This window comes from Musa acuminata, chromosome BXJ3-8, assembly GCF_036884655.1.
Source record: "Musa acuminata AAA Group cultivar baxijiao chromosome BXJ3-8, Cavendish_Baxijiao_AAA, whole genome shotgun sequence".
Taxonomy (NCBI): domain Eukaryota; kingdom Viridiplantae; phylum Streptophyta; class Magnoliopsida; order Zingiberales; family Musaceae; genus Musa; species Musa acuminata.
The window spans coordinates 9,322,346-9,817,498 of NC_088356.1; the positions used below are offsets into that span (position 1 = coordinate 9,322,346).

The 495,153-nt window shown below is 39.4% G+C and overlaps 39 protein-coding genes, 3 long non-coding RNA genes, 4 other non-coding genes and 1 pseudogene across 77 annotated transcripts in view; 31 read left to right on the top strand and 16 right to left on the bottom strand.

The window, feature by feature from the left end:
* LOC135644823 (uncharacterized) overlaps window positions 1-132 on the bottom strand; it is an 876-nt gene extending 744 nt beyond the window's left edge. Inside the window, exon 1 of the long non-coding RNA XR_010498602.1 lies at window positions 3-132. This is a non-coding gene — a long non-coding RNA (uncharacterized LOC135644823). The remainder of the gene's footprint in view (window positions 1-2) is intronic.
* Window positions 133-4,993: 4,861 nt separating this feature from the next.
* LOC103972699 (uncharacterized) lies at window positions 4,994-5,825 on the top strand. Its single transcript, XR_010498613.1, has 2 exons — window positions 4,994-5,067; window positions 5,206-5,825. It is a non-coding gene; the product is annotated as an uncharacterized LOC103972699 (long non-coding RNA).
* A 22,313-nt stretch (window positions 5,826-28,138) lies between these two features.
* Window positions 28,139-29,963, top strand: LOC103974823 (alpha carbonic anhydrase 7-like). Its single transcript, XM_009389712.2, has 7 exons — window positions 28,139-28,475; window positions 28,557-28,774; window positions 28,865-28,971; window positions 29,045-29,150; window positions 29,251-29,409; window positions 29,494-29,547; window positions 29,649-29,963. Exons 1-7 carry the CDS (start codon window positions 28,376-28,378, stop codon window positions 29,733-29,735), a joined length of 831 nt encoding a protein of 276 aa, XP_009387987.2. The 5' UTR covers window positions 28,139-28,375; the 3' UTR covers window positions 29,736-29,963.
* A 10,766-nt stretch (window positions 29,964-40,729) lies between these two features.
* LOC135646150 (cyclin-dependent kinase inhibitor 4-like) lies at window positions 40,730-44,627 on the top strand. Its single transcript, XM_065165357.1, has 3 exons — window positions 40,730-41,357; window positions 43,657-43,857; window positions 43,984-44,627. The coding sequence occupies exons 1-3, from the start codon at window positions 40,969-40,971 to the stop codon at window positions 44,051-44,053; spliced, it is 660 nt and encodes a 219-aa protein (XP_065021429.1). The 5' UTR covers window positions 40,730-40,968; the 3' UTR covers window positions 44,054-44,627.
* Window positions 44,628-47,971: 3,344 nt separating this feature from the next.
* LOC135645749 (DExH-box ATP-dependent RNA helicase DExH1-like) lies at window positions 47,972-81,603 on the top strand. Its single transcript, XM_065164418.1, has 23 exons — window positions 47,972-48,306; window positions 49,378-49,626; window positions 50,359-50,608; window positions 51,447-52,660; window positions 52,928-53,078; window positions 55,080-55,393; window positions 60,381-60,721; window positions 64,960-65,380; window positions 66,413-66,558; window positions 67,133-67,232; window positions 67,311-67,526; window positions 67,647-67,742; window positions 68,677-68,952; window positions 72,147-72,350; window positions 72,450-72,605; window positions 73,784-73,876; window positions 75,599-75,817; window positions 76,904-77,059; window positions 77,137-77,410; window positions 77,506-77,698; window positions 77,971-78,157; window positions 80,344-80,712; window positions 81,234-81,603. Exons 2-23 carry the CDS (start codon window positions 49,393-49,395, stop codon window positions 81,363-81,365), a joined length of 5,742 nt encoding a protein of 1,913 aa, XP_065020490.1. The 5' UTR covers window positions 47,972-48,306; window positions 49,378-49,392; the 3' UTR covers window positions 81,366-81,603.
* A 556-nt stretch (window positions 81,604-82,159) lies between these two features.
* LOC135645165 (BRCA1-associated RING domain protein 1-like) lies at window positions 82,160-86,627 on the top strand. The gene is made up of 14 exons (XM_065163280.1): window positions 82,160-82,546; window positions 83,121-83,174; window positions 83,254-83,324; window positions 83,396-83,500; window positions 83,591-83,907; window positions 84,084-84,201; window positions 84,279-84,325; window positions 84,519-84,619; window positions 84,945-85,131; window positions 85,223-85,317; window positions 85,402-85,528; window positions 85,642-85,807; window positions 85,968-86,086; window positions 86,216-86,627. Exons 1-14 carry the CDS (start codon window positions 82,458-82,460, stop codon window positions 86,525-86,527), a joined length of 1,908 nt encoding a protein of 635 aa, XP_065019352.1. The 5' UTR covers window positions 82,160-82,457; the 3' UTR covers window positions 86,528-86,627.
* A 161-nt stretch (window positions 86,628-86,788) lies between these two features.
* LOC103993159 (uncharacterized) lies at window positions 86,789-88,917 on the bottom strand. Of its 2 annotated transcripts, none has more exons than XM_018830998.2 (4): window positions 88,606-88,917; window positions 88,389-88,507; window positions 87,160-88,201; window positions 86,789-87,075 (listed from the first exon to the last, which is right to left on the bottom strand). In XM_018830998.2, the coding sequence occupies exons 1-4, from the start codon at window positions 88,687-88,689 to the stop codon at window positions 87,001-87,003; spliced, it is 1,320 nt and encodes a 439-aa protein (XP_018686543.2). In that variant the 5' UTR covers window positions 88,690-88,917; the 3' UTR covers window positions 86,789-87,000. The 2 variants fall into 2 exon arrangements, with proteins under 2 accessions (XP_018686543.2, XP_009411395.2); XM_009413120.3 differs by having other exon boundaries at window positions 86,791-87,075; window positions 88,389-88,513; window positions 88,606-88,916.
* Window positions 88,918-92,731: 3,814 nt separating this feature from the next.
* On the bottom strand, window positions 92,732-99,681 carry LOC135645750 (protein PHOSPHATE STARVATION RESPONSE 2-like; annotated as a pseudogene).
* Window positions 99,682-103,065: 3,384 nt separating this feature from the next.
* Window positions 103,066-108,481, bottom strand: LOC135645751 (uncharacterized). Its single transcript, XM_065164419.1, has 2 exons — window positions 103,364-108,481; window positions 103,066-103,146 (listed from the first exon to the last, which is right to left on the bottom strand). Exons 1-2 carry the CDS (start codon window positions 108,479-108,481, stop codon window positions 103,066-103,068), a joined length of 5,199 nt encoding a protein of 1,732 aa, XP_065020491.1.
* A 1,071-nt stretch (window positions 108,482-109,552) lies between these two features.
* On the top strand, window positions 109,553-111,332 carry LOC135583273 (peroxygenase-like). 2 transcript variants are annotated; one of them, XM_065161560.1, is made up of 6 exons: window positions 109,553-109,691; window positions 110,047-110,196; window positions 110,326-110,411; window positions 110,503-110,597; window positions 110,669-110,794; window positions 110,914-111,332. In XM_065161560.1, exons 1-6 carry the CDS (start codon window positions 109,589-109,591, stop codon window positions 111,062-111,064), a joined length of 711 nt encoding a protein of 236 aa, XP_065017632.1. In that variant the 5' UTR covers window positions 109,553-109,588; the 3' UTR covers window positions 111,065-111,332. The 2 variants fall into 2 exon arrangements, with proteins under 2 accessions (XP_065017632.1, XP_065017633.1); XM_065161561.1 differs by having other exon boundaries at window positions 110,909-111,064.
* Window positions 111,333-111,566: 234 nt separating this feature from the next.
* LOC135644108 (uncharacterized) lies at window positions 111,567-115,585 on the bottom strand. 3 transcript variants are annotated; one of them, XM_065161558.1, is made up of 4 exons: window positions 114,883-115,585; window positions 114,263-114,355; window positions 112,438-114,100; window positions 111,567-111,811 (listed from the first exon to the last, which is right to left on the bottom strand). In XM_065161558.1, exons 3-4 carry the CDS (start codon window positions 114,085-114,087, stop codon window positions 111,650-111,652), a joined length of 1,812 nt encoding a protein of 603 aa, XP_065017630.1. In that variant the 5' UTR covers window positions 114,088-114,100; window positions 114,263-114,355; window positions 114,883-115,585; the 3' UTR covers window positions 111,567-111,649. The 3 variants fall into 3 exon arrangements, with proteins under 3 accessions (XP_065017630.1, XP_065017628.1, XP_065017629.1); XM_065161556.1 differs by having other exon boundaries at window positions 114,263-114,365; XM_065161557.1 differs by lacking the exon at window positions 114,263-114,355.
* A 2,252-nt stretch (window positions 115,586-117,837) lies between these two features.
* Window positions 117,838-122,351, top strand: LOC135644682 (uncharacterized). Of its 2 annotated transcripts, none has more exons than XR_010498563.1 (3): window positions 117,838-118,456; window positions 118,618-118,772; window positions 121,569-122,351. It is a non-coding gene; the product is annotated as an uncharacterized LOC135644682 (long non-coding RNA). The 2 variants fall into 2 exon arrangements; XR_010498562.1 differs by having other exon boundaries at window positions 117,838-118,441.
* LOC135644681 (uncharacterized) lies at window positions 120,590-126,858 on the bottom strand. The gene is made up of 5 exons (XM_065162483.1): window positions 126,679-126,858; window positions 123,041-123,805; window positions 121,894-122,085; window positions 121,683-121,808; window positions 120,590-120,926 (listed from the first exon to the last, which is right to left on the bottom strand). The coding sequence occupies exons 1-5, from the start codon at window positions 126,721-126,723 to the stop codon at window positions 120,813-120,815; spliced, it is 1,242 nt and encodes a 413-aa protein (XP_065018555.1). The 5' UTR covers window positions 126,724-126,858; the 3' UTR covers window positions 120,590-120,812.
* Window positions 126,859-131,094: 4,236 nt separating this feature from the next.
* On the top strand, window positions 131,095-143,780 carry LOC135646096 (pre-mRNA-processing factor 19-like). The gene is made up of 18 exons (XM_065165246.1): window positions 131,095-131,239; window positions 131,344-131,429; window positions 131,580-131,651; window positions 132,400-132,462; window positions 133,461-133,547; window positions 135,185-135,329; window positions 135,417-135,535; window positions 135,758-135,874; window positions 137,393-137,488; window positions 137,602-137,661; window positions 138,054-138,128; window positions 139,380-139,484; window positions 139,653-139,769; window positions 139,864-139,941; window positions 140,025-140,121; window positions 142,696-142,747; window positions 142,938-143,008; window positions 143,134-143,780. Exons 1-18 carry the CDS (start codon window positions 131,227-131,229, stop codon window positions 143,259-143,261), a joined length of 1,581 nt encoding a protein of 526 aa, XP_065021318.1. The 5' UTR covers window positions 131,095-131,226; the 3' UTR covers window positions 143,262-143,780.
* Window positions 143,781-150,219: 6,439 nt separating this feature from the next.
* On the bottom strand, window positions 150,220-158,349 carry LOC135644688 (plasmodesmata-located protein 3-like). 14 transcript variants are annotated; one of them, XM_065162497.1, is made up of 9 exons: window positions 158,183-158,349; window positions 157,447-158,095; window positions 154,188-154,408; window positions 154,006-154,047; window positions 153,780-153,891; window positions 152,971-153,168; window positions 151,314-152,883; window positions 150,975-151,079; window positions 150,220-150,869 (listed from the first exon to the last, which is right to left on the bottom strand). In XM_065162497.1, the coding sequence occupies exons 7-9, from the start codon at window positions 152,128-152,130 to the stop codon at window positions 150,862-150,864; spliced, it is 930 nt and encodes a 309-aa protein (XP_065018569.1). In that variant the 5' UTR covers window positions 152,131-152,883; window positions 152,971-153,168; window positions 153,780-153,891; window positions 154,006-154,047; window positions 154,188-154,408; window positions 157,447-158,095; window positions 158,183-158,349; the 3' UTR covers window positions 150,220-150,861. The 14 variants fall into 14 exon arrangements, with proteins under 14 accessions (XP_065018569.1, XP_065018563.1, XP_065018571.1 ...); XM_065162491.1 differs by having other exon boundaries at window positions 154,006-154,052; XM_065162499.1 differs by having other exon boundaries at window positions 153,780-154,408; window positions 157,447-157,553; window positions 157,726-158,095.
* A 2,922-nt stretch (window positions 158,350-161,271) lies between these two features.
* Window positions 161,272-175,771, top strand: LOC135645120 (pre-mRNA-processing factor 39-1-like). Of its 4 annotated transcripts, none has more exons than XM_065163207.1 (15): window positions 161,272-161,450; window positions 162,296-162,760; window positions 162,919-163,025; window positions 164,886-165,115; window positions 165,719-165,886; window positions 166,320-166,680; window positions 167,172-167,315; window positions 168,425-168,577; window positions 168,655-168,771; window positions 169,213-169,293; window positions 169,381-169,530; window positions 172,288-172,578; window positions 173,055-173,165; window positions 175,171-175,317; window positions 175,423-175,771. In XM_065163207.1, exons 2-14 carry the CDS (start codon window positions 162,322-162,324, stop codon window positions 175,279-175,281), a joined length of 2,463 nt encoding a protein of 820 aa, XP_065019279.1. In that variant the 5' UTR covers window positions 161,272-161,450; window positions 162,296-162,321; the 3' UTR covers window positions 175,282-175,317; window positions 175,423-175,771. The 4 variants fall into 4 exon arrangements, with proteins under 4 accessions (XP_065019279.1, XP_065019282.1, XP_065019281.1 ...); XM_065163210.1 differs by having other exon boundaries at window positions 161,278-161,450; window positions 173,055-173,159; XM_065163209.1 differs by having other exon boundaries at window positions 161,278-161,450; window positions 162,922-163,025.
* A 1,602-nt stretch (window positions 175,772-177,373) lies between these two features.
* LOC103993151 (RPM1 interacting protein 13) lies at window positions 177,374-183,997 on the top strand. Its single transcript, XM_009413110.3, has 3 exons — window positions 177,374-177,818; window positions 182,432-182,518; window positions 182,665-183,997. The coding sequence occupies exons 1-3, from the start codon at window positions 177,504-177,506 to the stop codon at window positions 183,592-183,594; spliced, it is 1,332 nt and encodes a 443-aa protein (XP_009411385.2). The 5' UTR covers window positions 177,374-177,503; the 3' UTR covers window positions 183,595-183,997.
* Window positions 183,998-186,371: 2,374 nt separating this feature from the next.
* LOC135644786 (ammonium transporter 1 member 1-like) lies at window positions 186,372-188,325 on the bottom strand. The gene is made up of 2 exons (XM_065162700.1): window positions 187,795-188,325; window positions 186,372-187,700 (listed from the first exon to the last, which is right to left on the bottom strand). The coding sequence occupies exons 1-2, from the start codon at window positions 188,295-188,297 to the stop codon at window positions 186,689-186,691; spliced, it is 1,515 nt and encodes a 504-aa protein (XP_065018772.1). The 5' UTR covers window positions 188,298-188,325; the 3' UTR covers window positions 186,372-186,688.
* Window positions 188,326-196,275: 7,950 nt separating this feature from the next.
* Window positions 196,276-197,276, bottom strand: LOC103993149 (uncharacterized). Its single transcript, XM_009413108.3, has 2 exons — window positions 196,957-197,276; window positions 196,276-196,787 (listed from the first exon to the last, which is right to left on the bottom strand). Exons 1-2 carry the CDS (start codon window positions 197,073-197,075, stop codon window positions 196,571-196,573), a joined length of 336 nt encoding a protein of 111 aa, XP_009411383.2. The 5' UTR covers window positions 197,076-197,276; the 3' UTR covers window positions 196,276-196,570.
* A 2,908-nt stretch (window positions 197,277-200,184) lies between these two features.
* Window positions 200,185-201,237, top strand: LOC135644797 (MYB-like transcription factor EOBII). The gene is made up of 3 exons (XM_065162712.1): window positions 200,185-200,410; window positions 200,486-200,615; window positions 200,714-201,237. Exons 1-3 carry the CDS (start codon window positions 200,269-200,271, stop codon window positions 201,135-201,137), a joined length of 696 nt encoding a protein of 231 aa, XP_065018784.1. The 5' UTR covers window positions 200,185-200,268; the 3' UTR covers window positions 201,138-201,237.
* Window positions 201,238-201,929: 692 nt separating this feature from the next.
* On the top strand, window positions 201,930-202,883 carry LOC103993147 (membrane protein PM19L). The gene is made up of 3 exons (XM_009413106.2): window positions 201,930-202,108; window positions 202,301-202,478; window positions 202,560-202,883. Exons 1-3 carry the CDS (start codon window positions 201,979-201,981, stop codon window positions 202,768-202,770), a joined length of 519 nt encoding a protein of 172 aa, XP_009411381.2. The 5' UTR covers window positions 201,930-201,978; the 3' UTR covers window positions 202,771-202,883.
* Window positions 202,884-206,108: 3,225 nt separating this feature from the next.
* On the top strand, window positions 206,109-217,054 carry LOC103993146 (ABC transporter C family member 13). Of its 2 annotated transcripts, none has more exons than XM_065163838.1 (12): window positions 206,109-206,457; window positions 206,550-208,815; window positions 208,898-209,218; window positions 209,294-209,380; window positions 209,964-210,647; window positions 210,754-210,918; window positions 211,471-211,765; window positions 211,970-212,184; window positions 214,685-214,990; window positions 215,063-215,126; window positions 215,646-215,885; window positions 216,408-217,054. In XM_065163838.1, exons 2-12 carry the CDS (start codon window positions 206,770-206,772, stop codon window positions 216,518-216,520), a joined length of 4,536 nt encoding a protein of 1,511 aa, XP_065019910.1. In that variant the 5' UTR covers window positions 206,109-206,457; window positions 206,550-206,769; the 3' UTR covers window positions 216,521-217,054. The 2 variants fall into 2 exon arrangements, with proteins under 2 accessions (XP_065019910.1, XP_018686261.2); XM_018830716.2 differs by having other exon boundaries at window positions 206,588-208,815.
* A 3,776-nt stretch (window positions 217,055-220,830) lies between these two features.
* On the top strand, window positions 220,831-258,909 carry LOC103993145 (DNA mismatch repair protein MSH1, mitochondrial). 2 transcript variants are annotated; one of them, XM_009413102.3, is made up of 22 exons: window positions 220,831-221,070; window positions 221,530-221,659; window positions 221,754-221,851; window positions 223,995-224,070; window positions 226,067-226,186; window positions 226,815-226,862; window positions 230,233-230,297; window positions 231,370-231,455; window positions 234,451-234,615; window positions 237,100-237,209; window positions 239,178-239,283; window positions 239,381-239,456; window positions 243,061-243,119; window positions 244,492-244,559; window positions 245,490-245,663; window positions 247,415-247,621; window positions 250,879-251,135; window positions 251,271-251,414; window positions 254,556-254,613; window positions 256,777-257,076; window positions 257,586-258,293; window positions 258,372-258,909. In XM_009413102.3, exons 1-22 carry the CDS (start codon window positions 220,961-220,963, stop codon window positions 258,606-258,608), a joined length of 3,402 nt encoding a protein of 1,133 aa, XP_009411377.2. In that variant the 5' UTR covers window positions 220,831-220,960; the 3' UTR covers window positions 258,609-258,909. The 2 variants fall into 2 exon arrangements, with proteins under 2 accessions (XP_009411377.2, XP_018686523.2); XM_018830978.2 differs by lacking the exons at window positions 220,831-221,070; window positions 221,530-221,659; window positions 221,754-221,851; ... (1 more) ...; window positions 226,067-226,186; window positions 226,815-226,862 and having other exon boundaries at window positions 230,233-230,281.
* Window positions 258,910-274,865: 15,956 nt separating this feature from the next.
* On the top strand, window positions 274,866-280,213 carry LOC135645078 (uncharacterized). 3 transcript variants are annotated; one of them, XM_065163145.1, is made up of 7 exons: window positions 274,866-275,063; window positions 275,908-276,180; window positions 276,275-276,421; window positions 276,980-277,056; window positions 277,141-278,931; window positions 279,120-279,306; window positions 279,381-280,213. In XM_065163145.1, exons 3-7 carry the CDS (start codon window positions 276,349-276,351, stop codon window positions 280,049-280,051), a joined length of 2,799 nt encoding a protein of 932 aa, XP_065019217.1. In that variant the 5' UTR covers window positions 274,866-275,063; window positions 275,908-276,180; window positions 276,275-276,348; the 3' UTR covers window positions 280,052-280,213. The 3 variants fall into 3 exon arrangements, with proteins under 3 accessions (XP_065019217.1, XP_065019218.1, XP_065019216.1); XM_065163146.1 differs by having other exon boundaries at window positions 276,117-276,180; window positions 276,960-277,056; XM_065163144.1 differs by having other exon boundaries at window positions 276,117-276,180.
* A 3,538-nt stretch (window positions 280,214-283,751) lies between these two features.
* On the top strand, window positions 283,752-290,751 carry LOC135645895 (probable leucine-rich repeat receptor-like protein kinase At5g63930). Its single transcript, XM_065164783.1, has 3 exons — window positions 283,752-285,286; window positions 285,406-288,465; window positions 290,217-290,751. The coding sequence occupies exons 2-3, from the start codon at window positions 285,474-285,476 to the stop codon at window positions 290,594-290,596; spliced, it is 3,372 nt and encodes a 1,123-aa protein (XP_065020855.1). The 5' UTR covers window positions 283,752-285,286; window positions 285,406-285,473; the 3' UTR covers window positions 290,597-290,751.
* A 1,774-nt stretch (window positions 290,752-292,525) lies between these two features.
* LOC135583299 (xyloglucan galactosyltransferase KATAMARI1 homolog) lies at window positions 292,526-296,872 on the top strand. Of its 5 annotated transcripts, XM_065164898.1 has the most exons (5): window positions 292,526-295,027; window positions 295,700-295,743; window positions 295,819-295,927; window positions 296,059-296,144; window positions 296,460-296,872. In XM_065164898.1, exon 1 carries the CDS (start codon window positions 293,082-293,084, stop codon window positions 294,813-294,815), a length of 1,734 nt encoding a protein of 577 aa, XP_065020970.1. In that variant the 5' UTR covers window positions 292,526-293,081; the 3' UTR covers window positions 294,816-295,027; window positions 295,700-295,743; window positions 295,819-295,927; window positions 296,059-296,144; window positions 296,460-296,872. The 5 variants fall into 5 exon arrangements, with proteins under 5 accessions (XP_065020970.1, XP_065020969.1, XP_065020967.1 ...); XM_065164897.1 differs by having other exon boundaries at window positions 295,700-295,927; XM_065164895.1 differs by having other exon boundaries at window positions 295,819-296,144.
* A 5,410-nt stretch (window positions 296,873-302,282) lies between these two features.
* LOC135644649 (GATA transcription factor 1-like) lies at window positions 302,283-303,472 on the top strand. The gene is made up of 2 exons (XM_065162418.1): window positions 302,283-302,632; window positions 302,737-303,472. The coding sequence occupies exons 1-2, from the start codon at window positions 302,426-302,428 to the stop codon at window positions 303,361-303,363; spliced, it is 834 nt and encodes a 277-aa protein (XP_065018490.1). The 5' UTR covers window positions 302,283-302,425; the 3' UTR covers window positions 303,364-303,472.
* Window positions 303,473-321,619: 18,147 nt separating this feature from the next.
* On the bottom strand, window positions 321,620-323,512 carry LOC103993139 (probable indole-3-pyruvate monooxygenase YUCCA5). Its single transcript, XM_009413093.3, has 3 exons — window positions 322,705-323,512; window positions 322,258-322,629; window positions 321,620-322,132 (listed from the first exon to the last, which is right to left on the bottom strand). The coding sequence occupies exons 1-3, from the start codon at window positions 323,374-323,376 to the stop codon at window positions 321,908-321,910; spliced, it is 1,269 nt and encodes a 422-aa protein (XP_009411368.2). The 5' UTR covers window positions 323,377-323,512; the 3' UTR covers window positions 321,620-321,907.
* A 5,691-nt stretch (window positions 323,513-329,203) lies between these two features.
* On the top strand, window positions 329,204-331,132 carry LOC135645481 (9-cis-epoxycarotenoid dioxygenase NCED3, chloroplastic-like). The gene has a single exon (XM_065163883.1). It carries the CDS (start codon window positions 329,350-329,352, stop codon window positions 330,997-330,999), a length of 1,650 nt encoding a protein of 549 aa, XP_065019955.1. The 5' UTR covers window positions 329,204-329,349; the 3' UTR covers window positions 331,000-331,132.
* A 14,563-nt stretch (window positions 331,133-345,695) lies between these two features.
* Window positions 345,696-350,387, bottom strand: LOC135644326 (3-ketoacyl-CoA thiolase 2, peroxisomal-like). 2 transcript variants are annotated; one of them, XM_065161801.1, is made up of 15 exons: window positions 350,091-350,276; window positions 349,806-349,989; window positions 349,555-349,631; window positions 348,639-348,723; window positions 348,360-348,486; window positions 348,179-348,277; window positions 348,030-348,097; window positions 347,811-347,918; window positions 347,648-347,725; window positions 347,206-347,338; window positions 347,026-347,122; window positions 346,457-346,580; window positions 346,273-346,381; window positions 346,084-346,167; window positions 345,696-345,999 (listed from the first exon to the last, which is right to left on the bottom strand). In XM_065161801.1, exons 2-15 carry the CDS (start codon window positions 349,884-349,886, stop codon window positions 345,890-345,892), a joined length of 1,380 nt encoding a protein of 459 aa, XP_065017873.1. In that variant the 5' UTR covers window positions 349,887-349,989; window positions 350,091-350,276; the 3' UTR covers window positions 345,696-345,889. The 2 variants fall into 2 exon arrangements, with proteins under 2 accessions (XP_065017873.1, XP_065017872.1); XM_065161800.1 differs by having other exon boundaries at window positions 349,806-350,387.
* A 1,529-nt stretch (window positions 350,388-351,916) lies between these two features.
* On the bottom strand, window positions 351,917-355,488 carry LOC135645213 (probable pectate lyase 8). Its single transcript, XM_065163381.1, has 7 exons — window positions 355,314-355,488; window positions 354,727-354,807; window positions 354,204-354,272; window positions 352,969-353,611; window positions 352,771-352,874; window positions 352,549-352,687; window positions 351,917-352,478 (listed from the first exon to the last, which is right to left on the bottom strand). The coding sequence occupies exons 1-7, from the start codon at window positions 355,418-355,420 to the stop codon at window positions 352,257-352,259; spliced, it is 1,365 nt and encodes a 454-aa protein (XP_065019453.1). The 5' UTR covers window positions 355,421-355,488; the 3' UTR covers window positions 351,917-352,256.
* An 8,575-nt stretch (window positions 355,489-364,063) lies between these two features.
* On the top strand, window positions 364,064-366,294 carry LOC135644665 (uncharacterized). Its single transcript, XM_065162445.1, has 5 exons — window positions 364,064-364,572; window positions 364,666-364,848; window positions 365,681-365,750; window positions 365,839-365,910; window positions 366,010-366,294. Exons 1-5 carry the CDS (start codon window positions 364,258-364,260, stop codon window positions 366,051-366,053), a joined length of 684 nt encoding a protein of 227 aa, XP_065018517.1. The 5' UTR covers window positions 364,064-364,257; the 3' UTR covers window positions 366,054-366,294.
* Window positions 366,295-367,230: 936 nt separating this feature from the next.
* LOC103993137 (LRR receptor-like serine/threonine-protein kinase RGI1) lies at window positions 367,231-371,626 on the bottom strand. Its single transcript, XM_009413090.3, has 2 exons — window positions 368,027-371,626; window positions 367,231-367,945 (listed from the first exon to the last, which is right to left on the bottom strand). The coding sequence occupies exons 1-2, from the start codon at window positions 371,004-371,006 to the stop codon at window positions 367,521-367,523; spliced, it is 3,405 nt and encodes a 1,134-aa protein (XP_009411365.2). The 5' UTR covers window positions 371,007-371,626; the 3' UTR covers window positions 367,231-367,520.
* Window positions 371,627-376,362: 4,736 nt separating this feature from the next.
* Window positions 376,363-381,826, bottom strand: LOC135645439 (protein SOSEKI 3-like). The gene is made up of 5 exons (XM_065163811.1): window positions 381,386-381,826; window positions 381,219-381,288; window positions 381,031-381,146; window positions 379,974-380,913; window positions 376,363-377,153 (listed from the first exon to the last, which is right to left on the bottom strand). Exons 1-5 carry the CDS (start codon window positions 381,588-381,590, stop codon window positions 376,859-376,861), a joined length of 1,626 nt encoding a protein of 541 aa, XP_065019883.1. The 5' UTR covers window positions 381,591-381,826; the 3' UTR covers window positions 376,363-376,858.
* A 1,510-nt stretch (window positions 381,827-383,336) lies between these two features.
* Window positions 383,337-383,451, top strand: LOC135647806 (U5 spliceosomal RNA). The gene has a single exon (XR_010500503.1). It is a non-coding gene; the product is annotated as a U5 spliceosomal RNA (small nuclear RNA).
* Window positions 383,452-383,881: 430 nt separating this feature from the next.
* LOC135647803 (U5 spliceosomal RNA) lies at window positions 383,882-384,001 on the top strand. The gene has a single exon (XR_010500500.1). It is a non-coding gene; the product is annotated as a U5 spliceosomal RNA (small nuclear RNA).
* Window positions 384,002-392,970: 8,969 nt separating this feature from the next.
* LOC135647805 (U5 spliceosomal RNA) lies at window positions 392,971-393,088 on the top strand. Its single transcript, XR_010500502.1, has one exon. It is a non-coding gene; the product is annotated as a U5 spliceosomal RNA (small nuclear RNA).
* Window positions 393,089-393,606: 518 nt separating this feature from the next.
* LOC135647802 (U5 spliceosomal RNA) lies at window positions 393,607-393,727 on the top strand. The gene has a single exon (XR_010500499.1). It is a non-coding gene; the product is annotated as a U5 spliceosomal RNA (small nuclear RNA).
* Window positions 393,728-394,663: 936 nt separating this feature from the next.
* On the bottom strand, window positions 394,664-396,326 carry LOC103993132 (zinc finger protein ZAT5-like). The gene has a single exon (XM_009413087.3). It carries the CDS (start codon window positions 395,667-395,669, stop codon window positions 394,815-394,817), a length of 855 nt encoding a protein of 284 aa, XP_009411362.2. The 5' UTR covers window positions 395,670-396,326; the 3' UTR covers window positions 394,664-394,814.
* Window positions 396,327-398,805: 2,479 nt separating this feature from the next.
* Window positions 398,806-401,920, top strand: LOC135644866 (E3 ubiquitin-protein ligase RZFP34-like). Of its 2 annotated transcripts, none has more exons than XM_065162804.1 (13): window positions 398,806-398,929; window positions 399,170-399,243; window positions 399,338-399,425; window positions 399,528-399,587; window positions 400,055-400,087; window positions 400,178-400,255; window positions 400,408-400,451; window positions 400,544-400,584; window positions 400,683-400,765; window positions 400,849-400,940; window positions 401,023-401,092; window positions 401,187-401,228; window positions 401,299-401,920. In XM_065162804.1, the coding sequence occupies exons 2-13, from the start codon at window positions 399,218-399,220 to the stop codon at window positions 401,431-401,433; spliced, it is 792 nt and encodes a 263-aa protein (XP_065018876.1). In that variant the 5' UTR covers window positions 398,806-398,929; window positions 399,170-399,217; the 3' UTR covers window positions 401,434-401,920. The 2 variants fall into 2 exon arrangements, with proteins under 2 accessions (XP_065018876.1, XP_065018877.1); XM_065162805.1 differs by lacking the exon at window positions 398,806-398,929 and adding an exon at window positions 398,970-399,054.
* Window positions 401,921-405,327: 3,407 nt separating this feature from the next.
* On the top strand, window positions 405,328-406,464 carry LOC135646045 (probable aquaporin TIP1-1). The gene is made up of 2 exons (XM_065165134.1): window positions 405,328-405,523; window positions 405,607-406,464. Exons 1-2 carry the CDS (start codon window positions 405,391-405,393, stop codon window positions 406,224-406,226), a joined length of 753 nt encoding a protein of 250 aa, XP_065021206.1. The 5' UTR covers window positions 405,328-405,390; the 3' UTR covers window positions 406,227-406,464.
* Window positions 406,465-428,668: 22,204 nt separating this feature from the next.
* LOC135644847 (thaumatin-like protein 1b) lies at window positions 428,669-429,579 on the top strand. Its single transcript, XM_065162771.1, has 2 exons — window positions 428,669-428,741; window positions 428,831-429,579. Exons 1-2 carry the CDS (start codon window positions 428,687-428,689, stop codon window positions 429,502-429,504), a joined length of 729 nt encoding a protein of 242 aa, XP_065018843.1. The 5' UTR covers window positions 428,669-428,686; the 3' UTR covers window positions 429,505-429,579.
* Window positions 429,580-436,099: 6,520 nt separating this feature from the next.
* On the top strand, window positions 436,100-436,915 carry LOC135645753 (thaumatin-like protein 1b). Its single transcript, XM_065164423.1, has one exon. It carries the CDS (start codon window positions 436,100-436,102, stop codon window positions 436,838-436,840), a length of 741 nt encoding a protein of 246 aa, XP_065020495.1. The 3' UTR covers window positions 436,841-436,915.
* Window positions 436,916-441,898: 4,983 nt separating this feature from the next.
* LOC103972730 (phylloplanin-like) lies at window positions 441,899-443,387 on the top strand. The gene is made up of 2 exons (XM_065161908.1): window positions 441,899-442,090; window positions 442,850-443,387. The coding sequence occupies exons 1-2, from the start codon at window positions 441,937-441,939 to the stop codon at window positions 443,206-443,208; spliced, it is 513 nt and encodes a 170-aa protein (XP_065017980.1). The 5' UTR covers window positions 441,899-441,936; the 3' UTR covers window positions 443,209-443,387.
* A 3,006-nt stretch (window positions 443,388-446,393) lies between these two features.
* LOC135645045 (thaumatin-like protein 1) lies at window positions 446,394-446,906 on the top strand. Its single transcript, XM_065163087.1, has one exon. The coding sequence runs from the start codon at window positions 446,394-446,396 to the stop codon at window positions 446,904-446,906; it is 513 nt and encodes a 170-aa protein (XP_065019159.1).
* Window positions 446,907-448,132: 1,226 nt separating this feature from the next.
* Window positions 448,133-454,858, top strand: LOC103974290 (ras-related protein RABC2a). The gene is made up of 6 exons (XM_009389076.3): window positions 448,133-448,566; window positions 449,797-449,865; window positions 451,300-451,365; window positions 452,723-452,844; window positions 454,450-454,578; window positions 454,644-454,858. The coding sequence occupies exons 1-6, from the start codon at window positions 448,425-448,427 to the stop codon at window positions 454,758-454,760; spliced, it is 645 nt and encodes a 214-aa protein (XP_009387351.2). The 5' UTR covers window positions 448,133-448,424; the 3' UTR covers window positions 454,761-454,858.
* Window positions 454,859-454,963: 105 nt separating this feature from the next.
* On the bottom strand, window positions 454,964-485,426 carry LOC103974291 (protein fluG). The gene is made up of 18 exons (XM_065164420.1): window positions 485,114-485,426; window positions 479,668-479,919; window positions 478,985-479,053; window positions 478,752-478,866; window positions 478,547-478,652; window positions 478,009-478,165; window positions 477,836-477,931; window positions 466,296-466,344; window positions 465,386-465,639; window positions 463,939-464,111; window positions 462,557-462,677; window positions 462,425-462,477; window positions 462,228-462,357; window positions 460,983-461,128; window positions 458,938-459,129; window positions 456,365-456,597; window positions 455,338-455,480; window positions 454,964-455,185 (listed from the first exon to the last, which is right to left on the bottom strand). The coding sequence occupies exons 1-18, from the start codon at window positions 485,279-485,281 to the stop codon at window positions 455,123-455,125; spliced, it is 2,520 nt and encodes an 839-aa protein (XP_065020492.1). The 5' UTR covers window positions 485,282-485,426; the 3' UTR covers window positions 454,964-455,122.
* Between the last annotated feature and the right edge of the window lie 9,727 nt (window positions 485,427-495,153).

Sequence of the window (495,153 nt, forward strand, 5' to 3'; positions counted from 1 at the left end):
ACCTTGAACTCAAATCCTCCACGTTTGAGATACTTGATATGAGACACGATATTTATAAGGGAACCTTCAAGGTTGGAACAAATAGAGAAAGTAACAAGATAAATATTTGGAATCTTATTGTGCATATCGGTCATGCGCGCATATCATAAGACTTTGCGTGCCTAAGAATTTATTGTGCGAATTACATCGTGCACACCAACGAGATAGTGGAGAATAATAATCATGTCGCCGATGGATGAAATCGATTGCAATTGACACTCCATTGAGTGCCATATATCTAACTTCGTATGCTAGTCAAAAGGTTCAAATAGGCACTTCACTCAACCCTATATTGGACAACTATTAGTTTCCCTAGTTCTCTAACGATAAGAAATATCTACTTCTACACCTATACTATCAACATTGTTTGTCAATTTTATGTACGCTTGACTTGTGATGCAAATAGAAGAATTTCTTTGTAAACTAGTGCAGGGACACTTAGTATGAACTTAGTCAAGTTAAACCAACCAAAAGAATCATGCTAAATTCCTAGCTACTGAAATGGATATAATTTTTCAGTTTATTATACATGCATTGTGAGAAGTATCATGTTGAATTCATGACTATTAATATGAATATAATTGTTCAATTATTATATTGTTGTTGTTGTTGTTGTTGTTGTTCATGTCTTCGAATGAAGCATCATAGTCATAAGCATAACCAAACATATGTGAACCTACATCTCCTCAAAAACACAGATTTAATATTAGCACATTCATTTTCTATTTAACAAGTTGTATAAGTTAGTAAAATGCCATTACAAATTGTTTAACATTGTTGTTTTGAGAACTGATTCTTAACATTGATATTTTGGTTTGACAAAATTTCAATGTGCCCAGATGGAATGTTGCCTTTAGGGTTGGATAGAACTGAGAAATCCCTTTTTCTTTTTTTGCCTTTGGTGTTGTGTTTTCTATGTGCTCCTCAGATGTTCTATACATCTAATCCTAGTTCACATGCTTCTGCTCATAATCATAACTCTTATGGTTTGTCATCAAGACAAAAACTATTCCATGCATGCGTATATCCATCAAAATATGCAAATAAGAACCCAATATGGGGCCTCAGGTCTTCTCCCTCTGTTGATATAGTGCAAGATTCAGTGTAGGACTCTATTTCTCTCGGTCGAAACATGAACTGTTAATGGAGTAACAATGAGCATGCTTTGATGGCTAGTATTCCGGCATGGAATAGTTTCTGTTCTTACCAAGTCGATCAGAAAAATATATACACAATTACTGATGGAAGTATGAACTACAACAAAAGATATAGGCATTCCTTGCATTCTAGTAAGCAGCATCGTGATAATTTGCAATGCCAAATAAGATTCTCTACATATGCTGGTGCCTCTCTCGGAGGAGTTGATTTATCTGAGGGTCATGCATATTTTTGCAAACGCACAAACATAAATTATGGTGGTATCATATGCATTGAATCCCCAACTCTTTAGCCATAAGGACACCAATGAGATATTGGAGAATAATAATTGTGTTGCCGATGGACAAAACTGATTGCAATTGAGACCGCATTAATATAAATATGTCCAACTTTTTATGTTCGTCAAAATGTTGAGATATATGTTTTGCTCAAATCTCTTTTGGACAAAGATTATTGCCTAATTCTCTAATGACAAAAATAATATCTTCTTCTACAACTCTACTATCAGCATTATTTACCAATGTGGTCTATCACTTTAGAGATGACGAGGAAAAATGGCCAAGCACAAGTATACTTATCTTGTAATCTTAATAGGAAAGCTTCTTTAGAAAAGAAAAAAGAAAAATAGCATGAACTTAGTCAATCTAAAATGATAATGATCAAAAGCTCAATCATACTATATATCATGAAAAAAAAAATCATGTTAAGTTCCATAATTATAAAATGAATATAATTGTTCAATTATTAATTGTTGTTGCTATAGTTCATTGCTTTGAATTAATGAATCAACAAAGTCTTAAGCATAGCCAAGCATTAGTATAGTCATCATTATGCAGATTAGGTTGGCTAAACTGGTGGCTATCCAAAAGATAAGGCCTACAAGGTACTTCTTTAAAGACATCAAGTCATGATCCATGCTTTGGCCTGTTTTTGATTCATTGAATGAATTGCAAAGCTAATTAATGGCTTGTTTAAATTAGTAAAAATAATGCTTAGATATTTATTTTTGACAAAAAATTCTATATATTCATATACGGTGTTGCACTTAGTCTACTAGAAGGGGCATCGGCACATCGATAGAACTTTTAGACCAAAACTTCAGTGTTGACTATTAACTATACTTGAAAATCTCATTATTTTCTTTCGTATTTGGCATAGCAAATTATCAAAACCCTAAACCCTAGAAGAACTACATATGAATTATTTAAAAGCAAACTACCTTGGTTCTTAGGTCTTGATTAAGTTCATTATTTTATACACTTGTTATGTGTTCTGCAAATGTTCCATGTTCTCAAGCTCAGCCTTAATTTGTATACCGTGTTCATCCTATATGATTGATCTTTATGTTCATACATAACTCTCATAGTTCATAATACCCATGACTCATCCATCATCATGAGTCTATCCCTTAGGTTATTTTGGTAAATAAGGAAAGAGAGAGAGAGAGATGATCATAACAAAGACCAACAACTCGAAAGTCTATTGCTGGTATTATGTGGACAGTACAAAGAACATGCCAAGCCAGTCATGGACATCCTATTTTATGTAGATGATCAGTACATGAAAGCATTTGCTCCATATACCGAGAAAGTCTCACACATCCTACATACTACACTAGCAGATAGCAGTGCATGGCAGCAGCATAGTTTTAAGTACGTTTACGAGAATAGGCACACTTCCGTAGATACTTACAAGGCGTGACGTGGTGTGGGTCATTGGACGGCCGTGAGTATATATATATACATATATATATATATATATACACACTTGATATGAGACATCATACGAGACTTAATTATATATATAATTAATAAAAATTAATGACTTTAAACTTACTTCCTTGAGTTTGAGATACTTGGAGATATGATATTTAAAGATAACTTTCAAGATTAGAAGAATATAGAAAATAATAAGATAAACATTGAGAATCTTATTATGCTTATTGGTCATGTGCACATTTCCTAGAACATAGTGTGCCAAAGATATTTATTGTGCAAATTACATCATGTAAACCGATGAGATAGTGGAGAGTAATAATTGTATCCGATTTCACGATTGATGAAATCGACACTCCATTGATTGTCATATGTCTAACTTAGCATTCTAGTCAAAAGGTTCAAATATGCATCTCACTAAACCCTATATCACACAAGTATTAATTTCCTTAGTTCTCTAATGATAAGAAATATCTACTTCTACACCATACTATCAACATTGTTTGCCAATTTGCTCATTACTCCACCATATCTATACTTGACTTGTGATGCAACTATAAGAACTTCTTTATAAACAAGAGCAAAGACAATCAGTATGAACTTAGTCAAGTTAATTTTTCAGTTAAATTCAGTTATTATACAATCATGTTAAATTCCTAACTACTGAAATGGATATAATTTTTCAGTTATTATACATATCAGGAAATGTATCATGTTCAAGTCCTAATTATTCGTATGAATATAATTTTTCAATTATTATATCGTTGTCGTTGTTCATGTCTTTGAATGAAGCATCATAGTCCTAAGCATAATGAAACATATGCAAACCTGTATCTGCTCAAAAATACATATTGATTAGTAACACATCCATTTTCTATTTAACAAGTTGTATAAGTTAGTAAAATGTCATCGCAATTTGTTTAACATTGTTGTTTTGAGAACTGATTTTTAACTTATACTTAGACATTTAATTTTGACAAAATTTCAACATGCTCAATTGGAATGTTGCCTTTAGGGTTGGATAGAACTGAGAAATCCCTTTTTTTTTTGTTGCCTTTAGCATTGTGCTTTCTATGTGCTTCTTAGATGTTCTACATCTAATCCTAGTTCAATGCTTCTGCTCATAATCATAACTCTTGTGGTTTTTCATCAGAACAAAAACTATTCCATGCATACATTATATCCATCAAAATATGCAAATAAGAACCCAATATGGGGCCTTAAGTCTTCTCCCACCATAGATATAGTGCAAGATTCATCGTAGGACTCTATTTCTCTCGGTCCAAACATGAACAGTTAATGGAGTAACAATGAGCATGTCTTGATGGCTAGTATTCCTGCATGGAATAGTTTCTATTCTCACCATGTCCATCAGAAAAATCATACACAATTGCTCATGGAAGTATGAACTACAACAAAAGATACAAGCATTCCTTGCATTCTAGTAAACAGCATTGTGATCATTTGCAATGCCAACTAAGATTCTCTTTTGAGGTTTTGGTCTAATAGTACTCTTCCTATGCTGATGCCTCCCTCGGAGGAGTTGATTTATCTGAGTGTCATGCATATTTTTGCAAACACACAAACATAAATTAAGGTGGTATCATAAATTTCAATAACTATAAGTCTAGACTAAGTTCATACTAAATGCTTTTCATTTACAATTGAAGTCAAATACATAAATGATTTGGTCTTTTTTCCATGTCATATCGATACTAGTGGAGCACATAGGCAAACAAATACTGATAGGTTGTCCGGTTAGATATTGTGCATCTTTGGAGAATTGGGTAAAGACATCTTTAATTTGTCTAATGTAGGTCTGAGTGATGTACGTATATTTTTACACCTTGAGGAGCATAACCTATTAGACCTATGTAAAACTAATGTAGCCTAAATTGCTATTAATTTTGTTCCATTGGTGACATGATTATTATTCTCCACTACCTCATCAGTGTGCATGATGTAATTAGCGCAATAATTATCTTATCCATGCTATGTTCATAGAAAATACGGGCATGATCGAAAAGCACCACAGGATTCCCAATGCTTATCTTGTCAATTTACATCAGTTCATCTAAGCTTGAACATCTGCCTATAAATACCGTGCCCTCATACAAGAGCATCCCAAACTTGTCCCGGAGGAAGTCAATTCAAGGTAACTTCCAAGATTCCTATTACTTTAGTCATATATTTAACCATGTTAGCACACGATCAAGTTAATGAAAACATCAAATCTCAAAATTAATTGGTATAGTATCTAACTATTGAGATCATCATTTTCGTTTTGATGCAGCTTATCAACAATGAAGATCTCATTTGTGCTTGTTTTAATATTTGGTTTGACCATGATCTTCTCCAACAATAGTGTGGAAGGTGAATACATCGAGAATCCCTTGAGTTTCTCTCTTCACAGAGATAAGGGAAAGGAAAACAAGGTTCATGATGATAAATCTGTCTTCAGTTCTAGTGTTGGTGGAAAGAGCAATGAAGAAACTAAGATGGACATCAACAATCTTGGAGAAATGAAAGGAAAAGATATCGGGAATCCATCACTTGCCACCAATAAAGCCAAAAGCAAAAACCATGGCAAGGACAACAACAACAAGTGTGATGGTGATCCTATTGCACAAACCCAAGGCATGTCCATGGACACACACCATGAGATATCGATCGATGACTACCGAAGGATGTATCGTAATATTCGTAAGCACCCTTAAAGCCTTGCAGCCTGGCACTGTTGACTCTTACTAGTAGTGTATGTGTGTAGCAAATTTGCTCAGTATATAGAGCAAAATGGTTTCAAGTAATATGTGCTGCATATGTCCTTCGGTTGTGTCATGGATGACTGAGGCCTCCTGGTCAATGTACTAAACTACTAAGTAAAATAAAATGTCCATGACTAGATTGGCTTGATACATTGTATCCGCACAATACAAACTCCTAAGAGAGACAGAAAGCTATGGCTCTCACTATTATTTTTAATGATTTCTAGAGGGAAGATTTGACTAGATATTGTGGCTCTTGGTCCTTCACAAACTTCTACTCATGTATGTCTCATCATTCTATCTTCTACAATAGATATGTAGGTAGCTACCTAGTTAATTTAGTGTACATGATGTTAGAGGCAATATTTCTACTGATGCATCTGTCGTTTGTAAACCCCATAGATTTAACAAGCACATCAAAGTTGAGTTCTTGCTTGAAGACATTAATTATTAGCTTTGTTAGGCAATATTACCAGCTATGCATCTGTTACATGTAAACCCTAAAGTTTTTCTTGCGGGGTGGAGTAAACCCTAAAGTTCTAACAAGCACACCAAAGTAGAGTTCTTGCTGGAAGACAAGATGAACTTTGTTCGTGATGAAAACTAGGCTTCGATGTCTTCATGAAGAACCTTGCCAGATGACTTTATGCAAGCATATAATGGAGGTGTTTGGCTTGCAAGATCGAAATAGTTTTTGGTTCTTCCATGAACTCGTACACATGGGTAGCAATTATTGAATGGAGATTCCTTGACGCTTTAAAGTGCAGTGGTGTCTAGGCATGCGGCTCGTCTTGGAATCTGAATCAGATCAGACAAGTTCTATGATTGATGTCTGAAGAGTGAAAGTTTCGAGATCATATCTTCTTACATACATATGTAGCTTCGTATACCAGTTTCAATATTATTTATATATATGTGTATGAACTCGAGGAGGGACATTAACAAATATTTTGACAGAATCAGATTTCAGACACTACTCTAAGACAAAAATTTCTTTCCTTTCCTTGCGTTTAGATCAAATTTATCACCTAACCAAATTCATTTACCAGTTCATTGACATGATTCAAGTCTTGAGAGGTTCTTGAGGGTCTGAGAAGAACAAACCTGACGGGCGAAATCATGGCCATGTTTTCTTGTTCCAATAGGAACATCATTGCCCTGTTAGTAAAACAAGTTATAGGACGAGTACGGGTCATCAACTATTTCTCATTTGGCTTGACAAACTGTTTAGGGTTAGGGTAAGAGTCCAAATAGCACGCACCAAAAAACCTTTCAAGATAACTTATTCCTTGAGAGATCCACACAGAATGCGAGAGATTGTGTGAGAAATATATAACACAATGTTCTATTACCCTCCATCTGCCTCAAGACAGTCTCTTTCTGGACTGGAGTCTCGATCAAACCTTCAAATATCTATCACCATGATTAGTATATTATTTGATATAGCAATTCTCTCAAAATAATAACATGAGAAATGCTCATATATTGCTCACAAATTGTGAGAATGCCATCGAGTATTGGGTTCTTGTTTCAATATAAAATTGATGAATATATGCATGCATGGAATAGTTATTGATCTGATGAAAGCCATAAGAGTTATGATTAAGAGCAGAAGAATAATCATGCAAAGGTAAACAAATGAAATTTAATTAAGCATGTGAACTAGGATTAGATGTATATAACTAGGATTAGTGTAAGTTAAGAATCAGTCCTCAAAACAACAATGTTAAACAAATTGTGATGGTATTTTAATAACTTATACAACTTGTTAAATAGACAATGGATGTGCTAATATTAAATCTGTGTTTTTGGGCAGATGTAGGTTTACATAGGTTTGGCTATTCTTATGCTTATGACTATGATGCTTCATTCAAAGTATAGTAATTGTGCAATTATATTCACACTAATAGTCAAGACTTGAACATGATACTTCTTATGATATGTAAAATAACTGAAAAATTATATCCATTTCAGTAGTTAGGAATTTAACATGATTCTTTTGGTTGGTTTAACTTGACTAAGTTCATACTAATTGTCTTTGCTCTTGTTTACAAAGAAGTTCTTCTATTTGCATTACAAGTCAAGTATACATATGGTGGAGTAATCGGCAATTTGACAAACAATGTTGATAGTATAAGTGAAGAAATAGATATTTCTAGGGTTGAGTGAAGTGCCTATTTGAACCTTTTGACTAGCATACAAAGTTAGACATATGACAATCAATGGAGTGTCAATTGCAATCGATTTCATCCATCGACGAAATGATTATTATTCTCCACTATCTCATTGGTGCGTGTGACGTAATTTGCACAATAAATACCTTAGGCATGCTCTGCCGTATAATATGCGCATATGACCGATACGCACAACAAGATTCCTAATGTTTATCTTGTTACTTTCTCTATTTTTCCCATCCTTGAAGGTTCCCTTGTAAATATCATGTCTCCTATCAAGTATCTCAAACTTGGAGGAACTGAGTTCAAGGTAAGTTTCAAGACTCATACTAGTTTTAGCTATTTACTTAACAATATTAGTACATGTATCTGTTGAATATATCAAAGCTCAAAATTAATTGTTACATATAGGATATCTTAGTATTGAAATAGTGATTTTTTTGCTTTGTTGTAGCTTATCAACAACGAAGATGTCATTTGTGCTTGTTTTTACATTTGGTTTGGCCATCATCCTCTCCAAAACTGGTGTGGAAGGCAGAAGGCTTGAGGAGAATCCCTTGGATCAGTCTCTTCGAGGAGTTCAGGGAAAGGAATACGTGCTTGCTGATAACAAAGTTGTGTTTAGCTCCAGTAGTGCTGGTGGAAGCAACAACGAGGAGGCCAAGAAGGACATCAACAGTACTCCTGGAGAGATGAAGGTAAAAGCTGTTAAAGATGCATCACCTGGCTATCGCTTTAGTGCCACGAAGGATGCCGAGAACAAGATGTTTGATGTTAGTACCATGTCACGCACTCGACCCACGGACAATTTACCGCACCACAACTTAAGGGATTCTGCTAAACGCCCTTAAGACTATGCTGCTACCATGAACTGCTATCTTCTACAGTAGTATATAGGATGTGTGAGATTTGCTCAGTATATGGGGCAAATGCTTTCAAGTACTTATTGCCATGTATAGCTCTAGATCATTATGTCATGGATGGCTGGGGCTTTTCTGTCAATGTACTGAACTACTACTGCATAAAATAAAATGTCCATGACTAGCTTGGCTTGTTATATGTACTGTCCACATAGCACCAATTCCGAAGAGTAATAGATAGCTATGAGGCATTCACTAAAATTTCCAGTTGTTGGTCCTTTACAAAGTCAGACCGCTCCTTTCCAAATCACTTGCAATTTTTTACGAAGAAGAGCACTTGTCGGTCTTCTGATCTATGATACACAGGTAGGTAGCAGCTAGTTAATTCAGTATGCATGATGTTATAGGCATTATTTCTTGTTGTGCATATGTTACATGTAAAATCTAGAGTTTTTTGTGTGGGGTAAACCCTATATTTATGCTAACAATGTTGGGACATATCTCCCTCTCTCTCTCCTTGTCTTTATTTACCAAAATAACCTAAGGGATGGACTCATGATGACGGATGTTTGATGGCTATTATGAACCATGATTGTTATGTATGAGCATAAAAATAAATTATAAACATGATATACAAATAATGGTTGAGCATGAGAACATAGAACATTTGCAAAACACATAACAAGTACATAAAATAGTGAACTTAATCAAGGCCTAAGAAACAAGGTAGTTTGCTTGCAAATGGTTCCTCCATGATTCTTCTAGGGTTTAGGGTTTTGATGTTTTGCTATGCCAAATACTGAAAAATATATTGGAATTGTCCATTAATTAGATTTAAAAATCATTTAATTCATCAAAAACAAGTCAAAGCATGGTCCATAATGTATGCTAAAAAACCATTATAAGTTAATCATGACTTGAAGTCTTTAAAGGGGTTCATTGTAGACTCTTGCACAAGCAATGTGACCTTATCTTTGGACAGCCACCACTTTAGCCATCCTAATCAGCATAATGATATCTACACTTATGCTTGGTTATGGTTACGACTTTGATGCTTCATTAATTCAAAGCAATGAACAACAACAACTATGTAATAATTGAACAATTATGTTCATTTTATTAGTTAGGAACTCAAAATGAATTTTCTTTTCATGATATATAGAACAATTGAGCTTTTGATTATTATCATTTTAGATTGACTAAGTTCATGCTAATTGTCTTTGTTCTTTTCTGACGAAGCTTTCATATTTGGATTACAATATAAGTATACTTGTGGTGGGTTATTTTTCCTGCTCATCTCTAAATTGATGGGGCACATTGGCAAATAATGCCGATAGTAGAGTTCTAGAAGTATATATTATTTTATCATTAGAGAATTAGGCAATAATCTTTGTCCAAAAATCTCAACTTTTTAACAAGCATAAAGAGTTAGACATAGTTAAACTAATGTAGTCTAAACTGCAATCATTTTGTCCATCGATGACACGATTATTATTCTCCACTATCTCACTAGTGACATATATAATTAGCATAATAATTATCTTATGCAACCTATGTTTCATAGGATATGTGGGCATGATCGAAAGGCACCATAAGATTCCTAATGTATATCTTGTTAATTTTTATTAACTTGTTTAAGCTTAAAATTTTCCTTATAAATATTGTGTCTCATATCCAGTATCTCAAACTTGTCTCGGAGGGAGCGAATTCAAGGTAAACACTAAGGCTCATACTAGTTTTAGCAATTTACATAGCTATATTATTACATTTAGATGATGAATGTATCAAAGCTCAAAATTTGACTGTTATATATTAGGATCTTAGTATTGAAATGGTCAATTTTTGCTTTGTTGCAGCTTATCAACAATGAAGATCCCATTTGCACTTGTTCTCACAATTGGTTTGGTCATGATCATCTCCAAAACAAGTGTTGATTGTAGAAGGCTTGAGGAGAATCCCCTGGATTTCTCTCTTCAAGGAGTTAAGGGCAAGGACTACATGCTCGATCATAATAAAGTTGTCTTTGGCGCCACTATCGGTGGAAGAAACAATGAGAAGATCAAGAAGAACATTAAAAGTATGGGAAAGAAGAAGGGAAAAGCTACTGTAGATCCATCATTTGGCTATCCCTTTGGAGTTCCAAAGAATGCCAATGATAATAATAGAAATAGCAATGCCAAGAACAACAAGTATGATGGTGATCCTTTTGCACACACTCTGGGTATGTCAGCAGATTCACACCACCAGATATCGATCGATGAATATCGAAGGATGTTTGGTGATCTTCCTAAGCACCCATGAAGCCCTGTTGCCCTTAACTGTTATCTGCTACTGCACTATAGGATATGTCAAATTTGCTCGGTGTAAAGAGCAAATGCTTTAAAGTACTTTGTGTCATGGATAGCTCCACAACATGTAATGGATGTCTGGATCTTTAGATTAATGTCCTACACTGCTAAATGTAATAAGATGTAATGACTGGCTTGACTTATTATATTTTCTATGCACTCAATCCCAGCTCCTAAGAGAGAGAGAGAGAGAGAGAGAGAGCTATGGCATTCGCTATGTTCTTGAATCCATAGGAAGAAAATAGTACCAAAACATTCTATCTCTAGTTCGTTTGCAAAGTTAGACCACTACTTCCCAAATCACATGAAATAATTCTATCTTGTCATCCTTTGATCTTACCATATCTTCTAGGATAGACCATAAAAGATCTGTAGCCACATGTAAAACCCTAAAGAGTTTTTCTTTCAGCAGTATAAACCCTAATGCTCCCATCAAGAAAACCTAGTCAAGAAAACTATGCTAATTTGCTGCCTCCATGAAGAAGACATGTAGATTAATTAATGCAAGGGAATGGAGGTGTTTAAGTTGGAAGATCGCAATAGGTTTGGTTCTTCTTGAGAGAGAGGGGTTTCTTCCTCGATGAAACATGTACACGTGGGTCGTAATGATTAAATGGAGGATTCCTTGACGCTTTAAAGTGCGCTGATGTCGAGGCATGCGGCTCGTCATGGAATCTGAACCAGATGAGACAAGCTCTATGATTGATGCCTGCAGTGCTAACCAGATGAGACAAGCTCTATGATTGATGCCTGCAGTGCTAATTAAAGTGTGAGGACCATATCATTTTACCTACCCATGTAGCTTCTTCATATATATCTATAGAGATGTTAGGGTTTGTGAGCCTATGGCCAAACATATGTAGGCATTATCTTGTGGGCTCTTAAATTCCGTGTCATGTATTACTTCTTCATCGATGGCTGACTGACACTTGCCATCCCCTTCTTTGTGGTGTAATCAAAATGCATTGTGTAGAAGCTACATTTTTCTCATTCCTAGTTTATAGAAACAGTATCATCATATTAAGAGACACACATAAGTCAATAAATTCCTGTCTTTGAGGCATAACAACCTTAATATATTTGTTATTTATAAGATCTCTTTGAAACTACAATTTTCTATGGGTATAAACTTTTAACCATTTCTTTTGCACGTTCATATATAGATATCTATCCCTCAATAATGATATTATTTATATACCCTTTCAAACATAGTATAATTTTATAGTTGTACATTTGGATGAGGGAATTATCAAGAAAAATCTTACTTTTTGAATTTTTCCAAAGAGGTATTTCTTTTCTTTTTTTTTTCAATTTTGTAGTTCAATTATGGTGCATATCACTGAATACTTAAAAGTAACCAATTTCAAATAGACAAATGAAGCAAAAAAGAGGTTCAATTTAATCAAAAGCAAGGTAACTGAAGCTCATATTCTTTCTTTGCCAAACTTTGATAAAGTTTACTACATGGGTTGAATTTTTACAAGCCTATGATTTTACCATCAAGCATAAATCTGATATTTAAAATATTATTATTTCCATGATCATTGTTTGCTTCATGATGGATATTTCTTCAAGACCAATCGTCTATGTGTTTCTTCGTGTTCTTTAAGAGACTCTATCATGATAACGGCTCATGCTAGTGGGCTCGGATGACACTTTAGAAGAGATAAAACTTTGACGCTCATGTAAAAAAATTTATTGGCAAAAAATGTAAAAAGATATAAGGATGTGCATAAAACATTGCAAAGCTAATGATCCTTTCAATGTCCTTCAACATATTGGTGAAAATGCATACAAGATTGATTTATCGAATAGCTATGGTATCTTAAATACTTCCAATGTTGCTTGCCTATCCCTTTATCATAGCGATTTGAGGATGAATCTTTTTCATCTAGGAGAAATTGAAACAGGAGTATCTCTATACAATGACTTTAAAAAATTTAAAGTGCTTACATTAGCTTTTTCGTTAACCATGAAAGAATCTTAGTGTTGAGATTGAATTAATATCAAGATGAACTTTAAAAAATTATGAGGCAAACATTATATCATTGGAAAGCTTATTGAGTCCTTAGAGTTGAGTTTTATGATTCCTTTGGGTGATGTTTTCTGTATCTCTTAAGAGTTGTAGGACTTGAGTGATAAGCTTTTATCTATTTTAATCTAGCATATTTGAGTTTTCTATCTCCCTATCCATCCCAAAAATTAAGTGTAAACAAGGATCTCGTGTTATACGCAGCATCAAAAACTATGTGTAACCAAAGCCCATAGTGCATATAGAAAATGGAGCTACTGCAAGGATCTCCCTATCTATTACTCATGTATATGTTGTATTGAAGTGTGTCGTTGTCTTCCATTTACTTAGTGTTGTCTACTATAACACCTCAATTTGTCTCATGTGGGCAAGATTAAGATTGACTTATAAGGGTCTAATGAGTGTATTACTTGTTATCAATTTTAGCTTAAGTATTTTGACTAATGATTTAGGTCAAATAAAATTGATGAGCTAATTAGCCTATCATGCTCAAGTTATGATATTCAGTATCGTGGATGGAATACTCATCACGATATAGATCCACCACTAAGCTATGTCTCACATGCACGATGCTAGGGTTTGACCTGGGCTATGTCAAACCTTGAAGAGTACGTTAAGCCTTTAAATGGAGAAATTATAATATCCCGATTAGTCCTACATCAAAAGTGGAGTTAAGTTGAAGTTGATAGTAATACACTTATTAAACCCTTGTAGGCTTATTTTGATCGACAGAAATCAAAAGCTTTATGTATGAAGTTAAACGAGAGGCAAAATACATAATCTCTCTTATCTACTAGAATAACTATTGTTTTATGGCAGACTTGAGCTTCTGATGACGTAGATGAATAATATATAATGAGTAGACAGATACCAATATCACACCAAAAAATGCTCATCATCTTCTTCACTTTAGTTTTCTTGGATCTGAGAAAATTCTTGACTTGGATCTCAGAAAAGAGAATTCGAACAAAATAATAATATTAATCCCCAACCAAAGATCATTACTTACCATTTCATTAACATAATCCGAAGCATTGGGTTTCGTGCAGGCCTAACGAGAATACTTGACAGCTGACATCATAGCCATGCATGTCATCATAGCCTTGTCAAATAAGACAAGTACTGACTTCATCAGTCATGTACTGTCTCTCTTTTGGTTGCACACGCCCAATGCCTTCTCATCTTCCTCCTCTCTCAGGTACACCTTATGTGAGTTAATGCTCAATCGCATTCTCACAATATGTGAGCATTTCTCATGTTATTATTTTGAGAAAATTGCTATATCAAGTAGTACGCTAATCATGGTGATAGATATTGGAAGATTTCATGCAGTGAGGCTTTCTTGATGCAGATGGAGGGTATTGTGTTATATATTTCTCACACAATCTTACTCATTCCGTGTGGATCTCTCGTAGCATGAGTTTTCTTGAAAGGTTATGGTACGTGCTATTTGGACTCTTACCCTAACCCGAAACAGTTTGTCAAGCCAAAAGAGAAATAGTTGACGACTCGCAAGGACAGTACTCGTCCTATAACTTGCTTTACTAACATGGCAATGATGTTCCTATCGGAACAGGAAAACATGGCTATGTCAGGTTTGTTCTTGGAGGACCCACAAGAACCTCTCAAGACTTGAATCATGTCAATGAACTGGTAAATGAATTTGGTTAGGTGATAAATTTGATCTAAACGCAAGCAAAGGAAAAGAAATTTTGGTGTTGAGTAGTGTCTCAAATCCGATTCTGTCAAGATATATATATATATATATAATATTGAAACTGATATACGAAGCTACATATGTATGTAAGATGAGATTATCTAAAAACTTTCACTCTTCAGACATCAATCATAGAACTTGTCTGATCTGGTTCAGAATCCAAGACGCGTCGCACTTTAAAGCGTCAAGGAATCTCCATTCAATTATTGCGACCATGTGTGCGTGTTTCATGGAAGAAGAAACCCCTCTCTCGGGGAGAACCAAAAACTATTTCGATCTTGCAAGCCAAACACCTCCATTATATCCTTGCATAAATTTATCTGGCATATGTTCCTCATGAAGACGTCGAAGCCTAGTTTTCATCACGAACAAAGTTCATCTTGTCTTCCAGCAAGAACTCTACTTTGGTATGCTTGTTAGAACTTTAGGGTTTACTCAAGAGGTTACATCAGAAAGCAGATGCATGGCTATGATGTCAGCTGCCAAGTGCGTTCTCGCACCTGCATGAAACCCTAGGTTTTGGATTATGTTAATGAAATGGTAAATAATGATTGGGTGATTGTCTGGAAAAAAAAAATTTACAATTTTTTTAAATAGTACGTCTTTTTAAAATTCTCAAACAGTGATATCTTATTTTAAAAATATTAAAATACCCTCAAAAGTTGCCATGCAATTTTCTGCCTAAAGTATAAAAAAAAAAATTCATCCAAATTGTATTGTGCTTTAAAAATATTGTATAGGGTTTTTATTTTAAAATTACTGTAAAATGTTTTGAATTCAAAAACATTATAATGCTAGTTCAAAAATACTATATATTATTTTTTATTTCGAAAACACTATAATATACTGTATAGTGTTTTCAAAATAAAAATACTGTATAGTGTTTTCAAAACATGCCAGATAATGGTAAAAAATACTGTATGGTGTTTTCAAAATAAAACACTAGATTCACTTCAGGGAACATTTATATCAATGATGCCACACTCATATGTTGTGCATTTATATAAAACCATGATAGATATCCATAAACACATTGTCACTCGATGAGGAGATGGATGGATATAGCTAGAGATCGCCCATTAATGGGCCAGAAAGAGAGCAGGCCATGTTAAGAGTTCTTATTCCTCGGTTGATGATATCTACAAACATGATACTAGATTTGTAAGCTCGCATGGATCAAGAATCAGATCGTGGATACAAGGACTTGGACCAAGAAAACATCGAGGCATATACAAGAACTGGACGACGAGATCTAAATATGCATGGATGGAAGTGGAACATGGAGTATAATGAACTCAGGGGGTTGCTGATGAGATAGGTGAAGGCATGTAATGCCCACTGTTAGTGTTGATTAGCTACTCAATAGTTGACTTGAAAAGTCAGATCTAGAGATGACCAAATCCATCAGCAGCACAGAATCCTGAAACCTCTCCAAGTAGATACATCTAACAATCAACATCCAGATGCAAATGATTCAGAAACGAATAGAAGATGACAGGGAGTCGTATGGAAGGTACATAAGAACACAACCAGTTTAACAAGACAGTGAAGTGACAATTACTAGTCGAGTGAACTGAAACAAGGCATGGTAATCATTGCTAACAAGCTATTTCTTTTCATCAGCATACATAGTTTCAATTCCTTTGAAGCACTTAGTTTTCTTATATAGTTTGCTCATAGAGTGATACATTTTTTATGCATGCATCTTATGGCACCAAACAAAAAAATTCATCATTTTCTATTTATGTGTATGTAATTTTTTTAATTTATAGTTGCATGAGATTTGATTCCTTTGTTCTATTTGCTTTCAAATTTGATTAGTCAGAAAATAAAGCTTCATTTGGTTGGAATTTAGGCCAGAAAATATCGAGTGTTTCCTTGTTCCTGTAGAGAAGGACGGGAAACCTCTACAAAGGCGTTTGTTCTTCTTGTAAGCATGACTCCTTTTCCTAGAAAAATGATATGTTTTACTGATTCCATAAATTAGGGTTCTGTTGTGTGCACCGTCATCCTACATCAAATTGTCAGCCACGGATGCTGGACAAGGACTTCACGTCGAACAGAATTCATTTTGCATGTCATTTGCTCGACTCTTACTGCATTAACAGTAAACACTGTTAACTATGGATTCTTCTTTCACAATTAACTGTCCCGACATTGAATTCACATATAAGCAAACGAAATCTGAACAAGTAATTCCTCTCAGACCTGCCGACAATGCCACAGGATTTAGGCAAAAAACACTTTCCATTAACCCATCATTTTGCCGTTTAATTTGTGTGCCCACTTGATATTGTCTTTAATCGGTGGAGAATCCATGAAGGAAAAGTCTATGGAATATCAACTCTTAACAGTAACATATCTTCTTCTTCAGACGAAGAAGGGAAAAAAAGGAGGCAGTAACATTTCTTGCCTATAAAAGCAGCCCCAATACTCACCGAACCACCAGCTCGCAGTAAGAACCTTCATACCTCTCTCTGTCTGAAGCTTTCTCTCTTGTGTTGGTGAGATTTATCTTATGCTTTCAGGTCTCTCAAGTAAGGTATATTGTTGTGATGCAGCCTACATCAATCATTCTCTCAGGTTAGCCAAAGAAAGGATGAAGTTGGTGGGGATTCTCTTGCTTGGAGTTCTAGTGATGAACTCATGCTCAGTGATGCCAAGGAAGGTGTTGTTGGAAGACGACATCCATGGAGGAGGCCAAGCTGATGAGGGAGAGCAAGGAGTGGAAAGGTTTGGCTATTTCTGATGCCGACACCAATAACCATCACGCCATACCCAGAGATCAGTACAACAACTGGGTGAATATTCCAGGGTACTTGCCGGGAGATGGCGGAAATGTCAGTGGTACAGGATGAAACCATGGTTCCTGAAACTACGGTTGGCTTTACTAAGCAGCATGTGCGATGCCATATGTGCTAAGAGTACATGAATAGGTTACAGGTGCGTAGACCACGCATGGATGTCAACCCCTGCTCTGTGAACCTTGCTCCCTTCTGTAATATAAGAAGAGTCTCTCTCTCTCTCTCTCTCTCTCTCTCTCTCTCTCTCTCTCTCTCTCTCTCTCTCTCTCCACATACACACGGAGGTCAAGGTTTGTAGAAAGAAGTTAATAATACGAAGGAAAAGAAGTTGATACTATCATGCTGAATTAACTATTTACAAGCATCATCAAGCAAAAATGCATATATCTGTCTTTTCTCGAGATCGTTTCTCCTCAAAATCTTGGTTTGTATTGACAAATTCTTGATAGCGATCTGGCGTTGAAAGATGTATTTTATCGAATGATTAACCCAAGAAAATAGTGAATTCAGTGATGATTGACTATAACTTCGCATGCAATTCTCCACTAGATGTGATATTATTTGCAACCTCTAAAGTTTAGTTTAAGCTTTCGGTTTCCTTTTCCTTCAAGCATGAGATCTGATCAAAGCTATTCTTATTGATCTTACAATGCAAAGCAAGTACTTGATACATCTGGACTTCACACAACCTTAGCTGATACAAACTACACTCGAAGATTGCATTTTATGAGTTAAAATCTACTCCTTCATGTACTTGTGGGAGAAAAAATTGCACTCATTTCTTTATTCAACTTCCATCCAACCTGAATGCAAGCAAAGCATATGCCATCATATGACGAAATGGAAACATTATCATCATCTGAGATAACTATTGCATTCATCCATAACGTCAACAAGCACAACAGCAAGTGTCATAATACAAAGTAGTGAATCATTTCTCATGTACTAAACTTACAAATGAATCGGCAGCAATTTAAACTCCGACATGGTGTCAGGCCGAAGGCCTTTCTCACCATATAATCAGGTTCTATGTGTTTAAATTGAGCTATTACTTTGGTGCCGAGACGAATTATACATCCAACAAATCTCGTTCTGGCCATATCGAACAGAATGAATGCATCGACTATGAAGTCGTTGGCTCGCTTGCTGGATCAGCGAGGTAGTATCACCATACCAACTATATCTTATGCTAGCACACTTTCTGACCTCCTAAGTTATTCTTCTCTGGTACATATGAATCCTTGTGCGAACCACCAGGAACTGTTAGCATGTCACCGGTGCAGCTCCAAGAGCCTCTCAGCAATTATTTGCATCTGCTACTTCATTCTCCTTTGTTCTTCCAGTGTCACATCTTGCTCTCTTTTCCTTTCCCTGAGTAAAGATAAGAGTAAACTTAGCCCATTCAAGATATAATAAAAATGACAGGAACAAAGAAATTTTGGTAAAACATGAATAGAAAGAGATCCAATTAGAAATTAGATAGATGAAAAGTCCAAAAGAAAATATCAAAGTGGAAGTAAAGCAAAAGACAACGAGGAAGAAACAAGCCGAAGACATCCACAGCGGCATGCACTTAGGATTCAAGATGTGGATTAAGTGTGAGATAAATAGATTTCCATTTCCATGAAGAAAAACTCGAGTCTATGAACCTCTCTGATCTGTCCTGCTCCATTTATCCTATAGAAGACGATCATCATAGGATAAGCTCCTTGTTTTGCTGACAAGACTGTCATCTTATAGCATGATTAGGAAGGTATTCCGGCTACCATCCGACAACCTAGTTTGTCAGCTAAATACCATCGCATCACGGACGGAGCCATCTCACTTGTCATTTTTTCAGCCACCAAATGATGGAGCCATATCTTTCTCAGACAGAAGCAGTAGATTTGCTTTCCTATGCTTCTGTCTGTTCTTAGTCAAAAGCAGATGATCTACTCTGCCGGTTTCAGCAATGACTACCATCAGAAGCAAAACAACATTTGGAGCGTTCCAGTCCTCTCAGAAGGAAAGTTGTATAGTCTCAAGACAAGTGGAGTAGAGAACATGACAAGAAACAGGAGATAAGTTTCTGTTGAACTCAAGGAAGTCTTGCATGCACAGGATTCACTGTCTAGAATCTCGAAGACTATCAATTGTGAAGGTATCTGAAAGCTTATTTATACAGAGGAGACCAGAAAGCAAATTGGAGTGGTATTGATTAAAATATTAAGGGCCTTCCACTCAAGTCAAAATCATAAGATGGTGGGTGGTTATACATTACCAAAGAAGCATATTTTAATAGCAATAATTGATTAGTGCCAAGATCTTGAAGGCACTGAGCAAGCCTCTCAAACACGTATCTACCAGCTTGCTAATTTAGGGGCTATCAGAAATCAGTCACCAGATATCCTCAACCTTGCCTGATGCAATTTGCAACATGAGTGGCCTTTAGGAAAGGCAGGATTCCACAAAAGGAAAGGCATAAAGATGACCACCTTTGGTGTATTATTTAATTATCTTCCTCTGCTGCTTAGGTTGTTCTCTTATTGGTACAATAAAAAATCAATTTGTATAAAGGAACATGAAGGATGCTACAAGTTTGGAGACAATAACAGAACTAGTACCATTGTAAGCCATAGGTACTAATACAACAACAACTGCATTTACCATAACTATAAAATTCATGTTACTACTTTTCTGTCTTAAAGCTTCTTGAATAAGCAGATAGTGTAAAAAAGTCAAGGAGAAGCATGTGAAAAAAGATTATTTTGAAAAAAAGACAAGAAGGAAGAATTTACATACTAACCTCAAATTGACCACACTGTTTCTATGGATAACTCAGAATGTAGAACGCTGAGCAATCCTTCAAACCAGGACAATTACCAAATCAACTTGGAAATACACTTGAAACATGAAATTTGTGAGATCAGCATTCTCTAATGGTATACATGCATAATAACATGGTAAATGAAATACATGAAGAATATATATATATATATATATATATATATATATATATATATATATATATAATTTATATATGTCTTCTATGATACACAGGTAGGTAGCAGCTAGTTAGTTGAATGTACATGATATTATAGGCAATATTTCTTGTTATGCATGTGTTACATGTAACGTCTGGAGTCTCTATGTGGGGCAAACCCTACATTTATGCTAACAAAGTTGGGACATCTCTCTCTCTCTCTCTCTCTCATAGAGGATGAACACGGTATCCAAATAAAGGCTGAGCGTGAGAACATGGAACATTTGCAAAACACATAACAAGTACATAAAATAATGAACTTAATCAAGCCCTAAGAATCAAGGCAGTTTGCTTTCAAATAATTCATATGTAGTTCTTCTAGGGTTTAGGGTTTTGATAATTTGCTATGCCAAATACCTAAGAAAATAATGGGATTTTCAAGTATAATTAACAGTCAACACTGAAGTTTTGGTCTAAAAGTTCTATCCATGTGCCGATACCCCTCCTAGCAGACTAAGTGCAACACTGTATATGAATATATGGAATTTTTTGTCAAAAATAAATATCTAAGCATAAGTTTTACTAATTCAAACAAGCCATTAATTAGCTTTTCTATTCATTCAATTCATCAAAAACAGGCCAAAGCATGGATCATGACTTGATGTCTTTAAAGAAGTTCCTTGTAGACCTTATCTTTTGGATAGCCACCGGTTTAGCCAACCTAACCTGCATAATGATGTCTATACTTATGCTTGGCTATGCTTAAGACTTTGATGCTTCATTAATTCAAAGCAATGAACTACAGCAACAATAATTAATAATTGAACAATTATATTCATTTTACAAGTATGGAATTTAACATGATTTTTTTTTTTTTCATGATACATAGAATGATTGAGCTTTTGATCATTATCATTTTAGATTTACTAAGTTCATTCTAATTGTCTTTGTTCTTTTCTAAAGAAGCTTTCCTATTTGGATTATAAGATAAGTATACTTATGCTTGGTCATTTTTCCTGGTCATCTCTCAAGTAATAGACCACATTGGCAAATAATGCTGATAGTAGAGTTGTAGAAGCAGATATTATTTTTATCATTAGAGAATTAGGCAATAATCTTTGTCCAAAAGAGATTTGAGCAAAACATATATCTCAATTTTTTTATGGGCATAAAAAGTTGGACATATTTATATTAATTCGGTCTCAATTTCAATCATTTTGTCTATCGGCAACACGATTATTATTCTCCAATATCTCATTGGTGCCCTTATCGCTAAAGAGTCAGGGATTCAATGCATATGACAGCACCATAATTTATGTTTGTGCGTTTGCAAAAATATGCATGACCCTCAGATAAATCAACTCCTCCAAGAGAGGCACCAGCATATGTGGAGAATCTTATTTGGCATTGCAAATTATCACGATGCTGCTTACTAGAATGCAAGGAATGCTTGTATCTTTTGTTGTAGTTCATACTTCCATCAGTAATTATACATATATTTTTCTGATGGACTTGGTAAGAATAGAAACTATTCCATGCAGGAATACTAGCCATCAAAGAATGCTCATTGTTACAACATTAACAGTTCATGTTTGGACCGAGAGAAATAGTGTCCTACAATGAATCTTGCACTATATCAACTGAGGGAGAAGACCTGAGGCCCCATATTGGGTTCTTATTTGCATATTTTGATGGATATACGCATGCATGGAATAGTTTTTGTAATGATAAAAAACCATAAGAGTTATGATTATGAGCAGAAGCATGTGAACTAGGATTAGATGTATAGAACATCTGAGGAGCACATAGAAAACACAACACCAAAGGCAAAAAAAGAAAAAGGGATTTCTCAGTTCTATCCAACCCTAAAGGCAACATTCCATCTGGGCACATTGAAATTTTGTCAAACCAAAATATCTAAGTTAAGAATCAGTTCTCAAAACAACAATGTTAAACAATTTGTAATGGCATTTTACTTACTTATACAACTTGTTAAATAGAAATTGGATGTGCTAATATTAAATCTGTGTTTTTTAGCAGATGTAGGTTTACATATATTTGGTTATGCTTATGACTATGATGCTTCATTCAAAGACATGAACAACAACAACAATAATATAATAATTGAACAATTATATTCATATTACTAGTCACGAATTGAACATGATATATGCATAATAAACTGAAAAATTATATTCATTTCAGTAGTTAGGAATTTAGCATGATTCTTTTGGTTGGTTTAACTTCACTAAATTCATACTAATTGTCCCTGCACTTGTTTACGAAGAAGTTCTTCTATTTGCATCACAAGTCAAGCATACATATGATGGAGTAATGAGCAAATTGGCAAACAACGTTGATAGTATAGGTATAGAAGTAGATATTTCTTATCATTAGAGAACTAGGGAAACTAATAGTTGTCCAATATAGGGTTGAGTGAAGTGCCTATTTGAACCTTTTGACTAGCATACGAAGTTAGACATCAATTGCAATTGATTTCATTTATCGGCGACATGATTATTATTCACCACTATCTCATTGGTGCAGATGACATAATTCGCACAATAAATCTGTAGGCACACTGCGTCGAATGATATGCGCGCATGACCGATACGCACAATAAGATTCCTAATGTTTATCTTGTTACTTTCTCTATTTTTTCCAACCTTGAAGGTTCCCTTATAAATATCATGTCTCATATAAAATATCTCAAACTTGGAGGAATTGAGTTCAAGGTAAGTTCTAAGACTCGTACTAGTTTTAGCTATTTACTTAACCATATTAGCACATGTATCTGTTGAATATATCAAAGTTCGAAATTAATTGTTACATATAGGATACCTTAGTATTGAAATGGTGAATTTTTTTGCTTTGTTGTAGCTGATCAACAATGAAGATGTCATTTGTGCTTGTTTTTATATTTGGTTTGGTCATCATCCTCTCCAAAACTGGTGTGGAGAGCAGAAGGCTTGAGGAGAATCCCTTGGGTAGCTCTCTTCGAGGAGTTCAGGTAAAGGAATACGTGCATGCTGATAACAAAGTTGTGTTTAGCTCCAGTAGTGCTGGTGGAAGCAACAACGAGGAGGTCAAGAAGGGCATCAACAATATTCCCGGAGAGAAGAAGGTAAAAGCTGCTGCAGATGCATCAGTTGGCTATTCCTTTGGTGCCACGAAGGATGCCGAGAACGACAATATGTTTGATGTTAGTACTACGGCACGCACTGCACGCCGGGACAATTTACCACACCACTGCTCATGGGGTTCTGCTACATGCCCTTAACACTATGCTGCTGCCATGAATTGCTATCTGCTACGGTAGTATATAGGATGTGTAAGATTTGCTCAGTATATGGGGCAAATGCTTTCAAGTACTTGCTGCCATGTATAGCTTAGATCATTATGTCATGGATGGCTGGGGCTTTTCTGTCAATGTACTGAACTACTACTACATAAAATAAAATGTCCATGGCTGGCTTGGCTTGTTTTATGTACTGTCCACATAGTACCAATTCCTAAGAGTGATAGATAGCTATGAGTTATTCACTAAAATTTTTAGTTGTCGGTCCTTTACAAAGTCAGACCGCTCCTTTCCAAATCACTTGCAATTTTTTACATGAAAATTGTGGGCAAATGGCCAAAAGGGAGACCACCTGTCGGTCTTCTAATCTATGATACACAAGTAGGTAGCAGCTAGTTAATTCAGTATACATGATGTTATAGGCAATGTTTCTTTTTGTGCGTATGTTACATGTAAAATCTAGAGTTATTTTGTGGGGCAAACCCTACATTTATCTAACAATGTTGGGGCATCTCTCTCTCTCTCTCTCTCTCTCTCCTTGTCTTTATTTACCAAAATAACCTAAGGGATGGACTCATGATGATGGATGTTTGATGGCTATTATGAACCATGAGAGTTATGTATGAGCATAAAGATAAATCATATGTCACGAACATGATATACAAATAAAGGTTGAGCATGAGAACATAGAACATTTGCAAAACACATAACAAGTACATAAAATAATGAACTTAATCAAGGCGTAAGAAACAAGATAGTTTGCTTTCAAATGATTCCTCCATAGTTCTTCTATGGTTTATGGTTTTGATGTTTTTCTATGCCAAATACCGAAGCAAATATTGGGATTGTCCATTAATTAGATTTACAAATCATTTAATTCATCAAAAACAAGTCCAAGCATGGTCCATAATGTATGCTAAAAAACAATTATAAGTTAGTCATGACTTGAAGTCTTTAGAGGGGTTCATTGTAGACTCTTGCACGAGCAATGTGACCTTATCTTTGGACAGCCACCAGTTTAGCCAACCTAATCATTATAATGATGTATATACTTACGCTTGGTTATGCTTACTACTTTGATGCTTCATTAATTCAAAGCAATGAACAACAACAATGTAATAATTGGACAATTATGTTCATTTTATTAGTTAGGAACTTAACATGATATTTTTTTCATGGTATATAGAACAATGGAGCCTTTGATCATTATCATTTTAGATTGACTAAGTTCATGCTAATTGTCTTTGTTCTTTTCCAAAGAAGCTTTCCTATTTGGATTACAAGATAAGTATACTTGTGGTGGGTCATTTTTCTTGGTCATCTCTAAACTAATGGAGCACATTGGCAAATCATGCTGATAGTAGAGTTGTAGAAATAGATATTATTTTGTCAGTAGAGAATTAGACAATAATCTTTATCGAAAAGAAATTTGAGAGAAACATATATCTTAACTTTTTTAGAAACATAAAAAGTTAGACATAGTTAAATTAATGTAGTATCAATTGCAATCAATTTTGTCCATCTGCGACATGATTATTATCCTCCCCCGTCTCATTGGTGCATGTGACATATATAATTAGTGTGATAATTATCTTATGCAACCTATGTTTCATAAGACATATGGGCATCATCGAAAGGTACTATAAGATTTCCAACCTATTTTTCTTATAAATATCTTGAAATTTGTTTATATATTAGGATCTTAGTATTGAAATGGTCAATTTTTGCTTTGCACTTATTCTCACATTTGAAATGGTCAATTATCCCATTTGCACTTATTCTCACATTTGGTTTGGTCATGATCATCTCCAAAACAAGTGTTAAAAGTAGAAGGCTCGAGTAGAATCTCTTGGATTTCTCTCTTCAAGGGGTTAAGGGAAAGGGCTACATGCTTGATGATAATAAAGTTGTCTTTAGAATGAGCAATGAGAAGATCAAGAAGAACATCAAAAGTACTAGAGAGAAGAAGGGAAAAGCTGTTGTAGATCTATAATTTGGCTATCCTTTTGGTGCTATAAAAGAATGCCAATGATAATAATAGTAATAATAATGCTAAGAACAACAAGTATGATGTGCACACACTCTGGGCATGTCAGCAGATTCACACCACTAGATATCGATCGATGAGTACCGAAGGATGTTTGGTGATCTTTGTAAGCACACATAAAGCCCTACTGCCCTTAAATGTTATCTGCTACTACACTATAGGATATGTCAAATTTGTTCGGTGGAGAGAGCAAATGCTTTCAAGTATTTACTTTGTGTCATGGATAGCTTCACAACAACATGTAATGGATGTCTGGATCTTTTGATCAATGTCCTAGAGAGAGAGAGAGAGAGAGAGAACTATGACATTCACTATGTTCTTGAATCCATAGGAAGAAGATAATACCAAAACATTATATATATGTATATGTATATGTATATATGTATATATATATATATATATATGTGTGTATATGTATATATATATATATATGTGTATATATATGTATATATATATATGGATAATTTTTCTAAAAAATATTCATATGTTGGGTATTTCAGAAAAGATATTCCCTCTTTTGTTTTTTTCAAACAGTACCTACAATTTAAAAAATAACTAAAATATCTTTAAAAAAATTTCTACCAATTTTTTTATTATTACAGTATTTTCATTTGGCTCATTTATAGTATCTTATTAAGGTACTGAAAATGCTATAAACATTATTGAAAAATACTACAAGTGGTATCATATTATATTTCTTTGATTGTCATTATTTATAAATCATTAAAATATAACATTTTTAGGCTTATAGTTAGTTTTTTTAAGGTTACGAGTTCATTTAGATTATTTATGATGTTTTCGAGTAATTTTTATAGTGTTTTTATTACGGTGGCTAAAATACTGTAACAAGTTAAAAATACTACAATAGGCTAAAACACAATAACAGACGAAAATATTTTTAAGAAATAATTTATTTATTTATAATTAAATATACTGTTTGGAAACAAAAAACAAAAGGGAGGTTCCGATTGAGAAAAATCTAAAATATAAATATTTCTTAAGAAAATCTTTATATATAGTATATGTATATATATAGTCACAGTGATCCTCAATTATCATGATAGCACAAAAGTTTAGTTGGCGACTAAATAAGTTGATTGACCTTCGCCCGCAGTAACTATTCACATAGCCGAAGAATAAATGATTATGTCTGAGCTACAACCTAGTCGGTGTTGCAGATAGAAAATGAAGCTCCTACAAAGCTCCTTTTTTCCTATTAATTCGTATTACATGTCTTTGATCTCCCTATCTATCTAAGTACTCATGTAGAAGTTGCAAGCCGTTGTCTTCTATTTACTTTGTGTTGCCGATAGCTATAGCTAGCAGCCTTTAGTGACAGCCGGTGAAGATGAAGCTTTCTAGTTTACTTTGGTCGACAAAAAGCAAAAGCTTGTGTCCGGAGTTTATGAGAGGCAAAAAAGCATGATTCAAACGGTGACTATATTGTTCTATCTTTCTTATCATGACATAGCAACAAAAATGCACATTTTGTGGCAGACTTGAGTTTTTGATGACGAATAGTCTCCAATGAGTAGATATCAACATAACACCACATCGTCTTCTTCACTATGAGTTTTCTCGGATCAATAATAGCACATTCAGATTTATATCATCTCACTCTGTTACGGCAGGAAATTAACTGACAGGTTCCGTATCTACATAATATTCTACAGATTAGTATAAATTATTCGATGAAATTTTAATTTTTTTATATCTGATACATCACGGACTAACATCCTCATCATTCGTCAAAAAAAAAAGGGAAAATAAAGTTGAAGCAAGATTGTAACTCTCATGAAACTTTGTGGTAGACAATCACATGGGTACTTATTTGGCCTATTAGTAGCATTTGCTGCGTGCTTTCCATAAGAAAGATGCTGGTCCAACCATTACCACTAGCCACAGTACAGACTTGTGTCAGCAACATTTACTATCCATAGCATCATTCAAAGTTGAGAGGAGATTGGTCACAAGCCACATTTGCATGCTGTGAAACGTAGGATAAAGCTTATCCCAATCTTGTCAGATTGATGCTTCATGTTTTTCACGTTAGCCGCCCCCCAGTTTTCTTCCATGCATGCGACAAAGCTAGTGATCGAGACGACAAAGCTAGTGGATGCATCTGTCAAAAGAATAATAATGAGATATCATTAGGTTGTCAAGTGTTACTAAACCTCTTCATTATCAATCTTGTGGAGAAGGCATATTGACATTTAATAGGGTAAGGACGTTGTCATCTGAAAAACGTGAGCGGTGGAAGAGAAGACAAAGTCTTCATCAAAGGACGAAGTACTACTAAAATGGCGACAACATGGTGAGGGCTAATCCACTGTCTTCGGAAACGTTTCCATGTTTCCACCGGGTTTCAGCATCTGTTCATGCACACTCGATCTCTATATAAGAAGAAGCGCACTGCGATCACATAACCTGCACCGATTCCTCCTGTATCTCCGAGCATGAGGAACTCTAGAATTCCATTCCAATGGCTGCGTGCTTCACTAGCCCTCCTCGTCGTCCTCCAATCACATGTCATGGCAACGGAAGCAAGTGGTGTCGGTGAGTGGCCTTCTAAGACCATGCTTTAGGTCTCATGTAAATTTAGGCCTCTTTGACTGAGTCATCTCGTTTTACTGGTAGGAGCTGATTGGGAGTACAGCTACGATCCATGTAACGAGCTCGGACCTCAACACTGGGGAGACCTTCATGAAGAATGGGAGACGTGCAAAACTGGAGAACAACAATCACCCATTTCGATTAAACCAAGCAATATCATCGTCAGCACATCACTGGGGAGCTTGAGAACAAATTACGGCACCAGACCTGCTTTCTTGCAGAACAAGGGGCATGAGATCCTGGTAATCGAGAAACAGAGTCCGGAATGCCCTCATGTCTTGGCTTTAACAGTACTGAATCCTACGTTCTCTGTGATGTTGCATGCGTGTCAGGTGAATTGGAGGTGGTCGCCAGGAGATCTTGTGATCGGCGAGAAGACATTCCATCTCCGGCAGTGCCACTGGCACTCACCGTCCGAGCATGAACTCTATGGCAAAAGGTTCGAACTACAAGGTTTATTGCTACTTGTAGATCCAGCGATCGGCAAGCTCAACTCCTAGTTTTGTCGACAGGTATCCCTTGGAGTTGCACATGGTGCACACTACTCCGGCGGGAGAAATAGCAGTCATTGGCATGTTGTACGAGTTTGGTCCATTTGCGGATCCCCTCTTGCACCAGGTTCGCATTCCCCACCAATGGCCTGACTTGAATATGTCTCTCACGTCAGCTGCTGGACTAACTCCTTCCCTCTTTCTCCTTTCGGTCTCTTTTGGCACAGTTGTCGGAGGGCCTAATAGCTCTCCAGACACAGGACAATGTGTCTGTGGGGACTATCCGCCCACCTCTTATAGGTGAGAGAGAACCATACTTCAGGTACAGTGGCTCTTTGACAACCCCACCTTGCGGTGAGCCAGTTACATGGACGGTGATAAAAGAGGTACGCGTGTGCCTACCGCCACTCCTTTACCATCTCCTCATGGAAGTCGAATGATCATTCTCCGAATCGTATGTTGTTGTTTAGGTGAAGAGCGTAACGGAGAGTCAACTGGCGTCGCTGAGGATTCCCGTGCATGATGTACGTGTGGTGTTTGATCTTTTTACCATGCATCAGATGAAGCGTTTTGTTTCTTGCATTGCCTAACAACCATCGTCTTCCATCAACCCTCGTTCTCGCAGAAGGACAACGCAAGACCAGTTCAGCCCATCAATGGACGCAACGTGTACATGTACGAGCCGCCGCACGAAGACCATGCCAGCTCTTAAAGCGAAACTGTGGATGAGCACCGCCGACGACGCACACTTCCATGCCTGAAGAGGGTGATGAAATGGGGTTGCTACTTCTACTATGTATCTACCAGCCACTCTTTCGTTATTGCTGGGGTAGAAGCCATCTATCTACCAGTAAAAAATAGTTCGTCACATCTACTATGTAATATGCCAATGTCTGTTGTCCGGAAATAAATGGTACGCAAGGAACATCACGTTTGATTACCTAATAAGCTTGTTTTTTTTTTCTTTGGGAAATTAAAGATCAAATACAGCCAAGAGAGATATGTTTCTTATGGGAAACACACTGAGCGTCACTAGAAATCAGATCTTTGGATCACGAGAGCTGTACTAGAAAGAACTTTTTCTTGGGAACCGAGGCTGCAGGCTATTACCTCCTCCGACCAAGACTTTTGTAGCTACAGACTTGTGTGTAATTTTGATGGAGGTGAGAGATAGAATACGAAACTTGAGGAAGAAGCCAGATCAGATTTGTGGGACGTGTTCAACGAAGTCATATCCCTTCATCAATAATTGGTATCATGTTCATGGCATCCACAAATATTTGAATCAATCTTGTTTATGGACAAGACCATAATTTGCCTGTCTTCATTGGCAGGAAAAATGAGTAGGACCGAGCATGTTTTATCTGACAATTTCTCATGAAGAATATAAAGTAAATACATGATTAGCAGAACAACAAGGAATTAGCAAAAACAAATAAGTAAATACATCATTACCGGACCATCATCCATTCGTCCGGTAATGATGTATTTGTGTGGACACTGATTGTAGTACTATTATAGCATGTTGATGAATGTCTGTTGAGAGTTACTTTTTATATTTCAATAAATATGTAATTTGAGAGTGTTAGTAGATGCAAAATATAAACTATTTCTGACTAAGATTGATGTAAATTGGAGAGCTTGGTATTTTGTAATGCAGTATTACTCTGAATGATACAAGTAGTTTCATATACAGTACTTCCAGTGGTCAGTCTCTTGTTGCAAAATCTTGTTATCTTCTTTAACATATTATATCGTTAGCATGTCAAATCAAAATCATCATATTGGTTTTAATTTAATTCTTGGGCATATATCTGGATATATCTCTAGAGGGGTTGAAAGCGGGGAATACCGTATTTCGGCCCCATTGAGGACGTGGCTGACGTAGTAGATAGGTTGTTGCATCGGTGGTGTCTCCCGAACTAACACCGAGCTAACCTCCTGTGCCGAGGCCGCCAGGTAAAGACCAAGGGTTTCTCCTAGTTCGGGGGAGGCGAGTCGGGGCAAGCGGAGGAGGCACGCATTTAGCCTTTCGAATGCCTCTTCATACTCCGGGGTCCACGCGAAGCTTTCGGCCTGTCGTAGTGCCCGGAAGAAGGGGAGGCACTTGTCGCCCGATCGTGATACGAATCTGCTGAGCGCTGCCAACTTTCCAGGGAGGCGCTGCACCTCTTTGATAGAACGGGGTGGGGGCATCTCGGTTATTGCTCGGCTTGACCGTTGGTTTGGGGGTGCGTGACCGAACTGAACCTTAACTGTATCCCGTATGACTGGCAATAGGCCCTGAACTTGGTGTTGTTGAACTGAGCTCCATTGTCAATGACGATGGCTCTCGGAATTTCGAATCGCGTGATAATGTTCTTCCAAATGAAACGTTTAACTTGTTTCTCGGTGATGGAGGCCAAAGGTTCGGTCTCAACCCATTTTGTGAAGTAGTCGACCCCCACTATAAGGAAGCGCCGTTGTCCCGAAGCCAGAGGGAAGAGGCCGAGGAGATCAAGTCTCCACTGGGCGAAGGGCCAGGCCACTTCCATCGGGGTGAGCGGAACAGCCGATAGCTAGCATCAATATGTAAATTTTTGATGAACGAAAATTTTGGATTGTAGAAAAAGTTCTGCATTTGACCAGCATGTAGATATATAGGCATTAATTTGAATATTTAAATTTCTCATGGAAAAGAAATGATTGTGAAATCTAGATACATATTCAGGTTTAACTTGTTAAAAGGTCATCATATATACTATAAGACTGAAGGGAAATTCCTGTGCATGGAAACCTCAACATTAGTGGGAAAACATGGGAATAAGATGGTCTTTTTTTAATCTAAATCTGCACTAACATTTAATTTTGGATGGTCTTTTTACATGGCCATTTCGACCTAAATTGTGATCTCTAAATTATACCGTATATATCGGTTATAACCAATACTAATTCTTGATCAAGCTTTTTTACATATAATGTCAGTGTTGCTGATTAGAGCTTGAGCAACTATGTGAGCTCAACAAAATACATAGTAGGCTTATGAAGTTTGCTAGACTACAAATGACCAAGTAGCTTATGTGGAACTCCTATTCTGGTATACTTGGAAAATGATATGAAGAGTGGAGATGAAGAGTGTAAATCCTCTACAACCTTGATTCCTAATATCCATTACTCAGTCTCAGCATGAATTTGTTGGTTGGAAAATATTGCTTGTCTAGAATTTTTACTTTGGAATGCTGCATTCAAATAATAAAAGTTAATTAAAATAAGAAACTTCTACTGGTCAGTGTATGTCTGTGCGGACATGTCGCTTATGGATCATGATATGCTGTATTGACTACACTTTCATTCCAGAAGACGAACTTTTGCAGTTCAAAGTATCTCGTGCACTATAGGCATCATATATTACGGATGGACTACGATTTCTTTGCTTGCTGTAGCGCTGCACTAGCAATTCTCTGTGGCTTGAGGAAATATATTCATCTACTAACTTTTGTATTATTTGTTTTTTTAGTTGTACTCTTTTTTTGTTTCTCTAGGTGGTATATTTGTTTTCATGCCCAATTGGATGATACTGTTAAGAGAGGGGGAAGAAAACCTGTATAATCTAGTACTTTATTTTATATTAATCTTGCACTAATTTTTTCCACATTATTTACATGTATGGTAATGGGTAACTTGGCTCCTAGTAGGATCTTACCATTCTGTTACAAATATTCGTCGCGCACCTGCAACAATTTCGTTCAACGAACCGTTCGTCGCTTTTACATAAATGTACATATGTTTGGCAGCATATTTTGTTTTGATTTTGTATGTTTTTGTTTATAAAAATATATGTTCAAACAGGTTGTAATGTTACAATGCGATCGCTCGTTGCGCCGGGCAAAACTACCCAAAATGGCTTCGTTTTTACATGTCATAGCCTATTTTCTATAGATCGCAATTGCATGCAAAACGTTAGCCATCTCAGCACCCTAGAACCCCTTGGGTGGCACCATAGAGGATGGGGTTTCGGTATAGTATTAGGCATTGAACAATCTTCACAAGTTCGCACGTTAACTTGATAGGAACTTGTCTTCGTGCTCGACACCCGGTGAGCAGTTGTTTGTGGACTTGCAATTGTTCGTTTTACCTTATAAAGTCCTTGTTTTCTCCTTCCTCTCTTTTCTCTCTCACACTCAAGGTACTCGCTGAATTGCTTGTAAAGCTTCCCTCTTCGCGAGACGTCAAGACTTATCCATCGCTCATTTTCAATCTAATCAACTTTCTATTTTATAGGTCCTTCGGAACCTATACGAGATTGCAACTAGGCTGACCCTTTGCGGACACATATGTCGCAAAGGCGTCTCATGACTTAGGCAATCCTAGCTAAGTCTAAGGAGTTGGCGCAAGGGTGCTTCACGACTTAGGCAACTCCAGCTAAGTCCATGACTTTGCTGCATCAATATGAAGTAAATTTACCTATCCAAACATATGAATGAAAAGACCTTATGTATTCGGTAAAACAGACCTTCTGTTACTAAATTGCTCATAACTCTCTAGTAAAAATTCTGAATTATGCAAAACTTAGTTCTTTAAAAATTAGATTCGTATATCTTTCTTTTGACCCCTAATTTGAAAATTTTGAAGTATGTTTGCCTTTTAAAACATCTGTTTAAATTAATTCTATCAATTCTAGAAAACAGAGATGATCAATTCTGACCTTCTGTTACTAAATTGCTCATAACTCTCTAGTGAAAATTCTGAATTATGCAAAACTTCATTCTTTGGAAACTAGATTCTCGTATCTTTCTTTTGACACTTAATTTGGATGTTTTGAAGTATATTACCTTCTGAAACATATGTTTAAATTGATTCTATCAATTCTGCAAAAACAAAGATGATCAATTTTGACCTTCCTTTACTCTATTTGTTGTAACTTCCTGTTAGGAACTCAAAAATTACAAATCCGAGTTCATCTGAAAATAGATTGATATTACTTTCCAATTACACCTATTTTTAGTGAATTAGAGTATGCTTGGTCACTCAAACAAATCAGGAAATGTATCATTCAAATTTTGCCAGAATTGAAAACTTTGTTGAGTTTTGCCTATTCAAGTTTCATCTAATTGGAAATTTGATTTCTGCTAAATTCTTCTTCAATTGAACTTTATATTAGTTCTTTGAAATTCTTGTATTGTTCATCCTGAAATTGTTGTATGCTTTGTTTGATAAAGGCACACGCATATTTCCATTATTCCACATGTACTTCCGATATGTGCCAATGTTATTGTTCCTACTATCCTTTTGTACTCTGGTGTCTTGTGGGATATTGTGAACTTTTGCCAGAAATGGTAAAGAGAGTTATGCTTAGAGCCCGCGATTGTTCTGTTGGCCCCATTGACTTCACTCAGACGTAGGTGGATGGAGCTCCCAAACGTGGGAGACTTATGCTTGGTGGTCATCCAGAAATGGATGAATCACATTATGTATGTGGTCCCACAGCGCCCTCTATATTTTTGATATGATATCCAAAGCTTTGCTTATGAGTTTATATTTATGCTTTGGATAAAAATGGAATGCATGCTATATCAAAAATGACATATAAGCTTGTGTTTATTATTCGGTTCACTTGTTATACTTTAGAGTGTTTCGTATGTCATTGTTTTGCTCTCAAACACTCTTATGCCTTTGATATACACCTAAATGCTTCATGTGCCATTTGATACATGCCTAAATGCTTCTTTTGCCAATGAAATGCTCCAATTTCCTTTCTCCTATTGTTTGTTATGTCTAACACCTGTTTTCGAATGAGGTAACCCTTTGTGATTTTTATATCAAATGAGATGATTTTAAATGAATACTTGTATTTCTGCTTTTGTTATCTTGATACTAAGCCTGCTTGAACTTCTCATATCGCCATGGATATGTTAGTCGCTTGCTGAGCTCTTTATGCTCACCCCGTTGTTATATAAATTTTTCAGAATAGCTTGTCATTCATTGAAAAGCTAGAATTGGGTTGAAGTAGTGAAAGGCTAGAAGATTTTTGGGCTAAGCTTTGTTGGTTGATAGGTTTTTGTTGTATAGTATACTTTACTTCTGATGTAATGTTAAGGATATGTTGATACTTATGTGTTGTAAAAGTTTAAAGGACTGCTCATGTTTATGGAATGATAAGTTTAAGTTGTATGAGGATATGAACTCATGTTAAATAATTATTTTTTTGTGATTGTATATATTTCTACGATTATGGATTGGTGTTGCGATTGATGTTTAGTTGAGTTGTCTTTAGATTTTATGAATCTTTGAGTGAAGTGGAGTATGATTTATGAAACGTACAGGTTTATAAATTGTGAATATTGATTTGAATGGTTTCTTAGTATCCTCAAATTGTTAGATTGGATCCTGGATTGAATTGACGATAAATTATAATATTATTGATTTTAGACAGGGTCACACCTCGTGAATGCGATAATTCGGGGGGGGGGGGGGGGGGTCGTGACAGATGTCTCTCTCGAGTAACCTATGACCGGGATTATTTAGGATCTGTGTTTAAAGGTGAATCAATCTCATTATCGTGATCTCATCACGATCCGATTCTCATTGCATAGATCCAAAGACATCACAATATATATATGCTTATATGCAATAGTCAATATAAAGTGATAAATGCCAAAATATAATAAGTAAAAAGATTTCGTGTCAAGTCACACGTGCTATTGTTGGGAAATCTTGGGGGCGACATCATATGCGCAGTGAAAGAACAAGAAAACAAAATCCCCGATTCCCAAAAAGATGTTTGTTGTCGTGCGAAGATTGGTGCGCAAAATCCGCGAAACTTAAAACTGCGTATTGAGTAGATTGTGTTACCTAGGGAGATCGTATATCCATGTTTCCTTGCAGATCTTTAGGAGAGGGTGAAGGAGGTCAAGCGTCCTCCTCTCTAGCGGTGATCTACACAGCAAGGTTGCGACGACGCTCCTCAAAACTCCAGGCCTGCTCTGAGGTGGAGAGGGAGAGGAGAATAGGAAAGGCAAGCAAAGGCTCTAGCCTATGAGGCTTTGAATCTCTCCTATTTATAGAGGTCCCCTGTCAAACCCTAATGGGTCCTCCCCTAGTGGGTATTGGATCTGCATCCAATAAGACAAGGGCTCCGTCGGATATCTCATATCCGAACCTCTACTCATCGCAATGCCTACCATATGTGTGTGACCCAATATCGAGCTGACCGTGAGTCATACCTGTCAGAACTCCTTCTAACTCAATGAATTATTATTTCTGTAATAATTCACTTGACTCATCGACTACGGACGTACTAGGCTACTACGTCGTAGTCCCCAGACGATACAGGGGAATTCAATCCATTGGACCTGTCTGTCCTCAGTTACCGTGTACCTATAGTCCCTCATCCATCTAATATCCCTGAGACCGTATATCGAGCATGGTGCTGTCAGACCCATACGGTTTCTACTCGAGTCTCGCTCTAATCGGATTCTCCCGGAGAACTCTTTCTCTCTCAACCTGAATAACCCTAGCTAGGGATTTGTTTGAGCAAGAACACATGGGATATTCCTCTCATGACGCCGAGAGTGGATGATCCTCTATCGACACTCAATAGCCCTCGTAAGGTCGACTACTACTCCCAATGACCAGCTGTACTAGATCTGGGATAGCCAAACCTATAAGTCTGGTATCAAAGAGTGGAGCACTCATACAGGACATCCTTGGTGTCTCAAGTCTAAGGACCAGATATATCACTAGGACTACGGAATCGCTGTCTGACAATTAGGCATCATCAACCATCCAGCATTCCGTAAGCGGATCAATCAGTGAACTCATTCTCCAATGAGCACCTGTACTGTATCCCTAGTGTCCCTACACGAGCAGCTATGAGACCAACTGCATCCATCATATGGACGGGTATACAGCACACCAGTCTGTCCGGTTATCACGATGTCCCTCTCGAGTAACCTATGACCGGGATTATTTAGGATATGTGTTTAAAGGTGAATCGATCTCATTATCGTGATCTCATCACGATCCGATTCCCATTACACAAATCCAAGGACATCATAATATATATATATATATATATATATATATATATATATATATATATATGCATTTATGCAATAGTTATAAAGTGATATACGCCAAAATATAATAAGCAAAACGATTCTGTATCAAGTCACACGTGCCATCACTCACGTGATTGGCTTGCTGGGCACCTATGACTAGCAATCTCCCACTTGACCTAAAGCCAATCACCTATGTGTCTGATCCCCATCAGACCCCTGTGACGCTCAAAGACAATCTTAGACAACGGCTTTGTCAGTGGATCTGCAATGTTATCTTCAGATGGAACTCTTTCCACTGCTACATCTCCTCGGGTTACGATCTCTCTGATAAGCTGGAACCTCCTTAGAACACTTCTGATGAGACCCAAGTTCCCTTATTTGAGTAATCGCCCCATAGTTGTCGCAATATAAGGAAGTCGACTTCTCGCTATCCGGAACGACTCCCAAATCTGTGATGAACATCTTCAACCAGACTCCCTCCTTTGCTGCATCTGATACAGCAATGTACTCCGCCTCTATGGTCGAGTCAGCAGTGGTATCTTGCTTGGAACTCTTCCAGCACACTGCTCCTCCATTCAAGATATACACATACCCTGAATTCGACTTGCTATCATCGACATCAGACTGAAAACTTGAGTCTGTGTAGCCTTCAACCTTAAGGCTATTACCTTCATATACTAGTAAAAGATTCTTAGTCCTTCTCAAGTACTTAAGGATACACTTTACTGCTTTCTAGTGCTCCAAGCCTGGATCCGCCTGATACCTGCTCGTGACACTCAGAGCATGCGCTATATCAGGTATTTTCCATGCCAAACCTTTTGACAATGGTTTCTATGTACTTGGACTGGGACAAGCCAAGCATCCTCTTGGATCTATCTCTATAGATTCTAATCCCCAAGATATAGGATGCTTCTCCTAAGTCCTTCATAGAGAAGTGTCTAGATAATCAAGTCTTTACTGTGGATAGCATTCCTACGTCATTCCCAATGATGAGGATGTCATCCACATATAACACCAAAAAGGTGATAGCGCTTCCACTTACCTTTTTGTACACACAAGGCTCATCTTCGTTCTTAACGAAGTCATAAGATCTGATTGCCTCATCAAATCTTATGTTCCAACTTCGGGAAGCTTGCTTTAGTCCATAAATGGATCTAAGCAACCTACACACCTTATCTGGGCAGTTCTTGGACACGAATCCCTCAGGTTGCATCATATACACCTCCTCCTCGAGGCTCCCATTGAGGAATGTGATTTTCACATCCATCTGCCAGATCTCATAATCATAGTGTGCTGCAATAGCCAATAGAATTCTGATGGATTTTAGCATTGCTACGGGTGAGAAGGTTTCGTCGTAGTCAACACCTTGCCTTTGACGATACCCCTTAGCCACTAGCCTTGCTTTATAGGTCTCTACCTTTCCATCTACTCCGATCTTTTTCTTAAAGATCCACTTGCAACCGATGGGTACAATATCTTCGGGCGCATCAACTAGGTTCCAAACCTTATTGGAGTACATAGAATCCATCTTAGAATTCATGGCTTATTGCCACTTCCCGGAGTCTATACTCATAATAGCCTCCTCGTAGGTCTGAGGATCAATATCCTTAACATCCTCTCCTCTAATATGTCCCACATATCCTTCAGGAGGATGAGATACTCTATCAGACATGCGTAAAGTTGAAATTTGTGTATTAGGTACCTGAACAGACTCGGGCTGTTGAGTGGTGCTTGAGCTTGGTTCTCCAACCTCGCTCAACTCTATCATTCTCCCACTGTCTCCGCCAAGAATGTGTTCCTTCTCAAGAAACACTGCTCTCTTAGCTACAAAGACCTTTTGGTCCTCGAGATGATAGAAATAATACCCATAAGTTTCCTTGGGGTATCCCATAAATTTGCATCGCTCTGTCCTTGATTCTAACTTATCGGGGTTGTGTCTTTTAACATGGGCAGGACAGCCCCAAATCTTAACAACCTTAAGATCATGCTTCTTCCCTTTCTATATCTCATATGGTGTAGACACTATCGACTTAGTTGGAATTCTGTTTAGAAGGTATGCTTAATTATGTGGTTCTGATTCTCCCGAGGAGGATGTAAAAGAAATTCCAAAAATTTAGTATTATGCTTAAGTCAAATGACACAAAACATGTCCTAAGCAGCATTTCTGGAGAAGGTAGCACAAACATGGTAGACCAGACCTATCTCTATGTATTTTTGGATGTTTATTTTGCTACAATATGCTGATACTTTAAGCAAGGAAAGCTTTCACAAAAGTTTAGATTCATAGTGAGGTCAGAGGTGAGCCACAGGGCTCCTGATTTTTCTTAAAATTTTGAAAATCTGAAACAGAAGATGTAAAATGGGGTTAATAGCAATTGGGACCATGAAACAATGAGCAGCACCAAAGCTACATATGAGTGTTCAATGGTAAATTAACAGCTTAATTTACTACAGGGAGAGAACTCCAAGTCATCTTTGAAAAATTTAGATGAATTTCCTTGCATATGACACAATAAAGTAAAGTACATCTTGTTCACATAACTAACACAAGCATTTTTATTTGGTACATATGCCTCAACCTTCTATAGGGCTTTATCCATGAGGCTTGAGTTAGTATGTGATGTGTTTCTAAATGAGGTAAAATGAGCATCAAAATTTATCTTTTTTTTATAATTATCTTCTGGACAGTTAGGACAAAAGACTAATATTCTATTTATTTAATCTCCTGTATCCTACAATTAAAATGTATAGTTGCTTCATGAGTTCATACTAATTCAGGCAATTATAATTTGATGATAAGTTGTTTTTCCTTATTTTACAATTAAGTGAATAAGTGCTTATATTTATATAAAAGTGCTTACTTAATCTATTCTGGTTTAAAAAACCTTCTCAACTTCTTAGTTGACAATGTTTGGAGGACTTATTTTTAACAAATATTAACAATTTAGTTGAAAATAAGGGACAAATTTGATCTCACTGCTCATAGGTAGAAGAATTACCAATATACTCTTCGATTTCTTTTGAAATGTGACGTCTCTCACTTTTTGCAATAACTTAATTACTAATATTTCTGGTTATTGTTTATCTGCAGGATCTTTTACAGGTAGAAGAAGCGCACTAACTTTCTTATATTCTCATATTTATTACCTTAGAATCAGTTATAAGTTTTATAGTAACATTTTCTACTATAAAACTTGTACAGTGTATCTATTGCAAGGTATATCCAAGTTTCATTCAGTAAATTTAATTAATCACATTCATCTTTTTTCACTTATTCAAATATGCTTGAGACATGCCTGGTACATAGAAATCCTATTTATAATATTTTTAAAATTATTATCACTTATAAAATATATTACATGTATAGGAAAAAATAATAATTTATTTGCATTTTTTTACTAATTGAGGGTGTCAATCAACTAAGAATTAAAATTAAAAACTTTAATATTTTATCATTTACAGATTTATTTAATCAGATAATTTCAATAGATTTACTTCTTTTCATGGCATATTCCAAAACATGAAATAGAAAGAAAGTGCAAACTCAATAAATCACGATAATATAATGGGATGTTTCCCATTCAATTTCTCCCCAAAATATCCTCTCCCCTCCTTTTTTAAGTATCGCTACATTCCAATGCAAGCACATGATGATACATCTCCCATTCCTATGTTCCCTTCCTTCCCCCTTTTGCTGTCTACACCAAAGATTTCATCTTTCCTCTGCCGCCCCTTTCAAAACTCTCTCTTTTCCCTCCACCACTTTGATCTCTCTCTCTCTCTCTCTCTCTCTTTCTCTTCTCTCATTTTCCCACTGTGATTTCCTGCGCCAGCCTTCTGCACTTCTTCTCTTTCTCTTGTTTGTGCTCAGCCTTTGCCGTGGAGAAGGGAGGGGTATATTCGGACATGGGCAAGTACATAAGGAAGGCCAAGGTCTCCGGCGAGGTGGCGGTCATGGAGGTTTCCCATCAGTCTTCCCTCGGCGTCCGCACACGCGCACGGACCATGGCCGCGGCCGCCGCACAGGACTCCTCCCGCGGCTACCTCGAGCTCCGGAGCCGTCGCCTTGAGAAGCCCCTCCCGCCGCCTTCGGTATGCAAGCCGTCCAAGGACACCCCGAGGCCCGACCCTAACCCTAACTCCGAACCCAACCCTAGAGTGAGCTCCCAGAAGTCTAGCTCTAGTTCGATAGCTTATTCGGGGCCGTTGGGGTCCGTCTCGACGATGAGATGCTCGGCGGCGGATGCGGAGGTGTCGTTCGGGGAGAATATTCTCGAGGCCGATGTGCTGGACAGGTGGGATTTCTTCGAATCTTCGGCAAAATCGAACCTTTTCGATTTGAATCATCCTTTCCTTTCTTTCATCTGTTTTCTCTGTTTCTTTCATCCATAGTTAACTTTTGTGGGGCTGCTTCAAACCCTTTCTTATTTTCTCTAGGAATCATTTGTTGTTTTTACAGGCATTTTGTTGCTATAATGTTGGATTCTTGGAGAAACGCCTCTGGTTGTTTGTCCTCCTATATGTATGTGTTGTAAGCTTAAACACTACATGCTTAACCAAATAATCATCACATCCGAGCTCTTCAACAAAATCTTCATCCGAAACTTGTTTTCTTGAAATCAATACTCTCAATTTTCGACATTCATGTTCCAAAATCCATCCTTTGTGCTTGCGTTTCTATCCTCGAATCTTATTTTGCTTTTCCACTGTCGTATACAAGAAAGTTATGATGGTGTTATATCTACTATAACTTTATCCGTATGTTGCTTTGCCTTAATTTTCTTGTTCTTTCTGTGTATATTTTAGCATTAATATTATTCGATCTTCTAATGTTTCCCGCAAGGAAGCTCTCTTCATGCTTGTAAATGCTTGTTCTTCGCGAAGAAACATTTTCCTTTCTCTTTCCTATCTAAAATCAGTCAATCTTGAGTACTGATGCCTAACCCTGTTTCTGATCTGTTCTTAATCTCCTTATCCAGGGTACTCACTGTTGGTGTTGCTGAGGCATATTGTTTTAGATTGCTTGTATTAATTACTTCTTCAGCTATTATGTTATTGCACTTGTTTCATTTTCATTTGTTGCATATGATTTGTTTCTTTCTGGGACTCGAGTACTCAACTTAGGGTCACGAACATTGATTGCTGGGCTTATTATGGCGAATGGGGTTTTCTCATCTCAGTCTCCTGTGACTCTGGTACTAGAGAGACTAAATTTGTTGGTGGCCATTTATTCCTGCAAGTGGAGCTTCTTGTTGACATGGCCAGAAATTAATGCTCTCTTCCCTCTTCTTCCCTTGCTTCTTCTGTAGCTGTTTGGTTTCAGACTATCTGCCTTTACATTTCTATCAGACTATCTGCATTTACATTTCTACCAGACTATCTGCCTTTACATTTCTATCATGTTTCTTGGAATTATATGCTTCACATTTTTCTTATGGGAGGCAGATTCGGCTTCCTTCCTGTTCTCCTTCAGCTCATAGTCTTTTTTCCAAAAGTGCAATCCCAAGGCCCTTTTTTGGGATTATATCATGCAAAGGGCTTGCACAACCAAACCACATGTAAATTCCCTGATTGTTCAGATTATTTTGAGTACTACTTTGTCAATATGCATGGCTAATAAAATATGCCAGTTTCTACTGTAAAGTTTGAACAACCACTTAGAATTTGATGCTGATATAAACTAGTACTACAATGTAGCCTGCAACAAATTCTTCTCAAGTCCATATATGCCACAGTGCTGTAGTCATCACTTACTACATGTTTTTTGCCTGATTTCTTCATGTGGCAGCTTTCATGATACACAACAATCATCTATACATACATACATACATATATACACAACTTACTATATGTATGTATATATATGTATAAATGTATATATTTGGACAGGAACAAAAAAACAAAGAGAATTTGGATATCCTACTAAATCCTAATGTCTAGTTTGGTTCTTGCTGAAGTTGCCTGTAATAACAGGTGTAACTAAATTATTGTATTCTTTTTTTATTGTGCAATGCTCTCATTGTCAAGTGCTGAATGTTAGGGACTTGTCCTCTGACTGTTGGTATCACTGATTGTGTGTTCTGTACGCTTTGTTCAAGGCATGGTCAATATTTGAGGCCCTTGATTGGCTGTTGTGGGTTAATGCTTAGGGATCTCATATAGATTTCACATGTTCTAATAAGTCCTCTAACTTGCTTAGGGATCTCATATGGATTGATATCACTGACTGTGCTTTCTGTACCCTTTGTTCAAGGCATGGGCAATATTTGAGGCCCTTGGTTGGCTGTTGTGGATTAATGCTTAGGGATCTCATATAGATTTCACATGTTCTAATAAGTCTTCTAACTTGCACACACGATGTGAACTTGTAATAGATCATGTGTTTCTTTGTCACTTGCAACTGCATGCATAAAGAGAGAAACAAATACATTTACATCACTCAACTTTCTGAGCTGTTTAAAATTCCTGAAGTCTATTCTTATCGACTTTCTTCTAGCTACATTTCATCGAGAAACATTCGATTTTAAGGACCTTAGAAGTTTTTTAAATTCCATGTGAATGCTATGTTTCTGACGTAGTATTTGTTGGCTTCAGGTTCTCTAGGGAGACCACACCTTGCAGTCTGATCAGGGATCCAGAAGCGATACAGACTCCAGGTTCTACAAACAGGCCTGCCGGATCTATGGCCACTAGCCTGAGGCCGCAAAGTGTTTGTCATAACATTCCTACTGCTCAGGAGTTGGAAGAGTTTTTTGCAGGGGCAGAGCAACTCCAACAACGAATATTTATAGAAAGGTATAGGTGTCTTTTCACTGTCTCTTACATAAGCTTATATGTTCTTGGACTCATAAGAAAGCCTTATTTTACCATCATAGGTGTTTCTCACAATCTAATCTTGTTCTTCTCTTGGTATATCTCTAGGTACAACTTTGATCCTGTAAATGACTGCCCACTTCCTGGTCGATATGAATGGGTGAAAGTTGACTTCTAGATAGCAGATCTTTAGCTGGGTGTGGCTCCTTTCGTGCATCTTCTCCCATACCCTCTGCCCAGAATTTTCAAAGGAGGGCAGGGCTTCAAAACAATCACTATCAGTTTTCTTCTGTTGTAAAAGTTCAAAGGTCCTAAAAATAGGTGTAGTATAGTGTTGTGTAACATATAGAGCTGATGAGAACTCTGAACCTTGGCAGCTTTAAAATTGTTGTAACTTGTTTAACAGATCATTTCAAAGGATCATAGAAGTCAATCATCTGTGTATTTGTGACTAAGAACTGTGAGTACACAGTGCTGCATCTAGTCTACTTGATGGGCCTAATAAGCTAATGGTGGTGAAACAAACATGGTCAAGGCTGATCTCCATGGTGAAACAAACCTTTTTCTCCTACACCCAGATGCAGTTCACTGCACTCCTAAGTTTCTTTTTGGGCTTTCACAAGATCATGCTGTTTGATTTTGTTATTTTGCTACCTGATTGTAGTCAAATAGATGTTCCTTAGCTGTGATTCAGTTTTCAAATAGCACCAAAAAGTGAAGGCCATAAACTCTTGAGCATTCAAATTCTCACCTTGGATTGGATGGATATGTAATTTTCATGGAAAAGAAATGCTAGAAGAAATGGACAGTTTGAATTTGAAGAAACTCTATGAGGAAGAAAATAGTGGTTAGAGCACCTTGTTATGCATCCAACTGTTGACTCCACTGGAAGTGTAAAGAGCAGGGCAACTAAAAGTTCATCTTGTCTTCTTTGTTCCTTGTACAAAAGTTTTCTGTGATAGCTTTTTTGTTATTGCCTCTATATGTAAAAGAACAGTTTGGGAATCATTATTCTCCCAATGTCACCTGGACAACAAAATGATTCACACATTTTCCTGTCCTCTTCAATGTCACTCATCAACAACAGGATCCTCTGCAACTGGTAGCCCACAATGTGTTCAAGTTGGACTTGGTAAGGAAAAGGCTGTGTCTGACTGTTGATTCATTGACCAAAGTACCATTGAACAGCCGAAGAGACTTTGACTTCCACCCCACAAATCTGACTAAGCATAAACGATTCCCCTTAATTTCAGCTCCATAGTTTAGACATCATGACTTGCTCTACAATTTTCCTGCTCTGTGTTGTATGTCAATTTTTATTGTACACGAAAACACAATTAAGAGCTTGGATGAAGAATAGTTTCCATTTAGTAGAAACCAATCGAGGTTGCTGCATTTGACTTCCCATGGATATTCCTGCAGGCAGAAAGAGTTGAACATCTCACAAGTATGGAGATTTCTCTAACATCGTCTTAATTATATATTATCTCTCGTAATTAGATCTTTTCAATATCTTGATTTTTATCCTTAAAAAATCTATATTGAAATAAGTATGGTTATGAACGTGAAATATTTAACTTTATTTACTCTAATGTTATTTTCTTACGTAAAAAACTATGTGCAAAAAGATATTTTTAACATCCTAACTATGTTTTCGGTGATGATGAATGATAACATCGCGAATGACTGTTATAGTTGTGGTCAACGAGAACAACGTAGTGATCAACGAAAACGATGAAGACTTATGTAGCTTCTTATTATGGGGGGAGGAAGAGGATAATGAGGGAGAGCGATAACGAGAGATAAGGTAAAGAGAGAGGAGTAAGAGGACAACTTAAATACTGATGTTATGTATATATATCGGTGCTGCTCGACAATTACATCGGTGCTAATATAAATATAGAGCGACGTCATCCTTCTCGACATTGTTATCGGCACCAATGTAAATGCAAAGTGTCAGCATATGTATCATCTTCTTCTCCCACTCCTTTTGTCGTCGTTCTCTTTTCTCTTCTACAATAGCCATCCGAGGCCTTCAGCAATGTCGTCACCCATTACTAATGAAAACGTCACTTAGATGTTAAAATTATATTTTTATCTATTATTTTTTAATTACTTTTGTATCTACCATATATTATATTAGTAAAACCAACGACATTAAGGTAAATGAAGTTAAATACTTCACTTTTATAATTATAAAAATTTTAATATAAAATTTTTAAATCTAAATATAAAAAAACTAACGAAGTCTAATTATAAGAGATAATATACGATTAGCTTCATGTAAATATCGAAATACTAACGAAGTCTAATTATAATTAAGAGATAATATATAAGTAGCTTCATGCTACAATTGAAATTGGAACTTGAGATTGCTTAAAGGCTAAAGATAGATAAATTATTCATCACTCCATGCAATTAACAAGCAAATCTAATAAGCAGACAAGGTTGGCAGGAATCAAAATCTAACGGAAAAAAAAGTTATCTAGATTCTTTTCCTGAGAATATCAATTATTCCATCGTTTTAGTATCATTTTCTATGCGTGCTATATTTTCTATTAATAAAATTAATAACTTTTAAGGTAAATAAAGTTAAATACTTTACTTTTATAATGGTAAGAATCCTAATATAAATTTTTTAAATGTAAAGATCTAAATACTAATAAAATCTAGGATAATATATAATTAGCTTTATGCAAAGAATGTTGAGATTGCTTAAAGGCTAAAGATAGATAAATTATTCGTCACTCCATAAAATTAACAAGCAAGTCTTATAAGTAGACAAGTTTGGAAGGAATCAAAATCAACGGAAAAAGGTTATCTATATTCTAAAAATAAAATAATATATTAGATGAGGATTAAGAACTATCAGCAGTTCCCTTTCCTTGCGAGCAAGCTTGCATCGGAACTGGACCAGCTAAAACAAACGTGGAACCACCAAGTCAAACATCATCATCATCTAATGGCACAATTAGACAGAAGAAACAGGGAGGGAGACTTCTGGGCTGCACCTTTCCAGGCGTGAATGACTCAAAAAGGTAGATGCTCTTTTTTTCTTGTTCTGATGTTTCCTGGAGGACATAAAAATATCTCGAAACTGTATGATGAATTCCTGAATCGTAAGGAACAGTGAATAAATAAATCAAGCATAACAATGTCACATTATCAGACTAAACAAACGAAATGACGCATAAATAATCGATCACACCGCAGATTAGCAGACAAAATACCGAGTTGGGTTCATCCAAATTATATATGTTCTTTATCCATCAACTCCTCACAAAACTTCAGTCAAACCTGCAAATGCTGAGATATGCATCACATGCGGCTAAATTAGTAGTAATTTAATAGTAAAAGTCGACAACATATTGATGTTTACGATGTCATTTGTTAGTCCCGTCTTTGACATATTAATGAAATAATAATTTTGATGTACAATATTTTGGGTTTGATGATAATGCGACTAACTCCGATGGAGAGTTGGATAAATCATTTTAGAATGTCAATCAATTTAATTAATTAATTAATTAATATATTGATTATTGATAATAGAATAGTGTCATTGAATCATGTCTCCGTAATTTTCCAGCTCACAAGCTTCCTCTCCATGGGCGACCCAGTCATCACATCATCCAAAGCTTGGTGATGCCCCCATTCCATTCTATTCCATTCCACTCCACTGAGCTGTAAATCTAAAGATAAAAAGCTTAAGAGAATCCAAGAATTAAAGAGGCTCGAAGACGGCGGCTTTTAGAACACTAAAACCGTATGCTTCTTTTCCTACCCACGTTCGAGTCCGGCTCGTATGCAAGTAAGGATATTGGAGGAGAAAGGTGGGACCCCCTAGTCATTCTCTCTCAGGGTGAATACGGGTAGTAAAAACTTGTTTTGGGGGAAAAACCACAATGCATCGAGGAAACGCGTTTCCCCCCCGGCGGGCTCGAGCCTCCGTCCCGACGGTGGATCGCAAGCCGAGCCCCGTGCGACTGGGAATCGCCCACGCCACGTGGCGGAACGATGGCCGCATGTCGCCGGCCCCACACGGATCAGCTTCTAATTTACCCTCCTTTCCTATTTGGCCGTAAACAATCGATCAACGTAACGTGCTTTAATTAAAAGAGAGGGTCATCGGCCCAAAACCTCTTTGCCGCATTCCCAAGACCTTTTGCCCCGCGATTTTGAATCGTTCCGCGGAAGCTACTCGTCCGAGATCGAAGATTTCGATGAATTAGACGGCAAAAGGGATCCCTTTTCCTTGGTTTCTTCTGTTGATCCTCTGATCGGGGGATTCTGATCGAGAATTTTCTTCTTTTTCTCGGTGGAGTTCCTTCGAAGATATCGAAGGATCGAGGTTTTAATCGTTGGATCTCCTTTGGATGGGCCTGCCACAGCGCGGAGTTGGTGGGATTTAACAGCCTCCTGATCGGAAAGGTACGTTCTTTAATGCACTCCTTCGATGATTTGTGGTGCCGCCTGGGATCCCTTTGGACGACAAGCAGCATTAATTTTGGGCAGGTTCGGGGAGATGGGGAGGGGTCGGCCACCGGGTTGGAATGGGATCTCGAGGTGAATTTGGAGAAATCTTGGCGAGGCTTTTCCTTCGATTTGGCGCTTTCCTGCAATTGTCTTAGGGTTTTGAGAGGACGGGGCGAAAGGGTGGTTTTAGGTGGGTTTTGGTATTCCTGGTTCGTTCGTCGATGCTTCTTGGGTTGTTAGGATTTAGGGTTTTGTGATGAGATTGGCGCGTTTGACGGGTCCTTGTTCTCGGACGGATGCTTTATCGTTTATTCTTTTCTCTTCTTTTTTGTCCTTCGAACATGCAGTTGATTTTCTTGCGTTGCAATAGAAATCAAGGTCGTCGCTTGGTTTCCAAGTCTTTCTACGTTTCAGATTTCTGCTGTGATCTTTTATTCTATTTGCGTTTTCTTTGTTCTGAATTGGGTTTCGATCCTGCAAGTTATAGAAATAAATTCAGCTGGGAATTTATTTGCGCAATTTCTGAAGCGTTGGTCTTGAGGGGCATATATCTAATGGTCTGCCTATGCTTGTAATTGTTGGGTTTGTTGAATTCAAACATAATGTTTCTGACCCTGAAGAGCGGCTGATTGAGTTAAAGACTGTTCCCCCCCCTATTTTTGGTTAACAAAGCGGGGAGATCTTCCCATGGTGAATTCTTTAATATTTAAATCTGTCTTAAGGCTCCTATAGTTCGATTTATATTAATGATTAATCCTATTGTTTATTAGCATACAATTACAAAGTTTTTTAATCTGGATGCTGTATTTTGTGTCTTTTGACAATGTTTTTTACTTGTATCTTTATTGTTCAATAAATGTTGTTGTACTTAAATTCAATGGGGTCTGAAATAATTGCTTGCTTTCTTGGTTTTGTTTCCCAACAATTGTTGTAGAACTTAATATTTTTCAGCAATTGTTATAACTCCCCTTCCCATGTTTGTTGGGTGCTTTGAATAAGCATACTGTTCTGTTTATCATGAAGCAGAGTGGTAAGAAATGAATGAAGAGACCAGGACCCTTGTCTAGTCTTTTGAAGAACACAATGAAGTGCTTGTGTTCTGGTGAACAATTACAAGTAGATGAAATGGTTCGGTCGTCTGAGTCCCTGGCCACCAAGGAGTGCTCAGCCGTACGTTATTCATGTCAAAATGGTGAGACTGAGCAGAGGGTCGACACTGGAAACATTGAAGAAGCTGAATCATCTCTTCGTGAAGGTCTCTGCTTAAATTATGAGGTTGGTCTTTCAACATGTCCCTTTTGGCTTTATTCATATGAAGGAATTAGAAAGGCCTTGACAGGTTCTACTACACACATATTAGTCTCATGTTTTCTAAGTTCAGCATTAATTGTACTTTTTTGGCATTGGATTCAGCTCATGATATGTTGCCTTAACAGTACACCAAAGAGTTTTCTTTTTCTTGCATCTAGTTGTAGTTGTTGTGTTAATTGTTTGAACTGATTTGGATAGTTATTTATTCAACTGTATGGTAGGGGTTTAATTTAGCCAATCCTGAGTGAGTCTATCCATGCTCATGCTTCGCTTTTAGTTAGTTTTTAGGTTAAAATGCCGGTTAAAATTGATTTCATTCAATACTATATTAAGCCTAAATTTGAATCATTTAAGCTTAAGTCTATGATGGGCGGGTTGGCAAGTTGCGTTTGCTTCATTTTTGAATTTTGATTTAATTTTTTGTTTATATTTTTCACTAAGTAGAAACATATATCTAGAACCTCTGGTGTTCATTCTATTCTAGCAGAATAATATTGATACTTGATGGAAGCCTTCTCCACGTCCTTGCAATATAAGACAAATGTAACACTATTAATCATACTACCCTCGTTGTATTGTGTTCTTATGCCAAACAAATTCTTATATTCTTGCAATGTTCATCATACTATATAGACATGCAAAATAAGATTATTAGCTGTTCCATCTGGGATTATCTAATGGAACTATATTTTGCAGGAAGCAAGAGCCCTGCTTGGAAGGCTAGAATATCAAAGAGGAAATGTGGAAGCTGCACTTCGTGTTTTTGATGGAATAGATCTTGCTTCGGTAGGCCCTAAGATCAGAACTGCTATTACTAAAAGAATAGAACGCCGGAAGTTTCATTCAAACTGGGATTCAGGACCAATGTCCATACATGCAGTTAGCTTACTTGTTGAAGCAGTATATCTGAAAGCAAGAGCACTGCAAGATCTTGGAAGGTTTAAAGGTAATATAATATTTTGAATAATTTATTTTGAACACATGTAGTCATCTGTTTCTCTTGCATCATTTGTGGAATCTAAATAGTCCTGTTTGGAGGTTATTGAGTCTTACACAGAGAGTACTATGACAGGCTTAAGATTTATAAATCATATCTTGTATCTACACCACTGCCGCCCACATCATATCCTATGTACTTATAAGATGAGAAATTATGTTTTTGAAGACAAAACTTGCAAAAGTTAATCTTACCTGGTTAGGTACAATAAAAAAATAGGTACAGACATGGCTTATATTTTTTTTATTTTGATGATTTCAGATGTGCTTATAAAGCAGTTTTCCTTGTTATTTTATTACTCATTTATGCATTTCATATCAATGTTTTCTGATTTCTTTTTTATACTAACTACATCCTAGCTATTCCATCATTTACAAATATAGTTTAGGTTTAAACTTCTATAAGGAAGACTAGTTTGATTTGGTTCTTTAATATGATCTTGAACTTTTGGATCTGTCATCAAATTTAGGTAAAGTGTCAGTACTCAATATGGTCAAGATTCAAGAAGATACAATTGTCTATAGATTTCTTACCTCTAAAGCTGTTGTGTGGTGACACTGTGATAATATGCTTCTTTATGGAGAAAAGCAGGGGCCTTGAGGTCAATTACAAAGCCTCCTGATTTGATGCTCAAGGTGGTTATCCTGTCAATTCCTACAGAGAGTTTTTGCTTCTAACTATTTGTATGGGTTATGGGAGTATTCTTTACTCATGATAGAGATGGATAGACGTTCATAACTATATATTGAAATGCTTAGCATGACTGAAACAGTTCTCATTGTTGCAGAAGCTGCTCAATCATGCAACATTGTTTTGGACACTTTAGAGTCTGCATTACCTGATGGCTCACCAGGGAATATTACTGATAATAAATTACAGGAGATAGTATGCAAGGCAGTTGAGTTGCTTCCGGAGCTTTGGAAGCTGGCTGGTTTCTCCCATGAAGCCATCTCATCTTACCGGCGGGCCCTCCTTGGACACTGGAATCTTGATGCTGATACTATGGCAAAGATACAAAAAGAATTTGCTATTTTTCTTCTTTATGGAGGCTGCGATGCAAGCCCTCCAAACCTTCGTTCTCAAATGGATGGTGCATTTATACCCAGGAACAATATGGAAGAGGCAATTCTTCTGTTAATAATTCTATTGAGGAAGTTTGCTCTCAAGAGAATTGAGTGGGATCCATCTATCGCTGATCATCTGACTTATGCGCTATGTGTCTCCGGGCAGCTAAGTTCTCTGGCCGGTCAGGTAGAAGAGTTGTTACCTGGTATCCTAGAGAGGAAAGAACAGTATTATACTCTTGCGTTGTGTTACTTAGGGGAAGATGATGACCTTACGGCTCTGAATTTGCTGAGGAAGCTACTGAGTGCTAGCGAGGATCCAGATTGTGTAAAAGCATTGTTACTTGCTTCTAAAGTTTGTGGTGAGAATAGTTTTTGTGCAGAGGAAGGGGTTTTGTTTGCACGCAGGGCGCTTGCCAATGTCCATGGTTGCTGTGATCAAATTGGAAGTGTAGCTAACTGTTTACTCGGCATTTCTCTTTCAGCGCAGGCTAGATCTTCTACCTCTGATTCAGAAAGAGTTTCGAGGCAGTCCGAGGCACTTGAGGTGCTTGAAAAAGCTGAAAAAATGATTCCTGGAAAAGATTATAGGACCATATATAATCTCAGCTTAGCAAATGCTGAACAGAGAAAGTTGGATGCAGCACTTCGCTATGCCAAGCAGCTTCTGAAACTAGAGGCTGGATCAAATGAGGCTGGATGGATTCTTTTAGCTCGAATATTATCTGCTCAGAAACGGTTTGTTGATGCGGAGACCATTATTGATGCTGCTTTGGAACAAACAGGAAAGTGGAGCCATGGAGAACTATTGCGAACTAAAGCTAAAATTCAGATTGCACAGGGAAAACTGAAGAATGCCATTGAGACATATACTCATCTTCTTGCCATAATTCAGTTGAGGACTAAAAGTTTTGGTGTTGGACTGACATCATTAAAGGTAATGTCACGTTTGTTTAGCCTATATCTTGTTGCTGTTGTTGTAGTGCTCTTTCTCCAGACTCAAAACTTTTCTGCAAGTCCTTTAAATATACTGACTTTTCCTTTTTTTCTGCCTTGTATATTTCCCTTTTAACTTTAACGTGTTTCCTTATTTGCACTTAGCTATTATTATATCGTTTATGAGGTTTATCATTTGCATTTATGTTCTGTTCTTGATTTCAAATGCATGGAATTTTTTATGCACTTTTCAAATTTTCTTTTACAGGGTGACAAAAATGATAGAAGTTTGGAAATCCAGACATGGCATGACCTGGCTAAGGTCTACATAAGCATGTCACAATGGAGGGATGCTGAAGTTTGCTTATCTAAACTTAAGTCTATAAGTCCTTACTCTGCTTTAGGATGGCATGCTACAGGTACTCAAATTTTCGCTTGTACTTTCTAGTTTGTGTTATGTTTCCAATGTTCCTATACGAGATTGATATGCTTGCTACTTTTTTTTCTTTTCCTACTTATAATATTTATATTTTTGTTATACAGTTTGAACTTGTATTTACCAAAAGATTTTGATCTGATTTTATGGGGGCTCGCTGATTGATGGAGAATATTGCATTTGTTGTCCTCTTGAGTTTGCTGTAAAACATGAGTAAGAGAACATAAGCTGGTAGATTAGAACATGTGCAGATTAGCATGTTAAAGAGTATCCTATTCGTTATAGGTGCTGGCTGTGAACTGCCATGGGCAGGTCCAGAAGAGAACATATTCCAAGATCAGAATGATTTTCATCTAAACATGGTTTTATGTACATATTGTTCCCTGGTTAATCTAGACAGGAGTTATTTGCAACATAAGTCTACTACAAGATGATAGTGCTAATCTTTATCTGGTAAGACTGTCCTGTGAGATTTGATTGTACAGACAGTTCATCTGAAAATTTCAAAAGATAATTCTTTTGCCCTAGTTTCCTTCAAGAAATGTCCTGTAATGTCTGTGTACTATAATTTACCATGAGTATGAGTCGTGGATGTTTTATATTTTTCTGGTGGTTTGTTTGATTACTTCAGTGGGAGGTTTATTCAGTTCATCTCCAGTTATTTTCTCGAATATACTTGGGGATATCTCCTGTTTATGTAATGGTTCTATCAATTGCCATAGACTTAAGCTTTCCACTTCAAATATACTAATATGTGTTGTTAGGTCTTTTTTGGTTGAAATTCTGGTGTACCTCTGCAAAGAACCATAATATTTTATTTATCCTTAGAATTTAGAAAAATGCAAATGTCCTTTGTACCCTTACAAACATAGAAACCCCCTTATATGGCCTTGATGTTAAACCTTGCTAGATCTTGTTCGGACCCGTTTTACTTAACCGGGGTTGATGGTGGATAGGAACTAATTAAATGGGTCCTAGCGGGGTCTAGTAGTTCTAATGGCAGGATAATATAAGGGGGAGTTTTTGAGATTTGCAGGATATATGAGATATTTGTGGAGTTTTTTGTAGATTAGTTATTTAGTTGGGTATATAAGATATTTTCTTTCTTGGAGAGGTTTATGAGATATTATGGCATATTGCAGTGGCATGCCAGAAAAATTTTCCTTTCTTTTTCTTGTTGCAGTCATGCAAAGAGGTAAACTAGGTGCTGATTATTGTAAATTTACAGTAGAGCAGTAGTGAAACATTTTCTTTTGGGGATTATGGAATTTGTCAACAGCCAAACAGTACTGAATTGTGAATTCTAACCTCTTCTTTTTCAACTTATTAAACATGCATTTTTCTTAAAAATGCATTTTATTATGTAAGATATGCATCCTTCTCTCTTTTTTTTTTTCGCAAGGCTCCTTTTGCCTCTTTTGGCTTTACTTGCACAATCTCTCACTCGTCATGTTCCATCTTTTCTTTCTGTTGGTTATCCTTCATGGGTGGTGATGATGATGATGGATTCTTCCGTGTTTTCGTTGAGGGTTCGCAACCAATTTGTTGTCTGGACTTGTAGTACAGTATAAGATTTGTCAAAAGTGTAATTTTACAAATTCCCTTTTTGTAGGAGTTTGTCTTCTTAGTATGCCTGAAAGCGGAGTCTTTAATTGTCATCCATCAATACTAGATATGTTGGAAGTTTATTACTCTGTTATGTCAACAAATATTAGAAACAGATTTTTCTACAGTAACTACATGAGCCTCATGAAGAGTTTAATGCTTGCTTGGTAACTGATATTTATCATTTGCTTGAATGGTCAATTGCTTTCGTGAATATTATAATCCTGCTATAATTAGATTTTAGAACCATCTGTCTCTTTAGATGTGTGACGATACCACATTTTGTCCTCTGTTTCTTGTGTTTTTCTTTCTCTTTTTTAAAGTATATTACTTTCTCAATATTAACATTGGATGTCAAATTCAATTGCTGATGTTTCAGGGCAGCTGCATGAAGCACAAGGACTCCTTAAGGAAGCTCTAGGAGCATATGCTAAAGCATTGAATATAGAACCAGCCCATGTCCCGAGCTTGGTTTCAACAGCAATTGTTCTTAGACATCTTGGTGATCAGCCATCGGTTGTCATTAGGAGCTTCCTGACTGATGCACTTCGGCTGGACCGGACTAACCATGTTGCTTGGTTCAATCTTGGTCTACTTTATAAGGCTGAAGGTGCCAGATCAGCACTTGAGGCCGCTGAGTGTTTTCAGGCTGCTGCCCTTCTTGAAGAAACTGCACCAGTTGAACCCTTCCGATGACTTTTCTTTTGGAGTAGTTAACTCTGTAAGCTATTGTAAACCTACATGGCTACGTTAAGTTTCTGCAGTATATAGGATATGCAGTTTGTGAATTGTAGCATGCTGAAAATTGCGGTTTTTAAAGGTATTCAAATTATTTAAAAGTGACAAATTTCACGTGTAGGCACTCTCTCGAATCAAGAACTCAGCATTCCCAGATGGTAAATAAATAGAAAAATCTTTTCTTGTTGCAATTAATCTTAATCAGCAACATGATTGGCATGACAGAGTCACTCTTTCTTTAATTTATGGAGAATTTTACTTGAAATCTAGAACAAGGAAATTCAACCAATAAAGAAGCAGAATGTCATGGTCCAGTGTGTTTGTGTTTGGTATTTCCGAATATGAATTTGGTACTTGTGAGTTATGAAGATGAATTTTACTGAACTTCTCAAAATCACTAGCAGAGCAAGTACATACAAACAGTGGGACATTCTGTTCTGACACATGAATCGTTCCTCTATCAATTGTAGCAAATAAATGAAAATAGTCATTGATATGCCATTGCGGCAATACATATAATTATCTGAAGGTAGTTCGTTTTTTTTTTCCTGTACCATTTGAGAACATCTTTTTGAGAACACTGTTGGAAATTTTGGCTCAAATTCTGAATCCCGTGCCCTTTATTCCGAACTTTAGCCTTGTTTTCTTGTCCTTACAAGTTACAAGTGAAGTTTTATTCTTGTTGTTTATTGAAATGGTTGACTTTTTTACTGTTTCATTATATGCATTAATTAATGTCCACATGTCTCTTATAATATGAACGTACCACGTGGAGCTGTTAAGTTGCCTCAATCTTCAAGTCTAAAAAACTTTGGTTTAGTTAAATATTGGCTTATTATGCTCTTCTTTTATGTCAAACCCTGGTGTTTATGTTACTATACTCGACCATGAACTATGGCTTATCTCCTTTGGTCACTAATTTATAAGCATTGCTCAAAGGTAAGAGCAACACCCTTTGTGTTTGACACATGAAACTGTCAACTACAGTCAGATTTTTCTTTTCGTTTTTGGTGAATGGTTAAGATTTTTTTAAACCTCTTGTAAAATAAATACTGGACAACTGTTTGTGTTACACTCTTTGCAGCTGGTTTTTCACTGTGATTCAGGATGAAGAAAAATATTCTGCAAGAAGTTTATAAAGTAGCTATGATACTTAGAACTGCTTATATGCAGGGCAGAAACAAGAAACGAAAATTTGGCACCTGGTTTAGGGCCCCTGGGGATAAAAACTTTAACTATGGGGCAAAAACTAAACCATCTTTTAGAAAGTTGACCGAATTCTCTGATTGAGCATGAAGCTAACCACCAATTGTGAAGTAAGAGACTCTTGCAGCTAGGCCTTAGATGATGCTATCATCTACTTTGCTGTGACATGTATTTGTACCTGCATTTTGTTAGATTGGTTTTGTTACATGAAAAAAATTGTGCCTTCTGGTTTTATGAGTTGCTAAACAATTTGTAAGGGGGAGATTTAATTTTTAATAATTTTTTCATAGGAGTAGTGGGAGATTTAGCTTTAAATTTTGGTACAATACTTTCATGCTCTATATTATTACAATCATGAAATAATTCCCATTCAAGCAATCATCATTTCCCCCACCACATGAACTTTTTGTGCTTCATGAAATCCATGCCATCGATCACTTCAAAACTTGCCCGGCTTTCACATACATTTTAGTCACCTGGAGATACTTTTACAGTTTAATTTTTGGCAAAAAAATCAAGCTTGAAATTTGAAGAATTAGCTACCATGGTTCATGATGCTGATGGGGTTACTTTCTCTTGTTTGCTGACTAATTGTTAACCCTGATTTATAACTGGGTTGTGGGTGTATGTTGTCCTTTAGGGAAAGAGGCTTTAGTGATGATGATATGCCAATTGATTTTAGACATATTGCTGCTTTATAGGTCTGGCCTAGTTGGTCTAATGCTCTGGTGTACTGATAAACCGTGCACTATAAAATCATGGGACATATGTTGGTCATCATGAGAATTTGGATGTTCTTAGATTCAAGTTATTTTTATTATAAGCCCTGCTCATGATTCTGCTTATCTTTTTCGTTATATCAATTTTCTCCTTTATAATTTGTAAGCTAATGCTAAATAAGTTTTTTATGGCTTATTTGGTTGGCATGGTTTACTAATCTAGACTTTTACTAGGTTTTGTGTTGTATGTGGTCCCGATGGCTATCATGTTTCTTATTTGTCACTTTTTTAAATACTTAACAAATGAAGAATTTAGAGTTACCTGTTAGGCAATGCTAAGTCATACTGATTTTATGAGTAATTGGTTAACAAGATACCATTCGGAAGAAGTTAACATATTCCTATTTGTAAATGCAACCTTTTCTCTTGTTTAATTTTCGAAGCACATTTACATGTCCATATGCCTCTCAATTTTTGGGCTTTGCATGAAGTATTATTAGAGTAAACCTGGTTGGTCTAGGGACATTGCTGATGACAGAAGATGGGGCATCTGAACTGAATGTTCCCTGTGATCTTGTTCACGTACTGTCAACTAGCTGCTGTTGGATAGGCATTTTTACTTTGGCACATGGAAACTATCTATTCTGTATGGAAACTTGCTGCTGTTGGATAGGCATTTTTGCTTTGGCACATGGAAACCGTCTATTCTGTATGGAAACTAAATACACAGATGTTTTCTTTTCTTACATGAAGGCAAGAGGGCATCCTTCTGCATTCCTTACAAGCAACACAGCTTTCAATATTATGTGCACATTGTCTAGGATATAGAAGAAAAGTGGACTGAAAATATGTACTGCTTGTCCAAACATGCAATTGTTTGCAGTGTGTGGTTTAACAGGCAACTGATACCGTCTACGAGCCAAAGCTAGTAAGATTTTGGAGGTAGGAATATATATATGGTGCTCAATGTGCTTATCGTATAGTTCAGGTGGTTTTTACTTATTTTGTGAATTGCTAATTGACATGAAATCTGTACGCAATACTAAGGTGCGAATTTTTTAAAGCATATTTAATGTTTAAAAGAGTGATTCTTATCTGAATCTCGTGCTTTAAATAATGTGTGAATGTTAAGCTTTTCCATCGAACATGAAGTTTGATTTGTTGTTGTATTTTGTGGTTCAGTTACCCAACATGTAAAGATATGCCAATTTCTCGCTTTCAGTTTTTTCCTTGAAGGATGCCATAGTTGGGTTACGATACTCTGCTGCATGGTACTAAGGAAATATATAAGTTGCTGCTAATCTATTTAAAGTTCAAAATCTGTGTTTAGAATCATACATTCCAGTTGGTTTCAAGAGATTCGTGTGCCAGAATTTAGATTCTCTGTCGATGGGCAAGTAGATAAAGAAAATGAATGATGCACTCCATTGAGATTTTTTAAGCCTTGTAGTAATCTTTCGATGGCGAAATTTGTAGGCATACGTAGAGATCATGTTGATTTGTTATTTACATTCTTGCACAGTTCAAATGTAGTGTGCCCTTCCTTTGGTTAATCAATTTCTAGAAATGCTGTCTGTCTAGAAATGTTCTGTTTATTTGATCACCCCCAACAAATTAATATTGTAGGATATATGAAATGCTTTCTGTGTCTCTGTCATGCTTGTAAACTGATTGGCAATCTACTGGGTGTTCAGCATGTGCATGTTACTGAGGGCCTAATTTGGTTTATAGCAGTGCGTGCATGAACTAATTCCTTGGAGGTTCACCTGAGGTCGTCCATCAGCATCTACATGACCAAGACGCTGAGGTTGACGGACTGCTCACAGATGCTTTCACCATTCTAATCCTGATAGAAAGAGACCATTCCGGAGAGAGCCTGCAGTCACAACCTCATGTTTGCTTTACTCTGCTTCCTTTGAGGTAGGAGTCCTTCAAATGGTATTTCCTCAGTGCTCTCTCTACAGTGATATTGTCCGAAGCAGCATTTTATTTCATTAGCAGCACCCTCACCAACCTTCGGTGTTTCAGAAAAAAAATTCTCAGTATATCATAATATCCTGAGTTTAAATTTTTATCTTTTGTAAAAAAGAAAAATCCATACTGATCAAGCAAAAGTATCTCACAAACTTAAGGAAAACAATCAGAATCTATAAATTTTAATCCACAAGTTCCATGCTGTTTGAGCAGTTCATCAATATGCCATCTTTGTGTCTCCAGACGCTTAGGCAATTAAACTTCGTCGATCTTGATACGGCATATTTTGGGACCCCGGGCATGTCACCGCTAACGCCACACGTCAAGTTCGAACCGTACCGAGAAGTTGTTCCATCAGTCCCGTCTCGAGAGCTCGTGGCGGTGCCGTCTGACACGGCTTCACACGCCCCGAGGCGGTGGCCAGTCAGAGGTGTCGTCCCATATCTCGAGGGTCAGCGGCCATGTCGAATCGACGTGCTACCGACCCTTGGGCAATACTATAAAGCCCCAAGTCGGCCTCCGGCCTGGAGGAGAGGCAACAAGAGCACGATCGATCCCATTACTAACTTGCTCGTCGGAGGGGCCAAAGCTAGAAATCACCCGACGAGGGCCGTTTTTTGCAGGCGAATGACCACCCGTGCGCGGCGAACGTCTCGTCCCAGGGCGTGCCATCCCCCATGCAAAGGAGAGCAGTCAATCGGCCCAGATCCCGACCAACGCCAACCGGTGCTCCTTCCTTAGGACACAGCCAAATCATCATCCAGCTCACTCTATATAAAGCTCCATACATCGACCATCAGACATAGCCATGCTGACTCAGCAGCCACGGTATATTTGTTCATTAACATTTTGGCGCTAGAAGGAGGGTCATGTCGTAGAAGCTCTCCCCGAGGGAGAACGATCGGCTAGTCTCCCCTCCGTCGAACCCATAGATCAGGCCCTCCCCACCCCCGGAGATGCGGGGATTCCAGCCTCGACACTAGATCGCTATTCCGGGTCAACCAATGTCTGACAAGTTCCAGCATGAGTTTCAAAAATCGTAGAGCGAGTCTAGTGAAGGCGGCTTGGGCGGATCCCCTTTCACTCAGGAAGTACAAGACAAGCCGGTACCCCTCAACTTCAGGCTGTCGGCATTGGAGACATACAACGATGGCTCTGATCCCGCGGAGCACGTCTCAACATTTCAAGCTCAGATGGCCCTCTATGGCACCTCCGATACATTGATGTGTCGGGCGTTTCCGACCACCCTGAGGAGACCAGCACGAGCGTGGTTTAGTCGGTTGCGCCAATCCTCGGTCTCGTCCTTCGATCAGCTCGCCAGGGAGTTTGAGCAGAACTTCCTCACCAGCGTGCAACCTAGGCCTTCCATGGCCACCCTACTCGCGTTATCGTAGCGCGAAGACGAGCCGCTCTCCTAGTTCGTGACACATTTTGCCACTGAGATCTGGGGATTCTCGGACGCTCAACCCTCTTTAATCATACAGATGTTCCTGATGGGTTTGAAGCCTTCGAGGTTCTTCTGGTCACTGATCGGGACCACGGTCCTCCCTATCACCATTAGGGAAGAGACGAGAGTGAAGATAGTATTGACTACCTTCATGGTAGTCGATTTGCCCTCGGCCTATAATGTCATCCTCGGCCAACGACGCTCAACAAGTTAAAGGCGATGGTTTCCACCTACCACAGGGCCATCAAGTTTCCGACCTCGGCAGGGATCGGGGAGGCCCGGAGCGACCCGGGGGAGTCAAGGCGATGCTATCTCACGGAGGTTACTCTCCCGAGGAAATCTTGACCAAATCAAGCCCCCGACCCCCGTGAAGGACCCATAGCACCGATGCCACCGGAGCCTCCCGAGCGACTCATTGAGGCACCCCACTACCGGAGATGCTGGCACCCTTTTCGATGTGCCCCCTTGTGGGCAACGTCGCCTCCGGAACCCTCCCCGTCTCGAGATGGGGGCATGGCAGCCTTGGCGCTGGGCGTCTGCTTCACTGATCGAAGGTCCACCATTTCTGCAAAAAAATACCGAGTGGTCAGATGGTGCATCATGAACGGATGAGCCATCATATGCGAATGGCCATACCCTCGGTGGCGGGGCTCAGCTCTGCTTCGACCATCCACTCCTCAGTCATCGCCTTAATTGCCCAAGAAGAGGATAGGATGGCCCTCAATCGATCCATGACCATTGTTTCTCCGTCAAAGAGCAACGGGAAGGCGTTATCGATGGCTCGGAAGACCCACCCAGTGCTAAAGCCCCATTCTGTACTACAACTAACAAAGAAGAAACACTTCTTCCAACCTTTGTTGTTGGAATGTGCACCGTTGATCTTGAATCCACTGCGGGCGATCAGGTAATACCCGCCTTGCCCCCTGCACAGGCGAAAGCAAACCAGAAAAAGGGCACGGGACGACTCGATCCCAGCCCCCTGACACTCCTAGATGAAGGCCACTAGATAGCGCCATGAGTTTGGCGACACCTGGGATGGCGAGATCCCCCAAAAACGAAGGTAGTCCCCAGTGACAGGGTGCATCGGAAACCGCAGCCCCACCTCAAGCGCCCCCACGGTCAACCCGAACCCATCGGGAAATTGATCGTACGGTCGCTGCCCGGGTTGAGGGGCGTGGAGGCCATAACACTCTGGGATGTGATAGCGATCCCGAAGCACACTCAGAAGGTCCTCAGTTACCACCGAGTCTACGTCATGCCACGACTTGAGAGCCTCAAGCACGGTAGAACTCCCGAAGGACTCTGAGGAGGAACTACCCGAGCACACACTGACTACCTCATCCTGTGGATTCTCAAAGGAAGTGGGTGAAGAAGATGAAGACGAAGACAGAGACATCCCGACCTCAAAGTTGCGAGAAAGAAGCTAGGCCGTGAGATGAGAGATTGAAGCAAAATGGCAAGGGTGAGCGCAATTGCTCTGCAGAGGGTTTCTAAAAGGTGGGTTGCCCCACTACAAGGCAGCGATTGGGGTTTCCCGAGGAGAGAAACTGTCGCAGCATTTAAGACCCGTCACAACCCCTTAGATCCACCAGATTCGCCCGCCTCGGAGCTCCCACCAAAGGCGTCCCATCACCCGAAACTGCCCTCCGAAGGCCATTCAAAGCAAAAGTTTCCTGCCAAGCCCCATGTCGCTTCGCTTATCTTGCCACATGGCACGATAGCGTCCGGGCAAAAAATCGGCATGCTGCCGGTGCCAAAACCTGAGCCGAGCATAGTCGCTCAGCCCGCAGGTCCAGCTCATGCCCGGGTCGCTCCAGATCGCTCTCGATAGGCGACCCGATGGCACCGAAACCTGAGCCGAGCATAGTCGCTCAACCCGCAGGTCCAGCTCATGCCCGGGTCGCTCCAAATCACTCTTGGCAAGCGACCCGTCGACACCGAAACCTGAGCAAAGCATAGTCGCTCGGCCCGCAAGTCCAGATCATGGCCGGGTCACTCCAGATCGCCCTCAACAAGCGACCCACCAGAACCGAAACCTGAGCCGAGCATAGTCGCTTGGCCCGCAGGTCTAGCTCATGCCCTGGTCGCTCCAGATCGCTCTTGACAAGCGACCCACCGGCACCAAAACTTGAGCCGAGCATAGTCGCTCGGCCCGTAGGTCCAGCTCATGGCCAGGTCGCTGCAGATCGCTCTCGACTTATGACCTGCTGGCACCAAATCTAATGCCCGAGTTGCATCTCGACTAGTCCGATGCCCGAGCCACGCATCTCGACCGATCCAATGCTCGACCCATGCCTCGTGCCCTCTCTAACACTCAAGTCACATCTCGGCCAAATCCAACGTCTGATCTGCGCATCTCAGCCAATCAAACAACTGAGTCGCATCTCGGCTAGTCCGACGCCCGAGCCACGCATCTCGGTCGATCCAACGCCCGAGCCATGCCTCGCGGCCAGTCTAATGCCCGAATCGCATCTTGGTTGATCCAACGCTCAAGCCACGCCTCGCGCTCTATCTAACACTCGAGTCGTATCTCGGCCAGTTCGACGCCCGAGCCACGCCTCGCGGCTAGTCTAATGCCTGAGTTGCATCTCGGCCGATCTAATACCCGAGCCACACCTCGCGCCCTGTCTAACACCCGAGTTGCATCTCGGCCAAATCCAATGTCCGAGCCACGTATCTCGGCCAATCAAACACCCGAGTTGCATCTCGGCTAGTCCGATGCTCAAGCCACGCATCTCGGTCGATCCAACGCCCGAGCTATGCCTCGCAGCCAGTCTAATGCCCGAGTCGCATCTCGATTGATCCAACGCCCGAGCCATGCCTCTCGCCCCTGTCTAACACCCGAGTCGCATCTCGGCCGATCCAATGCCTGGCCTAGTCCGCTGTCCGAGTTGCTCCACATTGATCCGTGACTCGCAGCTCGTCAAGTCTCTAACCGAGTCGCTCCAGCTCGCAAGCACGGTGGCCATAGCTCCGAGCTGCACCAAACCGATTATCCGACCTACGACACGTTTGTTTCGCCTCCTCAGGTCCCGATCGCCCGATCAACATAGTCAATCCTGCCCGGGGGCGTCGCCCCTCTAAAACGCCCCACGACGAGTCAATTCAGTTTCCCCTCATAAGCGATCAACATCACTAGAACCTAGGCATGCCTCCTGGCCATTTAAGGACCCCACGGTATGCCTTGGGGGGGGGGGGGAGGTGGGGAGAGTGGGGAGAAGTGATACAATATATTTTGGGACCCCGGACATGTCACCGCCGACGCCACACGCCAAGTCCGAATCGTATCGAGAAGTTGTTCCATCTATCCTGTCCCGAGAGCTCGGGGCGATGCCATCTGATGCAGCTTCACATGTCCCGAGGCGATGGTCGGTCAGAGGTGCTGTCCCATCCCTCGAGGGTCAATGGCCATACCGAATCGACGTGCTACCGACCCTCGGGCAATACTATAAAACCCCAGGGTGGCCTCTGGCCTGGAGGAGAGGCAACAAGAGCACGATCAATCCCATTACTAACTTGCTCGTCGGAGGGGCAAAAGCCGAAAATCACCCGACGAGGGCTATTTTTTGTAGGCGAATGACCACCCGTGCACGACGAACGTCTCATCCCAAGGTGCTCCATCCCCTGCGCAAAGGAGAGCAGTCAATCAGTCCAGATCCTGACCAGCGCCAACTGACGCTCCTTTTTGAGGACACAACCACCACATCATCCAGCTCACAACATAGAAAGCTTCCGACATCGACCCGCGAACCTAACCGTGCTGACTCAGTAACCACGGTGCATTTGTTTGTTAACATATCATGATTTTTTACTACTTAGAATCTCTCTATTCTTCTTCTTAAGCATATGAATCGAAGAGCCTCCTGTTCTGGTGTTAGGTATATAATGAATCTTCCATAGGATTGGGGGCGGAGGAAGAAGATGCCTCTCTACCGGTATTTGTACGCGTCGGCGATAGGGCGGTTCTCGAGACGAGGAACCTCTCGTGGGTCAATGGGAATTGGCCGCCTCGGATCTGCTCATTTGATAAGATATCAGCTGCACTAACGGAATCAGAATTCAAACAAAACGCATACACCATTGGCAGGTAGTGTGGGGTCCCTCCCGCAAGTTTACACGTGGTCGTAGTTCATGTACAAAGGAAACAACTGTTAGGTGATATGGGTGGCTTTTAGGGTTTACTTGAGATTTGGCTCAAGTTGGGCCGGCATCTGGGTAGGGAAATCGTATGTGAACAACGATAAGCCGAAGCCCAGGAACCGATGCGGCCCAAAGACGCTGGCTTTATCATTGTTTCGTTGCTTTAAAGTTGCCTTGATGACTTTGTGCTGCGCTACAGGCGGTCGCCACCACTCCTTCTTGGCGTTCTCCAAGTCTCTACAGCTCCGTCTCTCCGTGGGAACTCTTCGTCCCATGTCCTACCGCCCCAACTACCAAGGCGGCCGCAGGGGGGGCCGGGGCGGCGGTAGAGGTGGGGGAAGGGGCGACGGCGGCGGCGGCGGCGGAAGAGGCGGGGGAAGGGGCGGCGGTCGCGGGGAGCAGAGGTGGTGGGATCCCCAATGGAGGGCCGAGCGTCTTCGCCAGATGGCCGGCGAGGTGATTCCCTCTTCCTATCTTGCCTCATCTCATTTTGTACTGTTCTCCTTTTCTGTCATTTAATTTTCCTTTGTTTCCTTGCTTTTGATGTCATCTTTACCAAGATTCGGCTGTTCGGTTCATAAATACATTTTACGAATCATAAGATCATTTCCATATTAGGAGAACACTAATACTTGATCCGATTTGCTGATTCTTGATCGGATGTTTGGATGAAAACAGTTAATTCGTTTTCTTTTCCGTTATTGTCAGAGAATTCGTTGATATATCCCCTACATGTTTTGCCATAGGTCTCCAACAACGTGCTGGTTTAGCAGGCGATTCATGGTTTTGATGGGCTTGTGATACCTATGGTTGTTTTTTGTGGCCCCTTTCTTCATCGTGATGATGTGAGAAATTTAAATAAAGGACTACGTTTGGTTGAGCTTGTTGTATATGAGTGACAACAAGTCTAGTTGCACTTTACCAAAGATCTCGCTCCTTTTCTCCTTCTGATACTTTGTTCATGGATTGTATTGCCATGTATTGGACCTATGGTGGAAATGGAGATAATGGGTTCTTGACGATGATATTATGCGGGAGGAATATAGAATAGTTGATTATCTTCTAGATAATTAAATAATAAATATAAAAAGAAAGCTACTCAAATGTCAAATAGTTTCCATGGAATTAATGTTTTGAGAAACATCAAGCAAGCATGTTTTTATTTATTTTGTTCTATCTCATTCTCTTTGGAGATCAATTACTGTCAGTAGTATAGGATGTTGGAATTGGAGCTCTCATCTAATGAAAGCATTCTTTTTAGCACTGGTATCTGATTTACATTTATTTAGTGCCAAACTAATGTTCTATGAGACCAACTTTTAGGGGCAACAAAAGTCCCTGTGCTCTTATTCCTGGCTCCACAAATGCTTCTTCTTTGGAGAACATTATTCTTGTCAAGCATTTGAAAATTCTGCCACAATATTATGGTTTGGACTGGTATGTTGATTGACAAATGGATATATTGTTTCATGTTCTGATGTTATCAAGGTGGACAAGCTGGATGAAAATGAATGGTGGAGTAGGATACAACAATTAAAACAAGGTAGCCAGCAGGAGCTGATAGTTAAACGTAACTTTGGGCGTGATGGTCAGAATACTCTGGCAAATATGGCTCAGAATCAAGGCTTATACTTGTAAGATTCCTACTTTCCTGGTGCTATATGCATGACTTGGTTCTCTTTATTAAGCAATAATTAACACAAATAATCCTTTCTTCTATTTGTTAATAATGAATGATTGTAAGCCTAAGATATAGAATATTATTATTGGAACATTGTGATGACATTGACATGTACAGAATAACAGTGGTAAGGCTGTTATCATGTGCCACAAAATGAAGAAGAATAAGGCTGCTGCCACATTATACTGGCTGCATTTCACTTACACAACCATCCATATGATGAATCCACTTAGGCATCAAGTGAGACATTCACCAGATATGCAGCTGAATATATCATTTCACTTCATCTCTGTCCAGCCTATTATTTATTTGCTGTTTGCTGATTGGACTTGTAGTTATATAGACATATTTGATCATGAGCTTTATGCTATATATGGTAACAACAACGACAATAATAACAAGCTTTAATGTCCTGATATTTGGATCAGAAAAAAATATATGGTGCATGTTTTGACATTAAAAATGTGCAGCTTTTTTCCATATCTGATGATGTTGCATTTTTCTTGTCTGCTTGTTTGGGAAGGAAGCCATGCATACAACAAAGGTAAAGCACTTGTATTTAGCAAGGTTCCTTTACCAGATTATCGTGCTGATCTTGATGAAAGACATGGATCAACACAAAAAGAGGTACTTCATAACTATTAATTGGGACTTGCAAATTCTCTTACAACTTGAAATATCGAAGATTTTGTCATGTATATGCAGATTAAAATGTCCACAGAAACTGAAAGAAGAGTCGTAAGTCTTTTGGCTAGATCAAAAGATATATCAACCCAAAATAGTTCCACCAGTACATTCACTCAGGCGGAGAAGCAACCTTTATCTAGCGTGCCCATCTTTAGATCTGAATCCTCTTCATCTTTTGATACTATGAAGGAGAAGTTTAGTTCTGAACTTAGGGAGCTGCAGAACTCCAAGAAGGTTCTTGGCTGGTTTTTCTTTTTTATTCTCTAGATGACACTGCTTCATGTGAGATGGAAGTAGTCGTTAGTTTGTTGCTTCTACCTGTCATTATATCTTATTTGTATGCGCTCCTTGTAGGCATCCCCGAGCACTAAAGCAATGCTTGCTTTCAGGGAAAAATTACCAGCCTACAAACTCAAGGATGAGTTTTTGATAGCTGTGGCAGACAATCAGGTAAAATTTCTCTTCCTGGCCATTGTCATTGGAGTATATCATCACATGTCTTGTGTAATCACTATGGCTGAGATCATGCTGTGTCTTTTTGCTGTGTTACAATATTGGGCTTGCATAGAAGTTATGAGTTTTTTTGGCTTTTTTATCATTTCCAAAATTTGGGTTTTAATTTTTATGTTACTAGACTGTCCAAGGTATTGGCAGTAACATAAACAACAAACTTATTTAGGACTGGGATCATGGCAAAATTTTTTAGATGATTAGGATCATTGTCAGGTATAGGTTTTTGGAATTCATTCTTGACGATGTAAAGATGGTTTATTTTTGAAGTCGCACCAGATGGAACTGAAGATGTGTATTTCTCTATCAGTTATTTGTGAAAAATGGTTGGCAATATGAGTCGGAAAGAATTATAGCAGTAACATGTATGATGGATTTAACATGTTATGGGAAATCTTGTTTTCATCATGTTCCTTACATCACAATTATTTTCCTTTGACTGTAAGTTACATCCTCCATTTTGATTTCATATTAATGTTGACATTACCAATTTCATCATTTTAGAAAATAGTTAAACCCTGATAGCAAGGTGAAATTTTGCATTATTGTAAGTTCTAACTGATTGATATACACCAAGTATGAAAGCGTTGTGCTACCATGGGTTGACATGAGATGCTTGTGGACCTCTGTCTTGTGCCCATCATTTACCAACAGTTCAATTCATAGTTTACACCCTCTTCTCTTTAATCCGTTGAAACCTTTGTGAGATCCCTAGATTATAACTATCAGAGAATGAACTTATAGGCATTCTTTTAACAAGTTGCTTTGTATTACCTGATTTATGCATTCTCAGAACAAGGTTTCTTTTCCACGGTGTTTCTTTAACTGCATGGTATTTGGCCAGATAGCCTTACCAATTTGTTTGAACATATAGGTGCTTGTTGTTTCTGGAGAGACAGGTTGTGGCAAGACTACACAGCTACCTCAATTCATATTAGAGCAGGAGATTGAACATCTACGAGGAGCAGATTGTAGTATAATATGTACTCAGCCACGTCGGATATCAGCTATATCTGTTGCAGCACGCATTGCTTCTGAAAGGGGTGAAAGTCTTGGAGAAACTGTTGGTTACCAGATCCGTTTAGAAGCAAAGCGTTCTGAGCAAACACGTTTACTGTTTTGCACAACAGGAGTCTTACTCCGAAGGCTGGTACTCCCTATCTATTTAATGATATCCTGATGGATGAAATTACATTTTCTATTTCTATCAAAATCTGAATTTGTTTCATTTTATTAAGCTTCTGATCTTTTTTTCCATACAAGAAAATGGCTTTGGCTTCAAGATCTCCCATCTGGATTCATTCAGCAATCATCAAGAGCATCATGTCTATCCCATTCCCATCACTTGTGATGTTTATCTAACCAAAATTAACTCTTCCTAGGCTTCTCATCAAAACATATGACAATAATAATGGACTCGTGCAATTCTGAGTCATCTTTTTCTCTACAAAGGAGAGAGAAAAGACAAGATAGAGTAGCACGTCCATAAAAAGAGAAGTGTGTTTCATTAAAATGTCTGACACATGTCGCTACTATAGTAAGTACGATTTCATTGTTGTTGAGGTCAAGCATGATCATCAATCTGATACATTGACTCTGATCCGGTCTAGCCACTTCCTCAGCAAAACGTATTGTTGCAGTTCACTGAGCTCGAGAGAAGCTAGCCCAAGAGGAATTTAGCCGAGGTGACTCTTCTTGATGTGGTCGGTTCCGAGGTGTCCAGATCCTTTAGAACTTGTGCCTGGGGCATGTTCAGTGAGGCCCCTCCAAGTCAGGATCAGTCGGAGGTGGGGAAAAACAAGTGTTTTACATAGTCAGATATAATACTCCTCCTGTACCTAGAGAAGAGGCCCCCTTTGGCCCTAACTGCATATATTTAGTGAAGAATTATCATCCGGTTTATGAGGGAAATGTTCCCTGTCGAGATTTGTTGCTGACACAGTGATCATGCTAGTCGGTAATAATGGGGTTTGAGAAATTTGGGGCCACATGTTGCTTATGTTTGGTGTAAAAATATACCCCATATCAATAGTCCTGAGCAAGAATATCACCTCAGTACAACAAGTGTTCTGCCAATACTAGTATGTGCAGCACATGCCTGTGCTTAGTGTTGTTACGTACCATTAACACATTGAAGCCATTGCCCTAAAAGAGATACAACTGAAAGCAGTGCATATCTCAAGAGGGTGTTCACTTACTACAAGTGAGTAGACAAGGAGCACCATGGCTCCTGCTGTAGAAGGAAAAAGATCTCGATTCAATTTTGCAGTGGGAGTGGGATGGAAACAACCTCCAAACCACTCGTTGCAGAGAATATGCGGACCAGGCCCTCTCACGGGCTCTTTGTAGCAAAATATATAAATTTTTTTCCTGTCATTTTGAGATTGATTTTGTTCTTAAACTTGAATGCTTTCTTAGAAAGCATTTCAATGTTTAATAAAGTTTATTTTCTATATAAGAACCCCAACATGGATCTAATACAGGTTAGCCAAGTTATTTTACTATTGGCATTCATATTGTGAGAGGTCTCGGATCTCTTTTGGTAGGATCTGTATGTTGTGTCAATACAAGTTCTTTACCCATAAACACCTATTTATACATGATAGTTTGTAAGGCCAAGAAATTATGGTTGGATGTTGTGTCCGTTTCTCTATGGAACAAAGTTCTCTTATTAGTTTAAATTTTTGATTGATAGCTTGGGAGGCCTTATTCGCCCCTTTGATTGGAGAAATGGTTGTTAGGGTGTTATCCTATCAATCAACTGCTATGAAATTGATGCACCTGAAAGACCTTGTCTCTACACACAATGATTTACAATCAGTTTTGGATAGAAGACTATTTGAGCTTAGCAGGCTAAGTTACACTAGAAATAGAAAATAGATATTTTTGCCATTTGAATTGATGATCTACAGTGATAATAATTGATTTGTGTGATACTTAGATGTAGTACTTATGTTGTGCGGTAAACAACCATTGTGTGCTTCTACTCATAGAACTTGATCAAAAAAACTTGTGCTACTGGAAAGGAGGCTTGTGCTTGAGAAAAATAATTTCCGTATTGAGATTGAGCAAAAATAATTTGCCATTATGTTGTCACTAACACTGAAGACATGGTTCTTGTTAAGGGGATCTGTGTTGGGAAGATGTAGAAGAGAAGACAAAAGAGAAAAGAAAAGGAAGTTGTCAGAGGAGAAATAGACTGGAGGAGAAAAAAAACTAAAAGAGACGGAAGTGAGAGTGAAAAATAAGTGCCAAGGATAGCAGTTTTGGGTACCAGACCCATGCTGGGCTATGGTTGGATTGCTAGAGATCAGATCCATGCCAGCCTACCAATACACAGTACATTGATATGTGTTGCGATAACAAGAGGGGTGAGAAGAAGAGGAAGTGAAGGGGGAAAGGAGGAGGAGGCATACCAGGCGGACCAGTGGGGACAAGCAGGCAGTGCCTGGATTGTGTACTTTAATTGGTAAATATTGGCGGGTAAGAATTAGTCCAGACGAAATTGAGTTCCCTAATAAGTACTATATTGCGGTGGCGTCTTATTGCATTAATTCTCCATTCCAAGGTTCATAATTACCAGTCAGGGCTCGGATTGGTACGGTAACGATCCACACCAATGTACCGATGGTTGGTATCCCATTGCATGCCGAGTGCTAAGAAAAGCCATACTGAATTCTACATGACTGTATTGCAAGCCTTGCTTTGTTTTTTTATGGGTTCTAGTTACTATATGGTTTTACAAGCTATGATGATGATTGATGGTCATATACTTATACCATTATGTACGATGAATCGAACTATTAGTGCTATCGAGTAATTTGTATAATCATCAACCAAATGCTGTAATTCTTTGTTTCACTATAGGAATCTTATTTCCTTTTTTTGTCTGCGAGTAGCTTAAATGTTAACTACGGTGGCCCAAAGGAAAATATAGGTGCTGTCTATGCAACTTTGTGCCATCTGTTGGATGTGGTATATGTAACTAAAAGGAGTGTTAGTACGCTGTTTGACTTCCATGCATCTGCCGTACATGTACCCATGCAACCACAGATCACAAGGCATAAATCCAAGCGCCTCTAATTTTAGTATTCTGTATTGAGAAAATTTCTCTTGAACATATTTGATCTCTCATATGCCTCGAATAGTTTGGTAATAGTTCAGCTATCACATTTCACTTGTATTTCGAATCATACTTTTACATTCAAGTTCAACTTTGTCTTAACTCTTAAAGAGCTGTTAATACAAATTATTCTTATATAATAATAAGTTTATTGTCACATTTAAAGATAACTGAGTCTGAAACTTTTGCCTTTACTGGTCAAACTGGCATTAATATGACAGGTTCAGGAGCCAGACCTTGCAGGTGTTAGTCATCTACTTGTTGATGAAATTCATGAAAGGGGCATTAATGAGGATTTCCTCATTATAATTTTGCGTGATCTTCTGCCACGGCGACCTGACCTTCGGCTAATATTAATGAGTGCTACTTTGAATGCTGATCTCTTCTCCAGATACTTTGGAAATGCACCAGTCATCCACATACCGGTATTCTTAACTTTTATGCACACTTTAGTTACTATGCTTGTGTCCATTTTTCTACAAATTGAGAAATAATTTTCTTACATTGCTTTTTTGTTTTTGTAGGGTTTTACTTTTCCTGTAGCAGAACTGTTTCTAGAGGACATACTGGAAAAGACTCGATACAAGATTAAGCATGAGTTGGATAATTATCAAGGGAACTCGAGGAGGAGAAGAAGGCAACCATCGGCAAAAAGTGATCCTTTGACAGAAATGTTTGAGGTAGATGCCCTCTCTTAATTTTCATGTTGAATTACTTTATACCTTTGAAAAAGCAAATTTAAGTTTTCCTAAAATTGTGTGTTTATACTCTCCTTTTCATTACATGCAACATAAAGTTCCATGTCATGATAAATGACAAGTAATTAATTATATTATTTAATATTAATAATGAGAGATTGTTCCTGATAACATAGTAATTAAAGAATATAAAGATAACAATTAACAATAACTTAAGAAATGTGAAAGTTAAATATTTAATTAAAACATAAAATAGTATACCTAATCATATCATCGTATCTATTATCAGAAGATAGTCATCATGGCTTGGATCTCAATTATCAAATATAAAGCCTTAGCCTAAGTTGGTACAACTTGGCCCTCCATCTATTTTGTCTGTGTGCTATCATTTACCTTGAAGAAACAACCTTTTTGGTTGAGAAAATTATTGAGAACTTGCTACTTGTTCAATGGTGATTTTGTTATTCCATCAGTGAATATCTTTGAGGCCAGAGTCACCTAAAATTATCTTCAAGGATGATCTGATCATTTTCAGCCAATCACCTCCCAGCATAGGTTAACTTACCAATCTTAGAGATGGATAACATGCTTTGATTGGTTTTATTCTTGTTGTCATGATTGTCATTCCAGGTACTTATGCGCAAGGTTCGCAATACCGTACCGTACCGGAGTTTCGACCTGGGCTCGGTACCGGTACGGTACGGTATACCGCTCGGTACACCCAGGTGTACCGAGCGGTATATTCAGGCGTGCCGAGCACTGTAGCAGTGCTACATTGCTGCAGTACTGCTACAGTACCGGACCGGTAACAGGCGGTCCGCGTACCGGAAGCCTGTCGGACCGGTACGTACCGCCCGTACCGGGCGGTACGGACCGGTACTGCAAACCATGCTTATGCGTGTCAATTATCCTTATATTTGATAGATGTAACAATAGGTTTGTTATGTTGATTTTCATGATGATAATTACTAAGTAAAGACCCCTTGAAAATTAACAAAAGGATTTGCATACAATTTATTGTGATTGTGAGGAGTTCTCTGGGTGCTTTCTGATGCAAATTGCTGACTTTGATGTGGTGCAATACTTGAGATACGGTTAGTTTCATCTTACTGTTTCCTACTCAATTGCCTATAAAAAAGTCACATTCTTTTGTCATATAGGATGTTGATGTTGATATACAGTACAAGAACTACAGCATTCCTACAAGACAGTCTCTTGAAGCCTGGGATGGTGGACAACTGGATCTGGGTCTTGTAAGATCTTGAACTTTACCTGATTTAAGCTTCCTCGTAATTTTCTTGTCTGCAGTTTCATGTGTTTTCTATGACACTTCTCGTGACTTTTGGATGTGTTAATTTTAAGCCATTTAAGTGAAGACTGCTAGAATAGACCTATTTAAGGCATATTTCTGATGACTGCTACTTATTATTAGAAAGTTGACAGTTGCACTGAATGACATTCAGCTAGTGCATTTGTTACTAGACTGCATGAAGGCACTCTAAAAGCCTTAAGAGCAACAGGAAGCTTTTTCTCCCTTTTGTTGTGATTATTTTATTAATTTCTCATAATATGTGGAAACAAATCCAAAAAGAATCATTCTGTACGAGCAAACGGCATCTGGATTTCTTTTTCGTCAGTGAGATCAAATTGTTAGGAGACTGAAAGGTGAACTAATTGATATTATCTCTGTTTTACCTTTTGCCTACTTCATTAGTGATCAGAGGACAGTTTTAGCCAGTACAACAGGATCCTGAGGTTTCAGATAGGGTTGAAATAAATAATCTAATAAGATAGTTGTAGTATAGAACACTAGAAGTGCTATTTCGGTGACAAACCGACACAAATATACATATAAAAAATTAACCAAATATCACGTCTATTACCTTTTACATGATTGACAGTTCCTCAACTGGATTTGACTTAGTACCATCTTCCTCCAGAAGTGCTTCCCCATAGCATCTTCCTGCAGTTTCTCTTAAAAGAGAAATTATGGCCAGCTGTCAAACTGCACCAAACAAAATTTTCTGATATGTCCTCAAACGAAACAAATTGTAGAACTACTGGTATTCACCCAAAATTAGTTAGAGAAACTTGTAGGTAATGGTTCAACTTCAATGCAGCATGAACTGACTTCCAGTTTGCTGGAGTTTCTGATGGAGATGTTTCTCCCTTTCAAATCTCACCAGAATGCATAATTGAATAATGTTCTCCATTACCAATCAGACTCTCATGTGCTCACGTGTATTTTCCTCTCTGCACAAGGATTAGATGGCTCAAATACTGATCAGTATATTTTTATTATTTTTGTGAATAATACCTGCGGTACATGTCAGTATATTGGTACCAGTCTGATGATGTATTGGAATCCATATTGGACTGATATTTTAAATCATGATTGTCACATTTTTATATTTCTTTCTTTTTACTTTCTGTAATGATGTGTTCTAGATGGATCCCCAGACTGCCTTACTTTCATCTCTTCTTTTACTTGGTCCCAAAGTTTATGTCAGGTAAATGTGATTTCCCCAGCTGTTAAATGAATGGTGTATAAGAAAATTATGTATTTTATAATTATATGTATATATTTTCAAATGCAAGTCATGTACAGATGCCTCTGATGATCAGGCAAACTAATATGTTCAGTAGCTGGAATTACTCTATCCATTTCAGTTGTCTGTACCACAAAAGTACCTTTATTCTATAGAGGTGTGTTCATCTGCAATAGCTATTTATTATGTATCTTTTGTCTTAACTTTTAGGTGGAAGCAACTATCGAACATATTTTATAATTATATGTATATATTTTCAAATGCAAGTTATGAACAGATGCCTCTGATGATCAGACAAACAAATATGTTCATTAGCTGGAATTACTCTATCCATTTCAGTTCTGTACCACAAAAGCACCTTTATTCTATAGAGGTGCGTTCATCTGCAATAGCTATTTATTATGTATCTTTTGTCTTAACTTTTAGGTGGAAGCAACTATCGAACATATTTGTCGCCATGAAGGGGATGGAGCTATCCTTGTATTCCTTACGGGTTGGGATGAGATATCTAAGCTGCTTGAAAAAATTAAAGGGAACACTTATCTTGGGAATTCTAGCAAGTTTCTTGTTCTTCCTTTGCATGGTTCAATGCCCACTGTCAATCAACGTGAAATTTTTGACAGACCTCCAAGTAATATGAGGCAAGTTCTCTTGGTAAAACTTTGAAAAGAACTAGCTCAGCTGCTGCATTGAGAATTATGTTATTATTCATTGTCAGTAATGTTACGTTTGCATGATATCACACATGACTCTGTTCACCAAGTTTTATGTTTTTTGGTAGGCTTTCCAAAGTTGTTTTTGTAACTTATCTGTACTGCTTATATCTGCAAGTTTGTCACAGTAAACAAATCGGATGCAAAAGTGATGTTATTTTCTGTATAAAATGATACCTTTGTTATGAAGGGAGATAGCTACTATGTCTAAGGCTTTTAAATAGGCTTCGATGTTTCTGTTAAATGAATGGAGACAGCTACTATGTATGGTGCGGGAGGTATTTATCGGTCTGACAATCTATCGGTACGTGGACTAGGGTAAACTGAGTAGTGTGCCCAGTATAGGGCCCATACCACTTGGTATAGGGTGGTACAGGTCCTGTAGCAAGCAATTTCTTTAATTTTTTTTTATTTTTTAGGATTTTACAAAACTCAATATGTGCTGTTGTACCAATACTTGGTGCACTGGTATGGTCAATGAAATTGTGAACCTTGATTTTTCATGCTGAAATAAGGTGAGACACTGGAATCCTATAATTTAGGATATCCATCTATAGATCATCAATCTAAATTGAGGAATTTTGCTTTTGAATGTGAGATTGTGGAAGTTAACTTCTTTGTGTTTTTATACACTCGAATTATTTGTTTTTAGATTTGAAGTTCATTCAACTTTGTGTCATGACAGCCAGATTTTTGAATGAGCAAACTTGAGTTTGAGTTTTTTTCCTAATAATGGTAAATACTAGGAGAGGTAGATACACGGGAAAATTGTTTGCCTGCATATCGAGAACAGAAAATAACTTGTATTTTTTTTTAAACTGTGATGCTAGAGGTTGTGTGTGTAGTGTGCATTTGTAGCATTATGCTTTTTCTTTTTACACTTTGTTAAAGTGCTGATAGCGGCCATTAAAGCCTAGGAGGCCTCGTTTTTAAGGATTCCAAACACTTCTCTTTGTGAAGAGACGTACAGGATTTTGGCATCTGAACATGTATGAAATTCTGTTGATATTTCAGGAAGATTGTTCTAGCAACAAATATTGCAGAAAGTAGCATTACAATAGATGATGTTGTTTATGTCATTGATTGTGGAAAAGCAAAAGAAACAAGTTATGATGCTCTCAATAAACTGGCTTGCCTGTTACCGTCATGGATATCAAAGGCTTCAGCACATCAGGTAAATCAATTAAACTTTGAAGTTGGATAAATATTACAGATTCAATGTAACAACTGATTGTCAGAGTATATGCACAGAGAAGGGGACGTGCAGGTCGAGTTCAACCTGGGGTGTGTTATAGGTTGTACCCAAAAATTCTTCATGATGCTATGCCCCAGTATCAATTACCTGAAATTCTTCGAACCCCTTTACAAGAACTATGCCTTAATATTAAAAGCTTACAGCTTGGAGCAATTGCAACATTTTTGGCCAAGGCACTTCAGCCTCCTGATCCGCTCTCTGTTAAAAATGCAATTGAAATTTTGAAAACTATTGGAGCGCTAGATGACACCGAGGAGCTTACTGCCTTAGGTGTGTCATGGTGCGATGTAATTAATTAAGTTGTTCTCCACTGAAGCACATTTTGTTCCTCACTAGTGTTCTTAAATGTATTTTAATTGATACAGGACGCCATCTGTGCATGCTTCCTTTGGATCCAAATATTGGAAAGATGCTGCTTATGGGGTCTATATTCCAGTGCCTAGATCCAGCACTGACAATTGCTGCTGCTCTTGCACATCGTGACCCATTTGTTCTACCAATAAATAGAAAAGAAGAAGCTGATGCTGTAAAAAGATCCTTTGCTGGTGACTCTTGCAGGTAGGATTACCCATTGCTCGCCTTACTTGATTGATCTTTTTAGGTTCATAGTATACGAAATTATATGTCACAGAAATTCAATAGTCGCTGCCCTTATTTTTGGAGGAAAAACCCTGCTACTCCGTGTTACATTGTGTTCCGAAAATCCTGCAGTGCTCAACTTTATGCACTATAGTATAGGAAGTTACTGGCATTTTATGTTCTTAGCCCTGATCAATGAAATAGCCAAGTGCCTTATGCACAAGTTTGATGGAGTCCTGAACTTTTTGCAGTGATCACATAGCTCTTTTAAAAGCTTTTGAAGCATGGAAGGGTGCTAAACGCAGTGGAAGAGAACGAGCTTTCTGTTGGGAGAATTTCTTGTCCCCCATAACCTTGCAAATGATGGACGACATGAGAAACCAGTTCTTGGATCTATTATCTGACATAGGTTTTGTGAACAAGGCTAAAGGTGCCAAGGTTTGTATTCTGGGCTCATGCTCGTGTCCATATGGTTCCACTTTACAGTATCTTCTTCTTTTGGGATAGATATTCGCGAGCGAACTTTGATATTTTTACAAACTTTTTTACTTTGGATCTGCTGACTTTTGTGACCCTTGGATTGGTTACTCTGAAGCTAGTTATCGTTGTGGATTTTAAAAATTGTTTAAAGCTGGAATAGGAAAGAGACGTATAAGAAGATAAGGTGCATACTGTACTTTTATTTGATCATGTAAATGCATTTATATTTTACAGAAATGCATAGAAAACTATAAAGTATACACCATGGATTAAGATTTTTCACTTGGTATCATTCATACTTCTATTTGATCATTTACTCCCCGTATATTGATCTATTAGCAAACTGATTTATGTAATAAAACAAGGGGGTGCATTTTAACTATAATAACTGTGTATGTTACTTATGAATTTCCTGATAATTATAGAAATGATGTTATGTGTTGGATTGACAAGGTTTAGGTTTCCCAAAAGCCTTGAGAAAATAATTGAATGATATTTCCGACATGAATTCTGGGTAATGCAAAGTTTAGTGGGAAACAGAATTCCTGGCGACTATCCTCGAGCTATGCTAGCTAAACTTCTAATATGAAACAGTCGGAAATATCTTAACTGTGTATGTTAGTTATGAATTTCCTGATAATTATAGAAATTCTGTTATGTGTTGGATTGACAAGGTTTAGGTTTCCCAAAAACCTTGAGAAAATAATTGAATGATATTTCCGACATGAATTCCAGGTAATACAAAGTTTAGTGGGAAACAGAATTCCTGGCAACTATCCTCGAGCTATGCTAGCTAAACTTCTAATATGAAACAGTCCCGACACATTAGTTACTTATAAATCTTCAAACTGCTTGCATGGTCGAATGGCTCACATGAAAAAGACTTAGCTGCCTATATTTGAGAGATGCTTAGAAGATGTTTAGAGATATTGATTGGAGATGGAGATAGTTGGACATTGACAAAGCAACTAGAAGTTCAGGATGGCAAGAGACACTGAGACAGATGATGGACACTTCGAGACAGAGATCAAGAGCCAAATCAGAAGAGAGACCGAGACTGATAGTAAGATCAAGAGAGATCAAGAGAGATCAACAGCAAAAGCGAGAATGTGAAATGGAGAAAGAGAGATTGCCATGGTGATCAGTAGAACTTACCAGAGAGAGAGAGCACCAGCAACCAGCGTGAACAGGGACTGCCTCAAGTGATCATCTTGGGGTACCTCTTGTAGTTTACAGGGTGCAGGGGCAATTGGAACAATTGCAGGGGTATCCAGACTAGGATGGGTTTTTAGGATGGTACTCCAGCAGAAAACCATTTCTAAATAAAATGTTCCCTTGATGGAAAAGGTTTTATTTGGTATGCACTTCTCATTGTGTGCACTTCTCAAGGTTTTACAGAGATCAAGAGCCAAATCAGAAGAGAGACCGAGACTGATAGCAAAATCAAGAGAGATCAACAGCAAAGCAAGAACGTGAAATGGAGAAAGAGAGATTGCCATGGTGACCAGTAGGACTTACCAGAGAGAGAGAGAGATAGAGCACCAGCAACCAGTGTGAACAGGGACTACCTTAAGTGATCATCTTGGGGTACCTCTTGTAGTTTACAGGGGTGCAGGGGCAATTGGAACAATTGCAGGGGTATCCAGAGTTCCAGACTAAGATGGGTTTCTAGGATGGTACTCCAGCAAAAAAAGCCTTTCTAAATAAAATGTTCCCTTGACAGAAAAGGTTTTATTTGGTATGCACTTCTCAATGTATATGTATCTTTGAATTTGCTTTATCGTGGTTATATTCAGAGAATTATTCATGTTGTGCTACTTCGAAACAAAGGAAAGCTCATAAGATTATCCTCTTTTGATAATGGTACATAATTGTCAATTGCTGGCAAAGGCTCCTGAAAGACATTTGAGAACAAGACTTGCCCAATATCTATGGTTTAAAGGAGAGCACTGCATTGATAAAATAGATGGTCAGAAATGAACTATGTGGCCAAATACCAAATAGCTGTGGCCACTCTATTGTTGTTGCTTTTAGGATCTTCTAAATAAGTGTTTGTTGGTGTCTTAGCACTTCTAATCACTATATATGTGTCCTTCTGAATATGGTGTTGTATGCATATGATGTTCTTGTATGTTTGATTTCAGGCATATAACCACTATGGAGATGATATGGAAATGATATGTGCCGTTCTGTGTGCTGGGCTTTACCCTAATGTTATCCAATGCAAAAGGAGAGGGAAGAGGACAGCATTTTACAGCAAAGATGTTGGGAAAGTTGATATCCATCCTTCCTCTGTTAATGCAGGGGTCCATCTATTCCCTTTGCCTTACATGATTTACAGCGACAAAGTGAAAACCTCAAGTATATATATCAGGGATTCGACAAATATTTCAGACTATGCTTTGCTCTTGTTTGGAGGCAGCCTCATGCCAAGTAAATCTGGAGAGGGCATCGAGATGTTGGGTGGATACCTTCACTTTTCGGCACCAAAGAGTACACTACATCTTATTCAGGTAAGGAAAGCCTCCTAATCGAAATAATGTACAAGAAGAATACATTTTATATTTATATATATATATATATATATATATATATATATGACCTCCTTGTTTTTAAGTCTAATTTAAATGCTTGATAGTGGTTAGGGTACCATCCCATGAGGCATATGCCAACAGGGGGACCTGTCATATATTTATTGAGTTAATGCTGATTCAGTCTGTTTCGGTTTGCTTTCCCATAAAAAAATAAAGATCTTACTCAGGAAAAAAAAGCTTACTGATTGAAGCATCAGGTGACCAAATTCAAAGCATATTATTCTTTTTTTAATAAAAAGCACACCAATCTTGGAATGATGCTTTGCTGAACTAGTAGGAACAATGTAAGACCTGCCGTGATTTTGAATGAGATGAACGGGATAAAGAAACAATGAGTTTCTGATCATATATGTTGGATTATTGTGCCTTGTAAATACTTATGTCATGATTCTTACAAGTTAGACTGCTCAAATTGCATATTAATCACTGAATTTTGACAGAGATTGAGAGGAGAGCTTGACAAACTGTTGCAAAGGAAAATTGAGGAGCCAGCGCTTGATGTCCATTCGGAGGGTATTGATGTTGTTGCTGCAGCTGTCGAACTATTGCACAGCCAGAATGTCTACCACTGATAGAGAGAGAGAGTATTCCTATCTTCTCATCCTTCAGCAATTTATATAAGCAAGATAGAAGCTGCACGTCCTCCTTCCAACAGTGATTCTGCTTCTCGTTTGAGCGTTCTTATTCCCATAGGAGATGTGAAACTATGGCACTTTATTTTTGCTATCATATGGCATGATTTTTGTGATCCAATGATGACACAGAAAAATAGTAGATTATAATGATTCCTTGGTTAACTGTTCCTGAAAACTTTTTGTTGTCTGGCTTCATTCAATATTGTGGTATTTGTTTTTTAAATATTTTTCATTAATTATCGAGTGGGTATATCCATGGAAATTGATTCCTGATCGAGATTCAAAATTTTGCTTCATACCATTACTGTGATTTTTTGCTACTTGATATAGTTTGTTACCATTTAAGCATCTTACTACCATGACTGAGGTGAGGATCCACATTTATAACTACCGTTGGAGCATATCCAACGTGGATGAGTCCGATTTTATTATTATTGTAGGGTAGATGACACATAATAACATGTTTTGCTTAAGGGCCTATTTTTATCATATATATATATATATTACAAGATATTTATATTTTCTGAAATAATATATTATGACAGGAAGACATCAGAGTTTATATATTTTATTTGATATTTGAGGTGAAGCTGGCCAATCCCGAATTTAGATACGAGTCTTGGGTCAGGCCTAGGTGAGCCCAATAGGTCCAACGAGACAGGATGGGCCGAGTTGGGACCAGAACATGATGTAGCCCGAGCCTCTCCATTGACTCTCTTAAAATCTTGACCAGAACTTCCAATTCGTTGCGCCAAATAAACGATCCCGCGCGCGCCCCCGTACCGGAATCAAAAGTCCCGCGCGCTTCCCTTCCGATGGAAGGCCCAGCGAAGATCCCCACCATCCACGCGTCCGTATTCCGATCCCGATGCGCTATTTGGGAGCTATCCCGCCACTCGCGTCCAGGGTATATGGTCCGAAGTCGGTCCTCTTCCTTCCAAATCCCCCACCATAGAGAGTTTTCGGTTCATCCTCCTACATCTCCAACCAGATATATAGATAGATAGAGAGAGAGAGAGAGAGAGCAGAATGGGGGATTCAGAGGGTTTCAGGCGGTTCGTGAATCCTTTGCTTCTCAATCTTCAGAAGATGGAGTTGGAGTTGACGTGCGCCATTTGGTAATTGGTTTTGTTTCTCTTAATCGTTCTTTAGATTCTATACGCATCAGAAGTTAGGTGGTTTCTCTCAGGAATGAGAGTTTCCACCGCATCGATGGTCTAAGGATTTGTTCCGAACATTGATTCTTAGGTTGCTTAAGAGGGATGCTGGCTTCTGGTGTGTCGTTTGTATAAGGATCAAATCTCCAAAACTGTATTCGTTTCATGGAGCTACTTGTGTGTGCTGAGTTCTTGGTTAATCTGTTTGCCATAAGTTTCCTTTCCCGTTTGACGAGAGTTGTCTGTTCTCCTAGATCTCTATATCTTTGTTGATTGCATGGAAGTTTCTACTCTCGACTTGGGCCTGTCGTTTGTGTGTGCTGGCATCTGCACAACCCTATTTGGCAATCAAAACCCTAATGTTTTACTATACAAACCAACTAGATATTGCGATCCATGCACTTGTTAACCAAATGTTTTACTTTTTTTGACTCGGTGGTTTTGATAAATTATATGTTGAGGTCATATTCATTGTCAATTGCTTGTGACGTCTGTATTCATGGTGGTCTAATGCATTTTGTTTCTTTTGTGGCAGTTTGAAATTGCTCAAAATTCCGATGTTATTGCCATGTAATCATATGTATTGCAGGTTTGGGTTCCAAACAATTATGAATTGAATAATATAAATGGTTAATATGCACTGCTCTAATTTTCTTGGATGTTGCCAGAGCCTGTATTGCTACTTCGGTGACAAATGCATATGACTGTGCCATCTGTAAAGCACCATTTCGTGAACAAGGTACTGCGATACCAATTGAAAAGTTTGTTGATGCTACAGCTTTTGTTTACAAGTTTGCTCAAATGTTGCAGAATTAAGATCTGCCGTTCACATTGAGGCAATTGTAAGTATCTGCAAAAATATGAATTCTAGCGTCAATGCTGCTCTCAAACAAGGCCCACAAGTTGATATTTCTGGTGATGTCAATGTGCCCTTTATGTATGTTTTGTTTTTTATTACATTATGTGGTGACTGAAATAATGACTCTGATTTTGACTGTTATTTAGACATAAAGATGCATTCAGATGGAAGTCCAGATTCAGGCTATAACAACATGAATCTGAAGTTTGAAGAGGAAGTGTTACATGTGGATGAGAAAAGGTCTGGTCATGTGAAGTCACGAACAAGATTATTTGGTACAGTGAGTACTGGAAAATTCAACCATAAAGGGGAAACTCATGAACACAAAAAGGATGCAAGTAAAAAGGTTAGACAAGAAGCTGGAGTCAATAAATTTCTTACAGAAAGGCATCCATGTAGTCCTCAGTCATCTGGCTACCAGAAGGATTCAGATTATGACAGCAATGATGCTAGAAGTGAACCAGTAAGTTGGCTTATTATCAATGTATATTTGCAAAGGATATTGGGGATAATTTAGACTGAAGGTACTTGGTTACCTACGCAGTACAGAATGCTTACAGAAACAGAAATTGTAGTTCTGTCCTTGTACTAATTTTTTAATGTAATTCAGTATGCAATTAAGTTTTTTTTTTCTTGTAGACAACTGAAAGATTGATCCCTAAAGTTTTGTCCAAGAGGGGTCCGGACAGTGGAGCTTGCCAAATAGAAGATGACTGTATTATTGAATCAAAGAAGCAGAAGTTAGATAAAGTTAATGGTAAGGAATTTTGTATGTATAATTTTGAGTCATCTTATTTACATATTGCAACCTAAGCATCAATTATTTACATACAGAAGAGCTGGTGGATTGTGCATTTTGCCATACTTCAGGAGCCACAGAGGTACTCCATAGTGAAACCTTCTTAGTAGTACCAATTGTTTATAATAAAGCCTAAAAATTTTTCTTCACTAAATTTATTATTCATAGGTAAGTGGTAACATAAATTTTGATTCACTGGGAGCCCTCCCTAGCTGACTATATTCAAACTTTGTTGAATTTAGAGGACCTCTAAATGTGTTATGGGAAATTTCCAGGCAGTTGGACCAATGTTACACTATCTTGATGGTGAGCAAATGACAGATGACCAAGCTTTGCAGGCTAATGTCTTACATGTCCATCAAAGATGCATAGAATGGTAAGACAACATTTTACTGTCATGATTGATTGACTGATCCTTTTATTAGATTGTTCCTTTCCATACTGCACTCTCTCTAGGGATGAATTTTATGTGAGATAGCAACTAGGTTATAGTATTTTTGCAATTGCATCTTTATAACTGGTTTTTTTTATTGTATTTCATTTATCTTTAGTTTTGTTGTATCATGTTAATGTGCATTTGGGAGTTGTACTATATCGGCAAGTATCTGCTTGTATGGGTGATAATCTACCTATTCCAAACTATTCATATCTCCTGATGTCTTTTAGTTTACTTTAATGTATAGAAGCTTTTGTTGATATAGGGCACCACAAGCTTATTTTGTTGGTGAGACTGCTATGAATTTGGAGGCAGAACTAGCACGTGCGTCAAAGATCAAATGCAGCCACTGTGGTTTGAAAGGGGCAGCACTTGGTTGTTACACCAAGAGCTGCAGAAGAAGTTATCATGTCCCTTGTGCCAATGACATCTCAGGGTGCAGATGGGATTATGTAAGCTTTTCCCCATCCTTGTGATTTCATTTCTTTATTCTTTTAGCAACTGAGGAATCACAATCATAGTCTGCGTACTTTATTGTATCAGGAGAAATTTCTGTTGCTTTGCCCGGTCCATTCTTCAAATAAGTTACCATGTGATAGATCAAGTAGCAAGAAGAAGCAATCAGCCAGTAACACACCGTGTGTATTTTCTTCATATTTGATGCATTTTTCTTGCTACTTTATAGAAGTTAATCTCCTGATTTTGCTGGGTGTTGGTACTAGATGTCATTCCAGTCCACGGATGGATCAGACCTCATCCATGAAATATCCTGGAGATGCTTGGACTGCATCACCTTGCGAGACAAGAGAATGGATGCTGTGTGGATCTGCCCTGTCCAGGGAGGATAAGGTGATCATTTTGACATTCTCTTTCGATTCAATCATTTCACATCTTAAGAGTCCGCTCTATTTAAACTGTTTGCTCATATTGATGCTTAAACCATTTACTTGAATGGTATTCAGGATGTGCTGGAAGACTTTGTCAGCTTAACTGGGGTAACTGCAACCAGTCTCTGGAACTCGAGCATCACGCATGTAATTGCTGCCACAGATGAGCATGGTGCTTGCAGTAGAACGCTTAAAGTTCTAATGGCCATCCTAGCTGGAAAATGGGTTCTACGTGTAGATTGTAAGTACCTATTTCAGATGGTATCTTCTGTAAGCTGTCACTTATATGAACTCGACTAGTAAATTATAGCTCAGTTATGTCATAATAACTTATGTTATCAAAATCAGCCTATCTTTACTGCATTACGATATCCTTCGGCTACTTGTGTTGCCACATGCAGGGCTTAAAGCTTGCATGGAGGCTGGTCATCCAGTATCAGAGGAACCTTACGAGATCAGTCATGACATTCATGGATCCTTCGATGGACCAAGAAATGGACGAATGAGAGCCATGCAAAAGGTTTTTCTCATATCTTTTATATCATACATGCGATTCAACAGAATAGCTTTCCTCACTATTTCTTCTTTTTCGAAGCTATTTGTTTGTTTTTGGTCTGCACCGTTTGATGATGTAACGATTATTGTGCAGGCACCAAAATTGTTTGCTGAGTTAACCTTTTATTTCAATGGTTATTTTATGCCAAATTACAAGAAATATCTGGAAAATCTGATTCTTGCCGCTGGTGGGAGATTTTTGGAGAAGAGTGAAGTGGTTCCAATGACGTTCATCGTCTACAGTGTGGAGCCCCCGCAAGGAAGCGACTCAAATGACCTCAACGAAGTCATAAGGAAGAGGAAAGAAGATGCTGAGGCTTTTGCAGTTAAGACATGCTCTCGGGTAATAGCCCACACTTGGCTTTTGGATGCAATAGCTGCTTGCAATCTGCCACGAAACATCTAACTGCTTTCGAGATATCTCCTCCTATGATTGTTGTGTGCTTTGAATTTGTTGTTTGTATCCATGCATGTGATTTATTGTTATGCCACTACTAATTTATCCATGAGTTGATTCTATAGCTAACTTATCAGTGTAACTATTTGTTATCACTTCTCTCTGATGCTATTAGAGGCTGCACATAATAGTGCATTCATTTGCCTGATCAATGATCACTATAGATTGATTCTTCAGGAGTCAGTCCACGTATACATAAACAAAGCATAATATTTGTTACTGCTAACAAATCATCAACCAGTACACATACAAGTGGGTTTTATGGGATGACAAAAATCAATGAGACTAGAAGCAGAAGACATGACTATAATAACAAAGCAGGAAAAATCTGGAATCTGATAGCCACAAGAGAACGTAGACGTTATTAAGGCACGCCAATTCAACTCACACCTCACCGATAAGGAAAATTAACATCAGCATGCTCAAGCTGTACCAGTTTCTAAAGCTCTTTCCAGCATCACCTCAAAAGGAGTGGAATTCCAGTTCACCGGCTTATCCTGCAACAGCCAAAGCGATATTTTAAGTAAGTGCTTACAATCCTCCTAATAGGTAAATTTCATGCAGTGCAACAATCGATTTACCTCTCTGTACTTGATTGTGGTGTTTGGACTTCCGTTGTGTCCGCTGCTAGGTTGATGAGAAGAAGCTGAATCATCTCCCTGGTTCTTACTGTTCCAGTACCTACCCACAGTACCCAATATCGGCTTTTCATCTGTGCTCCTGCTGGGCGACCTTCTTGGCGAAGATGTAACCGATGCTTGCTTAAGGTCCTCAACAGTTAAAGCACCTAAGATAGGCCGATCCTCTCGGCTAAATGCTGAGTTAGACCTCGGAGAATTGCTCGCCTCAGGCCCTTCCACAGTCGAATTCTCCGATGACAACAGCCAATTCGAAAGGCTGGCATCCACAGAGATCTCCCGTTTGGTAGAGCAATTAGGGGTGCGATCCAACTCGATGGATCCTTGGGGCTTCTTAGCCTTGTTGTTCATTGCCTCTGAACAGAACATCATCTGGTTCTCTTTCTCTGTGCCCGCATTTTCTACCTTTGCGTTCTTCGCCCGTGCCGAATGCACCTTAACTTCCTTCCACTGAGTTAAATTCTGCACGGGATTCAGCACCGGATGCACATATTGGCTCCTATCGCGCTTGTTACCACCTCCGGCCAAAAGGATCGGCTGCCTACCTGGGGAAGAGGGACACTTGGGTTCGGGGCTACGAACTTCCTGCAACCGTTGCGGCTCCTCATCAATTGCCAAAGAGAAGAATGAATCATACGACTCTTCCTCCTTCTCTTCGGTACCCACTTCATCGTCCTCTTCCTCGTCAAAATCACTATCCGAGTAGTCCTCCTCTTCATCTCCTCCGCAATCACTACCGTCGTCATCGCTGATCTCACAATTCTGGTACCTATGGTTTAAGGGGAAAGCACCCAACTTGGGAGAGAATTCATCTTGCCCTTCATGTGGCTTCCCGTCCTCGTCTACCGCTTCGGGTCTTTCATCATCATCTTCCAACAAACACTTTGAATCTTCATCGCCTGATACCTCCTCATAAGTTTGGACGTTGAGATTGAACGTCACCTTCTTCCTAGTGCGGCTTAAGCTCCCCTGCGCGAGATTCTCTCTGCAACCAAAACCAGTGTAAGAGAAATCCAAAATGCTCAAGAAAAAGTACAAGACAGAGAGACCACAGGACAGAGGAATCGAATCGACATTTCAACAAACACATGAAAAGCGATAGAAACAAAGGATTCGGAATCACGGCTAAAAGAACAACTAATGAACACTAAATGGAGGCAAGAACGCGATACTTCAGCTCCGGAAGAGTGTTGTCTTCCACTGCAGGATTCAGCGGCGAAAGATCCGGCGTGAGGGACTTCGGCGTGATCTGCTTCGTCGAGACGTTTGGTCGCGGCGGCCTGCACCTTTCCTGCGCCTACCAAGTGCATGCGCAAGATCCAGTTAACGACAGAACAATCGTATCCTGAAACCCTAGATTAATTGATCGGGGAACCGAATCGAGCCTACCCGTTCAAGTGGAAGCGACTTCCTGGGTGATCGGCGGCGCTTTCGATTCTTAGAACCCCCAAAGCAGGCAAGAAAGCACCCCATTGTTAGGAGGAGGAAAGGAAGAAGAAGAAGAAGAAGAGCTCTGTGTCTTCTGTTCCCTACTCGCGAGATGCTTTCTCTGGGGAGATCCGATCCGACATCCTCAGAGCTTCCTCATCGGAAGCAGAGAAGAGGATCCAGGCGTTGGGTTGTGCTGTGTTTTGGGTCGGTCACAGCTTGAGGGAGAAGTGTGAGAGAGACAGAGGGAGGGGGGAGAAGCCAAAACGGTCGAGAAGAGATGTGCTCATTTTGAGGGTGAAGGGAAATGTGACCGTTGGAGGTGGAATAATGAGGGCTACCCGATCGTTCGGTACACGCTCCCACACCCATCTTCGGCGTTGGAAAGTTCGCACGTGGAGGGTCACAAGCTGTTGGCGGGGTCCAGTCGCAGGCGTGGGGTCCACGGCGTGTTACACTTGTAGGGTCTTGGATCTTATAAAATATCCCTTTAAACTATACTATGTAACTATTACTTTTCTTATTTTTATGGGCATTTTATCAAAAAAAAAATTCCAACGATGGGTTTTATCATAGGGCGTCTCATGTTTGTTTTACTTATTAAGGACGTCCCCTTATTAAAATTTTAAAAATATTTTTATAATGATTCGATTTTTTATATTGATCTTGGCGATCTAATTCAAACCTAACAACGATGGTTAGTGTAACATATGCTCCTCTATGTGACGATTTAATTTGATCCTCTTTGACAGTCAACGATAATAGCATCCTCTATAGTTTCGTTAACGATATCACTAAGCAATAGCAACCTCATCTCCTCTCGACAACATTATCACCTCTCCAGCTATCTCATCTCCTCTTCGATTACAAACGGTATAATCTTTTTGTTGATAGTGACATCACATCATCGACCACAAAAGTAAGATATTAAAAAAAAACTTAATTTTTGATACTATCTTCTTCAAAACTTTATAACTAAGTTGAATAACACGAAAAAAAAAGTCAAGACTAATAAAAAAATCTCTTATTTCACTATTTATTAATTTTAAAATAAAAATATAAAAATTAATATAAAATATGTTATTATAGTTTTAAAAAAGTTTAAGTAGATTTAAAAATAATTGAATATATTTATACTTAAGTTAAACTCAAGTTATAATCGGGTTATACATTTGCATTATATGACGTATGTAACGTAGAACTCCTCTATTTCACTAATTAATGACCTAGAAATTAGAAAAAAAAAAAAGATGATACAAAACATGCTAGAAAATATTATTATTCTTTTGGAGAGGTTTGGAGAAAATTTTAATATTTAAACTTTAATTACACTAATGTCACACTCGTGCTACACTTAATCATAGATTCAAGATAAAAATCTCTTATTTTATTAATTAATAATCTTAAAATAAGAGATAATTATAAAAAGTTGTACTAAATATGTTAGAATATGTTATAATAGTTTTTGAGAAGTTTAAATAGTTTTGAAGATAATTCTCCTATTTACACTTTTGTTATATTTGATTATACTTGATCATTTAGTTATGCATATTGCTTGATTAGAATATAAAGGTGTTAAACTCTCTAATATATTGTGATATGTCTATGTTTGAATTTATTTTTTTTCTTTTATCTCATAAACTTTGGATATAATGTCCCTCATTTACAACCTTTAATTTTGTAGATAAATACATAATTATGACATTACGTAGATCCCTTAGACTTGGTGAAAAGAAGATAGCTTAAGTCGTTAGTACAGGTAATATATATTATAACTTAAACATTTGTATTAATCATTATTAAGTTATATGTAACTATTTAAACATTGTATGCATTGATCATTTAGTAGATATTCCTAATTTTCCTATATATTGATTTACTCTGTATATTGATCATTGATCCACTTTTACTTTTAGTGGTGTCCCAATTGAGTTTAGCCCAAGTAAATTGAGAGCAAGATAATTTTTTATTTATCAAATAGGAGTTCATTTGGAGATATGAATTTTTTCTTATAATTGTTGTATACACATGTTATGCAAGTATATCAAGTGCTCATCCCGACAGCTACTAAGTCTCATCTACTATCGTTTAAGAATATCGAGGTATAATAATTTAATATTTTTATCTTTATATTTAGAATATACTTTTTATTTGATATGTTAAACTATTTATAGGACATATGTAAGTAAGGATCAAGAATATGTTAAGTATAAGAATAAAATAAAATTAAAAGATTATATAAGATATTTAAAGATCATAGAGTGGGCCATCCTATGACCCTAGGTATGAATGATCGTTTATTTGGATCATTTGATGATCCATTCTTCTGTAATCCATTTTGTGACACCTAAGGATCAATCAAGAGCTACTCTATTGATAGGATGTATAAGTTGAAAATATATGAAGCCTTAAAATATAATCTATTTTTAGGAAAAGAAAGTGACTAACTATATATATATATATATATATATATATATCACAAGTCCTAATATGATTATAATAAGTTTAGCATCAATTTTTTTAATTATTATTTTTAATTTAAAGTAACTAATTATCCAAATATGATATTTTTAATTGAATCTAGTATGTTTAATACTAGTTTTCCTAATTTATTTTAATTTTAGAGTGATTAATTATCTAAATAAAAGATTTATGTTTTGAATCTATAATTGAGTGTAACTTAAGTGTAAACCAAGTGTAACTCTAAAAATTTTCAAAATGTAACTAGAGTATAATGTAAGTATAACTAAAGGAATTTTCAACAAACCTAATATAATTCTAATATTTTAGTATCATTTTTTATTTTTAGATGATTGTAGGAATTAAATTGGTCAAAAAGGATACTATAGTTTTATGCGATACTACTGCCAATGGTTAATAAACCATTGGATATAAGTTAGTACCATCGCCATTGGATAGTGTTACACTGTGATCAAGTGTAACTCGAGTATAACATTGCCTAGCAAGAAGGTGACAATGACCTTCTACCCCATTAGCAACGCTTATAGCGACATCCTGCCTTGATGACATTGACCATAACTACCAAAGTTCAACGGATTGGCAAGGTTGAGCTCCTACCCTAGCAACAATAATTGCAACCATCAACACTCACTAGGATGGTGAGAACAACATTCTTTCCTATTGGCAAAGGCTACCATGCTTTTACAGACTTAATTGGAATTGCCTAAGTCATGAAGCACCCTTGCATTATCCGTTCACAAAGGGTCAATGTAGTTGCAACCTCACTCAGATCCTGAAAGACCTGTAAAAAAGCAAATTGATTAGTTAAAAAACGAACGACAAAGAAATCCTAACGTTTGATGAAGAGGGCAACTTTACAAACAATTCAGCAAATAGTGTGCAAGAGAGGAAAAAGAAAATAAAAACTTTAGAAGACAAATGAATCCACAAACGACTGCTCACTGGGTGTTGAGCGTGTTAGTAAGTTCCCATAGGCCTAACATACGAACTTACAAATCCAATCAACTCCCAACACTACCTTAAAGTTTCATCTAGCCAAGTGCCACTTGGAAGATTCTATGATGCTAAGATGACTGAAATTTTTCTCTACATTGCAACCTATAGAAAACAGGTCATGGCACGCAAAAGCCAAGTCATGGCACGCGAAAGCTAAGCCATTTTGGAACAATTTTGCTCATTATAATGAGTGATCATTCTACAGCCTTGCAAACGGTTCCTGCTTATATTTTTCAAATAAAAACACGTAAAAACAAGACAAAACACACTGACAAACATAAATAAAAACAAACAAAAGCGACGAACAATCCATTGACGAAAATGTTACGGATGTACGACGATCGTCTGTGACAATGCAACCACCGAGGCCCAACAAGAAGGAAATAGCTATGACTCCTTCAACCACTAGGTTAGACAATGGCGCTCCGGTTGCTGACAACGAGCGCAACCTGTGGCAAGAAAATCAACAACAACAAATAGGGTTCGATTCAGAGAGAAATACAAGAGTCAATCTAGTACCCAGTCACCATCTAGACCTAGGTTCGATTCTCTTCCGATGCACATTTTTTTAATTTTTTTTTCCAACTTTGCTTGCCAAGATTTCTACCGAGTTGTGCTCCAGAATACTATACTTGCATGATCCAGGACAGTACAATGAGTATGAAGAACAGTGACGATTGATGATACTCACTTCCCTAGACTTAGGTTATCTGATCCTAAACACAATACTAACATAATTCAGGACAGTACAATGGTTAATGATCATCTGATGAGTAATGATACTCAACAAAGCCATATGAAAGATCTTACAATAATTAGTCACGAACTCATGGTGGTGTTTTTGTCTCCCCAACCTGGCCTTTTGCAGGCTTGCAGGCTGAAGAAAGGGAGCCATCAACAGCATCTGCTTCTTTCTCGGCTGAAGGTTCAGCTTCAGGCATCTTATGCCGATACCGACTTGCCATGAGCCTTCTTTTTGTTTCTGCACTGCCGTTGCTACTTTCAGCTATGTATTGATCGTTGTCAATCGAATGCATGATATCAGAGGTTGTGGTTGATAGTCCTTCCACAGTAGAAGTAATCTGGAGTTTGTCAATGTTCGACTTGCATTGCTTCTCAAGAATCATCTGAAGAAATCTTCCTTGCTCTTCAATTCTCAGCTGCAGATTTCTCTGAATCTGCAGTAAAAGTCATATAGCAAATTATCTTTGTTGGTAAGAATTCACCTAAAAAATCTGTTCTCACATGTCTAACAACCGAGAAAAACAAACCAAACATACTATCGTTGAGATTTACTGTCATCAGAAAAGGTGACTGCTGTGCACACCAGAATTTATTTTGTTCTGAGAAGTGTGGTGTTTCACAGGGATCTGTAGATGCATTCCCCAAAACTTGGGATACATATGAAGATCTAATGAGCCTTTTGTGAATGTAAGGATATAAGTTATGTTAGGAAACACAGTTGTACCTTTTAGTTGCACAACTAACTAAATGGTGTAAAAAAAAACCTAAATGGTGTAAAGCTATCCTCACAGCCAACTACGAAGGGTTGAGGTTTAAGGCTCTGTTAGTTGTTTAAGATGAAAATATCTCCAAGATAAGACAGTCCTTTGGCACAAATTACCAGAGTTTAAATGAAATCACATAAATGGGAGTTTTAACATAATTACCTATATGTTTTCTACAGTAACATGTTGAGGATAGATCTCTGTTTCTTATTATATATAGAGGCTAAGCACATTATTAACATGGAGGAGATGGGATAATTTATATTAACATCCCGATATACAGTTGGTTTGCATTCATCATACAAAATAAAATGTGTATCCATCTACAGTTGGTCAAGTGTTTTTTGCCTGATTATCAATATCCATTACAGACGAATTAGTCAGATATGGTAAACAGGATGTTCACGAACGTTCAAGAGTCTTCGTGAAAGTTTAACAACTTTAAGAGGATTCACATGGTGTTTACAACTTTCACAAGTTTTCTGCAGATTTTGCATCTTCAGTAATGAGAAGAATCCTGCTCTCAAGATGACATGGATGATAGATGGCTGCAGGAAATGCAAAAGTGGCAAGTGGCAGAAAATGCCACCCTTAACTACAAATAGCTTATGAAAAGAGAAAGTGATCAACCCTAAGGCACAGTCCTGCTGATACTATGGATTGCATGTAGTTGGATACAGCTAATCCAGAGATAGGAAAGAAAACACAATGTGGAAAGAGCAAGATTACGTTTAGTTTCTCAGAAAAGCTCTTACTTATGTTTCATAAAATGAACCTCATGTTTACAATCCATACAACTGTTTCATAAAATTGCATTGACAATGCAACTCCATAACAAATCATAAATTCCAATAGAAAGATATTCACAAACTACATTGATTTACAGGAGATGAGTTCTAGAAAATGAATCCACGACTCAACTCAAATTTGCAGTGAAAAATCTTTTAGATTCAAGTATACCTGTTTATCTCAAGCTTAGAAAAAGGTGCAATAAAAGTCAACCATGAAAATGTACCTCAAGTTGCTCATGAAGCTGTTTTTGGACAACCACCTGAAGCCGGAGAGCTTCAGTGAGATCAAAACTTCTGCCATCAAAATGAAAGGTAACATCAAAAATTCAAATCAAACAGAGTACATCCTATTAAACATAACTCAGAAGACAAAAAGCTGTAACTTCCAAGTTCTGACTTTGAGTTGTTCAGTGTCTTGACACCATAGTGTTCCACTATTGTCAAAAGAGAATGAATTAACACTACTGCTTTAACTCTTAAGATAGTACTCATGTCTTGAGGTCGAGAGAGATAATGCTCACGTCTTGAGGTCTAGAGAAGGCAATTCTTCTTTCAAAGTAGTCTTCTTGTTGGATGGCCCTGTTTGTATCAAAACAACCATTGCATTCTCTATGTTATTCATACAGCTGATGCTACTAAAGCTCATCAAAGGTAACGAAAGTTAAAAAAGGTTCAATGCTGCTGACAGGTAGTTGTATATGAAGAAGATGCTGATCACTCAAGTTTTCATTTGCTTTATCAATGATAAAAATCAAATGATTAAAGAAGAAACATGTATAATAGTATAACATTTTGTTTTTTATGTTGTGAATGCCACATCCAATACTGATTTACCTTCTGATGAGTCTGGCCTGTACCGAGTTGTTCTATATTTCTGAAATAGGAGGGGAAAAAATCTTAGAAGTAAAGAAAGAAATGGCACACAAACTGAAGGTATATAACAACGAAAACCACAAACCTGCAGGTGGCTCTTCACATGGTATATTGCCAAGCCTTCAACTTTCATGAGCTTTAGTACACCTTTCGGAGTGGCTTCTGAAGTTAAAAAGCAATTACCAGTCAATCAATATCTAACATGCTTTGGACAAAAGAAGAATGAAAAGAATGACACACTTTCACTACCACCAAGTTGATTGACAGCATTTACAAAGCATTCATGGAGCTCAGGATTCCAGCGCATGCGTGGCTTGGCTGCACTAGTGACAGCACAAACCTCTCCTGAATTGGATACAGAATGATGGATTGGTGGCTGGTGCACTGATAAACTAGACGACGATTGGGATGATGTTGGGTCTACAACCTATACAACAACTAAAAATATCAAATCAGAAGCAGAAAGGACATGAAACATAATTATGTTTAACATGACTTTATAAACATATTTTTCATCATCCCTACGACACCCACCAAAGGCTAGTTGGTTGTCCACATCAATCATTTACTTAACATATTTGGGTTGCCTAATAAATGTCGAGTGGCACAATAAATTAGGACTTGACTATCCTTCATATTGCAGCTCAAAATGCTATCATCTTTTTTAAACAAAAGAATTGTAGACAATGACCAAGAAATATCCATTATCAAATAGCAAGATTCATCCAATTTGTACAGCTTTGGATATGAATGGAGATTAATAAACACAAGAAAAAGGAAATTATAGTATTGAAAATTTTTGCAATTTGATGAAGGTTCCAACAAAAAGAAAATCGCATACCTTTGGCTGAGATTCAACAGCAGTTTCCTTGCAATCTTCATCTATTATATCTGTCCACGACTCCTTTTGCTTACTAGGATCATTAGAGACCATGGTGGAATTTCCTAATATTTGATTGCTCAAAGAAAAATTATTGTCTGGATAATCAAGAGTATCATGAAGTGTATCTGGAGACAAATTTATTTTGGTAGTCTCTCTCGAAAACATTAGTCATCATAGGTTGAAATGTTCCTGTATATAAAAATTTAGATGAATGCATAGAGACCAACTTTTGGTGATTGTGTAGCAACTGGAGGATGCCTCATTTGAAGTGACAAAGAAGATCCATGATATTCTGAAGAAAGCCTGCAAGAGGATGAATGCAAAGCTCCAATGATCCCACTATCAGAAACAAATGATCTATGTTGAGGAGACAGCAGATTGTTTTTTAACGGCCTCAACTGAGACCGGTTGTGAGGCTCAGGGAAGTTCTCTACTGAGGTGGTTGGTAGAAGAGGTAATGATGAAGATATAGTCCATAACTACCGTTTCTTTCCATCCACAAATTGTCTGCAGACAAATTGCTATCTTATATAAGAACAGCATTCTGAAATAATTCTTATATCTTCAATGATAGCTTGCAAACCTTTATCCTTCATTTCGGAATCTTCATGGAAACATGAAATACTTCCCTAACAAGAAGTAACAGAATTAGACGAATGTATATGGTGTAGGCCACTAAACATATAGTACGTGTGGTGATAAGTTTATAAGATTATCATCTCAGAATCAACTAACAATTCTGACTCCAAGAAAAGCATAGGAAAATTATCCAACAACAGGAATGACTATAACAAAAGCATGCATTACATTAGGCATAGCACTGCTGTTGACAAGACATAGTAGAAGCAATCCTAACACAATGAATGTAAAAGAATGGATAGATAATGCAAGCAAATCCCCACAAAACATGACATACTAAAAATTTTCTTTTGCAGAGGAGCTATACTAAAAGTCTGTTTAACTGTGAACATGCACAAGTGCAGCATATCTCAAGATGCTGCACCAGTTCATAATAGCAAAATCATAAACCAACCAACACTGCACCCAAAAAACATTACTAGCAATAAACGAAGATTCGTCCAATGGAAGATGGTTTACACCACAGCCAACATGCTTCAAAAGGGGTATATAAATATCACTATATTTCATTAACGAACAGGAATCAACGAATTTACATATCGAATACAACCTCGCTGCACGCAAAGCGAAGAGAGTCTCCTCAATCCAGATGAAGTGAAAGCGTCAATAACAAGAAATCTAATTCCAATACACATCAATATTCCTTTCCATTCTTAAAAGAAATCAAGATGAGGCTTTTACTTCACTAAAACGTATAAGAAGGTTTTTGGCGCTACCGATTAGAGGGCAAAATGGGAAAACTCGAAATCAAAAAGGGAACTTTACATGCTACCTAAACAAAACCAAACAATTACTCTTAAATTCCAATCTTGTGCACGTAAAGGATAAGGAGAAAAATCTCTAAAGCTATGTTTTCTAGAGTTTCCATAAAAAACTAACTTGAAATGAGTTTTCCAGTCACGAACGAATAAACCAAATGGGACTAAACAAAAAGAGCATCAGTTGCCCAGATCTGATGGGTCCTAACGAAATCTAAACTCCTCACCCGACCAAGGGAGGGGGGGATCGTTATCACCGTAAACGTAAAGGCGAAGGATTTCACCGGAGAAGGGGGAGCGACAGAGAATTCCGGTGGCGAGAGAGACGGAGTGGCGCAGCAGCCGCGAGGTTATAAAAGAAGAAACAAATTCTGATTCAAACGATTTAGTTAATAGAATAATACTTCTATACCCTGTGATGTTTACCCGCAATTCTGAACCGGAGAGGGAGCTTAGTCGCACCGGGCGGACCCCACGGGCCCAGAATTCATTTATCCAACCATCACTCGAGAGGCTGATATAATGGTGAAGTCGACTATTTATTTTTCTTTCCTTTATTTTATTTGTTGTATTTTGCATATACTAATAGTTATAATGTTTTGTTTTATTTTATTTGAGTCAGCAGCGTAAATTATGGTATCAGTTTAATGATTTTTTTTTATTTTCAATAAATTAATAGGATAATTAACTCATGAGTTTTTGTGATAACAGTCTCTTCCTTTTCGATCGCGTCGCACGCGATTCTCGTCTCCGCCGATTTGTTAGGTTGGCTTCGTTGGGAAGGCCACGTTGATTGGAATGGCTTTCTCGCCCTCGGTCATCCAAGGGGCCCGTCCATTTCCGGCAGCGCCACCCACCGCCTCTGCCTGCGCTCTCGTCGCACGAGATTCTTGTGTCCGTCACGGGTTTCCCCCGGACATCCAACGAGGATCCTCTCACTATCTCTCGTCATGAGCAAACATACGTTCCAGACTGCAGTTGAAATCCATAACAAGTGTTTGCAGAAATTACTGGTTGCAGAAAGCGATCAAGCGAGGCACGAATATATTTTCTGTGATTATCATCAATCTCCGGAGCATATTAACGAGACAGGAAACTGTCGACTCCCAGTCTTTGGGAAGGTGAAGTTTTATTTCTGCATGGTTGGCGAATGGACAGGGGAGCTCCGGCGGCGGACGTCGCCCGGTGAGGATTCGCTTGGCCTCCTTCGACTCCACCCAACAAAGTAGACTGGGCTCCCCAGCATCTCGCGCCAGACGCGCCAACACTTCGACGTTCCTCGATATCGACCGGAGGCAAGACAAGTGACGGCCGAGAATCCTTCCGTAATGCGTGCTGAAGCCGATGACATTGTCCCTCGCCGGTGTTACGGTCAGTAACTGTTCAGCCGTGGCCCTGAGGTCGTCACGGCTCGGTTCGGGTCCGGAAGGTGGTGGTCAAAGGAGGGGGAGTCTCCTTGAGCCCGCTGAGTCTCCGTAGGCGATGAACTCCGAAGGCTTCTCACCTGCACCAAGGCCGGGTCGGGGTGCTCGACCCGACCCCTCCGACGATCAAGTTAGCGAAAGATGCGGAGGGGGTTTTAGGAGGAGGAGAAACCTCCGAGTATTGAGTACGTTGAGAGCCCTTTTTCTCCCCCCCTTTTGCTTAGGACTTAGGGGTATTTATAGAGGAGGTTAGCATTACCTGATTTGACCGCCTGCTGGGGTGAGGGGGTACCTCTGATGGCGTCTGACGCGGCTGCTGGGATCGCGTGGTGGAGCGGTTCGTGGCAGGGTATGGGCGAGGGGCAGGTCATTGTCCGGCTTGGTCGTGGTCAACCATGCGGGGTCGGAGGTCGCCTCTCAACAGCGGGAGTCGTCCGGGCGGGTCTAGTCAGCGTTATTGCTTTGGCCGGGGGCTGTCGTCACGGCGCGTCAGCGGCCCATTATTTTCCCTATCATATTCCCCCCCCGAAAAGGAGCCATGCGTCGGCGGGGAAGGGAGCTCGAGGCGTGGCTGCGTCCCTTGGTGTCGAGGCGGTCACGGGCGGCAAGCGGCCCAGTTCGTTTCACCTTGAGGGGGTTGTGCGGCGGAGGAGCGGGCTGACCGCGCTGGGGCGCCTTGGGCATTACGCGACCGAGGAGGTGGCCTCGGGCATTAAGCGACCGAGGAGGCCTCGGGCATTACGCGACCGAGGGGGTGGCCTCGGGCATTACACGACCGAGGAGGCCTCGGGCATTACGCGACCGAGGAGGTGGCCTCGGGCATTAAGCGACCGAGGGGGTGGCCTCGGGCATTAAGCGACCGAGGAGGCCTCGGGCATTACGCGACCGAGGGGGTCTCGGGCATTACGCGACCGAGGGGGCCTCGGGCATTAAGCGACCGAGGGGGTGGCCTCGGGCGGGGCCTCGGGCATTAAGCGACCGAGGGGGTGGCCTCGGGCATTAAGCGACCGAGGGGGTGGCCTCGGGCATTAAGCGACCGAGGAGGCCTCGGGCATTACGCGACCGAGGAGGTGGCCTCGGGCATTACGCGACCGAGGAGGCCTCGGGCATTACGCGACCGAGGGGGCCTCGGGCATTAAGCGACCGAGGGGGCCTCGGGCATTAAGCGACCGAGGGGGTGGCCTCGGGCATTAAGCGACCGAGGAGGCCTCGAGCATTACGCGACCGAGGGGGCCTCGGGCATTACGCGACCGAGGGGGTGGCCTCGGGCATTACGCGACCGAGGAGGTCTCGGGCATTACGCGACCGAGGGGGCCTCGGGCATTACGCGACCGAGGGGGCCTCGGGCATTAAGCGACCAAGGGGGTGGCCTCGGGCATTAAGCGACCGAGGAGGCCTCGGGCATTACGCGACCGAGGGGGTGGCCTCGGGCATTAAGCGACCGAGGAGGCCTCGGGCATTACGCGACCGAGGGGGTGGCCTCGGGCATTAAGCGACCGAGGAGGTAGACTCAGGCGGGCTGCGCCGGCTTTTCTCTGGGGGAGGTCAAGGGGCCCGTTCCCTTTCGGCGCCCGCCGGGTTTCGAGCCTGATATGATTAGGGCTAAGCGCGATTAATGCATTTAAGTTCGTCTCGATTATCGTCCCCGAGGCTTGGTATGATGAATGCCTTGATGCCCGCGCTGCGCCGCAGCCCTCTGCCATGTCAGGCCGTATTTATTGCGAGGAGGCGCCTTATTCCCCCTTGCAGCGGACTTCGGGAGATGATGAGTCGCCGCCTTCGGAGAGATGCAGCCGGCTTATAAGTAGCGTGAGGCAAGCTGTAGGGGGAACATCTTTTCCTCTGAACGCGTCATACTGCCTTGTGTCTCCTTGCCATGTCCGTGCTGACCGTCCTTCCCCTCCTTGCCGAAGGTCAGTAAGAATGGCGTCCTCTTCTTCCTGCTCACCTTCTTCTTCATCAAAGGCCGGCGAGGCGGCGGCTTCGTCGGGTCTTGCGTCGTCGTCGGAAGGGAAGGCGACCAAGGCGCTTGAGGCCTTGATGTGGCCCCACGATCATGACTCCACCGTGAGCGAGTCAGTGCTGAGTCTCCTCCGGGATCGCTATGGCGTCCCGGAGGAGTTTGTCCTTCAAGCTCCTGAGCCTGGCCAACGTGCATACGACCCCATCCCTAGGGGCTTTGCCCTTACCCTTGATGCTTTCGAAGCCGGGCTACGCCTCCCTCTGCACCCTGTCATAGTTTGCTGCCTTTCCTGGTGGCGCATCTCCCCTTCTCAAATGGCGCCGAACTCGTGGCGCTATATGGCGGCGTTTTTAGGCGAGTGCCATTACGCCGACATACCCCCGACTCGTGCCCTCTTCCTATCCTGCTTCCGTCTTTCCAAGGGGTCAGGGGGTTACTATCTGTCCGCCCGAGCGGGTTTCAAAGTGAGCGGGGCCCCTTCCAATAACAAGGGGTGGAAGGAGCGCTTCTTTTTTGTTAGTCGCTCGGAAGACTGGGGGTTCGGCGTCCGTTGGGTGGCGCGTGTGATAGACAACACCACCCCGGTTTTGGATGACGATGAGCGCCTAGGGCTCCATCGGCTCAGGGAAATCCTCCCATCCTCCCGAGCCATCCGGAGCATGTCTGAGCGGTGGTTAGTGGAGGCCGGACTTAGCCCGGCACCTCTAGGTACGCTCAGAGGAGCGGTTCCCTTAGGGGTTTCCTTTCCTTATCTTTGCGTGTTGTCGCTTGACTGACAGTCATTCTAATCCTTCTTGACAAACATGGTGCGTCTCGAGGCCTTGCGTGGCGGGAAGACTGCTGCTGCGTTGGGCCGTTCGCCCTCCGTCGCCAAGGTGGGCTCGAGGGAGGCTCCCGTGGACGTCGAGGCGGGCCGGTCTCGGAAGAGGGCGCGGGCGCCGTCAAGTGGGGGTCTCGAGGTGGTTGCCGCTCCGGCAACGGGAGCCGCGGTGGCGCCGGCAATGAAGGGTGCCGCTGGAAGCCTCGGAGAGGGCGAGGCCGGTCCGAGTGGGGGCGCGGTGGCGGAGGCGGCTCGCCAACCTTCCGTCCGCGAGCTTCTCTGCCTTCCGCTAAGGGAGGACGAGCCGTACCTGATGCGGGAGGTGGGTGCTCTTCCCCGCGGCGTGGCCACCGATCCTTTGGTGGCCCAGTGGGATGGCCTTACCCGGGGCACCCGGGTGTGGGCCGACGGAGATATCGCGGGCAGGTTCATCCGTGGCGGGCTTCATCCTGACATAGCCCGGGACCTGTACTCCCTGCCCTCCGACGCTTTGCTCAGCAAGGCAGCAAAGTCCTTGTTGTGGGTAAGCATCCTTTCGCCTCTGGGTTTGGTTGTTTTTGGAAGGGCTTAATTCCAACTTTGACCTCGTCCTTCCCTCAGGGCAACCACTATGCCGCGGCTTTGATGGACCGCGTTCGAGACGCGGGGCAAGTCATCGCCGCCCTGAGCTGCCGCAATGTCGAGCTCCGGCGGCAAGTGGACGAGGCCCAGGCCGGGGCCGGCCCCGAGGCGGTGGCCGCGGCTGAGCAGCGTGCCTTGGGCTTGGAGGTCGAGGTGGCGCGGCTGACTTCGGAGCTCCAGTCGTCCACCGAGCGACTCGCGGAGTTGCAGACGCAGCTGGAGGCGTCCGAGGAACGCAACGCGGAGTCGCAGGCTCACCTGAGGGCGGCAATGGTGGAGTCCCGCTCGGCGAGGTCCGACTCCATTGAGCTGGTTCGGCGTCTGGAGGAGGCGCGGGCCGAGGCGTCTGGGGCTACCGAGGCCCTGGAGGCCGAGATCCGTCAACGGCCGGCAAAGGACAAGAAGCTGGTCGAGGACTACAAGGCTTCCCCGGGCTTCCAGCTAGGCCTTGTCCGGACCGGGCGGGTCTCGTACGAGTACGGATATCGGGTTGCCCTTGCCCGCTTCAAGGCACGCAACCCCGACTCGGAGGTTGTGGAGGATCCCTTCGGCTCCTTCCCCGAAGACCTGGGCGTCGATATGCCAGCCGATGTTCCTTTTGATGACAGCCCAGACGTCCTCGAGGATTGACATCCTTTGTATTTTATTATTATTATTATTATTATTATTTTTTTTGTAACACCCCCTTTGCTTTCGAATGAATGTGATCTATCTTCTTTCTCAGAGTTCCATGACCGGCCGAGTCCTATGGAAAGAACTTTTTGAGATTTTTGTGCATTCCAAGTCCTTGGCAGGGACTGACCTTCCGTTGTGGCGAGCCGGAATGCGCCGGTTCCGATGACTTCAGTCACCCGATAGGGGCCTTCCCAACTGGGGGCTAGCTTGCCTCTTTGTCGGGTCGGGTCACTGACCTCAGCCCGCCGCAGGACCAGGTCGCCCAATCTGATAGGTCGGGGTCTTACCTTTCGGTTGTAGACCCTTGCGACCGCCCTCTTGTAGGAGAGGGCTCTTACATGTGCGTCGGCACGTCGCTCTTCCAGTAAGTCGAGGGCGGCTCGGAGTCCTTCATCCGAGGTTTCCTCGTCGTAGCCTTTCGTCCGGAGGGTGGCAATGGCTATCTCGGGGGGAAGTACCGCCTCGGTTCCGAATGCAAGGCTGTATGGAGATTCTCCCGTTGCTGTTTTTGGCGTGGTGCGCAGCGCCCATAGTACACTCGGGAGCTCGTCCGTCCAGGTCGTCCGAGCCGCGGATACTCTTCTTTTGAGCCCGTCCAGGATGGACCGGTTGGTCACTTTCGTTAGCCCGTTCGTTTGGGGGTGAGCGACCGAACTGTACTTCAGTTGGACTCCCTGTCTTGCGCAGAACTCCCGAAATCTCTCACTGGAGAACTGGGGCCCATTATCCGTAATGATGGTTTTGGGCAGGCCGAAACGGGTGATCAAGTTTTTCCAGACGAACTTCTCTACTTGCTGCGCCGTGGTTTTTGCCAGTGGTTCGGCCTCGACCCACTTCGTGAAGTAATCCACGCCGACGAGGAGGAATCTCCGCTGTCCTGCGGCTAAGGGAAAGGGCCCGAGGATGTCTAACCCCCATTGCGCAAACGGCCAAGCGCAGTCGATAGGGGCTAGAGGGACTGCCGGGAGCCGAGGTGTGCGGGCGTGCTCTTGGCATGAGATACACCGCTGCACGTGTGTTCTTGCACCCCGGCGCATGGTCGGCCAGTAGTAGCCTTGGCGGAGTATTTTATGCGCTAAGATCTGCCCACCGATGTGTTCTCCGAAGGCACCCTCATGTATCTCTGCCAGGACGGTTTGCGCCTCGTCGGACTCCAAGCATCGCAGGAGGGGGTACGAGAAAGATCGCTTGTAGAGCCGCCCGCCCGCCTCGATATACCACGCGTGCGTGCGAAGCAGGCGCCGGGCTGTTGCTTTGTCGGGCGGGAGAATTCCGTCCCGTTTGTAGCGCAGCAGTTCTTGTACCCAGGAGGACGTGCTGCCGGTAGCCACGGTCGCGATTTCAAAGGCGCGGGCGGGTAGCTCCTCGACCTCCGGCCCGACTTCAGTGGCAGGTTTCGAGGCCAGCTTAGCCAGCGCGTCAGCGCGCTCGTTCTCCGCCCTTGGGACATTAGATAATGAAAAATGATGGAACTTCGTGGTTAAGTTCCTCACCTGTGCAAGGTATCTTGCCATGGTCGGGTCGCGAGCCTCATATCCTCCACTAAGTTGTTCGGCCACCAGCTGGGAATCTGTGTGGACCCGGAGGGAGTCCACCTGCATCTCGAGGGCCAACCTGAGTCCCGCCAGGAGCGCTTCGTATTCCGCTTCGTTGTTAGTGGCGCGGAACCCGAAGCGGAGGGAACGCTCGTATGACCGCCCGTCGAGGGCCCGGAGCACCAACCCTGCGCCTGCACCCTTTGAGTTGGCCGATCCGTCGACGTGCAGGACCCAGGCCTCGGGAGGTCGTCCGAGGCTCCCGCTCTCATCTTGGGTTAACTCCGCGATAAAGTCGGCGATGGACTGGGCTTTGATGGCCGTCCGGGGTACGTACTGAACGTCATGTTCGCCGAGCTCTACTGCCCATTTGAGAAGCCGTCCTGCCACATCAAATTTAGACAGGACCAGCCGAAGTGTTTGGTCCGTAACTACCTCCATGGGGTGAGCCTGGAAATAGGGGCGCAGTTTTCGGGCGGACAGCACAAGGGCGAGCGCCAGCTTCTCGATCGGAGGGTATCGTTCCTCCGGGCCGCTGAGGACATGGCTTGTGTAGTAGACCGGGAGTTGGCCGTTGGAGCTTTCTTTGACCAGGACGGAGCTTACTGCGTGTGGGGAAGCGGCCAGGTAGATGCTCAGCTTTTCGCCGGGAGTGACCGAGGTGAGCCGCGGGAGGTTGGCCAGGTGTCGTTTTACTTGCTGGAGGGCTTCCTCGCATTCTGTTGTCCATTGGAAGCCCTTCGGGTTTTGCAGTGCCTTGAAGAAGGGGAAACAGCGATCTCCTGACCGAGCGAGGAATCGGGACATGGCAACGAGTTTCCCATTAAGGCGCTGCAAGTCCTTGGTAGTCCGGGGCGATTGCATGTTGATAATTGCCTGGAGCTTCTCCGGGTCGGCGTCGATCCCCCTTTCGTGCACGATGAATCCGAGGAACTTTCCTGATGTGACGCCAAAGGCGCATTTCGCGGGGTTGAGCCGCATGCCGACCCGGCGGAGTGTAGCGAAAGCTTCGGCTAAGTCAGCCAAGTGAGTCCCGGCTTCTTGGCTCTTCACGATCATGTCGTCGACGTACACCTCCATGTTTCGACCTATCTGGCGGGCGAATATCTTGTTTGCTGCCCTTTGGTACGTCGCGCCGGCATTTTTCAGTCCGAAGGGCATGACCTTGTAAAAGTAGACCCCGTGATCGGTGATGAAGGCCGTGTGTTCCTGATCCTCAGGTGCCATCCTGATCTGGTTATAGCCCGAGAAGGCGTCCATAAATGACAGGCGGGCGTATCCTGCCGTAGCGTCAACCAGCTGGTCGACCCTTGGTAGGGGATAGCAGTCCTTCGGACATGCCTTGTTAAGGCTTGTGTAGTCAACGCACATCCTCCAGCTTCCATTAGCTTTTTTGACAAGAACTACATTGGACAGCCATTGTGGGTATCCAGCTTCTTTTATGAAGCCTGCCTTCAAGAGGCGAGTTACTTCCTCCCGTATGACTGTCTGCCGTTCTGGGGCTTGCCGCCTCAGCTTTTGTTTTACCGGATGAGCGTCGGAGGAAATACTGAGGCGATGTAGGGCGACTTCCGGGTCGACGCCTGTCATGTCAGAGGGTGACCAAGCGAAGACATCAGCGTTTTCTTGTAGGAGGCCGATGAGTTGTTCTCGTTCGCGCTCGGGCAGCTCTGACCCGACCTTAATCGTCCGTTCCGGGCGTCCTTCTTGCAGCGACACGGCGACCGTGGTTCCTTTCGGCTCGACATGGGGGGCCGACCTCTGTATTTCTCGGGGGTCCGTCAACGGTGGTTCGTCCCTGGGCTTCTTCGGTAGCGAGACGGCGGTCAAGTAACAGCGCCGGGATTCTCGAGGGCTTCCCGTAGTTTCGCCGGTCCCTGCTGAGGTTGGGAACTTCACGGTTTGATAGTAGGTCGAGACGACAGCTCTGACCTTGTTGAGTGTCGGTCGGCCGAGGATGGCGTTGTAAGCGGCGGGGAGGTCGATGACCAAGAAGGTGGTCATCGTTGTCTTCAACTTCGGCGGAACTCCCAGGGTCAGGGGCAAAGTGACCGCCCCCAGCGGCGAGACTGAATTGCCGGTGAAGCTGGTGAGCGCCGAGGACACCGGCTTCATGCTATCCCTGGGTAGGCCGAGCTTCCGGTAGGCGTCGAGGTACAGTATGTCGGCCGAGCTTCCGGTGTCGACCATGATCCTTTGTACCTGCGCGTTTGTGATCCTGGCTGAAATCACGAGTGCATCATTGTGTTCGACCTGTTCATACGCCCTGGCCGGGAAGGTGACACTAGGTCCGGGCGCGTGTCTGGGAGCCTCAGCTGAGGTGGCTCGGGCGTATGCCTTCTTGCGGGCCATGGAGTCTCCACCGGATGCGGGGCCGCCTAATATCACGTCGATTCGTCGCTCGACGGGTCCTTCCGGGCGGGGAGAAGATTCTTTGTTCGGGTGGAGATACTGATCGAGGTGCCCCCTGCGGATGAGTTCCTCGATCTGCCTTTTCAACTCCCGGCATTGTTCAGTGTCGTGCCCACGTTGCCGGTGAAAGCGGCAGTATTTCGATTGATCTGCCAGCGCCCGGGGGTCACTCATCGGGTAGGGTTCTTTGAGCAAACCTTTTCCCCTTATATGAAGGAATATGTCTGTTTGAGATGAATTCAAAGCCGGCAGGGGGGGCCTCGGAGCCGTTGGGTCAGATCTGTCCGACCTGCGCCGAGATGTTGGTGGCTGTTGCTGTCGAGGCGGCTCCGATTTGGTTCCCCTGTGTCCCCTGGGTCTCCCGGCCATCCATGTCTCCGCCGCGACGAATTGGCTCGCCCGCTGGAGCATCTCTGGCACCGTTGTGTGGGGTCGCTCTACCAGGGACCAGAAGAACCTGGAGGGTCGTAAGCCTATCATGAATGCCTGCATCAATAGGGAAGGATGAGCGTCCGAGAGCCCTCGGATCTGCGTCGTGAAACGGTCCAAGAAGTGGGAAAGGGACTCATCTTCCCCTTGGTTGAGTCCGAGGAGTAGCGCCGCGGATGGCTTCGGGCGGGCGTAGGCGAGGAAGTTGAGCTCAAAGTCCCGGGCGAGCTGGTCGAAAGAAGAGATGGTCCCTGCCTTGAGGCTGCCGTACCATGCGCGGGTCGGCCCCCTCAAAGTTGTCGGGAATGCCCTGCACATCAGGGCGTCAGAGGTTCCGTACAGCGCCATTTGGGCGCGAAACGCGGCTACGTGATCCGCGGGGTCGGCGGCGCCGTTGTAGGCGTCCAGGGATGGAAGCCGAAAGTGCGGCGGGATGGCCTGATCTTGTATTTCGGGCGCGAATGGGGATCCTTGGTACCCTTCCGTTCCGGGCTCTCCCTTCGACCTGCGAACTTCTTGTTGTACCTCGTTCAAACGTTGATTAAAAAGATGCAGCTGCGCCTGCAAGGTGTGGGTTGAGTTCGCGGGTGGCCATTCGGGCTCGGGGCGACTCGACGTGCCCACGGTCACCCGATCACCGAGCCGGGTCGCTTGGTTTCGGGGCGACGGAGGAGGCCTGGGGGGTGGCGCGTGCTCCCGAGAGGCAGGCTCCCGTTGATGCAAGGGCTGGTCCGTTTGCGGGGGCGTCGGTTGGGGGATGAGCGGAACGATGGCTTGCACCATGCCCGTCAGTGCCCTTACTTGGTGGGCGAGGTCGTGGAAGGCCTCGGGGGAAACTGATGGGGGGACGACGGTGGCGTCGGGTGGCAACAGGCCCGGGTCATTGAACAGGCGCCAGTATTGCTCCGAAGTCGAAGCGAGACGCCCCTCTTGGGGCTCTTCCCGCGGGGGATGATCTCTCGGGGTCCCGACCGGGTGCGTTCTCGCAGTTGGGGAATCGCCGAGGCGGGTTTGTTGACCAGTCGACATTCCGGGCCCTCCTTCTAGCGCCAAAATGTTACGGTCAGTAACTGTTCAGCCGTGGCCCTGAGGTCGTCGCGGCTCGGTTCGGGTCCGGAAGGTGGTGGTCAAAGGAGGGGGAGTCTCCTTGAACCCGCTGAGTCTCCGTAGGCGATGAACTCCGAAGGCTTCTCACCTGCACCAAGGCCGGGTCGGGGTGCTCGACCCGACCCCTACGACGATCAAGTTAGCGAAAGGTGCGGAGGGGGTTTTAGGAGGAGGAGAAACCTCCGAGTATTGAGTACGTTGAGAGCCCTTTTTCTCCCCCCTTTTGCTTAGGACTTAGGGGTATTTATAGAGGAGGTTAGCATTACCTGATTTGACCGCCTGCTGGGGTGAGGGGGTACCTCTGATGGCGTCTGACGCGGCTGCTGGGATCGCGTGGTGGAGCGGTTCATGGCAGGGTATGGGCGAGGGGCAGGTCATTGTCCGGCCTGGTCGTGGTCAATCATGCGGGGTCGGAGGTCGCCTCTCAACAGCGGGAGTCGTCCGGACGGGTCTAGTCAGCGTTATTGCTTTGGCCGGGGGCTGTCGTCACGACGCGTCAGCGGCCCATTATTTTCTCTATCAGCCGGTAACCACGGGACGCAGCTAGCCAGGGGAGGAGGGTGGAAGCGGCGGCCGCCGGAGCTGGGAGTTTGTAACATGGTACGTGCTATAGGAGAGTCGCTTGGAAAAATAAGAAGCAGAGAGACAGCAGACGGGTTTGTCACACAGCCACGAGTCCTTCCTAACCGACACGTGGCAATCAGCACCATGATCAGATACGTCATATGTGACCGATCAATTTGCCGTGCCAGGGGCGGCGGGGACAGGTGGCGCACGGAGTTCGTGCAGTTGTCAGGAATGGCGCGCCACCGCTTCGCGTCCTTCGGGAACGGCTGCCATGCACACGCCCACGTTGAGGGCGTCGGGCGCTCCTCGTGTCCGCGCATATGCCTGATCTCTCTTCAACCCTTTCTCTTTTGCTCTCTATATCAGGAGCCCGTACTTCCCGGTTAACGGGAGTCGTTGCATTGTGGGGATTGTGCCCGGTTTTGTGTGAGCGTGAGATCGGGGTGGAGGAGGTGAGCGAGGATGACGGAGTCGAAGGACGCGATGTTGACGATGGCGACGCAGGCGCCGGTGACGCTGGAGAGGAGGATACGGACTGACCTGGAGGAACACCTTCCTAAGCCTTGTGAGTGCTTCTCTTTTATGTCTGTCGTCCGAGTGAGCTCATCATTTCTACAGTAGTTTCGATGGTTTAAAGTGGCCCCCTAATGCCGAGGGTAATGGAAGCTTCGGTTGAATCATGATGTCCTTCCAAGCTAAGTCCGCTAATTGCTCGCAAAAGGTAAAGGAAGATGCACTGACATGAGTGTTTGTCCAAGCCATGCAAGTATACTTCTATGAGAGCATCAAACTTGTGTTCATGGAGTTCTAACGTTACATCTAGTATCTACATTGTGTTCGTGTTCTACTGTAAGCGTATGTTCTCGAATACGTGTTCTTGAGAACTTCTCAATGAAGCCTGGGTGAAACTTGAACTACAGATCTGTCGAGAGGATTAGCTGCTCCGGACGTGTATCATCCTGAAGGTACAAAAGAGCACAAGCATCATCATCTGAGTGTTCTTCAGCAGCACGTTGCCTTCTTCGACTTGGATGATAACGGGATCGTGTACCCTTGGGAAACCTACGCAGGTATGATACGTATAAGAGCATGCTAGCTAGTCTTTCATGGCGGGTCAGTGGTAGATTGAATCTGCCGGATTAATAGAAAGAAATTGGTAGACTGTTCTTTTTTTCACTCGACTGACATCAAGAAAACAGGATCTCGAGCGATCGGTTTCAACCCTATACTGTCATTGATCATGGCAATTCTAATCAATGGAGCCCTGAGCTATCCATCTCTTCCGGTAAGCTAATGAGACAGATTCATCGGATAATATTAGTCTACTATTTAATGTCATTTGGTTTGCATGCACAATAAAAGTCAACCGTTGGCAGGGTTGGATTCCGTCTCCCTTCTTTCCGATATACATCCACAACATCCATAGATGCAAGCATGGCAGTGATTCGGGAACTTTTGATGCCGAAGGAAGGTATTCCAATTTCTTATACAAAGTCCGTATATGTATATTTATGTACTGCTAATGTACGTCGTTGGTTTCAGATTTGTCCCCGTGAATTTTGAGAATATATTCAGTAAATATGCCCGGACAGATCCCAACCGGCTTACTTTTGCTGAAATGTGGCGAATGACAGAAGGCCAACGAGTTACCTATGACATCTTTGGGGGGTGAGGCATCTTCTAATCATCTTCCAAAAAGACTCTGTTCTCTTGTGATTTAGATACGAACCTCCAGCTGGAGGACTCACATCATCATGTCTCATGTTGTATCATGTGTTTTAGTGCAGGATCACAGCGAAGTTGGAATGGTTAATCCTCTACCTGCTTGCCAGAGACGAGGAGGGTTTCCTGCCAAGAGAAGCCATCAGGCGATGTTTCGATGGAAGCTTGTTCGAGTACTGCGCCAGCCAGCGAGAGGCATACGAGAAGACATATTAGGCTCATCTTCTGTAGCAGCAGTGTGTTAATAATTTCTTAGTAATAATGTTCCTACAACTTCTGGACGCTGGTTGTGAGCAAGTGTTTGTAATTTTAAATGCTGCAATGTTGGGAGTCTCTGTTCACCCTCTGAGAACGTCCGAGACTTTTCTCGATGTTAATATTCTGAGTCCTCTGGATTGTGTTTATTAGTGTAATCTGTGACGCTCGGAAGCTGGAAGCCATGTTAATATTGCATCCATGTTCCTAACCTTTACACAAGAAAGATGTACGAAGCTATGAAGTCGGTGCAGAGTCACAGTCCAAAGTATGATGCAACAAGAAAGATAAGCAGGACTCGTTGAAGTGCTATCATCTTGTGGTTCTATCTGTTTGATGTGCGATTCATCTGCTACAAATAGTGGGAGTAAAGATGATGATGACCAAGTTTGGATAGTCCGATTGCAAGAACTGTATTTATCACTTGTAGATGGAAACATCAGTCTAGAAAATTGCAAGGGGATAAAGAATGCTACACATCTGTATTATCACTTGTATATGGAAACATCACAAAAGAAAAAGGGGGTTAACGTAGTATGATACTTGTCACCATTGTGGACACAGATCTGAGGACTCTGAATGGATCATTGCTACTCCTATGGAGAATGACTGCAGAGCTGAAAGAGTTGGCTGGAAGTAGACGATGTAGACGTCTCTGCTCACGCTGAACATTCTGAAACTGAAAGTGAGTCCATCTTGCTTTGCACCCTGGGAAACAGCAATTTATGCCATATTAGTATCTTTGCAGTGTGTACTGTGGTAGATAGCAAAGCATCTCTCAGTTTCTTTTTCCTTTTTCTTTTTGTTGTTTTCTGACTGCAGCTCTACAAAGTGCATTTTATCTCCCGTCACTAACAATTTACCTTTGCCTTATGCTACTTCAGAAACATCAAAATTACTGGGCAAGGTTGAGGGGAAAGCAGAATTCAGATATGAGGCAAGCAAATCATGGCCTTAATACATGCAATACATTAGAGGCCAAGTCAACTAAAACACAAACAGTCAGATCAAGAGTGCATTTCTCCAGACAATTACAAATTCCCTGAACTTGAAAGAAGCATCAGACAAGTATCATGATCAGATCACAACTAGGGGAGAATTGAGCAGGAAAATGATGACATGACGACACAAGGGAAGGATGGTTTTGAAATTCGTAGAGATAAGTCACCTTGACACAATCAGGTCCAAAAGCATGAAAAAAAAGGCTTGGGGAGACATGCATGAGATGGTCTACGATGCTATTTACGTACTATAGTTCTGACAAGTTCTCTACCAATGCAACTACGTGAACAAATATAAGGCAGGCAGTTCTGGAATGCATACTACTAACTCACCTCTATGAAAAGGCGGAGAGGCTTACAATCATCTTCTGTTTCTGCTAGTCCTTCTGAATAGATGGAGTTGTTGTTGCTAAGTATTGTCAGAGGACACCCAACATCCCATCCACCACAGTCGCAATGTCCATTGGTCCTCCATCTCTCGGTGAGACTGGAAGGGCCACCAGCTCTGGCCATTGGACCACCATGAAATCCGGCTGGGAGTAGAACACTCACATTCCTGTCTGAGTTCATGTGTTCCGTGTAGTTTTCCTTGTATCTAGCAGAAGAAGATGGAGGACCTTGAGAAGAATCAGTTCCAGCTTTCTCAAGAAACTTGAGGCCCCAACCATCAAAGCTTGCTAAATGTTTGCTTTGGTACCCAAAATCTTGCACGACTATTGCTGCCAACTCGAGGTTGTGTGGAATATCATCAGATGGGAGCTTTGGGCAGCCTGTTTCATCGATGATTCCTAACTCGCTCGCATACGTTTGTGGCAGGTCCTCAACCTGACAGCTTGATCCACCACCAACTCTTTTGATGGAGTTGGATTTGTACCGATGACTTCGCCTAAATATCTCAGACAACCTTCCGGTCATCCCCTTGCTTTTGGTGAAACAAGGAGAGGATCTTTGCATTTCATTGAATGAGTCCTCTTTAGCAGCAGACAGAACAAACTCAGACTCTACAAATTTAGTTCTGCTGGAATTGAGAACTAGAGAACTTCGCACCTTCATCTTAGCAACAAATATTGAGCCATTATGAAGATGGAACTCTGATTTTTTTCTGTTGTTCTTGCATGCATGGAACAGATAGATGTAATCCAGGGCCTCGTCAGCTGAAGACTTGGTCTTATGAGGACTGGCCATGTATACATCAGCTTGATCCTCGCCCACAGAGAACACAAAGTAAGGATTTCCATCCTCCCAAACACAGTGAAGCAGTGCAGAATTGAAGCCTGCAGATGAATCGGTCCGGTACGATGTATCTGAGCAAGAAGAAGGCATCTCCTGGGAGATGCTTAACTCGGAACTTTGCCTTCTGCAAGGTGTGGCCACTATTCTGGGACTGCCCGATGTTGAATTCTGAAGCCCAGAATGAAAGGATATCGACTCGGGGGATTTCGCATCGCTTAAGCTGATTGATTTTGTCCTAACCCGTTTCATGTCATCATCTGGTGAAGCTGTTCCAAGAATTACTGGGCTTTTCATGAGGCCTCTCGATCTCAAAGTTGCTTCTATCGAATCAAATACCCGTCTGTTCCAAGGACTCACAACTATATTTCCTGATCGAGCTACAGGAGAACATTCAGCCACGAGATCAGTCACGCTGTGTGTGCTTCGTGATTTCCTTTGCTGTTTAGAGTTTGACTCGAGGCCCGGGAGAGTCAACGAGGAACTCTTCCGGCAAAAAATACGGAGAGTCTCCAAACCGAAGTCCGACAGGACGAATTGATTGGTGCAAGAACAAGATTTATGCAACTGGCAGCATCTTCGACATCTTTTGGGTTGCTTGATATCCAAAATCAACGGTAGCTTGCTGGTGACATGCTCACAGTCCAATTTGCATTCCGACAGGGAGTAGTGGTTGTCGTTCTCAACCCCAGCATTATTCTTCTTGTGTTTATCCTCTAATGATTCTTGGCCAACTGGGAATACATCTTCCATCTTCTCCTTCAAGCTACATGCATACAATCATTAGCCACTAAGAATAACTTGGCTTCCTCTGCTAGTAAAAATAAAAATGAAGCATATGCTCAACAAATTTGAAGGATTGAATAGAAAACATGGATTTGCTAATTCTTCAGCTTATGATATGTGGCTATCCCATTTAAGTACCTACCTCTCTCCAAGATGACAGTCTTCCTTCCTCTGGATCCTCTCTCGCTTGTAGACCCTCTTTGTCCATCGTTAATGGAGGAGAGGTGAGAGGTGTCTGCCCACCACTAAATTGGAGAGGAATTTAAAAAATAATAATTATTTATTTATTTTATTTGGTTTTTATTTCTAGCTTGTCCACATAAATCTGCCAATAGATTTCAGTTGCTAATTAATATTTGCTATTAAATAACACAAGCAAAGAAATAAAATAACCAATTAAGGCAAAAATCTAATTTGAGAAGAAAAAAAATTTAGGAAATAGAAAATGAGAATCCAATGGAAGTGTTACTGAATAGTTTTAAATCTTCTTGAGTTGATTGAATCCTACACCATAAGCTTCGTGAATGTCTTGGCCACATGAACCGAATTCAATATGGTAATAAGAACACATTAAAGCAACAGAGTATTATGCTTTTGGCTCGCACTGTTCCGAACTAAAAATCCACATAGAGAAGACACGGCTGTTGTTGAAGTCCATGAATGTTCAAGAGAATGAATGTTTGAACAGTTCAATCTTACTGCGGGCTTATGGCAAGCAGATATATCAAGAAAATGATAAGAACAGGGCATCAGGAGACTCACCTTGGAGATTAATGGCATTTCATTCTCCGAATAACTTGGACCGACTGCCTGCTTCTCATGCGAAGATTGATGAGTTATACTGGAAGTTCCTGAAAAATCAACCATCTTTCTCCTTCTTCGAGTGCCAAATCTCACCGGACATGGTAAGAAGAGAACGAGGCCCGGAGAACCAAAGAGAAGTTATTCTTCTTTGTAAGAGTACTCGGAGAAAAGAGGAAGAAAAGAAGCAGAAGAGGAGACGAGAAGAGAAAAAGGTGGTTTTCTTCACCTCGGAGAAGATTACAAAAGAGAGGTGTTGTGGAACCAAACTAAAGAAAAAAAGACTGGAAAAAGAGGTGTATCGAGCAGAGACAAAGAAATGGTTTGGCAAACAAAGACCAGAAGAGCCGCAGAGAGGAGAAAAAAAGGCAGCTCTTTTACTTTCTTTTTATGCGTAACGCGTTCGCAGCTATTGCTCTTCCCCGAAAGAACCTGCAACCCCCCGAACCACCGTTACTCCCGTCATTATTAATAGCAGCAGCAGCGTAGGAGAAGAAAGATAACACGAAAGAAGGAAGCAACCAAGAAATAAAAGAAAAACGAATCAGAGGCGTCGTCCCCGTCTGCTCGTCACCCCATGTGATCGAACCGCTCGAGTGAGACTTTTTCGAATCCAAAAAAAAAAGCATCTTTTTCGCTGAAACAAATATAAAAACCTGTATCTTTGCGTGTTTTTCCCTTCGATTGGAAGTGACATCTTGGTCTGTCAATTGATGTAAGTTTAAGGTAAAAAAAACCCTTTTTTCCCTGTTCAAATCACGGACGGGTCTCCGACGACCTGTGATCCAAAATTCAATCTTTTCCTCTTTAAATTGCTCAAAAACTAGTTTTTTCTGTAATTTCCTTATCCGTCGAAAAGAACGGTAGACACACGATCTCGAGTTGTCTGTCCTTTTCTTTCTTTCTTGTACTTCACCACTGCACAGAGAGAGAGAGAGAGAAGCGTGTGAAGAACAATGGAGTGGTCCCAGGCTCATCGCCTTCTAATTGTCAAAATAAGAGAATAGTTTAGAGTTATCGATGTCGATGGAGAGTGCGAAGAACACGGTAACATCCAAACATCCGCGAACGGCGTGTCGTTTTCTGTTCCCCTAACGCGACCCACCGCTCTATTCCCGCATGGCGTCGCCTTTTCTTGTTATTGATCACTCATATTATTTCTTTCCTGCTTGGTCAAACTTTCATGCGCCGCGAGCGTTCAAAGCTCCGTCTGGTGATCGGTTCATGAACATCTCCACCCGATACGATGATACAACGTCGATGAACCAAATCTAAAGCAAGACGACATACACTAAGACGAAGTAATCCCCATGTAGAAAGATAATGATAGTGAATAAGCCCACCACCATCTCAAACGTCTTTTGCCTGTCCGTCACGGCGATGGTGCGAGGCAGTAAGTGGCCAACAGATGGATGGTTTCACTGCGCACAGATGCACTTGTTCAACTGGTGCTGTTGGTGGACTCTGACAGCGATGTGCACTTCGTCGTCGTTACCGTAGGACGAAGTTGAATAAGCAATGAGCTGTTGAACGCGATTTCCCATAGGGATGCTGTGACATGACTCGCGCTGCCTTCCCTAAGCCCACATGGCTCGTGTTTGACATGGGAAGCAAGTGTTCCTTTCACTTGCCACCAAAGTCTCTGATTCTTAGCCTGCTTCAGAGTGAGATCAACCTTGCGAAGTTTGAACACTTGCGTCGAACACCTTGTGCGACAGAGGGGCAAGCACGAGTGAAGGTTCGCGACGTTGCTTGGACGTCACGAAGAGGTAGTTTTTCTCGACTGATGCTCATGAAAGCGTTAAGAAAAGAAGAAGAAGAAGAAGAAAAGCGTCAGTGTTGAAGTGGGGAGTAGTACGACGCATGGGAGGAAGACGATGAGCTCCACATGACTGGTCGTGTGGGTTTCACTCGATGTCCCACCAACGGGCATGATGCCTTCCTCCTGTGCTCCGACTCAGATCACAAACAGTGACCTTTGTACCTAACAGGAGTTGACTTTGAGAACATGTACAAGTGTTTTTAAATTGTATAACTTATATTATAGGTAAATTTAGGGGGTAAATATTAAAATTATTAGTACATGCAATATTGTTTGGATTATTTTAAGTTTTTTTAAATTTTATAATAATATATTTTAGATAAATTTAGTGGGTAAATATTAAAATTATTAGTAGGTAATATTGCTATGATGATTTTTTTGAAAAACCTCTATTAGATTTTTTTTCGAAAGATACTTTGGTTTTTAAATTTTTTAATTAGATTTTTTTATGACCTAAATACTTCTTATCACCTGCTCTTGCTCTATCGTTGTGTCATCGACTCACACTCTTTTTGGTTGTTGCCTTCAATCCTCTTGATCTTTATATTGCTCTCTACATGTCATTGGATTTGATATTGTTCTATAGAAAAATGAGTTATATCCTTTCTTTTTCTTCATATGAGTTTTTTTGTTGATATCTTTCCTTCCGATAACGAGTTGAGTTAAGTGACAAGGGTAACGTGAAAGTGAAGAGGATAAAACAAGGAGTGAAAATATATATGACGTGAGAGTATAACAAATCATAGGTAGTAATAATGAAAAAAGATAATGGTTGACGATATGAGGAGGAGGTGATAACATATATTTAGGGTATCAATAAAAAGAGTACTAAATAAAAAATTTATAAAGCTAAGCATCTTGCAAAAAAAAAACCCAAGAATAGATTTTTTTTCCAAAAAAATCGCCCATATTGTTTGTATCAGAATATATACATATATATATATATATATGTATGTATATATATATATATATATGTATGTATATATATATATATGTATGTATATATATATATATGTATGTATATATATATATAAAGAGATAAATACACAAATTATTGACTTTAGAGGATATCTGTGTATATTTATGTGCACAATTGTCTCCGTCGAAGCGAACGCCAATTCTCCGTGGACTGCTAAGAACGGAAGCCTCTCTTCCCTAACCCCTCTCCTTCCCTCGATCCAAAATTTAAACCCTTCTCCTCCCTTTTCCTAGTCCGATCACAATCCCACAAGCCCCTCTTCATCGTGATCAAGCTCGCTAACGGCGAAATCGAGGGCACCAAATCCCTCGTTAGGCCGTGGCTTGCCTTGGCGTCGTCAATCTGCTCGAGTACGCGAAATCCCCGCCCGTCGCTGATGGTTCCCTGGTGATAGGGTTTCTGAAAGGTGGATACAAGATCACGACGAACACTGTGAAACTTCCTGACGGATTCATGGGTTTGGAATTAAATTCGGTGCTCAGAGATTGCATAGATGCACAGGGATTTCCGGTTGAGGCAGCGACATTCGGGAGAGGCATTAAACGCTGGCTTTTGATCGAGCAGGGCACGAAGTACCAGCTTGAGTGTTGATTTGTGAGAGGCATGTCGAGTCATGGGATTCGTTTGAGCTGCAAAGAGATTGGATCTTGATGGGTTTCATGGACGTGCCAGAGTTTTCCGTGCGGAACAATTTCCTTTGCCGGAGGGAGTTCTGATAGGTGAGATGGCTTCAGGTTCGTGTTTGTCTGAATTGCCTTTACTTGTCCTGTAAATGAGGTAATCCAGTTAATTTAGTTTAGTTAACGTATAATGGTCAAGTTTTCTATAGTTTTGAACTAAAAATATACTCGTTGTTGTAAAATGAAAAGTATAATCGATGCTTATGTTTTTTCAGGCTCGTTCTCTTGTTTCCATCACTGATGATTGGAAAATGTGCTGCAAAAATAAATGTATCATGTACTGAACTCTTTTTCCGTGAGTTTTCATTGACAATGTCACTGGGGTCATTTGCAGGGGAGATTGCTTAATTGATGGATATCTATTTACCATGTAAGTGAATGTTTCTTGAGTATAATATTTGATTACAAATAGTTATTTCCTTATTTCAGTTAGGTCCAATAAGGAGACCTTTCAACTTTGAATTAAGACTTTCTTCAAAATATTCAACCAAAGGATTAGCTAGTCATCACAAGTAATTGAGTAAAATGCTCTCTAGATGAGGAAAGTGGTGGAACTTCCAACTTTGCAATTTGTGCTTAAATTTAAACCGAAAATCGTGATCATTGATCAAACTAACTTTCTGAAATCAAGATCTGCAAGTAAACAAGAGAATCATCATGGTTTCCTGACAAGTAGTGTCGCCTAATACTTGTATGAATTGAGAAACAGGATAAACTACCCAGAACACCTATACCCTGGATACAACCAGCCTTTTTCTTCTTCTAGGACTTGATCTGTTGAATGTCCTTTTGGGGTAAATTGCCAAGTGACACATCTAAGAGACAAGGCTAATGTGCCTTCATCTCACTTGGACAGCAGCAGGAGTGTTTTTTACCTTTGATTTAATGCCTTTCCTACCCAATTATGTCAATTTCAATAAGATAATTGAAATGATCTATTCGACTTTTCTAGCTAATCAGATTATACTGTTTTCAGATAAGTCCTTTGGTTATAGTTAACTATGTCCTTTAATTGTATCTTCCAATTATGTCTTTCCTATTCCTTTTTAGTCTGCTTTTGGTAGTTCGTTTGATTGTCTTTTATAGCCAGGCTAAATAGTTCCCTGCCTACTTCATGAGAAATTCAGTTGCACTGGAACAGACCTTCCTTTGTGTCCCCTTCAGACATTTAAAATTCCCCTGAATTTGGTCTGTTCATTCTTGTTACAGTTGACCAAGTTCTTATCAGTCTGGTACCTTCAGATGCAAAAGCTTTTGTTGTGTTGACAGGTCAATGTCTCCTTGCAGGCTTATGCATGTTTTTATTGAAAGTTGAAGGATTATAGTCACAGAACTGTCATAAAACCAAAATATAATTTATACTGGAAAATAAACAGAACACAAGAAAAAGAGGAGGTATTTAAAGAACCGGAGGCATTCCTGAAATAAAGTATGTCAGAACTGAATCTATTATAGAGGCCAGAAAACCTCATAAATATGCACTTGATTAGTCAGAGTATTCTCACCATCTACTGACTTGTGCATGTTGTACTGAAAATTTATTGTTACAAGTTGCACATCGTAATTATTCTTAGCAAACATTGGCAATAACTTCTTTAACATGTTAGAATGTGTTTTTTCCTTTTTCAAACTTTTGACTATTTGATTGCCTGCAAAGGACTTGTTGGATAATCTGCTCTACTACCTTAGTTGTTAAGGGTCCAAAATACTTCATCAGTCACTGCAGTTTCTTTTAAGGGGCACAAGTCACTAAAGTTAATTTTGAGTATGCTGTGGTTGGATATTCTTTTGATAGCTTCCTATAACTTGCTCTGCCTGCATCATGATCAAACTGGACTTTGATGTTGAAAAATATTGTTCTAGAACTTCTATTCTTGAACAGATATAACTCATGTACATGGGAAACTTTTTTCTATGGAAAGCAAGGATAAAATCAGACATCATTTATTATCTCTAAAGGTTATTTCTGTAAGATTAAAATGGGTACTAAACGCTCATGCTTCTTGTTACCTGGCATAAGATATTAATGATAGTGTGGTTACAAAAGTTCAATCTGGTGTCAGCATCCCTAATATCATCAGGGAACCTGTTAACAAGTTAACAGGATATATGGTTTGATTTGAGTTCATGAGAGGCTAATCAACTGATTTATTGTTTTGTTTCACCATGACTTAATAGGAATGAATGATTTCTGAAAGTTTGCAGACATAAGTTCCACGATGATTTTTCATCATGATGCCTATCTATGTATCTTGGTGTTGAAACAATTATAAAGTGGGAAGAAATTTTCTGGCAGTAACATCAGTTTCCATGCCATTCATTTTATTGCATGGATATAATGGCTACATCAGCTGTTGAATGGCTATAAAAGAAAACAGCAAATAAGAGTCAAACTTATCATGTCTAGGACTCATGGTCGTATCCATGACTCAAGAGTGAAGTTGTATTTGAAGGAGTTCACGCCACTAATATGTGCAAGGATGTCCAAGGAGTCAAGTATGTCTTCTTCTTCCTTCACAACCACCTACAGAATAAGCAGTATGTTGTTAGAATTAGTAAGGATGCCCACTCAGTGCGAAGAAGGAACTACTATGGATCATTCTGCGGAAGCTTGTTACCTCTGATTTATCAGGCTGTGAATTTAGATTGGAGCTATTTTACAAAGTAGCCGATCTTTCTAATTCTGATCAGGTCTAAAAATTGAATCTTCTTTTGTTTGCAACTTGATGTTCTTTTAAGCTTCTAAGCTCTTTGAGAAAATGATTATGGTGGTAGTTATTTTCGCAATTTGTTTTCCTTTTTATATGCACTGGATGGTGCTATTTGATGTTCAGAATTTTTCGTGTTCCAAGTATCAGTATTAAAGACACTAAAGTGAGTGAGCTAATAGTAAATGTGAAGGAAAAACTACTAGAAGTAAAGCACCATATTATGAAAGCATTATTCATTTATCATTTTTAATGTAAAGCTAACCGACAATAATTCCTGGTTGATTTTCTGAAATATAATCATGAATCTCATAGCATTTTTTCATTTCTACATGCAAGCTAACCTTAGATCAGTCTACGTTATGACCAATAAATTCTGTTCTCACATCAAGTAAAACTTAGGTCATCAATATCTTTTGTGCTACTCTTTTGAGTCAGATTTTTATCTTTCTTGATAGATCTCAATATTTCTGAAGAGCGCATGAGGAAAATTCAGATTTCTAAGCTGTGAGGAGCTTTCTAGGAATAGATACGTGGAGCAGCAATAAAAAATGGGAAAAGTGTGTGCTTACTTCTTCGTCATCATCGAATTCATGGTTGCTGGAACTGGGTTTTGTTATCTCCCCAAATTCATCATTCCTAGCAAACCGTCCACGGACTCTTGGTCGGCTGTCTGCTAGAGTTTTCCTACAAGCATACTGCAAGCATTGTGATCAGTTTTGGTGGTTAGCTGTTAAATCATTTAATCTGTTTTTCAATTAATTTTTGAACCATGCATTTTACCTTGATCTTTTTGCTGAAGTTTCTTTCATTTCTCTTCTTCATGTATCTGTGGATCTTCTCCTTCCTCTCCTCGACGGACAAGCGGCCTACTTTGAAGGTGGTATCATCCATGACCGGGATGTCGGATGCTGGCAGCAGCATCGGTTTGCCACTGCCTCCGGCCATCAGACGTTGGCTGCCTCCTCGAATTACCTTTATAAGGCAAATCAAACTGTATACTAACTTTATATAAAGAAGCCAAGGTATGTTATCCATATTTACTGTCTTTAGGGGAAAAAAAAAAAAAAGTCATGACTACAGCACCAGGTTCAGACCAATTGTCATCAGATACTGGATAAGCTGGATCTATTCTTCTGTTCGTTAGTGATGTGGTCAGATGAAAAATGCGGGCTTTGATTCCCGGTTTTATCTGTTATAATTTATGGATTGCGTGGGATAATGGATCAACAGTTGAAGCATCTAATGACTGTTTTGTCAAAAGAGCTGCAGAAAAATTCTGTAGTCAATGGTCTTGAGCTCTCACTTTCAATCATTGGTTTGCATATGATAACTGAGAGAATCCTCCTGTTCTGGGCTTTTAGATTACATTATCTCAGTCCTATAGATGCCCCCAAAAGAAAAAGAACTTTATTGAAGACTATGACATATCCCAGAATAATGTTGTTCATGTATTAATGTCACAGTCATGTGTCGACCTAATAATGTTACTATAGCATCCATATCAAAATGATCTTGAATAGGGTCCTTTAAAGTTTTAACAGGAGCCAGAAATGTGACCTAAACATATGCTTGGTCCTCTTTCGAGAACCACAAATTTGCAAGTGCAGACTAAGGGTGTTCTTCACTCAACATCTTTGAGTGAAGAATAATTTTTTGTATGGGAGGCTTGAGATATGTGCACCTTCTATTATTTTTTGTATGAATAATAAAAATATGATATTGATAGAATTTAGTCATGGATTTCTCTCTCTCTCTCTCTCTCTCTCTCTCTTTGTAATGTAATCGTCCTTCTAATTGTACATACGCATGGTTGATATGCGTGCAATGCAAGAGATAATGGCATTAAAAAGTAATATAGCTGAGAAATAACGAAAGAGATGAGTCAAAAAAAAAGGAAAGGATATCGTATCGAGTTTGACGTGGGTACCTGCAAATCGCCGGTGCTATACGCTCGCTGGGTATCCTGAGCGTACAATCCCAAAACACCATCCATCCTATGGTAATCCGCCACGTCAGGTGGTCCCACGAAGCCCGCGCCTGGCGCCGCCGCCATCATCCCGCCCGCATAAAAGAACCCGTCCCGCCCCTCTTCGCCCGCCATTCCACCCCGGTAGTACAACGCCCCGACGCCGCCCCCTTCGAGGAGGACGCACGGCTCCATCCCCGCGAACCCGGGTGTCTGCTGCATCGCCGTCACCGCCGCAGCGGCGTAGTATTCCTCCTCGCTTGCCGTCAGACGCTGCTGGTGGCAGCTTGGTGGGCCCCGGACCGCCGCGGGATCAGGCGAGTACGGTCGGTACCCGCTCGTGGCCGCGTCGCCCATCGATATCTGGTCGTCGAAGGGGTCCAGGTGGTGTTCCCCTGCGTAAGACGGCGGTGCGGGGAACATGGCCAGGGGAGGGCTCAGCGGCGAGGAGTCGGCGGGGAGGACGTCAGCCTCGGTGTCGGGCAGCTGCGAACTGGGGGCGTCGAGGAGGGCAGAGAGGGTGGCGGAGTCGATGGGGGAGGGGAAGGGTGAGAAGGAGGCGTCGTCGGTGTAGCAAGGGAGAGGCGTGGTGGCGGACGCCTCGGCGTTCACGTCGTCGGTGAACCGGAGGAGGGCGATGTCGGGCGGTGGGAAGAGATCCCCACCGACGTCGCCGTCGCAGAAGTCGAGGATTTGGGCGGCGATGGGGCTGGAGATGCCCTCCTCCTGCTTCCAAACAGGCCATTTTAAAAGGAGGAGCTACAAGAAGTGCGGAAACTATTACAACAGTAGGATTTTTTTTTGCCTCTCAACAAAAAGAACATGCAAAGAAAGGGACACTTCAAAGCTTCTCCATTGACGATGAATTATTGCTTAAAGAAACATTCTAATAAATCACATGCAAATAGACATTTAAGAGTCTTTTCCATCAACAAAGAAAAGAATTTCCAATATATAGTAGAATAATCATGTTTAAATAATTTTAGTCTAACATTTACGACTAGAAATTACATAAGAACGAACAAACTTGAATTCAGAATTAAGATGTTAACAACAACAGTAAAGTAGTGTGTATCAATATATGCAATATCGTATCGTACCATTATTTTAAGATTGGTTCAGTATGATACGGTACCGACGTACCGAACGGTATACCAGGGTCTATCGAGCGATTTCCTCTTACTATAGCACCGCTACAGTGTATTACGATAGTACTGTAGCATGGTATGTTCGGTAGCGAATGGTTCGCATACCGATATGTCATCGGATCGATACGTATCGCTCATACCGAGTGGTACTATTCGAAATTACATACCATGATACGTATAATATAAGCATTAGTAAGAGAATGTTTCTAATTACTAGTTGAAGGGATAAGTTTGCTAATACGTCACCCAAGCAGCTCAACTGAAGGATGCACATCGATTATGTATATGGCGTTGTTGTTTGAAAGGGGTGAGAGAGGAAGAAGGCAACTCTCTTTGCCATGAGCGGACAGGGAACCGTGTTGACGAGGCAGGCACCAGAAGCCGCCATGCTGTTGACTTCAAAAGTAGCGGGGGTTGACATGTGCTGGTGGAGTGCAAATGGCCATAGTGAGAGTCGTAGGGTTGGCCATGGAAAGACCATATGGACGTGGCAAATATAACAGTGACTCCACTGATCCATCCAGAAGGATAACTCTCGTTAAGCCACCTGCTGGGTTTCCATAGATAACTTTAGAGGTGGAGGGAGACGAGAGGCTGATTGAGGAGATGGAACGCTGTTGACCACTAGTCTAAAGATCCAAGCGACTACAACGAAAACAAACATTAATTTTTGAGAGATCTTTCTTTCACCATTTTTTTCTCTTCTATTTCTTTTTCTTTTTGGTGGATAAATATGAGGTTTTATAGTAATCTAGTCAAGATTTCAACGTAGAAAATTATTTTGATAATATATATTTTAGACTCCAGCTACGTCAGTACCCGTGTCGCTACCGTATCAGCACGAGGACTAGGGGGGGGCTTTCACGTGCCAAGACATAAGTCATGTCGAGGAACCCCTTGGTACTTCCAGTCACGGAAAGCTCGGGACGATGCTGCCTGGCGTCGTTCTACGCATTCCGGGACGACGATCGCACAAAGGTACCACCTTACCACTCAGGGATCGGTCTCCACGCCAAACCCACGTACAACCGATCCTCGCATAGTAGTATAAAAGCCCATGACCGATATTTGATAGGGGGAGGCAAAAAAGAAAAAATGAAGCCAATCACTAACTTAATCATCGAGGGGCCAAAGTCGAAAACCCCCGACGAGGGTCTTCTGTGCAGGAGCATGGCCGTCCCCGGAAGTGCGACCGCCCCGACCGAGAGACGCCCTCCCCGAAGACGATGCCAATATCTCGATCGAGAGCCACCTTCACTCAGACGGTGTTAGCATCCCGACGTGCCGTACATCGGCGCCTCACCCCCACCGATCATAAACTCCCGATATCGACTCGTGAACTAGGCCGTGTTGGCCCACTGGCCAACGGTGCATCAGTTCCTCAACATCACTTGTTTGCATTGCATAACTCCAAAGAGTGCAAGATATGCATTCTACAAAGCTGACACGTATAGGAATCGAGAACCATCTTTAGTTTTAGGGCATCGAAGCTAATTAGCCAGCAGACATAAGTAAAGTCAAATATCAAATATTCCTCGACATGAAAGTGCTCTTGGTCTCGTCTAAGATAATACGGAGACGGTTCCTTTACCGTACCTCATGCACCTTCTACTGCGCGTCATGTGAAGGGAAAGCAGCAGAAGGAGCACCTCTAAGATGAAAGGTGAACTGTTGTCCCAAATTTCTGATGAATTGTCTGACAACTGGGATCATAATTAATTGTTTTAATTCTTTGATCCGTTCAAAGGTTGTCTGCAGCTTCGCTGACGATCAAATCGGTAGCTGTGTCATGGATTCTCGTTCTATTTTCAGCATCAGTCTGCTGGTGACCAGCTGATTTACCCTTGAGATCCTGAACATAGTCACTGGCATTTAATTAGGTGGAGTGATGAGTGCAGTTTCAGCAAAATGGGCTTATAGTTTGGGATTGACACACTCGATGGAATGCGCATGAAAGACATATAAGCCAAAAAAATTAGGGGGGTCATGCATATGGGGAACAACTCAGAAACAAGGAAAGCAGATTTTTGTCATGGATAAATGAAGGGCAATGATTGGCTTTGGATAGAACAATCAGGCTGTGAAAGCATGGAAGTCTCCTGCATCTTGGAAATGTGAATTAGCTGCGTAAGGAGTAGGAAACAGCTGCAGCTACCTATGGACAGCCACACGCAGAGAGCGTCTCCGTTATGATATGAGATTACACTTGCGGATTTGAGACCTAAACCGGGGAAAAGAACAGGTAAATGCCTATGAATTCTAACTAAAATCTCCCAAGGATGCTTTCATGAAGATCGAGCTTCTGGTAATTCCCTGGTGAATCTAAAAACAGCAATCCATCATCCTTTGGACGGGCTTAACTTTGACAAGAATGTCAAACCTTCTCAAGAACTATCAAGCGAACATGTAGAAGGAAACAGGTCAAGAAACCAAAAGGCACAAGTTACTTACAACGGAGAGCTGCTCTGACGTTGTATTGATCACGTCCTGCTGCATGCCGGCCTCCTCCTCCTCCACCAACTCTCGCAATTATTATTATGATTATTATTGTATTATATATAAGGACAACGAAGAATATATATATATATATATAGATAAAAGAAGATTTATTCTCTTCTTGTCTTTGAACCCTACTCCTAGCCTGAGATCAAACCATGTTGGTCTCTCGAAAGGATTGAAGTGCAAAAAGAAGGGGAAAGAAGATGGACAGAAGAAAAGGGAAATCCTAAGCCAAACCATGGACCTTCGTCCGTATATATAAGAGGGGAAGGGGTAGGAAAAGGAAGGCGATGGATCGAGGGGAGTGGGAATTTAGTGGGTGGGGGTTATTCCCGTTGCTAAATATAGAGCGAGGGGAAGAGATCAAATAAGGAGGAGGACGAGGGAGGGAAGCACGGAGAGAGGACAAGTAACGGCCCCGTTTATTGTACGGGCACACGCCGTCAGCGGTGGCGCCGCGAGGCTAACGGAGGGCCAGGGAGAACCCGCCTGCCGCGGGATAACGGAGACATGGTCTGTTAGCCACGTGGCACTACTAGTGCACGTGTCGACGATGAGTTGGCTGACTCTGCGCCGGGCGTGCCTTTCCTATTTTGGCTACACCCGTGTATTCGGAGTTCACTCGTGTGACAAATGACGATTCTACCCTCTAACAGGTGCCCTAATAAAATAAAAGCCCGTCACTACTGCCTTGTGATTGGAAGCGGCGGTGGAGACCACCTGGGATCCACAGAGGGTCGAGCTCTTATTGGCTATAGTGCAGTAACCCCCGCGTCTTGCGAGTTCATACCGAATGACGCTTTTGCCCTCCTGCGTGTGTCGTGATAAAATGGAAGCCCGTCGCTACTGCCTTGTGATTGGAAGCGGCGGTGGAGACCACGTGGGATCCACAAAGGGTCGCGATCTTATGGGCTACAGTGCTGTAACCCCCGCGTCTTACGAGTTCACTTGTGTGCCAAATGACGATTTTGCCCTCCTGCGGGTGGCCTAATAAAATGGAAGCCCATCTCACTGCTGCCCTGTGATTGGAAGCGGCGGTGGAGACCACGTGGGATCCACAAGGCCCGATACCTTATAGGATGTAGTGCAGTATACCCCGCGTATTAGGAGCTCACTCGCGCGTCAAATGACGATTTCGCCCTCCTGCAGGTGGCCTGGTAAAATGGAAGCTCGTCGTTTCTACTGCCTTGTGAATAGAAGCGGCCGTGGAGACCACGTGGGATCCACAAAGGCTCGAGATCCTATAGGCTGTAGTCCATTAGTCATAGTAATTGGGAAACACTTTTACTGCTACGACGAGATGACATGCACGTTAGAGGATTCCCTGCAAAACCATGCAAAGCACTTTTACCGATATGGTGACATGACACCCTCGTGCAGGAGATCACCGCGAAGGCTCCTTCGGCACCCATTCGAATATGAGCTTCCATGATCTCGTGTCTGTAGCCGACCGGAAGACACATGTCCTTTTGTTTGTGACATCTTAAATATGTTTTCGCTTTCGGACATAAGTTTCTTCATCCTTTAATTTTATTTTCATTTTTTACTTTTATTCTTACGTACACCTCTAAATATTTTGTGTCTACTACACATCTCTCCATAAGAAAGAGAGTTATTCTCATATATGTGCTTTTTGTCTTCTGTCAATTGCCACCACTAAAGACTAATTTACACAAGACACTAATCAACGAGAGCCCAACGCGTCAGGTTTGCAGACAGGAATCATGCATCATTTATCTTGTCAAGCAGCAACAGCAGCACCAGCGAAGCCTGTCGAACCAATCCACCATGCAATATGGTATGGATCGAATGACTGCTGCATTTACCATGCAGGAATTCAATACCTCAGCAAGAGCAGAAGCGTAGAGTGTGAAACATAAGGGGACACATGGAACCTTTACAGGAGAATATCATTTTATGTCATTCCTGTTGTCTGAAGCGATCCCCCACCTTGCAGGAAGATCATGGCATGCAATGTCAACTTGATTATCTCAGACAGACATCTGACTTCTCCAGCAACTAAAAACGATAAAAGATCAGAGACTAGTGATCACACGTCTGCGGAACTAATGCCCATCAATCTCTTAAAAGAGGACTTCCACTGCCTCAATTCTTTTTAGGGCCACAACCAGTTATCCCAGAATCTGAAGTCCATCAGGACTAGTTACCCTGTAGGATAGGACAGCCCTCAAAGCAAGTGAAAGAAAAAAGGAAAAGGGAGATCAGAGACCACCACCGAGATCTTCCATGCGTGGTGTGTGCCATCCCTTTAGACCTACACTGGAATTCCATGCCCTTCCTCTTACAACACTATCCTCCACTTGTTTTGTGTCATGATGCGGGCTTCTGTCCAGACCTGAACTGCCGTGTATAATTCCCTCCTCCCTCTGTCTTTGTGCCTTCTCAGACATGGCAAACTTGCCCACCCACATGAACCATGCACGCTGGATGTTGTGCCTCCCCAGGACATGAAATCCAACAGCTTTGAACCTTGGATCGTGTTCCTATCACAAGACATATATTCCGGTCGAACGACAAGACGCAATATCCCCCGGTGAACTGATTGGATTCCTTTGACACTACCTGATGATTGGCAGATTATGCTACATTGGACTCTCGGTGATAATGCCGAATGATGCTCTGGATTAAGCAAGTCTAAAGAAGCTGTAGGCTAGCAAATTAAGGTTTCGCTGGCATTAGACATCAACGTGATGCACACTTTAGATCCATCTTGCAACTTCTGACTCCAGAAAAACACAAGAGAACTGTTCACAAAACCTATATCCTCGTTGTTGTTGTTATTATTATGATTATTATCATAATGTCTCAGAGAATTCAAATATATTATAGAAAGTATGCCGCAGAAGAAAAGGATAACATAAAGACCAGATATGACTCTAAAGAATCACAAGCTGCACATCTATTTTTCGTCCAACCAATGCATTTCAATCGTCTTAGCATCATCAGCGCTTCTGTTCACGATCTATATTATGTTGAGGCACTTGACCAACTTAGAATAACTCGCCAAGACGAGCCATGCATGGTGCTGGGCCTCTGCCGGACAAGAAAAGCCACCAGATCACCACAAGACATCTCCCATCACTTCATTAGACGTAAGATGCTCGAGGAACTGCGTCGCCATTGCAAGGCCGCTCTTGGCAGATGAAGCCGTATAAAGAGCTCGAGGACAGCCCACTAGTGGCACTGCATCAACCTCAGTGCACTAGTGATATCGAGGCTTGTTGGTGCCATTGGTTGATAGCTTTCGAGCACAGGATGCATTTGAGAGAATTGAGAGCAAACGAGTACACCACCAGGACATTCTGAAATGTATGGAGGAGGAGAAAGCTTGTCGCATGCAGGATTTAGAATGAGAACCAGCTAGAAAGCATATTCTTATTGAACCGACAAGTATTTTAGGAATTCCAAGTGAATCCGAGACTACTAGGATAGAGCCATAACTTGATTTAAACATCACCCTCCTTGTCAATGATTAACACCACTATCTTGTTAAGAACCATCGTATATCGATTCAAAGGTGATGGAGGAAATATTCACCATCAATCGCGACTGGATAAATGACAACACAGTTAGCAATGAGAAATCGCCGATATCATCACTATAAAAAGGATTTCCTCTAACTATACATTATAAATACTATCCTCACGATAATAATGATATAAACATTCACTCGCTTTAACACTGATCTTAAGTTTCTTATCACTCGAGTTTAGACCCAAGAACACCTCCATTAACTCGAGCATGGGATGATGATCATTCGAGAAAACTTCAATATCATGCGATCATCAACCCCAACAAATTATGGAAGAAAAATGAATCGATTGGCTTTAGGCGAACCGATACAAAGGGATAATCCATGCATGATGATTAAAGAATGATCCGTCAGAGGCAATTCTGCGTACATTAATTGCCCACAAAATCGCATCAGAAAGATCAGCGACATCGATGAAGCATTCCTGTATTGTATGTACATCAACAGATATCACATATTATACGAACATAACAGGACAAGACCAACGTAATTAAGTTGGTAGCTACCGGGTTTCGATGATGGATCAAGTGATTGCTATTGATTTCAAATTCGATCCGATTTCGACAATGAACCTCTTGATTTTTGAGCCGGTTTGGATTGGACCTCCATCGAACCCAAATGCTTTTGGGCTTATCTCTGACCCGGGAGCCTAAAATGGGTCGGCCCGCGACTCATTTCTCGCCCGTTAAGATCTGAAACGGGGTAAGCGATTAACGGGTAGATCTTTCGTTTTCCGGGTTTCGGATGTCCGATCATTGATATCGGATCCAGTGGTTATCTCAGATCTGACCCGCAGGGCTCGAATCGAGTCGAATGGAACATAAGCAATTTCTATAAACCCGCCTCTCTCTCTCTCTCTCTCTCTCTCTCCAACAGCTACTGCGAAAACCCTACCGCTCTTTCAACCCGCCGCCGAATCCACTCCGAAGCCGTAGCTCGAATCCGCCATGATCTGTGCGAGTACGCCCCTGTCCCTTCCTTCGTCTGGAAACCCTAGGGTTTGTTCTCTTTCTTTTCCCGTTCGATTTGGTGTTTCTAACATCACTCCCCTCTCTTCAATGTAGTCTCCGGCGAAGTGCCGGAGGATCCGGTGCTCTCCAAGAAATCTGGGCTACTCTTCGAGCGGCGATTGATTGAGCATCATATTGCGGTACGCCGCCCTCCTGTCATGGAAGTCGCATGGCTTAATAGTTGCATATAATGTGTCATTCACTACGTCTCTTTTCTAGCTATTACGTGTCCTTTTCTTGTTGGATCTTTGACTAGTATGTGCTCTTCTTTCCATCTGATGGATTATTAGAGTCATGGGAAATGCCCCATCACTAAGGAGGAGCTCACCATGGACGATCTTATACCCGTGAAGACAAATAAGGTGCGGTTACCAACTCTGATTACGGCATCAGTTTATTGCGTTGATAGTGACTGCTTAGGGCAATTGGCGAATAGATTCAGACAAGAAAGAGAACCATGAAGGTAGCAGCAGGATTTTCACTAGGAGCAACTAATTACGAAGGATGTAATTTTTTGTTTGTAACTTTTGGCGAAGTGGAATGTCAATAGATGTAAGCATTTTTGTGCTACTTATGCAGTTTATTTGGGTAAATTGAGTGCTTCATACTCGGAAAAGAACATACATCAGTTCACGGGAGGATTATACATCTGTGATTTACCTCTACAGAATGGTGTCCACGTGTTCCCTCTATTGGAGGAGATCAGAGGATTGTATGTGATAAAAAATCCTTTCATAATGCTTAGCAATTGTTTACTATTTTGGACCTTAGATTATGAGGAATTGGCCTTGCAGAAACTGGAATCAGTTCCTCTTTTGGATTCTTCTGGTTATAGTTAGGAATTTTAGCTTTTCAAACAGTTTGTCATGACTAGTTTAATGTTGTGAAAGTCCTAATACATAAAAGAAAAATTCATACATGATGGTGCTCAATAGTTTATGAGTACATGTGCATGTGACTTTTGTTTAACCACCTGTAGAGTAGATTCATACAAGTGTGGGGGATATGTATAAACATAGTTGTCTACAATATTGGTGATGCAAATAGATTTGTTTTTTTCCCTGTTGTTACATTCAATATTTTGTTTCTAATCCCCTTTTTCCATGATAGGTGGTGAAGCCCAGACCTCTGCAAGCTGCAAGCATCCCTGGGTTGCTAGGAATGTTTCAGAACGTATATCTCCCTAACACTTTGGTCTAAATATGGCATATATTTTTTGTTTAATTGTGTCATGAAGAATTTGATACTTTTAGTATAATCTAAATGTAATGATTGACAAAATCGTTGATGTTCTACTTTGGAGTTTATTGATATTCTGACTTCTAGAATGAGAGTTTACTTTTATACTTTTAATTAAACTTGGTGCTTGCTAAATCCATGATGCAACACCTTCTTTTTCTTATTAGGAGAAGTCTATACATGTACGATGCGGAAATTTCATTGTATAAATTTCTGTTCGAATTACCAATTTTTTCATTGAAAAATGATGCTGCCCATGTATAGCATGAACTTAAAGTGTCAGCTGAGTTGCTTGGCTTGACTGGCTTTTTAGAAAAGAATATATGGAGGTTTTTGGGTTATCTTTCCTGTTGAAAGTGTTTTGGTTTATATATGGTAATTGTGTAACCAGAGTGCTATGTGACTTGAGTTTAGCATTTTCTGGCTGAAAAATTACCTGTGCAATTTTTACAGTTCTTTTCACTATTAATAAGATGTCAATTTAGTTCAGGACATTGCTTTTAAAATTAAAAAAAATGCATCTGACAGTTATTTCATTTGTTTTCCACTAGGGACAATTTAAAACTTCAGGCTACATAATGTAGTATTATCATATAATTCTTGTGGATTGCAATTCTTGCAGGCTACAGAATGTAGTATTATCATGTGATTCTTGTGGACAATTTAAAGCTTAAGGCTACATCATTGTTGTGGCAAGGCCTGATCATGTAATTCTGGATCGTGATGCAAAAGTTGTCTATTAGCCCTTTTAAGTATTTATTGCCAAATGTTTTTTGAAAATTAAAAAAACAAATGAGTATTGTATCTACATTTAGTTTGTGTTTCACCTTTTTTTTTTTTTCTGTATTACCTACATTAATGATTCTTGCAGCAAATATTTACTGATCTTGAAAAAATTGAATCGTTGGTTATTTTTTCCTTTTCTATGGTAGGAATGGGATGCTTTGATGTTGTCTAATTTTGCATTAGAGCAACAATTACACACAGCAAGGCAAGAGCTAAGTCATGCCTTGTATCAGGTATTATTAATTTCTTGCTCTTGGACAGGTTACATCGTTTTTATTGGAGACCAATCATTTGTTGTATCCTTGTGTGCTTTTTATTTGTTCTTGTGTTTATTAGTTTTCACAACCATTTCTTGTGCTATTATCTGCTCATTAGAGATTGTTATTCCTGACTCAGAGCATGAGAATACAGAAACTATAACCTACATATGTGGTTTGTCAACCATGCAGATTAAGTCCCAAAGAAACATGCTTGGTTCACCACTGAAATTGCTTCATTATTTTCTGAGCTGATATGTATCGAGGAACAGAAGATGAGACTATAGGTAAGGAAGCAGTGAAGATGGAACGTGTCTAATGTTTTATTAGAGGGTAGATTAAGCTTTATTTTGGCGATGCTAGATATCATAGGTACTCTTATAGAATCTCTCCCATTAGCAGCATTGTCTTGGCAATCTTAATTTAGAAACTCCAGCAACATCTTTCTTGGATTTCCTTTACAAATTTAACGTGAAACATTGGGGTTGGGCTGACTTTATGTTAGGCTCTATACAAATCTTTTTGTGGCAAGTTGGTACAGTCAACAGTGAAGGAAAAATAGATGGAAAAAATGAAATGCAAACTTTGGAAAGGTTTGGTGCAAAATCAATTGTTTTCCTATTTGTCCTAACTTGATTCAAATTTCTTTTTTTTGGTGTTAATGAAAACCTTTGATCTTATAAATTGACATATTAAAGGCTTATAAGCCAAGGGAAAAAGGTTTTCTTGAAACAGAAGTAGCCTGTATATCAGATGGCTCCAACGCAAAAGATCACTTGGTGGAAGCAGGGCTCTTGCTTATCTAGCTATATTGGGCATGATCTTTGCATGTTTAAAGGCTATAATGCAGCTTTCTTTTAATTGGAGATACAACAGTTCTCTGAGATTTTGATGAATCAATTTTCATGTTGTACTATTGATCAAGAATCATGAGACTCAAATTCCATTTGACATATGAAGTGTAAGATGCAGTCGTGGGAATTTTCCACCCTTGGTACAAGGCCTGATTTTCTAGACTCCTTATCCCATAACTTCTCTAGGTTGTTTTGTTTTTGTAAATCTTTTGTGGTTGTTGTTACTTGATTTTGGCCACAGAATTATTTTCAAGCCTCCTTTTTTTTTTTTCTTTTAGTTGCTTAAAACAATCATTGTCAATCTTCATTAATCCTGATGTTATTAAATTTGAAACATGGGGCGGATGTCAAGTGTTTGTTGTATGCAGTATGTTACAGAAACTGCATGATGTTATTTGTATTAAGTTGCATCCTGATGTCCATCTTTAAGTATTGAATTCACTATATTTTCATCATCCTTCTCATGCACCAATTACTTGTAATTTATTTTAATTTTCTTTGCATTGTTCTGATCCAATGAAATTCTGATTGAAGGAAAATATCTGAGTCTTTGGTTAAGTTATTCACATACTAGCGGCCCTTGTTTCCTATAGAAACCTTCATTTGACTTGGTTGTGCATAAGATATTTTTAATTAGCACATATTTTGAATATTTTCCTATAATTGTTTCCCCATTGGCAGCTTTTTGCTGTGATATTTCTTGTTTTATCAGCCTATAAAGCAGATCATTTTTGCTGCACTGACTGCATTGTACTCCAGCATGATGCTGCATGCCGCGTTATTGCAAGATTGAAGAAGGAAAGGGATGAAGCCAGAATGCTTTTGGCTCAAGCTGAGAGACAGATTCCTTTGTTAGCAGCTTCTGCTGCCAATGCGACGACTGCTGTCAGCAATGGGAAAAGAGGTTTAGTCATTGTAAAATTCACTATGAATTTTTTTAATTATATAAAAGGATTTGACTTCATCTTGTAGGATTTCATCATGCTTGCAGCTGCAGAGGATGATTTGGGTCCTGATGGGAAGAAAATTCGGCCTGGTATTAATCCTGTTATTATTGCAGAACTTACAGAATGTAATGCTTTGCTTTCTGGACAACGGAAGAAGCGGCAGGTACTTTTCCTCTGTTTCACTAAGAATGTGGTCAGCTTTGTTGTGAAAAATCAAACTTTCACTGTGAAACACAAACAACCGTAAGAGATGGATTTATATAAAGATGGACAGATGCAAGGATTCCTTGTTTATATATGGGTTATTCACTAAGCATGTACAAGTGATAACTGAGCTTTAAGCAGTGTCTGGAACATATATTTTATGCTTCTTTTTGTATTTTAGATACCAACAACACTAGCTTCAGTTGATGCGCTGGAGAGATACACTCAGATCTCTAGTCACCCCCTTCACAAGACCAACAAGCCAGGCATTCTTTCTATTGATATTGATGCTTCCAAGGTAAATTTGTTCTTTGGCTGCTATAGTTTCTATTTTCTCATATGATTTTCTGTTTGTCAATGTATTTGTATTAGCATATTTTCTGATATTAGCCCCAAAAAAATCATTGAGTTGCATAATATTTTCTGAATTTTTTTGTACTTGTGTATTAAATCCTCGAATATTAACTTGAAGTGCTTATTAGAAATTCTACCTATTTAACTATTGAATATTTGCAGGGCAACCATGTTACTTGTGTATTCTTGAACTAATGCTACTAGGAAAATAATACCTCTTTTCATCTGTACTTTGCTTCTCATCCATGCTGGTCTTGATAGTTATTTAAAATATTTTCCATCCTTGCTCTTTCTGGAGCTTCAAAAGTTACCATGATGAAAATTCCTTCTGCTCCAAGGAACAAGAAAGTGGTAAAATTGTCAAAAAATTAATAATCAAAGTCACCATGATGCAAAGATCTTATTGTTGTGGTTAAACAAACTCAAAAGACTATACATTATATGGTTTGGGATTTTTAGGGAGTGATCTGCAAATAGAATTGAGCAGCTATTGTACAAATCCCATAAATGTTCGGAACTACTAGGCATAGTGCTGTTTCTTGTATGCATGCAGCCATTTAATTGATTGTCTTCTTGGGATGATTGGAGAACTGTGTGGCTGTTGCAATGGCACAATGGAAACTATTTATAGATAGCTTAGTCATGCCAAAAGCAAGGCACTGGATTTAGGTTTTGTTAAGCAAGTTTTTGGATTGTGGGATATTCACATTGTGAAAATGATAAAAGAAAAATATGGCGTACCCAGTGCATGAGGTTTCCGCCAATGCGGGGTCTGGGAAGGGTTAATGTACGCAGCCTTACCTTTAAATATCAATGAGGTTATTTTCGTAACTCGAACCTTGGTCTCGTAGGTCGCAAATAAGCAACCTTATCCTCGTACCAAGGCTTGCCCTCCATATGTCGAAAATGATACAAGAAAAAAAGAGTTATAATGAAGTTTGGGTTTCCCAAAACTTACAACTTCCATTTTGCTTTCTACCAAAGAAATATACAAGATAAGTATTAATACTAAATGTTAAAAAATTAAATAAGCTATTTTTTTACATTATAGATGGAACATTAACCATACGAAGCTTATGTTCTCATAACTTTTAAATATTACTATTCTGGCAATAGTTAATGCATGAATATCAGATTACTATGTCCCACGATTATTTCATTCCATATTTTCTTTCCATTTAAGAAATATGAATATACCTAATATTATTTTAATTAAGTGATGGCACTCTATGTTCTGTGCTGCACCAATGATGTGAGAAAAAATTGTGAATATTGACAGCATACTAGTTTTTCTTTGATAAATTCACAGATTTAACATTTTCTTTACCAGCTTTGTGGTTAAATTTTCTTTCGTAAATGCTGATTTTGTGTTTGGGCCAAATTATGTTTGTAGAACTGCATTGTTCTTTTTTCAAATAAGTGAAAACCATGTTTTATTTCAACAATACTGGATGGTTAGCAGGATATAATTGCTACGGGGGGGATTGATACAAATGGAGTACTTTTCAATAGGGCATCAGGCCAGATGTTATCTACACTCTCTGGCCACTCAAAGAAGGTTTTTGCTTCTACCATTCCTAAGTGTTCTGTTGTTCAGTTCTCCTTATTATTTCCTTTGTCAATTTTTATTGAGTAAAACATTTTTCTTGGTTTTCTTTGTTCTTGCTATAGGTTACCAGTGTGAAATTTGTGCCTGGTAATGAACTGATTGTAACTGGATCAAGTGATAAGGTCAGTCACAGTCAATTAGTGATATATGTTCTCATTTTCTTTGCATAACTTGATCTCTGAAGTCTGAAATGCTATTAATTATTTTCTGGTTATAAAATGTATGTGCCTTTCATTGTCGTCTTTCACAATATGGTTTGCAAGCAAACATGCAACAAATGCTTATTTTGCAGCTGCCTGGGCCCATTTCTCTGCCTCAACCTTTTTAATTTTCTTTTATTGTGCAAATAACTGCATTTAATGCTAAAGTTTCTTTGCCCGAAGTAGTTTAGTATTGATACTGTAATTACCTCTGGAACTTTTGAAGAGGCTGAACAGAAAAAAAAAAACTCGTGAGATGTTTGACAGTGTTGATTTTTCTTTGTAATAATTAAACTGATTCACATCTTCTACAGACTGTTCGTGTTTGGCATGGGACTGAAAACGGGAATTATGATTGCCAACATGTCATGAGGGACCATACTGCTGAGGTGTGCCTATCTATGGAATTTTATGTTTATTCTTGATGATTTTGAATATTAACTTGTGAGTTTTGGGAAATTTTATAGCCAACATTCTTGAGAAGAATTTAGATATATTTTTTTGGGGAAGGTTCTTATTAGCTAATACTTTGTAGGAAATCATGTTACATTGCTCTTGAGGCATGCTATGAAAAAAATGATTGTAATGATATTTTCATTCATGGTGTACATTTATTAGCTTATATTCGCTAACTTTTTGTATGCCCATGCCGCCCATGCCATGTGAACTTATCAACATGCTATTAATTTCTGTTCACTTAGCTTCATGTGCATAGCTCTATATTCTAGTCACTATGTGTTTTGTAGTCTCCATCTTGTTTCTTTACTTTTATTTTTTAAGAAGACTGATATGATAATTTGAAGAATATGAAATCCAGTTGAAACATTTCAATGTCATCAATGTCAAAATTATTTAGTGGACCATAAGTTTTGACTGATTTATTTCATTTAATTAGTTCACTCTCTTGATCATGGGATGCATGCAAGGAGTTCCAGATTGATGTAGATGTTGCTTCCTGATTGAAATGTTAACCTACTGATTTAGTGTGGAAATATGAACAGACCATTCTGCACTTATTGGTTGGTCTACCAATGAAGCAACATGATAGTATACAAGGTTTGCAATCTTGTGTCGGACCCGTACTAGTCCCAGACCAGACTGGTATATACTGCCGATACCTACGTACAAACACTCGATATGCCGATATGTATCGACATTTTGTTGGGGGAAGGAGAGGAGGGAAGGAAGATGAAGGAAAAAGAGGAGATGGTGTAGGAAGAAGAAAGGAGGCATGCCAGAAAGAGATGGACGGTGTGTGGGCGCCAAGCAGCAAGCAATGCATGGAGGATTGACAATGACAGGCTTGCAGAAGAGAAGAGGGCATCGGTCTCAAAAGAGAAGAAATTGTGAGACCTAAGATAATTTTTGTTTTAATGCATCGGACAGGACTGCTCAAAACGAGGGCGGTCCGTGTACTGGTTTGCTGACCAGTAAATACTGGTCAGTGCAGGCGAAATCACAGTCTATGGTAATATGATTATTTGGTTAGCGTGTAATTGTCTATGATTTTAGTAGCATGGTTGGTTAACAATTTGTGTGGTAATCTTGTTTTTTAATGTTTTATCCACCTTTTTTCCTTTTTGTCGTACAAAATTGCTTTTGTCTTAGATTTGCAATTGAGATTCTATACTTTGCAACAGGTACAAGCTGTCACTGTACATGCTACTCAAAAGTACTTTGTGACTGCTTCTATGGATAATACTTGGTGTTTCTATGACCTTTCAACTGGATCATGCCTCACTCAGGTAATTGTCTATTTTCGAATACTCATCCTCCTTTTTCTCACATTCTCTTTGCTTTTCCTCATCATGTCCTTTCCTTCTGCCATAATTTTGCATGTACACAAGCATATGCACCCTCAAAACTTGCAGATACAGCTAAAATGTGAGTTAACTGAGAGCATACTTATGCAGGTTGGCGAAGCTTCAACGGAGGAGGGCTACACTTCAGCTTCCTTTCATCCTGATGGGCTCATCCTTGGAACAGGCACCACTGGAGCTATTGTTAAAATTTGGGATGTCAAATCTCAGGTACAGTATTGGCAAATTTGAAGGATGTTAGCTTGTGAGACATGAACAATTTAATTGCCCCTGCTGATGCTAATAATAGTGATTATGTTTGCAGTCAAATGTTGCAAAATTTGATGGGCATGTGGGATCGGTGACAGCTATGTCGTTCTCCGAGAATGGTTATTTCCTTGCGGTATGGGGTTCGTTTTAAGATGTTGGAACAATTATAGAAGTTCATATGGCCTTGTTATGATGTATAGTTTTGTTATTGATCAGACTGCAGCTATGGATGGTGTGAAGCTTTGGGATCTTAGGAAGCTAAGGAACTTCAGATCCTTTGCTCCCTATGATCCAGAGACTCCTACAAACTATGGTGGGCAATCTATACTTTGTCATAAAATGCCTAAACACGTTTTGGCATATTTTTTTAATTTATAATTTCTCTCTAATAGTTAGCAAAAGCAAATGTAGTTGTTCCATTTCACTATTTTTTTTTCCAAAAAGGGAAAACTTCTATTGATTACTCATTTGGAAGATAAGAACTTGGAACCTACTAATCTTGGTTGCAACATGGCGCAGGAATGTTGCCTGAGACATATTGATCCTCAGTAGTGAAGCCACCGATCGCTCGCCTAGGCACCCAGGTGGCGGGAGGCGAGGCTCGGGCACCCACCTATTGGGCTGGGTGGGCAACTTGACTCAGGCGCTGGGTGGGTCGAGCGCTCGCTTGATTCAACTTAGGCTAGGTCGAGCCTGAGTCGAACTAAAACATTCATCTGGTTCGATTGAACCAGGTATTTATTATAGAAACCACCACCCGCGAGTGGCCTAATGCAGATGTCGAACTAAAACCTTCATCTGGTTCCCCACTACATTTCTCACAATGGTGGCGGTAGTGGCGACGTCTTTCTCTCGTGGCAACGATGACGTCTTCCTCTAGTGGCAACGACAGATCTTCCTTCGACAGTAGCAGCAGTGTCTTCCTCATACGGCAACGACAGTGACTTCTTTTCCCTCCAAGTATATCCCTTTCTCCTCCCTCCCTCGTACCTCTGCCCGATTCACCGTAATCCTCCTACGTTCAACGTAGTCCTCCGCAGCCACCCACCTCCTGCCCCCTCTTTCCCAATCCCTCTTCCCCTCTTCTCCGTTCACCGTTGCCCTCCTACCATCCTACATTCCTTGCTCTTCCCTCATTTTTCATGTGTCAAATTTGGAGTATTTGGAATTGTTTCTTTGGATGTTTTTATGCTGGAGTTTTGGATTTTTTCTATGAAATTTCTAGAGGTTATATTTTCTGCCCAATCAATGGTAATCGATTTGGAATTTGGTTTTACAAGAATCTAGTATGCACACAATGAGTGTTTGTTACTTATTGTTTATTGGGTTGAAAGCTTTTAGTGGAAATAGCATTTGAGCATTCCCACATAAAGTTGGTCGTATGTATTCATTGGACACCTGATGTTGTTTCAACAACATTATGAGGTACTCTGCATGCATAAGTCACAACTTTGTGCATATAAAGTTGCACATCGTTGTGCACTAGATAAGTTGAGAACAACAGCTGCATTCTGTAGTGAACAATATAGTTTGGTACTTTAAATGAATGCAAGTATGCGTGCTATTTTAGTTTTAGTTTATTTTTATCAATCATGATATATAATTTTTAAATTATAGTATTCGGAAATGCCTCATTTTGCTCGATTGAGCATCTAGCACCTTGGGCATTTTAGGTAAGGGTGTTTGAAGAGGTTTGAATCGAACCAAACTGAAAAAATGGTTCAGTTCGATTAAAGAGAGGTACTCCAAACCAGACTCGTTTCGGACCTACCTAATTGAACCGGTTAATCCAGTTTTCAATTTTAAGTAATTTTAAAAATATACATTTTAAATGAACTGTTTTGATTCAGTAAACTAGTTCAGTTTAAATGAACCAAATTAGAATTTCGATCCAATTGGACGTACATCCTTAAAAAGTTAATATCACAAATATCATTCTAAGCATTCTAAAAAATTGGACCTATGTGCAAGCGATTTTTTATTTTTTATATTGAAAGATGCTCTAGAGGAATAACAATTTATACAAAGGAATTGAAGCAAAGGAATTCATACAAATTAACAAAGGGATTGTTAACGAAGAGGGATGACAAAAAAAAAGGTTCATACTTAAGACAAGAGAGCAAGGCCAAGAAAGGGACGAGGAGGAAGAGCCATAGAGATGAAGAGTGGTGAACTTGTCAAGTTTGGGACGAGATTTTAGGGTTTTTAGGGCCTTTCGGTTGAGTCGGTATTTTTCTTAATTAAAATAGGTTCGTTTCTGTCCGAACTGGTTTACCGAACCAAAGAAGAATACTCTCCCAAACTAGAACCATTTCTAGCCTTCAAAATTGAATTATTGATGAACCGTTTCAATTCATGTTTGGTTTTTTGGTTCAATTTGAACACCTCTAATTTTGGGACTGTGGCATCTTTTGGCGCCTAGCGCTTTCAACTACACTGCTTCCAAATTTTGTTTCATCTTATCTTCCAAACGCATAATCAATATAATTTTTCTCTTTTTGAAAAAAATATCGTGGATTGGAACAACTACAATTTGCTTCTGCCATTCCATGATTTTATCCGCTTGTATCTGAATTTAAATTTAAACTGTGAATGTTATTGCCAGTGTAGCATGTCAAAAGTTCCATCATACTGCTAGTGATGCAATTGTTGTTTCCTTGATTCTTCATGGAAGATATGCTTTTCAATTGCTATGCTATTTACTTCAAAAAGGATAGGGGGCATAGAGAGTGGGGTTGGGTGTGTCTCCGGGAAAATTTGTTATGGTTAAGTTGATGTCATTGGATTTGACGCTTCATTGCTTTAGATAGAAATATATCAAACCATTGCCTGTTTCTTGACAAGTCTTGATGTTATAGCTGATTCAGAAATCATGTTTTTGTTGCAGTGGAGTTTGACTCAAGTGGGAGCTATCTTGCTATTGCGGGCTCTGATGTAAGGTATGTTGTAGTATAACCCTCTGGATGATGACATGACATTCGTGATTATTGTCAATAAATATGTTACAGTGGATATGGTTGCCCCTTTCCAAAAGTTCCAGCAGTATCTGTGTCAGTCTAGCGAATTTTCTATAGCATATGTTCAGTGCAAATTGAAGTGTTAATCTGTTCTTTTAAATGCTCTTTGCAGGGTGTACCAAGTTGCCAATGTGAAGCTCGAGTGGAATCTTATCAAGATATTGCCTGATTTATCTGGAACAGGTGCCGACCACTGCTGCTATGCACAATGTCATGCAGCCTATTTATTAACTAGCGTAACTTCTCCTTCCTGTCTAATGTGATGTGTTCTCTATCGATTCTACTCAATATTTCTACTCAATATGCAGGGAAAGTGTCATGTGTGAAGTTTGGAGCAGATGCAAAATACATGGCAGTAGGTTCCATGGACCGAAATCTCCGGATATTTGGACTCCCGGGGGATGAATCAGAGGAGCCAAAATCCCCAGATCATTAATGACGAGCCAAAATCTCCAAATCATTAATGAACCAAGTTGCTAAAACTCTGTTACTGTCAAATGAGTTTTGCCTGCAGCAGCATTTTCTGGTATTTAGGAGCAAACTGTCAAACGTTTGCTCACTGTCATCAACACTACTCAGAGAGTCCTCGAATGCAAGTAAATTGACACCTGCTGGTGGGCGATACTCCGATTCCAACAATGAAATTATGCCAAATTGTATTGTTTGTTTTGACTCGGAGCATTCAAGCTAACTTTTAAGGTTGATAGCCGTTCCACCGGTGTCTGGTGGCTGTCAGGATCAAGGGCGAGTGCTAGAGTCTTGTTGTTAGAGATTGCCTATGATCATATGGTGTGTAAGTTGTAACTGTGTTATTTAAAGATGCGATCATAGGGTGACATAGATTGTGCTTGTGGTCGAGAGTGCCCGTGATCATATTAACCCATATGTCTTCTGTTAGATGCTTGTAACCCACGTCAATGTCAGATCTTAATGACCGATGCCGTAATTTCCTGTACTGTTTGCCGGGCAATTGGTTGGCGTTGATGATGCTGAAAGACCAATTTTCTGTAAGTTCCTTGGAGACTTGATAAGTCTGGGGCTGCTGGTTTGGTATAGGGTCAGGTTGTATTCTGGGAATCATTGCCGATGTGTGCTTGAATTGTTTAGATCTTTTCATCTTAATTTTTAAACTTTATATATATATATATAATCATATTTATTCTAATATTGATTTTATTGATAGAAGATATAGCACATGACAATATGAATGGAATGCATGCAAATGATGAAAAAAAAGATAATTTTAATAATAGTGATGGGTTAATTATATATATTTTTTTTAGTAAGATTTATTTAGCATTAAAATATTTACATTTAAAAAATTTATAGTTATAAGAGTAAAATATTTTAACTCATTTCTCCTAATGTTATCGGTAAAGTTGATTAAAGAAACATGATAGTATGTGCATCAATGACATGAAAACAATTGATAAAATAATAATTTCAATGGTGGTTATGAATAATGATGTTGTGAGAGGTTATTGTGGTGGTGGTCGATGGTCGATGATAACAACACGGTAGTCGATCTCGAACATCGATGACGAGGACAAAAAGGAGGTAGAACGGTGAGACATTTACGTCGAAAGAGGAAGAGAAGGGAGGTGAGGCATCTACGTTGCATTGCTCTACGTCTTCTTCCGCCTCGGGCATCGCTCTACATTTACATTGGCGTCAGATGAGGAAGAGGAGGTAAGTGAGACATATGCGTTGTCGATGATGAGGAGGGACGAAGAGGAGGCATGTGAGGCAAAGCGATGCAGCACCATTCATACACGAATCGTCATGCACCAACGCCAAGCTGATAGCCTACTCGGCGTTAGCAAGATAAGAGGCTTAGAGTTTCCCTTAATGTGGAGGAGGAGAGCTACAACAATTGGGTGAGGAGGTGCTTTAGCTCTTCGAATGCCTCTTGACATTCATTGGTCCATAGAAAGTCCTTTGGATTCTTCGAAGAAGGGTTTAGATGCATGCTGAATCTACAACAATCCGAAGAATTTTCTCGAACTAACTCTGAAAGCACATTTGGATGGGTTTAGATGCATGCTGAATCTCTTTAGAACTTCAAATATCTCGGCCAAGTTCGTTAGATATGAATATGTCATTTTGCTTTTAACAATCATGTCATTCACATAGATCTCGATGTTTCTCCCGATCTAGTACTTGAACATCTTGTTCACTATCCTTTGATATGTTGTGTCTACGTTTTTCAACCCAAATGACATGACACAATAGCAATATATGCCTCGGTTGGTGATAAAAGAGGTGTTCCCGATCTTGTGGTACCATCCTTATTTGATTATATCCCGAGAATGCATCCATGAAGGTGAGGAGCTCATGGCCCAAGATAGTATCAACCAGCTAATCGATCCAGGGGAGAGAATAGCTATCCTTCGGACATGCCTTGTTGAGATCGGTATAATCAACACACATTCTTTAATTTTCGTTAGACTTTTTAACCAGTACAATATTAGCTAGCCTCTAGGGGTACTGCACCTCGGTAATAAACCCCACGCCTAGCAACTTAGTTACTTCATCACTAATTGCTTACTAGCGATCAGGAGCAAACTTGTAAGGCTTTTGCTTTACCGGCTGAGCCTCGAGGGAGATGTTCAGGCAGTATTGGGTCACGTCTAGGTCGATTCACGGCATGTCTCTCGGTGACCATGCAAACACTTCGGCGCTCTCCTTGAGAAAGTTGATGAGTTGCACTCGTTTCTCCTCGAAAAATGTCACCCTGACCTTTATAACCTAATCGAGTCGGGCTTTGTCCAGAGGTGCTTCAATTAGCGACTCTATCATCTCCGGATGTGAGAGGGACTTTGCATAATTCTAGGGGTCCATAGATTATGTCTCGGGCTGAGCACTCTTCGGTAAGGAGATCGTCGTCAGAGAGCACTAACACGACTCCCTCGGGTTGCTTCTCAGTGTTGGGAAATCTAGGGGTGACATCACATGCGCAATAGGAGAACAAAAATAAAAATCTTAGATTTTCACAAAAATATTTTATCATCGTACAAAGATTAGTGCATAAAAACTCACGAAATTGAAAACTATACATATAAGAAAGATGTGTTACTTAGGGAGATCGTATATCCTTGAAAACCTGTAGATCTATAATAGATGATGACAAGGGCTGCAAATATGCTCCTTAAATCGCTGCTCAAATCTCTTCTTCATGCGCACCACACAATCAATAAGGGGCCGCCCCTTCTTGTTGTCCACACACCCCAAATAGGGGTTACAGGTTGAGGAGGAGAAGGGGAGAGGAGAATATGAGGTGGCAGCTAAAAAGCCTAGCTCATGGTCCTTTGGTTTCTCTTATTTATAGAGGTCCCCTATCAACTAAACCCTAATGAATCATGTCATATTGGGTATTCGATCTTCATCCAACTACCAAAGCCTCTTAGATTAGTGGGTCTCTACCCAATAATCCCTCATTAGCTCTTATTGGATCTCATCCATAGGATCTAATAATTTATGGGTTATTGGATATCTAATAAGATATGGGCTCCAACAAATCTGTGTCCGGTTATCTCAATGTCCCTCTCGAGTAACCTATGACCGGGATTATTTAGGATCTGTGCTTAAAGGTGAATCGGTCTCATTATCGTGATCTCATCACGATCTGATTTTCATTGCATAGATATATGATATCACAATATATTCAAGCAATAGACAATATAAAGCGATAAAATGTTAAATAATAATAACAAGCAAAGAGACTATGTGTCAAGTCATACGTGCTATCAATAACATGATTAGCTTGTAGGGCACCTATAACTAACACTTCATCGGTTGAGGATCTTTGAAGAGCCCTTTTTCGTTTATCTGCAAAAAGACTTTGATTTTAGTTATGTTTAAAGGAGTCGACTTGGACCTCAAGCGAGGTAACTCGGGTCGATAATTTCTTCTTCGTTGTGGTGACCTCAGAGCTGACAGTAATCGCTCATGTCTTGGTCTTTTGTGCATCTCCTCGCGCTTACTTGAGACCATTGCCTCTGTGGCAATATATTAGTTGGCCCTATGGAGCACCTCAGGCACCATTACCGATAGTCTCTTTACCAATGACCAAAAAAAGTGAGAGGGCTTGAGCCCCATCAAGAAGGCCTATATAATGAGAGACGAATGAGCTTCTTATATGCCTCAAATCTCGTTAGCGAATCGAGCAACAAAGTCAGAGAGTGTTTCTTCATCTTATTGCTTGAGTTTGAGATGCATCACTACCGATTGTCTCAAGCACACATTTCCGAGGAAGTAAAGCTCCAACTCCGTTGCAAGCTGAGTAAAAGAATCGACCAAGAGGGGCTTCAAGTAAGTGTGTCATTTTGGGAAATCTGGGTCGACATCACATGCGTAATAGAAGAACAAAAAAAATAAAAATCTTAAATTTCCCACAGAAAAAAGGTTTCTTGTCATCATACAAAGATTGATATGCAAAAACCTACGAAATCGAAAAACTACGGTTATAAGAAAGTTGTGTTACCTAGGTAGATCGTATATCCCTAAATTCCTACATATTTATGAGAGAGGATGAATGAAGGCAAGCATCCTCCTTTCTACTGGTGATCCACATAGCAAGGGCTACGAAGATACTCTTCAAATCGCTGTAATAATCTCCTCTTCGTACGCACCATGCAATCAAGAAGGGGGCGACCCTTCTTCCTATCCACATGAAGGAGGTCTAGCATCCTCCTCTCTACTGGTGATCTAAATAGCAAGGGCTGTGAAAATATTCTTCAAATCACTGCAAAAATCTCCTCTTCGCGCGCACTATGCAATCAAGAAAGGGGCGACCCTTCTTGCTATCCACATGCCCCAAAAAGGGGCTGTTGGTTGAGGAGGTGAGGGGGAGAGGAGGTGACGGCTAAAAAAACCTAGCCTATGGCCCTTTGGTTCCCTCTTATTTATAGAGGTCCCCTATCAACTTAATCATAATGGATCCTGCCCTATTTAGGTATTATATCTCTATCCAACTACCCAAGTCTCTTAGATTAGTGGATCTCTACCCAATAATCTCTCAATGGCTCTTATTAGATCTTATCCATATGATCTAATAAGATATGAGCTTCAACAGATATCTCATATCCGAACATCTACTCGTCACAACACCTATCATATATGTGTGACCCTTTAGGCCCAATATCGAGTTGGTCATGAGTCATACATGTTGGAACTTCTTTTGGCTCAGTGAATTATTATCTCAATAATAATTCACTCGATTTATTGACTATAGACGTACTATGTACATATGTCATAGTCCCTAGACGATATAGAGGAATCCAATCATTTGGACATATCTATTCTCAGTTATCGTATACATATAGTCACTCATCTATCTAATATCCTAGAGATTGTATATCGAGCATGGTGTTGTCAGGCCCATACGATTTTTACTTGAGTCTCACTCTAATCGGATTCTCCTAGAGAACTCTTTCTTTCTCAATCCGAATGACCTTGGTAGGGATTTGCTTGAGCAAAAACATATGAGATATTCCTCTTATGACATCGAGAGCGGATGATCCTCTATCGACACTCAATAGCTCTCATAAAGTTGGCTACTACTCCCGATGATCGACTATGTTATATCTGAAACTTTCAAACCTATAAGTCTGGTATCAAAAAGTGGAGTACTTATATAGGACATCCTTGGTGTCTCAAGTTTAAGGACTAGGTACATTACTAGGATGACAAAATCATTATCTGAAAATGAGGTATCATCAACCTTTCAGCATTCAATGAGCGGATCAATCAGTGAACTCATTCTCAAATGAGCACCTGCACTGTATTTCTAGTGTCCCCACACGAGAAGTTATGAGACCAACTACCTCCATCATATAGATGGGTATACAACACACCAGTCTGTCCGGTTATCTCGATGTCCCTCTCGAGTAACATATAACCACGATTATTTAGGATCCGTGTTTAAAGACAAATCTGTCTCATTATCGTAATTTCATCACAATCCGATTCTCATTAGATAAATTCATGGACATCATAATATATATAACAGACAATATAAAGTGAGAAAAATACCAAATAGATGCTATCACATGATATCATGTCATGTCACACGTGCTATTAATCACGTGATTAGCTTATAGGGCATCTATGACTAGCATATCATTCTCGTGTCGAGTCTCTTAATATTATCGAGAAGGCACGACACATCAGGGCATCCGAGGTACCATACAATGACATCTAGGCGCGAAAGGTAACAATGTGCTTTATCGAGTCGGTATTACTGTCAAAAGCCTCTAGCGATGGGAGGCGAAAGTTTATCGGGATTGACACCTAGATGTTTTGGGTGAATGGGAACCAACTCGAGGTGGGGTCGTCCGGCCTTTCCCCTCGAGATTACTAGAACTCTTGCTGCATCTCTTCTAGGTGTTCGTCAATTTTTGTCACAATTGGACCCTCAGGGAGTCATCCATCGAATCTACTAACTGAGTTTCGGATTTGGACAGAGCGGAGCGATGGTACGACGATGCGTTGAATTCCATGATTAAGGAGTGAGGTATTCCCTCGATCAATGATTTCACAAGCCTTTGGCAATCCTAAGATGTTGGCACCGTGTCGGGCAAGGGAATCCCAATGGGCGCTAGAGCCAATGACGGTTGAGGTACTGATCGTAGTTGAGATAGTGGCATTGTTTGTTAAGTGAGGTTCAGAAACGCCTCGGTGGGAACAAGTGGCTTAAGGTTATCCCCGAAGGTGAAAGGCCTAAATTACTGAATAGACGCTAGTATCGCATCAATGTTTGCACCAAAGTGGACGCATCCACGTGAGAGAAAGATGAAAGATGTGATCTTAAGCCCCCCTTCTAGCACCAAAATATTGAGGGAAATCATCGTTGATATCTGAGTTAATCCGGTATGATCCAAACTTGAAGGTGCAAGAGTGTTTGAGGTGACTCCAAGATAAGACATCGAGCTCCCAATACATCACCTACACTAAGATCGATGTCGGAAGAAGTTTCTCGATCTTATCTCTCCGACGTTTAAGTTAGTCACCGAATACTTAATTAGTATCGATTTTTTTTTCGGGAAGATAGCCCTCTAGCATAATGCCGAGGACTACCTTATATACCACGCCTTAGAGATGACAACCCGTAATTACCTCATTATCCCCTCATTGATATTTTATTTACATGGGCAATAGAGGAGAGACAGCCCAGAGTAACCTGGATCCCTTTCCTTCCGCGACAGCTTCCACATGATGCTTACGTGTCGGATGATGATTGACTATTAATGTATTCCTTATCACTCAACAAATAATATTGAGGAATTTGTAACATAATCAAATTGTATTTCTTCTTCTATTCCGTCTCTGTGGAAACTCATACCGGTCTAAAAATCTTTTGCTACCATAAGCAAAATTAAATGGAAGAGAAAGAACTACAAAAATTTACAAATAATAGAATTATAATGGAGGAAGCAGAACATCTCATCAAGGGTTCTGATACAAGAAACCAATGAAAACTTACTGCAAGCTGTAATAGCAATCTACTCAAACAAATTATCATGACCACTGTTGTCGCTACACAAAGCTCTAAAAGAGTATAATCCTGTGACTGACCTTTCAATGCTGATTGGTATGATCCAAAAGTTTGCCCACTATATTAAAGCCCTGAAACAGGTAGAAAGGGATTCTGCAAAATTTACTCGAGAATGTCTTGTGTCAAAAATAATCCCTTGAATCTCTGTATACACTTCCATCCCTCTATGTACTATGTAGGGACAGATATACATGATGATGATTGAAAAAGAAGAGAGGTGCATCTCCCCACAGTGAGAGCAGATTGGACCCGTCATCCAGTATTCCCTCCCCTCTGACATGATGGATGAAACCCATATAAAAGGAAACAGCCAAAGGACCGCTCTGTGCTCCAGCCACGAATCCATTCCCAATGGACAAACATCCATTCCCTCCTCTGTGACGCCCAACCCTATACAAGGACACAATCCCCTCTCCCAACTCCATCTCCCTTCAATTACTCCTCTATTACTGCCGCGCCACTTACCAGTCACCACCAACCTTCAATAATCTGCAATTGATTGTTAAAACCAAGAGAAGTTACTCCTTAGACACATGTAAAGAAGGCAACATGACACGTAAAAGAACCTATTTATTTCTTCATGGTGACCCTCACCATCTCTCTTCTTCAGTACACTCCTGGCAAACAGCAAGCAGATCACCAAGAACCCAACCCCTGCTGCCCCTCCCACCACTATGGCCACTGTCTTCTCTGTTTGCCCTGATTCCCGAGAAATTGAAGCAAATATGTAGAAGATGATATATCAAAAGAAAGCAAATAAGTAATCAGATGCAATGCGACATCGAAGCATTACAAACCTCACTTTGCATAATTAAAGGAATGGAAAGACGATGTTGGAATTATATAATGACCAAATCAAAAGGGAATGAATAAAGGAAACTTCGAACCGCATCTCATATAAAAGAAGTGCAAGGGAATAAAGAGAGCATTCACCTCCTCCGCCGCTGTTGTTGTCGCCGTGAGGTACGCCATTGGCGTAATAGCTGTAGCTGATGTAGCACTTGTCGAGGTACACCTGGCCGGAGGCGGCGGCGCCGCACTCCACCTCCGACTTCTGAACCGCCTGGGCGACGCACTCGCTGCAGTCGCCGGCGGAGAGGTCTCCCTCGCACTGCGCCATGGCGTATACGGACGCGTAGCTGGTGGCGAAGAACCCCTGGCCGCCGGCGACGCCGCTCTGGAGCTGGGAGAAGGCCGTGTCGCGCTTCACCTCGAAGCCGCCACCGCCCCGCCCGGAACCGCAGGTCTTGTAGAGCATCTGGGTGCCGGAGACCTGGGGGAAGCCGGAGGCCTGGTAGAGAGCGTAGCACCCGTTGAGCTGGACTCGGGCGGCGGCGGCGGCGGTGCCGCAGAGGGACGCCCACATGAGGAGGACTCGGCCGACGCAGGCGGAGCAGTCCGAGGGGGGGAGGTCGCCGCGGCATTGGAAGAGGCCAAAGAGGGGCTGGCCGCCGCCGGCCAAGGAGGTGGTGGTTTTGTAGAACTTGGCGGAGGCGGCCCGGGCGGTGAGGGCGGAGGAGAGTGCGGCGAGGGGCTGCATGGATGCGGAGCCACTACCCGAGAGGGTCTGGTTGGCGCAGCCCTTGTAGACCAGGGAGTAGAGGTCACCCGCGACGGCGGGGAAGAGGAAGAGAAGAGACAGAAGTGTTAGGGTTATGGTAAGGAGTGGAAATGGGGTTTTAGAGATCTGGGGAGGAGAAAGGGAGTGGCGGTGGCGGTGGTGTTGGAGTTGGGCTCCAGAAATGCCCATCTACCAGGGTTTCCCTTCTCTCGCACACTCTCTCCCTCTCGTCTGTCTCTCCCTCTCCTTCTCCCTCGATCTCTGTCAAGGAATGTCCCTCTTGTGCATCTTTCGCCTACTTTTTGCTCTTATTCTAATCTTCTCCTTCTCACGTACCTTTAAGCGAAGGCAGATGTAGTGGGTTACCTTTTCTCTTCAACAACTTTCGCTTTGAAATAAGTGCTTGGCGGAGGATACTCGGGACATTTTCTAGTACTGTGTCGAACTTTTGACTAGGGAATTGCCAGTTGCCAGTTATACATACCAGTCATCTTCTTTTCATATAATAGTTTAGTTTTACCATACCCTTGGAAACCAGTCAAAAGACGTAGGAGAACTGGGAAAAATGGAGTGTTGTGAATGTGGGGTGTGAACGATGGGAAGAAACATGAATCTCTGCCTTGGTTCTTGTGTCCTTCAGTAAAGACATGCTCCTCCTCGTGGCTTCCATCCAACGCTTCCCACTGCCTTCCTGTGCTCCACGGTCCCTCCGCTCTGTCGACTTCTCAGCGACTCGACCCTTTTCGACACCGACGAATAATATGTATATATATATAGAGTGGCCAACGTACCAGCCAAGCGTGAGCACATACCATCATATCAACGTAATTATATCGGCCTCGTCCGCCCATCCAGCATCGCCACAGGTAGTCAGCACCGCAATAAAAGAGGTCGCACAGTTCGATCGTCCTCTGGAAGTGTCACGCTGTATGGCGTACGCGCCTGACATTGCATTTCACGTGACAAGATAGGAATCCATTGTCAATTCATCAAACAGCATCCCGGCAGCAGGGGCAGAACCAGATTTACCTTATGCATCAACCAGGGTGGTGCCGATCACCGGATTGACGTCCAGACTGTTACAGCACCGCCAATCCGTCGCCGCCGCCTCCTCTTCTGCATCCCCGACGTCGCCACTATAACTTTCGCCTCCCGCTTCCTCGGCGGCCGCCTCTGCCTCTGCCTCTCCCGGGAGCGTATCAGTTTGGAGACGCTAATTTTGGTAGACTGCAGGAGATCAAAAAGAAAACAAATCACCGTAGGGATTTTTCGTGTTTCTATGAGAAAGATTAGCTACCAAATAATTGCACAAAAAGCTCATATCAAGCATTCACTAAGACTCTTCATTCGATTAAAGTGTAAGCAATTGACTTCCGTATATATCTCCGTGTTAACTTAAAGCTGTACCAACATTACTCGATCATTTATTTGAGATCAATTCACACATCTTATTTATTTTCCAAAATAGCAGGACTTGGAAAAATGGTTTAGAAGAACTAAGCGAGTAAAAATAATTAAGTCCTGGGCTCGAGTTGTTATCCTTTGCAAAGAGAAAAACAAAAGACACTAGGCTGTTAAAAACGAAATAAAACACGAGCACCCAAAATCCCAGACTCGCTCCGAACCCGTCAATAGCCAACAACTCATGCAACCAAGCTATATAGGACATCTTTGAACATGCAGAACAAGACAACTCCGGGAGATGTTTTGTCACACCTAGCACAATCATTAATAAGGCAATACAAGAATGAAAGCGAGTCCTGCCATTTATTCTTATTAAGTTTCACACGAAAAAAATTGAATAGGAACTATATGCATGTCTAGATATCTGTAGCTACCAATCAAGCCACCGACACTGCTGGCATCAAACAGCAGAATATTCAATGAGCCAATCACCCAAGAATGCCTCGATTATGGAAGGCATCAGGGAGTGCTCAAAGACCACCCAGCCTATACATCACAAAAAAAAAAGCTAAATAAGTTGTATAAGAAACCAGAAACCGCCAAAGATGCATATTTTGCACCAAAATAATGTTACAGTTGATAAAGCATGAAGTCGAGTACCTCCTTAGTCCCCCTTAATCTACTGGTTTTACTACATAAGTCCTCACCTTTTGATAAACAAAAAAAAAGGAAAGAGAAGAAAGTTAGCTAAAGCAAAAACATTGGAACATTGAGATGCTTCTATACTAGCTAATCAAATGGTACCACAAAATTAGTCTTTTATAAAAGGAGAGATCAAGAACCTCACTGAAACTTTTGATGAACCGAGAAGAAAGATAATGGTATATGCCTGCACCAACATACTAAATATCTATGATAAAGCTTCCACAAGGTTTCTTGGAGCTTGACTGCCCAAGGTGCCCCTTTGCTGGTGTGGAACCTGCTGGAGGTTACCATTTCCTCTTGGTCGGCTGTTATAAACGTTATGCCCGCACCACTCAACTACCTCTTCCTCTGCTCCTTCCTGCAGAAAACAAATCAGGTGAAAAATGGCATATTGTTTACCAGCCGCAATAGGTTTCCAGAAAAATAAAAGAAATTATCATAACTGACCATGAAATTTGGGATTAAGCAAATCCACAAAATGATGCTACACAGCTTGTATTACTTCACTAAAGAGTACTATTATAAAGAATATATAGAAAGAAACCGGGGCTGGTGAATCAACTGCCAGTAAAGCAGATCAAAATCACCTTCATGAAACAGTATAGACTTTGCCAGCAAAGAATTGACAATGGGAAAAAAACATGCATGCCAATATGTATCTCAGGAAAGTAGTCCAGGATAGGAGTTCATCAACAACATGGAATGCACAAAAGGACATCAGAAAACAGATAAGGTTTATAACATTTTACACAAGTAAACCAGAATCAAAATTCATAAGTAATATTAAACCATTGTACAGTGAGCAAAAGGAGTTACATGTGTCAGGCCCAGGCACAAACATAAATAAGGATGAATTCATCTGACCTCCAATCAATAAAAGTAAAGAATGCCATACAATCTTTTAGGAGGTTAATCTGTTGACATAAAACAATTTATTGACAAGCATAATATGACAAAAAGAATGATGGCATGTTGAGGTGAAGAAAATGTGTCGAAAACAACACCTCATCCACTTTTCTTTGGAAGATCAGCCATTATATAAAAAGATGTGGTTAATCATTCAGACATAAAAAAAGACAGAAAAGATGCTGCTATAGATGGTAAAAAAATATGGCAATCATTTTGTTCGCAGAAAGGAGAATTTTGATATTTGCTACAATTTACAAGGAGTCCTCACCATGGATCACTGTCTAGTTTAAATAAATTACAACAGGTCCGAGTAATCTGGATGGATTTGGATGGTAGTCTGTTGGACTAATTTCCATACTGGAAAGTAGACTGTTCGCTGTAGTAGAGCATATGGAGGAGAATGTAGGAGAATAAGATACAAGAACAGAAATAAGGACAATATGTATGTATGTATGTATATATGTATGTATATATATATATGTATATGTATGTATATATTTATGTATATATATGTATATGAATACATACATATATATACATTTATATATGTATATATATATATGTATGTATACATACATACATACATATACATATATATATATATATATATATCATCACAAAGAGTCAATAATTTAAAGAGCAGCCGTGTCACACAGGGTCAAGGTACTGCTTACTGCACAAACAATACATGGAAGCATATGAAAGCACATACAGATTCAACCAAAATTATTCAAAATAATATTAATCAAGCATTAATATTATACAATCAAGTCAAAATTACTAATAGGTATATGAATGTTAAGACCAAATCAATCATTTATAAGATGAGATTAATATCTGTTTAAAAAATTAATTTAAGTGATAAGTTCTATAAAATGAGAAAATGTTCAAGTAATGAATGCCATAGTGGACCATATCTAATAGTATCAAGATTATGGTAATAATTGAAGCATAAATAATAAGGAAATGTAAATTACTTTATGCAATCACTTTTTTATTGTATACATATTCATATGTATGATATATTCCACATGGATGATAACATTGTTTATTGAGGTTGTATAGATTTATGACTGCACTTTCATATGTAAGTGAAATAACTGCATTTTAAAACGTTGCAAAAGAATCACATATAAAGACTGTAATTTCACATTCTAATTGCATGTCTATGAAATCTTATCCAGCTCTCTTGAACAAAAGTTAACAATCTGATAAAAGTATCTGGAGTTTAGCTACATCTAACCCTAAGTCTAGGACCCTATCCATATTTGCCTTAACCTAAAGCTAGCTGCACAAACCATGGATATCTTTAGTTTCATAACAAAGTTACAATGAACCTTATATCCACCACAATGGAGGCAACACATAGCTAAATGGTGATAAACCACAACCAAACAATTGAACTGCCAGGAGTATTGTGCCATGCACCAAACTTGCTGGTTAGCCACTGCATCTGCCATTAGCTTAGCTAATTTGAAAACCAATCAAGAGAATGGAGAAGACAAGCTCTTGTTTCATGAAAAAAAATATTACTAATGATATTTGTCATATGGTCGTCCACAGTGTCCTATGATACAATATTTAGTAAAGAATAAAATTAGGGAGAGTCATTAAAGTTAGCATACATATATGTTAAGGAGACTTCTTGCCAAACTATATTAATTTCCTAGCTACCTCCATAAATTCTTAGTTGTCCGGCAAGACAATCGATTGAACAAATATAACAAATATCTACTTAGAACTTAGCCAAGATCTAAATGACCTTATTTAAATCAAAAGAATTCCGACAATAAAAGGGCTTCACTGTAAAGGCCCAACAGTTGTTCAAGTTAGCAAAACTGTTATAAGAGCCTTTCGTTCGAAAGTAGATCAAGAATTTTAAGATTGTACTTCATAAATTACTTCCAAAGGAAATTGACAAAAGATTTATGTTTATATTTTGCTAACCAAGCAAAACAATAACCAACGTGCAAAAAAAACATTACAATATTAGAGATCGCTAATATCTTGAAAAATTAAGATATAAATTGATCATATACTTAGTAGTTGGCTAGTGCATTGTGGTATTTTGTTCCTAGTTTTCCACAAGAGCACTAATCTAACAAAAACTACCAGTATTTGTCTTAAATTATGGGGATGATACCTTTCAATTGCAACATTTGCCACATACATCTCGAGTAACTGTTAACAAATCAATAAGGTTCCACCATTTTTCTTTTAGAGAAAAATGAAAAACACACAAGCACACATGTATACAAAATAAGATTACAAGAATTGCATATGTCCTTAACATTGAGATAATTCAGGGAATAATCAGCAACCAACAATTAAGATGAAGTAGGAATATACATTGTTTTTTTCCCTTTTTCCTAAGGCTACTGAACAGAAAACCGCCCACATAAGCTATTGTAGCCATCAAATATACCAAATAAAGGAAAAAAAATCCAATCTAGCCACAGAGGAAATTCAAGTATAAATTTAATTTACCATCATCCCTTCAGCAGACTCCGTCGCCCATCACATCGCACCGTGGAACTAAAATTCGTGTAGAACTGATCGACTAACTCCGATTGCTGTTGATGAATCTGATAGTACTGACACACAAAGTACGTCCCTAACTGACGTTATCACCGGATATCAAAAAGTATCATCGAGAACACAGCAAACAGCTAACACTCACAACATTTTCACAAATTACTTATTGGGTGCAAAAAAAAATAAAAGACTAAATTGCGTAAATTCTTTCGAGGCATTCGATTAGGTTACCTGAGTCGCATTAACGTGACCCTGATAAAACGACGCCATTTTCGCCCTCATCGCGCATGCGAAGGGTATCGATATCCACGTCCTTACCCTCCGAATGAGCCCCCTCAAATCAAACCCCGGATCGAAGAAAGAGAGAACAAGAATCGACCGCTCTCTTCGGGTCGACCGTCAAAAGGGTGAAACCCGGGTTCAAATTCGATAGAAGTACCCAGGAAAGAGCGGTGAAAGATTCGGATTCGTCTCCGGGATCTTCTCCGGCCACCCTTTCTGGTTTCATTCTAATATCTTCGTCGGCCCTTCAGTTTGCTTCGCTAGTCACGAGCGGAGCGACCTGAACGCGATTTTCCTGGAGCGCTCGAGGCCGAAGGATCTTTACCATTGATCCGTGAAACACCTCCCGGTGAGATATCTCATCGGATTGGACCCAAATAATGATTTATGTGAAGTCAGAAACTACCTGAGCGATGATTCGACGGAGCATCGGCAGTGTGTCCTGCAAAGTTTGCTCCTCCAAGCTGCGAACGGCCAGAACAATACAATCGTTTGGAAAAGGGACGAAATAATCGAGGAAGGACAACTGTGCAAGTGGATCATCAGAAACCCATCGTTCGGGTCGGATTCAGGTCATTCATCATTCACAGGATGCAGATCTTGGAATCGCAACCGATCTTATTTTGAATCACGCCCATTGATATTGCTGTCATGTTGATTTTTTTTTTTTCCATTTATGTAATAATAGTCAAATCGTATATTTAAAAAAAATCAAATTTAGAGATATCTGATTATCCGATTTAGAAAATGATTGTGATTTTTTTTTAGAATATTTGAAATATTATATCGAGAAAATGTTCGACAAACATCAATCGTTGCTTAAATGAACAAAAAGGATTTAATAAATGCACATGATGTCTAGTCTTATAAAAGTATATTAAGATGAGTAATTTGGGTGATTGATAAGTGGCATATCTTTTTCATGGTAACGGACTTAGGCCTTTAATAATATGGTGGAGAGCCATAGGGATTAATTTATGTTTTTAAGAATCGAATGCATAATTATGAATCTAATTATATGATTTATTTATTGAGGATTGATATTCATTTTGCTTCGCAGTCAAAAGTGTCAATCTTATTGCTCGATTGATAGTCACTTATTACTAAAATATTGGTCAACCCGCAAGCCATGCCAATATGCATGAATGCTTTGACTTTAATAATAAGATTTAAATATTAAATTTTATCATCACCACTTGCTATTTATAAAAAAAGAATCTAAATTTTTAATATGAGCAATTAATGAATTTATAAGTGTTTAATGGGATTGAAATACTTTAATTGAACCCAAATAACATATTTTAGATGACTCGATCTTAGCTTGTTTAAATCTATTTTTTTGGTTGTATGATTATACTATTTATTAATTTGATAGAGTATTAATTATAGATTATCCATTATAGTTAGGTTTCTTTAATATTCCGATCTCTATTCTTAATTAAGATCCTTATAGTTATGAAAGTGAAATATTTAACTCTATTTTATTGTTAGTTTTATTGATAAAAAATATAATATGTGATAGTATATACATGAATGACACATATACGATAGGCAAAGAGATAATTTCAATGATGGTGATGGACAATGACATCATGGGTGACAGTTATGGTGATGATCGACGAGAACGATGCAATGGTCAACTTCGTCGACGTTGATATGAACATTGACGAGGAAGAGGTAGAGTGGTGAGGCATTTGTGTTAGTGTCGGATGATGAATAAGAGGGAGGTGATGCATTTACGTCGCATCGCACTGCTCTACCTTCTCTTTCTCCTCCAATATTGCTCTGCATCTGCATCGGTGTTAGAGGAGCAAGATAAGGCAGGTAAAACATTTACGTTGGTGTCACATCACTCTGTCTCTTCTTTCTCCTCCAGCATTGCTCTGTATTTGTGTTGGTATCGGAGGAGAAAGAAAAGGCAAGTGAGGTAAAGCAAAGTGGTATCAGAAGAGGAAAAGGAGGCAATTGAGGTATTTATGTTGCATCACTCTGCTTCACTTGCCTCTTCTTCCTCCTCTCTTCTCATCGTCGGCGACCCAAATGCCTCACCTACCTCCTCTTCCTCCTCTAGCATTGATATAGATGCATAGTGGCATCAGAGGAAGAAGAGGAGGCAAAGCACTGTGACACCGATGTAAATACCTCATCACTCTGCCTCCCTCTTCTTTCTCGTCATCGATGTTATGATTAACATCGACAATATAGACCATTATATCGTTATAGTCAACCACCATTACAATAATCACCCACAGCGTTATCATCCGTTATCACTATTGAAATTATCTTTTTGCTCGTACTTTTTATGTCATTCATATATGTGTTGTATCTTTTATCGATAAAACTGATGACATTATAATAAATAAGATTAAATATTTTATTTTAATAATTATAACAATTTCAAACAATAATACTAAACAAATCTAACCACGTTAGCCAATCTATAATTAGTCGTGTATTACATCTTGGCTACTTTAAAATATTCGAAAGCATCGATCTTACTCTAAGGTTTAATTGTCATTCGCGTATACGTGTTGCGCATACATCTGTTAGCATAGTTTTTGTCATCGTTCGAAGGTGATGGTTAATTTGGTTTGCTTTTCCAAATCCTCACGTGTTTGGAATTTGTGTGTAACTCACCTTATTGCGAGATTCGACCGGGGGGAGTTCAAACAAGACTGCTCATTTCAAGTGTCACGTGACTCGTATCGGGCTGGATCCTTCTAAAGCATTCCATGTCTGGAGAAGCCACTATTATGTACACTGTCATTATGGAAACATACTTAATGGTCATATAAAATATTTAATTTTAATATCCATTTTTTTCCTTTCAGTTCGACTGTGACCAATAGCTAAGTTGGTGTCTACTTTCAACCTCACGAGTTGGTTTTTCAAATTAGTTATTAGTTTATTTTTTTTTCCGTGCATAACCTCGATTTATCATTTCAGCATGTATTGATTCATTCCTATTCTGTTCCAAGCAAAGATATCCACATACAATTAAATTGAGTTGAATCCTAGCAACGATCAATCGATTCCATATAACCTAATTAAGTTTTAACGGTCCGATCGAAGACCCCTTTTGGAATTGAAATATATATATATATATCTTCAGATTAACATGTTTTATGCAACAACCATGGATGAATACATACATATTAACGCATTTTATTTTCTTTTATCTTTCCGATCGTCATGAACCAAACTAGGATAATTGTACGATGAACATTATTATATAGACCAACAATGTTAACCCGATCACATATATCAATTTAGTATTAATACAGGTACAATTAATTGGATCTAGTTTGTTGTAATCCAATCCGACCCGATCCGTTGTTCATTGGGCTGCATACGCCGCGATAAATCTTGACCGTGCGTTCAGGTTGGGTTCAAGCAGCAATTTATCACTAGGCACGTGCGATGCGCGTGCGGATCTGTTCGTTAGTGACGCGTGCACATGTCTATATATACGGAAGCCCTAATGCGGCAAGCCTTGTGATCCATCGCGATTGGCTTCTCACCGATTACTGGTCTGCACTGCTTCTGCCCCCGCTCGCGCGCTCGGCTGCGCTGTTGTCTCGTTGTCGCCGCTGCAGCTGCCGTGTCGCCGCTGCTGCTGCGCCTCTGTGTCTCGCCGTGACATCGAACTCCTCAAACCCTAGTTTCTTTTGCAGGTACTACCTCTCTCGACAAATGTCTTCGCTAGGCTAGGGTTAGGGTTCTGTCGTCTGGATATGTTCCAGTTGTTGCGAATGTCTTGGTTCGCCCTATTTATGTTGTAGGTTTAAGATTTATATCGAAAGGCTCTGGCTTCATTTATCACTTTTTCTTTGTTTTGGGTTAAATCTGTGATTCTTTTAAGTTATCATCGTGCAATCCTTAGAAGTTAGGAAAAATTGTCAGGATTTACATAATACTTGGATGTATGGCATAAAGAATCCATCGTCTTTGCAAGATCATTGTCGGTGTTACCTATATTTGGCTTTAACTCTTCGCGATCATCTTATTTCTCTTAATTGCGCTCATGTGCACCAATTCCCTTGTGTGTGGAAACACCGCAAACGAGTAACAAATGGATGCTGCTAGGTTTTCGCTTTATATCTCACCTTATATGTAGTCTTGGTTTCTTGGCTTGTTGCTTTTCGTTTGAAGGATTGTAAGCCGGTAAAATTTGATTCTAATATAGCTACGATATTGTATTTTTTGCTAAGTAAAACAGGACATCTGATATTTTGCCAAAGTATAGTCATTATTGGTGCATCTTGAACGACTTTTTTTGTGTTAAAACGTGTGATGCCATTATTTTTTTTGTTTCCATTAAGATGGATTGTATATCTAATTTTAGTCTTGATGCATTACTTAATTTTCCTAGAATCTGTCTTTGATCTGCATTATTTTTCTATAGTAGTGATGGATTAAGTCAATTTATTGTCCCTTTTCTGTTTACATTCTCCAACATCTAATACCGAGTATTTGTCGTGCACTTTGCATTCATGTGTCACTGACTTGTCTTTGATAGCTACATAGGCTAGCTGGCAGTGTAGGATGGAAGGCAGTCAACCCTTACTCTATCAAGCATCCGTTGTCACTGAATATACTTCTTCAGATCATGTTCCTGCTGAGAACATGGCAACCAATTCCGACAGTGTTATGAGTGATGGCAACCTTGTTCATTCTGTATCATCTGGTGCTACAGCTCATTCTTCACTAGATGGTTCTGGTACTGATGATGGGAATACCTACTCTCATGATTTAAATCCAGTTTCACAAGAAGCTACAACTGGTGTGGTATATGAACCCAATGCTAGTGCTGCAACAGTTGGTCATGAAAATATGGCTGGTATCTCGACACAGGTGGTTGGGTATGATACTGCTAATGGAAGTATTAGTGAAATGGCAAATTACCAATCTACTGGAGCTATGGAGAACGGAAGCGTGCCTACTGACACCAGTGGAGCCATTGTTCAGCAAGCATATGAGGATGGTACTGAGCCTTTCTACATTTTGATGATTAAATTTTCATTTTCTTGAATGTACTTTGTAGATTTTTGTTGTTGTTGCACTGGTGTCCTTTTTGATTAACTTTTCTATCTTGTTGCATCTAGTGTAAAATTTAACTTATTATACCTTTTCCTGTTACAGCAGTGTATTCCGCTGAGGAAGATAGGTTGTGGAATATGGTTAGAGCAAATTGCTTAGACTTCAATTCTTGGACAGCACTTATTGAGGAAACGGAGAAAGTCGCTGAAGTATGTGGTTCTTCTGTTATCTGAAAATTCTTCTGTTGTTAAATATGCACTTGACTGGAGCTAGTTCATTTAGTATTTCTTGGACTCATTTTAGATAAGTGATGTCTATAATTTGTTAGTTACTGCAATAAAACATGTAGCCATATACTCATTCTTAATTGGATAACCAATAAAACAGTGTTCCCATGGTACAAACAGCAACAGATAAAACATGTAGCAGGAACTAATAGTCCTTTGTTGAGAATCATAAATAGCCAACGTAACATTATAATTATGCTGAGATTCTCTAATTTATGGACCTAAATAGGGCAACTGAGTGGGAAGCTAAGATTCAGACTGATAAGATAGAGCCACATGTTGAATCTGTAAATGTGGTTGTTATTTGTGTCAATGACTACTAGCTCTTCTAGTATTGAATCTTTTTGAATTTTAAGCTTATTTTGAGGTTGTGTTGCCTCATGGATTTTTTCACAAATTAATATTAGTTTTATTGGAAATTTGAATTTTGTTTGTACAGTTCACAGCTAATATTGCACTTAAATGAGAGGGCATTTGATGTAGAATTGGATATCATCTGGATTAGTTGAAGAGTGTTTGTGGCCTATGTTTATGGTGAAGGTTGGGTGTGTCTAGCGACTTTAAGAAAGGTTATTGCTTTATCTTAGTTTTGCATCAGTTTTTGAGTGGAAAGTTGATTTTTCTTGACCATGGTACTCATATTTATGTATTCTCCTAATGGTCTGATTTATCTAATTTCTTCTTCCTTTTCTCTCTTTATGCACCTCTTGAGCTCTAAGGTTTTGATATATTAGGAATAATATGTTATATAACTTATCGTTGACTGTGCTATCTTTCAAGTTGTCATTTTATTGCTTCTGGTAATAGCTTTGATTGGTTTTGTAAGTTAACCTCTTATTTGCTCTTGTAGCCCCAGAAAAGTAAGAGATTGTACTAAGAGTCATTTTGTTGGATGGAAATTGATTGCACTATTATTCTTTTTTTTCCTATTCTTTACCTGGTCCTTTTTGTGAAAGTTAATTGATTTTAAAATTTTTCATATTATGGTGATTGCTTTTGGACTTTGGACATGCTGATACGGAAGACCAAAGACCTATTTGCTTGCCTTTCAAATTTGCATGTGTATTTTCCTTGCATTTGCAGTGCACGATAATTACTAGTCTCTTTTTTCAGATGTGGGTTGAAAGGTAATGTACAATTATGTTCGAAATTTATTTCTTGTTGTCTAGAGGAAAAGAAAAAAATTAAAATCCATAGAGGTAGTGTCAAAAATAAGCCATTTATTGGAACTAATTGGGATCCCTTTATGGATTATTCCCTCCATTGGGCTTTAAGTGCCTTTGACATGTTTTTTAGGATAATGAGGTTAATGCATGGCAGATTCAAGGGCCACCAAAATCATTCTTATTATTTTTATACCAACCTCTCTTTGATCTCTATTTAAGGTAGTTCAGTTAATTCCTCTCTTTTGTGTTCTAATGTAACATATACTGTATTCAATTTTGGTCCTACTTAATCTAAAGTCATTCTCTAAATTTCTCTTGATGACTCTAATTTTAGATCTTCTCAATCCTTCTCTTATTAATACAATATTACTTGAGTTTTAGGACAACATGCTTTACTGACTTCCATTTTTACAACACATTATAATCTCATAGACAGGTCTGCGATCAGAATTTCAGTAAATGAGTCACCCACTATTAACTTATTTATGGAGACCTAGTTCCATAGAGAACATACTGCACTTGTTCTATGTCAATTCAATGTAATCATATTGGATGAGATATATGCCTTACAGTTTTCATTTTAACTGATATGGCTATTCTTACATGTTATTTGCAGAACAACATTGTCAAAATTCGGAAAGTATATGATGCATTCTTGGCTGAATTTCCTCTATGTTATGGCTACTGGAAGAAATATGCAGATCATGAGGGACGTTTGGACAGTGTTGACAAGGTTGTGGAGGTTTATGAACGGGCTGTTCTTGCAGTGACCTACTCAGTAGAAATTTGGTTGCATTATGCAGTTTTTGCAATTTCAACATATGAAGATCCGGATATTATACGAAGGTAACTGTCATAAGATTTGTTTGCTATAGAAATATTCAGTAATAATCTTTTGTTGTTTTTGGTTTTTAGTGAGTGTAGCTGTATCCTCTAACCTTATTCTGCATGCATGAACAATCTTGCCTTGGAGGGAAGGTTTGCTGAAGGATGCACCATAGAAATGCTTTCTATTGTGCTAGCTCTTTGTTTGAGTTTGACCACTTGAGATATATATTTTTTAAACTATATTCTTGCTTCTTAATTTTCATTCTGTTCCTACCCTTCTTTTTTTTTAAAAGGTTCATATAGTAGATAGGGTAGTTCATGAATTACTGCTACGTAAACCTTCATTTTTGAGGCTATCATGGGTGCAACATTAGTCAAAATTGCTGCTCTGAAGATGACACTCAGTTATGGGCTAAGATGACCGCTACACTTTCCTCCATGCCCAGGATGGTATACGGTTGTTTCTGGAAGGTAAATGCAATGCATTTGTGCCAATTTCCAGAGTCTCATCTCTGCATTACCCCTTCCAAAAAGAGAGTTCTTTTCCTTTTCAACTATATGGTTCAGAACCACTAGTTTTGGATACTGATTCAAGCACTAACCTCTCTGCTTGTCTTTTAGGCTGTTTGAGCGAGGATTGGCATATGTTGGGACAGATTATCAGTCATACCAGCTGTGGGATGAATACATCAGATATGAAGAATCACATCAGGCCTGGAGTAATCTAGCCATGATATATACAAGGATTCTGGAAAATCCCATTCAGCAATTAGATCGCTATTTTAACTGGTAATTTTTGGTGACTTTTTGTTTGGTTTTTTTGGTTAGGATGCCTATGACCCTATAGTGCTGTACTGTAAGAGTTTTGTCCAACGTGAACTTGCTTGCATTGTTGTAGACTTGTAGTGCTTATCTCTATACTGTCAATATAGACTGGAAAAGTTGACACTACAAGATCATATGCTTCATCATCATGATCAATCTCATATCGGTCAAATGAGTATCATCTCTTAATTTTATATTGTATGTTTATTTAACACTTGTAACACATGGCGTTTGTGTATCATGACATTGACTGTACAGTGGTATGTTATGTTGATAGATCTTTAGGGAATCAGGTTTTGAAGGACCTAGTGATGCCATCCATGCTATTAATTTATTATTATGATATTGCTCTGATGTGGCCTTCTAAATTTGTGAATTGTTGAAACTTTACATTCAGCTTTAAGGAGTTGGCAGCCAGTCGGCCTTTATCAGAGATACGAACTGCAGAGGAAGCTGCTGTGGTGGCTTCCACTTTGGAGACTGGTGGACATGCTCTTGAGGATGAAGTTCGTGATGATGGGGTAGAACAATCTTCTAAACCCGTAAGTGCAGGTTTAACAGAAGCAGAGGAGTTGGAGAAGTATATTGCAATTAGGGAAGAGATGTATAAGAAAGCTAAAGAGTTCGATTCTAAGATCATTGGTTTTGAAACAGCTATTAGAAGGCCATACTTCCATGTCAGGCCTCTTGATGATGTAGAGCTTGAAAACTGGCACAACTATCTTGACTTTATTGAGAGAGGGGATGATTTCAACAAGGTACATAGTTAATTTTGTTTCTTTTATCTGATCTATTGCTTCAAAGTTTTTTATTCTTCCAGTTCTTTTTGGAATGACTATGAACTTACAGTTCAGTCATATTGGCTGCATTGTATGCTTTATTGGCTACTATGTTCGATGAAGCTACCTTTTAAAAATGGGGTATTGAACTGAGGATAAAGCGTGGCATGTTGTTTGGTTTCTATGAGGCTAAGTACTTTGAACTCTTATTTGTCAGTTGACATTCTGGGTTCATCTAGTGTTGCATAAATATCTGTTTTTGAAATTTGAATCTCATATATGCAGGTCTTTGCTATTTGCTTACCCCCTAACCATCTATCTGTCAGGCAAGGTTGGTCCCTCTTTCAAGAGGGGCCTCCCTGATCAGCTAATGGAGTACTTCTTCTCTTTGTTGTGATCATGCTTTCTTTCTTGAATGTTGAAATAAGGTTCTCCTTTCTTGTTCATATCTTACATATATGCTATTTCAGGTTGTTAAGTTGTATGAAAGATGTCTGATTGCTTGTGCCAACTATCCGGAGTTTTGGACCCGTTATGTCCTATGCATGGAAGCAAGTGGAAGCATGGAGCTTGCAAATAATGCCCTTGCTCGGGCAACACAAGTCTTTGTAAAGGTAGACCTCTGCTTGAATATATATATATATATATATATATATATATATGTATGTATGTATTTGTCAGTAATCTTGCTACATTCTATGCGTCTGTTTTATGGATATATTTGCATTTGTTCTGTGGATCATATGTTTTTCATCAACTGGTTTTTGTTTGATTTACAAAATGCATTTTACTCCAGTTTCTTAACGACCAGTACATTCTGTTGTGGACTTTAACATACCTGCATGCAAACTTCTGCTATATATATATATATTTGTCACTAATCTTGCTACATTCTATGCGTCTGTTTTATGGATCTATTTGCATTTGTTCTGTGGATCATATGTTTTTCATCAACTGGTTTTTGTTTGATTTACAAAATGCATTTTACTCCAGTTTCTTAACGGCCAGTACATTCTGTTGTGGACTTTAACATACCTGCATGCAAACTTCTGCTGACATGATTTGTAAAAATATCTTAATAGCTAACATCTGTCATGGATTTGCTGTTGTACATAAAGTCTTCATTTTAAGACTTCATATTTGATCTTTATGCTCCTTGCTCTATATCAAGATTGGGAATCTTTTAAACATGGAATGTTGTGTTAAATTAATTAAGTGTATAATTTGTCTTGTATGTCTGTTTTTTTTGTATTGAAACACTTTATTTCTATTTTTTTGAATATGTTGAATTGCACAAAATTTGCATTATCTGCATCTTCTTAATTAAGGCAGCAATAGTATACAGTGTTGTTATGTCTCAGAACTGATCAACATGATATTAAATTTGAAAGTCTCAACTTGATAAATGGCATACTTTTTTTGACAAAGAAGATATATGAACAACCACTTCTCGAGTCATAATTATAATGTTTCTATGTTTAATATACAATTTCTTTTTTTAAAGGTAAAAGCTCTTCTTGTGCAACTTTCTTTATGTGAATATGTTTGCTGGAAATAAAAGCCTTTTTTGGTCAGAAGTTCTAAGTTTCTAACATCTTAAACTGTTCACTGTAGGATGAACTAATATGTTAATTTTCTCTTTAAGGTGAAGATGTTGTGTTGTTATGTTTGTAAATTTGTTCTGTATCTCAATTTAATTGACTACATTAATTTCTTTTGACAGAAACAACCCGAGATTCATCTATTTGCTGCCAGGTTCAAGGAATTAAGTGGAGATATCGTGGGGGCTCGTACACAGTATCAGATTCTTTACTCTGAAGTCTCTCCTGGTCTGTTGGAAGCCTTTGTGAGACATGCAAACATGGAATACCGGCTGGTATTTATTGATCCAGATTGAAGTTTCTACTTTTCGAACCTTGTCCCAATTTTAACTGAATTTCTGATGGTATACAGGGTGAAAAAGAAGCTGCCTTTTCTGTTTATGAGACAGCTATCAGCACTGAACAGGGAAAGGAGCAGTCCCAACTGTTGCCGTTGTTGCTTGTTCAATACTCACGTTTTCTCTATTTGGTAAGCTGTTCATTCTCAGATTACAAGTTTCTCAAAAAAACTTGAGTTTATAGGGAGAAGCAAGTATTGGATTCTCTATAATATATTTAAGGGCATAACCTATGACGAAAGAATCATGAGTAAAGCTTTTGGGCTTCAATATCGTGCAGCATGAGTTTATCATTTTTTTTGGCTAAACTTTGTATTTTAGTGCTTTGAAAAAGTGGGCATTATACAGTTCATTCTTAATGGATGATTGTGCACTTTTTATATGATAATCAACTGATGTGCAATTGATCATTGTTCATCCATCATAGGTAGCATTTGGAATTTAAATAATGAAAGCTATCTGTACTCTGTAGTGTAAAGTTGTTTTTGGCAAGAACCATTTAAAAATTGTCCTTTTCATTAACTAAACATCTATAAAATACTAATTGTCAAGTTTATGTGTCTTCTATTTAGGTTGTTGGTGATGCAGACAAAGCAAGGGAGGTGTTATCTGGACATCTTGAGAATATGCAACTATCAAGACCAGTTCTTGAGGTTTATTTGTTAGATTTTGATTTGGTTGCATATTGTAAACTTGTTTCTCAGAGTTGTGTGGTAATGTTGTTCCTGGTGTCTGTGCAGGCTGTTATCCACCTAGAGTCGATACAGCCATTACCCAAACGTGTTGATTATTTGGATTCACTGGTTGAGAAATTTATTACCCCGAACCCTGAGAATCCTAACTTTGCTAGCACCATTGATAGAGAAGAGATTTCTTGCATACTCTTGGAGGTAATAGTTTTATATCAACACAATTAGATTTTGCATTTGACCAAGGAGTAGTTTACCTGCGCTAGACTGAGTTTTATTGTTATGGAACATTTCGGTTGACATGTTCGTACGAGTTTATTTGTTTATGTGATTGATCTGCATCTGATAATGCTAATTCCTAGTGGCTATTTATTACTTTGTTTTACTTGGTGGTGGTTTCCTGCTCATATTGCACATGATTTAGTTCTATATCTTGGAAGAATGCTATACATTCCTTTGTCATATTAGGTAATGGGTAATTCTGAATCTTCTTATTGTCAATCTTTAGTAGACCATATTCTAATTTTTTGTTGCCAGACTTGGATTGGATTGATCAATATCACACACATGTACAATTGTACATGGTGGCTGAAACTAAAAAGTATGTACAAAATAGAATATCAGGTATCTAGATGATGCTCACACATTTCCACTTATTTGTTTTAATAATTAGATGGTGGTGCTTTACTCGGTTGAGGTGGCCCATATTTTGAGTTGGTACAAGTTCCAAATGTTGGCCAACGAAGTCTTGCTGTATTTGGGATTCAACAGAACACAACAGTTCGGTCCTGGATTTTATTTGGAATTAAACAACGCGGCTTGCATTTTTTGGATCTATGTATTATGAGCAAGGCTGTAAATGATCCATGTAACTCTGAAAGATTTACCTAATTATTCTCCTGATGGAATATTTTTGGCCCAAATATCATTTTGTATAACCTTAGTAACTTGAGTTAGTAGAATGTCAGGAATTGATTGCTTTTTGCTATATGAACACTACCTTTATGAGGCCTAAATATGCATTTTACATAATCAATAATTTCATCTTTTTACTAGTGTTAGATTATGTGGTTCTTGAGAATATTCGTGGCCAATACTTTCTGGTGCTTGGTTTTGATGTAGTGACATACGTTTGTTTCAGCTGAATACATATTGGCTCGATGATTTGAAATGCCTTTGATTTGAGGAATATTTGGAGATCTTAACAAAATTACAAGTTTGACTTCTTGATTGTCTATGAATAGGCTACTTTGAGGGATTAAATTTCCACTTGTGGTCCATACACTGCTCAACCACTAGTTTTTACATACCTCTCTCATTATATTATGTTACTTGGTTTTACGGAATCAAGGGACAGTAAACAGTTTGAGTAGCATGAAAGTAATTTGCTGGGATATTCTTTTATTCACTTTCCTGACTGATTTTTTTGGGCCAAGATTTTTCTGTCACATGGCACATCATGGTTAGAAATTTATGTTGTGCATATTTGGAGAATGTCGATTTTTAAAACTTTATACTAATTCTATAAGAAAAATGCTAATACTTTTAAATATGGTTGTATTTGTTGTGAATTTAGTACTTTAAAAGCACGATCAAGTGGTTGCTAGTTTCTTATATTATAGCAATGTAGTAGTAACATGGTAAAATAGAAATACTAACTAGTGTGGTTCGATTTAGTTTTTAATTTGTACCATCTTTTTGAAACACATGCAAATGTTCCTATGTGGCATGAAATTTATGGTGCATTTAGGTTGTTTTTTGGGTACTTACATGTTACATCTATTCATATTTTCATGCTTTGATGGATTTACTACTTGCAGCGAACCATTATGGGTATGGTAACATCCTCATCAAAAAATGGGCATCAATCCAAAATTTTCTTATACTACCATTTTACATGATCTGTATTATTAAAAGCCTACACTATTTTAATAATTTTGGTGTTTAATTTATTTTTGGAGGCTTTGGATGAGAAAATAATTTACATTAAGAGAAGATGTCAGATTCTTAAACAAGAATGATCCAGCCCCAAATTTCATATGGCTGTCCTATAATATTCAGGAGTGATGAGGCATGGGCAATCAATTCATGTTCATTTACCTTAGTCCGTACATATTTTATTAGCATGATTTATCATGTTCAATTGTGTACAGCTGATGTTAACTTATTTTTGCTGAAGCCTGAGTAGTAAAGAGAGCTAGCACATGGGTATGGTTGATTACAAATAGAAAGTTGTGTTTTGAACTTCTGATTATCTAAGGGTTTTTATTTACTGCTTTTTGGATGAATCAAAATAGACCGACTATTTGTATATTTCCTAGTTTTGGTGCTTCTAATGCATTTGTGATATTGTTAATTGCTTGTGTGGATGGCTACTCAGGAAGTTGTATGTGTTTATCTTGTTACAATTCACACATGGAATTTAAACTCCATTGACCGACGATTCTTTACCTGCACATTCATATATTTTGATAGTCCAGTTTCTTTTGTCTTTCATCTGGAGGCTATTGTGTTTTGGTGTAATTGTATATGTGCGTTTATGATTCTGGAGTTGCTAAATGGGAATAGGAAAATTGACATTTTGCCGAACACAAACCATTCTGAGAAAAACAGGGTTAAACATGCCATCTGTAGTATATGGTCAGCTTTATGGTTAGACATATTGCTGTTGTTAAATATACTTATAATTAGGCCACTATTTTTGGGCGCAACTTGGTGGACTCGTGTGATATAGCTCTTGCAAGATGATGGATATCCCATCATAGTTCTTATTATTACAGACAGCTCATATGCAGAGAGTTCTGCATCTTGATGACAAGATCACATTTTCTTTTCTTCATTTCATGTTTCCGTCCTTGTCAATCTGTTGCATATAAATTGACTTTTGTACATATAGTCAAATATACAAGTGTTTTAGTTTGTTTTAGAACATTCCTTATATGAACTTTTCTTTATCAGTTTTTGGATCACTTTGGAGATGCACAGTCGATAAAAAAGGCCGACAACCGGCATGCTCTGCTTTTTCAACGTCAGAAGAGCATGCTTGTATCAAAAAAGCGTTATGCTGAAGATTTTCTTTCTTCAGACAAAGCTAAAATGGCTAAGAACTTCTCAGAACCAGGTCAGTCAGTGATGGGAGCCTATCCAAATGCTCAGAGCCAGTGGCCAGCTGGTTATGGACAAAAGGCTCCAGTATGGCCGACGACAACCCAACCACAGGTTCAATGGAATCCTGGATATGCATCTCAGGTATGTTACATCAGCTTTATCTGGTTTCTTAAGTCAGGTGCACTGTTCTTAGTGCCTGCACTTTTAAGTATTATGGGTCGTGCAGCTATGGCATCTCTCTAGTCTTTCCAGCCTTTGAATTTCTGACTCTTGTGCTTTCTGGAAGTCGAGGCTGCATAAGTGCTTTTTGGTATTTTTACAATTTGTGACCATAACATGCCTCCTGAATTTGATAATGGCACCCGAAAGCCTCAAGTAAATTTACTGAAAATGATAATTCACCAATTTTTTGTTTGTTCTTCTCGATCATGTTTGTATACATGGATCATGAGCTGTTAATCTTCAATCTTGTTATCCCAGGATATTTCTAATTGTTAACTTCCGAAGTTCCTTCTTACAGAAGCTTTGATGTGCTTTGATTTATTGGTTATGTTGTGTTATTTAGTGTTCGTTGCTCCTATATGTTTATGTGGTTTCACAATACTCAAAATTTTCAGGCTGGATATGCTGCATATGGAGGTTATAGTAATTATGGTCAGCCACAAGTTGCCACATCAGCTCCTCAGGGCACTGCTTATGGTGCTTATCCTCCTACGTACCAGGTAGAGGTACTTGGTTCTTCCAGTTTTATCGAGAATGGCTGTCAGATATTTTTTATTTCTTAAACATTTATATCTAATCTTTATGTGCCTATGATTGGTGGAAATGGAACCAATATTCTTGGATGAACTTGTACATTTGTTTATTTATTCGTAAATTTTGAAATTTGGAGGAGGTATATCTTGGATTCTTGGAAAAATTTAGCTTCCACTCTTTTTCGCAGTGAAATAAAAGGCTTCCCATCCCTCATTTTATCTGGAATTTTGGTTAATTTTCCACAAAATATGAGCTGCATCTGATCCTTTGCAGCTCTCCAGGGTGATATTTTTACAACACCCTGAGCATCAAATATTATTTTTCCATGGGAAAAAAAACCTCCGCATACCTTTGTAATCGTTCACCTTGTGATCAAGCAGAATCTCATTTCTGTAACTGGACTAGACATTTTACAATTCTACAGAATGCCTACATTTTTCGGATGATATGTATCCCATCAATCCTTTCATCTTCTCAAGCAAGAAGTTTAAACTCTAGTGGCATGTTATTGGTGCTTCTTCATTTAATGTGGAAATATTTTTAAGGGTGTGCAACCTTTTATGCTTATAGGCATTTACTTGCATGAACCATTAGGCAGTGCCTCTATATGACACTTGTGTTTGTGTCATGTCTATTTCAGGTCTGTGTAGTCATCAAAACTTGGCATGTCCTTTCTAACATGTTAGGTGTTACGAATCATATCACGACTTTTATGACACTTCAAAATGCTTGTGGTGTTTGTGTCATGTCTATTTCAGGTCTGTGTAGTCATCAAAACTTGGCATGTCCTGTCTAACACGTTAGGTGTTACGAAGCATATCAGGACTTCTTTATACAACTGTGCTTATTTATGTTAAATTGCTTTACATTTTGCACGCATATTTATGTTAAGCTATGTCGACGATACGCTTGTATTTTTTGGACTTCCGACTTTTTCTACGTTTTGTATGTATATGAAGTATTTTTTTGATCGTTTGATAATTATATGAATTGTTGCTGTGCTTCTATATATTATACTTGGTGTGAGGCTTTTTGTGGGGCTTAATTGGTCTGATGAGTTTGTTTTATTTGGGATCGGCATTGGTATTTGTCATCGAGCTTCGAAAGATTGGTCTGATCTGTCAAATATAAAAATTCAAATATGGAATTAAGGATATTGAAAAAAGAAAAGTGAAACCTGGAAGAAAACTAAATTTTACTTTGAAGAACCTCCTTTCTCATCCTGTTTTACTTCTCTCTCTCTCTCTCTCTCTCTCTCTCTCACACACACACACACACACACACACACATTGGTGCCAAGTGGCCTCCACTTTATGGTTGCCTCTTCATGGCAGATATAGAAGTATTCTCTGGCATTGTCATAACTCACAGGCATTCAGGGGGACCAAAATTTGAAGCACTTAGCAAGGGTGCGTGTAGAAGAGCCTTGTGTTGTGATATAGAGGTCGAAGTGCCAAACACCCTGAAGGCCATGATTGTACATATCAGCCCAACCAGATTTGTTAATGGGATCATGCTGGATTAATTTATCGTAGCGGATTTCTCAAGGATTAGCTTATGTATTTAACTGCAACTGTTGGTGGGTGTATCCTTAACCTGATTTGATATACAAGTGCCTCGTGTTGTGATCATGTTGGATTAATTTATAATAGTTGATTTCTTCAGTATTAGCTGACTGTTCGTTGGTTTATCCTCAACCTGATTTTCTAGGTTCTTGGATCTTTGTGCTAGATTATTGTTGCTATTTTTGTGCTTGTTTATTAATAAAAGATTCTTTATTCCTTCTTATCAATAACCATTCAGGTCTTTTAAGCTGTCTGTGAAGCTCAGACGTTTTTTCTGCTAAATAGAAACAACAGAATCTTTGACTTTAATTAGGATCCAAACTATATAGAGATTAATTTCACGCATGACACTGCTTGCTTGTTTTTTTCCATTGAGTACATGTCTTAATATGATTGTTGATTGTTGTTGAAGGCATATCCGCAACCAAGTTATGCCCAGCCCACAGCAGCACCAGTAGCACCAGCATTCCCTTCACAACCAGCACCTGCTCCTCAGCAGTATTATGGAAGTTACTATAGCTGATCTTTGTAGACAACCAATGCTTCTTGGATAAGCCAGGTTAGTCCTGTTTCCTTTTCTTGGCTGTCATCATCTCAGGTTCCTGAGTTTCATTTTGTTTCTTTCAAGTGATATGCTAATGCCATGACAAATATTTGATGGCAGGAAGGCTGCGCAAAATCCCGAAGAGTTGATCCGACTCTCATGCCGACTCTTTGCAAGCTACATTCAGTTTTGAATTCAGCCTGCTTGTGGGTCCTCCAATCTTGGAGATCCTTACGGAAGCACTTAAGGGTAGGTAAGGTTATAGTAGGACTGCACTTAGGGGAGGCACTGATCGTATCTCCTGGAACATATTGCTAGATATTGCTCTTTTATGTTAGGTTTGTCAGAGCGGGATTAGTGGGACTGTGATCCTTAATGGAGTGTGTATTCTGAATAGTCTGTGCTTCAGTTTGTTGAACATTGTGATCATACCAGCTAATTACAAAGCTTCCTTCGTTGAGATACTAAATCAGAGAATATTCTGTCAAAAATGTATTGCATCAGAAAATATTTTGGTGTTTATGCATGATCTGGATGTATGGAGCCCCATACAAGTTTGGATCATAAGTGGATTTGCTCCAAGTCTTTATTATATCTGTTAGCTGCCTAGATTTTGTGGGATTCAACGAAGGGTAATATATCTACTGCTATTAATAACGTTTGTCTCATTGCGAAGAAAAGTTAAAAGGTGTCGGAGGTCGGCGCTCAGAATGTTGTAACTTTTAAGCGCATTTTAATATACTGTGGGGAGAGTAGATCGATATAGAAAGAAGAATTCAGATAATCAAATGAAGTGCAGCCTGAGAAAATTAGGAACACAGGATTTATAAACCTTTTTAAGTTGAATCAAACTTGAAACATTAATTCCTTTATACATCATTGCATGTAACATCAAGTTCAAAAATTTTAAAATAAAAAAATAAACAAAAATTGTTTTGTTTTATATACCATAAATTCAAGTATTTCCTCACAATTAACCCTTTTGTCAAAATCCAAAACAATGTAAATATTTATAAAATAATTAAAATTATTTTAAAAAATCTTTTCCTAATTGAATATCTCGTTCTACAGTAGAATATTCGGGTTAATTATATATTACCCCACCTTCAAGACATCTCGATCTTTAGATTTAAAAATTTATACATTTAAAAATTTATATTAAAATCTTTATACATATGAAAAACAATTTATATATTTAAAAATTTATATTGAAATCCTTATACTTATGAAAGTAAAACATCTAGCTTCATATATCATAACACTATCGGTTTTATCGATAAAAATATGAAAATAAATAATAAAAAAATAATTTTAATGTTTCCATTGATGATGGTGGGCGGTGTCGATGGTGGCAAACGATGGGGCTGTTGTAGTGAGGGACGCTTTGCATTCGTATCGACATCGACACATTTGCCTAGTGGCCCTCGACATCTGTATTAGTACTGATGCAGATGCAGAGCGGTGCCACTCTACATCTGTATCAGCGACCCTTTCGTTGCTCGGCAACTACGTCGACGCTGAGGAGATGCAAAGTGGCATAATGGTTGCTTGAGTGGCTGTTATGAATGAGGAGAGTGATGGTAAGAGGTGAAGGCCACTTGACAACTGCATCGGCGTTGACACAGATGTAGAGCGACCCTCACCTCTCGTTGTCGCTCTTCTCATCCACAATAGCCACCAAAGCGATCCTTTCACTACTTTGCATATGCGTTGACGTTGATATAGTTGTCGAGCGACGAAAGAGTCACCAATATAAGTAACATCGTTCTACATTTGCATCGACATCGATGCAAATATAGAGCAGCAAAAGGATCGCTTGACAATTGCATCGTCAATGCAGATGTAGAGCGATGCTCACATCTTGTCGCTTCTCTCCTTATCTATAACAGTCACTTGTAACCCTATTGTCCATCACCATCGATGTCGCATGTCATCACCAATGAAAATATTGAAATTATTTTTTTTATTTTATATTGATAAAATCGATAATATTATGATAAATAGTTTTATTTTTTATACCTATAAAAACTTTTCCCTGTGTAATTGTCCCATAATAATCAACCCAGGTTTCGATAGACGGAATTTGATCTCGCAAGAATGGCCTTTTGGCACTGAGGTGCATCATACCCTCGGTCGTAGTTTCAAGCGACTCCAGCAAACCCTCCTCCTCGCGGATTCGAGTTGTCGTATCGTCGGAATTCATGGCTCCCGATATTGTCGATATTAGTTCCGATGAGGATGAGTTTGATGGCCTCTCCTTACCTCGCGCGAACGGGCGGCGACAGGAGGAATCTGATGATGTCGTGGTCGTAGAAGAGTTCTCGGCCCCTGCCGTGAAGAGGCGGAAGCAGAATTCGGGCTCGTTTGGGCCGGAGAAGGGCGGAGCCTCTGACGACGATGACGACTGCTTGGTGTTGGATTCCGACCCGGATAAGCTGGTGTCGGTAGTTGATGGTAAGGGCAGCGTGGGTGGGGACGGGGGAGATGACTTGCTCATCGTTGCCGAGAAGGGGCAGGTGGGGATCGTTCTATCTTTCTTTGATGTTGTTCGTGCTTTAATGTATTCTACGCGTAGGGTTTGTGTTTCGTGCCTGTTTTTGATGTCTTGCCTTTTAACCTATCACAATAAACAGCTTAAAATTTCGAAAGAAAATTTTTGTGGCTATTGAACTTTTTTTAATGTTGCTTAGAAGCTTGCTTGCCTTCTTGTTTATGGTTTAGGGCAAACGATTCTCCATTAGGTTTAGCACCAGTGCTTTGTGCATTATGAACCAAGCTGCTAGAAGTTTGCTCCCTCCTGCCTAGCTTCACTGAACTTGACAACTTGGGAGCCCTGAGAACCTACTCAAAGCTTACTGAAATAGCTTCGCCCATTCCAATCTTGGCTTCTCAATGACTGCACTATAAATGACACACCTCCTCTCTTGGTTTTCTTTGCATTGGATTAGCCTGAATGAACTGATGAAAGCAATGCGCCTTGCACTTTGAGAAGAGTCTTATGTCCGGTTTGTGTTTCTGGTCTTTATAGTTACTAGAAGTAATTTGCATGTGCCATGTATCATGGCTGGGTTGCATGATGCATTTACGATCAGGATGTCCATTGGAAGAAATACATATGGAGCTTGAAAAATGAATCCTACAGTATGTGGACTTAATTATAAAATATACAAATGTTCTTTAATTTTAGACTTGATCTTTTGCGATGATCATAAATCCTCTAAGCATTTGTCCTATATTCTTGTTGAGTTTATCTTGTTAACTAAAAACGTGCTGGACCAGGATGGAGCACTTGATGCTATTGCCCTCAAAAGGTCCTGGTAGCATATGAAGTGTTCTTTTAGTTTTTTTTAATGATATCACTGTTTTCTTTCCTTTCAATGCAGACTTCACTTATTTTGTCTCTCATATTCTGTTACTACATCTATGTGCGCATCCATCACATGCACAGAAAATGTTCTTACAATGTTGGTGTTTATAACAACAATATTTTATATTGTCTTGCGTAATCGTGATAGGATGCTGCCATTCGTACAAAAATATGGGAAAGTTAATGCCTTATACCCTATCTGTGCAATATTTTACCGTAAATCTACACGATGCTAAACATTTGGAATGCCTTCCTAGTGGCTTCTGTTTTTTGTTTTCACAGCAGGCCAAATATTGAATACTTCCACTGGAATATTCACAGCAGGACAATGTAGTCATTAGTCACCTGCTCATAATATGGGGAAGGAGTGGACTCTAGGGGGATGGAAAATCATTCACCTGTTCATAAATTTTTCCTTCCCAATCATTTCCAGTTGTCCATCCTGTCCTAATTCCTTCTGTTGTAACTGGAATCTGTCTATCAGAAATACAGAAAAGATGGTTCTATTGCCAAATTGCTTGAAGCTTATGCCATTGCCAGTTTTGAGGAGGGTGATGGAGGACGAGGAGGAGAAGAAGAAGAAGACGTACCAGGTAACGGCCCATGATGAGCGATAGGCAAGCGCCAAGCGGCAGGTGAGGGGTGGTGCGGCGAGTGGCTCCTGAGGAGTTATGACACATGAGAATGGATTTCTGGCCCAAACACAGGGTTAAAAAAAAATTAAAAAAAAAACTGAATTGGGCCTCTCAAGGTAGCGGTTTGTGTCTCGGTACATGTCCGGACAGGACCACTCAAAAAGGGGCAGTCCTTGTCTTAGTTCATGCCCGATCTGGTAAATACCGATCAATATGAACTAGTCCAGGCAGTTTTGAATTTCTTGTAATGTACTGCTCATATGCTTTAGTTGCTAAACTTACGGTTTCTGACTGTTGATGGAAGGCATTTGTCCAAATCATATGCAAGTATAGGGATGAATTCTTTTATGGAAAGGGCATATTCTTCAACTTAGCTTCAAGGCAACACATTCCACCTATATATAGCCATTTATTCATTAAGATTAGCTTCTTCTCTAAACTACTTTCTAACTGAATGTTCATTTCTAAATACATTGTGATGAATTTCAATTCAACACTGACTGCTAACATGTTCAAGCAGTTTATTACCTTTGTGTTCCCCATGTTTGTTCTTTTGATGCTTGACAGGTTTAAGAAAAAAAATCTAAAAAAACAATCTAATAAGTAGCTTACCAAGCAGTTTAAAACTTGTGGTTTTCCTTTAATTCATTGTAGTTCATTCATCATAACTTTCTAATTTTATATACTGCACTCCCATGATGGCATATCCATAAGTGGTTTCCGTTTATTCAACAAGAGGCTGCAAAACTATATATTTTTATTCTTGAAATGGACTCGGATAACCATGGCTATTTGTTGCTATCATGACCATGTTGTGAATTTACCTGAAAACTAGACCACAATTTTTCTAGTCTTGAAGGTAAATTTCGAGATGAACAGGCCAAAGATCTGAATAAAGTTGCGATCCTGTAGTCCATCGTATAGAACCAATATCCACTAAAAATAATAATGATACTTTTTATTTGTAGAGTTAGATACAAGGCCTCCTTTTAGAACCTTAATGGGAAAAGGGGAGCGCATTTCTGTTGACAACAATTAAAAAATGTGACAAAGGAGGCCATAAATACAGACGTTACTTGGGTGTTTCCTTTGGCCTGCCTTGAAAAGTGGTGTAGACATAATTCCTTCCACCTAATTACCTTCTTCATTTTCTGTTGCTTTAGCTTCTAAATCCTCAAACATAGCATAGATTCTATGTTGTAGTCATTCGGTTCTCAGGTTCCTTTGTCTTCTCTTTTTTGATTGATGTTGCCTTATTATTCAATTACATTTATTTCTTCTAAAATGAAGAAGTTACTTTACTGGGAATTCTTCTCTTCAATAGGGATGCATGCTTCTTCTTTTGGCTTTGACCTCTTTCTATGACATAGTAACCAACTAACTATTGCTTTAAATGAAATGTATTAATTGCTTTTGACCCTCTTTGCAATTATATAAAGTCAAGAGAATTACAACGGTTATAGAATGTAGGCTTGAATTGTGTCACTTGCTTTTTTTTGCTTTTTCTACTTGCATAAGTGAGAGAATAGAGTATGCCATGGCTGCAATGTATTTAGTTGACAGCATTTACAAAATACCTATTTACTGTAAGCCTCTAGCCATCTTTATTTTTTCTGCTGCTTCAGCTTTAGTTGTGAATTATTATGTAGGCACAGCTTTTTTTCCTTCCTCAGATATTTCAATGTTGCTTTTTGATTGTCTTGATTTTGTATTTTGTGCTCCGGATGGGGTAAGTGATAAACAAGTAGATCACCTCACTACGTGAGAAGGAATAATTGTGAATATTTTCTTGAAGTCTTAGCCGCACTAGATCTGAGCATTGGTATTGTGGTATTGTAAAATGGTTACAATTTCAGTTACTATATCGTTACAATTTGCCAATATCTCTAAACCAAAGTTGTTTACGGGCTCAAGGCACATTGGGGTACCAGATTTTGTACGTTTGTATGAAGATTTTGTTTACTTGAGAATTTATATGTTGGAACAGTTCAGCTAAAATATGAGACCCACAGAAATAGGCAAACTTAACCTTAAGTTTATACGAAGAGTTTGCGTTTTTTTTTTTTAAAGTGATTACAGCCTTTTCTTTGGGTTATTAATTTTTCTTCACAAATAAAACTCGTTACATTTTATTTATCTTGTATGATGTCATGTCATGCATATTTAACTTGTCTGCTTTAAACTAGCAAGAATAAACATCCACCAGTTATTCTATGAAATCTATTCAAAAAGATCATTTAGCCTTTTTAGATTTGTTTCTATTTAATTTCAAGTTACATGCAATTACACATGCAACAAATAATGTGAAATCTACATTTACATGCAATGAAATGATGGTTATATTTAATTATTTCTTTTATAGTTGATGTAAAAGGGCGTCTGATTTTTTCTTACTAGCTCTTTGGTTCATTAACATCATGGAAGCAGAGAGCAAAGTAGAAAAAACAGCTCATTTTGCTAAGTTTGTATGTTTGTTTTCAAGGAACAGTTGAGAAAATAAGTTTCAATCAACCAAGTCTTGATGCATGGTTGTTTCAACTTTATTTGATTGACACAAGCAAATATACTGAAGTAGACTGAATAATATATGCAGCAACTAACTCTCTAAAATGTATTATTTACATACAAAAAATGACTGGGAAATTTGGTAGCACAAATTCGCTGCTGTCTGCTGCACATTCTTACAAGTTAATTTTACGATATCCATACATAACATGTGGAAAATAGCATGTTGACTGTTTTATTGAGAGTGTATTGAAATGGAGCCTTTTGAAAATGTATCATGCACAGACCAGAAAAACTTGGTCGCAGATGCGTGTGCAATGAAACTTGGAACCTCAGACAACTCAAATGAGATTGGCATCCTTTATCCTTGTGATTCATATTATAGATTGTGAGCTGATCTTTCAGGATCAAAACTTGCTGTGTTAAATTATTGAATATTTGAAGAATATTTTTGGAGCTTATTTTCTAAATGCTTATGTTGAGATGTGCAGCTTCTTCACTGTTTAATCACCAAAAGAGACATACTATATTATTCTTAAAATTTTTTACATGCAGTGGCATCTTTACCTTTGTTAGTGAGCATCTGATTATCTTTTGAACCATTTGTATATCTTTATTGCAGTTGGCTTGCCGGGATTACCCACATCCACGACATCTATGTGGCAATTTTCCTTTTAACTCATCACCACATGAAGAGTATTGTGACTTGGTGAGTCCACTGTCTTGAGGTTATATTCTGATTTGTTGAAAGTTTGTGCCCATGCTTTATCTGTTAAAAGATTTGATTTTCTTTGGCAATTTGTTCTCTTATGCTTTAATGCATGCAAATGGTTGATGCTGGCTTACTCAATGCAGTGCCATTGCTATGTCTGTGATTCTCCAGCCCCTTGCTATTACTGGGGCAATGGTAATTCAAGTTCCAACCATTGCCATTCTACTGATAAAGAAGGAAGGTGGAAATCAATGAGACAGTCTTTCAAACAGAAAAACATGGTAGCTACGCAACCACAGAAAGTTACATATGACTCTCCTTTTAATATCCCACCTTTTCGAGATCCAGTACCACCATTCCATCATTATCCAAGTCCTCTATTGGTTCCCCATTCCAGACCTAATTTGCTCCGGCCTTGTTCTGCCACTAGCATCTCAAACTCAAATGCAATCAACCAGAGGCACCAAGATCAACCTACCATTCTCTCTTATACCCGGAGACTTGGCCAGCAGCCAACCAAATCCTGCTCACTTAAGTCTAATGTACAGATAGAGAGCTGTGTTGCTGGTTCATTAACTACTCAACTTGTGTATTCTCGTACAAGATATAAAAGGGTTGGGACGATGCGAGATGGATTTGCTAGCCAGACTAACCGATCTCACAACATTGCTTCGACTAAGAATAATATTCCCAGTGCTGTGTCAGAGAACTCTACTTATGCAACGATGACATCATGGAGACCTCGGAGCCCTCGAGTAGGACAACAGAGATCTCAAGACCTGTCGGGAACATCACCAGGTTCCTCAGCTGATCAGATGCAAGCAACTGTATCATCTCAATTTTCGAAGCCAACAAACCAGAGTTGTGTGTGCCCTCCGTTGACAGCAGCAGATGTTAGCCAGAAAAGTTGGCAGGATCTCCTGGCAAGTGTGGCATCTGAACTAGGAGTTGCTGTATGTAGTGACACTGACATCATTAATGTTCAACAGCCGCTTATGGTTCCATCTCTATCACTACCTCATGATAAGCCATTTTCTGAAACCAATGCAAGTCAAGATACTCAATCGGACTAATCTTAGTTTATTATATTTGACTGCATAGATGGTCGAATGACACAATGGCTCAGATTTTAGAACATAGTCCAGGAGAAGTCCCTCGCCTTTCAACATTCTGGACATCCAACTCTGTGGTGTTCGGAAGCAACAAAATTTCAGGAGAGATGTCTGGATAGCCTGTCAATCAGCTATACCAGATCTGCTATATGATTTTGGTGTCTCAGGGAGCGAAGATGTGGTGGCACAGGTATAGGGTGCTTGAGCAGCTCTCAACTTGGTTAAATTTCAACTCTGTCCTCCAGTGCACTTTGTCTGTGCAATATTCTGATGATGTACTTGGTCTTTTAGCGGCTGCAATGTCTCCTCTGTATAATTTAACAGAGATTGAGTTTTATCTATATTTTCAGTTTCTATGAGACTATCCATACATCTAGTTGATTTAATGAAGTTAGAGAATTCATGCTTGGGCAATGGTACATAATTCTGCAGTATCCAAGTTAAGATGTGGATGTCAGTTTCCAAGTAATAGTGCCATAAGTTGTGCAGCAAATTTTTATCTGTATGCTTTTATTTATGAATCTTACAAGCCTTCTTGCTTTATTTATTTCTCAATAGCAGCAGCAACAGCAGATTCTTCCTATGTGTGATGACCATTCTGAACCTCATCCACCAGGGTCAACGTGCTGATTCTGGTAAGATACTTGTAGCGATCTTTTCCTTTCGATCAGTTTGGTTAGTCTGATGTGATATGGATGCAATATAATGAATACTGGTCTTGTTATGCATAAATGAGATGCCATACTTTCAGGATACCTTGTTAGCATTACACCTTATCTCCGTAATCCATTGGCATCAGTCTTCATGAAGTCATTTCATCTTGATTCTGTTGTTTGGCTTATTTAGAACTCTATACTTATATTTATTAACCTCTATGGAATTAGCTTCAGCAATAGCTGAAATCAGAGATATGCTTCATTTTATTTGCTCAACTTCTTTTCCTAATCTCCTTCTATCATTTATGGAAATTGAAGCCTCTTGTCTTATTGCCTGCTTAATTACTTGCAGGTAAGAGGGAATTTATTTGTACTCCAGTTATTTGTGATGATCAATCTCATCTTGTAGTCATCTCTTGGTGAAATGATGTGCGGTGCCCGGGAGACTTGCACGATGCACAGGATGTGGGATTCTTTAAGCAAGAAATGGTATGCCAAAGCTGATTGATCTCTTTTTTCTTTTGTTTTGCCTCCGTGGCTGTTATGTCCATTTCCACCAACATTTGACTTCCGTTCCTTCTGTTCGCTGGAAGAGAAGTTTCGCTGCCATTTGCAGGTTTTGACTTTGCTTCATCAATATGTTTCATTGACTATCTGTGCGTTTCAAAGTCTGCCTCCATGAAGTCATTGTTGCCACTTCTGTAAGTTGTGCTTCGTCGTTTCCTTCTGTAGGAAAACATGATATCTTGTTAGTGTTTTCTAAGCTTTGGATAAGATATTAGTGAATCTTTTTCGGATAAGAATGTTGAGGCTGTTCTTTTTACTGTTAAGTGTTGCCATTAATATATAATGAAATGTAAAATCAAATACTATTGATATATTCTAGAGAAATGAGATGAATTAATGTGAAGCTAACGCCTTTCTTTCATGAGAAAGGTTTTGGGTATCTTTATGATGGGAAGTCAAACAACCAAATCGAAATAAATTTTAATTATGAACTAATTTTGTTTCAAGTTCAGAAAAACCAAATTTATGTTCGTCTGTACTAAACTATCGAGTTTGGCCATCCCACATTTGACTAAATCATTTCAGAAAAAGTAGAGGCGACAGGGACATGATAGGTTGACCTCTTGTTTGGGGCCCGCATATTAGATGTTAGATATGCGAGACATGATGATTCCATACACATGAATGAACACTTCAGTTTTCATGAATGATTTAATGCGTCTAAATCAAATTTGTTGCGGTACTGCGGCTCCACTTTCACATCTTAGAAAGAAATCTTGCGAAGCACTAGAATCTAAAGAAACATTTATTTTGCTTTCATGCAGACATCATTTAGTTGCCCTGTTTGTAGGCTGCCTTCTTTGACCCCTCTCCATTTCTGAAACGTTTGCATTCATCGTTGCATATGCATGTCATTTATTAGCCGCAGCGTGTGCAGAAGATAGAAACTTCCTATCACCTGTTTCCCACCGTTAACCATGTTAAGCTTCTTGTAGTTTCTTTGTCTTTAGTTAGCTGAGGATCCGACCATCCTCCGATCCTCTCATCTTCCTATTCCTGACACCCTACTCTTCCGGAGTTGACAAGTGACCGGACTTCGAAGATTCTTCCCAGCTCACTTTAATGGTCTCTGCTGCGTTGGGAAGGATTAGAGAGAGAACTGGAATCGCTCAAACCAGTTTCGAGATATGTCTTCCCACCGTTTTTACTGTCGCCGTTACCTCCTTTTTGTGGTTGACCGAGCTTGAGGGTTCAGGACCACCATTGAATGCAGTCATTCAAGTGATCTTGTAGCCCCTCTGCGTTTGTCTCGGCACCACAAGAGAGTTTACATTAAGATATCACATTAAATAACCACCACTACTGTTGCTGGAGCCTCCATCACTGAATTCATTCCTATCTTCCTGAAAGGATCACTGGCCTTCCAGATTGCAGAATAAGCATCGAGTTCATCGTGTGTGTAGAAACAGAATCAAAGAGACGACACTGTTGCCGAGCCTCCATCACTTAAAATTCTTTCCCATCTTTCTGAAACGATTACAAGCCTTCCAAATTGCAGAATTGAGTTCATCTGTATATAGAAACAGAATAAAAGAGATGGCATTACTGATACTCCAGAATTGTCATCACAAGTAGACAATGCACGAACGGAGAGAAGAGAGAGACCCATAACCTAATCTTTCGACACACACTGCCGGATTCACCGGTCACCACATAAACCCTATCACCCTGTACATATGCCCCTCTCCCCGGGAAAGGAACATGGAAATAAGACTGTAGCAGGAAAAGAAAAGAACACGAGACACGTCTCGTTCTACCACAGTGCACAGTGCACACTGCGGAATTAGTCAACCACGCCGCCCTCGGAAAAGAAAGAAACGATCCGTCAATGATTACACCTGGCTGGTGGCGGCAGCTGGAGTGGTCCTCGGCTCCACCCGGACCGCCGAGGATTTGACCATGAACCCGCCGCTGGAGCTGCCGTCGTCCAAGCTGGGATCCTCGTCGTGGTAGACGTAGGCGAAGCCGCCGTGCCGGGTGAGGTCCATCCCGGCCATCTCGTCCTCGGAGGAGATCCTGAGGAGCCCGAGCTTGTGGAGCGCGAAGAATAACGGGCCCATGGTGCAACTCACCCACCCGGTGATCACCAGGATCTGCACGATGTGGGCGGCCAACAGCCGCCCGCCGCCACCCATGAACAGCCCGTAGGGCCGCCCCTGGCGCCCTGGGTATACCTCGTTCACGTACTTCTCCCTGGCGAAGAGGGCCGTGAAGATAATCCCCCAGGCGCCGCAGCCGCCGTGCAGCTGCGCGGCCTCGAGGGGGTCATCGAACTTGAGCGTCGCGGCGAGCTTATTGAACCCGATGAGCACCCATGCGGAGACGAAGCCGCAGATGAGGGCGGCCCACGGGTCCACCACCGAGCAGCCGGAGGTGATTGCCGCGAAGCCGCCGAGAAGGCCGTTGCAGACGTCGACCACGTTCCAGTGGCCCGTCTGGAGGCGCTTCCCGAACAGAGTTGTGAGCGCCGCGGTGCAGCCGGCGAGGGTGGTGGTGACAGCAGTGCGGCCGACGGCAGACCACTGGCCATGGATGGAGCCGCTGGGACCGTAGGTCTTGAAGATGGTGTTGAAGGAACCAGGGTTAAAGCCGTACCAGCCAAACCAGAGGAGGAAGGTGCCGAGCACCACCAGGGTGGCAGAGTGGCCGCGGAGGGCCACGGAGCGGCCGACGTGGTCAAAGCGGCCGATGCGGGGGCCCTCGATGAGGGCGCCCCACAGCCCCGCGATGCCCCCCACCATGTGCACCACGCCCGACCCCGCGAAGTCGATCACCCCTGACTTGAACAGCAGCGACTCTCCGGCGTTCCGCCCCGCGGCAGCCCATCCGTCACCCGACCAAAACCTAACATCCATCATCACCATCGTCATGGGACCGATCATATGGCGACAAAAGCGAGATCCTAACGTTAGACTTTCGAGATCCTAAAGATCAATACCAGTGGGAGACGACGGGGTAGACGAAGCCGGTGAGGAAGGAGGAATAGATGAGGTAGGCAACGAACTGGGTGCGCTCTGCGATGGAGCCGGAGGTGATACCGGCGGCCGCAATGGCGAAGGCCCACTGGTAGAGGAAGTTGGAGTAGTCGAAGCTGGGCTGCGGCACCTCCTTGAGGCCGAAGAAGTGCTTCCCGATGAAACCGTTCGAGGGGCCGCCGAAGGCGAAGGCGAAACCGAAGAGGTAGTAGAAGAGCCCCCCGGCCGCCGCGTCGATCACGTTGGTGAGCATGATGTTCATGGTATTCTTGGCGCGCACGGAGCCGGCGCACAACATGGCGAAGCCGAGCTGCATGGAGAAGACGAGGTAGGCCGAGAAGAGGAGGTAGGTGTTGTCGATGGCGAATCCGACGTCCGTGAACTGGTCGCAGATGTAGCTAGCGGCCGCCGAGGAGTTGGCGACGCCGCCCAGGAGCGGCGCCAGATCCGACGAGCACGACGACATCTCCGCTAGTCCTCTCTTGGCCGGCCGCGTGCCCGATGGGGTAACGGAGGAGACGGGCGGGGATTGGAGTCGATTTTATAGGCCACGCGAGCGGAGAAAAGCGACATAAAGGGGCCGAAACCAATTGGGTATTCCGTAGCTCTATCGCGACACATATACGTATCATCGTCAGATTCTCGAATCTTGAACAGTTTGGTGGCAAACAGAGATTCAATCCAACCATTTGATTCGATCTGATCCATCTCGATCCGATTTGGTTCGACCTCTTTATTAAGACCGAAATCGATTCGAATTCGGCTCGAGTCGAAAGTGTGTAATCGATCGAAGTTAATACGCATCGTAGAATTCATAAGTACTTAATGACGTAATAACCTATCGATCACATTAAATGGGTTTATTTTGGGCTCGAATCTAAAAGGGACTTCTAAGTAGCAATCACGTAGGTAATTGCATGAGTATACGTAAGTGTGGAATCTAAGACGCAGAAGACGTGTACGGTAGGGGAAGAGAGGCTTCGATTAGATTCCTTTAAATAGTGTGCCAATAGAACAACAACAACCAACGCTTCGTATACAAGCAAGAGTATATTCTATTCTTATTTCATTAAGATTCTTCTTTGTCTTTCTTGTCATAGTGTATGTCATTTGAGTAATGTTGAGAGAGTGCATAGGAATTATTTCTCTCACTTGTGGTATAGAATCCACAGTGGACTAAAAATAAATAGATCAGAGGTGGCACAAGGAGAAGCAATAGCTCTTTTAATTTATTTTTTGTGGCATTGGCTCTATTGTATTTATTATTATTATTATTTATTTATTTATTATTATTATTATTATTGTTATTTTGTGGCATTGGATGCTGATAACCTATTGCAATTTTCTCCACCCCACTTTCCTTTACCTTATCTCTTCTTAAAATTGTTTTCCACGTTGAATTATCTATATTGTATAATAGATTCATAATATTTTTATCTGATTATACTGTCATATTATTACCAATCAATTAATATATTATTGCACATACATTTGTTGAGATTTATAAATTAGATAATAAATTCGAATCAGAGCAATCAAGGGTAACATACATTAGATTTATTATCCATTTATAAGTTTAAATTTGTCAGGCTATGTTACTTATTTCTTTCAATACTTAGCAATATGAGAGTATTATTCTTAATCCTTTTTTTAATCTTTATTTCATATATGAATATTTTTAATACATTATAAGTAAAAAAATATTATGATTATATATATATATATATAACTGGTAACGTTAATGATATGATTATAATAACCAATAGATATGAAAGCCAAAGACTAGAAAAAATTTCGAATCTCATTTATATTTTCTTATGCTTTATTATTTGTGAGGTGTCTTGAGTCATATAATCGACAACACTTGTTTTCGCCGTTCTTGTCACCAACTAATATAATCCTTGCTTGATGGTTTCACCATCAAAAGTCTATTATATTTCGACAGATAAGTAAACAATTGAATATTATAGCATCTATTGAAGATTATTAATCAATATATCGAATGCTATCTTATAGATAATAGCTTTCGATGATGATACCACTCGAGAGTAATTCCATAGATCAGACAAGTAAACTCTTCTATTGGTAAGATCATCAGAAACTGGATTCCTCATTTCATAGTATAAGATTTCTTAGTTTTGATCGGTGACAGAAGGGTTGACCAGAATTAGATCTTAGGATATATGATCTACATGCAAGTACAGATGAGTACTTGTGTGCTTGACGTGATCTCTCGAGAGATTGCATCTCCTTGTTTCAACTCTGGGTGGGGTGACAAGTGTCCGTCCTAATAAACAATTCCGACTTGGAAATGGGAATCTAACCATGGAATCCGAATGGCTTGACTGAAGAACCAATCAAAAGAGGATGTAGACTTTCAGAAGCGGAGATATGAACATTTGAAGATACAACTTTCGATTCAAGTTGATGTTTTCTTTCATATGATATGAGGCTGAATATTTATCAATATTCAAAGAGGAAGAAGAAGAAGGTTCACCAAAGATGTATAGCATTAACCTTGAACACATTACTAGTCTAATATATTTTCTTTCAACTATTAACCTTTGCATGCGATGCAATCTATGTTTATGGATGAAATGTATCTTTCAATATAGCATCTACAACCTAATCTGATTCTTAGGTCTTCATCTCTTAGGCCCAGGTCTCAATCAACAAAGTCTAACTTTGCAACCTGGAAGTTCATGCAAATGCAAGTACTTAGCATAGATCTTGCAGTGTGTTCTTCGAAACCATTGGTTCATTCTTGTGTATCCATCATGTGGGCTGTGCTAATTATATTTTAGATTACTTGTTTATGCAGGAATTCCAGCCAGCCACTGATTTCTCGATAGGAATTGCTGCAGCTTATTTTATACCTATAGAACAGTTATATTTAAAGCATGTCATCATGAGGACCAGACAAAGGGAATCTCTGTTTTCATGGCTCTCAGTTTCATGATATTTTGTGTTAAGTTGGCTGTTGCTTCAAGGAAAAAAAATCATGCAGAAGTCAATGATTCTTGTAAGCTAGTGATATTTTTATTTTCATATAATATGACAAGAGATAAACCAATTCTTTTACCTTTTCTTAATAGTATCTTAAAATTCTTAATGCTAATGGAAAGATTTCCTATAAATATCACACATAAAATTCTTGATATTTCAATAAAATATGATATGTGTATATATCTAGCTTTGGTGAGGGAGAACATGAGAAAACATTTGAAGTATTTTTAGGGTTTATCTTTAGTAATTTTTGGAGATGATGAGAGAAAATATGAGTAAAATTTTTTGGAGTTTACATGCGAGAGATATACAAAAGAAAAAAAAGCACGCTAATTTATAAGTTCTTCTCGTATGATTAAAATTTAATTTTTCTTCGTAAATGTAGGGAATGCCGAATTACCCATATCTTATATTTGTTATCGTGAGTTTACGCTTCATTATTGATTAATGAGATTATTATCTTGGTGTCAAGGATTTTTCCTACTTGTACATAACGTGAAAGTTTGATGACAAGAAATAGAGATTATTGTAGTGAATGCACAAGTCCTGCAGCCTGTGGTGGTTCGAGATTGCCATTTGGATCTCTTTGTCGGAATAGACAGCCCGCTCGATAGCTTGTGGCATTGGTAGAATCTCATACCAAACTAAACATTACCATCGAAGCTACTCGATCAAATGATTCAAGAACTTTTCCTTTCACTAATTATTCTTGCATGTTATTCCAATATGACTGACTTCTCCAAAGCATGATTCCATCATACTTGAAGCTATTAGAATATTGTTGTAATCTCAGCAAGCAAATATTCTTTCAGTTCATTCTCCACCTTGTGAAGAAGGTCTTCGGACCGGTCTCTTCATTGCCAAGCTCGCTGAATTCAATGGAAGATTTCAGGGCAGAAGAACCAAATCATGCCGATCGTTCCTCGAGTGTTCTTCGGATTATCTTCACGGGGACTGAGCATATGTTTGCCTCTTAGATTCTTGAACGCATCGATTGCTTCAGATCTTCTAATGTTGGGAAGGCCAGAAGAAGAAAGGGTCTCATATGACAGACAGTGTCACCAGATGTAATCTGCTTGTATCAGTTTACTCGCCTTTGGTCAAGGTAGTGTGATGCTTCTACCTTGAGTTGATGGATCCACAATGACCAGAAACATTCATATGAAGCAGTGTTCATCAAGGATTTATCTTATCTTATCTATTCAGTGTACTTGAGAAAGCTACTTCTCACTTAGAAGAACATCAAAATATTGTGTTCCTTAGAAGAAGTTACATCTGGACTCAATTGTTCATTTGACAAAGCTGTAATTGGACCGAACTGTACCGTTGACCAACGTAAGGTTTGCATTGGGGAAGAATGGGACTACGAGCTTGTGCAATCAAAGGCGACTGCAAAAAGTCAACCACACACACACACACACAAAAAGAGGCTTTGACCTTCTTATCTTTTTGTCACCTACTTCTGCCAAGTGGAGCTCAGAATCAAAGTCAAACCCTTCGAGGATTGCTGCATCTTCAACGAGTACTGCGTTTTCTTATTTCATGGCGGTCAGATTACGTTTGAACGTACGGTTTTCTGATCACAACTATAAAGAACAGAGTCATATAGAATTTTCTTGTATATTTAAACTTCTATTTCACAAATGCAGTACCTGCTTATGCAGGAAGGAAATTAAGATGAGTCTGCACAAAAAGAATGCTGAGAAAGGAGTAGCATTTCATAGGGTTTGCCTATCTTGAAGAACATCGTCTTTGTGGAACTGACTCGATTGGAGTCGGGCCTCGGCTCAAGTCAAGGGCTGAACCGGACCGGTTCCTTGGGTTCACGTCAGAAACCCTCACGCATGGAATGCGTGCGGCCGCTTGTGCCTGCGCCCGCGCCCTCACCAGCGTCGCCATCGCCCGCGGCGCTCGCCGCTACCCGCGCGCCAGCAACTTCCGCGGCCCCCGCCAGCGCCCGCCGCCCGACGCCCTCACCTGCATCGCCCGCGAACCCCGCCTCCGCCGCTGCTCGCAGTCTTCACTGCGGCTCGCACCGCCGCCCGCGGCCGAAGTCCTCGCTACCTCCCTCGACCGTTTCACACTACGGTCGAGTCTGGAGCTGCAGCGATTTGGAAACCGTCGACCATCACTCATCTCGCGGGCGTACGGACGGCGACGAGGGAGGCCAAGAGCCGTCGGCCCAACTTCCTTTCGTCGAGGAACAAGTGAGGAATACGTGAAGAAAACTTGGAAGATAATATTTTCATATATAGTTACTCATTTTTAAATTTTTTTTTATCAATTTAATTAGATTTATTATAATATAAATAAAAATAAATAAGATGATTAATATGGATATTCCAAACTAATTCAAATTAAGATAGGAAAGGTCTTATAATATTTTGACTACTATTTAATGAATTGATAATAAAATATTTATTAAGTTTTAAAATATTAATTAGACTAATGAAAAAAAATTCTTCATAGTAAAATACATACTAATAAGGAATATATGAAATAAGATTACGTGAAACGTAAGGTTTGATTGAAAAAGACATATATAAACTTGACATTGGTATATTTTAAATTAAATATTATAAAGTTCATTCTAATATTTGTTTGATTAATTACAATACTTTAACTTATGTTACTAATAATATATAAAGATCTTTTATAATCTAAAAACTAAAGAATATGAAAAATTCTGTGACGAAGAATCGTTTCAAAGAAAGGGTGATAATAATATGAACTTATCATCTATGCCTAAGGTCGGGTCATCTTATGATTTTATGACATTTGCTATGTTCTAGAAATTTAGTTTCTCTAACTTAAATTGATAAGTTAGAATTTTTTTTAATAATAGTAGACTCTTTATATTTTATAATTAATAAATTTATTTTAAAAATTTATATAATTATTTATACAGAATTAATTTATACAAATCAATGATCATGGTTATGAAATTTTATCTCGGTATGATTAATTTAATTACTAGACTACTGAAGATATTTTATAATAACAACATAATATTTTTTTTTTTTTGAGGAATAACAAATATCAGGGTAGTTTCAAACATATCAAGATAAAGAACTTTATAGTTAGTAAAGGAGTCTAAAAATAATAAGTATTAATTAAGAACCTAAACATAACCTTTATGATCACTGATTCATTTGTTGGTGAGCAACTCATAAAAGATATGATGATACGTATTTAAGTGAATATTATTATAGATATTTTTTTTACTTACTTAATAAAAGTTATTTATTTTTTGTTATCTTATTAATATGTATGTATATATATAATATAGTTAAATGTGATAACAAACTTAACAAATTATAAGAGTAATTATAAACTATATTAGAAAAGACTAATAGTATTATTGTGTATAGAAAAAAGTATGATATCGATGATATATAATTACTATGAATCATATTGTTAGTGTAACTTAATGAAATATTATTATATTTATTGGACTTATTGATTTATTTAAAAAAATAATGGTCATGTATAAAATATTTTTTAAAATTTAATTAGGTAAAATTATTTTTAAATAAGCGAAAGAATGTTAGATTATGTAGATCTATTTAATTAGATAAAATAAATTATAGATCTGATTAGATTCTGATTACGATTGTCAGTCAATAATAAGGAAGTCAACTTATGGTAAAAATTTATATGAGATGATCTTGATGAGAGCGATTCTCCTAATTATTTTTCTTAGACTCTTTGTTTCTATTATAAATAAACCGGACCTCATAGAGACTTAAACTCTTTGCTCTTACTTATAAATAAATAGGACCTCATAAAGTCTTAAAAATACACGTGTGACGACACATCATGCACGTGATTATAGATCTTTTCTCATCTTCCTCTAGTCTTATTTCATGGCTTATAATGATCATGTGAAAGATACGAAGAGAGGAGAATAAAAGTAGAATTCATCTTGTAGATTTATGTTATTGCTTCTTACGGATCGAATTACATATTACATTCTTAGATCAAAAGAGATTTTCTAAATGACATCTAAAGACACATGCATTCTAATCGTTGAGCTATGATTATTTAATTTTAGTTATTAGCATAAAGTTTTCTATATAATAATAACATGATTATAGTTTTTTATACGTACAAGTAATGCCTCATCCTTGCTTAACAACCATAGAGAAAAGAGGAAGAAAGTTGACTTTAGTCAACTTCGATCATGGTCAATAGATCAACTTTTGGTTAGCATGGATAATTACTTAATTTTCTTTTACATCCCATATTAATTTTATTTGGGTAAATTTTTTGGGGTTTCTTTATGTTTGTTTTGTATTTTTTGACGTTTGATTTTTTTCGTCTACTCATCAACATCTCTCTCATGACTATGTAAACTTTAATTCTTCTCTATAATCTTCATTACCACAAAGCAAAGTTCATCTCTATCATCCAGGATTTATGTTAGGCGAATGGCCTTCTCATAGTTGAAACAAGGGTTGGTCTTGAAAACTACTTGCCAAGAAGAGGGATACGTGAGAAATTTGGAAGTCAAAATCAACACCAAATTTGTGTTCAAAGGGTAGATTTCGGTGTGACGTTAAGACTGCTGTTTTCCAATTTATATGACTGCATCCATTGATCTTTAGCACCCAAGAAAATAGTAGCACCTGAGGCAGACTAGGATTGTTCATTGGCGCAGAGGTAGCCTTGGCTCATGGACCACTGTCAGTAGGAGATAGTACTCTAGATTACGGAAATAGCCTATAGGAGTCCAAGGTCTTTGCGGAGCAACTGAAACCTCCTTGAAGTCATACATTTCCCTTTCTCTCGCTACCCTTCTTCTTAGCACTGCTTTATTTACAAAAAAGAAACTCTTTGGCTCTTGGAACATCTAATAATCAGCTTTGTTTAATATTACTTGGCTTAACTTGGAAAATAAAGCAAGATTTTTTGGTTTAGGGGGATTCATATGTGGTCTACTTCTTTATTAAACCTGAAAACAAGGGCTTCGTCCTCTGTTTTGCTGTTCCTTTATTCTCCCTGAGTTGATGATATAGATTATAGTCCGTTCTTTCTCTGCCTGTTGGTTCATGTTTCTTGTATACATTGTTTGTTGCTGTAGGAGAAAGTCATGAGCTGCAAATCTAATTTTCTTCTGAATGCAAAGAGAAAGTCCTAGTCAGATTCCAAACAGCCTCATGCTGATCTAAAGCATGACGCTCAAGTATGTCAATTCAGGCATCCATCCAGGAGAACACTACAAACAAATTGAGCCATGCATGATGCATGACCCAGTGCCAAGCCACAACATCGATGTAAACATCTCCATCATCTCCAACCTTCATACCGAGCTATAAACCCTAGGAATTTGGTATATTCTCCTTGGATCTATCTTTACTTCCCCGCATTGGATTCCATTTGACAACTACCCTGTCTCACCGAGCAGAAGAAAACATGAACATGTATACAAGAACACATGAACGCAAGAGAAAATAAACCATCATTCATATAATAGATTGCATGGCACAGAAGGCTGAGAGGGCTGTGGTGGTTGTCAAAAGAGCATTTAAGGCCCAGTCATGGGAATAAATAAGATTTCTTGGAACGCGACCTGCATTGACTGATAACAGGTGTTTGACTGGAATCGCAACCCTAAGCGCTTCATAAGCGCCAATATATCAGTTATAAACCTATAGATCATCAGAAGAGGAAGCTACAATGATGTCTCAGAAGGACAAGAAAAGCACTAAGGTGGACCAAACGGGAGGAGCGTTAAGAGGAGGACGAAGCAAACTTGTAGTACTTATCGACCGGTGCTGAGACATCCCAGGTGCAACTAAGTCCCTTGGGGAAGATCACAAGGTCACCAGCGCCGAACTCCACGGACTCGGAGGAACCCTTGATGTAAGCCGTCACCTTCCCCTTCACCAAATAGCACATCTCTTCTGCATCAAACTTTAGAGGGAACCTCCCCGGAGGGCAACCCCACCTGAAGAACAGTAGCAGTAGATTTGTATATACATAAGAGAAAACAACTGCACGGTAGCAGACTTAATAGCGCAAGGACGCACAGATTAATCTTCGGCCATCATAAACAGTTGTGTGATCATAATCCAAGAGAAGGAAAAGGTGAGAAGAGAGTCTGTATGTAAGCTCACTTGGGCCATGACTTGATGCCAAGTTCCAGCAGGCGTGACTGAGGAGGGTTCCTCTCCACGGTGATGGAAATGGAGGGGGCGTCAGTCCCCGTGGCGCCTGGGTTTGAGCTTGAGGCCATGGAGGATCAACAAGGACGAGAGGACAAGGAGGAAGAGGACGATGCTGCTTTTTATATTGCGAGAGATGGTAGAGGGAATCTCCACGAATGCATTACGAGAGCTGTGATCTAATATTTTATTCGGACTCTGACATGTATGTGACCCCAAGCACTCGATCGAGATATATATAGGTGAATTGAAGGTTAATGAGCACTGTATCGTTTCTGGTGGCAGAGCAACCATGGAGCAGTCCCCTGAAAGCTATCGAGTTGCAGCTATGAAAGACGATCTTTTAGTTGTCGTTACTGAAGAGATACACTTCTTGATTGTGGAAAATGATTGTGCATATTTATTAAGGAGCAAATACGACAATCAACTTGATTGCTAATATCAATCCACTTGTGCGATGAACTGGAAAAAATTGGTTGAACCTAAGGATTTCACGCATGCTGGGAATCCATTTTCTTGGTCAAAGATATGACCGAGCGAGTTGACTCGGGACTCGGTTTTATCCTAACGTGATTTGAGTCAGCGACGAAATAAATATTAGTCTCCAGTGAATCCAAATCGGTAAATCAATAAGATATGGTTCGTTTGTCTATGCATCGTGTTGGCTTCACAACCGAGTCGACTCGGAGCACCCGAACCACATCCTGTGTAGTTCAACGCAGTCCATACCGATCGGGTCAGCCAGTTGACCTCCATCGCAACCGACGTGGCGGCACCGCTCCCGCTGGTTCTGCTCAGCGCAAAGAAAACGTGATCTTATCTGTGATGTTTAAGCCATGGTTGTAAGTGGGTCAGATTAGGAGCTCCAGTTCGAGTCAACTCTGCCCTGCTGTGTTTACCGAAACCTGACAAAGCCGGCCCAGTTACAGGAGAAGGTTTCCTCGAAGAGGATGGTACAACGTACCTTGGCAGATACCACCGTATCGTATATCTACTCCTGCCAAAGTCTCTCTTGCTGATATGATCTGTAATATGAAAGGCTTGCATCACCTGCAGTCACTGCTTTCCTGCGGCCTTCAGACCGATGTGTGAGCCTTATAATGTTCAGGTATTGTTGGCCTGTCCTTATCACTTGCTTGCATGCACTTGTGACTATCTTCTCAGTGTTTTGTGTCATTCCTTTTCTAAGACAGTTGTGAGCTGTTTCATTAATCTTCCTGAGCTCTGATATGATAGAAGTGCTCTTTTCTCTGTGCAGCCGTGAGATCAGAGGCCGCTGAAGGGCTTCACTGACATTAGATACGTCCACAACTTTTGTAGATTATTATTCTTTCTTCTGTATTATATGCCAAGATGCAACTAAGTTATTGATGGAGACATAAAGAACTAAAAGAAGAGAGACAGTAGTGCTGTCTGGGCTACTTTATTCTGGTTCCTCTGCATCCAATCTGAGGCAGAAGGAAGCCCAAAATGTTTATTTTTTCTTGCAAATTTCCAAGTAAACTTCCCATTAGGGGATAAAATTAATTTTAAATCTATCACAATTTTCTTTTTTTTTTCCTTGTTCTCGATGTAAAATTTAGGAAACTTCAAATGATATGGATTTTGACTATCATGCTCAATGGAGCTGATGCTCAGTTTGATCTCCAATAAGAAAGATAGAGTTAAATCACAGTTTCAAAATAGTATGTATCTGAACTCTAAGAACAGGTTTAAATCCAGATCTCTTCATTACACCACTAATAGAAGTACGGAAGTACTTTTGCTCCTCCTTTCAAAGAAAATAACCTACAATAAACTAGGCATATGAGTTCCATTGGCACCATGGCTGTAGTATTGGATGAAGTTGCATTGATTCCTTGAATCACTAGAACTTGTAGCTTTTCTCTACCAGAAGTATTGCGGTGGATTATTACAAGACAAAAGGTGATCCTCTCAAAAAGTCCTTTCCACTTTGGTATTAGTTTAACATGGCTTATGCCAGGAGAAATGATTAGCTTCTTTTAATTTCTCAAGTTCAAGTGTTCTTAGAGCAAACCTTTCCACTTGCACTTGTAGCTCAGCTAAACTTGCTCAAGTATTTTACCAAAAGTGAGTAGCTAGTGAGAGGTCAACATGTACAGTTTTATTCCACAAGAAGAAAGATTGTATTTATAATAAAAAATATTCATTGTTTAATAAAAAAAGAAAAAGAAGATTGTGACATCTTCTTATCCTTTCGTATGCACTCTTGACTTGGATGGCCACCTGTTGATCACCCTCGAAAGAAAATTCACTGCAATGATTTGATCAGAGTCTCTTAGTCCCCTCCATTTTGGTGTCTTGTTATATTTCTATGACTGTAATCCAGGAATTCAGGTGTTGATAGAACGACGTGTCGAGTTTGTCCCCGCACGCATAAAGAGCATAACACCATTAGTTTATGCCACGCTTACCCTAATAGACGTCCCACAAGCTAACTCAAGCCAATAAACAAAGATCATTAGGCATCACATTAAGCACAAAGTAAGGATTTAGGCTACTTAGCTGCACCATGTGGTAAGTAGTAGTTGGTGGTGCAGCCTCCATCAAGGAAACAGCCACCTCCCACTACTGTAAGCTAATATGGCACTTCGCCTCTTCCTTTTTCTTTGTGATCATGGCTGCCCTCATTTAAAGCATATCAGATACGTGGATGCAATGCGGGGAGTCCGTACTCGAGCTATGGAATTGCATCAAAGATTAATGGTGCAATTTAGCTGGCCCTTAATTTGATTCTTAGAGTAGTTATCATGCTTATACTTCCAATCTTGCCCTCTACCTCAACTAAGACGTGGTTGAACTTTAAATAATCGTCAAAGAGTCCAATCATCACCAGGATTTCTTCTCTTCTTGATCTTAAGAATTTGCCGAGAGTTCACTGGTCGGAAGATAAAATCCATCTGAATTTTAGCTTCTTGCTAGAAACCACTTCAGGTGTGAGAAAGGATCTGTGATGGAAGTCGCTAGCCAGTTAATAAGAGTAGCACAACAACACAGGGTTAATAGAGGGATATCTATTGTGGATCCAAGGATCTGTGTAAAAGATTTAGACAATTTAGGAGTTGAGTTCACCTAACAAGCAGTAGTGGCGTGCTTTTGAGGAGGTCATGTCGCTGATCACTTTCAAGTATACGGTATAAATATGTTGCCACGCTTGTGCTGCATATTTTCCCACTGGCAGCGAGACAGCTTATGATCAGAATCTATCTTGCTCCTAGTCGACTAAAAGTTCTTTGTTGAGGCATGGATGGGCAACTTGGCTGGGGAACTCTCGACAATGGTGAGTGGAGAAAGGGGCCTTGGACTGCCCAAGAGGATAAGCTCCTCACGGAGCATGTCAGTCTCCATGGTGACGGAAAATGGAACTCAGTCTCCAAGTTAACAGGTACTTAATCTTTAACTGCTGCTTGTCACTTGTGGTATGAGCTCATCTGCTGATAGTGGTGGTTTTGTGCTGTAGGTCTGAGGAGGAATGGGAAGAGTTGTAGGCTTAGGTGGGTGAACTACCTGAGGCCTGACCTTAAGAGAGGGAATATCACTCCACAGGAGGAGATCATCATCCAAGAGCTGCATGCCTTGTGGGGAAACAGGTATTCACAGTCGGAATAAATCGGATCATGTGTTCTAGTCTTCATTCTTCATTGCTGAACTCTATGATTCTGTAGAAGCTCAATTTTCGCACATGTAGGTGGTCTAACATAGCTCGAAGCCTCCCGGGGAGGACCGACAACGAGATCAAGAACTACTGGAGGACCCATTTCAAGAAGAGCAAGCCCTCGAAGAACGTAGAGAAGGCGAGAGCGAGATTCCTCATCAGGCAGCGACAGGAGGAGCAAGGGCAGGAGGAACAACAGCATCTGCACCAGGGTGCCCAGCAGCAACAAGCGGACATGAGAGCCGCCATGAAACGGGCGGAGGAAGCCGCGCTAGCGGAAGACATGGAAGAGACGACGTACATGTATTCCGTATCTTGTATGCTGCAAGGTGGCGGCTTTAGTGGCTACTCGAGCGATGGGTCCACCGGGGATGGCTCCTGGGGAAGCCTGTGGAATCTTGGTGACGTGCCAGATGACCTATGTGCAGTGACAGCACTGTATGGAGAGCGTCGATGAATGCCATGTAAGGGATAATGTTGTTGACGCTGCGTGCACTGCGATGTCAACGAATCTGAGACTTCAAATAATTAAATACGGTGGTATCATTTCTTGGAAAGATTTAATCGATCACCATTTGCTTCAAATCCACGAGGGAAAACGAGTTCGTACTCGTGAATGAACTTTGTTTGGGTCTGTAATCCCTTTGGGCCGGACAAGTTGAGGTCCGTGTCACGATTTTAGCACACAGCCTCATAATGATAATGTAGCATCAGCCACTCCGGTCTATCTGAAAAGCCAAAACCATCGAAACGATGACGACTTCCGCTACGAAAAGAACGAACTGGCCGAGACACGAAAAGCATCGTCATCGAGGCTCACACCACAAAGCACGACGATCGAGAGATGACCATGGCCGCTCACGTGAGCGTTTCTCCCGCTGCTCGCGTGCTGGACTCGACGAATCGACAAAACCAAGCTTCTGCAGCAACCATCCGAACGAGTTAAAGTGCAAGAAGATTTTGGAGGTGACCGAAGGGACGGTGAGGGTAACCATTTATCGCTTAAAGAAAGGCCGAACCCATAGGCGGTGGAGACGTGAGCATACGGATCGGACACATGTACGCAAGAGATGGCAGCCAACAGTCCTGAGAGCTACCGAGCCTCACTACACCTCCCACACGCGTCGCCCGTATTCCGACACCACCTCGCTATTTATGTTCCCATGCTCATCCCCACCCTGCCAGCGAAGCTGAGAACCAGCGAGGGATAGTGACGGACCGAAGGTAAGCTCGTCTTGCCGCTGCATTCTGTGCTTTGGGAGCCTCGCAGAGGTGGTCGAGTGTTTCACTCCCTCGAGATGGCTCAGACGGTGGGACGGAACCTGGCAGCACCGCTGCTGTTCCTCAACTTCATAATGTACATAATAGTGATAGGCTTCGCGAGCTGGAACCTCAACCACTTCATCAATGGCCAGACTAATTACCCTGGTATTGTTTTTCCTTTCTTCTTTGTTTCTTAGTCAGGTTGGCCTCGCATCGAGCTAACTTGATATAGATCAGACAAGTATGTAGCAGATTTTGCCGGCTTTGAACGTATTCTTTAGTCAAAGAAACCCAACTACGTATGAGAAAAAGATATGGATTCATTAGTCGATGTTGTCGAATGAACTTGTGTGTCAGGTGTGGCGGGCAATGGTGCAACCTTCTACTTCCTAGTCTTCGCCATTCTGGCCGGAGTGGTGGGGGCAGCGTCGAAGCTCGCGGGAGCAAACCACATAAGATCATGGAGGAATGATAGCCTCGCAGCTGCGGCCGCTTCGTCCATCGTCGCATGGGCGATCACCGCCTTAGCCTTCGGGTACACGCACAGTTTTCCCATATTTTATTCTCAGTTCAGTTTGATTTGAGCTGCTACCGGAGTGCGTTTACCTTGATGCAGAGTGGCGTGCAAGGAGATCGCCATCGGAGGCCACCGAGGGTGGAGGCTGAGAGTTCTCGAGGCCTTCATCATAATCCTGGCCTTCACACAGTTGCTCTACGTATTGCTGCTCCATGCCGGGATGTTCAGCAGCAAATATGGACCTGGGTATCGAGATCCGGACTATGTGGTGGGTGGTGGACCTGGAGAAGTGAAAGGAACCAGAATCTAGGGCCTATCAAAACTCTCAATAATGTGTTCAAGGAATGGGTCGTCTCAACGTTGAAGTTTTTGGCTCAACTGTTCTGCGTTTATCCTCGTACTTCAGTCGCCAGAAATATTTATCACGATCTTGTATAGTGGTCCTTTTGACTAGTTGTACCAATACTTATCTAAGGGGTTGCATCACCTTTGACTTATTGTCTTAATTAATTATCATATACGCATATATGTGGAAGTATTTTAAGAAATATTAAACAGTATCCGATTTATAGAAATTGCGCCATCTACAGGACAAGCCACGAAGGATCTTCATATCAAAATGATACTGCAAAACCATCCTCAAGGCTTGCTAAAGAAGAAAATATATTTCATGCATGTGTTTCATGTGAAGCAAGAGTACTGAAGGTCTTATTTTTCTTGGATATTAATTTGATTGGGCAAAGAGTGACAGGATCATTAAAAGTGGTCATTTCGGAAGATCAAATCTTAAAAGCAGGGGCGACTATGGGAAGGAAACGATGTCCTGCATGTCCGTCGTCAAATCCATCGATCAAAATTCATTACCAAATCATCAACTCTTACTGCCGGTCCAATATGTTGCCAAGGACGTGACTGCAACGAAGCAAGTGACCTCTTCCTATAGTTAAAACGGACCTCATGAGAGCCACCCTACTATTGCTTATCATCTAACCAGAGATAATTCGAGGTTTAATAAAGGATGCAGCCAAGTGCTTGTTTGTCATAATTATAGCTCGAGTCCATCTCTATTTAGGTCGATTTGAAGCCCAGCTATTGGTCTCTTCTCAGTTGCACGCTAACACTGCACGTAATTAAGTTTGAAAAATCATGCACGTATGCTATGTGAAGCCACATGTACGAGACCGGCGCAGCAATGCATGTCTGTACTATCTACCCGGTGTGGCAGCACTCGGTGTCCTGTCTCCCTCGATTGTTTCTGTTCTCATGTCTCCGGTGCTGACGATGATTTCCCCATGTGTATCATACCTTTAGCCGTAGAATGCTTCGCTTTCTGATGTACCGCAGCCCCACCTCTTTCCTTTATTCCTATGGAGTTCTTTGGAGGATTCCCTCATCCCACTTCCATGGGATCAATGCTCCTCTCCATCGAAGGAGCTTCTGGGGCCACAACCCCACTGGGTCCTTCAATAATAGATGCCACTCCAGGGATCTTCCTCTCGGAAGATACTCGAGGAACCAAACATTGCCACTTTCCGAAGCATATGCATGCATTCAGAAACAATCTGATCATCACTTGCAATATTCCCCACGTACTTGAATGCCTGTATTGGATATCCGAGCTACAACGGGACTGAAGTGATACATTCAAAGGCCAAATGGCCAGCTCTGAATCCTTGGAACAACTGGCAGCTTGGAAGGAGGATCGAATCATGTCCGAGACTAATCCTCTCATGGATAAACCTGGTGGGGAATACGGTACCAAAGCACTCTTGACAACCTCTAATGGTGCCGATGCGGGAGATGTCCGCAGCATCATCGCTTGTTTCATAGGTTCTTGCGTACTCCTCCTCTGCCTCGAGATCAGACGAGGAACGATCGAATATCCTGTCTCTCTTTCGGCTAGCGTGCTTACTGGTTACGCGCAGAGACAGTTGAATGCATGCAGTCCTGCACTTCCTAAATGGATTGCCTTGGGAAAGAAGCAAAAAAAGGAAAAGTACGTAAACTGAATTCAGTGAATGAGTCTCGAGCCATCACGATCCAATACGGCCACCGGAAGCTGGAGAGACGTCAGCCACAGGCGCCAACGCAACACGTGCATCGTAGCGCCACCGAACAAATGTGCAGCTGTCCGCCATGAAGTCACACGGAGGGCGGTCGCGCCAACACCCGTTCTCACCAGTGTCGCGCGTGACGCGTCGGCTCTTCTTTGCCAGGCTTGCTTCATGTATTGGCCATTTCATTGCCTTTCAATGGGGTTGGGGTTGATATCACTTGCAAGCAGGCAACAAAAGCTATTCTCCATAAATTAATATATCGATAGCGGAAGGTGGAGTCACCAGAAAGCGATAATCCAAAATAATTTGACCCAATCCACAGTAAAAGGCGCTCTCTTGTCCAACCAACCCATTGAATCCTTTCCATCCTTTACACCGTGCTTAACATATTGTCAGGTAAACGGATTGCATCATCTTAAACTGGTGCGGAAGCACAACATGCTCTCACAGTCACGCTCCATGTTTTGCAGCATGAGTCACCGCCACCATCATCTCGTCAACTTAAAGCCAATGGGACAAAGCATGAGCCCATACTCGACCTCCCCATCGTAGATGTCACTTCGGTGGAGCTTATCACGTATCGTGTCATCCTATATCGAGAAGCCGGTCTGACGCATAAAGAGCGATGCTTGCAGCAATCACAATGTACCTTCAGTCAAATGACACCTCAGTCCTTATCTTTTCCGAAGGTTTAAGCTCATAAAAGGAAGGTGGTGTGGCTCACATTTAATGTAGGCAAAATGGTTTTCTCCTCCCTTTTGTTAGTTAGGGGCCTAAACCATTACTTGAAGCATTAATCATCTTCCTGAAACTTTATCTGAATGAACTAATCCACCTATTATCGGTACATAAGGCTATCGTCACAGAAGAGGTTGTTCGCTTGTCTTCCTAAATTCTTTAGGAGCCTACTTCCATAATAAGCACTATTTCTCGATAAAAATATCATTAAGCTGATTGGATTTTTCTGAATGATGTTCCCTAATTTAAATTATTTATTTAGTTTTTTATAATATTATAAATACTTTTTATTTATTTATTTTTATTATTATGATCATCTTCCTTCTCTAATTCACCTTTAATATTCATCATTTTAATCATATCATTATTCGTGATTTCATCATCTAAAGGAAAAAAATAATCATGATAGAATCAAAACGATTAGATGAAAAAGGAGGATAGGTGTCAGGAGAAATTATAGAAAAATAAAAGCATAAAAAAGGTAAAAAATAAGATGTAATTTTAAAAACTGAAAAAATAATTTTTCTATGAAAGTCATCCCATACTTCAAAATTAAAACTAATATTGATAAATTATAACGATAAATTTGTTCTTACAAGAAATAGTTCAGAATCATGCGTAAGTTGACAAATATAGAATTACATTATCAGAAAATAATAAACTAAAATCAGTAATAAATTCATAAAATACTACATATTTATATAATTATAGGATAAAACTTCTTATATTATTCCTGGCAAATATCCTATTGTAATATCCCTATGTCCTAATCCTACTTTATTTGCATGCAAAACCACACATCCACACTGATCCCTTCTCCACCCTCCTTCTATATAAGAGTAAATCCTGGAACCGTGGCATCATCAGCCGTCGTCGACAAAGCAATCGCCACTTGATCCGACGCAACCCCCTCGGCAAAGTCAGTAACACCAAGCACCCTCTTCCCCTGCTCTTCATCTCCGGAATAGGCTCGCAACATCATCCCATCAGCTTGCTGTGGGAGAGAGAGCAGTAGAGAGAGGAGACGGAGGGAGGAGAAGGCTTTGGATTTTAGAGCGTATAACCACAACCCATTCCCCTGCTCTGCCTCCCTACTCCTCTATCGGTCACTCACACCTCTCAAAATCCCAGCTTTGGAATCATCGGACGGGGAAGAGAAAGAAGGGAGGAGGTGGAACGAGGGAGGGAGCCCCACAGACAAGGTCGGTAAAGATTGGATTTTTTGTTTCTCTCGAGAATTTTCCTCTGGTTTTGGCTTGTCTCTTTGCGAAAAATTTCCTTTTATTTTTATTAGGTGGATGATCAGGAAGGCGCTTTTGTTTCCATGTGCAGTGTGTCATCAGCTGCTATAGAACAGACATCAATCGCTCTGCAGCCTGTTGCCGTTTGTTAGTTCTCCTCCTCGCTTTTAATCCTATTCATACCCTTGATGGTGAAATGCCCGTAGCGGAAATCTTCGCCTCGGCCCGCTACCATTCGAGATCTCTCATCGATATCCGACCCTTGGCAGGGCTATGGTTTCCTTTTCCATCATCAGCTCGTTCGGCGACCTCCCTTTTCCCGAGCGGGTCGCGGCCGCCACCCATGCATCGTTGCTTCTCTTCTTCCTGTTCTTTGCCTCCGCACGGCGAGTTTTCGCCTGCGCCATCCGCCGGGTTCCGGCTCTCAAGGATGATGGCCGGAGCCCTCTCCCCGTTCGCCGCGATCCTGGTTGCGATCGGCTTGTAGAAGTCGGTTATTGGTTCAAGTTCACAACTTTCTGCTGCTTCTTTGTTTTCTTCCTTCAAGCGGTGGTCTTGGGGTATGAAACCGTGAACTTGGTTACAGGAGTGGTCGAATCCAGAGATTTTACGCTTCTTTACCTGCCTTCCGTGCAAGCATCCGCGTGGCTTGTCTTGGGCTTATCGGTATTTCATTGTAAATTGAAGGCATTGGTTAAATTTCCATGCTTGATTAGGGTATGGTGGTTTATTTCATTCATCTTCTCTCTCTACATTGGCTACCTTGATACCAAGGGATTGATAACCAAGTCGATCAGCCTAAATTCACATACGCTTTCAAATTATGCTGCGTTGCCTGCCCTTGCTTTCCTTTTCCTTGCCTCAGTTCGAGGTATCACATCTATAGAACTTTATAGGGAACATGGAGACCTCAGGGAACCATTGCTTGCTGGAGAAGACGAAGATGGATGTCTTAGAGTCACCCCCTACAGCGAGGCAGGTCTGTTTAGCCTTGCAACTTTGTCGTGGCTTGATCCGCTCTTGTCAGTGGGTGCAAAAAGGCCCTTAGAGCTGCGGGACATACCTTTGCTAGCCACAAAAGATCGTTCGAAGACTTGTTACAAGATAGTGAATTTAAATTGGGAGAGGTTGAAAGCTGAGGACCCTGAGAATCAGCCATCACTGGCAATGGCTATTTGCCGGTCATTTTGGAAAGAAGCTGCTTTGAATGCAGTCTTTGCCGGGTTGAACACCTTAGTTTCTTATGTGGGTCCATATTTGATTAGTTATTTTGTTGATTACTTGAGTGGCAACATAGCATTTCCTCATGAGGGTTACATTTTGGCCTCAATATTTTTCACTGCTAAGTTGATAGAGACACTTTCTACTCGGCAATGGTATTTAGGAGTAGACATATTGGGCATGCATGTTAAATCAGCCTTAACAGCAATGGTGTACAGAAAAGGGCTTAGGCTATCAAGTACAGCTCGACAAAGTCATACAAGTGGTGAGATAGTAAACTACATGGCAGTCGACGTGCAGAGAGTCGGTGATTATTCATGGTATCTCCATGATATATGGATGCTTCCACTACAAATAGTACTTGCTTTGGCAATCTTGTATAAAAATGTGGGCATTGCAACAATTGCAACACTGGTAGCTACCATTATCTCCATCATTGTCACAATTCCGCTGGCCAAGGTGCAAGAGGAGTATCAGGATAATTTAATGTCTGCCAAGGATGAAAGAATGAGGAAGACCTCTGAATGTTTGAGGAACATGAGAATTTTGAAGCTGCAGGCTTGGGAAGATCGGTACCGCTTGATATTAGAGGAGATGAGAAATGTCGAGTTCAAGTGGCTTCAGAGAGCTCTATATGCACAGTCTGTTATAACCTTTATTTTCTGGGGATCTCCGATATTTGTGTCAGTTGCAACCTTTGCTACTTCTATATTGCTGGGTGGTCAGCTTACAGCTGGTGGTGTGCTTTCAGCTTTAGCCACTTTCAGGATTCTTCAAGAGCCTCTTAGGAATTTTCCAGACTTGATATCCATGATTGCTCAGACAAAGGTTTCTCTGGACCGGATATCTGGTTTCTTACAGGAGGAAGAGCTACAAGAAGATGCCACCATTGTTGTTCCTCGGGGCCTTACGAGCAATTCTATTGAAATTAATGATGGAGAATTTTGCTGGGACCCTTCCTCTGCAATACCTACACTCTCTGGGATACAGCTTAAAGTTGAAAGAGGCATGCGTGTAGCAGTCTGTGGTATAGTTGGCTCTGGTAAATCTAGTTTTCTATCTTGCATACTGGGCGAAATACCAAAAACTTCTGGGGAAGTAAGTAATACTCCTACAATCAATTCTCTGTCATGTAACTCTGTTTTGTATTCTCAAGTTCAATCTTTATCTTATTTTCCAGGTTAGTATAAGTGGGTCTGCGGCTTATGTCCCTCAGTCAGCTTGGATTCAGTCTGGAAATATAGAGGAGAACATTCTGTTTGGTAGCCCAATGGATAAGCCAAGGTACAAAAGTGTTCTTCATGCTTGTTGTCTGAAGAAAGATTTGGAATTGTTATTGCATGGAGATCAAACCATCATTGGTGATAGAGGTATTAACCTGAGTGGTGGCCAGAAACAAAGGGTGCAGCTTGCTAGGGCACTTTATCAAGATGCTGATATTTATTTGCTTGATGATCCTTTCAGTGCACTTGATGCTCACACAGGAAGCGAACTATTTAAGGTTAGGATACACAGCTCTCCCGTGTCCTGTCCCATCTTTCAACCTGACTTTCACAGCTCTTGTGTTTTTCTGCAGGAATACATAATAACGGCATTAGCTGGAAAGACTGTAATCTATGTCACTCATCAAGTTGAGTTTCTACCAGCTGCCGACAAAATACTGGTACAGCAAGCTTTAGATGTGTTATAATAACTAATGTTTTAATATTTGGATGAATACTATGGCAAAAATGTCCGTATTTATTTTTTAACAAATTCACGTACATTTTGGCATCTATGTGTTGAATAGATTTATAATATCCCATCTGTCCTTGACCTTCTGCTCCTGCTTATCATCAATCATCAAGACCTCCCATTTGTCCTGATTGCAATCAACAGCCAAATCTTGACATTATTGCCAATTTGCTTCCAGACAATTCTCAGTGCTTACATCCTGGCATCAATTATTTTTCTTCCTCCCAAATTTCTCAGCTAGGTATGTTGTCAAGAACAACTGGTTATGTTGTTTTATTTTACCCTATTTCTTGTATAAAGGTTAAGATGTGTCTGCCATACCTGACGAGGAATTATTCATATTAGCAAGAAAAACTCTATGCTGAAAATGTTACTGCTGCTGTAGTTTGTTTGAACGTTTTTTTTACCTTAAACCCAAGCCGAAAATGGATAGCGTTCTTGAAGTTATATAGGTCTATATATAATTTTTTATCACAGTAATCTTTACTCAGCTTTCTCATTAATTGCTGCAGGTCCTGAAAGATGGCCATATTATACAGGCTGGAAAATATGAAGATCTTTTGCAAGCTGGAACTGACTTCAATGCATTAGTTTCAGCTCACCATGAAGCAATTGAAACAATGGATATTTTGGAAGATTCTAGCATAACTATTCATTCTGGTGCTCCTCCTGTATTTGGTAAAAGGTTAACATCAAGTCCAAGCAGCACAGATAAAATGAAAAGTGAAACACCAGAAAATGAACCACCATCTGAAGAAAAAGCAATAAAAGAGAAAAAGAAAGTGAAACGAATAAGGAAGAAACAGCTGGCTCAAGAAGAGGAGCGTGAGAGAGGAAGAGTTAGCTTGAAAGTGTACTTATCATATATGGCTGCAGCATACAAGGGAACATTAATACCATTGATTATACTTGCTCAGATTACATTTCAGGTGCTCCAAATAGCCAGCAACTGGTGGATGGCATGGGCAAATCCTCAAACTAGAGGTGACAGCCCGAAGACAAGTAGCATTGTTCTCTTAGTTGTTTATATGACCCTTGCTTTTGGGAGTTCACTGTTTGTTTTTATCAGAGCTGTTCTTGTAGCTACTTTTGGCCTAGCAGCTGCACAAAAGTTGTTTCTAAGAATGCTTAGAACTGTCTTTCGAGCACCAATGTCATTTTTTGATTCTACTCCAGCTGGGCGGATACTGAATCGAGTAAGTAATCAACTTTGGTGTTCTTGGTTAATATTGAACTGGTTTTATCATATGGTATGATATATTTTTTCAATACTGCTTATTATCTTGAATTACGAGTCATCAGGTTTCTGTGGATCAAAGTGTTGTGGATCTTGATATACCTTTCAGACTCGGTGGTTTTGCTTCAACAACAATACAACTTCTTGGTATAGTTGGTGTAATGACCAAAGTTACATGGCAAGTTTTGCTTCTGTTTCTCCCCATGGCGATGGCTTGCTTATGGATGCAGGTATTGATTACAGCGATAAGGTTTATCATCTTACAACATCATTGGCAATTGTCTGAGAAAATGAAGCAATAATTATCCCCATATCTTATGTTTGTTACCATGATTGGATCATATATTTTCATTTTTGAGAGGTTAGGAGAGGAACGTAGTGTATTCTTTAGTTACTTAGTTTGGATGGTTGTTGGCCATAATGAAATTCTTGAAGTCACAATGATATAATCAGTTCTCTTGCAAGTATAGAATTTTTGTGAAGTTAAGAAGTGCTTAGGAAAAAGTTGCAGGAAATGGTGTGATTGTGTAATTCATGGTGTCATCCTTATGGTTTTTGAGGCACTAAATAACTCAAGCTTGGGAAAAGAGAACAATCTTCTTATCTTGCTTGTTACTTGGTGAGAATGTTTGTTTGTACCTGCTTGCTTCTAGAAAACCTTCTATTATGGCTAAATTGAATGCCGATGCTTGAGAAATTGGAAAGAAGAATAGGAGGTTTTAATGATTTTTTAGATACTAATAATTTTACATGACTTTGAAATCTCACTTCATTTTGTGCAGAAATATTACATGGCTTCATCGAGGGAACTAGTCCGGATTGTCAGTATACAAAAATCCCCAGTAATCCATCTATTTGGGGAATCAATTGCTGGAGCTGCTACTATTAGAGGTTTCCGTCAAGAGAAACGTTTTATGAAGAGGAACCTATACCTGCTTGATTGCTTTACCCGTCCATTCTTCTGCAGTATTGCCGCAATTGAATGGCTTTGCTTGCGGATGGAATTGCTCTCGACTTTTGCATTTGCTGTCTGCATGGCTCTCCTTGTTAGCTTCCCACACGGTTCTATTGATCCTAGTATGCCTCTATTGACTTTCTAAGCATTTTGATAACTTGTAATTATTCTTTATACATGTCCAATCCTGATGATTTCCACATTTGTTTGTGCTAATTTCTTTTCCATTCATAAATCAGTATATTTAAGGAGGGATGACCTTTAATATCTTCTTACGCTCCTCGGTGAAAAGTTTTATTTACATGAAGCTTGTTTTGATGTTGTAGGTATGGCGGGTCTAGCTGTAACATATGGCTTAAATCTAAATGCTCGTTTATCACGGTGGATATTGAGCTTTTGTAAGCTCGAGAATAAAATTATTTCTATTGAGCGCATACATCAGTATTGCCAAATCCCAAGTGAAGCACCAGCTGTTGTTGAGGATTGTCGCCCTACTTCTTGGTGGCCAGAGACTGGAAAAATTGAACTGGTTGATCTTAAGGTGCGGATTCAAGGTTCATTTTGATTGTTGCATTAAACATTATTAGGACTTAGGAGACTCATTCTTAGTTAATATTGTTGTTTAGACCTTCTACAAGTGTTACCTTGTCAGTCATAATCTGTTCCTAGAACATTTATTATGAATAATAACTAGACTTCCAATGTGGATTTCCACATTGTTGTTTTAGTTCTGCGCATAGTAATCCACCTCAAGTTCTTTTTTTTTATAATAATTATCTTTTTCTTGGTCACTTCTAACTAGGAGAGTGTATAGGGTATGATGAGGTATTTGTCTGCAAGAAATTTTATATATCATTATCATGTACAATTGCTACACATAAGAAATGCAGAATCTTTTTTGTGGAGAAATAGCTAGTCTTTTGATAACTTTAACTAAAATTTTCTTCTTCTTTCGACGGTTTCTCTTTTCCTTATTTACGATCAATATATGTAATTGGATTGCCACCTTGTATTAAATGCCACCTTACTTGGAAGATAGTGACCTCCAATTATAAGTGAGTGTGAGAGAAAGAGGGATAAATTATAGAGGAGACATTGGAAAGGAACAGTGGAGATGTATTGTTGGAATAAGGTCCAAGACTTGCCCAAGGGGTTATAACTATGCTGTATATATATAGACAATCTGAATTACAGACTTGTATACACTAGTTAGGATTCAAGAAATCATAGACTAGTTGCATATACATTCGACCACTGAAACACTCCTATGCTGATCATCATCTAGTGTGTTATGGGCATAATTTGTCATCCATAACAAAAGACACCCTATGTAAGGACTAGCCAGCTCCTTTGTTTATTGGGTGATCTTGGCTGACTGCCCTCTCTTTTGATTGAGAGTTTGTATCCCCTGATTTTTCCCTCTTTCTTTGTGATTGAGAGTTCTCAGTGACTTTAAACTGAACTGGAATCCCCCAAAACAGGACAATCAAGTTGGATCAGTATAGTCCCAATCTTATACAAGTAGGAGTCGTTCTGGTTGGCTAGTCAAATATTGACCAAGCCTGGTCAGACTCCTATACAAGGTAGAACGAGCGCATACATAGGCATCCATGTGTAACAAAGTTGTTGATATAGCATCATGGGCTCTTCTTCTAGCTATCCAAACTCCATACCTGACCTATTGTTCAACAACACCAAGCATAGGAATGGTTTGACGGCCCTTTGTTCTGCCTTAACTTCCACTTGGCTGACGTTGACGTTGACGGTGGGGGCCCTTATGATAAACACAATTATCTGACAGTGATTAATAAGTGTTTCGACAAAATGATAGTTGATGAATTTCTGCTATTCTTTACGTCTAAGGTTTGAGAAGAATTACAATTAGATATGGTAATGTAGGTCACTTGGTTGTCTGTTGGAATTTCTTAGGTAGGGAAATGCAACCAGTCATCCAATATTAAATCGACGTATTTGCTGTACAAACTTTCTCATAGTGCTGTACTTCAAAAGGTGCACTCAAACTTATACTGCAATACGATCTTATGCAATAACACATGTACAAACTGCAGACCATAATAGGGCTATTTGATTTGTAATATTGTATAATTTTTGTCCTTTTGGATCTTGTTCTGTTTCTGTTGTTTGCTATATTTAAAGCAAGTTTGTCATGGTAACTTAATGATCTACTTTGTCACTATTATATTCACTCCTTTTCCCCTTCTATCATATCTTTTGATTCCCTTTGTTGTCATCTTCATTGGAGGTTATCTTCAGTAGAGCATGAATCATTTTTATTTAATATACTCTTTGTAGTTATCGGCCGATGTTTGTTGCCAAGATATTGTGATAGATTTGAAGTGCAACAGCTTAAAACTTGATAAGGATCTCAAATTATTCAAGTTTGTTTTATAAAGCATCTTTTAGTGGATTATTTAAGGAAAATAGGCATTATTTAGAGGTAATGGCCAAGTTTGAAAGAATTTTATCATCACTGGCATATGTTCAATCGGGAATTTGTTGCTTGTGAATATGTAATTGTTGCTGGTTTATGAAAGAAGAAGAAACACACATGGGGATGATGCATCATATTTAGTGTCATCAATGCATTTTGAAGATCTTGCAATCGGATTATCCCCCTTGAACTTGCTGGTTACAGTTAAGCCATAGATCCAAGCTAACTTGCCAGCTGAAATAATTTTTATACTTAATGTAGATGATACACAAAACAACAAAGATCATACATTTTCCCTGTTAACATTATTTCAGTAACTTTTATTTCTTGCCAAAATATTCATAGTTACACAATATTTCTTCTGGAAGATACATGTTGATTATTGAAAATTTGTCATACTCATACTTTATCTATATTTTTATACTCTATTGTTTATCAAAAGATTTCTGAAGTCCTGCACATCCTTTGGTCAAAGATGTTGAAGTCCAGCACATCCTTTTTCCTCATGCTTAACATATTAAATATACAGTGATTTTCATTAACAGATAAGGCAGCAATTGACTTAAGTTTTCTTTTTGTTACAACAAAGGTCCGTTATAAAGACACATTACCTCTGGTCCTACATGGTGTAACCTGCACATTTCCTGGTGGGAAAAAGGTTGGCATTGTTGGGCGCACTGGGAGCGGTAAATCCACTCTTATACAGGCACTGTTCCGTTTAATTGAACCTGCAGAAGGGAAAATTATCATTGACAACATAGACATTTCTACCATTGGTCTCCATGACCTTCGTTCTCGGCTTAGCATCATTCCTCAAGATCCCACTTTGTTTGAGGGTACAATAAGGGGTAATCTTGATCCTCTCGAAGAGCATTCTGATCATGAAATCTGGCAGGTAATATTAATGAAGAAACCTTTAATTCTGCATCATTTTTTACGTTGTTGTAAAAGTAGTTTCCTTCCTCAGGCACTTGAAAAGTGTCAACTTGGAGAGGTGATCCGCCATAAGCCCCAAAAGCTTGATGCTCCAGGTATGTTGCCTGTTGATGTGGCAAAAGACTGTTGCTTTTTGTTCTACTTTTAGATCTACAGTTGCAAAAAATTCTGATTTGTCAGCTCAGATGGAGATGAAAGATTGCTGCTTAGCATGTTTTTAATATACTCTATGATGGTATTTCTTCTTAAATGTAAAAAATTTTATCAGTTTTCTTATGTGTGAGGCTTCTTTATGGTACTTGACCCCAGTGAATTTACAATGTCATAGACTGTAACACATATGTAGATTTAAGAAAAGGTCTCTGTTAGTGTAGATTATCTTGAACTCATCATATCCCTGCTTTTTCTTAAAATACATGTGCTCCTTTGCGTCCAAATTTTGGATTAAAATTGTCCAAGGAAAGGCGATCTCTTTAGGAATTTTGTCAGGGTTTCTTGCTACTGCAATGTGCAAAATTTGCATTTCTGAAAAGAGAGCTCATTTGCTACCTTGCATACTAGCATCGTCCTGTTGCTTAACTTTCATTTGTAATTGTCACTTCTGACCTCTTCAGTTTTGGAGAATGGAGACAACTGGAGTGTTGGACAGCGACAACTTGTTTCACTGGGCAGGGCATTGCTGAAGCAGGCACGAATATTGGTGCTTGATGAGGCAACAGCCTCAGTTGACACAGCTACAGATAACCTTATCCAGAAGATCATTCGAAGAGAATTTAAGGATTGTACAGTCTGCACCATTGCACACCGTATCCCTACTGTTATTGACAGTGATCTGGTTTTGGTCCTTAGCGACGGTAAGTTGTTTGTCAACCCAAAGAGCCAATTGAAAAGTTTAGAATTGATTTTCTTGTGTTGTTATATGAGGCTGATTCTCTTTCTCTAATTGGTTCTTCAACAAAAAAGGAAAAAATAAAGATACATCCACTACTTAAAATTTCTCTTAAATATATTGCCATTATTTTCATAGTTGAGTCCTCTTAGAAACTCCTATTGCATCATTTTGAACCGTCCACGTGTGGTCATTTTGTTGATGTTGTGTGTTGTTAAGAAGAAAAATGTAGTTCATGTTAAATTCTCATATAACATATGTTCTACCGGCCATCTCCTTCACACTACTCATTAATGACGTAACAGTTAAAAAGATTTTCCATTAAATTGACTCCCATTGCATGTGGTAAATAGTTTCCATATTCAAATTTGATAACCGAGAACTAGGCGACTAATTGACTTTGTGAAGGTCATGATCTATTTTATCAACATTTTTTCTATGTATACAACATCACTGATTTTTCTTTGACATTTTTTATGCTTGTCAGGTAGAGTTGCCGAGTTTGACAGTCCACACCAGTTGTTGGAAGACAAATCATCCATGTTTCTTAGGCTGGTTTCTGAGTACTCTACAAGATCTAGCAGTGTGCAAGATGCTTGAGTACATATGAACAGTGGACCAAAGGTAGGAAAAGGCTAGGTGGCATGTTCTGACTGGTGACCCTGTTCCACTGCATCAGTGTAGATGAACATCACAGGTAGTTTCCTAACCAACACAACAGGAAAATGGTGGAATAATATCGGCAGCCCCGATACAGATCTCCTCGAATTGTGAACTCAGAGTTGGAATACATCCTGTATAAATATGCGTTAATGCAAAATAATGGAGATCAAAATATCAGCCACAATTTTCTGTTGAGGTAGAACAATAAGGCATTTTTGAAATCATGTTTGGACTATTTTCTCATTTTCCTTTCATATAAGGATAGAATCTGTAATGTCAACTCCTTCGTGTACAATCAAATCGAGAACAATCAAAATGAAGGAATAATTGTTCTCGGCCGATGATGTTGCCTGCTGTACTTTTAAGCTTACAGGCCATCTTTAGTGAACATGCTCCACTAATCCACTGAAAGGATTGTATTCCATAAGATAATTCAGCCTTCAACTCTATTATTGTGATATTGTGGTTGTCTGGATTTTGGTGTGCTATTGCTTCTTAAAGATTACAAACCTTTAAATTGAGGCATGAGGCATGTTTAGGAACATTTTTGCTTAATTCCAGTATTTGTGTGAGAAAATTTTTGCTTCTGAGAAACAAATTTAAGAAAAGAAATTATGGATTCTATTGTATCTGTGCACTGCAACCAAACATATATTTCTCCATTTCTCATTCATATGCTTGCAATGATAGAAAATGTCAAGAATTCTTTATTGACTCTGTTTTTGGATCAGCACTTTTGGTTGGTTAATTTTAGTGGTTGGTTAATCATATAAAAAATAAAAATTATATATATATATATAATATATATATAGATATATACATATATATATATATGCATATACATACATACACATATATGTATATATATATATATATACATAGATATGTATATATATACATATATGTATGTATATATATGCATATATATATATATATATGTATATATATGTGTGTGTATATATATACACATATATACATATATATATACATATGCATATATATATACATATATATATATATACATATATATATACATATATATATATACATATATATATATACATATATATATATATGTATATATATATATATATACACGTATACATATATATATATATATTTATATATATGTATTAAACAGACACTTCTAATGGATTAAACAGACACTTCTGTTCGATCAAACAATAGAACCAACCGGTGGTGGAATGGTAAATCTTCGGTGATTGAGGGTAAATATGGAAGTACAAATTATTCACCGTCTTTTTTCGCGCTATGAAGAATTGAATTCCCCCTGGCGCTCCAGGCGCTGTCCGACGCTGCTCTACGGGGATCACCTCAAGCTTCTTTTCAACGGCGTCGTGCCGGCCGTCGTCCAAAGGCTTGAAGATGGAAAGCAGCCCGTAAGGGACGTCGGAAGGTAGCTTCTTATCACTCTGGTCGGACTTATTCTCTTCTTTATCATTGCTATGGTCTGAATTTGGAGTTCTCTTCGTTCGTTTGGGTCTTGAGCACTTCAAATCTGGGAATGCATTGCCTCAGTCGTGCAATATTTCTGGGTGTCTATGAAGTGCATTCTTGTGTCGGTTGGTTCTCCATTGTAAGATATTCTTCTTTTTGGGACAAAATCATATAAATTTGTTGATCTGTATCATTATTTTATGTTCTACATAATCTAGAAGTTATGACTTCGTAGTGGCAGTCTTTCCATGATGATATTTATGGAAGCTCTTAGTAATTGAAGCTTAGAGATCACATAACCGTTCAAATCTAGTTGTTCTCATCAATCATTGATGATTACATGATTAACCTATTAAGGCATATATCTTAGATTTTTTAGGTTAAAATTTTTAGAGATCACATTTTCTTGTTCATGCTATCAATATCTTAATACTCTAATATTGATATTAAATAAGTGTTGGAGAGGGGGAAGAAAAAATTAAAAACAAAAAATGAACCACCCAAAGATCAATAATCAAGAATGTATCAAAAAATCGATTTAAGATTAACGTGATTTGGTAAATCCCTAGATCAATTATAAGACCTTGAATTATTCCCATTCAAGCATAATTTTTTTACAAATTCTTTCACATAAACATCGAAGAATTTATATATTTTTTTTTTTGAAACTATAGAGAGTATCTTTTATAGAAACTATAAAGAGACTTTAAATCTTGTTCTCCTCCTATTCAAACCCAAAGATACATGAGATATTTATAGAAGAATTAAATCTTAATTTTCGGAGTTTTTTTCCTTCACGAAAACTCTTGCTTGTATTAGAATTCCTTAGGGACATTGACTTCAAAAATTCTAAAACACTTTTCAATCTTAAAATATGTTTTTTTATCCAACGGTGTGTGGATGATGCTGCCTTTGTATGGGATGATATGACTGACAAATTGAGGTTCACATGTAAGTTAGGTGTCCTCTCAAACAACTATTGTTGAAAGAGCTGGTGGTTGTTCATGGAGACAGAAAAGTTGGATAGTGCAGGAAGAGTTTGCTCGGACAGTTACAACAGCTCTTGAACTATTTGCTTCGACTGAGCTCCCACTCTAGCGAGTTCTTCTTAGTTCCGTATGAGTAGCTTTTTGATCTTGCAAGCCTTGCTTTGTTGTTCTGAGTTTCATGTGGAGTTTTGGGTGGTAGATTTACCCCACAAAATGTTTCTTTCCTTCTTTTTTATTTTTGCAGGTTTTGCAGTTGCTGACAGACTCTAACCAGTGTGTTAGAGGAGATGCTACTCCATGTATTGAGGTTAGTACATTTAGTTTAAAGTGTATTTTGACTTATAAATAAGTTAATGTTGATAATGATTTAGCCATGTTGAATATGCTTTACCCTCGAGAATACCCCGAGTTCAGAGCAATAAAAAATAAGAATTAAACGAAAATGATATATGTGTTTGTTTGATATGATGCTCTCTATTTATACGCGAGGAGGATTTTACTCAACAGAGTAATGATATTTCCTCATATAATTAAGGATCATGAAAAATCTTAGTTGTTATCAACATGGAAGATAGAATTAGTTGGTTCATTATTATCGACCTTGGTATATATTGAAAATATTTATTAAGTATATTTCGTAAGACAAAATATACTAGTCTTGAGAATTAATTATTCAACTAATGACAGTGATGGTAGGATACCTAATTGCTCCGAACCCTTTTCCTTTACTGTATAGTGTTTTTGTAAACGCTTCTTGAAGGATTATAGAGTAGAACATCCATTGATTTTAAATGATTATATTTGAGCTGGGATGTAAAATTACTAAGAATTGAGATGACAAGTCCAGACCACATTTGCAAGGGTGTAAGAATCCTGAAAAATGTGGCCTAGCCGAATTCAATCTTGGCTTAATAATTAATTATGAGAGCTTGTTCTTTCTTTTGAGTTCTAGAATGCTTAATAATCAATCAGGGCTGTCATTTTTTGGTGATTTTACATTTTTTTTCCTGCTTTGATGTCAGCAAAACAGTCTCAGCTTTTAGGTGTTGTTCTTGCTTCAGGCGGAAAAGTAGGATGGAAGAATCTATCGGAATATAAAACTGAAAATTTGCTTCACGTGAAAGAAAATATGTACTTCCATTCTTTCGATTTTGATTTTTAATCTTTTGGCAGGTTTCAGATGAAGCTAACCCATGCTCGGATATTGTCTTATCCCAATTTGATCCTCTCAGATTCCTTAGTACGACCGAATGTTGATGTCAATGACCTGTTAGACCATCATTAAAGTGAGTACTCGAAAAATTGAAGACTATGCATGTAGTATATGGCATTTGCTTGTTTAGTATGTACTCATTTTAATAGGTACTTGCAAATTACACCTGTTGCCATCCCCGTGAGAAACTCACAACCCACTACAAACATGCCCGTAAATAGCATATTATTGTCCATGTAGAATTAGTCATGCGTATCCGTCCCTGAGATCCTTTACACGTAATCCTATCATTAACATCATCGACGAAACCCATAAATTTGAACCTAAAAAAAAAACCTTTGATTTTTTACATTTAGTCGACAAAGATAATAATATCTTTGTCATACGATATATTATAGTCCTCAATTTTTTATTTTTAGAGGTACATACGTATAATATAAAATTAGGTAGGGTTATATATGTAATTTTGACCAAACTGAAGACTATGCTCTTAAATCGGGTTTGTTTAGGATAATTAACTTACGGAGGGATATAACTACGACTTTGCGAAACAAGAACATGAAGACAACATTAATACACCATTCTTCACATTAATAACCGCTGTGACCTCTCAATCGTTTGGGCGTCGAGAACGATACGTCCATACAAGGGTGCCGGAGCAAACCCTAAACTCCGTTCAACCATTTCGCTTCTCCATTGTTCCCGTCTCCACTTGTAATGCGTCGCGTCGTATTGACCGCTTTAATGGCTTCCTCGCCTCGCCTTTTTCTCGTGGGACTACTACGCCCCTCCGTCATCCATAGGTTCAACAAATCGCCACTCCCAAGGTAAACCTTGATGCCCTAGTTTCTTCCCTTCAAACTACCTGATGAAATTTAAAGTGTCTCTTGACCGGTGAAACGCTGTTACGACAAGCCCTTAGAGCAGTTGTTTTGAAGAAAGTAGAAATTTCTTCTGTACAAGGGATCAAGATTGCAGTAACCACACCTGTAATGGAGCAAGTACCCTTTTGTCTCTTTGGTTGATCCATTTTCTGTTGCCCACCCTCATCCTGATTTATCTTTTGTTGCAAACTGGTGTTTTGCTTTTTCTAGATTTTAGATTTATAAGTTCATAAGTTTGCTCATGCAATGAGATGACGAAATATATAAGCTTTTACCACATCCATATTTTAAAATTTGATTCCTTAGTTAATGAAATTTGATAGCCTGAAATGATACATTCAAACTTTTTCCATGAGGGTTTCTAGTATATCAACTAATGTTCGCCGCTTGAACACCTTGCAGGTTGCTTGTGAGGAAATATGTCAGGTCTAACAAAGTATTTAAAGGAATTCCAATGGCAAGTAAGAGATTGAGTAAGCAAAAGGATTTTTATGTGGAAGAGGTCCACTCTCATATCATGTGGTGGAAAGAGGTTTCTATGACAACCTGCCTTTAGACTTTTTTTCCCTATATTGTGAATCTTGGGTTGTTTATCTAACCATGAATTAATGATTTGAATTCCTCAGAAGATCCAACTTTGCAAAAAGCATTCTACTGTTCTACTGGTCAAAAGGCTTACTTATTCAAATTTGTTAGGATTAGATGTCAACTTAAAAAATGGAAGGTAAGCAGAGTTCCTTATCTCACTGTATAAAAGGTTTACTCTCATTTCTTCCCCTTGACAGTGCATGATCTTGTTCCATGAAACTTGCATGTTATAATAGTGCACTTTGAGTTCCTATTGTTTTGTCAACCATACAAAGTTGCCCCTTGTGTGAACAAGGACTTTAATTGATACTACTGCATTCTGTCGAACAATCACTCTTAATTTGCTGCACAATCTGTTCTGTGTATTTTTATCTCCTACCTCTCATGCCTTTGATATTTCTCAGTCAATGTAGTGGTAATAATATATGATTCTTGTATTAATCTGTCAAATGCATTTGGATAGCGGTAATTGCTAAGAATTACTTTTGGTTTCCCATAGAAAGCAAGAAAAGGCAAGGAGAAAAAAAAACTTGATTGCAATGTTCTTCTGCAAAATATGATAGTTATATGCTCATGTTTTAGGTGGTAGAGATTATGCTGAAAAATTTGCCTTTTTGGGTTGGTGACCCATCTGAAACATGTTATTTTGCTACATAAAAGAGAAAAAACTGGTTGTAAGCACACCGGACCAGACCATCCAATTTTCTGAGTCCGACATCCTGTTCATCAGTTGGGTCCTGTTTGGTAGTTGGACTGATAAATACTGGTCAAACCATACCAAATCCAGCAGAATCAAAAACCTTGGTTCTTGTATCCTTTTAAAATCGACAGCTTGACTACACAGGGTTAGGGTACCAAATTGTATCCGTTTAAAAGTTTACCATGTTGATGTTAGCAAATTATCGTTAATATGTCCCAACTAACTTGAGGGATTATTATTGTTGTCACCACAAATATATAAATCCTTATCAGAAGCTGCTATCTCTCAATTTTTTAAAATTTAACACAATTTTGGACATTGTTAGTGTCCGTAACTAACAACCAGTATGAGGTTTGTTTCAGGAGAATGCTATATAGATTGTTGCTACTAATAGTTACCATGCTATTGTGATGATCATTATCTTTTAATTTCATTAGGCTTCTTGTTTCACAGGTAATGTATGTTATTCTCGATCGTTCGAGTTATTTTACATCCCTAATGGTTGTTTATTCCTGCAACTAACAGCTTTAATGTGCATAGTTGATATTTAAGGTCCTTCAGTAGATTTTATCTAATTTTGTTGTTTCTTTGCAGTAGTCTTATAGAATTGCAGCTACTGTAAACTTGATCTTTCTCTTTTTTTTTGACTTTATTGGCAGAGCCCTAAAATATCTGAGATTTCCAGACTTCCAACTCTTAACAAGAATAACACCTTGTCTTTGCCCAAGTGTACTAGCTTGTCCATTTGTATAAATTACATTTAAGCATCAATTGCTATGATTCATTAACGACTGTTTTCATTTCATGATTTATTATGACATTTAACAAAATTAAACCTATGCATCTATGGCTTTCTTAGGTGCCTTATGGTTGCAGAGGCATTATATGTTTTGTTTCTAGGGCATTTGATGCTTACACTGCAATGAATTTTGATATCAGCAGAATGGAGGTTTTGGTATGGGCTAACATAATTTGGCCGGAGACACTTATGGGCAGTGTGTCTTATGCTAAAAGCTGTTCTAGATATATTATTGAATCAGGCATTAGTGTGGTGTGATCCAGCATAACTTAGCACAATTTTGAAGTAAGCTTTCTGTGCCGGCCAAAAATTAAATCCGTAACCTTGATTATTGTATTATGATAAAATAGTAACATTTGTTCTAGTTATCGTGTCGTTACTAGCCATTGCACTAATACTGACTTTGATATGATATAGATTTATACTTTTACCAAGAACAAGTCATTTAAGTATTATAAACTCCTAGTTTTTCTAAGCAATTCTCATACTCGTACATATAAAAACTTGTGGTTGAAACTGGGTCAAGTCTTTTGTTGATGACCAGAGGTTTTTGAATTTAATTGGGGTATTTTCTGACTTCTGGTAATCCTGGCTCATGAGATTTCCTACATACTCAAATTAGTATCTTCTTGGATTTGCTGCACTATAAGTTTAGCATGCAATTTTTCTTTGCTCTTTAATATATATATATATATATATATATATATATATATACTGCTGATATTTTTCTTAATGATATTTTTTCCTAGAATGATTGTTCCTTTATCTTGCTTCTTGCAGTTTGAAAGAAGGAACACTCAACATGGAGTTGTTGCAATTTAAGTCGAGGTTTCCTCGAGAAGTGTTGCTTTGTCGAGTATGCCACTGATCTCTTATGATATTTGGTTTGTCATGTTCTACTTGTTGTTGCTTTGTTTTATAATGAAATAAATGTGAGAATTACCTTGTTGGAGAATGGCAAGTTTCTTGAGCATCAATTAGTTCTCCTTTTGATTTTATCTTTTATAACCTTTGATTGATTATGATTCTGCATGTTGAGAAAAATGCTTCTCTTGATGGCTATAATTATGTAGCAAAAAGTGCAAATTGGTAAATTGCTTTAAGTTTCTATTGTCCTATTGTCCTCATTGTTGTGGTGGTGTTGCATATGATCCTCACTGTAGCAGTTGATTAGCATATTGCTTTAAGTTTCTATTGTCCTATATCTTACAAGCAGTTTAAGTGTCAAAACAGCCCTCTAACCACACAACTGAACCTAAACAGTAAATCTTGGCTAGCTCTTCTTGAGCTAGGTTTTGGATGACTACAGGTTGTGTCGACTGTCGAGGATGAAAATTTTCTTATGCGACTGAGACTGCAGCACAAAGGATTACTGGGATGATCATGGGTTGGTTGTGTATGAGACCTTGGCTTGTCTTGGATTCCAAAGCTTGGAAGAGGGACATATGTGACAACTCACTCTAGCTCCACATTCTATGTGTATGCAAAGGATTTGGATGTGCATGCAGGACTTGGAAATTTGAAGTTCTGAGCAATAACTTTTAGTTAGTCTTTGAAATAAGTTCTTGGCCATTATGAATTTTACATTAAGATTTGTCAGTCCCATATTAGATGTGCAGGAAAAGTATTGATTAAGTTTATGGTGCACAGTGAAGACAAATAAAAATTTCTGCTGGCAATTTTACATAAGATCCTGGAGTACTCTTAAGTATGAATTTGAAAAGGCTAGCTAGATTCATCTTCTTTGTCTTGTATACATAATATACACAAATTTCAGACTACCTAGATTAATCCTCTTTGTAATGTAATTTATTTGAAAAAGATGATGCATCAACTGTTGAAGAGAAAATATATTCAGTTTGGAACTCCAAGAACTTGTGTTTTCTGTATCATTTATCTACAGTTGTAATTATATTTCTAGATAATTATTCATCAAAATACAGAGTTTGCATCTTTCTGTGTTTTCTTAGCATGATAGTTCATTTTTGTCCTTTGCCATACAATTTGATTTGTAGCTTAATACTTAAGCATTTTTTTCTCAATGTGAAATAGTTCTTACATCATTGCGGCTTATGGGCAATGCTATCCATCTTCTTTCCTGCCATCATTGCATGTTAAGATTTGCTATATATTAAGGTGCTTCTCATTTGTGGCTCAGCTTGTGGCAACATATGTTCTACAGCTTATACAGCTCTATTTATGTATGTCCCAGTCATTAGCATTGATCTAATGCAGTTGCATTGCAAACTTCTGTATTATGATTCTCTGTTTGACTTGTGTACCATCAGCTGTTCTGACATGCAGGCAACACATTGGTCCTTGATGACTGATTGCATGCTTTCAACAGTTTTATGCATTTGCATGGACTTAAACTTTATAACCAGAAAGCGGATGCCAACATGACATCATGAAAAATATGCTGGCCTCGATAAATACTATCCTCTCTGCCGAGAAACACTGGAACCAAATATGAAAAGTGCCATGCTTGTAGAAGATATTATCTTTACCATTTTATTGGACGGCTGAAATGAATTGCAAATCAATTTTTGATGCTAATGGACTGAAACAAAATCTTCTGTAGATTAGATAGCTGGTTTGATTATGGTACCAAATTTAAGAGAGGATGCTCTTTATGACTCCGATCAAGATACATTTTTTCTACTGATTATGACTTGCAAATCAGTTTTTGATGCTAATGGACTGAAACAAAATCTTCTGTAGATTAGATAGCTGGTTTGATTATGATACCAAATTTAAGACAGGATGCTCTTTATGACTCTAATCAAGATACATTTTTTCTACTGATTATGACACAATTAGTGACTGCAACTGATGGCTTTATTTTTCCTCAGGTTGGTGATTTTTATGAGGCTATTGGATTTGATGCTTGTGTTCTCGTTGAGTATGCTGGTTTGAATCCTTTTGGGGGTTTGCGTACAGATAGTATTCCGAGAGCTGGGTGCCCTGTTATGGTTGATTTTCTGCACCCTATATATATTATTTCTTGATTATGGTTGCTTCTTACAGAGTATTTAATGCTTAAAGAAGAGTATATTCACTGTTATCAGTTTTTATCTTTTATCATTTTTTTAGTAAACTCTGGTTGGTAGTTTTTATACAGCTGTTCTTTGTGAGCAAAAAATGCACACCATGTTTAGTGCGGCATGGGTTGTTTCTGCTATTGTGTTGTTGTAAGTGGATAAAATTGGTGTCCAACAGTTTATAACTGTCTTTGGTAAGTGTCATGGCATGTTTCTAGAAGAATTTTGGTAGTCATGTCTTCAAGTCCAAGATTTCTTTTGGCACAGGACTGTACTAAAGGAATTTTATACATTGTGTTATTGTTGTAGCTTGTCTTTTGTGCTATTACGTTGAATCAACTCAAGAAACAACAAGATAGAGGATTTTTGTTTCTGTAATTCTAATGATTCTGGTGTTCAATTGTTCTCCTTGTCATTCCTATTTTGAGGATGTAATACTTGGTTAGTTTAGTTTTATAACTAACCTGTTTAGTCATGCCACATTCTGAATTATGTGTTTGTATTGAAAGATAATTTCTGTTCATTGCTCTCTAAAATAATTATTTTATTTTATTTGCAGAACTTGCGCCAGACTTTGGATGACTTGACCCGTAATGGATTTTCTGTTGTGAGTCACTTTCAATATCTGAAATTCTTTTACTTTTTCTAATTTCTGATGCTACTCATTTTCTGTTGCATTAAGATCTTGTGGAAGGAGAAAGGGGGACTAATTATTTAATACTAATCTTACAATCAAGTTGCCATGTATAAACTTAAAGTTTTGCGAATACTATGGTATGTTAATGCAGTGATTTAAAAAGATGCTTGGGCCTCGCCTAAGGGTCAGGCAACACGCTTAAATGAGGCGTTGGGCGCTTTGGGCGAGCACCCGGTTGATATAAGGCGATTGAATCAGACTTTTTAAGTCTGGTTTGGTTAAATTTGCGTTAGTTGGTTCGATTGAACCAACTAACACACACAGTTATATTAAAACCTGCACGTGACACCGACTTCCAACCCTACGCTTTCTCCCTTTGTGTTCGCCACTGAGGATTTCTCCCTCTGCGTTCGTCACCGACGATTTCTCCCTCTTTCTCCGCCGCTGACGATTTCTCCTGTTGCCTCTGAGTCTTCCTTTGTCGCCGACCGAGTCTCCTTAGCTTCCGCTGCTGTTCGTTGTCTGCCGCTGCTGTCCGCTGCTGCTGTCCGCTGCTGCTGTCGCTGCTGCCTCCTGCTGTCCGCGACTCTACTGCTGCAGCTGCTGTTGTCTGCTGCCTCCTGCTGTCCGCGACTCTACTTGTGCAGATGCTGTTGTCTGCTGCCTCTTGCTGTCCGTGACTCTGCAGCTTCCGTTGCTGTCTGCTGCCTCCTGTCCGCGACTCTGCTGTGGCTGTTGCTGTCTGCTGCCGCGACTTCTCACTGGCAGTTTCTACTCTTCCCTTCTAACTGCTGTTAACAGTAAATATTCTAGTGCATTTGTAGCATAAGAACAGAACTCCGTCTACGAGCTCATCTCAGGAGAAGAATAAGGGGCAGGATCTAAAGCTACAGATGGATCTAAATAATCTACTGTTAACAGTAGATTATTAATTATTGTACAAAATAATCTTTATTTATTAGATTAATAATATTATATATTTTTTTATATTTTAATATTTTAGAGCGCCTCGCTTTGCTCGGGCGAGCGTCTAGTGCCTCGGGGGTTTTGGGACTTTGGCGCATAGCGCTTTTTAAATCACTGTATTAATGTTCCTATTAGTAGCAATCCTTACCTCGAAACCATGTTTTGACATGTCTGGATGGCCCATTTTCCCCTCCATGCCTCTATCCTTCTTTTGCTAAAAAAAAATAAAGAAGGGCACCTGAGTCATAAGCACCAAGAGACTAAATTAAAAATAGGGGAAACTTTTATCAGTTGTCCACCACTTCTTGGTGGGGCTATGATGATGAGGTATAGGTGGTCAATATCTAACAAGGATGCAGTGCATGAGATATGTAGCTTCTCAAGCAGGTGGGATTGAAGAGGAGGGTTGCTGGGAGGATAATAAGCAATGGTTGGTTGTATCTTGTATCTTGAACTCGAGTTCATATTAGGGAGGGGGGAGAAAGGGGAGTCAGTACATGCGACTTTAAAAATGTTGAAGAAAAGTAAAATAAAAAGATTTGTGAACATGTTTTTGCTATGAAATGAGTTTGGGTTTTATCTTCACTAAGGAGCGTATTCTTGGTTAATTTCAAGCTTTTTGAATGACTGATAGAATAAAGAACTTCCTCTGGAAAAAGTTTAAAGGGGTGCAGGGAGTTGATTTTTAGTGGATGGCGGTATGCAAAAGCAAATAGTAGGGAGGGCTTACAATTACCATTTTTGAAACTGATGGTAGAAAGTATTCAATGAATGAGATCCTCCTTGGAACAAAAATGCATGGCAAACATAAATTTTTAGTGGGAACCATTATGCATCTAATTGGCTAGATATGTATGTTCCCTTGCTACTTTGAACGGTGCCTTTTGGTGTGGACAGATCTCCATGATTAGGGTTCAAAAGTTATTGGGGCCAATGGGGAGAAGATTAGGTTTTTTTAGGGTACTTAAATGATGTTTGGCCTTTGACTATTACCTCACTTGGTGGGGATAACTACACTTTCCGACACCTCTTTAGGCCATCCTGTCCCAGGACAAAGGGTCATTGTCCTCTGTGATATTAGTTCTTTTGAGTGTCTGCTCTATCATTCGAAGATGGAGGAGCACCTAAGATTTGAAGGAGATCAGAGATGCCAAATTGACTATGACAGTGTTCTTTAGTTTGAATTGGTGTTTCTACTAAATCTTTTAAAGTAGCACACTAATATAAATTCTTTAACTTTGAGGTCTTCTCTATTGAGACCCTGAGAAGTTTTGGTTTCAATCTCCAATAAAGCTAATATCTTTGTGTGGTTGGTACAAAAAGGATGGAATTTGTTTGGACCATGTGCTGGTAAAAGAAAGAAGGATCATGCAAAGTGCAATTCATCAAGCAATCAGACTGGATTGGGTCACAGGCTCCAGCTTGCTCTTGCAAGTTTGGCACAAGGCTTTCAGTAATTCAGTTGATGGGAGTTACTTTCTATCCTACTGTGGTTATGACCGGGATGGCTTGTTCTTTTTCACATGTCTGAGGCACTGTCAAGAGAACTTTTTGGAGACTTCTTCAGCTGGAAGCTATTGTACACTAGCCATTTATTTCATTTTTATCTATTTCCATAAGAGAATAGCTACATTATTTATAATTTGATGGTAGACCTTTTGCTTAAACACTTTCTTATTCTTTTTCTCTTCTTTCTTCTTCTCTTTCATCATTCTGTTTGGCTGCAATTTTTTGTAAAGCTCTTATCCAAAATCTAAGTAGTTTTTATAAGTTCCAAGGCAGGACAAGATTTTGTGTTTTGTTGGGGGATCCAAAGCTTGATAGATGCGGATGGAATATGTTGATGGGAATTATGAATATTATCTTTGGGATTTCGAAGTTCCATAGGGTGCTCTTGGAATCTGAATCCTAGGATTTTTAGAGAGGGTCTTTGAGGGTGTTTGACTCAAAACCCAATGAAATCCTTTTACTCAATGGGTCCTTGAAGTTCGATTCTTTGGATTTTTGAGGGTCTTTGGAGTACGAATCTTTGAATTTTGAGGGTCCTTGGAATTTGAATCCTTGGATTTTTAGGGTCAGGCAAGGATTTTGGGGGTGTTTGGTTAAAATCCCGGGATTTCACTGGAAATTTTTTTGAATTCCTTTATGAAATGGAGTCATAGTGAAATGAGATGATACTTGGAACATCTTTGTCTTGACCTTAACTCTTGTTTACTGCCCTTTTCAGTTTGAAACACTTTAGTCACTTCAATATGCTTTCTGACTTTGCTGATATATCACTTAAATGAGTTTTTCAGATTCAATGTGTACAAAATGATGCTAATGGTGCATGCATAAGGTGTAATGCTGAACATTTTCTTTTGGGTTCTGACAGTGCATAGTTGAGGAGATTCAAGGACCAACTCAGGCTCGTACTCGTAAAGGTCGATTTATATCTGGGTAATTAATTTGCAACAAAATTTATTTCATTTTCAAACTTATTATTTTAAAAATCTACACTTGTTATTTTAGTTAGCACCATGTTTCCACAAAGGAAAAACTTGTTTGGGATTTTACAGTCAAAATTCTGTGCATTGCTGCCTAGTTGAATTCCATGAAATGCATGTGCAATTGATGACATTACTTTTGTTGTTCAAATGTTATGAAATGCTCTTACTCCATCTTCTTTCTCTATTCCATGTTTCTTCGGTAGATTTTATTTTCTTACATTTGTTCTGAAGGACGTTGTAAGATATTTCCTGTGTTTACTTAGTAGCCACGTAATAAACATGTGGAGAGAGAATGAATGGTTATTAAATATTAAGATTCAAACATGTATTTTTCAGAATCACCTTATTTTATGCAGAGGAAATCAACCATAGAGTATAAACTTTTTATGTAAAGCTCAAAGCATTTAAGAGGCAAATTTTTAAGGGATGTTGTATTTTCTGATGTTTTAGAGTTCTTTCAGTATGTTGTTGCTGTTAGGTTCTTATAATTGGAACTATAAGCAAGCATGAAAAACAATAAAATAGAAAGAAAGGAATAAAACTTCTATGTAATATTTTCATGATGTTAGCATGTGATGTTGAATTGACATATTTTCTATTCTCACGTACGCAACTTTCGGAACATACAAGATTGTTAATGACATTAATTGCATTTATGATGTATCTCATGTTAGTCCTTGTTCTCTCATCAAGAATTCATTTGATATAAACCTCATTTCTTCTTCACTCTTGCTTGTGTAAATGCTCTCCTTAGTTTTCTTCCAAGTCACTTTTGAATCATGTTGAGCTTATCCATGTACCGATCATTTTATTTCTGTGGTACTTTATTACAGTAATGTTATATTTGTCATATATGCCAGGTATCCTATTTCTAGAAATATTTTCATTGGAGACTTCATAGAGGAATTTGTTGATATTTCATTTCTTTTTTAAATTTCTGAGGCAAAACTGTTTCTTTCTTTTTTCCTTCATATTCATTTAATATTACTGTTGTGACTTGTGACTGATTCTTAATGTTGCAGCCATGCACATCCTGGTAATCCTTATGTTTTTGGGCTTGCTGGAGTTGACCATGATGTCGAGTTTCCCGATCCAATGCCTGTAGTTGGTATTTTCAAACTGATTATGACACTTCTATAGTTTCTTTAAAATTATATACTATTCAGGAAACGGTTTTGAATGCTCCAAAAGTTTTCAAGTTGGTTGAGGTTTCAGCATGTCTTTGTATGGTTTAGAAATGCTTCAATGTATTGAACATCAGAATTACAGTTTTGGGTGGATTGATAATGTGGTTTCATTGCAAAGTTTTGTGTGTAGCAACAGGAAGCCTTGTATATGTTATAAAATCTTTAAATTTTTATCACCTGATGTTATCTTGAGGTAGAGATTTACAAGAAGAGACAGGACTCGTTTAAGCTTGAATTTTTTTTTTAAAATTTCCCTGTGTACTTAACTTCATATTTTAATGAAACAAAATTGTAGCCTTACTGCTTTTCTCAAAAAAGTAACTGATCTGATTTGAGATGAGTCTTTGATCAAGTCCATCCACAATTTGTACTCTCTATTTTAGTCAATTTCTCTTCTCATTTCTTTACCTTTTCAATTTGAGGGAAGTATTTTTCAAGATAAAAATCAAAAGAAATTTGTGATCTAAAATCACTATGATGTTAGTTTGAAAAGAATTCTACATCAGGATTGGATATTGTGGAGCTTGAACATACATGAGAAGTGGAGTAACGTGAGCTTGACAGTAATCAAACTGCGATTTGATATGTTATACACTAGGCTTATTGTCACGACCTGGGTTTGATGGGCTAACTAGCCTATCAATTTTGTTTGGCCCAAACTACTGACCAAAATGCTTAGGTTGAAGTTGATAGTAGTATACTTATCAGACCCTTATAAGTCAATCTTAATTATGCCCACTTCCGATGTGGGACTAATTTGGGTGTTACAATCTCCTGCACTCAAGAGTTTGACGTCCTCGTCAAGGTCCAACATAGTCCAAATCAAACACTAGCATCGTGCATGTGAGGCGTAGCCTAGTGGTGGCTCTACGTCGTGACGAATCCTCTGACTTCATTCACGGGTAGTCTTTTCCTACTTGAGCCCCTCACCATGCCCCAATTTTAAATCGGCTTTGATACCAAATGTCATGACCCGACTTAGTATTGGTGTATGGTGAGGGGCTCGAGTAGGAAAGAACTACCTATGGATGGAGTCAGATGACTCGTCATGGCATGGAGCCACCATTGGGCTATGCCTCACGTGCACCATGCTAGGGTTTGCTTTGGACTATACTAGGCCTTGACGAGGATGTCAAACTCTTGAGTGTGGAAGGTTTTAACACCTTGATTAGTCTCACATTGGGAATGGAAAAAAAATAAGATTGACTTATAAGGATTTGATGAGTGTATTACTATCAACATCAGCTTAAACATTTTGGCTAGTGGTTTGAGTCAAGCGAAATTGATAGGCCAATTAGCTTATCAGATCAGGGTTGTGACATTTGGTATCAGACCTGTTTCAATTTTTTTTACATTTACATATGCTGATGTAATTTGTGTAGTAAATTCTTTTCTTTTGACAATTCAATTTGCTTTGTAAGGGGAACTCAAGTGTTGAGAATTCTGAATTTTCAATATAATCAGATTTACTATATAGATTTCAAACTTTGAACCTTGTTAATTAAAGGTTTCAAAGGATCACCTATGGTTCCAAAGGATTTATTGCCATATCCAGAATTAGGCTTCAAGCTCAATAAAGTTATTGTATATCCAAGAGACTGTGAAATAACAACCAAACATGTTATGCTTGTTTTCTTAGCTTCCATTGGAAAGCCTCATATTAGTTTTTGGGTTTACAGGCTTCTTGATTTAGGTAATAAGATTTTGTTGTCTTGAGCATAAGTGCTAATGTAGATTTCATGGTATACATGTCCTCGTATTATTCAAAGTTGTCCAAGCAATGCTATTCTAGCTTGTCAATGCCAGTGCCTACAACACTGCTATGGCATGCGCTGGTTTAATATGCTAGCATGAAATTTTTTCCCTTAACATAAGAGCCAGGGGCTAATTATATTTGATGACTTTGGCAAGCACCTGATGAGAGGTATTTGTTATAGATATGTGAAGAGTCTTTAGTGGAAAATTGAAACAAAATATCATATTGGACCATCTAGTTGTATTCATCAATCAGTCGACAACTCATTTGCCTCTGTAAGTATGCACAAAATGACATCTTCCAGAAAATGCGTCAACAAATTCAATTGTGTTGCAAGGTTTTGATCCTACACCACCTTTCTTTCAGCTTGTTTATGAAATTAATGTGGATCTGAAGTCACTTCATGTATACTCTCAGTTAGCCCCTTCTCACACTCTGCCATGAGTGCTTCCCTGTAAGCAACAGGTTCAACATGTAAGGTGACATACTTCACCTACAATGATGGTGATTCCACTGTTAGTGATTTTGAAGTACCATACCCCACCATGGTCTCAGTTCTCATCATATAATTACTGGAGTTGATTTTGTGCCACTTGGATTGTGTGCTAGTCCTGAAGGGTTCATGTGAGACTGGGTTTCGCTGAAGATTTTGTTGGCACCTCTTTTTCAAGACTGCATATCTGTGTTAGCTATAGGAGCCTTGTTTGAAGTTTTTGTTTCTCAGAGAAACATGAATTGTCTCGTATATTATGATGTGATATGATGGATCATCTTTTAAAAATTACTAGTGGAACTTGCTTAGAATTATCATCATGAGATTGTCGTGGGAGAAGGCCTCTATGTATGTACTGATAATTGATAAAGCACCTTGACTAACTGAACGTGAAGCAGTTGGAAAAATTCTATCCAGCTATGGAGAATATTGTGATGTCAACAGTTAACCTTCTTTTTCTTTTTTTTGTCTTATTGTTTTTGTTTGCTGTCTTGTTTGGGTTTCTAATTGTCTTGCAGATAACCCTACTGATTACTAATATTCAGGAGTCTTTAGTAGTTTGCTATGAATTTTGTTCTCATTTTAAATAATAGTATACATCCTTCAAATGTAAATGTGAAGATTGAGATTTACATGTTTTCTAATATTATAACATGCTGTGATTTAGGGATTTCACGATCGGCGAAAGGCTATTGCATGATCTCGGTACTTGAAACGATGAAAACATTTTCAGCAGAAGATGGTCTTACAGAGGAAGCAATAGTTACGAAGCTTCGTACTTGTCACTATCACCATCTATATCTGCATACTTCTTTGAGACATAATTCTTCAGGTGTTATCATCCATTTTATTATGTTTTAAGTTAGAATGTATTATTATTTTTTATTAATTTGCGCAACTTCCTATTTGATTGAATACCATGTGCCACATCTATCTGTTTCCATGCTTGACTTGTAATAACCATGTTTTCAATATGCATCAATTTGAGAGTTGCCAAGCTTGTGGAAGTAAACTGTAAAAGTATTATTTGTGATTATAGTCATATCTGCCTGGATTAGTTGGTTCAATGGTGATTTGATGAACTCTGTGAACATGGTGCTAATAGCCAAGGCATTCTGTATGATGTACTGACCCTACTGGATAGTCACAATTGGAACACATTTGAAAATGCCCCTGTACCATTGGAAAGGGAGGCCACCACACGGAGATTTATTTACCGAGTCATAAGCGATTGGAATGGCAAGCCGCCAATCTTCGAAAGAGAGTGGAAAGGTAGGTCTGTGCCCACTGGGCATACAGGATGTTTGTTTCATGAGCTGTCCTACTTTTTTGCCTATAATAACAGACAGTAGGGATAGTAGTCAAACATCCTCAACTTTTTTGATTTTTTAGGCAGATTTGGTTGCCAAGTTGCAAAACCATGAAATACTTGCACGAGGCCATTGCCACTGGTTAAAAGCATATACAACCAGATATTCCATTGTTTCTCCAAGCAGTTGATTCTTTCAACTGATCGCCAGTCAAGCATATAAATTTGAGAGTATTAGATTTATATGTAAAGCAGCATGAATGATCTGGGAAAGCAAAAAATAAGATTGACCTAATTTGACTGTCACTGTCCTACCTAAACCTAGGCTGCACGGAAATAGGCATCTCTTTTGATTGAATTTTTTTCTTCATTTTTGAAAAGTTGATTCTTGATTATTACCATCTTCATTTAAGGAAAATTTAGATTACTAATGAAAACTGATCCTTCAGTCTCTTTACATATCCTTTTTCCATCACATACAGCAGCCTACGTCAATTGTCCAGGATGGAGGATGTGATTGCAACGTCCCTAACATATCTTACACGAGGCCATTGCCACTGGTTAAAAGCATATACAACCAGATATTCCATTGTTTCTCCAAGCAGTTGATTCTTTCAACTGATCGCCAGTCAAGCATATAAATTTGAGTCTATTAAATTTATATGTAAAGCAGCATGAATGATCTGGGAAAGCAAAAAATAAGATTGACCTAATTTGACTGTCACTGTCCTTACCTAAACCTAGGCTGCACGGAAATATGCATCTCTTTTGATTGAATTTTCTTCATTTTTAAAAAGTTGATTCTTGATTATTACCATCTTCATTTAAGGAAAATTTAGATTACTAATGAAAACTGATCCTTCATTCTCTTTACATATCCTTTTTCCATCACATACAGCAGCCTACGTCAATTGTCCAGGATGGAGGATGTGATTACAACATCCCTAACATATCTTATACGAGGCCATTGCCACTGGTTAAAAGCATATACAACCAGATATTCCATTGTTTCTCCAAGCAGTTGATTCTTTCAACTGATTGCCAGTCAAGCATATAAATTTGAGTCTATTAAATTTATATGTTAAGCAGCATAAATTATCTGGGAAAGCAAAAAATAAGATTGACCTAATTTGACTGTCACTGTCCTACCTAAACCTAGGCTGCACGGAAATAGGCATCTCTTTTGATTGAATTTTCTTCTTCATTTTTGAAAAGTTGATTCTTGATTATTACCATCTTCATTTAAGGAAATTTTAGATTCCTAATGAAAACTGATCCTTCAGTCTCTTTACATATCCTTTTTCCATCACATACAGCAGCCTACGTCAATTGTCCAGGATGGAGGATGTGATTACAACGTCCCTAACATATCTTACAAGCCATGAAAATCTTGCTTCTGTTTGATATGTTAACTGAATTATGTTGACAGTTGGTTAATGCCCATCTCTTGTACTAACATATCTTACAAGCCATGAAAATCTCACTTCTGTTTGATATGTTAACTGAATTATGTTGACAGTTGATTAATGCCCATCTCTTGTACTTATATATGTGGTGAGAAGATGAGGGTTCTCAGTTGTGTATGTTTCATATTGAAATGATGTATGTGTATCTATGTGTGGACATTTGCTTATGTTTAGATGAGTATTATCCATGTTGAGCTTCAGAGTACCAGTACTTTAAAGGGGGCAGGTGGATGCAATGTTGTGCATCATTACTTGTGTGTGTATTACTCACTTCACTTTCTCATTAGCCTTGAGATAACACAAATTAACTGCATCAGTGTCTATTTTACGATTGTTTGAGCCACATCTATTTACTTCGACTTTGGTGATATCTGGCTTTTTATTTTCTTGTTTAAAGTTCTAAACCATATTAAACAACCATTTACCAATTCCTCGAATTGGTGGAGCGGCTCAAATAAGTTAGAAGTGATTCTAGGAATACATAATATTCTATTGTTAAGGTAGCTGCATTTTCTAATGGCTTTAATTCTTTTTTCTGCAGGTACTTGTCGGTGGGGAGAATTTGGTGAGGGTGGACTTCTATGGGGAGAATGTAATGGAAAAACTTTTGAATGGTTTGGCGGCAACCCTATTGAAGAACTTTTATGCAAGGTTTTCAAATTTTAGTAGTTATAACATGAAAATTTGTCATTTTTGGTTATATTCCATTAGTATTTATTTTCCATAGCGATTCTAGTTCAGATTTAGGATGTTTTTTAATCTACATTAAGATTCTCAATGATGCCCATCTTTTCCAGACATTAATGCCAAATGAACAATCTGTTGCAACAGAATTCAGTATGCACTATATCTTCATGATTGTTGATGTCTACAGTCCACCAAGTAATGTTGTTTTGAGTATTGGACTAGTGCCCGTCTAGGTCATGGTGTCATTCTGAGTCTCTGACACATGATACATTGGCATATACCATGGTAGAGAGAGAGAGAGAGAGCACCTGGGCACTTGTGAGTTGAGGGACTGTAGCAGGTGGCGAGTGTCAAGCGGGTGGGTGGGCAGTGTCACTAGTTGTGGGCACTTGTGACTTGCATGTGGCAGACCGCAAGACTTAATAAAAAACAAAAACGGATTGGAGCACCTGAGGGGGGTGGTCTGCATGTGGGTTCACTCATGGACTTGTAAACCAGTTCGAGTGGATTCAAAACTCTTGGCCTACACTAATAGGTAATTTATTTCTTTGCTGCTCCCACACCAGTTGGGATCTGATCTCCTTAAATTTGCTCAAGGCTGTTCTTCTTATTTGTAATCAGGGTTAACTTCTGAGTTTCCGAACCTCTTTTGGAATAAAGTTTCCATCACTTTACATATCCTCCTGTTAGTATTTACTGTTTGATGGACAAATTTGCTTCTCTAGTGTAGTGGCTTGAGATTTCCTCGAAAGTAAAGTGGCACAGTTGAAGCCTGACTTATATGGTACCTTGATCCAAGAATTGGTCTCCATGTCAAAACCATCAGTTTCTGGGTAATCCTCTTCGAGGAGTTAAGGTTAAAGAAAACATCTCATGTTCTACTAATGATTTAGATCCTATAAGTGAGTGGCCATAAATTGGACATATGCAGCTTAATGATCAAGTTCTCTTGACCAAGGATTTTAATTTCGAATAATACTGCCCATACTGAGCGGTACATACCGGTCCGTCGGCAGATCGGTACACAGACCGTCTGCTACCGGGCGGTAGCATCGATTGCGACTGTTTTCGTTCCTAAATTGGTCAGTGACGGAGAAGAAAGGAGAGGGAGAAGAAAGTGGTTGGTGACGGAGAAGAAAGAAAGGGAGAAGAAAAAAGAAAACCTAGAGATCCGACGCAGCAACGTCGCGGGGAGAAGCAATTTCTTCTCCCCAGCAGAAGAAATCGAGTGAGGCGGCCTTTTTTTTCTTTTTTCCCATGTGGAAACCAAGTGACATCGCCTTTCCTTTTTTTTTCGTGCGGGGAAACCGGGCGACGTCGCCTTTCCCTTTTCTTTTTTGCACGGGGAAACCGAGGTGACGTCGCCTTTCCCTTTCTTTTTTTTTTTTTTTTGTATGGGGAAATCGAGGTGACATAGCCTTTCCCTTTCTTTTTTTTTGTGCGGGGAAACCAAGCGACGACGCCTCCTCCTCATGTGGGCAGACCTGTCGTTTATATATATATATATATATATATATATATATATATATATATATATATATTGAGCGGTACATTGAAATGTACCACTCGATGTGCTTATACTGTATCGTACCGAACTAAGCTCGAAACTTCGATACGGTACGAAATTACAAACCTTGCTCTTGACGACCTTGTTTTATTGTCAAAATAGTTCTTATTGGCCATTGATTTTCTGTTGCTTGTGTTCGCTTCTCTTCTTTGTTTAAACCATATTTCTTGTTGGAAGTAGTGTTCAGCTGCTCATTATACCATGCAGCCTAAGACTTAGGCTGTTCTTTTCTTGTTCATGTTTATCGTGGTATCAACTAATTGTGTGATCGTTACCAACTTGTTATTGCTTGTGGAGTTTAGACTTATTGGTCTTGTATTGAGAAAATTTGTGTTTTCTGTTGATGACTTCTTAATTTCTTGAAGGTAAGGGGAATTTATGGTCTTGATCAAGAAACTACATTCAGAAATGTCACTGTTTCTTCAAATAAAAGGCCTCAACCTCTGTATCTTGGAACAGCTACTCAAATAGGTCAGAGAGGCTTTCTATTAGGTTATTGGTATTTCCATCCTATTATTCACCCATTTGTTTGAAGCTTAATCATATTATATATGTATACTTTTGTCAGGAGTCTTACCAACTGAGGGAATACCCAGCTTGTTGAAAGTATTGCTTCCTTCAAATTGTGTTGGTCTTCCAGCATTGTAAGTTAATATATAGTATTTTTGTTTTCAAAATTTGAACATGGAAAGGTACGATTCCATATTGTTATATGTTGCTTCAGTTAAAGGAATCTTAGACTAATAATTTATTTCTGATATGTGATGTGAATACTGTCAAATTAGACATTCATCTGAATTGAACTTATTGTGTAATTGTGGTCATTGAAGATTTGTGCCTGGTTGTTTTGAATTTTGGCTAAAACTATGTTATTTTGCTTGTTAGTTGTGGCTATTGGTTTTGAATTTTGGCTAAAGCATTATAATTTATATTGGTGGTTTTGGATTTTGGCTAAAATCATAATTTATATGGCAAGATGGTCCCTTCGTCAAACTTCTCTGCTGTTAGAACTCGTAGCCTATGAAAATTTAAATGGTTAACTGATCCTTGGTTTTGCTTAGAAAGTTTCTAAATTCTGTTGGTTCTCTTGCAACCAAAGATTATGACCCGCGACATAGTAGGTTATCATGTTTTCTCTTAGCTAGTTGATCATTGATAAGACCTTAGGGTTTTATCATGGAAGAAAGAGGAGAAAAGGGAATGATCACTTCGAGGGGATCGATCTCCTAGGGTTTGTCAAAAGACTGAATAATATTTCATTGTCTTCAAGATAAACAATTACATCACTATTTATAGAGTTCCACCCAGAGTCCACCGGGACTTGGACTCTAATAATAAATAAATATTAAATAAACCTTTACCTAACTCTAATTGAACTAAACGGACAATAAACAACTGAACTAAATAGACTCAATAAACATTATTCAAAAGCTCAGAAAAAAGGTCCTAACAATTCCTTCATCTTCAAATCAGCCTTGTCCTCAAGACTGAGCAGCATCAAACTCGGGGAGCTTCTCTTTCAACACTTCAGTCATAGGCTATCTGCAATGCATCACAACCAATTAATCAAGTATGGTCTCTACTTTTTGATAGTGTAAGCAATAGGTCGGTCTTTTAGTATAGTAATCGTTGCAAGAAACTCCTGGCCTTGTATAATCAATTTTATCTTTGAACCAATGTTTGCCGTACCGAACTGTACCGCCCGATACGGGCGGTACATATCGGTCCGACAGGTTGTCGGTACGTGGACCGCCTCTTACCGGTCCGAGTGCACCGTAGCACTGTAGCAGTGCTACAGTACTCGGCACACCTGAGTGTACCGCTCGGTATACCGTACCGTACCGGTACCGAGCCCAGGTCGAAATACCGGTACGGTACGGTATTGCGAACCTTGCTTTGAACATTTACTATCACAAGTTAAAATCCGTCCATTAGCGATCTTTACTTTGAATTTATCACAGCCTTCAATGTGATAAGCTAATCGGGCTGCAACTTTCCTGTCTATAAAATTATTAGTGCTACCCATATCAATCAAAATAGTGACAGGTTGATGCTTCAAAGTTCCTCCGATTTTCATAATTTGTGGGTTAGCGTAGCCAGCCAATGCATGCACTGTATGTGTGTGATGGCTTCAATATCTTCATCAGTTTCCACACCTTTATGATCGGAGTCCAACTCTTCTACTTCTGGTTCCTCCTCGATCGGCTCAATCATCAGAAGTTTTCCCTGTTTGCATCAATGCTCCTTCCTCCACTTTTCATCGCAATGCCAGCACAAACCCTTCGTAGATCTTTCTTTGAGTTCTTTTCGGGTTAGTCTGCAAGTAATAGGATTTCGACTAGGAGTAGATGGGATGGGCTGCTTGCTGATCGCCTGTTTATTGACACATCTGTTTCGATGATATTCCATGCTGATTTTTTCCTCATGCAGGCATGCAAATAAAATCGCAGCTATCATGGTGCGGGGTTGACGAGCCTTAACTTCACACCGAATCTCTGGATTAAGCCCTTCAATAAATGTACCCAGAAGTTATCGTTCCGACCAATCTCTAGCTTGATTTAACAATATTTCAAACCTGCTATGATATTCCAACACTGTATAAGTATGACGAATTTTGGCGAGCTGTCCATCAACATTCTCATATTCCGATGGGCCGAAGCGAACAAGAAGCCCTCTTTTGAACTGCTCCTATGAAGGAACTCCGTGGCAAGTTTCATACCAATCGTACCATTGGATTGCATCTCCATCCAGCTAGATTGAGACAATTTCTACCTTGGATTCTTCTGGGGTCCTGTGAAAACGAAAAATTTTTTCCGCCTTGGAGATCCAACTGATCGGATCTTCATCTTCCCCTCTCGGAAATTCTACCTTCATGTGTGAGTAGTTTGTGTGATAATCTTGGGGCCCATTTCCGGTATTTTCATATCTGTGCAACGTAGAACTTGAGCCCCCATCTTGTTGAAATTTGCTAAGGCTCTCCAATAGGCTCTTTTTGAAATCATTAAGTATTTCTTGCAGTCGGTTCTCAATTCTGATTTCCAATGCTTCTATTTGTGCTTTCACTAAGTTATCGGTGGCCATTGCGTAAGACTGCAAATATGTAATCTCAACTCCTGTTTCTGGTGTCGGGACTAGGGCATCAATCACTGCCCTATTCGGTGCTGCTGTTGTGAGGCAATCGGTGGCAGCACTGTGGGAGTGAAGGGTTGCTACGACGATGCGGGGATGTAGCTATGGTCGCTGCGTGGGAGGCAGCGATGCTTGTTGCGGTCGCTGCGTGGAGGGATCGCTGCTGCTGAGGGCTAGGAGGCAGCAATGGTGGTGCGGCTGGGGGCAGCGCCGCCAAGGGCTCGCCACTGCGGTGGCTATGACGGCGCGGATGGAAGGCAGCGTTGCTTTGTCTCCGTCGCACTGCGGAAGGAGGCGCAGGTGACGCTGAGGGATCGCGTGCGGTTGAGGAAATGGCAGTGGTTGCGGCGGTCGTGGTTGCCTTGTTTTGATCGTTGCGAGGAGGGATGGTCGAGTGATAAGACCCTAGGGTCTTATCAATCACTTCATGACTCTTACCAAACTTGATCTGAAATTCTTGAGCTAATTAGTAGCATGTAAAAGTTAAGAGTTCTGCCAATCAGATGATGATGTTTTGCAAGCTAGTAATTCAGTATCAAAGTTTTAAATTTTGATCTGATTTCATTTTTGGTAGTCTACCAGACTGGAATGATACCAATGAAGCTGAACTGTACAAGCCTGAAAAATAATAAAAAATACCTATCAGTACCAGATCATATGATCTGACCCCGTCCTTTGTCAGCCTGGTTGCTTGGGTATATATTAACTTCATCTAGTTAAGAACCTCTACATGCTGTGAGCCATTCTGGTCAAAGCTAAATGTTAGATGCAGCAATGAATCTTATGTGACAATTAGGAAAATTTCTTCTGTAAGTGGATTTATCTTCTGCAATTACATTCTTACCTGTTTTAATGGTAGCATCACACCTTAATGCAAGTTCTAAAAATATCAGTCTAGTGCTGGTTTTCAGAAATTGTTGGACTGATATATAATGGTCAGTCCAACAATTTCTAGAACTTGCATTAAGGTGTGATGTTCTTTGTATATATATATCCATTGGAAAGATATCCAGGATATACCATGTTATTTATATTTAATTACTTACATACATACATTTTCATGAATAGATCACTACCACCATGTTTCAACTGTCTAACTAATGTTGGGCCTTTTTTTAGGTTCATAAGAGATCTCCTGCTTAACCCTCCATGTTATGAGATTGCATCCTCTATTCAGGGTAAGTCCAGCGCACTGTTATTTCCCCCAAATAATGGTCCAGCATATTGTCCTTTGCTTGGGATAAGAGTTTTATTTGTGGTCATTACTTTGATATTCTTCTGTTCTGTATTATGCTTCTTACTTCATCTTATGTTGTTGACATGCCAATCTAGTTAAGGATTGACACTACATGATGCTGTTGAGGGCCTTGTGGAAATTCCATGATTGAGCAAGGTTTAAGTCTTGAAATATTGTCAAATTCCATGCATTGGAGTGCTTGTTGTGAAGTCCTTTCACATGAAATTTGATTGCTTGCAGAAGCGTGTAGTAGATTCCATAAAGTTATGACACAGTTGGTCTTGTAAAAAAAAAATCTTGGTGAAAATGGTGGTTTAAGTAACACATCAAGGAGACTACTCTTCAAATAAGTCATTTGAGAATAAAGGAATCTAATTGAGGAAATGACTTGGCATTGGAATAACATGCATGCTTATGATGAGGGGCCTTGAATCACCACATCCTTTGGATGGGAATGAGGAACAACAGAGAACATTAGGACCTAATGGTTTAGACTAAAAGAGGAGATGATCACTTGATTATACCATACTGTCAAAAAAGGTAAAGAAACACAGGTCGTGGTATGGCCTTGGGAAATTGCAGTTTTCCCTGTTTTTTAGTTGGTTAGGCTATTTAATGTTGTAAAGTTCATCAAGTTTTCGGAACAAGATGTAAAGTTGAGTTCTTCTTGCTTGTTTTGTCTATGCTGAATGCACCTAAAAATGTTCTTTTCTATAGGTTAAAATATCAGGTTGTTCGGAAACAACATTTATTTAAATGAATGTAAATGAGATGGGCGAGAAATATCACCTTGAAAGATGTACCATGTTAAATGACTGCATTCAAAATAAGTTGGACGTAGAACTAAGAAGTATTTATTGTGGAAATTTTTCTTTGGACATCTGACAGTGAACATATGGCATAATAGTAAAGTATTACTTGGTTTAAGGTGATAAAATTAGGGAGAAAGGATAGCTACGAAAACTTGGATAGATGTAGCAAGAAGAGTCATACTGCTGTTCTAAAGAAAGCATTTATTTGAATGAAACCCTGGGGAAAATGTTTCACGTGGCCAGCCTGAATGCTGGTGCTGAAGGACATTTATTAGTGTAGTTCTTATTGCTGTTTTTGATAATTCTTGTTGTATGCATGAGAATAGTGGACCGTATAGTGCATACACGAGGCTCGTGTTCTCATTCTTTTGTTTTATGACTATACCACGTCAAACATTATGCTTTAACTTTGGCACTGTAAGATTTGATCTATTATATATCGATTTTGTTGGATATGTTTTCTTTGTTGGAACCATTATAAGTTGGAGCATTTCCTGACAGAGGCGTGCAGGCTTATGAGCAGTGTGACTTGTTCTATTCCTGAGTTCACTTGTGTATCAGCTGCAAAGGTAATATTTTACATGTTCCTTTATAAGTGTATACTTTTTTTGGTCTAAGTGTCATTTATTGTTATTTATTGTATTATGGTTGGTCTAGTGCTTTTTTTTCGATGATACTATTTGATGTTGGATATTTGGGTCTTTCTTAAGCTGTTTATGGATGTGTTATCACATATCTTGTGTAGCTTGTTCTATTGTAATACTTGTACAAGCCTCTTTCTAAACTTATGGAAAACGGCTTGTACAAGTATACAATAACTAGATTGATTATTGAATACGTGTCTTGGACCTTATCAGTTCTGTTGTAATTTTGCAAAAAGAAAGTTATGGATGTTTCTGTGTCACACCTGAGACATATTAATGTTCTTGCGCTTTCTCTTTGTCTTGAATTTTGGCACTTTCATCTTTCTTAGTTTCTGTGTGCATGTCCAAAAGCATGGTGGCTTTGTTAGCTTTGTAATCTTTTACTTTCTTTTGAATGTAGTGTGCAAATTCAGGTTTCTGATTAAACTATGTGATCTGTTTCTGAGATCGTTTTGCACTTATGGTGTTGCTGTGGTTGCTATTCCATTAACAATTTCTGGGTTGTACAGATTTATCAGTAATATCTCATCATTTATAGAGTAGTTTGACAATGTCTATGCTTTATGTTGATTAGTTGGTGATTTAGCCTCTCTTAGGATAGAGGCTGCATAAGGTGAACTTCGTCAGACCTCACATTAGTTTTGCAGTTCAAGTATCTGTAAAACTGTGTTCTTTTGCTAATGTCTTATGGAACAATGGTGGGCAAGATTTTTCCTTTCGTAAATTAACTCTCTTGCTATTTTCTTTGCATAATTCATGCAAGCCTTCTTGTTTCCTATAGGATGTTCTATTTTTATTTTGCATGTCAAATATATACTCTTTCATTGTCTAGTCTGACTTTGTCTTATTTTGCAGCTTGTAAAATTGCTCGAGTCAAAGGAGGCTAATCACATTGAGCTTTGTAGAATAAAGAATGTAGTTGATGAGATTATCCATATGAGTAGGAACCCTGAGCTTTCTGCTATTTTACATATATTATTGCAACCAACATGGGTAGCTACTGGACTAAAAGTTGAATATGATGTATTGGTATGTGGTTGTCATCATTGCCATAGCTATTATTTATTAACTTCTGTGTTATACCAAATTACTTAGTATTTAAACATGGAAGCACTATGTTAAACATTGCAAGCATTAATTTAAATATTATGGAGGCAACTACATCTAGGTTTGCTTGCGTGTATGTACACCTGCAATGCTTGAACTTTGGAGTTTATGTCTCCTCTCTTTATAGTTTGTGTATATATTTTCATGTGGTATAAGCATTTTCACTACATGAGCCAAGGATTCCATCTATGTGCTGGTGCCATGCCATTGATTTGCATCTGTACATGTCATCATAGTCCTTCACAATCCCTTGCCAACACAAGCATGTACAAAATGGTCTAAAACTTTAATCTGGACTTGTACTATAAAAATATGGATGTACAGAAAATTTATATGTAAACTCTGAAACAGTTCCTTGTTAGATACAAGTTCATTCTGGATGCGTTAGATCACATGCGTGGGAATATTTAACTTCGTATTATTTATTTCTTCCAAGAAATTTTTCATGTTTCATGTGTGGGATTTAAGCATTTTGTTGGTGGTTGGGTTACAATTTTGTGAGCATAATTGGTTTCTTCTTTTTGTTATAGCAAAAAATTCTAGAATTTATAACCTATTTTAGAAGAGGAAATTTTATGTCTGATGATGATGCTACCTAGTCAGGGATTGTGATGGGTTCATAGGCATCAGTTTCTTATGGTATATGGGTTCCAGAAAAATTATCAATTTGCCAAGATCCTTGTGTAGATTGTATTGCCTTGAAAAATATGCCAAAAATTCCTTTGGATGATCATATCTATATTTGGAACTTCATATAATATAGTAGATGGCAGGAACTTTGTTATCATGCTGACCACGTTTGTGTACACTCCAACAGTTTGGTGTTAATACATGCTTAAACTAATGATACTCATGAAATTACTTAAAAAATTATTTTATATTAACAAGTTAGAAATCCATGAGTCAAACTAATGATACACTCATAGGTTTGAGAAATAACATTGTAGTCCATCTCGGCATCATCCATCAGTTTGAGAATCTTTAGTTGTTCACAAGGTTCCTGGATCTGCAATAATTTGTTTCTTTTTTTTTTCTCCAAACTCTTTGCAAGCTCCTTGGAAATTGATGTATTACATTGTGGACCAATTTAGATGCTTCATTTGATACTTCAATAAACTATTTAACTTGTTATTTTTCCAAAGGATTATATTCAATAAAGTATAGAAAGTTCTGATGTAGATTAAATGTAGAGGAATTTCAGAAAAGTGCATTTAATTCAGTGGAGAAGTTACACAAGGAAACTTAACATAAAAATGTTTGACAATTTGTGCAATGTCATAGTATTTGGAGTGGACAGCATTTAAATAAATAGTTATTTTAACTACCTGCATAATGTGGAAATCAACTTTGTTTAATTAATATTCAACAGCTAGTGTAACTTATAGTTATGGCTCTTTTTCAACTCCAATGTAGCTTGGCCTATAAGTAATTAAAAAGAAACTAGATGAACTATGTATTAATCTGTTACAAATGAATTTCCATTATTCAAGCTGCATTGAAGTCTCTATGTATTTAATGTGGTGGTTGGCTTTTTTAGTTTAGGGTATTATGGTGTGATGATTTTGTTGTTGATTGGCTGATGTTTAGTTTGTTCATTTACTGTTTCAATAGTTTAATCAATTAAATATCATAGAATTTTCTATTTGAGTATTTACTTTATATATTCTTGGCAGGTGAATGAGTGTATTTGCATATCCCAAAAAATAGGTGATATACTTTTTATGCGTGGTGAAAGTGGTCAGGAAACAAGTTCATTAGAGTTTATTCCTGATGAGTTCTTTGAGAATATGGAGTCTTCATGGAAAGGACGTGTCAAGAGGTGTCATGCTGAAGAAGCATTTGCAGAGGTTGATAGCGCAGCTATGGCCTTATCAATTGCAGTAAGTTACTAAACCATCGTTTTACTTTGGCAATATTACTGCTTTCAAAAAACATTTGCAACTTCAGCACAAAATTAGCTGAGTTCATGTGCTATTGTCATTTTCATTTTGATGTGGTTTTTTTTTTTTGAGACAAAAAGGAGATGTAGTATTACTATATATTCAAAAACTTTCTAGCAAGAACATCAGCTGCACTACAATGTAGGTTGTAGCAATTGGCTCTACAAAAGTTTGCAACTCTATGAGCAATTGGCACATATCTAAGACCTCTCAGACAAAATTCTGCGCGTTGGTTGGATGTTAGACTCAATTGCTTGTAAAGCCTATGGGACAACAGCATCTTCCTTCAAAACATTGATGAGCTGTTGTGCATCCAAAAATACCTGCACATTCTGTTCTGGTATTGATTTTATCTGATTTACATTTTTTTGTAGTAATTGGATTGCATCTGATACTTCTTTTTAAACCTCATAATGAGATGCTATATTTAGTATGTGATTCTTTCTTGTGCACATGGTTCAAAACAAGGTTCACCGTGTTGACCTGTACTTGGCTGTACGCACTATAGTTCAATAGGAGATCGACACGTGGATTGCCCTGTATCGGGCGGTCCATAACAGGGGACCCCGTGTCGCTTGATACGGGGTCTGTACCGGTCGAAACAATCGAAATCCAATTGTTATCAACCTATATCGGTCAGTAATGGTCGGATTTCGATCAATACTGATCCGTTGCTGGGATTTGCTGAATTCAAATGTTCCATTTGACCATTTGAACCAGACTTAAGAGTTTTTAAACCCTTTCTAGCCCCTCATTCTCTCCCCTTTCACTCTCTCTAACTCATCTATTATCTCAATCACTTTCTCACTCACATATTTCTCTTATTCTCTCATTTGTACTCTCTTGAACTCCACAAAGCTCGAGTAGTCTCATTCACATCAAGCCATACTACTTGAGGAACTATTGACACCCAATCGTCACAGTTGTTCACCTAGCGTGCAAAGGCAAAGCCAAAGGAGAAGGTAGTAGCATCTGTTGCACCATTAGAAGGAAGCAAGTTGGGCGACAAGACACCTCAATCGCATTCAGCAACTTGCTCGGTCCGAAAACATGGTAGCGACGTGGACATTAGTGTCTCGACCAATGATGACAGCGATGTTGGGGAGTCAATGATCCCGTCTATAAAGTTTTAGGGTGGTGCATGGACCGAAGAGCAGTATTTTACGCATGCTACCCAAGTATTAGATCATGTTGTTCGACGATGTATTTGTCAGGTTTAAACAAGGGGAAGGGGAAGATAATGGATGATTTTGATTTGATGCGACAGAGCCTACTGTCACAGACTTAGCTAGAATTGCCTAAGTCGTGAGGCACCCTTGCGGTCAAGACGCGAACTTAGCTTGAGTTGCCTAAGTCGCGAAGCACCCTTGAGCCAAATTCTCGGACTTAGCTGGGATTGCCTAAGTCTTGACGTGCCCTTGCGATATGCGTCCGCAAAGGTCAGCCAATTTGCAACCTCACTCAGGTCCCGAAGGACCTGTAAAATAGAAAGCTGATTAGTTCGAAGAACGAGCGACGGACAAGTCTTGACGTCTCGCGAAGAGGGAAGCTTTACAAGCAATTCAGCGACCACCTTGTGTGCATGAGAGAAAACAGAGAAATGAGGAAAACAAGGACTTTAGAAGGTTGAACGAACATCTGCAAGTCCACAAACAACTGTTCACCGGGTGTCGGGCACGAAGGCAAGTTCCCGTGAAGAAAACGTGCAAACTTGTGAAGATTGTTCAACGCCCGACAATATACCAAAGTCTCATCCAGCCCTCTGCCACCCGGGGGGTTCCAGGGTGCTGAGATGGTTGACATTTCGCGTGTTGTAGTGGGCTGTAGAAAACAGCTCGCGACACGCGAAAATGGAGCCATTTTGGGGCTTTTTGGCTCGACGTGGTGAGCGGTCGCACTGTGCACTGCAACATGTTCGAACATGTATTTTTACAAGCAAAAACACACAAAACCATGGCAAAACAGGTTGTCATGTCTCTGTTCAAGCATGCAAAAGCGACGAACGGTTCGTTGAACGAAGTTGTTTCGAGTGCGCGACGACCGTTCGTGACACTACGTCATGTAGGCATAGAGTGAAGCTCGTCGTATTCATAGTCATCGTATTATGGAGAATCTTACGGGTAACAGTAGTACGGTGATAGTTGGTTCTTCTTCGAGCAGCAGTATGATGATTGATCTTATGATACAGAACAATAGATCAGTGGCAAAAATAGAAGTTTCGGCATTCTCTAACCTCCTCACTAATGTATGCTACAATCGTACTTGCCTCAAGAGCCACCTCGGACATGTGTAGTTCATGATGATTAAACTACGACGTTACCATATTGATGCACCAATGACATGCTGTGTATCAGAATATTATGTCAAGAGTCAATTTTAGGATTTGGTCCGATAAATATATCAAATTGATGTACAGATATATAGAATCGAGGATCCCAATCCATCGCTCGTGAAATCCTCTCGTTCTTCTTGGTAATAGAACTAGGTATATTCATTAATCGATTACTTAATTCATTTGAATCTTAAAGCTTAAATTGTATATCAAATAATCTAATAATTCGAATCATTTTTTATAGATAATTCAATATCATTTCTTTGTAAATAATCTAAGAAGGGAGAATCAATTTCTAAATAAAACTGTGCAGGTTTTATATGACAATAACTGAAGAGTGATGATGCAGCATATATACTTGATGTGATAAAACTTATGAGTTGTTCTGGTTGCAGTTTGTCTCCATAAATTTTTTTCTTCTCAAATTTGTACAACCTGTGAATTTAATAGCTTCAATTTCAAAATGTTTTATAGGACCCGCCTCTTTTGTGTACAATGGTTAATTAACAATTCCAACATGTTTTATAATAAGTCATAAGCTCTATGGAAACTCTGATGTTTAGCAATTTCACCATTTGTGGTTCAGGGCCTTTCATATTTTTTATCATAGAATTCCTCAGTAATGTGAACTAGACTTGGAAGTTCTGTAGAATATTTTTCGTGTTATATAGTCAAAACTTCTAAATTCTAATGCTTCATGCCTTCTCATTTTAGGTTACTCTGCATTGCAATGTCAGCAGTTCTTAAATATCAAACCTTGCGGGATAGACATATCATTGTTCTTATTTAGTATTATATGCTTTTCATTTTAAACATCATAATGCTTTCTATCTTCTGTTATTAGATTTTTAAATTGTTTTTCTAGGTGATGGAAGATTTTTCTCCAATTGTTTTAAGAGTGAAATCTCTCATGAATCCTTTCGGAGGTCCAAAGGGTGAAATATGTTATGCAAGAGAGCATGGAGCAGTTTGGTTCAAGGGGAGACGGTTTGTTCCAGCTGTATGGGCTAACACTACCGGGGAAGAACAAATTAAACAACTCAGACCTGCTACAGATTCAAAAGGTAGAAAGGTTGGAGAGGAATGGTTTACAACTAGCAAGGTTGAGGAAGCATTAAACAGGTTCTTTTTTTCTAATTTGGCTACTTGAACATAAATGAGCTTGTTTTCCCAGCATGAGACTGAATACTTTTTCTTTAAAGCTGTTCAAATATTTTCTCTGGTTTGACTTCTTAATTTGTTGTGTTCAAATTTTAGGTACCATGAAGCAAGTGATAATGCTAGAGCTAAAGTTCTGAATTTACTAAGAGGATTGTCCAGTGATTTGCAGACCAAAATGAACATTTTAGTTTTTTCGTCCATCTTGCTTGTCATTGCGAAGGCACTTTTCAGTCACGTTAGGTGAAGCCCTTTTTCATTCTAGTAGAGAATAATATTTTGTCTATATTTGATTTTTTATTTGGGTTTTTCCTTTGTATATTCTTTGAGCATTCTATTTCTTTTTAAACTAAAATAGATGACTGTATGTGTGACTGAAATGGCATATAGGATATGTAATCCGTGTAACATTTTGGTGTAGTAGTATACTGAGAGTTGGTATTCATAAATTTATTGTCTAGATTGGACTGCTATGAATGTTTTGAAAAGCTAAACAATATCTGAATTGAGGCTTCAGACCATTAATTTTATCTAGGTATGTTTTCCCAGGCGATGCTGTACATCTCAAAAAGGATTGGGATATTGTACATCTCAAAAAGGTTGGGACACTTGTGGCTCTTGAACGGACTAATTAGTGCACTATTGTGCTGAAATTCATCAATTAGATCCAGTGCAAATGGATTCCTTGGACATATTTGAGTTAGCCCGTTAAATGAATACTCATGAATAAAGAATTTCTGTCTTCAAGGGATTCTGAGTTGCAAAATTACCTTTGTCGTCGTGTAGCTTTGCTTCATCAGAGCAACCAGTTATTGTTTCTTGTTATTCCATGTAACAAGTACCCTTGTATGTATAAAATCTAGTGGGATAAAGTTTTGCCTCAAACAATTCAAGCAAGCAAAGCACTTGGCCTTAACTTTGTATACAACCTTATCATTGACTAGGCATTAAACACCAAACCATTGTTTTTACTAATCTGAGCAAGGACAGGTGTCAGACCATATGATTTAGTACTGGTGGATATTTAACATTTTAATATCTTTTGGCTGATGCTGGATGGTACAAGTCTGTATACTGCTCAGTTAATGTTACCAGTCTGACAGATTAGCAAAAAGTGGTCTTAGACCGAGATTTTAAACCTTGCAATAGACTTAAACAAAAAATGAATGTACTAATTTAAGATTGTGGAATGACTGTTTAGCACAAAGTTGTTGATAACATAATGTACATTGTTTGTTTAAGTCACTTTTGATTGTACTCCTTCCAATGCCAATTAAGTATGAGATGTTTCAAACTTTTGTCCTCAAAACTTGCCTGGAGCCTCAATTTAAAGTCTACTTGCATGTAGAATAACATAGACATATTACACTAGTAGTCAGAGAAATATCAAATTAGCAGTTAAGCAATTATCTCTTAGATTTTCATGAATCTAGCAGTTATGGCTAAATTGAAGGACTAAGAACTAGAAATCTTCTTGGGCTGTATTTTGACTGAAGCAACTGTCGTATGTACAACTATTGGACCTATGGTTCAGCATTCACTTTGTTGCATCTGATAATGTATTTAAAGTTTCATGTTTCTTTTGGAGTATTTCTTGCCCGATAAGTTTGTGTCTTTCACCTAGGCTACTCAACTTTTTCTAGGACATTTAAATAATTGGTTTTAATAGTTATGAATTACTGGTGAAAATTTAATGGAAATTTGTGCTGTTAAAAAGATTCTCCATTGGTGGGAGCTTGAACACTGGGCTACCATTTTTTTTTTTTGAGGACTAGCTGAGATTTAGTGGAGAGAATTTAATATTGTATTCGCCTCCACCATCTTGTCATATAATTCTGACAATTTATTTGCAACAAATTGTAGCAACAAGCACCGTTTTCTTGGAGATGAGCATCCATGTTGGATGCTTAGAAAATGTTGACATGAGTCATGAATCATGTTTGACATAATCAGTAACTTTTCATTAGGAAGACTTAAAACTAATTTTGTTATACTGTACCGTACTGCTTGGTACGAGTGGTACATATCGGTCTGGCAGTAGATCAATACGCAGACCGCTTGCTACTGGGTGGTATCAGGCTATTGGCCTCGTATTGGGTAGTAACGGTTGAAATTTCGATCATTACCGACCTGTACTGGGCAGTAACAGTCGAAACCGATCGTTACCGAATATAACAATGCTCCAACGGTCAATTTGACTATTGGAGGCCTCCTCAAGGGTTTTTAAACCCTTTCCTCCTCTCTATTTCAATCTATTTCACTCTTACACTCTCTTAAGTTCTCTCAAACTCATTTTTTCTCATATTCTCTGTTTTATTCTTACATTTTCACTCTCCTAAACTCAACAAAACAATGATTTGTGGATTGATTCACCAATGACATATGATGTATCAATACATTATGTCGTGGGATCAATTCTAGGATCGGGTCCAACAAACATATCATACTGATATACAGATACATATGATCGAGGATTCTGATCCACCACTCGTGGAGGCCTATCGATTGTTTTGATGGTAGAATTCAGTATATCTATACATGTGATTACTTAATTCATTTGTATCATAAAGTCTAAGTTGTATACAAAATAATTTAACAATTCGAATAATTTTTCTATAGATAATTCAATATTAACGAAGGACGATCTGGAATGGATCGAAATTGCGAACCTTGCACAAAGCTACTCTTCAAAGCTTGAAACAAAAATGTGGCACTATTCTTACCTAATTTATATTAGTTTTGCTATAACTATACTAAATGCATATTTATTTCTAACTTAAAAACTCTATCATATTTTTTTTATTTTTCAGGTATTTTCAGAGAATTTTTTATGCCTATTTTAGGCATACCACTTGGTCTGCCCTGGCGTACTGCTTAGTATGTCGTACCGTAATGTATCGAGCAAAAGCTTGATACATCGGTACGGTATGAGATTAAGAACCTTGCTTAAAACACCCATCACGTTGGCATTAGTCTATAACATTTTGTTATTGTATGCCGCATTTAGATAGTTGAACTCCTTCCTAAGAAAACTTGTCTTAAAGCAATAAATCAAAATTTAAATTATCTTGATTTAATTAGGGCCCTACACAGAGTTTAATGGCAGGAGACAAGATTCATATAGCTGATCCAAATAGGTGGGACATTTTCGCTTCTTGTTGCTGTTATTATGCATAATAATCTTCATGATTTGCTGGTCTTCCAATCATGTTTGCTCGTTACGTATGGCCTTGTGAGATTCATGTTTCATTCCAATGAGATGCTGCTGCTAATTCTTTGGTTAAAGATGTTTGTGTGCTTTAGCATGGTAGTATGCTTAAAACTGATAATTTGATACCTTAGCTAATACATGCTCACTTCAAAGGGTAATTTGTTGTTATGCAGTGAGGGCCGGAGAAGAGAATGGGTTTTCCCTGAGATATATGATTTCTTTGATTCCAAGGTATTTATATGAGGACAGCGTTGGTGATATTTTGTTAGTGAGGATTCTGTAGCATTAATTTTCTGAATACAGCTCGGTGTTATGTTTGTTGTAATTGGCATATGTTTTATGTTGAATAGTTTTTAGTTGTATCTGTTACTTAAATATCATTATATATGGAATGGAACTAGAGAAACTATGTTGATATTAAAAATTCAAAATTTTATTTGTTCTGCACCAACCCTAGGAAAGGTGTTTATCTTTAACTTGACACCTAGGACTGGGGAGCATTGAAGTGTGACGAACTAAGCTTGATAACAGTTGAGAACCCCTTCTGAATACAGCTTAGTATTATGTTTGTTGTAATTGGCATTTGTTTCATGTTGAATAGTTTTTAGTTGTATCTGTTACTTAAATATCATTATAGATGGAATGGAACTAGAGAAACTATGTTGATATTAAAAATTCAAAATTTTATTTGTTCTTCACCACCCCTAGGAAAGGTGCTTATCTTTAACTGTACACCTAGGACTGGGGAGCATTGAAGTGTGATGAACTAAGCTTGATAACACTTGAGAACCCCTTATGTTTAGTTTGAAGGATAAACAAATCTCTTTGCATTGATTTTGAAGGATTGCTAATGCTAAAGTGATTCGTGACATCTTGAAGTGTGTTGAACCTCTAATGAGGAATATTAAATGCTTAATTTTGGTTTAAACAGTCAATAACTTTAATATGAATTTTAAATATTCTTTAGAGAATATTCTTGTGCTACGAAACTTTCCATATTAATGTCAATTCTATTTTATGAAATAGAATAATCACATCATAACCCAATGGAATATGTTGTAATGCGTCTCGAGCCTCGACCGGTAATCATTTCCTACTTGTGTCCCCCGCCATGTCCATAGCTACTAGGTCTGTGCTAATATTATTTGTCACTACTTGAGCTTATGGAATACTCAATCCATGAATTTGATGAATCTAAATAGTTAATCCAAAATTCTTTAAGCTCTAGGTAGTGGTGGTACACTCATTTAATTCTTATAAACCAATCCAAGTCTTCTCCCACATGCAATGAAGAACTAAATTTGGGGTTGTTAGTCTTAGAAGAACACTTGTTATGTAATAAATTTATAGACCAAATTGCATTAGTATGTCTAGGGATGTACTTGTTATGTACAAGGTCTTAAATATTCCATAACTTAATGTATAACGTTTTTAAGGCAATCTATGTTCAAATTTATCAATTACAAATGACACAAGTATGCCTATTAATGTGCTTGTTATGTACAATGATTTACATACTGATATCTGCATTCATAGCGAGACCTTATTGGATTGGAATATGTCAATTCATAATATGGTTTACCTCAATACACTAGGTATTTTTTTAATATTCCAATACAATTAGTATGTTGAGGGTGGGTCTTGGTACAATGGTAAGGTTGTTTTTTTATGACATGAGAGATCAAGGTTCGAGTCGTGGAAATAGAGTCGAGGAAACATCTTTAAATATTTAAAGGTAAGGTTATATACATTGACTCTCCCCAAACCCCACATTGTTGGGAGCCTCATGCATTGGGTATATCTTTTTTTCTACAATCAGTATGTCTATTGCATCACATCAATATCTTATTGGATTAGTATATGTTGACTCTTATGGTATGTTATACATTACAAAATTATTATTTTTATTATGTCAGTAAAAACTAGTTTGTTCGGTACATCTGTCCCAAGCTGGCACAGTGCTTTCAGCATGGCTGGAGTGTACAATGAGTGGATATGCATATTTATGCACAAGGGAAAAATATGTTAGGTAGTGGATGGTATTCTTTCCAAATTTTATCACAAAGTTGGCTACCATGTGTCAAGTTCTCACTACTGTCTGCAAACCGTGTTTGCACGACATTTGTGCTTCTGTTACATTCACAAAAAAAAAGTATATATATATATATATATATATAAAAGCATCTCACTTAGTAGCTGAATTTGGTAGGTTTGACTGTAGTTGATTGTGAACTGCCTTTGGTTTTGGTCGGTCTGCCATAATGGAAAACTACTGGATATTTTAAGTCTGATTTCATAATTCAGTGAAGAGCTTATGTCCTTGCAGATTCTGTTTTTGACAGTTTCAGTTAAAATAGCTTCCTGCTATGATCATCATCACTTCCGTGGTTGCAGGAAATTTTTTTGGCAGAAGTAAACAGTAAAATGGAGTTATCAGGCTTATCTCCTTACTGGTTTGATGTTGCACATGGAAATGCAACAAAGAACACAGTCAACTTGAATTCACTTTTCCTTCTTACTGGACCAAATGGAGGTGGTAAATCTAGTTTGCTACGGTCAATCTGTGCTGCGGCATTACTTGGAATATGCGGGCTTATGGTGCCTGCTGAATCAGCCTTAATTCCTAATTTTGACTCTATTATGCTGCACATGAAAGCTTATGACAGTCCTGCTGATGGAAAAAGCTCATTTCAGGTGTTGAATATAATGCTTAAGTTCTATTACTGGTTTTATGACTTTAATCTTTATTTAAATTTATGATGCTCGATTTGGTTTTCATTCCATATGGGACCTACTTTATATGGAACGACCATATTTCATAGTTCAGTGTGTTTGCTGTCAACTAATAGATTTTCAGTGTGGCTACCAAGTTCTGCTATTAAAGACAAATGTTTTAAATATTATTATAGTCCTTCAGAACTTAGATTGCTGATAATCATAATACTCATAACCGACTCTTCAGCTGCTGGTTGTAGTTTTATCAAAATTTACTGGTGTTTTAAAAATTGAAGTTGCTGGTTATATTTTGGAACATGTATGAGATGCCTAGAAAATGATAATCCATTTGCTTTGATATCTTTCTCTGCTTTGCGAAACTTTGCATAACTACCATCAATGTACAGAAGTATTTAGCTTTCAAACTTTTACTCAATCATGATCCCAAACTATTGAATCATCTTCCTGACATAATTATTTCATTTCAGATTGAAATGTCGGAGATACGTTCAATTGTTAACGGATCTACTGCAAGGAGTCTAGTTCTTGTGGATGAGATTTGTCGAGGCACTGAAACTGCAAAGGGAACCTGTATTGCTGGTAGTATTGTCGAAACACTTGATCATATTGGTTGCTTGGGTATTGTGTCCACCCATTTGCATGGTATTTTTGACTTGCCTTTAGCGACAAGGAGTACTGTATACAAAGCAATGGGAACAGAGGTTGTAGATGGATGCACAAAGCCAACATGGAAGTTGATAGATGGTATATGTAGAGAGAGTCTTGCATTTGAGACTGCTGAGAAAGAAGGTATTCCTGAAATGATTATTAAAAGAGCTCAAGAACTCTACCTTTCTGTAAATGCAACTGATGCACAAGCAGCTGTTTGTGCTGTGATGGAGTTTTCTAATCCCAAGGGTTACTTCAACAATCCTGCTGAAGTTTGCATTTCAAAGACTACTTTTGAATGTACTTCCAGTGTATCGGATCAGCAGCTAGTTGAGGAAGTCAAGAGTGCTGTAACAATAGTCTGCCAGAGAAAGTTATTAGACCTTTTCAAAAAGAAGAGCATACCTGAGCTTGCTGAAGTGAGATGTTTTTCTGTTGGTGCTAGGGAGCAGCCTCCTCCATCAACTGTAGGAACGTCCAGTATTTATGTCCTCATAAGACCTGATAGGACACTGTACATTGGGCAGGTTACATTTTCGTTCTCGTCTTTCATTTAGATTATGTACAATATGTATTTGTCTAAATGAGAGCAACTTTAATTGCAGACTGATGACCTGGTTGGTCGGCTTCGTGCACATCGTTCCAAGGAAGACATGCAAAATGCACCAATCATTTATGTCATAGTCCCAGGAAAGAGTGTTGCAAACCAACTGGAGACTCTTCTCATTAATCAACTTCCTATAAGTGGATTTAGACTTGTAAACAAAGCTGATGGAAGGCACCGAAATTTTGGAGTCGCTGGCCTCGTTATGGAAGCTCTTACTGTGCGTCAGCAAGACTAGTCTGCCTTGTTTCTGAAACCAACCTATGCCAAAGTTTTGTAGGGGTAGTTGCAAGAATGTCTTTAAATTTTGTTCATTCTTGTTTTTCCCTTTTCTTGTTGTACAAGGGGAATGTCATGATTCTTGCTCCTGCTATGGTGATAGCTCAATTTTGCGATGGGTGGCAACAATTTGCCATTTAGTAACAAGTGAAGGATGTAGTGTACAATGTCCTATGGCTTGATCATCCATATGAGCTATGATTTAGTAAAAAGGCAATTCTGCAGAAAGATTATCCATGAGCTATGATTAAATTCTTATACGCTTATCGCCTGGACTATTACCCTGCTGGGTCATGTCCTTTCTGATTTCTATAATGCATCTTCTCATGAATGTGGTGTTTGGCATCTTCCAGGCGGCGTGCCATAAGGTACGGTGATTAATGATGAAAAAATAATTATATCATAGATTTTTTATGTGGTTTTATCTAATTTAGTAATATATATTATAAAATTAATTATATTTTTATTATGGTTATCGATTAATAGAAAGAAAGTTTGTTAATAAAATTTTTTAAGACAATTTTGAGGGAAGAGGTTTTTTTAATTATCATTTTAAAAATTAGGATTATAGATTTATTTTTAATCAATTTAAATCTCTATATCATTGCTTGTGATCCTAAGAAAGAAAAAGATGAATATAGTTTTTCTTATAAATCGGTATCATTGTAACTAATAGATTTGAGGACGATGTGTTTGCATATTTGATAAAGAGTTGCTAAATGTTTAATTGTGATCTTAATTTATCATTATTTGATTTTGATATTAAATTTTTTATAATGATATCATAATTATATGTTTTATGTTTATAATTGAGAGTTATATTTTGAAATCAAATATATTGTAAAAGTATATCAAATTTATTTTATATTTATATTTATTTATTAGCATCCTTTGCTTCTCAAAATGTGTCATTCAATTTTGATTTTACGATGTCTGAATGATTAATTTATGTTATTGATTTGCTTTTCTATCTTATCCATCCTTTCACTTGTTTGTGAACAATACAAGATTCCTCACATTTGATTAATGAACTATCGTCGACATCTTACCGTCAACGATAACATTATTGAGGGTGACAGTTTCTAATGGTCACCAACCCAATCACGTATAGCAACTACTATAGATACTAGCAAGTGCGACAACTAACGAGTCGATACTTGCTGTAGATACTGTGCATATTAGCACATAAGCAACCCAAGCATTACCATAGCGATTGGCCTACCTTGGTCATAAGTAGGCAATTGATAATGCAACAATGTCATTTCTTGTAGTGATTGCAATGATGTCGTTGCCTTAGAATGATGCTGCATCATTGGCTTTGACTAATTGTTGTAGTAATGTCGCTACGACGATATTTGCTAGTCGCGACCAATGTCAACTAGATGTCGAAGGCTGCAACAATCAATTGGGTCACTTGTCGACGTTTAGGGTTGTGTTCCGGTGTTGTTGATTCGGCTCTCGATCGATAACGCATGGGCCATAGGTGTTCTGAAAGTGAGAATAGTTGCATATGGGCACGATGACACGACATGATGATCGATGAGTCATCAGTTGGTTACGTAAGAATTGTCGTACGCAACGATAAATGGCCATACACCATGCCTCGCGTGGCAATTGAGAAGAAAATAAAAGAAAAAAACAAAAGATTTCACATATTGAAATTATAGTTTTACCTTAACAATTTCATCTTTTAGATATCATATACTTTCACTATATATATCCCGAGGAAATTATAGTTTTATCATTTAGAAACTAAATATTTATGAGTTGTGTCCTTGATTATAAAATTAGCTAATTCGATTTATTTTAATCAAATATTTTATTTGAACTTTGATGCAGACTGTATTTTGACTTCTTCAATGGATTTAGATTTGATTAATCATGTTTTAAGGAAAAGTCAAAATTTAATTAACTTTTTACTTTGGTCAACTTTAATTTTGATAGATTTAATTGGACTAATATTTAATCTCATTCTAAGCCTACCCAATTATGGTTGACTAATCTAATTTAGGGTTTCATCCATAATTAAAAATATATAAATTATGATTTTCTTTTATAATTTTCTTATATGACAAATTGATAAATTTTTTGCTTATGATAATTAAATTTTAATTATTTTTCTTGGATATTTGTTTAGTTATTCACATGTATATGTTTAATATTATAAAATAATATTTATTTTTCACATAGAGATATAATTTATATTTTATTATGATTATCATATGATCATCATATAAAAATCATTTGATAAACACGATAAAACATATGAGTTTTTTCCTTTATCTTGATTAATATTTAATAATTATTATGATTATTATTTTTATTATTACTAAATTATTTTATATAAATTAGATTAAAAATATTTAGTGAATATTATTTGTAACGTATATCTTTAGGTTTTATCTGACTAATAACTATAAAAGTGGCTTAAAATGGTAGTCTTATATGATAAATTATAATAAATATTTTATCATTTATATAATATTTTCAATTATATTTTATATTATTATATTGATCCTATAGTCACCAAAATATTTTAGACTAATAACTTATAAAATTACATTAAAGAATTGGTCATAAATGATATTATGAAAAATAATATTCATAATGACATATAATTTAGATATTTAGACAATCCTAATAGAGTATCTGATTTGAAAAATTATTTGATAGAGTAAGATAATATTATTTTGGTATCCTTATATTTTATGGTTATATACCTAAAAGTATAAATACTATTCTATAAGAATAATATTAGTCTTCTATAAATAATTTTGTGTGAATATTAGATATATCTATATTTTATTCAAAAGTAAAATATGGATGATATCAATAGTTCATTATATTTTAAAAACTCAAAATATTAATATTATTTTATATTTTATAGTGATACTTTCTTTCATACACTTTTATGTATTACTTATAGTGTTCATATACTCTTTGATTCAAATTATTTAGAATAGTTAAAGAAGGTATAATTCACACTATATGTATTAAATCTTGACATAGTATTACTTGTTTAAAAGCCTATAGACTCAATTAATAAAAACATCATAGAATCAATTAATAAAACAAATGCTTGAAAAAAATAGGCTTAGTTTAATATTTATAAGAATGATAATTGCAAAGAACAAGAAGACTTTGATACCGTTTGTAACTACTATACAAGAATATTTGAGGACTATAAAAGATAAGTTTAAATTTACTAATAAGTTATTGGTTGACATATTAATTAAAGAACTTACTATAACTTACTATAATGACACTTCGAGGATTTAGGATCATATCCTCAATATGTCTAATAAGACTATGGAACTTAAAATATTATGCATCAATGTGAATGAGACTTTCCTCATATAGTTCATTCTTAATTCTCTTCCTCGGTTTGATCCATTCAAGATTCACCATAATACAAATAAAGATAAATAGGAGTTGAATGGGTCGACTAGTATATGTACTCATGAAAAATTAACGTTAAGGTAAGAAAAGACTCGTAATATTTTGACTATTACTAGTCATAAGTACTGTGCAAATCAATAACGTGAGTGATGACACGTGTGACTTGACACGTAGTCTTTTTGCTTATTATTATTATTTGATATTTTATCACTTTGTATTACCTGTTGCTTGAATATATTGTGATGTCCATTAATCTGTGCAATGGGAATCGGATCGTGATGAGATCACGATAACGAGACCGATTCGCCTTTAAACTCAAATCCTAAGTAATCTCGGTCATAGGTTACTCGAGAGGGATATCGAGATAACCAGACATACTAGTGTGCTATATATCCATCTATGTGATGGATGTATCTGGTCTCATAGCTGCTCGTGTGAGGATACTAGGGATACAGTACATATGCTTATTGGAGAATGAGTTTACTGATTGATCCGCTTACGGAATGCTAGGTGATAAATGATGCCTTATTGTCAAACAGTGATTCCGTAGTCCCAATGGTGTATCTGGTCCTTAGACTTGAGATACCAAGGATGTCTTGTATAAGTACTCTACTCTTTGATATTGGACTTACATGTCTAAAGGTTACAGATCTAGCACAGCCGGTCATCGGAAGTGGTAGCCAACTTTACAAGGACTATTAAGTGTCGATAAAGGATCATCCACTTTTAGTGTCATGAGAGGAAAATCACATGTATTCTTGCTCAAACAAATCCTTAGTTAGGGTCATTCAAATTGAGAGAGAAAGAGTTCTCTCAGAGAATCCGATTATAGCGAGACTCTAGCAGAAACCGTATGGGTCTGACAGCACCATACCTAGTATACGATCTTTGGGATATTAAATGGATGAGGGACTATAAGTATATGATAACTGAGGATAAGCAAGTCCAATGGATTAGATTCCCTTGTATCGTTTGGGGACTACAACGTAGTGTCCTAAGTATATCCATAGTCGATGAGTTAAGCGAATTATTATGGAGATAATAATTCACTGAGTTAGAAGGAGTTCTGACAGGTATTACTCATAGCCAGCTCAATATTGGGCCTAGATGGTCATACACATATAATAGGGGTTACGATGAGTAGAGGTTCAAATATGAGATATTCCTCGGAGCCCCTATCTTATTGGATATACAATAAGCTCCTGAATTATTGGATCCCATGGATGAGATCCAATAAGTGTCAATGAGAGATTATTGGATAGAGATCCACTAATCTAAGAGGCTTTGGTAGTTGGATGAAGATCTAATACCCAATAGGGCAGGATACATTAGGGTTAAGTTGACATGAAACCTCTATAAATAGGAGTGAACCAATAGTTAATAGGCTAGAGCTTAGGTTGCCTCTCCTATTCTCCTCCCCTTCTCCTCAGATAACAAGCCTAGAGAATTGAGGAGTATCATTTCAGCTCTACTGTATGGATCACTACTAAAGGGGAGGACGTTTGACCTCCTTTACCCTCTCCTTAAGATCTATAGAGATTCAGGGATATATGATCTCCCTAAGTAACACAATCTTTCATATATGTAGTTTTAAGTTTTACAGATTTTACGCACCAATATTCGCACGATGATGAACACATCTTTAGGAAATTGGAGATTTTATTTTTAATGTTCTTCCGCTACGCATGTGATGTTGCCCTCAGATTTCCCAACAGGTATTGCAACGAGTAAAGGCTTGGATATAAGATATCTGCTAGAGCCCCTATTTTATTGGATATCCAATAAGCTCATATATTATTGGATCTTGTGGATGAGATCCAATAAGAGATTATTGAATATAGATCCACTAATATAAGGGGCTTGGGTAATTTGATAGAGATTTAGTACCCAATAGGATAGGATCCATTAGGGTTAAGTGATAGGAACTTTTATAAATAAAAGGAACTAAAATGTGGCATAAGCTAGTCTCCTCTTAGTCACCCCTCCTAATATCCTCTCTCTCCTCTTCTCCTCAACTGACAGCCTCTGTTTAGGGTATGTGGATAGCAAGAAGGGCCCCTTCTTGAAGATAGTACAATCTTGTGGTGTGTATAGAGAGGAAGATCATGCTGCGATTGGAGAAGCATCATCGCAACCGCATCCACCGTATGGATCACTGCTAGAGAGGAAGACAACTGACCTCCTTCATCCTCTCTTTCAGATATGAAAATTTCAGGATATACGATCTGTTGAATCTCGGATTTTGATGATGAAACCAATTAATAATGTTATGATCTAATCTGTGTTTTGAGTGACACAAGACTAACTTCGATCAGGAGAGACAAATTGATTAAAGCAGGAAGAATAGGATGTTGGGCCGGAGTTGAACATGTTAGGAGATTGGACGTCGGGCCGGAGGATCGGTTGATGTGTCGGCAAAAGGCTTCGTGCCGTGAGTTGAGGTATCAGGCTGAAGGATCGGACATTGCGCTAAGAAGATCAGAAGTTGTGGGTGTCAACATACTGATTGGGCAAAACGCCGAAAGATAGGACGATACGTCAAAGTATCAGACGATATGTCGAAAGAACCAATGACATGTTGGACAATAGATGATTTGTGCTTTGTAATAATTTATTTAGATCGAGTTAGTTTAGATCGTAATTGGGTTGGCTTAGAATGTAATTAGGCCAACCCAATTAAGGGTCAATTGTGCCCAAAGTGAGGCTATTTTGGGCTAAGTGGAAGGCACATTCAGTGACCTAAAAGCTAGGTCATGCGATGGCACCATCGGTCCAAGCAATAGTACCGCCAGAGGCTCAGTCTCCAGTACCGCCAAATTGGACAATGGTACTGCCTAGTGTCAAGCGGTGGTACCATCCAGTATTAGTGTTATGGGCTATGGTACCACTAGTACCTCGAAAACCGGGGATGAGACACCTTTAAGCTCTAAGTTTGAATCTATTTGGGGCCTATAAATACCCCTATCATCCCTGCTTATATTACATAAGAACTAAAAACAAAAACAAGGGAAAATTATATTGTAACCTTATGAGAGTTCCCCTCCTCTGGTTTAAATGTTGATTTCTATTTAAGAGATGAGTGAGTGGGGGTGTAAAGGTTCTCTCCTGAGCTTGTTAAAAAGATAATATAGTTATAAGGATAGTTGGTCTTCGTCCATTGAAGGAAGACTGTTAGTAGATGCCGATGACCTCGACGAAAGAGGAATCGAGAGTGGACATAGGTCACGACGACCGAACCACTATAAAACTTGGTTTTCATTTCCTTCATGTTGTTTCTTTATATTACAAACTGATTTATTAACCTCACTACGCTTTCGTACGCTTTCAAGTTAACATCTTTCTGATGATGATTTTATCAAACAAGAAGAATTTTTGAATCGCTGAGGTTTTACGAAAGTACTAATTCACCCACCTCCACTCCTGTTAGTGTCATATTGATCCTAACAGTTAGTATCAGAGCCACGTTTTTCTTGTTTGGTTTAATACCCAATAGAAATGGCTTTTATCAGATTTCAAAATAGTCATTCTATCATTCATCCTCCTATGTTCAATGGGATGGCTACACATGCTGGAAAACTCAAATGAGAGTTTTCTTGCTTTGTATGAATTTCGAGTTATATAATATCATTGAAAATGAATTTCAAAAGTTTCTCTTCCAATGAACGAATGGAATGATTTGGAGAAGAAGACTTTCTCTTTGAGTACTTTGTTTTATGCTTTGGATAAAAATGAATTCAATCGAGTTTCTATTTACAAAATGACTTATGAGATTTGACATACTCTTGAAGTCACACATGAAGGCACAAGTAGGGTTAAAGATTCTAAAATAAATCTTTTGATGCATGATTTTGAGATGTTTCAAATGAAGCAAGTGAAACTGTTGTTGACATGTACACATGTTTTACAGATGTCTTCAATAGTTTAAAAGCATTTGGTAAAAGTTTTTCTAACCTTGAACTTATGAACAAAAGTTTACGATCTCTTCCTAAAAGTTGGGATCCTAAAGTAATGGCTATTCAATAATCAAAATACTTAAACCATTTTTCGATTGAAGAACTTATTGGGTCTTTGATGACTAATGAAATGACGTGCAATACACATAATAAACTTGATGAACATGAGAATAACCTTTCAAAGAATAGAAAGGATTTGACACTTAGAACTCAAGAAGACCACTCGAGCGAAAGTTCAAGTGATGATGACTTTGAACTCTTAACAATAAAGCTTAAAAAGTTCATGAAACAAGAATCAAAGAATAAAATAAATTTAAAAAGAATACAACTACTTGCTATGAACGTAAAAAGCCGAGTCACTCTAAAGCTGAGTATATAAAACTAAAGAATAAGTTGTCAAAGAAGAAGGAAGCACTCAAGGATAAATCAAGCGCATCCGAAGATGATGAGCAAACCAACAAAGACGAGGTGGCCTTTCACAATGAGGTAGTAACTCACCTAAAATGTATTTACTTTACCATGAAATTACTTAGTGCTTTCATGCTTTGATGAATTAGTTTTAAATAAATATATATATATTTTATCATGACAATTACATGTTTTATGATAAAGAAATAAAAATATTAAAATTAAATATAATGCTTGTATACCAAATAAGATTAATTTTATGTATGTTTTAAGAAGCAATAATGTGTATCTTGATGATTTCTATATTGCTTTTCGATTATAAATGATGATACATGGCTTTTATATGGAAGACTAAGTATGGAGAGTTAGATTCATTTAATCATTTTGATTAAAAATATATTACTACAAAAATAAAATAAAATAATTTTGATTAAAAATACTTTATGTTTAATGAAATCATGCTTGATGATTTAATGAAATTATTTTTAATGAAATCATGCATGATGATTTGAAGCCATAATGATTTTTGTGATTTACGGTTTATTGATCTTGATGATTTCTATGATGAAATTTGCTCCTTCGATTTTAAACGATGATGCATATTTTGATTTGCCGTAAAAAAAAAAAAAGGCATGCTTATATGAAATCAAATAACTTAAATTGAAACAAAAAGGGGAGAATGCATATTTCTTAAAAATATCTCTAAAGCTTTTTAATTTTTAATAAGTAATTCTTATTGATTAATCTATTTTATGTTATCTCTTGAATTAAGAAAAGTAATTTTGATGATAAATTTGGAGTTGACAAATTGAATTTGAATGAAAATTTTCCAACCAAATCATGAACTTTCTTTTGATTTCTCTATTTGAACTATCTTTTATGAGAATCAAAATATTTTTTATCTTTGATGATTCCTTCTTACCATTTACTAAAGAAGAGACTTATGCAAACAAACTATGACCTTGATAATAGTTTGTAATGATTTGGAATTGTGCATGTTATACGTTGAAGACTTAAAACCATGTTTTGGTATCATGCATACCCAAGTAATGATGATTTAAAAATTTATCGATTTGGTATCATGCCCAAAGTGATAATGATGATGGCTTGGCATTTTTTACAAGAAAATTTTATAGATTGAGATTTATTTTTTTTTATCCAAATCATGATCTTAATTTCTCGATATTTGATACTTGAAATCTTTCTATGAATCAAGATCTTATTTTTGAACTCTCATGATTCTTTTTGCTATTTACTAAAAAGGAGAATTATTTAAATGAATCATGATTTTTCTTGTGAATTTTTTGAATTATAACATGAAATTTTTTATGAATCAAGATCATTTACTATGATTCTTTTTTTCATTATTTGAGTCATCCAAAAAGAATCATAATTTTTCTTTTGATTTTTTGATATGCATAATTTAAAATTTGGTTCATGACTCCCTTGTATTCATGAAGTGTATATCTCATCATCCAATTAAATTTTCTTGGTATTCTTCGATATGAAATTATGCATGAAATACTCATGATATTATGTTGATGTATATAAATGAGAAATTATGATCATGCATGGCATGATATAATGTAACTTGACATTTTGATACCAACATGATTTGAAATATTTATGATTTGAAATGATGCATACAATACTTATGATTTTTTGGATGAAATTATGTGAAAGTTAACAACTATCATTTTCTAAAATGATACCTTATTTTAATATGTCATATTGAAATAAGATTGATACTTTATTTTTGTCATGATTTGGAAATTGATGTAAAGGAAAAAAGAATTATAACATTGTATTCTTTTCTTCTTTTTTTTTGCAATGACAAAGGGGGAGAAAAATTACTAGCTTATACGTTTCAAGAATAACAAAAATTACTAACTTGCATATTGCAAAAGAAAAGCAAATATTTCTAAACTTGCATATCTCTAAAATTTGCTAGCTTGCATGTTCTAAAGTGATACAAATTTTGCTAAATTACTAGCTTGCATATCTCAAAATTGATAGTTGCACTTCTCCTTTTTATTGATGACAAATGAGGAGAAGATATGATGATGATGTATAAGTTATGATGATAACCATGCATGGGATGATGTACTCATATGTTTTGATTATGCATGATTTTATGTTACATGCAATGATATGATTGGTTCCTTCAATATTTATATTGCATGCAATGGTAAGATACTTATAATTCTCTAAATTCAAAGTTTCTATCAATACGACATATTGATAAAGGGAGTTAAGGTTAACTCCATCATCAATTGGTTATTATCATAAAAAAAAGAGAGATTATTGAATCTCATATTTTAATGATGAAACCAATTGATAATGTTATGATCTAATCTACGTTTTGAGTGACGTAGGACTAGCTTCAATCAAGAGAGGCAAATTGATTAAAGCAGGAAGAATATGATGTTGGGCCAGAGTTGAACATGTCAGGAGATTGGACGTTGGGCCGAAGGATCAGTCGACGTCTCGGTAGAAAGCTTTGTGCCATGAGTTCGTGCATCGGGCCAAATAATTGGACATTGCGCCAAGGAGATCGGAAGTTATGGGTGTCAACATGTCGATTGGGCAATATGTCGAAAGATTGGAGAAACGCCGGAAGAACCAATGATATGCCGGATAATATATGATTCATGCTTTGTAATAATTTGTCTAGATCGAGTTAGTTTATATCGTAATTGAGTTGGATTAGAATGTAATTAGGCCAACTCAATTAGAGGCAATTGGGCCAAAAGTTGGGTCAAGCGATGGTATCGTCGGTCCAAGCGAAGGTACCGCTAGAGGCTCAATCTCTGAGATACAATTTTCAAGACTTTGTTAGGCAATGGTACTACTAGTCTGGGCGGTGTTACCGCCTAGACACAATCTCCAAGCAATAGTACCGCCCAATGTCAGTGCTGCAAGTGGTGGCACCATCTAGCACAAGCGATGGTACCGCAAGTACCCCAAAAATTGGGATGAGATACTTTTAGGCTCTCTAAATCTATTTGGGCCCTATAAATACTCCTCTCATCCTTGCTCAGATTATACAATAATTGAAAACAAAAACAAGGAAAAATTATATTGTAATCTTGTGAGAGTTTCCCTCCTCTAGTCTAAGTGTTGATTTCTATTTAAGAGAGGAGTGAGTGGGGGTGTAAAGGTTCTTTCCTGAGCCTGTCAAAAGGAGAATAGAGTTGTAAGGGTAGTTGGTCTTTACCTATTGAAGGAAGACCGTTAGTGGATGCCGGTGGTCTCGACGGAAGAGGAATCAGGAGTAGACGCAGGTCACGATGACCGAACCACTATAAAACTAGATTTATATTTCCTTCATACTTTTTCTTTATATTTCAAATTGATTTCTTAATCTTACTACGCTTTTGTATGCTTTGAATTTTCAAAGATAGCTTTTGTAATTGATTTTGAGATATTAAAAAATAAATCTCAAAGATTACTAGGCTTCTCTAAACAAAGAATATATTGAGCTTGGTAATATTTAGTATTCAATTTTGTTGATACACCTAGGTGAAAGATTCAATTAAAGCAAGTGTCCTAAGAATGACATAGAAAGAAATCAAATGAAAGATATTTCTTACATATGTATTTAAAAGTATAATATATGCTCAAACTTATGCGAGACTAAATATCAGTTTTGTAGTTTGAATGCTGAGTATGTGTCAAAGCAACTCAGAAATAGAATATTAAAAAATATAAATAAATAAAAAAACTGATGAAATATCGATAGGGGATAAAAGACCATGTGCTCACATCCAAGAGATTAAGTGGGCTTGAAGTAATAGGATATTCATATGCTAATTTTATAAATTACCTTAATAGTAGGAAGTCTACTTCAATATTCATATTAGCGATAATTTCTTGGAAAAGTATAAAGCAATCATTTATTGCATTATCAAAACTAAAACTTGAATTTGTGGCATGCTTCGTATTCAGGTTAGATACTTTATCAAAACATAAAGTATCTAATGAACATGCTCTTAGAATGTGATTTGTAAGCAAGCAATAAAAGATATGATAATATATATTTAGATAAATACTATTATTGATATTTATCTTACTTAACAAAGGTTATTTATTTTTGTTATCTTATTTATATTTATATCAATGCATATTATAATTGAATACGATAATAGAATTATCTTGATAAGATAAATTATATAGATCATTATGGAGCCACATTAGAAAAGACTATTAGTATTATGGTATATAGAAGGAAGTATGAAATTGATAACATGTAATAGTTATGATTTATATTAGTAGTTAGACTTAATATAGTATTATTATACTTATTGAATTTATTGAATTATCTAAAAAATTATGGTCATGTACAAAATATTTTTAATTTTTTTGAATCTAATTAAGTAAAATTTTATTTTATTTATTTTGATTTTAAATTTCTTATATATCTTACCAATTAATGGGAGGAGAATATTAAATTATGTTTTCCTATCCAATTAAGTAATGTATTATAGATCTGATTAGATTTTGATTAAAATTATTGGCCAATGATTAAAAGTTCATTTATGATAGGATTCGAGATGAACTTGATAGAAATGACTCTTGTAATTATAATCCTACATCATTTATTCTTGTTTATAAAAACATAAAACCTCTTAAAAATAAAATATTAGAAATTAAGATTATAAATCTATTCTTAATATATCTATATTTATATTCCATCACATATAATAGTACTATGAATGATCGATATTATTGTAGCTTTTGAATCTAATGATTGTGTGTTTAGAGATCAGATAAAGATTTTCTAAATGATATCGAATGATACATAACTTCGATCTTGATTTATTTAATTTTAATTTTAATAATAAAATTTTATATAATAATAATATAATAATAATTTTTATGTTTCTTTCTCGAATAAATATCTGAATTAATTCACTTCTTCCTGATATGGTGATCTTAGTTGCAAATGTGGCCTGTTGTGCTTAACGAGTCTCGTGGCCGAGTATGCCTTCAATCACGAGTCTTCCAACTTCCATTTAGTGAATGTTGAGAACGAACATGCAATATGGTTGACTTCTTTTATGTTATCATTCATGTCATCTACAGTGAAACCGACAGTGCACTGTCTGGGTCAGATCTTGTAAGAAAGCTGCGTTATCACTGTCTTTGTTACGATGGACTCTGTTGATATCAAGCGAGATGGGTTTCAGAAAAGTTTACACAAGTCATCCATCGGGTCCATGGGAGATCATCATCCCCATAGGAAGAAGGAAACGATGCTTGTGCTGTTTATTATGACTGTCGGCTTCGATGAAGGACCCGACCGCCTGCAGCCTCGTTCGTCAACCAAACAGGAGGAGCTTTCATGACGCAACCCTTCAACCAAAACGCATGCACGAAAGGGCAGCCCGGAGTAGGAGTCTACCCGAGGAATGATTGTGGCGAGGAAAAGGAAGAAAGGCCGGCCCACCCGCACATGGGGGATGAGCTAATGCGAGGCCCCATGTTGCGGGGCGTTGGTACGACAGGTTAGGGGTGAGAAGGAAGGAGGGAGAGAGAAGATCTCGGAGGCCGTGGTTTCCTGTTCTGCCAGTGGCGACGAGGCACAGAGACGGCAAAGGTTGGAGAGGAAGGTGGTGGCAAAAAGGGGGTAGCGTACACGGCAAAACGCGAACGCACAGTTTTGTCTATAGCAGCCTGGAGAAAGCTGTGCCTTCGTATATTAATGAGATCTTTGTTGCATCGAACCAGTGATGGATCGATTAATAGAGATCAGAAGAAGTCGGCGAGGAGGTCTTTGCTCTTGTCGACGCAGTTAGTATCGCTTGGTCCACGAGTTGGAACAGTCTGCATGCATAATTCCGATTAAAAGTATCATTATTTAAGAGCATGATAAGTTTGGTCGAACTGTTGGAGGCCTAAACTTAATGAGTATGAACTGTGTACATGGAGAGATGGAACAAGGTTGAAAAGATATATCGCCTGGGTAGCTGTGGTGGTCTGTCTGTCCATGATGTCATGTATCAGGGTGTTAATAATTTGTATAGCCTCAGATGTTGAGGGAGGGAAGCTTCTGTGATCGTCTCCTGATTTAGTTTACGTATGATTTGGAAATAAGCATGAGTTAATAATAAGAGTTGAGTTGAACGAATACGGAATGAATAATAATGTCTTAAATTTTAGTAGGAGCAGTTGAATTGCTGTGTAGCGGGGTTGATATTTAATCAAGTGTGATGGGCGGCACAGTGTGTGTGAATGATTGAAGGAACGACCGGTGGATGAGACGTTGGTGGTGTGGAACTTATGGCTTAAGACACTTGATGGGAACCACCTTCCTATTTCTTTTCTTTTCTTTTCTTACACAAGAACACCATGTTTCTTTTGTGATATTAAAGAACTTCTTTCTTTATGTTCACGTGATCCCACTCACCATCTAAATTTAACTATTCAGAATACTATAAAAATAATAATAATAATAAATCATGAAAACGTTATTTATTTAAGATTGACTATATGAATTTTTATCATCTTTAAGATCCATAAAAAATTATACATCTAGATATATTTTATTAATAATTTTTATCAAAAAAATTTTAGATATTCTTTTTTTTTTCATTGTAACACTAATCATGAAAGAAAAAAGAAAATATATTAAATAATTTTGAACATATACGACTACATGATGTTGACAGAGCTCGTATTTATAGTTTTTATATTATTAAGAATCTTACGATCAATAATAATATTATTATTATAATATAATAATAATAATAATAATAATTTATTCTATTCTAAGCCATAATAGAATGATCAATCTTATAATATAGAGTAACAAATTAATTATGAAAATAAAACTTTTGATATTTGTCATGTTTCACACCAATATATACTAGAATCATCTTTGTCTTAGGAGTTACTTCCGATATATATAGTTCATGATGATCAGACTACAATCTGCACATCAATGATATATAGTATATTAATATACTATATAATGAAATAAATTTCAGGATTGGATTTGACAAAACATATTAAATTGACTATAATCCATTACCCGTGTCCTGTCATTCTTTTTTATGATAGAACTAGGTATATCCATTGATTAATTACTTGATTCATTTTAATCTTAAAATTTAAGTAGTTTAAAAAATAACTAATAATTTAAATTATTTTTTTATAAAATAATTTAATATTAACAAAAGGATAATTCAAAATATACCACAAAGCTACTCTTCAAAATGATATTTCTTTAGTTTAAATTATTTTATTAAAATTATACTAACTTTATATTTATTTTTAACTTAAAAATCATAATCTAATTTTTTATTTACAAAACTTTTGGAGCTATTTTTAATATTTTTATAATATCACCTTGCTACTAATATTACTCATTTCATTTCTGACTATTCTTAAATTATCGAATATATGTGATACCTATTCACAAATATATATATATATATATATATATATATATATATATATATATATATAATTATCCAATACTTAATTTTATAAAAATATTATTTATCTTAAAATTATCGTATAATTTTTTTAATCTCAAAGATATCTAATGATCGTATAATAACGCTCCCTCATCATCGTAGAATTTAAAAATTAATTTTTATTAATTGATTGTTAATATAATAATATTTAAATTTTATTTGATGTGAATGTCACTTAAAAATATTGCATGTATATACCTTTTTAAATTAATATGTTTTATATTCAAGTCTATAAATAAGAAGCAAAAGTAATATATATTTCAAATACATATATTAACAAGGCATACGATCAACCTCTTTAAGAAAATACAGGTACGTATAAACATTAATTATGAACTCCTTAAAACTAGTCATAAATAAATAGATTTTGAAGATGACCGTGGAAGAAATTTGCTACAGTAAACGATAGATTATAGTCTCAAATTAATCTCATAATTTAAATATATTAAGGTCTTTTATGAACATAAATTCAATAAAAAAAGTATGTATATATATATATATATGTTAATAAAGATTTTTTACTTATCAAGGAAGTAATTAAAAACATAAGATAATTTTTTAAAATAAAAAAATAATACATCAAACGTATATGATACTCATATATGTGAACTCGAACATAACATTTATCAGTTACACATTATCTAATTTAGATGTTTGATTTATTATGATAAATTAAAATTATTATTTTTATTTTTTAAATAAAAATAATAGTTATTTTAATGGTTCATAAATATGATTTTTTTAATCAAAATTTATGCCTAGAACCTTATAATAAACAATCAAAATATTTTGATTTCATACGTGAACTCAAATATGGTATCAATTAAAGTTTTTATCAACTAAAAATATATATATATAGATTTTAAACCTTTCTTTATGATAAATGAGAACAGTATTTCATCAACCACTCAAATTGAAGTATCGTAAATATGATTTATATAATATCTGTAAACCGAGGCAAATCGGATATATCCACCCACCTTCGCACTTCCGCCAACAGTTGGTTCCCGAACTGCCCCAACGAAAGTTGAAGCCTTTTTGCCCCTTCCTCATCCCTCTCGGTTACCACCGTCACCACGGCCGGCGAGATCTGCGGACACACCGGAGCGGCGGCCGGAGATGTCTATTTCCGATGTCGGAGCGGCGGCGCTGCGTTTTTGGTGGAAATAAAAGGTGGGGGGATTGGGGGGATCGATCGATTGGATGCAGTAAAGCGATCACGTTTTTTCTGGCCCTTTAGATTCCAATGCTTTGTCCTCAGCTGCTTTGTTCTTGCCCTGCGCTTCGAACTGTCGTCTGTCGCCCGATCTCGCCTCCCGGAGCTCGGTCGATCGCTTTCGATGCTTGGATGCAGCTTTGTTGGGTTGGGTGTAGTGCTAGGTTCTTTCCTTTCTCTTTCGCTTCAATACAGGGCTTTGGGCATGCCTGCTTCAGTTGTCCCGTAGACCGAGGTTTCGGATTAGATCAATCTGCTTTTGATTTATCTGCTCCTTCTCGTGAGGATGTCTGAAATCTTGGCTTGGGTTTGAGGGTTATGGTGTTATATTTTAGGTGGTTTTAATTGGACATTATAGATTGTTGTTGGTGTGCTGATGGTGGTGTTGGTGTTGGTGTTCATTTCAAGAGCTTTTATGGGAAAAAGTTGAGCTTTTCCCCCCTTCTTTCCTGTTAACATTCGTCATATTCCAGGAACAATTGCAGCTTTTTTTTTCTTGCAGAGATTCCTTAGGAAATTGTGTTATTCTCTTTGATCGTGCCTTTTTTCCCGGAAATTCCTATAAATGCTATGTCTCTATGCTTTCCCCCTCTCTGTTTCTGTTCTTTTCTATGTATGGGGACTCTTTTCCCCCTTGTCATTGACTTTCTTGCTTGCTTTAGCCCAGACCCATCGAAGTCCTGGCTCCGTTTCATGTGCTACAGTCTGCCCTTCTGTCTGATAGAAGTTCAAAATCGCATCTTTCTATCGTCATCTGTCAGCTTTTTTTCTTTTTTCACCTTTTAGTCGTCTCCCTGACAGAGAAACTTGGAAAGCCGTCTTTTTGGTGTACAATTTGAACGAGCGGAGGTCGAGGCTAGAATACCGGGTTCTCACCATCTGTCGAGTAAATCTAACGTGAAGAGTCCTATTCGCTGCAGTAACTTTAAGAACGAAAGCTCGGAAAACACATGCTGTACATTTGCGCTGTTATCAGCATTTCCTAAATATATTTCTTTGTTTTCTTGTAGCTGCAAGCCTAAAGTGTAACTCAGTTTCTTTGTACCTGTGGAGATGTTCTGCTTGTTAACCCTGGTGAGTGATTTCAAGGCATTTTGCTTGAGAAATAGGTCGTGACCGGAAACCTTTTCTGATTCATGCCTCCCCTTTCTCCATTGCATGCTTCCAGGCATTTAGGTGAGTGGGTTTCATAATAGGAAAGCACAGGATCTGAAAAAGCCATTTCCCGGATGTATCGGAAGGATGATCAACATATTTGACTTTAGTGCCGGTGTGGCTGGGAACAAGATGCTGACAGAAAGAGCTCACAGAGATGGTACATCTTTAGGCTTTCTGTTCATTTACTCTGATGAGTCCATCATGAATATTCTTTTTCCAGATTTATTGTTAGTTTGAGCTCTTTGGATCATTTATGCTAGAGTTTTCACTTTTTAAGTTAGTCTTCATTGTAAGTGATTACTTTGTTAGTGTTTTAGACTTCTTGGAAGCTAGAGTCATGAAGCATAGTTTGCCGATTGTGGATGGCTAATCGGTTGTCTTCTGGAATTTCAGCTTTTTTCAAGTTGATGTGTTGTTTTTGTAGTGAAGATCGGTCCGTTCTAGTTCCGTTAACATTCCGTTCTTCTGCCACTCAAATTAGTGCTTCAAGTCAACATTGCTATCATGCTTTCTTCTTAACCTAGTACGTTTGTGTCATTATTTTCATGATAATGTCAGTTCCAATAACAACCACTCGTAGGAATATGCAGATGGTCCATTTGTTGGTTTCTCTAAATTAATCTCACCGACGTTGTTTGCTTTAAATAAATGTCAAAATGCTTATTTTGTGAAAGCATTGATCTGCTTGTGTTCAGTTGTGCTTGTTGTTGAGCAGGTTTTCCAGTTAATAGAAACAAACATGATGCTAGAAAAGCCACCACACCAAGTGGAACTAATGCAGATGACAAACAAGTAAGCACCTGATACTTTGTTATCAATCATGAAGCGTGACTCCTTTGGATGATATCGTGTACTAATTTGCATATTTGTTTTCAGATAGCCAATGACCTGAAGCAGAATTTATCAAGCAAGAAAGCTAGTGGAACACCAATGAAGATGCTAATAGCTCAGGAGATGTCAAAAGAAACAGAGTCTATACGGAAACCACCTAGTGTCGTTGCTCGACTTATGGGCCTTGATGATGATCTTACAGGTCAGCCATTTCCAATGTCTAGTCAAAGAAAGTTGCTAGAGGGATACCCTCAAAGAGCCACAGCAGGTGTTAATAGAGATCACCGTCAACGGCAAGATGTTTTCAACAAGGCGGTTCCATATCAGCACCATAGACATGACCATGAGAAGATGGAACACAGAGATGTACGCAAAGTGTGGCAGCAACCATCTTGGAGAAGGAATGGAAGATGTGGTGAGAATCAGACCGAGCTAAGAATGGCCCTTGTCCGTCAAAAATTCATGGAAGCAAAGCGTCTGGCCGCTCATGAAAATCTTCTTCACACCAAGGAATTTCAGGATGCCCTTGAGGTTCTGAGTTCAAATAGAGATTTATTTCTCAAATTTCTTGAGGAGCCAAATTCCCTACTCTCAAAGCAAACAAGCGATCTTCACTCTATTCCTCCACCACCTCAGACAAAGCGCATTACTGTATTGAAGCCATCAAAAAAGGTTGAAACAAAGTTTGAAAAGGTAGTGAAGAAACATGAAAATTCAGAGATTGATGAGAGTGGATTGGAAACAAACAATCACCATTGGGAGCCTAATTTCAATCATTTAAATTCCGAAAGCTTCTTTCGGCCAACCAGGATAGTGGTCCTGAAGCCTAGCACAGGAAATCCTACCAAACTACCAACTTCAACCATGTCACCTGAGTATCTAGCACGGACTGAAGTTTATGGTCACCTAGGAGTTAGTGAAGCCTTTGAATCAAGGTCCTTGGACAAGGAAAGAGCTGAGCAGATGCAAAAAAGTCTAACTGGCCATAGGAGGGATGAATCGTTGCTATCTTCCATGTACTCTAATGGGTATGGTGGAGATGCTAGTTCATTCAATCAATCAGAAACTGATTACAATGTAGAAGATGGTGGCTTTAGTGATTATGAGATAGTGACTCCAACATCACGCCATTCCTGGGATAAATTTGGCAGTCTTGGCAGTCCTTACTCAGCCTCGTCTCTTAGCCGGGTCTCTTATTCATCTGAGTCATCAGTGATTAGAGAAGCAAAGAAACGGCTTTCTGAACGATGGGCTTTAGTGACATCAAATGGGATAAGTGAAGAACAATTACAGTTGCCTAGGAGCTCAAGCACTTTAGGTGAAATGCTTGCCATTCCTGAGGTAAAGAGAGAAGAATTTGTCGATGGGTTTACTGTCTCAAGCAATAGACCATCTGATGGAGAAGATGACCTGAGGTCACCAGCTTTTTGCTCATCAGTGGGTAGGACGAAAGATTCAGGAGACCTTTCCCCTGGGAATTTATCAAGGTCAAAGTCTGTCCCAGTGTCATCCACAGCTTATGAGGTCGTTAGCCTGAAATTTAAAGGTTCGGAGTCTCAGATTAGTAGATCCACTGTGTCAGAGGTGTCGAAGACCAAACATGGGAAATCATCTTTCAGAGGAAAAGTGTCGAGCTTTTTTTTCTCAAGGAGCAAGAAAACTAATAGAGAAAGACCTGTTTCTTCAACCCTGGTGGACTCCCGTGAGGTAGTAAGTAGAAGTGATGAGATACAAAAATCAGCTGACATCAGTTTGTCAGTGGACAGTCAAGTAAAGGATGAGGAACAATCTGCCGATGTACATTCTCCAATATCAGCCACAAATGTCGCCGAAAAGGTTGGTTCTCTCCCAATCTTCTTATTAGTTTTCTCAATCTGTTTGAATTTGCCCTATATGTAGATATTGACCGGTGCTTGCTGTTCTTATTGGTTTGATCACTTCCATCTTCTACTTCACTCACATATATTTCAATGTTATATTTCACACTTGAATTTATTCAGTGATTAAAATCTTATACACTGCAGGTCATGCCATCACTTGAGGAACCCCGAACATGTGACAAGTCTAGAGAAAAGGAGAAACTCAGTCCATGTCAAAATTTCATTAACAACCTGGACCAACCCAGCCCTACTTCGATTTTGGATGCAACATTTGAAGATGATATGAATGAAAATTTGTGCCAGCTATCTGAAGCTAATGCTGGACAACAACGTAAGTTTTCTCTGGCATCCATGAAAACACTAGAGATTTCTATTTGCTGATTGTTTCTTTTATCTCCCATTCAGTGCTTTCCAGGGCTTCACCTATAGAGTCAGTCGCACGTTCTATGTCGTGGGATGATGCCCATTTGGGAACATTGTCCCCGAGGCCCTCAAATCTCTATAAACCTTTGTCCAAGGCAGACCACACCGACCAAGACTACTTTGTATTTGTTCAGAATTTGCTATATTTTGCTGGCTTAGAGAAATCTGATATGATATTCACTGGATGGCACTCTCTTGATAGCCCATTGGATCCGATGCTACTCGACAAGTTCTTGGGTAGGAAAGAAGAGGAACCAAATTGCACGGAGAAAAGTTCGACCCTGAGGCTCCTATTTGACTGTGTCAACTCAGCCCTTGAAGAAGTCAGTCGGACCACTTTAACGAGTCTCTACCTATGGAATGGGGCATCCTGTGGATCACGGATAAATGCTGGTGCAAGTTCTACATTGTCAGAGGCTGTGTGGAGTCTAATGAGGGATTGGTATTCCGGCAACGGGATATCGGTGTTTGCTGAGACCGACAACAATAGCCTCGGGGTGGATAGAGCATTGAGGAGGGAGGTGGAAGGAAACAAGTGGGTTGAATCGATCAGGATAGAAGTAGAGGAGATCACTGGAGAAATCAGCGGGGAGGTCCTGAAGGATTTGGTTGTAGAGGCTTTGGCTGACCTTCCTACTGCATGTATCTGCTGACCCCTTTAGTCCCTCAGCTTCTGTTACTTGGATTTGTTGTTTTTGCTGTGGAAGAGGCTGCTACAATGTTTAGATTTCTATGCTTCCACTAGTGATGATGTACGTAAACTATCTGATATGTGGCATTTGCTTATATTACATGGATCTCCTGTGTTTATTGCATGCTTCATCTCTGTAACTTATATGAAGAATTGAACTGGCATCATCAGTCGGTGGATTTTATGTGCATTGCTGCTGAAGGTCAAGAGGAAATCCACCTGATCTGAAACAGCGGCAAGAGGGAATGGTTTCACAGTAGCCTGGACGAGGCCATGTGATCTCTTCTCGGAGAACAAAAAACATACAATGGTAAGTGGCTGTCAAGTAGAGAGTTTGTATACTTAATACATTCTTTTTCTACCAATCTGACCAACTCCAGTTGATGTCAGGTTGACTGAAACAATGAACAGTGAAATCTCCTGGACATTCTTGGGATAAGTTCTGGTTAAGTTTGATTATAATTGTTCTAAATTAATGTGCAGGTCCGACTGTAAGATGCCAATCTGAACCTGGCATCTTGTTAATGTTCACATGGTAGTGGTATTGATCTGTCATGGATGCGTGTTTGTGGTTCCTCACCGACTTCATTAAATTATGGATCTAAGTGGTGCAGATGTGTGTGGTGTTCTGCACCATAATTATAAAGCATGAGGCGAAATTAATCTACCTTTCGGTGGAAAGCTACGTTTGCTTGCCCAATAAACTTCGATGAGATATTGTGAGGTTGAATTCAGACACTTTAATTGAGTTTGATGGGCTTCAAGGAGAGAGAAAGAAGAAGAAGAAGAGGAATGTTTTATCCAATAGGTTTTATACACTGCAAAGCTTTGCAATATGTTCTGCCCAATCTCTAAAACAAGACAAGGGATGATGAGCAGAGCTAAAAGAATAGAATACTAATGATTTCTAACACTGCAGCTTATTTCTTCCATCCATAAGAACTGTTAAACAGCAAACTATCACAAAAATAAAGTTGAAAGCTGCAGAAATTGTAGTTAAGTTATTTAATTATATTAACCCATTGCAATAGATCACTTGACAAACAAATTAAACTCACAAAATAGGAAAAGGAAAAGGTTTTTACACTTTAGTGTGATAAATCAGCTGAAAATATTCTTTAACTACAGCATAAACTTCACTAGCAAACATTATTGCATAACAGCTCTAAAAGTGAGACCTAAAAGTTCTTGTTCCAAACAGTTGACTCTAAAAAAGTCTTCCAAATTCTAAAAGGAAGGGCTGTAACTAAAAGTGTTCATCTTCAATCTGCATGTCTCACAGTATTCTAGTTATGATTAGGAAGGAGACAATGTGACCATAACTCAATATCATTGAGCTAATGAGGGAAATGTGAGATGATATAACACCATTAAGATAGAGCCAGGAGTAGTCGTTCATGAATCACAACTTTTATATGATTCTAAAAGACATACATATATATTTCCTACTCCCAATTGGTACTCCGGCCTAACTCATGATCAATAGGAAAGAGCTTTGAAACTTTAGGTCACCAACCCTAAGTTTGACCAGTAGATGCTTTGAGATCGCCAACATTAAGTGGTGGCAAGTTCAAGAGGAGACAGAGCGTATGATCCTTGACCTGGTTAACACTTTGGTTTGTACATCACATGGGGAGTTCCTACATCACTAATCAAGTCATGGCTATTCTTCATTTAGTTGAGGTCATCATCTCTGTCAATTGTTTGAACAGCCTTAAAACTTGACGGCGTCTCACATACCAAACAGTGAGGCAAGCACGTTTGCATTCATGTTGACACGCCAATCTGTGTCGGTGTCTTCGTGCTTCAATTTTCCCATAGCATGAATCATGGTGGCAGATGTTAAACGCAACATAGACAAGTTCATAGAAACTAGTTGGCGATGCAGTGTGTCACATCAAATGGTTGGGTGGTGAGAGTTGATGCTTCAATAATATACTTTCACGAGTAATCTTGAGAGCAAGAATTCAAAGACTACAGCCTGGTTAGTATATATAATTGCAAGCTGGTTGAAGAACACTTCAGACTTGGTCAAATGGGATTAAACAAGGGTGCAAAAATAGCCATTAATTTGCTGATATTTCTGATGAACTGAAACTACTGAGAAGACTTTTGAGGTGTCAACTACAAACACTTGAGCTTAAGGTAGCATGTTGTACTAACCTAAAATATTCTGCTATATAACCTTCTTTCGAAGAGTGGTATCACATCTACCGTCACCATTGTTGCAGTGAAGTGACATGATTGACATAACAAAGCAGTGGATAAAGAGACAGCTAGTGGCAAATAGGCATGCCTGTGTGTTCTTCTTCTTCTTCTAATGTTGTTGTCCTTATCATGAACTATAAAGACCACAAGCCTTTGCCACTTGCATCCCCACCAAACTCCTACTATCCAATGTCGCTCGCACAGATCAAGATGGAAGGCTACTCTCCCTGAGAAAAGAAGAGGATGGGTGGATGGTGGCCAAAGGGAAGGAGAGCAACCAAAGGCTGAGGGTTTTGGTGGGTAGCTCGTTGATGCTATACATCTTTACCCTCCCTCCATTGTTGGGCGCGTGCAGGTGTTGTAGCTATCAAACTCCATTTATGGCCCCGACGGCAAATCATTTGTTCTTATCGCCTTCTCCATTAACCAAATGTTTTCTGTTCATCTTGCGTATGATGAAAATAATGCTTTCTATCAAGATGTAACCTTGTTTATATTGAGAATGATGCATTCTAATTAAGATGATGATTAAGAGATTAATTTGTTAGTTTGATGGGTATCAAAATCAACAGAGTCTGGATTGTCTCAGGAAATTATCCATTTAAAATTAGTACGATCATACCCTTTTGGGATGAGCCATTTTTATGGTAGAGAATGTTGCTGATGCTCGCACGACATCGATTCTTGTATTCGATGGGACTAAAAGTTCTTATCACTATTAAATATATTAAAAATAATTTTTTATTGTAAAGATGAAATGAAAATATTATCTAGAAAGATAATTACCTATAATTGATCATGAAAATAATTTACCTAGGCATAAAAGTTGTTAGATGAAAATATTAAAAAATATTTTTTTATTTATTTATATTATCTATCAAATCAAATTATACTCTATGACAATCAATATTGTTCTTTTGCATATTTTTGATGTTTTAATTTTTTTATATATTTTTTTGAAGATTTGACATTATTGGGCACCTAATCTTGTTATGGAAGATAGAATCATGGTCATAATCCTTTTAATAAATCTTTAGGTTGACTACTTATATCTTTATATACATAAATTCACTATGGATGGTGAGCTAATTATAAATTATATTTTATAGTTAGATCTTTTTAGTATCTCGATCTTTAGACTTCAAAAATATATATTGATATTTTTATAGTTTTAAAAATGAAGCATTTAACTTCTAATGATTCTAATATCATTGATTTTATCGATGAAAGATACAGTACATAAGTGCAAAATTATCGATTTTATTAATAGTAAAATGATCATTTCAAATATTAATTGTAGACGGTCATGCTATGCTATTGGTTTCTTTCCCAAATTGATCCCTTAGGGTTTAGGACTAACTTAATATTGTTATATTGTAGAAGAGTTTTGCCCTAAATCATAAGAGATTGGGGAAGAAACCAATGGCACCAATGCCCTTTTTTCAATCTTTTAATTAATATCTAAAATAATTATTTTATTATTAATAAAATTGATAATTTCATAAGTACTGTTACTTGTTATATTTTTAGTTGGTAAAAGCCAACGACGACGAATAGATGAAATTAAATGTTTCACTTTTATATTTTTGAAGTTTAGAAATCAGAACGCTTAAAAGGTCTAGCTACCATCCGATCTAATCTAATCAGATCCGATCCCAGATGATCCAACTTATGATCACATTGGATAGGTATCAGATCTATCTAGAATCCTGCCTAATTAAAAGCTACGGGGCATTGACCCTTTAATTAGATCCCTGATTCCATTTCCAGCACCAAACATAAAGCCATGGACAAAAAATTAAATCAAATGTTTGATATAATACCTTCATTACATGCATGCACATCAAGAAATCTAGATTGGATCACATCCTCTCTTGGAGGATCTTCAAAGCCCACAATGCTGTTCTACTGTCTGATAGCCAATAGCGTTGTTGTAGTCGCTGACACATCAGAGAGAAAACCGAGTCGTTTGGTAACTAACAAGTATAAAAAATGTGCACTCGTCACGTAGAATAGATTGAAGGAAGGAAAAGAGGGATTGTGTTTGTAGGGACATTAGATTAAGAAGGGGAAGAGTGGAAGAGATGGAAAGATGAAACTTGAACGCTTTCTTGCCTGCCATTGCTTCTCTCTGCACTCCATTTAGGAGATCCTGCTCTGATCTCTCTCAGATTGCTCGTTTCTGGAATTGTTGCGAGGTGTTGATGAGGCCGAACGAGGAGCAGATCCACGGGACGCATCGGCAGAAACCCGGATAACAGAGGAGCTAAAAACGAGGTAGGTTGTGTGCGTTGGTGGGCCGGCGAAGGCGAGAGAGCACTTTCCTCGGGGGGGGCTTCTTGAAAGTTGAGGTTTTTAATTGGCCATACCTGTGTCGCTGGAGTTTCTCGGGTTCTTGATTTCTGACTTATTTGATTGCTGGTGGGTGTATCTTCTTCAAGCAATTTGATTTATTCGAAGGGTTTTGGTAGAATTGTATTGTTGTGCGTTCCGTAAGCAGAAAGGTGAGTTCTTGATGCGGAGGGCTCTTTTTGGGAGAAGAAAGATGTAGGTTTTGATATTGTAGGCTTGTGAGACTGGTTAGTATGCATCTTTTAGTAGAATTTGGTGAAAAGGTGACGTTTGCTTGAAACTTGTGGCTGGGAGGCTTCGTTTCGTGGATCTCTGTGGTTGTCTTTGGATTCCTTTTTCCTTTTCTTTCTGGTTTGGTTTGTGAGAAGATGTTGGACATGTTAGGAAGTGTAGAGTGATGAACAGAAAGGGTTTTTAAAGTTAGGTTCTGGGACTCTGGATTTGGCTGCTTTTTGGGTTCAATAAATGGGGAGAAGGTAATAATAATGTGAAGTCTTGGTTTTCCTATATGCCCCAAGGAATTATTTATGCTCATGAACTTTCTTCTAAGATAAAAGATTCAGTTTGTCACATCCAAGAAGAACTCAAGGATTCATTTGGTTGTCCATGAACTTTTGGAGGCTTCGGGATGACAGAGGTATGCCACTTTTCTGATACCAAGATTCCTTAATCCTGTTTGTATCTTCTGCATCTTTGTGTATGTAACTGCTTTTTAACTGTTAGGGTGGTCTTTGATTTTTGGTCTCTTCAATTCAGGAGAATGAGGATGTTTAGCTGACGAAGTGGTTGGTTATGTTCTTGGTGATCTAACTCTTCTCTTGTATATGTTGTATGGGCATTACGCCTTGGTCTTATTACTACCGATGGCTAAATTCTTGGAGATCTTAGTACCTGGAAGAGTATCTGCTGCCATTGATCTCAAGTTCATAGCTTTGTTTGCTGCTCTATTTGTATCTAGTTCTGATGGGATAAACATGGAAGGCAAGTACCTCTTGCAACTTAAGAGTGAAATAAGAGACGTTCTCCACAACCTTGATAACTGGAGCCCTGATGATCTTACGCCCTGCCAGTGGAATGGTGTTAATTGCACTTCTGACTATGATCCAGTGGTTTTCTCACTTGATCTGAACTCCATGAATCTTTCTGGGTCTGTTTCTCCAAGCATTGGGGGATTGATTCACTTGACTTATCTTGACCTTTCCTTCAATCAGTTCTCTGGGACGATCCCCGGGGAGATTGGAAATTGCTCCAAGTTAGAGATGCTGTACCTGAACAATAACAACTTTGAGGGCAGCATCCCACCACAACTGGGGAACCTTGTCTCCTTGTTCAAGTGCAATTTGTGCAATAACAAACTTTCTGGTTCGTTTCCTGAGGAGATCGGAAATCTCTCATCGCTCATGGAATTTGTGGCATACACCAACGACCTTATTGGTCCATTGCCTCATACCATAGGCAAGCTCAAGAACTTGGCCATCTTTCGAGTAGGGCAGAATCTGATCTCTGGAAGCATTCCGGTGGAGATCAGTGAATGCCACAACCTCGAATTGCTTGGTCTTGCCCAAAATCAGCTAGGAGGAGCGATTCCTAAAGAAATAGGGAAACTAAGGTACCTAGCTGAACTGATCCTTTGGGACAATCAATTATCTGGAGTTATACCTAAAGAGCTCCGAAACTGTACAGGCCTTGTGACACTTGCACTTTACCAGAATTATCTAGTGGGTGATATACCTGTTGAGCTCGGAAACCTGAAGAATCTAGAGAAGCTATATCTTTACAGGAATAGTTTCAATGGGACAATACCTAAAGAAATTGGGAATCTTACTCTGGCAACAGAAATAGATTTCTCGGAGAATATGTTGACGGGGAAAATACCAGCAGAGTTGAGTAACATAAAAGGCTTGCGCCTGCTCTACCTCTTTGAGAACCAGCTTGCGGGCATCATACCCCCCGAGCTGTGTGCGCTGAAGAACTTAAGTAAGCTCGACCTCTCAATCAATTATCTCACTGGATCCGTTCCTCCTGGATTGCAATATCTGCCTGATCTGATCCAGTTGCAACTCTTCAACAACATGCTCTTTGGTAACATTCCTCAGAAGCTTGGATTGTATAGTCCACTTTGGGTGGTTGATTTCTCAAACAATAACCTCACTGGTCAAATCCCAAGTCATCTATGCCGACATTCAAATCTTATTTTGTTGAATCTCTGGTCCAATAAACTAACTGGTAGCATCCCCTCTGGGGTTACAAATTGCAAATCCTTGGTGCAGCTTCGTCTAGGTGGGAATAGCCTCACAGGAGGCTTCCCCTCTGATCTCTGTGGACTGGAAAACCTTGCCACCATTGAGTTAGATGAGAACAGGTTCAGTGGTCCTATCCCTCCGGAGATAGGACAGTGCAAAGCTCTGCAGAGACTGGACCTGGCAAACAACTTCTTCACACATGAGTTGCCAGTTGAAATTGGTAATCTGTCACAGCTTGTCGTCTTTAACATCTCATCCAATGAATTTGGAGGAAGAATGCCTCCAGAAATATTTAACTGTACGATGCTTCAACGACTTGATCTCAGCCATAATCACTTCGAAGGAAAATTGCCTAATGAAATTGGAAAACTTCTGCAGCTGGAACTGCTTATACTTTCTGATAATATGTTTTCTGGAACCATACCTTCCATCATAGGAAAGCTCTCTCATTTGACAGAACTGCAGATAGGTGGTAATCAAATTTTTGGCACAATACCAAATGAATTGGGTGGACTTTCAAGTTTACAAATTGCAATGAATCTCAGCTATAATAATTTTTCTGGAAATATTCCACCAGAGCTTGGCAATCTTGCACTGCTAGAATTCCTTTTGTTAAATAATAACTACTTAACTGGTGTAATTCCAGCCACATTTGCAAATTTATCTAGTTTACGTGGACTGAATGTCTCTTATAATGATCTAACTGGATCTCTTCCTCCCATTCCATTAATTCAAAGTATGGCCCGAAGCAGCTTTATTGGAAATAAAGGGCTATGCGGTGGACCACTTGGCGAATGTGGTGTATCGCCATCTTCTTCTACATCACCATCATTGAGAGAAAAAAGCACCCCCTTCAGTAAGATCATTGTCATTATTGCTGCTGCTGTTGGAAGCATTTCACTTGTTCTGATCGCTGTTGTTTTATATTTTATGAGACGGCCAGTCGAGACAATGGCTCCATTGAAAGAGAAACAACTATACTGTTCAGCATCAGGCACACATATCTCCCCAAGAGAAGGATTCACATTCCATGATCTGGTTGCTGCTACAGATAATTTTGATGAGAGTTTTGTTATTGGAAGGGGTGCTTGTGGCACTGTTTACAGAGCTATTACCCAGTCTGGGCGGACAGTTGCCGTAAAGAAATTAGCATCTAGTAGAGAAGGAAGTAACATTGAGAACAGCTTCCGTGCAGAGATTTCTACTCTTGGAAAGATTCGACATCGAAATATTGTAAAGCTATATGGTTTCACCTATCACAATGGTTCCAAATTTCTTCTCTATGAGTACATGTCAAGTGGAAGCCTGGCTGATCTTCTTCATGGAGAATCTTCTTTTCCACTTGACTGGGATACTCGTTTTATGATTGCCGTTGGGACTGCTGAGGGGCTTTCATACTTACACCATGATTGCAAGCCCCACATCATTCACCGAGATATAAAGTCCAGCAACATTTTGCTTGATGAAAATTTTGAAGCTCATGTTGGAGATTTTGGATTAGCGAAGTTGATTGACGTGACACAGTTAAAATCAATGTCTGCAATTGCTGGGTCATATGGGTATATAGCACCTGGTAAGACTTCTAATATTACAGCTCAGGCTATTCCTGTCCTTTTCTGCTTGTGGTTTATTGCTTTTATTTGCCTTTTCAAAGAAAGCTGTTTCCCTGCATTTGATTGCATTTGCAATTTGCTAATCTCATATTGATATCCTGAGGAACTAGCTGTGTAATAGTTGCATTGTGTTTGATGGTGATTATACGCTTGAATGTTGCTGCTGTTCTATTAGTCTGTTTCTCTTAAAAGTTCAAATTTCAGAGATCCTACCAATTGTCAAATCAGAACAAAAATGATCATCTAAATATTCTTGTCACATCCTGCTGTATAATTTTGTTGAAGTGGTAAATTTCCGGAACTCGTGAAAATTGGTTCTTTGTTCGACCCATTGCAAAAAAAAGGGTTGATCCAACCTATTTATCATGATAGATATACTGACTTTGTGAATAAGGATTGTGGATATGTTTTCAGTGTGAATAATCAGAAAGGTATTGGGATGGGCCATGGTGGCACAAGTTGGTCACGTGGCAGCGTGCTATTCTGCACAACTGATTTCATGCCATGCTAGCAAGGTAATGATGGCATACCCCTATGCCATCAAATGATAATCCTTGTGAGAAAGAAGCATTTGGTCGATTGGAGCATGCTAACATAGAGAGAAATAGACCCCTCTGAATTGCACGGGTATTTGATGGTTCTCTCCCAACATATGCATGCAGGAGGTACTCAAATATTGTATTGTATTTGCCCCATGAACTGCACAAGTCTTAGGATTAATTTTTGCATGTAAAAGGAGCTACTCAAACCTTCCATGTTTGTGTAGCAATCACCCAGAAAAGAAAAACAACGTCACAGGATGAAGAAGTGCTCTTTGTTAGTTTTTGAGAGAGAGCATTTTAAGAGACAGGCTCACAGCCACAATATAAGGAAGTGGCCCCATCTCAGTAAAGCCATTAAGATAATGAGCGTATGTAAATTGTGGAGCCCCACCATGCCAACATCCCATGGATATGGATGTGGCGTTACATGATGTGAAGCGGCAAGACATATATGACAAAATACTTGAGAACTTATTCGAGGTAGCGAAAAAGACTACTAATAAGCAAGTGCAAGACTTGTTGTCATAGTAATGTGGAACCAAGTCCCCCACACAAGTGATATACCTCTCTGGTTGTCTAATGCACATTGCATCCAAAATTTGTGAGACTATAAAGAAACGTTTTAAAAGTCCAAATCAAACACTTGATGGCAAAACAAAAATTATGTTTAACAGTGTCTCCAGAAGAAAATTGTTGAGCCGCATGCTTTAGTTTCTTATTACACTGTGTAATCATGCACGTTTGAGGTACTGATTTTGCAAGAACTACAATTTATATGTTTGCGAAAAATGAACTAGATGAAGAAAGTTCATTGTTCTAGTCATGGTGATGAGTTTACCATTAATGGTTTGCTTATGATGATTTTCCAGGTTTTAAAGGAATATCTTGTTAGATAGTTCAGGTGTTTTGTTGCATGATTAGTTAAATCGAGTTTAATAATCTTGATAAGGTCAAACTGCTGTATTTCTAGCTTTCCCGGTGATGTGTGCTGGTAATTTTTCTTCTTTACCATGTTTCTCTATCACCATATGTAGCTTTGAATTCTTTTAGTGGATTGTTGTGGATTGTTGCAACTTAAAATCTCTTCCGCATCTAATTGAAATCACTTTGACTATATTTGCCTTATTAGCATATTTAATTATATCTATATATCAACCTTTTTCTGCCAGAATATGCATATACTATGAAGGTTACAGAAAAATGTGATATATATAGCTATGGAGTTGTCCTACTGGAATTGCTGACCGGAAGAACACCAGTGCAACCACTTGACCAAGGAGGTGACCTTGTTACATGGGTAAGAGCATATATTAAGGATAATTCTTTGACTTCTGGAATATTTGACAGTCATTTGAACTTGGAAGACAAGAATGCTATCAGCCACATGATCATGGTTTTGAAAATTGCTTTATTATGTACAAGTTCATCACCATTGAATAGGCCATCTATGCGAGAAATTGTACTGATGTTAATGGAGTCTAAAGAGAAAGCTAGGGGCCTTCCATCCTCCACAGATTCTGATCACTCTGTGAAGAAAGACCAGTCATAGTGTATTTATATTTTACATTCATCAAAATTATATGTTCACTCTGATATATACTTTTTAAATAGCCCTCCTCAGTTCCCATCTTGTATGCAATAACTACTCATTACATCTCAAAATTTTTACTCACAAAATCCGAAGGTGAAACTTAGTATGATCCAGATCGTCTTGTTTGCCAGTTAGCGTGATTTTGGAAGCCAAACGGATGAAAAGAGCTGCTAAAGCTAAAGCCAAACGTATACTTCTTTGATGATACTTCAGCGTAAACATTGTAATTAAGTTTATTTAGTCTGTACCTAGTTTCATCTTTTTTTTTTTTCGAAACCATGATACTTCAAGGTGATTTAGTTTGTAAACCAGAAATTATTTCTTCTAGTGTTGTTTGAACAAGTTTTGTACCTTTTGCTTGTTGCTTATGATCTTGCAGAGAACTTTGATGTGCCATTAAACTTGTATCTATCGATTACAGTTTTCGGCACTTCGACTTGTTTGTTATTCGAGCAAATGAAGTCGACAATAAAACTTACCTCTGTTTTACATTCAGAGAAATTTCATTGTTTTTCTGATGGTGTCTTGATTTTGAGTGGAACTCCATTTAGCCATTATATTCATGAAATGTATGAATTGTGTGCTCTGCAGTATTTTACCAGGAAATTAATACAGTGGCATCATGAGTTGTCATACTGAGTTTAGACTTCAACTACAAAGTCATTCCAAGTGTAATTTGATGGTTGTGATGGCTCTCTCTTTGAACAAGTTAAACTTAATCAGATCAAGTTAGATTAGGTTACCGTGAACAGACAAAGCTAATCCCATAGGAATATTGGATTAGTATTACCAGATGGTCAGATTAATTCAACTGATTTAGATCATAAAACACTTACCCTTGCGTTCGTGATATGGTAAGTTGCTCACCTTCCACATCTATCATCTGGTTGTAGAAATGTCTTTGGTACTACAATGCAAATTACATGCACATCGATCAACGTATTTGCTAATATTAACATTGCCTGAAGCTTCTTGACGCTGCAGATGTATAAATCAATAAGAATGAGCTTCTAACCATCTAATTTTCTAAAGAACATATCGACATGCTATTGATGCAATAATTCAACGTGTTCCGGTGATCAAGCCACGTTGATCTCACCAATGCACGGCCAAGTCCACCGGTCTCCATCGATGGTGTCCACCCACCGGCAGGTACGCGGTAAGCATGACAGAAACATGGTCTTTGTTCCCGCGGCTTCGGTCACGGCGACGCCAACAACTAATTGGCGGAGAACAATGTAATATCTTTTGTCGTTTTATGAGCTTTGACTTTGACTTGTCCACGTTTGTCTGATTAGTATGTCACCGACGTGGTAACCTTAACGAGATGGATGGATTTTCTGATCTAGAGAACACGTCCCCAACTTACCGTCTCACTCGTCGGTGGCCTTTGTGGTCTCCACACACTCGGTCGTTGGTACGTTAAACGGGTGCGGAGAACGGGTAGTTCGAATATTGTGGCTTCAAGACGGGCAGTGGTTTCGGTACCCGCGACGAACTACCTGACCGACCCACCGACCTCGTGATTTGGACTCAGCAATTGGCCCACCATGTTGTCCAATCGTACGGCCAGTAGCCCAGTCAAAAGTTCCCCCGGCTCATAAAGGATCCATGCCGTGTGGAAGGTCGGCAGCGGTGATGCTTCGGTAAGCGCGAAACGTCAGCCATCGGGTGGTTCCTCGCCACGTGTCCCGCTTCGGTCACGGAGTCGATTGCGTAACGGCGTAAAATTTCCATACGTCCGGGCCCGTGAGTCGGAAATTGTGCTGGAAACGTGGCGAGGGGAAACCGACACGTAGCTCGGTGCGTCCGACGTGGCTGGGGAGCAACCGGCCACCGACTGAGACGGACGGGCGCAGCGTTCTAGAATGCGCCGATGCCGGCCCTTTTCCACGGGCGACTTCGTGAGGCCAACTCCGGTTGTCGCCTTCCCGAGATTCCGGTTGTGGGTGGGCAAGAATAAAGCCCTCTCCTTCCCTCTCGTCGCGGCATATATATCTCTGTGAGTTCCCCGCACCCTATCTCTCCTCATTTCCTCCTCTTCGATTACAAGATGCTCTTCCATACCTCCATCGAAATCTGTGTTCTCCAGCTCTCTCTCAATGCTTGTTGGTGTAAATTAAATTGAGCGGTTGTTTTCTTTTTTCCCTTCCTATTGGGATTTGGGAGCGTCACATGGGACTCAAATTTCATGACAATCCCGATCTAGGTTTTGTAACTTTAGTGTTCTGAAATCGATATGTGCTTTACCCAATGCGCAAATTTTGAGTTTTTTTTAGCGGAGATTTGTTGTTGACGGCTCTAGAGACTGGTGGGTGATAGTTCCTCTTCTCGCATTTTGGATTTGGGGGAGGGCACAGGTAACTGGGTCTGCACTTCTCAATTTGATGAGAGTTTATTCGATAGAGATCGATCAATTAAGCTGAATTTGGGCTGGAATTTGATGAGACGGCGGTCGTTAGAGTCCAACCATCACGAGGAGATGGAGAAGGCCAACGGCAAGCCTCCACCATCTCGGCTCTGCTTCTTGGCCACCCTATCGGCCATGTTCTGGATCATGATCTTCTACTTCCATTTCACTGTTCTCAGCAGCAACCCTATCGGCAAACCGGAGCAACCCGTTCCCTTCTCCGTTTCGGCCCAACCCCAGCGGATTTCGGAAGCATATGAAGCGTTTGAACTGCCCAAAATGAAGGCACCGCCGAGATCAAAGCCATCGGATACTCGTCAAGCACCAGAGGCGTTCCCCTTCACCCGGGCCCTCCGGACCATCGAGAATAAGAGCGATCCGTGCGGTGGGAGGTACATCTACGTCCATGACCTCCCCTCGCGGTTCAATGCCGACATGCTCCGAGATTGCAAGAACTTGAGCCTTTGGACCAACATGTGCAAATTCACAAGCAATGCTGGTCTGGGGCCTCCGCTTGAGAATGCTGAAGGGGTCTTCTCAAACACCGGATGGTATGCCACCAATCAATTCGCGGTGGATGTGATCTTCAACAACCGAATGAAGCAGTACGAGTGCCTGACCAAGGATTCATCCATTGCCGCAGCTATTTTCGTGCCCTTCTATGCTGGTTTTGACATAGCTCGATATCTTTGGGGATACAATATCTCAGTCAGGGATGCTGCATCTCTCGATTTGGTTGATTGGCTCATGAAGAGGCCTGAGTGGAACGTGATGGGGGGAAGGGACCATTTCTTGGTGGCTGGGAGGATCACTTGGGATTTCAGGAGATTGACGGATTCTGAAACGGATTGGGGGAATAAGCTTCTGTTCTTGCCAGCTGCAAGAAATATGTCCATGCTGGTTGTGGAGGCAAGCCCATGGAATGCTAATGATTTTGGGGTACCATATCCTACTTACTTTCATCCAGCAAAGGATGGTGATGTTTTCCTTTGGCAGGACCGGATGAGGAAGTTGGAGCGGAAGTATTTATTCTCATTTGCAGGTGCGCCACGGCCTGATAATCCAATATCAATCAGAGGGCAGATAATAGATCAGTGCAAAAGGTCCAAGGTATGTAAGTTGTTGGAGTGTGATTTTGGAGAGAGCAAGTGTCACTCCCCAAGCAGCATAATGCAGATGTTCCAGAGTTCCTTGTTTTGCTTACAACCTCAGGGAGATTCATATACAAGGAGATCAGCTTTTGACTCCATGTTGGCTGGTTGCATACCTGTTTTCTTCCATCCTGGTTCTGCTTATATACAGTACACATGGCATCTCCCGAGGAACTACTCGACATATTCGGTGTTTATCCCGGAGGATGATATTCGAAAGCAGAATGTCAGCATTGAGGAGAGGTTAAAGCAAATTCCTCCAGATGTTGTGGAAATAATGAGAGAGAGAGTCATAAGCCTTATACCAAAGCTAATATATGCAGACCCTAGGTCTAAACTGGAGACTCTTAAGGATGCGTTTGATGTGGCAGTTCAGGCAGTCATCAACAAAGTTACAAAACTAAGAAGGGATGTAATTGAAGGCCGTGAAGATAAGGACTTCATCGAAGAGAACAGCTGGAAATATGCTTTGTTAGAGGATGGCCAGCAAACAGTTGGGCCACATGAGTGGGATCCTTTCTTTTCTAAGCCGAAGGATGGTAATGGAGAGTCTGGCACTATATCTGCTGAAGCTGCTAAGAAATCTTGGAAGAATGAACAAAGGAGTCAGGCTTGACTTGTATTCTGGAGTGATGAGAAGGCAGGGCTAATTGATTATGATGATTTATAATCACATTGGTACAATCTGAAGCTACTTGAATGCAAGTAAATCATCAAATTACAGATATGTGGATGAGTGAGCCTTGATCATCATTGTTGAGTGTATATCAGTTGAGTTTTTCTGCAAATTGTGAGAATGTGTCTACAACAATAATTAGAACTTCAAAGGTAGGTAGTAGATATTGTCTTCCCTACATATTAAATTTTTATAGTTTTTTATTTTAGCACATTGTCTGTAAGAAAATCTGTAACTCTTCCATTACATATTTCACAAAGATTAGAATAAGAAATATTATGTAATTGTGTTGTTCTGATTTACTCAGACCATATGAGAAATATATAATGTAATTATTTTATCTTGTTAATTAATGAAAATCCTTCTGCGAGAAAAATAGACTATCATGGGCCATGGCGATGTGATTACCTAGTGTCTTACCGAGTGTATAATTTCCTGACATAAAGAAAGGACACGAAACAGATGAATGTTGCCAATTTGATGCTGATCAATTGCATACACATGATAGTGATATGATCTCTGAAATGTCCTTAAAACCTAACCTTTGAGCAACTTAAATTTTTTGTTGTGATTTTATATAAATGTGCTTCCTAGAGTTGACACCAGTATCTGGTGTGTGAGGAATTTTGGCATCTAGATGGTAGTCATCTTATTATTATTATCATCATTGGAATGAGATTATTTCCTTAAAGTGCAAGGTACGTTTGTGACACATCAGCATGACATTATTTTATAAAATGGATTGATTATTTGATATTATGGAGTATGGATCATCATATTGTGGAGTATGACATTATTCTTCTTGGATTTGTATTCTGTTACAGATGAACCATAGGAGGGGTTTGATCTCTTGTGATGTTTGCATTAGGTAAGATGTGCTTTCAATTTATCAATTTCCTATTTGTATATATCTTTCCTAACAATAGTTGAATTTTGAATACAGAACCTAATAATATAAGACGTCTGTCAGTTCGGTAAGGTGCTATACTACATATGCAGCCAGCAGCTTTGGAAATCCTTTTGTGTTTGGTTCTATGTTATACACGTTTCAAGTAAGATGTTTAGGTTCCTGTGGTTATTGTTGATGCGAGCACCAGTTGCTATGGTTCTGAGGGGGATGCATGAAGTAGAATAATGCATGTTTTTGGAACTACAAAATGCTTGTACGGGCTTGTTCATGCAGGATATGAGTCGCCAATCCATTCAAGAATTTGTCACACAATGTCACTTGCTCCAAGACTTTTGAAGCAACCAACATGACCAAGCTCTGTAAGTTTTATTTTTTGCCTTCTTGTGGATGATGCATGCATATCAGTAAGGGACATTTTTTTCATTTTCTTCATTCATGGTGCTTGATTGAATGATTGATCTCTCTCAGCTTTCATCAATTTGTCATGGCTACCGTGTGTTATTTTATGTGGTAGTAGTAGTCCGCACTGTTTGGTGGTCTTAAAGTGCGTGATGGCCACCACAGAACTTTAATAGATGCTTTTTAATTGCTTACATAATATGTTATTCATGATATGGTAATCAACATTGATTGTGTGCTTGCTTTTCCTTTATTTGGAATCTACTTTTGAATAGGCAGGGAGATGGTAAGAAGCATCTTGGCCACCGGTGGATGAGCAGATGCCAAATTTTCTTGCAAGGCATCCTGCTGTATCGTAAGGAGCAGCCTTTCCTTCTATGACTAGGAGGGCGTAGATTGAAGCAATCGATGAAGAGGGAACATTTTGGGCTATCAAACGGGGACAACCATTTTAATGTCAATCTTAAAGCCAGCCACACTTGTTTAGGATCTCTATCGGTACGTTCGCGATGAAGTGTTTTGTTCGGCTACATAATTCCGATGCTTATGTTTCGATAAAATTGACGGTGAGAGTTTACGGGTTTCTTCGTTCAGCTCTTTTTGGTGTATGAGCTTATGCATTTGGATAATTTTTATTCCCTCAAACATGATTGATAATTTAGACGAAATAAAATATTAATTTTGATTATATTAAGTTTTCTTTATGCTAGGTTAAGGGATCAAGCTTGGCATGTGAATCCAAGTGAAATGGATGATTTTGTACTACGACAATAATAATAAAGCTGTAAAGTCTTAATTATTTAAGCTTTACTCGATCTTTTGATATTATTAAGATATGTAAAGAAATTATATTTGTAGTTAAAATAATGTTTTTTAGTCTTTGTAATTTTCAATCAGTTTATAACTTATCCTTCAAATTCAAGGGTTTTAAGATAGATACTGGTGTTGGTGGAAGAGTAGATAATATCCTTCAGCTCCTCATAGTATTTGTACAGAATACTCGATGGCTTTGCTTTAAATAGTATGCCATCAGAGCCCAAAAATATTTGACATGAACAATAAATGAACTCATTAAAGTGATATTTATGAACTTCCAAGAGATGGCTGTACATGTCGTGAGATGGCAATTATAATTACTTGACTTGTTGTTGTCGCATTGCCGGAAGTTGTGTTTGTGCGGGATCGGGCATCATGGGCTTCCAACTAGCTTAATGGTAGAAGATGGACGGGTAGGATTGGATCGTCACATGGCCTTATCGTCGGTGTCGTATGGACATTTGAGCGTGGGGACTTTGTGCATGATGGAGGAGTAGCCGTAAGTCCCAATCTTTTCATTATTGCACGATCATTTAAAACGAGTAAAATATGTCCGATTCAATTAGCTAATAAAGCATTATGTTGAATTATGCTTACATGATCCTGCGTTACGTTTCGAGTTTTGACAAAGTCACGGTGGTAGTTTTCCCAATGTTCGATTGTTTATTACCTCACTTACGTATGAAATTTTGGAGAGGTTTGATAAGGCATATTTTGGCATCGCCCATGTGGAATCAGGTAAGCAGACACGATAATGTAGATGTGGAACCTCAAGTACGATGTGGCGTGCAGCACACACGTGGCGGGCAGTCGTTTGTCGCCCCCTCCGTACGAACGACATCATCACGGTACAATCATCTCGAAAAGGTCGAGGCAGCACTGCGTTGCGCTAATCCGTGCAGGTCGGTCTGCACATGAACAAAAGCTTAAGTCGGTCGCTGCCCGAGGAGCCGACCACAGTGAATTGACCTCGTACGACCAACTCATCCCTGCATGTATAAAAGCTAACCCTCCTTAACCAGGAGGGAGAGGCACTTCGAACATTGAACTCTCTCTCATTCCACCAAAAGCTAACTTAAGCTTCGGAGGGGTCGAGTTGGAAAATCCCCCTCCCGACCTCGACCTGTGTGTAGGAGCTCAATGATGGAGAAGCAGGTCACTCGCCAAGAGAGAAGACCGCGCTTGGGGGACGAGGCTCAAACCCGACCCGACTCGACACTCGTCCTCACCATCCGAGCATCCGCATGGGCAACCTTGCGCATTCGAGACCGAATCGATCTGTGCTGACACCTCGGCTATGGCGTAAAGGTTCACTAACATTTTGGCACTAGAAGAAGGGCCCCGATACCATAAGATCATCCCCAGCCAATCAATCCAACCGAACACATTGGAGAGGAGTCATTCCCAACGCACTCAACCTTCGGATTCGGAGGATGACTCCCACCTCCTCCAAGCCTAGAAGAAAATGCCCCTACTGTAACCCCGAGCCGCTATTGGCGATTGTTCATCGACCCCAAGTTGTCACCCCCCAGGGCCACCATGGGACAACTTCTTGTCTCTACCGAGGCGTTCCTTAGCATCATGCATCAAGTTCAAGCCTAGGCAAAAATGATGCAGACCATCATCCCCCTTGTTCCTTACCTTGCCCGGTAGTCAACGTTACCTCAATCGTCGCAACGAGATCCGTCAGCTCTTGTCCCCATGCCACCGATGGCCCCTCAACAACCTGCCATGGCAAACGTTACCCCATCGCCCGAAGAGCTATCGAGGAATCCAAGGCCACCACCCGAGCACAACGCTCAAGACCTCCGATGATCCTACTCGAGCGCCCCCGAGCCTGACACACTATCATCTAATTCGGCAAACTCTTTCTAGGCTCAGCTACACTCGGTCAATCGACATCTTGATAAGGTCTAAAAGGAGTTTCACAAATCCAAGTTAGAGCTCGGTGAGGCTCCCCCAACATGAACCTAATTTGTGCAAGAGATTCAGGAAAAGCTGACCCTACAAAACTTCTGCCTTCCTGTGCTCGAGCCTTACGAAGGTAGCTTCAACCTAACAAAGCATGTCGCTGCATTTCGGGCCCAGATGACCCTATACGACACTTTGGATGCCTCAGTGGTGCACCTCGGCTCAAAAGTACCCGAGTTGTGCACCTCGGCCAAACAGTGCCCGAGTTGTGCACCTCGGCCAAATAGTGCCTCAATGGTGCACCTCGGCCAAACAATGCTCAATGGTGCACCTTAGCCAAACAGTGTTCGAGTTGTGCACCTCGGTCAAACAATGCCCAAGTTGTGTACCTCAGCCAAACAGTACCTCAATGGTGCACCTCGACCCAGAAGAGTTGTGCACCTCGACCAAATAGTACCCGAATTGTGCACCTCGATCAAACAGTGCCCGAGTTGTGCACCTCGACCGAACAGTATCTTAATGGTGCACCTCGACCAAATAGTACCTTATTAGTGCACCTCGGCCAAACAGTGCCTCAATGGTGCACCTCAGCCAAACAATACCTCAATGATGCACCTCGGCCAAACAGTGTCCGAGTTGTATACCTCAACCAAACAGTACCTTATTGGTGCACCTCGGCCAAACAGTGCCCGAGTCGTGCACCTCGGTCAAACAGTGCCTTAATGGTGCACCTCACTCAAACAATGCCTCATTGGTGCACCTCGGGTAAATAGTGTCTCAATTGTGCATCTCGACCAATCCAACACCCGAGCCACACCTCGCGGCCAGTCTAAGGCCCGAGTCGCATCTCGACCAGTCCAACGCTCGAGCCACGCCTCGCGGCCAGTCTAATGCCCGAGTCACATCTCGACCAATCCAACGCCCGAGCCATGCCTCGCGGCCAGTCTAAATGCCCGAGATGCATCTCAGCCAGTCCAACGCCCGAGCCATGCCTCGCGGCCAATCTAATGCCCGAGTCGCATCTCGGCCAATCCAACGCCCGAGCCACGCCTCGCGGCCAGTCTAATGCCCAAGTCGCATCTCAGCCAGTCCAATGCCCGAGCCACACCTCGTGGCCAGTTTAATGCTCGAGATGCATCTTGACCAATCCAATGCCCGAGCCACGCCTCGTGGATAGTATAATGCACGAGTCACATCTCGGCCAGTCTAATGCCTAAGCCGCGCCTCGCAGCCAGTCTAATGCCCGAGTTGCATCTTGACCAAATCCAACGCACGAGCCACGCTTCGCTACTAGTCAAATGCTCGAGCCACGCCTCATGGCCAGTCCAATGTCTGAGTTGCATCTTGGCAAGTCCAACGCCCGAGTAGTGTTGCTCGACCAGTCCATCTCCCGAATAGAAGCTCACGATCAACCGATGACCGAACCACCACTCCTAGCATGACAACCAACCCAGCCAAGAAAAGGCACTGAGCCATGCCCCACACCACCCACCCCAACCGCTTGTCACCCCCTCCGTACAAACGACATCATCATGGTACAGTCATCTAGGAAAGCTCGTGGTGGCGCTGCATGGTGCTGATCCCTTCAGGTCGGTTGATGCTCGTATAGAAGCTTAAGTCGACCGCCGCTCGAGGAACCGACCTTAGTGAATTGACCCTATACGACCAACTCATCCTCGGAGGTATAAAAGCTGACCCTCCTTACTCAGGGGGAAGAGGCACTTCGAACACTGAACTCTCTCTCATTCTACCAAAAGTTAACTTAAGCTTCGGAGGGTCGAGTCAGGAAATCTCCCTCCCGACCTCGACCTATGTGCAGGAGCTCAATGACGGAGAAGCAGGCCACTCGCCAAGAGAGAAGACCGCGCTCGGGGGACGAGGCTCAAACCCGACTCAACCCGACACTCACCCTCACCACCTGAGTATCCGCGTGGGCGATCTTGCACATCCGGGATCTAACCGAGCCATACTGATACCTCGACCACAGCGTAAAGGTTCACTAACAAGGTTGACCCTTTGCAATTTAGGATATTATAGGGCTCGTGCAAAACTAACCCTATAATACTCTTAGTCGATAGTAATTAGAGTTATATTTTTTTCGAAATAATATAAAATTTTATTTGCTAACAAGGAACTTGAGTTTATTAGATGAATATAAATCAGGTTTTGGATACACGAGGTCAAATTTACTTTACTCGGATTTCGATTGATTTCCAGTAAAAAAAATATGCATCCAAAGAAGGTGGGTTTAATAAACCAAATAAACAATGGATTTAGGTAAAATAAAGTTTATAAGAATTCAAATGCTCCAATCTACTAATAAACTCTTCTAAATCAGATATGAGTATCTTTGGAGCAAATTGGTGCATACAAAGCAATCAATCGGATCTTAATAGCTAAGTAGCTAATCAAATTTAAGTTTATAGGTAAATTATATATTACCCTATGCATTTGGGCTCTATTATCATCGTGATTTTTATACCTAAACAATAATATTAAATTCTATATAATTTTAAAAATAAAATAAATAACTCCATTGGTGCTAATATTGTCAGTTGTATTGATACAAAACATAACACGTGACACTACGTATTGGATTAACGTAAAAATAATGAGTAAACAAATAATTTAACATCATTTTCTTTCCAATGATTTTATAAAAAAATAAAAATAATTTTGTTCATTATTTTTACATCAAATAACATCTTATCTACCATACTAAAAAAACTCAACAACATAGTTGTATATGACATATTATTAAGTAGTGCAATACGATTCCTCCTTTGTTTTAAAAAGGAAACACTTATATGATCAATAATATGAGAGGTTTATTATTTTGTAATAAGAACATTAAGTTTGTGTCTGTAATGTTCAGAATAAAGAAAGACTTCAATGTGTCCTCACCGTTCGTACATCCATTGACAGAAGACTTATTGTCGATCCAGTCTATGCATCTGCGTGGTTGATACAGATGTCTGTCAAGATCCATTTTCCTATATATTTTTTAATATTATTATTTACATTCTCATCATTTGAATTTAAATATGGTGAATACAGATGTATACAATGTAGCAGATTTATAAGAGTAAATATTCACTATTTCTTGCCTCGCATAATCTTATAATGATTTCGGCAACCTATCGAACGCATATGGTATGATATATCGGATTCGGATTAGATGTAACAGTTTGTAGTGTTGAGAGCGGGCGTCGATTGTAACCGATAATAGGGTGCCATGGGAACGTTTACTATGGTAAAACAATTAGAGGCGAAAACTACGAAGTGGCCCAAAACGGAGGTGAAGAATGATTGGGGGGCGGGGGGGTTGGTGAGAAGGGCGAGAGAAAGCAGAGAAGGGAAAGGAAGGGAGGTGAAGAAGGGTTAAAGCAAACCCGAAAAAAATAAGAGAGGAAAATTAGAATAAATCGTCCTCCGCTTTATCCTCTCGTTTGTCTCCGCTGCTGCTGAGTGGTAGCAAACGAAGACAACTGGTCTGGCGCTCTCGGAGAAAGCGATGGTGGAGACATTGGAAGAGGCGGCGGCGGCGGCCGCTGGGGAGGCCTGCTTCGCCGACGAGCTACTCCTCCTCGACTTCACCTCCAACGCTTACCACCCGTCCCTCGCCGCCGCGACGTCCGTGCCTGCCGCCGGAGCGGGGGAGTTGCAGCACCAGGCGCTCCTCCTCCACGACTTCTTCGAGCCGTCCGTCGATGGCCTCCCGGTTCTGCTCCATCCTCGTCAAAATCCGATTTTTGTCTTCGGGGAATGAACAAAATCTGATTTTTCTTGTGGTTTGTGGGGGTGGGGGTGGGGGGGATTTTGTAGGGGCTGCCGGCGGAAGGGGAAGGCGGAGGAGAGGAGGAGGAAGAGGAGCTCGAGTGGCTCGCGAACAAGGACGCGTTCCCGGCGCTGGAGACGTCGTTCGAGATACCCATGCCGTCCCAGTCGCGCAGCAGCAGCAGCAGCGGCGCCGCTGCGGGCGCGGTGGGGGAGCGGCCGAGCCCTGTTTCGGTCCTGTCGGCCGCGGCTTCCTTCTCCGCGCCGGTCAGACCGAGGAGCAAGGGACGGAGGCGGCGGCGGAGGGTGCTGGCCGGCCTCTCCCCGGAGCCGGCCTGCATAACCGCAGCGAGGAGAGCGACGGCGGTGGAGCGGCGCTGCTGCGGGCACTGCGGGGCGGAAGAGACGCCGCAGTGGCGGGCGGGGCCGGAGGGGCCGAAGACGCTGTGCAACGCGTGCGGCGTCAGGTACAAGTCCGGTCGCCTCGTGCCGGAGTACCGGCCGGCGAGCAGCCCCACGTTTTCCGCCGCCATCCACTCCAACTCCCACCGCCGGATCCTGGAGTTGCGCCGCCAGAAGGCTGCCCGGGAGCTGCGGAGCAACACCAGGGCGCCACCGCCCACCCTCTCGTTAAAGCAAAATCCTTCCCCCTTAGCGAACTCTTTCCTCCATTAGAGTACTCTCCTCCACGCTTTCGTTGATTTTAGGGAGAAAGACAAAAAAAAATGTCAACTTTGTGCTCATTTGTTCATTTATTTTAGTGAATCATTTTCTCTCTTGTTTATTTAGTTTGTGTGATTAGTGACAGAGTAGCTCATAATTTTTCTGGTTTTTATTACCACACATTGAACTCCCTAATATCCCTCAAGGAGAAAAAAGAAAATCTCTCATTTAGGAAATCAGTAAATTTGGAGGGGGAAATAATCTGATTTAATTGTTCTTCCATCTTTAGCTATCCATTGATTCTAAGGGATCTACTGAACTTTAAGTGGAAGAACAAAGAACAAATCTGATTTGTCTGTTCTTCCCTCTTCACCCATCAAGTCAGGATAAGAAAGAAAATGAATCCAAGGCATCAGCATCAGCATCACCATGGCTTCCTCTTGCTTCCAGTGGAGTTGGGTGGTGAAAGGTGTGGCAATGGGGTTGGTGCATCCACCAGCTAACCTCGGGGAGGAGTCACAGATTGGCACCGATTCATGTACCTTGAGATTAAATATCATGGACAGTGCTCATATTTTAGAGGAGCCAAGTAGATCCAACGATTTGGATCTCTAAGATGAGGTGAGAGAGTGCAAAGGATCACACAGTAGTTTATGCTAAAGGTGGCATGGAATATGGTGCAGGCACAGCTATCCAAGCAAGTCTATAATATGTTGTGATTACTACTTCTTGATTGGTTATTTATTTTATTCTATACAATTGAATCATAAAAAAATAATAAGTTTGTAATTAGTGCTGCCGTTTCTTTTGTCATTATTTTACACCATAAAAGAAGCAAATTTGACTGTAACCCAATAATTACATCCTAATGTGATTACAACAATAACAATGATAAATCATAATAAGTTAACTATTCAAGATCCATTATATGGATCTGTTTCTTAGATCTTCTTATACTCTTCTTACACCACTAATACCATATTTTAACATCAATTTCACAGTTTATCTTACTTATGTACTGACTTGTATTAGATTTTTGTCATCATCAATAATTTTAATTGCTCATCAAACAATGTTTCTGTCCTTTTGGGAGAGAGAGAGAGAGAGAGAGAGAGAGAGAGAGAGAGCACATCTCTTGCTCATGTGCATAGCATATGCCACACTATATAGTTTATTTTGATTCTCCTAGTGAGGGGTGAATAGCTACCTACACCATTCTTCAGTTGCTACAGTCTATTGATATGCAGCATTGAGAATTTCCAGCTACTGTGGGCATTACTCTTTACTCTTTTGATAACAAAGATATAAAACCTACCAATCTATCACTTGTGATGGTATTTCTTCTAGTAAACAACGCTTTTGGATTCTGAACAGGAAATTATATTTGGTATATGCATGTAGTACTGATGCTTGTAAATATTTCTTCCAAAGGTGAATCTTATTGGAGGGAGACTATATATAAAGGATTAGACTTGATGGAGACGGCATCTTCTTCTTCTTCTTCTTCTTCTTCTTCTTCTCCTTACTTTCACTTTGTGCAGGCAGTGAAAGCTGTGTTCAAAAGCCATTGCGAGAAGCAGAAGCCTAAAGCAATTCTGACTCATTGTTGAAGCCCAGTCGCCTATGATTGGCGATCACTATCATCCAGCTTGTTTCAGCTGTGAGTTGTGATCAGAGTTTGCACGGCCAGAAGACACAAAAAAGCCTAGTGTTTTCTTCCTCTTCTTTCTTTTCTTGAACTGCTGTTCCAATTGCAAGTACATGAGATGACATACCAACACTCACGCCTCTTCTCAGCACTTGGATCTGGAGACTCCTCCCCACACCAATCATTCTATTTCTTCATTATAATCTATCTGCCCCAATCACATCACTAGTCGAAAGACAACAGTAAATCCATCTAAACTTTTATTGCATGCATTCTTAGTGGACGAAACAGGAGGAGAACAGTAGACGTATGCAACCTCTACGTAGCATCGCCTCCACAACTTGCAAAGATCCGATGAGCATCTATCTCTATCGCAGCCATTGTCGTCGAGCACAGTGCTTCCTGCTACATTTATGGAGCCATCGTTGTTCTCTCCATGGGCAGCGAGTGGGCGCACTTCACGCAAACAGATGCGTCGTCGTCCCCACATCTCCCCAATCATTCAAGCTTGAACAGTAGTAGTCTTCTGGCACTCGGCGGTACATCGCAGGAGCGATGTGGAAGACACGTACACAGTGTTGGCTCGAGCAGCTTAGTCCATTTCGATGATACATCCATCCTACTATATTCTTGCTAGTAGGAGATTTATTTCCTCTCTTATTTAAGTAATTTCTTGTAAGGATAAGATAAACATGACTAATTAAAACCAATATCGAGTGGATTTCCTGACGTGATCCCTCCAACATTCAAGTTAAGACGTAAAGTAAGATAAAATAAAAATAAAAATAAAATAGGGTCTAACATCGATCACTATATAGCAACAACTATATATTTTTTCGACAACGACTTGCAATTCTCAGCCAAAAAGCTTTTTCGTTTGAGCAGAAAAGTCATGAAAATTGACCCACTTTGACATCTCATTACCCCCTTAGAACTGGTATTATCAGCTACTACATGTTTTTTTCCCACAGTCACGTAGAATTCAAAGTCAAAACCTTGTTCGATTGAGCCCAGAAGTCATGGCAAAGAAACCCATCATCGACTTCGACATCTCATTCCCCCCTTCAGAATTGGTGTTAGCAGCTACTACATGATTTTTCTACAGTGACTTAGAATTCCAAGTCAAAACCTTGTTCATTTGAGCTCAGAAGTCATGGCAAGGCAACCCACCACCATTGAATTTGAAAGGTGATTCCCCGCTTAGAATTGATGTTAGCTTCGACTGCATATTTGTTCCACGTTGACTTAGAATTTGAAGTCAAACCTTTATTCATTTGGATCGAGAAGTCATGGCAACTGCAACCAATACGACGACTCCGAGTGCTGCAAGGCCGGGAAGCAGAACCCCAGTACCGTTGCTGGCCGCCGGACACCCAAGCCACAAAGGCTCACATGACCATCGACGACTTCGGAGTGCGTCAGATGCACGACAGTGAGAAGGAAGCGTGAGTGTCTTCTGCAGTAGCCCGTAAGGGCAGGCTCAGCTCACAATAAATGGCAACTCTTGTGCGAGTCGTCAGCTTTGCTCCTCTCCTCGGCTTGTAATCGGAAAGCTTAATAAGCAGAATCAAAAGATAATATTGAATATCATAATAAGATAAATATGAAATTATAATTTTACATTCTTTATCTATTCTAATTCTCGATCATATATATATATATATATATATATATATATATATATATATATATATATATATATATATATATATATATATATATATATATGCATGATTTGAATACACGATTGAAAATTATCTATTGAAAAATATCTCTTCCTCAAATCTGTATAAATATATTTTATATTAATAAATAAAATCATTAAGCTTTTATAACAACTTCTTCAAATATAACATATATCTGTTTTTGTTTGGAGGTAAAAGGCTAGTAAAGCGATAACAAGAAACGAATCGGTCCAACTAAGGCCCAACATAGGCCCAAACGGTGCAACCCATACTGTTTCTTGTGCTTCTATTTTTATTTGAATAATCACCTTATTAATTCAGGAAAATTTGCATTTATCTCCCTCAAAAGTAAGTGATTTTTACATGTTTAATCTAATTCTATTCCCAATGCTTAATGGCTGTTAGTTGTCCGTTGTTTGACTATCACAGTAGGGAAGTTGAAATTGTACTTGATATTATAATATCCTATAAAAACTTCAATATGATGGCCAAAAAATTCAAGTCTGTTTTTATATTTATTTAAGTTTTTTTTTAATTTAAAATAGTAAATAATATTTTTTTATGAGACATATTGGTATAGTAGTGTTAGGTTCAAGTTGGCACTAAGAGTGATTGGCTTTAGAGTAAATAGTTAACTTAGAAAAATAATAGTAGTAATAAAAACAGAATAAAAATGAGTACATCAGAATTTATAGTGGTTCGATCTGACCTATATTCACTTCTGATTCCTCCTCCTTCAAGGTCACTGGCGTCTACTAATAGTCTTCCTTCAATGAGTGAAGACCAACCACCCTTTTTATAGTACTTTCTCATTTTTACGGGTTTAGGAGATAACCCTTATAAGCCTCACACATCTCTTGAATGAGTACAAGACTTAGAAAGGTAGGAAGGAGGAGGTCTTTTAGTACTTTTACAACACTTAACAAGGCTTCAAGATATTGTTCATTCTTTCGTATCCTTTCATACAGAAAATGATAGGGTATTTATAGGCCCCAATTGCTTCAAAATTGGAGTCAAAAAGTGTCTCGTCTCGGATTTCCGGGGTACTAGAGGCACCACTGCCATTATTGGGCGGTACCACCATCTACATACTGACACTAGATGGTACCACCGATCGGTTTAGGCTGTACGATCGCTTGATAGAGCTTGGAGATCGAGCTCTGGCGGTACCACCGCATGACAGGGCGGTACCACCGCATGACAAGACGGTACTATTGCCTTATAGCATTAGTTGCTGGTAGTACTATCGCCCAGTCTGGACAGTACCACCGCCCAATCCACCTGGGAGACTGAGTCTCAAGCGATGCCATCGTCGACTGTGACTTCAAGTGTTGAATGGGCTATTCAACCAACCCAATTCAGCCATGTTAAGGGCCTAATTGGCCTCTAACTAAATTAATGAGATTACCTTCTAATCCTAACTTAACTTATGGTCTAACTATGATAATTAAGATATTTAACTAAGTCATCACTATCCGGTATGTCAATTATTCTCTCGACGAACTTCTCGACAAACTGTTAGTTTGGCAAGTCCCATAGTCCCACATCAGGAAAATCAGACTTGTTGTCTCGTATTGGAACTATAAATAAGGGTCTGAGCTTTGAAGTCAGATGCACCACAAGTGGCACCATAAGAAAACCTAAGTATTTACTTTGGTTTAAGTCCACATTCAGTTAAATAGTTTGGACTTATACTTTGGGTTTTTCTTGTTTAGTATTTTCGGGTGTTTTATGGCCTAGGAACATCTTCCTAAGGCATTTGTAATAGTCCCTTTTCATAGTAGTGATTTGCTCCTTTTTCGTCCGTGGATGTAGGTCAAAGTTAATTGACCGAACCATGTAAATCCGGTGTTCTTGTCGCTTTTATCTTTTCGCTTTATTGTCTTTGTTGTGTTGTCAAAATTACCTTGTGGTAAATTTCCTAGGGCTAGCTCTAACAAACTGGTATCAGAGCTTGGTTTCGGGATCTTTTGGCAACAATGACAATAACAAAGATCGTTGTCGAGAAATTCGATAGAAATGTCTGTTAGGATCGAGAGCACTAAGAGGGGGGGGTGAATTAGTGCAGCGGATATCTTTTAGCGATTAAAAACAAAAGCTGCGTTCGTTCGATAAAAATCAGTTTTGAAGCAAAAGCCGACTCAAAGATAACTTATGACTAAGTGCAGTTTACGTCTAAACGTAGTTTACGTCTAAACACAATTTACGTTTAAATGCAGTTTGCGTCTAAACGTAGTTTTACGTCTAAACGCAGATTTACGTCTAAACGTAGATTTACGTCTAAACGCAGATTTACGTCCAAACTCAGTTTACATCTAAAACGCAATTTTACATTTAAACGTAGTTTACGTCTAAACGCAGTTTTACGTCTAAAACGCAGATTTACGTCTAAATGCAGATTTACGTCTAAACACAGATTTACGTCTAAACGCAGTTTGCGTCCAAGCGCAGTTTGCGTCTAAACACAGTTTTCGTCTAAGCGCAGTTTACATCTAAACGCAGCTTACGTCTAAACGCAGTTTGCGTCTAAACGCAGTTTGCGTCTAAGCGCAGTTTACGTCTAAACGCAGTTTGCGTCTAAACGCAGTTTGCGTCTAAACGCAGATGATAGTTTGTAGTTCTAAATGAAATCAAGACGTAAACGTAAACTGCACAGAACCTTGTTCGTAAAAAAGGCGCAGAAGATAGTTTGCAGTTGTAAGTGAAATCAAGACGTAAACGTAAACTGCACAGAACTCATTCGTAAAAGCGCAGAGAGACAGTTTGCAGTTTGTAGATGGAATCAAGACGTAAACGTAAACTGCACAGAATTCGTTCGTAAAAGCGCAGAGAGCAGTTTGCAGTTTGTAAATGGAATTAAGATGTGAACGTAAACTGCACAGAACTCGTTCGTAAAAGCGCAGAGAGCAGTAGCTATGTAGGAGGTTTGCAGTAATGTTAAAGTGCTCAAAATAAACGCAAACCAGAGATTTAGAGTGGTTCGGTCAGTCTTGACCTACTCCACTTTTGGCTTCCTCCACCAGCGAGGTCACCGACGTCAACTAGGAGCCTTCTTTCAATAGGCGAAGGCCAACTACCCTCTTACAGATTCACTCCTTTTGACGGGCTCAGGAGACAACCCTTACAAATGTTTTCTCTCCTCTCTTTACAACTCAAACTTGAAGAACAGAAGGAGGAGGAAAACTAGCAGTTTTGAGCTCTAAGAACCACTGAAAAGATCAAGATTTCGGCTTAAGTTCTTACTCTTTCAGTGCTGAATGGGTGGGGTATTTATAGGCCCCAACCCAGTTCAAATTTGGAGCTCAAAACGATCAAATCCCGGAATTCCGGGATCAGGCGGTTGCACCTCCTGACTGGAGAGGTTGCACCGCCTGGCAGAGCTCGAAGACTGAGCTCAGGCGGTGCCACCTCTTGACAGAGGCGGTTGCACCTCTCTGCCAGAGCTCGAAGACTGAGCTCAGGCGGTGCCACCTCTCTGTCAGGGAGGTTGCACCGCCCAGTCTTGCTCGAAGACTGAGCTCAGGCGGTGCCACCTCCCGGCTGGGGCGGTTGCACCTCCCAGCCTCGTTGGAAGACTTAGCCTGGGCGGTGCTACCTCCTGGCTGGGGCGGTGCCACCTCTTTCACTATTTCAGCTCACTTGGTTTGGCTCCAAACTTGGCCCAAACCAGTCCGAACTTGGGCCTAATTGACCCCTACTTGGGTTATATGATTAACACCTAATCCTAACCCTAATTAACGTGCTAACTATGATTTTAAAGACATTTTCTAAGCTATTACAAAGTCCGCAAGTCAAGACTTCTTCTGGCGAGCTTCCGACAAACTTCCAGCGATCTTCTGATGAACTCTCGGAAACCATTCTGCGGACTCCCGGCAAGCTCCTAGACTTCACGATTTGTTCTTAGCGAGTTCCAACAAGCTTCTTCGGCAAGCTCCGATCTTTCTCGGCGAACTCCGCGAACTCCCAACGAACCTTCCGGCGAGCTTCCGAAAAACCCTTCGGCAAGCTCCCAACTCATTCTCGGCTAGTTCCGGTAGCATTCCCGACGAACCTTCGGACTTCCGTCGAACTCTCGAACTTGCAACAAATCCTTCGCGCTTGACTCCGACACTTTGTTTCGCTTTATGTCTTCATCGTTATCATAGTTAATCCTGCACAATTAAAGCAAAACTTCGATCGAGACAATTAATCCTAAGCAATTAACCAAGTTGTCCGGCATGTCATTGGTCCCTCGACGCTTCGTCTGATTCTTCGGCGCATCGTCCTCTCCTGCGGCCTATTGCCCAATCGGCCAGTTGACTTCGCAACTCCGATATCCTTGGCACAATACCCGCTCTTCTTGGCCCGATGCCCGAGTCCACGACCCGAAGCCTTCTGTCGATACGTCGATCGATCCACCGGCCCGACGTCCAATCTTCTGACATGTTCCTCCGGCACAACATGATGTTCCTGCTTTAATTGTCTCATCCTGATCGAAGCACCCTGCGTCACTCAAAACGCATATTAAATCATAAACATATATCAAGTAGTTTCATCATCAAAATACGAGATTCAACAATCTCCCCCTTTTTGATGATGACAACCACTTGATGACGGAGTTAAACTTAACTCCCGAAGTTTAAACAAACTCCCCCTATCAATATACCTTATTGATAGAAACTCTTAGATTCAAAAATCTAAGCAACATGTCATCATAATCGGAGTTAACCTTAACTCCCAGAGTTTAAACAAACTCCCCCTATTAATATGCCATATTGATAGAACCTTGAATTCAAACTGAATTCAAGTCATTGCAATATTCATCATGAATACTTGCAACACATCAACATGAACTTATGCATAAACTTATGCATAACTTGTCATGTCATCAACATACTTCTCCCCCTTTGTCATCAACAAAAAGGAGAAGTATCACAATCAAGTGTTTGTGATATTGGTTCAACTTATTGCATGAAAAACATATTATCAAGTTTTATCATCATGCAATTTTGCTAGAAAATATAGCAAGTTTTGAATCATGCTTAGAATATTCAAGCTATCAAGTTTTAGATATGCAAGTTTTATAGCATACAAGATAGCACTTGGTATGAAAATTAGAGATGTTCAAGAAGGCAACTCTTGCTTCTTGAAATATGCAAATTTGTCAAGTTTTGCTAGATGTGCAAGTTAGCATTTTTGCCTCTTGAGATAGGCAAGATAGCACATATGCTTCTTTTGAGATAGCAACTTTTCGCTTCTCTTTAGACTACAAGCTAGCAATTTTTACGATATACAAGTTTCGCACTATACAGGCTAGCAAAAATTTCGAAAGCAAATGCAAGATAACTTTCTTGTGTAGGCTCATGATTATTGCTTCCTATTGTAATGTGCAGGTTGCAAGTCTTGCTTCTTGAGATATTCAAGATAGTGATGTTCAAGAAGACAACTTTTGCTTCTTGAAATAAGCAAGTTAGCAATCTTTGCTACTTAAGATAGGCAAGCTAGTAATCAAGTTTTTGCATCTTCTTGACTTGTGTAAGCTAGCTATCTCCCCCTTTGTCATTGTCAAAGAGAAAGGAAGAATACAGTTTTGTAGTTCTTTTTCCTTTTACAACGATTTCAAAATCATGACAAAGGATGAATAATCAAGTTATGAATGTCAAGACAATTTTTCATCATGCATATTTTATCATTGCATGCAGCGTTATCATAGGTTAAAGTATTACATGCATAATTTCATATCACCATTCATAATTACATTAATGTTTCAATATAGCAATTTCTTCTCAAAGTGTGTAACTTAGCACTCATCATGATTTACATCATTTGCAATACATCACATCATAATTAGAAAGCACAAGTATTGCATGTATAATTGCAAATCATAAATGTTTCATATCATGATGGTATCAATTTTGTCAAATTATATCCTACCATGCATGATCAATAACTCCTCATTTGTATTTCATGCATTATTTCATTTCATCTCATAAGGAATATCAAGAAAAGTTATTGGATGAGGAGATAAATATTTTATGAATACACGGAATTGTATAAAAATCATATCATAAGTGTTTCGTATATTCATATTATCACATGAAGCATATTATCATTTTTGAGATTCATAACATGAATAACGTTATTACTATTTCATCAAAATCAATTTCGAGATTCACACAATATTATGAAATCATTAATCTCGATAAGATGGGAAAAGCATTTTCTTTTTAAGTGATTCTTTTAACACATCATAAAAAACTCATTCATAATTCAAGTGATTTACAAGATATCATAAATGAATTTATCACTTGTATTTTATCAAAATCGAGAACTCTAGAGATAGAAAATGATTGAAGCATTTAACATGATTGATGCATGATTCATGTTTAAAGTGTATCTTATGTCGCAAATACGAATCAAGCATTTGTCAAATCTGAAATCATCCTCAAAATTATATTCAATAAATTCATGTATGACAAGCATAGATTTATTGAAAAATCAATAAGATAGAGGATTACATTTCAAGTGTTCATCAATTGTAGCATTTCATCATATGGTAAGATATCAATGCGTAAAACTGTGAAGCAAGATTTTGTTTGATATCTTGATACAGGGCATATAGCAATGATAGCAATCATATATTTCTTGGTGATGCAAGCATGGGATAATCATAGCATAGTGTTTATAGCATCAATTCATATATTTCTCCCCTTTTTTTTTAAGTGTTTCATCTTAAGTAATCGATTTCATGTTAGCATGCCTTTTCATTTATGTCAAATGAAAACATGCATCAACGTTTAGGATCGTGAAATGGATTTCATCATAAAACCATCAATCAAAAAAATCATCATGTATAACTTTAAAATCTCAAATCTTTATTCTTATGTCAGAATCATACATCATATTTAACAAACAAAGACAATGAAAAATATCAAGCCTTCCAGACAAAAGCCATGTATCATCATTGAAAAGCAATATGAAAATCATCAAAATATACATTCTTGCTTCTCAAGCACATAAATAAGATTTAATCTCACTAGGTGTACAATCATTAGATTTCTATCTTGCATTAACATAAGACATGCAATTTTCATTATCATTTTCAAAATTACAAGCATGATCATATTTTTGCATTTTCATTATTAAATTAAAAATGTAATTTTTAAGAAAAAGAAAAATGCATCATTTAAAATATCATGTAATTTCGAAGTAAATTAAAGGCATTTTGATTACCTCAGCGTCGAAAGGCGTAAAGGCGTAGTTTGCCACCTTGCCTTTGTTGATTTTCTCCTCGTCTTCAGAGGAGCTCGATTCATCCCAATTTTTGTTCTTCTTCTTGCGTTCAAAGCAAGTAGTTCCGTTCTTTTTACTTTTTAATTTTTGTTTCATTTGTAGTTTAAGTTCACCATCACTTGAGCTTATGCTCGAGTGGTCTTCAAATGTTCTATGTCCCAAATCCTTCCTATTTTTTGGAAGGTGGTTCTCAAGTTCTTCACGTGCATTGCACGTCATTTCATATGTGATCAATGAACCAATTAGTTCTTCAAGTGGAAATTGGTTCAAGTTTTTCGATTCTTGAATAGCAGCTACTTTTGAATCCAAAGTTTTAGAAAGTGAGCGCAAAACTTTGTTAACGAGTTCAAAATCCGAAAAGCTTTTACCAAGTGATTTTAAACCATTGACGACATCCGTAAAACGGGTGTATATGTCAACAACGGTTTCGCTTGGTTTCATATGAAAAAGCTCGAAATCATGCAGTAAAATATTAACTTTCGAGTCTTTGACTCTACTAGTTCCCTCGTGCGTGATTTCAAGAGTGCGCCAAATATCGAAAGCCGTTTCGCACAAAGAAACCCGATTGAATTCATTTTTGTCCAAAGCGCAAAATAAGGCATTCATAGCCTTTGCGTTTAAAGAAAAATACTTCTTCTCCAAATCCGACCATTCGTTCATCGGTTTGGAGGGAAGTTGAAAACCGTTTTCAACAATATTCCATAAATCCACATTCAGAGAAATCAAGAAAACTCTCATTCGAGTTTTCCAATAAGTGTAGTCCAATCCGTTAAAGAACGGTGGACGAAAGACCGAAAAGCCCTCTTGAAGAGCCATTTCTCTCGGGTGTAAATCCGAAATGAGAAATACCCCGCTCTGATACCAATTGTTAGGATCGAGAGCACTAAGAGGGGGGGGTGAATTAGTGCAGCGGATATCTTTTAGCGATTAAAAACAAAAGCTGCGTTCGTTCGATAAAAATCAGTTTTGAAGCAAAAGCCGACTCAAAGATAACTTATGACTAAGTGCAGTTTACGTCTAAACGTAGTTTACGTCTAAACACAATTTACGTTTAAATGCAGTTTGCGTCTAAACGTAGTTTTACGTCTAAACGCAGATTTACGTCTAAACGTAGATTTACGTCTAAACGCAGATTTACGTCCAAACTCAGTTTACATCTAAAACGCAATTTTACATTTAAACGTAGTTTACGTCTAAACGCAGTTTTACGTCTAAAACGCAGATTTACGTCTAAATGCAGATTTACGTCTAAACACAGATTTACGTCTAAACGCAGTTTGCGTCCAAGCGCAGTTTGCGTCTAAACACAGTTTTCGTCTAAGCGCAGTTTACATCTAAACGCAGCTTACGTCTAAACGCAGTTTGCGTCTAAACGCAGTTTGCGTCTAAGCGCAGTTTACGTCTAAACGCAGTTTGCGTCTAAACGCAGTTTGCGTCTAAACGCAGTTTGCGTCTAAACGCAGATGATAGTTTGTAGTTCTAAATGAAATCAAGACGTAAACGTAAACTGCACAGAACCTTGTTCGTAAAAAAGGCGCAGAAGATAGTTTGCAGTTGTAAGTGAAATCAAGACGTAAACGTAAACTGCACAGAACTCATTCGTAAAAGCGCAGAGAGACAGTTTGCAGTTTGTAGATGGAATCAAGACGTAAACGTAAACTGCACAGAATTCGTTCGTAAAAGCGCAGAGAGCAGTTTGCAGTTTGTAAATGGAATTAAGATGTGAACGTAAACTGCACAGAACTCGTTCGTAAAAGCGCAGAGAGCAGTAGCTATGTAGGAGGTTTGCAGTAATGATAAAGTGCTCAAAATAAACGCAAACCAGAGATTTAGAGTGGTTCGGTCAGTCTTGACCTACTCCACTTTTGGCTTCCTCCACCGGCGAGGTCACCAACGTCAACTAGGAGCCTTCTTTCAATAGGCGAAGGCCAACTACCCTCTTACAGATTCACTCCTTTTGACGGGCTCAGGAGACAACCCTTACAAATGTTTTCTCTCCTCTCTTTACAACTCAAACTTGAAGAACAGAAGGAGGAGGAAAACTAGCAGTTTTGAGCTCTAAGAACCACTGAAAAGATCAAGATTTCGGCTTAAGTTCTTACTCTTTCAGTGCTGAATGGGTGGGGTATTTATAGGCCCCAACCCAGTTCAAATTTGGAGCTCAAAACGATCAAATCCCGGAATTCCGGGATCAGGCGGTTGCACCTCCTGACTGGAGAGGTTGCACCGCCTGGCAGAGCTCGAAGACTGAGCTCAGGCGGTGCCACCTCTTGACAGAGGCGGTTGCACCTCTCTGCCAGAGCTCGAAGATTGAGCTCAGGCGGTGCCACCTCTCTGTCAGGGAGGTTGCACCGCCCAGTCTTGCTCGAAGACTGAGCTCAGGCGGTGCCACCTCCCGGCTGGGGCGGTTGCACCTCCCAGCCTCGTTGGAAGACTTAGCCTGGGCGGTGCTACCTCCTGGCTGGGGCGGTGCCACCTCTTTCACTATTTCAGCTCACTTGGTTTGGCTCCAAACTTGGCCCAAACCAGTCCGAACTTGGGCCTAATTGACCCCTACTTGGGTTATAGGATTAACACCTAATCCTAACCCTAATTAACGTGCTAACTATGATTTTAAAGACATTTTCTAAGCTATTACAAAGTCCGCAAGTCAAGACTTCTTCTGGCGAGCTTCCGACAAACTTCCAGCGATCTTCCGATGAACTCTCGGAAACCATTCTGCGGACTCCCGGCAAGCTCCTAGACTTCACGATTTGTTCTTAGCGAGTTCCAACAAGCTTCTTCGGCAAGCTCCGATCTTTCTCGGCGAACTCCGCGAACTCCCAACGAACCTTCCGGCGAGCTTCCGAAAAACCCTTCGGCAAGCTCCCAACTCATTCTCGGCTAGTTCCGGTAGCATTCCCGACGAACCTTCGGACTTCCGTCGAACTCTCGAACTTGCAACAAATCCTTCGCGCTTGACTCCGACACTTTGTTTCGCTTTATGTCTTCATCGTTATCATAGTTAATCCTGCACAATTAAAGCAAAACTTCGATCGAGACAATTAATCCTAAGCAATTAACCAAGTTGTCCGGCATGTCATTGGTCCCTCGACGCTTCGTCTGATTCTTCGGCGCATCGTCCTCTCCTGCGGCCTATTGCCCAATCGGCCAGTTGACTTCGCAACTCCGATATCCTTGGCACAATACCCGCTCTTCTTGGCCCGATGCCTGAGTCCACGACCCGAAGCCTTCTGTCGATACGTCGACCGATCCACCGGCCCGACGTCCAATCTTCTGACATGTTCCTCCGGCACAACATGATGTTCCTGCTTTAATTGTCTCATCCTGATCGAAGCACCCTGCGTCACTCAAAACGCATATTAAATCATAAACATATATCAAGTAGTTTCATCATCAAAATACGAGATTCAACAATGTCAACTTCGGCTTGTGGTAACTCAAGATGGAGGTCATTCTAGTTCAAGACGGAGTTAATTTGGTACTACAGGGAGCCGAGAGCATTCCAGATGATATGTCAAAAGAAGAGCTTGCGAGTATGGATAAGAAGGCCCGATTAAGCATCATTCTAAATCTCTCTGACGAGGTTTTACAGGAGGTAGCTACGGAGACTACGACTAAGAGCATGTGGGACAAGCTTAAAGCCTTGTACATGAAGAGGATAGTGGAGAATCGTCTCTACTTGAAACACAGTCTATATATGCTTCGGATGACTGAAGGTACATCTATACTCTCACATCTTGATAAGTTTGATTCTTTGGTTATGGATTTGGAGAATATATATGCAAAAATTGATGATGAGGATAAGGCTTTGTTACTCTTGTGTTCTCTTCCCCAATCTTTTAAGCATTTCCGTGATACTTTGATTTATGGAAAAGAAACAGTTTCGTATCAAGAAATTAAATCTGCACTGAAATCTAAGGAGCAGATAGACAGGAATATCACTGGGGAAAGTAGAGAGAATCAAGCTGAGGGTCTGGTTGTCAAGGGTAGAATGGATAAAAGAGAATTTGACAGTAGTAGATCTAAATCTAGATCTAAATCCAGACATAGAAATTTGGAATGTAGATATTGTCATAAAATGGGGCACATTAAGGCTGATTGCTTTAAATTGAAAAATAAATTAAAGCAAAAAGGAAAACTTGTTGAGAAAACTACTGAGTCCGCTGAAGCTAGTGTAGCATCTGATTAGAATGTTGAAAATATTTTCTTTGCTACTGATGACAGGACGATGTCTAAAAATAATTGGATTTTAGATTCGGGTTGTTCTTATCACATGTGTCACAATAGGGATTTGTTTTCCACATATGAATCTTGTAATGATGGAATTGTTTTGATGTGCAATAATGCCGCATGTGATGTTGTTGGTAGAGGCACAATCCGAATTAAAATGCATGATGGTATTGTGAGGATGCTCACTAATGTTAGACATGTTCCTGATTTAAAAAAGAATCTCATCTCTTTAGGCACCCTAGAGGCCCTTGGGTGTAAATACACAGCTGAAGGTGGAGTTATGAAAGTTTCTAGAAGTGCTCTTGTTATTATGAAAGCTTATAGGTCTGGTAGCTTGTATATTTTGCAGGGAACTACTGTCACAGGCTCAGTTGCAGTCTCGTCATCATCATTGTCTGATTCTGACATCACCAAATTATGTCATATGTGTTTGGGTCATATGAGCGAAAAAGGTTTGAGCATATTGAGCAAAAGATGTCTACTTTACGGATAGAGTACTGGGCCATTGGACTTTTGTGAACACTGCATTTTTGGAAAGCAGAAAAGAGTCAGCTTCACTTCTCCGGCAGTTCACAAAACGAAAGGTACTCTTGACTATATTCATTCAGATCTTTGGGGTCCAGCTCATGTTCAATATAAGGGTGGTGCTAGGTATATATTGACTTTCATTGATGATTATTCCAGGAAAGTTTGGGTTTATTTTCTGAAGCATAAAAATGATGATTTTCTAACCTTTAAATAATGGAAAGCTTTGATTGAGAAGCAAACAGGTAAACAGATTAAGCGGCTTCGAACAGATAATGGCATGGAATTTTGTGAAGGTGACTACATCGCACTGTTAGGATGACGCCTCAGCAAAATGGTGTGGTCGAACGTATGAACAGAACACTCTTGGAGAGAGCAAGGTGTATGATCTCAAATGCAGGGTTGACAAAGGACTTTTGGGCAGAGGCGATTAATATGGTCTGTTACGTTATCAACCGCGCTCCTTCTGCAGCACTTAACTTTAAAACTCCGGAGGAAGTTTGGTCAGGTACTCCTGCTGATTACTCTGATTTAAAAAATTTTGGATGTCCAGCATACATGTATGTAAATGAAGGAAAATTAGAGCCTCGAGCGAAAAAGTGCATTTTTCTTGGGTATGCTTCTCGGGTGAAAGGATACAGATTATGGTGTTCTGATCCCAAATCCCCAAAATTTGTAATTAGTAGAGATGTTACTTTTGATGAATTATCTATGTTATCTTCTAAAGAAGAATCTACTAGTTGTACAAATGATAATGCGCAGAAGCAGGTGGAGCTTGAGATTGGTAGTTCAGATTCTTTTAAATCGAACTCTTCTACTCAAAGAATGCCAGTAGGTGGTCCTGAGTCTACTGACGCAGATGATCTAGAGGAAGAGCAATATTCCATAGCCAAGGATAGACCACGGAGAGATATTCGACCACCACGAAGATATGCAAATTTAGTTGCATATGCTTTGTCTGTTGCAGAAGAAACAAGTGAAGTTGGTGAGTCTACTTCCTACTCAGATGCAGTTTCTTGTGATAATTTCGCTAAGTAGTTGATTGCGATGAATGAAAAAATTGAGTCTCTCCATTGGAATAGAACTTGGGATCTTGTGAAGCCGCCTTCGGGTAAGAAAATTGTTGGATGCAAATGAGATACTATTGCTGAGGGAAAGGTCCTTGTTCATAAAATTCATACGAAGGACAATCCAGCTGATATGTTTACGAAGCCTCTTCTAGTTTATAAGTTCAAGCAGTGCTTGGACTTGGTTAGTATTCATTGTTGGTGATTGCCCGTTGGGGCTTTTATGAAGAAGGTGGAGCAAGTTTTGTTGGGACATGCCAAGGTGGAGATTTGTTAGTTTGGCAAGTCTCATAGTCCCACATCGGAAAAATCAGACTTGTTGTCTCGTATTGGAACTATAAATAAGGGTCTGAGCTTTGAAGTCAGATGCATCACAAGTGGCACCACAAGAAAACCTAAGTATTTACTTTGGTTTAAGTCCACACTCAGTTAAATAGTTTGGACTTATACTTTGGGTTTTTCTTGTTTAGTATTTTTGGGTATTTTATGACCTAGGAACATCTTCCTAAGTCATTTGTAATAGTCCCTTTTCATAGTAGTGATTTGCTCCTCTTTCGTCCGTGGATGTAGGTCAAAGTTAATTGACCGAACCATGTAAATCTAGTGTTCTTGTCGCTTTTATCTTTTTATTTTATTGTCTTTGTTGTGTTGCCAAAATTACCTTGTGGTAAATTTTTTGGGGCTAGCTCTAACATGAACTTCCAATGAACTCTCAAAGAACTCCCGATGAACTCTCGACGAGCTTCCGGCAAACTTCTGACACATCATTCTAATATTCGACATATTGTCTGATCTTTTACTCCGGTCTAACATATACTTTATGCCTTATCACTATCGTAGTTAATCCTACACACTTATTTCAATAAATAGATTAGATTAAATAATTTATCAATTGATTTGATAGTCAAAATCCTTGATTCCACATATAATACTTCCAAACTTTCAAATATAGTAGTGATAAGACCATAGTTAATATATATCAACACTAATTCAACCAACATGTATCAAATCAAACAATAATTCAACCTAAAAATTTATACTTAATATTCTATGGGTCAAACATGTTATATGTGATCTATCTCTTTCAATCCCTAGCAAAATGAGCATATCCTTTAGTTCATCTCTTTCATTATTTTTAAAGATTCAAACTTAGTCTATATCTTTCTAATATTACGAGATGTTTCACTCGTTCGTATCTATTCGTTGCGGTATGATTCAACTTCGTTTAGTCAAATCATAATTTAACTAGCTCATTTCTTTTTATCCACCTAGTTCAGATATTATATCGATAATTAAGAAGCGATGAGCTTGAATCAAATTCATTAGAGTTAATATATAACAAAGATAAGACTAATTAAATCCAAAAGGTTAAACATCTAGATTACTGGTGAAACTATATATATATATATATATGACTTGAGCTTGTTAATCCTTAGCAATATATGATTATCATCTCAGTTAATTTATCTTGCTATTTTTAAAAAACACTATGTTGTCTTTTTGACCAAAGGAAATCTTATGATTTCAGCTTAATATATACATAGTTCAAAGGAAGGCCAAGTGGTTCTCGGATGAGTCTAGTCACAGTGGACCTCTACCTTAGCTGTAGCATTGAAGAAGATGCTGAGTTCATAAAGGATCTCTTCCTTAGCCTTGAATGTTTGGCCATTCAGTCAAATCTCCAATAGCGTAAACACATTCAAAGGAAAGAAGGAAGAAGAGAACTATAGAAGAAAAAACAAGAGAAGACAAATATATGGATGGAGACATTCGGATTGCATTTAATAGAATGATTCATTCGTATGATAATATCTCCGACTATACAAGAATTTATAGGATGTCGTCCTCATATATCATGTTATCATCCTTCAAGCCAAGCTTACATGCTCAAGCATCTAGCCATATTACTGTTCTGTAAAGATTACACACAGCTGGTCTTGTTTGTCCTTGAGTTTGAGGGAGAAGAGAGAGGGAGGTTTAGTGATATGCAATGGTGTCAACGTGAGAAAAGCCTCATGATCAGTATCAACTGTTCTCTGTTCATTAGGCTCGTTTCTAATCCAAAACATGAGCTCTGTGCACTCTTGCCGATCTATTTTACACTGGTCTACAATCCGAGTCACATATTAGATCTGCGAGATGCATCTCCCATGGCAGGCGATGGGTCTCCTCGCCAACTTCAGTTCCTCTTTCCACATACTGCCGATGTCGTCGGCTATCCTCACTGCATCCGAGGAAACGCCAGAGAGGCCTCTCCTCGTGAAACCGACAGTGTAGAGTCCACACTGTCCTTTCCACCCGTTTGGGAATGGCGTCTTGGGAAACCCATCTTTGGAGAAGAAATCACATCCCTGCAAACCCAAACAAAGAAATGTAGGTCAATCTCCCATTCTTCTTCTCAAGCTGACATCGAGGTGTGTCGTCATGTTCGTGCACTCACTGTCGAATTGAAAGAGAAGAGAATCTTTGCTAGTACCTGAAGCCACTGAGGGACGTTGCTGCGGTATCCCGTCGCCAAGATGACGGAGTCAATGTGGAGGATTCGGCCGTCGACGAGCTCGACTTTTCCCGGGGAGAACCTCTTGATTCCGGGGACCACTTTGATGTCACCGGATCTTATCTTACCAAGAGCTCCTACGTCCAGAACAGGGGTCCTCCCCTCTGTGTTCTTGAGCTCCACAGGACCGGTTGAAGGCCTCCTCAGGCCGTACTTCTCTACGTTGCCCAGCACAAGCCGCGCCAACACCAGCAAAGTCTTGTCCACTAGCCACAGCGGCAGCCAATTCATCAGGAGAGCGGCCAACTCGAATGTCGATTTCCCGAGAACCTCCCGCGGCAGAACATGAACCTGTAATCACGTTTCATGAACAAGCTCGATCCACGCTAGGTATATGTTTGGGGTCGTACGACAATGGCCACTTACCGAATCGCGGACCACCATAGCCGGGAAGGCACCGTAGTCGCAGAGATCGAGGCAGATCTCCATGCCGGAGTTGCCACAGCCGACCACCAACGCGCGCTTCCCGCGGTAGGCCTCGCCAGACTTGTAGTCGCAGACATGCATCAGGTCGCCGCCGAACTCCCCCAGGCCCACCAGCTCGGGGACTACCTTCTCTGCATTCTCGCCGGTCGCCACCACCAGCCACCTGCTAATGTACTCTACCTCGTGGCACCGGCTTGCTGCCGCGGTGCCGGACCCTACAGTCCTCACCAGCCACAATCCGTACGTTTCATCGAACCTCGCCGACTGCACGGACTGGTTGAACCGCGGGCGGATCTGGAAGTGCTGAGCGTACGACTCCAAGTAATCTATGAACTGCTTCTTGGTAGGATACTCGGGGAAATCATCGGGGAAGGGGAACTTGGGAAGCTGGCAGAACTGCTTGGGGAGGTGGAGCTTCAAGCGGTCGTAGGTACGCTTTTGCCAGAGGGAGGCAATGCAGTCGGACCGCTCGAGGACGACGAAGGGCACGCCGTGCTCCTTCAGGCACGCTGCGACGGCTAAGCCGGACGGGCCAGCTCCGACGATGATCGGACCGTTCACCCACACACATCTTGGGGGAAAGCACTGTGCTCGATCGGTCATGCCGGCCATTCTTGGCTGTTTACAGGAAACAGGACAGAGCTGGAGAAGGTTTGGAAGTTATGATTGGAATAGTCGTCGGAGTACCAATGGGATTTCAGATAGCGAAGGTGATAGTGAGTGGGAATTAGAAGAGAATGAGGCAATGGAGACGTGCTGAAGTGGGGAAGGGTGGGATGATGGGGAGGGGTTTAAATAGGGGAGGTTCTCAAATGATGACCCTGCAGCATGCTGATCTCTTCAATATCCAAGACGAGGTTCCCAGCAAGATGCAAGTTTTCTTTCTTATATTCTGTTCATGAGAATCGAATGAAGTGATTTGTCGGTGTACAGAAATGGTGGGATCGGGATCGAACCCCTTTTTTTATTTTAATGTTTATCCACTGCACAGCACCACACTCGAGTCTTGACGGAGGATCCATTTCGAGCACTCATTGGGAAGCAGTAGCTGTCTGATCCATCATTAGTGAGATCGATAGGGGTTATCGTTGTGATTTCATGCTGCATTAATGTCGATCGACAGTGTTCTTCGCCTGATCCGCAGTGTTCCGCCCGAGAGCCACAAATACACTTTTCATGCCTTGCTTGTTGGCCAAAATTGCTTCTTGGCGTCGTTTAGTCAAGCGGTGGTCGAGATCATTATTATTGCCCGATAGCGAGGATAATGGTACAGCTTTGTCCCTCATCGTCGTCGTCGTCGTCGTCGTCATCATCTCGACGCGAATGGCTCTGATGCAATGATCTGCTACAGTCTACGCTTCCTCTCCCGGGCGGTCATCGCCCGAACCATATCAACTAGATCCGGGGATGCGGTGTGGATCCCACTGGGGAAATCTGACGGCGGACGGGACCCACACGGCCTCATTGGTCATCCGCCCTGGATGTAGTCGGCGCTTCCTCACCACCCACAATATTAACTCCGGTTGGATGCACAATTATCCACAATTTTCTTCGAAGAAAATAAAAGAAAACCTCTCTCTATTCCAAAGTTAATTTAAGCGGTGGCCGATTCACAAAGCAATTTGGATCGCTCGCGTAGTGCCTGCCAGCTTTGGTTGGGAATGATGGAGTAGGAATTCTTTCATTAATGGTGAAGGCATGTGCACGAAACCTCGAAGTTTCGTGAGCAGCTCTTCTTTTCAAGCATGTCATGAGGAGATGAAGAACTCGCCGCCCTTAACTAAGTTCTCACTCCATCTCCCTCGAAACGAGCATGAGAATATTGGTCACCACCACCGTTCGTCGATGTGCATTAGTTCTGCGCTAGACAAATGGAGGAAGAGCGCCATGGCCACGTATCTTAATGCCTTTGTTTAAGCGTTTATCAGCTCACCAAAGCTCGATGACACAACTTTCCGGCAAAACATACGCACGCGACTCATTTTTGTGGCTTCCTAGGAATGTGATGTATGCTTGTAGCAAGGACGGCATACAAGATTTAGCATCCATTCTCGATCATCTTCTTTGATCATCGCAATGTAGTAGCAAAAATAGTTTCTCCCTCTTCAAAAGAGGCCTAGTAGTAGAACAAAGGATATTACAATGGTGCTGAGATATAGTTCTTGATCGTCGTTGATGATTAGAGAGGACCCGTGCACAAGATCTCTGTGAGAGGTTAGGTTATGCTAACTCATCGAGAACCTTTTCTGATCGATTCTAAATGGATTAGTTGCTCCCACACGAAGTTTGATGGGTCCATGTGATTATAAATAATCCAATATAAATGATGATCGAGTTAAATTAGATGGCCACTAATCATGCTCGATAAAGTTAACGTACTTCGTCTTCTTAATATATAGATCGAGATGATAAAAGATTATAGTGACATACTGACATATGAATGAGGATGACTTCATGGCTTACGCTCTACTGAGTTCCCTTTCTTGCGGTGCTTTCGACTAGTCTAAAACCAGTTTCCAAAGTGCATCATCACATGGTAAGTGAGTATATGATACTGATACGCTTAAGAGTAAAGCACATTGGAAAGCTGCTTGCACCGGTTTCTACAAGGCTTCGTGGGGTTTCACCAGAGCTTCCTCTTCCTCTCGTGGAGCTTCTTGCTCCACGCATGAGGAGGACAGATGTTTAGGGCAGCAGTCCTCCATTGTTATGTGTGCCCTCATGCTTCGAGGGCATGCTGTTGATGCTACGTTGCACTGTCTTGGAATAGTTGCATGGATTTGGGGAATGACACGTAAAAGGATTTGATTCACCTATCCTGTGACATGATTCCCTAGGAAACCAAATGTAATGTGCTTGGAGGTTTGTGCTAAGCTGGTAGTGTGGTATCAAAATCTCATACTTCGTGATTGGGTTTGTGCTAAGCTAATAGTTTAGTCTTTGTTTTCAAACGGATCCTATTATTTTGGACTTCATTGTTGCTCATTCCGGTACATTTAATTAGATGATCAAAGAATACCCCCCCCATCTCTTTGAGATTCCCAATCATGTTATTTGGTGATTGAGTCTTTACTACATCTGAAATGTGCTATGAGGCGCGATCCATATTTCAAATATAAATTGATGTTTAATAAGATTTAAAATAAAATTATTTGACTTGGATGCTACATTATAAATACTTAAATATTGATATTATCTTAGGATAATATTAGTATTTTAGTATTTACATAATGTTAATGAATTTTTTTTATTTTCAAGGTACCCTACGATATTCTCTAAATCACAAGATTGCCAATATATAATAACCCTAACCCTTGTTTTCTCTTCCCTTCTATCAATTTCTATCGTCACCGATTCTTGCTCTCATAAGGCTGTCGTGTCACTTACTTCATTGGTTGCTTACTTTGTCGGGTAGCTTGCTCCATAGTACTACTAATCTCAAGAATAATAACAACTCTAGTACCTAATTTCTAACATATTTTTTTTATATGTCTTTTGATTTATTCCCTATAAAATAATTTTATTCGGTCATTGACTTGAGCGTCATAATGATCACGTTGAAAAATCCTCTCAATCTTGATTTTTATATAGATCGATCATCAAACAAGCATCCGAATATCCCTTAGCCACCAAGCAAACATTCTTACACCAAATCTGATTGATCTAGATTTTACTCACATTCTACCATCCGGATGGATGAGGATGGGGATCCAAAAACTTTGAGAACCTCAACTCTTTGATTAGGGTTAATGCACTAGCTTTGATCGTCGAATTAATACTTCAGATTCAAGATTTCTAATACATTTGCCATGATTCAATTAATGAAGAACCCAATCAAGTCCCAATTAATTCCTCAAGACCATGAAGTCTATGCATCCACAGAACGATGCTCGTTTTGGGCCTTTTAGGGTTTTAGCACTTCGTACAATGTGGCGATCTAAGTCACGATTTTGGGAGATCATATATTCAGTAACATACGTTTTTTTAGGCCCAAACAATCTTATATTTTTCTAAAATGTATCTTTGAAATTTATATAAACCATATTATATATAACATTATTATAAAAATTATGTATTAAAATTATATTTACCTATAAACACCTGAAATTCCCAAGCAAATATGACTTTTTCTTTGCATGATTACAGTCTTTCTTTTTTCTTTACGATAAAGAAAAACTTTAAGTTGCATTATTCCTAAAATATCTTCATAAAATTAATACTTTATAGAAAAAATAAGATATTAAATCTTACCAAATTAGATTTATGTCGTTTGGATCATTTCTAGAGTCGATGCTGTACTCGTGGTGGGATAATCCAACTCAGAAACCACGCTGTGGTCCAACGCAGGCACGCGCTCTCGGCCCCCGGTCACGTGGACTCACTCGCCATCCCTGATCCGCTGTTTGGTGTCGTTCAGAAAAATCGACTTTTTGCGTCGACTATTAGTGGCATAAGAGGGGTCCCGATGAGGACAGAGGTGTTTGGCTCCAAGCAGTTGGATGCGTCGCGTGGAGAGGGGTGCAGCAGAGCCCGTCTCCGCGGGCCATACTCCCTCCACCCCACGTGGACTCCGCGTCGCGGCGTACTCGACGGGTCCCGCCCATCTCGGATCTACCCACGTAGCTTCGTAGCGTGTGACCCACTTGCCTCGGCCAACACCGTGATCGACGCTTGTGGTTGCACGTGTTCGACGCATTGCATGCAAACTTTGTCCGGCGTTCAGCGCACTTAGCGGACCAATGGGAAGTCCTGATTTCGTGGGACCACCGAGCGAAACCATCGGTGATCGATGGATTTCGGCGGGCTTGCATGTAGCTTGCTGTTCCACCGCGTCGGCGCTTTTAAAAGGAGCTTAAAATGGTTTCAAATCTGTAGATCCGCATGCTTATCCCCTAAAACATTTGGTCAAATACTCGATCATCAACTTGGGTAGTTAGCCGATACCACATCCGATGGTGGAAGGTGAACTGTCGTGTGCCGTTTCGAGAACGCTGCACCACCAAGCGGAAGCAAGGAGGACGAAAGCCCATACTTATCTCACTGCTACTATGAGTGTCATCACTTGCTCTGGATTGCTTGCACTCATTGTGCTGTTTTCAAAGCATTCCTTACTGTCAATCTCACTGCTACTGCGAGTGACCTCATTCACAATGGATTACTTGGACGCTTCGGGCTTACTGGTGTGCTGCTGTTCTTGAAGCATTCCTCACATACTGCTGGTTTTTGTTTCGGAACAATGGAATGCGACGAACCCGATTTGGCTCCAGTTATGATCTATCCGTTTAATGAACAGCTTCGATCTATCCACCCCTTCTGTCGATTAGGTTCCTGTCAAAAAGGATTAGTTCTTATCCACAAGCTTACCATGTTTCCTCCGGACGTGTACCATTAGAATTGTCATCTTGCCGAATCGCCCTGGAAATTTGCAGTCGACGACAAGATTAGACCGGGGGGAGGAAGACAGTAGTACATGTGAGGTGGATGCAACGAACGAGCGCGAAGAATGGGCAGTATTGACCGTATGAGTGGATGCAGTCTCCGTCACCAGTCACAAAAGAATCTTACTAACAACTTTTCACTGTTCTACCGCTTTGTTGCATCTTTGTCTTTTATACGGCCACGTCGACTAGAGTGGTGTGGGTCCCGAATAGAGGCCAATCGACGTGCGCCTACGTCAGGGCGGTCAAACCACCGACGGGTGTCGAGAGTACTGCCGGGCCTTTATTGTCGAAAGGCGACCGAAGACTCCGCTGGTGGATGCGCCGACGGGACCCACTCCCCAACGCCGCCGACGTGAAACCTGTGTACGAGCGCGGGTTAGATGCTCCTCTCGTCCAACGGTGTGCGAACTAAGAAATCCACGTGGCAATCTGCCGCTCGCGGGCGAAGCGGGCCCGCCCCGACAGATGCCTAACCTGGCATGTGCACAGTCGATCTGGGACTCCGAGGTTGAGTACGCTGCTCCGGGGATGCAGCTGATCCGCGCTTCCTCCTTTTAAACCGTAGTACCCACTCGGATGGCACGTGCACTTCGATAGCCCGAGCAGTTCGTCCAGTCTGGCTCAACCTGCAGGTGGTAGCCCGTCTCATAGCAGCCTTTCCTTCGCACCAACTGTAACCGATCGTGGTCGTTCCACGTGTTCGTCTATGTATATCATGCAAGTCGGAGGTCCATTTATGCATGCTCGAAAGGCGAACTGTGTTGCTACATTCGGAATAATGCAATACACCGAAACCCCCCAAACGGAGGCAGTTGTGTGAGTCACCCGGCTCTTGACCCCACCACATCCTCGATTTTGGTTAGCCATTTTTATGTACGACATCCCGCAGTATCCACCCCATCTGCTATGTCGTCATCGCGAGAATCATAAACCTGGAGAGGTTTTAAAACCCTAACCCCTAGGGCTCATCCGCACAGAAGCAGTAGCTATGGCTCAGGCCTCCCTTCGCGTCAGTCGCTCGCTCCACTCTCCGCACACCGAGAGTGCTCCTCCTCAGAAACCCCTCGTTTCTCCCTCTAGGAGGGACCTCCTCATCTCTCCTTCGAAGGTCCCAGTCCTTGAAGGGTTGACTCAGAAGAGAAGAATGTCACAATTGCTTCCTCCTCTAGAGAAGCCCAGAGGTCCACCGCTATCTCATCCACTAGTTAGCAGTGCCCCTCCACTGAACCCTGTACAGAAAGTGCTAGCTTCCATTCTCGACGCCGTGGAGAGCGGTATCGTTGCAGGGTTGGAGGGTAAACGTCCTCTCCCTCGCTCTGTCGACCCAGCCGTGCAGATCTCTGGCAACTTCACGCCCGTTCCTGAGTCGCCGCCGGTCCACGGGCTGGAAGTCACCGGTCGCATTCCGCCAGCGCTGTTCGGCGTTTACGTGCGCAATGGTGCCAACCCGATGTTTCCACCGGCTGGCGGGCACCACCTCTTTGACGGCGACGGCATGATCCATGCCGTCTCGCTCTCTGGCCCTGCAGATGCTTCCTATTCTTGCCGGTACACTCGCACGAGCCGCCTCTTGCAGGAGGCAGCTCTCGGCCGGACCGTGTTCCCCAAGGCTATCGGCGAGCTTCACGGTCACTCGGGAATCGCTCGACTTGCTTTATTCTACCTTCGAACCGCGGCCGGGATCGTAAATCCCGCGAATGGCACGGGCGTGGCGAATGCCGGACTTGTGTACTTCGGCGGCCGTCTTTTGGCCATGTCAGAAGATGACCTCCCGTACCACGTGCGCGTCACCGCCGACGGAGATCTCGAGACGGTGGGACGGCATAGCTTCGCTGGGCAGCAGGTTACTTCGATGATAGCGCATCCGAAGATCGATCCGGTGAGCGGCGAGCTGTTCGCGCTGAGCTATGACGTGATCTGCAAGCCCTACTTGAAGTACTTTTACGTGCACCCGATCACAGGGAAGAAGTCAGCCGACGTCGCCATCACCCTCCGCCAGCCCACCATGATCCACGACTTTGCCATCACCGAGAACTACGCCATCATCCCCGACCAACAAGTGGTCTTCGAGCTCTCAAGGATGTTGCATGGCGGCTCGCCCGTGCGGTGCGACCGCAGCAAGACCCCCCGGTTCGGGGTGCTGCCTAGGTACGACTCCGACGAATCCAGGATCCGATGGATCGACGTGCCCGGCTGCTTCTGCTTCCACCTGTGGAACGCGTGGGAGGAGACGTGCCGCGAAGGGAAGGGGCGGACGGTGGTGATCATCGGGTCGTGCATGTCACCGCCCGATGCCATATTCTCAGATGTGGAGGACGCGGCGGCGCCCATCCGGACGGTGCTATCGGAGATCCGGCTCGACTTGGAGACGGAGGAATCGAGCCGGAGGGAGATTGCACCCGGGCTGAACCTGGAGGCAGGTCAGATTAACCGGGCTCGTCTCGGCAGGAAGACTCGGTTTGCGTATCTGGCGATCGCGGAGCCGTGGCCCAGGTGCGGCGGGGTGGCGAAGGTGGACCTGGAAACCGGGGAGGTCAGGCGGTTTGACTACGGGGGTGACCGGTTCGGTGGCGAGCCCATGTTTGTTCCCCTCCGCGCCGACGGAAGCGGGGAGGAAGACGAGGGGTTCGTGGTGGAATTCGTGCACGATGAGAGTCAAGGCATGTCGCAGCTTCTGATCGTGAACGGGCGGAGCATGGACTTGGAGGCGATGGTGAGGTTACCGTCGAGGGTACCGTATGGATTCCACGGCACGTTCGTAAGGTCCGATGATCTCCGTCGGCAACAGCAGTAGTGTTCCGTTCGTCCCTCAGTTTTGAGATTTGCTCTTCGATCGGGCGATGGTGATCGACCGGACTGCAAGTACTCTTCTCTGCAACCTTCTCGTTTCTGTTCCTCGCCACATGTACACATCTGTCATCTAGTAGATCGTTGCCTTTACACATACACACCTGTCATCAAGTAGAAAGTTTCGATTGAAGAACATCAATTTTCCTCACAAAAAATACGTTGATTGGACGTATATATATATATATATATATATATATATATTTCTGACATAAAATTACATGATAATAATATAATTATAATTTTATACTTATAAAAGTAATACAGCAGAGTATGGCACCAACTACAACTTGGCAAAACATATGTATCCACTTCTTCGCGACAAAGGAATCCTCGAAGAAAGAACTAAAAGGTCGCACAAGACGATCAAATGTGGTGTGTGCCAATTATATAAGTTGGAGGTCGCATCCCTTTCAGCTCCCGTGGTGAATCTATGAGAATATCCGAAGACAATGACACGCCACCAACTAATAATGCTGCTCTCCGTACGACTTGTAGTTTGTTATATGTAGCATGATGAGGCACACTTTCTCTGATACCATGCAGCGAGAAGCATACAGATATGTCTTTCTGGCCGGTGATCTCAGAAAGAAATGCTTATAGGTTGGGATAACATCGTTCCATCAGCATAGTAGAGAGATGGATATCACAGGACTCGCTTGCTATCGGTGGTGATCCTCGTCAGATGACTGATACGCTTGAGAACGCATAGCAATGAATAAGACCACCGAATCCGGCTCCGAATGCACCACTGGTCAAATGAGATGATTTATAAAAGAGGTAGAAAAATATGAGGTGATAGCACAACTGCAAAACAATATTACGGGAGGGTCATTATGCTTAGGGGTCATAAAACAGATTTATCATTGTTTTTTAGAGGTCTTGATCGATATGTATTACCATAATAAATAACTGATAAATTAAGATGTGGTTAGTAATTTATTTTCTCATTGTTTATCTCATTATCTTTAGTTTCAGCATCATCATTATGTCACGACTCCCATTGATTGCATACAGGACGTCTAATTCTATCAGTAATCCTTCATAATCGATAATCTTCAAGAAAAAGTGGAGGGCTGAGAGAGAGAGGAGACCTTGCACTCCTTATCGAGACAAAGACTCGAGAAGTCAAGTTGGCGAGGAAGCTAAATAAGGTTGAGCGATACTTTGCTAATTACAGTAGTTGAGAGGGGTCTGGAGCAACAACCGAAACATGGAGAATAAGTTATTGGGACTTACTTGAGAGTTGGATTTGATGAGGGCCTATAACTCGGAGCTCGTCAAGTAAATTGTCATAGGTCATGAGCATTACTGAGCAGGTTCGGGGCCTGAAGGAGGCATTGGAGACCGAGCAATGTATGATATCAAGATATTGGGAAGAGACAATTATCAACTATAAGACTTTTGCCTGGTTCAAAAGGGGCTTGGGGAGATTGAGGGTAGTCTCATATTAATATGAATACTATATCGCCTTAGCTTATTTCAAGACGAGGTATCTTGAAATGGAGCTCGAGGAGGATCCGTTCACAAATAACCCTAAGGATCAGCACATCCCAATAGTGCTCAAAATATCTTTTAACGAAAGTCCTAACTTGCCACCTCGTCACGATACCTAGCCTGCTATCTCATACTATAGTGGTCTAAGTTGCCAAGTTTGTCTACCCTACTTGTTCCTTGTATCTTCTATTTGTGATATCTTTGAGATTGTTTGTTCGATTAGTCAATTATATTGGTAAGTTGGGGCCTCATTTTGGGATGTAAAGGCTCAACGTAGTCGATACAATCCTTTTTAAGGCAATGAAACTTTCTTTCTTTAGCTTGCAACTTGCTTCTTAATGATTCACACTAATGGCTCAACCTCTACCTATTTTGTAAAATAGTCAACTTCAATAATAAGGAACCTCCGTTGGCTCAAGGCTGGCAAAAAATGCTCAAAGATGTCCATTCCCCATTAGGCAAAGGACTATCTGTAATCGATCAATGTTAAAGGAACTGCTAGTTGATGTTTTATCCATGCAAACCTCTACCACTTGGGGCATCTTTAGGCATAAGCAATACATTCTTATATAGTATTGGCTAGTAGAAACCTTGCCGAAGTACTTTGAATGTGAGGGCCCGTTCACCAATATGTTCCCCGCAAATAACCTCGTGTACCTCGACGAGCACCCTCTTAGCCTCTTGGGGTTTCAAGCATCTAAATAATGGTTGACTAAAATGTTGAGAAATCATAGAGAGCATCATATGCGCAGCGAAAAATAAAAATAAAAACTAGTTTCCTAAATCAATTTTATCAAATCATCGTACAAATATCGAGAGCGTAAAACTCAAAAGCGATAAAACCGTGTAACTATATAAAATAGTTGAGATATTCTCACATATGGGAGATTGTATATCTTCAAATATGCAGATCTCAATCTATGGATGAAGAAGCTCTCACAAACTCCTCTTTAGTAGTGATCCACATAATAGATGTGGCGATGACGTACCTCCTCTCAAAGGACATTCTTTCCTCGCATTCGCGTAGCACCACAACACAACAACTAAGGAGGGATTGATCCCTATTACTATCCTCTCATACCAAATAAGGGATAGTTGCCTAGAGGAAGGGGTAGGGAGGACATGAAAGAGGTGGCGATAATAGGGGTCTAACCTATAATCTCTTTAAGCCCCAACTCCTGTATATAAAGAGCCCTCTTTACTTACTCTAATAGATTCTGCCTTAATGGGTATTGGATCTCTATCAAATTATCCTAGTTTAATGAATATTGGATCCTCATCTAATAACAATTCTAAGCTCTATTGGGCCTCACCTAATAGATCCAATAAAATAATGACTTATTGGATATCTCATATCTAATCCTTTACCCGTCATGTTGTACACTATATGTGTGTGACCCTATAGTTATACTTGTTAGAACTTCTTCTAAATCAGTGAATTATTATTCATATAATAATTTACTAAACTCATTTATTATGGATGTACTAGGCCATTACGTTATAGTCCCTAGACGACATAGAGAGATCTAATCCATTGGACTTGTCTACCCTTAGTTATCGTATATCTATAGTCTCTCATCCATCTAATATCTTATAGATCATATATCAGACATGGTGCTATCAAGCCCATACGAGATCTATCTAAGTCTCACTCTTAATCAGATTCTCCTAAAGAACTCATTTCTCAATCCAAGTCTCATGCTTATTAGATTCATCATGATTCGATTGACCCTAGCAAGGGATTTGCTTGAGTGAGGAGAATATACGAGATATTTCTCTCATGATACCGAGAGTGGACGATCCTCTATTAATACTCAATTATCTTCGTAAGGTTGACTATTATTCATAATAACTATTTATACTAGACATGAAACCTCTAGACCTATAAGTTCGGTATCAAAGAACGAAATACTTAAACAAAGTGTTGATGAACTAATTCACCATGGATAGTGAGTCAGCACGACTTGGTCCACGGGGCGATGTCGGGAATCTCTGGGCGTCTCAGTTGGTCCTCGGGACCGGTCAATCGTTGCCCTGAGGATTGACTCAGGAGTGTGAGCAGAGCTTTCGCTTCAGACGGTGGCGATTTCCTGCAAAAGAAAAGACCTTCGTCGGATCTTCTCCGACTTTGGTCCCTCCGATGATTAAGTCAGTGGTCAGTGGGATCTCCTTTTCTTTTTTTTTCTTTTTCTCCCTCTTTTTTTCTGGCCGGATGCTTGGCCAAGGATTTTATACTATTGTACGAGGGTCGGCCGTACGCGGGTTTGGCGCGACGGTCAACTCTCGAGAGGTGAGAGGGTACCTTCGCGTGGTTGTCGTCCTAAGGCATGCGGAGTGGCGCCGTTCGAGACGTGCGGGACAATGCCGTCTCGGGGCGCGCGAGACGGCATCGTCTTGAGTTTTCCTAGGCGGATCGTACTGAACAGTGCCCTGGTACGGGATCTGGTTTGACGTGCGAGGGTATTCTCCTTGTTGACTTGGCATGGCGGTACGTGGCATTGATTGTAACGTGGCAGGACTGTCCAGAATGTCCCTTATCACTTCTCCCCCCCTCGCCGAGGCGTGCCGTGTGGTCTTTGAGAGGACGAGAGGCGGGCCTGGGTCGAGACACCTCGGATGTGTTGACTCTTTGCGAGGGTTCGTTGTGAGGTGTTTCTGGGCGGCATTTAGGTAGGGCGATATTGATAGGCCGTCGGCCAGAGGGTTGAGCCGTGTGATTTGAGTCAGAGACCGTACCGTGGGCTTGAGTCTGGGGTTGTCGGGTCGCAAGTCGGGAACCGATCTGGAGCAATCCGGGCGATGAGCTGGGCTGGCGAGTCGCATGTCGGGAACCGATCTGGAGCGACTCCGGCGGTAAACTAGGCCGACGAGTCGCAGGTCGGGAACCGATCTGGAGTAACTCGGGTTGTGACTTGGGCCGGCGAGTCGCAAGTCGGGAACCGATCTGGAGTGACTCTGGCGATAAACTGGGCCGGCGAGTCGCAAGTTGGGAACCGATCTGGAGCGACTCGAGTTGTGACTTGGGCCAGCGAGTCGCAAGTTGGGAACTGATCTGGAGAGACTCGGGCGATAAATTGGGCCGGCGAGTTGCAAGTCGGGAACCGATATGTAGCAACTCGAGCGGTAAACTGGGCCGGCGGGTCGCAAGTCGGGAACCGCGTTACGTTTGGAGCTGTGCGCCACGTGTTGCGCTGAGTGGGACGGCGTTGGTTTTGGCGAGAAACCGCGTTACGTTTGGAGCTAGGCACCACGTGTTGCGCTGAGTGGGACGACATTGGTTCTGGCGAGAAACCGCGTTACGTTTGAAGCCGTGCGCCACGTGTCGCGTTGAGCGGAACAGTGTTGGTTCTGGCGGGAGGCCTTGGGTGATGGGACGTTTCCGGGTGGGATCTCTGAGACCGGTGAATCTGGGGGAACCCGAGGAGTCATGATGGTTTCAAGGGTCGTGATGCTCTCTCTCGGTAAGCTCGATCGTCGTCTCTGGCCTGTCCTTTATAAGCTTCCGCCAGAAGGGTTTCCCTTATCTTTTGCTCAGCTGCCGTCACCTTGTCTGGCCGCCGCTGCCTTGTTTGTTCTGTTCAGTGACCCAGCTTCTTCCCTACTGACTTGAGGTCGGGATGTCTTCGCCTTCCTCGTCTTCTTCTTCTTCGACTTCTTCCTCTTCTTCCGAGGGCCTTGGGGTTACCCCTTTGTCTCCGAGAGACGCGCCATTAGAGGCCATGGGGAGTTCTGCCCTGCTTGCGAGTCTCAAGCTGTGGCATGATATAGATTCGGTGGTGACCGAGGAGTTTCTAGGGGAGCTCCGGGATCGTTATTGTATCTCGGAAGATTATAGCCTTTTTGCCCCTCGGCCGGGTCAACGACCGTATGATCAGTTTCCCTAGGGATTTGGGCTGACGGTGGGTGCCCTTGAGGCAGGACTACGATTCCTGCTTCATCCTGTGATCGAGGATTGCCTCCGTAAGTGGGGTATATCGCCATCTCCGATGGCGTCGAACTCTTGGCCCTATTTGGTGGCCTTCCTCGGGGAGTGTCGCGTGGCCGGGATAGAACCATCTAGGGCTCTGTTCCTGGCCTGCTTTCGATTGTGTAGGGGTTGGGGTGGTTATTACTTAACCGCCCATAGTGGGTTCAAGATTAGCGGCGCTCCCTCCAACAACAAAGGTTGGAAGAGCCGCTTCTTCTTTGTTAGTTGCAGTCGAGGGTGGGGCTTCAGCACCGGGTGGACTTCCCGCACCATCGATAATGTCCTCCCGTTGCTTTCAGGTGGGGAGTCGACAGACGTAAATCGGCTGAGGAGCATTCTGTCCTCTTCTCGGGCAATCAGAGAGATGACTGAGGAGTGGCTGGTTGAGGCGGGGTTGAGCCTGCTTCATCCTGTGATCGAGGATTGCCTCCGTAAGTGGGGTATATCGCCATCTCAGATGGCGTCGAACTCTTGGCGCTATTTGGTGGCTTTCCTCGGGGAGTGTCGCGTGGCCGGGATAGAACCATCTAGGGCTCTATTCCTGGCCTGCTTTCGACTGTGTAGGGGTCGGGGTGGTTATTACTTAACCGCTCGTAGTGGGTTCAAGATTAGCGGCGCTCCCTCCAACAACAAAGGTTGGAAGAGTCGCTTCTTCTTTGTCAGTTGCAGTCGAGGGTGGGGCTTCAGCATCGGGTGGACTTCTCGCACCGTCAATAATGTCCTCCCGTTGCTTTCAGGTGGGGAGTCGGCAGACATAAATCGGCCAAGGAGCATTCTGTCCTCTTCTCGGGCAATCAGAGAGATGACTGAGGAGTGGCTGGTTGAGGCGGGGTTGAGCCCGCTTCATCCTGTGATCGAGGATTGCCTCCGTAAGTGGGGTACATCGCCATCTCATATGGCGTCGAACTCTTGGCGCTATTTGGTGGCTTTCCTCGGGGAGTGTCGCGTGGCCGGGATAGAACCATCTAGGGCTCTGTTCCTGGCCTGCTTTCGACTGTGTAGGGGTCGGGGTGGTTATTACTTAACCGCCCATAGTGGGTTCAAGATTAGCGGCGCTCCCTCCAACAACAAAGGTTGGAAGAGCCGCTTCTTCTTTGTCAGTTGCAGTCGAGGGTGGGGCTTCAGCATCGGGTGGACTTCCCGCACCGTCGATAATGTCCTCCCGCTGCTTTCAGGTGGGGAGTCGGCAGACGTAAATCGGTTGAGGAGCATTCTGTCCTCTTCTCGGGCAATCAGAGAGATGACTGAGGAGTGGCTGGTTGAGGCAAGGTTAAGCCCGGTTGTTAGTGGTATGGTTGCCTTTATGTCGCATGCTGTCTGTTTGTCTAGAGCTATTTGACCGACCGGGTTTTTGCAGAAATGGTGAACCTTCGGTCCGTAAAGAAGGCGCCTCATGCCAAAGACAATGCGGCCTCATCTCGGGGCGGCGATGGCTCCGGGACCGGGGGTGTCCCGAAGAGGGGCGCGCCTGGGGGAGCATCGGGATCTCCGAGCGCGAGTCAGCTTGCCAAGAAACTGAAGAATGTGGTTCGGAAGGTGTCCGCAAGGTTGGCCGCTCATGAACGCACTTCCTCAGGACTAACTGGGGCTGCTCCACCAGGCGAGGGCTCGGGGAGCGCCAAAGGCAGGGAGGCGGCTAGTCTATCCGGTGATGATCCCGTCCAAAGGGCGTCGGCGTGCCCGAAGTCGATGCGGGATTTGTGCCGTGTTGGTCGGTCGGAAGGCGAGGAGTACCGGGCCTCGAGCATGACCAGCCTTCCTACTAGTGCGCTGGGAACCCCCTATGCCACCCGCTGGCCCGACCTCAAGGCCGACAGTCGCATCTGGGCTAACGGGCCAACGGCCCAGGAGTTTATCCGGGGAACGCTGCACCCGGCCATGGCTAAGGAACTTTACGGCTCCACTTCGAAGGTGCTGGCAGATCGGGCGGCCAAGTCACTGGTCTGGATAAGTAGTGGCGTTCCTCCCTTCGTCGCCACCTACTTTACATGTGTCTTGATGTTAATCTCGGTACAGGGTCAACACTATGCTATGGCGCTGATTGACCGAGTCCTCGACGCGGGGCGGGTGATCGAGCGTCAATCGGACACTTATGCTGCCCTTCGCCTTGAGAACCAGGAGCTGAGGAACTCGTTCAGCCCGGAGGTCGTGACAGCGATCGAATAGCGTGCCTTGGCTTTGGACAAAGAGGTGAGTCATCTGAAGGCCGAGCTGGAGGAAAGCCAAGCTCGCGCTCGGACGTTGGACGACGAATTGCAGACGCTCTCAAACGACATCGAGTCTGCCAAGTCTTTCGCTTGGGCTGCTGAAGAGGCCCTGAAGGAGGAGCGATTGGCGCTGCCTCAGCGGATATAGAAGGCCATTGTCGAGTACAAGGCGTCTGCCGGGTTCGAGCACGACCTGGTGAGGTCGGGACGGGTGACGTACGAGTTTGGATATCGGGTGGCTTGTGCTCGCATTCGGGCGAGTCATCCGGAGTTGGAACTGGAGTCGGATCCCTTTGCCGACCATCCCGCGGATGAGGCCGTGGATATGCCGGCGAGTGTTTCCTTCAACGACGGGCCTGAAACTCCTCCCCCGAGTTGACTTGTATTTGCTTTTCTTGGTTTTGGTCTGGTCAGCTCTTGGATTTGTATTGCTCGATCATTGTATGCACTTTCTTATGAATGAATTTCTGTTTCGGATTATTTGCTTCGGCTATGGTCATGCATGTTCTCCCATAACACATGCTTTGAGCGCCTTGCCCGACTCTTTTACGGGTAGAATTTTTTCAGATTTGTTGCGTTCCATGTTCTTGGCAGGGGGTTTCCGTCCATAGTTTCGAGTCGGTAGGTCCCTTCCTGGACCATGTCGTAGACTCTATAGGGACCTTTCCAGTTGGGTGCGAGTTTGCCTATCGCTCGGGTCGGGTCGCTTACCTCGGCCTTTCGAAGGACGAGATCCCTGACCTTGATTGGTCGAGGGTGAACCTTGCGGTTGTATATCCGAGCTACGACCTTCTTGTACGCTAAAGTGCGTAGGTGTGCCTCGGCTCTCCTTTCTTCGAGGAGGTCCAGGTGTGCTCTCAAGCCCTCCTCGGAATCTGCTTGTTCGTAGCCGGAGGTATGCAAGGTTGAAAACACCACTTCAGGTGGGAGGATTGCTTCGATTCCGAATGCGAGGCTAAACGAAGATTCTCCTGAAGCAGTTTTTGGGGTTGTCCGCATTACCCATAGGGCGCTCGACAGCTCACCTACCCAGGCTCCGTGCGCGCCTGTGATCCTCTTCTTAAGGCCCTCCAGAATTTCCTGATTCATTACTTCAGTTTGACCGTTGGTTTGGAGGTGTGCCACTGAGCTAAACTTTAATTGTATCCCATACGACTGGCAGTAGGCTTTGAATTTGGTGTTGTTGAACTGAGCTCCATTGTCATTGATGATGGCCCTTGGAATCCCGAATCGAGTGATGATGTTCTTCCAAGTGAAACTTTGAACTTGTTTTTCCGTGATGGAGGCCAAAGGTTCGGCTTCAACCCACCTCGTGAAGTAATCGACCCCCACTATGAGGAAGCATCATTGCCCCAAAGTCGGAGGGAAAGGCCTGAGGAGGTCGAGTCCCCACTGGGCGAAGGGCCAGGCCGCTTCCATCGGGGTGAGAGGGACCGCTGATTGGTGTTGCAGCCGAGCGTGCCTTTGGCATTGTTGGCATCGTTGTATGTACGATGCGGCGTCCTGGCGCATCGTTGGCCAGTAATACCCTTGCTTGAGAGTCTTGAAGGCCAAAGTTTGTCCCCCGATATGTTCCCCACAAATCCCCTCATCGAGTTCGGCAAGGACTGTTTCGGCCTCGGGTGGCACGAGACAGTGTAAGAGAGGCTGAGAGAAGCCTCTATGATATAGCTTTCCATCGACTATGCAATACCAGGTTTGGGCTCGCCTTAGCCGTTTTACGGCTGCCGAGTTGTCAGGCTTCGTCCCGTCCTTCTTGAAGCGGAGGATATCTTCCATCCAGTTGGGCGAGATTCAAGTTTCGGCGACGTCGTATGATGGTATTGTCGGTGCCATTATGGACTCGGTTGCTGGGACTGCTTCCAGACCTCGGGTCGAAGCTGACTTCGCCAAGGCATCGGCCTGTGTGTTCTGGGCCCGAGGTATCCAAGTGACCGAAAGCCGGTTGAAGAGGCGGGTGAGCTGCTACGCTTCTGCCAGGTATGACGCCATGGTCGAGTCTCGGGCTTCATAGTTCCCATTCATGTGTCCTGTCACCAGTTGGGAGTCGCTGAAAACCTAGAGGTTGCCCACTTGCATCTCTAGGGCGAGACGCAGGCCGTGGAGTAGCGCTTCATATTCGGCCTCGTTGTTGGTGGCTCGGAATTGTAGCCGGAGTGATCTCTTGTAGGTTTCTCCGGTTGGACCCTTGAGGATGAGTCCAATCCCGATTGCCTCGGTGGTGGCCGAGCCATCCACGTGCAGGGTCCATATGCGATTGTCGTCTTTCTACCCATCTGCATGATCTTCAGGGGTTAGATCGGAGATGAAATCAGCTAGTACCTGGGCTTTTATGGCACTCTTAGGAGAGTATTGAATGTCGAATTCGTCGAGCTCGACTGACCACCATAGCATTCGTCCCGACACGTCGAATTTAGACAGGATTTGTCGCAACGGTTGGTCGGTGACGACTTTGATTGTGTGAGCCTAGAAGTACGGGCGTAGCTTTCGGGTCGTCTTTATCAACGCAAGGGTCAGCTTTTCGATCGGGGAATACCGCACCTCGGCCCCAACGAGGACATGGCTGACATAGTAAACAGGTTGTTGCATCGGTGGTATTTCTCGAACTAGTACCGAGCTGACCGCCTGCGCTGACGCCGCTAGGTAAAGACCGAGGGTCTCTCCAGGCTCGGGGGAGGCGAGTCGGGGCAAGTTGACGAGGCACGCCTTTAGCTTTTTAAAAGCTTCTTCACATTTCAGGGTCCATGTGAAATTGTCGACCTGTCGCAGAGCCCGGAAGAGGGGGAGGCACTTGTCACCTGATCGTGATATGAATCTATTGAGCGCCGCCAGCTGTCCGGTAAGGCACTGCACTTCCTTGATCGAGCGGGGGGGATGCATTTCGGTTATGGCTCGAACCTTCTCCGGGTTGGCATCTATTCCTCTCTGGTGAATGATGAAACCGAGGAATCTTCCCGAGTTGACCCCGAAAATGCACTTCGCGGGATATAGGCGCATGTTGAACCGTTTGAGGGTTTGAAAAGTTTCCGCCAAGTCAGCCAGGTGTGCGCTCGCGATTTTGCTCTTCACAATCATGTCGTCCACATATACTTCCATGTTCCTCCCGAGCTGGTGTTTGAACAGCTTGTCAACTATCCTTTGTTAAGTTGCCCTAGCGTTTTTTAGACCGAACGACATCACCTTGTAGTAGTACATTCCCCTGTCGGTAATGAAGGTGGTGTTCTCTTGGTCTTTTGACGCCATTCGGATTTGGTTGTAGCCCGAGAACGCATCCATGAACATGAGTAGTTCATAGCCTGCAGTGGCATCGACTAGCTGGTCTATTCTTGGAAGTGGGTAGTAGTCTTTGGGGCACACCCGGTTGAGATCGGTATAGTCAATGCACATCCGTCAGCTTCCATTTGGTTTTTTAACAAGGACTACATTCGACAACCATTGAGGGTATTTCACCTCGGTAATGAATCCAGCTTCTTTAAGGCGATCAACCTCCTCGCTAATTGCCTTTTGTCGGTCGGGAGCGAACTCCCTTGGCCTTTGCTTTACGGGCTTGGCCCCGGGGTTGATGTTGAGCTGGTGTTCGGCTACCTCCTGGTCAATCCCCGGCATTTCCTTAGGGGACCATGCGAATACATCGGTAGTTTTCCTCAGGAAGTCAATGAACTGGAGCTGATCTTCTTTGGCTTATGCCGCACCGATTTTTACGGTTAGATCGGGTCGGTTTCTTTTCAAAGGTACCTTGGTGAGCTGTTCCGGGGGCTTAAGGCGAGTTGGTGGTATAGCTTCTTCTCGGGGATCCTGGTCTCGGGGGCGTGACTTTTTTGGGAGAGCGACTGTTGTAAGGTAGCATCTCCTCGATTATCCTGGATCTTTTCGCGATTCCCCGGTCCCTGCCGAAGTCAGAAACTTGATGGCCCGATGGTAGGTTGAGACCACCACCTTTAGTCTGTTGAGCATCGGGCGACCAAGGATGGCATTGTAGGCTGAGGGTAGGTCGACCACCATAAAGGTGGTCATTGTCGTCTTGGTCCTTGGTTCTTCCCCGATGGTGACGGGGAGTATGGTGGTGCCGAGCGGGGAGATGGAGTCCCCGGTGAATCCTGTGAGTGCCGAGCTCATGGGAGTGAGATCCTCGGCGGTTAAGCCTAGCTTCTTAAAGGCGTCGAGGTACAGCACATCGGCAGAGCTCCCGGTGTCTACCATTACCCTTCTCACTCGAGCGTTGGCGATCTGGATGGAGATCACCAAAGCATCGTCATGATGGGAACGTTCGACCACTTTCGGGCTCGAGCTCAGGTCTGGGGCATTTCTCGGCCGTGCTCCGAGCATAGGCCTTCCTCGCCGTTGAGCTGTTGCCGCCGACCGCCGGTCCTCCAGAAATGACGTCGATCTGTCTTTCAACGGGCACCTTGGGTCGTGGGGTCGCTTCTCGGGGTTCCTTGAGGTAGCGACCGAGATGTCCCCTCCTGATCAAGTCCTCGATCTGGTTCTGGAGGTCGTGGCAGTCTTCCGTGTCGTGGTCGTAGTCTCGGTGGAACCTACAATATTTTGATCGATCTTTGTAAGTAGCGGGTTGGGTGGTCGCAAAAGACCCTTCTCCTTGATTTGGAGGAAGATCTCGGTACGAGATGCGTTTAGCGGGAGGGGCGGAGGCCTCAGGAGTAGCGGCTCGGGATGGTCGGGCCTCCGACGGGATTACGCCGGGACTATCGAGGTAGCGCCTCGGGGTTGTTCGGCCCTTGGCCTTTTCCCGTCTGTGCGCCTTCCCGCCACTAGTGCTTTGCCGGCGACGTACTGGTTAGCGCGCTAGAGCATCTCGGGGATGGTTGTTGGTAGCTTCTCAATCAACGACTAGAAGAACCTCGAGGGCTTCAACCCCATCAGGAATGTCTGCATGATTAAAGAAGGGTGAGCATCTGGAAATCCTCATATTTCCGTGGCAAAGCATGTCACAAACAGGGAGAGCGTCTCGTCCTCGCGCTGGGATAACGCGAGTAGGGTGGCCATGGAAGGCCGGGGTCGTGTGCTGGCAAGGAAATTTTGCTCGAATTCCCTGACGAGCTGGTCGAAGGATGAGATCGAGGACTGGCACAGCCGGCTGAACCACGCGCGTGCCGGGCCCCTGAAGGTAGTTGGGAATGCCCGACACATTAACGTGTCAGAAGTGCCATAGAGGGCCATCTGAGCCCGAAACGCGGCGACATGCTCCGTAGGGTTGGAGCCGCCGTCGTACGTCTCCAATGCTGGCAGCCTGAAGTTGAGGGGTACATGCTTTTCTTGTATTTCCTGGATAAACGGGGATTCGCCTAAGCCGCCTTCGTTTGGCTCGCTCTGCGATTTCTGAAGTTTGCATTGGAACTCGTCTAGGCGATGGTTGACCCGGGAGAGTTACATTTTCACTGAGCCATCCGTCGAGTCATTCGATATGGTGTCAGGCTCAGGGCAGGGTGGTGCGACTTAGCAGGGTGCAGGCGCGCCATGTTCGGGTGAACCTCTCAGGTCTGTCGTTCTGTCTCGGGTTTCTCCTGTCGCGACCTGTTCCCTGCTTGGCTTTTGCCGAGTCGGGTCGGTCGGGGTAGCCGTCAGTCGCATGACCTGGGGAATGAGCGAGATGAGGGTCTGCATCATCCCCGCCATTGCCTGTACTTGCTTAGTCAGGCTGAGGAATGCCTTAGGCGACATGACGGAGGGTCCTGCGGTAAGTTCGGGGGGCGACAACCCCGAGTCGTTGAACAAGCACCAGTAACGATCTTGCGTTGAGACTGGGATTTCCCTGTCTCTGGGGACGGGGAAGGACTGATCTCCGGGTTCGGCGGGGGGGTGATTGACCAGTTGTTCTCCTTCGGGGGGACTCCCGTGAGACATTCCAGCGACATGGCCCTTCCTCTAGCGCCAAATATGTTGATGAACTAATTCACCGTGGACAGTGAGTAAGCACGGCTTGGTCCACGGGGCGATGTCGGGAATCTCCGGGCGTCTCAGCTGGTCCTCGGGACCGATCAATCGTTGCCCTGAGGATTGACGTCAGGGGCGTGAGCGGAGCTTTCGCTTCAGACGGTGGCGATTTCCTGCAAAAGAAAAGACCTTCGTCGGATCTTCTCCGACTTTGGTCCCTCCGATGATTAAGTCAGTGGTCCGTGGGATCTCCTTTTCTTTTTTTCTTTTTCTCTCTCTTTTTTTCTGGTTGGATGCTTGGCCAAGGATTTTATACTACTGTACGAGGGTCGGTCGTACGCAGGTTTGGTGCGACGGTCGGCTCTCGAGAGGTGAGAGGGTACCTTCGCGTGGTTGTCGTCCTGAGGCGTGCGGAGCGGCGCCGTTCGAGACGTGCGGGACAATGCCGTCTCGGGGCGCGTGAGACGGCGCCGTCTTGAGTTTTTCCTGGGCGGATCGTACTGAACAGTGCCCTGGTACGAGATCTGGTTTGACGTGCGAGGGTATTCTCTTTGTTGACTTAGCATGGCGGTACGTGGCATTGATTGTAACGTGGCAGGACTGTCCAAAATGTCCCTTATCACAAAACATTCTTGGTATCTCAAGTCTAAGGACCAAATATACAACTAAGACTACAGAATCGTTATTTGATAATAAGATATCATTAATCCTCTAGCATTCCAAAAGTGGATCATTTAGTAAACTCATTCTTCAATGAACACATTTACTATATCCGTAGTGTCCCCACATGAGAAACTATGAGACTAACTACCTTTAACATATGGATAGATATATAACACATCGGTCTATCCAATTATCTCGATGTCCCTCTTAAATAACCTATGATAAAAAATATTTATAATATATATTTAAAAATAAAATAATCTTATTATTATAATATCATCATGATTTAATTCTTATTGTATAGATATCACAAAATATATATATATATTCATCAATCAGAAAATAGAATAATAATAATAACAAAAAATATTATGCCAACGTATCACATGTAACATTACTGATGGCAGATACATCAAATTTATAAAAATGCAATACTGCAACATTGCATCAAATCATCTTTATCCAAACGTCACTTGTTCCCAAAGGCAATAAGTGAAGTGATAAGGTAAACTATAGATGACGTAATCACAAAAATATGCAGCTAAATTTAAAGTACAACCGGAACGCACTTATGTAGAACTAGGATTGCTAATGATCCTGTTTATAAATGGCTACATAGCATCCTTGGACAAGAAGCTGTTGGACTCGACCTGCCTGGCATTGGTGAGCTGATCCACGACGTCTCCACGCTCAAACACAGCTGCAGCTCCCATACCAGAACCTGCCATGGTTTATGAAGGAATTAGATACATTGCTATAGGAGCACAAAGAGATTAGGGGCATAGGCACAATGTGTTAGCCTCACCTATGCACATTGAAATGACTCCAAACCGGCAATCCTTGCCTCTTCGCTTCATCTCATTTAGAAGTGTGCTCACACATCGGGCACCTTCAACATGGGACAAGAAAGTAGAGAAAAGATGCGTTCAATCTCCACAAAAGAAAAAGGAGTTAAGAGCATCGCTAATGATGTGGGCATATATGCATTAAGTACCTGTAGCACCCAAGGGATGTCCGAGAGCAATAGCACCTCCATTGACATTTACTTTCTCAGGATCCAACTCCAGTTTTTTGCAGCAATACACAAATTGAGAAGCAAAAGCCTAGAAAAAAAGAAGAAGAGTTTTTTGCCTCATAAATTTTTACAATGCGTTTAGATTTAAGCCCTAGACTATTACCTCATTTATTTCAAAGATGTCGATGTCATCAGGCTGAAGGCCAGCAGCCCTCACTGCAGCAGGAATTGCAACAGCAGGACCAATGCCCATTACACCAGGTTCCACTCCAACTGCAGCAAAACTCCTGCTCACGCAAATTCCATCGCTTATTAAAAGGTTGAATCGCTTGAATTAGTGTACCGAGTTAAATGTCAAAATGATAAGCTAGATACAACAAGAATTTAACATACAATGCAAATTTTGATTTTACATGAAATCAACTGATGCTAAGGAAACAATTGATTCTTAAAGTACCATGTGACCTGTTACAATATTTGAAACAGGCCAACCATTATGTTCCTTATAAGGTTGCTATATGATCAATATTTGGTAATGGAAAATGATGGAATCAAACAGAAACAGAATCAATATTAGACAACACCCCCACTAGATCACACACACACAAACAGAACATCTATATATTGAACTATATATGGTCGGGGACTAAATTTTTCTATGGCAATTTAATAACTTGGACAAACAAAAAATTTAGCACATGGTGACACTGCATGCAGAATCAAAGAACAAACCTAAATACACCCAGTATTGGGAGCCCCTTTTGCATTGCTACATCCCTTCTCATGAGAAGGACTGCTCCGGCACCATCACTCACTTGACTAGCATTGCCTGCACATATGCATCAATTTTAAAATGCACAGGGAAAGAGTAGGTTAAGGAAACAGTATACACGGAATATATGCTAATAATACCAGCAGTAGTGCTTCCATCCTTCTTGAATGCTGGTTTAAGTTTTGCAAGGACTGACATCGATGTATCCGGACGAATTCCGTCATCTACAGAAATTGTTACTCGCTTGTGCTCTCCAGTTTTTGGGTCTACGATCTTCAGAAGGAAATAATGTGGAATCAAAATTAAGACTAGTGATAACATAAGGAGAAAATGGTTATGGAACCTGAAATAGACGTGACAAATTCAGTACTTCATTGTTTCTATAACAAGTACAATTATTTTTCCCTATTATTCATGTTAAAGGTCAAATGCTATCGTGGCATCCTATGTTTCAGCAAAATCCATTTGAATAATTGGCCCTTTTTCCTGCAAAATCTTTTTTATTCTCGACTTCTTATTCCTTTTTTTTTTCCCATATGGTGTTAAACTACTTATAACAGAAATATATTCTGTTTTGGGTACCTTTGTAACTACAGGAATGATTTCCTCTTTAAATTTCCCAGCAGCAGTTGCTGCAGCTGCCCGCCTATGAGATTCAACCTAAACATAGAACAAAATTATAAGAACAGAACTTGACATATGGAATCTCTTAGATGGATAGTAAAACAATAGCCACAAAACTCACAGCAGCATAATCTTGCTCCTGCCTTGTTATGCCATAACGGTCTGCAACATTCTCTGATGTAATGCCCATTGGAAGTAGGCAGTCTCGGGCTTGTGGAAACATCTCCACCTGAAGCATATGAAGTAGATGTTTGATGCAAAAGGATCTTCATAAAGTCTATTTTTTTGAAGTGCTGCTAGAACATAAATACAAGCAATTGCAATCTAGTGCAAGTTATACTTTGGGGTTAACAGGCCCAATCAGACCAACTGAATTTACGGTCATTGATTCCAACCCTGCACCAATGCCTGCATAAGTAATAAAGTGTCAATAAAACTAAAAGATCAGCCAGAAATTTTCAGAATCATGAAAACCACAGGAAGACTTACCGATATCATAAAAACCGGCTTTTATAGCAGCAGCAACATCAGCAACAGCCTGAAGGCCAGACGAACATTGCCTGTTCACAGTTCTGAGTGGGACGGTATCTGCTTTTCAGGAAAGAAAATTGTAAGACGGGAAAATTTGGTGAAGCCATGACAAATGTAAAGCTCATGGAAATCAAACAACCAGGAAATCCAGCATAAAATGCTGCCATCCTGCACTCAATTGCCCTTTGAGATCCTGGTGCCAGTACAGTGCCAACAACAATATCACCAACTTCGCTTGGGTTTAGTTGAGTCTTATCCAACAATGCCTAGAGTACAAAATGTGGAACTCTCATCAAGAAAATTCGTATCTAACTAAAAGCAATGCTTTCAATGACATCTAAATGAATCATTTTCTATTTTAACAAAGTTATTTCATATCAGCAATTAGCATGGCAGGGGAAAAAACTATGCATCAGACCTTAAGAACAGGTGCTAGCAGGTCCTCCGGGTGTGTATCCTTGAAGCCGCCTCTTTTGGACTTGCAAATAGCAGTTCGGCAAGCACTATCTTGCATGAAAAATACAAAAAAATAAGGAATAAGCAAGATAATTGAAAAAGTTGTGATGAAGAGCTAAATGATGTAGAACAAGGTTGAGTCTTCTCTCCCTATACATATACTATGTTTGCTGCATATCATGGTATAGAAAATTCTATCAACCCAGATCTGGATCAGTCGATCGGTATAGGGATAAGCCAACAATGAACCACCGAGCCAGTGATTTATAATAGTCTGCTATGGACATTTAGCTTCCAAATTTTCCCAGATGTATAGTAGAATTATTTGAGTCAAATATCTTCACCTTGTTGCATATCAAAATAATATTGGATTTCTTACGATGATTCACACGCATTACCTCTCTCAGAAATTGAGGTCACAGAAAAAACTTTTGTAAGAGTAAACATTAATGAAAAGTCAGCTTGACTAAATTGTGTTGTTGTTACTATCATAAAGGCATGAACATACTGGAAGAATAACAGGGCATCTTAAGGCACACATTAAAGCCCATGCTTGAACTTTATTTCAGAAGACGTTAAAGGGAAGCATGCGCGCGCGCTCACACACACAAAGGAATCTTCAGACTACATTGGGTTCAAAACACTAGGTGGTAAAAGAAAAAATGCAAAGGTGATCAGTAAAAAAGATGAGACTTTTTGTCAATCATGATGCAGTTTCTAATTAACCTTTCTCGTGTATTATGATGAATGACCCATGAAAGATTCTTCTTTATCCAACAAGGACAACACAAATTCACATTGCCCCTTGAGCAAAACAGAGAAAAAGAGGGATTTTTAGGGCATAACCAAAGCGAAGTCCAGAGAGTAGGAAGCCTTACGCCACGATAACCACATCGTCACCGAAGCAAGAACTCCTCTGGTATTTTGCGCTATCACCGGCAGCGCAAACCTCAGCCTGCAAAGATGACGAAAACAAGCAAGAAAGAATTAGTAAGGGAAATCTCTGACGTAGGTATCGAACCAATCTACTCTACGCTGAAACCAAGATCTAACATTGCAAGAAAACTCGAGACCAACGAAACCCTAACTTTCCGACGGCTAGCCAAAACCAGAAGTTAAGAGAGGATACCGAGAGGATAGGAGAACGGAGGGGGGGCGAGGGTTGCAGGTGGTGGAGGAGGACGCGCTGCCTCTCGATCGCCTTCTCCATTTCCTCGATCTCTCTTCCTCCCCGATCTCAGTGGTGTCTGGCCGCTGTGGGTGCGGCTGGAGGAGGTGGAGAACCCTGTCTTAAATGCACGAGCAGCGCAGAGCTGCAGAGGCGATGAGGGGGAAGTTTCAGATCCATTTCAACACCTACCGGCAGTAAGAAAACGGTCCACAGAGGGAAAGAGGAAGTCTTGTGGATTCACACTTGTATCTCAGTACTATTGGCGCTTTATTCTCGTGCCGAAGGAGAAGGAAGATTCATGCTCAACACATTCCGCGGGCGAAGTAAAATTAGTCGGACGGGTAATTGTGGCAAGCAATGATATATGTAGATCGGCACTTCCCACAAAGAATTTAACTCGACCAAATTTTCCATGGAATCTTGATGGTTCTTCGCTCGCAATCTCGTGGAACTCGTGAATGTAGAAGAAGAAGAGGGAAAGACTTTGACTCCAGCGTCAACGCCTTGGAAAGATGTCGTGCAGGTGCAGGGGACTACGAATCACGCGTAGCCCTGCACTAAAGAAAGACGAGATGAACGGTCTACATCAACCGGCCGTCTACGAGCTGATCATCACTCGAGGCCGCATGGATTTCCTGATTAAGACAAGCACTTGATGTAGGGATAAAAATACCGTCGATATTTTAGTAATTTATGACCCATATTTTAACATGTTTAATATCAAGTCGATTAATATCTCAATATCATATGATCGATATATAGATACTTATGAATGATATCTTAACGCAATATGATCGATACATTAACATCATGTGGTAAGTACATGACCAATGTAATAGGGACGAAACATGATTGATATCTTAGTACTAAACTAAATTAATTAAATATTATTATATACCAAATTTAATGTATCATAATCATGATTAACCTCGGAAGAAGTGTGCAACCCTCTCTATTATCAATGTTAATCATGGGAGTAATAGTATTAAGAGCCTCATATCAAATGGTTCCCCAGGTATATCCCTATATATTACTTCCAATACGACTCAAAGCATAAATTGAACTATTTAATTTTAAAAATTAACTTAAATATCGATGAGATTTTTTTGAGGATGCCTTCGACATAAATTTTACTGTGTTTGATATTATTGAAGTCGGACAAGTACAGTATCAACTAAAATTGATTTGAGACTAGATTAGCTCTAAATCAGCATTCAGTTCTTACAATCAAATTCTAACTTAATAATTTTAGAAAACTCAATTGGTTTCAAGTCAGTATTCAATTCAGATAATCAAATTTTGACTTAACAATTTGGCTCTAAAATGAGAGTTGTAAAACCTCAGTTCTTGTATTGAGAATGAAAACTAATGCCTCATAAGTACTAAAATTATCCTCTACTATCATACATATCTTTTAGAGCTCACCTAAAAGGATAAAATTATATATGCTCACTAAAAACAGAAAATTCCTCGTGAATCTTCATGCTACACCTGTGTTGTATCATCAGTTATCTAACTGGCAATGGAACGCATGAAGTTTCTATCGACATGTGGTTAGAAAAAGGATCTTTGACGTACATTTGCAAGCAAATAAAGAATTTAACCATAGGAGGTGGTGGTTGAGTTGACTCGAGCTTTCGAGCTTTTTAACTAATGCAATAAACATGAAAGAGGAGAAAGAAGTCAGTCCTGCAGACAAAGACCTTCCATTTTTGTAGATTAATTTCTTGTTCTTGGTGGAGTAATTCTAGAGGATGATCCGAGTAAACTCTTGGCTCTGTGCATCGGGTGGATTTAAGTCGAACACTAAGGCCGTCATTCCTCATGTTTCGAGTCGAGTACAGACTGCACCGAGTTGGCTCTTTCAACCATCTTCGATCCCCAACTTCTTCTACTGAAATTATAAATTAAAATGTACATATGAACATGTGGCATGTCAATAATAAATATTCTCTTCAGTATGCATTCATCACCCATGGTAGCTCATTAACACTTCTTCTGTGAGATCATTTCAATTCTACTGATTTTTTTGCTAACGCGAGTTCGAACCAATCAGATTGATCGAGACATCATCAATATTTCTAGTATCTATTACAACAAGCTACCGGAGCTAACCATAGATATTAAAAGATGAGAAATTAGCAGTACATGATATTGCGTAGTAAGTAAAATGCACTATAGAGACAAAGGAGTTGCAATGGGGAAAGAAAAAAAAAGGAAGAAAGGAAGAAGAAAACAAAACAATCAGCAACGCTGCCACCTGATCCACGGACTATGTTATAGCGGAAGCAGGGGAGGTTGAGAATGGGTGAAGGGTTTGGTGCAGCTCTAATATGACGGGTTTCTTTATCCTCTGTTTAGAAATAGAAACCTTAAATCATCATCATCATCATCATCAAAGGTATTGCATCAGCAATGGGAGCCCCTGCGGCAGTTTAGAGCGCCCGCATCAGAAGTGATGGAGCCGACCATGGACGAGGACTTGGCTCCTAGGCTGGAGGCCTTGGCATAACTCGCAGAGGCTCCAGCTCCGGAGGGGGTGAAGTAGGCACCGTTCAGCAACAGGTCACCCTCTGATCTCCAATTCCAACCCTTCCACTCACTTTCATCCGTGTCCACCCTCTTGGTGACCTGTTCAACGCAAGAAACCCATGTAACATAGGGATCGACTCGAGGAGTGTAAGGCATCGATGTTGTCTACCTCCTTGGCAGACTGGTCGACGGGGGCAAGGTATCTATTGCCTTGGCTGTTGATGGTCGGGTCGGCACTTCCACCGATGGCGTACATCTCCCAGTGGGTGTAGTCGTTGTTCACCACATGGAAGTAGCCATGCCTGCACCTGTAATTAACTTGGGAGCTCCAGTAAAACTTGCAGACTTGTGGGTAAAGCTGAAAGGTATGTCTTGGCTAAGAAGGTTTTACCTTGGCATTCTTTGAATGAGACCTTCGCCGAAGTGGTTGTAGGCGATGGTAACTTGCATGGCCTTGTCCCTGACATAAGAATCACTGTGGCCCAAAAGCATCACCTGCATCAGGCGAACAGAGTTGGCTGAAATTAGAACAACCCCCGGAGCAGCTTTGCATTTTGCGAATACAAAAGGGAGGGATCGAGGAGGGTACCTCGTTGTGGTGGGTGAAGTAATTGTTGGAGATGGTGATGGCGGTGGATCCCATAATTGCATCGACGAGGCCGTCGGCGCAGTTGGACAGAGAGTTGTGGTCGACCCAGATATGGCTCGCCCCGAACATGGACACCGCGTCCCCGTCGGCCATCGTCCTCCAACCATAGTGGGAGGGGGAGCTGCGGACCATGGCGTTCCCGGTAGGCTTGCAGTCGTGGATGTGAAGGCCGTGGATGATGATGTTGGTGACGAACTGGATGGTGATGCAGGCGCCGTTAGCGATGTGGACGTCGACGCCGCGGCCGTCGATGGTCTTGAAGCTGTTCATGATGAGCTCCTGCTTGAGGGTGATGACCATGCTGCGCTTGAACACGATCCAGAGGGGCTCCTCCTGGATAACCGCGTAGCGGAGGGTGCCGTGGCGTGGGTTAACGGGGTCGTCGTCCCCGGGGTCGGTCACCACGTAGAAGCGGCCGTCGCGGCCGCCGATCGCGTTGCGGCCAAACCCGATACCGCAGTCGGCGAGCCGCTTGCGGTGGCGGTGCCACTCGGGGTCGCAGCGCCAGCAGTCGTCGATGGGGTTCCCGGTTCCGCACGACAAGTATCCGAGGGCCCGACGGGACGTGCTGTTGCTTATCATCCTGTCCCAACAAAATCATGATTTTGATTTCTTAATGCTAGTGTTCATCCATGGTGAATACCGAGGGGGTGTTGATGGATGGGAGGCCGTAGGGGGGGTTAACTGCAACATTACTTCTCGCTCGGGGGAGAGTGCGGGAAGCAGGCCATGTTCCGCTGACATGGTTGTGTGGGGGCGACGGGATCCATCCATGGTACCACCACATGGTCGAGGTACGGGCAAGAGGTTAACTAACTGGGGAGGTGGGGTAACACTTAGATTGGCGATTGGCGAACTAGAAATGGGATTAGTATCTGGTAGTCGACATAACAGATTTCCATATTAGCCTTCCATTTAATGGCCCGTACAAACCCCAAAACCTGGATTTATTTATTTTAATTATTGTATCTTTTTATTTAATAGCAATAATAATAATAATAATAATAAATGTGGATTTCCTAACGTGGAAAAATTGTGACCTAAATTTCAAGAGAGTTTCGGCTCGAGATTCAATACGGAAAAAAGAAAGTCCGATTAATCATAATCATGGCTAAACTTGTAAATTACTGGGAAAAAGAGTGAATTCGAAGGAAGGTGGAAACGAGAGGACTTACATGTCCACTTCGGATGCGACCAGTTCTGGATCGTCTACGGCGCCCACCCCCGCTTCTCGCCCAGCGGTACTGTTCAAGAAAAAGAATCCAAATGATTAAGTTGATGTTTCTATACGATCGACAAAAGTAATGCGTCCGATTTGGGAGAAAACAAAGAATTAAACCGCTCGGGATGGTGTCCGTCGTTCCGAATTCTAACGAGAATGAGAACGACGGATATAGAAATTGCGTTGTGGATTCCAAGAAATGGACCAAAAGAATTCTGAGTTCTGGTGGTGGATCGAGATCTTGGAGGAGGGTAGATTCGACTTCGCTGCGACTTTTTGTTCTCTATAAATTGATGTCCTAACTTTCCTCCCAAAGAAAGCGAAAACAGGGGATTTGATCAAGGGATTCAAACGGTTTTGGCTTTACGAATGACACCGCCTCTAGCGACAATGGCGGTCCAGATCTCTTCTCCGGCGACATCGACGGTCCAGTTTAATTGAAACAAGATGAAGGTGATGTTGATTCCAGTACTGACCTCCTGGCCGCAGGGAAGGACTCGTTAGCCGCCTTCGCTCTCGAGCTCTTTCTCGCCACGGCCGTCGCCGCTGCTCCAATTCTAGAAGAGGAAAAGGTGGTACATTAACGCTTTATATTTAGCTACAGTCGATCTTAGTTACTACAGAAAAGAATGTGGAGGATGAATGGAGAAAGGCGAATCTTGAAGCTTTGCCTGATCCCATTACAACAATTAATAGCGACATGATTAATCGGAGATGAATCGCTACGGGATTTTACTCTTCTAGATCATTATATCAGAATCTCTTTTCTGGAAGGTGAAGCATCTTCTCTGCTCTTTCTTTTCTTTTGCCCTGTACTGGTGGCAACACCTCCCAATTTCCTCGAGAAAGTAAAGAACGTGGAATTCATGCTGGAAGGGGCCGTGGGAAATCCTCTGTTCCATGTACATTGCTTTCGTTTCGCCTAAAATCCCATCATTAAACCCTCTAATAAAGCCAAAACCAGAACTTCTCGATTTGATTCCTCTCAGAGCACATATATCGTGAGATTAATTGGAACAAGAAGCTCTTCCAGCAAATGAAGGAAGACGAGAAGGGAATCTACCTCGAAGCGGACACGGTGTCGCCTCCGAACCACCCCATGCCTCCGGCAATGATCACCAAATGCCCAAGAACTAGCAATAGGGAACACCGCATTGATCCCACCGCCATTCCTCTCTGTTAGAATCTCCTAGATCTAGTCGGGGAAAGAAGACGGGCGAGGGAAGAGAAAGAGAGAGGAAGACTATTAAGAAAGCAGAGGAACCGCCGTCTTATAGAGAAGTCGGGCGTTCCGCTACTTGCCATCACCGCCACTCCTAACTTAACCACAGTCACAATGGTTCGGTAATTACCAGCACGAACTATTCTAACTGCCGCTAACGGAATCGTCAGGAAGGGCACCGACGGGGTGGCGTCCGCACGCGACGTGTGCGAGCGGTGTCGGTTGGTCACGTGCGAATCTGACCGACTCCGTTATACTTTTCCTCGCTTCCGTTATTTAACGTCTCGAATTATACTTTTAAATGATCAACCAAAGTGGGGGAAATAAAGGGGCTTTTTGCCCGTAGGTGCGGTGGCCGGAACCATGCAACGCTCCACCGTCATGGTGTCGCCTTGGATCAACTCGATCACCATCCCATCTGCTTGTGAGTCGCATCTCAGACGTGGAGTGTCGGTCATTCAATTCGATGTCGACCGTTCTCTTCCCGGAACATATCAACGTCTGTCTCGAGACTCCGTCACCAGTAAAAAGCGAAAACAGCTCGATCTACATCGTTTTTATTACTTATTACCCGATAGTTCCAGGACTCATGTACCTCGATTTGTGTCGACGTCATTGAGCAATGATTTGTTTGTGACAACTCGGCGCAAGCATTCTCGAGTGCATTGTAAGACTGTAAGTCGCAGGAAGCATGTGAATCCGTGAAAGAAACAACACAGTCTGCACAGACCCATGACTCGGATCGGCGCCTCAAATAATTCTTGCGTCCATGTCTTCTGATGGGTGAGAGATCTGAGAACGTCAAGTTCTGTAACTTGTTCTTGCGGCATCCTGATGGAACCCCAGTAGTCCTTTATGGGGACACACGAGCAAATGAAAGGGGAGCATGGCGACAATGAAAAGGAAGTTGATGAACCTTTGCTTGTTCGATAAGCAGGTGGAGTTACTGTCAGTGCTGTGATGATCGCTTCGGTTCACGATGGCACACAAAAATCAACGTCGCACCAAACATCGATGAAGAGATGGCACAAGCAGTAGTAATTGGTTCGTCGAGCTTTGTTTCAGATTGAGTTATTGCTCCAACCCCAAGTCAAAAGGTTTTAGTTGTAGTTCTGACCGACTCCCGCCATTAATGACGGGGCCGAGCTTGATTACCGGGGAGCCAATTGAAGAGGGAAGATTGGAGTAGAAGGTGTTCGGTGAAGCCTACTCTAGTCTATGCAATGATGCCCACCAAAAGCTTGGAGCCCACAGAAAGAATTAGATGGATGCATGCTCACATGGCAAGTAACGAGCATTAAGGCTGGATTGACGCCCCAGAGCTGGTGACCTCCTCCTTTCTTCATCCTTTCCTTTTCGCTCATGAGAAGTCTGTAGATTTAGTAGACTTTGTTCAGAGAATCTGACGGTCACTGCCGAGTCTCTTTCTCTGTTTTTGAGCACCACATGGTACGGAAAACCTTTCCGATGCCATTCTACCTAAACCGTACTGCTAGCGACATCAAACCGTCCGTCTTATCCTGTCATCTCTTCCTTCTCCTGTATGCTACAGCATCAGTGACAGCACTGTGTATGATCGATGGGACTGTAGACTTTCTTAAAAGAAGAAGAAGAAGAAGAAGAATGTGTAAGTCTGCATTTAATTGCATAGCGCTGTTTAGCTCTCTCTCTCTCTCTCTCTCTTAATTTTATGTTGATTCACACTGGTTGTCATGAGTCGTAGCTTCATGTGGGAATGAAACACGAAGATTGGAATGCGACATACAGGATGCTTAAGCCTGAACGAGTCCACCAACAAGCAAGAGATCAGTGGGATCCTAAAAGAAAAGAAAGTGTGTGGGAGAGAGTCACCTAATTTGAGAACAGAGAGAGTTCACTCACTCCATTTAGGCACGTAGAGGATTAGATCGACCTAACATATACGGAAAACATTACAAAAGCGTACGAGCTTTGGTTAGATTTGGAGTAACGAAAGCTTCGAAGATAACCAGTAACATGATCAGATTAGCTACTTTTGGAGGGTGACCAGCTTTTCTTCCATCTTTCTTCCTTTGAGAAAAATGTACACAGAAAAGATATCAAAAAAAGCTGCCAAAGATTCAGGTTTGTCCTTACGAAACCATCTTCCACGACCAAAAGGAAAGCATGATTGCTGGAAATGGAACAAGTTCTCACGTCTTTGCTGGTAATCTTGTGCACACAGTCGATCTTATCGCAGGGTCAAAGGTAGAGCTTTTGAGAAGGTCACTCCGTAGAGAGTGCTTCTGCTACTGCCTCTTGCGTTCAATCTTTCACATCGTGTCCCGAGTCTTGTGGGCAAGGCGAGCCATATGGATCCATTTGCTCACAAGAACACAGTTCGTATGACTAACATGATGAGCATCTTCCACCGGTAGTTTCAGAGCTGGAAATACAATTTGAGTCAGAGCAGCTGCTGGGTGCAATGGATCTTCAGCTGATTCATAGTAGACTAATTGAAGCCAACTTATACTTCTAAATCATTATAATAGAAATACAATAAAAACTAATGCGAAAATAAAATAGCGTACATCCAACCATTGTTCTCAAGAATTTCTACAGAAGTTTCTTTTTGAACTTTGACACTTCTTGACTTAGAACTCTTGCTTTAGATGGTGTAGGAAAGTCTTTTTACTTCAAAGAGATGATTGAGTATAAGGACCAAAATCCTTATATATATAGATGTTCTCCCATCAAGAACATTTATCATCACCAATTCATAACGTTCAAGAATTAATTCAAATTTGTAATGTTTGGACCATAATGAAAAATTTTAATGATATTAAATATTTAATTTAATAATAATGGTTTCATGTATAAAGAATAAAAACTGAAATCATTTAAATGATAATAAATGAAGAAATTCATGATAATGAATTATGAATCTTAATAAGAATGATTATATTATTATTAAATAAGATATTTAATAATAACGATTACATTCTCCCACTTGGTCCATACGTTCATCATAATAATTTGAATTAATCTTTCTCGAACAACTTTCTTAAGAAATAAATATATGAATCATAGCGATAAGTCCTCTAAGACGACTATTACCATCCATGTATCACGATGTATTTAGTTTCTTAATCTTAATGTGTCAATATTATTTAATGAATAAACCTTATGTTTATTCTTGGTCCAATAACAATATATTTTCTCAAAATAACGTGCACATGAATGAGAAAATTTCATAATATATAAGAGTTTCAATATCATTACAAAGTGGAACCAAGTTCTATTTTCTCTACATGATCCTTGAATTTCAGAGGTGGCATGCCTTTAGTCAAAGAATCAACAATTATTAATTCAGTGCTAATATGCTCAATGACCACTTTCTTTTCATTTACACGTTCTCTTATGGCTAAATACTTAATGTCGATGTGTTTACTTTAACTTCCACTTTTATTGTTTTTAGCTATAAAGACAGCAGCTGAATTGTCACAGAAAATTCTTAATGGCCTAAAAATAGAATTTGTGATTCTAAGCTCAGAAATGAAACTCTTAATCCATACACCATGTGAAGTAGCCTCAAAACAGGAGACAAACTCAGCTTCCATGGTAGAAGTAGCAATCAAGGTCTGCTTGGTACTTCTTCAAGAAATAGCTCCACCAGCCATCATAAAAATATATCCTGATGTTGATTTTTGAGAATCAACACAACCAGCAAAGTCTGAATCTGAGTAACCAATCATATCCAGATTGTCTGTATGTCTATACATAAGCATGTAATCTTTGGTTCCTTGTAGATACCTCATCACTTTCTTTGTAGCTCTCCAGTAGTCCATACTTGGATTTCTCTGATATCGATCTAACATCCCCATAATAAATGCAATATCAGGTCTAGTACAGACTTGAGCATACATAAGACTTTCTACGATAGAAGCATATGGGATATTTTTCATTGATTCCCTTTCAAAGTTATTCTTTGGGCATTTGTTCAAATTGAACCTATCACCTTTCACAATGGGAGCAACACTTGGTGAACAATCCTTCATCCGAAATCTTTCTAAAAGTTTATCGATATAGGTTTCTTGTGATAGACCTAAAATACCTCGAGGTCTATCTCTATGGATCTTAATGCCAATGACATAAGATGCTTCATCCATATCCTTCATATCAAAATTTTTAGAAAGGAATTATTTCACCTCATGCAGCAAACCCTTATCGTTGGTTGCAAGCAAAATATCATCTACGTATAAAACAAGGAAACATATTTTACTCCCACTAATCTTCTGGTATAAGCATTGATCCATAGGATTTTCAACAAATCTGAATGATGAAATTACTTCATGAAATTTAAAATACCATTAGCGGGAGGCTTGTTTTAAGTCGTATATAGACTTCCTAAGCTTGCAAACCAAGTGTTCACCAACACTAGAGGAGAAACCTTCAAGTTGTTTCATATAAACCTCTTCCTCTAGATCTCCATTAAGAAATATCATTTTCACACCCATTTGTTGCAATTCAAGGTCAAAGTGAGCAACTAATGCCAAAATAATACGTAGAGAATCTTTCTTATATACAGGAGAAAACGTCTCCGTATAATCGATTCCCTCTTTTTGAGTAAATCCCTTTGCAACAAGTCTTGCCTTGTACGTTTCAATGTTGCCAAACGAATCTTTCTTAGTTTTAAAGACCCATTTACAATCAATAGTCTTTGCTTTATTAGGCAACTCTACAAGATCCCAGACTCCATTGCTCATCATGAAATTCATCTCTTCTTTCATGACATCAAGTCATAAATTTGATTCATTACAACTATGGCTTGTGAAAATATTTCAGGATCATTTTTTGCTCTAATATTATAATCATATTCTTGTAGATATACAACATAATCACTAGGAATTGCTGATCTTTTATTTCTAGTAGATCTTCTTAATGTTGTACTAATGGTTCCCTGAGGAACTTGTGGTTCAACTAGTTGTTCAGGAGCTTGTTGTAATTCCTGAATTGCTTGATCTATTAGAATACTATTAACAACTTGCGGAATTTTAATGATTGGTTGTTCAGCACTAGTTTGTACTTAAGGAGTGCTATGAACTATAACCAATCTATCATTTGATGTGGAAGGTTGAGATTATATATGATCATGTGCGGAAACTATGTTCCTGAAATGATCGCTCTCACTAATCAGATCATTCTCAAGAAATTTAACGTTTCTTGATTCCACAATCCTAGTTGTGTGAGATGGATAATAGAATCTGTAACCTTTGGACTTTTCGGCACATCCAATGAAATACTCATTAATAGTCCTTGGGTCCAGTTTCTTCTCTTGTGGATTATATACCCTGACTTCAAACGGACATCCCCAAACGCGTATATGTCGCAAACTCGGTTTTCAACCTTTCCATAATTCAAATAGTGTCTTTTGAACAGCTTTGGTTGGAACTCAGTTTAATATATACATATCCGTCTTTAGTGCGTTAGTCCACAACTTGTCCATTTTCAGTATATATACCATAATATTCTCCACCCCTATCTGATCTCACAATTTTAATTTGCTTACCATATTGGTTCTCAACTTCAGCCTTAAAGACTTTGAAGACATCCAATGCTTCATTTTTGTTATGAAGCAAATATATGTACATATATCATGAGTAATCATCTATAAAGGAAATGAAGTATTTCTGACTATGTATGTCCATGTCTGGACAACATATATCAGTATGAATTATCTCTAATAAGTCTGAACTCCTATTAGTATCCCTTTTGGACTTATTAGTTTGCTTTCCCTTAATACAGTCCACATAAGTCTTAAAATTAGTAAAATCAAGAGTACTAAGTATTCCATCTTTAACTAATCTTTTAATTCTCTCTATAAAGATATGTCCTAATCTCCGATGCCATAATATAGAGGAGTCCTCATTAATATTACACATCTTAATGCTAGCGTGAACATGCATTGAACTTTGAATATTATCATTTTATAATAAAATATGATAAAGACCATTAGACAAAATACTATTCCCAATACAATCAGATTTATGTAATAAACGAAATAATGTGTCTTTAAAATTAAAGGAATATCCAAATTGTATGAGTCTGGAAACAGAAATTAAGTTTCATGACAAACTTGGTATATAAAAGGTTCTTTCCAATTTTAAAACAAAACCACTACTTAAAGTTAAAATGCATGTTCGAATTGCCTCCACATGTGAGCCCATCTTATTTCCTGATAAGATGCTTTGCTCACTTCCCACTGGCTTTCTTAGGTTTTACATACCCTACAAAGAGTTTGCAATATGGATTATTGATCCAGAGTCAATCCACCAGGTGTTAATATTAACATTGACCATATTAGATTAACAACATACATATAAGGTCGGTTTACCTTTCTTTTCAAGCCACTATTGGAATTTCGTGCATTCCTTCTTCATGTGTCCCTTTCTTTTATAAAAGAAACACCTTGCATCTTTCTTGATATCAGCTTGGGGTGGTATTTTACCTTTTCCCTGCTGATGAGCTTTCTGATTGGCTTGATGTTTGTTAGTTTTGTTCTTCCCGCGAGTGGTAACCATGAATGCACTCTCACCCAATTTCATCACTAGCCTCTCTTCTTCTTGAACACACATGGTCATTAATTCATTGATTGACCATTTGTCCTTATGTGTATTGTTTGAAATTTTAAAAGGGTCATATTAAGGTGGAAGGGTGTTCAGAATATAGTGCACCAGAAAGGATTCTGACATATTAACCTCAAGTTTCTTAAGTTGAGCTGCAATATCTCACATTTGCATTATGTGCTCATACACACCCTTTATGTTGGTGAGTCTAAGGGATGAGAATTTCATTATTAGGGTACTTGCTAGTGCCTTTTCCAAAGTGACGAATTGCTCATCGATAGCTTTTAGCAAGTCTCGGATATTTTCATGCTGGTCAACGGAACCACGTATGCCAACAGTCATCTTAGTTTTGATAAACATCATGCTGAGCCGATTGGATCACTCCCATCACTTATATAACGTGATCTCAGTTGGAGTGCTGGTATTAGTGACTATAGGTGGTTTATCTTTTCTTATAGCATAATCAATATCCATCCATCCTAAATGGAGGAGAACCCTCTCCTTCCATATCTTATAGTTATCACCATTAAGTTCGAGAATATCACATCGAATATCAAAGAAATTAATAGTTTGAGAAACTGAATAAAATCAAATATGCTTATGTCAAAATTTGAAGCTTAATAGACTAAATTACATGTTTTACCAATGTGAAACATGCCAAAAATATGAATCTCATGACATAAAAATTACCTATGGGCTGAATTATTAATTTAAATAGATTCAAATGGTCTTTATGATAAAACTATCAAATTATATTCTAATTCATAATCCCTGTGGGTAAATTATAAAAATAATTTAATATTTTATCCTGATTAATTATATTAAATATAATAAAAAATCATGTGGGATAACAATTATTATATGAAATATAATCAATCACAATATGCTGTCTAATTACTTATGTGATCCTTATTTTAACTTTATATATAATTTTAATTAATTAAGGATGCTATGACTAATTCTTAATTAATTAAGATTATATAGATCACTAGATATTTTAAACATATAAAATTAGCTCATAAACAAGATTAGATATAATAAATATGCATACATAATATGAGTATTTTATTATCTAAAATTATTGAAAATGTCATATCCTCATAATTTTCAATATGAAATATATCAAGAAGTTTAAAAAAGAAACCAAAATCAAATTATTTTCATGGTATAAAAATGAAAACTCTTTCGTATGTAGAGGTTAAAAGGCTCTGATACCAAATGTAAGAAATCATTGAAATCAACTTGTGTTTCTAAATCATTATAATAGAAACACAATAAAAACTAATGCGGAAATAAAATAGCGTACCTCCAACATTGTTGCCAAGAATTTCTACAGAGATTTCTTTTTGAACTTTGACACTTCTCAACTCAGAACTCTCGCTTTAGATGGTGTAGGAAAGTTTTTTTACTTCAAAGAGATGATTGAGCCCAAGGACCAAAATCCTCATATATATAGATGTTCTTCCATCAAAAACATTTATCATCACTAATTCATAACGTTCAAGAATTAATTCAAATTTGTAACGTTTGAACCATAACGAAGAACTTTAATGATATTAAATATTTAATTTAATAATAACGGTTTCATATATAAAGAATAAAAATTGAAATCATTTAAATAATAATAAATGAAGAAATTCATGATAATAAATTATGAATCTTGATGGTTATATTATTATTAAATAAGATATTTAATAATAACGATTACATTTGAGTGCTAACCCAAATTATGATGCTACGTATGAACCTGACAAAAGCCTATGGTTTGGTTTCGGCTAATTTGGCTCGATTAGTCCAACCGGTTCGATCCAATATGATCCATTTGGCAATTGAATTAATTAGGTCGATCTGCTTAACCCAAACTAACACGCATTGACTCATCTAAATCTTTAGCTCGATGCAAACCCAAACACCTTTCTGGCCCACATAAACGGGCGACGGGCGCAGGTGAGGGACAGGCACTGCGGCCCATCTCCTCATCACGCGATGGTGACGTGTAATTGGCGGACGAGGCTCGTCGTCGCTCGCGGCTGCCACTGCTGCTTACTCGGAAGTGCTTCCGACGATCTCGACCGGCCAGGGCACACGCCACCTGTTCACCCGAACCGTTGCTTTCCTGCGATCACGGGTGCATCGATCTAAATCACGTCCCCTTAGTAGAAGCGTCCTGCCTCTTCCCTTGGGTAGTTCGGAGGTCGATCATGGCTTGCAGCATCCCTTCCCAGGGAACCCTCTTCCTCCGCGTCCCCCTCAAACCCTCCCTCAGATCTCTCTTCTCCTCCTCCGCTTTAACCACAAGTACTTCTTGGAAGCCTCTTTTCCGCTCCTCCTCCTCCTCTGTTCTATCCAGGAACGATCGATTTCTCTCAGCCTCCGCATCCTTCGCCGACGACCTCCGCCCGGACCTCGGCGAGAATCCCGAGGGCATCATCTCCGGGGAGTGGCCGGATAATATGTCCCTCATCAACTACGACGATCTCCGCGCCTACCTGGAGACCCAGATCATCAGCCATAAGGTCTCTGTTTTTCTTTCTTCTCTCCTCCTCGTTTCTTCGTTTGGTTGATGTCGATGACTTCCTTCGACTTGTTTTCCTTTGGTATCGACGCAGACGAAGCCGTCGGCCAAGTTGGGGACGGTGATGTCGACAGAGATCCGGACGGCGAGGCCGGAGCAGACGCTGGAAGAAATCAACCACAAGTTCGAGGTCGTGTCCGGTCTTCCTGTCGTCGATGATGACCTGAGGTGCATCGGTGTCATCTCCAAAAAGGACAAAGCCAGAGCATCCAATGGGGTTTGTTTCTTCCCAGTTCTTATCCCGCCCTTTTTTCTTTCTATAGTCCAAAAATAGGGTTTGCTTTGTGCTAATCGAGTGAAATTGATCTGCCTCAATCCTATCATGTTCTGGCTAACCCTAGGAGGAGTCAACAGTTGTCACCATTGGAGATCGTTTCTCATCCATGGAAAGACAGTCTGACGTTCATATCCCTTACACCAAGGCATTCCAAGAAGCTAACATTTAACTCATAAATTTGAGGATCAATCACGTTTGTCGAGCATAGTTAATTTCTTGTACTTAATTGAACCTCATTTGGTTGGGGAAGGCATTTAAGACTGAGACTGAGCATCTGAGACTTGCAACGAGGAACTCATAACTTCTCTTCTTGAAAATGTAGGATTGATGTCATGTTTTTTGAGCAGAAAGAAAGGAAAAGATTATTCTATCTGGTTCATATAACTTTCTTGCCATCAACATCTTATCTCCACACTTGTCTGAAGATATTTCCCTGGACGTTGATAATAATGGTTCTAGGATTACATGGCTTGAACAAGTTTGTCAAGAGAACTGCAGCATTGGTAACCTTGGTTCAGTCATCATTCATATATGACTCTGTATGAAGAAGCATTTATTTGTACTAAATAGTCATCGGATACTCAATTTTTAGGATAAAATTTTGTTGTGAGCATATTTGATACTTGTTCATTACCGGAGCGGGTGACAGCGGGTGCCAACTTGAATGTATAGCTTACTGGTGATGAGGATATTAACATTATTTCGTTTTTTCATTCTCCTCAGACTCTTCTCAGCTATATTTTGTGCTAACTTCCAATTATTGTTTAAGCAGTTGAAATCCAAAGTTGGTGAAGTCATGTCTTCTCCGGCAATCATGCTATCGCCTGAGAAGACAGTTTTGGGTAACCTTCTTTACCAAGCATGGTTCTTTGCATGCATTTCTATGGTCAGATTTGGATCAAAATGTTTCCTACGTTCATAATTGTGCAGATGCTGCGGCTTTAATGCTTAAGAAGAAGATCCACAGGATACCGATCGTAAATGAGGAACAGAAAGTTGTAGGTAAGAGCTTCAAATTAAGAGAAGTAACATGTAATTTTCTTTGAGATTTTCAATGACGTACCTGATTCTAATTAAGTAATTTGAATTTTCTTAAATCAGGAATGGTTACCCGAACCGACATATTCCAAGTGCTCGAAACATAGGAGGTATAGTCCGTCCTTTGAGCGTGCCCTTCTGTTATGTTTATGAGGAATAAAGTCAAGGAGATGATTAGAATACTATATGGCTCCGACTCATGGGTTGTGATGCTGTTATTTACTGTGATGAAACTATCTATTGCGGTTGTGGTTATTAGGTCATAATTTTGTAAAGCTTACCATGCTGTTTCCCACTGTCCTACAACTGTTCTTTCAATTGGCATTGTTATCTGATGCTTAGGACAAACCCTTTGTATGTGGGTCCTTTTGCTGTCATTGAAAGCTAAACTTAAGTGCAGCATTAATCGAAACCGACATACATTTAAGAAAATCCAGAAACTAAGCATTTTGGCTCCATCCACTTAAGTCTCCATACTTTGAAGTAGTGATTATATTGTTATGTGTGCCCTGTTTTTTCTCTCTTGTATTGTTGGTTTAGCCATGAGGTTGTATCGTCTGATCTAAGATCTTTATACTAATTGATGTGGTCCGAGGGCAGTGCTTAATTTCAGGCTTGTTTTATGAGAACTCTATATGTCTTGTGATAAATTATACAATATTGTATTGTTGTAGAGCATCTAGAGTTGTTTAGGGGAAAGCTTAACAAAGACCTCGTGAAGGGACAAAAACATGAGGACAATGGTCCAAGTTTTCTTCATTGGATGAGCTGCAGTTTCTTTTGATTGAGAACTGTATCACATGGATAGCCAATCATGAAACTTGTGGTTAATTGTTCTGATAACTACTAGTCATAGACTCAGTGGATGCTGATGCTGATGCTGCTGGTGCTGGGTAGCTTCAAGGCCCAAATTATATAACGAGCATGTCCATTAAATTGGTTGCCTTGCAAAATTATTTTACATTTTCACTTGGTCGGCTGCTTTCATAAGCAACGAAACTCGCCCAGAGTGGCATATGCTGTTTGGGTATACTTCCTTGGCTGGCCTTTTATGTTTCTAGAGAGGAATAATTCATATTTAAGCCGCTCTGTACTTAAAAGCAGAATCATAGCAAGCTAATATTGATGGCATTCTGTAAATTGTCAGCCGACGGCCGGGAGCTTCAGCGGTAGCATCGCCACAATGCTGTTCCGGCCGGCATGGTGTTGGAAGACCGCATTGTTTCTTTTGCGTTCTGCAAGTGAAACAAGGACTCAGGGGAAGGATAGAGACCGGTAAATAAATGACAGTAAAATTTATAATCATATTTATTCGTCGAGCCCTTCTTTGTTGGTTTGGTAGTCACCTCTGTAGCTCAATCAAGGAGCTCTTCTTCACATCGTGTCTTGCAGATGCAAGGCAATGCTTAGTAGAAGAGCATAACAAAAGAAGTAGAGCAAATTACAAAGGTAAAAAAGAAAAAGGAGCAGAACGAAGAGGTACAAATTGTTGTCAGGAAGGATAGGCCGAAGGTGATTTGGACTTGGTGGAAGAGCGGATGCTGGAAGCAGATAAGCCGGAATTGTTACTGGCACTATGACCCTATTGGCACACCCAACGCACTGCTTGACGCCGACGTCGTAGCATCAACTGCCGCACTTGGTTCTGCCTTCTTGAGGAGGAAATCCACCTTCGCATACTCCTCCCTTTCATGGCGGATCTCTTTGAGCATTGCGGCCACGTCCTTCATGGTCGGCCGCTCGTCCGGAGTGGCGCTCACGCACAGGAGTGCCACGCCGAGCACCTGCAGCATCTCCTGCACGTCCGTCTCCGGCCGACCTTTGAGGCTCGGATCGAGCACCTCCAGGCTCCCCCTCCGCCGCTGCACCCAGTCCACCACATGCAGCCCCTCGGGGATCGTGGGGTCGATCGGCTGCTTCCCAGTTAGCACTTCCAGCATCACCACGCCGTAGCTGTATACGTCGCTCTTCTCCGTGATCTTCATCATGTATCCATACTCTGCAAACGATTCACCGCAATCAGGCATTGGTAGGTATTCCCTGCAGCAACGAGACAGCAAAATTCGAAACAGATACCAACCAGGAGCAATGTAGCCGTAGGAACCCGCGACGGTGTTCGAGGACCGAGCAAGATCCCCGTCCTCCACGAGCTTCGCAAGCCCGAAGTCGGCCAGGTAGGCCTCGAAGTCGAGGCCGATGAGAATGTTGTTGGCCTTGATATCTCTGTGAACTATCGGCGGAACACAATCATGGTGGAGGTAGGCAAGACCCTCGGCGGCCCCGAGGACGATCTGATACCGCAAGTCCCACTCCAGTGAGAACCCGGTGCGCTCGTGGAGCAGCCCCCCCAGACTGCCGTTGGCCATGTAATCGTACATCAGCAGCCGGGTGTTCTTGTTCCAGCAGCACCCGAGGAACCTCACGATGTTCTTGTGCCGGATGGAACCGAGCGTCCGCACCTCAGCCGAGAACGAGTCTCTGACTCTGCTGCTGTTGCAGTCCTCTTTGGCCGCCATTTTCCCGGCCGATGCACTCGTTGGCCATAGCTTCTTCACGGCGATGGCTTCCCCGTTATCCATTTGGACGCGGTAGACCACTCCGGAGCAGCCTTTCCCGATAACGTTGGCATCCACCAGGCTACGCACAACCTGGTCCACCGAAAAGCTCAGCTTCTGGAAGGGAGTGAACTGCCATGGCCAAGACATCCCGCCGCCCATCTCGGAGTCATCGTCTTCGCTGCCATTCCCTGCTGCCATTCTTTTCGCCCTTATAGTTGCGATCAACCCGAGAAGCATCGCGACCGTCGAAGTGATCAGCAGTGCTATGGCTAACTTCAACCTGTGCACTCTTCTGCTCTCCGCTTCTGCCGTCATGATTGGCCGCCCGTTGGCGTCCAAGGTGACGAAGCACACGTCTCCACCGTGGGTGCAGAGCCCCTGGTTGCCGGCAAGATCGGAGGCCGAGAGCTGGCGAAAGAGCTTGGTGTCGGGGAGGTAGCCGGTGAAGTTGTTGTTGGAGACGTTTAGTGTGACCAGGTTTTCTAGTTCAGAAAGAGGTGCGAGACTACCGTCGAGCAGGTTGTACGATACGTCGAGAACCGATAGTTTACTGAGGATAGAGATCTTCTCCGGGATCGGTCCGGTGAGCGCATTCCTGCTGAGATTTAGAGCAATGTCGAGCCCCTCGATGAGGCAGAGGTCAACGGGGATCCCGCCAGTGAGTTGGTTGCTACTAAGGTCAAGCAATTCGAGGTTCGAGCACCGGCCAAGCGAAGGTGGTATCGGGCCGGTGAGTGAATTCCCACTAAGCACCAGCTTGTTTATGGAAGCCAACTTGCCAAAGCTACCGGGGATCGGCCCCGTAAGCTGGTTGAGCGACAGATCGAGTACCTCCAGTCTGGTGATCCAAGATAAGGAATCGGGTACGGCACCGGAGAGCGTGTTGTTACTGAGGTTGACCATTTGGAGCTGGGAGCAGTTGCCGATGGAAACAGGAACAGGGCCGGTGAGCCGGTTGGCGGAGAGGTCGAGGAAGTCGAGGCTCTTAAGCCCGCCGATCTCGACCGGGATGGGGCCGGCAATGCGGTTGTTGGCGAGGCGGAGTCGAATGAGGGAAGTGCACCTGCCAATCTCGGCGGGTATCGGGCCGGAGATGTCGTTGGAGAGCAGCAAGAGCTTGGTGAGGTTGGGAAGGAGGAAGAGGCCGGGAGGCATGGGGCCAGTGAGGTGGTTGTGGGAAAGGTCGAGTGCCTGGAGGTTCGACAGCGAGGCGAGGGAGAGAGGTATAGCGCCTTCGAGCAGGTTCTGCCACGCGAAGAAGACGGCGAGCGACTTGAGCCCCGCGAACTCCGCGGGGATGAGGCCGGAGATCTGGTTAGTGTCTATCTGGAGCTGGAAGAGCGACGTGAGGTTGGCAAGAGAAGGCGGTAAGGATCCGGAGATGTTGTTGTCACTTAGCATGAGATCTTGGAGGTTCGAGAGCGCGCCCAAAGATGGCGGGATGGCGCCGGAGATGGAGTTGATGGAGAGGTCCATGGATCGGAGGGAAGAAAGGCCACCGAACTCGTCCGGGATGGGGCCGGAGAGCACATTCTGCCACAGGAGAAGCCTCTCGAGCTTCGGCAGCCGCCCGAGCGACGGTGGCAGCGGACCGGAAAGCGAATTCTCGTAGAGGTAGAGGTTGACGAGCGACGAGCAGTTGCCGAGCTCCGGCGGGATCGACCCGGACAGCATGGTGGTGTAGATGGACAGCGTTTGGAGATTGGACAGCCGGCCAAGCGACGCCGGAATGGGGCCGGATATCTTAGTATCGGCAAGGCCGAGGACAGATAGGTTGGCGCAGCGGGAGAGGGAGTCGGGTATGGATCCGGAGAGGTCGCGGTTGCCGCCGGCACGGAGGGTCTCGAGGAGGGAGAGGTCTCCGAGGGAGTCCGGGATGGGGCCGGAGAGACGGTTGTCGAAGATGATGAGGTGGCGGAGGCTGGCGGCGGCGCTGAGCTCCTCCGGGATGGGGCCGGAGAGCTGGTTGGAGTTGATTATGAGGGAGGCGAGGTATGGGAGGCGGGAGAGGGTGGGGGGTATGGCACCGGAGAGGGAGTTGGAGCTGAGGTCGAGGAGGGTGAGGAGGGAGCAGGCGGCGAAGTCGGTCGGGATGGTACCGGTGAGGTTGGCATCGGAGACGACGAGGGTGGTGAGGGAGGGTAGGGCGCTGCACAGCCCAACGGGGAGGGGGACGGTCAGGGGAACGGATTGGATGGTGATGGTGGACACGGAGCCGGCGGCGTTGCAGGTGATGTGGCTCCACTTGCACGGCGTCGCGTGCGCCGGGTTCCAGTCAGAGAGCGCTCTGGATAAGGGGGAGGAGGAAGAGGAGTTGATCCACCGGTAGAGCGCAGTGACTTCTTGGCTGGCAGAAGCTAGCGAAGAGGAGAAAGACGGCAGTAAGAGTAGCAGCGGCAGGAGGAAACAGAAGCGGAAGAGAGGGAGGAGGAGGCAGTTGTGGCATGGGAATGATGGAGGGTGGCCAGCCTGCCTCGACCTCGACCTCGACCTCGGCATCATCAAAGCCCCTTCTCGGCTTCAAATCCCAACTCGCTCTCCTCCCCCGGTGCTCTCTCACTTCTTGTTTTGCATTGGGTATCCCCTCTTTGTTTGCTCTCCCTCCCTCCGCTTCCCCTCTTTTAAATCTCTATTCCCTGAGCACCTCAAAGCCTTTTTCATTTGGGTTCGATCCACCGAGTTCAATTATTCGGAAGGGTGGGACGCGAGTCGGGCGCACTGGGTTGCTTGCGACGTCGGATCGCATGACGCGCGGGGCAGCAGCAAAGTGACGACGTGCCTTGGTGGGAGGAGCTGTTGTGCAGGTGGCTACTGTTGCACTCCCTAAACAAGTCTTATGGATTCGCCCGATGTGTTGAAACGGGATGCTCTCTCTCTCTCTCTCTCTCTCTCTCTCTCTCTCCCCCCGGTGGCGAGTGTCGTTTCGGAAGACACGGAGCATCTCAACGCAGTGTTTCGTGTGGCATAAATAAAGAAAGATAAACACAGTAACGACACGAACAAAACGTAACTTGTGAGAGTTACTGATATGATTCTTCGATCTTGCTATTGTCTCTTCCACAGCGAGACGGTGCTGAGCTCTACTCACCCTTCTCTCCCTTTCTTGTGGCTGTGGCTTAGATGGCTTGTTGGGATAGGCTTTGAGCTCCCTCGTTCGAAGCTCCAAAGCCTAATAAATATGCAGTGCTTGTGACGGTGAAGCGTGTCGCTATACTTTTTAGAGGCCGGTCATGTTCGCGTGGGTGTGTCCTTTTCTGGTCAAAGTGGGTCATGATGTGTCCCATACAGATAGATCATATTGTACAGAACAAGGTTTGGCCTATAGCCTTAGGACTCCATGAACTCTGACTTCCTTCTTACGATGCATACAGAGTAAACACTCATAGTAACTACACACTGTCTTTATTATGTTTGTCTACTGATAAGAACAGGCTGATTGGTCTGTGGCTTCACATGCACTGCACGTGCTACACACTGATATTATCCACCATTACAAGGGCCAATGCGAGAGAAGAGAGATAAAATAGAATACCTGATGTCCAAACTCTCCATAGTCATCCATGTTGAGCTCACACCCCATGTTTGAAGTTACCAGTGCATTTACCCTCATCCCAAGGCCTAGACCACATGGTGGATTTCACCGTTTCCCCTCCTCCCTCTCTGCTCTAACCTCGTCGATACCGCAACGCAAGAAGCAGTGAGGTTAGTGGATGCAATGCAAAGGGGGGTCAACTTCAGCTACAGTTCCTTGGCCCATACAACATAAAGCTAAGCGGCGGTTTCCGGTGACGCCCTTGTTTTAAGGGTCTTCCGCCTCGGGCCACACACTCCCTACTCGAATCTATTGGGACCCTCAGTAGGCATATTGAAAGAATGGGGTTCCTCGAAGGATACTGGTGTGGGAATAGGAGGATCCATGCATATAAAGAGTCTCACGTGACCGAGACTTAAACAAGCGATCCATCTACTTAAAAGCATACAAAAAGAAGATAGGATAAGCTAAAAGAAAACAGAGGATGGTCCTTTTCGATAGCTATAAGCCATGGGGGAAGGTGTGAGTAGGGAGAACAAACCTGATCTTGGTCCAAGTATCCCGGGCTAAAGCAAAGGAAGCATGGACTGGAGCTGCAAGCCGGAGAGAGGGTGTTATTATTAGCCAGCAAAAGCAGCAAGGCACATGGTGGATCACTTGTGCTTTCCTTGACCACCATGGCTGATGTGATGCTGCTTCATCGCCAGTCTTGCCGCTGAAGCAACTCGGTAGCGGTTGGTGGTGGTCCGTGACATGGTGCATGAACTACTCCCAACTCGCTTGACCCAATAATAGCATTCGATTGGGTTCGAGTCCATCGGATGGTGGAGGAAGAAGACCCACCAAATTCCATGGGTCAATGTCGAGTCTCGCCAGCCTAGCGAGTAGAGTCTGCTGAGAACGAGGCTTAGGGACAAAAAGGTTTCCTATATTGCAATCAAAAACAGAGCAAGCATAAAGTATTGATCGAATGATGAATGATTGCTTCCGTTCTCGCACGCACAGATAACAATTTGGTTGTTTATCTCCTTTGCACTCACATATATGACTACTTCGAGTCAACGAATGCATACTCCTGTTCTGTATCAGGCTCCTTAATGCTTATTAGTAATTGGGAGGCAACCAAACATGGTCTTTGATCACGCAAAAGGGCATGATTGGGTGGCCAACAGTGGGTGACAGGGTGCAGAATTGGCCATGGTTGGATCACAGCTTCGTATTCGTGCGAGAGGAAAGGTTTGATAGCAGATAAGATTTCCTCAACTGCACGAGGAAATCTCTGAGCAGTTGAGGAAAATCCTCTCTGCCTGCTATCCGCCAACGCCGCCCACACCGAGCTAACGTTCCGACTCAACGGAGGACAGTTCATCGCTGCAGTTCATCGTCACCGCAGCTGTCGCAGCAAGGCAACTCGCTGCTCACGACGCCGGACTTCGCGGGCGTCGTACGTGTCGTCCGCCTCGGAAACAAAGGCGCTGGCCACACTGTCTTCTTCCACCGCAGCGACGCTTCCACCGCTGGTTCCCCTGCTCCACCACCGCCACTGCTTCCCGGACAAGGCAACTCATCGATTCCTCTTCTTGCGCCACCATAGCTTCCTCTTCTTCCTCACTGCTCCGAGCGTTCTCTACCTCAGCAGCTAACCTCGCATCCCAGCAGTAGGGATCGAGATAGGCGGTGGACGTGTGTGGGGCGACGTCCACGGAGCCGTTCTTCTCCCTGACTCTGCAGTTGGCCATCGGACACATCTTGATGCTGTCGATCTCTCACATTGCTCCCAGATCTGCAGCCATCACCGCAAAGCACCAGATCTAGTCAATCCGGCGACTTCGAACTGCTACCTCGGAGTTTTTCTCTCTAACAGTGACAGCCTGTGAACAACACCAAAGCTGTTATCTTCATCAGCCGCCCCAATCTCGGTAGCATAGAACATTGGAGATCAGCATTGCTGCAGCTCTCTTGAGCATTGCTATATCTCTCTTCAGCATTGCAAACCGTATTGCAGTCCTGATCTACAAAGTTGTAGCAACTTAGCCTCCAAATGCAGCGACCCTACAACTGACTACTCCCTCGTATACGTATCTTCAAATGTCTTCATCGTCAACCTCTGATATCCCAGTTGTTGTCCCTGTAGGGAACCATAGCACTTTTCAATCTACAGGCCTTATCACTATCAATGTAGCAGCACTTATTCCATTCAAATTATCAAAAAGTGGAAACTATGCATCTTGGCGGGCACAACTTTCTAATCTTCTATTTGGATATGATCTCCTAGGTTACGTTGATGGCTCTCTCCAATGTCCATCTGCAATGGTTAATATCCCAGGAGAACCAAGTCCAGTACCAAATCCAAACCATAAATTATGGTTACGTCAAGATCGCCTTATCCTTCAAGCTATTCAAGCCTCCGTCGCTGGGTCCGTTGCTCCACTGATATCTTCATGTACGACTGCTGCTGAAGCATGGTACAAGTTGCAAACCACTATAGTAAATCACTCTCGTACAAAGAACTGGCAGCATCAGCACAAAGGTTTGGTTATGTTGCCTCCTAACTCTACGGGTCACAAACCAAATCCCCTTCATCCACATCATCAACACTTCAATCAACACTATCAAGATGGAAACTTCCATAATCATCAGCCCTGGAGTTCTGACCTCACTAGCCAACAAAGAGTCATTTGCCAACTATGTGACAAAGTTGGACATTCTGCGAAGGTCTGTCGGTCTCGACCTACTCCTTCACGATGGCCTCAGGCGAATCTCATGACTACACCAACTACTCACCAACCTAATTGGAGTGTGGACTCTGACGCCTCTCATCACATCACCTCTGATCTTCAAAACTTGTCCATCCATAACAACTATGACAACAATGAAGATATCATCATCAGTGACGGTAAAGAAATTCTCATTACTCATATTGGTTCCACATCGCTTAGTTCACATAACACAATATTTACACTCAATGATGTTTTGTGTGCTCACATCAAATGCAATCTTATTTCCGTTTCTCAATTTTGTAACTAAAATAATACCTTCATTGAATTCTTTCCTAACTTATTTCTTGTCAAGGAATTGAGCACGGGAGCATCTTTGGTCCGAGGCCAGAGTAAAGACAACATTTACGAGTGACCGTCAGTTACACAAGTCACCCAGCCCACTGCCTACTCTTTCGTCGCAGCTCCAATTGATGTGTAGCATCGTCGTCTTGGTCATCCCTCATTCTCTATCCAGTAAAAATTATTTTCCCATTTTTCTTTTTCTACTATTAAAAATAGTAGCATTATATCTGATTGTGATACTTATTTAAGCAATAAAAGTCCTAGGTTTTTTTTTGAATCTCCTCCATGTCATGCTCTAGACCTTTTGAAATTATTTATACGAATGTTTATGGTCTTGCCCCAATCACTTCTTTTGATAAGTTTAGATTTTATATCATTTTCGTATACTACTTTATCAAAGTATACATGGCTATACCCTCTCCATCATAAATCTGAAGTTTCAATAATTTTTTTCAACTTTAGACGGTTAGTCGAGAACTTCTTTCAGTCTATAATTAAAACAGTTTACTCTAATGGAGATAGTGAATATCAATCCCTCACATCCTATCTCTTAGCTTGTGGTATACAACATCTTAAACCGTCCTCACATACTCCTCAATTAGTTGGTTTTGCTGAATGCAAACATCGATATATAGTTGAAATCGACCTCACACTCCATCAAGCTTCCATGCCAATCATCTTTTGGTATGTAGCTTTTCAAACTGCCGTCTACCTCATCAATCGTATGCTCACTCCAGTCCTTCAATACCAGTTACCATTTGAAAAACTGTTTCACAAATCTCCAAACCTTCAAAAACTCAAAGTATTTGGTTGTTTGTATTATCCATGGCTACGTTCCTATGCCTCGCATAAGCTAACATCATGATCTAAACCTTGCATTTTTATTAGATATTCTGTTGAACATAACGTTTTTCATTGTTACGAACCTCAAACTCAAAAAATCTTTATATCATGTTATTTTTATGGAGTCTATCTTTCTGTTTCAAAATCTTGAGTCTCCTGTTGTGCGCCCTTCTCCGACAACTATGCATCACTAGAGTACATTGTCGATCTCGTCAAACGAGTCTCTCACAACACCACTCGATCATTCTTCTCACTATCCACACTGGTTCAATAGCTCCTCACTCTCTCTGTTGCTCTTCTCCCTTTATCAAGGTTTACGTATTGCTTGCCAATAGAGAGCTTGTTCAGGGCTCACCAACAGTTCTTCAAAATGGCACTCCAGAGGAAGGCGACAGAATTTTCTGACACTGCTATCATGTAATCAGTGAAGTTGGTGGCCAATTTCCATCGACAACAATTTGTAAGCCGGTTGACCGGAGTAAAGATCTAGCTTTTTCGATTGTTGATGATGCTCATGCAACCAGAGCTTCCTATGGGCATACAAAAAACCTAGACAAATGAGGGAAGTGAAAGTTTGCTGAAGACACAGAGCAGATGAAATGCAACCTCCGGTGTTTCACAAGTGAGACCATTGCAGAAAAAGCTAGATTTGCGGAATCGGAATCGAATTCGAAACATAATAACATAACCTGAATGAGACCATTGCAAATCACACATCAACCTTTCATGCTCACCACTCAACAGTTCGACAAAGATGGACTGAACTTGTAAAGCTCTACTCAAGAATCAGAACCCTCCTCGCTATCATAACATGGGGCTCTGGACTGAATGGTTACACGAGCTCCCGATGTAAGTCTGCAAGAAGCAAGTACAATCTATCAAGTGAAGAAGCAGCACTCGATCACAATAATGGTTGATTAAGGGCAAGGAGAAACATAACTTTCCTCGATCATGATCACCTTCTCCTTTCTTTCTTTTGTAGATTCTACACCAGTGGATGATTCATTGACTGACAAGGTGATCCTTTGGTTTGCACTTTGAGATGCTTCCCTGCAATCTAGTCCATCAGAAGATTTCCTCGAGCCATCTGAGATAGATGACACACTTGCTTTACTTTTAGGCTGCTTGTTAATCGTGCGAGGGAGACACTTCGAGGGTGATGAATCCATTAGCTTAGCCGTGCCCTGCTCTGAGTCTGGTGTCTTGCAATTCCTTTGAATTATCGAGTTATATATATGAAGCGCTAATTTAGCAGCACCATCAAAAGAATAAGAAGCACAGTGCAAGCTACTACGGAGACTAAACACTTGGATGTATGTGTATTGCCAAATAAATACTAGGATAAGAATGTAAGAATAAGAATCAAATACACAAGTAAAAATTTTCAACCGTATTCATATAAGAATATGACTTCTTGTCAAATCCCAGCTTATCCTGCCATATTACTGACAGCATTTGCTTCTTTGGACTCAACTTATAATGATTTTAGTTAATCAAGTCAAGAAAATTTATAGTATGCAGTAAATACCCTACATTTAGATGATAATGGAAATACTCGCACCAATAAGTGCTTGACATGTGGTAACCTAGTCAACATGAGGAGATTAAGAGACAAATACTAAGGGAATATTTTGCTTATATCTCAGAATATTTTTCAGGTAAAACCCATCCGGCCATAGAAATTGAAGTCGGTTATTGTTTACTAAATTTACTCCACCTCATTGATTATTGACTTGAATATCGAAAGGACAGCCAAGAAACCCACCCGACCCCGGTCTTCATATAGATTAGGAGTGTACACACACCCGAGACCACCTTAGCCCTCGAGCCAGAGTCCAAGTCTCCCTTTTGACTGCATTAGACTTTTTGCGCACGCGACCGAAATCGAGTCGGGCTAATTTGGACATCACCAACATCACTACCATTAATTTGGTGTTAGAAGAAGGGCTTATGCCATAAGAACATCATTTAGTTAACCCACTCAATGGTCGCTCTAACAAGGGTCCTCCCACCCCTCACCCACAACGTGGCCGAAATGACCCAAAGTGCTACTTATGATGATAACATGGCTCGAAGCATTCTGTATGACGATAGCTCAATCAACACAACCCGAAGCACTCCCCTACAATGACAACACAACTAAAATGGCCTGAAGTGCTCCTATGACAATAATATGATCAACACAACCCAAATTGCTCCTCTATGAAAGCAACACGATTGACATGACCTGAAGTGCTCATATACAAAAACAACATGATTGACACAACCCGAAGCACTCCCTAAAATGACAGCTTAGTCGAAATGACCCGAAGCACTCTCTATGATTACACTGTGGCCAACATGGCCCAAGCGCTCCTCTACGATGATAGCATGACCGAAATGGCCTAAAGTGCTCCCTGTGATGACAGCACAACAGATATGGCCAAAGCACTACTCTATGACAATAGCACAATCGACACGATCTAAAGCACTCTCCTGTGATGACAATGCAACCAAAATGGTATGAAATGCTCCATACGATGACAGCATGGCTAACACGATTCAAAGCGCTCCTCTATGATAACAGTGCAACCAAAATGACCTGAAGTACTCCCTACAATGACAACGTGACCAACACGGCTTGAAGCACTCCTCTATGATGTCAATGTAACCGAAATGGCTCGAAGCGCTCCACTATGATAATAACACAAACCAAAATGGTCCAAAGTGCTCCCTATGATGACAATATGACCAACATGGCCCAAAACACTATGACAATTTCGACCAAATGCTCGAGGTGCGTAACTCGGCGAGTGCCCAAGGCAACCAGGTTGATAGGTGCCCTAGGTGCCTTGGTCGGTTGATGCTCGAGATGGCTAGATTAGTCAACACCCGAGGTGGCCAACTCGGTCGAACGCTTGAGGCAACTAGGTTGGCCAGTGCCCGAGATGGCTAGGTTGGCTGATGCTCGAGGTGTTCAGGTCGATCATGTTCAACATGACTAGGTTGGCCGATGTCCGATGCAACTAGATCAATCAGAGACAATTATAAGGGTTTGACATGTGGTAGACAAATGATATGGGATCTCTTAAAGAGAGTTCTCGAAGTACAAATGATATGAGAAATATTTACACCAATAATTGTCTACCCTAGATGTGGTAGCCTAATCAATACGAGAAGGATAAAAGACAAATGATTAAGGAATATTCTACCTATGCTTTAGAATATTCCCCAAGTAATACTATTAAAAGTCCATCAGGCCATAGAATTCGAGTCAGTTACTATTTGCTAAATTTACTCCACCCACATTAGTTATTGATTTGAACTTAAAAGGAAACTAATTAAGAAACCTCTTCGACCTTGGTCTTCATACAAGTTAGCTATGCAGAACGCACCAAAGTTTACCTTAGCCCTCGAGTGAGTATCTGAGCCTCCCTTTTGATCACATCATATTTCTTACACATGCGATCCAAAATAGAATCGAGCTGATTTGGACATCATCAAGATCATCACTTTTCAGCTTATCACTTGCCCACTACAAGCTTCAAATATCAAAAATCCAAGGGCGTTGTTCATTGTAAAAAAAAAACAATCTCATAACACAATTGACATTTGCCACTGTGGACACAAAGATTAGATGATTTCAAATGGATGTAAGTAATTTTTCTTTCTTCATTTTGATAACCAACACAGCTCATGTCAGAAAAAAAAAACAGTTTAAAACTTTCTCAAGGAGTAATCAATACTACCATCTAAGATTAGCTTAAAAATGAGCTGAAATGCCGAGTTCATCCACAGGTCCTTGTCTTTATTTAGGAAACTACTAATAAGTCATTCTTATCAACAATGTTCCAACTGCATAGTTACTGGTTATGACTTTTGGTGATTTTACTGATTTAAATCGACCAAGATTCTCTAGTTATCTAATTCAGAGTGGACTAAGATGTAACATTAAACTTCTCCTTGAATAATACCTATAATAATAAATAAATAAATAAATATGGCAGTTAAACTTAAATATGCATGTGGACACAAGAAAAAGCCCAGAAGTACCTATCTGCATTGTATGAAGAAGAGCGTTTAAGAGTGGGCAGCATCATTTCTCTTACTATATTCTTGTGCTTCTTCAGCTCAATCAAGCTCCCACTGAAATATTCCTTGCTTTCTACTCTCGATCCCATTAGCCTCGGATGCTCCGACAGGTAGTCAATCTCTCCAAGCATCATGGATCCACCAAACATTGGCGAAGATAACTTTACATGGGAGAGTCTCGGCCTGTAGGTCGGCACCAGACCAAAGCTGTGGTGATCCTTCACAGAGATTGATCCACATGTAATTAATTGCATCAACACATTTGTTGGCCTTAACTTTGGCTTTGCACGAAAGAGGGCCTCCTCTTCCTCCTCCTCCTCCTTATGCATCCGAATTAAAGAGCTCTTTATCTTACTGGTATCAGCTCTAATTAAAGATTCCAAGGTCTCCATCTTCCCACTAGAGGATGAATTGCTCCACGAAGTTGGTGCCGGTGAAATTGCATCCCCACCAGTCTCTAAGCGCTCTTTGGATCGCTGGTCATGGCTCCGCAGCCTCTTAACGAATTCAAGATCCACCGAGCTGTCATCAGTTGAAATTCCTCGGGTGAAGATGGCACGACCTCCACGGGCATTCATCTCTCCATCGTCATCCGTCTGAGTCGAAGCATCTGCAGCATTGACGGACTTATAAGCTCGGGACTCTGTTGGACCCACCAAACTCTTCTCCCATGCTGGAGGCCTTGGGGGTCCGAGACCTGGACAATGAAGCAAAGGGGAATGCTCATCGTCGCGAGGGGAAGGCGGTGACGGCGGTGGCTTTGGCTGTTCGATTGCAGACGAGGCAGGGGAAGAGGAGGAAGAACCGGCGGCTTCTTGAGTTCTTGAAATCGCGGGGTTCTCTTGCTGCTGGGGCTTCAAGTTCAGCAACCTGCTGTTGCCATTGCTTTGATGAATCCGATCTAGATGAGCAGAAATACGAGACAACATTTGTGATTACACTTCCTTGGCTTTCTATCACAAGTACAATTCCGAAACAAGTTTCATGTTGGGAAAAATGATACTACGTTTTTAGGTACCTGAAGGAGACTGATCTAAGAGCTCAGAGCCCTTGAGAACGTACTCGTTGCCATTAGCCGGGAGCACGAGATCATCCTCGGCGAGGTCATGCCACACGAATCCATTCTTGTAGCTCCTGAATCATCATCCCCGTAGACATTATTATAAACCGAAGCAAAAAAAGAAACGATTTTTACCACCCAACTACCTCTTGCAAGACCACGAATACATGGCGGGCATTCCCTTTCCTCTCAACACGTTGAGCCGATCGATCACATCTACAGAACAAGACAGGATGTAACCCCATTCAGCGCAATGATGATCACGATAAATCAAACCTTTTCCACTGGATTGGGTTTGATTAGTACAGCCGACCTCTCAGGTACAGCCCGTCGGGGGAAGAGAGGGGGACTTCGATGAAATGAGGGTGCTCGAGGTGGCGGTTCCGACAGAGGTAATACACCACGGGGATCTTCCTCCCCTGGGGCAGCGGCGGCGGCGGAGGTGATGGCGGCTCCGCCCAATCGCGGGCGCTCTCCGGACTGGCAAGGCCGCCGTACTTCGTCGCTCGCTCCTCCATCACTTGCTTCCTATCACTCTCAACGGTAGTGGAGAAAGGGACTCGATAAATGTGGGATTTTGAAATGCGTATGGATAGGGACTGTGAAGGCGAGCAATAAAGCGAGATGATGAGGCGTTGCTCCTGCCCTGCGTTCCCAGCCAAGCTTGGTGGCGTTCGCGGAGGGGGCGAAGGAAAAAGAAAGCGGTTGCGTTCGAGCAGCGGAGCATTGATTGCTCATGGGGAGCGGGGGAGGGACGAACCAAAAGGCCTCGGGAGCCCCAACGCTCGTTGGAGCCATTCTGTTGTCCAACCTCCAACGAACGACGACGACACGTTCGATGATCCATTAAGATTCGGAAAAACAACCGTTGATCTCATATCGAATCTTATATTAAAGTATTGTCCCTCTAACCGTGGCCCACCTGGCAAGTTTGGCCGACTTACGGTACGATCTACGCCATAACTCTAATCGGGACACGAAGCGACCCTCGTTACTTCAATAGGTCATCCCAAACTTGACGTCCGACGGAGTCAATGCAACCACCACTTCGATTTGACATAAAGGAGAGAGAGCAAACGATTCAAACATAAGGATCCAATTTGGATCAAAAGCGGATGTCGGTACCCGATAATGGTCTCGCGTGGGTGAATGCGGACTACATGACTCGGATCAATTGGGGAACAAATTCTCGCGCATGATTCGAGTACATTTTATGGTGCGCACGGACGTGCCGTCGGTCTCATGAGCTTTTTCGTTGGCATGGGGGCGTGCGTGAATCCCGAGAGGACCAGTGATTGACTCCTGTAATGGGATAATGATGAGAGAGAGGCACATGGGAGGGAGTGATTCAATTGTGATTGATGATGACGAAGGGAAGGCTCCGTGATCGACGAACAAACAGTGTGCGAGCGATTGGGTTCAATCGCTCGGTGTACCGTCGAGCGCGGCCGTAGGAGGGACGGAAACAGCTCCCGCCGCTGCTCACCGCACTGCGGGCAAAAGCCTGTGCGTCTGACATAGTTTCATAGCGATGAAGCGTGGTGGAGAGGTGCTACTGCAGCAGCCAGTAGGGCTCGTGACGAGTTAAGTGACACTTTCTGGGCTGTGCTTTTCAAAGAAGACAAGAACACATTGCATGATCAGATTACTCCAAGAACGTAACTACAAGTGCTTTGATGCATTAACAGCACTGTCATTGTTCAGAAGTTCCAATCTAATAGCAGATACGCGGGTACCTGATCAGGAGTGGATCGCATCCAGAATGATAATTCTCACAGGTTTTTGTTGTTTCTTGTAGATTTGTAGCTCAAGCCTTGTGCTTTTCTACCTCTTGATCGTGCACTCTAATAGACAGAAACCACGACCAATTTGCGACTTCGAAGCCTCGCTCTCCAACCCACAGCAATTCTGAATTGGAGAGAAGTAGACACTAAACTGTAGAAAAACCTGTAATCCTTTCGATTCAGTATGATCATGAGTGACACGAGTATTCGGAGTAGAAAGATCTCCAATGACTTCGTGCATTGATTCATTGGCAACAAAAGCATAACGGAGCAATAAAGCGGAGTGAACAGAAGAAAACCAAACAGAAAAGGCGAAATTGATATTCGAGCAATAATGCATGAGATAAGTCGGTTGAGGAAGACGAGGGGAGAGGGAACAGTGGGACCGCTTGGGGCTGTAGTCCCACATCGCTTAAGCAAGCAGGTGGAAGGCTCAATGGTTGTATATAAACATGGGCTTCAGGACAGAAACAATAACGCAGCTGTGTGGTGAGCACAAAGCGAGCTATTCTTTCGCCTTTTACTAAAGAATACGTGTGCTCGTCACATAAAGCAGTGTACGCTAATTTTTGAAGGGTTCCTTTTCGGTTAAGATTTGAGCCCCAATAAGTCAATGTCAATCTTTTTGTACTCTCTTATGTTTAGTCAGATTAAGTGGCCAATTGGTTCGTTTCGGAATTCTTTGAACACCAACAAGACCAAATCGTGACAGTGAACCATTCAGCCACCAACCCCATCCAATGTGCGTCGGAGAGAGCGTATCGAATGGGGTTAGACATTGAAATTAGGTAAAACCACCAACAGTGACTTGCTACGTTGTACGAATACACAATGGGCAAACTTTGAGAGTCATACGGCGAAGGGAACTTCTAATTCGATGCTCAAATGATTAGTAGGTTGGGGAAGAGAGGGAAGTGGGAAAAGTGAGGCCGGCTCGGAGCTTTAGTCCCATATCGCTTAACCAAGCTGGTGCACGGGCCAATGGTGTGTCTATAACATGGGCTTCTTCCAGACGCAACTCACACAGCTGCGTGGTGAGCACAAAGCGAACTATTCTTTCGCCTTTTACTAAAGAATACCGTGTGCTCGCCACCTTAAGCAGCATACGCCAATTTTTGGAGGGTATCTCACTCTTTTTAGGGTGGGCCCCGTTAAGTCAAAGTCAAAACGTTTTATCCTCCTTGGGTTTCGAGTTGGATGAATGCTGGGATCTCTTTGTCTACTCTTAACGCATTTACGATTTTTAATTTTGGAATAAATTTTAATCGTCTATTTGATGTAGAATTAGAAGCGAATTCAATTGACTTTTATGCGATTATGAATGCAAAGTTTTCCTATATAAATATGAGATATTTTATCCAAGAAATTTATTTGCGTTTATGAAGCATAATCACTCACAAATAAAAGCATGCAAATATCTAAGTATCTCTAACATATGATATCTTTTGATGATAAAAGCATATTGACTTCTAACATGTCGTTTATAAACATCGGTGTCTCCAATGCACGACGAGTCCTTTGCAAACAAAAGCATTCTAAGCGTCTAACATGTCTTTCATGATAAAAAGCATCCTAGCATCCAATGCATCCTTTGTGAACATAAGTGTATCTAATATGATAAGTATATCTAACATGTGACACATCTGAAGTGTCTGTTGTGTCCCTCACAGATAATCCTTGACACACAAGAGATCTAAAAAATCTTTCACATACAGTAGTAGCTTGACCATTCAAGAAAGTGGCACCTTCCCAAAGATCAGGTTATTAATGTCTTCCAGGAAAGTTTCATTAAAAAATCTTTCATGATTTTTCCAGGAAAGTTTGGGCTTATGCTTTGAAGACCAAAGATCAGGTTATTAATGTCTTCAAAGATCTCATGCTAGGGTTGACAGGGAGACAGAAAGACAATTGAAATACATAAGATCAGATAATGGTGATGAGTATACATGATTATTTAATGATTATTACAGGTCATATGGGATCCAACATGAGATGACAGTTCCTGATACACCTCAGCATAATACATTTTTCATGAACAAAAACATCCAAAGTGTCTGATATGTCCTTTGCAAATGAAAATATTTCAACATCCAATGTGTTCTTTGTGGATATAAGTATCTTCGACACATGATCTATCCTTTACGAACAAAAGCATCCAAAACATTTGATGCTTCTTTCATGGACAAAAGTATTTGATGCATCACTTACAAATAAAAGCATGCTAATATCTAAGTATCCTTTGCGGGCATAAGCATCTCTAACACATGATGCATCTTTTGATGATGAAAGTATATTGACTTCCAACATGTCATTTATAAACATCGGTGTCTCCAATGCACGATGAGTCCTTTGCAAACAAAAGCATTCTAAACGTCTAATGTGTCCTTCATGGTCAAAAAACATCCTAACATCTAATACATCCTTTGTAAACATAAGTGTATCTAACATGTGACACATCTGAAGTGTCTATTGTGTCCCTCACAGAAAATCCTTGACACACAAGGGATCTAAAAAATCTTTCACATACAGTAGTAGCTTGACCATTCAAGAAAGTGGCACCTTCCCAACAGTATGCCATATCGATGAAGACCCAACCTTCTCTCGAAGTGGATATCTATGTGACACTATACTAAATTAGTTGAGACCTAACCTCTATCGCCCGAAATGAGCATGAGCATCTCGGTAACACCATGCCAAATTGACTGAACCAATCTTTTACACTCGATGTGGGCACTTCGATAGCCTTGTAGTAAATGAACTCGATGGAGTCAACAAGATGCATCAACACTTCGACATGCTCTGGACAGACAACAGCACGCATAAAAAAGATGCAAGGGTGATTTGGAATGATAATGCCGATAAAGAGCATCAGCATCTCAACATTGCAATACAACCACAAGAGCTTACGAGTCATGGTATTCCAGATCTCGATGAGATACAACACGACAACATCATCAAAGACCATCTGCATCAATTGAGCTTTAGAAAGTGAAGCACTATGTGGTTATGTCTGACCCACATCATCAACTACTTATATGCAAGCCACGTGTTGGGCTCGCATCACCAACTAGCCATTCACAAAGGTGTTGGGGACTTGGGGTGTTTGACCCATATCGTAGGTAGAGATGCCTGATCCACATAACCTGCCATCCATCGATGAGAGACAAAGCATGGCCAAGGAGTACTCCACAAGCTTGCAGTTGCAACGTTTCATGCCTCAACTTGTTCCACCACTTAGATACGGGCATCTTGACACCCTACAACAGATCGATGATGGGTTTCCATCGTCCAACATGGGCTAGATCGGGCAACGACGAGGATTTCTTGGCATCTTCACCTCAAATTAAGCGATAATGTGTTTTTTTAAAGTATAAAAACTATAACTATGTTATTATTATGTAAAAAAAATTAATATCAGAATAAAAATTAAATAACAATAGATCGAGATTGGGTTTACATATCATTCAAAAAATATTTATATGATATGCAAATGCATCATCATTTGATTCAAAAGTTATAACGACACCGATCTACAAAAAGAACTAAACTTACTATCTTCCTACTTTTTACCATTCAAAAAATCACTATAAGCGATATAATAAGAATTGATGGAGATTGAGAATAAATCTCGTATTGTATGTAATCTATAAGAGGTCATGTCTATCGATATATAAGAGCTAAGGATCTAGAATAAAGAAGTATGAGAGTCTCTCCCATCAATTTAATCTCATGAGGAATCCTGGACTTCCTTTTTATTATTTAATAATCATAATCAGAATCTAATCAGATTTATGATACATCTAACTTAATTAAATAGGACCTCATAATCTAACATTCTTCAACTTAGCACATTAATTGATAAAATATAAAAAAATTTAAAATTAAAATAAATAAAATAAAAGTTTATTTTAAAAATAAATTTACTTAGTTAGATTTTAAAAATTTTAAAATATATATTATACATGGCTATTAATTTTAAAACAAGTCAACAAGTTCAGTATAAACAATAATGCTTCATTAAATCCAACTAACTATACAAAGTCCCTTTTATGTCATTAATGTCATAGTCCCTTTTATGTATCATAATATTGATAATTTTTTCTAATATAGTTTATAATGGCCCCTATAATTTATATTGTTAAGACAATCTTATCATTACATTCAACTATAATATGCATAAATATAAATATAAACAGGATAGTAAAAATAAATAACTTTAATTTTAAAATAAAATATTAATAATAATATTCATTTAAATATGTATCGTCATATAATTTATAACTTATTCATAAGCTTTATTCTAAGAATATGCTTTTTAAATATTTTAGATTGTAAAACTTTAGCAAATGGATCAACAATAGTTTAGGTTCTCAATTAATAATTATTTTATCTGGATTCTTTCTCTAATCACCAAATACTTTATTTTGATATGCTCAGAACTACTATAGTACTTAATATTATAGAAAAGAAAACTATTACAATGTTATCATAAAATATCTTTAGCGACCTAATAATTGAGTCAACCACACCGAGCCTTAAGATAAAATTTTAAAACTATAAAGCTTGATTTATAACATCAAAGCATATTATAAATTCAGCTTTCATTATTGAAGATGCAATAAAGAATTGTTTTGTATTTTTTTCAAAAAATTGCCCCTCCAATTAACATGAATAAAAATTATGATGTGGACTTCCTACTATCATGATAATTTATAAAATCAATATCTAAATATCCTATTACTTTAAGTTGATTTGATCTTCTTTATTAAGCATTATAGTCTTTCATTCTCTATATATATTTCATCATTTTCTTTATATCTTTTCAATGTTACATTCTTGGATTGTTTTGATATCTACATATCATTCTTACTGCAAAACTGATATATGATTTTGTACAAGCTTGAGTATATAATCGACTTTCAACTGCACATGTAGAAAAATATCCTTCATTTGATTTATTTTCATGTCATTTTTTGTACACTAGTTTTGACTGTATATCAAATATCTTATATTTTTCTTATATAGTCCTAATAATCATTAAAATCTATACTTGAATATCTTAATAATAATAATATAAGCTATCTCATTCATATCAACGATATTAAAAATTACTATTACCAAGCAAAATATTATCCACATATAAGACTGATATAATAAACTTACTCCTATTGACTTTCCTATATATATATATATATATATATATATATATATATATATATATATATATATATATATATATATATATATATATATCAATAGTATTTTTTTAAATATGAAGAAAGTAATAGTGTTATAAAACTTTGTATATTATTGTTTAGAAGCTTATTTAAGACCATAAATACATTTTCCAAGTTTGCAAACCCAAATTTTCTTTCCATTTTCTACTAATCCTTTAAGTTGTTTAATGTAGATTTTCTCATTTGGATCTCGATTAAGAAATATTATTTTCATATTATATAGTGAAACTTATAATTATAATAAGCTACTAATGTTATAACGATCCTCAATAAGTCTCTTTTAAAAACTAAAGAAAATATCTCAATGTAATCGATAACTTCTTTTTGAGAAAAACCTTTGGTCAGAAATATAACTTTATCATTCGATATTATCCCTTAAGTCACATTTTATTTTCAAGTCCCATCACATTTTATTTTCAAGACTCATTTGCAACTTACTAGTTTATATTTATTAGATAATTTAATAAGTTACCAAACACCATTCTAATCCATCAATTTCAACTCTTCTTTTCAATGTTATAGTCTTAGGTTGTTTTGGTATCTACCCATCATTTTTACTACAAAACTAATATATTATTTTATACAAGCTTGAGTATATAATCGACTTCCAACTGCATGTGCAAAAAAATATCCTTCATTTGATTCATTTTTATGTCATTTTTTTACATTGGTTTTGATTGTATATCAAATATATCAAAGATTTGATCAATATATTCTTTCTTATATAATCATTAAAATCTATACTTGAATATCTTAATAGCAATAATATAAGCTATCTCATTCATATCAATGGTATTAAAAATTTCTAATGTGAAACATCTTATTTTTATGTAATAAACTAAAATTCCTATTACCAAGCAAAATATTATCTACATATAAGACTGATATAATAAACTTATTCCTATTGACTTTCATATATATATATATATATATATATATATATATATATATATATATATATATATATATATATATATCAATAGTATTTTTTAAATATGAAAAAAGTAATAGTATTATAAAACTTTGTATATTATTGTTTGGAAGCTTATTTAAGATCATAAATACATTTTCTAAGTTTACAAACCTAATTTTTCTTTCCATTTTCTATGAATCCTTTAAGTTGTTTAATTTAGATTATCTCATTTGGATCCCGATTAAGAAATATTATTGTATCATATCATCTTTCAGAATCATTATATTAGAATCATTTTTTATTCCTATATCATAATTTGATTCATGTAGATACATCACATAATCATAAAAAATTACATATCTTCCCCTTTGAAATCTTTTCAAAACTACAAGTTGTGATTGTTTTATAAGATCATTAGTAGTGACATCAACATCATGTGTGAATTTATTAATATTATTTTATTATTCACACTCAATATTTCATTCAGTGATTTGAGAAACAATAACATCTCGAATAGAAAATGATAAAAGAGTATCAAGTATATCCTCTATATCAAAATTAATTTTTAAAATTTTTTTACTCGCACTAATTTTATCATTTTCTAAGAATCTTATATTACTATATTCTACTATTCATGTACTATGATTAGGACAATATAATTTATAACTCTTTAATTTTTTTTAGATAACTAATAAAATACATAAAAATAGTTATTGGATTTAATTTTCTTTCATGTGAATTGAAGATTTATCTTTGTAGGATAATCCTAAATATGTAGATTTCTCAAATTAAATTTTTAATCATTTTATAATATAAATAGAATCGATGGAATTGATTTACTAGAAATCTTATTTAAGATATACATAACTATCCAAAGAGCTTCACCCCATATTGACTAAGGTATAGAATAATAATTTATTATACTTCTGACCATGTCCATAAGAGTGAGAACATATGAGATATTTCTATCATGATACCGAGAGTGGATGATTCTCTATTGACACCCAATTACCTTCGTAAGGTTGGCTATCATTCCTAATGACCGTTTGTACTAGATCCGGAACATCCAGATCTATAGGTTTGGTATCAAAAAATGAAGTACTCAAACAATGCATTCTTGGCGTTTGAAGTCTAAGGACTAAATACACAATTAGGATTACAGAATCGTTATCTGACGATGAAGTATTATTAACTATCCAATATTCCGTAAGTAGATCATTTAGTGAACTCACTCTCTAATAAGCACCTGCACTATATTCCTAGTATCTCCACACAAGTAGCTATGAGACCAACTATCTCCATCATATGAATGGGTATATAATATATCGGTCTATCCAGTTATCTTGATATCCCTCTCGAGTAACTTATGACCGGAAATATTTAAGGTTTATGTTTAAAGACGAATTGGTTTCATTATCATGATCTCATTATGATCCAATTCTCATTGCACAGATCTAAGGACATCATAATATATTCATCATCCAATATAAAGTGAAAAAATCTATAATAATAATAACAACAAAAATTATTCAGTATATTACAGGTATCATCACTCATATGATTGGCTAGCATGACACTTGTAACTAGTAATACCAAGATGGAGACCTACATGACACCCCTACCCTAGGTAGTTGGCATCACAGAGATCGTCAATGGGGAATTGAAGATGTGGTATGAGAGTCTAATGATGATGACACCAAGAATTACTAGTAGAAACTTGGATAAAGTTACACTAGAAACTTTTAAACTCAGGTACTAAAAGATAGTGATCAACTAATAAGGCACATCCACCCTTCATCATCCGAAGCGAATAGATAGACTAATCAACCAAGATACTCTACCTCCCAACATAAGTTTCTTAATAGTACTAATAGTTCGAGTAGTGTCATCTCTTGACTACTCAATATAACCTATCAAAGTGGTTTGGGTGATATCGTCTCCTCTATTGCCCAGTACATTCTTTTGAGGCTAAGCATCAAAGTGAACCTGATGTACCCTCCTTATGCTAAGCATTCAAATACGTTTGATCTATTCTTCTCGAGCTAAGTATCCAAATGCACCCGATATATTATTCTCGGGCTAAGCATTAAAATATTCTTGATATGCTCTTCTTAGGCTAAGCACCAAAATATGCTTGATATATCCTTCTCTAGCAAGACATAAGAGGTTGCTTGATGTGCCTTTTTCAGGCAAAGCTTCAAAAGTTGTCTGATGTGTCATTCTCAAGTAAAGCATCGAAGGTTGCTCGATACATTCTCTTCAGGTCAAGCATCAACAGTGGTCACTCGATACACTAGTTACCCATATGTTGAGCCAACATATGGCCACACTTCCGAACCTCTTCGAGAGAACTTTCAAAGTAAGTCTTAGGGAGAGACAAATAATAGAAAAAAATACTTACCTAATCATGGCTCGACATATAACAATATAGTCAACACGAGAAGGACAAGGCCCTAGTTAACAATTGAGCCACGTGAACATTAGCCTAATACAAATTATTATTTTTATTTTTTATTTATAAATTAACTTAAGTATCAAAGAGGTCATGAAACCCATCCAATTTTGGTCTTCATATAAATAAAGCATCAAGCGAGCCTCCAAACTCCATCAGTCACGTTAGAGGACTTTTTATGTACTTGGGTTTGAATCAAATCGGGTTGATTCGGATATCATATCTCTCATCACCATCTATTACACATAATGACCTGACTTGATCCGACCATTCCCACCATTTTCAACTTCCAGTATATCATTAGGTACGTACCATTTTGCAAGGATAATCAATCATTCTTTGCTTCTACACCATCTTTCTAACATTCCTACGTTCATATATTTCATTGATATATAATATACATATGTCTTTCCATATAATAATGTAATGCTTTGCCTCGATGATGTATGATCAGTTGCACTCGCCACCATTAACACAGATGTTTTCTCCGACTAAATTATAGATCCAATTTGGCGGTCTCATGTCGTTGAATGTCTCAATCGAAAGAATAAAATCAATATATATAAAGCCCAACATAAGTAAAAGACCAATGACGTGACACCATCTCTACGGTGACTTCGGCAGTTGGCAAACACCATGATCATTTAACTAAACGGAGCCACAAGGAAAGTGTTATCTATAATCTGAGCCACATCGAGGGTTATCTATAATCTTGTAAATTTCGTTAGAATTCAACAGGATGTCGATCGACGTGAACATGATTGATTGTGCCCAAAGGAGTTAACTGTTGTCTTTCTTACAAGATAGGAGGATGGTGGGTTGCATGAATGCATCGTTAGCTTTAGGCGAGATGGGTAGTATTGCATTGTAGAAGTCTATTGAGTATTTTCGAATAAGAGTTAAATCATGATAAGATGATGTTCTCATACCTATAAATAACCAAATCCCTTTCGTCAGAAAAAAGAAAAAAAACACTAATAAATAATGTAGAGATCAACAATTTTCATGAGTTTAGCTCTGTCATTGTCTGAAGCGAGTCGTTTAGGGGACGACATATAGTATTAGCTATATCTCATTACAAAATCAAATGACATTCACACCTTTGTTCGTCTAAGTTGACTACAATCCGCAGCCAGTCTGAATTGGAGAGAACTTATTATAAAAATGACCACCAATAGTGACTTGCTGTGTTGCAGAAGTAGACACTAAACTGTAGAAAAACCTGTAATCCTTTCGATTCAGTATGATCATGAGTGACACGAGTATTCGGAGTAGAAAGATCTCCAATGACTTCATGCATTGATTCATTGGCAACAAAAGCATAACGGAGCAATAAAGCGGAGTGAACAGAAGAAAACCAAACAGGAAAGGCGAAATTGATATTCGAGCAATAATGCATGAGATAAGTCGGTTGGGACCGCTTGGGGCTGTAGTCCCACATCGCTTAAGCAAGCAGGTGGAAGGCTCAATGGTTGTATATAAACATGGGCTTCAGGCCAGGAACAGTTACGCAGCTTCGTGGTGAGCACAGAGCGAGCTATTCTTTCGCCTTTTACTAAAGAATACCGTGTGCTTGCCACATAAAACAGTGTACGCTAATTTTTGAAGGGTTCCTTTTTGGTTAAGATTTGAGCCCCAATAAGTCAATGTCGATCTTTTTGTACTCTCTTATGTTTAGTCAGATTAAGTGGCCAATTGGTTCGTTTCGGAACTCTTTGAACACCAACAAGACCAAATCGTGACAGTGAACCATTCAGCCACCAACCCCATCCAATGTGCGTCGGAGAGAGCGTATCGAATGGGGTTAGACATTGAAATTAGGTAAAACCACCAACAGTGACTTGCTACGTTGTCGGAATACACAATGGGCAAACTTTGAGAGTCATACGGCGAAGGGAACTTCTAATCCTGACGATTTAATCTCATCATCGGCAAATAACAGAGCAACAAAGCGGAACGAATACAGAAATTTATACTCAACGCATGAGATTGTGATTCGATGCTCAAATGATTAGTAGGTTGGGGAAGAAGAGGGAAGTCGGAAAAGTGAGGCCGGCTCGGAGCTTTAGTCCCATATCGATTAACCAAGCTGGTGCACAGGCCAATGGTGTGTCTATAACATGGGCTTCTTCCAGACGCAACTCACGCAGCTGCGTGGTGAGCACAAAGCGAACTATTCTTTCGCCTTTTACTAAAGAATACCGTGTGCTCGCCACATTAAGCAGCATACGCCAATTTTTGGAGGGTATCCCACTCTTTTTAGGGTGGGCCCCGTTAAGTCAAAGTCAAAACGTTTTATCCTCCTTGCGTTTCCAGTTGGATGAAAACTGGGTTCTCTTTGTCTACTCTCAACACATTTACCATTTTTAATTTTGGAATAAATTTTAATCGTCTATTTGATGTAGAATTAGAAGCGAATTCAATTGACTTTTATGCGATTATGAATGCAAAGTTTTCCTATATAAATATATGAGATATTCTATCCAAGAAATTTATTTGCGTTTATGAAGCATAATCATATTTATTTTTGTTTCTTTATTGCTGTCACTAAAAGTAAACGCAAAGGGCAACATATAGCGCCCGACGATTTCCAACGGGTGCAGTCGCAGCTGTTCCGTATCTGCCAAGAAAACCTAATAGATTAGTGTTCGCCTTTGGTGAGAGTGCGAAGCACACAAAAGCTTTACGCCGCCACAACTGGTTGCTTAGCTGCACTTTTGGTGCCACCACTCGAAGGACCTTTCGAGATAAACTAGAGGGCAGTGCACACTATTATAGCTGTCGATCATAGGTGTAGATGGATTATGAACGGCAGCAGCCCAACCGACCATGTTCCATTGTCAAACACCTCCTCCCCCTCGCCATCTAAACCTGGAAGACACAGCTCATTCATTTCTGGCTTGATCAACTCAGCTCCTGGGTGCAGTTCTTGGACTTTCTGGAACGAAAGCAGTGTGTGACACATTGGCCTGGCCTCACTGGTTATCTAACTCACGTCTGCCCTCGGCATCTCTCGACAGGGATTAATTGTCTTACAAACGAGACAAGCTCAAGGTAGGGTGAACTACTCAGCGACTCTTCGAAAGGGAGAGAAGAAAACAAGAGACTGTTCACCTTTACGTCACCGCAATGTCATCAATCTCTCAATCCACAGATGTCAAGCATATCTCTTCTTAATTAGTGCCATGTACATCAAAGAAAAGAATTCAGAGAACCATTAATCGGTATGAAGTCGTGAAGAAACAAGGATGAATTGTTCACAGAAGCCACAACAACCCAAATTGTAATCAGTCAAAAGTAAAGAAAGAATTGTGATAATGGACATATTTTGCCTTTCGTTGGTCAACGCGGTGGCGTTAGTAATGGCAGTCGACCACCAAGGCCGATGCCGACGCCCGGAAGATGAGCGGGCGCTTGCTGGCCAATGAGAGCGTCGGCGAAGGCGGCCTCTGGAGCCCGTCGTCTGCGGGAGCGGGGAGGTTCAGATCCAACGAAAGAAAGCTCTTGTCCTTCTTGGCTTCTTGGCTGTCTGCGGCGCCCAGCGGCTTGTGCCGCCTCATGTGGCCTCCGAGCGCCTGACCGGAGCTGAACTCTGATCCGCATATCGAGCACTCGTGGACCTTCGGCTTCGTGTTCGTCTGCCCACTGCCCGCGATCGACTTTGAGAAGGAATTCATACTGATTTGAAGGATATCGTCGCCGGCCGCCAGCTTCTTCTCCTCCGCGGTCGTCCCGGCGGCTAGCTTGGTCTTCCTGTGGCTGGTCCGATGTCCGCCGAGCGCCTGGAACGACGGGAAGCATTTATTGCATGTCTTGCACTCATACACGTAAATTCCAGCCTTGCCGTTGGTCGTCGTGGCCCCCTCCGCGAGTCTTCGGCTGGTAAACCTCTCGGACCCGCTGCCGCCGGCGACAACACCGCCGGCATCGACCTTCTGCTCTTCTAGATTGGGCCCGGCGTCCAACGTTCGGCCCTGGGCGAGAAGGATGAGACAGTTGGCCATGTCCTCCTCCTCCTCGGTGACGGTCCCAGAGGCGGCCTCGGCCGAGGAGGCCGATAGCGAGTCGGCGACAGCCATGGACAGCACAGGCGGCGGCTGTGTCCTCTGGCGCTTGGTGCGCTTGCCCTTAACTACTGCATGAACGAATTCATCATTGGATGCGCTGTCGCTGTTGTTGGAATAAGCCGTGGCTTCCTCCGGAGTTTCCATCTCCCTTAGAACGAGAGGAAGAGGTGGAGGAAACTAGAGAGAGTGAGTGGAGGTGCTAAAACAATAAGAAGGCTTATTGCAAGACCTATCTTTATGCATATATTTATACATCCACAGATGGGAGTCAAATGCCGCCCCTTGCTATTATTGTAAGAGGATAACCATGACTTGGCCTCACTTGCTCACATACATGGCCTTCAGCACTAAACATAGGGAAAATTAGGTGGACACAGGAGAGGTGTGGAGTGAAGGGAGGAACAATAGCAAAGGACAGAGGGGACGGACTGCACAACACCAACCAAAATGCCTAATCCTGGAGCTTGTTTGCTCTCCTTCTCACTTAGCTATGTTTTGTGGAGGAAGGAGTTGGCCGCACAAACTGTCACAGGGCCCAAGGATGGTGACATCGAGACTCGCAAAAGGTTGGCATGCACCATAAAAGTCATGGGGTGGAGGTCAGTAACAACGTGAGGAGGAAACGAGAACAACAAAGGAGATGATGGGGAGTACCTGACGATGCCCTCTGTGAAGAACCTACGCTCACACGGAAACTACGCTCCTCCTCCCTTTGCTTGCTCGCAGCTGAGTTCCAATTGGGCTTGCTTAGCTAAAAGCTTACCTTGTTTTAGTTTCCAGCCATCTAATATATCTGAGGTAAACAGCGCAAATACAATGGGCGATGCACGCCTCTCGAAGCCAACAGAGCTAACGATGATGGGGACTGGTAGCAGGTGGTTCCTGCAGCTGTTGGATTGCCTGCAGTGGTTGATCAACTAAAGGACCAATTAGCACTCTCAAAAGTATATCACAGTCTCAAATATCACATAGAATTAGTAGTTGACTCTTGATTTCTAGCAGAGATTTAAACTATTTATATGGAAGCCACGCATAAAGAAAAGCACCATAAGGTGTTGGTTAGTATTACTTGCCCCTCAACTGCACTCGAACACACACACACACACCCACGTCTCTCTCTTCCATGATTGGATCGGGAAGGAGGACTCCGTGACTTTAGAATAGCTTGCCACAGGATTCATGGCTTCAAACAACTGGACGGTTTGTTGGTAACGATGACGGACACATAATTTATATAGCTGGTTAGATGTGTGATGCATGTTCCTACTGTGAGGCGGAGGTGATGAGCAAAGCTAAGCAGATTAATGTTTTGTTCTTTGTGTGAGGCATGAAAGTTTCAGCAACATTATTTTGCCAGCAAAGACATCAGTTGATGGATCCCTCTCTCTCCTCTCCTCTCAACTTGCAACCAGTGATCTCACTCGATCCTCACCTAAGCGATATTTAATGACAGAGACTCTCCTGTACTGGTTGTTGGCAGACATCGCCCAATGTGGAAGATACTAAACTCTTACTAGCTTACTGTAATTAAGGGAGCAAGCATGCTATTATATCTTGGGTGAGATCCAGTTTGTAGCGTCATGCCGCTGCACTTTGTGGTGTGCGATCGACGTGCTCGGATGATCGATGTGGCATGTATTTTCCTGAACCCGATGTTATTATTGGAAACTATGCAGGTTTGGGTTGATAATTGTAATATCATAGAGAGATTGCATTCTAAATAGGTTAGATGTTTGCTGGTTTCGTTAGTAAAGATGTTGTTCGTCTTTGTTGGCATCAACCTGAGCAGCGAAGTCAACGACACCTCTCCCCTCTTTATTATAAGACCAGTTCCTAAGTTGATGGGTACCGATCACCACCTCTCTTGCATGATCACATGCGTTCTTCCCTCTCCTAATTATCCAACCTCGATGCTTCCCTTCCAAGAGAGCCAGAAGAGGCGTATAGTGGCCACAGGTGTTGCTATCTGTCTTGGACATTAAGCCGGTGGGTGTTTTTGTGCCAAAGACATGCATGTTATGACATCACAGTGTTTAAAATCCATACATACATATATCTCACTCGTTCATCAGAAATATAACTTGTGGTGAGATCCTAAATCATTGGGATAGATGTCTTGGAGTGGAAGTAAGGAGCAGGTAGCTTTGTTGAACTTAATTGTTCTCTACCACTTGGATCTGAAGATGAGTTCATTAGTGTCGGATGTCATGTGATGTATTAGAATGGACAAGTGGGGTCTGAACGCATCTTCCAAAGCCAAAGACCTCGTACCTACTCTCTCTCTCTCTCTCTCTCTCTCTATCTTTGTGTCACTTGTACATCCAACGTTTGAGGAAGCTTATTCTTTGGAGAATAGAAGCCGATAACAATGGGAGACACGAGCCTTTGGACTCGCCGATAAGTGAGCAGCGTCTTTGTGAGTACGTTGCTTTGTGATGCGTGAGAATTAGCCGAGGAGGGCGATTGGGCATACTTCGGCCGACCGGTTTACGGGTCACGAGAACAAAGCTGTTCGCGGCCCAATCCGTAGAAGACGGATAGTTGGGCCTCACTTGGCCCACGAAGATAGGATGATGGTGGACACGATTTCTGACGAAATTGCACTGATCGTGACGCACACTTGGGTGCTGGAGATCCATCCGTCAGTCACGAGCACCTGTTGCGCACAGGCTCGTCGACTTAACGGATCGGATCTACGTTAATAGTAGAAAAATCAAGTCGACATGCGATCATTCAGTCTCGGAAGCCATCCAAGGCATCTATGCGAAGCAACCGCTCCGACCGACGTCATCCTCGACGGATTACAATCAGGAGTTTGGGAATAAGGTGCTGACGATGTTACTAATCTGTGGACTCTTGGTGGCCCCCGCAACTTGGGATGAGGAGGCATCTTCCATCTCTCTCTCTCTCTCTCTCTGTCCCCACCACCCCATCACCTGCCCCTTTCAAAGCCCGTAATTTGACTTTGTTGCGCGTATATTCTAAAATAATTTTTTAAAGATATTTAAATTAATTCGTGTATTATTGTACGTCTATTGATGTAATAAAAATTTTAGATAATTTCTAATAAAAGATAATTACCGACTCGTTTGATCCTTTGAGATATGCTTTTGGGGGTTCAATCTTTTCGTCCGAACCAGGCCACGATTTCTGCTACGGGACACGGGGTGGCGGCCGCCTTCGCTACATCCGCCTGCACGTAACCAACGTGGCTCTGCCTCCCCCGTCATTATCCTCTCGCTCCTCGAGTCTCACCACGACCCACGCGCCCACCCGCCCACAGATATGTATCTTTTCTATGTAGCGTTTATATATCGTGCCACCTCCGAAATCAATGTCAACAGCTCTGTTCTCTTCCCTTTCTTAGTTCCTCCCCGATAGTATAGCTTCATTGCACCGGACTGGTAATTGTTCCCTACCTCGATTCTGTCTTTGCTTTCTTTACCTTCTCCTTTCCCCCGAAATGATCATAATAGAACCTCCCTTGCTCGTTTCTCTCTATCGTCAATTGATGGGCGTGGATTAATAGGTGACCGAAAAGAGGGAGCTGTAAACGAAATTTGCCATCTCGGATCTGTTTCGTGGGTCGAATCTCGTTTCTTCTGCTTCGGTTTCTGAGTCCTTTCTCTTTTTGTTTGTTTCAGGTTGTGACGCAAGTAAGGATAGCAATCTTTGAGCAATCGCGGAAAAAGATGGAATTGGGAGCCGGGCAGTACGGGTGGGTTTCTTTCGTCCCGATCCCTCTTCTTGGTTCTGAACAGGTAATGCCAGGTTCTGATTTGTGGCTGCAATGTCATTGTTTGGTGGAACAGCTGCTCGCACTACAGGAGGAGATGCAAGATTAGGGCGCCGTGCTGCGGCGAGGTGTTTGATTGCCGGCATTGCCACAATGACGCCAAAGTGAGCCTTCTTGATTTCCTGACCGATGCTCTTTCGGGGTATTACGAGATTTTATTAGGAACGACCCAAATAAAAGTCTCAGTTTTGATGGTTTTTGTGCAGAATTTGCTTAAGGTCGACCTGCGTGATCGGCATGAGATTCCTCGCCATCAAGTACAAAAGGTTGGAACTCTAATCGGTCTGTTGATTGTTTGCTTCTGGTTATCCTCTTCTTTTTTCACCTCTTTGATATCTCATTTCCTTTCTGAAAAATTTCGTTTGTGTGATGTTACTTCGTGGATGAGAGAGGAATTTTCTTTTGTTTTCATTTCACAGATGTTTTGGTTTTTTGTGTAGATTTTATGATTCAATTCTACTCTTTGTTTAGCTTAGATGAGAATTATAATAGTTAATGCTGAAATAATTTGAATGTTGGAGATTACCTGTGATGATGAAATGTGGATATTGTTGGCTTGTGGTTGTTTGTGGATAAGGTTGATACTTTTGTAGACTCCCCACATCCTTTTATGTCCCTCTCAACTTTCTTTACAATAGTTTTTCTTTTTTGTTTTCCCTAATATTCATCATTTTCTCATTGCTTAATATTCATCACTGATTGTTATTTTTCTTGGGTTTGCTGGATTTCTCAGGTTATATGCTCTCTGTGCAACACAGAACAAGATGTGAGTTCAAAATCTGAACCACTTTAATCTCATAGTTTATTTCTCAATATAATTCTGATGTGATCAGTTACTGAATTGGAGCTCTATCAGGTCCAACAATATTGCACAGAGTGCGGGGGTTGCATGGGAAAATACTTCTGTGCTAAGTGCAAGTTCTTTGATGACAATGTAAGTCTTGGAGTCTCAGTATGGCCTTTGGGAAAATTGTAGTGCGGTCTGTGTAGGAAATAAATGTAGACAGCATATTCTCTATCTCATCTTAACTTTGCGGCAAATTTTGTCTCTCTTGCTGCTTAAGAGATTTGCCCTTTTTGTGCCAGGTCTCTAAGAAGCAGTATCACTGTGATGGATGTGGCATCTGCAGGTTAGATTTGTTGAATGATGTTTGATGTCACCTACTTTGTTTTAGTATGAGACTCGGTTTTCTTACATCTGTTCACTTGTTTAAATGTACAGAACCGGGGGTGAGGAGAATTTTTTCCACTGTGATCGATGTGGTACACTTTTTTTTTTCCTCTGTGGTTTGGTATTGCTGATGCCTATTTCTTGATCGAGTAAATTGAAGTTATTTTTACACCTGGGATGAATGTTTCAGGTTGTTGTTATAGTAACTCGCTGATGGATTCACATCGGTGTGTTGAAAGAGCAATGCACCACAACTGTCCAGTTTGCTTCGAGGTAGACATGTTTGATCAATCAAATAAATTTGAACTGCAATACTGATTTGTTCGTGATCTGATATCATTGTTCCATTTGGCTAGTACCTGTTTGACTCAACGAAGGATATCAGCGTTCTGCCTTGCGGTCACACGATACATTTGGAGTGCGTGAAGGAGATGAGGCAGCATTCCCAGTAAGTGATCAGAAAAGGTCATTAGCTTCAGCAAACATAGAAGCTTTCATATAATCGATTTGAATGCTCTGCTGTGCTGTAGGTACTCCTGCCCTGTCTGCTCAAGATCAGTTTGTGATATGTCCAGTGTCTGGAAGAAGCTTGACCAAGAGGTATCCTATAATTTTCTGAAAACAATTGCTGATTTATTGGCTGCTTTTAATTTTTTTTTTCATATGCTTAATTCTGTCGCTCAAACATGTTCAGGTTGCTTCCATACCAATGCCGGAAATATATCATAACAAGATGGTAAGCCCTATATTAGTGTAGCAATGATATCATTTAGGTTTATGGTTTGACAAGATTGGTTCTTAATTAGGTCCCAATACTCTGCAATGACTGTGGAAAGAAGTCTAGTGTCCGATATCATGTCCTGGCTCACAAGTGTCCAGGCTGCAGCTCTTACAATACCAGACAAACAAGAGATGGTCCGTCCACATGTGTAACAGTCTGAGGGTGTCACTCGATGATGGTGATTCATGGTCAGAGAACTTCTCAGAGATGAACTCACCTCTGCTCTGCACGATAAGGTTTGGCACGAGGGAAAGGTTGGCACGGCAGATCAGTGTACATATTCTTCTGTGTTTGTACGTCTTCCTTCAGTCATCAGATGCTGAGGAATAAAAGGTTATCTGTCGATGTATCAAGTAAGCTCTCCCGGCGACTAATTTCTATGGTGAATTAGTTTGTTGTAGCTCTTTTGCGATCAGTTCGGGGCCGTAATATAAGCTGCTTCTCTATCTTGATAGACATGATGCCTTTTGTTGTATCTGTTGCTTAGGCTGTGAGACTGTATCCGTAGTGCATTATTCCATGTGGAAGGGTGTTGTACACCATGTGCACAAGATGGTGAAACTGGCATTCCATCTCTTCCCATAATAATTTCACATGACTCTCATAAAGGTTAGATTTTCTCTGGAATATATGAGTGTTCTTTATTATGTTGTGGTGCAAATTCATTTTTATACCCATTTGTCTGCGTCAAAATGTTGCCCAGTGATGAAAATGAGATTTGAACTTATGACTTTATGCTAGTATGTCAAAGTTTTTATCGATCAAGCTACCTGATACCTTCGTAATAATATATGAGCTTATAATAAATTGCTAAACGGCCCATTATCTAACTTTTGAGCTTTAGGGTACAAGCCGATGTTGGCAACAATTCTAGCTCTCCAAGTAAAGCTTGTAAGTAATTTTGGACTCTCTCTTAATGCCTTAACCTATGACTAATGGTGACGAGATGTAAATTATTTATCATGGTCAAACTTCAAATTTTTTGAGATTTAAGGTAATCTAATCAAAATATTTGTCATTATTAAATTTGTTATCAATACCATTACAACCAAAAGCTTAACAGAGGAGACATGATATAATCTATATTCATAACATTGCCCATCGAGTGTGGTGATAGGTGAGGGATATATCTCCCCTATAATACAATCTTAAAATTCACATCACTCCTCCTATTGATGGGTTTGTAGATCGAATCATAAATTTAATAAATATATAATATATGTTAGAGTAAAATATCAAGTTGATTCGATTTTGGATCATGTGTACAAGAAGTCTGATATGATTGTAAGAGAAACTCGAACACTCACTCAGGAGTCGAGGTGAGGTGAACTTAGATGTATACATTGCGATTAACTAAAGATGGAGATCAAATGGATTTCCTAATATGATTCTTTCGATGATCAAGAGAGTAGCTAATAAAGGTATGAATAGTTATTGATCTCGATTTCTATGATCCAATAAACTTTTTATAATGGATTAAACTTTGATTGAAATGTCACATATCAAAAACATATTAGAGCAAATATTTTCTATGTAATTATATACGTGTGATATTTATTAGAAAAAATAAGACAACGTGTGTAAGAAGTATGATATAGTTGGAAGAGAGCCTTGAACATTCGTTCGGGAGTCGAGGTGGACTTAGGTGTATGCTTCGTGATTGATTTTTATGAAAATCTATGTCGGATGATTTCTCGATATTTCTTACGACACTTAGTCAGTAGTTAACCGGGGTGTGAGTAGTCACTAATCTTGATTTTTATAATCCGATAGGCTTTTTATAGTGGGTTAAACTTTGATTGAACTGTCATGTATAAAGTATAAAGTAGAGTGAATATTTTTTTAATTATATTCGTATGATATTTACTAAAAAAAAGAAGGACTATTGAGACAAAAAGGACAATCACAGTTAAGATGAGTCATCTTTACGGGCAGCGGCGGAAGCAAAAGGGAAGGAGTCAAAATTCGAATGCAGGCTTCATTGTTTGGGGACGCGCCTGCGTTTGTATTCATTCCCAGCTTTGAAGGCCTCCGTCGTCGCGCACATAAATGGGCAACCCCATGTGGCTAAGGGACCCACAACGGGACCAGCACTGCTGACCAGTGAACGTGCCAGCCTGGTCACGTGCCCCCCAGCGTCGTCCGCGGGGAGACGGATGAGACCGATGATTATTAGATCGGCGCCTGAGCCGCACTTCACGTGCGCTCTTTCCTATCCAAGCAGCAAATATGACTCGTCCATCGCTGCTACTGCTGGCAGGAGAAGGACGGGAGTCCATCGATTGGCATCACCGGCTGTCATAACGCCGCGACCCGTCCGTGAAGCAGATGTTGGGACGTGACTTGCCTGCTTCGGTGAGTCCATAGACTCCCACTCGGATCTCAGCATGTGTAATCCGTCAAGACAATATTGCACGAGATTCGATTGTGAGGACAGGTCTGCCATTTAAGAATCAGTCGCTCCGACGCACACATCATGGTTGTTCCGATTACCTTTGGATATCTCGTGAATCACCATCACCTCTGTCTCCCTATCTATCTATCCATCTATCTATCTAGTGAGAGGATTAGAACCACCATGGTAAACAACTCGTCTCAGGTAGAGCGTCTGCATCCACGCACTATGGGACAGGGTGGCATGTGATTTGGCACATGTCCACTGCCATCTTCTCTGGGACAAATGATTCCTTCCATGTATAGGGCTCCCCACAAGTTAGCCATGGGAGTTGTTGTCAAGGCTGGACTTTTGTTTGCTTGCCGAATGATGAGGGCAGGTACACTTATATTTGTAGTACCATTTGCAGAGAGAGCACATTGGTTGTCTTCTAGAATTTGACTCCATCGTTTCATAAAATGGATGGTGTCAGCCACTAATCATTCACATTTGTTTGAGAGGAAATGCCATCAATTTCTGCAGCTTGATGTAAGGAGATAGATAATTGACTTGGTCGTTGATAGTGAACCGGATTATTGCTAGCCGCATGTGTTAATTATGATTAAAGTACATAAAATCCTCATAAAAAGCTAAAATACTCGGTAATCATAATCATACGTACCATTTCACTTCATGCTCGCCGAAACGTTGCATGCGAGACATACAACACGACAACAAGAGAACAAAGGTGTCGGTCTAAATAATTGAACGGTAACAAATTGACATTTGTGAGAGCACCAAAGCGATCTCAAGCTGCAAAATGAGTTCCTGAAATTAATTGCAAAGATCCCTCCCTCTATGAGACAGCCATCCTCATCCAAATGGTTCAAAGCATTCAATAGAGTGATGTCACTTCTCGTTTATCCATACTCCGTCTTTTCATATAACTTTCTTTAAATCTAAATAAAAATGATGAAAGAGTTGGTAAGGTATTTGGCGGCCACGTCACGTCGTTTATATTAATCGCCTGTGGCGTCTGTCTATTCCTTGTTTGTGCCACCATTAGAAGTGGACAGCTTACTTGACGAAAACAAAATTTATACCCAAATAAAATTGATAGGATTATTTATTTCGAGAGAGGGTGACCCCAAAAGAAAATTGAAGTTCCACTACGGTCCACCGTTCAAATGGGGGATAAGGTTATCCTCATAGTTTAAGATCGTATGCTTAGCTCTAATCCCGTCATCGACGTCGACTCCTCCCGGAAGCGGAACACATCGTCGAACAGGAAACACTCTTTCCACCCAACGTTTCGCGGCTCCGCGGGTGAAAGCACCGGCACGCGGAACAGCTGATCCCGGAGATGGAGGGAACCAGTCACATCAGTGCGAGCGTGGTCCTTTCCTAATCCACGTTGGACGGCTCCGGTGTCCGGACCGACCCGACACGTGGCGCTAGCGTAGCTCCGCGGCGGACGAATCTGAGCTGTACTGAATACAAAACTGGGGTGGACCGGATCACGTGGATCTTATCCATTGCGCCTCTTGAAAGAGGAATGAATTAATATAATATTGTCATGAATGGTTTTGGTTGGGCATGTGCTTACCGGCTACCGGCTATTCCGGTCCTCGTTGTCGCTTCTTGGCAGTATATATATGGCGGGAAGCTTTCATCCTTCTCCACACCATAATCGAAGCGGAAGAAGTGATCCTTTGAGAGGGTTCAGACAGCAGAGGAGTAACGATGCCGTTCTCTCAGATCGCCATTGGACGTCCGGAGGAGGCAACTCACCCGAGTGCACTCAAGGCCGCGCTCGCTGAGTTCATATGCACCCTCATCTTCGTCTTCGCCGGCCAAGGCTCCGGCATGGCCTACAGTACGTTCTTCTCTTTGTGTCTTTCTGTCGCTTATCCTGCGTGGTCTTTGCCGGACCCCTGATGATCGTTCGTGTGGGTGCAGACAAGTTGACGAGCGACGGGGCGGCGACGCCCGCGGGACTGATCGCGGCGGCGCTGGCGCACGGCTTCGCCTTGTTCGTGGCGGTGTCGGTGGGGGCTAACATCTCCGGCGGGCACGTGAACCCGGCGGTGACCTTCGGAGCGTTCGTGGGCGGGAACATCACGCTGCTGCGGGGCATCCTCTACTGGATCGCGCAGCTGCTGGGCTCCACCGTGGCCTGCCTCCTGCTCCGCTTCTCCACCGGCGGGCTCGAGACCGGCACCTTCGGGCTGTCCGGGGTGAGCGCGTGGGAGGCGCTGGTGCTGGAGATCGTCATGACCTTCGGCCTCGTGTACACCGTCTACGCCACCGCCGTGGACCCCAAGAAGGGCAGCCTCGGCACCATCGCCCCCATCGCCATCGGCTTCATCGTGGGCGCCAACATCCTCGTGGGCGGGCCCTTCAGCGGCGCCTCCATGAACCCCGCCGTGTCCTTCGGCCCGGCCCTCGTCAGCTGGTCCTGGACCCACCAGTGGATCTACTGGCTCGGTCCGCTCATCGGCGGCGGCCTCGCCGGGATCGTCTACGAGTTCTTCTTCATCAGCCACTCCCACGAGCAGCTCCCGACCACCGACTACTGAGGCGGCTGTCGAAGTCGTCGGCGCTCCTACGTACTTGTTTCGAAAAGTCCGTGCACTTTGCTTCCTTCGATCATGCACCTTGTTGTTTATCCTTATTTCTCTGCTCCTGTTCCTTGATTCAAGTCCTCGATCCATCTCTGACTCCATCTCCATACATCCAAGATCACGAGATGGTGGTGTGCTCCTTCGTGTGTAATCTCTGGTCGATCATGATCGTGATGGTGGTCAGTGTTTCTTCTGATTTCTCGCGGTGATGGAGTCCAACTTTATGCGTAAATGTGGCCAAGAGAAAGATACCTCAGAAATCGACTTGATGGAACTGACAAACGTGTAGAATTAGCGAGAGAAATTAGCCTCATCAATGAACGCGATCAGAAAAAATCATACGATGAACAAACAAGTCATATTAACTAGAGAACAAAAAAATATTTAGCTACTATAAAACCAGAAGACGAAGACTTTGTGTTGACAAAAACACATTTATGACCGACCAAACACGGAACTGTGTATGTATATTGCAACTCTTTTCGTTTATATGTTAATTTGTGTCGATTTATCCAATTTCTTGGACGTAACCTTACTTCAAGTAGTTCAGACACCGACATGCTGCATAATTGGACGTAATCACTCAATTCTTATATAAATACGTTGCTATTATCACTTTATAGAGAGGCACACAAGGCAAGAGAAGCGTTGGCGATGGCTTATCCCCTCCACCACTTCAACGTTGCATCATTGTCTGTGGGTGTCCTTGTTCCGCGACTTTACTTAATGTCAAGCCGAGCTGTCCCAACAGCCCTTTCGTGCTCATCATTGACTCGATGAATTGTCTTCACGCTCTCGTCCTCGCCTCCTCTCTCCAATAGGCCGCATATCTTCGGGTCTAGTCATGCCGGTCTTCGTATTATTAGGCTTATGGCGTCTCGGAGGACAGCGGTGAGCTTATGTCATGTGCACCGAATCGCTTTCTTCTTCGTTGCGCTGACGTGAAAGGCGGTCGGGTCACTCCCTCAGGTCTTGTCTCTTTCATAGCCAGGGGTTCCTGCTTTCTTTTCCTGGCTTTGAAGTCCCACTAGAATCCATGGACATGCTTAGCCAGCCATCAGATTGAAAAAAATGATAGACTCACGAAATCGAGGTCATGCCACAGAATATTCTTTCTAGTTAAATATCAAAAATATATTTTTGTTCATATAGTAAAATATCCATTCTAATTAAATCCATTATAAATATTTTATTAAGCCACAATGATCGAGATCAATTAATATTTATTTAAAATTTTTATTTTCATTATGAAATTAACTTAAGCATTAGAGGAACCACGTTGGATGACTCACCTGACTTCAATCTTTATGTAAGTCGACTATCAAGTAATATTTTGACTACATCATTGAGATCACCGTCAAGGAATTTTTAACACATTTGGCTTAAATGAAACTGGATTGATCATGATATTATTGACATCTCTCACATCATTTAAGCATTAAGAAAAGGCTCGTGTCGCAAGAACATCATCCCATCGATTGGCTCAACAAGCGCTCTAGCGACGACACTCCTCCCTGACCCACAATACTTTAAACCTATGACACATGAAAGCATTTAAAGTGTTTGATGCATCCTTCATAAGCAAAAGCATCACAATGTTTGATGTGTCCTTTGTGGACATAAGCATCTTCGACACACGATGCATCTTTTGCAAACAAAAATATTCAAAACATTTGATGCATCCTTCATGAATGTCATTGTCCCAACACCCAATACATCTTTTATGGACACAAGTATCTTCCACGTGTAATGCATTTTTCATGAACAAAAACATCCAAAGTGTCTGATATGTCCTTTGCAAATGAAAATATGTCAACATCCAATGTGTTCTTCGTGGATATAAGTATCTTCGACACATGATCTATCCTTTACGAACAAAAGCATCCAAAACATTTGATGCCTCTTTCATGGACAAAAGTATTTGATGCATCACTCACAAATAAAAGCATGCTAATATCTAAGTATCCTTCACGGGCATAAGCATCTCTAACACATGATGCATCTTTTGATGATAAAAGTATATTGACTTCCAACATGTCATTTATAAACATCGATGTCTCCAATGCATGATGAGTCCTTTGCAAACAAAAGCATTCTAAGCGTCGAACGTGTCCTTCATGATCAAAAAGCATCCAATGCATCCTTTGTGAACATAAGTGTATCTAACATGATAAGTGTATCTAACATGTGACGTATCTGAAGTGTCTATTATATCCTTCACAGATAATCCTTGACACACAAGAGATCTAAAAAATCTTTCACATATAGTAGTAGCTTGACCATTCAAGAAAGTGGCACCTTCCCAACAGTATGCCATATCGATCAGATATTACTTCTTAGTTCATTACCAGAAAGTTAGGAGACACTAGTGGTTTCCCTTATAATTCTGCGCCAGATGGTATTGTCACCATGAGTCAAGTAACAAGCAGTTTGTTGAATGAGGAGTTGAGAAGAAAGAGTTCAACAATATCTCAGAATGATTCACAGGCACTTATCTCAGAGAACAGAGGAAGGTCAAAGTCTAGAAACAGTTCACGCATGAGTAGGAGCAAGTCAAGATCAAGAAAAGATATTGTTTACTATAACTGTAGTGAAAAAGGACATTACAAGAACCAATGTAAGCACCCTAAGAAGAGCAAGAAAAAGGGAAAAGAAGTAGAGTCTATAGAGTCAAAAGATAATATCACAACTACAGTGTAGGGTGGTGATTATTTGATTTTGTCTCTGATGAGATTTTTTCTTGTGTGTGTCAGGATCTTGAGTGAGTGATTGATACAGGTGCTTCTTATCATGCTATACCACGGAGGGAGTTTTTTGCTACATACAGGTATGGAAATTTTGATGTTGTCAAGATAGGTAACTATGGCACAACAGACATCATAGGCATGAGTGATATTCATTTAAAGACCAACCTTCGCTGCAAGTTGGTATTTAAGGATGTGAGGCACGTGGTTGACTTAAGGCTGAATTTAATTTCAGTTGGAAGGCTAGATGATGAAGACTATGATAGCAGATTTCACAGAGGGCAATGGAAGCTCAGTAAGGGTTCTCTTATGATAGTTAATGGAAAGAAATGACCTACTTTATACAGGTTGCAAGCTAAAGCTTATTGTGAGCAGTTAAATGCTATAGAAAAAGACTTCAGCATGGAGTTGTGGCATAGGCGACTGGGACACATGAGCGAGAAGGGGTTGTAAGCTCTTTCCAAGAGAGAGGTATTACCAGACCTCAGAGGTATACATCTGAACCTTTGTATTGATTGTTTGGCAGGTAAACAACATAGAGTTTCATTTGCTAGTTCTGCTTTGTCTAGAAAAATGCATGACTTAGACCGTGTTTATACAGATGTATGTTGTCCTTTGAGGACAAAAACTCCTGATGGATCTGTTGATGTTCTTGGTATAAGTGGTGCACTTTATTTTGTCACTTTTATAGATGATTTTTCTAGGAAAGTTTGGGCCTATGCTTTGAAGACCAAAGATCAGGTTATTAATGTCTTAAAAGAGTCTCATGCTAGGGTTGAAAGGGAGACAGAAAGACAATTGAAATACATAAGATCAGATAATAGTGGTGAGTATACAGGATTATTTAATGATTATTGTAGGTCATATAAGATCCAACATGAGATGACAGTTCCTGATACACCTCAGCATAATACATTTTTCATGAACAAAATATCCAAAGTGTCTGATATGTCCTTTGCAAATGAAAATATGTCAACATCCAATGTGTTCTTCGTGGATATAAGTATCTTCGACACATGATCTATCCTTTACGAACAAAAGCATCCAAAACATTTGATGCTTCTTTCATGGACAAAAGTATTTGATGCATCACTTATAAATAAAAGTATGCTAATATCTAAGTATCCTTTGCGGGCATAAGCATCTCTAACACATGATGCATCTTTTGATGATGAAAGTATATTGACTTCCAACATGTCATTTATAAACATCGGTGTCTCCAATGCACGATGAGTCCTTTGCAAACAAAAACATTTTAAACATCTAATGTGTCCTTCATGGTCAAAAAACATCATAACATCTAATACATCCTTTGTAAACATAAGTGTATCTAACATGTGACACATATGAAGTGTCTATTGTGTCCCTCACAGAAAATCCTTGACACACAAGGGATCTAAAAAATCTTTCACATACAGTAGTAGCTTGACCATTCAAGAAAGTGGCACCTTCCCAACAGTATGCCATATCGATGAAGACCCAACCTTCTCTCGAAGTGGACATCTATGTGACACTATACTAAATTAGTTGAGACCTAACCTCTATCGCCCAAAATGAGCATGAGCATCTCGGCAACACCATGCCAAATTGACTGAACCAATCTTTGACACTCGATGTGGGCACTTCGACAGCCTTGTAGTAAATGAACTCGATGGAGTCAACAAGATGCATCAACACTTCGACATGCTCTGGACAGACAATAGCATGCATAAAAAAGATGCAGGGGTGATTTGGAATGATAATGCCGATAAAGAGCATCATCGTCTCAACATTGCAATACAACCACAAGAGCTTACGAGTCATGGTATTCCAAATCTCGATGAGATACAACACGACAACACCATCAAAGACCATCTGTATCAATTGAGCTTTAGAAAGTGAAGCACTATGTGGTTATGTCTGACCCACATCATCAACTACTTATACGCAAGCCACGTGTTACCAACTAGCTATTCACAAAGGTGTTGGGGACTCGGGGTGTTTGACCCATATCGTAGGTAGAGATGCCTGATCCACATAACCTGCCATCCATCGATGAGAGACAAAGCATGGCCAAGGAGTACTCCACAAGCTTGCAATTGCAACGTTTCATGCCTCAACTTGTTCCACCACTTAGACAATGGGCATCTTGATACCCTACAACAGATCGATGATGGGTTTGCATCGTCCAACATGGGCTAGATCAGGCAACGATGGAGTCTCGTTGCTCGACGAGGATTTCTTGGCATCTTCACCTCAAATTAAGTGATAATGTGTTTTTTTTAAGTATAAAAACTATAACCATGTTATTATTATGTAAAAAAATTAATATCAGAATAAAAATTAAATAACAATAGATCGAGATTAGGTTTATATATCATTCAAAAAATATTTATATGATATGCAAATGCATCATCATCGGATTCAAAAGTTATAACGATACCGATCTACAAAAAGAACTAGACTTATCATCTTCCTACTTTTTACCATTCACAAAATCACTATAAGCGATATAATAAGAATTGATGGAGATTGAGAATAAATCTCGTATTGTATGTAATCTATAAGAGGTCATGTCTATCGATATATAAGAGCAAAGGATCTATAATAAAGAAGTATGAGAGTCTCTCCCATCAATTTAATCTCACGAGGAATCCTACCATGGACTTCCTTTTTATTATTTAATAATCATAATCAGAATCTAATCAGATTTATGATACATCTAACTTAATTAAATAGGACCTCATAATCTAACATTATTCAACTTAGCACATTAATTGGTAAGATATAAAAAAAATTTAAAATTAAAATAAATAAAATAAAATTTTATTTTAAAAATAATTTTACTTAGTCAGATTTTAAAAATTTTAAAAAATATATTATACATGGCTATTAATTTTAAAACAAGTCAACAAGTTCAATATAAACAATAATGCTTCATTAAATCCAACTAACTATACAAAGTCCCTTTTATGTCATTAATGTCATAGTCCCTTTTATGTATCACAACATTGATAATTTTTTCTAATATAGTCTATAATGGCCCCTATAATTTATATTGTTAAGACAATCTTGTCATTACATTCAACTATAATATGCATAAATATAAATATAAACAGGATAGTAAAAATAAATAACTTTAATTTAAAAATAAAATATTAATAATAATATTCATTTAAATATGTATCGTCATATAATTTATAACTTATTCATAAGCTTTATTCTAAGAATATGCTTTTTAAACATTTTAGATTGTAAAACTTTAGCAAATGGATCAACAATCATCAAAGTAGAGTTTAGGTTCTCAATTAATAATTATTTTATATGGATTCTTTCTCTAATCACCAAATATTTTATTTTGATATGCTCAGAACTACTAGAGTACTTAACATTATAGAAAAGAAAACTATTACAATGTTATCATAAAATATCTTTAGCGACCTGATAATTGAGTCAACCACACCGAGTCTTAAGATAAAAATTTAAAACTATAAAGCTTGATTTATAACATCAAAGCATATTATAAATTCAGCTCTCATTATTGATGATGCAATAAGTAATTACTTTATATTTTTTAAAAAAAATTACCCCCGCAACTAACATGAATAAAAATTATGAAGTGGACTTCCTACTGTCATGATAATTTATAAAATTAATATCTAAATATCCTATTACTTTAAGTTGATTGATCTTCTTTATTAAGCATTATAGTCTTTCATTCTCTATATATATATCATCATTTTCTTTATATCTTTTCAATGTTACATTCTTGGATTGTTTTGGTATCTACCCATCATTCTTACTGCAAAACTGATATATGATTTTTTACAAGCTTGAGTATATAATCAACTTTCAACTGCACATGTAGAAAAATATTTTTCATTTGATTTATTTTCATGTCATTTTTTGTACACTGGTTTTGACTACATATCAAATATCTTATATTCTTTCTTATACAGTCCTAATAATCATTAAAATCTATACTTGAATATCTTAATAATAATAATAATATAAGCTATCTCATTCATATCAACGATATTAAAAATTACTATTACCAAGCAAAATATTATCCACATATAAGACTGATATAATAAACTTACTCCTATTGACTTTCATATATATATATATATATATATATATATATATATATATATATATATATATATATATATATATATATATATATATATATATATATATATATATATATATCAATAGTATTTTTTTTAAATTTGAAGAAAGTAATAGTGTTATAAAATTTTGTATATTATTGTTTAGAAGCTTATTTAAGACCATAAATACATTTTCTAAGTTTGCAAACACAATTTTTCTTTCCATTTTCTACTAATCCTTTAAGTTGTTTAATGTAGATTTTCTCATTTGGATCCCGATTAAGAAATAATATTTTCATATTATATAGTGAAACTTATAATTATAATAAGCTACTAATGTTATAACGATCCTCAATAAGTCTCTTTTAAAAACTAAAGAAAATATCTCAATGTAATCGATAACTTCTTTTTGAGAAAAACCTTTGGTCAGAAATATAACTTTATCATTCGATATTATCCCTTAAGTCACATTTTATTTTCAAGTCCCATCACATTTTATTTTCAAGACCCATTTGCAACTTACTAGTTTATATTTATTAGATAATTTAATAAGTTTCCAAACACCATTCTAATCCATCAATTTCAACTCTTCTTTTCAATGTTATAGTCTTAGGTTGTTTTGGTATCTACCAATCATTTTTACTGCAAAATTGATATACGATTTTATACAAGCTTGAGTATATAATCGACTTCCAATTGCATGTGCAGAAAAATATCCTTCATTTGATTCATTTTTATGTTATTTTTTGAACACTGGTTTTGATTGTATATCAAATATATCAAAGATTTGATCAATATATCCTTTCTTATACAATCATTAAAATCTATACTTGAATATCTTAATAGCAATAATATAAGCTATCTCATTCATATCAATGATATTAAAAATTTCTAATGTGAAACATCTTATTTTTATGTAATAAACTAAAATTACTATTACCAAGCAAAATATTGTCTACATATAAGACTGATATAATAAACTTACTCCTATTGACTTTCATATATATATATATATATATATATATATATATATATATATATATATATATATATATATATATATATATATATATATATATATATATATATATATATATATATATATATATATATATATATATATATATTATTTTTTAAATATGAAAAAAGTAATAGTATTATAAAACTTTATATATTATTGTTTGGAAGCTTATTTAAGATCATAAATATATTTTCTAAGTTTACAAACCTAATTTTTCTTTCCATTTTCTACGAATCCTTTAAGTTGTTTAATTTAGATTATCTCATTTGGATCCCGATTAAGAAATATTATTTTCATATTATATAGTGAAACTTATAATTATAATAAGCTACTAATGTTATAACGATCCTTAATGAGTCCTTTTTGAAAACTAAAGAAAATATCTCAATGTAATCGATGACTTAAAAACCTTTGGTCAGAAATATAACTTTATCATTCGATATTATCCCTTGATTTACATTTTATTTTCAAGACCCATCACATTTTATTTTCAAGACCCATTTGCAACTTACTAGTTTATATTTATTAGATAATTTAATAAGTTTCCAAACACCCATCAATTTTAATTCTTTTTTTATTATATCATATCATCTTTCAGAATCATTATATTAGAATCATTTTTTATTTCTATATCATAATTTGATTCATGTAGATACATCACATATCATAAAAAATTACATATCTTCCCCTTTGAAATCTTTTCAAAACTACAAGTTGTGATTGTTTTATAAGATCATTAGTAGTAACATCAACATTATGTGTGAATTTATTAATATTATTTTATTATTCACACTCATTATTTCATTTAGTGATTTGAGAAACAATAATATCTCAAATAGAAAATGATAAAGGAGTATCAAGTATATCCTCTATATCAAAATTAATTTTTAAAAAAAATTTACTCGCACTAATTTTATCATTTTTTAAGAATCTTATATTACTATATTCTACTATTCATGTAATATGATTTGGACAATATAATTTATAACTCTTTAATTTTTTTTAGATAACTAATAAAATACATAAAAATAGTTATTGGATTTAACTTTCTTTCATGTGAATTGAAGGCTTATCTTTGTAGGATAATCCTAAATATGTAGATTTCTCAAATTAAAATTTTAATTATTTTATAAAATAAATGGAATCGATAGAATTGGTTTACTAGAAATCTTATTTAAGATATACATAACTATCCAAAGAGCTTCACCCCATATTGACTAAGGTATAGAATAATAATTTATCATACTTCTGACCATGTCCATAAGAGTGAGAACATATGAGATATTTTTCTCATGATACCGAGAGTGGATGATTCTCTATTGACACCCAATTGCCTTCGTAAGATTGGTTATCATTCCTAATGCCGTTTGTACTAGATACGAAACTTCTAGATCTATAGGTTTGGTATCAAAAAATGAAGTACTCAAACAACGCATCTTTGACGTCTGAAGTCTAAGGACTAAATACACAATTAGGATTACAGAATCGCTATCTGACGATGAAGTATCATTAACTATCCAATATTTCGTAAGTAGATCATTAGTGAACTCATTCTCTAATAAGCACCTACACTATATTCCTAGTATCCCCACACAAGTAGCTATGAGACCAACTATCTCCATCATATGAATGGGTATATAATACATCGGTCTATCCAGTTATCTTGATATCCCTCTCGAGTAACTTATGACCGAAAATATTCAAGGTTTATATTTAAAGACGAATTGGTTTCATTATCATGATCTCATTATGATCCAATTCTCATTGCACAGATCTAAGGACATCATAATATATTCATCATCCAATATAAAGTGAAAAAATTCTATAATAATAATAACAACAAAAATTATTCAATATATTACAGGTATCATCACTCATATGATTGGCTAGTATGACACTTATAACTAGTAATACCAAGATGGAGACCTACATGACACCCCTACCCTAGGTAGTTGGCATCATAGATATCGTCAATGGAGAATTGAAGATGTGGTATGAGAGTTAATGATGATGACACCAAGAATTACTAGTAGAAACTTGAATAGAGTTACACTAGAAACTTTTAAACTCAGGTACTAAAAGATAGTGATAAACCAATAAGGCACATCCATCCTTCATCATCCGAAGCTAATAGATAGACTAATCAACCAAGATACTCTACCTCCCAACATAAGTTTCTTAATAGTACTAATAGTTCGAGTAGTGTCATCTCTTGACTACTCAATATAACTTATCAAAGTGGTTTTGGTGATATCGTCTCCTCTATTGCCCGGTACATTCTTTTGAGGCTAAGCATCAAAGTGAACCTGATGTACCCTCCTTGGGCTAAGCATTCAAATGTGTTTGATCTATTCTTCTCGAGCTAAGTATCCAAATGCACCCGATATATTATTCTCGGGCTAAGCATTAAAATATTCTTGATATGCTCTTCTTAGTCTAAGCACTAAAATATGCCTGATGTATCCTTCTCTAGCAAGACATAAGAGGTTGCTTGATGTGCCTTTTTCAAGCAAAGCTTCAAAAGTTGTCTGATGTGTCATTCTCAGATAAAGCATCGAAGGTTGCTCGATGCATTCTCTTCAGGTCAAGCATCAACAGTGGTCACTTGATACACTAGTTACCCATATGTTGAGCCAACATATGGCCACACTTCCAAACCTCTTCGAGAGAACTTTCAAAGTAAGTCTTAGGGAGAGACAAATAATAGAAAAAAATACTTATCTAATCATGGCTCGACATATAACAATATAGTCAACACGAGAAGGACAAGGCCCTTGTTAACAATTGAGCCACGTGAACATTAGCCTAATACAAATTATTATTTTTATTTATAAATTAACTTATGTATGAAAGAGGCCATGTTGTGAAACCCATCCAATTTTGGTCTTCATACAAATAAAGCATCAAGCGAGCCTCCAAGCTCCATCAGTCACATTAGAGGACTTTTTATGTACTTGGGTTTGAATCAAATCGGGTTAATTCAGACATCATATCTCTCATCACCATCTATTACACATGATGACCTGACTTGATCCGACCATTCCCACCATTTTCAACTTCCAGTATATCATTAGGTACGTACCATTTTGCAAGGATAATCAATCATTCTGTGCTTCTACACCATCTTTCTAACATTCCTACGTTCATATATTTCATTGATATATAATATACATATGTCTTTCCATATAATAACGTGATGCTTTGCCTCGATGATGTATGATCAATTGCGCTCGCCACCATTAACACAGATGTTTTCTCCGACTAAATTATAGATCCAATTTGGCGGTCTGATGTCGTTGAATGCCTCGATCGAAAGAATAAAATCAATATATATAAAGCCCAACATAAGTAAAAGACCAATGACGTGACACCATCTCTATGGTGACTTCGGCAGTTGGCAAACTCCATGATCATTTAACTAAACATATGGAGCCACAAGGAAAGGGTTATCTATGATCTGAGCCACATCGAGGGTTATCTATAATCTTGTAGATTTTGTTAGAATTCAGCAGGATGTCGATCGGCGTGAACACAATTGATTGTGCCCAAAGGAGTTAACCGTTGTCTTTCTTACAAGACAGGAGGGTGGTGGATTGCATGAATGCATCGTTAGCTTTAGGCGAGATGGGTAGCATTGCATTGTAGAAGCCTATTGAGTATTTTCGAATAAGAGTTAAATCATGATAAGATGATGTTCTCATACCTATAAATAACCAAATCCCTCTCGTCAGAAAAAAGAAAAAAAACACTAATAAATAATGTAGAGATCAACAATTTTCATGAGTTTAGCTCTGTCATTGTCTGAAGCGAGTCGTTTAGGGGACGACATATAGTATTAGCTATATCTCATTACAAAATCAAATGACATTCACACCTTTGTTCGTCTAAGTTGACGACAACCCAATCTCTTGGCATCATCATCATCACATGTTTGAAAATAATGATATATCATCACTTTCTTAAGTCGACCATATAGTCAAAATGATTGCATATCCTTCACGACAATTGTATTCTTAGAGCTACTCTCAAAACAATCACCGTCAACTATACGAGGAAATCTCTCTACTCTATTGAGGGAAATCCTCTATTTTGTTGAGAAAAATCCGCTCTCTCTCTATAAATAGGAGAGGGGCATGTTAATGTATTCAAGCTAAAACTTCTTCAATAATTATTCTTATCTTTTATTATTTTCATTGTATTTAAGCTAAAACTACTTCAATAAGGCTTCTTCAATAAAGCTTTTTCTTTCTATTTCATTTCTATCATGGTATCAGACCGCTCTGCTCGCTGCCGACTCATCACTAGTACTTCTCCACCTCCGGCGGCAAAAGAAAAGGCTTTCTACTATTGCTTTTCCGTTGTCAGGCCGTCGATATGACAAATCTTTCCTCCTCGGTGAACGGCAACTGTTTTCTCCACTGCCACTCTACGCCAATGTCCGTTCCTTTTTGCTGTGGCGTCTCTAGTGTTACGCTCACCAGTACTGCCCCACCTTTCCTTCTCTGCTGTAGCTTTTTTCTCTATTGTAGCATCGCTGCAGCTTCCTCCTCTACTGCACCTCTATTGCAGCTTTCTTTTCTATTGTAGCTTCTGTTAGAGCTAGCCCCAGGAAATTTACCACAAGGTAATTTTGGCAACCCAACAAGACAATAAAGCGGAAGAATAAAAGAAGCGACAAGAACACCAGAACACCATATATACGTGGTTCGGTCAATTGACATTGACCTACATCCACGGACGAAAGAGGAGCAAATTACTACTGCAAAAGAGGGACAATTACAAATGCCTTAGGAAGATGTTCCTAGGCCATAAAACACCCGAAAATACTAAACAAGAAAATCCAAACTATAAGTCCAAACTATTTAACTGAGTATGGACTTAAACCAAAGCAAACACTTAGGTTTTTCTTGTGGTGCCACTTGTGGTACCTATGGTGCATCTGACTTCAAAGCCCAGGCCCTTATTTATAGTTCCAAGACGAGACAACAAGTTTGATTTTTCCGATGTGGGACTATGGGACTTGCCAAACTAACAAATCTCCACCTTGGCATGTTCCAACAAAACTTGCTCTACCTTCTTCATAAAAGCCCCAACGGGCAATCACCAACAATGAACACCAACCAAGTCCAAGCACTGCTTGAACTTGTAAACCGGAAGAGGCTTCATAAGCATATCAGCTCGATTGTCCTTCGTATGAATTTTCTGAACAAGGACCTTTCTTTCAGAAATGGTATCCCATTTGCATCCAACAATTTTCTTACCAGAAGGCGGCTTCACAAGATCCCAAGTTCTATTCCGATGGAGAGACTCAATTTCTTCATTCATTGCAATCAACCACTTAGCGGAATTATCACAAGAAACTGCATCTGAGTAGGAAGTAGGCTCACCAACTTCACTTGTCTCTTCTGCAACAGACAAAGCATATGCAACCAAATTTGTATATCTTTGTGGTGGTCGAATATCTCTCCGTGGTCTATCCTTGGCTATGGAATATTGCTCTTCCTCTGGATCATCTGCGTCAGTAGACTCGGGACCACCTACTGGCATTCTTTGAGTAGAAGAGTTCGACTTAAAAGAATCTGAACTACCAATCTCAAGCTCCACTTGCTTCTGCGCACTATCATTTGTACAACTAGTAGAATCCTCTTTGGAAGATAACATAAACAATTCATCAAAAGTAACATCTCTACTGATTATAAATTTTGGGGATTTGGGATCAGAACACCATAATCTGTATCCTTTCACCCCAGAAGCATACCCAAGGAAAATATACTTTTTAGCCCGAGGCTCTAATTTTCCTTCATTTACATGCATGTATGCTGGACACCCAAAAATTTTTAAATCAGAGTAATCAACAGGATTACCTGACCAAACTTCCTCCGGAGTTTTAAAGTTAAGTGCTGCAGAAGGAGCGCGGTTGACAACGTAACAGGCCATATTAATCGCCTCTACCCAAAAGTCCTTTGTCAACCCTGCATTTGAGATCATACACCTCGCTCTCTCCAAGAGTATTCTGTTCATACGTTCGGCCACACCATTTTGCTGAGGCGTCATCCTAACAGTGCGATGCCGAACGATTCCTTCATTTTTGCAGAATTCTTCAAAGTCACCTTCACAAAATTCCATGCCATTATCTGTTCGAAGCCGCTTAATCTGTTTACCTGTTTGCTTCTCAATCAAAGTCTTCCATTGTTTAAATGTTAGAAAAACATCATTTTTATGCTTCAAAAAATAAACCCAAACTTTCCTAGAATAATCATCAATGAAAGTCAACATATACCTGGCACCACCCTTAGACTGAACTTGAGCTGGACCCCAAAGGTCTGAATGAATATAGTCAAGAGTACCTTTCGTTTTGTGAACTGCCGGAGAAGTGAAGCTGACTCTTTTCTGCTTTCCAAAAATGCAGTGTTCATAAAAATCAAGTGGCCCAGTACTCTGTCCGCAAAGTAGACCCTTTTTGCTCAATATGCTCAAATCTTTTTCGCTCATATGACCCAAACGCATATGCCATAATTTGGTGATGTCAGAATCAGACAATGATGATGACGAAACTGCAACCAAACCTGTGACAGTAGTTCCTTGCAGAATATACAAGCTACCAGACCTACAAGCTTTCATAACAATAAGGGCACTTCTAGAAACTTTCATAACTCCACCTTCAGATGTGTATTTACACCCAAGGGCCTCTAGGGTGCCTAAAGAGATGAGATTCTTTTTTAAATCAGGAACATGTCTAACATTAGTGAGCGTCCTCACAATACCATCATGCATTTTAATTCGGATTGTGCCTCTACCAACAACATCACATGCGGCATTATTGCCCATCAAAACAATTCCACCATTACAAGATTCATATGTGGATAACAAATCCCTATTGGGACACATATGATAAGAACAACCTGAATCTAAAATACATTCATTTTTAGACATTGTCCTGTCATCAATAGCAGAAAAAATATTTCCAACAATCTCATCAGTTGCTACACTAACTTCAGCGGATTCAGTAGTTTTTTCAACAAATTTTTCCTTTTGAATGTCTGGATTTAGATCTAGATTTAGATCTACTACTGTCAAATTCTCTTTTATCCATTCTCCCCCTAACAACCAGACCCTTAGCCTGATTCTCTCTATTTTCCCCAGTGATATTCCTGTCTATATGCTCCTTAGATTTCAATACAGATTTAATTTCTTGATACAAAACTGTTTCTTTTCCATAAATTAAAGTATCACGGAAATGCTTAAAAGATTGGGAAAGAGAACACAAGAGTAACAAAGCCTTATCCTCATCATCAATTTTTGCATCTATATTCTCCAAATCCATAACCAAAGAATCAAACTTATCAAGATGTGAGAGTATAGATGTACCTTAGCAACCCAACAAGACAATAAAGCGGAAGAATAAAAGAAGCGACAAGAACACCAGAATACCAGATATACGTGGTTCGGTCAATTGACTTTGACCTACATCCACGGACGAAAGAGGAGCAAATTACTACTGCAAAAGAGGGATAATTACAAATGCCTTAGAAAGATGTTCCTAGGCCATAAAACACCCAAAAATACTAAACAAGAAAAACCAAACTATAAGTCCAAACTATTTAACTAAGTATGGACTTAAACCCAAGCAAACACTTAGGTTTTTCTTGTGGTGCCACTTGTGGTACCTATGGTGTATCTGACTTCAAAGTCCATGCCCTTATTTATAGTTCCAAGACGAGACAACAAGTCTGATTTTCCCGATGTGGGACTATGGGACTTGCCAAACTAACAGCTTCCTCCTCTGCTATACCATTGTTGCAATATCGTTGTAACTTCCTCCTTTGCTACAGCTTCTTCCTTTGCTATAGCATTGCTGCAGCTTTCTCCTCTATTGCAGCTGTCGTCATCGCAGCAACAGTAACAGTAACAACAACAACAACGATCTGTTCTTGCCTTACTCACGAAACCTTTGGCTCGTAAACTGTTTACTTTACATCAATCCAAGATTGGTATCCTCTCTCTTAATCTGTATAAATAGGAGAGGGACATTTTAATGTATTCAAGCTAAAACTTTTTTAATAAAATTTTTTCAATAATTATTCTTATATTCTATTATTTTCATCAGACCTCACACTCAAAATGGTTGCACCATCGAGTCGCTTACGTTCTCAAGATAATCATGCTTTCAAGTCAACTATAACTTTCAGTTGGTTTTTTCTTCAAGTTAGTCATGTCCTCGAGATGGTCGTCAACAAGTTGACCATAATGTTATGTTGGATGTGCCTTTAAAATAACTTCAAGATGATTGTGTCTTCAAGTTGGATCTTCGAAACTTTCTCTGACTGCTCTGCACCTCAAAGTCCCTCATGACCATAATCAAGATGATCACTTGACTTAGTGAAGTCATGCACATGACATGCTCAAATCGATAAGACGATAATACGACTCAAGTCGAGAAGGGTTAATCGAAGGTACAACAAAGAGAGTCTCAACACCAAGATGATAATAATTTGTTGCTCACATCAACACTACAAGTTTCGTAAGATTTGCCAAATCTTAGCAGGTCAACAAAGGCACGTTGCGTTCGTCTAAATCTATCTAGAAGAAAAACATCTGAAGCACCTAGTGCAATCGACCAAGTCGAAAGCAAAACTCTTGCGCATCTAGAAAAAAAGTGTCCAAAGTGATTGAGTGACCAAGGTGCCCCTCCTTGTGTACTATGCATTCACTCATGATAAAAAAGAATATTCCGACTATGCGATTAATGCATTTCTATTATATATGATGTATCTATCAAACCATATTATCCACCTTCCCATTGCGATCAATGCATTGCGATTAATGCGATTAATGCATTTCTATTATAACATAGATTTTTTTTGGGGATGTTAGAATAAATAGAAACCATATTATCCACCTTCCCATTTTGGATGGCAATCCAATCCAATATTTGGCGGACCTAACTTAGACATCATGAATAATAACAATCCATGCGCACAACGTTGGCTCCGCTATAAATCATCCCTGACTTCGACATTTCATCTCATCCCAACTCCTCTCAATTCTTCGCAGCCTTCGTCTATGGCGCAACCACGACTCGTCTCTCTCGCCTTCGTCGTCGCCATCCTGATCTCAGGTCCGTGATCATTGGTTCTATGTATGCCTTCCCTTGACATTGTTATGTGATTCGTTCATGCATGATACTTGTTGATGCTTCGTCAGGCGCACACTCCGCCACCTTTAGCTTCAAGAACAACTGCCCCTTCACTGTTTGGCCTGCCTCGTTGGCCAATTCCGACAAAGGTGCTCTTTCCCATATCGGATTCCAGCTGGACAGTCACGCCTCCTTTTCATACGGAGGAATCCGTTTGATAACCTGCTAAACCCAATCTTATATTAGTTTTCAGTTGGTGCCATTACATATATTCATTAAAAAAAAAATCATAATAAAAGGATTGGGATTGGATCCGAAGAATGTTATCCACCAATGTGATGGCCCTAAAGTTCTTACCATGTGAGGCATGACTAATGAAGATCCGAGTAGATGATTCATCTATCAAGAAATCATGATCAAACTTGTAAATCAATCTCGACACCTCAAAACTTATAAATGATCTATCGACATCAAGAATCATACCTCAATTAACTCTTGATTGGCCTAAATCATAGTTGAATTGGTCCAACCGATTCAAATCGAGCTTAATTCAAATAAATTTAATTTAACCAACTAATAATCCTCGTAAGATTAGTTTTGAATCTATCGTAACTTCGTCTAACTTAGAAGAATTGATTAGGTCTAATATGGGTCAAATTAGTTTAAATTGGTCTAGATCAATTCAGAAGCACTCTAAACCGATCAAAATCAACTAAATTGGTTCGGTTCGGATCTAATTTAGGAATCAATTAGGGCCAAACTCATAAAATAAGTCAAAATAAATGGGCCAACCTATGCAGAATACATGGAAATAGGAACAGTGAAAACTTGGGTCGACACAGATGCCATGGGCTCAGCTCAACCCGTGGTTAGGCATCGGGTTAAGATTTGATCCAACCCACCAACAACACATAATACATGTGAACTTAGTAGATCACTTATACTGATCTACTAATAGATGTCACGTTCATACTGATCTTAGTAGATCACTTATTCATAAAGCAATCATAATCAAACTCGTAGATCAAAACAAATAAGATTAATCCCCTTTTGTTTTCATAAAATTTTAAAATTTCAAAACAAATCATATAATAGCTTTAAAATTCCATATAAAAATAAATAAAAATTCCAAACATCAGAGTTATTTAACTAAAAGCAAAAACATAACTTATTATATTACAAAACTGTTTTTCATGAATTAAATATCAATAACTAGTGTTTTTAAAATTATAAGTTCAATAAATCATGAATAATTCAGATAATATCATATGAACATATTTCAGGGTAGAGAAAATATATCCTAAATTATTCAGAGTAGATAGATAACCAACAAGATTCAAAATCTATTTGTTTCCAAATTAATGCCTAAAAATACTTGAAATTTTCTGACTAAAGAAATAAAATTCTAAACATGCAGAGTAGTTTATTCAAAACAGAAACTTAATTAAAAATATTCAAAATATATCTTTATGAATCAAAAATAGCATTCAAGTCCATAATTCCAAATTATACGCTATATAATGGGCATGAAGCTCATATTATGTAAGGCACAAGAGATGTCACATTTATACTAATCTTAGTAGATCTTGTTCGTCAAGCAATCATAATCAAACTCGTAGATCAATCTCGATATCTTTAAACTCATAAATAATCTATTGACATCATGTATCATACCCTAATTAGTTTTTAATTTATATGAACCCTAGTTGAATCAATCTAATTAATTTGAATCAGACTCAATTCAATCATAATTTAATTAAACTAACATACAATCGTTATAAGACTAGTTTAGAAACTATTTCTATGAATAAAATTATTTAATTAATATAAAAATCTTGTAATACATAAAAGTTCCAGATAAAATATTATGAAACATTCAGAAGATAAAGAGATCAAAATAAAATTAAATAATAATAATAATAATAAATCTATTTTTTATATATTAAATCAAAATAAAATAATAAATAATAAAATTATAGAATGATTTCTAAATATAATAAATCAGAATTATGCAGAATTTTAATTATCAAAATATAAATTCACATATGATGAAATATGGAAAGTCAGGTAATCTATCTCTCCGACAATTGTCTCATGTCTCTTTGCTCATATCATAACCTCGCTCCACTCGGATGAACATGAAGAGTTCTACGCATCCTATCCTTATGTAGGAGAGATAGAGGAGTCTAATACGATAATTTCATAATTAATTAAATATTATTTGTTTCATAACATAAAATAATTGATTTATATTTAAAACTCCTTGTTAGATCAACATATCATCAAATCTACTTAAACAACAATTAAATATTTCACTAGGGATAGAGGATCTTAGTTGGCTTTCCTAAAGACCGAAGGGCAATGGGTTGCAAAAATACAGTTAGCTTTGGGCCAGATGAGTTATATTATAAAAGTCTATCGAGTATTTTCTAAGAGTTAAATAAATGTAGCAAGATGATGTTCTCTAACCTACAACCAATCGTAAGAGCTAAAGCCCTCTATTAGTGAGAAGGAAGAACAACAAAATTAAAATGTGTAGAGATCAATAATCTTGATGACTTTGGCCTCTCATCTTGTGAAATCAAGTCATATGGGAGATAGTGTATAATTCCAAAATAAAAAACATCAACGTCGCTGTACGACTAAATTGATACGACAACCTAATCTCTTGGGGCCATCATCAATATATCTTCCAAAATAATGATACACCATCGTTTTTTAAGTTGATTGTATCTTTAAAATGATTATATCTTTTACAATAATTATATTTTTAAGAGGATTACTCTTAAAATAATCACCATCAATCAAATCGACCTCACTCTCAAAATGATTGTACCATCGAGTCAGTCATACATAATCATACTTTCAATTCGATTACACCTTTAAGTTGATTATTTGCTCATGTCGATCGCACTCACAAGTGAAGGAGGCATGGCTCGGATCGAGATTCTCGATCTCGATAGGTCGGAAGAGAAGAAACCGATACATTAGAATCTAGCTTCTCTTTCTCGACACTCAAACCCAGCCTTATAATCCAAGCAATTTACCTGTGAGCCCAACATCATACTCTTATTAGAACGAAAAATTGAGAGAGAAGCACTTTACCACTCCGGCAAGCATCTGCATATGATACAGTAGTGAGAGCAAATGTATAGATAGTACATATTTGCACCATATGATGTGTCGTCAGAAAATATATCTATCGGATGTGACTAATATGTTGTTTTAGCATATGATACATTCACATTTGCTTAAGACATCAAAATATCTGAACCATCCGTGATTGACCAAGCCCAAAGCATTCCTTCTGCACTCGATTTATTTATTCAGGATAAAAATAATGTATCTAACGTGACCAATATATATATATATATATATATATATATATATATATATATATATATGCTCATGGTGCATTTGTCATGGACATAAATCCATCCGAACCACCTAATCTTATGCCCAATTGATCCCTCTAGAAAACAAAATATATCTAAAGTGTTATGATTAATAAATATTTTAAGATTTTTAGAACCAATGTTTAAAAAGAACAAGGAATCTTATTACGAGGAGAAATCATTGTGAGAAAAACAATTATGATTTAGGATTTGACTTTTCCATAAATATATTATAGTTTTGGTGGGGAAACAGTAAGATACGATGAATACTTTGAGTACTCTTACGTTTTTTTTTTTTTCTAGGGTGCACAGAGAGGGTGTTCTCTAGGTTTTTAGAGATGATGGAATAAAAGATGTAAATTCTTTAAAATTTATATGATTGGGTATAAAAGAGGATTAAGAGGATTAGGCTTGAGTGAGGATAACTTAATGATCTTGTAATTGATCTCACATACTAAAGAATTTGGTTTTCATAGTGGATTTAGGTTGAACCATAGTAAATCTTATATTGATTTTCTAGTATATTATATTATTATTGATCATTCACTTTGAATATTGATTAGGTCCAAGTCATTATATTACGTAATGAATTTAACATCGTGCTTTATATTATGTCCAAGTCATTATGTTGATTAGGTCCAAGTCATTATGTCCATCCGTGATTCACCAAGCCCAAAGCATTCCTCTTGCACTCGATTTATTTATTCAAGATAAAAAATACTGTATCTAACGTGACCATTATTATTATTAATATTATTATTTGGTCATGATGCATTCGTCTTTAAATCCATCGAAAGTACCTATTGTAAACCATGTCTCTTATGCCCAATTGATCATTCTAGAAAAAATATATCTTAAGTGTTAGGATCAATAAATATTTTAAAATCTTTAGAACCAATGTTTAAAAAGAACAAGGAATCTTAGTACGAGGAGACATCATCTTGAAAATAATATTATGATTTAGGGTTTGACTTTTCTATAAATATGTTATAGTTTTGATGGGCAAACAGTAAGATAAGATGAATACTTCGAGTATTTTTAGGTTTTTTTATTTTTTCTAAGGTGGATAGAGAGGGTGTTCTCCGGTGTTTTTAGAGATGATGAAATAAAAGATGTAAATTTTTTAAAATTGATATGATCGGGTATAAACGAGGATTAGGCTTGAGTGAGGATAACTTAATGACCTTGTAATTGATCTGGTAATGAATTTGATTTTCATCATGGATTTAGGTTGAACCATAGTAAATCTTATGTTGATTTTCTAGTATGTTATCTTATTATTGATCATTCACTTTGAATATTGATTAGGTCCAAGTCATTATATTACTTACGTAATGAATTTAACATCGTGTGTTATATTATGTCCAAGTCATTAAATTGATTAGGTCCAAGTCATTATGTTTATCAGGTCCAAGTCATTATATTATGTTGATTAGTTCCAAGTCATTATAGTTTCTAGTAAAGAATTTAATTTTCATCGTGCATTTATTCATTCATTCAAGATTTAGAAAAAAAAAAAAAAAAAAAAACATCAAAAGCACCTAACATTCGCTTTGCCATCCAACACGGACGGACGGACGGACGGCTGCTTCACCAGAGACACAAGACATCCTATATGTATTTTTTTGGGTTAGTATCTTTGCCTACGTAGCTAATTCTATCTGGGATAGCAACAACAGTTGATAGCCACGCGAAGTAATTAAACTGTGAAGACAACCAACCATTAACGCTCTTTATCTCATTTCTAATTTTAATGACTTGGTCATTAAGTATCAAAATCTTGTTAAGTGTATTTCATTTAGAATAGATGGAAAGAAATTAATGCAGATGGACCATATTATTCACCTTCCTATGCTGGATGTCGATCCGGCATTCTGCATACGTGCCACCTTTGGGTCGGTACACCTATCTCAGATCTCATGTACACAGTCGGTCCATGCACACGACAACTTGGCTCTATATAAAGTGCCCCTCACTGCGACGTTTCGTTTCACCCCAACTCCTCTTAGTTCTCCGGAGCCTTCCTCTATGGCGCAGCTACGACTCGTCTCTCTCGCCTTCTTCGTCGCCGTCCTGATCTCAGGTCTGTTATCATCACTGGTTCTATGCATGCCTTCCTTTGCCATCGTTACGTCGTGTGTTCATGCACGACACCTGTCGGTGCTTCTTCAGGCGCGCACTCCACCACCTTTAACTTCAAGAACAACTGCCCCGACCCTGTTTGGCCTGCCTCGCTGGCCAATTCCGACAAAGGTGCTCTTTCCCAGACCGGATTCCAGCTGGACAGTGGCGCCTCCTTTTCGCTGGATGCGCCACCCGCCTGGGGAGGCCGGCTGTGGGCTCGGCACAGATGTTCCACCGACTCGTCCGGTAGATTCTCGTGCCTCTCCGGGGACTGCGGCACTGGGCAGGTGGCGTGCAATGGGGCGGGGGGAGCGCCGCCGACCACGCTCGTCGAGTTCACCCTGCAGGGCGACGGAGGCAAGGATTTCTACGACGTGAGCTGCGTCGACGGCTTCAACGTGCCGGTGTCGGTCGTTCCCAGCGGGGGGTCGAACTGCGACAGCACGTCGTGCCGGACGAACATCAACGCGCGGTGCCCCACGGAGTTGCAGATGCTGGCGCCGGACGGGAGCGTGGTGGGGTGCAAGAGCGCATGCATAGCCTTCGACACGGACGAGTACTGCTGCAGGGGCCAGTACGGTAAACCGGACACATGCAAGCCCACCAGCTACTCCGAGATGTTCAAGGATGCGTGTCCTCAAGCTTATAGTTATGCTTATGATGACAAGAGCAGCACCTTCACCTGCGTGGGGGCTAATTACGATATCACCTACTGCCCTTGAAACCAACGTACATCTATCGCAAGCTTCTTCTTATCTCGCTTTGGCTCTCGATAGAGCATAAATAAAAGAAGAGTTTCAAAGTTCTATTCAAGTGTCATTTGACTTCCATCTTTCTTTGCTTTGGACATCGATCATTCGTTACTAGGGAACAAAATGCATACAACACGTTGCCTGATGAGATAAACAAAGGAACAAACTTTTTATACAGACAAATATAAATATGTCGTAACAAACAATAGAATTAAATAAAAATTAAAATCAAATATGACATCAAGATTTATGTGGTAAAAATTATAGGACAAACCAGAGAAAATTCACTATAAGAATAATAAATATACAAATCTCAGAATCACTTGCTCAAAACTCAAGTAACAATCACAAGAGAATAACTAAGATACAAGGATTACGTCGTACTATGCATAATATCCAAAATTTCCCCAAGTAATCACAACAAAAATCTACTATAAATCTAATCTAACATGACTGCTTAGATTGGATGATTGAGAACAGTCTCGACGTTATCCTTGTCTTTTTTTTTTCTCTTGTTTTTATGTCTTTTTTTCTCTTTTTGAATCACGTTGCTGCTGTAGTTTTCTGACCCTTTTTTTCGTAGCCCTCACACCCCCTTTATTAGATCTAGGTTTAGGTTAATAAAGGAAGTAGGCTATGAGATGTTAAAGCCCATAATGGGTTGTTTGCCTAACACGACCAAACCATACAAGAAGGAAAAATAAAGTAGAAAATTATAATCTGACAAGAACATAACAACAAGATTGGGACGAGGAGGAGCTTCTATGCTTTGTGACCTTATATGCTTCAAACATGTCTTTGTTCTTCGATGTAGTCTGTTCTTTCTTTTTTCACCTAAAGGATGGAGATGGACGATATAAAGAAAAAAAAAGGAGAAAACGAGCGACTGCACTATTGAATAGTGTAGGCAAGGAGAGGTCGAAAAGAAAGAGAAGAGAGAGAGAGAGAGAGGAAAGGGAGATTTGATGATCAGACAAGAAAGAACAAAGAGTAGTGGTTGCAAATGAAAGAATGCAGCAGAAAGAAACCGAAACCGACTGCCCACAGGGCCGCAGCTCCGCAGGCCTCAGCCCATAGTGGTCGTAGAAAATCGAACGTTATGTCTTCATGCTGGTTGAGCTAATGCATTGATCTCAAGGTTGTGGTGTGAAGAGTTAAAAAAGTGCCATTGCAGGTCAAAAAACCAATTTGATTTTAATTAGAGTTATGTTCTCAAAGAAAAAAAATATGATTAATTAATCTCGCACTGCAATATTCTGATAATTAGGTTGGACCCACACAACAAAAGTTGTGATTTGGCTGTGACATGACTTGCTCAAACTGGCCTTTCCCCTCTGCCCTTTGATGCCCACAGGCGAAGTAGAACTTTAGTCGCAGCACCGTCTCTCTCGCCTTCGTCGTCGCCATCCTGATCTCAGGTCCGTGATCATTGGTTCTATGTATGCCTTCCCTTGACATTGTTATGTGATTCGTTCATGCATGATACTTGTTGATGCTTCGTCAGGCGCACACTCCGCCACCTTTAGCTTCAAGAACAACTGCTCCTTCGCTATTTGGCCTGCCTCGTTGGCCAATTCCGACAAAGGTGCTCTTTCCCATATCGGATTCCAGCTGGACAGTCACGCCTCCTTTTCATACGGAGGAATCCGTTTGATAACCTGCTAAACCCAATCTTATATTAGTTTTCAGTTGGTGCCATTACATATATTCATTAAAAAAAAATCATAATAAAAGGATTGGGATTGGATCCGAAGAATGTTATCCACCAATGTGATGGCCCTAAAGTTCTTACCATGTGAGGCATGACTAATGAAGATCCGAGTAGATGATTCATCTATCAAGAAATCATGATCAAACTTGTAAATCAATCTCGACACCTCAAAACTTATAAATGATCTATCGACATCAAGAATCATACCTCAATTAACTCTTGATTGGCCTAAATCATAGTTGAATTGGTCCAACCGATTCAAATCGAGCTTAATTCAAATAAATTTAATTTAACCAACTAATAATCCTCGTAAGATTAGTTTTGAATCTATCGTAACTTCGTCTAACTTAGAAGAATTGATTAGGTCTAATATGGGTCAAATTAGTTTAAATTGGTCTAGATCAATTCAGAAGCACTCTAAACCGATCAAAATCAACTAAATTGGTTCGGTTCGGATCTAATTTAGGAATCAATTAGGGCCAAACTCATAAAATAAGTCAAAATAAATGGGCCAACCTATGCAGAATACATGGAAATAGGAACAGTGAAAACTTGGGTCGACACAGATGCCATGGGCTCAGCTCAACCCGTGGTTAGGCATCGGGTTAAGATTTGATCCAACCCACCAACAACACATAATACATGTGAACTTAGTAGATCACTTATACTGATCTACTAATAGATGTCACGTTCATACTGATCTTAGTAGATCACTTATTCATAAAGCAATCATAATCAAACTCGTAGATCAAAACAAATAAGATTAATCCCCTTTTGTTTTCATAAAATTTTAAATTTAAATAAAAAAATCATCTAATAACTCTTTTTTTTTTTTAATCAAAATGGGTTCTATACGCTGTATAATGGGCATGAAGCTCTTATCATGTAAGGCACAAGAGATGTCACATTCATACTAATCTTAGTAGATCATTTGTTCGTCAAGCAATCATAATCAAACTCGTAGATCAACCTCGATATCTTAAAACTCATAAATAATCCATCAACATCACGAATCATACTCTAATTAGCTTTTAATTTATATGAACCCTAGTTGAATCAATCTAATTAATTTGAATCAGACTCGATTCAATCATAATTTAATTAAACTAACATACAATCGTTATAAGACTAGTTTAGAAACTATTTCTATGAATAAAATTATTTAATTAATATAAAAATCTTGTAATACATAAAAGTTCCAGATAAAATATTATGAAACATTCAGAAGATAAAGATATCAAAATAAAATTAAATAATAATAATAATAATAAATCTAAATTTTTATATATTAAATCAAAATAAAATAATAAATAATAAAATTATAGAATGATTTCTAAATATAATAAATCAGAATTATGCAGAATTTTAATTATCAAAATATAAATTCACATATGATGAAATATGGAAAGTCAGGTAATCTATCTCTCCGACAATTGTCTCATGTCTCTTTGCTCATATCATAACCTCGCTCCACTCGGATGAACATGAAGAGTTCTACGCATCCTATCCTTATGTAGGAGAGATAGAGGAGTCTAATACGATAATTTCATAATTAATTAAATATTATTTGTTTCATAACATAAAATAATTGATTTATATTTAAAACTCCTTGTTAGATCAACATATCATCAAATCTACTTAAACAACAATTAAATATTTCACTAGGGATAGAGGATCTTAGTTGGCTTTCCTAAAGACCGAAGGGCAATGGGTTGCAAAAATACAGTTAGCTTTGGGCCAGATGAGTTATATTATAAAAGTCTATCGAGTATTTTCTAAGAGTTAAATAAATGTAGCAAGATGATGTTCTCTAACCTACAACCAATCGTAAGAGCTAAAGCCCTCTATTAGTGAGAAGGAAGAACAACAAAATTAAAATGTGTAGAGATCAATAATCTTGATGACTTTGGCCTCTCATCTTGTGAAATCAAGTCATATGGGAGATAGTGTATAATTCCAAAATAAAAAACATCAACGTCGCTGTACGACTAAATTGATACGACAACCTAATCTCTTGGGGCCATCATCAATATATCTTCCAAAATAATGATACACCATCGTTTTTTAAGTTGATTGTATCTTTAAAATGATTATATCTTTTACAATAATTATATTTTTAAGAGGATTACTCTTAAAATAATCACCATCAATCAAATCGACCTCACTCTCAAAATGATTGTACCATCGAGTCAGTCATACATAATCATACTTTCAATTCGATTACACCTTTAAGTTGATTATTTGCTCATGTCGATCGCACTCACAAGTGAAGGAGGCATGGCTCGGATCGAGATTCTCGATCTCGATAGGTCGGAAGAGAAGAAACCGATACATTAGAATCTAGCTTCTCTTTCTCGACACTCAAACCCAGCCTTATAATCCAAGCAATTTACCTGTGAGCCCAACATCATACTCTTATTAGAACGAAAAATTGAGAGAGAAGCACTTTACCACTCCGGCAAGCATCTGCATATGATACAGTAGTGAGAGCAAATGTATAGATAGTACATATTTGCACCATATGATGTGTCGTCAGAAAATATATCTATCGGATGTGACTAATATGTTGTTTTAGCATATGATACATTCACATTTGCTTAAGACATCAAAATATCTGAACCATCCGTGATTGACCAAGCCCAAAGCATTCCTTCTGCACTCGATTTATTTATTCAGGATAAAAATAATGTATCTAACGTGACCAATATATATATATATATATATATATATATATATATATATATATATATATATATATGCTCATGGTGCATTTGTCATGGACATAAATCCATCCGAACCACCTAATCTTATGCCCAATTGATCCCTCTAGAAAACAAAATATATCTAAAGTGTTATGATTAATAAATATTTTAAGATTTTTAGAACCAATGTTTAAAAAGAACAAGGAATCTTATTACGAGGAGAAATCATTGTGAGAAAAACAATTATGATTTAGGATTTGACTTTTCCATAAATATATTATAGTTTTGGTGGGGAAACAGTAAGATACGATGAATACTTTGAGTACTCTTACGTTTTTTTTTTTTTCTAGGGTGCACAGAGAGGGTGTTCTCTAGGTTTTTAGAGATGATGGAATAAAAGATGTAAATTCTTTAAAATTTATATGATTGGGTATAAAAGAGGATTAAGAGGATTAGGCTTGAGTGAGGATAACTTAATGATCTTGTAATTGATCTCACATACTAAAGAATTTGGTTTTCATAGTGGATTTAGGTTGAACCATAGTAAATCTTATATTGATTTTCTAGTATATTATATTATTATTGATCATTCACTTTGAATATTGATTAGGTCCAAGTCATTATATTACGTAATGAATTTAACATCGTGCTTTATATTATGTCCAAGTCATTATGTTGATTAGGTCCAAGTCATTATGTCCATCCGTGATTCACCAAGCCCAAAGCATTCCTCTTGCACTCGATTTATTTATTCAAGATAAAAAATACTGTATCTAACGTGACCATTATTATTATTAATATTATTATTTGGTCATGATGCATTCGTCTTTAAATCCATCGAAAGTACCTATTGTAAACCATGTCTCTTATGCCCAATTGATCATTCTAGAAAAAATATATCTTAAGTGTTAGGATCAATAAATATTTTAAAATCTTTAGAACCAATGTTTAAAAAGAACAAGGAATCTTAGTACGAGGAGACATCATCTTGAAAATAATATTATGATTTAGGGTTTGACTTTTCTATAAATATGTTATAGTTTTGATGGGCAAACAGTAAGATAAGATGAATACTTCGAGTATTTTTAGGTTTTTTTATTTTTTCTAAGGTGGATAGAGAGGGTGTTCTCCGGTGTTTTTAGAGATGATGAAATAAAAGATGTAAATTTTTTAAAATTGATATGATCGGGTATAAACGAGGATTAGGCTTGAGTGAGGATAACTTAATGACCTTGTAATTGATCTGGTAATGAATTTGATTTTCATCATGGATTTAGGTTGAACCATAGTAAATCTTATGTTGATTTTCTAGTATGTTATCTTATTATTGATCATTCACTTTGAATATTGATTAGGTCCAAGTCATTATATTACTTACGTAATGAATTTAACATCGTGTGTTATATTATGTCCAAGTCATTAAATTGATTAGGTCCAAGTCATTATGTTTATCAGGTCCAAGTCATTATATTATGTTGATTAGTTCCAAGTCATTATAGTTTCTAGTAAAGAATTTAATTTTCATCGTGCATTTATTCATTCATTCAAGATTTAGAAAAAAAAAAAAAAAAAAAAACATCAAAAGCACCTAACATTCGCTTTGCCATCCAACACGGACGGACGGACGGACGGCTGCTTCACCAGAGACACAAGACATCCTATATGTATTTTTTTGGGTTAGTATCTTTGCCTACGTAGCTAATTCTATCTGGGATAGCAACAACAGTTGATAGCTACGCGAAGTAATTAAACTGTGAAGACAACCAACCATTAACGCTCTTTATCTCATTTCTAATTTTAATGACTTGGTCATTAAGTATCAAAATCTTGTTAAGTGTATTTCATTTAGAATAGATGGAAAGAAATTAATGCATATGGACCATATTATTCACCTTCCTATGCTGGATGTCGATCCGGCATTCTGCATACGTGCCACCTTTGGGTCGGTACACCTATCTCAGATCTCATGTACACAGTCGGTCCATGCACACGACAACTTGGCTCTATATAAAGTGCCCCTCACTGCGACGTTTCGTTTCACCCCAACTCCTCTTAGTTCTCCGGAGCCTTCCTCTATGGCGCAGCTACGACTCGTCTCTCTCGCCTTCTTCGTCGCCGTCCTGATCTCAGGTCTGTTATCATCACTGGTTCTATGCATGCCTTCCTTTGCCATCGTTACGTCGTGTGTTCATGCACGACACCTGTCGGTGCTTCTTCAGGCGCGCACTCCACCACCTTTAACTTCAAGAACAACTGCCCCGACCCTGTTTGGCCTGCCTCGCTGGCCAATTCCGACAAAGGTGCTCTTTCCCAGACCGGATTCCAGCTGGATAGTGGCGCCTCCTTTTCGCTGGATGCGCCACCCGCCTGGGGAGGCCGGCTGTGGGCTCGGCACAGATGTTCCACCGACTCGTCCGGTAGATTCTCGTGCCTCTCCGGGGACTGCGGCACTGGGCAGGTGGCGTGCAATGGGGCGGGGGGAGCGCCGCCGACCACGCTCGTCGAGTTCACCCTGCAGGGCGACGGAGGCAAGGATTTCTACGACGTGAGCTGCGTCGACGGCTTCAACGTGCCGGTGTCGGTCGTTCCCAGCGGGGGGTCGAACTGCGACAGCACGTCGTGCCGGACGAACATCAACGCGCGGTGCCCCACGGAGTTGCAGATGCTGGCGCCGGACGGGAGCGTGGTGGGGTGCAAGAGCGCATGCATAGCCTTCGACACGGACGAGTACTGCTGCAGGGGCCAGTACGGTAAACCGGACACATGCAAGCCCACCAGCTACTCCGAGATGTTCAAGGATGCGTGTCCTCAAGCTTATAGTTATGCTTATGATGACAAGAGCAGCACCTTCACCTGCGTGGGGGCTAATTACGATATCACCTACTGCCCTTGAAACCAACGTACATCTATCGCAAGCTTCTTCTTATCTCGCTTTGGCTCTCGATAGAGCATAAATAAAAGAAGAGTTTCAAAGTTCTATTCAAGTGTCATTTGACTTCCATCTTTCTTTGCTTTGGACATCGATCATTCGTTACTAGGGAACAAAATGCATACAACACGTTGCCTGATGAGATAAACAAAGGAACAAACTTTTTATACAAACAAATATAAATATGTCGTAACAAACAATAGAATTAAATAAAAATTAAAATCAAATATGACATCAAGATTTATGTGGTAAAAATTATAGGACAAACCAGAGAAAATTCACTATAAGAATAATAAATATACAAATCTCAGAATCACTTGCTCAAAACTCAAGTAACAATCACAAGAGAATAACTAAGATACAAGGATTACGTCGTACTATGCATAATATCCAAAATTTCCCCAAGTAATCACAACAAAAATCTACTATAAATCTAATCTAACATGACTGCTTAGATTGGATGATTGAGAACAGTCTCGACGTTATCCTTGTCTTTTTTTTTTCTCTTGTTTTTATGTCTTTTTTTCTCTTTTTGAATCACGTTGCTGCTGTAGTTTTCTGACCCTTTTTTTCGTAGCCCTCACACCCCCTTTATTAGATCTAGGTTTAGGTTAATAAAGGAAGTAGGCTATGAGATGTTAAAGCCCATAATGGGTTGTTTGCCTAACACGACCAAACCATACAAGAAGGAAAAATAAAGTAGAAAATTATAATCTGACAAGAACATAACAACAAGATTGGGACGAGGAGGAGCTTCTATGCTTTGTGACCTTATATGCTTCAAACATGTCTTTGTTCTTCGATGTAGTCTGTTCTTTCTTTTTTCACCTAAAGGATGGAGATGGACGATATAAAGAAAAAAAAGGAGAAAACGAGCGACTGCACTATTGAATAGTGTAGGCAAGGAGAGGTCGAAAAGAAAGAGAAGAGAGAGAGAGAGAGAGGAAAGGGAGATTTGATGATCAGACAAGAAAGAACAAAGAGTAGTGGTTGCAAATGAAAGAATGCAGCAGAAAGAAACCGAAACCGACTGCCCACAGGGCCGCAGCTCCGCAGGCCTCAGCCCATAGTGGTCGTAGAAAATCGAACGTTATGTCTTCATGCTGGTTGAGCTAATGCATTGATCTCAAGGTTGTGGTGTGAAGAGTTAAAAAAGTGCCATTGCAGGTCAAAAAACCAATTTGATTTTAATTAGAGTTATGTTCTCAAAGAAAAAAAATATGATTAATTAATCTCGCACTGCAATATTCTGATAATTAGGTTGGACCCACACAACAAAAGTTGTGATTTGGCTGTGACATGACTTGCTCAAACTGGCCTTTCCCCTCTGCCCTTTGATGCCCACAGGCGAAGTAGAACTTTAGTCGCAGCACCGTCTCTCTCGCCTTCGTCGTCGCCATCCTGATCTCAGGTCCGTGATCATTGGTTCTATGTATGCCTTCCCTTGACATTGTTATGTGATTCGTTCATGCATGATACTTGTTGATGCTTCGTCAGGCGCACACTCCGCCACCTTTAGCTTCAAGAACAACTGCTCCTTCGCTATTTGGCCTGCCTCGTTGGCCAATTCCGACAAAGGTGCTCTTTCCCATATCGGATTCCAGCTGGACAGTCACGCCTCCTTTTCATACGGAGGAATCCGTTTGATAACCTGCTAAACCCAATCTTATATTAGTTTTCAGTTGGTGCCATTACATATATTCATTAAAAAAAAATCATAATAAAAGGATTGGGATTGGATCCGAAGAATGTTATCCACCAATGTGATGGCCCTAAAGTTCTTACCATGTGAGGCATGACTAATGAAGATCCGAGTAGATGATTCATCTATCAAGAAATCATGATCAAACTTGTAAATCAATCTCGACACCTCAAAACTTATAAATGATCTATCGACATCAAGAATCATACCTCAATTAACTCTTGATTGGCCTAAATCATAGTTGAATTGGTCCAACCGATTCAAATCGAGCTTAATTCAAATAAATTTAATTTAACCAACTAATAATCCTCGTAAGATTAGTTTTGAATCTATCGTAACTTCGTCTAACTTAGAAGAATTGATTAGGTCTAATATGGGTCAAATTAGTTTAAATTGGTCTAGATCAATTCAGAAGCACTCTAAACCGATCAAAATCAACTAAATTGGTTCGGTTCGGATCTAATTTAGGAATCAATTAGGGCCAAACTCATAAAATAAGTCAAAATAAATGGGCCAACCTATGCAGAATACATGGAAATAGGAACAGTGAAAACTTGGGTCGACACAGATGCCATGGGCTCAGCTCAACCCGTGGTTAGGCATCGGGTTAAGATTTGATCCAACCCACCAACAACACATAATACATGTGAACTTAGTAGATCACTTATACTGATCTACTAATAGATGTCACGTTCATACTGATCTTAGTAGATCACTTATTCATAAAGCAATCATAATCAAACTCGTAGATCAAAACAAATAAGATTAATCCCCTTTTGTTTTCATAAAATTTTAAATTTAAATAAAAAAATCATCTAATAACTCTTTTTTTTTTTTAATCAAAATGGGTTCTATACGCTGTATAATGGGCATGAAGCTCTTATCATGTAAGGCACAAGAGATGTCACATTCATACTAATCTTAGTAGATCACTTGTTTGTCAAGCAATCATAATCAAACTCGTAGATCAACCTTGATATCTTAAAACTCATAAATAATCCATCAACATCATGAATCATACTCTAATTAGTTTTTAATTTATATGAACCCTAGTTGAATCAATCTAATTAATTTGAATCAGACTCAATTCAATCATAATTTAATTAAACTAACAGACAATCCTTATAAGACTAGTTTAAAAACTATTTCTATGAATAAAATTATTTAATTAATATAAAAATCCTGTAATACATAAAAGTTCCAGATAAAATATTGTGAAACACTCAGAAGATAGAAAGATCAAAATAAAAATAAATAATCATTATAATCAAAATAATAATAATAATAATAACAAATCTGAATTTTTATGCATTAAATATAAATAACATAATAAATAATAAAAAAAATATATATAATGATTTTTAAAAGTAATAAATCAGATTATGCAGAATTTTAATTGTCAAAATATAAATTTACATATGATGAAATTTGGAGAGTTAGATTGCCTACCTCTCTAACAATTGTCTCGTGTCTCTTTGCTTAGAGGTGTGATCGACATGAGCAAATAATCAACTTAAAGGTGTGATCGAATTGAAAGCATAATTATGTATGATTGACTCGATGGTACAATCATTACTAAGGTCCATTTGACTCGAGCGAAGAAACAAAATCATCATCTAAAAAATCCTATGTTTCACTTTTGTCACTTATTCTTTCCATAAAAATAATTATTAAATGTATTAGTTAGCCTACTTGTTAAATACTTCAACAGTTTAACAGAACCTTTAACAGTTTAGTCAAAGATGGCAATCTTAACTAGCAAGAGAGAACTTTCACTTAATATATAAGTGCAAATATATCAATACTTTTCCATGATGAGAATGTAATTGTGGAAAATAAGTGATCCGTAAATGAGGATCCAAATATAAAAGCTCCAATGGGACTAAGAGTACGTGAGAATTGATAAGCAGATAAGATTTCCTATGTAAATGAACTATATAAATGAACTAAGCAGATAAGATTTCCTATATAAATGTGTATAAATAGCTATCAAGAGTTTACTATATAAATGAACTAAGCAATTACATTTCATATATTTCATAGTTTTTTCTATAATTTTTATCTTTCTATCTTCTTTGATTAATTCTTTACAAGAACATTTGGAATATTTTACGTAATCCTCTTTGTGCTAAATGGAAGAACAGCTTGTGAGGTATGAACAGTCGCATGTTCGTCAACACCCAATTGATCGATCCAAAATTACCGACAAACAATAATTATTTGACACTTGGTTTTCGGTGTGGTGAAGCTGTTGCAGAGCACTTAGGAACGGGTCTCCGCGACGATGCTCGGTTGTCTCCTCCGTGTGGCTTCCACTTCCGAACTCCACACGGTGCCGATGAAGCTTCAAAACATCGGCTTTCTCGATCGAGTTGTGGGTGCGGAGTTGGTGATCAGTAAAATAGTTAGATCTTGGAATCATGGATCGGAGATCTTGTGGGGAGTGTTACTGAGCAATATATCTTATGAGGGTAGTTTTTGATTGTTCATCTGAAGTGGAAGATTGTTTCTAGTACGAAACACATCGTAAATCTTATCGCAAATGAACTAAGACTTAAAGATGATCGCTCCTCTCCTACTCTTGTGTTGGCTGAGCCTCAAAAAGAGTTGGTATTGCCACGATCATGGCGATCCGAAATATGAACGGGTTGACTCAATGGCCGCGTGGTGGTCGATTCTTCCCGGCCCAATATTGGGTTTCATCATTATGCCGACATCTGCGCAGTGGAAATGAGATGGCATTCATATTATAGCAGGATGTATGATCCAGAAATAGTTGGGTTAAAGTTGGATTCGACTTTTACGAGATCTTTTGTATAAGTCTTTTTCAGTGAAGTTTCTCTCTGCCGACTGAAGTTTCCCAAAAAGCTTTTTATCATGTAGGAGTTAGATGTTAATCCTAAATCTAAACATATAGGAGCTTCGAGCTCAAGGTTGAAGAAGGTACAGTTGTTTTCCTGTAAGAAGAATGAGAATGGTGTTACTATTCTTAAAGAGGAAGAAGAAGAAGAGATAAAACTGGAAATCCTAAATTAAGCTTGCAAGTTACTGTCGGGAACCCTCTCACAGGTACATATTTGAAGGGAAATCCATATTAGGGAAGCTGAACTATCACTCGGGAAGACTGCAACAAAAGCAATCCAAAGATTCGCAGCAGTAGGAACCGCTGAGTGCAATCATCAGAAAGAGAACAAGTGCGCGTGCAACACCCACCTTGACGATAATGAATTCGCAGTTTGGCCCACCCTGTGGGAAAAGCTAACATGACGAGAACCACAGTGCCTATAAATTCACATCGATCGAAGCGAAGTGCCAACAAATTAGCAACTCCTGCATCTGCAACTTTCCGCCCATAACAATGGCTTTGACGAGGCCTTGCCTTCTTCCGGTGCTCATGTTTGTGGGTGTTCTTGCATCCGTAGCTCTCGCCCAACAGGGGAAGATCGCAGTCATTGGCACCGTGCCATGCAGCACCGCCACCGTCGCAGCGAAATCAATGCCTGCCTTTCCAAGTAGGGCTATGGAAGTACTTAATGTTAGTGAATAAATATATCTTGGCTGATGAGTTAGCACGGTTTGGTCTGTGGGTCAATGTCTGGAGCCTTCTATCGAGTGAGCTGAATGACGAGGTGGGCGTGCTCTCGGGAAGGAATGCTTGTTGGCATTGTTTGGGCTTCGATCGATTGATAGCTCGTCCTTGCGCGTGGATGGCGACCCCTGGGTTAAGATGCTCGCAGCCCGCGGGTGGTCATTCACCTGCAAAAATGGCCCTCGTCGGGTGATCCCAGACTTTGGCCCCTCCGACGAGCAAGTTAGTAGTAGGATGTATTGTTTTCTATTTTTCTCCTCCCCTGGCTGGATGTCGGCTAGGGGCTTTTATATTATTGTGCGAGGGTCAGTTGCGCGTTGGTTCAGCGTGACCATTGACCCTTGAGGGATGGGACGACGCTTCTAACCAACCATCGTCTCGGGGCATGCGGAGTGGCATCAAACAGCATCGCCCCGAGCTCTTGGGACGGGACGCGTCGCACGATGTCTTGGTACGAATTCTGACGGCGTGTGACATTGGCATTGACTTGACGTGTGACTTTGGCTGTGACACGTCTAGGGCCTAAAATACGCCTTGTCACTTACTAACACGATCACGAGGGACTTCTTCCGTGGTTTTGTAGCCATAACCTTTTACCACGATTTATCATCCTACAAATCTGTTTTTATGAGTACGGGAAACACATCTTTTTAGCGAAACATGGATCTTCTTGTGGATGCAGATGCGACGGTGCAGGTACAGTGTGGGAGCAGTGTCATCGCCAGCACCACCACCAACAGCAATGGAGCATTTGCGATGCTACTGAGTGAACAAACCTCAACTGTGTCCGACCTTTTGAGTAGCTGCAAGCTAGTCATCCCCACCCCTGTCTCCACCTGCGACGCGTCGCTCCGGGCCACCGGGAAGCTGCAGTCGCCCCTCCAACTTCTCTCAGGTACTGGTCTCGACGGACTTCTTGGGAACAAAAGCTTGCTCGGTGACATTTTCGGTAAAGGCGGATTGCTCGGTGGAATTCTGGGAGGTGATGGCCTTCTTGGTGGAATTCTTGGCCCGTCCAAGTACACCGTCGCTGGGAACTGAGAAAGAAGACAGCGTTATATGATCCGTCATACGAACTTCAAATACGTCCATCTGCATGCCTATGTATCCTCGGACTCCACTACAAACGATATGTTCCCTTAGCGAGCTTGATGCTGGGAACACTATGACCTTATGTACCTTCTCATATGAGACTATGAATAAAAGGTAAAGCTTCTATATGCAATTTACTACCAAACACTCCCATCTCCATCGCCAATATTTATTATCTTAGGTTTCCATACGATGAATACAATTAAATAGGTACTTGGATTCTTTTAGGGAAAGAGGTTGGCATAGTCGCTCGATATCAAATTACGTTAGTGATTTTTGTATTTATCCCTTTAAATTCAACACACACACACACACACACACACACATATATATATATATATATTACAATTTTGGTAGTTTGGAAAATACTAGTTTTTAGCCAATAATTGGTATTTTAATTTTAAATACAAAGACTTATTTCAAGAATTGACATATTTCCTTAAATATTCTTGGCTTGTTGTGTAAAATGCCATACAAAAATTGGTGAAGAACAACTGCTATAGTAATTGATGTATACTTTTAGTTCATGTAATTTTTGTGAATTTTTATTTTTTATTGATGCTTATTTTTTAAATTAAAATTCTGATTAAGATTTTGAGTCCTTTTAGGGGTTTCTAAGGGTACCAACAACAACAATGAAGTACCAAAAATTACAAGGGAATATAGACAAATGTGAAATTTATGGATAGCGACATTAATTAAGATAAACATATAATAAAACCATGCTAGTTTAAGGAATCATGAAGCATAAAAAACATCATACCCCCTAAGAGGCTTATTATAAGCTTTTAGATATGAGCTTCTTCATCAGCCTCATGTTTACTGTTTGAGTTAATGAGCCGTTGATGCTGCCATTCTTCTTCATGTGAATCCCCTAATGGCTTTGAGGCTTTAGCATTCACATAGATTAGATATAAGATCAATTGAATTGTTCCCAGAATAAAACCAATTCCATTAGGTGTCCGCAAGAAAAGAAAACCTTGTGTCATATAATAAACATGTAATAGTCATCTCAATACCTTTAAGATCGAGACAAATATCAACTGAGTTTTTAGTGTTTGTCCTTGTGATAGGTTATGAAAATAAACATTAGAAATAAATTAACATTGTAATTAAGATAAATGAACAAGAAATTCGTAGAGTAAAAGATTAAGGTATTTTGGATGTATCATTTAATTAGAGGGATATACACAAAAAATAAAATTGAATGATCATCTTATCTCTCTCTCTCTCTCTCTCTCTCTCTCTCTCTCTCTCTCTCTCTCTTAGATTAAAAATAAAATCTTTTTATTTTAAAAATATTTTATTTTTTTTAATATGACCACTATATGATCAACGCTCAAACCCAGCCTTATAATCCAAGCACTTTACCTGTGAGCCCGACATCATACTCCTATTAGAACGAAAAATTGAGAGCGAAGCATCTGCATATGATATGGTTGTGAGAGCAAATGTATAGATGGTACATATTTGCACGACATGATGCGTCATCAGAAAATATATCTGTCGGATGTGACTAATATATCGTTTTAGCATATGATACATTCACATTCGCTTAAGACAAAAAATATCTGAACCATCCAAACCCAAAGCATTCCTTCTGCACTCGATTTATTTATTCAGGATAAAAATAATGTATCTAACATGACCACTATATATATATATTTATATATATTTTGGCTCATGATGCATTTGTGCTGGACATAAATCCATCGGAAGTACCTAATTGAAACCATGTCTCTTATGCCCAATTGATCCCTCTAGAAAAAAAAAAAAAATCTAAAGTGTTAGGAAAAATAAATATTTTAGGATTTTTAAAACCAATGTTTGAAAAGAATAAGAAATCTTAGTACGAGGAGAAATCATCATGAAAAAAAAAATTATGTTATAGTTTTGGTGGGGAACAGTAAGATATGATGAATACTTTGGGTGCTCTTAGGTTTTTTTTTTAGAGTATCTAAAGAGTGTGTTCTCTAGCATTTTTAGATATGATGAAATAAAAGGTATAAATTCTTTAAAATATATATGAGAGGGTATAAAAAAGGATTGGACTTGAGTAAGGATAACTTAATGACCTTGTAATTGTTCTATATTAAAATTTATATGAGATGGTATAAAAGAGGATTGGACTTGAGTAAGCATAGTAAAGAATTTGTTTTTTATCATACATTTAGGTCGAATCATATTAAATCTTATGTCGATTTTCTAGTGTGTTAACTTATTGTTGATCATTCACTTCGAATATTGTTAAATCGATTAGGTCCCAAGTCATTCATATTATGTTTGATGCATTTATTCATTCATTCAAGATTAAAAAAATAATAAAAAACATCTTAAGCACCTGACATTCGCTTTGCCATCCAACACGGATGGACGCCTGCCTGCTTCACCAGAGACACCAGACATCCTGTATGTATATTTTTGGGTTAGTATCTTTGCCCACGTAGCTAATTCTATCTAGGATAGCAACAACAGTTGATAGCTACGCGTAGTAATTAAACTGTGAAGACAACCCATTAACGCCCTTTTATCTCATTTCTAATTTTAATGACTTGTTCATTAAGTATCAAAATCTTGTTAAGTGCATTTCATTTAGAATAAAATGGAAAGAAATTAATGCATATGGACCATATTATTCACCTTCCTTTGCTGGATGTCGATCCCAGATTCGGCATTCTGCATACATGCCACCTTTTGGTCGGTACACCTATCTCAGATCTCATGCACACAGTCCACGCACACCTCAACTTGGATATATATAAAGGGCCCCTCGCTGCGACCTTTCGTCTCACGGCAACTCCTCTCACTTCTCCGGAGCCTTCCTCTATGGCGCAGCCACCACTCGTCTCTCTCGCCGCCTTCTTCGTCGCCGTCCTGATCTCAGGTCTGTTATCATCATTGGTTCTATGTATGCCTTCCTTTGCCATCGTTACGTCGTGTGTTCATGCACGACACCTGTCGATGCTTCTTCAGGCGCGCACTCCACCACCTTTAGCTTCAAGAACAACTGCCCCTACCCTGTTTGGCCTGCCTCGCTGGCCAATTCCGGCAAAGCTGCTCTTTCCCAGACCGGATTCCAGCTGGACAGTGGCGCCTCCCTATCAGTGGATGCGCCACCCGCCTGGGGAGGCCGGATGTGGGCTCGGCACAGATGTTCCACCGACTCGTCCGGTAGATTCTCGTGCCTCTCCGGGGACTGCGGCACTGGGCAGGTGGCGTGCAATGGGGCGGGAGGAGCGCCGCCGACCACGCTCGTCGAGTTCACCCTGCAGGGCGACGGAGGCAAGGATTTCTACGACGTGAGCTGCGTCGACGGCTTCAACGTGCCGGTGTCGGTCGTTCCCAGCGGGGGGTCGAACTGCGACAGCACGTCGTGCCGGACGAACATCAACGCGCGGTGCCCCACGGAGTTGCAGATGCTGGCGCCGGACGGGAGCGTGGTGGGGTGCAAGAGCGCATGCTTAGCCTTCGACACGGACGAGTACTGCTGCAGGGGCCAGTACGGTGGCCCGGACACATGCAAGCCCACCAGCTACTCCAAGATGTTCAAGGATGCGTGTCCTCAAGCTTATAGTTATGCTTATGATGACAAGAGCAGCACCTTCACCTGCGTGGGGGCTAATTACGATATCACCTACTGCCCTTGAAACCAACGTACATCTTTCGCAAGCTTCTTCTTATCTCGCTTTGGCTCCCGAGAGAGCATAAATAAAAGAAGAGTTTCAAAGTTCTATTCAAGTGTCATTTGACTTCCACCTTTCTTGCTTTGGACATCGATCATTCATTTCTAGGGAACAAAATGCATACAACACGCTGCCAAACTATACAAGAAGGATAAATAAGTAGAAAATTGTAATCTGACAAGAACAACAAGTTGGCCGGCTCACCTTTGGTGGATACGTTGACGCCAAGATTGGGACGAGGAGGAGCTTCTATGCTTTGTGACCTTGCATGCTTCAAACATGTCTTTGTTCTAGAATGTAGTCTGCTCTTTCTTTTTTCACCTAAAGGATGGAGACGACGACAGAAAGAAAGAGAAAACGAGCGATCGCACTATTGAATAATGTAGGCAAGGAGAGATCGAAAAGGAAGAGAAGGGAGAAGAGAGAGAGAGATAGAGTAAAGGGAGATTTGATGATTGGACGAGAAATAACAGAGAGTAGTGGTTGCAAATGAAAGAATGCAGTAGAAAGAAATCGAACGTTATGTCTTCATACTGGTTGAGCTAATGCATTGATCTCAAGGTTGTGGTGTGAAGAGTCAAACAAAGTGCCATTCATTGCAGGTCAAAAAACAATTTGATTTTAATTAGAGTTATGTTCTCAAACAAAACAAATTTGATTAATTAATCTCACACTGCAATATTCTGATAATTAGGTTGGACCCACGACTCGAGCAACACACAACAAAAGAAGAAAACCCACGAGCTGGCTCTGATCTGGACCAGCTACATACCAAAGTTGAGATTTGGCTGCGACATGACTTGCTCAAACTGGCCTTCCCTCTCTGCCCTTCGACGCCCACTTGCGAAGGAGACCTTTAGTCGCAGCACCGCTTCACATGCAGCCACGTGGCGGGGGTAAACGCTCACATTAGTCCGTAGTGCTACGACGGTGTCGTGGGATTTTGTCGTCTCGATTACAAGCAAATCAACTACAAAAGGCCCGCTCTCGCATTATTTGCTGGCTCTTGTGGGGGCGGTGGCATAACTAGATGGGTCCCAGCTTCCATGAGGACGCTAATTCTGGAGACGTGTTGCGGGTAGGGGGGTCTGTGTTACGCGCGCACGTACCGCACCAATGCTTTTATGCGGGCGGTCGCTTTGCTGGGAGTGGGGAGGAGGGTCAAGTAGCCAAGAAAGAAGACAACGGCGCGACCACATTACGTGCCAGCAGCATAATCCAAGGGAGGCAAGCAACGCATCCTCTCGCCTTTCACCTTCCCTTTCCTCGTCCGCACTCCGTCCTTCGCTCCCTTCCTCTCCAGCTTTCTCATTCTGACTCCCTTTGGACCAAAATCTTTAAATATCCACTGAGTTACTGGATTCCCTGCTTTTTTCTCTCCATCTACCGTCGCCACAAGCGAGGGAGGAGACGAGATCGAGATCTGAGTCGCCTTTTTCTTTTCCCTTTCTGTTGTTTTGGTGCGGGCTGGGAAGAGCGATCATGGGTTCGTCGTCGGGCCCGGGGCATAGCTACGATTACTCCTTCAAGATATTGCTGATCGGGGACTCCGCGGTGGGCAAGAGCAGCCTCCTCGTCTCCTTCATCTCCAACCACCTCGGGGAAGATCTCGCCCCCACCATCGGTCTGCTCCCTTCTCCTGCCCTCTTCTTGATTTAGTAGTCGATTCTTTCTGTTTGCTCTTGTTGCCTTAAGTTTCCTCCCTTTGTCGGTTTGGTTCTTGTTCATCGATCCTGGTGCGCTGAGCCGCGTGTTGAATTGTGTTGCAGATCTTGAGTTCGGACTTGTTGATTTCTTGGTCTTGCCTCCGTGAATTGATTCCCGCGTGCGATTCTTGGTCGCGTGCCGTGATTTATCCACAATGTGTTTGACGTGCTACGATGTTTCTTGATTTTTCTTTGCTTTCTTCCTTTCTGGCTTCATTCTTCTTGGTAGTTGTTGTTGCTCATTGACAGGCCCGTAGTTTGATTTCCCAGAGCTTTGAGGCTAAATAATGGGTCGCCAGAAATGGTACAGTGCTACTGTAATTTCCGGTGTATGTGATACTTGTGTTGTGGGTTTAGGCCCTCTGGATTCTGGACGGTCACGCTTGATCTGGATGTGCTACTAAAATTAGAGTCACACGGGAAAGAAAATAAGATGCGACGAACTTGCTCCCTAAGTTCAAGGGATTCCTTCTTTTGATTCTTTCACGCCACATTTGGTCTGTCTTCACATATCACCTCTGATCGATAAAATACCACCATGGATGACGGCTCCTGATTTCTTGAAGCAAGGAAGAGGAAACCGTGATGCATGAATTTCGGCATGCAAGCTCTGGAAACAGCGACAGATTGTCCTTTGTGTAGACATGTATCAAGATATAATTCAAGTTTCGTCAATCATTTAAAATGATTTTCTTGTACTGCCATAAATTGCCCCCCACCATGCTAACATTGTAAAGTAATCCATGTCTAACCAACATGTTATGGCTGGCTGCTTAGATGGTACAATCGTGGTTGTGAATGGAATTTGGAAGCTTTTTGAGTGCCAAAAAAAAAAATCAAAGGCATAACATCACACATGCATGTCATGATGCCACCTGACCGGGGACCCTCTCCTGTCAGCCCAGAGCATAGCTAGGGCATATTTGGTCCTATATCTCTCTTTTTTACCATTAAAGTGGCTCAAATATGTATGTTTAGCATTGTTCTGCTCAGAACATCTTGGTGCCATTTTTCAACATATCAATCCGTCAAAGTTTAACTATTTTTTTAAACTGGATTGATTTCAAATATATACTGGAGAGTTTAACTAGAACAACCATTTTTTACATTATTTACTCATGGAGACTTGTATTTTTTATTTGTTGCAGGAGTGGATTTTAAGATCAAGCATCTTACAGTTGATGACAAAAAATTAAAGCTTACTATATGGGACACTGGTAAATGAGAACATCTTTGAAATTACAAATTTGGTTTGATTTTTTAGCGTACTTTTGTTATATTTCACAATAGGTTGGACCCTTCTCATTAGCCTAAGCTTTTGGGACTAGTACTAAATTAATTGTTTTATAATCTTTAACAATTGTTTGGTTTGGTACAGTTTGTTGTATAGCTGGATGTTCCCAGTTAACAAATGAGAATCTTCACAGGAAATATACCTAGCACTTGAATAACATTCTGTAACAGATGATAGTTATTGGCTAAAGTCAGGTTTCTTGTTTCTTACACTGTGTTTCTGTAGAAAGTGGTTGTTGCACTTTTGCCTAACAATATTTGTTTGATGATCTCTGGCCAAGGTAACTCAGGCAAATAAAACCTAGAAAAACCAAAACCAGCAGTAGACTTACATTGTCAATTGTGCATATACAAAATTCTACTTGTCCATTAAATTAATTCTCATCTTTGACTTATATCAAAAGAATATATATATATATATATATATATATATATATATATATATATATATATATCCTCAATATTTTTTTATGGGACACGTATAAAGAATGTTAGATGTAAATTATTTCTTTTATGTATTAACTAGCTGCACCCAGTGCCAAATGCCATGACTATTGGATAACTGAGGATCCATATGTGACATGAGAGCTTACTAGATTCTTTTTTATGGAACCCATTCCCTAAAGACCTGAGTTTGGATTTGTTATTAGTGCCCATGGACACCCAGATAGACATCCAGTATAATGCTCTTCAAGAAGAAATAAGTTCTTTTTTTCGTATGTCATGTCATCTTTTTGGTTTTTTTTTAAACCAGGCTTTGGTTGTTTTGGTTGATCTATTGCACATTGGTCCTCAGCCTATTCTACTTCCAGTAATCCATTGAAGCTTAGGCATATCTAAATTTGCTTAAATTTCTTCACCATTAGAGCCTTATGACAGGTGGGGGTACTTACCATTTCAGACTCATTTCATGGAATATCTGCTGTGAGCTTATTTGTATGTTGAGTAGTTGCCAACTTATCATTGATTGTTTCATTATGTTTGGACCTTTTTTAACATAATAACAGCCATTAAAAATGAAACAGTGACTCAACGCACAAGTCTCTCGCAAATGTAGGGCCTGGGTTGAATTAATGTACGCAACCTTACCCCTTGCAAGTAGAGAGACTATGACAACAAGGCCTCATATTATGACAGTCATTTTGTATGGGAATAGCCTAAAAGACTGCAGGATTATGACTGATACTCATGCTGCTATGAAAATTATTTATAGACAACAAAATGGGTATAGTTTTGTGGTTTATACCAGGAGGTTGCCATGAATGTGCTATTTATTTGGATTCAGGTATATGTTCCTAATACTTGTCATATTTTGTAGTACTCTTGTTCTCATGAAACAATTTATGTATGTTTGCCAGCTGGACAGGAGAGGTTTAGGACGCTAACTAGTTCTTATTACAGAGGTTGTCAAGGAATAATTCTGGGTAAGTGATTTGTTCTAAAACTTCATTTAGTTGTACATCGGTATGCTCTATTCCCTATGGTGTGCCTGTTCTATCACCAACCTGTATTAGTTATTTTGTTTCTCTTTAACTAAAATGCTCTGCACAATGTTTAAATCATTCATTTCAAATTGAATAAATTAAAAATCAACCTTTTTGCAACTCTTCAACTAACTTGCTAGTATGGGATTCATTTTGAGGTTTTGGTCATCTGCCGTGCATGTACACATAGGACATTGCATGATCCATCTGGCCTGTGCCACATGTTTCCACATAGTAATGTGCCAATGCACATACCCTGCGATGCATTGGATAGTGTGGCAGGAACCTTAGTCCATGACGTGGTTGTCATTATGCACCAGAGTTAGTGATATATTATCTTCAATATAAGCAGTCCTTGTCATTTTCTAACATCACTGTGGTCTCATCTGCTTCATGTCTTGCGTGCAAACATATAGTACTTATACTTTGCCAAGTATTTTGTTTTCTCAGCTCATCTTTTTGTTTTCTTAACTTAGGTTCATGTGAAGTAGGCTTGTCAGACTTGCTATTATTGAGGATCACATATTCCGATTGTCCAAGTCAGCTGTTACACTGCTGTTACACTATTGAGCTGTCTCCTGTTTGTTATTTTTCATAATTTCTGTCCTATAGTTCCTAACTCTTGCAGAGAAACTTGTATATTTATCCAAGATGTTATAATGATTGAATTCTGATGTGCAGCATGCTAATCAGTTAAGAAATTTAAACTTGTTCTATGTTAGTCAATTACTGTTTTACGTATCACATATGGTTAACGTGGCAAACTCTTGTAGGGGCATTATCTGTTAGAGGCATTTGATATATACACAAATTATGATATTGAAATCAACTGCAAATTGCTGTCCACTGTGGATGAATTGTCTTTCACTCGTGGCATATGTTCTTTTCCCTGGTTATATTTAATGTTGTTTGAATCTCCATCTTCAACACTAGTGCACCTTGCTTTTGACCATCCAAGTCTCCTTTTACTGCCTAATTTTTCTACCTCGTAATATGGTTTTTGTACTTACTGTTTTTAGTTCCCTAGCTGAACTTATTCTATGTTCAAACCTCCATCTTCAATCTGTGCACCTTGCTTGAGACTCATTCACATTTCTTGTACTAACTAAAGTTTAGCATGTAATATGCTTTGAATGTTAGCAACCATAGAAGAACTAATACTTTCTTCTCAAATTCATGGATGAATTTTCTTCTTTTGCTACTATTTGTTTATAGGCTTTTCAAATTACGTTTGATGCTTTTGCTATATTTGTATCACATATGCCGAATGATATTTTTCATTTATCTATCCTGATAGTTTATGATGTGACAAAGCGGGAGACTTTCACCAATCTGGCTGATGTATGGGTTAAGGAAGTAGAGTTGTATGCAACAAACCACAACTGTGTCAAAGTGCTCGTTGGAAACAAAGTTGACAAGGTTACTTCTGTTCTTCGTAGTACTTGTTATTGTAGTTTCTGTCCCCATTTCATATTAATTAGTGCCTAAAAGAGCTTTATATTTTCCAGTGAATTTTCCTCGAGGCATAGTGGCTAAAAGTAGTAATCCTGTATTGCATATTTGCACTTCGTTTGATGATTTTATTTGACTAATAAATTTCTAATTTCAATTAAGAGGATTAGTAAATTACCATGACGATATCTTGTTGTGAACCACTCAAGAGGTTTCATACTACCAATGGAATACGGATTTATCCTGTGTTGGGAAACTATTTTCTGCTAGGTTTCTTGTTCTACATGAAGCAATTCTCAAGTAGGATTTTCCTAGCAGTAAACCGGTGCATCACATATTGTGCCACCATGCCATGCTGTGTCATGATTCTATGCTGGTCGCATACCCTTGCAAGTTCAGTGCCATGTACATGTGCGCAATGTTCTTTCTTCATCTGCATGACATGGCACAGACAGCATGAGTAATCCTTAAATACTAATTTTTTTGTAACTGAAATTGCCATGTTTTTTTTTTCCATCAATCTGTAAAATCTATTTAAGTGACAATATATCTGTTCTCAACACTACTTGGCCTTGACCTAATTTGTTCAATGACTTCTACAAATTTGCAGGAATGCGTTTCATTCCATTGAATAACCTATACTTAAAACTAAGAATAAAAATTGACATATACATGAACTTTTGGATCCTTCCCATTCATCCCACCCCACTGCCACCCAAATAAAAAGGAATATAACAACAAAAATATTTTATTTGTGTACAATCATCATAGTGAGTTATTGTCTAAGAATGTTTGTAGACACCCATAACCAAAATCAGAATTTGGAATTGAAGATCATGTTTCAGTAGAACAACCATAAAGTATTGTGATTGACAAAGCTTGTTGTTGAAGAAATACATTATTATATGACAGGTCTTCTGTAGGTCAGGCATACTTGATTTAGTAGTTCTCTGAATTTTCATGTTATACAATGATTCACTCAGAAGTCATTGACAATGCACTTTTCTGTAGAAAATATACATATATTTCAAGATGGAGACTATCCAACTGGTTCCTTTTAGCCTGAAGAAGAATTTCTCACAATTGTGTTTCACCACATTATATGTCTGAACTAGTTATTGTCTTGAGTTTGCAATATCTGTTCAAAATGAAATAAAACATTATATGTTTTATTCTCTCTCTCTCTCTCTCTCTTACTGAAATAAATGATGGAAAAGTCAAATATTATCTATTAATTACAACACTGCATACTGTCCATTTCAATGGGATCTTTACTGATTGTGACTAAAATGAAAGTAAATTTCTGTGCCACCAGAACGATTACTAGAGAAGATGTTGCTACTAGATTACTTTCATGATCAAGAACTCTTTATTAGGAGGGATGTGTAGAATATATGGTATGTGTACTTGTTTATTTCATTTTTGAACTTATTTTAATATAAGTTTTTAGATATTGACTTTTACTCACAGCGTTTCCTTCTTTTTTGGGAACCTCTGTTTGCATCTGAAACTGAGATATATACTTTATTCTCTTTATGATGACACTAAACCGTTTCTTTTAAAATATATTAGGAGGCTGATAGAATGGTGACAAGAGAAGAGGGAAATGCCTTTGCAAATGAGTATGGATGTTTGTTTCTAGAGTGCAGTGCGAAAACAAGATCCAATGTGGAGAGATGTTTTGAAGAACTGGCACTGAAGGTACTTTATACAATAAATTAAAAGTGAAGTTGTCGATTTTTGATGTTTCTTTAAATGTTCTGTAGATCCTGGAAGTTCCTAAACTGGTGGAGGAAGGATCAGTTCCAGTTAAAAGGAATATCCTGAAGCTGCAGCAGGAACAACAACATGCACACCCAGGAGGAGGCTGTTGCTCATCCTGAAGTGTACATACTCATCCCAACAATATGGAAAGGTGCTTTGACTGTGTGTACATACATACTCTCATTTTTAATGTTTTGTACAGAAATTGGTTGTTTTATCAGTTTTGTTTGCATGTGATTATGTGGTGTTCGTACGACGGACTTATGACATGACGTGCTCATCTTTCAAAGCAGGATCAAATTCTTCATTTCTGTCCATGAGATACAGAAATTGAAATCTCTTGATAAAATGTTTCGAGACAATTTGTCATTTGATACAACTCTTGAATCAAGAATTGAAATCACATATGAAAACATCTGAATCAAGAATTGAAATCACAAGTGCCACGAGAAAAGATACACACCAGGCATCATCAGCTGAATCAATACTGATAAATAAGTTCCTTGACTGCATCCTTATTTTTCCTATAATAATAATCCTCCGCCTGCAACACAGTTCATGTTAAAGGAACCAACAAAAGTTGTCTCATGTTAAAGGAATGCCATTATTCTTTTTGGTTCTTCTGTATCCATATTACCCTTATCACATGACATATATAATATAATGTAGATAATAGCACACTTTCAAATTGCTTACCTGGCGAACACCAATAACAGCAGTCACAAGTTCTTCTCCAAGGAATTTGATCAAAACAGTGTCTTGAGAAAGTGCCCCTATAGATTCACGCAATTCTTTTGGCAACCTTCCAACATCTGAATCATGACCAGAAGGATTTGTTTCTGTACCATAGACAGTAGCAACAATATTATGAACCAATCAGCACATCATAATTAATCCACTTCAAACTAGCAAGGAAAATTATAGTTTATGACTTTATGGTGCAAAAATCACACTGATGAAAAGAAAAATGTTATTTACTACCAAAATTGTCACTGACACGATTTAAATGTCAGAATATAATTTGTATCTAATTGAATTGACACTGAAACAAAGCATTAAAGGTGAAGAGCCATCTATCATCAAGAAAATGCAAACTAAAGTTTGGTATGCTTGTTTTTCAAGTATCGGAGTTTAGGCTATACAAACGGCTCTTGATATTGCTTTCTGATAGTATTGTTTGAGTTGTCCCTCTTTTTTGCCGACCTATGTGTGAGAAGCAGGCATGATGAAACTATTGCCAATACACCATTTTTTTCTATATTAGGTCTTCGATCCAAAGAGACAAAGTGCTAATCTTTCGCACTCTAATCTCATGAAATCTTCTTACAGACTGATTAACTCCATAGACACTCATTCCATCCAAAAAATTCACCAGGGAATTAACACTTAACCATGGCTACCAAGTTCTACCATAAGGCCTTCATGTCCCTGCACCATATTATGAGTTGTTCATTCAACAAAGGTAGAGATTAAAGATTCTTACAATATGAATGGTAGATATTCTCTACTAGGGCCAGAAAAACATAATATATGCAATGAAATATAACTTTGTTAAGACCACTGATAGTAAATAAAACAGATCTTGTAAGAATAAAACCAGAAAAGTACATAAGAAGCTTAAGGCATATATTTTTTAAATTTTTTTGTAAAGAGGTTATTTGCTGAATTTATACAAAGAACTTAAACAAATATCGAAAATTATAGGAGATAAATTTAATCATACCAATGGGTTCAGGCAAGCTAAGATTTCTTCGAAGGCCATCAATTCCTGCAGCAATTATTGAAGCTAGGCCCAAGTATGGGTTTGCACACCCATCAAAGGACTTAATTTCAAAGTTGCTTACAAGGTCTCTAGATACACCAGGTGGGCATGCAGTCCTCATTGGAGCTTCTCTATTCTCTTTTCCCCAACAATGGTAAGCCCCACTCCAAGTATTTGGTTGAATCCGATCATAACTATATTTAGAGATGATAAAAGTAAATATCATGATGAATATCTGAAGAAAGTTCTGAAATTGAATTTTAAGCATTGAACACAAGAAGTAGATCTAGTGAAAATTCCATAATGCTAAATTAATACTTCTCTTTCTCAATGCTGACTTGTAAGCTTGCCCAAGTTTTTTTATAACCACAAATTAAATAGAAAAAAAAGAAAGGCTGCATAAACTATAGTCTGGAGTCTGGACAATATATAAAAACAGAGGTCACATGTAATTAGTCATAGATGTACCAAAACCAAGAATGAAATCACAACCACTGTTCCTGTGGAGAAAGAACTAACAAGGAGCACCAGCACTAGTGAAAACTGTTTTCCTCTATCAACATTTCCCTCTTCAGTATTCATATTTTTGGCATTGCTGTGCTAATGACATGTACTGACAACTTTCACAATGCAAGCCGCTACTTAGCATACGGGGGAGTCTCTAAAAATAAAACCTCAATTTAGAACTAGTGTATACTCCACGACTTTCTTTACAACATTTACGAGATATTAATCAATGTATCCTATGTTGTTACACTACGATAATCAGTTTAAACTAATGATTCCAGATTATGGACCAGGCAGTCTACAGACAAAAGCAGCTGCCTGAGGAAATAAAAAGGAGGAAAGAGAGTATGCTTCACTCTTCCATCATGCAAACCATCACTTGGCATAGGGGAGAGCCAGTGGCTCTGAGCCACTATATATAAATCCTTAAGAGAATTTAGAAATGGTGCAGACTCCAACACAACCTTCTTTACAACTTTAACAGATTTTAATCAACGTACTTCTTAGTCTGACATTTCTAAAATCAGTTTAAACTAATGAATTTAATCTTCAGCGAGATTGAGTGCCAGGCCATACTGACAAATGGAGCAGCCTGGGGAAAGGAACAAGAGGAAAGAGAGGAAGTTCACTCTTTTTTACTGCCTCAGGACTTTGAAACCCTAAGTAGAGTGGGTTGGAATCAAACTTGGACGACTTTAAGGTTTAGGTTCCACTTACGCACTTACGCACTTACACGGGACGGACGGACGGACGGACGGATGCACGAAGTCATGAACTGACAGCCAATTCAATAAGGAAAATATCTGAGAGAAAAGCACAATCAAAGTGCTCATTCTGCAATCAATATTAGTAGCTAACTGTGTTAAGAACTTACCTGTACAACACCAATGCTTGAACTATATAGACAGCATACATAATACTTTAATCGTTGATGAAGTTGCAGAAAGATAGATAGTTGATGATAAAAAATAAACTACTATAAAATTAGTGTAGTGGAACGGTTGAGAATGATCTAATGCTTGTATTGTAGTTAGAAGTCTTTCACACTTACATATAATCCTGGAAGGATACTTATGAGATGTTCTAATAGCGGGCAAAAAACCAGGGATGCAAGTTAAGAGCACTTCTGTGACTCACCCTTGGCCATAAAATATACCTTGCGACCTAATTAGAAATCAGAACATCCTCTAGAATTTTTCTTTTTTTATTCTTTGGAAAAGAAAAATGGGTGTTGTGTCTACAATTTCTATTTCATTTAGAGACATGAAATCAAGAATTTCAACATAAATTTCAGTAAATTGGAGCAAGTAATTTCTATATAGAAGCCACAAATTAAATTCTCATTTTTCACTGGTCAAAGGCTATTACTAATCAACCAAATTATCTAACAAATGGAATGCTTCCAACATACCTTAATTCATGAGTCATATGTATTCATATAAAAGGCCCTTAATAAAGGGCTAGTATATTCAACTGCTTCAGCAACTCCCTGAGATCTCAAAGAAATTGCCATTACTATAAAATTGTTTTTGACCATGAGGACATACTTTAAGGTAAGACTATCCTCCTAGAAACAAAGCTAAGATGAGGAAATATCCAGGAATCTGTTTGTTTGTACTGAAACCTAATCTAATGGCTATTTTGATCAATTTTCTTGATCTAGCCCCAACTAGTGTGATCAGGTTCTGGCCAGACATAACATTAGCAAGGACCATTACCAAAACTATGATTGTTGTGCCCCTTCGAAATTCTCTTTAGAGAAGGAAGATGCTCTAGTTATCAACAATTTAACACTTTATGATGATGAAAATTGGACAGTTCAACATGAAAAGTGAAAAATTAAAAACATCACAACTAGCACTCGAAACTCGAAAGTATCTGCAGACATGGATGCTGTCAGAGAGGCTCAAAGTGCTTGTAGACACCTATTACAATGTCATCCTGCAACGATGAGCTATCCAGGAAAGTAAAGCATTCGATCATTTATGGAGACATAATTTCTTTTCTGAAAAAGAAAAGGACCTTACCTGTTGGGTAGTGGAGCAATAAATGCCAAGATTGAAGGAAGATGATTATAAACTCCAGCCATAAATTTTTCACCAAGTTCTGACATTCCATGTCGAGTTTTTGATGCCTCGGATCCGATAAAGACATTCTTTCCACTCTCCCACAAACTTAAATGTACATGAGATCCAGAGCCAATGTCATCTAAGCGATACCTATAAACCAAATGAACCGAAAACGTGCAATTATTAGTTTTCACAATTTCAGATTTAATTTGAGATAATATTTCCATGTTAGGAAAAAAAGAATTTCAGGTATTTCAACATTTATAATGACGTCTAGTTCATGCATGTAATATATATATATATATATATATATATATATATATATATGTGTGTGTGTGTGTGTGTGTGTGTGTGTGTGTGTGTGTGTATGCTTAATGGAAAAATGCAGAAATTTCACAAATCCACAAAAAATAATAAAAATGCTGCATATTCTTACCAGGATCTTTTATTTCATAGCAAATAATTTGAAAAAGGAAGTAACATCAATTAGAAGTTGAAGCCAAAAAGTTTATTTTTCTTCATAATTATAAAGCGAGAAATGACATGAGGATTAAAGATTGTATTTGTTTAAACAAACTTTATCAAGGATCATGTCAGGATGACCAGTTTTAAGGATCACATTTTGATCCATGGAGAACATATACTTTATATTGATAAATAAACATACTATCTTCTCTAATCATAATAAATTATCAGATACATCCAGATCAAACATTTTTCCAACGTCATAACGAGAATGCAACAATTTGTCTGCCTTATTTGTAAGGCAATGACATTCATCAGTCCTATCTCTTATTCAATTTAAAAGCTAAAAATTTATAGGAATAAATTTATGTGATTGTTCATTAAGGCTATATTCATTATGCAACAACAACAACAATAGTTTAAAATCCATGAAATCTGAAAAAACTTTTTCTGGCTATCTGTGACCTAATGCAGCCTCCTCTTTTATCCAAGCATGGAACTAGCAGTGAATAACACAGTCAGAATGTCTTGCTGTAGATCCATTACTTTCACCCCTTCCTAAAGCAGGCCAAAGCTGCGATTTGTGGTTTGTACTTTCTGGTATGGTCTGACAGTAAAAAGATAATCCTTGACTACCACCACTGTCATCGATCAGATTGAATGCTAAAAGGACGTACGCAGCCATACTTTTAAATATTTAAAGAGGCTGTCTTTGTGACTCAAACCCTGGTCTCCCAAGTAGCAAAGGAGCAACCTTACCATTATACCAATGTCTGCCCTCGGTAAAATCAATATATCATAAAAGCAATCCAAGTCAGCTATTTAAGGTATACTATGACCAGAAACAGTGAACCAACTAACTCAGTCCAATATTTCCAAGTCAAGTAACATACTGTTAGAACCCTTGCAGATTCTAAACTTGGGGTTGATCTCTTTAGGGGATCGGCCTCCTTGGAACTCTATAGGGGTTCCTCCCTCCAAATTGCTGCTCAAAGGCTGCAGAAAAGATTCATCTATTGCTTATGAAAAGAGATGGAATACATAGCTATTTATAGGGCTTCTAAACCCTAACTCCTAATAGGACTCCTACTTAAGACTCTTACTTCTAACCAACTCCTAATAGGACTCCTACTCAAGACTCCTATTCCCTTACAACTCCTAATTCTTCTCTAAGAAAAACCTCCTACATGAATGCCCCTCTCAATTAGGACTCTCCTAGCTAGAGTCCTAACATAATGTCCCTCTCAATTAGGACTCTCCTAGCTAGAGTCCTAACAGTTTTACATAAATGTCCCTCTCAATTAGGACTCTCCAAGCTAGAGTCCTAACACATACCAAGTCCTCAAGTGACACAGATCATAACTTTATATGTTTTGAGTAGCTATGAGCCTCTGAAAATAGGTTCATGCTGACACTAATACACTTTGCTTAAAATAATATCTGGAACTAGCAACACTTGCATAATGCAATCATCATATGTTTTGATCACTTGCATAATTCAATCAATATATCAATAGAGATATATAGCATGAACATACTTTGGAAGAAAGGTAGCCAATAATCCATGCTTTGTTGCGATGGACCTAATAACTTCACGAACATAAATCAAGTTATCAGCTGCAAGACCAGATTCTTTATGCCCCAGTGATAGTTCAAATTGACCTTGTCCAGCTTCTGCATGAAGCTATTAGGACAGAAAAGCTTGAATAAATAATTGTCTCAAGAAAGAAACCACAACTAAAAATAACAGTACCAAGGGAAATAAACACTATAAAACACAAATGAAAAAGAATATGTGCTTCAATCAACAAATTACCCATTAGCCAAATGATTTAAACTATGTAGTTACTTTAACAAGAGTGTCATAAAAATTTGTCTACTAAATGGACATTAGAACTAATTGACCTTATTTGCACAGAGAAAACAATTGATGATCTTGTACAATGGAAAACAAATGAGTCAAACAATTTCAGACAGGTAAAAACCCATTATGACCTTCAAAATCTTTATCGTTAAAGATTACAAATAAAATTCTTTTACCGTATGTGTCTTACAGACTTCTGTTAATAATCTGAAGATTGCAATAAATGATTATTGTAGAAAAGAGAAAGGTGGATAGAAGTTCTATAATCACATGTATTTTTAGCTAAGTTTGTTGTGCTGTAGTATACCACCCAGTATGGGTAATACGTACTGATCCAATAGGGGATTGGTACGTGACGTCGTGAACCACCCTGTACCGGGTGGTATATGCTAAGTGACCCCGTATCGCTCAATACGGGGTTTGTACCGATCAGAACAATCGAAATTCGATCGTTATCAACGGACGACTTATATGCTACAGGACAGAATTTTCTATTTCCAATTATATGAAGAATGTGTATCTCATAAAAAGCCTTGTGATAATCATGCTTTCTAGACAAGGTACGAAACATGATAAAAGATAAAAAGAATAGGAGTGGCTATGTCAAAGTATCAATTGAATATGTGACGATGAAAAAGGAATGTAGCAAAATTTGCAAACGTTTAATGTGTCCATGCCCATTAATTAAATTGAGATCGCACAGAAATAAAAATCAATAAATTCTGATGGAATATAAGACTGTCTTGTTGCTATGTTTTAAATATTAGATCTCATATCTTGAGAATATTTAACTATTAATTACTGTTCATGAGTGGATATGTCCACAGCATGTCAACAAGACAACATCTGATAAAAAAAAAGGGGGAGGGGGGGGGGGGGGGGGGGGGGGAGGAAGATCTTGATGAGCCTAAAATAATACCTGCTCAACTGAAATATCCATGGATTGAAGAGCAGAGTTAACTTCTTGTAAAATAGGAGATGCAGCATCAAATGCTGAAGTAGAACAGTACCGCGTCTTGTCAAATGGAACCAATTGTTCTTTCCCATCTCTGCATAAGCTTCTTCGAAATAAGCCAAAGGTATAAGCATCCAAAACTAAGTGTTCAACGAAAGTACCTTATGACATTTTTGAGAAGATAAAACTCATTTTCAAATCCTGCATTCATTTCCTATATAAAAACCACTCAATAGTGAAAGTTGATGGTTTAGAACTTTAGATGCTTAATGTACTATGAAGTTGTACTTCACCAGGTTAAATTCATCTTTCAAGATTTTTGACATTCTCCGCAAGCAGTTTCTTGGACAATATTCCCAAGCTTCACCAGGCCTTATTTGCATGTCAGCCAGTACCATTTCTTCTTGGCTTGCCCTGTTAAAAAATAAACATCTCTAAACATAAACGACATGATTTGGGTAAATATAGCATTTAACCATTTCGTTAATGAATCACATCTAAATAAAACTTTGAGATGAGAACTGAAGCAATTCAGTTAAAGAATTTTACAAAAAATATATTCAATTTGGAAGGCAAGATTTTACCTACATAATTATCACTATGACGAATCATTTCAGAAAATTGTCAGTATCAAGCACACTGAAGTGGTAAGACAAAGTTCTGGAATAGGAAAGGTGAAAAATCTAATTGAAATTTGAGCACACAAACACTTTCATAGAGTCAAAATGAGTTTGGAAGGAAATGTAGGCTATCTGCTTGCGAAATACTGAGAAGTCAAACTCACAGAGCTTTTGGAAGAAGAATTGTCAAGCTGAATTTCAGGTTTTCAAAGAAAATTACTATGGTATAATGTTCTCTTCTCTAGCTCACCACTAATTTGCTTTCTCAATCTTACTTCACCCTTTCATTGTCATATGATGAAGACATCCATTTTTATTTGCCGGACTGCATCTGTTTCTATTTTGATAGTATATCATTTCAACCATTCATCCATGAGACAAATATTAACCGACTGCATTTGTGCATAGTAATTATTAACATTTGACTATTACATGCTGAGACTACAGAAAAAAGCTTACTGAAATTTAGACAGAAAACAATTCCTTTTTATTCAGTAGCAAAAAGCTACAGAAAACTAGGCATGGATAACATGGTTGTTATTAATTCAATTTCTCCAATGATATCCATAAAATATATGCCTCTATTTCTTTAATATTAACACCATTTGGTTACTGAAATTGCATTATCTAATTTAGACAATTATCACCTTCTCATGTGGATTGTGATGTTTCTTGCAAGAATCATTTTTGGTGCAAATAGTATGGTGAATGGCATAATGAAATTGAACTTCCATTTCATGATCATGATGTCATGTCATATGCCAACCAAGTTAAGCTGCGATCATGCCCCTGAATAATAGATGTAGCCAACTATACACAGACGCACAGCATGCAGCAAACATGCATGCCAATGCCAGTACAAGATCCACATGGAATGACACACTAGTTTGGGATGGCATCACTGTGAGAATCAATTATTCTTGCTTCCAGCACTTGTAGGTTTCAAAGTCAGCAAAAAAATAAAGCTATACCTGTTTCAGTAATATTTACCACAGAGATTGACAAGGAAATTATTAACATAATAAAATATTGACAACAAAATAAGGAATTGGTACCAAGGAATCCTGTATTTTGTTGTTAAATCTGGTAAGAGTCGGATCTCTCCAACGGCTGTTAGGTTGGTTCCATCTGCTGGACCATCGCAAAATGAAGTCATTCCCATTGATGCCATAGTCAACCCTACTCCTGAGTTCTTAACAACTTCATAGAATCGCCTTACTGGTATTACCTGGGTTAGAGCACATCAAGCAAATATAATCCTGCTATAACTTAAGATGCAGTAATCAACAAAAAGGATCATTTACATAACTAATCACATCCTCTTGCCAGGCACGAAAATATAAATAATTTAATTATTTGAAATAAATTTATTAGTGTGAACTTCATTTTATGCCATGTAATACATGTAGTGACTTTCATTATGGCATCATCTGGTACACTAATGAATAGAATACATGTCATGCCCATAGCATCTCAACATTTAAAGGCGTTCATTACACCTAAGGCATTTGTCATCTTTATAGGAACTCAATGCTTAAGCAACAGGATATGCAGCACTCTTAACACCTGTTTGTTACCCACCTTTATGCTTGTGTTAGGTTCAGTCCATCCAGTTGGAATCCATTACTAGATAGACTATCTTCAGTATAGTTCATTTTGTGGCATATTTTTTAACTGAACATAGTATAGATATTCTTGAGAAAGAAAACTTCAGTATAATGGTGAGGTTCTTTTTTGCAACTTGAGTGTCAAGAGTTTGGGTCATTGAAACAGACTCCTTGCTTGCAAGGTTAAGGCTGTGTATTGACCCTCCATTTTGGCAGGAATCTCATGCACTGAACCACCCCTTTAAGGACAGAATTAAATAACCTTGGGCAAACAACCAAAAAGCATGAGTCCTCACTCTTCAGATGTGATTTGGAGAATATCATAGGTTGCAAAATATGCAGTGTCAAACTTTGGGCACAATCACAAGTGTAAATTATCAAAAGGCTATGTCACGATATATGATGTATACTACTAACAAGAAGTCAAACTATCTAAATGTCAATGTGGATTAGTTTATCAATGGCACATATATCTATGAATATCAATACCTAGAGTTGAATGGCATCTTGCCTCTCTAGCTGACTTAGTTTTGCCAAGGATAAATTCTTGCCAAACATAATGATACAACAAACAAAAGACAACTTATTAAATTCCAGCCATGACAGAACCTAATGTAACATAAAGATGGAAAATCACAAAACATGTGTCTAATTGATCAAAATATGTTGAAGCTTATACTATGATCTAATAAGTTCACAATATGTATCCCCTATCTACAAGGGCATATAATTTTAAGCTTCATCAAATTGCTTTTGTTGATAAGTATATTTTATGATTTTAAAATAATTGGTTTTCAATTTCAAACTAACAAAAAAATAATAACAAAGGTAGCTTACAAAAAATAGAATGCCATGTCCCTTATTGATGACAGATTCTATCAAAAGAATTACTCACACGACATCTGTGTTGAGCCGATGTATCTATCCAAATAATACGAACAAATGCTATACCATCTGGGTGTGAAGTAACCATAGAAGTCTTGTTGAGAGATATTGAGCTTTGGACAACACCATGCAGTTTGTAAAGCTGTAATGAGTTCCTTCTAAAGATATCCTCAGCTGCTTCTAAAGCCTCAGTTAGAGTAAGATCACCATCATCACATGCAGTTGACAAAACACTGAAAACTACTTCACGTGCCCGCTTGGCACCTATTAAATTAGGTCAGATCAACATTAACTTCAAAAATAACATACTAGAGAATAGACATTATCCAAGTTTAGCAATAGAGAAGTTCTAGATTATCAAATTTTGATCAAGAAATTTTTGGGCACAAGCTCCGTAAAAAACCTATCTGTTTTCTATTAGTAGATAAAAAAAAAGTCATCTTTAGCATCATAAAGAGAAGAATTTTGTAAGTTAATCACAAAATCTCAAAAAATCATCAAATTAACAATATCATGATTTTACTATTTGATGGTCAAGGATTAAGACTTGCATGATATTATTAACAGGCTGCAGACATTAGCACGTAGAGTTGTTTGGATACAAATATCAATGTAAAACAGACAAGCATGTCATTAAAAACTGGATGGGGGCTAAACAAGTAGAGTTGTTTGTAATACAATTGTTTGCAAAGTTGTTTGCAAACTTTGTATCCATAGGGTCGATTACTAAGATATTAAATTCTGATTGGTGGTAAAATTCTGAATGGGGGCTTAAAACATTAAAAAAGAAAGAAAGCATGGAAGACTCTTCACAACTTTTGGCTACTACAACCGTGTAAGCAATAACATATAATTGCTACAGACAAGTTGAAGACAAATGACAATTCTCATTAAATGATATATAAAATTTTAGGACATACCTAAAAAGAAAGTCTCAGGGAAGGCATAGCCATCAGAACTGAACATCACCTACAAGTATATTTCTCATCAGACATAGTAATAGTAATCATCATTCAATGATCTACAAATAAGACAAGGAAATATCGTCCCTTAAAAACTTAGGAAGCTTGTGTACACTAAGTGACACACACCACTATGAAATGTCAGTATACAAGTACCATAGAAACAAATTCATCACATCACAAATCATGAAATGTTGAATGAATAAAACTGTATGCAATTTCTCATCTACTTAATCTTTAAAGATATAATAGCGGCTCAAAGCCTCAAACTACCAAGTGACGATGTTGATATCAAAATGATTACAGACTAATATTCTGAAGATGCATCTGTAAGTTATTGATTTTCGAAGCAACCTATGGCCTGGTTCTTATCCCAGCAGAGAGCCATCAATTGTCGGATACTTATCAGAGAGAATTGTGTTTTCTTTCTTCTTTTACTTTGATGTTATAGTAAATGAATAATTTTTATTAGTACAATATATATTACACCCCTTTTCTCTAACAAACAATTAGATTAATTCGATCTATAAAATAGGCTTGACTGTAATTGAGTTTTGTAGAAAAAGGAAAGAATTCCTATTTTCTATAACCCATTATAGATGCTTATTTGTAGAGAATTTCTTCAAAGATTGGGAAGATCCAATAAACTTAGCAATATTCATAGCACTAATAGGCCTTGTTTACTAACAAATGTATGGCACGTAGAAATTTGAAGCTTCCAACATTTTACTATTTTAAGATACAAGAACAAACACAAATCTTTAATAGAATTCCCTTAAGAATACACATCCATAACAATAACATGGAATCACTTTAATTAGTGTAGACATGGGGACAATCTTTCCCTGTATATATTAGAAAAGTTTATTTTACAATTTTAATAAGTCTAGTTTAGGTGAGTTTGGTGGAACTCACCAAAATGCAATTTCTATAGTTTTTTCATAAGTCTAAAACTGAGATACAAAGTTTGCTTTACTTTACACAAATAATGGCTAGGAATATTACATCTAATAATATGTGGCATGGAAAGGGACCTCATTTCAGCTGATTTGGTGAACCTTCTGACAACACATTCACCCTTTTCTTTAATATGTTTATCTTTTGTAATGAGTGGATTCCTTTCACTTAATTTAATTGAGTGGAACATACGATAAACTATTTGTAGTTTCACTATAGATCATACTGTTATTGATGATGGTAGTACATGGGCAGAGTTTGGAGAAAATACAAGATCTTATCACATGTAGGCACTAGGCAAAAAAAAAGTCTTCAGATTGAAAAAAGTAGAGCAGAAAACTTCCCCAATGTAATAAACAACAGAAGCCTTTTGGAAAATAGAAGGGTGGAGCCAGACTTCGATGAGAAAAAGCTTCCGAGAAGCAAGTTAAAAGAACAGAATATATTTTAATAAGCACACATCAATAACCTGCTGCTTATGATGGGTCTAGGGATCAAGATGGTGAAATTCACCCCACATTCACAGTTAAAATTATTACTTCACATGCACAGTTGAATTAATTACTTAATCAAAAGATAGTGGCAGTATGAGGTTCAACAATGTAGAGGTCCTACTGGCACCTCCATGTGCAGTATTAGTAGTGATCAAGTTCTCTCAGCCTCGATAATGATTGCGAAGATTAGGTCATCACTTCAATACAGTTCCTCAGGGGACAGAAAGCATGAGGAGGATGTTCAGGACTTTTACATGGATGAAGTCAAGGTGGAAGGCCCAAATATCAGAGACACAAATCCTATTTTATTCTTATGACAAGAAAAATAGAAAAAAAAATGGTTGCATTGTATTAGAGTGGTTCTGCTTCTACCACATTAACCATTTGTTATACCGATGTGGCGATGCCTTCTTCAGGCCATATCTACCAGCATAAAGACTTGAACCTTGTGTAGAACTGAAGACCCTAAGTGGCATTATGGGTTTAAAAGAGGTTGATAAATTTATGTATGTCTTGTTTAAGAAGTAATGAAATCTTGTGGGGTTATCCAAATGTGTGAATATTAGATGAGGTCAATGAGAATAAGCACAATCATCTTCGTGATCTATTGTAACCAATAAATAGTGTTCCATAAGATGACATTTGAACTCTATGGTGTCCATTGCATATATTAACTGATCAAGAAAATTCTCGAAGAGGTTAAGGAGAGATATATTGTGTATGTGATGATTGATACTATGGCTAAATTTAGAAAGACAGTTGAAATTTTCACGAATCATGATCACCTATCCTGAACAGTGAACACCTTGTGCAGTCCATTGCATCATACAAATGATAAGGAAACTATTAATCAGAAAAAGTTGATGAAAATTGTGAATAGTGCACAATTGGTTTCATCAATCCTTAGTACCTGTGATCACTTTCATAAAATCAGAAATCAGAAATCATAGACAGAGCTGATCCAGGCATAGTGATAATACCTGTGATCACTTTCATAAAATCAAACCAAAAAAAAAAAGTTGAGGTTAAGGGCTTGTTTGAATCTGAAGAATGGAAGGTATATCTTGCCACTACTTCAATGAAAAATAAGCTGTGTGTATCATGTCGACCAAATGTAGAGAGTTGATGAGGCTGGCCTTTGTTATGGATGCGGACCTACACATCTTATGTACACTTCTTAGGCTCTAAAAAGAAAGAAAACACTTGAACATATTTTTTAAACTTGAACTGCATAGTCTAATGTAGATCACGGTAGTAGCCAATGGTAAGGATGGTTAATACTCAATACCTTAATCTATCTTACCAATACCCTTAAACAGTCTTACTCAGATGATGGCTTGATACTTATCCTTCAATATAAGATTAATGGGTTACAGATAAGTTCAATAGGTGTAAATTGCAATATAGTGATTTATATTAGATACGAGTTCTAGTTAAAGAGTGCATTTGCATTTAGAGAGGATTGCGAGTCTTTGGTGAGGCTGCTATAATCAAACTACAGACCCTGTTACAAATAATGTTAGGTCAATCCTTCAAATTACACAGGCACATGTGACATTATAGCAATCCTAACCCAATCATATTGCATTAACTAAGTAGCAGTTACAGAGTTACAGAGTACACTGTTACAATACAAAACTTTAACTCATCATTTAAAGAAAAGAAGTTTTAACTGGCATGTAGTGATAAACCACTTAAAACCAAGAAAGAATGTGTGCGAGTCTAACACACAAGATATAGGTTTTGTTCAAAGTGATCAATGCCCCATGTTGGTGAAGAATTGGTAAACCAGGAAGATCACTACAGTTGACGTCCTGTCACGAACTTAGCTGGAATTGTCTAAACCATGAGGCACCCTTGCGGCAAAGTCACGGACTTAGCTTGAGTTGCCTAAGTCGTAATGCGCCCTTGCGATACGCGTCTGCAAAGGGTCAGCCAATTTACAACCTCACTCGGGTCCCGAAGGACCTGTAAAAGATAAAGTTGATTAGTTCAAAAACAAGCAGTGGACAAGTCCCGACGTCTCGTGAAAAAGGAAGCTTTACAAGCAATTCAACGAGCACCTTGCATGCATGAGAGAAAAGAGAGGAAAGAGAAAAACAAGGACTTTAGAAGGTTGAACGGACAGTTGTAAGTCTGCAAACAACTGCTCCCCGGGTATTGGGCGCGAAGGCAAGTTCCCGTCAAGTTGACGTGCTGTCATGGACAAAACTGTAAACGGGGTGTTTAATGTAATGCTCATGTATGTCCGTGTCTTTTGGTTTGTTCGTACTTTACACAGCATGTAGAGGGATGATCGAAGGCTTAACAGCCCCAATTTAGTTGGGTTTGGTGGTCATTTTATGCTTGTAAATAAAGGTTGTTATTAGATCACTTGTGGGAGATTTCAATATGTAGTAAACCATTTTGGATCCTTTGTTGTGCGATCGTTTAGAGCTTGTAAAGTCTGTTTGTAATTTATATTGGCTATGAAATGTTCTGAAATGATTGCTTGTGGATCCCAAGTGAGGTGTTTTCTCTAACCTATTTTCTCTTTTTGTAGGTCCTAAGGGACCATAAGAGGTTTCAAGGAGGTTGACCATTGTGGACGGACATGTATGGGTGCCGCACGACTTAGGCAAAACCAGCTAAATCCGTGATAGATAGTATCAGAGCGGGACAGGCACTCATAGAAACACTTGGCATGCAAACGTGGGGGACCTAGCGGGGCTGCATTGAGGGCAGCCAACACACGTGACTGTTTGGGGGGAAAAAGGGAAAGGAGATGTAGGGAAAAGGAGTTGCTCAAAGGAGCAGGCATCTGAGATTCCCATTTAGAGGAATGGCCAACCCTTTGCGCAAGAGGCACCACGAGGACAAGCAAGTTGGGAAGAATGCATAGCGCACAAAGGTTGGGATGGTTGAGTTTAAGCAACGGCTCAACATTGACAACCATACTTGATGGTGCTCAAGGCAAGCGAGGCGCTTGGTAAAAGATGAGACCATGTAAGGTGGAATGAGTTGTTTAGTTGTGCAAAGCTCACAGAAGTTAGGGGAATTGCTAACTCGAAGAATTCGGTACTCGTGCAAAGGCTTGTATACGAACGATGAAATGTTCGTGACCATCCCAAGACGACCGAAACTCGACGCTATGGAGCATTGAAACTTTCTCTTCAGCATGAGAAGGATACGTCCGTAGAAGGCTGAAGTGTGCAGCGAGTTCAATATGTTGCTAGGCCTTAAGGGGTGCAGTGGGGGCTGTATTGACATGGAATCGCAATCTAATAAGTGCGTTTGCAGGAGGCAGAACAATGCACAGTTTGTTCAGTAAGGCGAAGTAGTCCAAGGGGATGGTGATCTCCGAAACTTTCAGAGAGAAGGAAGCGAAGAGAGAAGTTGCTCCAACGAGACAAATATCTAGGAGGGATAAGTCCCAGCTCTTCAGAGGGAGAACCATGTGCAATAAACCGCATATGTTAAGGAGTACCTCAAAACAACTTCACAAAGCTCAATGGACCGAGCGAGCGGCGAGGAGTCGTCGCATGATCTCGCTTGAGATAATGCATTGGGGAATGCATTGCGAGATCAAGTGGGAGAGCGACCTAAGGCAACACAAGATGAAGGTACACTTAGAGTCGATATGGAGATCGGACTCAACGAAAGGCTGACCCGTGGAATGGTGAGTGCGAGGGCCACCATCAACTGAATGCAAAACGAGGAGCGGAGCAACTTGGGTGTAAATTGGCTAAGTACCCAAGCCGCATGAAGGGAACCAGCATAGAAGATGAAACATGGAGCAGAGGCACAAAGCTTTCCTTGGACAGAGGTTAAGGACATGAACTCTTGTAGAGGCAAGAGCGGTATAATGTCGTTCCATGGGTTCTTCATTCTGATGGAGCAAACTTATCTTACATGGTGCCAAAGACGAAGGGAGCTTTTGGGCGCATGTACCTTATCTCGAAGAAGCATTTGATGGAGGAACTAAGGCGACTCAACCTACAGAGGCGAAGTTGGGTTCAAAAGGCCTGGGCACGGAGCAAGAGGACGCGGAGGCGAGTACTCTTAAAGAATATGCCACAGTATTGCCATTCAAGTAGCTATGAAGGAAGCGATGCGCAGCGGAGATTGTGCTGGTAGGGGCAAAGGCCCAGGATCAAAACTGTCCTAGAGCAATGCTTCGTCTAGGTGTGACCCGAGAATGAATGAACGAATGTCGATTGCCAAAGGAGCGAACACAACCGAAAGTGGAAGAGGCCTTGCGATGTGTTAGTAGAGGCCACACTTGGAGGGATCATAATCCGAGTTCATCCTACAAGGATCAGAATGCAATGGAGATGTCACGAGGAGACGACATGGTGTGGCAGATCGTGGTGTAACAGTTCATGGCAATGCGATACAAATGAATCTTGTCCCGTGAGGGACTATACCATACGAAGGTATAATCGAGAGCTACTGGGAGCTTCACTTCGGTGAACAACACGACGACAAGAAGGGCTATGGATTCAAGGAGTGAAAGTCATGATACCGCAGAGGTTGGTCTTCCATGCGTGCATCGAATTTTGCATCAGATGAAAGCCTTGGTCATCAGCATATGGGGGCTATGTACCACTGAGGGAAAAGTTTGAATGCAAGTACTAGTGAGTCCCATGGGCGGGACTTGATCATACAGAGGTATGATCAGAGCAGCTGGAGAGTTGGACTGCACTAGAGCTCATATTCGCTTAAGGGAGCCTGACAAGTTATAAGACAAGGCCGAGTAAGTGAACGTTGCTACCAAGGAAGCTAAGGAGAACAGAATCGATGCTAACCCTGTAACATGATGGTAGAGGCCATACATGGGAGTTACAATCTATCTTTCCATCGACTAAGGGAAACTGCTTGGAGAACATAGATGTGTTAAAGTAGGGGGTCAAAGGGGACGAGGAAGCGATGGCGAGTCCAGAGGGAATTAGCTACCCAAAACCAAGCATCGATTAGAATTAAGGTGGACTCGGATGAGTGTTACAGAAACATAACTACCGATCGTGAAGAAAGGGATACAGATGTAAGGCGACGGATAATAGGGCCATGGGTTTGGCAACGTTATGGTACCACAGAGGTGAGACTTACGTGAAGTTATCGATCCCTTGCTCTCATGGAGGGAGAGCACTTGGTCGTGAAAGGAGCCGAGGAGGTGGAGCATGCGAAGACAAACTCCAAGTACCAAGACAAGGTTGAAGGGCCGAGACCAAGGAACTTCATAAGACCGATGTCAACGAGCTTCTCATCAAGATAGCCGAAAGTGAAGGACTTCGGGTCATGCAAGAGTGTACGACCAAGGAACGAAGTAGGCAGTATGTGGTGCTATGCCTTTGCTACTCAGTGGAGTAGGCGGTAGGGTTGATGGAGAAGACGATACAATCCCAGAGGTGACCAAAACTGTTAGAGACTTACTTCAAGTTGGGGTGAAAACTTCATGCATTCCAGAAGTTCGAAGACATTGAGAAGGTGAATCACAGTAGCTAACTCAACGCAAGGAGTGCAAACACTTCGAGTGCTCTAGAAGTGTGAGCAAAGAATGGGCGAAGACTAGTAACCAACTCGATGCATGAAGTACAACCGTCGACGAGGCAAGTGAAGTCAAGTAACCTTTGTCTTCTCAACTCTTAAGAGAATGGGCGAAACCGAGTACCCCGATTCTCTTATCTATTCAGTAGAGGAGCTCTGCACATGTTCAAATATCCTTCGAAGAAATCAAATTGAAGACAATAGTTGTCAAATCCTCACCAATGGTGATCAATGCTACTGAGAGTAGATTATCCGCTACATTTCCTAACAGAATGTCAATTGAAAGTGGAAGTGATGCGAACCTACTTAGAAGTGACAAATAAGTGAAAGAAGAGTTGATGGGTAAATTTTGTGGAGGAAGGACCCAATAACTTCAAAAGTTTGCGAGGCGATGCTCGTTAAAGCTCCAACAAGCATCCACACAGTTCAAGTAGCATAAGGCATTTGAGAGACTGGCGCATAGTAAGGATGGTCTTTTCCTTCATCTGGAGGATCCGCAGGAACCAACAGAGATCAACACAACTCAGCCAACCCCACATAAGAGTTAGAGTCAATGGCGAGTTGAAGCAGCATGGCGGATCAAAGGTTCGACTACTCAACAACAGCAACGGAGAGCAGTTAGGAACCAAGAGGTGCGTTGCAGCTGTAGCAGAAAATTGAAGACTCAACAAAGGCAAGGAGTTGCAGTGTCGACAAAGGCTTCGACGAGGACATTGAAGGAATAAGTGGGGGAGAATGTCATGAATAAAACTGTAAACAGGGTGTTTAATATAATGCTCATGTATGTCCGTGTTTTTTTGTTTGTCCACAAGTCATGAGGACACTTGTGAGAGATTTCGGTTTGTAGTGGATTATTTTGGATCTTTTGTTGTGCGATCATTCAGAGCTTGTAAAATATGTTTATAATTTGCATTGGCTATGAAGTGTTTTCTGAAATGATTGCTTGTGGATCCCGAGTTAGGCGCTTTCTCTAACCCGTTTTCTCTTTTGTAAGTCCTAAGGGACCATAGGAGGTTTCCGGGAGGCTGACCTTTGCGGACGGACACGCAAGGGTGTCGTACGACTTAGGCAAAACCAACTAAGTCTGTGGCAGTGTGAACTTGTGAAGAGTGTTCAACGCCTGACACTACCCCGAAACCCCATCCCCCCTGGTGCCACCCAGGAGGTTCCAAGGTGCAGAGATGGCTGACATTTCGCGTACAGCAACGGTCTGTAGAAAACAGGTCGTGACACACAAAAACGAAGCCATTTTAGGGCAGTTTTGCCCGATGCGACGAGCGGTGACACTGTAGCGCTACAACTTGTTCGAACTTACATTTTTACAAGCAAAAACACGCAAAACCATGGCAAAACATACTGCCAAGCATCTGTACAAGTTTGCAAAAGTGACGAACGATTCGTTGAACGAAGTTGTTGTAGGTGCGCGACGACCGTTCGTGCATGAACTCCATTCCGAGAATCACTTGGAAGTCATCCAGTGGCACCGCCTTCATGTTTGTACTTCCGCTCCATGTTCCGATCTTGATGGGGACCCCCTTTGCCTGCTTGAAGATCCGCTTCGCCTCCGAGTTTACTACCTTCATCCGACTTGAGTTCTTCTCCAAGATCAGCCCAAGTCGCTTTGCTTCTCGATTGACAATAAAGTTGTGGGTAGCGCCCGTGTCTACCATTGCACGTGTTGTTTGACTATCGAGCTTAATGTCCACATACATCAGCTCGCTACTCCCTGCTTTTTGTGGTTTTGCCTTCAAGTTCTCCCCCACTTAACCCCGCAATGCATTCAACAACTACATTGCTCCCATCCGGGAACCTTATGACTCCTCATCGTTGTTGCTGGATTCTGAACTACTTGAACTAAGGGCGACAACCTTGCCCTTGTCCGATTTGAGGGGATAGATTGAAGCTGTTAAGGCATTGAGTGCCTGTTTCTATGGGCAGTCCCTCACTATGTGCGGCCCTCCGCACAAGAAGCATCCGCCAGGGTTTGGGGCCTTGCCTTTCAAGCTTGGCTTTTTGTGGGAACTCTTCTTCCTTTGCTCGCCCCCGGGATCCTTCCCTCAAGAATATTTTGGAGGGCGATTTCTTGAAAATTGTTTTCTTTTCCCTGAGTCCTTCGTGGAAATAAAGTCGGTGAGCCTTTCTGCGGCCACAATTGCCCCGATCACATCGGTGATATCCCTTCAATGCAGTTTCTATTGAGCCCATGGCTTCAAGCCATTGAGGAAGCTGAACAACTTATCCTTTTCGAACATGTCCTGTATGTCCAACATTAGTGCAACAAACTCCGTGTTCTCGGGTATAAATTGAGTTCTCAACTCCTGCTTCAAATCCTCCCATGTGTCCACCCAACACCGACCTTGTTGGATCTCCTCCTAACGGGTTCACCACCAAAGTTTTGCATCCCCATTCAAATACATGGTTGCTATCAAAACTTTGGTTTCTTCAGAATCAAGCCTCGTAGCCCGGAAGTATTGTTTCATGTCGAACAGAAAATTCTCGAGCTCTATAGCATTTCTGGCACCCCCATAACAATGTGGCTCGGGTGCTCTCAAGTTTTATGGCAGCACAATGTGGGTGTTGCTCCCTCCCGCATTTAATGCCCTTGTGAGCAATGTCACTTTGGAAGTGAGTTCCGCCACGACTTCGTGCAGATATTGCACGGAGTCTTTGGTGTCGTCCGACAGTCGATCGACTAGGGCCTCAACCTTGTTGATCCGGGATTCAACTTCTTCTTGCGAGCTCTCTACCCCAAGAAGCCTTCGTTGGCCATGGTAGAGTTCCTCTAAGCTCGCTTCAAGAACATCCAGGCGGGTTTCTGCAATTGTGAGTCTCTCCTTATGGCTCTTTTTCCCAGTTGGCGCTCCAGATTACACCTCCCTTTCTTACGGAGAATAGCCAACTTCTCGCTTGGGGCAAGGGTCCGGCTTGCCCCGTCTTGCTTGATTCGCCATGATGCTTTGCCATGGCGAGATTGCAAAGTTTCTTCGCTGCTTGTTCGAATTGCTTGCCCGCTCTGATACCACAATGTCACGAACTTAGCTAGAATTGCCTAAGTCGTGAGGCACCCTTGCAGCAAAATCACGGACTTAGTTTGAGTTGCCTAAGTCATGACGCGCCCTTGCGATATGCGTTCGCAAAGGGTCAGCCAATTTGCAACCTCACTCAGGTCCCGAAAGACCTGTAAAAGATAAAGTTGATTAGTTCGAAAACGAGAGACGAATAAGTTCCGACGTCTCGTGAAAAGGGAAGCTTTACAAGCAATTCAGCGAGCACCTTGCGTGCATGAGAGAAAAAGGAGGAAGGAGAAAAACAAGGACTTTAGAATGTTGAACGAATAGTTGTAAGTTCACAAACAATTGCTCCCTGGGTGTCGGGCGCGAAGACAAGTTCCCATCAAGTTAACGTGCTAACTTGTGAAGAGTGTTCAACGCCCGACACTACCCCGAAGCCCCATCCCCCCTGGTGCCACCTAGGTGGTTCCAGGGTGCTGAGATGGCTAACATTTCATGTGCAGCAACGATTTGCAGAAAACAGGCTGTGACATACAAAAATGGAGCTTTTTTGGGGCAGTTTTGGTTGGCACGACGAGCGATCGCACTGTAGCACTACAACCTGTTCGAACTTACATTTTTACAAGTAAAAACACACAAAATCATTACAAAACATGTTGCCAAGCATCTGTATAAGTTTGCAAAAGTGATGAACGGTTCGTTTTACAAAGTTATTGTGGGTGTACGATGACCGTTCGTGACAGTCCGGTACTCATGCAAATTCATTGCTTAGAATAACATGGCAAATGACTAATGATGTGAAAGTTTAGAGTTCATAACATACATGCTTGGTAAATTTGCCCACATGATAAAGCCCAGAATATGACACTGGTTGACAATCATGTGAACTTAATAGGCAGAGATTAAAAACCCACATGATGCAGGTAGTGATGAATATGACACAGCACAGTTCAATCAACTTATAGAGGCCAGGGAAGGGTAGATGGTGCAAGAGTCAATTGAAGTGTCAAACCAAATATCATTCTCTTTTCTATAACTATGGTTCCGGAAATGAAGAGCATGCCATTGAAGAAGAGACTGCTGCAGATAGTGAGAAGTTTATACTACATAAAAAATAAAAGGTTCTCAGCACAAACCATTACAGAAGTGCATTACATTAATTTGTGAACACGAAAATGATTAAACGTAATGCGGTAAGTAACTACATAATTCATCAAAAGCAAACAAAACAAGGAAATTTTATATATCTTGTAGTCATGCACTCTTTAAGATTTGACAGTAAAAGTTAAACAATGAACACTCAATATTGTACTACTTGAAGTTCCAAGACTAAACTTATAGTTTGTGGCAATGTCACAATTGATTATGGATGTTTTAAAATCTGTAGTTTGACAGAATACTATGATCCTGCATTACCATAGAAGAAGAATTTTACATGACACACAGGGAATGGAATTTAAAACTCTTTACTGATTTTCTAAAGAGCAACCACAGAAACAAGATGATATACCTTTTTAATAGGTGCTAGTTCGAGGAGTTCTTTGAGGGAAGCAATCATCCCTTGGACACTAAGTTTTGGCACTGCCAATCCAAAGTCAAGATAGATCTATTTCCGAAATGTATTAGTAAACTGCAAACTAAAGTAATGAATTTTAAAGTTATAACTCCGGTAAATTGTCAAACCTGGGAATAAACTGAAGCAAGATAAGATGCTTCTTTCGAAAATGGATAAGATGCATGCAGCAGAACAATCTGAGATTTGGAAAATCTCTTGTCCTCGAGAACCTTTCTCAGATGCAGGGGGTTGGATTGCCTTAGATCCAGATCCTTGTCTCCAAAGCTGAAATTCAAACAAAAGCTGATTTATTTCTCCAAGGGCTATTAAATTTCAATATAGCAAGTGCTTGACTAGTTGTAGAGCACATTGGCAGAACACATGAATCAACACTTAAATGCTAATCTCTATTCTTAGTATAAGGCACTGTGTGGCACTAGAAGAATGAGAAACATTCAAATGGGTAAAGAGGAAAGATATTAGAAATCAAGCACAATATCTAATATCACTAAGAGACTAGATTCATGAGTTATTTATAGAACTATAAAACATAGCACTGTGTCATGCTCGCAATCAGCATATGCAGTTTATGTAAAATTGATAAAACACAAAATCTTTAGCAGTAAATTAGAAATTTATAGATGGCAAGTTCTGTTTGCTTTTTACCCTGTGTGGACTTGCATAGGCAAATCAAATGATGTAGCAACTTCCAAGCTACATATAAACAAAAAGTCAATGAAGCTCTTATTCTTGATACGGACAGGTCTACCAGCTGAAAAAATTGTGAAAACAAAGTATTATCTTTAGTTAAAAAGTTCACCATACATATTCCAAAAAGACATGGATCTAAAACTTATTTCCCTATATTTACCATTTAAGTCTGCGAGAAGACCCTTCTCAGCATCTGCTTTGCTGACCTCTGTATCTATTTGTAGACCACTTCTATAAGCAGCAATGGTTTTCATGGCAACAATTTTATCAGCAACTGTAATTTACAAGCTTAGGAAAAAAAAACCAAAATAGGAGCATCCTGTCACAAGAACAGTGCAGGCACACAAATATAGAGAGTGCAAAAACAAAAGATATCATTTACAAAAAAGGATATGATTTCATCCTTGTTAGAAAAGTTTCAATGAACAAATCCATGGTCCACCTTGATGTATCGTAAGCCTCCTGCAAAATGTCGCTTTCAGCATACTAAAAAGATTTAAATCAAACCATGGCACGAAAAATAAGGTCATAAAGATAGAAGGGCAATGATAGTAACCATAGAGGAGGATTAACATTAACAAATAGAGTGATGACCATGAAAATAAAGTCCCTAGCACTTTTTGTAATATTTATATAATTGCAGCTGCCAAGTCACATTAAGCCTTGGAAGTTAATCAAGGTAAAACACTTTAAATCTTCATTTCAGTACTAGCCAGACACATCCAACAAAATGTGCAGAAATTAAATATAATGTTTATGTTTAGGTTCACACATACTGAGAGCTCTTTAAGTTGACTAGAACAGATCGTGCTACTATCCAACAAAAGGTCCAATGGTCTTTTAATAGCTCATGTCTGTATGCTTATAACTCCAAGCTTAGGTTTTTCCGGGCAATCAACAAAAGAACCACAATAGCTTTAAGTTTACAAAAAGAAAAAACTTGATTACAATTTACAAACTATGAAATAATAGCAAATCATGAAACAGTTAAAAGACTGCATAACAATGAACTACAACAGACCAACTGATTTTTGGGGCAGCAGGATAGAAGAAAATAACAGATGAGGAATTCTCACATCATTAAGAATTGTTTCAGCCAAGTGCTCAATCCTCAAAATTCTACCAACTGCAGGAGCAAAAGACTTATGCCACTCCAAGTCACACATTTTATCAAACAGAATTCCATCATCAATAAGAACAGCAGATACATTGGCAGCTTCAAAGCATTTTGCAGTGATAGAAAGTAATCCAGAGGATTTTCGGTGGCTTTCCAGTTCATCCAGTGAAGCCCTGCAATTGTATAACGCAGCTATATCCCTCAAACTCCTCTGCGGTGTAGGACATGAAAAAAATTTGTTATATTCAGAAGCTACCATAAGTCTATTATTATTGAATTAATGAATGCATGATAAAAGGTCCATTAGGCATTTCTGTATGTCTATCCTGCAAAAAAGATATACATCATATTTGCAGAAGACTATTAAATTCATACATGATTTTCTACTTCATAGCAAGCATCTGACATCTGATGTGGAATGATAGCCATCAACAGCCATTTATGATCCCTAATCTGAGTAACATATGATTCATTATGCACAAATATTGAGGATGAAAATCTATATAGGTTTCTGATGTGCTAGCAAATAAATTTCCAAAACAAAACTTCAGAATTGCTAAAGAATCAATTCAAGGTTACATAGTCATTATACCAGAGAAGGCAAATTTTAGTAAATGCCCTCACACTAATCTCCAAAGTTACAAACATCATAGATTCCCTCTATGGTTAATAAGCTTTCATGAACAACATTTTCCTCCAAGGAGATGAATTACACGAATACATATTCCAACTTAAACATTTGTGTATATGAAATAATGGGATATATATATATATATATATATATATATATATGCAATTTTAGAGGGGCATTCATTATATTTTATATATTCGGACGGGTATGCATAAAATACCTTTAACGCAGAAATTTGACGTGAGCATTCAATAGAATCAGAATGCAAAAGTAGAGGTGGGTTATGTTGGCAGGATTTGGTCGTCAATTCCAAAACCAACTGTTGACGGACCAACCAAGGATTTGTTCTTCCGAGCCATGTTTGACCAACCCTACCAACCAAGGCGCCCTTGTAATGAACGAGGGTGCATGACAATGCAAGTTAACTAGGAGCCGTGATCTGATTATGTCATCGAAGCAGCGTGCCTCTCCAGTCTAGATGATACTTCCCAAACATATTAGACAACACAGGTTGACGGATCACGGCACAAACTAGAACCCGACCTAACGAGAAAGGAATCTGTTGGGATTCTTTTAAGTTTTAACATATCAAATATGGATCAAACAATTGTTTTATAGAATCAAAACCTTCATCTTGATTCAAAAACATACTTTATAGATCCAAATAATGGATTAAGAATATTTACATAAAACTTATTTAATCCACTATAATATGTATGAAATCCTACAACAATTAATAAACATATTAACACGGAAACGTACCTGATGAATCCATTAGAGTATTTTCTGAATTGATTAGTGATTTGGTCTTCCAATTGCAGAGTATCTTTTGAACTTTAGATTTCTCTTTGACGGGTGAAGAGAAACTTCATTCGATACTACAACCGGGGACCATAACCTTATTAATAGTCATAACTGATGAATCTACAATTATGATTGTATTCATAATTGATGAATCTACAATTATGTCTCAAGAGTTTCATATTCCTAACTTATCTCGTCATTAAGTTAGGAATATGACTGGTGGTATCCACACAATTAATTTTCATAACAATTATGTCCCTTAGCCAAATAACTTTACTTTAATTAGATCATTTTAATTTTGGCTAATCAAAATAATGGCTTAACACATTTAATTATACATGTGTGACCCTTAAAATTCTAACAATCTCCCACTGAGTCACATATGTATCCTTATAAATGTGATATTCTTTATGAGCTCAAAACTATTGCCATTATTAAACAGGACATACAAAACAATCTCGTCCATTGACCATATTAATATAGGACCAAAGCGATTTTCGCTATATCAATCATAGCTAAACCTATCAATGATCACTAATATTAACATAACCAAATGACATAGATCAATTATGAAATGTGTAGCATGAAAATTACATGAATGTGATCTGTACATGTCAATTTTCAATTGGTCCAACTTTATATTTATGAGATCATTAATAACTTTAATAGTCATAATGTACAAAGTATAATAAAGTGAAGCTTTATTTCTGATCAGAAAATGTCTGTACAAATACATAATCTGGCATAGAACATACAACAAACATATGACAGGCTCCCACTAAACCGAAGTTTCCTCAAATTCTGATATACCCATATGAGCAGTATGTTCATAAAGAAAAAAACTTGAGTGGTACATCTTTTGTGAGAGGATTTGTCAACATAAAGTTTGTTCCTAAGTGTTATATAGAAATTTATTTACTTTGTACCCTTTCTTTCACAACCATGTTTAGTACCTCGCAATTCCGCATTCATGGATTCATGATAGGAAGCTATAGTATCAAGTAAATATAGATTGTCATAAGTCATAAGTGAACTAGTTCCAATCACATTTGAATTTAAAGACAAAGTAAACTGATTGTTTCCAAATGAACAAGAATAACCAAATTTGTTCAAATAAGAAACAAAAATTAGGTTTCGTTTAAACGACGGTATAACAAAAGTATCTTTCAAATTCAAATAATGTCCAGTTCACAATAACAATCTAAATGTGCCTATAGCTTCCATATCTACCGATTTTTCGTCTCCCACATAAATGCATCTCTCAACATTATTGGGCCTTCGGTAGCTCAGGTAACCCTTTTTTAGCACGCCAAGCGTGATATTTGGCACAGTCCTTCTTCAAATGCCCAGATTTTTTGCAGAAGAAACAAGTATCATCCTTGTTTTGTTTCTTCTGTACTGGACCCTTATCAGCCTCATTCTTTCCAGATTTATATTTTCTTTTCTTGCCCTAATCCTTAGAGGTGTTGACCAAGTTTGCACTTTCAATCTTTTCTTGCTTTAATCTTTCTTCTTCTTGCACACAATATGAAATGAGCTCATTAAGAGACCATTTATTCCTTTGGCAGTTATAACTGACCTTAAACTGATTAAATTGTGTAAGGAGAGATATCAGAACCAAATGGACAAGTAAGTCCTCTGATAGGTTAAGAATTAATGCTTTAAGCTTAGAAGCAAGATTAGACATTTCCATGATGTATTCCCTTATATTTCCTTTGCCGTTGTATCTCATGGTAAACAATCTTTGAAGTAGAGTGCTTGTTTCTGCCTTATCATTTTTAAGAAAATGCTTTTCTATTTCGGTAAGAAAATCTTTGGCCTTGGTAATCCCTTCGGACACCGCACCCCTAAAGGCTTCTGGAATACCGCGCTTAATGATCATGAGACTCATGCGATTAGACCTGTCCCACTTCTCATATAGTCTCCTATCATCATGAGTACTATTTTCTGTAAGAGAAGCAGGTTGGTCTTCTCTTAGTGCAAGGTCCAGATCCATGCAGCCTAAAACGATTAGAATATTTTCTTTCCAATCTTTAAAGTTGGTTCCGTTTAGAACTGGTACAGAACTGAGGTTAGCAGATATTGTTGCAAGAGAACCTGATGAATCCAACAACAGATAACCAGAAATTATGCTCATATTTATTACCATAAACTTAAGTAAATTCAAATAATGATATAACCCATCTCAAGATACCAAGTGCAACATTAGTATCTTGTCTTTGGACTTCAATATTAATTGTTAGTGGTAGTTTTGTTGTAATGATCAAATACTGATAATAAGGCATGTCAAATGAAAAATCCATCTTTGGATTGATTTATCATTTACATGTATAACTTTATAATTATCACGTATTTACCATTACAGGTATGTATAAAATCCTGCCAGTCATTAACCTTCCTTTGGGCCGGATAATTACCGCATGGATGTAAATACACACTACATTTAATATTTTCATGAGAAATGTTATATATGAGAGGTCATTTTGGCGACTTCATATATGAATTATTCAATCTAATATTAAACAATCATTAATTGAATTTAGACCATATTAGTCAAATTGGTTTGATCTTAATTTGTTGACTAAAATATTTAAAGCATGTAAATCATTCGATTTATGTCAACAAACAACTTTATAGAACCAATATTATGTTTAATCCAACATAATATTGCAACAATATTATTAAACCAACATAATATTGCAACAATATCTAATTAATTAAATTCATATTAATTAGATAAAAACCAAAAAGAATTTGGGAAATTTATGCCTTGTAGTGCAAAAAATGAATTTTTACATATTGATGAATAGGAAAAGACACGAAGTGGAAAAGATAATCCAAAATTAAATTGATATCACATCAGAAAAAGGCACTGAATTGAATGTGAAGCATACTGTAGCATGATTACATAAAACCATAATCTTTTCCAACGATAATAGAACCAAATCACTTCAAAATAGCATGATTACATAAAACTATCATCTTTCCCAACGATGATAGAACCAAATTACTTTAAAATATTGATGAAAACATCATTAAAATTCATGAGAAAAAAACTTAAATGTTCATCAATCATTGTAGGATGGCTCTGATACCACTTGTTGGGATTCTTTTAACATATCAAATATGGATCAAACAATTATTTTATAGAATCAAAACCTTCATCTTAATTCAAAAACATACTTTATAGATCCAAATAATGGATTAAGAATATTTACATAAAAATTATTTAATCCACTATAATATGTATGAAATCCTACAACAATTAATAAACATATTAACACGGAAGCGTACCTGATGAATCCATTAGAGTATTTTCTGAATTGATTAGTGATTTGGTCTTCCAATTGCAGAGTATCTTTTGAACTTTAGATTTCTCTTTGACGGGTGAAGAGAAACTTCATTCGATACTACAACCGGGGACCATAACCTTATTAATAGTCATAACTGATGAATCTACAATTATGATTGTATTCATAATTGATGAATCTACAATTATGTCTCAAGAGTTTCATATTCCTAACTTATCTCGTCATTAAGTTAGGAATATGACTGGTGGTATCCACACAATTAATTTTCATAATAATTATGTCTCTTAGCCAAATAACTTTACTTTAATTAGATCACTTTAATTTTGGCTAATCAAAATAATGGCTTAACACATTTAATTATACATGTGTGACTCTTAAAATTCTACCAGAATCGTGCAAGAAGACTAAAAACCCTTCGTCGCTACCAAGAATCCCTGGAAGATGAGGGACTTATCTACCAGAGATTCTTGATTTCTTGGTTATTATGCTCGGTTCCACAAAGATACCCTGGAAGATGAAGGCCCATTGACTTCTTGCTTTTCTGTTCGATTCTTTTGACGAATCAAACGACCCTTATCGGATTTAAGTGGGAAGAAATAGGAGCAAAATCTAAAATCAATCGGAACAAAGAGTAAAAGAAAAGCACAGAACATCGATACCTTGAAGGAGAGGGTGTGGGGAGCGAGAGAGAGGGCGTCGCCTTCGGCCTCGGAGAAGCATCGGAGGAAGGGGAAGGAGGAGTCAACGTCAACCAGGTTGTGGGCGTGGGCGTCCACCGCCGCCACCGCGTCCACCGCCGTCCTCAACTCCTTATATTTCCCCTCCATCGCCCGTCGCAAACTCTCCTCCGCGTATCGTCTCGTCGCTCTGTGTTGACTTATCGCGTTCGGAACCAGATGAGATAGACGGTCTTTCTCTTATGGGATCAAAAAGGTGAGTCCTGTCCCCGGCCCGGGGGTGGGGTGTAGCACCCATCTCACGATTACGATACCAAGAACGGCCGACGACTACTTTGCCTACTGTCCCTTCGCTCTGTGTTAGATTGAAAGAATCAACGGACAGGATCACCTAGAGACACGGGAGGGTCATGTTCCGGTCCACGTTAATATTTCCCGATAACAGATAACAAAAAGAAAGTAATACAATGCACCGCCACTGCGTTGCATCTACGGGTGAACCATGCGATTGGTGGGGATAATGCGGGTCCCGGCATTACCTTCTTTCTTCTTCAATCAGTTGTAACTGCTGGTCGGTATGGAGGGAAACGGGTAGAAAAGCTTTACCATGTGGAGTCGTCACGGGGCAACGTGCCACTGCGAGCGCGTACTATTCACGTCATCAGCGTTTCTTCCGTTGTGTGTGTATTAAACGCTATAACACGTCATACAGACGTGGCAATTTGAGGAGATATCAGTTGGCGTCCCATAATAATTATTATTAATTTTTATCTTCTAAAGTGATAGCAAATCTTATTTATTTTATTTTTATTAAAATAAAATTTATTAAAGTATCATAAAAAGATTTATTATATCAAGAAAAAGATTCATTATATTTTAAAAAACACATAAAAAGCCTATAAAATGATAAATCAAATTAATTATTGATTCATACTAAATATAATTTATATAATATATCTTTGGTAACTAAATATAATTAATATAATATATCTTTAGCATCATCAAACATATAGTTTTTAAAGTTAAAGAAGGTTTTGAATGAAACATAAAATATTTTATCTTATCCTACTTTTCATTTACTTGAAAGCTCTACCTTCTTTTTATCTATTTCAATATTTGGTTATTAGAGCTTACGTTAAGCTATGACCTCTTCTCCAAGCATCATTTAACTCCATATCACTAGATTGATAAAAAAAAATATATAATATATGGTGCATCTAAATAGAAGTTCTTTCATGTTCCTAAGATGTATGAGAGTTTATAGAAGATGGATTTATTGAATCAAGCATAGTAGAAAGAGCAATAAATATAGAAGTAAAAAAAATAATTCAATGATAGAAGGAAGAAGGAGAAAAACACTTTATTCACAGGCTATCAAAGACTTGATAATACAATGTTTGAGATCATCGCTCTAATAAAGACTTCAAAAGAGGTTTGGAAAATGCTTCATCTATAAGTTTTACGAGCTGAGTTTGAAGAATTACAATAAGGTACTTTTAAATTTATTTCTGATTACTTCTTAAAAGTTATTTATATTATTCACAAATGAGATGAAATGATGAACAAATCAATAATCAAGGAGTAACAAAAAAATTTACTAAGATCTCTAGATCCAAATTTTGATGCAATTGAAGAGTATGAAGATTTGGAATAAATGTCTAGAATAAATAATGAGTTCCCTTTAAGTTTATTAACAAAGGCTTACAAAAAGAGAAGAAGAAGAACAAAGATGAATTAAAATCTTAAAGAGGAAGAGGTCGTTGACAAAGAGGAAGATGTGGCAAAAATCAGACCAATTAAGAATCTCAAAATAATAAAGGTGATAGAGAAAATTCTAACCAAATAGGCCGAGGTTATGGTCAGGGACATGGCCGAAGTCGTGGACATGATAGAAATTCTTAAAGGTCTTAAATATAATAATATATTTATGAAAGTTATAGATATTACTCATTTGAATATTATTATAATCCTAACAATCGAAGTGATAAGAAAAATTTTATTGAAAAAGAAAAAAAAATAAAAATGACATGGTATCTAGATACAAGAGCTTTAGATCATATATATGGCATCAAAGAACTATTTTTTGAAATGTACACAAGTTATTCTAGCAACATTGTATTTAGTGATCTATCTCAAAAAATTATGCATTTTAGATATTTATTGTATTTTTGATTTAAAAAATAATATTCTAAACTTAGGGTAATTATTTAAAAAATATTATAATATTGAGGTGAAAGATATGGTTATTTCAATTCATGATAAAAATAAAATATTAATCTGACATGTGGAAATAATGTCATGCAAAAGTGGCGATCCGAGGAGATATCATTTGGCATCCTATAATAATTATTTTGATAAATTTTTGTCTTCTAAAGTTGATAGAAAATCTTATTTATTATATTTTTGTTGGACTTAAATTTATTAAGCTATCATAAAAAGGTTCATTGTATCAAGAAAAAGTTTCATTGTATCAAAAGAAGAAATATATTAAATGTCTACATAATGATAAATCAAATTAATTATTGATTCTTTAAAGAGTCTGAATCATACTAAATATAATTTATATAATGTATCTTTAGGAACTAAATGTAATTAATATAATTTATCTTTGGGATAATGAAACATATAGTTTTTAAAGTTGTAGAAGGTTTTGAGTAAAAAATAAAATATTTTGTCTTGTCCTACTTTTCTTTTATGTGAAAGCCCTATCTCTTCTCCCTATATTTCAATATTTTGTATTAGAGCTTAAGTTAAGCTATGACCTCTTCCTCCAGTATCGTTAAACTATAAATCCCTATATTGATAAAAAAAAATTATAATACATAGTGCATCCAAGTGACGGTTCTTCTAGGCTCCCAAGATGTATGAGAGTTTATAAAAGATGGATTTATTGAACCAAGTGCAGTATAAAGAGCAATATATACAAAAGCAAAAAGACAACTCAAAGATAGAAGGAAGAGGAAAAACACTTTACTTAGACTACCAAAGACTTGATAATAAATATAATGTTTGAGATCATCGCTCAGACTTCAAAAGAGGCTTGAGAAATGCTTCAAAAAACATTCAACGATGTAAATAAGGTAAAAAAAGCTTCATCTATAAGTTTTATAAGCAAAGTTTGAAAAATTATAATAAGGTACTTTTGAATTTATTTCTGATTACTTCTTAAAAGTTATTTATATTATTCAGATGAAATGGTGAACAAATCAATGATCAAGGAGTAATAAAAAAATTTACTAAGATCTCTAGATCCAAAGTTTAATGTTATTGGTATAACGATTGAAGAGTATGAAGATTTGGAACAAATGTCTAGAATAACTAATGAGTTCTCTTTAAGTTTATAAACAAAGTCTTACAAAAAGAGGAGAAGAAAAATCCATAGAGCAAGCACTATGAACCAAGCTTATTCTTGAGAACAAAAATGAATCAAAATCTTCAAAGGGAAGAGGTCGTGGATAAAGAGGAAGAGGTGGCAAAAATTAGACCAATTTAGAATATCAAAACAATAAAAGTGATAAAGAAAATTCTAGCCAAAAAGGCCGAGGTTATGGTTAGGAACGTGGCCAAGGTCATGGATATGAAAGAAATTCAAAAAGGTCTTAAATATAATACTATATTTATAAAATGTATAGATATTACTCCTTTGAATGTTATTATAATCCTAACAATTAAAGTGATAAGACAAATTTTGTTGAAAAAAAAGGAACAAAAATCAAGTTTATGACATGGTATATAGATATAAGAGCTTTAAATTATATATATGGTATCAAAGAACTAATTTTTAAAATGTATACAAGTTATTCTAGCAACATTACATTCAGTGATCTATCTCAAAGAATTATGCATTTTAGATATTTATTATGCTCCTGATATAAAAAATAATATTATGAAATTAGGGTAATTATTTAAAAAAAAGGTTAAGATATTGAGATGAAAGATATGACTCTTTCAATTCATAATAAAAATAAAACATTAATCTGACATGTGGAAATGACATCATGCAAAGGTGGCGATCCGAGGAGATATCAATTGGCATTCGATAATAATTATTCTGATAATTTTTATCTTCTAATGATTATAGCAAATCTTATTTATTTTATTTTTATTAGATTTAAATTTATTAAGCTATCATAAAAAGATTCATTTTATCAAGAAAAAGGTTCATTGTATCAAAAAAAGAAACACATTAAATGTCTACATAATGATAAATTAAATTGACTATTGATTCTTGAAAGAGTTTGATTCATACTAAATATAATTTATATAATGTATCTTTAGGAACTAAATGTAATTAATATAATATATCTTTGGGAGAATGAAATATATAGTTTTTAAAGTTATAGAAGATTTTGAGTGAAGCATAAAATATTTTGTCTTATCTCCCTTTCTTTCAACATTTTGTATTAGAGCTTAGATTTATTGAACCAAGTGCAGTATAAAGAGCAATAAATGTAAAAGCAAAAAAAAAACTCAAAGATAGAAGGAAGAAGGAGAAAAATACTTCAAAAAGCATTTGATGGTGTAGATAAGGTAAAAAAGCTTCATCTATAAGTTTTACAAGCTGAGTTTGAAAAATTACAATAAGGAACTTTTGAATCTATTTATGATTACTTCTTAAAAGTTATTTCTATTATTCATCAAACGAGATGAAATGGTGAACAAATCAATGATCAAGGAGTAATAAAAAAATTATTAAGATATTTAGATCCAAAGTTTGATGTTATTACTATAGCGTTTGAAGAGTCTGAAGATTCGAAACAAATGTCTAGAATAACTAATGAGTTCTCTTCAAGTTTATAAACAGAGGCTTACAAAAAGAGGAGAAGAAAAATCTATAGAGCAAGCACTGTAAACCAAGCTTATTCTTGAGAACAAAGATGAATCAAGATCTTAAAAGGGAAGAGATCATAGATAAAGAAAAAGAGGTGGTAGAAATTAGACTAATTAAGAATCTCAAAATAATAAAGATGATAAAGAAAATTTTAGCCAAAGAGGCTGAGGTTATGATCGAGAATATGGCCGAGATCGTGGATGTGATAGAAATTCAAAAAGGCCTAAAATACAATACTATATTTGTTAAAGGTATAGATATTACTCCTTTGAATGTTATTATAATCCTAACAATCGAAGTGATAAGATAAATGTTGTTGAAAAAAAGGGAACAAAAATCAAATTTTTGACATGGTATCTAAGATACAAGAGCTTTAAATCGTATATATGGCATCAAAGAACTATTTTTTGAAATATATACAAGTTAGTCTAGCAACATTACATTTAGTGATCTATCTCAAAGAATTATATATTTTACATATTTATTATATTCTTGATATAAAAAATAATATTCTGAACTTACGGTAATTATATAAAAAAGATTATGATATTGAAATGAAAGATATGGCTATTTCAATTCATATAAAAAATAAAACATTAATATGACATGTAGAAATGATGTCATGCAAAGGTAGCAACCCGAGGAGATATCAATTAGCATCTGAAAATAATTATTCTGATAAATTTTTGTCTTCTAAAGTTGATAGCAAATCTTATTTATTTTATTTTTGTTGGACTTAAATTTATTAAGCTATTATAAAAAGATTCATTGTATCAAGAAAAATGTTCATTGTATCAAAAAAAGAAACACATTAAATGTCTACATAATGAAAAATTAAATTGATTATTAATTTTTTAAACAGTCTGATTCATACTAAAATACAACTCAAAGATAGAAAGAAGAAGGAGAAAAACACTTTATTCATAGACTACCAAAGACTATGAACCAAGCTTATTCTTATTCTTGAGAACAAAGATGAATTAAGATCTTAAAGGGGAAGAGGTCGTGGACAAAGAGGAAGATGTGGCAAAAATTAGATCAATTAAGAATCTCAAAACAATAAAAGTAATAGAGAAAACTCTAGCCAAAGAGGCCGAGGTTATGGTCAAAGATGTGGCCAAGGTCATAGACATGATAGAAATTCTAAAAGGTCTTATATTCAATATTTGTAAAAGGTATAGTATTACTCCTTTGAATGTTATTATAATCTTAATAATCGAAGTGATAAGGTAAATTTTATTGAAAAAAAAAGAATAAAAATCAAGTTTATGACATGGTATCTAGATACAAGAGCTTTAAATTATATATATGGCATCAAAAAATTATTTTTTTAAATGTATACAAATTATTCTAGCAATATTACATTTAGTGATCTATCTCAAAGAAATATGCATTTTAGATATTTATTATGTTCCTGATATAAAAAATAATATTCTAAACTTGGGGTAATTATTTAAAAAAGGTTATGATATTGAGATGAAAGATATGGCTCTTTTATGTCATGATAAAAATAAAACATTAATCTGACATATGAAAATGACGTCATGCAAAGTTGGCGATCCGAGGAGATATCAATTGGCATCCGATAATAATTATTCTAATTAATATTTGTCTTCTAAATTTGATAGTAAATCTTATTTATTTTATTTTTATTGGACTTAAATTTATTAAACTATTATAAAAAGGTTTATTGTATCAAGAAAAGGTTCATTGTATCAAAAGAAGAAACACATTAAATGTCTATATAATGATAAATCAAATTGATTATTGATTCTTCAAAGAGTTTGATTCATACTAAATATAATTTATATAATATATCTTTAGGAATTAAATATAATTAATATAATGTATCTTTGGGATAATGAAACATATAGTTTTTAAAGTTGTAGAAGAGTTTGAGTGAAACATAAAATATTTTGTTTGTCCTACTTTTCATTTGTGTGAAAGCCCTATCTCTTCTCTTTATATTTCAATATTTTGTATTAGAGCTCAAGTTAAGCTATGACCTCTTCCTCAAGTTTTATTCAACTCTAAATCCCTAGATTTATAAAAAAAAATTATAATACATAGTACATCTAAGTGAAGGTTTTTCTAGGCTCCCAAGATGTATGAGAGTTTGTAGAAGATGAATTTATTGAACCAAGTATAGTATAAAGAGCAATAAATACAAAAGCAAAAAAACAACTCAAAAATAGAATGAAGAAGGTGAAAAACACTTTATTCATAGACTACCAAAGACTTGATAATACAATGTTTGAGATCATCGCTCTAATAAAGACTTTAAAAGAGGCTTAGGAAATGTTTCAAAAAGCATTCGATGGTGTAGATAAGGTAAAAAAGCTTCATCTATAAGTTTTACGAGCTAAGTTTGAAAAATTATAATAAGGTACTTTTGAATCCATTTCTGATTACTTCTTAAAAGTTATTTTTATTATTCATAAAATGAGATGAAATTGTGAACAAATCAATGATCAAGTAGTAATAAAAAAATTTACTAGATCTCTAGATCCAAAGTTTGATGTTATTGCTATAGCAATTAAAGAGTTTGAAGATTTGAAACTAATGAGTTCTTTTTAAGTTTATAAATAAAGACTTATAAAAAGAGGAGAAGAAAAATCTATGGAGCAAGCATTGTAAACCAAGCTTATTCTTATGAGCAAAGATAAATCAAGATCTTAAGGGAGAAGAGGTCGTAGACAAAGAGAAAGAGTTGGTAGAAATTAGACTAATCAAGAATCTCAAAATAATAAAGGTGATAAAGAAAAGTCTAACCAAAGAGTTTGAGGTTATGGTCGAGAATATAGCCGAGGTCATGGATGTGCTAGAAATTCTAAAAGATCTAAAATATAATTTTATATTTGTAAAATGTATGAATATTACTCCTTTGAATATTATTATATTCCTAACAATCAAAGTGATAAGACAAATTTTGTTGAAAAAGAAGAAAAGAACGAAAATCAAATTTTGCTAATAACTTATGATAATTTGAAAGAAGATCAGTTTATAACATGGTATCTAGATATAAGAGCTTTAAATCATATTTGTTGCATTAAAGAACTATTTTCTAAAAATGTTTACAAGTTATTCTAGTAACATTACATTTGGTGATCTATCTCAAAGAATTATGCATTTCAGATATTTATTATGTTCCTGATATGAAAAATAATATTATGAACTTGGGGTAATTACTTAAAAAATATTATGATATTGAGATGAAAGATATGGTTTTTTCAATTCATGATAAAATAAAATATTAATTTGACATGTGGAAATAACATCATGCAAGTGTGGTGATCCAAGGAGATATCAGTTGGCATCCTATAATAATTATTCTGATTAATTTTCATCTTCTAGAGTTAAATGATAGTAAATCTCATTTATTTTATTTTTGTTAGAATTAAATTTATTAAGGTATCATAAAAAGGTTTATCAAGAAAAAAGTGCATTGTATTAAAAGAAAAAACACATTAAATGTCTATATAATGATAAATCAAATTAATTATTGATTCTTCAAAGATACTTTGATTCATACTAAATAAGAATGATTTATACTAAATGTAATTCATATAATGTATCTTAGGGAACTAAATATAATTAATATAATATATCTTTGGGATCATGAAACATATAGTTTTTGAAGTTGTTGAAAATTTTGAGTGAAACATAAATTATTTTGTCTTATCCTACTTTTTCTTTGTGTGAAAGCCCTACCTCTTCTCCTTTTCTATTTCAACATTTAGTATCAGAGCTCAAGTTAAGCTATGGCTTCTTTCTCAAGCATCATCTAACTCTAGATCTCTAGATTGATAAAAGAAAATTATAATATATAGTGCATCCAAGTGAAGGTTCTTCTAGGTTCCCAAGATATATGAGAGTTTGTATAAGATAAATTTATTGAACCTAGTATAGCAAAAAGAGTAATAAATGCATAAGTAAGAAAATAACTCAAAGATAAAAGGAAGAATGAGAAAAAAACTTTATTCATGGACTACCAAAAACTTGATAATACAATGTTCGAGATCATCAATCGAACAAAGACTTCAAAAAAGGCTTAAGAAATGCTTTAAAAAGCATTTGATGGTGTAGATAAGGTGAAAATGCTTCATCTATAAGTTTTATGAGCTAAGTTTGAAAATTTATAATAAAATACTTTTGAATATATTTCTGATTACTTCTCAAAATTCATTTCTATTATTCATCAAATGAGATACAATTGTGAACAAATCAATGATCAAGGAGTAATAAAAAAATTTACTAAGATATCTAGATCCAAAGTTTGATGTTATTGCTATAGTGATTAAAGAGTCTAAAGATTTAGAACAAATATCTTTAGAATAACTAATGTGTTCTCTTCAAGTTTATAAACAAAGGCTTACAAAAAGAAGAGAAGAAAAATCTATAGAGCAAGCACTATTTACCAAGCTTATTCTTGAGAACAAAGATAAATCAAGATCTTAAAGGGAAGAGGTCGTGGACAAAGAAGAAGAGATAGTAGAAATCAACTAATCAAGAATCTCAAAACAATAAAGGTGATAGAGAAAATTCTAGCTAAAGAGGCCGAGGTTATGGTCGAGGACATGACCGAGGTCCTGAACGTGATAGAAATTCTAAAAAGTCTAAAATACAATGCTATATTTATGAAGGAATGGATACTACTCCTTTGAATGTTATTATAATCTTAACAATCAAGGTGATAAGGCAGATTTTATTAAAAAAGAAGAAAATAATAAAAATTAAGTTTTGCTAATAAGTTATGATAATTTGAAAGAAAATCAGTTTATAACATGGTATCTAGATACAAGTGCTTTAAATCATATATGTGGCATCAAAAAATTATTTTCTGAAATGTATATAAGTTATTCTAGTAACATTACATTGGGTAATCTATCTCAAAGACCAGTAAAAGCAAAGGTAAATTTTTTTTAAGACTTAATAATAGCAAAGAATTATATATTTTAAATATTTATTATGTTCCTAATATGAATAATAATATTATGAACTTGAGTAATTACTTAAAAAAGGTTATGATATTGACATGAAAGATATGACTCTTTCAATTCTTAATAAGAATAAAACATTAATCTAACATGTGAAAATGATGAAGAACAAAATATTTTTTTTTGCATTTATGCATTTTTGATCGGTTAGATTATCTTAAAATTAATATTGAGAATATTTTTACATTATGACA

Excerpts from the sequence above, each read along its gene's own strand:
- LOC103974823 (XM_009389712.2), top strand. The coding sequence starts at position 28,376 with ATGAGGAACTCTAGAATTCCATTCCAATGGCTGCGTGCTTCACTAGCC. Across the intron at positions 28,775-28,864 it reads ACAAGGGGCATGAGATCCTG|GTGAATTGGAGGTGGTCGCC; the intron begins GTAATCGAGAAA and ends CATGCGTGTCAG. Across the intron at positions 29,548-29,648 it reads TGAGGATTCCCGTGCATGAT|AAGGACAACGCAAGACCAGT; the intron begins GTACGTGTGGTG and ends TCGTTCTCGCAG.
- LOC135645751 (XM_065164419.1), bottom strand. The coding sequence starts at position 108,481 with ATGTCGACTGGTCAACAAACCCGCCTCGGCGATTCCCCAACTGCGAGA. Across the intron at positions 103,147-103,363 it reads CAAGGGTCTACAACCGAAAG|GACTCGGCCGGTCATGGAAC; the intron begins GTAAGACCCCGA and ends TTCTTTCCATAG.
- LOC135644866 (XM_065162804.1), top strand. The coding sequence starts at position 399,218 with ATGGAATTGGGAGCCGGGCAGTACGG. Across the intron at positions 399,426-399,527 it reads ATTGCCACAATGACGCCAAA|AATTTGCTTAAGGTCGACCT; the intron begins GTGAGCCTTCTT and ends GTTTTTGTGCAG. Across the intron at positions 400,088-400,177 it reads TGTGCAACACAGAACAAGAT|GTCCAACAATATTGCACAGA; the intron begins GTGAGTTCAAAA and ends GAGCTCTATCAG.
- LOC135645439 (XM_065163811.1), bottom strand. The coding sequence starts at position 381,590 with ATGGAGGAGCGAGCGACGAAGTACGGCGGCCTTGCCAGTCCGGAGAGC. Across the intron at positions 381,147-381,218 it reads TATTCGTGGTCTTGCAAGAG|GAGCTACAAGAATGGATTCG; the intron begins GTAGTTGGGTGG and ends ATGATGATTCAG. Across the intron at positions 377,154-379,973 it reads TCTTCATACAATGCAGATAG|GAATTGCAAGACACCAGACT; the intron begins GTACTTCTGGGC and ends GATAATTCAAAG.
- LOC135645165 (XM_065163280.1), top strand. The coding sequence starts at position 82,458 with ATGGGGGATTCAGAGGGTTTCAGGCGGTTCGTGAATCCTTTGCTTCTC. Across the intron at positions 83,325-83,395 it reads AGCACCATTTCGTGAACAAG|AATTAAGATCTGCCGTTCAC; the intron begins GTACTGCGATAC and ends CAAATGTTGCAG. Across the intron at positions 85,132-85,222 it reads CAGGGTGCAGATGGGATTAT|GAGAAATTTCTGTTGCTTTG; the intron begins GTAAGCTTTTCC and ends TTATTGTATCAG.
- LOC103993151 (XM_009413110.3), top strand. The coding sequence starts at position 177,504 with ATGGCTCCCGATATTGTCGATATTAGTTCCGATGAGGATGAGTTTGAT. Across the intron at positions 177,819-182,431 it reads TCGTTGCCGAGAAGGGGCAG|TTGGCTTGCCGGGATTACCC; the intron begins GTGGGGATCGTT and ends TCTTTATTGCAG. Across the intron at positions 182,519-182,664 it reads ATGAAGAGTATTGTGACTTG|TGCCATTGCTATGTCTGTGA; the intron begins GTGAGTCCACTG and ends TACTCAATGCAG.
- LOC135645749 (XM_065164418.1), top strand. The coding sequence starts at position 49,393 with ATGAAGAGACCAGGACCCTTGTCTAGTCTTTTGAAGAACACAATGAAG. Across the intron at positions 52,661-52,927 it reads TTGGACTGACATCATTAAAG|GGTGACAAAAATGATAGAAG; the intron begins GTAATGTCACGT and ends TTTCTTTTACAG. Across the intron at positions 77,411-77,505 it reads CGAGGAGCTTACTGCCTTAG|GACGCCATCTGTGCATGCTT; the intron begins GTGTGTCATGGT and ends TAATTGATACAG.
- LOC135644665 (XM_065162445.1), top strand. The coding sequence starts at position 364,258 with ATGGCTTGCAGCATCCCTTCCCAGGGAACCCTCTTCCTCCGCGTCCCC. Across the intron at positions 364,849-365,680 it reads AAGCCAGAGCATCCAATGGG|TTGAAATCCAAAGTTGGTGA; the intron begins GTTTGTTTCTTC and ends TTGTTTAAGCAG. Across the intron at positions 365,911-366,009 it reads TGAGGAACAGAAAGTTGTAG|GAATGGTTACCCGAACCGAC; the intron begins GTAAGAGCTTCA and ends TTCTTAAATCAG.
- LOC103993147 (XM_009413106.2), top strand. The coding sequence starts at position 201,979 with ATGGCTCAGACGGTGGGACGGAACCTGGCAGCACCGCTGCTGTTCCTC. Across the intron at positions 202,109-202,300 it reads TGGCCAGACTAATTACCCTG|GTGTGGCGGGCAATGGTGCA; the intron begins GTATTGTTTTTC and ends CTTGTGTGTCAG. Across the intron at positions 202,479-202,559 it reads ATCACCGCCTTAGCCTTCGG|AGTGGCGTGCAAGGAGATCG; the intron begins GTACACGCACAG and ends ACCTTGATGCAG.
- LOC103972730 (XM_065161908.1), top strand. The coding sequence starts at position 441,937 with ATGGCTTTGACGAGGCCTTGCCTTCTTCCGGTGCTCATGTTTGTGGGT. Across the intron at positions 442,091-442,849 it reads ATCAATGCCTGCCTTTCCAA|ATGCGACGGTGCAGGTACAG; the intron begins GTAGGGCTATGG and ends TTGTGGATGCAG.
- LOC103993145 (XM_009413102.3), top strand. The coding sequence starts at position 220,961 with ATGCGTCGCGTCGTATTGACCGCTTTAATGGCTTCCTCGCCTCGCCTT. Across the intron at positions 239,284-239,380 it reads TGGAACAGCTACTCAAATAG|GAGTCTTACCAACTGAGGGA; the intron begins GTCAGAGAGGCT and ends TACTTTTGTCAG. Across the intron at positions 243,120-244,491 it reads GATTGCATCCTCTATTCAGG|AGGCGTGCAGGCTTATGAGC; the intron begins GTAAGTCCAGCG and ends ATTTCCTGACAG.
- LOC103993159 (XM_009413120.3), bottom strand. The coding sequence starts at position 88,689 with ATGGGGTGCTTTCTTGCCTGCTTTGGGGGTTCTAAGAATCGAAAGCGC. Across the intron at positions 88,514-88,605 it reads AGTCGCTTCCACTTGAACGG|GCGCAGGAAAGGTGCAGGCC; the intron begins GTAGGCTCGATT and ends TGCACTTGGTAG. Across the intron at positions 87,076-87,159 it reads CCACAATCAAGTACAGAGAG|GATAAGCCGGTGAACTGGAA; the intron begins GTAAATCGATTG and ends TGGCTGTTGCAG.
- LOC135645481 (XM_065163883.1), top strand. The coding sequence starts at position 329,350 with ATGTCACAATTGCTTCCTCCTCTAGAGAAGCCCAGAGGTCCACCGCTA.
- LOC135645078 (XM_065163145.1), top strand. The coding sequence starts at position 276,349 with ATGATCAACATATTTGACTTTAGTGCCGGTGTGGCTGGGAACAAGATG. Across the intron at positions 277,057-277,140 it reads CTAATGCAGATGACAAACAA|ATAGCCAATGACCTGAAGCA; the intron begins GTAAGCACCTGA and ends ATTTGTTTTCAG. Across the intron at positions 279,307-279,380 it reads AGCTAATGCTGGACAACAAC|TGCTTTCCAGGGCTTCACCT; the intron begins GTAAGTTTTCTC and ends TCTCCCATTCAG.
- LOC135583273 (XM_065161560.1), top strand. The coding sequence starts at position 109,589 with ATGACGGAGTCGAAGGACGCGATGTTGACGATGGCGACGCAGGCGCCG. Across the intron at positions 110,598-110,668 it reads ACTTTTGATGCCGAAGGAAG|ATTTGTCCCCGTGAATTTTG; the intron begins GTATTCCAATTT and ends CGTTGGTTTCAG. Across the intron at positions 110,795-110,913 it reads ACCTATGACATCTTTGGGGG|GATCACAGCGAAGTTGGAAT; the intron begins GTGAGGCATCTT and ends GTTTTAGTGCAG.
- LOC135644649 (XM_065162418.1), top strand. The coding sequence starts at position 302,426 with ATGGTGGAGACATTGGAAGAGGCGGCGGCGGCGGCCGCTGGGGAGGCC. Across the intron at positions 302,633-302,736 it reads CGTCCGTCGATGGCCTCCCG|GGGCTGCCGGCGGAAGGGGA; the intron begins GTTCTGCTCCAT and ends GGGATTTTGTAG.
- LOC103993132 (XM_009413087.3), bottom strand. The coding sequence starts at position 395,669 with ATGGAAACTCCGGAGGAAGCCACGGCTTATTCCAACAACAGCGACAGC.
- LOC135644326 (XM_065161800.1), bottom strand. The coding sequence starts at position 349,886 with ATGGAGAAGGCGATCGAGAGGCAGCGCGTCCTCCTCCACCACCTGCAA. Across the intron at positions 349,632-349,805 it reads TCCGTTCTCCTATCCTCTCG|GCTGAGGTTTGCGCTGCCGG; the intron begins GTATCCTCTCTT and ends TCATCTTTGCAG. Across the intron at positions 346,581-347,025 it reads CCAATACTGGGTGTATTTAG|GAGTTTTGCTGCAGTTGGAG; the intron begins GTTTGTTCTTTG and ends TTGCGTGAGCAG.
- LOC135646150 (XM_065165357.1), top strand. The coding sequence starts at position 40,969 with ATGGGCAAGTACATAAGGAAGGCCAAGGTCTCCGGCGAGGTGGCGGTC. Across the intron at positions 41,358-43,656 it reads GAGGCCGATGTGCTGGACAG|GTTCTCTAGGGAGACCACAC; the intron begins GTGGGATTTCTT and ends TGTTGGCTTCAG. Across the intron at positions 43,858-43,983 it reads CAACGAATATTTATAGAAAG|GTACAACTTTGATCCTGTAA; the intron begins GTATAGGTGTCT and ends GTATATCTCTAG.
- LOC103974291 (XM_065164420.1), bottom strand. The coding sequence starts at position 485,281 with ATGGAGGGGAAATATAAGGAGTTGAGGACGGCGGTGGACGCGGTGGCG. Across the intron at positions 479,920-485,113 it reads CCCACACCCTCTCCTTCAAG|AGGAGTTTGAGGGATATAGC; the intron begins GTATCGATGTTC and ends CCTACACCGCAG. Across the intron at positions 478,867-478,984 it reads TTCTAACAAGGATGAAATCA|GTTGCTGATAAAATTGTTGC; the intron begins TATCCTTTTTTG and ends TTGTAAATTACA.
- LOC135646096 (XM_065165246.1), top strand. Across the intron at positions 132,463-133,460 it reads TGCTAGGAATGTTTCAGAAC|GAATGGGATGCTTTGATGTT; the intron begins GTATATCTCCCT and ends TTTCTATGGTAG. Across the intron at positions 137,489-137,601 it reads TCTCTGGCCACTCAAAGAAG|GTTACCAGTGTGAAATTTGT; the intron begins GTTTTTGCTTCT and ends TTCTTGCTATAG.
- LOC135645753 (XM_065164423.1), top strand. The coding sequence starts at position 436,100 with ATGCATGCCTTCCTTTGCCATCGTTACGTCGTGTGTTCATGCACGACA.
- LOC135645895 (XM_065164783.1), top strand. The coding sequence starts at position 285,474 with ATGTTGTATGGGCATTACGCCTTGGTCTTATTACTACCGATGGCTAAA. Across the intron at positions 288,466-290,216 it reads ATATGGGTATATAGCACCTG|AATATGCATATACTATGAAG; the intron begins GTAAGACTTCTA and ends TTTTTCTGCCAG.
- LOC135644786 (XM_065162700.1), bottom strand. The coding sequence starts at position 188,297 with ATGTCGTCGTGCTCGTCGGATCTGGCGCCGCTCCTGGGCGGCGTCGCC. Across the intron at positions 187,701-187,794 it reads TACCCCGTCGTCTCCCACTG|GTTTTGGTCGGGTGACGGAT; the intron begins GTATTGATCTTT and ends GATGGATGTTAG.
- LOC135644681 (XM_065162483.1), bottom strand. The coding sequence starts at position 126,723 with ATGCAGCAGGACGTGATCAATACAACGTCAGAGCAGCTCTCCGTT. Across the intron at positions 122,086-123,040 it reads ATAGCACCGGCGATTTGCAG|GTAATTCGAGGAGGCAGCCA; the intron begins GTACCCACGTCA and ends TGCCTTATAAAG. Across the intron at positions 120,927-121,682 it reads AATTCGATGATGACGAAGAA|GTGGTTGTGAAGGAAGAAGA; the intron begins GTAAGCACACAC and ends CTTATTCTGTAG.
- LOC103993146 (XM_065163838.1), top strand. The coding sequence starts at position 206,770 with ATGGTTTCCTTTTCCATCATCAGCTCGTTCGGCGACCTCCCTTTTCCC. Across the intron at positions 209,219-209,293 it reads CAGGAAGCGAACTATTTAAG|GAATACATAATAACGGCATT; the intron begins GTTAGGATACAC and ends GTTTTTCTGCAG. Across the intron at positions 214,991-215,062 it reads CTGATCATGAAATCTGGCAG|GCACTTGAAAAGTGTCAACT; the intron begins GTAATATTAATG and ends TTCCTTCCTCAG.
- LOC135644688 (XM_065162504.1), bottom strand. The coding sequence starts at position 152,130 with ATGGGCATTTCTGGAGCCCAACTCCAACACCACCGCCACCGCCACTCC. Across the intron at positions 151,080-151,313 it reads CAACAACAGCGGCGGAGGAG|GGCAAACAGAGAAGACAGTG; the intron begins GTGAATGCTCTC and ends CTCGGGAATCAG.
- LOC135645120 (XM_065163207.1), top strand. The coding sequence starts at position 162,322 with ATGGAAGGCAGTCAACCCTTACTCTATCAAGCATCCGTTGTCACTGAA. Across the intron at positions 165,887-166,319 it reads TTAGATCGCTATTTTAACTG|CTTTAAGGAGTTGGCAGCCA; the intron begins GTAATTTTTGGT and ends CTTTACATTCAG. Across the intron at positions 168,578-168,654 it reads CAAACATGGAATACCGGCTG|GGTGAAAAAGAAGCTGCCTT; the intron begins GTATTTATTGAT and ends GATGGTATACAG.
- LOC135644108 (XM_065161557.1), bottom strand. The coding sequence starts at position 114,087 with ATGGAAGATGTATTCCCAGTTGGCCAAGAATCATTAGAGGATAAACAC. Across the intron at positions 111,812-112,437 it reads CTCTCCGCCTTTTCATAGAG|GGTGCAAAGCAAGATGGACT; the intron begins GTGAGTTAGTAG and ends GCTGTTTCCCAG.
- LOC135644847 (XM_065162771.1), top strand. The coding sequence starts at position 428,687 with ATGGCGCAGCTACGACTCGTCTCTCTCGCCTTCTTCGTCGCCGTCCTG. Across the intron at positions 428,742-428,830 it reads CGTCGCCGTCCTGATCTCAG|GCGCGCACTCCACCACCTTT; the intron begins GTCTGTTATCAT and ends GTGCTTCTTCAG.
- LOC135645213 (XM_065163381.1), bottom strand. The coding sequence starts at position 355,420 with ATGGCGGTGGGATCAATGCGGTGTTCCCTATTGCTAGTTCTTGGGCAT. Across the intron at positions 354,808-355,313 it reads GACACCGTGTCCGCTTCGAG|AATTGGAGCAGCGGCGACGG; the intron begins GTAGATTCCCTT and ends TTCCTCTTCTAG. Across the intron at positions 353,612-354,203 it reads GTCGCATCCGAAGTGGACAT|GATGATAAGCAACAGCACGT; the intron begins GTAAGTCCTCTC and ends TTGTTGGGACAG.
- LOC135645045 (XM_065163087.1), top strand. The coding sequence starts at position 446,394 with ATGTGGGCTCGGCACAGATGTTCCACCGACTCGTCCGGTAGATTCTCG.
- LOC103993137 (XM_009413090.3), bottom strand. The coding sequence starts at position 371,006 with ATGATGCCGAGGTCGAGGTCGAGGTCGAGGCAGGCTGGCCACCCTCCA. Across the intron at positions 367,946-368,026 it reads CTACGGCTACATTGCTCCTG|AGTATGGATACATGATGAAG; the intron begins GTTGGTATCTGT and ends AATCGTTTGCAG.
- LOC103993149 (XM_009413108.3), bottom strand. The coding sequence starts at position 197,075 with ATGGCCTCAAGCTCAAACCCAGGCGCCACGGGGACTGACGCCCCCTCC. Across the intron at positions 196,788-196,956 it reads GGCATCAAGTCATGGCCCAA|GTGGGGTTGCCCTCCGGGGA; the intron begins GTGAGCTTACAT and ends ACTGTTCTTCAG.
- LOC103974290 (XM_009389076.3), top strand. The coding sequence starts at position 448,425 with ATGGGTTCGTCGTCGGGCCCGGGGCATAGCTACGATTACTCCTTCAAG. Across the intron at positions 448,567-449,796 it reads AGATCTCGCCCCCACCATCG|GAGTGGATTTTAAGATCAAG; the intron begins GTCTGCTCCCTT and ends TATTTGTTGCAG. Across the intron at positions 452,845-454,449 it reads TTGGAAACAAAGTTGACAAG|GAGGCTGATAGAATGGTGAC; the intron begins GTTACTTCTGTT and ends AAAATATATTAG.
- LOC135646045 (XM_065165134.1), top strand. The coding sequence starts at position 405,391 with ATGCCGTTCTCTCAGATCGCCATTGGACGTCCGGAGGAGGCAACTCAC. Across the intron at positions 405,524-405,606 it reads AGGCTCCGGCATGGCCTACA|ACAAGTTGACGAGCGACGGG; the intron begins GTACGTTCTTCT and ends GTGTGGGTGCAG.
- LOC135583299 (XM_065164896.1), top strand. The coding sequence starts at position 293,082 with ATGAGACGGCGGTCGTTAGAGTCCAACCATCACGAGGAGATGGAGAAG.
- LOC103993139 (XM_009413093.3), bottom strand. The coding sequence starts at position 323,376 with ATGGCCGGCATGACCGATCGAGCACAGTGCTTTCCCCCAAGATGTGTG. Across the intron at positions 322,630-322,704 it reads CTATGGTGGTCCGCGATTCG|GTTCATGTTCTGCCGCGGGA; the intron begins GTAAGTGGCCAT and ends ACGTGATTACAG. Across the intron at positions 322,133-322,257 it reads ACGTCCCTCAGTGGCTTCAG|GGATGTGATTTCTTCTCCAA; the intron begins GTACTAGCAAAG and ends TTGGGTTTGCAG.
- LOC135644797 (XM_065162712.1), top strand. The coding sequence starts at position 200,269 with ATGGATGGGCAACTTGGCTGGGGAACTCTCGACAATGGTGAGTGGAGA. Across the intron at positions 200,411-200,485 it reads CTCAGTCTCCAAGTTAACAG|GTCTGAGGAGGAATGGGAAG; the intron begins GTACTTAATCTT and ends TTTGTGCTGTAG. Across the intron at positions 200,616-200,713 it reads CATGCCTTGTGGGGAAACAG|GTGGTCTAACATAGCTCGAA; the intron begins GTATTCACAGTC and ends TCGCACATGTAG.